This window comes from Panthera pardus, unplaced genomic scaffold, assembly GCF_024362965.1.
Source record: "Panthera pardus isolate Hobbes unplaced genomic scaffold, ASM2436296v1 HiC_scaffold_19, whole genome shotgun sequence".
NCBI classification, from domain to species: domain Eukaryota; kingdom Metazoa; phylum Chordata; class Mammalia; order Carnivora; family Felidae; genus Panthera; species Panthera pardus.
Window position 1 is genome coordinate 23,931,930 of NW_026526754.1, and position 563,388 is coordinate 24,495,317.

At 56.2% G+C, this 563,388-nt stretch overlaps 9 protein-coding genes, 2 long non-coding RNA genes and 1 other non-coding gene across 30 annotated transcripts in view; 6 read left to right on the forward strand and 6 right to left on the reverse strand.

The window, feature by feature from the left end:
• The window catches only part of CUNH16orf95 (chromosome unknown C16orf95 homolog), a 14,109-nt gene extending 8,687 nt beyond the window's left edge, over positions 1–5,422 (reverse strand). Inside the window, exons 1-3 of the mRNA XM_019412983.2 lie at positions 5,247–5,422; positions 3,869–3,920; positions 3,222–3,359 (exon numbers count right to left, since the gene is read on the reverse strand). Coding sequence (XP_019268528.2) covers positions 3,222–3,359 — 138 coding nt within the window. The 5' untranslated portion in view covers positions 3,869–3,920; positions 5,247–5,422. The remainder of the gene's footprint in view (positions 1–3,221; positions 3,360–3,868; positions 3,921–5,246) is intronic.
• A 9,845-nt stretch (positions 5,423–15,267) lies between these two features.
• On the reverse strand, positions 15,268–58,166 carry FBXO31 (F-box protein 31). Of its 3 annotated transcripts, XM_053906728.1 has the most exons (10): positions 57,779–58,166; positions 45,279–45,350; positions 42,106–42,192; positions 35,202–35,278; positions 30,116–30,283; positions 29,380–29,454; positions 22,776–22,885; positions 21,638–21,791; positions 19,949–20,349; positions 15,268–17,227 (listed from the first exon to the last, which is right to left on the reverse strand). In XM_053906728.1, the coding sequence occupies exons 1-10, from the start codon at positions 58,125–58,127 to the stop codon at positions 17,005–17,007; spliced, it is 1,716 nt and encodes a 571-aa protein (XP_053762703.1). In that variant the 5' UTR covers positions 58,128–58,166; the 3' UTR covers positions 15,268–17,004. The 3 variants fall into 3 exon arrangements, with proteins under 3 accessions (XP_053762703.1, XP_053762704.1, XP_053762705.1); XM_053906729.1 differs by lacking the exon at positions 42,106–42,192 and having other exon boundaries at positions 57,779–58,165; XM_053906730.1 differs by lacking the exons at positions 42,106–42,192; positions 45,279–45,350.
• A 5,860-nt stretch (positions 58,167–64,026) lies between these two features.
• MAP1LC3B (microtubule associated protein 1 light chain 3 beta) lies at positions 64,027–76,870 on the forward strand. Its single transcript, XM_019412979.2, has 4 exons — positions 64,027–64,217; positions 70,674–70,729; positions 74,333–74,439; positions 75,070–76,870. The coding sequence occupies exons 1-4, from the start codon at positions 64,178–64,180 to the stop codon at positions 75,242–75,244; spliced, it is 378 nt and encodes a 125-aa protein (XP_019268524.1). The 5' UTR covers positions 64,027–64,177; the 3' UTR covers positions 75,245–76,870.
• Positions 76,871–80,484: 3,614 nt separating this feature from the next.
• On the reverse strand, positions 80,485–135,868 carry ZCCHC14 (zinc finger CCHC-type containing 14). The gene is given in 14 exon segments (XM_019412975.2): positions 80,485–82,586; positions 83,201–84,688; positions 84,773–84,913; positions 85,746–85,873; positions 86,575–86,666; positions 88,349–88,525; positions 88,527–88,629; positions 89,638–89,692; positions 89,772–89,866; positions 90,489–90,598; positions 93,250–93,321; positions 101,647–101,720; positions 112,593–112,716; positions 135,248–135,868. Coding segments are annotated over 14 exon segments (3,285 nt in total). The 5' UTR covers positions 135,818–135,868; the 3' UTR covers positions 80,485–82,530.
• Positions 134,707–296,316, forward strand: JPH3 (junctophilin 3). Of its 11 annotated transcripts, none has more exons than XM_053906735.1 (8): positions 134,707–135,017; positions 140,013–140,122; positions 141,449–141,609; positions 147,454–147,516; positions 252,173–252,950; positions 290,798–290,922; positions 292,384–293,282; positions 294,840–296,316. In XM_053906735.1, exons 3-8 carry the CDS (start codon positions 141,456–141,458, stop codon positions 294,918–294,920), a joined length of 2,100 nt encoding a protein of 699 aa, XP_053762710.1. In that variant the 5' UTR covers positions 134,707–135,017; positions 140,013–140,122; positions 141,449–141,455; the 3' UTR covers positions 294,921–296,316. The 11 variants fall into 11 exon arrangements, with proteins under 11 accessions (XP_053762710.1, XP_053762713.1, XP_053762709.1 ...); XM_053906738.1 differs by lacking the exon at positions 134,707–135,017 and adding an exon at positions 136,747–136,860; XM_053906734.1 differs by lacking the exon at positions 134,707–135,017 and adding an exon at positions 136,947–137,057.
• Positions 199,184–199,268, forward strand: TRNAW-CCA (transfer RNA tryptophan (anticodon CCA)). Its single transcript has one exon. It is a non-coding gene; the product is annotated as a tRNA-Trp (tRNA).
• Positions 296,317–304,257: 7,941 nt separating the features above from the next.
• Positions 304,258–354,666, reverse strand: KLHDC4 (kelch domain containing 4). Its single transcript, XM_019412972.2, has 11 exons — positions 354,496–354,666; positions 350,643–350,734; positions 346,837–346,915; positions 346,001–346,099; positions 334,317–334,453; positions 315,442–315,534; positions 312,332–312,491; positions 309,194–309,269; positions 307,461–307,669; positions 306,551–306,953; positions 304,258–304,551 (listed from the first exon to the last, which is right to left on the reverse strand). Exons 1-11 carry the CDS (start codon positions 354,592–354,594, stop codon positions 304,358–304,360), a joined length of 1,641 nt encoding a protein of 546 aa, XP_019268517.2. The 5' UTR covers positions 354,595–354,666; the 3' UTR covers positions 304,258–304,357.
• Positions 354,667–374,905: 20,239 nt separating this feature from the next.
• LOC128778210 (uncharacterized) lies at positions 374,906–377,852 on the forward strand. The gene is made up of 2 exons (XR_008423627.1): positions 374,906–375,009; positions 376,813–377,852. It is a non-coding gene; the product is annotated as an uncharacterized LOC128778210 (long non-coding RNA).
• A 15,632-nt stretch (positions 377,853–393,484) lies between these two features.
• Positions 393,485–426,111, reverse strand: SLC7A5 (solute carrier family 7 member 5). The gene is made up of 10 exons (XM_019412971.2): positions 425,528–426,111; positions 412,519–412,644; positions 403,511–403,616; positions 402,528–402,572; positions 401,945–402,068; positions 400,944–401,047; positions 400,412–400,508; positions 398,948–399,097; positions 396,996–397,173; positions 393,485–395,918 (listed from the first exon to the last, which is right to left on the reverse strand). The coding sequence occupies exons 1-10, from the start codon at positions 426,069–426,071 to the stop codon at positions 395,863–395,865; spliced, it is 1,530 nt and encodes a 509-aa protein (XP_019268516.1). The 5' UTR covers positions 426,072–426,111; the 3' UTR covers positions 393,485–395,862.
• On the forward strand, positions 397,954–399,337 carry LOC109245560 (uncharacterized). Its single transcript, XR_002070950.2, has 2 exons — positions 397,954–398,229; positions 398,570–399,337. It is a non-coding gene; the product is annotated as an uncharacterized LOC109245560 (long non-coding RNA).
• A 10,564-nt stretch (positions 426,112–436,675) lies between the features above and the next one.
• On the reverse strand, positions 436,676–482,321 carry CA5A (carbonic anhydrase 5A). Of its 7 annotated transcripts, none has more exons than XM_053906745.1 (8): positions 482,223–482,321; positions 466,273–466,470; positions 452,489–452,607; positions 450,328–450,423; positions 450,120–450,182; positions 446,003–446,158; positions 437,369–437,524; positions 436,676–437,309 (listed from the first exon to the last, which is right to left on the reverse strand). In XM_053906745.1, the coding sequence occupies exons 2-8, from the start codon at positions 466,361–466,363 to the stop codon at positions 437,175–437,177; spliced, it is 816 nt and encodes a 271-aa protein (XP_053762720.1). In that variant the 5' UTR covers positions 466,364–466,470; positions 482,223–482,321; the 3' UTR covers positions 436,676–437,174. The 7 variants fall into 7 exon arrangements, with proteins under 7 accessions (XP_053762720.1, XP_053762719.1, XP_019268509.2 ...); XM_053906744.1 differs by lacking the exon at positions 482,223–482,321 and adding an exon at positions 481,204–481,303; XM_053906743.1 differs by lacking the exon at positions 482,223–482,321 and adding an exon at positions 469,754–470,512 and having other exon boundaries at positions 436,685–437,309.
• Positions 481,389–563,388, forward strand: part of BANP (BTG3 associated nuclear protein) — a 111,965-nt gene continuing 29,965 nt past the window's right edge. The window contains 11 exon segments of the mRNA XM_019412959.2: positions 481,389–481,507; positions 508,369–508,507; positions 513,121–513,212; positions 514,617–514,816; positions 533,142–533,258; positions 534,944–535,119; positions 548,111–548,325; positions 548,327–548,351; positions 557,118–557,285; positions 561,595–561,725; positions 563,312–563,383. Of these exon segments, the coding sequence (XP_019268504.1) occupies positions 508,438–508,507; positions 513,121–513,212; positions 514,617–514,816; positions 533,142–533,258; positions 534,944–535,119; positions 548,111–548,325; positions 548,327–548,351; positions 557,118–557,285; positions 561,595–561,725; positions 563,312–563,383 (1,266 nt within the window). The 5' untranslated portion in view covers positions 481,389–481,507; positions 508,369–508,437.

Genomic DNA, 563,388 nt, shown 5'->3' on the forward strand with positions numbered 1-563,388 from the left:
AGCTAGAACGGATGGAGGCAGGGAGACGAGCTGGAAGACAGGAGACAGGCTGGGCACCTTGGCCTCTGCACTCCTTCCACCCTGCCTAGGGCCACCTCCTCCCCGACGCCCAGCAGCATAACTCAGTGGAGAGAGTCATGGACCCTAATCCCTCATCGGCTGTGGACTGACCCTGTGACCTTAGAAAAGCCCCTGTCCCTCTCTGGACCTCAGTTTTCCCATCCTTTAAAGGAGTACAATCATACCTACCCTGCCCAACTTTCAAATGATACAATGGCCAACAGGAGGGACTGAGGCCATCATCACTGCCTAGAACAATGTGACTCAGTGACCTTGAGGCCACTGACCTGTTTAAGAATCTACTAAAAAACAAGAAATGAGAGATGGCCTCACTACAGATTCTACTGATATTACAAGGGTAATTAGAAAATATTATGAATAACATTATGCCAATAAATTTGACAAGGATATAATGGACAGAATCCTTGAGGCTCACTAAGCAAGAGACAGATAACATAAATAACTCTATATCCATGAAAGAAATTGTTTGCAGTTAAAAACCCTCCCACAAAGAAACTTCTAGCCCCATATGGCTTCACTGGTAAATCCCACCAAACCCTAAAGGAAGAAATAATACCAATTCCACACAGAGTCTTCCAGAAATTTGAAATGAGAGACTACGTCTCAACTTATTCTACATGGCCAGCATTACCCTAGTACAAAGGCAAACAAGGAAAAGGCAGATCAATATTCTAATCAAATTCTAACCAAATACATCAGGAGAACAATACATCATGATTACATGGGGTTTCTCCTAGGAAACAGCTTAACTTTTGAAACTCCATCAATGTAACAATATTAACAACCCCCCCCAAAAAATTATCATTTCGATAGACATAGATAATACCCAACATTCATTCTGGATACAAACTCTGAGCAAATTAGGAATAGACAGGAACTTCCTCAGCCTGACACAGGGCATCTAAACCAACAGCTAACATCACACTTAATGGTGAAAACCCGAATGCTGTTCCCCTAAGATGAGGAAGAAAACAAGGGTGTCTTGTGTCCCCACTGCGTTCATCGATGTACTAGAAGTTCTAGTCAGGGGATAAGGCAAGAAAAAGAAATAAAAGACATCCAAACTGGACAGGAAGGAAGGAAATCCTCTCTCTCTGCAGATGGCACGATCTTCTACATAGAAAATCTGAATCTACAAAAAAATCCACTAGAATAAAGGAGGTAATGCAATATTGTGGGATACAAGATCAAAACACAAAAGTCAGTAGTATCCTTGAAAAGTAGCAATGAGGCGGGGTGCCTGGGTGGCTCAGCCAGTTAAGCATCCAACTTCAGCTCAGGTCATGATCTCATGGTCTGTGAGTTCGAGCCCCACGTCGGGCTCTGTGCCGACGGCTTAGAGCCTGGAGCGTGCTTTGGACTCTGTGTATCCCTCTCTCTCTGCTCCTCCCCTGCTCATTCTCTCTCTTTCTTTCTCTCTCTCTCAAAAGTAAACATTTTTAAAAAGTTTTGTAACAAATAAGTAAAAAATGACCTTCAAGCCATAGGAAAAAAAAATCAACTTAAAATGGATCACAAACCTAAACACAAACTATAAACTATAAAACTTCTAGAAAAAAAAACACAGGAGAAACCTTTCCAATCTTGGCTTAGGCAAAGATTTCTTAGAAATGCTTAGAATGCATGTGCCACTGCTGTGCTGGCAGGGATGGAGGGGGAGAGGGCGCTGGGGTAGAGGGGGGAGGGGTAGAGGGGGGAGGGTGCACCTAAACAAGATCCAGAAAAGATCAAACTGAAAAACTGCACTTCGTCAAAATTTAAAATTTATGCTCTGTGAAAGATACTGAGAAGAGAATAAAAGGACAAGTCCAGAACACGGAGAAAATATTTGCAAATTAACTATTTCATAAAGAAAGTATATATCCAGAATACATAAAGAATTCTCACAACTCAATAGTAAAAAAAAAAAAGCAAACAACCCAATTTTTCTAAACGGGCGAAATATCTAGAGAGACATCTACATATCAAGTAAGATGCACAGATGCCAGGGCCGCCTGGGTGGCTCTATCAGTTAAGCGTCCGACTTCGGCTCAGGCCATGATCTCACAGGTCGTGGATTCGAGCCCCATGTCGGACTCTGTGCTGACAGCTCGGAGCTCAGAGCCTGGAGCCTGCTTTGGATTCTATGTCTCCCTCTCTCTCTGCCCCACCCCTGCTTATGCTCTGTCTCTCTCTGTCTCTCAAAAATGAATAAACATTAAAAAAAAAAAAAAAGTTTTTTTTTTTTTAAAGTAAGATGTGCAGATGATGAAAGCATACGGAGGAGACCCTTGGCATCACTAGTTACTATGGAATTAAGTAGTGGAATTTAGCCACCTATTAAGATGGCTAAAATTTAAAAGACTGACCAAACCACATGCCAGTGAAAACGCAGAGGGACTGGAACTTTATACAATGCTGGTGGGAATGTCAAATGACACAACCGTTTTCGGAAAACAGTTGCCAGTTTCTTAAAAAGTTACACATACCCCTACGGCATGATCCAACAACTCGCCCAAGAGAAATGAAGGCACGTGCACACAAAGACTTGTACACAAACGTTCACAGCAGCCTTACTGCTCACAGACAAAACTGCTGGAAATGATGCCAATGTCCTTCAGGGGGCGAGAGGCTACACTGTGGCTGATTCAGATGACAGAGCACTCTCCAGTACTCCTCGGCGACCACGTGGATGAAACTCAAAAATAATTACACTAAGGGAAGGAAGCCAGAGTACCCCCCACACGACGCCATTTATATAAAATCCAAGGAAACGCAGACTGGCCGCCAGCAACAGAAACAGACCAGCAGTTGCCAGGGATGGTGGGGCAGGGAAGGCTGGGTGCAGTTGCAAAGGGCACAAGGAAACCCTTCAGGGTTGTGTGTGTGTGTACATTAACTCAACGACGGGGGTGGTTCCACAGTGTGTATCTATGTAGAGATTTAGCAAACTGCCCACTTCACACATGTGTGGTTATCGTATGTCAGTCTTAACTCCATAAATCTGGTTTAAAATAAAAATCCCGATTTAAAGAAAAACACCAACTGTCTCCCAGAAATTGTAAAACATCACTCATGTAATATCTATGATGCTGAGATGTGACTGGTCCCCTTAAGTTCACCCTGGACTCAGGTGAAGAGACCTGGCTCAAGTCACCTACCTGCTTTCGGGGTCTCAGGGACAAAGGGACCCAGTAAGGCAGGGCAGCCTTGACCCTGGGCACGGGCAGGCAGCCCCCGAACCTGGCCTGGCACTCACAGCAGATGGGCTCTCGAGCAGCGCTGGGGACGGGACACATCTGAGCATGAGCCAGAAAAGACAGAATTAAACATGCCGTTACATTCAGCGATGTGAGCCGAGGAACTCTCTGGAATAGTCCATCAACGCTCAGAGAGAGCCAGGGTTGAGGCAGGGTGTCCAAGGGCAGGGAACAGGGGCCTCAGCTCCTTCCGCAGCTCAAAAAGAGGCAGGCTACCACGGCTCACCCTCCAGAGTCATCTAGACAGAGACCAGCGGAGCTTGCAGACCAGGTCGTGAGGATCCCCGGCCATTTACGGTCACGTTGCCGTGTGCGTGGCTGGGGAAGTACAATCAGCTACAATGGGGGCTGCTCTTTTTGTGGTTATGTCAGGGGTGGGGGAGGCAGTGGGTGACCCTACATAGAGATACTAGGGGCCGGGTGATGGGCCCCATGTCTGACACAGCCTCGTGAGGTGTGGCTTTTGGGTGCACCCACATTCTCCACTCTCCCCAACCCACGGGCATGTCGGAGTTGGGGCACAGACCCTGAGTGTTTGCTTTCCTTACCGAATAATCTATGAGGCACACTTCTTTCCCAAAGATTTGAAATGCGCTCTTCCTAGAAAACAAGAACAGGAAGGCTTAGAAAGTTCTGGGCTTTGGGTACATGGGGAGACAGGGCTGTTGGGCGACGGCCTGGGCCAGATTTCTTGACACTGACTCGTGTCACTAAACCCCAGGGAGGGAGGGGTCATCCTTCTGAGACTAAGAGGGTGTAGGGGCTGACAACAGAATCAGGTGTATGCACGCTCACATGCTGACATCTAGGGGGTCCCTGAACGCCGGGCTCGTGTAAAATCCCGTGTCCCCAAACCTAGTTGCTTCACGCACGCTCCAGCTAAACCTGTGCTAAGCCCTTCAGGAGAGAAAGAAAGCTCCAACCTGCTGAGAACTTCCCAAGCCCTGGAGCTGCCAACCACCACACCTAGGACATCCCCAAGCTTCTACTTGGGGAAAAGACAGTCAAACCTGTCCATTAAATGAAAGTCCTTCCAGCATAACCTGAATGCTCTGTCTCTGGGATGACAAAAGCATTTGGGGCTACACAGACCGTGTTACCCTTCCCCATTGTCCCCCCTACCCCTGCAACAAACTGCTAGAATGCCATATGGGGTCTCCAGTGGGCATGAATGGAACACACAGCAAAGCAACTTTTCCCTGACAGTGATGGGGCGGGGGGCGGTTCTGTAGCATGGAAACCGTAGGAGTGACACGGTGTTTTGGGGTTTCATTTTTACCGTGACCATCACCACTACTGCTATCTTATTACAGCAACAGCTTCGGGTCATTGAGCTCTCTCAGCACACCCGGCTGCCGCCAGAAAACACTGGATGCGGCCCCTGCGCGCATCCTCCCCCTGCTGGTAATGACTGCATCGCTAGTTCCTTAAGGGGCCACCCCTGTCTCCGCCCCCACCGCTCAGCCCCCCAGCCCAGAGGCTGAGGCCCAGCTCTCTGAGGACGTTGGCTCAGAAGGGGGGCATTACCCAAGTCAGCCCAGAGAAACTCATTTGGGGACTGGGGGCCAAAATTTAGGGGAAAAAGAATGTCCTTTTGTGTGGAGGTTGGAAGCCTCAGGTCTTGGCTCCAGGAGGGAAGCCGGCCCGCAAGCAAGCGCAGCTGACAGATGGACAAAGCAGTCCCCGACCACAGTCCCTGAGCATCTGGATACACCCGTGTCTGAAGAGCTGCCCTCCGTTCTCAGCCGGTGGAACAGTAACCCGCCCCCCGGAGCTCCCGTCAGCGCAGACGTGCCCTCTGCCCTGCCTACGGGACACAAGCTGCCGCTGGGCCGGGGTGACGTGGGGCCCGGGCGCCTGGCGGCGGGGCTGGGGCTGCCCCGGGTGCGGTGTCCGCGGCCCGGCGTGAGGGGCTCAGGCACGCACCTGCCTGCCGCGACGCGCTCCGGGGAGTGCGTGCTGACAGACCCAACGGACACCCGGGGCGCCCGGAAGTGCCCGCCGCGGCTGTGACAGGGTGACGGGGTGGGAGGGAGCGGTGACCATCGTGAGGCCGCTGACGACAGCACGGCCGGCTCCCACGCGTGCGGCTCCTCCCTGCAGCCAACGAGCACACGCACGCCGCGCACGGGCCCGCCCACCCCCCAGGTCCCGCCCCTTCCGCCCGCCGGCCTCTCCAGGTCCCGCTCTTCCGGCCCGACGGCGCCGCTGACTGGCCCGAGCTCAGCCAATCACACGCCGTCTTCTAGGTATGTGCCCCCATCTGACGGCTGATTGGTCCCTGTTGGCACGGGCTCGAGGATGTAGGGTCGGCAGGTCGGACCGAGGCGGAGCGTAGCTGGATTCCCGGGCTGGAGCGGGGTTCAGGATCTCTGCCCGGGTCTCCGGCGCTGGATGGTGAGAAGGCAGTGGCCGCCGGCCGGGCGTAACTCGTGGCGCCCTCAGGCCGCCGGTTGCCTCTCTCAAGTTCCGACGGAGCGGAGCGCACTGCATCTCACGTGGTGGCCGCCTAGCCGGCCCAGGCCTGGACGCTGCGGTCCCGACGGTGCCGGCCTGCCGTGGCCCCGAGTCCCCGCGCTATGCGCGGTCGCTGGACGCGAGACCGGCCGCGCGTCTTTACAGACCGGATGAAGTCTGCCTCTCCGTGTTGTTCTGCTTTATCCCAGACTCCAGTTTCCATCTCTTGCAAACGAGTTTACCCCCACCTTTTAGTATTTTCATGCCGACTGTAATATTCTCCGTTAATCCATTGTTTGCCCAAACCAACACGAGTAACTAGCCCTGATGGGCGGCACCCCGATGGGCTGCCTCCTAGCCGTGGAGCGAACAGGATGCGTCCGGGCACTGCTCAGGTTTCTTGGCTCCGCTGCTGAACTGTTAGGGTCAGAACCTATGAACAGGGCTGAACTTCCAGCCAGGGCTCACATGTATGCTGTTTGGCCGGCATCCAAGCTCACTGGGCAGTGCCCCTGCCATATTAGCTGCCACATAGTTCAAACATCACCCCTGCGTGTTGTGTAAGTAATGTCACTAGTCTCTTTGTTAATAGCTCATGACAAAATTGTCCAGGAATCTCACTACTAAACTAGCACTTTATTTACAGCTCTCTTGTCTCTGCCTGCCTGCCTTGGAGTCTCCATTCTCCTTCTGAGCCGACAGGAATATCACTGCAGCATAGAAGGCAGGCTCATGCCTTCTGGAAGCTCTGGTACACTGTCTTGCTGTTTCATGTCAAGAATAGCGCATCCCTGCCCCCATCACCTCCCCCTCCCCAGGAGTGGCTAGAAGGTCTAACAAATGCCAGCTTTATTGAGGATGTGGCAGGTGGAACCCTCATACATTGCTCACAAAATTGAAATAACTATTGGCAAACCGTTTGGCAATATTTTCAAAACCTAAACATCTGAATGAATAGCCTGTAACCAAACAGTTCCTTGCCCAGGTATACCCTCCAAAGAAATAAGAACTTAGTCCACCAGAAGGCACACACAGACCCAGCCAAAGCAACTTTTAACAGCTTCAAACCAGAAATGCCACAGATGTCCACTCGCAGGAGAAAAGATGAAAGAAACCAGAACACTACACAACGACGAAAACTACACAACCGCAAACCCACAACGGTGTGGAAGAAGCCAGACCCCACAGCATGCAGTGGGTGCACTGCATGTGTCACCGTAGTGACTGCACACGGACGACTGCAATCCGGGAAAGCAAATCCATCACCACACAGCGATCCAAAGCAGTCCTCGCCCACTCTGCCCTGAGTGCTCAGTCACAGGAGCTTGTTCGCAGCTCTGGCCCTGCCTGTGTGTTATCAGGCGGCTCGCCTCACTTCTCCAAGCCTGGGTGTCACCTGTAAAATAGTGAGAGCCATAGAACCAATCCACAGGACGTTGGAGAAGATGAGATTTAAGACCAGACACGGTGTGAGCCTCCCGGGCAGGTCAGCCTGTCGTTACAGAAGTGTGGCGGCTCCCTGTATTTTCCCTTTCCCTACCCACTTAAGGCAGAGCTTGGCTCATTGCCACTGCCTCAGAGGAGAGAAGTCAGACCAGAGAAGCCTGCGGCCACTAAACATTTCTCGGTTTGGCTTTTGTTTCCAAAACCCCCAGGTAGGAGGAGGAGGAGGAACAGAGAGAGACCTCTATGTCCCAGAATCATGGGGTAGTTGTGCAGTGCGGTCACCAACCGAGGATCCCTGGCTGAGAGCATGATGAGTGGGCCTGTGTTCCACCTGCACTGTCCCCTGGGCCCGTCCCCACTCCCGACCTTATATGACCTGCATAGGAGCACACCGAGCTAGCAGGAGCCACCAGACCAGAGGGAACAGTCTGGCCTGGCTTGAAGGGGATGGAGAAGTGCTGGGCCACTGAGGCAGCCATGGCCAGCATCTGTGAGTCTCTTCCTCCCCACCCCCATAGCACCCACATGTCCATGGCTGTCAGCTCCTGTAACTGCCCGGAAATGACACCCAGCCACCAGAGAGTCTCCAGACCCCTGTCTGGGGGCAGGCCAGGAGTGTCAGGATTAATGCCCCTGGGAGCAGCCCTCAGCAGTGACAGGGAACGTGGATAAGTATCTGAGCTTTCGTGCCCGCAGGTGGGACAGCTTGGGGCATGTTGCATACTGCCCCCCAGCTTCCCTGCGGGACCGAACCCCAGCTGCCCACATTGCTGCCCCCCTCCCTTGATGGCACCCTTTGCAATGCTCCTTGCTTCTCACCTCCCCATACCCTATCCCAGGTCATCTCCCCAATAATATACCTGCAGGTCCTAGCTCAGGACTGGCTTTTAGGGAAATCAGCCAGGACGGGCCCCTCCTGCCACCCCTGTGACCATCCCTTGCAGCCTGGAGGGGCTCTTTCAGATGGTCACGAAGCCTCGTGCCGCCTGCATCTGGCACAGAGCCTGGGTCCAGGGCCAGCTGTGCCCTCAGCTGGTGGCAGAGGGGACTCTCCCCAGCCACTCCTGCATGTGGGGAGGTGGGGGGGGGGGGGGGGGCAGGCTGCAACAGCACGGGGCTAAGTGAGCACCAACAAAGCTTTCCAAACCGACGAGCCCTGGGCAGGTGTAGAACAAGTGAAGGAGGGCGACCACAGCCTTGCCGGGGCTCAGGCAGGAGGAGTGACGCATCTCCAAACACCAGCAGGCACGGTCCACGTTCTTGCACGGTCCCTTGTTCCAAACTGGGTTCCCCAAAGATATGGACCTCCTCTAGTAGTCGGAGAAAAGGGCCTGTCCTCTACTCCACAGTTACAAGCAGGGGTGGGGCCAAGTGGGGATGCCCGTGTGACATGACCGAGCTGGCTGCCAAGACAGAGGGCCCAAAGGGGCAGGTCACACGCCCACCCCCGTGGGCAGACAGAACAAGGGAGAGGCCACCCAGCAGGAAGGACACTGTCCTCAGGACCACCAGAGCGCTGCCGCCAGGGCTGTGGCTGGGGTACTGCCACCTCCCACTCCTCTTGGCTTGTCCACATCCGTATCTTTGAGAACCTTGTGACTACAAAAGCCTGTATTGTTGCTAACCCAGAAGTTGTGATTTTGTTTTGAAGTTTGCTATCACAGGATAACCTTGCCTGACTGACCCATGACAGGCTCAGGAAAGGGGTTCTACAAAGCTAAGCCCGTGGGTTGGGTAAAAACAAGATTTAAAAATATTTTTTTCAAACTTTTTAAGTAGGCTTTGCGTCCAGCGCAGAACCCAACACAGGGCTTGCACTCAGGACCCTGAGATCAAGATTCGGACACTTAACCGACTGAGCTACCCAGCTACCCCTGAACTTTTTTTTTCTTTTTTAAGTAATCTCTACACCCAAAGTGGGGCTCAAACTCACAACTCCAAGATCAAGAGTCACATGCTCACGTCCCTCATTAGGAACACTTTGGGGTCTCTTGAAGTAACCCTTCTCAGCCTAGTCTGGGTCAAGGTCATGCCAGGTGCCACAGACTCTTGCAGTATGTGGTGTTAATGGCTCCCTGGAGGCAGAACTCACTTTTTCACTCAGATTGGGGCCCTGCATGTGACCGGCCCCACTGGTGGGCATCATTCTGTACAAGTCTGCTGCCCCACATCCTTACCCTTCCTTGTGGGGTCGCAGGCTCCATTGTCACCCCTTACTGTCCCTGCCTCTCCAACCACACCATTCTGGAGCTCTCTCTTCAGTGAGCTGTGTACCCTCAGCACCTTGGTCTTCCTTTCCTTCTCCCTCACCGTGTCCTGCACTCTGCTGAGATGCCACCACCACCACCATTACCATCATCAGAATGCCATTAAGAGGGACGCAGCCCAAGCCAGACAACCAGGCTCACAGAGAGTTTGTTCATTTCCAGATGCCTGTCACTGTCTCAGCCCAGCACCAAGGACCCATGTCCTAGTGCTTTCCATGAGATCAGAGCGTCCTCTGGGATGGGCTCCACACCAGTTCTCCCCACGCCCATGGCGCTCTGGAAGCCTGAGTCCCAACAGAACTATGGGATGTTGGCAGCAGGGCAGAGGAGCTCCATGGTGATAAGGGCCATCTACCTGGGCTCCGTAGCCTCTGTCCCCATCCCAGGTCTTGGAAGGAGCCTGAGGAGACAACAGGAATTGGGTCTAGGTACTCACTGGCCTCTGGTCCACAGGGGTGCCCAGCAGCAGCTCTCTGAATGACAATCTGCAGAGGGGCTGACCTGCCCATCCCCTGCAGGCTTAGGGCTCCCTGGCGGAGATGACAGCATCCCTGAGCCAGTGTCTGGGCACCTGCTGTCCACAGAGTGGTCACGGCGCTCTGCTGAGGTGGGCCCCAGGGCCGAGTCACTAACAGGTGGGACTCCCGAGACCGCATTCGGCCCAGCAGCATACCCAGACGACAAATCAGATCTACTTCCCAGGCCAGGCCTGTTCTAACCCAAATCCCCACGGCAGCCTCCTGCACAATGCCTCCCACCTCCACCAGCGGTCCCTTCTCAGCTTGGCAGCCAGGGCTCCTGGGGGCCCTGAGTGCAAGACCCAGGCCTCCCTCTGTCCCTGGGACACCACGTGACCTGTGCCTGTGTGAATGCAAGCACACGCACGTGCATAGAGACACAGACCCACACGTAATGCACACGGTGTTATCTATGGTATTCAAAGGTCACGGGGAGTATTAGAAAAGAGTCTAAGAAGTCTCCTTGAAGGGAGATGGTGAAAGAAGCCGGACTGGCACCTGCGTGCTGTGGCTCTATTCTGGAAACTTGACGTTCTGAGAAAAGGCAGAGCCACGGGATGCAGGCCAACCAGCGACCGCGGCTTGGAAAGGGGAGTAGGACTCTATCCCGATCGTGGTGCTTGTTCACAGCTGCGTGCACATGCTAAACATTCACATAAATCACAACGAACCTAACCAAGAAGAGGAAAAAGGACAGCTCAACCATCTGTCACCAAAGAGCGAGGGACAGCTATTTGTTAAAAACACGTTCTTCTGAGCCCTCTTCCCAAAAGATACTGGGAAAGGAGATAGTTGTTACGCAGCATGGAGGACAGCCACGGAAGAGGTGTGCTGCATGCAGCACCAGAACCCTTAGCGGGGTTGGGAAGCTATGGATGCTCAAACCCTCTCCCCAGAAGCCGCGGTTCAGCATCCCGGGGCTGGGCAGGCATCTCCCTCCCTAAACTCCTGGTGGTGCTGAGCTGCACACCCGGCCACCCCACGGGCCCAACGGCAGGCAGCACTACTGCCAACAATGGCCCTCGCCTTCTCCCGACCACCAGGGGCCAGGACAAGGGTGCCAGGGACGGTAGCACCGGTACCGGGAGAAACCAAAACTCCAGAGCACCAGAGACCCAGCTCCCGGGCCCCTGCCGAAGGTCCGGGAGTGACGTCCCTCCCGGGTCGAGGGAGACGGGTGAGGACACAGCACTTCACCCACAGACTAGGCCCTACAGGTACAGGGCCAGGCATCACCCAAGCCAGGCACCACAGTCCATATGCCTGCTTCCGTGTTGGCCTTGACACTCCACCGCACAGGGGATAGACCACACTCTGATAGGGTACCCCCCGAGTGTCCAAGGGAGGCCCCCAGGCCCGTTTGGGGGACCATCTTGTGCTGTGACCTGTGCAGGCCTGAGAGACCCTGCCGCTCGTTCACTGCTGTGTCTACAACGTTCAGCACCACGTGTGGAGCATGGAGGTGCAGGTACTGACCCCATGGTTTCCCACAAGGTGACGACCCACAGGAGACACCGGCCATGTCTGCAGGCATTTGGGGTTGTCATGATGGGGAGATCAGGGAGGATGTTCAATGCCCTACAGCATCGGATGGCCCCAGCACAGAACCCCATGCCCCCACACATGGGAGACTGAGCACCCAGCCAGCTCCAAACAAGCAGCTAGGGCTTGGGGACAGAGCAGCCCTAGGAGTCAGGAGGTGCTGAGCCAGCAGTGGGACTGGTCCCCATAAAGATCTTGGGTCTGTGGCTGGGTCACTGCAGGACAGCGAGACCATCTGGAGACCATCTGGAGACCATCTGGGAAGGGAAGGCTGGGTCTGCTTCTGAGACCTCCCTCTAGGGCCCCCCAACATATGAGGGCAGTCCACTACCTCCTTCCCTCTGGTTCTGCTGCCCAAGAAACACCTGTTCCTCCCAGAGCTGGACATCCACACAAGGGCCTATGGGTGGAGGAAGGGGCTGCAGGTGCTGCCCTCCACGTGTGCAGAGCATCTGGCCCCTGCAGCCCTGTTTCCAAAAACCAGGTGCTGGGAAGACAGCCTTCCAGCACTCATGGATTTTCAAGTCATGCTGGCTGGTGTCACACATGCATGCAGCCACCCTAAATCCCCCAGCAGAGGCCAGGCTACAGAGGGCCCCAGGAGGGAGCACAGGGAGATACATGACACACACACAGTGCTTGGCCAGGGCCCTGCCAGCCACAGCCTCCTGCGGGGGAAGGACCAGCCTGCCCTCCTCCAGGGGACCAGTGGGCCTAAGCCAGTGCCCAGATAGAGGAGGGGAGTGCTCCTGCCCGAGTGGGAACAGAAGGTTCTTGTACTTCCTGTATTAAATTCTTGCACTGTTCACAAGATAACTTTCACAAACAGAAAAAAACAAACCCGAAAATGAGATCCTCAGCTGTGTGCCCACCACAGAGCACGGCCCTAGCCCTCTTCTATTCAGCCAATCTTATCCTGTTCTCAGAAAAAGCAAACTCTTTTTGAATTTAGTCTAAGAAAATCCCACAGTGGCCCCCACTCCTTCTAGGCCACCGCTCGGGGATGGGGCCACATATCAAGCCAAGGTCAGGAGGGATCCAGAGACCTACCGTGGTCTGGGTTCCAAGGGATCACTTACCGCTTCATTCCACGACACAGAAACCAAAACTCAGTCAAGTCCTGATGTGAGAGGCTCCCAGAGGGCCCCCCAACCCCGCCAGGATCCAGCCCCCTCCTTTGGCTATCAGCCCCCCACCTCATATTGTTTATGGCTCTGGATCACATCCCAAAAGAAACAATTACAAAGCACACAACAAGGTTTCAAAAACTGGTTTATGGAGAAACAGCCCCACAAGGTCCCATCCGGTGACAACGCTGGGCACAGGCTCACGGCAGTGGCTCCTCGGGGCGTGGCCCTGCATGGCCCCTGCTCCAGCCCACCCTACACCAGAGCAGATGCCTGGGGGGGGGGGGGGGGGGCGGGGACAGCGACTCCCCACACCTCACCTGTGGCTGTCAGGGCGTGGGACTTCAAGACCAAGCAGCATAAATGTGCTTCTTCTCCAAGTAGGCTATGTGATCTCAAATAACAACCCAAAGTAAAATCAGACTAAAAAAGCACGGGTTCGGAGCCCTTCCTAGGTTTGGTTGGTCTCCCTGTGAGCACACAAAGGACCAAGCCTCGGTGCTGCCGCTGGTCGCCCACGCCACCGAGCACTTGGTACTTTGGCGCCGTCTCGTCCCTGTGCACAGCTTCGGGCAAACCAACAGCGTCACGGCTTTCTCTACTCACTCAACGCTTCTGAGAACGTGTAGCCAGGTGACATTCCGGATCTCCCAAACATAAAGACAGGGACGTCAGCGTATGTTAGCACTGGGATTGGCCACGGACTGGGGCACGCTAGCCTCAAGCCAGGGAGGGCTGCACGAGAACATTCCCATAAGCATTCCTAGCACTTGGAGCACGAAGGCAGAAGACGGGGTGAAAGGTTCTCACACTGCAGGACAGCCTCCTCAAAGCACTGAGTCTACACGGGGCGCTCGTCCTCAACACAGCAGACACCGTGGGCACGAGGGGCTCAGAAATCCCAGGAAGCCGGTGACTGAGTTGGCCAAGTAAAGGGACTGGACAGGTTCTTCTGCATCACCGCTCACGAGCACGACAAGGTGACCACACCTCAGCAGGGCGAGACACCCAGACAGCCCACAGATAGAAATCCAGCCCCGAACATGGCAGCCGTCGAGCACAGAGGATCAGCTGGCTGACGGAGGGGCCTCACCCGACTGGGCCCCAGCAGTAAACCACGCCGGGTTCTCAGGGAAGGAGGAAGTCTGCCATGGCGGCTCCGGCTCGAAGTCTGTTCCACATGAAGTGGGAACGCAGGCCCGGCCTGCTCCTAACCGTAGGCCACCGTGGCAGCCCTCCCGCCCTCCGCCTGGGCCAGAAGGAAGGCCAGGGGTACAGGCACCCACCCCAGCCGCCTGGATCAGGACAAGAGGGGAGGGAGGGAAGGAGGGGGCGGCGGGTGGCTGTGGCCCTGAGCAACAGCCACAGGGAGCCAGCTGCCCAGACAGAGGGACCGAGGGGTGAGGCCAGGAAGCGAGGCCCCGTCTGGACCGTGGGAGGGAGGGTTCTGGAACTCCCGCCACACAAGGCCTCCAAGCCTGCTCCCCAGCAGCAGACACTGCAGGTCTAAGCTGGGCGGGCCAGCGTAACCAGAGAGACCGCCAGGCCCGATTCGCACAGGCAAGAAATCAAGGCCATTTGCAGCAGCCTTATGCAGGGAGCCTTCAGCCCCAACACAGAGGAATCCAAGGACTCACATCTGAAACCTCCAATCACGGGCTTCCGGGTCAAGTCCAGAACAGCACATGCCCAGGTGTGCACAGACACACCTGAGGCTCCTGCCGCCATAAAGCACAACAGACGTCCCCGGTGTCACGGCAGCTCGGTGGCGAGTAAAGGTGACATCAACCGGGGGAAAACGTCCAAAGGCCAACCCGGATCCACCTGCCACCTTCCCCCAGTCAAGCTCCACAAGGGCGTAGACAGCCCCTGAATTGGGCCATTCGGGTTCCTTTTGGGGACCTGCTTTATCAAAACCCCAGCTGCCTTGAGGCTTCCAACCACAACTTCAGCCTTGTTGAATCCTCACCTGCAACAAATTAACGGGCTGCAAGCCGCCCTGACGAGTGGGGTGCGCACTCTGCCGGAAGGGGCGCCTGCTGGGACTGGTTTGCACGGACCCTGCACGTGCAACTCACCTACAAACTGGAAACCAGAACCGGCCACGGATACGCCAAGTGGGAAACAACACGTACTCTGGGCTCCCGGCTGCGCAGGTGACACACTCTCACCGTCCACCGCCACGGACCCCGCCTGGCATTACCCAGGCCGCTGCCCACCCTTTGGCCCCACAGGCCCCCGTCTGACACCAGAGACGGGACGATGCGAATGCAGCCAACAGCCACTGCCAGTGGAAACCACGTAAAAAGGCCCACGCTCCAGAGGCAGGTCCCACAGTCTGGGTTTGAGACTGGTTTTTCATCAGAAAGGTTCATCTTCGATCCAAATGGGTTTCAAGGATGAGGGGAGGCCCAGGTGGAAAAGCCTCAGAATGAGCCTCCCAGCGAGCCCCAGGCTCGGGCAAAGTGGGACACACAGCGGCCACACACCCAGCGGGCCCTGCCCCGTTCTGCCCGAGGCTTCGCGGACGTAGTTACTGCCATGCGGGAGCAGCCACAAGGGGCAGGGATGGGAACGCTTGGAGGCTTGCTTGGTCCTGCGGAAGACACGAACACAGACCACGCCTCAGCCTGACTCCAGGTCCTACCAGAAGCATGTGAGGGGCGAGCTCGGCATCTCCGACAGCCGGCCAGGAGGGACCCCCCCCCCCCCCCCCCCCCGCCTTCTCCACTTGCCTCCTTCCTGCGTCAGAGTCTGGACAGAACCTCCTAGAAAGTCTGCCTTTTAGGGGCCGTGCCCCAGAGCTTATCAATTCTATGATTCTGGGAAGCAAAGGAAGTTCAAAGTTGCCAAATGTACTGAAGCTACAGCAATAGGGATTTTTATTTAAAAAAAAAAAAAAAAAAAAAAAAAAAACAAGGCCAGTCAGGGAGAAATTCGTCAGGAAAACAGGACGTTTCATGGGACATCTCAGGTTGGTCTCTACATGAAGGCACCACAAAGCTGCCCCCTTCCCTGGGGTCCCTTGCCCCCAGCACAAGGGCTCAGCACAGTCCACCCAGCAGGGACGAGCCACAGACAGGGGGACGAAGTCTACCCCCCGCCCCGGTGGAGCGCCTGCCATGGAAGGGGAGCATGGTGACAGCTCTCTGCAGGCTGGAAGCGGAGCAGGAGCTAATTCTTGGGGGTCTACGTGCATTCAGGGCTCTGTTCTTCAGGAGACACTAAGATCAGCAGAGACCTTACAACAGTGGGTCCCCAAACGCAGGTGTCCATGGGACACGGGCACACCACCGGCAGAAGCGTCCGTGCTCAGGGTCTCCACACTGGAGGATCCCGAGATGCCCTGGTCTCCAAAGTGCATTCCACATGTATGGGTGACTTTTCTAGAAAGCTGCCCTGTTACCCACAAAGGGGCTCCAAAGTCATCTTGTGCAACCACTCTGCTGCTTTAACACTTCCGAGAACAGCACCTGTGTATACTAAGCAAATGGGAAAAGGCAGGGCTGGTTCAGATGTGGCCCTGCAGAATTCTGAAGAAGGTTCTGGGACAAGTGGCTCAGCTCAGGGTTCTGACACCAGAGCATGTGCAGGAGGTGGATGGGGGGGTGTGCAAACAAATGCCCTGCCTCGAATTGGCTGCAGCAAAGGTCTTGATTCTAAAGCTGGAGAGAGGCCAGGGCCTCCAAGCTGCCCAAAGGCCCACCATGACGTTTCCTACTGACCCGTATCACTAACCCCACTGCGCTGATCCACAAGCCAATCAGAGGTGAAATGCTTCTGTCCAAAATCCAAGCAGGTTAGTAAAGACACAGGAATTCAGTCCAGGGTCCTGGCCTGATACACCCGACCCCCTGGAGCTCCCTCACTGCACACAGTGCCCCACCCAGGCTGTAGAACGCTCACCTCACAGAGGCCCTCGCCCCAGACCCTTGCCAGACCGCAGCCACGGTCACTCGCCTCACGCATGATCCCGATCGTTAGCCCCCAGGGTCGCTCTGCCTGACCCAAAAAACGTTCAGCAGGCCAAGGACAAACCCAGTTTCTCCAGCTGAGTTGTTCACAAAACTGTGCAGCCAGCCCTCTCCATCAGTTCTGTCCTGGGCCATTCTTTCTGTGAGACAAGCTCAGTCAGCCTTCCCATGAGCTACTGACGAGGACACGGGCATACGTCGCACACTCTGTACAGAGTTTTGGGGTGGCTGGGCCGAGACTCCTACGAGGTGGGTGTTCTGGTCAGAAGGCCAAATCTCCAAAGTGCATGCTGCTTCCTGTCCCGGGCGGCAGGGTCCGGGGCCCCGGGAGCCGCCCCACAGGAAGTGGCCCGTCAGGAGGTCAGGGACTGGATGTTCTTCAGCATCTCCTCGAAAGCCTGTGGGGACGGCGCCTCTGCGTTCCGGAAGGTGGCCCGCACCCTGCTGTACAGGCTGAAGGATTTCAGCTCCAGCCAGATGAACCCGAAGCGGTCCTCGTCGAACAGGATAAAGACTCCAGGAGTGCGTTCAGGGCTGGTGAAGCCGTGGCCGGCGATGAGGCCCGTGCCGTAAAAACTGAACAAAGACAAGAGGAAAAGTGCATGGGGAGGGAATGAGAGGGACCCAGAAGGAGTGCACCGGGCCCCAGTCCTATCCTGTCCGCCTGGGCTGTTGCAATGCCCGCCCCCCGCGCCCCTGCCAGCCCCTCTTCCCGCCAGCAGGAAGCCGCAGGCCTCAAGGCCCACGAGAGCCCGTCTTGCCCAGACCACCTAGCAACCCTAACTGCCCAATGCACCAAACCACGGGCCGACGGTTGGGCTCACCCGGCTAAAGGAAGAGGGTCTCCAGCAGCACCAACCACGTACCGCTGTCCCAAAGGACACCTTCACAAAGCTGGCCCAGGTAACCAGCCTTAATTCCAGGGATGCTTATGTTAGCACATCAACGATTCAAATACAATAAAGACTTACTGTCACGAACCCAGCAGGCAGAACTTCCAGATTTCCATAAGGCCAAGTTTCAAGTTTCAAGACCAGGGTCAGACTAAGCTACGCTTATGTCTTTCTTGCCAAGAATTTGGGGCTCCTACAGATAGCTAATAGGGATGGGGGCTGGGCCCATTTCCTGGGACCCCCACCTCCACCCACCACACCAAGGCTCCCCTGGGCGGGAGAGGAGAGCAGGCCTGTGCCTGAGGGTGTGCACAGGAGGGTGTTTGTGGAAAACCTCCCATGGGAAAGCAGCACCAGAGGCCACAGGGAGGCCAGGTCCTGAATTGGTGCGGCGGCAAGGCCTCGCAGACACAAGAACCGAACAGGAGGGACCGCAGCACGCCCCTCCCAGGTCACAGAGCCCAATATTCAGCAGGTCCTGCGTGTCCACCACAGGGCTGGCCGGCCTCAGAGCGCCCTGGGGAGCCACGGCTGAGCCACAAAACACTACGAGTTTTCCATTTCCTAAGGACAGCAGAGCCCTATTTCACGACCTTTGATAAATTCATATCAGTCGAAATCCTACCGGAATGCGATTTGCATGTCTCCTCCAGGAAAACCCAAATTCAGCCCCTTTGGTGACAACTGAGCAGCATGAAGAAATGGAATTGATTTTCCCAGTGGGAGACAACAGAACACACGCTGACCTCTGCTCAGGTTCCTGGCGCCGGGCTCCTGAAACCCACGTAAATTCCGAGGGGACAAGGACACTAGGAGGTGACTCAGGTGGCTCCCGGATGGCAGGCAGGTGGATCAGAAGCCTGGAATCCTCGGCTGCTCCGCGATCCCCCAGAGAGGGGAGAGGGCTACAAACGGAGCTAATGACCGACCAGGCCTATGGGAGGAAACCTCCAGAACAACCCACAGTATGGGGTTCAGGGAGCTCCCAGGTGGGGGAACACGTCCACCCCAGTCCCAGGGCGGGTCAGGGTCCCACGCATCTCGTCATGTGGCTGTCCATCTATGTCCTTTGTCACCGCCTTCAGCAAGATGGTGAATGTAGTGTTTCCCTGACTTCCGTGAGCCGCCCCAGCACATTCATTGAACATGAGGAGGGGGTTGCGGAATCCCCGACCTACAGCTGGCTGGTCGGAAGCACGGAGACAAACTGGACTGGTAACAGGCGGCTGAGGGGGCGGGGCAGTCTCGCAGGGTCTGACATCATCCCGGGTGCACAGTGTCAGGACCCAGTCGAGTGGCAGACACCGGGCTGGCATCATGGAGAATTGCTTGCAGGTGTGGGGGCACTGGGCGCTCAGAGCCAATTTAGCCGCCCAGCCCATGCAGACACTTCAGTCCTCCTCGGGGAGCTCAGTGCCCTGCCCACACTCTAGTGGGCATGTGAAGTGCCAGTCACAGGGCCCAGGGGTCAAGGCAACAGACCTCTGCACATAACTGGACACATGTGGAAGCCAAGCGGCTATGATGCCACGGGACAGGTCATTCCCTCAACACGTCCCCTAGGGCGACGGTCCAGGAGAACTTCCTGCAATGATGGAACATTCTAGACCTGCAGAGCCCGACACACCCGTGGCTGCCGGCTGGGGATGCGGCCAGTGTGACTGAGGACCCGAGTCTGTCCTTTTAGGTCATCTCAGCTCCAGCAGCCCTGGAGGTTAGGGCTGGGGCGAGGGTCTCCTCATGTGTCCTCCAGGGCTGGGCCCGGGGCGGATGGAGGGAGAGGCCTGAGACAAAACCCTAAGAACATGAGTCAAGAAGCAGGAAGCCGGCCCTGCGTCAGGGACCTCCCAGCCTCTGTGGGGAGGACAGTGCACCACCAGCCCTTTACACATGCTTTCTGAGTTGGGAGGGAACCCACAGGAAGAAATGAAGGACTGACGCTGGAGTATGTTCACCAGGAGACGGAGGGAGACCCCCAACAAGCCTCACCGGCAAGGACACCAGGTGAACTCAAGCCGGCTTCTAGGGACACAGGTCGGGGAGGGCCCCCTCCTCACCGGCTACCTTCGCCACCGCCGGTAGACTCACCTGTCTACCCTTCCCCTGACTGACTGTGCAACGGCAGGCATCTGAGAGGAGGCCTCATGCCCGGCGGTTCTAATAAGCCCCCTCCCTTTGAGGCTCCCCAGGGGTGAGAGGTCAGAAGCCCCCGAAGTCTGAGATGTGGCCGTGCAGCCCAGGGAAGGACGCTGCCCACTCGGGCCCGAGCTGGAACCCAGAGAGAGTTGTCGGAGGTTCCCCGCCCGATGCAGCGAGCCCTGCGCTGGCCCCACAGCCCGCGTCCACGCTGGCTGGGCGGGGGGGCTCTCCGGAAGGCCTGTCGCGGCCGCCCTGGCATCCTTACCACATCCTGCAGGTGCGGGGGTAGTCCTCGTTCCGCGAGCTCACGCCCACAGGCAACACGAACGGCTGCCCCTGCCCGGACTGGGCCGGCTGCTCGGGTGCAGGCGCCGCCGCGGCCGCGGCCTCTCCGTCCGCAGGCCCCCCGCCCTTCTCGGCAGGCAGCTCCACGCTGGGCTGGGCGGGGCCCCGCTGGGGCTCGCGGGGGCTCTGCGGGGCGCGGCCCTCGCCATCCTCGGCCCCGTCCTCCCGCTGCTGCTGCTCCTGGCGCACCTGCTCCCGAACCTCCAGGACGATGCGGGACAGCTCGTTGAAGCTGCGGAGGCTCTCCACGTCGGGCAGCTGGATGCGGTGCATGAGGTCGATCTCCACCGTCTGCTGCCCAGCAGGGATGTTGGGGTCGCCCTGAGGAGCGAGCAGGCGGCCGTCAGCGGGGCTCAGAGACCGGCACAGACACGCTGCACGGTTTCCAGCTCAGAGCACAGCACGCCTCTGGCCAAAGGAGCTCACTCCAGCATTCCCACGGACTTAGCAGCAACTCCTTATGAAGTAAGAACGTCTCAGATGCCCGTAAAAACTAAGTGCCTACGGCAGGCAACCCATCTGTGAAGGGGTCTTTGAAAACACGGACCTGACAGCATCCGAGTGACCTTGTGAGGTGCACAGGCCCCTGGCACAGTGGCTCATGTGTGCTTGAGACCTCCAGGTGTAAAAACCTTCCCAGTCTGGAGGGGCTCAGACTGGGGCTCAGATGGGGCACCTGGGTGGCTCAGTTGGTTAAGCATCTCTTGATTTCCGCTCGAGTCACAATCTCACGGTCGTGAGATCAAGCCCCACATGGGGCACCGTGCTCAGAGTGGAGCCTGCTTAAGAGTCTCCTTTCTCTGCCTCTGACCATCTCCCTCTCTAAATAGAAGAAAATAAGATAAGATAAAAAAAACTGGGGCTTAGAGAAGTGCACAGACCCTCCTGGCCTGAGCACCAGCCCAGATCTGTCTGCCCGGGACGCAAACGCTCCTGAGCCTGAACCCAGGAGCTCCTCCGGGCCCTGCAGCTCCGCACGGGACCCCAGGGCTGCGCTCTGCTCACAAGGAGCCTTCCCAGAGCATGGGGGCCCTGGCCGACCAGGATTCAAGAAGAAGGCTTTGTGAGAACTAGGAAGAGGCATTCCTCCCCGGGACGCTTCGGTGCACCTGCCAGAAAGGCGCCCTGGCTATGCAAATGACAGGTGAGCACGGTGTGACCGGTGTCGATGAGGCAGGGACAGAGGGCTGATTTGTTTAAGACCCGCCCCCCGCCACCTTCAGCTCAACAATCCTCCGACTGTGTGCGCCAGCTGCTGAGGTCAGGACGGGCAGTGGGAGCCCGTGTAGTAACGCAGGGGGCTCCGATGTGGCAGCACCCTACCGTCACCTGGGGAACTCCCGGAGCCACGCACCCAGGTCGCCCTCCATGGATGAGAATCTCTAGGGCCCGACATCAGTGTTTTCTCAACATCTCCAGGGACTCTGGCGTGTGGCCAGGACCGGGTGCCATGGGGTAAGGCCGCCTGAGAAACACTCCCAATCCCCTAGAGGTCTTGTGAAATGCAAATCCTGCTTCAGTGGGTCTGGCTAGGCCTGACAATCTGCATCCCCAGCAAAGCCACGGCTCCAGGGCCCACTGTGAGCAGCCAGGGTGGCGCCAGACTCACCGTGATCTTCGTGCCCCTGGCCCGCTTCCCGTGGAAGCTGAGCATGACGATCTCTAGGCCGTGGCTGCCATAGGTGCCTTTGAAGAGGCCGGGTCTGATGAGGTCGTCCGGGTGGCTGGGCGGGAGGTAGATGCGGCGGTACGTCAGGCAGTTGCTGTGGGGGGAACAGGTGGCTTGAGAGCAGCTCGGGTGGGGGGACGGGGAGGCAGAGTACAGAGCTCACGCACCTCCCTGCCTGGTGACGGAGGGCCGGCAGGGCAGGGCGGCCCGGTACAGCCCGGTTAGGGTCCTCCCGGGCCAGTGGGGGGCAGGAGGCACGCCGCGTTACTGAGCCACAGTCGTCGCCCCCTCAAAACACAAGCAGGGCACACGTCACACCTCATCGGATTCTACCGGGGCTTACGCTCTACCGGGCACCGCAGGGCAGCTGTGGCGGGTAGAGCTCTCTGCAGAGGGGGAGGGGATGCCACTCCTGCTCTGTCATCCCAGCACAGGGACGCGAGACTGCGGAGGGGGCGTTCGCTGCACCAGGGGTTGTTTACGTGGGACCCGGGGACAGGGACCAGGGAGAGCAGCTAAGAGAGGCGGAGGCCTCCCCCAGCAGACGTGGGGAAACGCCCTGAGGCTTTGGCACACAGGCCAGGCTTGTCAGAGCACGCCGCTGCTGGATGCTGGCGACAAAGCAGACAGAAAACAGACACCAAGGTAAGGCACGGTGGGGAGGATAGAAACTGTACTCACAGTACTCCGGGAGAGACTATGCTCACAGTACCTACCAAGAGAGGGTCTGTATTCACACCACCCACAGAGGGAGCTGCGCTCAGTAACCATGAAGGGGGACTAGGCTCACAGTACCCACAAAGGGAGCTGCACTCAGTGTGCACAAGGACAGAGTGTGCTCAGTACCCACAGAGCAGGGGTGCACTCGGTACCCATGGAGAGGGACTGTGCTCAGTACCCAAAGAGGGGGACTGCATTCAGTACCCACAGAGGGACTGTGCTCAGTACCCACAGAGCAAGGCTGCGCTCACAGTGCCCACGGAGAGGGACCGCGCTCAGTACCCACAGAGAGGGACTGTACCCAGTACCCACACAGCAGGGCTGCGCTCACAATGCCCACGGAGGAGGATGCACTTACTCGTACTGACTAGTGTAGATAAACTTCATCAGGATGAGCTCCTGCATGTGCTCGTGGAAAATGTCCTCCAGTGTCCGCCCCCATTCTTCCCTCAGCCACGTGCGGAATTCCTTCCAAGAGAACACGGTCATGAACACCACCATGACTCACACGTAAGGCCATTCCCTGTGGCACTGAGCGGACACATGCAGCATCTTACAGCTTGGGCACGCCTGCACCACAGTCCCACTGGGGTGGACGGGATGGAGATTCGGCTGGCCAGAGACAGCGGCTGCCATACTGTGGTCTCCCGGGACCTGGCCTCCCTCCTGGGGGGTGAGTCACCAATGAAAAGTAAGGGGCTCTGGCCTCCACTTTCCCGAACTTCAGGAAACAAGAGGGACCGTGGGGTCCCTTCAGGCAAGGCTGGGGCCACAGCCCACGTCCGGAGCTCCCAGGCAGCAGCCCATAAGCCTCGCTTCCGTGGCCGCCATGGGATATGGTGTCTAATCCAAGCCTAGTCCTCAGGCTTCTGGGCTGCAGGACTCTTGTCGCTAAACCCCGTGCTGGTCACACTGGCTCGAGCTGCTTTCACCAGCTGCCGATGAAGAAGGAGACAGGTGTGGCCAGAGGAGAATGGAGGTGCCTTCATAGCTACCTTATACGTTCAAAAAGTTTATTTGCAAGAAGGGAGGTTCTATAAACATGTGTCCTCAAAAGTCAGTAATTCATTGTGGAATCAAACCATGTGAAGGATATTTAGTGCTTAATAACTTCATGGTGTGTATTTAACCTAATCCCCAGCTCTGAGTTCTGAACTCAATGTAGCATTTTTAATGACCGTCTAAAATTAGCTTTGCAAACAGAAGCAAGAGAGATTTAACAACAACAACAAAAAAATACAGAAGAGCTATAATCCGTCAGTTGCTTTAACACATCACTGCCTAACCTCGAGCCACAGTGACTGAAGCACACGGCTACTAAACCACAAGCTCAGTATGTACAAATCAACGGGAAGTATCTATATCAGGAGCACAAAACTGGAAAACGAACTTTTACATCCTATTTGCAGCAGCCTCAAACAACACAAGACCTGGGATCACATGTTAGGAAACACGTGTGTGGCCCCTGCTCCAACAACCAGAGCACTGAGAGGGTGCGAATGAGCCTCCGTGACGGGGGTGCCTACAGCCGGGAGGACTCAGACCAAGCCAGCAATTCTCTCCGAATCCATCTGTAGACTCAGCGCCATGACAGTCACCGTCCCACCAGGATTTCTGTAGAAAATGACAAGCCGATTCTGAAATTCATATGGAAATGAAAAGAACCTACAACATCCAAAGCCATCTTTCAAAACAACAAAGTTGGAGGACCTCCACCAGCTCACATTATGACTTAAAGAGAAAACCACAGTGATCAAGACGGTGGTAGTAGCATTGGGACTGACAAAAACATCGACGCAATGAAACGGAGAGCCCGGAAACAGACCCATTTAGCTGGTCAGCTGATTTTCGACAAATATGTCCAAGCCACACAATAGGAAAAAACAAGTCTCTTTCACAAATGATGCTCAAACAACTGGACAGCCATGTGGAGAAAAGGAACCACGATCCCGGCCTCACACCACACACACAAGAAATAATTCTGGATGATCCAGGCCACAGACCCAAACATAGCATGAAACTACCATGCTTCTGAAAAGAGCAAGAATCTTCGTAACTTAGGGATAGGCAATGTTTTTTTTTTTGTTTTTTTAAGTTTGTTTTTGAGTGAAAGAGAGCATGCGCACACGTGCACACAAGCGGGGGAGGGGCAGAGAGAGACAGAAGGAGATACAGAATCTGAAGCAGGCTCCAGACTCTGAGCCTTCAATGCAGAGTCCGAAGCAGGGCTTGAACACACGAACCTCAAGATCATGACCTGAGCTGAAGCTGGACACATAACCGGCTGAGCCACCCAGGTGCCCCTAACTTGTGAAGGTTTTTCTTTTACGGTTATTTTTCTGTATCTTAATAAACACTGCCTGTCCCAGGGCGCCTGGTTGGCTCAGTCACTTAAGAGTCCAACTCCGGCTCATGATCTCACAGTTTGTGAGTTCAAGCCCCACACCAGGATCACTGCTGTCAGTGCTGAGACTGCTTCGAACCCTCTGTCCCCCTCTTTCTGCCCCTCCCCCACTCATTTTCTCTTCTCTCAAAATAAATAAACATTAAAAAAAAAAGAAAACTGGGGCACCTGGTTGGCTCAGTTGGTTGGGCATCCAACTTTGGCTCAGGTCAAGATCTCACAGCTTGTGGGTTTGAGCCCCACGTCGGGCTCTGTGCTGACAGTTCAGAGTCTTGAGTCTGCTTAGGAGTCTGTGTCCCCCTCTTTCTGCCCCTCCCCCCACTCACACACTGTCTCGCTCTCTCTCTTACTCTCAAATATAAATAAATATGGGGGAAAAAAAAAACACTTGACAAATTATACTTTACCAAAGTCAAAAGCTTCCACTCAAATGGCTGAACTCATGGAGGAAAGGCCCTCAAAAACTCAAACCGATAAGCAACAGATAAAAATGGAATTGAAGTATAAATGAGCAAGGACTTTGATGTTACCATGGTGAATAATCAGACTTGAACTAAATACCACGGAAGATGGCTTGTGAGGAGTCGTAATCTTATTTACTTTGCATGAAAAGGTCAGAGTCATTAGAAATAGCAACCAGGCCCAATTACTCAGAACAAAGGCCTTTGAAATATGTTTATTATGCAATTATCTCATGAGAGGTGCATGTACAAGGAAAACATAGGAGCCCGGAACACAGAAGACAAGGACGATATTTCCCAGAGCTTGCTCACCACGTGCTGGCGCCATATAACCATCGTGTTGGTCTTCACAGCAGCCCAGGAGACAGGTGCTGGCATTTTCCCCATCCTACAGAGGTGTGGGCCTTCGGAAACCCTTCGTATGTCATCAGGAGTAGGTGGCAGAATCAGACCTCATCCAAAGTCCACGTGCTCCCTGGCCTTGCTTCCACCAGGGCCACCGTCAAGGCCAGGAGGAGCACAGGAAGCAGGGCGCTTACCCGCCCTGGTGGGTTGTGAACATGAACCAGCAAACTGACGACACATAACAAGAATCTGGAACATCTTCAGGGCCTTTTACCTGGCAATCCCACAACTGTACGGTCCAAAAACCAGGTAAGGTTTTTGCACAGAGTTCAGGCAGTTCAGTTCCAGGAAGAAGCCTGGCGTCTCTCCCAGGCGGCCGTGGCCAGGCCTGGTGCTAAGACTTTCACATGCTGTGCCCTACTCAGCCCTCCAACTCATGTGGGTTCTGCGGGTAACTGCATGGCCCCATTTCACAGGTAAGGACTGAGGCTCTCAGAGAGCAAGTCACTTGAGCACGTGGTCAGGAGGGCAGTGGGGAAACACAAACACCTGAGCACAGACCCCATGCCCGACTGCAAGAGAGAGGATCACTCTCATAGAGTCAATGACCTCAGGTGACAGATGGGATGCTGCGGTCAAACTGAAGTTTGTAAACAATTCTAATGAGACTGGGAAGTATTTGTGGAACAGCTAAACAGCTTTAAAAAAAAAAAAGACCCAAATTAGATAGAGTTAGATTGTAATTACATAAAAAACAATTTGGAGAACATGAAGGGATAACACAGGACAAGCACAGGGGCTGACCCTGCGTGGGGCTCCGATGAATTCGTGTTTGATGATCAGAAGGTGACATTTCAATGCTCAGGTGAAAAAGTACAAAAGACAAAAAAAAAAAAAAAAGCAAAACAAAAGCATCTTGCATCCCGTTCAGGAATGTAGCGCGAGAACCTCTCCACATGACAGAGCGCCAGGAGCGAGGCCTGGTCGGGAGGGATGATGGACACCCACAGCATCTCAGGGGTGGGGCCTGCCCATCCTGCCTCCCTCCTCTCTTCCCCATCTCTGCTCCTCCTCGCAGCCCCGATTTCCAGAAACCTCAGGCTGGGGGCTGGACAGGCAGAGGGTGGGCAGGGAAGACGGCAGCTGGGCCTGGCTGTCATCTAGTGACGGAGGCCGGAGGAGGCAAGTCTGCGTGGGCCCAGGAGCCTGCCCTGCTCACAGAACCCAGGAGAGGGGCTGCGGTTTGTGGAGCACGCACAGGTCCCCCGGGGCATGCCATGAGGAGCAGGCTGAGGGCATCGCGGCCTGACTCGCGTCTGAACTTGGCATTCAGAGGTGCACACGGCAGGCAGAAACCCCAGGCCTGGAGCTGGGTGGGAGAAGCGGAAGGGCTGGTGAGCAAGACTCGGTGTATGAGCCAGAGACCCACGGGGCACCTGCAGCGTATGAGCCAGAGACCCACGGGGCACCTGGGGTCAGCACTTCTCAGACAGCCGAGCCGCCCGGCATCCCTCACGGGCTCTTGTGGTGCCACAGAGAACGAAGGAGAGCAGGGTGCCAGGCCGGCCCCTGGGGGCGTGAGGACTCCCCCGTCCCCAGGGAAAACTGCACTTGCTGCCATGATCCCCTGCTAGCCCTCTTGGCTGCCAGGAACTCTCAATCCCCTGGGAAGTGCCCTCTGGGCCCGGAATTTTATTTTTCATATGTTTATTTAATATTTTTGAGAGAGAGAGAGAGAGAGAGAGAGAGAGGCAGCACAAGCAGGGGAGGGGCAGAGAGAGAGGAAGACACAGAATCCGAAGCAGGCTCCAGGCTTCGAGCTGTCAGCACAGAGCCCGATGCGGGGCTCGAACCCACGAACTGTGAGATCATAACCTGAGCCGAAGCCGACGCTCAACTGACAGAGCTACCCAAGCGCCCCAGGGCCCAGACTTTTAAACGACCGTCAGCCATTAGACCACAGGGCAGCCAGAGTCCGGGGCTCAGCCCTTCGCCTCAGTGCTCAGAGCTATCAGGACACATGGCGATGTCCCCGCCACGGCCTGTCCTCTCTCCCTGGAGCCTGGAGCCATCCTCTGGATCCAAAAGACTGAACGAGAAAGTGAAGACATCGCTGGCTGACAAAGAAATCCACAGGAGAAGCCCATCCCCACACAGCTGAGGGGAGACAGAGACAAGCAGCAGACAGCAGAGCACCCAAGACGGACAAAGTGACCACAGGGCCAGACGGCAGGCTCTCCCACCACAGCCACTCCAGGCTGGCTCACTGGGGACCTTGAGGTCCCGCCGCTCTGCCCGGGGACGGTCTGCCTGGGGACAGGGCGCGGCCCTCTGCTCTGCACGGGGGACGGTCTGCCCATCCTCTCGGATGGGCCGGGCGGGGGAAAGAGAGATGCCTCTGACTACATAAAAGTTAAAAACACGTAAACATTAAAAAAACTCCTGGAGAAAAACGCACTATAAATCAAACCAAAAGACAAAATAATGAATAAGACATGACTTGCAACTCGCACCCTGAAGGATTCATTTCCCAAGACGATAAGCTGCTACGAGTCAATTAGAAACATCAGGCAGAAAAAGGAGCAAGGATGTTTCCTGACGTTCAGAGAAGGGGCCGCGGGGAGCCCTGGCTCATGCCCCTCACCTCAGCCTCGGCTGAGGTCGCGGCAAGGGAAACGCAAAAGGACCCCAGAGCCAGGAGACCAGCAAGGCCGTGCTCCTGCCTCACACGCACTCGTTCCTAGTTCCTGTCCACAAAGGACTGGTGTCACTGCTTTTACAAGCGAAGTTATACCGTCCCACTTCCCAATCGGCGAGCCCACACACAGAAGGCGGCGGCCAAGAACTTTTCCCGACCCCAGCATATGTCCTTCCAGAAACACACCGCACGGTCCCTTTACGGTCTCGACAACTGAGGAGTGTCTACTCTCGGGAAACACGCGGACGTCTTCTGCGGAAACGTGAACTACAGCAACACGTGCGTGTTGTGCGCGCGACGTACGTGCAAGCGTCGGTGACACTGTTGTGAAAGAATAGAGCATTTCCATCACGTGCCACGTATTTGAGGAAACAGGGACCTCCTCCGCCTTCAAGGGATTCCAGTGAGCGTGTGCGTGCACTCTTTACACGAAGACGCGCGTACGTGTGCGCTTACGTTCGATCTCCCGGCACTTCTCTGGCTGACAGGGAAGCGACCGGACTCAGAACCCGACCGAGAAATGCAGGCCCAACCAATAACCATCAGTTCAGGGAGCATCCGACACTTTAAAAATTCAAGTTTTCCTTAGGATGTTTTGAAATGGCAGTGTGACTTAGGTCCTCAGAACAAAGAAACTCAAAGGCAATATGAAATTACTTGTGCAAATAAAAGGAAGTCCAAAGAAACTCACGAGCGAAGCTCGGAGACAGGCCTCCCCTCTGTGTGGCCACGACGTGGTAACGTCAGCCACGAGGCCCGTCTGCCGGGAGAACATAGAGGCTCCAGAAAAGCCGTCTGGTCTCCCCACGCACGCACACGCGAGAAGAATCTCCAACAGCACCTGGACTCTCTGGCCAAAGGGGCAAAGGGGAGCCGCTCAGAGAAAACTCCTTCTCTTCGCTCCGCCTGTTCTCAGGGGTGGCGGGTAACGAAAGCCCGTGGCCGTGCACCCGCACACCCGGTGCCCTTTCCGACGGATGGGGCAGGGGAGACGACCCTCTCACAGGGGGCACGCCGGCGACGTCAACCCGCGAACGGAGGGGTTCAGGCTCACCTCCTGCCTCCCGCCAGACATCCTGTGGTGGTCCGTCTGGTTGCACTTGGTGGAGAACTCGTCCTTCTTCACAATCTTGAGGGTTCACGACAAAGGAGAGGGGAACGGGTCAGTCACGGCACGCCGGGCAGGCAGCCGGGGCAGCGCGATCAGCCTCTCCGGCACGGACACCCCACGCACGCGGACGGAAGCCCAAGGGCCGCCGAATCGTGGCCGGTCCCAAGAAGGGAGCTCAGGGCTGCCTGGACGCGCACCTCCTCCCCAGAGGACAGTGCATCTGGGAGGCTTTTCCAAGGCGACACGTCACAGCACAGCTAAGGGGCTGCTGTTTCACACGGGCTCACTGGGGTGGCGGTTCGCCAAACCGTTATCAGACAGCGGAGTGTTTTATTCCAAGCGGATACTCTTTCAAAGAGGAAACCTGGGAGCGGTGAGGAATCATGGCAAAAAGGACGGTTCCGACCGAACACAGAATCCCCGGCAGGTCCCAGCGAGTGAGTCTCTGAGGGGCTACATCACAGCACCATCACGTCGGGAACGCACCCCAGGGGCGGGGCCGAGCCCCCCCTTCCTCCCCTGCCTGCTGCTCTGTGTGCACACGGGCCTGCAGCTGGGAACCCCACGGCCAGCTCAGCCAGCACCGCACCCCCGCTGCCACGGGGACCAGGGGCGACAGAGGAGCCCGGCCCCTCGCCTGCACTCGGCTACCGTATGTAAAGGAGCCCCGGGCGCTCACCTGGATGTGGCCATTGTGGGGCCCTCTGTGGCCATACATGCACTCCACCGTGGCAGACTTTCTCTCCATCAGGTGGACCCTGAACAAGGGCTTGAATCGCATGGGGTCGTCCACATGAGGGTCGTGGGGAGGCAGGTACATCCAGCCAATGATGAACAAGCCGTCCACCTGCGGCGAGGAGGAAGGGCACAAGTCCACGTGAGATTTAGGCTGAGGGGCTGAGGCAGAAGGTCTCCACCCCACACTGCCCTCGAGGACCACCCTCGCCCCCACACCGCAGCCCCGCCCAGAATCTTGGGGCCCGGGAACATACGGTCCAGCGCACCAGGATCCAGCGCATCAGGATAAGCATGGCCCACCTACCAAGTGCTTGTTGTTTAAAAAGTAGTTACTTTTCATAAACATGGTGACTGAAATCTAAACGAGTAGAACTTAAGTGTTCTCACTCAGAAAAGAACGGATAGAAATGGGAAGTGGAGGACGTACTCGTCACTAGATGGCAGGAATCCTTGCACAAAGAACACAAATATCACCAACATGTATTCCTCACGTAGCCCACAACTTTGTCAATTATACCTCAACGAGGCTGAAAATAAACACATACCTGCACCATTAGCTACAGTACCCAAGATATGGAAACAGCCTAACTGTCCGTCAACAGATGAATGGATAAAGACGTAGTGGGTTCACAGTGGAATACTACTCAGCCGTAAAAAAAGAATGAAATCTTGGGGCGCCCAGGTGGCTCAGTCGGTTAGGCGTCCGACTCTTGGTGTCGGCTCAGGTCACGATCTCACGGTTCATGGGTTCGAGCTCCCCATCAGGCTCTGCACTGACAGCACAGGACCTGCTTGGAATTCTCTCTCTCCCTCTCTCTGCCCCTCCCCCATTCACGCACACGCACTCTTTCTCAAAATAAACTTTAAAAAGCTAAAAATAAAAAAATAAAATGCCTGAAAATCAGAAACAAACTGAGAAGACAGATGCCGTGGACGTGCAACATGCATGATAACTGTGGGTGTGACGCTGCCGTGGCTCTTTGGTGCACGCAAAGTGGTGGCAGACAGACAGGGACTGGACTGGGGGCGGGGGAGGGGTGTCCCGGGCAAGGAGCTTGGGTGCGCTCCCATCGTTCCTGTGGCAAACCGGTCTGACAAGGGCAAGCCAACACTGTTTTGTCATGGCTCCATTCTCCCCCTAATTACCCCCTCCTTTCAGAAGCTGCAATTTCTTTTTTACTCTATTACTCACTGCCAGGAAGAAAAACAATTATCACCCTCCCCGCCTAAAGAAAGGAAAGCAGTCTGCCCACGCTGGGGAGCAGACTGGCTTGTCCTGGAAGGAACGTTCTAAATGCAAGGCTTTCCCCAGTGATGTTGAACATAAATATAAAGCAGGTTTCTTAATGGATGTTTCCACTGCATCGTAAAGAATATGAAGCAATATTTATCCCTGTCCAACCCCCACCTGGTGAGCAAACCACAGAGTGACAGAGCTCTTGGGGACCCCAGGTGACTCAGCTGAGCCAGGCTCTGAAGAGCCCACGCCGAGGCTACGCAGGGCCCCAATGTGCCGTCTGTTACTACCACGCGCTTGTGGCCGGGCCCGTGGACTCACCAAGAGCGTGTGCAAGCAGAGGGGCAAGCAAGATCAGAACACGGGCGCTCCCCAAAGGGCACCAGACTCCATTCACACTGGAGCACCAGCGGCAGTGACACGGGGGTCAGGCACCTGCACACCCCCAGCCCTGGGGCTTCTGCTAACAGCACATGGCGAGCCCGAGGAGGGAGGACAGCCACGCTGGAGACCCAGCAAAGCGCCGCATCCCACGATACAGATGCCTGTAAAGCACTAGAACTGAGCGGCTACTATTCAAGACAGGACAGGCAAGCGACGGAGCAGCACGTAAAAATGAAGCTACAAGACTTTCCTCCTGGGGAGCCTGGGTGGCTCAGTCGGCTGAGCGTCCGACTTCGGCTCAGGTCATGATCTCACGGTTTGTGAGTTCGAGCCCCGCGTCGGGCTCTGTGCTGACAGCTGGGAGCCTGGAGCCTGCTTCGGATTCTGTGTCTCCCTCTCTCTCTGCTCCTAACCCACTCGCATTCTGTCTGTCTGGCTCTCTCTCTCACAAATAAATAAACACTAAAAAAAATTTTTTTAATAAATAAGTAAATAAACATTTAAAAAAAAAAAATAAAAAGACTTTCCTCCTGCTTAGGACCAGGGTGCTTACAACAAACAGCCCCTCCTGCAGACACCAGCTGGGAAGTCTGCACACACAGCAGTTCGAATGCTGCCTGAAGACACCAGGGGCCCCAAGACAAGGACCAAGGGCCTGAAAAGAAGGGACAGGTGAGCCGAAGGGGGCAGGGCCTCCCACCCCTGGGTCCCAGGCCCCTGACTACTCCTGGCAGAGGGCGGTGGGGTGGTGGAGCCCCCAAGGCTGCCACGGAAGCCACGGCTCTAGGGCAGGATCCCAAAGTGTGCATAGCTCTGCCCTTGAGGCACCTTCCGGATCCTAACCCGTGAGGCCGGGAGATGGAGAAGTCAAGCAGAAGGTGGCTGCTGAGAGGCCAACCAGCCAGGAGAGGCTTCAGCGGTACCTGTGCCCTGCTGGGAATACAGGCCCTGGAGAGGAGGTGCCTAGGCTGTCTCAGGTGACAACCTGGTCAGAGCCAAGTGCCCTGCTGGCTATGAACCCAGGCCAGAGGCCAGGGACCCTCCTGGGGAGAGCAGCAGCCACGGCCACGGGTGCGGGCAACGCCAGGCCATGCCTGAAAATCCAGAGGAAAAAGTCTGTAAAGTGAACTGGAGGCCACAGACTTTAAAGTAACTTTGCCTCCTCGTGTATTCTACAAGACAAGGAAGAGGGAAAAACCTCACCAGAAGCACAAGAAACAAAGCCAGACTTGCATCCTGGCCACGGTGGAGCAACGGGGGCTGCTGTGAACACAAATGCGACCACGGCCAACACGCAGCGAGGGGCTGTAACCCCTGGCCACGCTCTGGATTCCTGCCAGAGGCACCTGCCAGACCCCAGAGCCGAGAGGGACCCAGGCAAACAGAGAAAACAGAGACCGGACTTCGAGGTGGCTGGCGTGCTGGAGCACGGGGGTCAGAGTCCCAGAAAGGAGGGAGCTGTGTGGAGAAAAGACCCCCGGGATCTGCCGAGGGGCCCGCGCTCCGGCTGAACACCGAGCCCGGAACAGGCTGGGCACACGCTGGACAACCCCCGGGTCGGACAGGTCTCGAGATGTCCCAGCTGCAAGCAGCAGAGATGGGGGCCTCCGGGAACCCCCGGGGCACGGACGGGGCTGCCCCAGCACCGGGACTTAGACACAGAGGTAAAGCACGCCTCTACGAGACCCCCCGACCGCCTGACCTGCCTGACCACGTGTGAGGGAAGAGAATCACCCAGCTCCTCAGTACTGAGCGACAGCGTCCACCTCCACAGGGAAAAGAACCGGCCTGCAGCAGACGGAAAAAGGGCGGGCAGACAGAATCAGGAAGTCCAGGCGGCTGAAACAAGAAACGCTATGGTCTGGCGGGGAGAAGCTCTCAGGAGACAGGATCAGGCTACTGGCACAACCAAGCACCTGCACGCACCCCCACTGGGCAAGCTGTCCCCTTTGGTCCTCTTCTGCCGGCCCTGGTCCCCTTTGTCCCCAGGAGCACAGGCCTCAGCTCATCATCCCTTCCTGCCTACGGTGAGCCGGGCACTCGGCAGGCAGAAGGCAGTTCTTCTGGGGCCTGGCCCCCAGGAGGGTCTGTGTGAAGGGGTGCCCATGATCACATTCAGGTTGTGTATTTTTGGCAAGGATCCACAGAAGGGAGGCTAAGTCCATCAAGTGAAACCAGGAGGGGCCTGAGGTCAGAGTCCCACTGCCAGTTAGCTGACGGGGATCACCGCGATGGGTGCTGTTGACCACATCTCCCCCCCGTAAAGGCCTCTTCCTCCTTGTAATCGTGACCGCTAAACAGTAGCCCCCAAAGAAGTCCCCGGAACCCATGAACGTCACCACCCTATACTGCAAGACGAGGATTTTACAAAGGTGAAGTTGAAGATCTTAAGAAGAGATGGCTGGGGCTCACCCGGGCCCTCAATGCAATCACTGCACTCCCGAGAGAGGGAGGCAGACTAGGTCTGAGACACACAGAGGGGAGAGGCCGTGTGGGGTCGGGGGCAGAGGCTGCAGGGGTGCAGCCACAGTCAAGGGACACCTGGGCCTCGCAGCTGGGAAGAGGCAGGGAGGACCCTCCCCCAGAGCCTTCAGAGGGAGAGCGGCGACCCCACGACACCCTGGTCTCAGCCTGGTTAATACTGAGGACGTCAGGCTTCCAGATGAGTGACAGAATCCACTGGTGGTAGTTTGGTAATCTGGCCCCCGGAAGCTAAGACAGTGAGTAATATAGGATTTGTGGGGAGAGGCTCGCAGATTGTGGAAATACAGTTTCCCCAAAAGTGCCCACCACTGCTTTTCCCATCCATCAAGGACCCTGGCCTGACCCCAGTGTGACTATGGTGGGTGAACCCCACTTTCCGACTCCACTGAGGCTTCTGGTCAGCACCAGGCCCGCCTGGTCCCAGGGCCACCGTGCCTCCCAGGTGACTCACCAGGACACTGCACCCCAGCCCGCCATCCTGGCCACTGAACTGCGTCTTATTCATGGGACAGGCACTCGCGAGCGTTAGTGGAACGATAAAAAGTCCGCAGGACGAGTCCCAGCTGGGGCACGCCTCGGGGCACAGAGACGGGGCCGCCGGGGTCAGAGGGTGACTGTTTACGGCTCCAAGGGGCCCCTGATTTAGGACAAGAAGTGAGTGCGCAACCCAAAACTAGCGTGTCCTGCTGGCGTGAACACAATGGCCGAGATGTCCGCAGGCGGGGACCAGGACGAGGGAGGGAGGACACCCTGTGGCTCCTCACCACGAAGTCCAAGGTCGCGTGAGAACCTTTGGTCATTTACAAAATCGCAAGTCACCTAAGGGGGCTCCCTGTGACCACCGGGCGGCGCCTCGGGGAGAAGACCACTAGGGCCTCAGTCCCCCCTGCACCAGGACCCAGCGTCGCGGGCTCGGACTCACCACCACGTTCAGCAGTCCTCCGTAGGGCCCGATGTCTGGCTGCCACAGCCCCAGGATGTGTCTGTAGCGGTGGAGCACTGCGGGAAGAGAGAGAGCGGTCACGCCAGAGCCGGCCAGGCTGAGCTTCCCAGTCACCCGGGAGGAAGCGGCTGACACTGATAACTAACAGAGCCTCGTGCGCAAATGTGGACCCAAGCAGATCTTCGCAAAGGTTTCTAGAGAAGTCTAAGAATGACATGTCTTTCGAACCCTTAACAAAACAGACAACCGGACCATTCCAAAACCTAGCCTCTAAGTGATCAGTGCCGGTGACTGCTGCCTTGAAAGACACAGAGGGAGCACCCCTGTAAGGTGGGGAGCCTCCCATCAGCGGGGGAGTCAAAGACTGGGACACCTCCCTCCTGGGGACACGGCAGAGGGGACACTGGCATCTGTACGCGAGACGTGTCCATAAAGCAGTTAGGCTAAAATTCCCACCAGAGTCAACTGCACGCTGTCTGGGCAACAGGTGCCCACGTGTGACCCACGACCACACATTTACAGCAGGTGCATCTGAGAGGGTGTTTCCAGACAAGGTTAGCATTTAAATCCGCACAGTGAGTAAAACCAACCACCCTCCCCAACTGGGTGGGCCTCATCCAATCAGTGGACAGCCTGGAAAGATAGGCTTTTCCACAAGGAGGGGACACCTGCCTGACCCCGTGACCTGGGACATCAGTCTTTGTAACTTGGGACCTGAAAGGAAACATGGGCTCCTCCAAGCTCTCGAGCCTGCCAGACTTCAGACTTCAACTGCACCCTCAGCTCCTCTGGGAGCTGGTCCCAGGGCCACCATGCCTCCCAGGTGACTCACTGGTGGCAGACCTTGGGACTTCTCAACCTACATTCACTGTGGGATCCAATTCCTTACAACAAATTTCTTCACATAAAGGAATGGCTCTGTTTGTCTGGAGAACCCAGGCTGATGCACAGTGGGAGGCAGGGATGGGCTGGACGGCACGATCACACCATTCTGCGGGAAGCAAGACCCAGCCAGCAGAGCCAGCGGGACCTGGAGACGGGCTGGCAGCTCTCAGGTCTCCACTGTGTCTGGAGTGCAGGGAGGAGGAAAGTGAGGCCAGAAGCAGCCCAGGCCTTTGAAGTATGCAGACAGCTGGCGGGCAGCTACCCGCTGTCACCCGAGGTTCCAGCCTGTGAACACAGGTTTCCAAATGAGCCTTTACTGTCTCCCAGACACCTGCCATTCATCCCGTGTGCAGTCTTCTGAGTCGGTTTACAAGACGCACAGTAAAGTCGGTCTGGCTAATTTATGGTCACAACCGGATAGGTTTTGTGTTTAACACACAAGCAATAATCAGCAGGACCAGGAACCATAAACAAATGAGCTGCAGACTGACGTATACACTCAAGGGTTCAGGGGTGAAATATGACAGCATCTGCCACTTACTCTGAAATGCATCAATCGAGCAGGATGATAGAGAGATGGGTGGATGGAAAGCTGTGAGATAATAAAGCATCACAGACGGTTGTAGAATCAGGTGATGGCAAGCGGGTGTTTGCTCTATGATCCTTTTTGTAGACTTTTTAATTTTCATGATAAAACACAGGAGAATAAAGTCAATGGGCCCATTCAGCGTGACCCTCTCCTCTCGTATCCCCCTCCCCTAGTCCCCAACTTGACTGCAAGCAACAGTCTGTTCTTTCCAAATCAGTCTATGACCACACAGCTCCTGGACCACTCAAAGACCACACAAGACTCTTAGCAACTTTGAAAGGAGACCTCCCTCTTTTCCTTTAAAAGCCGCAGCTCTGGGGGCACCTGGGGGGCTCAGTCGGTTGAGTGTCGGATTCTTGTTACGGCTCAGGTCATGATCAGGGTGGTGAGATCGAGCTGTACATCAGGCTCCATACTGAGCACGGGGCCTGTTTGAGGTTCTCTCTCTCCCTCCCTCTGCCCCTTCCACCCACCCACACACACCCACACACACACACACACACACACACACACTCTCTCTCTCTCTCTCTCTCTCTCTCTCTCTCAAAAAAATAAATAATAAAAAATGACAGCTACAGCTCTCTGAAATTAAAACGCTGCCTCCCAGCTGTCTGCCTGGAGTGGCAGAACCCTCGTATAAGCTCTGCACGTGTGAGAAAAATCATTGTTCTCCTTGTGGCTGCTGCTGACACAACACTGGCTCATGGGCCTGGGATGGCCCCCAAGATGGTCCAAGAGAGACAAGAGACCAACACCCTCAGCCCAACTGCGAGCACGCTAACTTCTAAGCAGGCAAGCCATTTCACAACGTAAAGGTAAAGTCTGTGTTTTATGTTATGCACTTAAAACAGTGGGGCCACCAGAACGGAGTCTAGCAGAGGTGACCTGAAAGCCTCAATGAGCCCAGGGTGCCCCCAGGAGGGGAGCCACGTTCGGAGTTAGCCTCTAACTAACTCCCAGGGCCGCCGTACAAGGAGCGGGCACTGGCTCGCCCACTTCCCCGCACGTTCCCACGCGGCCCTCACCCTGACCCTGTGTGGGCAGAAGGAGGGTCTGGGCCGAGACGTCCTGGCCCAGGGCACTGAGCAGACCTCGGGGCTTCTCACCCGGAAGACCCCCAGCTCACAGAGCCCTCCCCAGCGTTTCCAAACAGCCAGTGTGGGCAGAAGGAGGGTCTGGGCCGAGACGTCCTGGCCCAGGGCACTGAGCAGACCTCGGGGCTTCTCACCCAGAAGACCCCCAGCTCACAGAGCCCTCCCCAGCGTTTCCAAACAGCCAGTGTGGGCAGAAGGAGGGTCTGGGCCGAGACGTCCTGGCCCAGGGCACTGAGCAGACCTCGGGGCTTCTCACCCGGAAGACCCCCAGCTCACAGAGCCCTCCCCAGCGTTTCCAAACAGCCGGTGGCCACTGGTCAGGAGAGGTGGGCGGGATCAGGTTACAGAGACTGGCGTGGCCCCAGCAGCGGGCGTGAGACCCGAGAGTCCAGCGGACTGTTCTAGACGCTTCGGGTGCTTTACTGTCACGAGCACCAGGCCACGGCCTCAGTTCGAGGGTAGAGAGCCTCGACACGAGAGAACTACGCTATTCGGGATGACGGAGGAAACGCCGCTGCTCCGGCCCCACGAGGCAGGACTCAGGCCTGTCAGAACATTGGTATTCAGCCAAACGAGGCAGCTCAGAGGCTGTTCCAACCGCTGGTCCCCGAGGTCAGTGCGGCTGTGTTCAGAAAAACATTCCCGGCTCTGAGACACCCCACCCTCCGAAATGGAAATGAGTGAGATAATCCGAGGTGAAGGGACCTCTCGGCTAAGCACTAACGGGAAAATGCCCCGTACTAGTCCGTGCCCGCTAACTCTCATCCGCCAACAGAAAGGCCACTTAACAGGCCCAGCGGGAAACTCTTGGCACACGAGGCCCAAAAGATCCGGCTCTCCTCGGCACAGCGTGAGCTGGGAACTGGCTGTCCCGGGCGCAGCCGCGATGGCCCTCCACCAGCAAGGCCATAAAGCTGCTCTGGAACCATCACGTCTGCTGCTGCAGAACAGGGGTTTCAGGCAGTAGGTGGTCCTCAGACTCAGACTTGCCCAAAAGGTTAGCATAAATGCAACTGATGTAACCGCTGCCACTTGCTGGTAGGAGGGGACACGTCCAAACTCATTCCCCAAGGCCAGCATGACCCGGATACCACATCTAGACGAGGAGGCCACGAGAAAACTACAGGCCGACATCCCTGATGAACCAAGATGCAAAAACCCTCAACAAAATACTAGCAAATCACATTCAACACATTAAAAGGACCATTAACCACAATCAAGTGGGATTTATTTCAGGGATGCAGAGATGGTTCAACATCCACAAATCAATGTGGTAACAATCACATTAACTAAATGAAATCATATGTCATCTCAATAAATGCAGAAAGAGCATCTGTTAAAATTCAACATGTACCGATGATTAAAAAGAAAAAAAACCTCTCAACGAGATGGGTATAAAGTGAACACAGCTCGACATGATAAAGGCCACATACAAGAACCCCCCCAGCTAGCATCATCCTCAGTGGGGAAAAGCTGAGAGCTTTTCCTCTAAGATCAGGAACAAGGCAGGGACGCTCACTCTCGCCGCCCGTATTCGACACAGTCCTGGAAGTCCCGGCTGCAGCAGTCGGGCAAGAAGAAGAAAGAACAGGCGTCCAAATTGAAAAAGAAGAAGCAGAACTGTCACTGTCTGCAGATGACATGGCAGAGCATACAGAAATCCCCAAAGGCTGCGTCAAAAACGCGTCAGAATGAAGGAGCCGAGCGAAGCTGCAGGATACACACTCCGCATGCAGAACGAGACGAGGCTCTCAGGATCCGGCCGGGCGACGGGCAGGCCGCCTCCCTCCCTCAGACCCACTTCCCGCCGGGGCCTCCCTGCCCTTTCTAGGAGCGCCTTCCGCCTTTATACTGCCAGGGTCTCCCCCTCCCCGGGAACCCCACGTGTTCTTGGCTCCACCAGGCAGAGGGGACTCTGGAGGAACCTTCCCATCAGGTGCACCTGTGCGGCCAAACACCGTGTCGTCTACGTCGAGGGTTAAAAGCGACTCGTGCACCTCGTCCCGGAGGAGTGCGTGACACTCCGCCAGAGCCCCTGTACCTACCAGAGCCGTGGAGCATCGCTGGGACTCCAGACGGACGCCTCACAACCCTGAGTCCTCTGGTCACTGGTCACCATCAATTCACACACAGGGACATGCGTCAGCTACGTCGTTAACGATGCATCCCCCACGATGCCGCCAACGCCTCACGGACACAGACCACCAAGAGTCTCAGGCGATGACAATAACATGCGGCCTGACAGACAAACAAGCACAACCGACACAGCCCAAGCCGCTCGTGGGGGCCACAGAGGCTCTCGACACCCAGCACCATGAGGTGGGCTGACACGCGCCTCCCCAGGACAGCGTCTTACGTGGAGGCTGCTGACGGTTTCTGGCCCGGCAGAACCTGGCCCAGAGGACTTTAAGAGACCAGGGAACACCAGGTGCCAAGAGCTCCAGGAACAGGGCAAACTGGTGAGAGAGAAAGAAACAGTGCCGGGTCCCAAGGTCCTCACAAGCCAGTCGCCACGCAGACATTTCCAGAGGATCTGGCCGACGTCAAAAATGTTGCATCCTGAGTTGCCCTCTACAAGAACGCACCAGGAGCCCTGGAATACCGACGGCCTGGGCATACAGGCCTCAATTCGGGTTGAAACTGGTTTCCTTTCTTCACGCACGTGAACTTCCCTCCTGATGTTCTAACAGACCGTGGAGACAACAGAGTGCTCGCAGCGTAAGTATGTCCCCAGAAAAATGCAACCAATACTCACAAGTTGTTGTTGTCTTTGTAGTTTCTGGGTCGTCCAAGGTTTCTATAATGCCCACTGTATTTTTAAACAATACGCAAACCTTAGAGAGGACAGCAGTGGGTGGTGTCTGATTAGAACAGGCCTGTTACAAAGCTGTCAGCTACGAGCTTGGGGGGGGGGGGGGTGGGGGGGGAGGGGGAGGGGAGAGCACAGCTTGTGGGTGAAAAGCCTAGACAGACTGTGACACATCCCGACAGCCACAGAACACTCCTGCCCACCACGGGGGACAAAAGGACACACTCTAGGTACTGCCCACAGTGGGTCAGAATTCCATCCTACCCCTACGGTATAAGCCCCAGATGGACTGTGATTCCGGAAGGATCCGTGACAGACGTATGACGTGATGAAGCTCTATGGTCCTGCGCACAGGCGGTTCCCATCAGCACAGCTCAACGTTCTACCTTTGCTCACTGACCGCTAAGCGGGAGGGTGGGTCACTCCACAGCACACTGTTCTAGAGGAAACTTCCAAGAGGGCAAGAGGGTTCAGAGAACACAATTCACACCTTTGGACTTCAGACTTGACCCATTGGGCCCCCCAGGTGGCCCACCCGGCTCCTCGTGCCTGCTCACACGCACTCCTGACAAGCCCCCTTGTCACAGGAGCCGAGCACGAGCTCACACATACCCTGAGGCACACTAACTAGACCCAGGATGGTCCCTAAGCGCCACAGGACCAGCGGGCACGTGTCAGCTGCGCGTCCAGTCTGACGGGATGAGGAGCAGTCCCAGAAGCAACACTTCTCCCTCTGCTCCCATAGGGTCTGTTAGACACGAGACTCCAGAGGGGGCCTGATCCAGGCACGAGACACAGACACACGGAGGCTCAGAAGGGTGGGCGTAACAGGAGGGAGCGGTGCCCTGTGCTTCTAGGAACGTGAAAACACCTTTTAGCGCAAGCAGGTACGTTTAATGTCTCCTCGACAACAGACACTCACCCTGCATCTCAGCTCAACCTTACGAAGACCTGAGGTGGCATTAATCACCTGGAATAGGGCTTATGGAAATTTCCAGACTCGAGGGATGCCAATCAAGAGAGGAATCAGATTCTAATTAACCAACTGTTTCTACACACTTCTGTCCAGCATGGGTACATCGTAGGATTTTTTTTTAATTCACGCAAGCTATTACAACGTGACTAATGAAGTCTCAGAGCAAACCATTTACGTTTAATTTTGGAACAGAAGTGTTTCAAGGCTTCTACCCTGTCCTCTCTCTTCAGCCTCAATAAACAACAAATATGAAAACGTGCATCAACAGAGTGGTCTTGCTGCTACAACCCAAAAACCCCAAAGCTGCTGCAGAATCCCAGCCCGTGTGTGCAGCTGACACGGGCCACGGCTCAGGTGTGGCCTCGGCTGTGGTCAAGCCACGGAGAACAGCAAGAAAACAGCAAAAGCCAAGGAGGGCAGCTCGCTCTTAAGACCCAAGCAGTCCTCGTGCCCAGAGTTAGAGGTCCCTCTCCATGCAGCTTTTCGGCCGTGCTTGCCCGCAAAAGCCAGAGCCAGCAGGAGGTACGTACGGCAGGTGTAAACATCTCTGTACTCCATGTGCTCGTAATCGGGAAGAATTTTCATGAAACGTCCCGACTTGACGCGAGGGTTTATACCTGAACAGACACAGCAGGGAAAGGGTGAAGAGGGTTCTGCTCCCACGAGGGTATGAGCACTTTTCATGACGACACCCTCTCCCACACTGGCCATGGACATTTCCTGTTACACACTCGGCCCCCAGAACCTCAGGAGGCCAGCATCTGCCAGGGGTGACCTATCTTCCTTCAACCAAAGGAGTCACACCAGAAACTCCTGATGGTGGGCAAGCTCAGGACCCTCCTCTCTCGACCACCACAGATCAAGGGAGCACGGAGGTGAGAGAGCCAGGGCCGGGGCTGGGGGACCTTGGGGAGACCGTTTAGGGAACCCCCGTGCTCAAGTCAGATCTCTCCCTTGCCTGGTGCACACCTGGTGTTTCCCTTGACCTTTGCCGCGTCTGTTTTGTTTCTGATTAAGGGCAATGTCTGGCAGCCTCCTAACTCAGACCTCTTCACTTCTGAATCAAGGCTGCAGACTCTACCACCTACACCAGGAACCAGCATCGATTTTCTTCCAGCACCCATTCCAGAAGCTAAGTGATTCCCTCCTGTAAGGCTCTCAGAGCAAGTTCACAAAGACAGTTCCCGTGCCACGTATATGAAGACCGAAGCTGGCTTTGACGGGAGCAGATTCAACACTTCGGGACCCTGAATAAGGGACTATGAATCATTCCCCGGATTTTGCAACCATTTACGGGGTCAAGACTCAGCAGTGAAAAGAGATCTCCCGATGTCCACGTGTGCCTGTCCACACCCCCAGCACTCCAGACGTGCACAGGAACATGTTCACCTTACCCTGTCCCCTCTCAGTCGCCCACCCCTGGCTTACCCCAGCCGTACCACCCACTGCTCAGTCACTGCCCACCTGTGCTCCACAGGACAGCAGGGCTGAGTCGAGCTCTAAGGAGGCCTTAATTCCCACATCTGCAGCCACCCCCGGTGGGCAGAGGAACCTGCCTTCCTCCAGATGCTATTTTGAATGCCTACACTCCCGAGGCCAAGTTTGAGTGCTTACTTGCAGGAAACTTCTCCCTTCAAGCTGCTTTCAGATGACACTGTCTAACGACCTAACAAACTCAAGCGGTCAGATGATAAAAACTTGACGTAGTGGACACTCCTAGAAACCAGCTGATGGTCCAGAAAAGCCAGGACATCTCTGTCCTCTGTGCACGCACATGGAGACCGTCGTGGGGCATGTGCCTCTGCTTCAACAACAATCTGATATCCACGCTCTGGCTAGATTTAAGACACGAGCTCTGGGAAACCACGGAGGAACCAGAGTGAAGCCAGGGCCGTGTGCACACCCACAGAACGGAGCGGGGGCAGGGAGAGGGGCAGAACTGGCTTTCTGCCTCTGGAGTCTGGGCTTTGCAGGATGCAAGGCAGCATTGTTCCGGCTGCTGAGAGGAGAGGACAGGAAGGAATCCGGCATTCAGGACACTTGACCACTTGGGTCCCCCAGACCCACGTCCCCTGGAGAGATGGCGGAACGTGGGGCAGAGGCATGAGCAGAAAGCAGAGTCTGAGCGCACACGGGGAAGCCCAGGGAAGGGGGAGCTGGCAGGTCCCAAGCAGCCGGCCTCGCATGGGGTCCAGGGGCAAAGACGGGGAGCAGGGGGCAGCTGCCGACCTGGGTGCAGCAGCAGAGGGTGAAGGGGAAGCCCAAGGCCCTGAGGAAGGCGGTGGGGGGGGGGGGGGGGGGGGGGAAGCAGGGTGCTGGGCGCGGCAGGACAGAGGCCCCCAGAGGTGCGCGGCAGGTGGGAGGGCACCGCTGAGCCCCACAAGCTGCGTGTGTCGTGAGCACGCTGGCTCCTCAGAGGAAGGTCCGTGAAGAACCCCAGCCTCCGACGGGAGGGCTCCCCGGTGTGAGCAAGCATCAGAACACGCGCCACGTGTGGGGACAGAGCCTCTGATGGGCGGGGCACCAGCCGGACGACGAAATCAGCCTGCAGGGACAGAGCCCCACGAGGGTCTCCCTCAGAGCCCGTCCTACGTGGCGACCCCACACTCCCCGTGAGGAGGGGCATCCCAGAGAGAGACCCCTAGTGACAGACCTAACAGGAAGGACAGGGAAAGAGGCAGGAACCTGCGCGGCCCAGAGCCTGGAGGGGCTGCCAGGGCTTCGGCCGGCTCTCCGCGACCGGCCTCCTTCTCTGACCAGAGTCGAAGGTGTCCCCGCACAGATGCGGCCCCAGCTGGCAGGCAAGGCATTTAGGGAGGAGACCACCTGCCGTGCTTTCAATGGAGAACATTTCAAAAGAAGGAAAACCCAAATCTACCAAGATGGTTAGAGATGAAAACTTAAGGTCCTTTTCAGAGCAGTCAACAAGTCAACTTTAGGCCAAAGAGAACTGGGTCACCATCGTCCCTGCGCTCTCCGATCCCCAGCTCCAGGCGGCGGCCGGGCAGTGGACCTGCGGGCTGCCCTCTGCGAGTCGGTGCTGATCCGCGGCTCCCGGGCCGTGACGGTGTGAACACAGGCCTTCGCACACCAAGAGGCCCGAGGAAAGGTATTGGGGCTGGGGGGACTGTGAACACACAGATGGGGAGTGTCACTGATGACTCTGGAAAGCAAGGGAGCAGAGAACAAGAAATGGGGGGGTCCGGGGGGCTCATCATGGCGACAGGAGACTGCAAGGCAGAAGGAGCCCGAGAAGGGGGAGCCTGGGTGGGGCTGGAGGACGGTGCGCTCCAAGGCGGCCCAGGCCCACCGGCCGAGGGAGCCTGCGGGAGCGGCCACACCTCACCATGGAGCTGCTGTCCACCTGTCCCCTCAGGCTGCGGGCCCAGGATCCAGAGGAAGGGACACTTCTGGAAACACCCAGAGTTTCCAGGGCAGCCACGTTTCTCAGAGCCAACGGCCCTTGACACCTAATAAAAGACACCATTCTCCTTGACGGGCTGAAAAGTAAGGGTGAGACGCCCAGAAACAGAGAAAAGAGCCCCTTGGTTTTAGCACGACCACGCCAGCTACAACCCTGAGGAGGCGTCTGAGAAGGGCCCCATGGGCTGTGGGTCAAATTCTTCGTGTTCCTATCATGGGTGCTCACTCTGCGTCTGGCTCTGGAACAAAGGTGACAGTGGGTGGCAACAGGTTAACTTACGCTTGGCATAGACGTCTCTACAAGACACGCCCGTGATGTCCAGCTTCCGCAGGTTCTCGCAAACGCCATACTCTGCAAAAAGAAACATTTGCTGGAGATCATGGTCAAGAAATCATGAAACGACAGAAACAGATGGATGGAGGGCGGGGGACAGAGTATGGGGAGGTGCGCTGAAACCTTGGCCCCGTCTTCCAGGTGTGTGTCTGTCCCTTGCTGGGGAGGTTTTGTGGGACTTCGGCACACAGCACCCGCACTCACCAGTGAAGCCTTTATCCTGGGTTCGGACCACACCTGATGAAAGGACAATCTGCACTGTCCACTCCGATGAGCTCCAGAAGCCTCACGGCACAAACCCAAAATCGGACAACGCCCAGCTCGTGACGGGGTGCGGCACAAGCTCAGTGGTCGGGAAACAACACGTTCCCAGGAAATGAGATGGTCCTTGGTGTCAGGGTTCCACCAAGGCCCCCTGAACCCCTGCTGTGGCTCGCCACACTGCTGGTTCTATTAAACAAAGCCACAGGCCTGTGATCAGAGTCCCGGGCGAGATCCGGGAAGGAAGAGCTGCACACGCGTGTCCCTTTGGCACCAGGCCACCTAGACCCCAGCCAGTGACAGGGATCCTTGGAACCCTCCTGCTTCCTTCTCCCTTTCCCCGCCCCGCCCCACCACAGCCCCACTTTTCCAAGTCACGCCCCAGCACTTCCCAGCTGAAACCTCAGGTGACCGGGTCCCAGCAGGGCTTTGAAAGGAAAGCACGGACCTGAGCCAATCACCGCGGATCCAGACCCGCCCACTGGCCAAGCTAACAATAACCACACCTGCCCGGTACCAACCGTTGCTTGGGCCAGGCGTCAGTGTGGCCGACCCTGCCGGCAGGCCCGAGACTGCTGCTGCTACTACCCCGTCCACATCAGCGCGGAGGAAACACGCGCAGAGAGGCCTGAGGCTGGCACAGCGGAGCAGAGCTCGCACTGCGGGACCGGGAACTGCAGCCCGGACGGGGCGCCTCAGGGTGGCAAGTGCGGCCCCCCGCCCAGGCCCTCACGCATCAGCACAGGACTCTCCCCGTGCTCACACTCGGTGCAAGCGTCCGGCTGGGGCTTCACGGCACGGCCGCCTCTGGGACCGTGCCCCCGGCACAGGAAGGCGCATCAAGGCTGGGCAAGGCTGGCGTCTCAGCAGGCCGTCTGGAACGTGGATCCACACAGGGGGACCGGCAGTGGCAACGTGCTGCCCCCCACCCCCGGCCCCGATCCTCTAGAGGTCCGGTCTGGTCTTTTCAACAGAATGGATGATACTGGCCCAAATGCCTCTGTGAGCCGGTAGTGCTTCAACGGTACCCAAAGTAAAGCTCGAGATGCACGCAGCACGGAGAAGCTACCTGGGGGCTGGCGGCTCAGGCCTGTCCGGGACCCTGCTTCTCCCTACCTCCTCTGCTGACGAACAGACGCGACACTGAAGACTAAGACAAAAATCACAGTCTTGCTCGTTATCAAGCAAAAAAAGCACAAAGCATGCAGGGTATCCTGCTGGCTGGAGAGCGAGGACTGGAGGCTGAGGGCCTGGGAGCCCTCCGTGAGCCTGGGGCAGGGACTCAGCCACACCTGCATGGAACCTGAGACAGCACGGCTCGTCCACACCCGCACAGGCCACCCGGGCGGCAGAACAAACTGAAGCAGCCAGTCTACCCCACAGTCACTGAGAAGGGCTCTGCTCCACATACGCGGCCTTCACCACTTCCTGTCCGCTCTGTGATGCCCATCGCAGCCCAGCGGCTCCTCCCGAGAGCCACCGGTCAGCGGTCACTACTGTGTCTGGCTCTCCAGACACACTGGCTTTCTCTTGTGCAAACCATGCACTTCAAAGTTGCCACCGCACAAGATTGCTGCTTCGCTTTGTTTGCTGTGTGGTTTTGAAAGGACAGCTCCTTCCCGGTTTCAGCAGGCCACCAGTGCGTGCAGTGACGGACAATGAGGAGTCTCTTACCGCCTCCTTGGCCAAGTGGTGTGACTGCAGGGGGCGGGGGTGGCGGTGGTCCTCCGTGAACCGCACGCTTGTATAATATGCGCACTGGCACCCTCGGTGCCAAGAGTCAGATACAGGGCACAGATGTGAGAGCGGGAAGTCAACGGCCAGGCCTCCGTGAGGCACTGATGCTGCTCCCTGGGCCCAGGTCGCCGAAGGCTGGTGACTTGACATGGCTTTTGCGTCAGAGTCCAACCCACACTCCGTCGCGACAGGAGCCAACCTCCCGAATGGCTCCAAGGGCTGCAGCCACAACGGCCACATCACCAGCTTTCTGTGCGCTGCGTGAGGGCACAGCACTGCTGGCTGGCATCGCACGGGCTATGAAGCTGCACGAGCAGTAAGTGTCCACAAAAACCCCACCAGCAATCAGAAGAAAAGCAAAATTAGGGTGCCGTGCTAATAAATACAGCAATCCTTGGCGGGGTTTTCTTAATGTTCCCTAAAGGCCCTAACAAATCCACCAAGGCAGAATAATGCCATTCTGACCTAACCGTCCCTCGGAGAAATGTTTATTTTCCACCTGATGGAAAATCTTTCTCTTGAATAGGGAATAAGAACAACGCCACATCCTCTGATTGTTCCAGAAACCTTCCAAAAGTCATGAGGGGAAACTGCCTTTAAAATAGCTTTGGGGGGGGCGCCTGGGTGGCTCAGTCGGTTGGGCATCTGACTTTGGCTCAGGTCGTGATCTCACGGTTCGAGTGGGTTCAAGCCCCACGTCGGGCTCTGTGCTGACAGCTCAGAGCCTGGAGTCTGCGGCTGATTCTGTGTCTCTTTCTGTCTCTGCCCCTCCCCCACTTGTGCTCTGTCTCTCAAAAATAAATTTTAAAAAAATAAAATAAAATAAAATACCTTTAGGGCCTGCAGACTGGCCAGCACCATGTACCCTTGCTTCTAGAAAAACTACCACGTGTGACCTCTATCCTTTGGCACAGACCCTGTCCCAGATGACTGAAAGCTAGCACAGCAAACCAGGATGCCTCCGGCTGCTTCTCAAGTACTGGATTTGGGGTGGAAGGCGGGCGATTCAAGTCTCCTGGCTGGGGCATCCGGCTGGCTCAGTTGGTGAAGCATGCGACTCTTGATCTCGGGGTCTTGAGTTCAAGCCCCACGTTGGGTATAGAGATGACTTAAACAAAAAACTTTTTTACAAAAAAGGTTTCCCTGCTTATCTATTATATAAAATAGCTTAAGAGACTCTTTTTTGGAGAGTGCCTACTCCAATGATGGCCACAAAATAAAAAATAAAAATTAAATTTAAAAAAAAAGAGGTTGGGAGGGGGAGAAAAACGGGTGAGCTGGGCTTGAGGAAATTTATAAAATGTGGAAAAGTACGGGCACACAGAATTACCGTATGACCTGCTCTCATTCTCCATCTGGGATACATCCCCAAAAGAGCTGAAGGAGGGGCCCCTGCACCCACGCTCCCAGCAGCACTACTCACAATATCCAGAAGGCAGGTAAGTGGGCCATCCACACAACGGGATATTATTCAGCCTTAGAAAGGAAGTAAACTCTGCCACCTGCTATAACATGGATAAACCTTGGGGACCTTATGCTCAGTGAAACAAGCTGGTCCCCAGAAAACAAATACTGCAGGATTCCCTGGGGTAGTGAGATTCAGAGAGACAGACAGAAGAATGCTGGCTGCCGGGGCTGGGGGAGGAAATGGGGAGCTAGTGATGGGGACGGAGGCACAGCTGAGCAAGAAGGGAAAGTCCTGGAGACGGAAGGGGGCGATGGCTGCACAACGATGTGAAAGTGCTCAGTGCCACAGACCTGTGCATTTACAAACAGCCCAAGTGGAAGTTTTTGTTGCATGTGTACATTCACCACAGTAAAAAAAAGGAAACTGCCACTTCAAGTATTCCAACTGGAAAATTTCCACAGCGCCTGGGGGGGCTCCATCGGTTGAGCGTCCGACTTCGGCTCAGGACGTGATCTCACAGTTCGTGGGTTTGAGCCCCGCGTCAGACTCTGTGCTGACAGCTCGGAGCCTGGAGCCGGCTTCGGATTCTGTGTCTCCCCCTCTCTCTGCCCCTCCCACACTCTCTCTCTCTCTCAAAAATAAAATAAACATAAAAAAATTTTTTTTTTTACCAAAAAGCTATTTGAAAAATGTTTTGCCCGAGAGAAAAAACAGCCCAGTGATTTGGCCCAAGTCAAGCCAACACAAGCGGCAGCCTCTTGTGACCTAACTGCCAGGGGCTGCCAAGTGCTCACCACGCATTCCCTGTCCAACGAGCTCCGGGCCGTATGATGGGGTTTCCCAAAAACTCCCCATCCACACGGCACTCTGGTCAGTCTCTATGGGTGGGAGAGAGTGGGCTAGAAGCGTTCTCTCTCTCCCTCACCCCTGCAGAAACCAGCAGACACACTTCTGCTTCTTGAGAGGCCCATTCCCTGGAAGGGAAGGTGGAGATTAACAGACACAGTCCCTGTGCCAGCCATGACAGATAAGCACACACATCAGAGCAGAAGGGGACCAAGAACGGGAACGCCGGGGCGCCTGGGTGGCTTGGTCGGTTAAGCGTCCGACTTCGGCTCAGGTCATGATCTCACGGTCCGTGAGTTCGAGCCCCGTGTCAGGCTCTGTGCTGACAGCTCAGAGCCTGGAGCCTGTTTCAGATTCTGTGTCTCCCTCTCTCTCTGTCCCTCCCCTGTTCATGCTCTGTCTCTCTCTGTCTCAAAAATAAATAAACATTAAAAAAAAAAAATTAAAAAAAAAAAAAAAAAGGGAACGGGAACGCCATTCTTCCGTGTGCCACATCAGTGCCAGAGGCGGCCACGGAGGGACCCAGCCTCCTCCTCCCCGTTCACGCTGTGACAGCACCGCACTCAGACGCTACCGCAGCGAGCCGATGGGCACACAAGACAAATCTGGAAAGGGAAGTTGTCCCCCAGCCCTGGAGGGAGGTGGATGGCAGCAGTGATGGGAGGCCACAGGCAGCACCAAAAAAAAAAAAAAAAAAAAAGGCATGGAAGATTCTAGGTAGAAAAGCAGCAAGGACAGAGCCTCCACAGAGAACCATTAACCCGTGGGGGCGCCAGCAGAGATGTGCCTGGAAATGCAGGCGGGGGCTCCAGGGAGGCCGCTGCACCACCAGGTGAGGCAGAGGCAGGAGGAAAGGACCGTGTGACCAGACATGTCACTTCACGAGCAGGAAGAAGGGCCGGAAGGTGGACCAGAGGCTGCTCATGTCCTTCCTACCTGCTGCACGCTGCAGGGTTCTCTAAATAAAACTCTAAGATGGCTTGATTGGTAAGACTGATTTTTGTGTGCACTAAACTAGGAGCGAAATACCCTCCTTAATAAAGTATGGCTCCAAGTTTGACCTGAGGCTAAAAACGAAGTTGGGGGCTGGGGCTGGTGGGAGGGGGATCTCCACCAGGCAGGACAGGGGAGTTGGGCACCCAGTCCCCGGGTTTCCCGACACCGCTGCTCTGTGCCAGTATCCAGGACCACCTCTCCAACGACAGACCACTGACCTGAAACCCATGTGTTCTCCAGTGCCCCGCTTCGCTTAGCTATTACTGTAACTGCATGAAATGCCTTTCTCTCTCTCTCTCTCTCTCTCTCTGTCTTTTTAATAATGTAGCAGATCTGGAAAAACTCTGCAGCCAGCTCATCTTAGGATGGTAAGACTGTAAAACCCAAAACATGGACACAGCCCACAGGTGTCTCTTATTCAACACCTGGACTATTTGGGACACTTAAACAAACACCTCCCCAGGACGGCTGACACCGCCTATGACTCATGTGACTTGTTCTCAACCAGTTCAGTCCATGTAAAGGTAAGCGATCTCAGTGCCAACGGGCTAAGGACTCTGACCCCAGTCCGCCTCCCACGACAGGCACCCACCTGCTGGCCAAGTGACACCCGCTCCTGGGAATGCCCATCTGTCACCCTCAGACACCCACACTCCCTGCCCCGCCGCCCACAGATGAGACCAGGAGAGAAGCCCATGAGCCTGACGGGGCAGTCACTGCCACCCCTCCCCGGACCTTGTCTAGTGTTTCTGACACGTCCCTGCCCCTCCACTAATGCTCCACACACAGGCCTGGCCAGCTCAGGTTCTCGAGCCTCTCCATGGACACTGATGGTGTCGCTGGCAGAGGACGCTGACTCATGAGTTCCAAACCCCGCCAGCCTTGGGGAAAGGGCCTTCTTTGCAGAGGACGCTTGTTCCTCTGCAAAGTCCCAAAGACACCCTTGTGTTTGCAAGCCCTTTCCAGCCAGAAAGACAAAGTCAGAGCCTCACACGTGTTACACACTCATTTTATAAACGCAGGGCAACAGTAAAAATGGCAGTGCCTGGACTTCTAAGAACCAATCGATTCTTTTTGGCAAGGTAACAGTGTCCATCCAATTAAATACGGTCGGGGGACATCTTTATTCGATGCTTTCTGGGTACGAGGTTCACTTTCTAACTTACTTTTTAAATTTTTTTTTTAACATTTTTATTTATTTTTGAGACAGGGAGAGACAGGGCATGAACAGGGGAGGGTCAGAGAGAGGGAGACACAGAATCTGAAACAGGCTGCAGGTTCTGAGCTGTCAGCACAGAGCCCGACGTGGGGCTCGAACTCACGGACTGTGAGATCATGACCTGAGCCGAAGTCAGCCGCTTAACCGACTGAGCCACCCAGGCGCCCCTCTAGCTTACTTTTTTAAGGTCAAAAAGACGAAGTCTAAAAAAATGTTCCCCTATGATGCACCACTGTCCTATACCCTTTTCTGCTTTGCTAACTAGAAGGCAAAGGTTTCTCTGTAAAGCACCATATGAGATTCAACTTGCAAAAACACAGAGGACTATAGTCCTTTCAATTGGTAAAGCAGGAAGAAAAGATAAAGGTTTTCCCTCAAATTGTGAAATCCTGCTGCATGTACCGGAGGGGGGCTGACCTCCCGTGCGTTTCTATTACGGGAACAGTTCACTGACCTGCCCATCCCACCACCAAAACTAGTGGGCCAGGATCTGCTTTACAAGTAATCATAAAATATCCCTGAAGCCAGCCTTATAACGTACAGCTTGCACATTTCACCTCTTCCTAAGATGACCTTCCAATTTTAACCGTATTTAACAAAAGCCACGTTGCTCCTATTTTGCATCAGCATATCAGATAGGACAGAAATAGCATTTTCTTCTGATTGCAAAACCAGAATTAAATATTGGTTTTTAATTTCCCATTTCTGTCAAAAAGATCATACATTATTGGAAACGGATTATTTCTAATCATGACAGAATCTAAACCCACTTTAGACTTACCACAGATCAAAATATTACCCAAATATCATTCTGTGTGTCAAAAAAACTTACCATCAAGGGAAGAAATGGGCAAATTATACATATACATATAATATATATATCTTAAATTCAAAACCTGACACCAGCAGGTACTGAGCTGAATGAAATGAAATCCTTATGTCTGAATATTTACAGCTCAGTGTGGGAGGGGAAAAACACTCGCATTCTAAATTTGTCTTTTGTTATTTGATTATTCTGATTAAGAACTAGGGTGTGAATGTGGACCTCTAAATTCACCAACTAAATGGTGAAGTATTAACCAAGAAAAGCCTCGTCAGGGTCAAAGGCAAAATAACGCACTTGGCTTTGCCCTCAGAACTCCGAGAAGTGATGACTTATTTATAGCCCCACACGTAAGTTACTGCAGGAGGCCTGCAGCCTAAGGAGTGATGATGCATCAAAAAGTGTTTACCCTGGCCCTGGTCTGCACCCGCCCTGGAGGCCGGGCTTGGTTTGATCCCGTTCCTGTAAGCCAGCCAGTTGTTATGTGCGGACCCCAAAATTAGGAGCTCAGACTTGGCTTCTCCCACCAACCTTCTTTCACCTGCCCAGAGAAATACCACTAGAAAATATTTGATCCAACGGCTCCAATAAGCAGCAGACTAGAAAAGCCAAAGTTCTATACAAATAACTGATTTATTGCTAGGACACTGGAAATTGTGAACGTCTCACCAAACATTATAGAGAGCTACCTCGTTTTCAGTTCCCAGTGCTACCCCCCGACCCTCCCCCCTTGCAAAATCATCCTATCATTTTAAACATGCAGGCATTGTCTGCACCCTGAAAGTCACTCATGGCCCTAAATCCTGTAAAGCAAGAAAACACAGGTGTATGGTATCCTCTTTCCCACTCCCATTTTTGTGGGTTGTTTTCTGTTCTGGAAAATCCAATCAAAAGATAGAAAGCAAACATGTAAACATGCAAAGTCACTAATTAGCCTCACCCACCCAAGACACTAAAAAATGGAGGCACCATTATACTCCTGTCAGGGCTGGACCAGACCTGGAGGTTCCATTCACGAAACCTGAGGGGGCAAGGACAACCCACCTTCTCAGCCAGCCTGAGATCCAGCCTCCTGATCACCAAGGCTGGGAGTACTTTGGTTTTTACCTAAATAGACCTGGCACTTTGGCCTTATGAACACTCACCTTAACCAAATGTCTAGTTCAGGAAAGAAGAACTTTGGGAATTAAGAGAAGTGAAATCAGGCCTGTCTCATACATGACTATTCGTATACGTGTATATGTATTTCAAACACAATTAGACTAACGCTATGACACATCTAGATATACCATATAGGATTGCCAACAGTCCAATGTTTGACATAAATGAGCTTGCAATTCAAGCTACCAGAATGAACTACGGAAATCAAAGACCCAGCTGCCAACCATCTTCATAACCTTGAGATGAAAATCATTACTTAAACCCAAAATTCATGAATTTGATTAACATGTAACTTTCACAAAAGTCATTATAAATGAAGTTAAATTGCAAATGACTATAGACTACACGAAAATGTTTTACAATATAGTAAACAGAAATCGATCCAGGTGAAATAAATTAAACCCACAAAATAGTAAGAAAATAATAGGGGAGAAAATGGGCAAAAAGGATAGGCAAACAAGAGAAATCCAAACTGCCAATAATTATTTTTTTAAATGTGCATCCTTACTAGTTATCAGGCACATGCAAATTAAAATAAATAAAAATGCATTGTTCAGGGGTGCCTGGGTGGCTCAGTTAGTTACGCACCCAACTTCTGATCTTGGCTCAGGTCATGATCTTACAGTCGCGAGACTGAGCCCCACAGGGGCTCTGCACTGACCGTGCAGAGCCTGTTTGGGATTCTCTCCTCTCTCTCTCTCTCTCTCTCTCTCTCTGCCCCTCACCAGCTCACACGCTCTGTCTCAAAATAAATAAATAAACTTTTAAAACATGGATCTTTCAGATTAGAAAGAATTTGGCAGATACTGGATTAAATGGGATAACTTAAAATAGCTGGGCCAGAAATGACTGCAACTTTGTAATGATGCATAATGAACATTTGTATTTCATCTTTTGTGACTTAACGTGTTCATGCTCTAGTGACAGGTGTGAAAGCAGCTAAATCAAGCCCAGAAATAACTGGGCAGTACCTAGCAAAAGTGCAAATCGCACAGCCCACTGCCCCAGCAACACTACTTCTGCGTGTATGTTATCTGCATTCAAGGAAACGTATTGTTCACTGTATGCTATATGTAATAAAAGAAAGAAATAAAAATAAGAGAAGTGACAAAGTGTGGTCTCTCCAAATGATGAACCACCACACAGCATTTAAAAAGAGTGAACCAAAATTAAATGTATTCACATGGACAGAACTTAAAAACAGAAGTTCACAAGGGGAAAAAAAGCAGATGTACGATACTCACAGATGATATATTTCTAAAAACTAAACCACCACAAATGTTACATTTGGGGACAATGTCCTAGCATACGCTATATACAGATGTATATGTCCTATATACACTAGTAAATAAGCCTATGACAGTGGCTGCTTCTTGGAGTAGAAAGGGCAGTGCTGACCAGAAGGGACGACTTTGAGTATCAGCTGAGATGTTTTCTGTTAAAAAAGGTCAAGAGGTGCCTGGGTGGTTCAATCCCTTGGGTTGATTATCTGACTCGTGGTTTTGGCTCAGGTCATGATCTCACAGTTCCCGAGATCAAGCCCCGCGTCTGGCTCTGTGCTGATGGTACGGAGGCTGCTTGGGATTCTGTCTCCCTCTCTATCTGCCCCTCCTCTGCTCTCTCTCAAAATAACTAAATAAATAAACATTTAAACAATCAAAAAAAAAAATTACAAAGGTAGAGGAATCAAAAACAAATATAACAAAAGAATTAACACTTATTGGGGGTGACTAGGAATATACCTGTTTTTCCATTTTATTTATTTATTTATTTTTTGAGACAGAGAGAGACAGAGCGTGAGCAGGGGAAGGGGAGAGGGAGAGGGAGACACAGAATCCGAAGCAGGCTCCAGGCTCTGAGCTGTCAGCACAGAGCCTGATGCGGGGCTTGAACCCACAGACTGTGAGATCATGACCTGAGCCGAAGTCGGACGCTCAACCGACTGAGCCACCCGGGCACCCCCTGTTTTACCATTTTTATCTTTTTTTTTTTTTTTTAATTTCTCAAAATGAGAACTTTCCCAGTTAGCCTTCCTTCTACCACATGGTCTGCTGTCCCAGGAAAGCTGAACTGAGAAGCGCCCCAGCAGGGAGGGACTGCATAATCCTCTCCCTGTCCCAACTACCTTCTACAACCGCATCAGGACTTCCTATATTTCCATCAGCGACTCTACAATCCACCCTGAACTCTATCCCCAGTGAGTTTTACTCTGTGGCATACCTTTGAGTTTTTGATTACACAAAAGTCTTCGCTACTCTCTGTTTCTAGAGTTGAGCTAGCCACATTACAATTCCCCAGAGACAAACCCATCGGAAAGCACCACACTGGTTTGGCTGACGGATGGACAAACTTCTCAAAGCACAATGGAACACCTGTGACCAATCTGGGTCTTACAGGTGAACAAAAAGCAAAACAAATGAAAAGACAGAGTTCAGAGAGAAAGAGAAAGGGGAACTTCCTTTGCCTCCACTTTAAAATGAAATGCACTTGCCACATACAAGACAAAAGGTGAATACTGCTAATACTTGGAGAGTTCTTACAAATTTGTTCTTACAAAAATAGACTGTCTTAAGAGACAAAAACAAAAACACACAAATAAGGAATCACAAGACATGAAATACAATGGCCAAGAGGCCCCATAATAGAACATTACCATTTAGGGGGTGAGAGTTTCACAGGCATCATCTCATTTAACCCTCAACGTGACCCTAAGGGAGCAGCATTTCCCAAATACCTGGGAAGGCGAAGCTGCGTGTCCAAGATCTCACGGCATATAAATAGAGCCTGAACCGCTGAGTAAAAATCCAGAGCCCTGACCACTGAACATTACCGCAGAGATATGACTGACTGACCCCCTTGTTGGGGGGAGGGGTGGGGGTGGAATCCGGGGAAAGCGGTCTTCTCAGGCACCCTCTGGGGTGGGAGGGGGTGCAAATTCCAACGGCTGGGCAGTGGGTGTCTATGTGCCATCAGTGTGTGCACTCCACTACCCACAAACGTGCTGCGAGGATGTGCACCCTAACAAGACAATCGCAGACGTCCTAAAAGACACATGGACATATAAATTGCTACAGTATCTGCTTAAAAGCAGCCCTGACAAGCACTGTTTATGACCAGGAAAAACTGCAAACTCAGAAGTCGACCGGTAAGGGACTAACTAGTCTGTGGCATATGCACGCAGAGACATACCACGAAGCTTTTTCTATAGTAAACTGTCTCTAGAAGAATATACATGGTACGATCCCATCTAAGTAAAAATGTGTACAGGACTCTACATGTGCATACGGAGAGACGTTTTCCAAAACTGTAAGAATGGGTTATCTCTGATGGCAGGGATCTCTGATGATCTTTAATTTCTTCCTTCTGCCATTCTGCATGGTCTGGATTTTTTTCTCACCTATCTTTCTTACCAAAACATGACACCTCACTGAACACCTGGCATTTGTCAACGTTCAAACGTTGTCCAGAGACTCTGGAACTCTGGATTAAGTAAACCCTTCCTCCTGGGATTTGTTACAAAACTAACTATTCGCCACCGTCATTACTGCCACCAGCATCCAAGAGAGGGAACTCAACCCTCGCTCCACCTGCCCCTCCACAGACCCGCCCCTAAGGAGACCCTCCACACTCCCCGGCTCGGGCTGCTTCCCCAACCGTTCGCCTTCACCCCTTTCGCTCTGCTCAGCTCCGCCCCCCGAGGCCTGGGGACCGAGGCCGATGCCCACATGCGTCAGCTTACTCCCTGGCCTGAACCCAGCCCCAACCCCAGCACAGTCAACCGTCCTGTCCCTGAGGCCGGGGGACCCTCCACCCCCGCTCAGGGCCCCCAGGGCGGGTACAGCGCGGCTCCGCGGCCCTGCGGGGACTCCACCTCTCCCAGACTCCGCGCCCCGGCAGTGTGGGAGACAGCCCCGGAGTCACCGCCCCCCGCCCGGCCGGGAACCTCCCCCGGGGGGACCCCCGCCCGCCAGGACCCCCGCCCCCGGCGCGCTCACCCTCCCGGCAGCGCCTTCTCCAGATGGTGTCGGTGTGCAGGATGCGCCGGAACTTGGTGCAGACCTGGGCCAGGCTGGGCAGGTCGGTGCCGGGCAGCGAGGCGAAGATCTCCACCAGCAGCTCCGGCGGCAGCTCCAGCAGAGAGCAGCGCGGGGGCGGCGAGGGGCCCGCGCCCCGGCCGCCCCCCGCCCCGGCCAGCGCCGCCGCGCCCGCCTCGATGCGCTCCTCCTCGGGGTCCGTGTCCGGCTCGCTGTCGGCCGCCGCGGTCTCAGCCGGGCCCCGGCGCTGCTGGCGTCGCCGGCATCCCCGCGACGGGCCCACGCCGCAGAGGCGAGCGCACACCGCCATGCCGGCGCGAGGGACGGCCGCGGCGCCGCCGCCGCCCGTGCGCACGCGCTGCCGGTCGGCCGGGCCCCGCCCCCGGGAGCACGACGGGCCCCGCCCCCGCGCCGCCCGACCCCGCCCACCGAGCGGTGAGCGATTCAGGCCCCCGCGGCCCAGCCGGGACCTGACGCCACCGGGTCCCAGGTCCCGCGCCCGGACCGGGCACGGGAAAACAATGCCACTTAACATCGGGCGATGGTAGCCGCGTCCCGACTGAGGACGTGCTCGAGGACCCAACTCGCCACCTCCAGAGTATGGGCTCACGCCCTCCCCACTGCGCTAACAGGGGTGGCGGCGCCGTGGAATGCCGGCAGCTGCGAGGAAGGCCGGAGGACCCCCCCAAGATGTTCGAGGACTCCCCCGGAGGTCCCCATCCAGAACCCCCCAAGACAGCCTGAGGACCCCCCCCCGGAGGTTACCCTCAGAACCCAAGACGGCCCGAGGTCCCCGGGAGGTTCCCCAGACCCATGAGAACCCCCCCAAGACGGCCCTGAGGACCCCACCCCCACCGCCGTGGACGGCCCCAGGGACCCTCCAGAATCCCCACAACACACACCACCACGACTCCAAGAATTACCCCAGGACAGGGCCCAGGACGGCCTGAGGCCTGATTAGGTGGCCAGGGGGATCGGTGCAAACTTGTCTAGCGCCCCAAACCGCCCACGTAAACCAAATAGAACCCCGATTGTGCCAATCAGCCTCCTTTCTTTTATCTAAAAATTGACATTCACTCATTTCTTCCTTTATTGCAATGAAAGGGGAAATCGTGTTAGCTGCTGAATCAAACACCGACTCCTGCATTGTCCAAACCGGTCTTGTGGTTCGGCCCTTAGTTACCTTGTTTACTGTGCTCCAGGGCACGTGTGTTCTAGAAGGCGGGGCCCAACTGGAGAGAATAGGCAAAGCCTTCCCGTGACAGTGGCTTACCTTAAATAGCTCACAACAAGAAGAAACTGTAGTTATTAGTTGTTTCCAGAGTCAGGCCCCGGGGTGTGGGTGTGGTTACAGGAACCTCTCTACAACAAAGCTGCGAACCCTGCTGGGACTGCCCAGGGTCTTAAGGGACGCCAAGAATCCCCTGGCCACCCCACTGTTTCTGGGGGAGCTTGAGGTCTTGCTAGGCAGATAGAAAACTAATGACCCTGCCAGTTTCCACAATTCCTGACTGTTCACTATCACCTCTGTAGAGCAGTCTCAAGGCCAGAAACAGGGCTGCCTCCCCTCGTCCCTGGAATCTGATAATAGAGGAAGTGCATCTTCTAACAAAAATAACTAAACAGTAAGTCATGGTTCAAACCTTGGAACATGGTTCAAACCATGGTTCAAACCTGCAACTGAAAAGCAACACCTAACTGGCCTTTCCATCTAGACTGCTTTTCAGACCAGTCTCCACGCTGGCATCACAACTCTATTCCTTCAAATAGTAACACATGAGCCAAAGCAGACTCACTGTGGCACTCACCTATGTAAAGGTATTTAATGGCCCCAATGATTCCTTACCACACCATGCCTAAATCCCGGTCTGGCCTTGTGGCCTGTGCCCACACCCAGCTCTTAGGGGGAGCCCTCTGATAATTCAAAGCTCACCAGCCTAGTTAACATCTCTGACTTTGCTCAAGCTGTCTCCTCTGCCAGGAAGACCCATCTCTTCTGTCTGTGCCATTAAAGAGCCAACCCCCCCCCCCCAAACTTGTCTGCAAATGGCATCTCCTAGGAAGGAGCACCATCACATTGTTTTATCGTAAACACTTGCTTCCTTTTGTACCAATCTCCCTAGATGTATCCTTGTCATGTGATATATACACCAACACACATCATCACGCAATGAATGTTTACTAAATGTTTCTTGAATGAAAAAATAAAAAAACTGGCTACAAGACTAAAAAGAAACAGGAACCACACAGATTTAGAGAAACCTGGTGGGTCACCATTATGATCCAAGGTAGGAAGTATTTCACCAAGCAGAAATACGTGATAAACTTTTACAGAATGCCTGACTAGCCTACGTGCTATGTTTGGCATGGCTCCATAGCTTCTAAGGCATAATCTTTGCCACTGTTACATTTAGTGTTGTTGGTTTTTTTTTTCTAAATCTATCTACCCCTTCCCATAGGCAATTTTCTCCTAGAGGAGCTTAGAGTTGTACTAACGTACAAAATAATTTTGTTAAATTCCCATCTTTAGAAGAATGGTGAAACTATTCTGTTTAGAGTATGGATTCGGTAACTGGACAGTTAGGAAGGCCTAGCTATATCCGTGTATCCTTGAGGGCAGGACTAACAGAAGGTTGTATACGATAAGCCACCCAAACATGTGCAAGGACTGAATTAGTGCTAACCAGAATAGAAAGAAACATTTGGCTGTGGGAGCTTGGGTAACCCCTGTTGGCAGAAAGGAACCCAAGAGGAAAGGCTGTGGATAGCAGATAACTATTACACATTGAACAGGAAAAGTTTTGTATGTCGTGAACACTTTCATCATCCCTTATACAGAAATGTATCCCATACAAAGAACACTAAGGAGGACATGTTCGTATCAAAATGAGAAAAAAAAAACAGATAAAATAGATCATTTGTTTTAACACTGGAATGAGACTATAGTAATGAGTTCTTTGTTATAGAGAACTGATAACATCTAAGGAGATAAGTAGATTACAGAGCAGGATTATTGTTTTCATTGGTTGCCCCAGGGGGAGCCTGGGTGTCTCAGTCAGTTAAGCTTCGGACTTTGGCTCAGGTCATGGTATCACTGCTTATAAGTTCGAGCCCTGCATTTGGCTCTGTGCTGACTGCTCAGAGCCTGGGGCCTAATTTTGAATTCTGTGTCTCCCTCTCTTCTCTCTCTCCCCCCCTCCCCCGCTCACACTCTGTCTCTCTCTCTCTCTCTCTCTCTCTCTCTCAAAAATAAATAAACATTAAAAAAAATGGTTGGCCCAGAAGTCCTAGAAAGTAGTATTTCTTGGACCTAAATAAACTGTTAGCTTTACCCACGCTGGTTCTCACAATCCAGATTTGAAAATGGAATCTTACTCCCCTGCTCAGAAGAAACAAAGTGATAGAAAGGGGAAATATTCAAAGGCCAAACAAAAGGTTCAGTTTAAAATAAGAGGGCGCATAGACTCTCAACAGATGCCTCCCTTAAAAGTCCCATATATGGGCAAAAGCTGGAAAAACAGCAATCCTTCAGAATTTACGAATAATCAAACAAAAAACCCGTGGAGCGCCGAATCAGCTGTCCATGGCCCTTTCAGAAATAATGTTAGATCATGAGCGTGATTTATGATGGCTTTCCTGCATGCACTCGCTGGCTGATTTCTGAAGTTGTCTGTCACAGACAGCTTCCCGGGAAGAGGAAGCACGCTGCACGCGGTGCCTCTGGCGGCTGCTGACAGCAGCTCCCGGGAGCCAGCGAAGACACTCCTACACACTGCGATCCACTGAGGGTCAACTCCAAAATCCTCCCGACTAAATCCTTTCTGAGAATAGCTCCTGGGCTTCTCTTGAGCAATACTTGTTTGTTTACTTGTTCTAAAGAGCAAAGAGATGACCCGGGAGTGATAGGACAACTGGCCAATGAGTGCCCAGACATCCTCCAGGCCGGAGTATCTCTTCCAATCAGAAAGAGGAGAGGCGGGCCGGGCCGGGCAGGCCTGAGGTGCTGAACAACTTCTCGGTGTGACTCGTCCTCCATGTTGTGTGTGGCAAAAACAAGGTCTCCTACCCTGCGGTTAATGTTTCATGCCTCATGTAACAGATTCTTAGAAATAGCCGGACGGCATGACTTACAGCCACGTTACATCACTAATGCTGGGGGCATCGTGTTCAATTTTTTAGCGGTGACCTTACTTCCTCCACAATTATGGTCATTTCATGTTACAGAAAAAGGAATAGGGTCGGAGTTATTTAAAACTGACACCATCTGGCTTGCTAGAATAATTCTATAATTTAAAAGCACCATGAGATTCATGGAGAAAGCATTGAATAAATTTAAATGAAACGTGTTCTAGTTTTTCCATAATTTATTTGGATTATTTTAAGAAACGGTGATATTTATATTATTCTTTTAAAAAATAAATCATACTATGATTATATTACCTAGCATAATATAATCCATGAATATTAACTTACCACTCGGAAAATTGGTCACTACATCAAACTTTTAAACTGCAATCTGAGGGCACATGAAATTTTTCACATATACTCAAGCACACTTGTTTTCTAAAGTTACACTAGGTTACATTATCTGTATGTTAAAATAAATCAGTAAATTTTAGATATGATTTAATATTCATTATATGAATATGGTATTCTTACATGGAGACGATGCTTATGAGACACCTTTCCGTGCCCACTGCCGTGGATGATTTTCTGAGGCACACGTCGCGAGATGTGGTTTTAGCTGCAAGTAGGAATTCAAGGTTAGGGAGGACTTAGGCAGTCACTGTAAATGTGGACTTCAGGACTTGAAAATCACAGAGTGATCCTGAAGCATCAGTAGCTGGGCCCTTGAAGTCTATCCCTGTGGCTGCAAACTCAAGGCCTGGGGTAATTCGGTAAAGCTTTACGGATGCCTAAGGGACTAGGGAAATATGAAACTCTCCTTCCCTTCCCCCACCTCCATATGCCAGATATTGATTTTTTTTTTCCCTCTTGCATTTGGGAACAGTTGTCCAGCAAGAGAACAAAAAGTCCATTTCTTACAAAATAGCAATTAAGCCAAGAAAGCAACTCACCAGTCAATATTTTAAAAAAGAAAAAAGAAAAAAACATTCAAGAAAAGCAGCATACAGTCCACACACTCTTTTAAGACTTCAACCCCGATCACTACGCTTTTGGCAGTAGGTAGGTACATAACAAACGCTTACTGGATTTCTTTCTCCATTTTTCACAGAATAAATACAAAGCAGCCAAGATAGTACACTTGGAGCTTGAAGCCTTCCTTTGGAACTTTGGAAACCAGATAGAACGTTTAAGTGGTGTTTATTCAGAGGTTTTTCAAGGTAAAGGACTGTGACAAAGGAGAAAAAACCTGGGGCAGAAAGCGACGCATGCACAAATGCCCTGTTGTCTAGTAAACAGCAGCGGGAATGAAGAGCCACAACTAACATCGTTGTCCTGGGCTTGGGAAAGAACTATACAAGGATCTGCGCCATGTTTGGCTTTTCTGAAGGGAAACCAATCCCAGCTATATTAAGACCACATCGAGGAACAGATTTGAGTATGTTTTATGCGTTTGCACAGTAACGCGTGTAGCACAGTCCCACTCCACCAAACGCGCACTTGAGAACGGCTTCCCCAAACTCAAACAGGAGAGAAGCCCGGAGATGCGGGAAGCGTTCAAAGTACGCGATGCCCACTGCAGCGCTCTGCGCACCGGTGCACGTCCCGCAGGCGTGGGCACGCGCGGGCAACCCGCGCCCCGCAGGCCCTCACCCCGCGCCCGGCGCCCTCAGCGGCCACTGCGCGTTCACACAGGGCTCGCGGGGGGCGCGCGGCGGGCGCGGGGGGCCCTTCCTCCCCCGGGCCAGTTCCCTAAGCGCTCGACACCGACAGGTGCCTGATCTGGACCCCAGACCCGTGGCGCAGCGGCGAGTGCACGGAGCGACTGCATTTTCGGGTCAGAACTTCGTCAGAGACGCGGCACCAAGCGAGGCGGGCTCAGTCGGAGAAGCTGGGCCCCGCGGGACTTCGGCGCGGGAGACGCTCTGACGCGGGGGGCTACGGGGCCAAGACGCGCGCCCCCTCCCGCGAGCGCGCGCCCGGACCTCCACACCCCGCCCGGCACGCGCGCCTGCGCACGGAGGGCTTTCCGCTGCGCGCGCGGCCCCGCTTCCGCCACGCCCGCCATGGCGGCTACGGCGGGCCGGCCCTGGCCCCGCCCCCTGGGACGCCGCACCGGTCACCTGACGCGGCTGCGGCCTGAAGAGACACAAGGGAAGTCGCTGTCGCCACAGTCGGAGTCTCCGCCGCCGCCTTCTGGAACAGCCGGGGACCCTCCGCCTCGCCTCCCGCGCCATGCCGTCGGAGAAGACCTTCAAGCAGCGCCGCACCTTCGGTGGGTGCCGCGGCGGGGGGCCGGGCCCGCGGAGGGGCTGAGACGGGGAGCGTGGGGACCCAGGGCGACCAGAGTCGGCGGCGGGGGCTGACGGAGGGGTCGGCCGGGGGCTGAGGGGGGTCCGGGCCGGTGCCCGGGGGGCTGGACAGCGGGGCCGGGGCTCGGGGGCCGAGGGGGTCGGACCCAGGAGGGCCGACGGAGGGCCGGGGGCTGGTGCGGGTCTGAGGGAGGCCGAGGAGGGGCCGGGGCCTGAGAGGCGTCGGGACCTGGAGAGCTGAGGGGGGACGGGGCCTGGAGGGCCGACGGAGGGCCGGGGCCCGGGGGCTGACGTCGGGCCGAGGGGGCCCCGGGCCCGCCAGGGGGCTGAGGCGGGGACCCCGGGCGGCCAGAGTCGGCGGCGGCCGAGGCGGGAGCTGGCGGAGGGGCCGAGGGAAGGCCGAGGGGGGGCCGGGGGCCGGGGGGGCGTCGGGGCTGGCCGGGGGGCTGGGGGGGGGGACACCGGGCGGGACGCGCCGGCGCGGAGCTGCTGAATCACCTCTTGGCCTTTCGCGGCGGCGGCGGCCCGGCCGCGGGCACCGCTGTGCAGCAGCCCTCCGGTGCGGGGGGGGCGGGGGGGGGGGGGGGGGGGGGGGGAGGGGAGGGGTCGCCGCCCCGAGTGTCAAGTGTCGTGCCCGCGGGGGCAGCCGACCCGGAGGCCCGTCTGCGACAGGTCCTTTGAAGGGGTGGCGTTAGCGTGCGAGTGAATCTCGTCCAGGTGAGGCCGGATCCCACGTGGTCGCTTACAAACGTCGGGTCCCCCTCGACGGAGGGGCTGTGGGCCGCGGAGGGCCCCGGAGGCGGGCGGCGGAGACCGGGCGTGGCGGCGCGTCCTGACCCGGTTCGCGGCGGGGAGAGGGGGGCCGGCGGCTCGCGTCCCCGCGGCAACGGGGGACGCGGAACCGACGGGTGCTCCCCGAGGCCAGCACATCCCGCGCGGACGACGCGGCCCCCCCGGCCGTGTGTTCGTGGGGCTGTTGGCCGCGGCCGCGCGGGCGGAGGGGGCCGCCGCGGGGCTCGTGCGTGTGCCCCGCGAGCCCCCTGCGCGCGGGCCTCCTCCAACGCAGGGTCTGCCCTCCGTGGAGGGCCCGCAGCTCCCCGGGAGGCGAGCGGCGCGCCTGGGTCTGTGGCTGTCGTTACGGACAGTCGTGAGCTCCTGCCCCTGCGAAGCCGCGCTCCGCGCTCGGGGAAGCGCCCGCCGGGCCGTGGCTCCGTCTGCAGACGCGGCGTGTCCGTTAGTAGGACTTAGACGTGCCTTTCCCGGCGGGGATTTTCTCGCTCACGACCTTCGCGAGCTCTTCTGCAGCCCCGAGAGCAGCGTTGGAAGCAGGTTCCCTGTAGTATCGGGCTTCCGTCCACACCGACTCTTGCATTTATTTGGAAGCTAACGGGGGGGGGGGGGGGGGGGGCCTGGCCGGCGCAGTGGATAGCGCGGTGTGGGTCTCGATCTTGGGGTCGGAGGTTCAACCCCCCCCCCACGTTGGGCATAGAGCTGGCTTCAAAAAGAAAAAAAGTTAACTGGGGACATTGGTGTGGGAAAGATGCTTATTTTCCCATAGCTGAAACTATAGTTACTTTCCTTTTGCTTCGAGTATTTTTAGGTTACTCTAGAAAAATCTGAGCAAGAGTAGGTGGTAAGAGTAAGGAAAGTGAGATTAATGTGTTCTGATGAATTAGAGGGAATTCACCTGGAATCTGGCCCCTTTTTTAAAAGATCCCTTTAGTAGTCGTTTTCGCAGAAAAATATCGAGTGCTGTTTAGCGGCTTCTGCCTTTCCTGGCTCCGGGGCTGACAATTTTCACTTGATTTGTAGCCCAGTAAATGAGAGACGTTAATTCTTCGGTGAGAACCTCTTCACACACTCACACCAGCCCCAGCGAGCTCGAGCAGTTCTCTCGCTTTCCACGTGAGTGAGCTCAGGCTAATTCAGAGCTGAATAGAGCGCCGCTGATAACCTTCTCCCAGGATGCAGAGGGTTGAAGTGGACCCTGAGCTTCATCCAGAACAACCCCTTCCTTTTGTAGCTGAAGAAACTGGGTGGGGCCCACAGAGGTGACGATCGTGATCCACCTAGTGGCAGCCTCTGGACTTGCACTCTGTCGTCCGCCCTGTGTTTTCTGTCCTCCCGGAGGCCGCCGTCGTTTCCAGTACAGGAGATGGGCCAACACGGAGTCGAAAGGCATAGGGTGCCTTTGCACACAGGTGGAAGCGTGAGCTTCCAGAATTGTATTTGAGCGGAAAATTCTGGATTTGGTCTTCTCAGATGTAAAAGTTTTGCTTTAGCCCCTGGGGTTGCCCCAGTTTATTTAATGACACTGTTCTGCGATTCAGCGGTGAGCAGGCTTAAGCTTCTCCGTTAATAGCAGAAAAGTTTGCATGTCTCCGGGGACGTGTATGTGTTGGTCTAGAATAACTACTCTAAAAGGCAGACCTGTAGAGCAAGGTATATGGCAAAACGCAGGCAGCACTCCATGAACTGAAGCTGTACCAGTCGTTGAGGGATTGAATATCTATCACACTTACGATTTATAGACAGATTGGGGGCAATATTTATTATGCTTCCATTTCACTCAATGAAATAGTTTTATTTCAAATGCCTTCAGTCGTCCCAAAGCAACTTTGCAAATACGCTGGTCAACTAAGACACTTCGGACTCCTATTCTCCGTTTTTGTTTGTTTGCAAGGCTTACAAGGGTCTTAGAAGCAGGAGGAAAGGAATCTGGGGAAGTATACCTGCATATGCATTTGGAGGAGTATTTATTCCCATTTTACAACTTTAATTTGTTTATTATCATTTTCTGTGTACAAGCCTGAGCCCTGGGGGAATACAAAGATGACTAGAGGCAGGTCCCTGGCTGCCGGGGGCACTCTGTTGAAGACAAATGATAAACAGATGACTACAACATTAAAAAAATACTTGAGTAAAAGAATTGCTCATATGTGCCTTTATCTGTGGTGTTGGTAATGTTTTTGTTAAATCTACTGTTAGTCTCGGAAAATAGCTGTCCACTTAAAAGAGTGAGGCACAGGCATGTCCCATATTTGCTGTGTTACTCCAGCTCACCCCTGCGTTTTCACTGCAACTGCTCAAGACACTTAAGACATTTCTAGGAGACTTTAACACTATGTGTTTTCTTTTTCTTTTTTTAAGTTTATTTTTGAGAGAGAATCTCAAGCAGGCTTCACACTGTTAGCATGGAGCCCGGTGTGGGGCTCGAGCTCACAACCGTGAGATCGTGACCTGAGCCGACACCAAGAGTTGGGAGCTTAACCACCTGAGCCCCCCAGTTCCCCAGTACTAAGTGTTTTCACCTTAAGGAAGTCACTCACCTTCATACTTTGATTTTCCCACCTTTAGTAAAAAGAATCATTTTTGTCGTTTGGGCCATATTTTGGGGCTAAATCAAGATAAAGAAACTTCTGATACTACAGTATAAAAATTCTGATTTCTGACTTTAAAGTCTCATATTTAGAGCGTATTTTTATTGTATTTTTTTCCTTTTCCACTTGCCAAAACAAACCTGTTTCCTTGTATAAACCTGTTTCCTTGTATTAAAAAAAAAAATCTCCCCCTTCTGTCTGAATGTTTCCAATTAAACTTTTACATGTATTATGATAAGTCTTTAAATGTGAAACATATTCCGGGGTAAATTAAAGAATTCTCATTCATTTGCTAGAGTGAATTAATTGTGATTTCCTCTAACCTCTGGAAGAATCTTCTCTGACAGAATGGAGATTTTTGTCATGAAGAGGGTTGATGGCTAAGTCTATATGGTAGAGCACCTTTTCCTGGGGTAAGACAGACAGGGACAGGGCTCGAAGCTGAGAGAGGCATTGAAGGGGAATCAGAAATAGAGAAGGATTTAAAAGATGATTCCAGGGAGAAAATCCTCCTCCTGTGTCTCCTCTACTCTCACTATTCTAATCACTGCTTCACTTTGGACCGTGGAGGTGTGGCTTTTCCACACATCGAACTGAATTCAGCTGGCTGTCCTAAAATTAAAAAAAAAAAAAATTTGTTTTACAGTCATCTCTATACACAAAGTGGGTTTCTTTCTTTTTTTAAGTTTATTTATTTTGAGAGAGAGAGAGAACATGAGCAGGGGAGGAGGGGCAGGGAGAAGGGGGAGGGAGAGAATCCCAAGCAGGCTCCACGCCGTCAGCACGGGGCTCGATTTCACAAACCACGAGATCATGACCTGAGCAGAGATCAAGAATAGTGCTCAACCAACTGAGCCACTCAAGCAGCCCTATACCCAGTGTGGGGTTTGAACTCAAGATCAGGAGTCGGATGCTCAACTGATTGGTGGCTGTCCTACAGTTTAACTCAGTACTAACTCTTTACCTGGTGATAGCTTCAGATCCAACATGTTGATAAGAGTTAAGTCCCAAAATATTGCCCCTCCCCACCACGCCCAAACACTAATTCCAAGTGCAGCTTGTTAATCTGTGCTTCTGACCACTGGCTGGAAATCAGAGGTTCCCATAACCGCCCACCACCAACCGTGTTTAATTAAATTGCTGGAGTGGCTTGCAGGAAAGCTGTTTATTTACTAGATTACTGGATTATTACAAAGGATATTAAAGTACACAAAAGAACAGCCTCATGAAAAGTACTGGGGTGAGTTCTGGAAGAGTCCTGAGTGCAGGAGCTTTTGTCCCCGGGGAGTTTGGTATTCTCCCAGCACCTGGAAGTTCTGAGCCCCATCCTTTTGGGTATTTACGGAGATTTAATTACATGGGCCTGACTGGTTAAATCATTGGCCATTAATGATTAGTTCATCCTCCTAGCCCCTTTCCCCTCCCTGGTTGTTGGGGTAGGTCTGAAAGTTTCAAACCTAAAGTCACTGTTCTTTCCCCTGGCAGCCAGTCTCCCATCCTTAGGAGCTTTCCAAAAATCACCACATTAACACAAACCTCAGACATGGTTGTTTGGAGTTTGTTATGGAGAAACAAAAGATGCCCTTATCATTATCACTATTCTTGTTTAGAAAATTCCAAGGGTTTTGGACCAGATACATCAGTCAGAATATTATAGATGGGAACCACTAGGTTAAGCTTACTATTAACAGTACCTAAGAAACAAAACAGGTTAACATAGAGGAAGGGATGGATGAATAAGATAAACAGGCAAATCATAAGAGATTTTTTTTTTCAACGTTTTTTATTTATTTTTGGGACAGAGAGAGACAGAGCATGAACGGGGGAGGGTCAGAGAGAGAGGGAGACACAGAATCGGAAACAGGCTCCAGGCTCCGAGCCATCAGCCCAGAGCCTGACGCGGGGCTCGAACTCACGGACCGCGAGATCGTGACCTGGCTGAAGTCGGACGCTTAACCGACTATGCCACCCAGGCGCCCCAAGAGATTTAAATACAGAAAACAAAATGAGGGTTGCTAGAGGGGTGTCAGGTCGGGGTTGGGCTAAATGGGCGATGGGCATTAAGGAGGGTACTTGGGGTGAGCACTGGGTGTTATATGTAAGTGACAAATCACTAAATTTGCAGTCTTTATAGTAGACGTGTTTATATTTAGTGATTTCTTAGAAGCTGTTTTAGAAATTTTGGGTGGGAAAATAGAAATAGAACCTAAACGTTCATAATTTGAACATGGGAATTATTTCAGTCATTTTAGTAAATTTTTTTGAAATTCAAAAAAAGTTGGTAATAGTGGTATATACATTTATATAGGTCATAGCATCTTTTTTTCAAAGTCACCAGGATTTCTCAGGAAGCCCATGATATTGATCACTTACATAAGTGATTATATTAAGGGGGAGAATAGAGATTGTCAAAAAACTAGTATTCAACAGTAGACTTTGTGCTTTAAACTTTTAGGTAAAGGGAGGGGTGGGCACTGAGTGAAACTGTTTAAAAGTCAAATAGGAAATTCCTTTTACCCATATCTATTTTAGGCATTTTCTTTCCTTTTAAGGACTATATCATTGAAAAGCAGGAAGTGATAAGGGAACATTGTATTGGAGAGCCTCTGGTTGATCATGGATTTCTGTACCAACTTAAACTATGGAAAATGCACAAAAATTGACAGGTGGTGGGAGTCCTTGGAGGAAAGATTGGTAATACCGTGCAGTCAGTCTGCTGATTGTATTTGACTGAGCCTGGGGTCCCAAACCCTTGAAACTAGGAATTCTGTACTCTTGGTCTTAGGCTATTCCACCTGCTATAGCCATGTAGTTGCATGTTGGTTTACATGGAAGTTGCATTTGGCCTTACATGTCAGTTTACCAGATATGAAATGCCAGTGTTTGGTTCTTCTGAGTTCTAGGAAAGATACCCTTACTGCTCTACTCTGCCACAGCTAGGGATAGGTGAATTCACATATGGAAACCACCAGTGAAAATGCAGGAAAGAAGCTGCATTGTCACCGTTAATAATGCCTGTGTCTTTTCCTTTCATTGCAGAACAAAGAGTAGAAGATGTCCGACTTATCCGAGAGCAGCATCCTACGAAAATCCCAGTAGGTAGTCTCCAGCATCTGTGTTTCAGTCATTCATAATGTATGCAGACGGGAGCACTGCTTAAGTATTTTGGTACAACACTGCTGTGTGCAACCATGTGACGGGTTTCTACAAAAATCCTGACCAATAGCCCCCAGTGTCAGCTTCATGACCTAGAATTGAGATCACTTAATACACAGTTTTTTCATCTAACCCCATTGTTTCCTCCTGAGTCTGAGTTTGGTACCTTAATGTTACACACTTCACAAGTCAAATGTATTTATTTGGGGGAAATGAATAGAGGGGCTAGAACTGGTAGGAAGTATCCACTGTCTGCTAAAGTAAGCTGAGTACTGCGGTTGGAAACTCAGTAGTCCTCGGGATTTAAATGTGACTGCACATTCCAGGATGTCTTTTGACGCCCCAGAGAAGTCTCTTGTATTTGGCTTCTTCGCAGGAAATGGAGGAAAAACACTGCTCTTTCTTGTCACGTGTAGGTAGATGCCTCAGATGCTTTTTGGTGTGCCCAGGAACCCACATCCTCTGCCCCAGATCCTTTGCTGGCAGACCCTAGAAAAGGTTTCTGCCTGAGGCACAAGGTCTAGTGGGTAAGAGGAACTCCTGGTTTCAGACAGAGGCTGAGTTCAGGCCTTAGGTTCAAGGTTACTAAGTGATTTTGAGCTAGTTACTAAAATTCTGAAAGGTGCTGCTACATCTTTATCTGTAAAATGGGAAGAGAATCCCATCCCATGTAGTTGTTGGAAAGATTTGCGTAATTCTGTGTACGTGGTTGTCACCTCCTACAAATTCTATAGACCCCTGAGAAACTCCACTGTTAAAAGCTCTGTGGCAGCTTTCGTGTTCGGCTTTGTGACATGTGATCTCATGCCAAACTGAGGGGAGAGGAAAGAGCCAGGGAGTTGGGGCTGTAAGGTACCCAGAAAAGAGAAGACGGGTCTGCCCAGCAGTTTCCCAACTGTGGTGTCCTACAGTAAAAAACAGTCTGTTTTCCTTGGCCTGCTTAGAAATTTCAGTCTGTCCTGGTACTTGGTCAACATGTGGCCTGGGGGATTTCTTGAACTGTAAGGTTATCTTCACTTTGAATACCTGCTGTCTTATCTGCTAGCAGGTGCTAGCTGTTGGAAACAAACAGCCCAGTAGTCTGCCAGGGTTTGTGCCACAGCCTCCTTTTGAAACGCAGATATCTGCCTATGTTAGCAGTCCTTTCTGCCAGTTGTTTCCGGGTTTTGGCAGAAATCACGTGCTTATATTTCCCCGTTCGTGCTTGTGATCCCCTGAACAAGTCTGAGAACCACTGTCACAGGCACTGCTTGTTGAGAATCGGATGGAAGGACCGAAGGCAGAAGCAGCTCCGCCGGCAGTCTGGTCTCCACTCCTTGAGGGCGGCTGTGTCCTCCACGCTTCTGCCCACAGTGGCCGCCTAAGTGCAGCACTCAGGAGGGCACTCCTCAGATGCAGCCAGACGCCTTACCCCCTGACTCACACACCTTCTCTCCCAGATTAGAAGGGTACCGGAAAAAGGAAAAAGAAGGGACAAGGAAGCCAGTCATTTGTAGGTGATGGTTCTCGTGGGGGTGGCCAGTGCGGGCGAGTCAGGAGCAGCTCGAACAGCTCCTCTCCCCGCAGAGCAGCCTGAGCACCTGAGAGAGAGCAGGAGGTGCCCGAGGCCATCCTGTCCTGTGTCCCCAGGCTGCTGCTGTGTCCTCCTTTAAGGGAAAGGTTCTAAGGTCTTAAGTTTTTCCTCTGGTGCTTCTGCCTCTTCTTGGACCAGGAATTTAAGATTTCTGCCTTGCTTCTGATCTCTGCTACTAGTCAAACCCAGGCAAGTGTACTCTATCTACTGATTCTTTCCTGTGGATAATGTTGTGAACACACCCTGTGGATAAAAGTTCTAGATCTTACCAAGGAAGGTGATAACAGTTTGATTTGGCCTTACACAGAACCTCACGTGGGCTCCCTTACAGCGGAGCCATATACAGACAAGTCTCTTCCCCTTTTCTGAAGAAACATGTAAAGATTCCCATTCCTGACTCTCAGCTTCTCGTTGTGGCAGGGTATGGCTGTTTTGCTTTTGTAGTGGTGTAGAACTAGGGGAAAAACTGTCTTTCCTCTATGGAAAGGAAGTATGGCAAGGAGTTGATGGATTTATTTCAGTTCATGATGTAAAACTATTGACTTAAAAATTTTTTTTTTAACATTTTTAATTTATTTTTGAGACAGATGGAGCACTAGCCGGAGAGGGGCAGAGAGAGAGAGAGGGAGACAGAATCCAAAGGAGGCTCCAGACTCTGAGCTGTCGGCACAGAGCCTGATGCGGGGCTCAAACCCACAAAGATTCTTGACTTTTAAAACTCATTAAAGAGGGGCACCTGGGTGGCTCAGTCAGTTAAGTGTCCAACTTTGGCTCAGGTCATGACCTCAGTTTATGGGTTCAAACCCCGCGTCGGGCTCTGTGCTGACAGCTTGGAGCCTGTTTCAGAGTCTATGTCTCCCTCTCTCTTTGCCTCTCCCCTGCTCGCGCTCTTTCAAAAACAAACGTTAAAAAAAATTTTTTTAACTCTTTAAAGAAATATAGGGAATATTTTGTCAATATGAAAGAATCTTCAAGTCTTTCTGCACAAAATGTGTTTCCAGAACCAGTGAATCATTGTCTCTACTTGTCAGATATTTACTTAAGACTTTTTCCATGTCAAGTAGAGAAACAGGTCTAGTATGAAAAAAACATGAGTGTATTACCATAACAAAAAACTTCCACACTTCAGGGGCGCCTGGGTGGCTCAGTCGGTTAAGTGTCTGACTCCTATTTCAGCTTGTGTCATGATCTCATGGTTCCTGGGATTGAGCCCTGTGTTGTGTGTGTGGACCCCCAATGTGGGGCCTGCTTAGGATTCTCTCTCTCTGCCCCTCCCCTGCTCATGAGAGCTCTCTCAAAATAAACTTAAAAAGAAAAAAAGGTACGGGGCCTCTGAGTGGCTCAGTTGGTTAAATGTCCGACTTTGGTTAAGGTCATGATCTCACAGTTCATGAGTTTGTGCCCCGAGTCAGGCTCTGTGCAGATGGCTTGGAATCTGGAGCCTGCTTCAGATTCTGTTTCTCTCTCTGTCCCTCCCCTGCTTGTGTTCATTCTCTTTCTCTCTCTCTCTCTCTCTGTCTCTCTCTCTCAAAAATAAATAAAAACATTAAAAAAGTTGTTGTAGAAGTACATCTAATTAAAAAAGATCTTACGTATTTCAGAGGAAATGGTGGTGGTGTAATTGACAGACAGATTCAGAGCTTTACACTTTAAGCTGGCACCTGGCCTCTGTTCTTAGTATTTTTTTTTCTGGCTAGTTAGTATATTTTCATGGTTCCAAGTAAAAAGAATACATAGCTCACCTCCTGGAGGCATCCACTGTGTATTGTGTGTGCCATATTCTGTAAGGGACAGAGTGTAAGCTGATAAATGATCACTCTTCACAAGAGCACTATGAGGAAACTAACAACTGTGCCGTTTCTATTTCAGACCCCGTTTAGGTATGTGCCAGTTACAACATAGGAGGTATTTTGTCTGTTCTTCATAGTTAATGCTGATCTCACAATCTCTTTTCTGGCTATTTTTTTAGGTGATCATAGAACGATACAAGGGTGAGAAGCAACTTCCTGTACTGGACAAAACCAAGTTCCTTGTACCTGATCACGTCAACATGAGTGAGCTCATCAAGATCATAAGGTATATAATCACTTTTTTCTATTTCTTTGGGTAGCTTCTCATTCTTTATCAGACTTAGATAAATCTTTAGTGTTGTTGTGTTTTGTTTCAAATTTTTATCTTCAGTTTTGATTAAGATCTCCACAAGCTCAATAAAACCTAAAGACATTTCCTTTCTGAGTTCTTCTCTCTTCCCTGTTGGATCTGCTGTCCTTCTGATTCTTTCGTCATAACCATCTAGTATAGATGTTGTCTCTTGATCAGAAAAATTACAAGTTTTGTACAGCAAAATTAGTAAAAGAATGCAGACTTGGTACAATGGTAATATAAACTATATTTTGAAGTATTTCTCATACTAGACACTAATGGCTCTTCAGAGAGCATGCTAGTTTAAGACTGGCCTCAGGAATATAGTAAGAATAATCTATCAAGTATTACCACTAATATATCCTTTGTCAGTGTAATCCTAGGAAATGTCCTGTACTTTATGAGAAGCTTTGAGAGTAATCATCAGTAGGCATACATTTTATTTTGCCAGAAGCAGCATGTACAAAATCTTTGTACTTGTGTGTCAGTGGGGGGTGGGTGGGATTTTCACACATCCCGGGTATTGGTGTTCAGTATCTCTTCACATTATTTTTCTTTCAATAGGAGGCGCTTACAGCTCAACGCTAATCAGGCGTTCTTCCTGTTAGTCAATGGACACAGCATGGTGAGTGTGTCCACGCCGATTTCTGAAGTGTATGAACGTGAGAAGGACGAAGACGGGTTCCTGTATATGGTATATGCCTCTCAGGAGACATTTGGAATCAAAGTGTCTGTGTAAGACTAGAAAAATGCATCTGTTCTAGAATTTTTTTAAGCCCTTACCAAGGAAAAAAAAGGGATATTACCAACTGAGATTGATCCATTCATCCAATCACAGACCATCAAAAACAGTAGTGTTCCTGCCTAGGAGTTGTAGGAAGTTGTTTTGTGCTACAAGCAGAAAAATGGAGCTCCACATGAGCACATTCAGCTTTGGAAAAACCATTATTTAACCTAGGCTGTTTTGTTTTCAAATTTAGAGGTTTAAAAATAAAATACTTTGCATTCTAAGTTGCCGATAAAATAGACCTTCACATTATTCTAATGCTCTTTCCCTATGAGGAACTTGCAACATAAGCATTCAGCGAGAAATTCTTTTCTAGGTTCACAGAACCAGCCAACTTTTTGTAGAAGAGTTTCCACTCAACTAGAGAACTCTCTTTAAGAGGATCTTGGAAAGCATAAGTTGTCAAGCATAGCCCCCTTCCCGCCCGCCCACATTGGCCATAATAGTGGGCAAAAAGCAGGAAAAATCGAGGTGGATAAGAAAACTCTGAACTGCTGCTCAAGGTTCTCGACTCCTAGTGTAGTGTGCCCCAAGTCCATGCCTGTGCAGTGCCATTGGGGGGGGGGGGGGGGGTTCGTTTGCTTCTCTAGACAGTAAAGCACCACCGCTCAATAAGAACCTTGAATGATTTAAAATTTTGGTCTAGTTTCTCAAAGGGCCCAGGGAAGAAAAAAGTGACATTTCTTCTGGTTTGCGTGTTCTCTGAGAGGTCAAACTGCCATCTGCTTTGGTAGAGAAACAAGCTGTTCAAGCAGTTTTGTTCCTTAGGTCAGTGGTAGAAACTACAGAACACGGAAACTAAAGCATTAAGATTCAGATGCACTCCCTCTACCTTTCAGCCTAAAGCTGTAGATGGTCCATGTTTTATGTTGTGTGTGGCTGTTACGAAAAAGTTCCCACATTTTTAAGAGTATTTCAGTTGTCACTGTAGGTCAGAACCGTCCTGGTTCCTCTGCTCAAAGTGCATGTCAGTTGTGAAAAGAACAGGAACAAAGGAGACATACACTCTTCGTGGATATCGGTGTCAAAAATTAGACATTTTCCGAGTTCAACTAGAACCACCAATGCTTCCTACTACCTGCATGGGCTCACTATTTACTATTTTTGTGGGAGTGACGGAAAGATCACAGTCACCTTTAGACTGTACGTGTAACGAGCAGGTTACGTTTCACCTTTGTGTATTTAGACGTGTGTGGAATACCCGGACCTGTTAGTGGAAGTTACTTATTAATGGGGGGGGGGGGGGGGGAATATTGCTGCATATGGGCGCTTGACTCCCCAGCCTTCCGACCACTCCCACTGCATGCATCTGTCCACGTGGCTAACTTTTAATATGCGTATTTTTACATTATGTAAATTCTTAATCAGCCTGTCTTGTTTAGATTGTACACATCATTATACCTGACATTCTTGTAACTCCTGTGTGGTAAGATTCCTAGAAGAAATTCAGCTTTTTAAAAAATACCATGTGGGAAGGGCGCGACTTCTACCCCACATCAGTGGGTGGTCGCTATAGGATCTCTAAGCCAAGTACGTTTTTAATGAACTAAGGTGAATAAAGGCACAACGAAAACCCGTCGCCGAGTTCAGTGTAATGGATCGGTATCCGATACTCGCAGTGGTATAGCGTCCGCGCTATCCCGTGCCAGGCGGGGAATTTCCTTCCTAACGGCACCAAGGCTGGTTTCGCTGCAGGGGGGTGGGGGGCCGGGAGTGGGCAGAGGGGTGCCCACCTCTGAAGGGCTCTGCCTTGTCCGAGGCACCTTTCTCACCTCAGTCCAGGTTCTGCCAGCTCGTCTCGTCTTTACCAAACAGGAGTCTCCTGAGAACTAAAAGACCGGCCACAAAGTGTACGGATGGATGTGGGACCCGGGTGTTTTGTGGGAATAAACACTTGGAACCCTGCCACTCTAAATGAAAAAGTACCCCACAGAAGGTGTTGAGTATGCGCTGCCTGGTCGAGAAGACATTTCGTGGTTTACGGGCACCTCGTGCTTCATCAGGGAAAGGTGGTACAGACTGCAGCCAAGCAGTGGCCAGCACTACGCCCTGGAAAACCTCCACCCATTCCCAGTTGGAAGCAGGCACCTCAGAGGTTTGTGGAAGAACCCGGGGAGCGAGCTGAGGAAACGCTCTGCTTCCGCGATTGTGCTGCTCGGGTGCGCACATCCCCCTTCAGAGGCCCCTCTCTCTTCCGAACAGCGAGTCGGGGAGGCTGCCGCCAGCTACAAGGATGGGCCAGTGGTCTCTCCTGACGGGGGCCCTGATGCCCCGAGCCACGTGCGCACCTTTCTCTGGGCAGCCTCAGGCCCGACGAGACCAAGAGGCCCTGGGGACCTCTGCTGGGGAGTGTGGCACTGCTCGGGGCAGTGCAGTCCTGGGCCAGCTTGTGCTCACTAGACCGCCACTGTCCCAAATCCAGAGAGGACAGAGCTTTAAATGCCAGGACACGTTCGTGCCGTGTGTAAATCGCACGTTTAAAAAAGTCTCAAGTGTCCTCGACATCTATCTGTTCCTGCCAATCTTGATTTCTCATGGAACCTCTTTAAACCCCAAATCAAGAGTAACTTCTCTGTTCAAGGCAAGGATGTTTTTAAAAAGTGGGAAATGATAGACAATGGGCTTAAGGGGCACCTGGGTAGCTTAGTCAGTTGAGCGTCTGACTCTTGATTTTAGCTCGGGTCATGATCCCAGGGTCGGATTGAGCCCCATGATGGGGTCCACGCTGAGCATGGAACCTCCTTGGGATGCTTTTGCCCTTGACCCTCTCCCTGTTCACAAGTTCTCTCTCAAAAAGAAAACCAGTTTTTAGAAAATGGATTTGGGCAGCTGGGTGGCTCGGTTGGGCGTCTGACTCCGGCTCAGGTCATGATCTCACGGTTTGGGAGTTCGAGCCCCGCCTGGGAGCCTGGAGCCTGCTTCGGATTCTGTGTCTCCCTCTTTCTCTCTGCCCCTCGCCCGCTCACGGTCTGTCTCTGTCTCAGAAATGAATAAACGTTACAAAACTTATAGAAAAACTTTAAAAAATTTTTTAAAATGGATTTAAGACCACGTATCTCTTGTCAAATTGAGAAGGCAAGGTTTGACTCCCTAGTTTGGAGATCAAGAATTTCGATTTATTCAAAAAGATGTGTGCTCCATTTTCTATGAAACAAAGGCCTAATAAAATGAAACATTTTTTTTAATTTTTATTTTCAGTACATTAAATTTACTCATAAAAACATTCTAAAAATGTACAATTTTTCCTTTTTAACAAAGTATAATAAAACATAAAAACTTCAAAAACAGAATACTTAACATTTACAATTCAAAATCAAATTAGCAGAATATTAAATATTTACAAAACTATATCTTTTAAAAATATTTATAAAGTTACATGCAATTTGTAGAATTGACATAAAAGAATGGCTCAAAAATGGGAGAATTTTCCTTCATTCCTAAAAAGAAAATCTGTCCAATATAAGCTGTGAAGATTCTTGAGTACACGAAGTCTTCGGTTTCAGTACCAAAGGCTTCATCCTTGTGCATGTGAGAACTTAATGCATGTGAGGGGCTTGTTACGATACCCGGGACTGACTGAGGACACTGATGACGCACTGAGCTCCCCTCCACCTGGAACAGCGTAGCAAAGTCGACCTTGGGCCTCAACCAGCAAGTGTGTGGTTTCGAGAGTACTGATTAAAGACTTTTTCATTCAGAACCTCGGGACTTTGCAAACTGAGCCTCTTCAGAACCCATGGTTTTAAACGTCACCTGACTCATTCTTTGGGGAGTCGTCTGCACTGTGGAAAGGAGGTCCGCCCGCTCAGGTTCCACAGGCCCATCCTCTGGGAAAGACACGGCTTCCCTTACCATCCTTAAGACTCAATTCGTACGCCATCAGTGACCAGTATGTAAAACTAGCAAGGCATCAAATAACCCACCACAGAAGCAGGAAGAGTACAAAATGACAAGGAGTGAGGAGGGTGCAACCTGATTCCACTGGGCGAGCGCTCTCCAGGGACACTGGAGTGGGCCCAGAGCAAGCCTCTCGGTCAGATCCCGATTGATCAGATCTGCCGGTGCTCCCACCGGGCCGCGTGTGTGACGCTGGGCTGAGCTGCCGCCCCGCACCTCCGCACACAGCGTAGTGCAAACTAGCTACAGTGACTTCTAAATAGTGAATTAAAACACCGAACCTACTAGCTACCATATTCACAAGCTGACTCCTGTGATCTTCTGGAGATTATAGATGATGCTGGTTGGTTGTTTTTTTCAAAATACCCAATCACGTACCTGCTTTGAAGAAAATAATTTTGTCTTTATTGTAAGTGCTAGCTCCCATTTCCTCAGTGCTCTTTAGCAATTACGAGTTTTAACATTTAAACACTTTCCAATTTTCAGTACTTTTGAAATAAAAATTAGAAAAGAAGGTAGAAAATTGGATGTTTGGCTAAAAAAAAAAAAATTAAATAGTTGTTTTACCTCGACATTGTATTCTACTTCAATCTGTACATTCCACTTCCCCCATTCTTGAAGACAAAAAAATGGGGTGAGAAACTCTGATATACGATAGACCACACACAGCCAGGTGGCCATGCCACACCTACCTGGTTGCTACAGCATTTGGAAACTGAGCCCATGGTTTCACGAAAATGACTACGTAGTTGAAAGGGTCAGTCGGATCTGTGTTTCTAAGAAGATGAGGACATCTGAGGAAATGCAAAACGCTCTTTAGGCTTAACGACTTTGGTTGCTTTTGGAGAGAAATTCATCGGAGATAATACTGCCAGCAAACATTCCCAAGTCCAAGTAAGGAAATTCACTTGGGGAGAGATCGCACAGATCGGCAGCTGAATGCTTTATGTCCCGTGTATGTCACATTTACGTTTCACAATTCTCACCTTGGAATGGCCTCACTGGAGACATCACACCGCACATGCACTTCCAAAGACAACTGGGGATTTTTCTAAGACCTTTGATGACTGGAACACAGCCGCACAATGTCTGGACTCATTTACCTCAATTTGAATGTCATACTTCAAATCAAAGATCTTGTTTCAACTTCTTGTTATATGGAACGCTAACTTCTAATATTTATCAAAATAGTCCTAAGGGTAACAACAGACACTTTCATTCCCCAATACTGACCACTAAAACAAAAACCCTAAATATGATTTTTTTTCCTCTTGTTATGAGACAGTTTTCAACAATTTCACCGTGTTGAAATAGGATTTATTTAAAATATTTCTTTTTTTTTTTTTAAAAAACCAAAAAATTTAAAAGTTTGGCTTTCAGCACATGTCCAGGCCACCATAACGGCCTTCAGAAATATTAAAATCGTAAACATCAGTGGACACTCCCAAGTCTTCCTCTAACATCATATGACAAGTTCCAGGCTCGTACTCTTTAAGGCAAAGTTGTGTCAGTTCTCGTTATTTTGACATTTTGTAGTGTTTACAATTAAGAGATCAATGTCACATTCCCCCAAAAAAGTTGCCGTAAGCATCACCATTGCTTCAAAACCGTACGTAATACTGTGCACTGGGAAGACAGACGCGTACAGAGGTCTGTCCATTCTGCATTGCATAGAAATGAAACTCTACTAAAATAAAACGCTAAAAAACTACTAAAAGCCTTTCATTAAAAAATGTAACAACTCTGCTTTAGTTTCTCTGCAGCCAGGAAACGGATCATAAAATTTGAAGCCTCACATCACAGTGCCTCAAATTCTAGGGTATTCTTTTGATTTACACCAATTCGGCATGAGGCTGATTGTCCCATTTTAAGAACGGTCTGAGTATTATGATTTTTTTTTTTTTTTTTTAATACATACTCCACTGCAAAATCCCTGGGCAAGGCCTAACCAATCAGTATTTTAATATGGAAGGCTTTAGTGTTTAAAGTAATATTGTTATTTGAGCAGAAAACTCCCTTTAGCTTTGAAGATTTAAGTCCCTACATTTCAGACCAAGCAACTTTCATTGCAATGGGGTGACGCCGAGAGCTGTGTGGGGAGGATTTCTTTCCCACATTGGATAAAACCACACTCGTGCAGATCTTGTGGCTCTGTCCTGTTGGTGCGGCCTCTTTCAGAGTCTTACCACTTTCTCTTGTAGTTTTCCAGGTAACTTCTCACGGAACTAACCATTAATACACAGCCTAATACAAAAGAAGTTGACAGGAGAACGTTTCAAATCTTTTGCTCCTAAGTTACAGGACTGTATCATTGTTGAAATGTCTGTCTCCAGTGTGAATCCGTTAGCAGTCAGCCTTGGGGGCCTCGGGAGATCCGTGTGACATAAAAGAACTTGCCAACTTTGCTAAGGGTGTCGTAGCGTCCCTCGGAGCCAGCCCACGAAGGCCGGGCGGTTACCATGTCCCCGCGAGAGCTCCGTCGCGGTGGGAGACGACCAAGACTCCACGCTACTGACGGGCTGGGGAGGAAGGATTCTCAAAGCTCTGACAACTAGGGATTCTCTGGGACTTGGACCCTTAAGATATTAAGTTGTTGCGAGTAGCTATTTCTATTTAATGATGTAGTTTAAATGTATTCGCAGAAAAAAAACAAAAGGAAAAGAAAAACCTGAAACTGCTGCAAGTGTTTTAAGGAGGGAAGGAGACGCTGACATCTTTGTCGTGTACCAAGTCACGCGGCCTGCTGGTGCCAACTCCTTAAACGCAGATTCTCCGAGTGTCTTGCACTGACTGGTCTCAGGGAGTCTGTCTCCCAAAACCGCAGAGACTGGCATCAGTTTACATTCTTCTGTAGTGCAATCCTTAAAAAGCCCAGAGAGATTAGTGTCTAACCACTCAAGGAACAGAACAAAACAAAAACAGAACAAAACAGAGGCGACATTTTCCCTCACCCAGGGGTGACCAGAGTCCGACTGGTGGAACGCCACGCAGGGAACTCCGACCCTCAGTACTCGAGTCCGATCTTGCGTAGCTGCCCTGGAATTACATGTGAGCCTGGAAGGACCGAGGATGGCGATGCTCCTCGGGAGACGGAGGTCTCTGCATCGCGACCACGGCGGAGGCGCCGACCAGGCGAGTCCTGACGTCAAGCTCCAATCTAGGATTTTGGCAATAAAACTGAGTTTGATGCACTCCTACACTAGGTTTTCTATCCAGTCTAGTAAAGTAAAGCACCTTTGGATTAAAAATATTAAGCTCAACAGCAACTAGACTTCTCGGTCTTGTATTTAATTTCCTTATGTCTCCATGGCTTAATAGTGTTCTGTTGCCAGAGGAAAGTATCAGTCTGTGGAGTCCAGACTTTCTGCTGGAGGGGCATATTTCAACCTAAAAGTACCTAGAAGTGGGGGGGGAGGGAGGGGGAAAGAGATCAAATTTGAATCACTGCACAGTTAGCACAAACAACCAAGCCGTCCAGAGTTCTTTCTGGAGGTACTGCTCAAGATGCGGTGCCGGAGACCTGGACCACCTCTTCTCCCCACCCCCGAAACTAGACTCCACGAGTGCATCAGCGCAGACCAGGGGTCCCCTGGCTGGTCACCAGCCCAGTCCTCTGTGGACCGGGAGCCGGGACGGGGTAAGGGGTGGCCTGACCGGCACCACAGGCCTAGGACCTGCAGCATCTAGACTCACGCGCCACACCCTCGGTTATCAGCTCGACCCTGAATCCCCCCCTCCGTGCTCCCCTCCGCCGCATGGCAGGAGATCCCACCGGGCCAGACGACCCGTCCCCAGCCAGCTAGGCCCTTCTAGAAGAAGGAGCAGGCTGGAATCAACAGTCTCAAAGACAAAGTAACCCTTCCAGGGGCTTCACGGCCTATGGAGAATCCCATGCTTCTCCAAAGAGCACTTGAAACATTAGTGTTCGCTTCCAAAAACAAGCCTGCAAGATTCCCTAAGGAGTAAGCCCTCGGGGGCGGCTCAGTCCGCCCCGAGGCCGCCCGCCTTTACCTTGCCGATTGAAGTCCATGGACGGCTGCTTGCAGTCCTGAGCGCGGTGCCCCGTGGCCCCGCAGTTGTAACACGACAAGTTGCCGCTCTTCTTATGGCCCGGGCCGCCGCCGCCACCGCCGCCGCCGCCGCCGCCGCCGCCCACCAGCCCCGGCGCCTGGTACACGCCCGCCGCGCCCGCCATGAAGCTCTGCACGGGCGGCACGGCGAAGGCCGACTGGCCGCCCAGCACGGGCTCGGGGGGCACGCCGCCGCCATAGGGCGAGTGCACCACGGGGAAGGCGCCGCCGCCGTACTGCTGGGCGCCCACGTAGCCGCTGCCGCACACGGGGCTGAAGGGCAGGAAGGGGAAGGGGAAGACGGACGGCCCCGAGAACGGGTGCTGGAAGTAGTTGGCGTAGCTGACGGTCAGGCCGCTGGAGCCGCAGCTGCCGCTGCACCCGCACGACGTGCACACGACGCAGCCCGGGGGCGGCGCGGGCGCGGGCTGCTGGGGCGCCGACTGCTGCTGATGGTGGTGGTGGTGGTGGTGGTTCTGGGCGGAGGCGGGAATGTTCCCGGGGGAGCCGGAGCCGCCGCCGCCGCCGCTGTAGAAACTGCTCTCGGGGGCCGAGGAGAGTGCGGGGCTGGAGCTGGGGGCCGGGCAGCTGGGCACGGTGGCCATGCTGGCGAAGGACGTGGAGGGGTGGCTGCTGGAGGAGGCAGTGTTGCTGTTCGCACAGAAGCCGCCCTGCAGGGGCCCCACGGGCACACTGCTCATCGCAGAGAAGGCAGCTTTGGTGTTGGCGGTGTACAGGGCAGTCCGGGGGTTTATTATTGCAGGGGGCACGCTTATTTGCACGTTATTAGAACAGGGAGTTTGCCCGGAAATGGCAGAATCCGCGGGGACGGATGAAGACACCAGGAGTTTGATGGGGGGCCGGGCCACGTGGAAGACGGTGCTGGACGTGCCCGCAGCAGCGGTGCTGGTCTCCCCGCCCGGGGCGGGCTGCGGGGCCGGCTTCAGGACTCTGTCCAGCGCGGACGTGTGCACGACTTTGGCACGGGGACCAAAGGAGACGGTGGGTGACACGGCGCTGCTCTCGGCAAGCGCGGAGAGGACCTGCAGAGGCTGCTGGGGGCCAGGCGTGGGGGCCGCGTCGATCACGGCGTGGCCGAAGTTCTTGTCCACTTTGATGCCGCCTCTTGGTCCCGAGAGCTTACTCCGTTCTTCGAGAGACAGCAGCGAGTGCACAGAAGGCGGGAGGAGCTTCATGTCCGCGCCCCCCCTCTCCGACTTGTGCACAGAATTCAGCATCCGGATGGGCGCCAGGTGTGAGGCCGCAGCCATCATCTGGGGGGGCAGGGCGTGGTGACCCGATGGACTGGAGCCCGCCTCGTTCTGCACGGGGAGAACCTGGGCCGTGGGCCTGGCAGAGCTCGAAGCGAAGTGGTTCAGGAGCATGACGGGCTTCTCCTTGTCCGAGCCCTCCAAGTGAATCTCCACACCTAGAGACGGGGACAGAGCGGTCAGCGCGCCGCCCCGGGCCAGCGCAGGGCCAGCAGAGCGCTCGGCACGCCGGGCGTCCTTACGTCTGTCGTTCTCCTCGGCGCTGTCCGAGCTCTCTTCCCGGGCCTGCACCCCCATCGGGCTGGGCGAGGAGCTGGAGCACTCGGAGGAGCTGCCTTCCCGGGCCGTCTGGTGGGGGGGCTGCTCCACTTCCACCCGCAGCGCTGCGGAAAAGGGGGGCCCACACGGGTCGCGCCGGCCGGCGGCTATCACACCCTCCCCGCCCCCCTCCACGCACACCCGTCGCGCTGCCCCCCGTGAGGCGGGTGCCGTCACCCCCGCTTCAGACGGGACCCTGACGTTCGGAGAACACAGACCGCCGAGGGCCCACGGCGAGTTCCCCGCAGATGTGTGCGTGGGGCCGGGGGCCGCCGTGCCTCCCTACTCAAACGCCCGAGAAGGGAGAAGGGTCCCCCGGCCACCACGGTACTGCGTTAAGTGAGATCCACAACACCGAGGGACACCCGACACCCTGTTTTACAAGACCAAGGGACGTGACAACTTTGTAGTCAAATAACCACTTAAAAGCCACACAGGCATGTTTTTCTTCTTGGCTGCTACTGTCCATACGAGGGGCGGCCATCACAGGCGTCCTCCACCCCCGTCTGAAGAGGTCCCCCGAGAGGGAGGCTGCGGTCAGGCAGGCTGGGCAGTTCGGGCCAAGGACCTAAACATGACCTCTCTGCACCCGCCTGGGGAAGAAGAGTATCTTCATCTATTTTGGGGATTTCCTTCTCTTTCCCTCTTGCCAGGTAGCTTCTGGCTCCACTTCGTTTGCCCCAACACCTTCAGGCGAGCCTCCAGCTTCTAACCCAAATGTCCCTTCTATTTTCTAGCGGTGGAGACGGTAAAAGCCAAAATAATGAGAAGGAACTGTATAGACTAAAATTATGCAAATGGCAATAGGGTGGGGTCTGTGATCTCATGATTCTCAAAAGGAAGGGCCCGAGATCTTGCATCACGGCCACCCGCGCCCATCCGTCCGTCCACACCTACCTGCAGCGTGGGCGCCTCGCACGGTCTGCACGGGACCCACGTGGCTGGTCGGGGGGACGCGAGCCACTCCGCTGCCGGTGACCGGGGGTGGAGCTGCAGGGTTCAGGCACCGTTTCTCTGACTTCTCCCTGTGTGGCAAGAAAGGGTGCGAGCAAGTGAGCGCTCAGGTCCTCTGCGGAGGAACTGCTTTCGTGCAGATTCCTTACAGGGGTGACTGCCCCGCACATGTCCCCAGGTGTGGAAAACGAGGCACTGTGGCTGATCAGATTCACTGCCAAGGGCCTTGCCTGGCACACCAAAACCACATCTGTAGAATTTTAAAAGCATTAATGAAGCTTTGATAAGCAATCAAAATAATCCAATCAATGGCATTTAACTGGAAGTGCTGGTACCTGTTCAGCGTAGAGGCCGCTTTTAGGAAAATAGGCTTGGGCGATGTAATGTGGATCGAAGACAGCCAGGCCCGGACCCACCCCGAAATATCCACTGGCCCTAACTGACCAGCGTGCTCCTTACAACCAGGCACAGTTAGCAAAAATGGGAGAATTCCAGGCGTCGCCGTCCTTCCTCATCTTCCGCCTTTAGGAAGAGCCCCCTCCCCCACCGCCTCTTGGCAGACAGTCTCTCCTCTGCTGTCCTGCCCCTGCTCCCTGGTGCATTCAGTAGACTTCTATCTCCTTTGTTCTGCCTCAGGTGAATTCTTTCAACGCCTAGGTTTCCACCTGATCGTCATCCCACATTTGGGGGCCGCCATCTGATCAGGAGACACCCCCCCCCCCGTATGTTAGAAATGAAAATAAACACACACATTCTGCAGCTGCACACTTACTTCTCCAGCTCTAGCTGAGTCTTGAGTTTTTTCTTTGCTCCCATGGTGAGGGATTCAAATTTATTTAGATCTTCCTCAGTAAGGCTCAGAAACTTCCATAGAAGAAAGAAATTACAAAGTTATTGAGAATGAACTTTGAAAACAAAGAACCTGAGACATAACTTAATAAATGCATTCTACCAGTAGGATAGGTAAACGGATCAAACCTAACTGGACAATGAAAGCCTTGGGAACATGAGGTCACTTGCTAAATGATATGGTGTCCCTTGTTCAAAATACGAAACGGTCACTCTACACGTGAGGCTCACAGGCCGTGTCCCCCAGGCCCTCCACTCGCCGCCTGCAGAAGCCGGGGCACCTGGAAGGTCCACGACAGGCAAGTAAAGAAAATGCCCTCAGTTTCCACTTCTACAGAGACTGGACCGGTGGAAGTGTCCCCCTCCTGTCCTGGGATCTACCCCCTCAAATGCAAGCCATTTATTCTCCTGCGGACAGGGACTGTTCTTTTAACAGCACTTTTGTCTCAAACACCACCACTTTAGGGACAAAGCCACTTTGTCCTGAAGCAAGTGATCCAGAAGAGCAGAGCAGATGTCATCTGAATCGGATGGCTAGCTAACCGGAGGTCTGACACCAAGAAAACACAACACTCTGGTTCCGTAATGTCACTGGTGATGTTTATGGCCAAAATTCAACTCCTACATTGTAACATTTTAAATTGACCATGAGGCAAGGCTGGCAAAATGTGGTTTTCAAGAGTTATGAATCGTAAGCCAAGGGTATTACAAATACAGCAAAATCTTGGTTTGTGAGCATAATTCATTCCAGAAACATGCTTGTAATCAAAGTACTCATATCCAAGCGAATTTCAAGAACCACTGCCTCAGTTGTGATCATGTGACGTTCAGCATCATGTACGACTCATAATGCAAGACACTGCTCGTTTATCAAGTTAAAATTTATTAGAAATGTTTGCTCGTCTTGCAAAACACTTGCAGAACAGGAACAAGTTACTCGCAATCCCAGGTTTTACTGTATGCTTAAGAGCCGTCTTTTATTAGGTACTAAAAGCTTGATTTCTAGGTTCAATTGCAGATTTTGGACACATGAAATTTTTACATAGGTAAAAGCACCGAGTGACTGCACCCAGCAGGGGGAGTCAGTTCAAACACTGCTACAGGCCTCATTTAGTTTTATCGCCAAGACACCAAGACTTAAGAAACTTCAGAATCTTCTAGAACGAGAAAATGCTCACCAAAATTCTCTATTGTAAAAAATTATCCCTATGTAGAACTGCTTGAAAGACACAAAACTGATCTATTCCTTTTGGTTCTATGACCCTCAATCGAGCCAGATCATCAGTGGGTTGTTCCCTTGGGTCCAAACATTCGGGACCCCTGTAAAATGGGCCCTTCCTGCACCGGAAGGGAGCGTGCGCACGAGAAATTCCCCATTCCTGCCGATGGCAGGGATGCTGGGGGATACGATGTCCTTCAAATTGCACGGAGTATCTAACCTGCGGAGACCACAGTTGGCTTTAAAAAAACATGTTTACAACCAGTCCCGTTCCAGTTTGTGCTTTGGCTGCAGGGAGACTTCAAATCCAAACCCACCACCCCCCTCCAGTGAGCGTGCAGGACTTGGGGCACACACCCGTGGGTGTCAAATACCAGGCCGTGTGACTTCCACAGCATGGATGGCACAGACACCCAACTCGAGCCCGCTAGGCACGAGCTCAGAGGAAGACTACGTTGCCCGCGGGGCAGCCATGTACCTTCTCCATCGTGAGCTGTTTGAAGACGGGGTAATACTTGTGCAAGCGCAGTTTCCTCAGCCAGTCCAAGATCCCATTCTGTTCCTGGGTCTGAGGGGTCTGCAGACTGGAGGGCATCAGGATGGCGGGCGACGTGTCCATCTGGGCCCGGTAGGCCAGGGCTGAGCCGGCACCCCCCCGCGTGGGAGCAGTGGGGCAAGGCGGCCGCGCTGGCCGAGTGCTGCATGTGGTGCTGGGCGCCGCTCTGAGAGGAGGGGATGCCGGCCACGCCACACACGGGCCTGTGGGGACAGCAGACAGGTGGTTGCTGCCGCGGACGAGAGAGAGGGGCACGGGGGCCAGCTCCGACAGGCTGGACTGCGCGGGAGGCCCAGCCCCTGCCGACATCAGAGCCCTTTTTTGCCGCCGCCCCTCCCCGACACCACCACCCGGAAGGCGTCCGTAGCTGTGCACACGTACACATATGTGCACACGCTTCTGTACCTGTAGGGTGTGCGTGAGTACACGCATCTGTGCGTAGACAGGTGCATTCGTATGCTCTCGCGAGAGCATATGCACACGTATGCGTGTTCGTGTGTGTCACCGCCAGACTTTTGGTTTCACTGTCTCATTTGTTACTTCTGTCATACGTGACAGAACGGACTCCTACATCTTTAACCACCGAATGCGTGTTTTCTGACCGAGTCCCAGCAGCGGGCTGAGAGGAGCGCTCTGCATTCGGCTTTCTGCCCTGGCCCCATTCACACCAGACCGCAAATCCACACGTGTATCGCGTGCTCCCTCTGTGCCACGCGGAGGGGAAGAGGGCAGCACTTCCACGGGCCTCGTTACCTGACGGCATCGTCACACCATCTGTGCACCTGTGTGACTGTGACACGGGCCCATTTTAATGGCCTGTTTGTCCCCTGAGCACTGCGACAGTTGCTGTCGGGCCTCGTGCTGACAGAGGACCCCTGGAGCGCCGGCTGTGCCACCTCACGGCCACAATCGCTCCCTGGTTGCTTATAAAAAGGAAGATTCCCTGAAATTCTGGTTTCCTACAATGTGCGGGGCCCGGAGACTGGCATTTGCGATAAAGGGTCCTTGTGAATTCCGGCTCCGGTGGCTCAGAAAACCACTTGCTTCTCTACGTGGAGAATCATAAACCAGAGCATCTGTATCCAATCCTCTCACAGCATTATTCGAGACCAACTCCAAAAATGACTTCACTCTGGGAACAAGTCTTTACACATCATCAGCAGAAGCTCCACCCTGACCTGAAACGTGCTGGTTACCCAGGAACGTCTCACCTTCCAGACACGCCCATCACGGTGCCCACTTTGGAAAGGGAAGGGGTGCCAGGACCTGTAAGTGACAATAAATGTGAGAAAGTGTACGCACAATGAAACGATTTTGTGTATTTAATCACATTTCACAAACTCACTTGGACTTTGAAGCTGTTGGGTGGGAGATGAAGTGCTGAAAAATTTCTTAATGTGGTCGTTTTTCAATACATGAGAAGGTAATGAAGTCAAATACCTAAAAATTAAACAAAGTGGTTTTATCAGCATTAAGGTGGTATTCCCAAAAACTCACCGGGAGACAAATTTTAATTTCCAATGAAGAGAAACACACACTAGAGTGAGGTGAACAAAAGCACCACAACCCGGACTCTTTCTGCTTCAATTCAGCCGGACCCCTGTTACGACTCTTACCACCCCCCGGGGCCACCTCCGTCGCAGGGGCTGGGTCTCCCGGCCCGGACCCAGGCAACAGGCCAGGGCGCGCTCTGCGGCTGGGGGACGCTGGCCGGGGGACTTCATCGGGCCCTGTTTTGCCCCGCAACGGTCTCAACTTTCCACTATGGGACCTCATTTCATCAAACTGTCAAAATCACACTAAACGGTGACATATACTATGAAATTCCTTTACTCGTATCTTCAAAAGCATGCCTTTAAATCCTCCATAAGGGAGGAAAATCCATGGAGGCGAGACAGAGACCCAGACTGCTGAACACAACATGTCCCCTCAAGAGCTGCTGGGGTGACCACGAGGCTCAGGCGTGTACTTGCCCAGCCCTGGCCACGCCACAAGGCCCACGGGCAGGTACCACGGGGCAGCACCCCTGGCCCGCGGGGGCAGGGGCACAGTGGCGCATTACCTCAGGTCCGCTTCCAGATCCATGTGGCTTCGCTCTACGTAAAAGGAATCTGGGCCAGCCAAGCAAGGAATGAATTTCTCCAGATTTTCTTCGGGGTACAGCTGAGGTAACTGAAAGAGACAGAAAAGCATCGGAGGTCTGTCAAAATTCACTTGACACGGGAAGCCCTGCGGTTGAGAACCGGGTAGGTCCTGGGTGCTGACATCTGTGGGACGCTACAGCCCACCCTTGTCTCAGCTCTCTGGGATTTTACTTCCACTCGGGATGGGAAAGCCACAAGAGAACATCGCTCGCACCACAGCTTCAGGAAAAAGCTTGGTCATCTACACAATCTCCTTCCCGTGAGCCCATCGGAGAACTAAGTTGCAAGGTCACTATGTGAACTGAATTTCAAGAGGGACCTGCCCCTCCAAGGAGAGACAAAACACATGACCCATCTCTGTGGCAGAGCACAAGGAAGAGGGGGCCACCACGCCAGCAGGCAGAAGAGGTCAGAAGACAGGACACTTCCCGCGGGCTGAGTGTGGGCCAAACATCAGTCAGGCGAGAGCCCCAGACACCAGGGGAGTGTGCCCTCCTTCCCAAGCTTGCTTCCACAGGAGACTGGAGAGAGTCCCCAGGGTGGCAGAGGTGGGGGCTGGCTACCCCTGGGGGCCTGGCAGGAACCCCCAATGCCTCTCCCTGGAGCCTTCTCTAAATCCGAGACAAAAGCCCTTAAGCCTTACGGATGAGGCGGAAGCAATACCCTCCTGCCTCTACAGGAGGGGAGGGAGTCTGCTTGGCATGAGGCCACAGGCAGAGACGCCCTGCTTCTGGGGGGAAGGTAATATGCGCACGACCCTCTGGCCCTGACGAAAAAGCAAAAACCCTCTTGGGCAGAGGATGCTACGCCAGGACAAAGCCGGGATCAGCCACTGTTGGGGAAGAAAGGGGCAGGGATGCCGAGAAAGCCCCCCAGGGCCCCGTGCCTGGGACTGAGGCCGGACCAAGGGGATGGAGAACACCTCACCCCTACGTCTGTTACCAAGCAACAAGTGACCGCAGTCTCCCCTCCGGGCCATGGACACAGAGGACTACTGAGGGCTAAGAATGAAGTCGGACCACTGACAGGAACCTCTGACACTGCACGCCCCTCCCCCAGCTCCAGGTGCAGTGGGGGACCAGAAGCCCGCAGGGTACACAAGCCCGCAGCAGCAATAAAACCCAAACCCAGCTCAACTCCTGACTGGACCAATGTGAGGACCCCCCCAAGGGCCTGAGAGCAGCGGCAGGGCGCCCATTCCCAAGCAGATACATGGCTTCCCTCGGTTTCTACATTTTCTAAGCACGATATCTATCATTCAGTCAAAAATTGCAAGATAAGGGGGAAAAAGTAAGACGGGAAAAAAAACTATGGTCAAGCTAATCATCAGAGCCAGACTCAGAGATAACCCAGATGCTGGAACTATCAGACAGGATTACAAAATAACCATGATTAACATACTGAAGGATTTAGTGAGAACACAGACAACACACATGAACAAACGAGAAATCACAGCAGAGAGATGGAAACTTGAGTAGAAGACATGTCAACAGAAAAGCTAGAAGAAACAAAAAAACCCCAGGGAAACAGAAAACCACAGTCCCAGAGACGAAGAACTCGGCACGTTAACTAGCCTCAGGAGCAGCCTGGGCAGAGGTGAGGAGAAGCCCCAGGGAACTTAAAAACAGGGCAACAGAAACCGTCCAACCGAAACACACAGCGGAAAGAGCAAGAAAAACAAACAGAGCACCCGAGGGCTGTGGACAATGTCCAAGGTCCAGGTGCATGGAGCGGACATCCCAGGGCCAGAGAAAGGATGGGGCAGAAGAAACATGTGAAGAGATCATGGGTGAGAATCCTCCAGAATTAACAAAAGGCAATAAACCAGATCCCCAAGGAGGCCAGGGAGCCCCAAGTCCAGCAGACAAGCAGCACTGCGCCCACCCAGCGGGTCCAAGTTCCCGCCTGCATCACCACAGGCCAGAGCGATGGATTTCGTACCAATCGAGAGGCCAGGCACACAGGAGAGGAAATGTAGCGTTCTCAGTGTGACAGAGGAAAGAGCATCCAGGGGGAGGGGCAGTGATCCCAGAAAGCATGGCTCACAGGCCAGGAGGAAAGGCGCCAGCGAACAACTTCTGTCTGAGCTTTTAAAACAGGACCCATCACCTGGATTTTCTCCTACAGGATTACGTCCTTGACTTTATAGCGAAAAACGTAACACTCGCTTCGGAGACACCTTACATACGTCACTCCATGAAATAAGGGGACTCATTAAGATGCACCTGCTTTGGCTAAAGACAGAGGGTCACCACTCTGACCCGGGCCAGTGGACTCCGAAGACGTATTAGCCACAAAGGCACACACGTGCCTACGTATGTACACATGTCAAGTGGCATTTAGTTAGTACTGGAACCTTTTGTTCAGGTGACAGCTGTTGAAACAACTGGAAAATCCAGTATGTACGACAGACCCAGGTGGAACCAGGTGGAGTGTCTCTGAGCCTCCGCTGCAGAGTAACCACACCACACGCCCCTCAGCCGCCCGTGCAGGCCACAGCGTCCTGCGCCTTCGTGCCCTCCACAACTGCAGGGAGATCGGATCGCGGCACCGGGGACCAGGCTTTTATGGCCATGCACCAATTACTTGCTCTGCCAGCTGAAGGAAGCAATCCACTGAAATCACTCTGCAGTGTTATCAAGAGCCTTTTAATTTTTTAAGAGCCCTTAATCACCTTACCTTTGACATAAATTCAGTCACTTCAGAGGAAGATTTGGTTACTGATGTTACTGAAGAATCAGACCACAAGACCTTGAAAACAAACAAACAAACAAACCTTAAAAACAGACGCCACATGTGTGACTCACGACGCACCTGTCCGGGGAATCTTCGTGGGCACAGGTGCAGTGAGCGTGATGAGCCCTAAGTGTGGTGGACCTTGTGAAGGGGGTAGTTACACATCCCCTGACTCGTGAGAGGAAAGCTCACCTGGCTCAAGTCCCTAAGGCTTAACTTCCTGTTGTGTGCAATTATTCAAATATCACCAATTACTCACAAGCATGGAGTCTGAGGCTGGCTCCACAAACTCGTACGCAGTCGCTCACCCTTACGACCGGCCGTGTATGCCAGCGCCCACCATCCTCAAGTGCACCTCCTCTTAGGGCAGAAGGAGACAAGGCCCCTGCCCTCAGGGACCTGACAGAATGGGCCCGGGCCAGTCAGAACTAGCAGAGCGCTGGGGCCACGGGCTGGGTAGAAAGCACCAGAAAGGGCTTTCTGGAAGAAGCTCTACAGTGCCGCGTGTGCCCAAGACTGTCCACACTGCACTTACTCACCCGCACACGAGGGGTGGGAGGTTGTGTTTCATCCCGGGGTCAAAGCAGGCCTCCCGAGACGGACTGCATGCGCCCTGCAGGGAGGGCTGTGTCACCTCCCTCCCATTTTTCCAGTGTTTCCTGACCACCTGTGGGCACCACCAACAAGTGGGGGGGGGGGGATGAGAAGGGGCGGGGGTGAATGGAGGTGGGGGGAGGCGGGCGGGGGTGGGGAGCAGCACTCAGGTGCCTGAACTGGGAAGTAGCACGTCCACCACAGGAAGAGGCGCACGGGTGTGAGGGGTGAGGCGGGCAGGGCCACGACAAGAGGGGTTAGACCATGAAGCAAGGATTTTGCCCTCAGATCCAGAAGAAGCCACTGGAGGGTTTCAAGCCCAGAAGTAAAGTGACGAAAAAGAATGCATTATGTTTCCAGCGATGGAGTAGACAGAGCGTGGCGGTTTGGGTGGCCCCCCTCTGCTCCCCCCTCCTGCCCGCACCTTCTAAGAAACAGCCCACCGTGGTTGCTGACGGCCCCCCACGTCCCCTTTCCTCCGCCAAAATCCACACGAGTCCCTTCCGTCCCCACAGCTGCCGTGACAAGTATGAAGGTGGCCGTCTCACCAAGCTCCCACGAGACACAAGCCAACTGAGGAAAGGGGCTCCTCCCCTGACCTCGGAGCTCGGGCGCACAGCGGCCTCTCCGCGTCACACGCTGGCGCTCTCTGAACGAATGTGCCTCGCCGCCCAGATGGACCCCACAAGGTGCACTTAACTGGCCTGCTCCTGCGTGAGACAAACAACTCTCACGACACCGGCCACATGTTTGGAGCAAGCTGCTACCCATGAAATACCAGTACCATCCACGACCAGAGGCAGGAACGCTCTGGTCCTTAGACGCCGGGCCCAAAGCACTGCTGACGTCCCGCGTCTACCAAAGTGCAACACGGGGTGGAGGACCTCTCTTCTCCTCGTGCCTCTCCGACCAGGGAGGACGGAGTCCGGTCAGAGTCTGTCTCCTTCTGTGCACGTTCCCATCCGTGAATGCATCTTAGACCCCACGAAACACAAAATCCAACGCCCAAGCAACAAGCGCAGCATGGACAGATCACGTTATGTTGAAACAGACCATCCGCTGCCCCAAAAGTCATGTGCTTGAAACAGGCAAAATCGCACATTTCCATTTACCTCCCAACGGAGCTGATAATTCAGCCTAAGGCAGACAGAAAGCAAGGGCTCACTTCCAGGCTGGCCTCGGCACCACCGTGCTCTACAGCTGACACAGCTTCCTTCACGCTCACCCTCAGCCTTCCCCGCGGGCCCACACCCCTGCACGAGAGGAGGGGACAGGCCCCGGGAGGGGCATGGACACAGAACAGCCTCATGGCATGCCACGTGCTAGACACATGTCCCGTCAAATCCAAGGTGGCACCAATTGTAAGCTACCCCATTATCTTACGTACCACCAAGGAAGAAACTTGCCAGACAAATTATGGCACAAAATTTTCCCGTCGCCTGTACCTATTCAAAGAGCTACCAAGACAGACTGTAAAATACCCCAAGAATAAACAAAACGCAAAACGTGCACAAAACAGATAGACTACGTCACATTATGTCTCAGTCCCCTGACTGACTTCTCAGCTCCATCCCCGACGTCCCTGTGTCACCCACAGCACCTCGGCCAGAGGCCCTGCCACAGCCCGGACGTGAGCAGGCGGGCCCAGCACTAGAACATCTAGCACCGGGCCTTGGAGAGCCCAAGTAGGCCTGGTAGAAACAAAGGCCATGTGCGAAGAAGAAAACAGTTTTAAAAAACTAAAAACAATCATTACTATTCTCATTGAACTACCGAAGAAAGCATAGCCAAGAACAGGATGCTATGAAAAAAGAACTGTCAGAGAAAAAGCGTTCCTTGAAATGGAAACAGGACAGGAGTGAAAAATTCCATTGAAGAGAGGGGAGATGATGCAGTCTTCCCTAAAGTGGACCGAAATACCAAAGGGAAAGAAAACAGAGAAAAATATAAAAGAAAGAACCAGTCTTGAGATCCAAAATGCAGACAGCAGGAGTTCCAAAGCAAGAAAACAGAGAAAAGCAGAGCAGAGGAAATCAAAAGGGAGGATTCAGGACGAGGTACCCAAATGATGGATGTGAGTTTCCAGGTTAAAAGGGTCCATGCGGTCCCAGCACAATGATGAGAACAGACCCACAGCCAAGCATGGGTGAGGAGTGGGCAAACACCCAGGACTGAGGAAACCCTGAAAAGCACCAGTGAGACAGGAGTGCTCCCCATTTCCTAAGGAAGAGTGATGTCCAGCTGCCAACTGAGTGTTCTCGGTACCACGCCAGGAGCATACAGACCTCACACACTGTACCTCCGGAGCACCCTAAGAAGCCACCAAAGGATGACCTAAGACCCGAGAACAGGCGATGGTGCCTGCATGGAGGGAGGCAAGTGGTGGTGAGGGGAGAGCCGCGTGCCCACCAAGGACCACCGCTCCACACGGTAGCAGAGTCGCAGCTCAGAGATGGAAGCAACGGGGTACCGGGACTGAGTGCGATGAGGGGTTTCGGACGACTGGGGGACTCCTAGGGTGAAACCACTTCTAGGCACCGCTCCTTAAGCAGGAACCAAACCGGCACACAAACAGAGACAATTCCAGGGAAAGCCCTGAGCATGTACCACGTGGCTCCAGGATCAGCAACCCTCACACAGTCACGCTACTACCACGCAGCCACTGTGGTACACGTCAAGACGCACCGTTCCCTGCTCCTCCTGGCCGTGGACGCAGAATTACTGGACTCTCCGCTCTCTGCATACAGAGCTGATAGAAACAGAAACTTAATTCAAAAAATAGTGGTCAAGACTCATCTTTGTCAACGGTGAGATGATACTCAGAGAAGTCAAGATTATTTTGAAATGAAAAAATAAAACTTCCAAAGAAAAGATCTAGCACTAAAATAAATGTAATGCCTGGATTCCTGGGAAAGAATGGCACAAAAAGAATGTTTTTTTTATTAATATTGTTCCACGGTTCTTTTTAAGTCAATTAAAATCCTACAGTCCAGTAAGTATTTCAAGGGGTTGGGTCATCTTTTGGTCTTTTTTCCCCCTCTCTATCCTCACATCTAACAAGAAAATCTTTTCATTAAAAAAAGGTTCAGTTATTCCAGTGTCTTAATAGTGAGAGCGAGAGAGCTGGTAAATGCGGACATTTCCCACGTACGTGGTTACGTACTAACTTTGGATTTCCAGTCGCTTGCTTTCCGCCTCCTGATCTGCTCTCCTCAGTAACCAGTGGCTAGCAACGACAACTTCCGCAAAACACACAACCAACTCCATGGAAAAGAACAGGAAGCGCAGAGTGCAACCTGTAGTACAGTTTTTTACATACTGACGGCATCTCGATCCGGCTACACAGCCTTCCTATAAAAGACACCTCTTATCTGTCTCCTGGAAAACAGGGATACGTACAAATTAAAGCTGGAGATAAACAGGACCGCGAAGCCGGTGGGCAGGGGCCGCGGACCCCTCCCGGACCCGGGAAGGCTGGCAGGAGGAAGGCTTCCCCGCGTCCCCTCTGCTGCCAGCACACAGGCCCACCGCCACGCGCGGAGGACGCCCCTAGAAGTGTTCTCCCTGCTCTAGTCCCAGAACAGGAGCTGCTTATTTCCGTACAAGAGATGCCACACTTAACGGACAATTTAATTTTCATTAGTTAGGGTTCTGTGGGCAAAGGGAAAGGCTTAATCCTCAGGTAGCTTTTTAAAAAAAGTTTTACTGAGTTATAACAGACGATGAACTGCACCTATCTAAAGGGTGTAAAACTCGGTAATTTTGGGCACGCATTTATGCCCAGGAAACCATCACTCCTGTGGATACAACGAACACACCCGTCACCTCTAGAAGTTTCCTCCTCCTTTCCTGAGGAGGCTGCTCCTGCGTCACCGTAGTTAGTGTCCGCCTCCTACAACCTTGTGCAAGTGGGCTCGGACAGAATACGCTCTTTTCTGGCAAGGGCTCTGGCTTTTCTTACACAGTGTCATTATTTGCACATTCTCCACATTGCTGGTGTAGCAACAGCTCAGTCCTTTCCACTCCGGGTAGGCCCACACCCTCCTGTGGACGGATACTCGGACTGGTACACATAAAGCTGTCGTGAACATCCTTGTACAAACCTCTGTGGGAACAAATGCTTTCATTTCCTGCGGATCAACACCTTGGAGAAGAACTGAGGGGTCAGACTTCAGGGAAATATTTAACTTTGTAGAGAACTACCAGATACCTTGTAAAGACACTACAGCCCTGTGCACATGCCCCACCAGTGCGGGGACGGTCCCCAGCTGCGGCCACCACGTGGGCACGCAGAGCCTCACTAGGGGTCTACCTGACGTTCTCCTAATGACTAGTGAGACAGACGGAGTATGTGCTCACGTGGGACATTGGCCCTCCAAACACGTCCCCTGCTCACGTGTCCGTTCACATCTTTGGCTCATTTTTTATTGGGTTGTTTTCTTATCACTGAGTTTGGAGAGTTCTTTACAAACTCTAAATAAAAACTCTACCAAATATGTAACTTGCAACCACCTTCTCCTGGTGTGTGGTCTGTCTTTGCACCTCCTCAAGGCGCCTTTTTTTTTTTTAATTTTTAAATGTTTGTTTATTTTTGAGAGAGAGAGAGAGAGAGAGAGAGAGCGCGCGCGTGCACGCACAGGGGAGGGGCAGAGAGAGAGGGAGACACAGAATCTGAAGCAGGCTCCAGGACCCTGAGCTGTCAGCACAGAGCCTGATGTGGGGCTCGAGCTCATGGAACTGTGAGATCGTGACCTGAGCCGAAACGAAGAGTCAGATGCTTAACTGACTGAGCCACCCAGGCAGCCCTCAAGGTGCCTTCTGGGGACCAAGTTTGATATCCTGAGCAAGTCCAATGTATTTATTTTGTCTTTTATGGATCGTGTTCTTGGTGCTGTTGTGAAGAAATCCGCCTCGCCATACAGTCTTGTATGCTTTCTTCCACACTCATAATTTTAGGCTGTGCGTTTAGGACTATGACCAGTTCTGAAGTAATCTTGTATAAGGTGTGAGGTTTGGTCAAGGTTCCTATTTTTGCATATAGGTGCTTGCTCGGGAACTGTTTGTTGAAAAGACCATCCTTGGTGCACCTGGGTGGCTCAGTTGATTTAAGCATCCAACTTTGGCTTAGGTCATGATCTCATAGTTCATGGGTTCGAGCCCCATGGCGGGCTCTGTGCTGACAGCTTGGAGCCTGGAGCCGGCTTCAGATCCTGTGGCCTCCCTCTCTCTCTCTGCCCCTTCCCAGCTCACACTCACTTGCTCTCTCTCTCTCTCTCTCTCAAAAATAAACATTGAGAAGAGAAGAGAAAGAGAGAAAGAGAGAAAGAGAAGGAGGGAGGGAGGGAGGGAGGGAGAAAGAAAGAAAAGATCATCCTTTCTTCACTGAACTGCCTACCTGCCAATTGGCCGTTTACCTGTCAGTCTAACCATGGACTCTCTGCCCAGAGCTGAGGACTCCCCCCCACCTTGTGGTGACCCCCCAAACCGGCGCCCCTGGGGTCTAGCAGCAAGTCCTGAAGTCAGGAGTGTGCGGCTTCCAACCGTCTTCTTTTCAAAATTGCCTGGACTATGCTACTGTTCTTTCGATACACACTTGAGGGCTGGCTTGTTGATTTCTAAAACGGAAAAATCCACAGGGGCTTATATTGGGGGGGGGGGTCGTTCCAGATGATAGAAGGGTAAGCCAAGGCAGGTTCACTGCTGTCCCCAGGCCACCCACACGCTATTAGCAGAGTTCCCAGTTATATGCCCAACTGTACGCGGCCCCCAGGTGGCCTCACTTCCTTGCGAGACAGGAGTCCCCAAGCTGACGCATAAACGGCAGCCGTCAGCGGCACCCCTCTAAGCCCAGCACAGAACAAGCACACAGTTTAAGCTGTGCAAAGTAAAGTGTTTTGTAAACAATATTTTTTTCATGGTGACTATGTCCTTCCTTTGTGCCTTCAAAGACAGCGTGGACTGTGAAGTCCTTAAGGATATCAAGTCAGCACCCCAAAAGAAAAACCAGTTTGGACTTCCGGGTTACTGGAGGATTACCACTTTCCCGAACACAAGAATACTTTTACCAGTTCTCACATCAGGAGGAGGGAGCTCTTCAGAAACCGAAGCTTCTGCGTTAAGTGCTAAAACACTTCAGCTTACCCACTGGGATAGAAACGTCTTCAACTACACGCCTCACCCGTGTGACGGCATCCACACCGGGCGACGCTCCCAGGTCCGGTGCCGCCAGCTCGGAGCTGCCCGTGGCCACAAGGCCGGGGCTCCAGGCTCCTCTCGGAGTCGTGCAGCTCACCTGCAGGGGACTCAGGGCACTGCGTCCCCATTCTCGCCAGCCCGCTGCCTCCCTACCCCTGACCATCACTCCCTCCTCCAAGGGGACACAAGAGGCTAAGTGTGTATTTCACCAAAGCTCGTGTCTTCAGAGAGAAGGTGTGGGCATCGTGTCGGACACAGTCACCACACCTCCCACAAGCCCAGGTCGTGGGCCCAAGGACGGGGGCAGATCGAAGCCTAGCATGACTAGATGGGCTGAGTGGGGGCCCCCTAGCCCAGAACGGCTCCACCCCACGGAGGCGGGGGACCCCTAGGGGAGAGATGGCAGAGAGGCACAGAGCACGAGGGACAGGAAACGTGCTCAGGGTCCCAGGGACCTGCTAAGTCCCGCCCCTTTGAGGCCTTAAAGATTTCGGGATTCCAAGGTTCTCCCGTTGCTGAGACGTGGGTGCCAGTCCCAAGTTTTGACAACCTCCAAAACCTTAGGCAAGTCTTTCCCGTATATTCGAAGACACATGCATAGCAGAACAGGAACAACGGATCCCCATAATGCAGTGTATCTCCCAAACCAAACGTAGATTTTATTCTTTTAGTGGTAAAAGTATTTCAATGTAGCTGTGAAAACTTAGCGAACCACACACAGCATGCGTACTAGATACTAACCAGAAGCTTTGATTCCTGAGAACACTCCCCACAAGGATGCAGGAAGCAGGTTTCCTTGTCAATCAGTATTCAGGCACATGGTCAAAGGAGAAGCTCACACAACGTGGCGGGTAAGAAACAGAACCGTGGGGACACGGCCACCAGAATACATTTCCCAGCCTTTTCTGCAGCTAAGTGGGACCAAGAAACTCAGTCTGGGTCAACAAAACAGAAATAGAAGTACCTGTGGCTGCTTTAGGAATGTTCCTTAAAAGAAAGAGAAAAGTAAACTTTCCCTTCCTCTTCTTGCTACCTGGAATGAAAATGTGACGACTGGAGCCCTGGCTGCCAGGCTGGACCGTGAGGCTCGGGGCTGCACCCCAGGGGATCAAAGCAGTCGGCTGGGAGAGCCCAGGCCCCGAAGGACCTCCCCAGTTTGCCTCCTGGCACACTCTGAGGCCACCGAACCACCGTTACTGTGTGCCTCCAATCCTAATACACAGCGTGTCTCAATTTTCACACGGAGTCTCTGCTTCAGCCAACTCTGGTGAGCAGCCAGCAGCAGCTGAGCACAGCAGTCTAGACGACGCTTAGCACTCGGGCTGCCGAGGCCCGGTTGTGGGGGGAACAGCCGCACGGGCTGGAGACGGCCCGCCCGCGGCCCACGCCTGGCTTTCTGCCCCCCCCCCCCACGGCACTGGCACGGTGCTTGGCTATAAGGCCCGTCTTCCCTTTAGATAAATCAAAGTATCTGATCACAGCAAAGGTTTTCATCCTATCCCTCAGAGGAGAAAAGGGGAAAAAAAAACAAAACGAAACATGACATCTTACCTCAAAGGAACATTCAACATTTCTTTCATTTTTTGTGTGTGACAATCCCTTCAGGTCTATCTTTTCAACACTCACTGTAAAAGCAAAAAACAACAACAACAACAACAGACAAAATTATAAAAATGAAATAACACTTGAAGTACATATTAGTTAGCATTTGGTATTTCAGTAATTTTCAAAATGAGGCTCTTGAGGCCAGCGCAGTCCACTCTCCTCTGCGGCGTGCTCGCCTGGGAAGAGGAACTGAGGAGGGGGGCAGAGCAGTCACACGCAAGAATAGTGGTGAATTGAAAAGCAGAACAGAAAAAAACAGGCAAAACTTCAAATCCTAGAAAAGGAAGAGAACGGTACTTGCAGAGAGAACGTAAGTTGACTTGAATGCACAAGAGCACAGCCTCTAATTATGACTAAGGACCAGTTCTGATCTGTTCTGATTTCTGAAAAACGAATGCGCCTTGTTTTCGGCTGTGATTGTCTCAGACACCAGTGCCCAGACAGTCCCATCTGGGTCTCTTCATCAACAGATACGGATATCCTTCTGGGACAGGGCCAGGCCGGAGGGGTTCAAGGCAGCGGTTACGGAGGAAGTAACGAAGGTTCCTAGCCTCGGAAGACCAGAGAGGGCCTGTCAGAGGCCGCAGCCACACAGACGGACAGTGGCAGAGGAGAGACAGAAGCACCGTGAGAACTTCCTGCAGACATCAGTCCCTCCCCTCCCTGCCACTTACAGGGGTGCCTTCTCCTTCTCCTCAAAACTAAAATGGTACAGGGGCACCTGGGTGGCTCAGTCGGTTAAGCGTCTGACTTCGGCTCAGGTCATGATCTCGCCATTCCCGAGTTTAATCCCCGCATCGGGCTCCGTGCTGACAGCTCGGAGCCTGGAGCCTGCTTCGGATTCTGTGTGTCCCTCTCTGCCCCTCCCCTCCACTCACGCTCAATCTCTCTCCCTCTCTCAAAAATGAATAAACACTAAAAAAGAAAAACGTGAAAACATTTTAAGATGGTACAATCAGGTTCCCAGCACTTAAGCTTAAGTTTGAAGATGCAAATTAAGTTTGTAAAATGCAAATATCTGAGCACAAATACGTGTTGAAGACAAACTCCCAAACCACACGAAGGGCCGTAAGTCCTATTTCCGATTCAGATAGCAAAGTTCCTCAAGTGCCCCTGTAACTGCTGCCTCCAGTGTATGTCTCTTGCAGATGGGGACAGTCTAGTCATCCACCCCGCGGCTAGTCAGGCAAGACCGGGACGGATACAGAGCTTCAACACGTGCGGGTCGTACGCCCCTTCCCCCATTTCGCTGCTCACTATTCCTAGACGTGCCTTGGCAGTGCACTACGAGCTTCAAAGCCTCGCCGTGCGACATAAAACACTTGACGTCAACTTCTGAAATGATTACGCTCCACGTCCTGCGGACGCCCAATGTCCCGGACTGCCACACGGACAGTCTTCCAAGGCCTTCTCTAAGAACACCAGTGCCCGAAGGTGTTCACGGGCACGCCCAGAAAGCTTCACAGTCAAAGAGCCTGGAGGAAGGGGCGCCGTGGTGGCTCAGTTAAGGGTCCGACTCTTGCTTTCGGCTCAGGTCATGATCTCTGCGCAGAGTGCAGAGTCTACTTGGGATTCTCCCTCTCTCTCTCTCTCTCCCTCCCCCCCCCCCCCGCCATCCTCTTTCTCTCAAAATAAATAAATACACATTAAAAAAAAAAGCTTGGAGGAGAAAAACTCGAGAAACTGTCCGTGTACATAAGCACATCAAAGGCTCTGAGCAGTCCTGCGATGAATAAATCAGTTCCTATTAACAATTCCCCAGTTTTTTGGGCCACAGAACTCTTTCTTCCCTTACTGTGAACAGACCTCCCAGAGAACAACAAACTGCTCTGTGCAACTTGCTCTGGGGAGGGTTCTAACCCCTGCGGTGCCCGATGCTGTTGCCACTAACCACACGTGACCACTTAAATTTGTATTAATTACAACAGAATAAAATTAAAAATCCAATTCTTCGGTTGCACTAATCACCTTCTAAGTGCTCAACAGCCAGATGTGGCCAGTGGCTGCCATACCGTACGGCAGAGACACAGAACATTCGGTCACCGTTGAGGGTTCTAGTGGGCAACGCTGTTCTGAGCAGGGCTGGCGGACTAGAGGCTGCCCCCGGCCGGTCTATGTAAATGGCTTTGCCGGCACACAGCCATGCCATTTGTTTACATATCGTCGGTGGCTGCTTTCCACCCCACGACAGCAGAGCCCAGTAGTTGCGCCAGAAACCCTATGCTTCCTAAAGCCAAAAGTATTTACTATCTGGATCTGAGCAGAAAAAATGTGCGATCCTTGCTCTAAAACCAACAATTGTTCATTCACCAACGTGTCCCGTCAGGTTCCTGCTGGGCGCAAGGTCAAACTCCAGGGGCTGGGCACAGAGCAGAAAACACAAGAGGCGGGTCCCTGCACTCCAAGGTTATGGGCTGTTGCTGGAAAGACCTTTCACTTGCTGAAGTGTTCTCTCCTAGGCCTCCCTCACTTTGTAAAGTTGCATCAGGGTCGATACGCACCTTGGGAGATTCTAGAACCTATTCGGTTTGGAGTATTTTAAGCTTAAAATAGCACCTTACAGGAAGGAATTACTCTAAAAAAAAAAAAAAAACCAAAAAACAAAAAAGCGTTTATTTCCTTTCTGGCAAAACAAAGAAAACACATTTTGAGGTTGCACACCTCCTTATTTTCACTCAGTGAAATCGCATGCTGTTCCTGTCTGGCTTCCTCAGTCAGAATGTCAGCAAATAAACAGCTTTTCTGTTTCCCCGATCAGTATTTTTTACAACTTACCCACATGACATCACTCTTACCCAGAACTTCCCCCTTTTCAAACAAGAGAACATACGAAGTCAATGAACACAGAAAAATGCAGTCAGCATTCTCCCTGGCCACAGGACAGCAACGTGCACCTAAATGTTCCAGGATTTAATATTTGGATTTATGCAAAAAAGTAAAAAGAGAAAACCCCATCTGGCCTGAAAGCGGAAGTGACTCATATCTGGACAGGACAATGTGAAAAGCAGATGGACGTTATTCAGCTGTTCGCAAATAACAGAGGCTTCTGGAACTCCGGGGCTGCAGGCTGGGAGGCGGGAGCAAGCGCCCCGGGCCGGCGCCACCACCCCACCTGCGGGCAGCCGAGCTCTGCTCCCGGAATCCGCCTGCGGTGGGATTCTCCCTGAGAAGGCACCTGCGGCCACGCGGGGCCTTGCGGCAGGCGTGGGGGCGAAGGTGGCTGATGTGGGGCGGGGGTAGGGGACGTTTAATTAGGCTTCAAAGATGGCTAAACATGCTGTCAAGTTTGGAGCTCAGATTAAAGACCATGATCACGAAAATGAAAACACGAACAGACACTTGTCAAATTAACTAAGAGTTCACAAACTGCACGTGTAACGTGGCTTTAGCTGTTTAAAATGTAGAAGAAAGACTAAGTTACCGAAACGGACAGGGACTGTTGTGCTTGGTGGTGGAATGAGGAGTAGTTTTTCCTAAATCTCATGATTTTAGAGGGTACTCACTCCCACATACACACATCTAGTCATGATCCGCTGCTCGACTGGTAAAGTGACCCTGTCCCTCGCGCCTCCCCGATCAGTCCCGCAGACGGTCATCTGCCAGGCAGATGGGAAGCCTCACGACCTTCTGAAGAGTGCAAGCAAACGTGGCTAAATCTCAGGGGCTACAGGTCAACCCGCCACGAGGGGGTGGGATCTGCACTGCCCACAAAGACGCCGAGACTGCAAGGCCGAGGCCACAGGAGCACTTGAGAGGTGGACGGGGCTGCGGAGAAACGGGCTGGGGTCCGGACGGCACACAGGCGCGCCCGCAGAGGACCCGTGGGGCCAGGGCAAGGGCACCCGAGTCTAGACCAGCCTGCTCGCTCACATTGAGCTGACAAAGCACAGGCAGATGTGCGTGCTCCTAAAATTCTGTTTGTTCTAACTTTCCTTCTTTTCTCACTCAAGACGTACATGAGAAATCCTCTGTCAGTCCTGCAAGTCAGACCACAACGCGGCCTTCGATAAAACATCTACTTGCACTGAACTACCACTTTTGTAACTGGATCGATACCTAATTTCAAAAACCGATACACTGAAGTAACTGGAAAAGGAGGGAGGGAGCTCGTGTGGAAGAGAACAAGGGCACCGCCGGCCCCCCCAGGCACGGGCTCCAGCGTCCCGGGGCAGGACTGGGCATCTGGATGAGGGCGGGGCTGGCAAAAAGTCACAGACGGTCCAGGACCGAGCCAGACCCAAAGGCCTCGCAGCCGGCAGCCACAAAGCCAGGACCAGGAACACACTGTCTCGATGGCAGCCCTGGGGGCTCCTAGTTAAAGCTGCCACGCTCCAAGGGTCACCTTTGCCGCCAAGCATCTTCAGGTGATTTCGAGCATTGTCACATCATACTTATAAATCAGACAACTAGAGATAACGGCTTTAGTGTGTTCCAAGAATGAGTCGCTCTTTTGAAACTTTCCTGGAAAAAAGTGGGTAGAGTTGGAACTTTTCGGCCATAGATCTTTTACTTGATTTCAAGGTATCTTTGGTCAAACAGTTTAATTTCTTTCATTTTTTTTTTTTTAATGTTTACTTTCTAGAGAAAGAGAGCAAGTGGGGGAGGGGCAGAAGTGGGGAGGACAGAGGATCCAAAGCAGACTCTGCACTGAAAGCAGATAGTCCGATGCGGAGCTCGGGGCTCGAACTCGTGGACCGTGAGATCATGACCTGAGGCAAAGTCGGATGCTCCACTGACTGAGCTACCCCGGCCCCCCTAACAGTTTAATTTCTACATGTCCCACACGGGAAACCCCTTCACAACTTACCAAAACTATGCTACGAGCAACTACAGTCAGGAAAGCATCATTTATGACTGTGGGAAAAGATGAAAAATCACCCTCCCCCCCCCACCCCTCACAAACATCCCCTTTTGAGTCCCTATACAACGGACCCCACGGCTTCCCACTTAAAGAAAACAGAACCAGAATAACATTTAAGATGCATCCCACTGAAATTTTTATCACTGGAATTTAGTTTTTCACTTGAAAACTGACAAAGTGTATTCTTCAAAGCCTCAGCTGAATAACAATGTTCCTCAAATATCGACTTTCTCCCTTCCGTTTGGTTGTCTGTGTTAATGGGGATCATTTTTAGAAGCACTTCTCCGGCTGTTGTTAAAATCTTAGCATTCACTACTATGTTGATTAAACTGAGCCTCCTTTCTGACATCTTTTCTAGGACATATCATGTTATAGTTAAAAACTCCATAATTTGTTTTCCTTTTTTTTTATCATCTTAGCTACCCTGTATTAAATTTGTTAGGTCTCCAGAAACAGAAATAAAAACAAGAGTGATGCATGGCATGATCTAAAAAATGTAAAGCTGATAAAAGAGATTTCTCAAGTAGCAAAAATAGGAAATAAACATGCACATATTCCATTTCAATGGTTAGTGATATGGCACTTGATCTAAGGGCCCGAGGAATTTCACTTATTTGTATATTAAGGCAAACATTCTATTCAGCCTTAGTATGTACCAGGCACAGCACTAACCACGAGTGACATAAACATTACAAAGTTCAAAGCAGTAATGTCTGAGCTGGACTTCAAAGGGAGGAGCCCATCTGGGCAGAGGGACAGAATGACCAAGGTCCAGGAAGGACAGAGCATGGCGTCTGCACAAGTTTGCTCGTGGCTGGAGCCAGGAACTCGGAGGAGTGACGAGACCAGAGCAGGGACATGAGTAAACGTCACAGGGAGACACAGGCACAGACAAGGCAAGCCCACAAGCCCCAAGATAGGCCTCCCCCAGGCAGGTCAAGGTAAGCCCATGGGATCTGCTGCCACATGGGCTCAGTCTGAAACGTCTCTTTCCAGCTCAGAGACCTTGGGCAGATACTCAATCCCTGAACGAAAGGAACACCTAGTCCCACTTCACGGGACTGTGATATCAACTAGGTGCACACATTTTGAGGATGGCGCCTGGCGGTCAGTGCTGTGATAGATAGCAGCTGCCACCGTGCATGCCATGACATGCTTCCTAAATGGGAGGACTGTGGCCCAGCCACAGAGCAGGTCCCTGCTGGGGATGGACTAGGCGGGAGAACCCACAGGCGGCAGAGGGGATGGCGGCCACAGTGACAGGAAGAAGACTCCATGATGGTCCCCTGGGGCCACGCCAGGGCTGTGAGGCCGAGCCCCTCGTGCGGAACAGGGACGCCTGAAGGTCAGCACCAATCACGTCTGCGGGAAACTCATCGCAGGGGTGGCAACGGAAGTGACGGGTCCGTCTGGGCACATGGGTAGAGGCACCAGCAGGCCACCTTGGGGAAAATATTCACAGGGATCTGGGGTCCCGAGCAAGGGTCTCAGCTGAACTGTCAGATCTGAAAGTCATCAACAGATCAACAGAAGAGGCTCAGACAGAGCGGGAATGGGCGACAGAGGGGCCCGGGCTGCGCCGGCGTCTCAGGAGTGGACGAGGAGGAATTTGAAAGGAAACAAACACAGATAAGAGGAGGAGTGGGAAGCGTGTTACCGGGAGACCCGTGGAGCACGCACACCAACACTTTTGTGCGCACGATGGTCCACCACTTAAAAATGGAAAGAAACCAGGGGAGGACAGAGCTGGGGGGTCAGATACCAAGAGAATAGAAGAGCTGACCTGTCGTCACCTCTCGCGAGCGCAGCTTCAGAGAGGGGGTTGCTCAGAAGGTCGCAGAGAATCCCCTGCTCTTCCTGAAGCAGGGCTGGGGGCATGCGGTGGGCGTGCGTGCACGGGACACACACAGCCACAGCCCGCGGGACATGTCGGGGGGCTAAGTGGCGTCCTGGAAAATGTCTCACAGCTGGCTGGGGGACAGCCCCTCACTCGTAGCAAGTTCTGACGCCACCACGGCTGACTTCATGCCATCAACAGGACATCGAGAGACTAAACAACGCCCTACACTTTGAACAACTGATACAGGCCAGCACGAGTGGCTTCGGTACTGAGCACGCTGCAAACACCACTGAGCACACCGCAAGGTTCGCACGCCCCCCCCCCGGTGAAGTGGGTCAATGGTAACTCAAGGTAAGGGCTGAAAAGGTAAAGATGCCCACTGTCATCCCTGTGGCTTCTCTCCATGGGGACTCAGACAGCTGAGCCCTGTTGTCTTAAGGAAGCCACTTGGGATGGATCAGCTTGACTCCTATGTCTCCGAGTCAGACTTTCTTTAGGGGATGAGAAACAGCCACTCGGATAACTCTGTTCTGTGGTTCAAGTGAGAATCATGGGCTGAGGAATGTAAGCAACCAGTTTTCCAAAAATAATTAACAACGCGAGAAAAGCACAGCGAAAGAGTCAAAAGAACAGCTTACTTGGAAATGCACCAAACAATGCCATGTCTTAAAAAGAAATGCAATGTCCTCGTGGGTGGGGAGATGGGCAGGTAAGGGAAGCAGCAGGTAAAATGAAATCGTAGAATCTGGATGGTAAGTACTTGCTGTAAAATTCTCAACTTTACTGGATGTTTCAAAGTCTTAACAAAATGTTGAAAAGAGTCAACAGAGAAATTAAAGTGATCAAAACGCCTCAGCTCCAAAAGCACCTTTGAGTCCCCAGTGCAGCCCCAAAACAGTAACCTACTGCTGGGGTTTCAGAATTTGGGTTTTATTATCACGCTGCTTATTAGAATTCCTGCTCTAATTCTCTGCGGCGGGTTTTGTGTCGCCAAAAGGATGAGACTTTTGGAGTTCAAATTTTACGTCTGCTTCCGTCATAATGTTGCTACAGGACAGACACAAAATCCTCAGGGGCACCCAACACAAAGCATCTATTTAAGTAAAAAAAAATAACAATAATTAAAAAAATCCGTTTTAACTTATAATATGATAAATACCTATATGTATACACTACATAAACAAAAACTCTTTGGAATCCTTAAGTTTAAGAATGCAAAGGGGTCTTGAGACCAGGTTTTAGAACCTCTGGCAAATGGCCTACAGTGCAATTAAGTTTACTGTGATGTTCAGCTTCATACAAGGATAATTTTTTAAAATAATTATTCCAACAAGAGAACCAAGTTACAGGACTTCTTTCACCGAGAGTATCATTAAAAGTAATTCCAATCTCACCTTGTACTTTTAGAACTGTTTCCCTAAGTCTCGGTAACAAGGAACCACAACGTGTGGGTTTGGGGGAAACGCATGGCAGCCCCGAGCAATTCAAGGCCCCATCAGGAACACGTGGCCCACTACCCACTGCTGAAGCCACATATGCAAAGTGCTGTCCTGTGCTCCCTACCCCGGTACTTGAAGGTCTTCACGATACGGGGCACGGGGAAAAAGGGCACGATCACTCTCAACACCAACTTTGCAGACCACCACCCTGAACACAATCTGGGGACCGCAGTCAGTTTCCAGCTGCCTCTGAACTTTCATACAAAACAGACGTGAAAGTCTGACCTCTTTTATCGCTAGGGACTTCCAAGGAAGTAGAGAAAAGTCAAAACACAAGTAGAATGCAGAAAAGACAGCGAGAAAACCCTACAGTAATAACACACTGACTGCGGGTTTTGCCAGGAGCGTCACAAGAAGTGTGACTGTGAAAACCAACCTCACTGTCCCCCAATTTCTGGGCGGAAGAAACATATTACATAGGACCCCCGAATGGAGAATGCAGTGGACAGCCAAGGAGGCCTGGCTCACATGCTTCACTCCACCGATGCTAACACCGGCTCATCCGTGGGCTCTCGGTGCACCACAGCACGCGGACAAGGGAAGGCCAGGGAGGACAGATCTTCCAATTAGATTTAAAAAACAGGAAGGAGGGGTCTTGATAATTATGCCTCAAGGAAAAAGCACAATGGGAAAGAAGAAGCCATCCCTCCATATTGGGACGGTGCAGGGCATGGGTCCATGCTGGACAGCAGAGGGACAAAGGAAACACCACCTCACCGGAAGGCACTTCTCCCAGGACGACACGTACAAGGAAAAAGGATGAGAGCAGTTCTGGAGGGAAAAGTCCTTACAACTGAGTGACAACTGTCCACCCCGGAGGCAAGGCCCTGCTGCGTCTTCAGAACAACAGCCTCATCGAGGAGCGGACCGTGCTCCCAGCGCTGCCATGAGGACGTGCTGTTTTAACACCTGAACCTATCTACACACATAAATATGGTAGAGCAGTTAGGACGTGGCTATTTCTGGCACATATGACCCAAGTTAGGGACGGGTGGCTCTTGTGATTTTGTCAGAATGGGGCTTTATTTTTTTGTTAAAAAAATTTTTTTAATGTTTATTTATTTTGCGAGAGAGAATGGATGAGCAGGGTAGGGTCAGAGAGAGAGGGAGACAGAGAATCCTAAGCAGGCTCCGTGCTGTCAGCGCAAAGCCTGATGCGGGACTTGAACTCAAGAACCGTTAAATCGTAACCTGAGATAAAGTCGCAGCGTCAACCAACTGAGCCACCCAGGCGCCCTTGAGGGTTTTATTTTAAAAACAAAGTATTTATTGAGGTGCCTGGGTGGCCCAGTTGGTTGAATGTCCAACTCGTGATTTCGGCTCCAGTCACGATCTCCCAATTCGTGGGTTCAAGCCCCACATGGGGCTCTGTGCTGGTAGTGCAGAGCCTGCTTGGGATTCTCTGTCCCCCTCTCTCTGTCCCGCCCCCTTCTCAAAATAAATAAACATTAAAAAACAACAAAACAAAAAAACCCGATTTATTAAACATCCGTGAGGAACACTGTGCCTGAGATACAAACAAAAGGGGAAACAGGCGAGTGAGGGAAGCAGCGGGTGGCCTCAAGTGTCCTGGGCCTCTTCATCACAAGTCCCCGTCCTGCACATCACCTCACTCGCCTCCTGTAAGTCCCCACACCGCCACTCAGCCTGCCAAATGTACGGTAAGCGCAACTCTGGGACTGTCCAGCTGGTGCAGGAACCAAGGACACTCGGCTTCGTCTGAGACGTGCCCTCTGTCGTCTCCAGAATGGCGCTGTCCAGTATAGCGGCCGCTCTCCACACTGAGCCATCGCGGTTGCAATGGAAATGAAATAAAGATAAACTTTCGGGGGGCGCCTGGCTCAGTTGGTTAAGCATCTGACTTTGGCTCAGGTCACGATCTCACGGTTCGTGGTTCCGAGCCCTGCGTCGGGCTCTGTGCTGACGGCTCGGAGCCTGGAGCCTGCTTTGGATTCTGGGTCTCCCACTCTCTCTGACCCTCCCCCACTCACGCTGTGTCTGTCTCTCTCTCTCTAGTGCTCAAAAATGAGTAAACATCAAAAATAATAATAATAGGGGCGCCTGGATGGCTCAGCCGGTTGAACATCTGACTTCGGCTCAGGTCATGATTTCACAGTCTGTGAGTTCGAGCCCCGCGTCGGGCTCTGTGCTGACAGCTCAGAGCCTGGAGCCTGTTTCAGATTCTGTGTCTCCCTCTCTCTCTGAACCTCCCCCATTCATGCTCTCTCTGTCTCAAAAATCAATAAAGGTTAAAAATAAAAATAATAATAATAATAATAATAATAAATGAATGACTTTCAGGTCCTCGGTTGCACGAGGCACATTTCAAGTGCTCAAAAGGCACATGTGGCTGGTGGCCACTGAGTGAGTGCGGATGGACACTGGTACATGATCTCTGTGGAAAGTTCTATAGGGTGGTGCCGCTCTACGATTTAGGACTTGTTTTGGTGTGGGGGCAGGGAGGAGGGTGCAGCAACTTTCATTTTTCCCCTTAATAAACATCAAGATTTGAGATTTTTACAGCCAAGATATATATGTTCGTATGTTGCTTAGAGAATTTAGAAAAACAACGCACCTTAACTAAGATGTTTGCGAAAGAGGAGACAGTATTTAACCAGACACCATCACACAGATCTGTTTTGCACACTCCAGTGTGCCTTCTTCCTTGGGCCCCTCGCAGACACAGACTCACCTTTGGAGTGTTTCCCCACAGTCCTCTTGGGCAGCGACTCCTCCGTGGAATGTGCTGATGTGTGTAGTGCGTTCTCCAAACTATTACTCACGCTGCTGACGGGAGCCTCGGTTCTTGGAGTTACCTGGGAGGACAAAGAAGTCATATTTTCTCCCATTTGGTTCATGTGGAATGACTGTTCACTGTTACCTGAAAGTCATTTATGTTCACTGTAGTTTCAAAAGTGTATACAAAACATATATATAAAAGCACACATACGTACACCTTCTAGAGGAGACGGATATAAAGCTTCTTGAAAACACCACTCCTACAGTAGTGGACTAACAAGCACTTCCCGCGAAAGAAGACGCTGCCCGTGTCCCACGCACCGCTGCGATGCAGCGGCAGCCTGGGCACCTGCAAGTACACGTGGGAGCTTGGGCCTGTGCCAGCGGTTCAGTCGCCTGCCCGGGAACCACGTCAGCCACGCTTCATGAATTACACACCTCTACCTGAGTAGAACCTTGTATTTTATTTCTTCAAGTCATACAGCTCCCTGTAAAATTAATTACACAGCAGGACTCAACTCTGTCCCGTAAAATCTTGAGTAAATGATAAAGTACTCTGAACAGAACAGTAAAGAAGGGAATACGACTGGATCTCTGTGGGGCACATATTCTAGCATCACATTACGATCCTACTTCTAGGAATTACTTGCACAAAGCACCTACTCCTGAGAAAAGTACGGGGGGCTGGGGGCGGGGGGCGGCACTCACAGCCACGGCGCCTGTAGGAGTGAAAACAGAAAGCCTCTGAAGCAGCTGTGGATAGAGACCCGACCAGACGGCAGGCGCACAGGCGGCCGTGGCACCGTGGGCACCGTGGCGGCAGCTCCGCAGGGAACTGAGCTCGGGCTTCCCCTCCCCACCAGCCCCTGCCCACGGGGAGGGGGCTCTGTGCGAATGTGCCGGAGGCAGGAGGGGACCCTGGGCACCTGGTGGGGGGGGGGGGACAAGAACTTTCCCCCCGCCCCCACCCCGGAACGAGCGTCAGTACCTGAAAATTTACAGCCAAAACACACGGAGTACTTGCAGGGTTCGGAAGAGGAAGTGACTAGTACTTGACTTGTTCAGAGTCACAATTTAGGACGTGTCAAAATCTCAAAGGATAATAAAGTTGAGATTTTCAAGTTTATCGAGAGAGATGTGAGTTTTAAAGGGTGAGAAACACTACGCTCCACACACAGGGCAGGGGGAGGTTTAGGGGAGAAGAGGAGCAGGACCCCTGGTCCCCATCCTCCCCTGGAGTCGCCGGCCCCTCGTTTCATTAGTTGGCTTCACCAGCGGGAGGCCAGAGGGCGCCCACCGAAGGACACCGTGAGCCCACCGCAGGCAGAGAGCCACCAGGACAGCACGGAGATGCCACCACGCCCGCAGGACAGTGGACGCCACATGGCCGTGTGCCCGGCGGGCTGCCGAAGCCCCTGCAGGAGGCCTCCCCACGCACACGGGAGACGCCACGCAAGAAAAGCAACCCTGCACGGTCTAGTTCATTTGGAAGTTCACGGAACTCACGGAAATAAATCCTGACTACCCAGTACTCCTCCAAAGAGCCAAGCCTTTTGGTAACACTTACCAAGATGTTATCAAGACCGTTAAAATTTTAAATTGCTTTTATTTGTAATTTAACTAAATTGGATTATTTCCCTTAGATTTGGCAAAGTTTCATCCATTGGTCTGAATATTCTAGAAAGGAACTTCTTTCATACTGAATAAGATAACAGAACCAACAGTTACAAAAATTATTTGCGGAGCAAGATTTTTAGTTCCAAACAGCAAATATTACTTTGGGAAGCAACTCAGGAGGTTAACCTTTTAACTCTTACGATAAACCCAATGCACAACAGCTTGAGTGCGATCTGGCCTGATGCGAGTGCGCCTCCACGTCCCCTGGGCTACCCTGCTAAGTGAATCAAGTCCTCGTCCTGATGACAGGGAGGCTCAGCCGTCCGAACGACCAACCAGAGGCGCCAACCTTGCCGGCTGGTTGGTGACGAACCTCTCCCGCACAGGCGGACACACACACACCGAGACCCCGCACGCACACCACCACCCACCCTGAAGCATCCTCAACAGCCACAAAGAGAAAGGTGGCCTCCAGACTCAGCCTCCGTGGGGAAGGGGCAGGGACGGGACAACAGCACCACAGCCGGGACGCCTCTGCGAGCACAGCTTCGGGCACCTGGGCCCGGGGGTCTCAACCCCGGTGTGCGCTAACCTCTGGGCCTGGCAAGGACACGTGCGCCCACCCCCTGTCCCATCAGCATGTCCAGAGGGGGGCCGGGACCCTGGTCATGGCAGGCACCGCAGCCAGAGTCCGAAGCACGGTAGGCCGGTTGTCTGGTCAGCCCTTGCGAGGAGCAGGAGGAGGAGCAGAAGCAGGAGGAGGAAGAGGAGGAGGGGGAGGAGGAGCAGGAAGAAGCAGGAGGAGGACACCCAGGCAGAAGACAAAGCTCCTTCCGTGGGCGGGTGGCTGGGTGAGCTGATGGGGTGGGTCTGTGCACCACGGCCCCAGGGGGAGGGGGACGGGAGGGGGAGAGCCCAGGAGTTACCCCGGAACGCCAACCACCAACATAAGCAACCACGCCCGCCAACAATATAAACACAAGAAAGAAAACTGTAAAATCATAACCAGCGGAAAAGAAATCTTTGTTCGCCTCCCTGTGCTTTCAGAACGTTCTTCCTAGTTTTCCAAATGTTCACTTTTTCCAACCAGGCCTTTATCTTGAATTTGCTCTTTTGTTTACATTGAAAGCTCTCTTCGCCTGCATTTCCCAGAAATGCTGTGTTTGGGTTATTTTTGGTGAAGTTAATTTGCCCCATGTGACCTCCGCAGCTCAACTCAGATGCTCTCTGACTCACGCTCACAAGTGGAGCCCCAGTCATGAGCCTGATGGACACGAGAATAAAGACCTGATCGGTTCCAAATGTTGCCTCCTGCTGCGGCCACAGGAGCCACGAGAAGCACTCTCCAAGCACAAGCCTCAGCCCTTTCCACGAGGCCCCTCACTCGCTGAGCTCCTGGACGGGCTCCTCACGTCCCACCCAGACAGCCCCCCCCCCCCCCAACCTACAGGGGACCGTGGCATCACCTGCTCCTCCCCTCCGCTCAGCCCACTGTGGCTACCGGGGAGGGGCCTAGGGTGCCCCCACCCCCTCGCTGCTGTCACATCTACACCTCTCGGTGAGGACCTGTCACAGCTCAGCGAAGGAGGGACTTCCCGTGTGTCCCATTCACTGCCATGTCCTCTGCGTTTCACACAGCACCCGACGCAGCCCAGACACTTGACGAGGACCCCTGAAACAGGGCTGCCTCATCCAGTCTTAACAAAAGCAGGATGAACCGAGCCAAAAAAGCACCTCTAGTTCAAAGGGCAGGTCCGCATGCTAAGCTCTGTACCACACAGTCGCCCGGGTATTTTGCCAGGTCTAATCAAGGGCCGCCAGGGCTGTACGTGTGAATGAAACCGGACTCCGGGGCCTGTTAGCGGCCTGAGGCTAACGGTCCGCCCGGGGGCTCCTCCGGGCAAGATGTGGCCCCGGTAACGGGCCAAGGCCCCAGCTCTGGGTGCCAGCCTCCCACCGGCACCGCCGCCTAAACAGAGACGAGGCCCCTGTCCCCAAACTTCCACGTGCAAAATGCTTCTGGCGTCTGAAACTCAAGCTGTGACTCAGAAGGTCAGGTGGGGCCCGAGCCTCTGCCCTTCTCTCAGGCGATGCTGATGCCAGCAGAGTATTTCAGGATGGTCAGAACACCCAAAGGCCCGACAACCCCCCCAGGTGGGCTGTAAAGCGGAACCCCACCACCGCACAGACTACATCACGTGAACCCCGCGTCCCCTTCCGAGAGGGAGGGACGGAGATGCCAGAGGGCGCACAGGGGCTGGTGGCGCGGCTCCTGCCAGTGCACATGCTCCCTGCTCTCAAGGGTTTCCTCGGCGCCGGCCTCCGACGAGACCGACCCTGCAGAACACAGGTGGCCTGAAACGTGGTGTTGAAAACTCACTTTAATATTCATGGACCGGAACCACAACTTTCAGAAGAGAGTTTTAACTTTTAAAAAATCGATTTCATTAAAGATCGTTCAAAGTCATCGGACGAGACAAAGCCGGGCAGAGGGCGGGAGGGAGCTTCTCGGAAAAACCCGGTAAAGCGGTCGTTAATATGTGGAGAAACTGAAGGCTCGGGGTCCTCGTTGTGCCGTAATGTAAACGAATCTTCGGTCACCAGGGTAAGACACTGAAGGGGCTGCAGCAGGCGACAGAGAGCCTCCTTTCTCCAGAAGGCGGTGGTCTTCGACGGTGAGACCACCCGGAGACCCTCCTGGGGAACTCCTACAAAAGACGACGGCCTTCCCTCACCATGAAGCTGGGAGTTCCCAACTTGGCCCTCAGCTGCACGAAGGACACTCAAAACCGTTTCTCCGCAAGGTCCTCCACGGCAGTGACGCTCGCAGTAGCAACACACAGCGGTTCGGTGCTCGTACCGTGGGGCCGGAAAGTAGGTGACGATGACGCGTGTGTACAGAGCCATAAACGAGAGGCCGGTGAGCCAGGCTGTGCCGTGAAGGGGTGGTGAAGACGGGACTCCAGCTTAAAACGCAGGTGTGCGTGGAATGCCTGAGATGTGACACACGGCAAGAGGCCACGGAGAATGAAGGAACGGAAACGACTAGAATTATGAGCACCCCTTACACCGTTCTCACCCTGGGTGCAATCTGCTTGTACCCACCCCAATCTGCTCCACCCTTCTCTTGAACAGCACAAGCAACCGGTGCCCATCACGACTCTCCCCAAGGTCAGCGGACCAGTAGGGGGCGGTCCCAGTGCGGGTCACACCGGGGGGACAGCAGAGCCCGCTCGCGGAGGCCACGGCACTGGTTCCAGCAGCCCCTGCTGGCTGTGACGGCGGCCAAGATCCAACTCGCTCAGGTCCAGTCTCCCCAGGCGCCAAGTGGGGATTAACGGTGCCTACCTCACCGGGGTTTGGTGAGAATTTCAAGTAGCGGCTGGACAAACGGTCAATATGCAACACAATGTCCGCTGCTACCGTCACTGAGGCGGCCGGTCCGGTTGGGAAGCGGGAAGCGGGAAGCCAGCGGCACAAGCGCCCTGGCAGAGACCAGCTCTGTCTTCCAGAGACACCTGTCTAGAGACACCTCGGAGGTCCTGGCGGAAAGAAAACCTCTTCCGTGAGGCTGATTCTCCTCAAGGGCAAATCGACTCCACCGTCTGTGCCCGCGGCGCCCGGGGACGGGCTCCAGACGGCCACCAGTCCCTGTGCCCCTGCGTTGGAATCGGGGGGCTCCCTTCTGCAAACACGCGTGCCACTTTTCAAAACCGGACTTCTCCATGACAAGTGACCACTTGCTCTACAACTAGCACGTGACAGCTGACACGCTTATGTGTCGCCTGAACCACAGCTCCGTGACATGCTCTTCAGGGCCAATGCTCCCACTGTTACGATGGGAGCAAACTCAGCCCCCAGTAGCAGTGGATGTAGCCACCATGCATCACGCCGGGACAGGACCTCCAGATCTACCAATCCCTCTGGGAGTTCCCTCTCCTAAGAACACAGTCGGTGACACAGTCATAGGTCTGTGTGCGAGGAAGTCTGTCTTAGCTTTAGAAGAGCAGAAAAGGGGTGCCTTGCACAGCGGGTGGTGTGACTCTTGACCTCAGGATTTTGACTTCAAGCCACACACGGGGTGTAGAGATCACATAAAAATAAAATCTTTACTTTTTTTTTTTTTTGAGAGTGTGAGTGAGCAGGGAGGGGGGCACAGGGAGAGAGAATCTTAAGCAAGTTCCATGCTCAGCGAGAGGCCCAATGCGGGGGAGCTTGATCCCATGACCCTGGGATCGTGACCTCAGCAGAAACAGATGGATGCTCAACGGACGGAGCCACCCAGGCGTCCCATAAAAATAAAGCCTCTCTGGGGGGCTCAGCTGGTTGAGCGTCCGACTCCTGATTTCGGCCCAGGTCGTGATCTCGTAGTTCACTCGGTTCATGGGATGGAGCCCCGCGTCGGGCTCTGCACTGACGGCACAGAGCCTGCTTGGGCTCCTCTCTCTCACGCTCTCTCTACCCCTCTCACACTTGCATGTGCTCTCAAAATAAAGAAATAAACTTAAACAAATACACAAATAAAATCCTCAAAAATAAATAAATAAGGAGCAAAAAATACATATATAAACAACAAATACCCAGCAAGGTTAGTATCTACACGTGTAAATACAGATCTACATGGTTAAATATTATGCGGTCTTTAAAAAATAACTTCAGAAAACAAAAGGCACAGGAATTCATAACTTGTCAAGGGTGCACGCACACAGACAGGCATTAAAGAAAGAAGAAAAATGTACCATAATGCTATAGTGTTTATCATCTTTGGGCGATTTTTAAAAACATTTTTCTGTTTCCCAGTTTTTCTGCAAAGAACAGTTACTCTCAGAACTAGAAATGAGTTAGAAGCCACGAAGTCTCAGCGTAAGTTAACCTCCTACAGGACGGGGAACATGACAGGAAAACAGAAGCAGCTTCTGAAAACCAAACCCCGCAGCTCACCCCCGAAAGGCTGTCTCCTACTCTCAGAGGCGCTGAGGGGCCATGACAGGCGGGGCAGATGCTGCCAGGGGACGGGGCATGGGGGACAGACCAGGCAACACCTAAGCCAATTCCAAGGGAGGACGCGAACCCCGCGGCTGAGGCCGAACTGGAGAAGGAGCCACACCAAGCGGAGGAAGGGCCTTCCAGGCACAGGAACAGAAGTGTGGAGCCCCGAGGCAGAAAGGCCTTCGCGCCTGAAGCTTCGTAACGCCAAGGGGCAGCAGGGCCGGGCCCTCGGGGACAGGCGTGAGTTAGTTCCACAGGCTCTACACATCGAGTCACTGATTTCCAGTCTATCTTCCAAGCAACTCACCTCCACACCGGAAAGAATACCATCTGCTAAATACTCCTAACTCAATGGGAAAAAATACATAAAATCAAAAAGCAAAGCGATTTGTAAGCATTTTACTAAAATAGTAATTATGCGTCTCTCAAAACCAGAAAAAGAAAGTAGATAGTTTAATAGTGAAAGCTATTTGCTGACTTAGGCCAAGTGAAAGCCAATGCTAACCAGAAACTGTTTTCCACATAAAAACGTTCCTTTTTAAAATGTCTTACCCTGCAGCTGTACTCATTAAAAATGAGAGAGAGAAAAAAGATGACTGCTCAAAATCTCAGTGAAAGGTACCAAACCAAGCCCTCGGCTAGAGGGGTCCCAGCAAAGTGACCGTAAGGCCAAGTCCCGCCAGCAGCCTGCAGAGCAGGCCAGCCTCTAACAGCCCGCCCAGCCCTCGCCCTGCACACCCGAGCAGCTCTTACGAATTCGGATCCCAGGGCTCCCACCGCAGGCCAATGAACTAGAACCTGAGGGGGCGGGTCAGGTACGAACGGCTCCTGGCGTCCGGAAGCCCCGCCAGGGAGGCTCTGCAGTGCAGACTCAGCCTGGGTCCCAAGTCAAGAGCCCCAGCTGCTAAAGATGGGATCTCCAGCCACACGCACCTGCACAGCAGGTTAAAGTAGTGCCCGATCCGCACCCTCGGCGGCAGCTAGGACCCAGACAGTGGCTCCAATGGAGCCTGTCACACTGCAGGTGCTCAACAAACAGCACAACTTTGTGCAGGCGTGGCACCAGGGCTTCCGTCTGAACGGCCACACCCCCGGCCTCCTAGTCTGACTGCACCTGAAACGCAGTGCCAGCAGGCTTGGTGTCTTCTCCAGGGAACAGGCGGCAAACCCAAGGTGCGGGAGGGGAGGGAAAGAACTCAGCGGTCGCTGGAGAAAGGCGCGAAGCTAGCAGAAGGAGTAACAGGCGACCGACCTCAAGGGAGCACACAGACGCGCTTTTACAAGCGGGAGTTTAAAGGGCACGGCCGCACGGGAACACCCAATCTTCATAAACTCCAAGGCAACACCGCATGGGAATCTAAAGCAATGCGTTCGGGAAGACAGCACCCCCCCACTTCTGGAAAAACTTAAGTCGTGTGACCTGTGTGGGATCGAAAACGGGGAGCAGCGGTCGTCGTCCCCCCCCCCTTGTGTGCACTCGGCTGCCTCCGGAAGGGCGACAGGTGAGGCACCCACCGCAGGCTGTGCCTTCAGACTTCTGACATCAGGTGCATCCTACACACGCTACGGTTACTGTGCATGTATGTTTGGGCCAGAACGATGCTTAAATATTGGGGTTTTCTCTGAGAAACCGTCTCAGTGTCTGACAGTAACAAGTAAGCTGTGGTACAAGGACCATTTTGGTTCCCAATATAACATTCACCTGCTGAGATGAACCGTTCAGAGCGGTCAGCACGTTAAAACGGTTGCTTGATGACCCCCGGGAGATACCGGCCACGGCAGGAGTTAGGTTACAGAGCATGCAGGCGTCCAGGACGGGAAAGGACAAGCACTGAAACAAGCTGGAAATGAGAAGAAGCATCTGGATGAGAAGAAGAGTGTATCAAAGGTCCACAAGGTGTCGGTAAAACACGCCCTTGGGTTTTACTTCTATAGAAGCCACAAATCCCATTTAATGAGTCTTGACTGGATGCCTGTCAACAGCAAGACAGAGGTGCTCAGAGAGTCAGAGACCAGACCCCTATGGTTAGCCATGCAGGGAAAGGTCAGGCCAGAAGGGGCTCAACTGGATTGAACAGAAAAGACACAGAGGCCAAGAAATTCCAGACTGACCTCCTACAACAGATACAACAGATCCTCCATCAACAGGTAAATGGTATCTGTCCCTAGGAGCCGCTTGACGATGGTGGGGTGGGGGGGGGGGGGTGGGGGGGTGCAGAGCTCCAGATGCCCAGGGCGCCTGGCTCTGTTCCTCAGCACCCACTCGGGGCCAGGATGCCTCATGATCACCCCACTTAACGTTCTCAAACGACCCTCGTATCTCATCATATCATCGGTTTCTCCTCCGCACAGAACCTCATTCTTTGTAAGGACAAATGTCACCATTACTGTAAAACCCTCCTTCCCAGCCACACCTCCTTAGAGAGAATCAATCCTCCCTGCACTACGTGGCCCACATTTACCACAACATTTGGTTCTACGTTCAGTAATGATGGAGTATTTGGACCAACCTTCTTGCCGAGAACCGTAACTCCGAACAAAGTATAAAAACCAATAAACTGAACACGACCAAAAGAAACTAAAGAAAGGTCTACACTTAGAAAATGGGATTGGTACCAGGTGTGCTTCATGACCCCTGGGCTCAGTCCTCATCAGAAAAAGCAGCAGCCACAGCTCAGACAGCACTCCTCAGTCCTACCGACTTGACGAGCCTGAGATCTGGTAAAATATGACAGCGCTGAGTGAGGGAGAAGACTGTGACAGAAGAGTGTCCGAGAAGGGGACACGTCTAGTCCTGCATATAAATTCTGCCCACACCTCTGCATGAGCCCTGAATTAGGCACGCAGGCCCCAAGGAGCCAAGCTAAGACCAGACAACCAGAGGTTGGGGCTGCTGGCCAACAAAGGAAGAGAGTTCTGGGGTTTGGGTCCGGCCAAATGTAGTGCCTATTAAAACAAACACAACAACAACACGATACTCTGCAGGAGGACCAAGCAAAACCCAGAGCTGGTACAGGGTCTCACTTGCAAAACCCAAGGGGCAATCTGTAAGCACGAGACACGTAAAGAAACAAGAACAAGATCCAATACAAAGAGAAAAAGGAGGCCATGCCCAAGAGGAATCACACGCTGGAATCAGAGCCAAGAAGCATTAAGTGGCAGTTGTTACAAGGCTCAGAACATAAAAGAAAATGTATGTGGCATAAGAACCAAAGAATATCTCAGGAGAGAAATGGAAACTCTTAAAATATGAAAATTCAGGCAGCAACTAAGGTGTCCCACAGGAGGTGAATGCATCAACTGTGTGCACCACACGATGGAATATTACTCAGCAATAAAAAGAGCTGTCAAGTCATGAAAAGGCATGAAGGAAAATGAAATGTTATCTGAAAAGTCTACATACAGTGTGACTCCAGCCAGATGACATTCTGAAAAAGGCAAAGCTATGGACGCAGGGAAAGACGAGGGGCTGGAGGCAGGGAGGTGCGCAGGCAGAGCCCGGAGGGCTGTCAGGGACAGTGAGACCGCTCTGTGCGATGTCATGGTGGACACCCGTCCTTATGCGCTTGTCCAAGCCATAACCTGTACAACACCAAGAAGGAGCCTTGATGTAAACCGCTGACTTCGGGTGATTACAATATTCAAGTTTTCTGCGAACCTAAAACTGCTCTAAAAAAATTAAGACTTAAAATCATAAAAAAGAATCCAAGTAGAAATTCTAAAATAAAAAAAAATGCTATTTCTGAATTTAAAAATCCATTAGATGAGCTTGGGGCACTTTGTGGCTCTGACCCTTGATTTCAGCTCAGGTCACAATCTCACAGTTCGTGGGCTCAAGCCCCACATTGGGCTCTGTGTTGGCAGCATGGAGCCTGCTTGGGATTCTCCCTTTCCCTCTCTCTCTCAAATAAATAAACTTTAAAAAATCTATTGGATGAGCTTTACAGCAGTTTGGAATTAACAGAAGACTTGCAGAATTTCAAGACGGATCAACTGAAAGTGTCCAGCCCAAAACACAGAGAGAGAAAAAGACTGGAAAAGAAAAGAAAAGTTTCTAACACCTGTGGAATAGGAGACTTAACGTACCTACAGTTGGAGTCCCAAAAGGGATACTGAGATACCGAGACACAAAAAACTATGGAGAAATTATGACTGACGATTTCCCAAATTTAGTAAAAGGCATGAATTTACAGCTCCAAGAAGTTCAGAGAGCACCGAACAAGCTAAACTGAAGAGGGCAACGCTGGGCTGCCCCCCATACTGCACAGGCCTCCCCTTCCTTAAATGCTGGAGCGAGACGGTCAGCAGGGACTCCTACATCTGGTGACGGGTCCCTGCAGTAACACAGGCAGAAGCAAGACACTCTTGCAGGCACGAAAACTAAGGAAATTTCGAACGTGCAGACCCGGACTCCAGAAAATGCTGAAGGAATTTTCCAGACTGAAGGGACACGACAACAAGCAGGCTTTTTTTTTTTTTTTTAATGTTAATTTACTTTTGCGAGAGAGAGAGAGAGAGAGAGAGAGAGAGAGCGAGCAGGGGAGGGGCAGAGAGAGAGGGAGACAGAATCCGAAGCAGGCTCCAGACTCTAAGCTGTCAGCACAGAGTCCAACGCGGGGCTCAAAGTCGGGATGGTGAGATCATGACCTGAGCCGCAGTCGGACGCTTCACCGACAGACACGCAGGCGCCCCCAAGCCGGCTCTGTAGTGAGTAATGAAAAGCACTGGAAAGAGCAAATATGTGGGCAAACATAAAATGACATTTTCTTCTTAATTTTTAAAAACACATGGTATTAAAGCAAAAAGTGGTCTCACGTTGCGGGGTTTACAGCTAGTGCAGAGGTAACACACAGGACAACCACGGCACGAAGGGGGGAGAAGGTAACTGGCTGCCATACGAGAGCGCGACCCCGACATCTGGGCAAGCGGGCGGCACCCACTCCAGTGCAGCACCCTGCCCAGGGTGTTCCCTGGACCCACCACCGCAGGTAATGCCACAAGGCTCACCGGGGGCTCAAACGGAACTCTGACGAAGGTTTAGCACAGGCGACACCAACCAGGACCGGGGGAAACAGATTTAAAGGTGGGAGGCGGGGAGGAGGAGGGGGAGGCTGGGGGGTGCCGAAGGGGACAAGTGACCACAAGAGGCGGTGACGGGAACTCCTATACCTCGACAGGTATGCGCTACAGAGCTTCCCACGTTTACCGAAACGCTGACAGGGTGCCTTCCGCGCCTTTCTCCAGATGAAGTTCTCCCGTGAGCAGGTGGACGCAGGGCCCTGCGTGCACAGCGGTGAACTGGTGGCGCCACCAAGGCCGCGGAGAGCCGTGGCCGACACCCGCAGGGGCCGGGACAGTCCCCCCGTCCCCCCGCCAACACCACACAATCTTCCGCTTTTCCCCCTGACTTTTAATAATAAAGTAAGGCCGTTCTAAAATATAATTTTGGCTTCACGTGATAAAAATAGCCCCTTATGTCCTCTTTGGCAAATTACTTACACTTAACCTGTTTGCGTCTGTTTTGTCACCGCTGAAACGGGGACAGTGGCGGAGCAGTCACGAGGGCTAAGTGAACAGGTTCGGGGCACCTGGAGCAGTGCCTGCACACGGCAAGTGGCATTCCCTCCCACCACCTGCTCCGTCCGCCGTCTCCGTATTGAGAATTCAGCAAGAAGGTCATTTGACCGGTAAACCAGCCTCCTCGCCACCAACACGAACGCGTACCAGGTCACGGGCCTCACGCCTTCGTGAGCTCGAACAACCGCCCCCACGGGTGCCCTCCGGCGAGCAAAGGTGCCCTGCAGGGACGAGCCCGCCGGGGGCGGGGGGGGGGGGGAGGGGGTGGCTGCGGGGCCAAGAGACCCCAGACCACAGCCCGGACCTCACGCCGCACGGCAGGGCACGCGACTCCAGCCCGGTGCCTACGACGGGGCTCGTGACTCTGTTAGCGCGGCACAGCCGGGCTGTCAGCAGTGCCCCCAAGACTCCACATCCTGTTGAAATGCCCAAAAGACATGGGAGAAGGGATCCCCTTCCCCATCAATTAATTCTCCTCCTTTTACAAAGTTATTTTTTTCTCGTCTAGACTAAGTTTCCAGAAGTTCCTACATATACATGCTTTAATTAGATTCACTGTGAATCAGTATGAAACCTGAGGATACATTTCTTTCCAGTAATTCTACTGAAGCTTTTATATAAAAGTCCCAAATAATTAAGACAACGACTCTATAACGCTCCCTCCTAATGAATCTGATGTCAATGTTTAAAGTATAGAAAATGCAAACGAAACTCTGATTGGCAAGACGAACGGTTATTAGTTTATCGCCATTCTACACCAAACAAAAACAGCGGGGCTCTCCGCGATTTACACTTTTGTAAACAGCAGCCTTGCAAAGCTCCCACCACCACTCTGACACGAGACTCACAGGAGGCAGGTCTACACAGCACCAACAAGCGCTCAGCAGACTGATCCATACACCTGGCTCTGTCCTGGGGTAGTATCACCCAAACTACCATGTGCAGAGAGGTGCTCCCATTGGAGGCATTCGCGTGCCAGCTTTTGAAGAATAAAGTAGAACGCCGACGTTAAAATCCACTAGAAACCTACAGCTACGTGACGTATGAGAGAAACAACCAATGAACAAAAGCAACCAAGGAAGAGTATGATTTGGTAACAGGTGTCACTGACAGGACCACAGAAAAGCACTAAGGAAAAAACATTTTCACTAGGGTGGCTTTTTTTTTTTTTAATGTTTATTTTTGAGAGAGAGAAATCAAGAAGCACAAGTGGGAGAGGAGCAGAGGGGGGGAGAGAGGGCGGGGGAGGGGAATTCAAAGCAAGCTCCATCCAGGCTATGAGCTGTCAGCACAGAGCCTGAAGCGGGGCTCAAACCCAAGAACCACGAGATCATGACCTGAGCTGAAGTCAGACGCTTGACTGACTGCGCCAGGCACCCCATCTTTTTTTGTTTAATGTTTATTTTTGAAAGGGGAGAGCACAGAGAGAGGGAGACAGAGAATCCAAAGCAGGCTTTGCGCTGTCGGTGCAGAACCTGATGTGTGGTTCGAACCCACGAACCACAAGATCATGACCTGAGCTGAAGTCAGACGCTTAACCGACTGAGCCACCCAGCGGCCCCTAGGGTGAGCTTTCATCAACATCCAACACCTCCCTCCCACTCAGATTTCACAGATGCTCAGGACACAGCCCCTGTGGGGTGGCAGGGACCACAAGGTTCTGGACTGAAAGAGACGGTCTCTGCCCTCCAATAAGTCAAAGTCTGGTGATGGAAATTTAAAGAAACACACTTTAATATAGTAAAAGATATAGGACAGAAGGAAGCCATAGGCGGCTTGTAAGTGTAAGCCAAGAACGGGGGGCTGGGGAGTCCCAGGTGCCAGGTGTCCTGTCTGAGAGGTCAGTACCTACGAAGGTTCAGGGGAAAGAGGGACTGCAGTAAACATAAGGAACCTCGAGTGTAGACAGAGGTGAGTACAGACAGGCAGTAGGCAGATCACAAACGCTGACGCACGCCATGCTAAGACCTGCACGCCAGAGAATAACAATCCTTCCGGCATCTCACCATGGCGCCTGTTGTTAGAGGCTGAGAGTGGGGTCAGGGGGACAGGTTGTCACAGTAGACGAGACCCAGTCAGTGGGATGGGTTGTCACAGCAGAGGAGACCCAGGTCACGGAGATGGGTTGCCATGGATTAGACCCCGGCCAAGGTGAGAAGTTAGACATGTCACTGTGATTTCTAGGAAAAGTTACGGTACCAAAGTTTCAGGATAATTTAATTAAAAAACAAAATAAAACAGCTACGAGTTATTTCTTGCAGACTTTAAACAGTGACATCAGCTTAATTCTAAAGGGAGATCATCACTCACTTGCGTGCCAGCATGCCATCTTGACTCAGGGGAGGGAGAGGAGCTACACGAGGCTAGGGGTTGTGCTTGATCCCTGAAGACTATTTTAATCTATGCCCGGGCTCCCTGGCAAATGGCCCCAAATCTAAGTGCGCCTGCACAGAAGTGTGCCATAGATGGGACCATCGTGTCAAGTGCGGCGGGAAGAAAGAGAGGGAGAGGGACAGACAGGCAGGGCAAACACTGACTCGGACGGCAGTGTCAACAGAGCAGAAACCCACGAGGATGCTGAGGACTTGGTCACTGACTGGAGGGAGACCAGAGAAGGCCAACGACAGGAGAGGCATGGACTTCTGGCCGGGGGTATCAGGACCGGGGTGAGGCAGTCAAGGACAGTTAGAGGGAGCTTACCTTTGGGCATACGGAGCTACCTGGGACCTCCAGCTGGAGCTCAGATCTAGCTGGGCATGCAGATTTTGAATTCATCAGTGAGAATACCATCATCAAAAGGGCAGGAAAGCCGAGAGACTGAAAACACTGAGAGAAGCAGGAAGAAGGGAGTGCACTGCGAGAATGAATGGAGGCGGAGATTCTCAGCAGGATGCTCAGCCAGCCCAGGAGCCTTTAAGCCAGCATCCAAGGGAAGCACCTCCACAACCATATTTGCCTTAAAAAAAAAAAAAAAAAAAAAAAAAAAAGGAAGCACCCTCCCCTGGAAGATAAGAAAGATAAGGACTGAAAAGCAGGCAGCGAATCCTTCAAATAAGAGGCCGTCCAGATAAAGACATCAATGAAACTGAATACGCACAGTTTAGAAGTCACCCCACATATACATGGGGAGGGCAGCATGATGGCATCATTCAACAAATGGCACTGGGGCAACTGGGTTTTCATCTGGAAAGTATAAAACCAGCTCCGTACCTTACCCCAAATAAATTCCAGATGGCTCTGTTAAATGTAAGAGGAGAAACCGCGCGAGTTCTACCAGGAGGCACCAGAGGGAAGGCACACGGCATCACAGGCGCACGGCCGTAACCCATCGCGGGCGTGATGATGTGTACAATGCAGAAAGTATAAAGCATTTCTAATGATGACACAAAGCCCAGTCGCCACACAAGATTGATAACAAGAGCGCTAAAAAGAAACTGCATGGCAAAGTCAACAGGCAAGAAAAAAACCCCAGGAAAACAAATACTTGCCACTTCTACTAAAGACAAAAGGACAACTTCCTTGAAACTTAAAGAGCTCCTAACAATAAAGATCAACAACTCGGCAGAAAAGGGCAAAGGATATGGAAAGCTTGCCAAAAATAAAATGCTCGTTTTTTTAAAAGTTTATTTATTTTAAGAGAGACAAAGAGGGAGCGGAGGAGGAGTGGGGGCAGGGGTGGGGGAGAGACAGGCTCTGAGCTGTCCCTGCAGAGCCTGAAGCCTGCTTCACAGTCTGTCTCCCTCTCTCTCTGCCCCTCCCCTGCTCACGCTCTGCCCAGCTCTGTCTCTCTCAAAAATAAACATTAAAAAAAAGATGTTTTTTAATGTTCCACCTCACCCACGAGGGGGCTCACCCATGAGAACAAACCCACCCCACCCTCAGAGATGCTGCCCCCCAGCCACGACCCCCGCCCCCTCTGCCGCCGGGAGGTGTGCAAACAGACGCTCACACATGCCACCCCGGGTTCCAGAAGACGGACTGGGGCAGTTGCCTGCACTCACACAGAGGCACACACCCCGTGGCCTACCAGCAGTCCCGTTTCCAGGCTTCTAGCCCCCGGGTACACACGCATCCAAACATGAAAGGCCGCACACGTGTCATGTGTAGTATGTAAACGACTGGATTGTTTATAATAGTGACATGGGAACCAAATGCCCTCCCTGGGGACCCACGAAACCAGAACGAAGACGCTCCGTGGCCTGATGTGGACTGCATGTCCAGAACAGCTGCCAGGGGGAAGAAAGCAAGGCACAGACCTGTGTGCGGAGCAAGGCACCAGTTACCTACTTGTAAATACACGGCAAGTTCCTCTGGAAGTTTCTACAAGGAACGAAGAGAGAGACAGAATGGATACTAGGAAAAAGATAAGAAATCTCGTTTTTTTTACGTGCGAAATAACAAGTACCAATACGCAGGTAAAGGAGAGAAGGCGGCCCACACCTCGAAATGTCCTGTGTGTCCTTCTCCCATGTGTGGGGGAGGAGAGAGATGTTTCACTTTTGTCTTTTCAGTTTGCACCTCTGGTTTTGTGTTCTATTTAAATTTTTTTAACAGTTTATGGAGTTCCCTTTAATAAAAATAGATTTCGCCAAAAAGGATGGAGGCAAAAGCCAGGTTCCAGGAGGCCGAGGTGGCAGCGGAAGGTGAGCTGGCTCCAGTCTGTATCGTCTGGGGGGCCGGGCAAGGTGCAGCACCTGGGGGAAGATCCTGTCTGTAGATGTGCGCATAGGAGGTTTCAGAAAAACGTGCGTGTGTTTACAAGTGTGTTAAAACGTCAGAAGGATACACAGCAAGTCGTTAAAAACGGACACTCCCGGCAAGGAGGAACGAGGTTGGCTGCGGGAGGACTTGCTAACGAAGGGACAGACAGTGGACAACGTGGAAGGAAGGGGTTTTGCTGTTTCCAAGACAGGTAAGAGGCCCATGACAACACTGATGTGCCGAGTGGAGAAACAGAGGAGGTCAAAGACCGAGGCGGGGGACTTGGGGGGAAGTGGGAAGGGCAGAAAAGGACAAAGTTCAGACACCTGAGCTAACACCCTCCCGGACGAAACAGAAAGATGTGACCACAGCAGAGACTGAGGGACGAGCCCGTGAGAGGGCCTGTGACGGAGAGAGGCGCTCTGCCTCAGGACCCGAAGGAAAAGTAAGGAACGGTAAGGGCGCACACGAGACATTTTGGGGGCTCGTGATTTTTCTCTGCACCCGAGACACCCACCTGAAACCCCAAACACGCTTACAGGCAAGATGCTTAGTCCGAAGGGTCTCTGACACCCGAGTGCCCCCCCCCCCTCGTTTAGAGCCAGGGCCACAGGCCTGCGCTTCTCCTGGGGGCCGCACTGGCAGGCCGAGGCCCACCCCGTACGGCCTGATCACAGATCGGAGCGGCTGCCAGAGCATCAATCATACGAAAGACATTCGGTCTGCCTTTGTCTTCACTCTAGACCACCTCAGGCCTTGTAACTCAGAACAAAACAAACTGCTTGAGAATTAGCCTATTTTATACCATCCATTCAAGAGAGTGGCTGAATCAACTCCAGCCGTAATAAAAAAAAGAACTAACCTATTTTATGAAGCTCTTGATTACGCTTTTTCACTGTGACAGGAAGTAGCTCTGCGACACGACGGGTCTCTCCACGCACAAGACCTCGTGGGGACTGGGGGGGAGTCGCCCTTGCTGTCTGCAGCCTGCAGCAGGCTGGCGTCGGGAATCAGAAACCCTCGACGATCTGTAAACTCGTCAGGCGGCTCGTAAACTAATGAGAGAACTGGTGTCCTGAAAGGTGGTTTCTCAAAAAAAGAGAAACGTCCCAAGGATCTTTCTTCTGAAAGGTAATCCATCCAAGGCAGAAAAACAATACTCAAATAAACTATTCTCCCGAGACATCAGAGAAATTTTGAGTTACAGTCTCTGGGAGGTCGGCAGCCACCAATTTAACAAACAAACAAAAACGTACCTTCTACTAGCTTGCCTTTAAAAATGTAAGACTCCTACGACCTGCTTGGTAGGAAAAAAATAGATTAATCCAAAACGTCCTCAGTCCAAAAGGAGGGGGGATGAAATACGCAGGACTGAAGAGAAAATCAGAAATGGGTAAAATGAGGCCCAAGTAACCAGTGAACTTCCAAAACCGCAGAAATAAGGCAAATGCCGACGAGTGCCTGCAACCGTGCTGTAGCGCACGTAAGTACCTCCACATTACTCATTACAAACGCAAACCAAACTCCACACCAACTACAGCGGCAGCACTAAGGTTTGTGGAGCTGGACGCAGGGAGCATGAACTTGTGCACATGCCAGTTGACAGTCAACAGCCCCGACATGGGGCGGGGAGCGGTCGAAGGACAGTAACCAAAGGCCCCGCGGTTCGGGTCACCCTACCGCACAACGGCGGGACCACGGCAGCTCCGAGCAGATGTGGTCGGATGCGCGTTTTCAGTGAGTAACTACACCACCGCCACAAAGTAAAGCTGCCTCCCAGGATGTCTCGATGACCGTCGCGTGCGCCTCACTGGAAAAAGAAGGCAGTCCTCGGGCCTCTGAGAGCTGGCCAAACACGAAGCAACAGACGAAGCGGTGCAGGCGGCCAGACTGAGCTCAGATGCGGGGCTCAGGCCCCCATCAGCGCCCGGAGCCAAGTGCAGAACTGGAGCCACCGCTGTGCCTTCCGGTCACGGCTCCTCCTTAACATCGGGGATAAGAGCAGCTGCTCTGGACAGACTCACTCCCTTCCCGTGGAATGCCAGATCCTCTACAGCGGGCAGAGCGTCAGGTTAGAGGGACCGGAGGCGGCCACTCACACCTCACAAGGTAACCGGGGCACCAACTACCCATGCTCCAGCTCTGAACTACAACGATTTTCAGCAGCTTAGGGAAGCGATGCCAGCTGGTGCCTGCCTGAGGCGAGACGTTACGAGCAGTATTCGCGTGCAGCCGGTGTCCACCGGGCCTCCCCTAGCGCTCTTGGGTGCAAACCCCAGGACACACACCCGAAGGAAGACCACCACCGCACTCCCGCACCGAGCACGCCGACAAGGCTCGGCACCCGCTGGAAATCTCAACGTCACGCAAGTCGTCCGGCTGTGATCTTCGCCAGGAGGATTCCGAAACACCAGGGCGGGGAGGCAGCTTTCCCCCGCCCGGTCCGGCTAGAGGGGAGGCTTCCGCCGGCTCTGGACCACCACACTGGCCCGACAGCACCGGGCCCGGGGCTCGGGGCAGCGGGTTCTCAGCCACCTTCAGCAGCGGCTCCCAAGAGGGGCGCCACGCAAGGTGCCTAGCACCCACCGGGCGGGCTCGGATGGAGACAGCGAGGTCCCTCGGGACAGCCACACGTGGACAGTGCTTCAGAGACGACTCGTGAAGCGTCAGGTGTAAGGGATTAAAACAAGAGCCTATTAGCCCCGAGGAAACAAAATCTCAGAATGAGCACGTGCAACCATCCAAGTGCCCATCAACCGATGAGCAGATAAACAAAACGGGTCTACCCACAAACGGATAGTATTCAACCCTGAAAAAGCAGTGAGGCACGGACACATGCTTCAACAGGAATAAACTCTGAGAAGTGGTGCTAAGTGAAGGAGGCCCGCCACAGAAGGCCACACATTGGAGGACTGTGTTCGTACGACACGGCCGGGACAAGCACAGGCCGCCCAAGCAGAGGAGCAGGAGCAGGAGCAGGTGGGGTGGGGGGGGCAGGGACTGCCGACAAAGGTGCGGGGCTCCTTCGGGAGGTGATGAAACCGTTCCGGAAGCAGAGAGCGGCAATGGGTGCACGACTGCGTAAGTGTATTAAAAACTATTCTTAAGCGTACACTTCGAAGCAGTGATGTTGTATGATTTTTAAATTAAATCTCAAAAAGCTGTTACTTGAAAAAATAAGCATATACCATAACACATTATCATTTTATGTAAAGGAAAGACCGCGAAGGGTAAAATTAAACTTTTCCCACAACCATGGCTTCACGCTTAAACAGGAAGAGAGCGTGAGTCCCGCCGACCCCCAGCACCAGCTCAGGAGGAACCGCAGACCAGCACCCCCATGGCACCCGTCGGCCACTGGGCACGCAAAGCTACCGCAGTCTGCCGCCGGCTTTGCCCTTCCTTCCCGAATGTGAACATGTCGATTTTACCTCACTCACACTCTTAAGCGCCTTCTGCTTGTCCTCCGAGCAGTGAGGGCTGTTCAACAACACGGTGACTGTATCAGAAGACATACTTATAAGAACTGCTACTTTACAGAAGGTAAAGAAAAAACCAAACCCACGTCTTTCTTTCGAAAGAGTTCAGAGCAACATACAACCGCTGACAAAAGAAAGGCAGGTGGGGCCTTACCAGGGCTGCTTTCCCGGGACGACAGAAAATGTTAGATTCAGACACCCCAAGAAGGCAAAACGCTCAAATGTTCCATTTCACCACAGAGGCCGACTCCAAGCAGCAAGGGGTGCCTCGGGCCTTAACTTTAACAGAAAGTTAGATGAACGTGCTTGAAATTAGTTTAGCAGTGACACAGGGGAGGTGGGGAAAACGAGGCACCGTGGTTGTTCTGAAATGTGAAAGCCACAGCCCTAAGGTTACTCACCATAACCTCATTATTGATCAATTTCCCATGGATCAAAGCTCCAAGCAACTACTTAAAAATAATTTAGAAAACATGAACTCAAACTCAAACTTGGGGCGCCTGGGTGGCTCAGGGGGTTAAGGGTCTGACTCTTGACTTTGGCTCAGGCCACGATCTCATGGTTCATGAGTTCAAGCCGTGCACTGAGCCCTGCGCTGACAGTGCAGAGCCTGCCTGGATTCTCTCTCTCTCAAAATAAATAAACGTTAAAAACAAAACAAAACAAAACACAAGACAGAAGTATTTCACTCCATAACAGCGTGCCTGGCTTAAGTCTGCACTCCCTGCACATGCTGTGGGCACGTCAAGTGTGACCTCACGTAGCCCCCCCGACAAGCCCGGGAGGCAGGTAAGCTACCTCTACTCCAGCAGGGAAACACCAGGAGGAGGGAGGGTTCTGGCCAAGGTCACACAGCTGGCCAGCTGGCCGTGTGTGGGCAGGGGTGGGGGCGGACTAGCCCTTCATGTCATCAGAGGAGTTTCTCACCAGACAGAAAGGCTCTCTTCGAGAGCGTATTTTCATTCCAGGGCTAGCGCCTGCCCCACCAAAACCATCATCGCCATCTTCCGCTTCTGACAAGTGATGAGTCTGCACACACAAAAGAATCCCCTTCAAGAGCTGAATACGCCTGGACAAACAGCCCCAGACGCTGGCGCACCGCACCCAAAGAGAAGGCAACAGCATGTGGAACTGACCGCAAGGGACTGAAATCCCACAAACGGGTGACATGCCCCTGGCACCCCAAGAGCCTACCGAACCCCCTACGGACGACCACAGCGCTTTCCCTTTGTTGTAGCTGAAACACCGTTTTCCTGCCCAGTGCACATCATGCGATTCAGAGTCACCTGAACACACATTTAGGAAAAAAACCACAGCCTCAGATCAATGCCACCAAAAGCAGATAAGACTTAGATTAAAGCCAACGGAGGCACCACAACCACATCTTAGAGAAAAACACGGAAGAAAAATAAGCCACAATCCGGGGTTGGAGAGACAGCTGAACACCACCACCAGCAGAGCAGAGAGCACAGGAGTGTCAGGTGGAAACAGCTCAGACCCCGTGCAGAGGGCACCGGGCAGCACTCGAGCCGACAGCAACCTCTCCAGGGAGAGGCCCAGGGTGATAGCCACACACGCCACCCTGGGTCACAGAGAAACCCTTCCTCTCTCTGCACCGCTTTGGCACTGGGTCCCAGGGGGCTGGGAAAAAGGAGCTGGAGCCCCGAACGCTTGGTGTTTACATAGTTTTGAAACATGTAGAGGAAAGTTCACGTTTCTGAGGGAATGACCACGATGCCCTTCCTGCTTAGCTCGGAGACGGAGACGTTAACCTCACATTCCTTAGGAGACCAACACCCTGGGACTCGGGCAGATCTGCCCCGACAAAGGCAGGCGGACCTCCAGGAAACAGCCGGCTCGCAGGCGTCCGAGGCCCCGCGGGACAGCCCCCACCCCACCGGGGAAAGGACACCTAGGCCGCAGGGACTCCCCGCAGCGCGCCCATCTCCCCCTCGACCGCGGCTTCCTTTCCTGCTAATAAACACCAGATTTTGGAGAAACCAAGGCGACACAAGGTATAACTCCTGTCGCCCAAGGGAACGATGAAGGGGACAAAAGCGTTCTCGCGTGTCCAGCCGCAGACGCGAGAGAAAGGCACAAAGGGGCCGCGAACTCCGACGGCACACGCCGGCCCGCAACCCAGGGGGCTCCCCGGCGACCTCTGCGCGCCAGGCGGGTGCGACCGCCCACGAGGGGCCCTGGGGGAGGGGGGTACTGGGGGTGGGGAGAGGCTGAGGGCGCGCACCTTGTGGCAGGCCGGGCAGGTGGGCAGCGCGCTCTTGCCGCCGTGGCCCCCGCCGCCGCCGCCACCGCCGCCGCCGCTCAGGCTGCTCTGGATCTGCGTGAGCTCCTGGCGCAGCACCTGCTTCTGGTGGAAGCTGAAGGCCGGGTGGTTGGAGGCCATGGTGAAGAGCAGCAGGAACTCATCGCCCGTGCGGCCCTCGTTGAGCTGCAGCCCGTAGTTGTGGATGATGGAGTCGATGTGCGTGAGCGTGCGGTACAGCACGCCCGCCGCCTCGCGCTGCTCCGAGCCCAGCAGCGCCAGCGACACCAGGAGCTTGCTGCGCACCACCTCGTCCGTCAGGTTGGTGAGGCTGCCCAGGTCGGCCGGGTTGTTGGCCTTGATCTCCGAGTCGCGCAGCGAGTGGTAGTCCTTGCGGGCCAGGTCCTCGAGGCACGAGCCGAGGAAGCGCAGCTCGAGCGGGATGCACAGGTCCAGCAGGCCGCACAGGAACTCCACGCGCTGCGGCGACGGCAGCTCCGAGAACCAGCGGTACACGCCGTCCCTCTGCAGCGGGCAGCGCTTCTCCACCATGCTGCCGCCCGCGCCGCGCCGCGCCCCGGGGCCGGGGGCCGCCGGCCGGGGCCGGGGGCGCGGGCGGGCGCGGGCGGGGGGCGCGGGGGCCCGGGGCGCGCCGGGGCCGGGGGCGCGCGGACCGGGGCCGGGCGAGGGCGGGCGGGCGCCGCGGGCCGCGCCGGGGCCGGGGGCGCGCGGCGCGGGCGGGACCCCCGCCAGGGGCCGGCGGGAGGGCGCGCGCGAGGCGCCGGGGGGGCCCGGGGCGGCCGGGGCGGCCGGGGGCGGCGAGCGGCCGCGGGCCCCCCGCTCACGGGCGGGCTCCTGGCCCGCGCCCGTCCCCAGCGGCGGCCGGTGCGCGGCGGCGGCGGCGGCCGCTCCTCGTCGTCGTCGTCGTCGTCGTCGCCCGGGAGGCGGCCGCCCCCATCTCCCCCCGCGCCGCAGGGTCTGTCACTGCGGGCCGCCCCCCGCCGGAGCCGCCCGGGCCATGCCTCCTCCTTCTTCTCCTCCTCCGCCTCCTCCTTCTCCGCCGCCGCCGCCGCCGCCGCCGCCGCGCCTGGGCCGGCCGGCCGTTGCCGGGTCGGAGGCCGCGGGCGGCGGGCGGGAGGGCGGGCGCGTCGGGAGCGGCGGGCGGGCGCGGGGCGCGCAGGGACTCGCGGGCGCAGCGGCAGCGGCGGCGGAGGGATCTGCGCCGGCACTCGCTCGGCCTCGCGCTTCGGCCTCCCCGGTCCGCGGACGGATCCGGGCCGAGCGCGGCCGCGTTCGCTGCTGACGGGCGCCGGGACGAGGCGCAAGTGGGCGGGGTGGCCGCCTCTCGCGACAGCCGCGCCGGCCAGGCCCGCCCCTCGCGCTGATTGGCTCGGGCTGCCCCTTCTCGGCCCGTGATTGTTCCGGGTCCCCAATCCGATTAGCCCCCGCCCCGTCCACGCCTCCCCGGGGCTGTCGATCACGCTGGAGCCGCCCCGTCCCGCCCCGCGGCGACCGGAGGGGCGGCGCGGCGGAAAACCCGGGGCGGATTCCCGGTCGCTTTTGTTCCCGCAGATCAGCGCGCAGTATTGTTTGAGGTGAAAGCCGGGCGTCCGACCTTCCCGCTTGACTCCCGGGCGTCGCCGTAGGGACGAAGAGAGTATCTGCGAAAAGCTGCTGGAGCGGGGGCTCCGGAGACGCGAGCCGTGGCGCGGTTTTCCCTCAGCGAGGCTGTGTGACCTTGGCCGAGTCGCTTGGCCTCTCTGAGCCCTGGGCGCCTCCTTGGAAACCGAGGGTAACCCTCACCGCCCCGGGGAGCGGGAGGGGGCTCGCGAGAAGGTCGCGAGCTCGCAGACGGCCTGCGCCCGCCCGTGCGAGCCGGCCGGCCCGCCTTGGGGCGAGAAGGGAGCCGCTCTGTCCGCAGACCTCGCCAGATGCGGCCATTGTTAAGTCAGCCGGCTGTCAGCGCGCGAGGACCCCGGGGCACGAGCAACGCCCCCTCCCCGCCTGGCCTGTGCGCGGCCCCCACCGCAGGTGGAGGGGGGGCCGGGGCACCCGACCCCCGTGAGTCCTACAGCGGCAGGCCCGGCCCCGCAGCAGTGGTCCATTCTCCCTGCCCTTCCCCCTGGAAGTGGGGCCGTCTTTTTGACTTCTGGCGACCTACGACTCATCCGTGTGTGCCAGGCTCTGAGGCCCTGCCCTGCCCGCCCTGTGGAGCCTACACCCTGGTTCTGGGCAGCACACAAGAGCAAGGCACTGAATAAATGCACGCATTTCTGCAGGACGTGGTCCAAGGTGCTGGAAACTTCCTAGCAAGACATTCGCCAGCCTTGGGACCTCAAGGCTGAACAGACTTTGCAGAGCCACTCGAGGGAGAGAAGGAAAATGTGCTTCCCACTCCCTGACCCCTCTCCACGCCTGGGGCAAAATTTCCCAGAGCCACCACGGTGTTCTTGGTCAGTGAAGGGAGGAGCAGGCACCCAGGTGGCAGTCCCAGGCAGTTGAAAATCCACATAGGCAGGAGGGGTGAGGCTGGTCCCCGCTGGGTCTCCCTGCCTCACTTCCCCGGTACAGTCTACTGTCTACAAGTAACCACGTCAATCCTTGTTCACTCTGACCTCACCTTTTCAAGTCATTCCAGGGAAGTAGCCACATTCCAAAAGCTACGATAGGAGAAAGGAAAATAATATGGAAATCAGGGCAAGTCAACACGTTTGCCTCCTATTGGTTAATTAGGTTCCTTGGAGCAGAAAGATCTTGGGACCTTATGGCGCTGAGGTTCCTCCAGGGCAGCCCCACCAGGATGTGAAACCTCCAAGCTGTGGTGTCAAGCTGACCTTCGTTCCAGTCCCAGCTCTGGCCAGCTCTGTGACCTTGGCCCTTCACCCAACCATTCCAAGCCTCAGTTTCCTCATCTATAAAAGGAAACCAGGAATCCTGCTCCCGGCAGCTAGCAGAGATGCTAACCGGCCCTGGACAGCTGGGGAAATTGAACCACAAGTCACGATCGAGGTCCCCCAGCTCCTGACCGCCTTCTTGTCCCTTTTTTGCTCTGCCGTTTGCTGTTTAACTGGACAGCGTATGGATTAGGGTGTCCTTGTAATAGACAGAAAAGAACAAGCAGAGACTCCCGGTGGAGAAGGCCGTGTAAAGACAGAAGCAGAGATTTGGAGCCAGGGGTCGCCTGGAGTCACCAGGAGCTAGAAGAGGCAGGAAAGATCTTCGCCTGCAGTCTCTGGAGGGAGTGTAGCCGTGGGACACCTTGACTTTGGACCTCTGACTGCGGGAGAACACTTCCGTCGTGTTAAGCCCCAAGCTGTTTGCTGTGGCCACTCCAGGACAGTCTTACAAGTCTCATTTCCCCTCATCCGTACTCCAGCTCAGTTTAATCCAGCTCAGTGGATAATAAACCACTACCCTGCGGGAGCACACCCCGCAAAGGGTTTGGGGGCCTCCAAGAAGAATGACACCCAGCTCCTCGAATTTAAGGAACAGACGCCTGGACTCCTGTTCTGGAAGCCGATGGCCGCCCATCTGTGGGAGCTTTCTATCAGCACACAGTTCCCTTCCCCAGGAAACAGCCAGGAGCCTCCTGGAGACTAAAGTGGACGGTGACCTGCCAGTCCCTCTGAATGCTAGAAATGCTGTCTCTTGGGGCTGGCAGTGCGGCTGTGGTTTTCTCAGCCAGCTGCTGCCCAGGGCTCCTTCCCTAAAACAGCCTCCAGCCCCAAGCTGTTTGGAGCTGGTCCCTTTCCCGGACTTCAGGTGGGACTTGAACGTTTCTCCACCTTCTACAGAGTGGAGGGCCTGAGGATCTGTGGGAGGAGGCCGGGGAGGGGAGCTCAGTGTAAGTCCAGAGGGCAGGGCGTTCCTCCACGTGATCAAAGGGGCTGTAGGTAAAAGGGAAGCAGGCCGTGTGTTCGGATGAGAAGAGATTCCCGGTACAACGCTGTGTGGGACAGCGAAACTCACTCCCAGGAGTGAACATACCTGCCACGTGCCTGACTCGGGCCAGGGACCGACAGTACAGTGGGCCCTGCCCTCGGCAGCTTGCGGTCTAGGGCCAAACAATATGTCTGTCTATGTTTTCCAAAGGACTGGAGTGGAGTATAAATTAATACTATTGTTGAGAAAGAGAGAGAGAGACTTGGGATTCACCCCAAGTGCCCCAGAGAAGCGATTTTGCAATGAGGATGGGCTGTGCCTGGGATGACTTCCTGTGTCTGAAGGGATACGGAGTTGCCGCGGTCCTGGAATGCGGCTGAGGCGAGAGCTCGGCCACCTGGACTCCAAGTCCAGCGCCCGGCCCCCATGGCCCCGTTTCTCCGTTCTCTCGTAGAACCCAAGCCTAGGGGAGGAGCCTGGAGGCCATGTTGTGGTAGGAAAATGAAAACAGAGTGCAGGTCGCGAGTCCCATCAGCAGAAGTCCTTGAACAGTGGGGCAGAAGTACGCACCCAGGCTCCCTCCTGGATCCGCCGCTTTACCTTCCCTTCAGGGTCTGTCGAGGGGTGTGCCTGGTCTCCAGTTGGAGACACGTGCTGATGTGCGTTTTTCCTTTATCCAAGGCCCTGTGTTTCTGACACAGAAAACAAAGGGACCCCAAACCCCTTCCGTGCAGGCCTTACGAAGTAGGTCCCTGATCTCACTGATGGCATCGTTGCTCGGTGCCTCAGCCCCTGATGGCCTCTCGTGATGGCCACAGCTCTGTGAGCCTGCTTCTGAACTGCTGTCACTGTTCACGTTTTACAGATGGAAAGGTCATCGTGGGCCCAGGGCCATGCAAGTTTGTACGCGTTGGAACCAGATTCTGACCTGAGTCAGTTGCCCAGAATCTGCCCCTCCCGGAGGAAAGCGTAAAGGTAACTTGTTTATTCGTTATTTCTGCAAACCAGAGGCTCCAGCCATTATCTGTTATCTGCCGCATGCCAGTTTCCCTTAGCCGTGGCCTCCCACAAAGTCCACCTGGAGTCGTAAACGGGCAGTTGTCCCAAACAATGCCTGGCGCTGATTCTGCACAGACACACATTTTCCTCCAGGGCAGACTTGCTTTCTTAGGTGTCTGTGGCCTTGGGCTAGGTGCCGTTGCCACGGCGGGAATTACCTGGGCTCTTCTTTGAGATGGTGGTTCCTCAGCCTGACCCTGGGTACGGATCCAGACTCCCTGGGGGTGGGGTCTTGGACGCCACATTTCACCAGCTCCCGTGTGACCCTTGCGTGCACCTCGTGGAGACGTTTTGCTGTCAGGCTTCCCGTGTGCTGCTTTGGACCGAACAATAGCAACCACCAAAATAATCAGTTAAGTCCATATCACAGGCCTGCACCTTGACCGGGATCCTCCCTGTTACAGATGGGGAAGCTGAGGCACCATCCGGGGCTCGTGGGTTCTCGACAAGTCCTGAGCCTTATTTGTGTCGTATGTCTGTTCAGTTTTCACATTTGTTCGTTTCCCACACCACAATGAATTCACTGCTGCTTTTGGTTTTGTGCGTTTTCTCTTTCCACCATGGAAATTTCCAAGCATACCCAAGAGTCAGTCGACTAGTGTAGTGATTCCCTGCGTCCCTACTGCCCAGCTTCCTCAACGGTGACATTTTGCCATTCCTGGTTCATCTGTTTCCCCCACCCTGCTCTAGCATATGTACATAATTCTTCTGGACTATTTTAAAGCAAGTAAGTTATGGATTTTATATATATAAGTAATCAATAATATACATATATATTGTTTTGCCTGGTCATGAGGTAATGCATGCTCCTTGTACAGAGATTTTATCTCACTAGAAAATGATATAGAACTCACAAAGAATCTCACTTCTCAGTCATAACCAACGTCAACATTTGAAAGTACATCTTCCTAGACACTGTTGTATTCATATGTATTTATGCACACCTATTTTTACAGGAGCAGTCTACTCTCCACAAAAATAGGGCTGTTCTCCACATTTTGCGATCTCTTCTTTCCACTTAACAACATATCCCAGATGTCTTCGCCTGTCACGGACTCTCTTCCAAGTCCTGGTTTTCAAGGGCAGCCCAGAATCCCTTTGTTTGGGCGTACCGCAAAATTTTCTACTAATCCCCTATTGCCGGACATTCAGCTTATTTCTGTTCTGCTGGCTGAGTTTCAGAAGGCAGTTCTGCTTATCCTGGACCTTGCACCAGGCTGAAACCCGACCCGCCTCCTCCAGATCCCCCATGTGCTTCCGAGAAGTACGAGCAGGGCTAAAGCGGAGGAACTGGATTGCTTCCCAGTGCCATCCCGATCAAGGCTTCAGCGCCTGGCTTGAAGTCTCAAGATACAGAGCACACCCAGACTCAAGTCGGGGTGAAAAACACATTTCAAAGGCAGGTAACGTATTGTTTGGGTGACAAGGTGTAACTCTGAAATGTGGGAGGATTCTTTTTCAACAAACACGCCAGAGCTCACCCAGCCCAGTAAAGCTTCCTCCTTCAAGGTGCTCACCCCAGAAGGCCAGCTCCTGTTGCGATAAAACTATGACTGCTTGAAAATATACATGTGAACTCCTCTTTTAAAGCTGCCTCCACAGTCTGTGTAAATAGTTTTTGGAGACACTGTAGGCCAGGAAGTCTTTGTGCTTCAAGGTGGATTGACATCTGGAAACAGTCCGTACTGCAGACAGAAGAGTCTACTATGTCTGGTTTGAGCAGAAACAGATTTATTAAGTTACAGCAGGGGCCTCAGAGTGTCTGGCAGGATTGGAGAACAGATGTGGATACCATTTTTCTATCTTCCTCTTTTTTTTTTAATGAATTGCCTGTTCATGTTTTCTGCACATTTTTCTATCAGGTTTTGGGTCTTTGTTTCTGTCAATTCCTAAGAGTTCTTTATATATTAGAGCTATAAAAGCCCTTTATCTGTGATTTATGTTGAAAATATTCTGTCCCAGTTTGTCAGTTGCCTTTGACTTCATTTATTGTGTTTTTACCTTGAAAAAAAGTGTATTTTTGTGATCATTTTTTGCATCTGGATTTTAAGTGGTGGTTAAAAGACCCCTCCCTACACCCAGGTTATAAACAAATTAACCTGTATTCTCTTGTATTATGTATATGGTTTCATTTTTTTTTTCATGTTCAGGTCCCTGAGCCATTTGGAGTTTATTCTTATGCACAGTATGAGGTATTTGCTTTTGAAACCCAGTTTTATTAAATGTATCAATTACACCAGGGGTTGCAAATTAAAATGCTTTAAGGCCAGGCAGAAAGTAAATGATTGAAGGTAGGTGGTATAATAAAATAGGGTGAGGTTTGTAGGTGGTCAGGGATTAGATTTAAAGCGCACGTACACACACACACACACACACACACACACACACAGTGGGTGTGTTAGTTTCCTATTGCTGCCGTAGATAAATTATCACAAACTTCGTGGCTTATAACTACAGCATCTATCCTCTCATGGCCCCGGAGATTAGAAGTTTGGAATCCAGGGGGCAGGGGGGCAGGGGGGCAAGGTAGGCTCCTTCTTAAGGCTCTGGTTAAGAATATATCCCAGGCCTCTCTCCCAGCTTCTGGTCCCTGCTGGCAATCCTTGGTGCTCCTTGGCTGTAGCCACATCACTCCAGCCTCTGCCTCCATCTTCAGGTGGTTGCCTTCCTATCTCTGTGTCCAATTCTGTGTCCACCTCTTCTGACAAAGACCCCAGGCATTGGGTTCGAGGCCCACCCGAACCAGTGTGACCTCATTGGATTACATCTGCAAAGACCCTATTTCCAAATAACGTCACATTCATAGGTGCCAGGCAGACATGAATTTTGGGGAGACATCACTCAACCCAGAACAGTGAGTGAAAAGCAGAGCTGTCTGGAGCCCCCCGCAGCCTGCGTGCTCAGAGCTTGGGCCCCTTATGCTGCTGTTGGGGTCATCTACACCTGGCAATAAAGAGTCGCTCTATCGGGAAACTCATCACACTTCATTCTGAGAATCAGTCTTGAAAAGCATTGACAGATTGTCACTGGAAAATGCCCTGAAAAAAGGAAAAAGAAATCTGATGGCCAATTCTTCCAAATGTGAATAGATGGCCTGCCCCACAGCCAGTAGAAAACAAGTTTGTTCAGTATGAATATTAGGGCTTCCCCTTGGAGGCCAGGTCTCTGTTACGTTTTTTCCTTCAGAGTAAGAGGTGAATTTCTACAGATTCCTCTGTGCTGAAAGAGGGCCCATTTCATACCAGAGAAGGAGGAAGGTGGTGTCTCCCCTGCCTAGAGATGGGGGAGGGGGCTCTCTTGCAGCTAATGTCCCTGTCAGACCTCCCAGGGTAGGCAGAATTCCCAGTCTTTGCTTATCTAAACACTAATCTAAGTGAAGAGATTTTGCAGATGTAAAGTCCCAAGTCAGGTGACCTTGGCACGCAGAGATTATCTGGGTGGGCCTGGCATAATCAGGTGAGCCTTAGAAGTAGAGAGTTTCCTCTGGCTGCTGGCAGAGGGGGTGTCAGCAGCGTTAGAAGCGTCAGGAAGACATATGGTATCATTGCTGCTTATAAAACAGACAGGGCCGCATGGGAAGGAAGAAAAAGGTGGTCCTGACGTATAGCCAGTAGGACACAGAGACCTCAGACCTGTAGCCTCAAGGAGGTAGATTCTGCCACAGGCAACAACCCAGCCACCAAAACCTTGACTTCTGCCCATTAGACTCTGAGCAGAGATTCCAGATGGGTCTGTTCAGATTTCTGGCCCACAGAACTTCCAGATGCTACATGGGTATTGTTTTAAGCCTCTAAGTTTGTGGTGACTGGTTATACAGCAGTACAAATTAATGTACCTCTGCTTTTGTTGAAGGTCTGGGGGCAGGGACACTAAGAAGGGGGGGGGGAATGGAGACGTGGGATTGGATAATCCCATTCTCCCTCCTGCTGCACCCTCCCACCCACCCATGAGAATTTCAGGCCCTTGCGTGAGACATAGAGACACCACATGAATGGGGCTTGGGGTGTCCTTGGTGGCTTCAGAGGTTGATGGAAATCAGACATATGTCCCCTCTTCTTGTGCTTAAGCAGTTACTGAAGACGAGGGAGATCGGTGGGTCTAACCACATTTTATCCTGGTGTTTTATAGGTTCGTAGGACCAGGAGGAATCCTAGTACTTAACATAATTAGCATAATCGATTCCCCCTTTGGGGTAACATCCCGGAAAATTGCATCCTGCCTGCGCCCCCCCAAAAAAAAGCAAGCGGCAAAGTTTTTTCTCTAGGTGCACCTAGCTTTGGGCAAGTCACTTCCCCCTCCCAGGAGCTCCTACTCATAGACTTGGAGGCAGCGGGCCTGGAACACGTGGCTTGCAGCAGGTGCTCAATAAACGTTAGCAGTTGGGTTGTTATGACCGTCAAGTGTAACGCCTGTTGCACTTCACCCCACCCCCGTGTCGCTAAGCTGCATGACCCAGGGCAGCTCTTCCAAGTGCCCTTTCCTCATCCTGTCACAAAAGTGAGGACCAGAGAAGGAGCTCGCACAGCTCCGGCCACACAGGCACTTCACCCGGGCACAGGTGCCCGCTGCCAGAGCGGAGCCTTGCCTGGAAAGGTAACCCCAGGAGCCCTGAGCATTGAGAGGCCATGTGGATGGCAAGCGCTGGGTTTCACGTGGGGGTTAAGGTCCGTGCTGAGCAGGGCAGTTCAGGGACTTGCAGACCATTTTGTCTCTGGCAGGCCCTGGGACTCCTGTGTCCCAGAAAACCCTCCGGCGGGAGGAGGAGAGGTCAGTGCCTGCAGCAGAGGACTCTGGAGGGCCTCTGATGGAGAGGGGGTGTGAGGCAGGAGCAGGGGGGTCAGAAAGGCCCTACTCAGGCAAGGCTGGCCCAAGGCCGTGGGAGCAGAGGTGTGGGGGGAGGGTCTAATCTTGGAAGAAGGCATCTTGGTCCCTCTAAAGGGAACAGGTGTGGTCCTTTACCTTCCCTCGCAAAGAAGACAAAAGGCAGACATGGGTGTCTGTTAGTGGTTAAACTGTGTCCCCCTAAAACATGTCTTGGAGCCCTAACACCCAGTACCTGTGAATGTGACCTTATTTGGAAGTAGTGTCTTTGCAGATGTAATCAGGTTGAGTGAGGGCATTTGGGTGGGTCCTAACCCAAGGACTGGTGTCCTTCTAAGAAGAGGAGACACACGGGAGAGGCCATGTGAAGCTAGGGACAAAGACTGAAGGACGCCTGGAGCCCCCGGGAGCTGGGATAGGCAAGAAGGACCCTCCCGTAGAGCCTTCGGAGGGAGCAGGGCCCTGCAACACCTTGACTTTGAGCTTCTGGCCTCCAGAGCTGTGAGAGAACACATTTCTGCTGTTTGAAGCTCTACCCCCGTGTCCCGGCTCCCCGTCTGTGGTGCTCTGTTACGACAGCTACACAACGCGGACCTGGTCTCCAAGGCAGGGGTGGGGACAGCCTCTTGGTAGATGTGCAGCATGGCTGGTGAACTACCAGAAAGCCCTTCCCAGTTGTTCTCCCACTGGCTACGAAGGTTGGAAAACAACACTTTCCCATGCCTGGCTTCCCTTGTATCCAGGAATAACCTTGTGATCCAGTTCTGGCCAGTAAGACTCAAGTCAAAGCCTGACGAGGGGTTTCTGGAAAGTGACTTGCCTCGCAGAGGGGAAATGTGTCAGGCAATCCTCTTTGCCCTCCCCATCAGAGCATTCTGGAACACAGCACAGCCACAGTGGTGGAGGCCTTGTTCCCTTGTGATGACACACACGAGGGAGACTCACCCAGACCTTGTGCCTGGCACCACCCAGGCACAAGCTTCTTGTTTGAAAAATAAACCCACGTTTGTTCAAGTGAGTTGGGCCCTCTGCCACCTGCTGCTGAATGCCTTCTTAGCCGATACGGCGGTTTGCCCGCAGGGGCCTTCCCAGACCCATCTCCCCTCCGGTGGACCAGAGAGGTTGAGGGCAGACACTCCAGAAGTCAGAGTGAGCAGATTCCAATCCTGGCTCTCACCCCCAGCTTGCCCCGTGTCCCCCTTCCTCTGCAAGATGGAGGCAAAAGGTACCTACTTGAAGAGGCGGCTGGAGAATTAGACGAGAGCCTGCCTAGCAGGTGCTCAAGACGCGGTGGCTGCCAGCATCTGTAGGAGCATCTGCATCCTGTGGTCTGCTGAAGACAGGAGCCCCGCAACACATGCGTTGCTGTAAACATCGGAAACGGCCGGGGTGAGCGGTATCCACGTCACCTGGACTCTGAACAAGCTCTTGCTGCCGAATGAGTGCCCTTGAGCTGACTGTGTGTGTGTGTGTGTTTGCAGCACAGACAACCCCCAGGTTGGCCCAAGCCATTTCCACGACAGAGAACAAAAATGGCAGTATATCATCACAGCTGCGGTCAATCATCACAGCTGCGGTGGGCTCCGTGCGCAGGACACAGAGTGGCAAGTCACTTTTAAAGGACAGACAGCTAGCAAGTGACAGAGCTCGGCCTTGCGTTTGGGAGCTCACTGTGCCTCCTGCCAGCGCAGCCAAGCTAAAGGTTTTGGCACCAAAGGAGGGAAGGCCGAAGGAAATGCCCGGACAAAGCGCTTTCACGCCTCATTTAACCCTTGTGACATGCCTTTGAGATCAATAGATCCTTATCCTCACCTGGCAAAGGAGGCGACTGAGCCTTGAGGAAGGAGAGCTGAGTGGATGCGGGTGGAGCAGGGCTAGAACCAAGGTCTCCTGACCCCCAGTCCTGCCGCCCCATCCACCCGGAATGGCTGCAAATGGAGGCTGAGTAGAGATGACAACCCTGTGGGTGAGGAAGGTCATCATAGGGCATCTCTTCAACACGGCTCAGGTGACCTTGGAGTCACGGAGCTCACGCTCGTGGAGACCTGCCGGAGGCTGTGTGCTTTGCATTATTTCCTTCGATTCTCCTTTCGCAGATGAAGAGACTGTGGTTCAGAGAGGCCACCTGCCCTCTGCACACCACCTGCAAGGACAGATCCCACGTCCGGTCCACTGTGTGGCCCTAGTCGCATTGGATGTTTCCTGACCGAGTGGAGGCCTTGCCTTCACATGTTAACCACGGCAGCTCTGGTGCGCGGTTGTGTTTGCTCGTATGTGTAATGTGTATTTGACTTCAGCTTTAGATTCTGTCTGAAGAGTGGTTTCTGAAGCTGACCGTTTTTTGAAGCCACTGGTCCATAGGTCACACGTGTGATTCTTTTCATGCATTGGCTCCTTGGCACTGAGGCTTCCTCTTTCTTACGCAGGGACAGCTTTCCACGCGGACATCTGTACGGAACTCTCAGAACCATCCCTGGCTGTGAAATACGGTAAGGCCATGCCAGCGTGTCCCAAGGGAAGTTCAGTCCTGTTGGCACACGTCTGTTGGCACCTTATTTAAACCATAAGCTCCCTGAGAATAGGGACCGACCGGTCTGATACGTTTTTGTCATTTCGAGTTTCCAGCTCTAGATGGATGCCTTGTATACAGAAGGCACTCGCTAAGTGTTTGCTGATGGTCGTTGCGACTTCCCAAATAAGTTTTTGCAATGCTTCCTCTAGAGCTCTGCCTTTTCCTCTATAGAGATTGTGGTACCGTGCTAATTTCTCCAGTGAGTACAGAATCTTGTCTATCAGGGATGATTTATTATGTGTAATTATGTTTCTGACCTACTGCTTGCAGAGTGGAATTTTTTCCCAAAATATTGGTAATATTTCCTTATAACATAGCCTGAATCCCAGGACAGGAAAGACTTGACCTGAAGAGAATGTGGTGGTCATGTGAGGTTAACTTCTTCATCAGCAGATGAAAAAGGAGATAAAGGGACCATCAGGGGTCATCCAGCCAGTTCACTTATCAACCTGCCTTTGGAGGCTGATTCCTCACATAGAAAATAGTTGGTATGATTCACAACTTCTTCAGATGTTTTTAATGTTTTTTATTTTTGAGAGAAAGAGACAGAGGGTGAGCGGGGGAGAGGTAGAGAGAGAGGGAGACACAGAATCCGAAACAGGCTCCAGGCTCCAAGCTGACAGCACAGAGCCCGACGTGGGGTTCAAACCTACTGACCGTGAGATCGTGACCTGAGCTGAAGTCGGACGCTTAACCGACTGAACCACCTGGGTGCCCAACAACATCTTCAGATTTTTGGTCAACTGTGTTTGGCCAAGTTTTTCTGTATTAAATGTATGATAACATTTTACGATAACGTGTTCTGTTCACATCCACCCATGCTTCTGACATCACATGCGATATTACCCGTGTAACCTGCTAACTAGCAGGTCAGAAAGTCCTGAGACACGAAGGACCCAGAATTGGTTCATGCACTGTCTCATGGACACCACTGAGGACCCAGCCTCTTTCTGTCTATACATTGCGCCCTCCTCAGGGTGTTAGCCTTGACCTTAGGCTGGTTCTCCTCAGGCTCATAAGTGGCTGCAGCTGTTCCAGGCATCACATCCAGCTTCCAACAGAAGGAGAAAGATTATCTTTCTTTGCGTATCAAGTTTAAGGGGGAAAAACGTCTTTCACTGAAGCCCCTCTGCTCATTGGCTAGGTTGTGTCATATATCCACTGAAACTAACCACAGACAAGAGGGCTGGAGTCATCATAATGGCCCTTGATCAATCAAGATATGCCTTCTGGGACTGGAGCCTGCCTCTCCTGAAGCCCATGCATGTACAGAGTGTGTAGAAACTGGAACAAAATCAGGGGTCTCTTTGCAGATGAGGACAGTGAGGCTCAGGTCACCTGTGGTATACTCTGAGATCTGTCCGACCGCAATTATGTCTCCAACGGACCACGCTGCCACGTTACGTGAGGTGTGGGTGGGGTTGTTGTCACCCTTTATCATAAACGCACTGGGCATCACCTTCCACTAGAGCCAGCTTTTGATCAGGTACGTGCTCCGTAATCAGTCATTTCACGGCTGGGCAGATACAACCAGGCCAGGCTCCCGCCTTGTCCGGAGGCCAGGTCTGCCGGGTTAATCTCCTCGTCGCCGGGGAGGACTGTGCAGCCCCTGGGTGCACTTTCTCCCTTCCCGGCCACCCCGCGGCTAGTTCTCCGGGAGCGAGGGAGGGGACGTGTTGCTTCCCAGTCCCGTCAGCCTCTCTGGGAAGTTGGCTGAGAGGCGAGGTTGGAGGGGCCGTCTGTAGTGGGCGGGGGCACCCCTGGACTGATTCACCCATCGCTGGGCCGTTGCCACGGATAACTGAGGGGTCACACCTCCACGACAGCCTTCTCACCCTCTGGCTCACGTGCATGCACACAGCACGGTGCGTCACCAGCACGGACACGGGCCCGTGTGCTGCCCCGGTCCTGTGGCGACCGTGCCGGCACCCCCTTCGTCGTGTCTGGGCTCATTGACAGTCGGCTGTGTCGGAAATGAGAGCAAGCTGGAAGAGCCCAGAGACACGGGAGCCGTGGTTCTTGGCTGTGTGGCCCCAGGCGCACCACTCAGTCTCCCCGCACCTCACTTTCCCAATCTGCATGGTGGGCTGCCGTGTGGCTCGGGGACCGTGGGTACGGCGGTGTGCGTGTGGCCGGCACCCGTGAGCAGTGGCCGTTTCTCACAGCCGTCGGGGTGTAGCCATGGCAGGTTCGGATGGAGTGAATTAACCTCCTGGTGGCCACCCGACCTCTTGGCATTCTCTGAAAGGAGAGCCTACGTTTTCCTGTGGGGGTGGCCTTCCAAGTCTGTGGGCTTGCTCTTGCTTTGTGCGGGGCAACAGGGAAAGCAGCCTCAAATGTTTGCTTCTGGGCGGGTGCCTTAGCTTCCCGTGGCTGCCATAACAAATGCCCACAAACTCGGTGGCTTGAGACAACACACGTTTTTATCTCACTGTCCTGGAGGCCCAAAGTCGGACACGAGTCTTACAAGTTTAAAAATGGGGTGGGGCTGGAGCTCCCAATAGCCAGAACTGCTAGGGGGGGACAGGTCTGGCTCCCCCACCGTGCACAGAGTCCTGGTCCTGCGTGCACAGGGCCGCTACAGGGAAAACGCAGCCCCGGGTTCTTCTCCCCTTGGAGGCTGCGGTAGGAGGTGGAGACCAGCACCCTTCCCTCGCCTTCCCCGAAAGAGTGCACTGGCGCAGGGGTGCAGGGTGGAAGTGAATGTGTTTGGACAGTCGACAAAGACTCTTATCAAAGGCCTTCAAGGAGAGCTTGACCCCCCCTGAATGTATCCACCACATTTTGCGTGAAAGGCCGACGTGCACTTTTTAAGGCAGAGTTTCTGGCTTCCACAGCATTCCTGCGGGGGTCTGAGATCCGAGGGACGTTGAAGAGTTGGGAGAGCAGCGTTCGGAGCCCAGGCTGCGTTCTGGCTGTGAGGCTGTCCCTTCACGTGTCTGAGCCTCCGCTTTGCCAGCCTGGACAATGGGACAGCCCTGCTCACTGGCGTTGTCGCCGTGGAGACACAGCCTGGCGCCTCGAGGGGCTCCGCGGCTGGCGGCGAGGCCCAGTACCAGCGACACTGGGATTTTCTGTCTCCATCCTTCTCCCCAGGGCTGCACCGGCCACCCTGCGTTCCCGGCCATCAGCTTCCCCAGCAGCCTTTCTGTTTGTTTGGAACAGTTTCTCGGGGTCTCCTAGAGAGAAGATTCTCAGCTGAGTTCCGGCAAACGGACACGCTACCCCACCCCCTGCTTGGAGGGATCCCAGCAGCTCCCTTGGCTGCCCAGTGAAGAAGAAGAAATGATGTCAGGAGTGTTTCTCTCTTGAGGAAGCTGGAGACTCCTTGCAGCAGGACGAGAAGACACTACCAAAGGGGATGTAGGGGGGCTTGCCAAAGCATCCTTGCACGGTGCTGTGGAAACATCCGTTTCCTCTGTCTGCCTGGAGAGGGGCTGGGTCAGCTGGGCTGGTGGTCTCAGTCTTGGTTCTCTCAGCCTGATTGTGCTCATTTATGTCACAAAACACGCACGTGGCTCAGGACCAAGGGGGCTGGGAGCCCCAGCTCTAGACTTTGGGTAGACACGAGGGGCCCTTTCTGGGCTCCACATCAAGGCTTCCCCTCCTGGCGAGCACAGAGGTGGCGCTGTCCTTCGATGCCCTGTGGCACTGACAAGCAGGGCCCATGGTGAGCTTAGTGTCCACAGAAGATGCTGAAGGGCCTCCGCTCTGGAATCGTGTGACCGGAGCTTGAATCCGGGCTCCATCGCGTAAAGGCTGTGCGGCCTCAGGAAAACTGCCCAGTCGGAGTCTCGGTTTCCCAACCAGCAGAATGGTGGTGGCAAGGTTCCTGCCTCCACAGGTGGTCGTGAGAGCAGAAAGGGTCCCCGTTGGAGGGCGTTCCGCACAGGTCAGTCCGGACACACGGAGGGGAGATCGGAAGCAGGAGCCACCGCTATTTCAGTCACCTGACTATGAAATCGAAAGATCGGAAAGTACAGAAAACGTCAAGGGAGAAGAAACCCCAAGGTGTTCACAGCCCCAGTCCCCGGAGACACGCGCTGCTAGCTTTCGTTAGGTGTCCCTCCAGCCTGTTTCTACGTGTGCGTGTGTGTTTCGTGGGCTCAGATCACTGCTGAATGAGCACAGCCTGTGTCTGCATATGCGTGCTAGTTTTTCTTAAGACCCGGCATGGTGTTGCTTAACCCACTTCTTTTAAACTTAAAAATGTATCAAGACCATTTCCTGCAAATCATTACATTTTAGCATGTTGCATATTTTCCCACACTTTGATGTTTCTGAAATAGGGATGTGTTTTAGAATCGTTGTCAAAAGAAACATCCCAGCTACTTCTCTCTTTTTCTCCCCTGAAGGGGGTTATGAGATAGGCGATCCGTGTGACAAATGACAGCGTCTCAGACTCCAAAAAGCATGGCGTTCTGAAAGATGCCTTCTTACAGGCCACGTGGTTCTCTTTGGTGCCTTTGCCATAATTAACTTAATTGACCTCCAGTTTTGGACACTTTAGCTCCTTCTGGTTTCCTGCTATTATCAACAGTGCTGCAAAAGAGAACGTACGGCAGGAAATCCATTCAAGTGGGTCACTGACCCTACAGGGCAGAAGCTGGATGGAGAGGTCAAGGTCACAGCCAGCCTCCAGTGACCTTCTAGGGAGGAAGGTCGGAGACGAGTGGCTCCTTCGTGGCCGGGGTGCGGAGAGGCCCCGGGTCAGAGGGGTGATGCCCCGCGCAGCCGTCCCGTTGACTCGCCGCGCTGGCTTTGGGCTGGGGCTTTCCCTTCCCCACGCGGAACAGAAGGCTCAGAGAGAGGCCCCTTGTCAGCGCCAGGCACAGCTCGCTCACAGTCCACGTGCTCCGAGGCAAGAGAGGAGAGGCTTTCTCCTTTTCTGGAGTTCCGTCTCATGCCCACGTTTTGGGTAGGATGCTATTTTTAAGCGCCTGGCACAGTGGATTTGTACACCCCAGGGGAGGAGGGGGACTCGACGCGGGGCAGGGCTGGGCAGGCAGCAGGCATGGGCGCGGGCAGGGGGGCCGCATTTGCTCTGCTCTAACAATGAGCCGCGGCGGCTGTCACACCCACAGCCGGCATTAATCACTTCCTGCCTTGCCTTCCCCAGCGGCTCTGACACGGGAGGCCACGCCCCGCTTCTGGAAAGCGCCCCGCTCAGACTGTGAGGGTGCTTCCAGGCCACGCTTGCTTCCTTCGTCGGGTCCGTGCCCCACCCCCCCACGTGTCCCTTTTGCCCGGCTCTGGAGACCGCATGGGCTCCGGCCACCACCACAAGCGGGTAAAGCGTTTTGCAGGCTTTGAGGCGAGGCTGCACCCGCTCGGAACGTTGGCCGTTGTGTGGGGCAGGCCACGCGGGGCTGGGCGTGATGCCCAGCTGGGTCAGTCTGTCACCCAGGGTTTTGGGGTTGCGAGCAACAGAAATCGACTCTTGCTGGCCGGGGTTCAGGGGAGGGGGTTACTGGGTGGAGACGGGCTAGTTTACAGAACAGAAGGGGAAGGTGGATAACGGATTAAGGATCAGGCAGGAGCCGCACAGCGCCCAGGATCCAGGAGTGAGATCAATAACCGCCTGGGGGGAGAGGAGGTCAGGGTGCGGTGCGGGCCCGTTTGCTCCATTTTGCACATGAGCGACTGAGAGCTGGAAAGGAAGGGACTTGCACAGGGCCAGGTGGCTCGCTGGAGGCACAGCCAGTCCTGTGTAGCGGGACCAGGTCCATGAAGACGAGGGCCCCCGCCAGGGCCCACCCTGGAAAGCTCGCGGGTGTCACAGCAGGAGCTCCTATCCTGGGGCTCCTTCACCTCCCAGATCTTGACCCCTCAGGCCACACATTGCTTATTTTGGATTGGCAGGCAGCCCACGCCCGAGGCGGAAGGAGGGGGGTTGCTCAGGCAGGACCGGGGTGTGACTCACTTCTGTCTGCCCAGCCAAGTACCAAACAGAGAGGCTGGCAAACAGGAGCCAGTCCACAGCCACTAACCAGCAACTGAAACCCTGCTCAGAGTGGCCAGGCCTCGACTTACACAGAGGTCACCAAAGGATGGCCTTGGCAGGACGCCAGTCCTTGCCTCTCTGCTGACCACCCTCGAGCCCAGTCGACAGCATCTGCTGCCGTGATGGGCCCCTCCCCTCCTTGTTCTGGCCGCGGGACAGGCTCGCTGGCCTTCCCTCCCCACACAGAGTCAAGCATGCGGTCCACCTCGCCTAGAAGGCCCTGCCCCGGTTTCCTCCCAGCCCCACCAGCTTGGCATGAAAGAATTCGGGCTCTGCAGTCAGAAAACCACATGTCTGTCTTCACAGCTTCCTGGTGTGGATCTTGGGCAAGTTGTGTGGCTTCTCTCTGCCTCAGTTTCCTCCTTTGTAACACGAGCCCTCCCTTGCAGGATTCCTGTAAAGATTGGGAGTAAGGTGGGCGAACACCAGTGCTTGGCACAGGATAGACGCCGGCTACAGTGCTCACTCTCCGCCCGAGGCCTGGCATCTCCCTGCAGGACCGACCAGCCTGGAGGAATGTTCCAGGCCCCGGGGTTGCTCTCTCTTGTCCTGACAGTCACCTTGATCTGGGTCATTTGGATAGCACTTTCCAGATGCTAGCCTGCATTGCACTCGTGGCAAAAGGGAACATTTTGGCTGCTTAAACCCAAGCCAAACAAAAAAACTGACTGTCATCATTCTTGCCCTCTAAAGGGAGTGGCAAATTCGTACTGGGGATGCTGGCCTGGGGACTTTGGTTAGCCAAGAGCAGAGGAAAACATGTCATTTCAAAGCACCAGCTAGTCCTTCATGCTGCTGACGGCTGGAGTCCTGCCTTAGCCAAGCATTTTAGTGCTTCCTGTCTGTATGTTACTCGGTACTCTCTTGGCTGCAAGTGATGGAGATTCAGTGTGAATCTCTAAAGCAAAAATAATGTTCATTGGCTCACTGACTGGAAAAGACAATCTCCCCGTGAGTCAAGCTTCAGGTACGGCTGGATCCAGGGGCTCTCCTTCTCTCTGCTCTGCTTTGCTCTGTGTCGGCCTCGTTTTGTAGATACCCAGGCACACATCCCATCCCACATGCCCTCATAAAATGTGACATTAAGGGCCCCCAGGTGGCTCAGTGGGTTAAGCAGTTAAGCGTCCAACTTCAGCTCAGGTCATGATCTCACAGTTTGTGAGTACAAGCCTCTCGTCGGGCTCTCTGCTGTCAGCATGGAGCCTGCTTGGGATTCTCTGTCTCCCTCTCTCTGCCCCTCCCCCGCTCACTCTCTGTCTCATTCTCTCCCTCAAAAATAAATAAACATTTAAAAAATAAGTAAAATAAAATGTGACGTTAACACACTTCCAGCAGGAGGTAGGGTTTGTGGTCTCTCCTCTTGACCTTGAACTTCCCTTTGAACTTCCACAACCAGTAGAAAGTGGTGGAAGTTACATGTGATTCCAGAGACCAGGTCTTAAGAGGCATGCAGCTTCCAGCTGCCTTGCTCTCTTTGGGGACACTCGCCCTTGGCAAGCAGCAACCATGCTGTACGGAAGCCTGTACCAGGCTGGCTTTCGAGGGGAGACCACAGAAAGAGGCCCGTGTGGAAAAGGACCTGAGGGCCCCGCCGACAGGAGCTAGGCTGGGCCTGCAGTTAACTCCGGACTCCAGCTTTTGAGACTTGCAGTCGAGGCCCCGGACATTGTGGAGAAGCAAGGTCCACACCGTGTTTAGTCGTGACCCACCAAATCCATAAGTGTAGTAAACGGTTGACTTCTGTCAGTAGGTCTGGGGTATTTTGTTGCATCGCCGTAGCAGCTGCAGTAGATTTCATGATCCCTACAGCTCAAACTCTCAGCTGAGGAGTGCCAGATCTGCCCTCCGCCAACACCCAGCATCCGTTCGTAGTCAAGATGCAAATTAATTCCGCTCGGGCACGAGTCTTCTCTCTATGGGGTTGTTGTGGCCGGAGGGGTGAGGAGTCCTGGCTGCTTAGGCTCAGTCGCGAGCCACGCTCCGGCCTGGCGAAGGATGGGTACAAAGACGGCCTGGTCAGGACCACCGGGAGTGGGCCAGCGGTGGCTCAGGAAGGAAAATTGGGATGCGGCCATTGGATGAAACAGGGAACCGTTCTGGAATATACAGGCAGGTCCGCAGCTCCCTTTTGAATTGCTCTCCCTACCAAGAAAGCGATTTCTTTGTTAAGGTGTATGTGGTGGGTCGCTGGGGAGAGGAACCCAGAAAAAAGAGTTTTTCCTACCATACTTTGGTAGGATTTGGAGAAAGCAGAATGCCAAGATATGCGAACTGATACCTGAGGTACCTGTGTCTCACCTGCGTGAGGACCTGACTTTTTCCAGGGCCTGCTCTGTGCTTAGCATTGTGTTTGGTGTTTTGTCTACACACTTGCCTAGTGAGCACGAAACTCCTGGAGGGCCAGGACTGAGCCTCCAGGACAGCAGCTGGCATGTAATGGCCTGTAGTAATTAGGATTGCCTCTTGGCTGCTAGAATGGGGGCCAAAATAGCGGCGGATTAAACAAGGGAGAAGTTTTTTCCTTTCACAACTGCCCAAGACAAAACAATTCAGGCTAATATGACAACTCTAGGTGATGTTTTTATCTTGTTACTCTGTCGGGGCAACTGGCTGGCTCAGTCTGTAGAGCATGCAACGCTTGATCTCAGGGTTGTGACTTCGAGCCCCACGTTGGGTGTAGAGATCACTTAAAAATAAAATCTCAGGGGCATCCAGGTGGCTCAGTCGGAGAAGCATCCGACCTCAGCTCAGGTCATGATCTCGAGGTCAGTGAGTTCAGGCCCTGCGTCGGGCTCTGTGCTGATGGCTCAGAGCCTGGAGCTGCTTCAGATTCTGCATCTCCCTGTCTCTCTGCCCCTCACCCGCTCGCACTCTGTCTCTTTCTCTCTCTCTCTCTCAAAACTAAATGAACATTACACAAATTTTTTTTAAATAAAATCTTAAAAAATAAAAGTCATTATCTTATTTCTCTGCCAACCCCAATATGTAGTTTCTATGCTGAGATCTAAGACAGCTGCTCCAGCTCCTGCCAGTGCGCCTGCATTCCAGCCAGGGCAAAGAGGGAAGAAACGGGACATAAAGGGCACCCCCTCTTCCTTGCAAGGACAAGGTCCAGAAGGTTTACTCGTGTCTTCTGCTTATATCCCATTGGCCGGAACTTAGTCACATGGCCCCAGCTAGCTGCTAGGGAGGCTGGGAAATGTAGTTCTTAGCCAGTGACCATGTGCCCACTGAAACTCAAGGTTTGTAGTGCTAAAGAAGAGAGAGAATGGCTACTGAGTGATAGCCAGGAGACTCAGCCTAAGACACTCAGCTGTAGAGCTGGTAGTATTCCCTGTGGGAGATGCAGTGTGGCCGGAGAGCCAACCTTCCAACGGCTTTCATCTTGGCTCTGCTCTTTACTAGTGGTGTGACCTTAGTCGCGATTGTCTCAGCCATAAAGTAGGGGCGACAATAACACCACGTTTCATCGATTCGAGGATTCACGTATTAACGTCTCTAAAATGGGGATGTGTTTGCAACTGAGGATGTGTTGAACTGGGCGCGTCTTTCATCCGAAAGAGTATAGAACAGAACAGTGTGTCTTACAACTTACAGGTGTCTTGTTTTGAGGATAAAATATAGAATATACATATCTACTTATTAATAGAATTATCAATCAGATACAGATGTCAGTATTCATAGTTTTCACCGATCAGTGCCAGGATCATGGTAAGAATGCAGTAAATGCCAGCCTCTGTTGCTGTCAAGGATCCCCCGTGGGGAGACGGAAGGGCCTCACCCAGCTGGGGCTGACGTAACACCCAGGGCTCAGGGAATCAGCTTTAGCACCCGTCGTCCAGCAAGGCACGAGGCCGGGAGGTCCTTCCTCCACCCCACACGCCCCTCGTGTTCTCAAATTCAACTTTGCAGTCGATGGCTAGGTGGAGGGGACAGGGACCAGCTACTTATTATCTTAGTCTCTCGGGCTGCCACCATAAAATACCACGAACTGGGGCGGGGAGTGCTTATAAACACCACATGTGTTTCCCCTAGTTATGGAGGCAGAGTGCGGCATGGTGGGGCCCTGGTGACCTCAAGGGAGGGGGGGGGCAGAGCTGGGGCAGCGGGCCCCCTGCTGACTCCTTCCTGAAGGCCCCGCCTCCTCACACCGTCACATGGGGGGTGGGGTTTTGACATAAGAGTTGGGAGAGACACAGACATGCAGTCCGTGATACTTACCTTCCTGGTTTTCCAACCTGAGCCCTGGATGGGTTTCCTGTGGCTGCCACACAAATTGCCACCAGCTGGAGGGCTTCAGACACTAGAAATGTATTTTCCTGGTCCTAGAGGCTGGGGTCTGAAATCACGGTGTGGACAGGGCCGGGCTCCCACAGGAGGCATCAGGGGTGTGTCCTTCCTGCTTCTTCCAGCTCCTGGGGCTCCAGGCGTCCCTGGGCTGGTGGCCGCGTCTCTCCAATTTCTGCCTCTGTTGCCACCTGGCCTCCACTCTGTGTCTGTGTCCTGTCCTCTTTTTGCAAGACGAGGGCCCACTTTAGGGCACACCCCGATCCAGTGTGACCTCCTGCAAATACCCTGTTTCCAAAGAAGGCTACATTCTGAGGTCGCAGGGAGAGGCGGATGTTGGGGGGCGCTGTTCAACACAGGGTATCCCCTCACTGCAGTCTGTCCCCCGCCTGGCTTCGGTCGATTCCGCTCTTCGCCTCCTCATTTTTGCTTTTTTCCCCGCTCCCTGCCACATCTGCCGGTTCTGCGTGGCGTCCCTGACACCGGCCGTTGAGAACATTGTGTTCCACGCAGATGGGAAAGGCGGTACCCAAGCCGTTGTGCTAGCTGCCTTTAAAACATAAGAAGCTCGAGAAGAGATGAGGGGAGATAAGCCTGAGAGAAATAATTAATAGGAAGGAATGTCACATGGCATCAACTCACTCAAGCACAGCAAAATTTGTCACCAAAGATTTCCTTGGAGCTCTATTTATTATTTTATTTTGCTCTTTCGGTAAACATTCTGGTTAAGCACCGACTTGTCCAAGCACAAAGAAATGGCATAAGAAAGATTTTGAGTTTGGGGTATTGGCTTTTTTCTCTCTTGGGGCGAAAAGCAAATAGACGAGTCAAATGGGCGGTGAGCACAGGTTGCAGATGGGGTGGGTGGTTTTCAGCCAGGGGACGGAAGACAGCCAGCCTCTCAGAGTCCACGAGGGCAGTTAAATGAAGTCAGCTTCTGCGTGCACTTGGGCCACTGTGATGCGGTGATGTTTTTGGAAATGTTTGAAAAGCACCAGGCACTTGGTTTTATTAGAATTCTGGAAAAAGTGTTCTGAGGTCAGGTTTAATTATTTAAAAGCTGGAAGGGATCTGAAGAAATCAGACATAGCTCAGTGGCCCCCAGACCTATTTTTTTTTTCATGCTCCCTTTCTTATTTTGAAATGAAATTCATAGAAAACGTAATCTATCTACACACCAGTTGCAAAAAAAAAAAAAAAAATCAATATGAGGCCTTAACTGTAACATAAAGGAAAAGTCATCTAAAATAAAACAACATGGATCTCGAAGGTAAATGTTTGGGTCTGACCACACTAGACAACGTGATGGCCAGAGGCTTGCACCACAGAGAGAATGTCGGTGACACAGGTGTGTCCCACAGAGGCTCAAACACGACGAAGGCATTGCTGCTGGCAATGCGATTTTCCGAAACGGTGAGCAACTCTCGGCAAAGTCCAAATGGAGGTGACAGTTTCCCCTTGACCACGTGGTAGTCGCAGTCCCAGATGACCCAGCGTCTTGACAGCTCCGTGAAAGACAGACAGACAGAAAACGGAGGCAGGTTCTAGACCCACAAACTACAGGAGGATTGTTCATCCACGTGATGGTCTGGTGGGGCACTGGGAAGTGGAGGAGGTTCTTGGGGGACTGTCCCACTCATGGATCCCCTGCAAATTTCCAGAATGCTCCATAGGGGGCAGCAGTGCCCCTATTGAGGGCCACTGATGTTTGGGGTCCCTCATGTTTTAAGGTAAGCAAAATGAGGCTGAGAGATGGGATGAGGCTTACCGGGGTCACACGGCCACTGAACTGAGCGTCAGAGCAGATACCTGGTCACCTTAGCACAGGCTTTCTGGCAACAGAGGGCCCTTCCTTCCAACACTCGGTCCTTCCTGCTGAGAAGGCGAAGATGGGGTGGGGGGGCTGCTTCTAGGCTAAGCAGCCTCGTGAGCTGTGGAGTCACCGGAAGTAACATCCTGGAAGGAGGAAAGAAGGATCCCCCGGCAACCCTGACCTCACTTTAAGGCAGTGAAGTGTAGGGAACACAAACTTTGAAGCCAGAGAGACCCGGATCGGAGTCCTGGCTCTGCTGTCAACTGCCTGTGTGCTATCAAGCCAGTTGCTTAATTGCTCTCTGAGCCTCGGTTTTCCCACCTGTGAAATGGGGTTAAGAATGTCACCCACCTGTAAGGTGGTTGAGAGTACTTCGTGGGAAAGATGCATGTGAAGTGCTTCCTTAGCCCAGAACCCGGGTGACTAGGCAAGTCCGGCTTGGTGATCACGACAGCTTTCTAGCGGGCCTCAGCCTGGGAGGGGGGGTGGGGGTGGGAGAATTTCTTTTCAGTTAATCCTGCCCTTCGTTCGTTTACAATTCAGTGCTTTTTAGGATAGTCAGACAGTCGTGCAGCCATCGTCACTACCTATTTCCCGAACGTTTTCGTCACCCCCGAAAGAAGCCCCATTTCCGTCAGCAGTCACTCCCCACCCCCTGCCCTCAGCCCCTGGCAACAGCAGATCTACTTTCTCTCTCTGTAGATGCACCCCTTCTGGACGCTGCACGTAAGTGGAACCCTGGAACAGCCGGTCCTTTATGACTGGCCGCTTTCACTTGGCATCGTGTCTCAGGGGCTCGTCCCCACCGTAGCCTGTCAGGACCTCCTTCCTTGTTGTGGCTGGATGATACTCCACTGCTCTGGCAGACCACACTTGGTTTATCCATTTATCGCTTGATGGATCCCCCACATCCTGGGCTATTACAAACGGTGCTCCCCTGTAAGAGCACTACCCCCAGCACGTGGTAGGTACTGGATGAGAACTAGCTGGCTCTATTCCGAATCTGGCCTTTGTCTGGGGTGGAAGGACACGGATGGGACAAGCCCGGCTTCGGATCCAATTCCATGAGTCCCCATGTACCTTAACCTCTCTGCATCTGTGTCCTCATCGAGCAGATGGGCAGTTTCAAGGAATCAAGAGAGTGTTTTGTACGTGACTAGCCCATAGTAGGTATTCAACGTGTGGTCTCTCATTTGTCTGAGGGCAGCCCCTTCGATGCCTTAATCGTTCCTCTCTAGCCAGGGCAGAAGCCAGCTCAAAATCGTAGGATCCAGCTGGGTTTTGGGGAGGGGCGCTCTGGCACTGGCTTGTGCACATCTCTTCCCAGCTCTGCAGTCAGTGACACTGATTGGTAGCTTGAAATCAACCCAGTGGGAGTATTTACATCCTGGGAATCGGCAACCCTTCATAGGAGGGCTTCCCTCCACGCCGAGAGCCTGTTGTTAACCATTAACCAGCACACCACAGGTTCTAGTACTTTCTGGCAGACTGGCCTGGGTGGCGACAGGCCAGAGGGGTCAGGAGGGGTCAGGTGGGACAGTCCGTCTCAGAGATGCTGTGTCAGACACGGTTTTCTGCCCCGCAGCCCCTCCCGCTCTTAGCCTCAGGTCTGGGCACCCACGGTGGAGGCGGAAGGGAGGGGCCTGGCCGTGGCCCACAGGGCCTGGGGTGGGGGTGCTTTCCTCCCCTGTAAAAAGTCTCACCAAGCACGAGATGCCCTGATGCCTACAACTATATAGCACCTGTCATGTTGTGTGTGTAGACCAATGTGCCAGGCATGGGGTGCGGGGGCAGAAAGAAAGGGGCGGGCTCCTCAGTGGCAGTATTGTCCCCCGAAGTTGCCTGACTCTGGCCTAACTAGTAGGCCACTAAACAGTAAAGACACTCTGTTGTTCAAGCCATATTTAGTCAAATATTCTGCTACCTGCAGCCCGAATCCTCCCGATACAGATGCCAACATAGGCAGAGAGGAGACTGGGGTTCCGAAGAGGGTTGGGGGCAACTCAGAGACACCACCTTCAGATTCGGGAGGCAGAACTGTGCCCTAGAGCTGGCCAGTCAAGGAGTCTCCCCCCAATTCAGGCAGCGATCGGGAAATGGAAGAATTGTTGGAAAAACATATCAGCCAAAACCGACTCACGAAGAAGCAGAAAGTCTGAACAGTCCTATAGCCAATGATGGTATTGATCAGTCAACTCAAATCCTCCTGCAAAGAAAACAGCAGCTTTAGTGGTTCAGTTGGTGGAGCACATGACTCTTAATCTCAGGGTCATGAGTTCAAGCCCCACCTTGGGCATGGTGCCTACTTAAAAAAAAAAAAACAAAAAAAAATTTTCTTATGTGATAAAGCACACCTACCAAAATTCTATAGCAAATATAATTCTTCACGGTGCACATTCGAGGCATGTCTTTAAAAGCAGGGACAAGGCAAGGACAACTCTTGTTTCTGTTCGATGTTGTATGGTGGGAGTGACCAGCATAGGGGAGTGAGAAAAGTAGTAAAAACTATCAAGGTTGGAAAGCAAGAAACAAAGCCATCATTACTCTCAGACGACACGATTATTAAAACCTTGAATCTACAGAAAAGAAATAATCGGAAATGATAAAAGAGTTTAACAAGGCAATGCCCAGTAATTAAACCCAAATCTAGAGCCAAGGGAATGGAAAGTGAGCAGCATGACTTAGACAAGAGGCGGAAGAACAGAGCCCATCACAGAGCCACCTGTCCCCCTGGGTTCTGCCGAAGGCCAAAGCTGGAGCAAGAATGGGGGTGGGTCTGGTTCCACCTGGTTGGAGAGGAGGCACGACCGGGTGGGGAGCAAGCTTTTCCTGGTGCTGGCCTCACGGATCCCTTGCTTCACCCTCTACTGCTCCCAGAACTACCGTCTCTGGGTTTCTTCCAGTACAGCTAGCTTGCCACCAAATGGTCCGCTTAGATTCCTTCGTGTTTGCGAGGAACAGGCACACCCAGACCCGATGACCTTGCTCAGCTGCCAGCAAGCGTCTCTGTACCTTTCTGCTGCCGTTTCCGTCTACCTGTTGCCCTCTCGCCCTCACCTCCCCAGAAGGGAGGATCTGGTTGAACACGCACATCCTTCACGTCTTGTTCTGCTTATGCTGCCGCCTAACAAACTATCCCAAACCCGGTGACCAGAAGAAAGACAAAAGCATGCGTTATGGTGACAGATCTGTGACCCGAGCAGGACTTGGCAGGGACAGCACATCTGTGCTCCATGTGAATTCACGTGAGGCAGCTCAGCACCTGAGGGCGATTCAGCGACTGGGAGCCAGGATCGGCTGAAGGTTCTCTCATTCACAGGGCTGATGGGACCTCACTCAGGCACTTACATGTGACTTCTCCACGGTGGCTGGCTTCCAAGAGCAGGCATCCCAAGAGAACCAAGTGGAAGGTACATCACCTTTATGACCCTGCACCAAATATGGGATAGAGTTGCTCCCACCATTGTCACAAGTCCACTCCAACTCAAGGGAAAGAGATCTAGTCCACACTTCTTTTGGGAAAAATCCTACTATAAGAAGAGCATGTGGTTGGGAGATATTGTTGGGAAACACAACCTGTAACTCCCCTGCCCCGCTCCTGGCTTCCCCCCCTTGTCTGGAAAACCCATCCTCTGTCCGTAAAGGAAGCCCGTGCTCCACTTGTAATGCACTGTCTCTCCAGCCACGGGGATCAGGCCAGGAGTGGGCATGTGACCTCAACGAGCTTGGCAGAAGCCAAGCCCGTGGCTGTCAACCCCACGACGGGAATGGACAGCATAGCAGGAGGACACAGATGATGCCACGCTGTTGCTGTGTCGACCCAGGACTCTTGTCTTCAGGGTCTTCTGAGAAAAATTAGACCTTAGCTGGACAAGCCATGGGGGTAGGTTTTCTGTTACAGCTGAGCACAATCCTAGTTTATACTCGGAACAAACGGCCACTGTCACATTCACCCCACGGTCATCACTGAAGGGAACACAAGGCCCAGGATCACTATGGACGGCGGCTCTTTATTTGAATAGCTATTCACAGAGGGACCGCGTCTCTTTTGTTCATCTTTCCAAGCACTGGACATAGAAGACTCTCGATAAACTTGTCTTGGATGAACGAGTGAGTGGAACAACTAGGAAGAAGCCGCGGTGACAGTGGGTCCCGTGTTAGATAAATCTGGGTTCAAAGCCCGCTCCCTCCTCTCACTGGCTTTTGGATCTCGGGCAGGACCGTTAACCTCTCTCCGCCTCAATTTCTTGACTGTAAAATGGTGATACTGCGATTAACTACCTTCGACAGTTGTGGTCAAGTTGGACGGGTTGAAAGGGGGTTCACTCTGGCGTTGTTATTGAACCTAGTAGGAGCGAGGGAGGCTATGGGGGCGGAAGAGGCAGAGTGGGATCTGGTTCCACCATTTGCATGTTCCTTATCCTCAGGCAGGGCAGTTCGGGCTGGGCGCAGTGGGTAATTCTTCTGTGGGACGGTGTGGGACCCCTCACGTGGCTGTAGTGATCTGCGTGGTCAGAGACGGGTGCGGCCACGGTGGGTGATGTTGCTTGCGTGGCCTTGCTTCATCCTCCATAGGCAGGTTGGGTCTCCTCGCGGCCATCGGAGAGAGCGGGAACAGGGACCACGGGGGCCCTTGAGACTGAGGTCAAAGGTCGCACATCACGTCCGCCGCAATGTGCGAGCCAAAGTCCTTTGCAGATTTGCAGTCACGTTGCCAAAGAGCAGGTACGCAGGCCAGCATACTGAGAGGCCGCAGCTCCATGCTGAGAATCACCTTCTCCAACCGTGTGCTCCCCTTGATAACCTCCCCCCAAATCTGCAGACTTTACTCTAAAGAGTTTCCCACTGCCATCGTCACGAGTTACCACCCACCTAGTGCCTGGAAACTGCACAATTGTTGTAGAGTTCCAGAGGTCACGAGTCTAGAATGGTCTGCAGGCCCTTGGTTCTCCCAGAGGCTCTAGAGAAAAATTCCTTCTCTTGCTTTCCCCACTTTCTGGAGGTGCCACGCTCCCTGGCCTGTGCACTGCCCCCATCTTCCTGGCCAGCGGCCCCATCTCACCCCCCTGCCTGCCTCTCATATGGACAATCGGGGTTGCATTTAGGGCTTGCCTGAATCATCCAGAACAGTCTCCTCGCCTTGACATCCTTCGTCACATCAACAGGGTTTGTCTTGCCAAGTGAGGTAAATATTCACAGGTTCCGGAGCCTGGGATGTGGGCGTCACTGGGGGAGGGTATTCTGCGTAGTACAGATTCTCACATGCTTTCTTTCTAATCTGGTAGTTTCTAGACTTTTTCTAACATATTCCAATATGAGGTTAAAAAAAAAAAAGGAACGTCAACCTGGGTGGCTCAGTCTGTTAGGCGTCTGACTCTTCGTTTCGGCTCAGGTCGTGGTCTCCTGGTTCGTGGGTTCGAGCCCCACATCAGGCTCTGTGCTAACAGCGAGGAGCCTGCTTGGGATTCTCTCCCTCTCTCTCTCTCTCTCTCTCTCTCCCTCTCTCACTCTCTCTCTCTCCCCCCCACCCCTGCCTCTCTCTCTCTCTCAAAATAAGTAAATAAATATTAGAAAGGAGAGAGAGCATACTCTACTATATATAATTAAAAGCCTGGGCTCCTCACCCACATTCTCTGGATGCAAGTCCCAACCCCCCCCCCCCCACCCCCAGCCTGCTGTCCTGGCCACGCTCCTTGACCTCCTCATACCCCCGTTTTCCCACCTGCACAATGGGGGGTGCTCGCGTCCATGGCTGCCTTAACAAAGTACCACACCCTGGGTGATTTAAATAGCGGACTTTGTCTCACCGTTCTAGAGGCCAGAAGTCCAAGATCAAGGTTTCTGGGGAGGACTCTGGCTCACAGGCCTCCGCCCTCTCATCATGTCCCCACACGATGGAGGGAGCAAGCGTGCTCTGTGACGTCTCTTCTGACAAGGACACTGATCCTCTCGGGTCAGGGGTCCCCGTAGGACCTCATCTCATCTTTGTCATTACCTTGCTGCAAATTCAACCATTTTGGGGGTTAGGGCTTTGACATGTGGGTGGGGCCACGGTTCTGTCCACAGCAGGGGTAGTAACATCTCTCTGAGTTGTGTGGAGTAAGGGAGCGTGTGTCTGGGAGAGGCTTGGCGCAGGGCAGGCAGCGTAAGGGCAGCGTAAGGGCTGGCCGCTGTCGCTTCATCATTTAGAAGGCGAGGGTCTGTGTATGATGCTGGCGTATGCACGTCATCAAACACGAGTGAGAAGCCTCAAAGAGATGAGATGAATCAGAGTGGAAAGGATGATGGTTTCTTCGTGCGCTGCCAGCAGATTATCCTGCGAACGCCTTGGGGTGCATGAGCCCTGCTGTGCTAGCCTGGGGGTTCAGTCACTCGTGGCCCTTCAAACACAGCTTCCTGAGGCCCACCTGAGAATCTGCCTCTCGGATGGTGGGGCCCAATATTTGCATTTGTTTTTAAGTTTATTTTTGAGAGAGAGACACACACCGAGTGCGAGCAGGGGAGGGGCAGAGAGAGAGAGACCCAGAATCCGAAGCAGGCTCCAGGCTCCGAGCTGTCAGCACAGAGCCCGATGTGGGGCTCGAACCCACAGACCGCGAGATCATGACCTGAGCCGAAGTCGGACGCACGACCGACTGAGCCACCCAGGCGCCCCCAATATCTGCATTTTAAAAACATGTTCCTGATGTTTGGGAAACTGCTCTTGCCTCCTGGGAAATCACCTGAGACCCGGGGACATCCCTCGTAGCACGAGGACCCTGAGTCACGGTCATTCCCGCCTGTCCCAGCACCGCTGCGGCTGAGGAGCATGGAGATCTTATGTCCACGAGGTCCACGCCCCTGAGCCCACGTCCCAACCAACCCCACCCCTCTTCCCATCTTTTTTTCCTGGAGACGCAAAAGCATTTTGGAAGTCTGCACTTCCATGTAAAGAGGGTTCCTTCCCATGTTTTCCGTGTCCGGCGACTCTGGCCCTCGGGCCTTCACCGCTGACGTGAGTTCTCCCTCGCCGCGAGCCCAGTGGGTCAGACAGACACTAGTTCTTGAGGCCCGGCTACCTGGGACCTGCATTCACTTTAGAAGTGTGAAGGACACGCTTCCTCATTCCGTTCATTCATTCGCCGGCACTAGGTCAGTGTGCAGGCCCGTGGGCCGCGGCTGCGCTGGGGCAGGGGGGTGCCTGGTGCCGCCGTGTGGAGAGCGCTTGCCTCCCTTCACTCAGCTTCTCCAGAATCTGAAGCCCCAGCCCCCACTCCACTCAGTCAGGGGGGAAACCAATTCACAGTTTGCTCTTTGCCCTCCAGGAAGCTTTTGCTAACAGCCCAGGGGCTGACACAGGCCGAGAAAAACACTCTCAGACCTGATTTGCATTTTCATTGCCCGTCCTGGGTCCCAGACTGAAACCGTGCTGGGGCCCCTGTCCTCTGCCCTCCCAGCCACACACCCCTGGAAGCCAGAATGAAGATTCCTGCCTCCCCTACTACCCTCTTTCTTTTTCTTCCATTCATCTTTTTTTTTTTTTTTAAATTGGAAAGTTAATGTATGCAAATGACAAAACAAAACCCAAACACTGCAGAGAGGTATGCAAGGAAAAGACCTTCTTCTACCACAAACCTTCAGGGTACCAGACCCGCCTTTCCAGAGCTAAGCCAAGTCATGTTTCTTGTGTCTGTTTTCAGAAGTAGCCTCTATGCACACGTGCATGTGTGTACGTGCACAGGTAGGATGTGTGTCTGCACCTGTGTGTGCACACACACAGGTGTGTGTTGACAATATACTACGCATTTCTTCTTAGAGGAACAGAAGCATCCACGTGTCTTGTTCTTAATTTTTTTTTTTTACGTTTATTTATTTTTGAGAAACAGTGAGACAAAGTGTGAGCAAGGGAGGGGCAGAGAGAGAGGGAGACACGGAATCCTTAGCGGGCTCCAGGCTCCGAGCTGTCAGCACAGAGCCCGACTCCGGGCTCGAACTCACAAACTGCGAGATCATGACCTGAGCCAAAGTCCGAGGCCCCACCGACTGAGCCCCCCAGGTGCCCTCCATGTGTCTTGGACAGACAACCCCCCCGCCCGCCGCCTTCCTTTCCTCTAACCGTGTGCTGCTTGTTGGTATTTGGGCACCAAGCTGGATTTATCCGCTCCTAGCTCCAGAGAGACGTGAGGCCCTTCCCGGTCTTCACTGTAGTAAACAGAGCTGCGCGGAACGGCGCTCCCGCACGCCCATGGAACGTGCCTTGGCACACGCATGCCGGCGCCTCAGACAGCAGGGGCCTCAGACGCAGAACCGCCCCCGGGAGCACGCCGTCGTGCACCTGCCCAGGGTGTGTCAGGGCAGCGCCCTGCCGCTACACCACGCAGCAGGCCACGTGCCGGGGACCTTTAGGTGTCCCGCTGCGGAGCTCACTCTCATCACAGAGCAAAGGTCTCGAATCGGCTTGATTTTCAAACGACTTAGCCAAAACCCCACCTCCTCAGCCCCGGTTTGTGAATGTGAGTCCTTCCCTGGCAACACTGTTATAAAAAATAAATAAAAAAAAAAAAAAAAAAAAAAAGAGGGCTGGTGGGGAAGAGCATCCTCAAAACACGGACAGCGTTGCTTCCGGCACAGAGGGAGCCAGACAGACTAGAACCCACACCCGCAGACCCCAGTCCCCTTGTTCCGCCAGAGCTCCCCCGGCACAAGGCACAAAGACGTATCGTCCTTGCCAGCTCAGAGACACTGAGGTCCATGCGGGTGCTCCCCTGAGCCTTCCTCAGTCCCCGAATCGCCGGAACGGATTTTTAACACACACCCCGCCACCCTGCCGTGGTGCAGCCCGTTGGGGTCTGAACATCCCTGGGGTTCACGGAGGGGACGGAACAGCCCCAGGTCTGTTCTCGGAAGCAGAAAGCCTGCGGGATGGGGCGAGGCTGTCCTTGCCCAGCTGGAGAGAACAGGGCTTCAGACAGACTGGCAGGCTGCGACCTGGCTTCCCGAGCGTGGCCGTGTCCCGCAAATGACGACCCGGCTGCCACCACCACGAACCGCCCTGCCGAGCCCACCCCGTTCACGCCACGACGACTGATGTAGGAATTATTTATAGATCCGAACTCCGCAGAAACCATCGTGTCTGCTGTTGCCGCGGCAACAGGGATGCGGCGCAAGCCCTGGGCTTGAAGGGGCCACGGGGGCCAGCGAAGGCGGTCGATTTCCAGCCGGGAGCCCCCAGCTCACACGCGCCATCGGGGGGTCACCGGGAATGAAAGGAGGCTTTCAGTCGCGTTTCCAGCGCGGGCTGGCGTGTGTCCCGGAAAACAGCACCACCTGGGTGTTCAGCTGCTGGCTAGTGGTTGGGTTTTGTTCAGACCTCTTGATGAAATCATCCAGAACAGCATCCCCATGGCTGGCGGAGCACTGGCCAGCTGTGGAGCCTTTCAGGAGGCTGGCTCCTCACCCGGGCTCCTTGGTCAGTGGGGCCCAGGGATCTGTATGCTACCTTCTGGGCTGGTGGAAACGCATGTGACTCGGTGATCTAACCCTGTAGACAGTCGCACACGCACACTTGTGCCCCTCACCGACCTAGGCACTTTTCTTAGCATCTTAATTCCCGCTGGTTTTCTGGATGGAGATGCAAACACATACCATGGAAGTACTGCCTTCCCCTTTCAAGAAATAGGGATCCTGTATCTGCTCTAGGCGCCTTGCGTTTTTCACTCAACGATGTATTGTCAAGGTGTCCCCAAATCAGTAGCTGCTGCTGCTGCTGCTGGGGTTTTTTATAACTGCACAGAGCTGCCCCCTCTGTGTGGACATCCTGGACGCTTACCTGGTTCTTTTCTCTTGGTACAAGTTGCCCAGAAGCAGAACCTAACCTGAAGATCTGTTGGCAGGTGATTACTAGGAGTGCCCGTCCCCTGGAGAAACAGGCACGGGTGTGGGGGAGGCAGAACAGGAGGGAAGGAGGCCCCACAGGATGCCCACATCTTGGCGAAGGGCTACCTGGGGTGATATGAACTCCCAGGCTTTCCCGCTGCTGAGGGCAGCGTGGCTGCAGGAGCCAAAGGCATCCTCCGAACGATAGCCACAGCACTGACCTTTGGAGCTACGAACACGCCCAAGCTTCAGGTTCACAGAAATGGCAAGAACGGACGCCCAAGACCAGGGAGGAGCCCAAGACCGCTGTCCACGGAACCGGAGCCAGTTCTGGTCTGTTCGGTTCAGACAGGCAGCTTCTCAGAGGCGCCCCCTAGCTCAGGGACCATCCCCGTTCACGGAGTACCTCTGCGAAGACGGGAGTCCGAGGGGCCCGCCAGGTACAGAACAATGCTTCTTCCCTCCCGAGGCCTGGTGCCCAGCAAGCAGGTGGCGATCAGACACGCTGGCCCCGTTCACTTCGCCCTGTTGCAGGTGCTCAAGATCGGGCGCCCTCTGCACCTGCTGGCCGTGGTGCACGCTTAGCAGTGTTGCAGAAATCGCTCCAGCGTCGCCCCATTTTACGTATCTGTTTGTGTAACCAGTGTAAAATACATTTATTGGTGATAACTTGGTGCCTGATCCCTAACATCAAGGTCTTTCAGATGAGCAGGATCCTGAACACGCTGGCGTGCATCGCGTCGTCCAGGGCCTCTTAACGGCCGCCGGGTTCATCCGTGCCGAGACCCACTCAGACCCGCTGCGTGCTCTCTGTAAACCCCCTGCCGCTGCAGGCCCGCAGTGGTCCTGCGTGAACCGCCTGCTTCCCGGGCGAGATGCATTTCTGTAGGAAGTTCCACATAAGGACTTCCTACTCTCCTGGCCACCTGTTCGTGCGGTGACCAGCTTCACCTGCCTTCCCAACCCTGTGCTGATCGTGCCCTTGGCAGGCGGGGGCCCTCCTCGTCTTCTCCCTCGAGTGTTCAAGGCCATGCGGCGTGTGGGGCACGAGCCTCTCCGTGAGATGTCTTAGTGCACATGTGAGAAAAGCACGGCCCTCTGGGTGCAGGAGCCTTGAAGGTGCACGCGGTGACAGGGACTCAGTGCGCCGGCTGCCTGTGCGCGTGTGCGGCCTGGTGTATTAACACCAACAGAGAAAACCAGAACAGCAGACGTGAGGTTTCTTTCTGCCTCTGTCACGTGCGGTTCAGGTACCTCCTCACGATCACTCTCTGAGTCTCCCAGTGTTGTTCTTATTCCCCAGCAGGGGTCCCCAGGCACTGCCAGGCAGAGGGGACATCTGCGCCCTCATTCAGCCTCACTCACAGGTCTCAGCCGACCCTGCAGGGAGCTCGGAGGCTGTAACGGCCCTGTGGGGGTGTCTGGAGCAAGGGCGAGGGCCGGGCCTGGTCTCCACGCAGGGACCCCAGGGGCCGTGACTGTGGACAAGGACCCTGTCCTCAGCTGATGGTGTCTCCGGACAGGTGGGGAACAGAGGGCTGGTTCCCAGCCGTAGGCAGGATGAAGTGGGGCCTGGCCCTCACTAGGGCACAAAACCGAGCGGGCTGGCCTCTGGCTGCGCCCCAGTGTGAGGGAGGGCACTGCCCAGGCTTGAAGGGGCCACTCAGAGGCCGCACCATCACCTCTGCTCCAACTCCTGGCCAGAACTCAGTCACGTGGCTGCAAGGAGCCCCGAGGTGCAGTGTTTTATGGTGAGCACCGTGAGCCTGTTGCAAGCCAGGGGTCTCTAATGTGACAGCGGCTGGGAGGCCATGACACCTGCACTGACCCGGGCCAGCCCAGAGCCAAGGGCTCCGAACATAAATGATGGCAAAGGAGAGATTAAGGGCTCACTGCCTGCTGCAAGTAGGAAAGGTGAGATTTTTCTTTTTTAAGTTTATTGATTTATTTTGAAAGAGGAAAGGAGAGAACGAGTGGGGGGGGGGCAGAGAGTGGGGGAGAGAGAGAATCCCAAGCAGTCTCTATGCTGTCAGCAAGGAGCCCAATGTGGGGCTCAAACTCACGAACGATGAGACCATGACCGGAGCCAAGATCAAGAGCCGGACACGTAACTGACTGAGTCCCCCAGGCGCCCCGGGAAGGTGGGATGTTTAAGAGGACTCAGAAGGAAACGGGTCCGTTTTCTCTGCTGCATAATAAATTACCAGCAGTTGAGTGGTTTCAAACACCCAGCTATCGAGGGTCAGGAATCCAGGCTTGGCTGTGCTGGGTCTCCGCTCCAGACCTCCCAGGCTGCCGTCACCGCGTCGCTGGGCTGTGCTCTCATCTGGAGGGTCAGCCGGGAAGACCGATTCCAAGCTCCCTCACTTTGTTGGCGGTATTTTAATCCTTGTGGCTGAAGCCCCGAGGACCTCACTTCATCTCTGGATCTCACCTGGAGGCCACGCTCAGGTCCTGCCTCGCGGCCCTCCCCGTGGGCATTCCCTGGCATGGCTGTTTACTGCTGCAAGGTCCGCAGGAGAGTCTCTCCCTCCGTCTGCTGAGACAGAGCCTTATGTAACGAAACGAGATCCTGGGAGTGGCATCCCACAGTCTGTTGGTTAGAAGCGCGTCACAGATCTTGCCCACACTTGAGGGGAGGGGATCACGCAGGGTGTGGTTCATTGCCAGCCACCCGAGGATCCGTCTGCCACAGCCCAAGACTGAAAACAGTTCAGAAGGCCTGTGCTCCAGACCATTTCTGCTACTGCTGTGTGACCTCAGGCGAGCTACTCACCTTCTCTGGGCCTCGGTGTCCTCATCCATCAACCAAGTGGTAGAGGTCAATGGTCAGTAGTTTCAACATTGAAACGGATGCACGTTTTTCTTATGTTCAGAGAGCATCTTTAGCAATGCTGTCTTTTATGTTAATCAGGAGTGTTCCCAAACGCGGCTGGGGGGGGGGGGGGGTGCTAACAGTCACTAAGGACTTGCCATGGTTGAATGGCTCGCACACACATCTGTATGATTCTCCAAGGGCAGGATTGCTGCCCTTGCTTCCCGGGCCAGGAAACCTGGCTCAGAGAGGCCAAGGGACCTACCCAAACCACCCAACTAAAAAACAGCCGGGCTGGGCACTCGGCCGAGGCAGGCCCGACTTCAAAGCGTGTGCCCTTCCCGCTGTCCCCTCTATCTCTAATTGGCAGCTGTCACTGCTCTCTGATGGAGTTTAACTTTCCAGCGGGCAGGTTGGGGGAGCGGGCAGAGGCTGCCTCCTCTGACCTTGATAAAGTGCTGGAGAAAAGCCTGGGCCTGTGGCCACGCCCTCCCACTGACCCCTCCCCTTCCCCCACCTTGCTGCTTTCATCAGAGCTCAGGGCCCAGCCGCTGCAAGGAAGAGACAGTCTGACCTTCTGGTGGCAGGTTGCCCATCACCATACATCTTTATGACGTCCTGTCTCCACCGTCATCGACTGCGAAATTGTCCTTGGAACCTGCTGGTGCCTTTCTGACTTTCCCCGGGGTTTCTGAAGGAGGGAGGCGGCCTTCGCACACCCAGAGCAGGACAGCTCGAGGAGACGTTTACAGGGTGTGATTTACAGCGACGCGGGCTGAAGGGGGCCCACGAGGGTAACGTGGTTATTCTGCGTGGACAGGGGCACAGCTGCTTCCACACTGAGCACCTGGAGGTGGGTGGTGCTGGCCCTTGGGGGAGCGCGTGGAGCCACAGCCTTGAGGCGCGTGAGCTTCGGGTGCGGGACAGCCGGCCAGAGGCGACCCTGGGGGAAGGGATCTGGAAGGGGAAGCACTCAGACCTCCTTCTGCACCTTCAGGCTCCCGTCGCACCAGGGCACCCGGTGGGCAACCCGAAGCCAGACAGCAAGGATGGCTGTTTTTGCAGAAAGTACAGGTCAGCTCCTTGGGCGGAGAGCAGGGTGGACAAGGATGGAGTGTGGACAGGCAGGGCGGTTTGGCTTACACTGTGCGGTGGCGGCCATCCGAGCGGGTGTTTGTGCAGCGTCTGGATCACGTTTTGTGGCGCGTGTTTGTGGCACGCCGAGGACGCGGCCCAAATAGTACAGTGAGCAAGTACCCGAGCCGCTGTGCCGGTCCGTCTCTCCCAACAGCGGCCTGGGGAGAGCTGTTCTGCTCTGTAGATGGAGAATTGGGGGGGGGGGGGAGGGCAGGCTCGAGGGAGGACGTGAGGAGGGACGGGGCGGGGAGGGCAGAAGGGAGCCAGGGGGAGGCTGGGCTGGGAAGCAGGATAAAGAGCAGTCTGACTCCGATGGCAGCCTGCCTTGACGGTAGTGGCCTATGGCTGCCAAGCGCAAACTGTGCACGACTTCGGGGAGAAAGCCACATCCTCATGACTTTATGGTCGAGAAGGAATTTATTTTTTCATTTGAGAGAGAAAGAGAGAGAGAGGGAGCTGGGGAGGGGGGCAGAGGGAGAGAGAATCCCAAGCACGCTCCACACTCAGCACAGAGCCTGATGCAGGGCTCGATCCCTCGACCCCGGGATCACGACCTGAGCTGAAATCAAGAGTCAGGTGCTCAACAGACTGAGCCAGCCACCCAGGCACCCGAAGAGGAATTCTTTAACAAGATTCCCAAACCGTGGAAGAAAATATTGATGGCTTTGGCATTAAAAATGCAACATTTTCTGTTAGAAAGAAAGGCCGTAAAAAACAGTGAAAACACAAGTCGCAGATGAGAAGGTGCTTGCGGTATAAATAACCAGTGAAAGAGGAACATCCACATCTGAAGAGCTTCTGAAAATCTGTAAGGAGAGGACAAGGAACGCGATGGAAAGACGAGCAAAGGGCACAGGCCAGCAAGGCGAGTCGAAGAGAGACCGTGCGTGGTCCACGTGCGCGTGCACACCGCGGGGCTCGCCGGTCCACGGAAACGCGCAAGTCACGTCACAGCGTGATGCCTTTCCGTGCCCGGCAGCTTAGCAGGCGGAAAGCCCCCGACCGCACCGGGCGCGGTGAGGCCGGGGAAGTGGGCCTCTGACGCCCTGCTGCAGGGGGAGGCCCTGCGCGCAGCACCCGGCAGAGGGGAAGCCACGCCCCTGTGATGACGCAGCAGGCCTCTTTCGAGGCCAGGCCGCAGAAAAATGCTCCCAGACGCGCAAAGACACACCCACGAACGTTCACTTGTTTCTAACGGCCAGCGGCCTGGAAGGTCAGTCGGCGGGGGGACGAATCACGTACTAAGTTAGGGTAGATTTGTACAACGTGACACTGGAGCCGTTACCCTGAATGAGCGAAGCTGATAGGCCTCCCAACACAGTGAGTCAAAACGGCTGAATGGCAGACGTGGCGCCCCTGGCATGAAGCTTGAAAGGATGCCCAGAAAAGGGGGTCCAGGGTCTCCCGGGAGCTGTTTGCAGTGCGATTCCCCCCTCCCCCCCTCAGGGAGCGCCCTCTGCAGGGGCCAGGGCGGGAGCGTGGGGGACACGGAGGTGTGTGTGAGCAGAGGCGACGGGATGTACGTGTCAGTGCGAGTGAGCGTGCAGGGACAGAGGTGCACAGGTGACGGGAGGTACACGTGAGCGTGGGTGAGTGTTGGTGTGGAGCAGTGTGTGAGTGTACTCATGGCCACATATGTGGGTGAGAGTGAGTGGGTGTGTTTATGAGTACGTGGGTGTGTAGGAATGTATGTGTGTGACTGTGTGAGGTTGAGTGTGCATGTATGAGCGTGTGAATATATGTGAAAGGAAGTGTGAGTAGGAATATGCGTGCCTTGTGATGAGTGTGAGCAGTGTGTCACTGTGGGTGTATGAGTAGGTACTAAGGTGGGCTGAGTCTCGGGGTCTCAGGTGTGAAACCCTAAGTGGCCCCCCAATGCCGGTGAGTCCTGGGCCATCACCGAGGTCCCCATGACTGGGCACGGGCCACTGTGCCAGCTGGGGCCAGGAGGGGGCCACCCGCGGAACAGGGTCGCTGGCCTCTGTAGGAGTCGCCTTTGACAGAGGGACACAGTGACGGGACCCAGGCAGGAGGACCTTGCGTCCCCCAGGTTTATAGGAAGGTTCCTACCACGTGCGCTGCCTGGGCCGTCCAGCAGGTGGCGATGCCTAGGCAGGTTGCAGCAGGATGTCAGGGTCCCCGGCCAACCCCCTGCGTTCAAGCTGGGGAAACTGAGGCAGGAGGTCTCCTGCCCCTGAAGCTTTTCCTTCCACAGCAGGGAATTCATCCCTGTAGGTGCCACGTGTTCATGGGGACTTTCCTTGTGCTGGGGGCCGTGAACAGCCGTGAGCAGAGCAGGTCAGGGCTCCCTCTGGAGCTCGTGTCCCTGAGACAGGACAGGTGCATGCCCAGTGGGAAGCGCCTGACTCTGAATCAGTGCCCACATCCCACATCCCGCACGGTCTGCCTGTAAGCTGCCCCCCCCCAGGGTCGGCTGACCCTGAGCCCCCTCTGGGATTCACACTTTTTTTTTTTTTTTTAATTTTTTTTTTCAACGTTTTTTATTTACTTTTTGGGACAGAGAGAGACAGAGCATGAACGGGGGAGGGGCACAGAGAGAGGGAGACACAGAATCGGAAACAGGCTCCAGGCTCCGAGCCATCAGCCCAGAGCCTGATGCGGGGCTCGAACTCACGGACCGCGAGATCGTGACCTGGCTGAAGTCGGACGCTTAACCGACTGCGCCACCCAGGCGCCCCATGGGATTCACACTTATCACTCTGTACCTTCGTCCGTCATTAGCCCCTATTCTCTTCGTGCCTGTGTGTTTCAGGGACAGGCAGCTCATCCTAGCGCACAACAATGCACACCCTTTGCCCTGCAAAGGCACTGGGACCCCTCTGCTTTATTGGAAGGTGTGATGGGTTGAACTGTGTGCCCCCAAAGGAAGTCCTAACCGTTACCTGTGGATGTGGCCTTATTTGGAAATACGGTCTTTGGAGAGGTCATCAGGTTAAGCTGAGGTCATGTTGGACGGAGTAGCATGAGCTTTAAGTCCTCAGTGTCAGGTGTCCTCATGGGAAGGGACACAGAGACAGACACACACGCCAGAGAGGCCACGTGACAACAGAGGTACAGAATGGAGGGACGTCCTGGGCTGCTGGTGAGCAACGAGAAGAGACGGGAAGGATCCTCCTCCAGAGGGACCGTGGCTCTGCTCAGCCTTGGTCTCGGACTTGTGGCCTCGGGAATGGGAGAGAACAGACTTCTGTTGCTCTAAGGCCTGCGGCCTGCACTGCTTTGCCCTGGCGGCCCCAGGGCGCTGGTGCGGAGGGCATGCCCAGGACTGGGAAGGAGCCTCCTGGCTCACCGCAGCCCTGACACGCAGGCTGGCTCCCTGGCCCGGCGGCCGCCGATCGTGGGCCAGGGGGGCACCTCTGGGGCAGGGGGAGCAGGCGGTTCCCACCCAGACTCAGCCCGGGCCTCTGCTCAGAAGCTGCACGCAGATCCCTCAGCCAGCGCGTTCGTGCGCACGTGTCCCTGTGTGTCCCCCGTCCTTGGCCCACGCGTGCTCTGAGCACACACCTGAGTGCTGCTCCAGACCGAGCACGGTGGGGAGTCCTGGGTCTGCCACTGGCCGAGCAGGGACTTCAGCCCTGAGCCTCAGCTTTCTCATCTATAAAAGGGGCTAGTGACAGCAGGCTCACAGGGCCGTGCTGGGGACGAAACTGGACACCGGTGTCCCGCACACTGGGCAGGTGCTCGGTAAACGCTGAATCACTTCTGTGGGTACTGGGCACTGCTCCGAGCAGAGCAGGGGTGGGCACGGCAGCTCCTTGATCCCCCTCCCCCCCGGGAGGTGGCCCCCCTCAGCAGGGGCGCTGGCGGCTGGCGGGGCAGGCAGAGAGGGCAGACCTGGGGGAGCAAGCGCTCGGGCGGGGGAGGGCGTCACCAGAGGGCCGAGAGAAGAAAGTCCACCCGAGAATGGGATTCACACATAAAGCGCCCACGTGGTTTGTGGGTCAAAACCCGAGGATTTAAGAGAACACAGAGGTTCCAATAGAGGAGCTTTGGAAATGGACGAACAGATGCCGTGAGGTTCCCGAGTGGGACATGAGCACTCCGGAGGCACTGAATCCAACCAGAAGGCTCCGGAAGTTGGGGTAGAGCGAATGGCACATGGTGGGGGGGGGGTGGGGGGGTGGTGTCGTGTGATTTTCTGACAACACGTGTCAGAGATCCAGTTTCAGAGACCTTAAAATCCATTCATGCGAGGATGGGGACTCACCATGGCCCCTCGGGCAGCAGCAAGTGCGGGCAGGAGTGGACAGGGGGCTGGGAGTCCGGCCGGCGGGGCGGGGGGGGGGGGGACACCGACAGCGGCCCTGGGGGCCAGGTCTCGGGGCTGCACGGTCCAGCCCGCTGAACCACCCTTTGCGGCCAGAAGTGTTCGCTTCCACTCGTAGCAGGAATAGGAGCCCCGGGGGAGAGACGTTCAGGTTTGCCTTTTGTTGCCTTTTTTTTTAACGTTAGATATTTGTGTAAGGCCCCCTGCTGGGCGCCTGGTGGGGTGCCATACTGTCCATGTCGGGACACACAGACCACAAAATGACGCGGTTATTTGTATCAGATCTGTCACTCCAGTTTCAACTTTGGTGGGGGTGGCTGTTTGAAACCAGCGGTCAAACGCGGGCCTCAGGGTCCCTGGGCATCTTCTCTGTAGCCACCTGGGTAAAGCCAGGCCGGCCAGAGAGCAGTCCCAGACACAAAAGCCACTTCCCACGAGCGGATGTTCTTGTCAGCGTTCTTTACCCTGGAAAATATCGGAGGCAGTGGACACGTCCAACAACAGGGGACGGTAACGTGAACAGTGCTGCCTGCCCCAGACAGAACATCCGGGGACACACAGAGGCGGCTAGAGATGCTAGCACACGCCCTCCGAGACCCAGCGATTTGACCTCCCGGAATCCGTCTCAAAGACACCCCCAAGGGAGAGCACACGTGTTTCACGATCATTGTGAAAAGCGGGAATCCGCCTCCCTGTCACCCAGCAGAGACGTGCTTGAACGCAGTTGCACACTTGGAGAGCAAATGGAAACGGATGGGCACGTTCAGAGGACGTAGCGGACGGTCGGTTTGTGAAGGTGCGTGCGGGGCTTACGGTGGGTGACAAAGGCTGCCGAAGCCAGCGGCCCCAGCCTTCCGGGGAACGCAGCCCCAGCCCGCCTTGGGGGAGGAGGGAGGGAGGGCCCCCCCCCCCCCCCCCCCCCGTGGTGCAGGGCCAGCAGAGCAGCCGGTCCGGGTCCCCAGACATGCAGCTACAGCATTTAAAAATGTATATGAGGGGGGCACCTGGGTGGCTCAGTCGGTTGGGCGTCCGACTTGGGCTCGGGTCATGATTTCGCGGTTCTTGGGTTCGAGCCCTGTGCTGACAGCTCAGAGCCCGGAGCCTGCTTCGGATGCTGTGTCTCCCCCTCCCCTCTCTCTCTCAAAAATAAATAAACATTTAAAAAACGTATATGAGGGGCGCCTGGGAGGCTCAGTTGGTTGAGCATCAGACTCTTAATCTCGACTCAGGTCATGACCTCACAGTTTGTGGGTTTGGGCCCCATTTCGGGCTCTGCACTGACAGCATAGAGCCTGCTTGAGATTCCCTCTCTCTGCCCCTCCCCTGCTCTCTCTCTCTCTCTTTCTCTCTAAATAAGTAAATGAGCTTTAAAAAAAAGTGTATATGAGTATATCCAGAACTCCTAAATGTGATGTATTTTTGTGTCTTTGCTCTCCTCTCTCGGTGGGGGTGGGGGTGAGACTATACAAACGACGTTGTATGAATATAGGCATATATACATATGTACGTATATTTTATGTATTTGTACATACCTACGTATGTTTAAAGTGAAAAATATAACAGCAACACATATGTAGATATGATCTTAGGTTTGTAAATAAGCAAACAAATTTATACAGAGATGGTTTTTCAAATTCACAGTCTGGGGCGCCTGGGTGGCTCAGTCGGTTGAGCGTCCAACTTCGGCTCAGGTCATGGTCTCACAGCTTGTGAATTCAAGCCCTGCGTCGGGCTCTGTGCTGACAGCTCAGAGCCTGGAGCCTGCTTCGGATTCTGTATCTCCCTCTCTCTCTGCTCCTAACCCACTCGCATTCTGTCTCTGTCTCTCTCAAAAATAAATAGACATTAAAAATAAATAAATAAATAAAATAAAATTCACAGTCTGGCCTAGTGAGTAGCAAAAGGTTATCAGTGACAACCCCCAGATATTAGGGTTAAGGGTGATCTTTTCTTCGTCTCTCTCTTCATTACAGTTTTTCACTTCTGAATATTTTGCAATGGCTACGTACTGCTCTTACCACGAGAAAACTAGCTATTTGGCAATAAATACATAAATAAACGTTGCAAGGAAAAGCAGTGTTCACCAGGATTACGAAATAGTGTGGACAGACTCTTACCGACATTCGGTGGATGGGACTAGAAGGCAGGCTGCCTGCGTGTGCTCAGTGTGTGACAGACGCAGACTCAAGCCACCCTGCCTGGGAAAGGAGACGCAGGGTGGCCCTCTGCTGGGAAGGGGCCGCGTCCGCCCTCTGTCTGCACTCAGCTTTTCTTTAAGATTCCTGCACAAAAATGAAGCAAACAGGCTTTAAAAAGAGGGTGGGACGGCTCAGCAGCAAGGAAGGGAGCTGAACTCTGTTTCTGGATAAGAGGAAGGCGTCACGTCGGATCTAGACAGTCCTGTAAGGCAGAACAGAGTCCTCTGTCCCTGTTCCAGAAGGGTAGACCGAGGCCCAGGGGGGCTAACGCTCCTTCCTCGCTCACTGTGTTGCATTGTCTCCCCGCAAGAGCTCTTACGACAAGATGCTCTTATGATCCCCATAGCGTTGAAAAAGACAGAGCGGTTATGCAACTCGCCCAAGGCCGCACAGCCAGAGGCAGGCTTTGAATCCCAGAGCCAGACTCCACCAGCTCCGCGCTTGCCGCCTCCAGAAAGGGCTCGCCCCCCCGGGTCCACGGTTCAGACCTTACTGCTGACCGCCGCCGTCCTGCCTGCGCCCAGGCCGTTCCCCTTGCCTGAAATGCCCTCACGTTTCCACTCTGCCTGGGGGGTGGTGGCTGGGCTAAGTGGGCCATGTCCCTTCCCACACACGCTGACTTGCCAACCAGCTTTGGGCCATGCCCCTCACACCCAGCTTCCCAGGCCAGCGGCCGCTTACTCACAGCTGGGTACCGTCTCCGCCTCCCGGCCGGCCAGTATTTCCCCATCCTGCCTCCACTTCCTGGAAAATGAGTGTAATGGTTGGTGACTGGAGGGGCCTGGCCCGGAGTGGCCTTCCTGGCCGGCTGGGCCCCGGGAACATGGTGGGCACAGAGGTAGCCTAGCTCCTCCTCAGCTGCAGGCTCAGGGTCCAAGTGCCTGCCAGTCCTGTCCTCTGCTCTGGCCTGGTCCTGTTTCCCCTCCAGGCAGAACTGAAAGCACGGAGTCGGCCTGTGACCCCAAGGGTTTCCAGGCTGGGACTGGGGTGGGATGGGGTGCGGGGCAGAGGCCGTTGCTTCCAACAGCCTGGACATCCCCACCGCCACCTGGGCTCTCAGAGTTTCCTGATTCCCGCTGCTCGGGAGGGCCAAGAGTCCCCGGCAGCCCAGCAGTGAGGCCTGATTCCCACTGGAACAGGGATTCCTATGGGGTTCACAGAGAGACTCAGGGGTCTGTAAACTTAGATGGGAAGAAGACATTACACCTTTCTCCCACCAATCTTTAACTGATACGTGCAGCCCCCAGCCTCAGCAGGGTTAGCCGGGAGGCAACTTTGCTGTCCATGGAGATCTCAGAGGGAGTCATGTCAGCCAGAGTCAGGGCATCTCAGAGTAACGCTGTCCTCACCTCCAACCTTCCAGGCAGGTGCTGTGATCGTCCCCACTTTACAGATGAGAAAACCAAGGGTCGGCAGGGCGACATCACTACTCAAGCTTGTGAACTTGAACGCAGGTCCGTCTGACCACTCCTAGCCATGCATTCTCTTATTTTTTGACACATTCCAGAGTACGTCCATTTCTCCCTAAATACTTCAACATGCATATCACACAAGGCGTCAGTGTTTCAGACACTTAATTTTACTTCTGCAAATGCAGATGTCCTGCCTCCTTCTTGCCTATCCCCATTTCCACGCTCCAGCCACAGGTTGAGAGACCTGGGCCGGGAACCTGAAGGACCCTCTGAATTCCTCCTAGACCCCCGGTTGCTGGAGGACCCTCTTCCTTGGGGAATCTGAGGACAGAAGCAGGGGTCTTAGCTTGCTGGGGGCTCGTTCCTCTTGAAGCCTTCAGTGCGAGCCCAGGGCCGCCTTTCCGCCGTGGATAATGATGTGCAACTTGTTTCTTTGGATGTCCTGCCAGCTCTGGCGCTGATGTTGAGCCCCTCACCATGGACCGGGTGCTCCCATAGGTAGTGAGCCCTCCATCACTGGAAGCAGTTAAGCAAAGACTAAAACAAGCTCTGAACAGGGTGGGAAGATGTCACAGAGTAGATGGAAACCTGGGAACGGGGCTTCAAGTGCATCAGGGGTTCTTAGCCTCCGCACAGTTGAGGTTCTGGGCTGGATAACGCTGCTGCGGGGCTTCCCTGCACCCCGAAGGCTGTTTCTCGGTATCCCAGTCTCTGTCCACTAGGTGCCAGTAGCACCTCCCACCCAACCCAAGTGATGGCCCCGCATGCCTGCAGGGATTTCACACCCTGAGGAGGAGCCCTGGGGTACAGGGGATTGAAGGTCCCTTCTGTCCTGAAATCTCAGGATTTATTCTGTTCCTGGGACAACCCCCTCGGTCCTCTCTGTTCACAGTGCTGCAGCCTGTCCGTTGCTATGGAAACTGGGAATTTTCTAGCCTCTCTATCTCCTTGCCCACCTCATGTACACACTTTCAAAGCCTGTGTGCAGAGCCCAGGGGACAGCCCTCAGTCTCCTCTTCTGTCAGATGGGAGCAGCAGTCTTCTGACCTCCCGGGATGGAGTCAGGGAGGTTAAGGGAGTGGTGCCGGTAAAGTGTGCAGAGGGCAGTCGACTCCCAGAATCAGGACGAGAGTCTGCGCTGGTGGGAGGGGTGGCGGACCAGAGGAGGGGAGGGGTGCTGACATCCCACCGGAAGTGAGGGGAGGGGGTGAATGTGCAGAGGTGGCAGGCTTGACAGTGTGCTGTGGCTACAGAAAGACCTGCCCTCGGGTCGTCCTTGCCCCTGGGGGCAACAAGCCCCTAGGCGGCTTTAAGCAGGGGTGAGTGACATACTGGGAGGGAGAAGGGGGTGGGAGAGGGGCTAGGAGACAGGCTGGAGGCGGTTACAGCGGTCCTGGAATTAGACAATGAGGGCTGGGCCCAGTGTGATGACCAGAGGAGGGGCTGGGCAGGAGGAACGCTAACAGAGGGAGAAGCAGGTTCTAAAGGAGCATGAAGAGCCAGGGGTGGAGCCAGGCCTCCTCGGGGCGGGGCCAGGCCTCCTGGGGGTGGAGCCAGGCCTCCTGAGGGTGGAGCTAGACCTCCTGGGGGTGGGGCCAGGCCTCGTGAGGATGGGACTGGGCCTCCTGGGGGTGGAGCTAGGCCTCCTGGGGGTGGGGCCGGGCCTCCCGGGGTGGAGCCAAGCCTCCTGGGGGTGGGACTGGGCCTCCTGGGGGTGGAGCCAGGCCTCCTGGGGGTGGGGCCAGGTCTCCTGGAGGTGGAGCCAGGCCTCCTGGGGGTGGAGCTAGGCCTCCTGGGTAGGAGGCCAGGCCTCCTGGGGGGGGAGGGGCAGGTCTCCTGGGGGTGGGGCCAGGCCTCCTGGGGGTGGAGCCATATATCCTGGGAGCCAGGCCTTTGGCTGGAGGAGGGAAACAGAAAAGGTGCTTTCCTTGCCAGCCTTCTGGCTGCCTCCCAGCCTGTTTGTCACAGGCTACCTCTCTGTTTCCATCAGAGCTTTAGCCATCTGGCCGCATAGTACCTTTAGAAGTCATTGCCAAAGTGCGTGCCTGGAATGCTCGGAGACAGCCTGGTTGTCCGTGGGTGGGGGTTCTGGTTACATCACCTCAGATGATGTCACACATGAAGCACGCACATCTCCCGTAGCGTGGTCTGGGAGGGTCTGGGCGCCCCTGTAGAGTGCAGACCCGTGTGCCATGTGCCACCACTCGGGGGGAGAACAGCAACCTGTAAGGACACGGGCTTGTGTGTGCATCTAGATTTCTGGGATGACCCCGAGAGACTGGTCATACCGTTTGCCTCTGGGGAGGCTGGGTCCTGTGATGGGGCGGAGAAGACCCCCCCCCCCCCCCCCTGCTTATTGCTGAGCTGGTGGGAACCGCATGTGCGCACTGCAGGGAACAGAACCAGGCTCAGGCACAGTGGATAAGCATGTTCCAGCACAGGACCCGGAGCTGAGCAGATGTGGGTGGGCTGGCTGCAGCCGCAGCTCCACATTCAACGCGACCTCATCCAGCTCCTGCCTTCGTGGCTGCAACAGTGGCCACACCACCGGCTGCTGTGGCCTCCACACAGGAAGGAGGGTGGTGCAAAGTGCAGAAGCCACTGAGTGGGAAGGGCTGTTCCAGAAGCCTCTTCCTGACATGCATGTGCAGTCAGCAGTGCTGGGTCCCACAGCCCAACCCCGCTGCAGGGAGGGCTGGACATGGGGGTTTTCAGCAGGGACCTTGGTGCCCTGGATGGACCTGGGGCCCTGGTGGGAAAGACGAAGGAAGGAAGGCATGGAGACAGGATGGGCGCCCTGTGTGCCTCTTGAATTTTGTGCTAGGAAACTCTGTCGCCTGTGTAAAACAAACCCCAGCACTGTGTGAGGACGTGCCAGCTGCCCCCACGGCCCCCAGCTCACGTCTGTCCCGCAGCCTTGGCCTCAGCACAAAGCCCCCCATGGGAGCAGGATGCAGGCATGGTTTGGAGAGAGGAGGCTCGAGGCAGTATGGGCTCCCCCTTCCTGCAGCGGGAGGATGGGGCTATGCCAGGGACAGGTGAGATGGCAGATGGTGGCCGAGGGGGGTGGCAGTCTGCAAGGTAATGAGGTAGCTCATTATCAGGCAATTTTTCTTGGTGGCTGAGAGCCCAGCTCCAGGGTAACTCACTCAGCCCAGGGAGGTGAAGTCTGGACCTGGCCCTCCCTGTCTAGAGAAGGCAGAGCGCTGTCTGCCTGCACAGGGTCCTGCGATGCCCCTCTGTGATGGGCCAGGGCTCCCACATCTGCTACCTAGAGACAGGTGTGCTTCCAAGGCAGATCCTGGGCTCCTCCGCCCAGAGAGGAAGATCTGGTGAATCAGAGTGGCCCAGCCACCTGCCTTTTTAGACAAGCCCCCGGGTGATTCTGATGCAGTCCAGTCCCTGGCTCGACCTGAGAACCATATCCAGAGGTTTACTGAGCGCCCATGGGGGGCCGAACACAGCTCCCTTTATATGCATTAAGTTTTGTCCAGTCGTCGGGATCACCACCCAGGGGGTAACACTGTCATTAGTCCATTTCACAGACAAGGAACTAGAAACCGAGGACATGAAGTCCTCTGGTCAAGGTCCTGCAGCTGTCCAAGAGGAGCGTCTGTTCTGGTGGACCGGCTTGCTCTCAGGAGCAGGCAAAGCCTTGCAAGACCCCGCACCTGTGTTGCCTCGTGAAGTCCCAGCGTTCTGGAGGGCATGTCACGGCTGCTGCTCCGTAACAGAACGGCAGACCGAGGCCTTGGGCTGTGTCCCCGCTGGGAGCTCCAGACCTGCCACACAGTAGGCGCCTGTATTTGTCAGAGACACAGAATTAACATTACGTAACCAATGTAGGTTTATGCATATACACATTATACCCACGTGTACACATATATATACTTATAAATCTTTCCCATATATACTTATATTTTGTGTATTTATATATCTGTGTATAGGCACACACACATGCATGTATATTTAAAAAAAATTTTTTAACGTTAATTTGTTTTTGAGAGGAGAGAGCATGAGCAGGGGAGAGGCAGAGAGAGAGGGAGACACAGAATCCAAAACAGGCTCCAGGCTCCACACTGTCAGCGCAGAGCCTGATGCAGGGCTCCAACTCATGAACTGCGAGATCGTGACCTGAGCTGAAGTCGGATGCTCAACCCCCAGGTGCCCTCACACACGTATGTATATTTAAGAAGGACTTGGCTCTCACGATTATGGAGGCTGGCATTCCGGAATCTGCAGGGTGGCCTGGCCCAGGCTGGGGGCCCAGAGACAGCTGGTGCTGCAGTTCTGGTGTGTTGTGTGCTGGCACAACTCCGTCTAACTTGGAGGAGGTCAATCTTTTGTTCTAGCTATAGGCCTTCAACTGATCGGATGAGGCCCACCCTCATTATGGAGGGCAACCTTCTTTCCTCCATCCACCGGTTTAAATGCTAGTCTCCTCTAAAAAATATCCAGAATAAGGTTTGACTGAATAAATATCTGGGCGCCATGGCCCAGGCACCTTGACACGTAAAATCAAACATCACAGTGCCCAGTACATATTTGTCGAATGAATAAATGAAGCCCGTGAGGGCCAGGAAGGCCCAATTGTGTTAGGGCAGATTCCTCTTTAACAGGCATCAGCCTGGACATGGAGAAGCCTGCCGTGTCCGAGGCCAGCCCTTGCCCTGCTGGCCATCTCTTGCTGTGGCCTCAGTCCTGGGCTCCATTTTGCTCCCCTGCTGAGGGAGCCAAGTGTAGACTGGGGCCAGCTGGGCACCTGCTCTGCTCTGCGCCGGCAGCTGTGTCCAGCCCTGCAGGGCGGGGTGGTGGCCTCCCCGGGGCAGCCGCCAGCTTTGCCCGCGGTGGGAAGCGTCCACGCCTGGGCACTTACCACCCCTCTGGGAGACCGTGGGGCCTTGTGTTCCACGCATGGACCGTGAGCCTGCCAGCTCGACCTCTCTCTCCCGTTATACAACCTGCCACCCGGGAGAGGGTTCCCGGCCGACTCTGCCATCCCCAGGGGGCACATTCAGTGCCCAGGCTACCTGTGGGGAGGCAGTCTCGGGCAGGCGGCTCTGGAGCCTGGCTTCCTGGGTTCAAATCCACACTCTGACACCGGTCGCTGGTCGCTGTGTCCTCAGCTGTCAAGGGAGAGCGCACTGTGTGGCCGTGAGAACCCAGTGGGTAAAGCTGCGGGCCCTGGGAGGCTTGACATGTGGAAAGGCGCCCGGGAGCCAACACCGTCACCGTCATCGCTGCTGTGCCATCTTACAGGGGCCAGCCTTCCCTCGGTCCTCCCACGGGCATCGCTGAAGTGAGGCCGTCCCCTCCCACCGTGCTCTCCCCGACAAACACCTCACCTAAGGGCCACATCAGGCCAGCCGTGAGTACGAGTTCTGCCCACCTGCCTGCAGGTGTGGCCTCGGAGAGACTGCGCGAGCCCCATTCTGCTGCTCGCCCGGCTGGACGGGAAGCACGGCCTCTCGGGGAGACTGGTTCCTCATCTGTGACATGGGCGCGATGACAGTGGTTACTCCCTAGGATGGTTTTGAAAACGAAGTAGGACACGGGCTCGCCCTGGACCTTGCACGTCGCAAGGACGCGAAGCACACGCTCAGGGACCATCGACGGGGCGAGCTGACTGCAAGTCCCAGCTCCTACTTGATGGTCCCACTTACCTTCTTACACACCCGCTTAAAGTGTGCCTTCGGGGGTGCCTGGGTGGCTCAGTAGGTTGAGCGTCTGGCTCTTGGTTTCAGCTCAGGTCACGACTCAGCTCTTGGGTTCGAGCCCCACATCCGGCTCTGCCCTGACAGCCAGGAGCCTGCTTGGGAATGTCTCTCTCTCTCTTTCCCTCTTCCTCTGCTCCTCCCCTGCTCGTGTGCTCTCTCTCTTTGTCTCTCTGAAAATAAATAAGCATTAAAAATAAAGTGTGCATTCAGTGGCGTTTAGCACATTCTTGGGAGTTGTGACAACTGTCACCACGACGTACTTCAGAACTTTTCATCACCCCAGAAAGAAACCCCGTCCCCATCAGCAGGCACTCCCCATTCCCCTCCCCGGCCCCCGGCCACCACGACCCTGCTCTGTGTCTCTGGAGGTGCCCCACCCCCTGGCACAGCTCATGTGGATGGACTCATACAGGATGTGGCCAGCATATCCGCGTTAAGTTTTCCAGGCCCCTCCCTGTTGTGGCAGGAGGGTCAGCACTTTGTTCCTTTTTACTGACAAATAACATTCCGTCGTTCCCACACCTTGTCTATCCGTTCTTCAGTTGATGGACACTTGGCTTGTCTCCTTGCATTAACTCTGAAACATATTTTTATCAGCAGACCTTTTATTGAGATACGATGTACTGGCAAAAAGCATGCATACCCTCCATGTGATGTGTGTTGGCTTCTCAGAACAAACTCACTCATGGGACGGCACCCAGATCAAGAAACAGAACATCACCGGCCCCCTGAGCCCCCTTTCCTGTCCCCCTTGACACTGTCCCCCGACCCCCCACGCGTAAGCATCAGTGTGCCCTCCAGCACGGACGGCTGGTTTCTGAGGTTTGCACAAATGAAAGGAGACCGCACGCAGATGCTGTGATATGAGATGCAGCCCTGCCCTGTGCCGTTCTGGCTTGTTCCTGTTCACTGCTGCGTCGTATTCTGTCGTACGGCTAGACCGCATTTCCTAATCATCCTGCTGTCGATGCACAGCCAGTGGCTCCAGGTTAAGGCTGTCCCCGTCTGTGTTGCTGTGGATGTCCACCGTCGGGCGCACGTGTTCAGCTTCCACAGAGATGGCTGGTCCCGCAAAGCTGTGTAACGAAAGATTCCAGAAGTGTCTGACAGGTCCAGCAACCCCAGGTCCTTGCCCTCTGTTGACGTCTGCTGTGTTTACAGCTTTACTGAGATACGAGTCACGGACCGCGCAAGTCATCTGTGTCGAATGTGCAGTCTGGTGGCGGCAGTGTTCTCACAGGGCTGTGCGACCATCACCACGGTCAGTTTTAGGGCATTTTCACCACCCTGAAAAGAAACCCCGTGTGGCCTCAGTAACACCCACAAGCCCCCATTCCGCCTGGCCCAGGCAGCCCCTGATGGACCCTCTGTTCCTGCATAAATGCAATCACCCCCGATTGTGTTGTCTTCCCTGGACAGAATGTTTCCCCCACGCGTGGCCCGTGTCAGGACTTCATTCCTGTTTTTGGCCGATTGATATTCCAGTGTGTGGACTAAGGTGTGGCTCACGCTTGGCTCATCCACTCAGCAGTCAGTGGTCATTTGGGTTGGTTCCACCTCTTGGCCGCTGTGAGTAATGTTGCTGTGGACATTCTGGTACAAGTCTTTGCGTGGACGCAGGGTTTTCATTTCTAGCCAGGTGGACGCTGGTGGGGAGGGGTGCCGGCCGCAGGGGTGTGGACAGCCCGGGAAGACTGGCGTCTGGGGGGTCAGCAGTGTCTCGAGGCGGCATCTGGCCTAGAGTCAACGGTGGGATTTGTTGCCCGTGGCCACAGCTCTGCCCCCTGAGCTGTTCTGCTTCTCTGGTGTCAGGAGTCTCCCACAAAGGACTGTCGGTGCAAATTCCCCACGCAGGTCCAGAGGCGGGGGGCAGCCTTGGCTAAGTTTGTTGTTCCTAGGGAACTCCGCAGAGGCCTGGCCGGAATGTTGTCCAGCCCTGACTGGCAGTCCCATGTGCTCACGTCTCGCCAAAGCCCAGCTTTTGCTTGTCGGGGAAGGTGGGACTGAAACAGCTCCTTGGTATTCAGCCACTCGCAGAAAGTTCTAGAAGTTGCCTTTGCCGTGGAGAAATGCCTTGGAACAGAGGAAGGGGCTCTGGCTGCTGTGACTGCAAAGAACACCGAGGCTGCCGGCGGGCAGGTGCCACTTGGACAGGAGCATGGAGGGGTCCAAACGGGCTCTGGTCAGCGGGGGCCGCGGCTTCGGCATGAAGGCAGTGGGTGCCGGGCAGTGATCACCGCTGTGCCCGCAGAGGAGGCCCTCGTCCTCGCCTGAGCTCTGTGCCTCTTGTTCAAACAGGGCACAGAGTCTGGTGGAAACCAGGCTCTGCTCAGTGGCAGGGGCTTGGACTCTGCCCCCAATTCCCTAGTGGCCTTGGGCAGGTCACTGGCCGTCCTGGTCTCAGTTTACCCATCAGCAGGAGCACGGGGTCACCCCGGTGACGTTCTGGGCTCTCCCAGCTCTCGGGAAGCGGGCCCAGGTACACGGTGTCTTTGGACAGCAACCCTCCCGGTCGGCTCACGGGGCCTGTGGCCTTCCCGGAGGCCGCGTGGAATGTGTTTATACTCTGGGGCCGAGGAATGCCTGGTCCCTGGAAGCTGGCCGCCCTGGCCAGTGCACGTGTCCGCTGGGGACTTCCCGGCTTCCGTGGAGCCCTTGGGCCTCCCAGTGGCAGGAGGGAGAAGGGACAGCTCCCAGGAAGCCCCAGACATTTCCATCTCAACCGAGTCAGGAACTTGCCCAAAGCAGTGAGATTCTGTTTCCTCGGTTTCGTCTAAGTAGCTTTTTGTTCAACAACCTACACTCGGTGTGCGTTTGGTCAATTCACTCGCTCATTGACGCCGTGAAAATGTTGGAGTCTAAGCTCAGAAATTGTGGCTGCAGAGGCAGCGGGGACTAGTTTGTCACCTGCCCGCTGGGGTGGCCGAGTTGGGCCAGGCCTGCACCGCACCCTTGTGTGGCCTCCACGGAGTCCTCGAGAGGCCGGTATCCTTCTCTCCCCTACGAAGGAGGAAATGCCAGGGGCAGAGTGGCCAGGCTGTGGACCCAGGACTGACTGCCCCCCAGGACCTCTCTTTGCTCCACACTGCCCGTCCCCCAGACCCAACCAGGATGTGATCCTCACCTGCCTGTGCTCTGACCCCGGCCCAAGCCAGGGCGGTGTTATGGGGACCCCTGTGTGCTCTGGAAAAGCTGGGAGGGGTCCGTTCTGCCCAGAGGAGAGTGGGGAAGGCAGCACCGAGCAGGCCACCTTGTGGACCATCCTGCAGATGGCCAGATGTGGACTGGTGACTTGGAGAGGCCATCTGCACCGTGGCCGTGATGCTGGGCATTTAGCTCCATTTAAAGAGGTCACGTTGGGCCGCTAACTTTGTAGATGGGAGGGGGCCGGGGGACTCGGGTCTTGGGGCTGGTGATACTGAGATAGTTGAGCGGTGAGGACAACAGCACCACTCACCATCGGCGGGACCCGCATGTCCCGACGGCACCAGGGCTCTGACCCGAGTAGCTCCTGGGTAGGGACTTGAGGAGAACCCCAGCATTTGGAGCCCAAACCCACCAAAACCTCCGCTGCCTTGTGAGAGTGGCGGGTAGGTGGCTGTGTGGGCGTCCGTGGCTGCTGCGGTGTGCGCCCACGGACTTGGTGGCTCCGAACCACACAGCTCGTTCTCCGGCAGGCTGGAAGTCGGAAGTCAGGGGTGGCCTCGCTGGTCCAAGTGCCTGCAGGACTGGCTTCTCCTGGCGGCTCCAGGGGGACTGTTTCCTTGTATCTTCCAGCTGCCGAGGTGTCCGCACTGCTTGCCTCGTCGCCCCGGACCACATGGCCTCTGCTCTCCCTGCGTCCCCACCATGCTGCCGTCTGCCTCTCCTGCAGTCAGACCCCCTTTGGCCTCCCTTTTATAAGGCTCACCTCCCACATCCGGATCCTCAGTCCCTTGGGCACACGTCCTTTGCCCTGCGAGGTCACATAGCCACAGTGCAGGGATTGGGACATAGGCGTGGTGCCAGGCTATTATCCAGCCGACCACAGTGACATAATGAACCCCAGGAGGAAATGCGGCTCTCTACTGTTCCTTTCCACTGACAGAGACTGCAGGTGGCCAGAGAAGGATCTGGAAACACAAGAGTCATGGCCGGTTCTTCCTGTTGTGCAGGGTGAGCCCCAGAGCAGGCGCCCCTCTCTCAGGGCACCAGTGAGCCAGAAGTGACCCCAAGGTGAGGCCCCAGGGAGGCTGGGGATCCCAACGGCAGGAGCCCTTGCTCGCACCCAGTTTATAACCACCCCCTTCCTCGACCTCACTTGTCCCCGATGGGCCTCCTGGGCTGCCGGAGCCTTCGTCCCAGTCCCAGGGCTGGCTGCGGGCGAGTTCCTGACACTGAAAGGCATCTGCAAAATGGGTGCAGCTGTGCACTTCTTGGCAGGCGGGAGGGCGTGGGACACAAAGTCAGAGAGAGCCGGGCGTCCTCTGGAAGGACCCCACAGCCTCCGTGACCCCTGTTAGCCTCCCCTCCTTCACAAAGGCACCTTTCCTGGCAAGGGACAATAACGTGCTTCTTGCTCTCAGCCTGGACTTGCTCAGGGGACTTCACAGCCAAGGCCACCAAAGGAAAACCCCCTGCTGGTTCTCCTCGGACTCGAGTCCTCACGGCGGGCCACGGGGGGCAGCTCGTCCCTCTGGGAGAGGCCTTGGCACAGAAGCTGTCCAGTGACAGAGACAGACCCACTGGGGACACAGAGCCCCCGGGGTGGTGGCTGTGGCTTGCAGGCATCTGAACACTGTCCACGCTGCAGCCAGTGCGGCTGTGTCTCTCTGGGGCCGCGTCCCCAGCCGGGAAGGGATCTTTTCTTACCCGGCGGACGCGCTGCCTTGTGGGTGGGGCAGGCCCGCTCAGCTCCGGGGGCGGGATTACTGGCGACCAGAAGGACCGCGGTTCAGAGGAGGATGGGTGAAGTGGGGTCAGAGGATGGCACGGGAAGTTGGGTGCAGATCATTTCTTGGGGCGAGACCCACAGTGGGGACCGGGAGGGTCCCACTGGGCCCGGGACGCAAACTCAGGCCCCCTTGAGGCCACATTAATTGCCAAGTTCAAGGTTTCTATGATTTGCACTCTGAAATCTCTGTCTCCAGTATTTCCCTACCGACCCCTGAGCATCCTTGTCGTGGCCTCTAACCTCTGACCTCTTCGGCTTCCCATCAGTACTGGTAACAACCACCACACTGAGTGGTTGAGGGACTGCCTCGTCCCACGGCCATCTGCTGCCTCGTGCCGGAAGCAGGCCTTGGTGTGGCCCTGCCCCCCCTCCCCAGCCTGTGGCCTGCACCCCGGTTCCCGTCTGCCTCCTCTCCCGGGAAGAAGCCAGGTCCACCTGATTATCTACGGCTCTCGGGGGCACAGATGGCCCGGGAGATCCCAGTTTGGGTGACCACTGTGGTCTCTACCCACTCAGGCTTGGACGCTGGTGCCATCACGGGGGAGAGGCACTGAGTGGGCCATTTGGCTGACCTGCCCTAGCTAGCGCCCCTAAGGCCTGGTAGATTGCCCGATGCAGTGGGTGCTGCTTCCCCTGGGGGCCGAGTCGGAAGTCTCTGGAAGGAGCTGTTTGTCACAATGATCAGCCCACCTGCACTTGGGGGGCTATAGTTAAAGTCACCTCGTCCCTGCCAGTGTGGACAGCACATCGAGTGGAGAGATGTCCTCAGAAAGAAGAGCTGCTCACACAGAGAAGGACCAGCAGCCCTCCTTTCTTCCGTCCGCTTCCTCCTACCTGCTCTCAACTCAATTCCCTGCTGCCCCCAGCGGGCCTGACTTATTAATTACCTCTGCCTCCCTCCCGAGCCGCCGCCTCCAGTGCTCGGAAGCACTCCGCTACCTGCCATCATCCCCTGCTTTAATGCCAGTGGGCCCCGGGTATTCACACGTCAGCCACTGGGCTGTGCCCCCTGACCCCTGGTCAGGTTGGCACGCTGCAACTCTCCCCAGAGGCAGGGACGGTTCACCAACCAGGCTTGGAGGACTTAGTAACGGGCCCAGGCGCATGCCACTGTTTAAGCTCCGAGGCAGGATTCAAACCACAGCAGGGTCTAATGCTCACGCCCGTGGCTGTGGGGTCTTTTTTTCACTGATGGTTGGAGCAGCTGATGGAGGTGGACACTTCTGTTTCTCTAAGTTTACAGTTGTTGTTTTTTTTTAAACAGTGTATTTATTTTTGAGAGACAGAGCATGAGCAGGAGGAGGGCAGAGAGAGAGGGAGACCCAGAATCCGAAGCAGGCTCCGGGCTCCAAGCTGTCAGCACAGAGCCCGACGCGGGGGCTCGGACCCACGCACTGTGAGATCGTGACCTGAGCCGAGGTCGGAGACTTGACCGACTGAGCCACCCGGGTGCCCCTGTTTCTCTAAGTTTAGATGAGCTATATCGGGGTTGGCAAACTACGGCCCAGAGGTCAAATCGCGCTACTGCCAGGTTTGTGAATAAAGTTTTATTGGAACACAGCCACGCCTGTTCATTTACTTCCCGCTGCTTTGGTTCTGCGACCCTGGAGCCCAGCAGGTGCAGCAGAGACCGTGTGTCTGCAAAACTGAAAATATTTACTGCCTGGCCCTTCGTAGGAAAAGTTGGCTAAGCCCCGAGCTGCACATTTTGCAGGACAAAGAAAGAGGGAAAGGAGCTTTTCCCTCCTGAACCTGAGTTACTTAGTGGCTTCTTCTTGAACTGGCTCAGAGAAGGATTCCCTCTTTTTCTGGAAGGCAGACGGTATTTGATTGTCCCAAGCGTGGTGGGCACATGAGTGGCCACTGTGCACTTCACTCCACTTTTTATATGAAAATTTCCGAACTAAAAAAATAAATAATAATACATGTAAAACATATCAGGCTAAAAATAGTCACCTAACAATTATGTCATTGTAGGTCAGTCTTTCAATTATTTTACTTTGAACCAGCCAGCTCATTTGGAAAACGCACCTTCTTCTGAAACGACCTCCAATGAGGCTAGACACGGGCCCTCATGGGGGTAACAGGAGGGAAGCGATGAAAAAGGACACGAGCAATTGACAGGGATTTAGCAAATCTTCCTGTAGGGAGGACCTCCCAAGGGTAGGTGTCACAGTGAATAAGCCTTCCAGAGATCTTTCAAAAGGAATATGTAAGCGCTTAGGTTGTGAAGACCGAGCAGCGAAACCCACAAGTCAACTTGGGAGAGCCCCGCCCCGATACACTGTCGGGGGAGACGTGTGTCCTGGCAAAGCGATTATCAACAGCATCTGGGATGGATCCCAACCTCACACCTCGAGGTGAGAACGAGACAGCATCTTGGGAAACCGAGGATGACGGCTCAGGAAGCGGCTCTTGACGAAGACGCCGATGTCGACCACACGTGCAATGAATCTGAATAAAACTGACTCACAAACTGTGAGTGGACCAAGCGTTACCTCTAAGTTAACGTGTTGAGTCAAGGACCGCATGGAGCCCTTGAGACGTTCACGGGGTTCGTCCTTTTCTCAGATTAGTCGTAGTCGGGTGTTTGGTGGGTGGCCTTCAGAGGCCCAGGGCCCTTCATGCAGTGGGCCCACTGTCCCCTGGGGTGTCCAGACAGCAGATGGTCTACAGGCTAGGGAAAGCTGGACGTGGGAGGTTTCTGAGGCCAGGCCTGGAGCCACGCACGACCTGACTGCCCGATTTCCACCGGGCAAACTGTTGAGTGCCCGTGCTACCTGCCAGGGAGGCTGGGAAATGGGGTCAGCCTGTGTCCCCAGGAGTAAGAGGGAACCGTGCCCTGGACAATTCGCCAGCCTCCAACACGTGTTCTATGCGATCTCACTAAGGATTCTAAAACCGCCTTCCTGAGGGGCGCCTGCGTGGCTCGGTCGGTCGAGCATCCGACTTCGGCTCAGGTCATGATCTCTTGGTTGGTGAATCTCAGCCCCGCGTCAGGCTCTGAGCTGTCAGCTTGGAACCCGGAGCCTGATTCGGATCCTCTGTTCCCCCTTCTCTCAAATAGAAACATTAAAAAATGTTTTAAAATAAAAAAATAAAAATGCACTTCTAATTTAATTAAAATTTTATAAGCATTCCTGTCACTACTTCATGGACATCCAAAACATTTGTATATTCATGTTGGCCCAAAACCATTTTGGAGGGTCCCATACTAGGCATTTCCCCGGATTTGAGGCTCCCTTATATCCAGGCACAGGTGTGATTTCTTGATTGGGAAAGAGGTCTGCCCTAGGTGAGGTGGAAAGGGCAAGCCGACGAACGAGAGGTTCCTGTGGCTGCCCGCTGGCGCTTGCCCTCCCTCGACGTCCCAGGGGACCCGCTCAGGGGGCTCGTGGTGGGACTGCACCCGTGCGCACTCGCGGTCTGACCAGCGAAGACATGGGAGGCAGGCAGATGGCATGTTTCCACGAGACAAACACACGCCGATGTGCACGCGAGAAGGTCTGTAAGGAGACACCGCAGAGGGGAATAGTGGCGATCCCTGGGAACAGAAACGGTAAGTCTCTATTTGGTCAAGGTGTGATTGAGCGCACGCACGTGGAAAAGCACGCAAGTTGTAAGTCAGACAAGCACAGACGCGCAGCCTCCCTGCTGGGCCACCACCCAGCTTCTGGCGCCGCGGGGTAGTTTCACCTGTTTGAACTTGGGTGCGGATCATGGAGCCTTAGTGCGTCTGGCTTCCTGCTCGGGTCGGCCGCCGCTGTGTGCATGATCAGGGCGGCTCATCTCCTCCCTGGGCAGTGCAGTCGGGAGGTTTTACGTTCTTCATCATGCTTGTCTATATTTTCCCATTTTTCTACAATGCATATACATTACATAATGAAACACATTTTTAAAAATCAAAGCAGGGGGGAAAGGCAAATTGGTTTCAAGGAGAATTCAAACGACAACAAAAACGGCACTGTCCTGGGGCTTCTGGTTCGGGAACAGCTTCAAAACATATAATTTCTGGCCAAGGCCAGCCTGTCTGGCGGCCAAATGGGGGGAGCGCGGGCAGCTGTCACCACAGGCGACGTCCTCCTCCGGTCCCATGACCCGACCCTGGCAGGCAGAGGAGGCCTGAAGCCAGGAAGGAGGCTGCCTCGCTCCTCTGCCCGGCTAAATATACGCGCCAGAGGCCCCGCTCCCAGCCTTCAGGTCTCTCCTGGCCTTTTTCTTTCCCACCCAAGCATGCGGCGAGGAGAGAAGGGGACCCACCCTCCAGAAGAATGAGTGGCCAGGCGGGAGCCGCCACGGGGAGTGGGTACGGCTCCGTGTGCCGTGGGCAGAGGCTCACCTGAGAGTGACAGAGCTCATCCTGACGGCCGTCGTCAGAGAAAGGACGAAGCTCGTGCGGGCCAGAGGTGGTCCTGCAGTCTGGCGGACACGTGGGGTCCGCCTCTCCTCTGGGACCGCCGGGCTCCGGGAGGGTCTGGACCCATACCTGTCTCTTAGGGCTGTGTCAACTGTCTCCCTGGAGTCCTTCCTCTCGGTTGTCGAGTGAGCATACGCACCGGATACACCCCGGGATTTCTTACTCGTCTGGGCTGCAAAGGAGCCAGAAAAAAGGAAAGATCATCACTGACGTATAGCTCAGAAGGGAAAAATAGATTTATGTCTTCAAATACGTGCCCCAGGGGTTCAGAATGTGGGTTCCAGAGTCAGGCTGTCTGCTCTTGTGTCCTGGTCCCACATCTACCAGCTGTGTGGCTTGAGGAAAACCACTTTGCCTCTCCGAGCCTCAGTTTCCCCATCTGCAAAATGGGGAATAATGGTAAGACTTACCTTAAAGAGTTGTGCAGATTAAATGCGCTAATAAATGTAAGGCCCTGAGGATGATGTTGGGCCTGGGATAGATGCTCAATAGTATTGTGAGGTGTGCAAGCACATACACACATGCACAGTTCACTTATGCACACACATACACATACACACACAGTTCACTCATGCACATGCACACACACATGCACACTTCACTCATGCACACACACTTATACACACACTTCACTCATGCACACACACATACACACAGTTCACTCTTTTTGCACACACACATACACACACAGTTCACTCATGCACACACATGCACAGTTCACTCATGCACACACACATACACATACATTCACACTTCACTCATGCACATGCACACACACACACGCACAGTTCATTCATGCACACGCACACACCAACATAATATACTCACCTACACACCCATGTATACGCATGTATACACACATGCACACAACGCACACCAACACATATACTCACATACCCACGTATACACACACGTATGTACAGATGCATGTGCACGCACCCACACATACAAAAACATGCAAACACACAGTCTACAATACACGTACACGTGTCTGCACATACACGTACAAGCACACACATGTACATCCTGACACATGCGTGTGCACATGTGTACACAGGAGCGTTCTCTACAATCAGGACCAGGGCCACCAGGACGCGGGGTGATCCCCTCTAGGTGTAAGCTTGCACTGTGGGACCCTGAGTGCGGGCGCCTCTTGACCTGTGCCCCCTTGGTGCCTTGCTCGCCTCCCCTGGCCCCAGCCCGACCTGCGTCTTCCAGAGGTGATGCAGCAGCTTGCAGCCCCACAGAACCAGAACGTGGCTGTGCCTGGAGCAGCAGCCTTGGGAAGGCCTCTTGGTTCCGGTTAGTTAATCCTGGGTGAGTCCAGGTGATTAGCCATTCCTCATAATGGCGAGGCTAGTCCTCAGCTGGACCAGAGGGCACAGCTTCCCGTCTTAGACTGGGTTCCGGAAGCAGACCCCGAGTTCGTTCTAGCCACAGTGGTGGGAGGACGTGGTGGAGGCCCTCCACCCTGTCGCCCGCTCTCTGAGGGCCGCCCCTGTGCGGACACCCCAGCGTTTCAGCCTCCCCGGTGCCGCACCAAGCGTGCACCACACCTGCCGGGTGGCCCTGCTTCCTGATTCTCGGGCTTCCCGGCAGCAGCTTTGGTGGCCCGGCGGCTCACGCCCGCGCTCCATTCTCACATTTGCAGCTGCTCGCTGGGTGTCTTCGTGCACCAGGCCTGGGCGCGGGGTGAGCAAGCCCCTCCCTGCTCACCTGGGGCTCACAGACCCCTGTCCGGACCTTGCCCCAAAGTCACGTGGAAAGTGACCCCTGGACAACGTGCAGTCATGAAAGCACTGCGCTCTGAGGGCACAAGGGGGGCCGGTGGGCGGGGGCGGGTGTCCTCGAAAGCAAACAGACCCAGTGAGTCCACACCCAGGCGTCTCCCCGGGAGAACCGAAGCCACCGGTCCACACGGAAATCTGTGCGTCGTGGTCACAGCGGCGTTATTCCTAATAGTCGCAACGTGCAAACAACCAGATGTCCGTCCGCCGAGGAACGGGTAAACAAAGGTGGCCTACCCGAACAGCGCCATGTCCCTCTGACACAGGCCGCAACGCGGACGCACTGGGAAACGTCTTCCGGAGGGAAGAAGCCAGCCATAGAAGGTCACACAGAGCAGGATTCCTCTTAAACGAAACGTCCAAAGATGCAAATGTGTAGACAGAAAGTAGAGTCATGGTTGCCAGGGGCTAGAGACGGGGCGGGTTTCCTTTGGGTGATGGAATGTTCTGGAACTGCATTGTGGTGACAGTTACAATGGCTCTGTGCATGTGCTAAATGCCACTGGATTGTTCACTTTAAACAGTTAATTTGATGTTATGTGAATTTTATCTCGATAAAAAAGGAAAGAAAAAACAGCATTAGCAGCGGGTAGGAGGGAGCACGGTTCCATATGGAGCCCAGAGAAGGCCCAGGTGGGACATAGCAGGGACCGTCCCTGCTCCGGAGCACCCCCCTGCCCCACCCTACCACCTTCCACCCACGGCAGCCACAGGCCAGCCCTCCTCAGGGGCTGGCCCCAAGCGCCTCCTGTCATCTTATTAATACAGTGACGCTCTCTGCTAAGCGCTGGCCCTGCTCTTGGACCTCAATCCTCTCACCGTCCTGGAGACAGGATTGATTATTGAGCCCACTCTCCAGATGAGGGGAGTGAGCCCGGAGGCAGCGTGGGGGGAGGAGGTTGGAAACCCAGGTCTGGGGGCGCCTGGGTGGCTCAGTCGGTTGAGCATCTGACTCCAGCTCAGGTCAGGATCTCACGGTCCGTGGGTTCGAGCCCCGCGTCGGGCTCTGTGCTGACAGCTCAGGGCCTGAAGCCTGCTTTGGATTCTGTGTCTCCCTCTCTCTCTGCCCCTCCCCGACTTGCGCTCTGTCTCTCTCAGCCTCTCAAAAATAAAGAAAACTAATTAAAAAAAATTAAAACAAACAAAAAAGAAACCCAGGTCTGTCCGATTCCAAAATCTCTTGCCATGGGGAAAAATTCTAAAACGCTTTTTGTGGCAAGGATTGCTGGATTCTGTGATACTGGGAAGGAAGCTCAGCCAGGTGACTGAGCTGCAGGTCTGAGTTTATTCCGTGGCGATATAGTCCCTGGAGGGCAGACGGTGGGCTGGAGGGCAGTGGCTGAACAAACAGGACCGGGAGGGGGCGTTTGCCGTGGGTGCTCACACAGACGTGCTCCTGGGGTCGGTTGTCCCGGGTACGGCTCAGCATGCTGGGTCAGGGGGCCGCACTGGTGACTCCTGGGTCATCACACTCTGACACCAGGACAGTATGAGGAAGACATACCTGGAGACTGCTGGTGGTGGAGCCAGGTGGATGCCAGAATCGCCCGTGTCCTACACCCCGCCCCCGAGTGTGTGAGTCAGCCGTTGCCTCGTAACAAACACTCCCAAACTCAGGGACTTAAAACAACACACATGCATTAGCTCATGGTTTTGGTGGGTCAGGAATCCGGGAGCTGCCTGGTGTTTCTGGCTCCCGGCGTCTCCCTTGGCGGTGGTCAGGAGGTCACGTGGGGCTCTAACTCGGGCACAAGGGTCCACTTCCCAGCTAACCGTGGTTGTTGGCAGGCCTCAGGTCCTCGCTGGCTCTTCACTGAGGGCTTTACTCCTTGCTATGTGTCTCCACAGGGCAGTTCCCACCATGACAGCTGGCTTCCCAGAGTGAGTGATGGTGGGGGGGGGGGGAGAGGGAGGGAGAGGGAGGGAGAGGTAGGGAGGGAGCAAGAGAGGGAGGGAGAGAGAGGGAGAGAGGGAGCGGGGGAGATAGAGGAGGAGAGAGAGTGCTTCGACTCTAACTTCGAGCCCCTCAAAAAACACTCAAAGCACGTAAGAACAAAATTAGCATTTGTTCGATCTGGGTACACAGGCGTCCGGTACGTGCTGAGCTCTTCGTAATTTGGATCTGGGGTGCGTGTTGACAATGGAGCCGCTCTGGGGGTGCTCTGGAGAGGTGGGTTGAATTCACCCCCACAGTTGCTGATGCGCCGAGACTCCCAGGGGTCATCACGCTCCCCGTGCGTCATATGTGCACGTGGGTGTGCGTGTGACCGAGTGTCTCGCAACCGGAGGCAGGCGTGCCCACGTGCGCTGGCATCTGATTCCATCTTAGACTCTGCGCTGCTGGTGGCCGTCGAGTCCTATCCCCTCTCCCTGTGCCCCACGTCCCGCCCCGGCTGCTCCTCTCCTGGGGGAAGAGCCCCCACCCTCCAGCCGCAGTAAGGCCCCAGGCCCGTCTCCTTCCCTTGCTCTTTCCAGCCCTTTTGCAGCAATTAGGGGGCTGCCTGGCTCTCCCCAGAAAGCGCCATCACAGGAGTGACAACCTGTTCCCGCCCTCTGAGCATGTGTGTGCCTCATCACTCTTGACGTCCAAACCCAACTTTGGCGGGGGTTCCCCCTGTCCCTCCAGCGTGGCCACAGCACAGCGACCCCTGGGAAGTTCTCACCTCCAGATTCTGGAAGGCTGGGGCCAGGTGAGTCGGGAATCTGGCCACATGTTAGCATATTGGTGCTTTTGTCTCCTGGAGCAGGAGGGCTCCACCCCACCCTGAGTTAGCATTCTCAGGGGGCGAGGAGCCCTCCGTCTGGCCTCCCTCCCCACCCCACCTGCTGGTCTTTCCTGGGGCTGACCCTCAGCATCTCGGTGGGAGAGAAAAGTTGAAGAGGAGGGGCCCCCGCCGACACGGACAGACGCCAGCGCCCCCCACCCCGGGGCCTCTCCCCCATGTTAGCCCCTCACCGGCGTGTGGCTCTGAGAAGCATACCATGAGGCACAGCAGTGCTCTTATGCTGGAAAGAAGAAACAGGAGCCCTGGCTCCCTAAAGTCCCCAGAGCTTCGTCCAGAATTTCTCCGCTGTCAGAGGGACAGAGGGATGCAGAGCACCTGGCACCTGTTGGTAGCAATATGTGCGAAATATGTGATTGCATACAAATATACCAGCTTTGCGTGTTCCGAGGAAGGGGGTGGGGGGGGACTGTAAAAACAACCCTGAATTTGTTCTTGGGATTAACACCGAACTGCGTGAAACGGCCCTTCGGGAGTACAAAAATGGCCCAAATCGGCAATTTCGTGTGGCCAACACTCTTTTTGTGCCCTCCGCCCAACTTGTACCAGGATTCAAGTTATCTGCTTGTTTGTCCGTTTGCCTCTGGCCTCCCCCGGCCCCAGTGCGAGGAACGGGCGCTTGCAGCCTGGTGGGGTAGAAGGGAAACGGCATCTACTCCTGTGTCTCCTCTCGGGTTGGTTCCCCGTTGCCGGGGTTTGCGGCCGAGAGAGCCGGCTTCCGCGCTGCACGGCCGCTCCCGTCCAGACGGGGTCTCCCTCGGCCCGCCATCCTCTCCGGACCTGCTAGCTGCTGCCGGAAGCCTGTAGGCCCCGCCGCGTGCGGGGCTGGACGCCCGCCGCCTGGCCTTGGTGCAGAGAGCTGGTCTCTCCCATCCTCTCGGGGTGGATTAGATTCGCCGAAATTGGCTGCATAAACAGCCCGGCTGGACGGGCGGCTAATGGCAGAGGTTCAGGCTCCTTGAGGCTGGCGGGAGCTTGCCAAGAACCAGCCTTCTCTAGCCCCCCACGGCGACATTAACACCCTGCCTGGGGCTGTGGTCTGTGGGGCCCCAGGGGCACCAGGCTTCCTGCAGGAGGACGGTGGCAGAGAGCCCATGTGCGCCTGGGCGACCCCTACAGCTGAGAGGGTGCCCCTGGACCAGCGCATCAGAAATGCAGAGCGCCAGGCCCCGCCCAGTCCTGCTGAACCAGTGCCGCCGTTTAACAAGAGTAGGTGATTCTGGTGCTGTGGAGGGTTGAGCAGCGCCGTGACAAAGGGGACCGTCCGACGACAGCAGCAGGTTTGCAAAATGCCCTTGACCTGGCCCTTGTACGTTTCCGAATCTGTTCAACAAAAGCAAGCGGAGGGCACACGTGGACACGTTTGATCTGGTGGCACAGCTCTTACTGTGGGTGTCCCATTCACAGCAACCTGGGCAGTGGCTCTCCGGGGCCCACGAATGTTGAGGAGGCCGAAGTCGTCCACCTAGGACAGGGCAGGGTTAGCAATTCGGGTCAGACAGTCGGCAGACCATTCTCCACCCCCAAGCCCCCCAGCAGCCCCGCTGTGTGAGCCGTGTTATCTATGCCCGAGGGCAGGACGGTGCGTCTCCAGTGCTGGGGGCTGGCCGGGGGGATGCACTCTGTCTATAGAACTGGGGGTCCTACTGTCCAGTTTGGGGGACCCGCAAGGACACGCGAACACCCTTCCATACCGGCCTGCAGCCTATGCCTTCTTCCCTTCTTCCCTTACAAAGTCCCAGAACCTCAGGGGCTTATGTGGCTTCCCAGGGGAAGGAGGGCCTGTTCTGCCAGCCGAGGCCCTTGCTGTTGTGGCTGCCCCTGGAGTTGCTGGTTTCCACGACCAGCGAAGCCCCTGTCTGAGGCAACACAGGCCAGCATCACTATCGGCAGCCTAGGGCATTCTGGAACATGATGCTTGAGACCAGAGGGGTCGGGAATCATTACTGCAGCTAATGCTGCTGAAGCTAACAGCAGCTCCGTGGTAAAGGGGTTTCCAGCACTTCTCACAGGTGCCAGAGGGCGCATGTGGCCACACAGACAGGTGCAACCACCTTCCCCACCGTAGGCTCCCGGGAACCGTGGGCACAGACAGCCTAGCATCGGTGATACGCTGGGCGCGCAGTCAGCCGGCCCTCCTGCCCCCTGTCAGGATGCCTTCCAGAGCTCCAAAGAGGAGACAGCCCGCCCTGACTCCCCGGGACCATCCCTGCCCCGTTCGTGCCCATGATGAGGGAGCTTTAGAGGCAGTGTAGACTCTGGGACCAGACACCTGGGCTCAGATCCTGGCCCCCGCCGCTTAGTGCCTGTGTGATCCTGGGCAAATGGCTTTACCTCTCTGCGCCTCAACCTCCTCCTCTGTAAAATGGGTCCTAATAGGATCCTTAGCTCACGCAGGTGCCGTGTGGATTAAATGAGCTGGTATATGAAAAGCACTGAGAACATATGAGCACGAGGTAAGCCAAGGCCTCAAAAGCACAATATAAACAACACACACGTGTAAACGTTTGCTATTATTAACGGCCACAGATGGACACCAGCAGCTATTAAGCTGGGCTGTAGAAGACAATTTAATGAAACAGGGAAATGTCCGGGACTTACTGCTACCTGAAGAAAAAGCGAAGGTCAAAACAGCCTTTTCCACGTGACGCTGAGTTTGTAAAGTAGATGCGTGTTCACTGCGCACCGAAGGAAACGACTTGAAGGAAATAAATCGTTACCTGTGTGACTGCTGGGCCCTGGGGGAGTGGTTCTCGTTTCTTGGGTGTGGTTTTCCACACTCCCTAGAACGTGGGTAGTGAGTGTGACGGCTAACACAGGGACCAAGCACCTTGTTAACATCTGTTCTGCAGAAAAGATGCTATAGTTCAAGGGTCCCAGCCCTTTCCACAAGGGAGCCTTGTCTCGTGCCCCCAAAGCCGAGGCCCCGCTGCAGGGCGAAGTGAGGTTGGGACAGCCAGCTCAGCGAGCACGGAGGCTCTGCGCCTCCCACGCTGGGGTGTCTGCTTCCTTTTCTGGGGGCCCTCCCACGTGGGGTTGTGCACAGTTCCGGAGTAATGCCTCTCCATAGACGGAGGGATTGTCGCCACCTGCCGCCAGGTCAACGCCAAGGCTCCCTTACAGTTGTGTGCCCTTGACTCCTTGCTACCCAAGTCGGGGGCTCCTCGACGGACACGACTCCTTACTACCCCAGTCGGGGGGCTTCTTGATGGACACGACTCCTTACTACCCAGACCTAACTGCCATTTGTCGTCAGGGCGTGTGGAGCCTCGAGTGTGATCGCTTTCTGGCCACGTGGCCCCAGACCACGCCTGCTCTGCTCTCTGTATCCCTGACCCTAGCCTTCGGCTTCTCGAATGCATGTTGAGTGGTCGGGGTGACGGGTCTGTGTTCTGGAGGCAGGAAGGTGGGTGGGGAGGGAGCGGGGCACAGGAAGTATCCGATCTGCTCCACTCTTCAGGTGGCAGAGGGCAGACACTGGCTCCCGCTAGCGCTAGCTTGAGGCCGCGTGTTCTCTGGGGTGGATGGAGCTCACAGGAGCGGTAACGGGCCGGGAGAGCCCGTGAGTCAGCAAGCTCCAGGCCCGTCAGCCCCCAGAGGGGTAGAGTGTGACCGGCGCCCATGCTCTGTGGTTGTCCGGCTTCCTGCCGCTGCTCCCTTCCTGCCCTTCCTTCGGGAAGCCCTGGAATGTCCGTCAGCTGCAGCCACCGTGGGGGGTGTGGCTCAGAATCTGGTCATTCCGGGTGCCTGAGATGCTTCCTCTGAGAACACGCTGTTTGCGGGAGCAGGTGACCCCGATGTGGTGGGCTCAGAACCACCCCCTCCTCAGGTTGTCGCTGGGAGGCCAGGCTGCCTCGCTGAGAGGACAGAGGGCAGGGGTGAGCAGTCCTCTCACAGAAGGTGGGTGTGTTCAGACTCTTTAGCAACGACCGCAGCAGCACAAGTGACACCGGGCGTGACCAAAATCAAAGTCCCGGAAAGGAAGACATTTTTTGCAAATCATCCATCTGAGAAGGGGTTTGTATCCAGAATATACAAAGAGCTCCTACAACTCATAATAAAAGCACGAGCTGCAAAAAGGAAAGGGGTTTGAATGAATATCTCTTCGGGAGGCATGCAGATGTCCAACAAACACCTGCAAAGAGGCTCTGTGTCACTAAGCCTGGGTGGTGGGGCAGCTGGTCCGGAATGTGGTCTGGGGGCCCCTCAGAAGGTGATGCAGTCACCACATGACCCGGCAATTTCATTCCGAGGTTTGCACCCACGAGAAATGAGAACGCACATGAAGACTTGAACACACGCGTTCAAGGCAGCATTATCCACCGGAACCCAAGGTGGAAGCAACCCAAATGCCCAGCAGCTGAGGAACAGACGGACAAAATGTGCCCCATCTGCACAGTGGGGCATTACTCAGACGTGAAAAGACGGGGAGTTCTGACACCTGCCACAACATGGATGAACCTTGAGGACATTGTGCCGGGTGAGAGATGTCCGACATCCTCTCGGATGATTCTGTTTTGATGAAATGTCCAGAGCCAGCACATCCCTAGAGACTGAAAGCCAATCCGTGCTTTCCCAGGGCTGGGGGGTGGGCGCCGGGGAGTGACCGCCAGGAACTTGAGGTTTCTCTTTGGGGTGATGAGACGGTAACATCACCTTGTGGCGGTATTTCCCAACTTTATGATTATACTAAAAACACTGATTTGTACACTTTAAACGTGTGTATTACATGGCATGTGAATCACATCTCAATAAAACTATTTAAAAAAAAACACGCACCCCCTTTGCAAGGAAAGGAAACCCGGCTCCAAGTGATGTAACCAGAAAGGGGATTGTTAGCTTCTGTGCATCAGTAAGTGGCCAGGTTCAAACACAGGCTGGCTTCCGGTTCTGCGTGGTTCAGGGGGTAAAAGAGGTCATCAGCACCTGGGTGGAGACCTACTAAGAGTGGGGATGAGAACTGGGGGGAGGCGTGAACGCTTTCGCCGGAGTGGGGGTAACGGATACCGAGCAACCTTCTATCCGTTGAGGCTTTCTGTTCAGAAAGTAGCCACTCAAAGGGCGGAGAGGGAGGCCCTCCTGGCTCGCCTCTCAGGAAGGCAAAGTTGGGGGACAAGGCTGAAAGAGGGCAGAATCTGTCCTGGTTACCTCTGAGTCACTCTCTGATGCTCTGCAAATACTCGATCACCATATTCATTCAGTCACCCAGAACGTATTTACTGAGCACCTGTTATATACAGACAGAGCTGGGATAGGGTGTGAATGCCATGGCCACGGTGCCTCTTGTAAGTCATTCACAGAGAATGGTGCTAGGGAAACAAGCCTGGGCCGTACACTGTGCCCGGTGCTATGACTCAGAAGGTCTGGGAGCACCTGTCCTGGGCTTGGACAGGGCGGGAGTCAGGCAGGCTTCCTGGAAGAAGCAGTTACTAAGCTGTGGCACGCAGGGGAGCAGAAACAGAGGGCGGAGCCAGCCTAGGCAGGGTGAAGTAGAGGAGGGAGAGCGGGGAGGCAGAGGGGTTGGCAGGCGCCGGTCAGGGAGGCCTTGTAAACCGTGTGAAGGAGGCTGGACGTCATCTGCAGGCCAGCAGTCTGTCATTAACAGGACAGTCGTGAACGCCCCTGGCCAGGCCTGTGTGTGGAACGAAGCTGGTCTACACTGGCCGGGGCTCCAATCCACTACTGTGACTTCTGGGTGCATATCCCCAGCCTCTGAGCCTCTCCACGCTGCCTTGGACCCTCAGAGACACCCCTAACCCATGGGAGCTCAGCCCCCTGCCCACAGCCCTCGCTCAGACTCTACAACTTTCGTCTTCCTTTTCGGTGAAGACGCCTGCCACCACCCAGCTCACTCATTTTCTGGGGATGGGCGGGTCGGATACGCGGTGGGTAAGGAAGGGGCATGGGGAACCACTAGCCGCCTCATTCCGAGGAGGTCTAATCCCACTTATTAGCCCTGGGAAGCAGAGGAGGAGCAGAGGCGAGCACTCCCTCCGGGAAGCGCTTTTCTGGATGTCTTTATGTCCGACACATCATCTGCTGAGCGGGGAGAGAGTGAGGCTCTCTCCCCGCTCCTCCACTGTGGACTACGTCCCCAAGTGCCATGTTGGTGATATCAGCGGGTGTCCAACAAGGTCAAGATGCAGATCGGAAACAGCCACGGCCTTGCGTCTTAACAGCGCCTCCGGGCTCTACCATTCACTTCCGTGACCTGCTCCGATTCAACAAATGTTAGGGGAACGCTGACTGTTCATTCATTTATTGGTTTTTTCATTCACCATTTACTCGAAATTCTATGATCACATTCCTAGTGCCGGACGTTGTGCTGGGCGCTGGGTGGGGAGGAGAGGAGCCCAACAGGGTCCCACTGGGCCGCACGCCTCCCTGTCCCACGTGACTGGATGAGGCCTTGAATCAAGAGATAGCTACCTGGCAGAGTGACATATGCTGTAATGGGGGGAGCACAGGTCCTACTGCAGCTCAGAGAGGAGGCACCTGCTGGGCGGGGATCCCTGGAGAGGGGGGTCTATGGTGAGTCCCGAGAGCAGTGAGTGTTCCTGCGCACACATTTCAGAACACACGGACTATGGCCCCGAACTGGAAACAACCCAAGTGTCCAATAACAGTGGAATGGACATCCAGACCATGGAATATTGTACAGCCAAGGGGACAAAGGACCCCAGAGACACACAACCACGAGGATGAGCCTCGAGCATAATTTCGGGCAAAAAAGTATGAGTCGAGTCCAATTCCAGTCGCATAAAATTCAACAAGAGGCAAAATGAAACTACAGTGTTTCAGGATACAGAGTCACAGGTGGTAACAATAGAAGGGAAAAAAGGATGATCGTGTAAGTTCGGATGGATGGTTCCGTCCCACAGGAGAGGGTTATGACTGGGGAGGGGCACAAAATGGGTTTTGGGGTGGGAATAATGTTCAGTTCGTGGGCCTGGGTGGTTGATTGCTCATGGACATTTGCTGTCTAACCATTTATTAAATTATACAAATATGTGGCTCAACCACAGACAACAGGTCATCTTCCCCAGTGAGGGGACGTTGATGCACTTGAGACAGAGGAACATGGTTGTCACATGCCATACTCTGCTGGCAGCTGCTTGGGTTAGTTTCTACTTGGGCAAGTGACTTGACCTGTCTCAGCCTCAGGTTTCCCCATCTGTAAAATGGGGATAATAACAGTAGCAGCCTCATAAAGTTGTTTTAGGATGAAATGTGATAGTGAACGTAAAGTGCTCAATACAGAGCCAGGCACAAAAATGTGAAAATTAGTCATCATCGTCACCATCATCACTATCATCCTCCTCCTCATCACCGCTATTATGACCATCATCATCACCATCACCATCGTCATCATCACCATCACCATCATCACCATCATCACCACCATCATCACCATCACCACCATCATCACCATCACCACACCATCAACATCACCACCATCACCACCATCACCACCATCACCACCATCATCACCATCACCACCACCATCATCAACATCATCACCACCATCATCATCATCACCACCACCACCATCACCACCATCACCACCATCATCACCATCACCACCACCATCATCAACATCACCACCATCATCATCATCATTACTGTCAGCATCCTCCTCCTCATCACCACCTTCCTCATCACAGCCTCCCTTTTCTTCTTGCTAATCCATCCATATCACTTCTGTATTATCCTCATTTTCCTCTTCCTTCTTCCTCCTCCACCTCTCTCTTTTTCATTAGAAATTGAATGGCCAGGACAGTGCTCCCTGGCATCATAGACAGTTGTAGATCTTGGTAAATAAAGAAGTATAATTACGCCTACCATTTTTCAAAGCTCTTCCATTCTTAATTTCAAATCATCTGTCCCATCAATGGAACATCCCAATTTTTGCCTCAGAATGTGCTTCCTCCACTTGTGCTAGAAAGGCCAACCATGTCCTTTGCTTGCCATCGCAAGGCAAGCCCCCAGTCCCTGACCACGGCTTATGGTCAGAAACGGTGCCTGACTCAAGCTGACCCTAGCTGAGTCTCACCCAGGAATCTGGATCTATAGAGTCCAGTTTATTGACTGTCAGGGACTGAGAGCAAAGGAAAGAGCAGAGTGTGCAGACTGTGGAGAGCAGACACAGAGAGTAGTCAGGCGAGAGCAGAGACGGGGGCCCAGGATGAGGGAGACACTTGGGTTCTGACTTTTCAGCCCCTGGCTTCTGTCTAGAGCCTGCTTTCACCTCTACCCCCAATGCTGGAGAGGTCTCTACTCTACCCTCAAGTTGGAGAGGTCTCTCCTCTGCCCCCAAGGTTGGAGAGGTCTCTCCTCTGCCCCCAAGGCTGGAGAGGTCTCTACTCTACCCCCAAGGCTGGAGAGGTCTCTACTCTACCCCCAAGTTTGGAGAGGTCTCTACTCTACCTCCAATGGCAGAGAGGTCTCTACTCTACCCCCAAGGCTGGAGAGGTCTCTACTCTACCCCCAAGGTTGGGGAGGTCTCTACTCTACCCCCAGGGTTGGAGAGGTCTCTATGTCTTCAACAATTGCCATGTTCCCATCCGTGCTGGTCTATTCGTTGCATACTATTTCTCTTTAATTGGATCTCCCCTCACCTCCTTTCTTTTTTTAAAAACTTGGATGGATTTATCTTCAAAGAAAACTTCACATTAGTAATCTAAATAGAAAATCAGTGGCATATGATACTCTCAGAAGGAGACTGTAAAAATAAATAGAGCAAATAAGAAATAAGAAAAGATATGTTTATATCTATTAAGTTGAAATTAAGTAGTGAGCTATACATAAAAAAAACAAGCCTAATTAATTTACAAAGTGTTTCAGAAACTCAAATTAGAATCACAATGATATACCACTAAAGCACACTACATTGGCTAAACTTTTAAAGGCTGATATCACCAAGTGTTGGTGCGGACAGGAAGCAGCTGGAATCCTCACCCTCTGTTGGGGGTGGGGGAGGGGGCTGCAAACTGACCTGACCACTTTGGAGAACACAATTCTCAAAATGAAATATACGCCTAGGCTAGGTCCCGGGAAATTCACTCCTAGGCATATGCCCAGGGGAGATGGGTGTCTGCCAGAAGACACACATACAACAGTGCTCAGACCAGCTCCGCTCAAGACAACCCCCAGGCTGGAAGCTCGGATTCTATCCACAGGAGAAGAGAGAAAGGAATTGTAGTATATTCGTGCAATGGAATCCTATACAGCACTGCCAAGAACAAAGTGCTGTTACCCAGAGCCAATCAGATGAATCCGAGATATAATGTTGAATGAGAGAAGCAAGACACAAATGTATGAGTCCACGGATATGAGGTCCAAGGACAAGAACTAATCTATGGTGATATAAGTCAGCATAGCTGTTCCCTGGCGGGGGGGCGGGGGGCGGATACTGTAGGACGTACCTGAGGGAAACGCTCTGTATCTTGAAGTGGGCGGTGCTATTATCGCCCCTGTGCTTGTCACCTGCATGGGGGGGGGGGCAGGCAGAGAGAGCAGTGGCTGCAGTGACAGAGCACTACAGCTGCTGCTCCTGATGTCATCATTCCAGTGGCTGTGTCGGGGGAGGGGACGTCACAGGTCAGCAGGTGGCCACGTGTCTGCTGGGAACCCAGACGGCTGCTTGCTGCAGGTTCGCTCGTTGGCCCTAACCTCTGGCTCCTCACCTGTAAAGTGGCGCCCACCCTACAGCGGACGTGTCTTGGAGGTCGGGTTTTGGGGACACTGAGCCCAGCTGGGAGAACGGCCAGGGATCCGGGTTCCTGGCACTCCAGCTGGGAGGACCGTTGGTTTGGATGAGTCTGGAAACAGCTGGAATTGGAATGCCTAGCTTGGAGAACCGATTCCTGGAGAATTGACTTGCGGATCTTGGGCAAGGCATTTACCTGCCCTCTGCCTCAGTTTCTTCATCTGAAATGTGGGGGTAACAACATCGTCTTGGAGTTGTCATGAGGAACAGTTAGCCACTGTTACCACTGCATTGCTGGCGACTAAGATGCGGGGGGGGGGGGGGGGCAGCATAAGGAAAAAAAAAAAAAAAGACGCTCCCAGCAGGGGGTCTGAGACTACAATTGCAAAGCTCAGACTAGGTTTCTCAACTTTTCTCCTTAGCAGACTTTCGACTCTGGAGGTGGTCATCAACTAATCAAGAACAAAGGATTCTTCTGTATCATGTCCATGTGGACCCATCTCTGGGGATGGGATGCCTGCCCAGAGGGCCAGGTGCTGGCAGCGGGCAGCACCCCAGGAGGACATTCCCCTCAAAGTTCACCTGGCTCTTCTGGGGTCAAGCCCCGACGCTGGCACTTGCTAGCTATATGTCACCGGGGGCCACTCGCTTTACCTGCCTGACCCTCAGTTTCCCCATCTTTAAGAAGAAAGAGATGGTCAGAGTCTGGATCCCAAAGGACTGGATCCCATGCCAGGACTCAGATGAAATAAGGCTTTCAAGGTCCTCCTCCCACCCAGGGCTGGCATCGTTTTCTGCCTCTGGTCTGGGAGAATCGGGAGCCCCAGCACAATCTCATGGGTGCCTCCAAGTGACCGCCATCTTGTATGGTAGGGCACACTTGGCCATACAAGCATGGGCAGGTGAAGTCCTACAATCAGGTGGTTTGGGAGGAGGACAGGGGGCACAGCACCCTCGGGGTCATCTCCGTTCCTGAGAATGACCACCCCTGAGGGGGCAAGGAATAACAGCTGTGAGTTATCGGGGACCAGTGAGGCAGTAGGGACCCCAAACCACCTTACTCACGTGGGCTGAGCCGTGTCCTCTTTGCCCCAGCCCTCCCTGCACAGTAGGAACAGGCGTTGGTGCCATTTTACAGATGAGGAGGGAGGGGCACAGAGCCATGTGCCAGAAGCACAGAAGCACTGGTCTGGGTGCCACTGCTCCGTAACAAACCACCCCAAAACTTAGTGGCTTAAAACAGGGTGTTACGGACTGAATGCTCGTGCCTTCAATTCACGTATCGAAGCCCTAACCTCTAGCAAGGCTGTCTTTGGGGTACGGAAGTACCAGAGGTTCAATGAGGTCATAAGGGTGGGACCCTGATCCCATTGGATTAGTGTCTTTATAAGAAGAGTCACCAGAGAGTTTTCTCATTCTCTCCCTTCCCACCCCACTGCCATGTGAGGACACAGTGAGCGGGCAGCCAGTCACCTGCAAGCCAGGAGGAGGGCTCCTCCCCGAACCTGAGCTCGGTTTCCAGCCTCCAGAGCTTTGAGAAATACATTCCCGTTACTGAAGCCGCTCAGTCTGTGGCAGTCTGTTACGGCAGCCTGAGCAGACGAGGACACAGGGCTCTGTGCATTTCTCCTCTAAAGGAAAAGGTGGGGAGTATTTTAGGCTTTATGGGCCATGTGGTTTCAGTCGAAACTATTCAACTCTGCCGCTGTAGTGTGAAAGCAGCTGTCGCCGTGTGTTTGCGGATGGTCATGGCTGGGTTCCAATCACACTTGGTCTCTGAAGACCAGCCTTTGGCCCCTGAGCTGTAGTTTGCATGCCCTCTGCCTGGCTTAACATAATAACAATCATTTATTCTGTTCAGAAATTGAAATTATGATGGAGACGAGTGTCCACTGAGGGATGAGTGGCTAAAGAAAATGTGGTTCATGTCTATAATGGAATATTACTAAGCCATAAAGAGGACGTCTTGCCATTTGTGACAACATAGATGGACCTTGAGGGCATCTTGCTCCGTGAGATAAGCCAGACAGAGAAGGACAAGTACCATATGATCTCACCTCTATGTGGAATCCAAAAACAAAACAAAACAAAACAAACTCATCTCATAGATACAGAGAACCGATTGGTGGTTGCCTGAGGTGGGGGTGGGGGGTGGGCTGAATGGGTGAACGGACTCGAGAGGCACAGACTTCCAGCTCCAAAAGAAATAGGTCACAGAGATCTAATGAACAGCATCATGGCCGTAGTTAATAATACTGTCATATTTCAAAGTTGCCAAGAGAATAGATCTGAAAAGCTCTCATCCTAAGAAAGCGAAATTCCATTAACTATGTGTGGCAATGAGCGTTAACCAGACTTCCCGGCCGTCCTATGGGTACATATGTCAAATCGTTACGTCATACACCCGAGACTAGTACCGTGTTGCATGGCATTGTACCTCAAGTTTTAAACACTGCAGTTATGGGGCGCCCAGGTGGCTCCGTCGGTGGAGCATCTGACTCGATTTCAGCTCAGGTCATGATCTCATGGCTCGAGAGTGGGAGCCCTCAGGTTCTGTGCTTGGGATTCTCTCTCTCCCTCTCTCTCTCTCTGCCCCTCCCATGCTTGATCTCTCTCTTTCTCCAAATAAATAATCTTAAACAACAATTTTTAAAAATTGCAATTACAACCAGGCATGACGAGGAAAGCCCCATGGGTGAGGTCCCTGCTCGGCGTGGCCACAGCTGGGGTGACCGGCCTGGAGCTGGCAGATCTGGTATTCTGACACAGCCATCAGCGGGTGCCGGCTGTGGGCTGGGGCCCAGCTGCGGACATGGGCCGGAAGCCCCGTTTCTCTCCCTGGGTGCCCCTCCGTGGGCTGCACGGGCTTCCACGGTTTCAAGCACCAGCCCCTCAAGCACAGGGCAGAGGCCGTGTTGCCATGTACCTGACCTTCCAAGTGACGTTGTGTCACTTGGGCTGAACTCAGCAGCGGGAGGAGAGTCGAGGGCACACAGAACGGGGCATCCCAGGGTCCTGGCGAACATGGACACAGCCAAAAAGACAAACAAAGGTATGTCGCAGCTCAGTTCGTTGAGGGAACGATACAGGCTTCTGTGGACGGAAGGGGGGGGGCCTTTAAGATGGGGAGCCCAGGAGCCTTTCTGGATCTGAAATCGGAAAACTTGTGGCCGCGGGGAGAGGGAGCAGGCAGCGGAAAGTCAGGGCATGTGCCTGAAGGCCAGGAAGCTTCCAGGCTGGAAGACTAGTCAGCTTGGGTAGCAATCCTGCTCGGTTCGCTCTGTTCCCTTCAGCCAGGCAGTTCACAGAGGCAGTCCCCAAGTCGGTCTTTCTGAAAGGTGAGTACAGAAGCCCAGGTCACCTGAGGAGTGCCCGCGAGGTCACTAAGGCAAGGTCCTCATCCCAGAGCCTGGTGCACAGAGCTGTGAAATTCTGCATGGTGCTATGGCTTTTGTTTTTATTTCTGGATTTTGTTTTGAAATTGCTGGGTGGTACTGTGTTTATAGCCTTAGAGAGTTTCCTCCAAAATGAAATCAGTACCACCAGCCGTGCTTTATGGGGGAAGGATTTCCAAATGGCCCAAAAGGAATGCCTCTGTATCTGCATTTCAGAGAATATAAAGTCCGTCTCTGTCTCAAAAATAAATAAACGTTAAAAAAAAAAAAAAAAAAAGTCCGTCACTGCTGGAGCTAAACGTGACCACGCCTGGGAGAGGAGGGAGGGGTGGTTAGGGGAGGTCAGAAACAGGGTCTGTTGGAATTGCTGGGGGGAAGGGTATGCGTGAGCCAGAGGCATAAGATGCCGGCCAGTAATTGCTTGAAACCAGTCACCATTTTCCAGCAAGATCTCAGTTGCAATCCACTGCTTATGTGAGGAAGGGCTGCTGAATCAGCAAAAACCGGTTTGGAAATAAAATGGAAGAAAGCAAGTGCAGAGTGTACAAGGGGACAGCAATTTGATGTCAACGAGGTTTGGAGGGAGCGGGCACAAGGTTGGGCCCCCAGGTGGGAATCCACAACCTTCAAGGAGCGGCTGGACTCCTTAATAGCACCGCCGTTTCCTTCTTCACTGCTTACTACGTGCTGGGGGGTCAGGTCCTTGAATCCTCATGGCAACCGTATGGGAACTAGTATCTGCCCATTTTACAGGTGAGAAAACTGAGCTCAGCAGTATTAAGTGACTGCCCAAACCACACAGCTGGCCAGCCCTGGCGGCAGGATTTGAGCCTGAATCTTTTTTTTTTTTTCCTTAAGTTTATTTATTTATTTATTGAGAGAGAGACACAGAGAGACAGAGAGAGAGAGAGAGCACACGCCTGGGGCTTAATCTCATGAACTGTGAGATCATGACCTGAGCCAAAATCAAGAGTCAGATGCTTAACCAACTGAGCCACCCAGGCATCCTTTGAACCTGAACGTCTGCAGCCTGTTTGTCTACACGTTCACAATATGTAATTTTTCATTTACACCAAACAGCCCCGAGACACTGCCTCTTTCCATTTAGATTAACAAAAGAAAATAAATGGAAACATAGTAGGAAGTCTGGTAATAACCAACGGGTGGCCAGGGCTGGGAGAGCCAGAAGGGGAAGGCACAGCAGGGCGAGAAGGGACCAGCTCCAACCTCTTTAAGCCCAAGATGTGCTCTACCCAACAATTCCACCCCTAGGCATCTAGAGAAACCTTCCAGGTAGCAAGGGAGGCAGACAGCAACCAGAGGCGCATTGAATCATTGTAATTGCAAATCACAAAGCAAAACTGGAAACTCCCTAAATGCCCTTCTGCTTGTGGGGTGGATGAGGAGGTGACTGCTCTGAAGGCCAGGCCCTTAGAGCTTTAGGTGGGGTGTGGGGCTTTGGTGCCCAGGGCAAGACAGAAACTTGAGCTTGAACGCTGGGAGTCTTGGGAGGGGGGGGGGCGGCTAGTTTTCCAGCAGGAGCCTGTTTAGCCAAAGATGGGACCAATGCAGGCACGAGAAGGTGTGAGCTGGGCCCCTGGCTGATTGGAAGGCTTCAAATCACGCCTCTTCCGTGGGCTCCATCTCCGGCTCCACCGCCTGGCTGGCAGTTTCTGTCTCCCTGCCGGCGGAGTCTCGGGCGCACTGCAATTAGCCCAGACCCCGTGCAATCTCCCCCCTCCCCCCGCAGCACTCGGGCAGCGGCGCTGCCGTTTGCCGCACACGTTCCGGGGGAGCTGGGAACCCGGCTCCTGCCTGCAGATTTATGGTCCAGGAAATGCATTTTAAATTGGTCCCAGGATACTCGGATCCAGGAATCAGACACCATCGCTTGGGGGTGGAGGTGGGGGGAGTATCTGTGGAGAAAGTAACGCCCTAGTGACAATCCTACTTTGCTCCCCCAGAGCGCAACCGCTCCCGGAGTTGGGGGCTACCTGTTGGCCAGGGAGCTGGGAAGGGACGGCATTTGGGTGTCTTTACTCCCAGACATGCGTGTGGCTCGACTTTCTGTTAATTTATGGGGAGGGGACATTCATCAACTACATGTTTTCTGGGGCAGCTGGCTCCCTTCCTCCCACATGTGGCCCCCAAACTGTAAGGAAGAAGGATGGATTATTTGTCCTAGGGGAAACCAACCACCTGTGGTCTGCCAAGAGCCTCTCCAGTGAAGCCAGGGACAGGTGTCGCAGATAGGAGCCAGGCGCCAGGGGCGAGGTGCAGGGTGGGAGAGAGGAAACGCGAAGGGCACCCCAGAACGCCCCAGGCCTGCTCTGCCAGGCTTCACCTCCCGACTCCCGGGAGGGGGCAGAGAGCGCCCTGGGTGCTGGGCGCCTTCCCGTTACGCAGTTCCTGTCCCTTTAAATCTAAGTCCCGGGAAAGGGGGGGTGCTGGGGCGACCTGTCTGGACCCCAATTTCCAGGCCGGCCCGGCAAGGGGGAAGCGGGGCGGGCGGGAGCGCCGCGTAGGGGGTGCGGGAGGGCGGGCGCCGGGGGTCCCCGCCCGCGCCCTGCGCTCTCCGCCCCGGGGCCGCAGCGCCCCTCTCCAGATCGCCCGCGCGCCCGGGGCAGGGGGCCGGTTCGGGCGCGCGCGGGTCGGGGTTGGGTGGGGCGGGCGCGCCGGCGGGGAGCTGGTGCGGGGGCGCGCGGGTGGGAGACGCTCGGGCAAGCGGGCTGGGTCGGGGGCGGGTGGGGAGGTGCGCGGGCGGCGGGCCCGGTCGGGGGCGCGCAAGGGCGACTCGCGAGCCGGGGAGCCGGGGAGCCGGGACGGGGGCGCGCGGGCGCAGGAGGGGAGCGGATCGGGGGTGGGGGTGAGGGAGCGCCGGTGGGGTGCGGGGCGCGCGGGCAGGGTGTGGGCCGGGGGCGCGCGGGTCGGGGGCGCGGGTGTGGTGCGGGCGCGCGCGCCGCGCCGGCCCGAGCGCGCGAGCCGGGCCCGGAGCGCACGCCGCCGCCGCCGCCGCCCGCCCGCCCCGCCGCATTGCTGCTGCTGCCGCCGCCGCCGCCGCCGTCGCCGCCGCCGCCGCCGCCGCCGCCGCCGCCCGGCCCGGCCCGCGGCCCCCAATATGGTGCAGCCGCCCGCGCCGCCGCCCGTGCCGCCGCCGCCCGCGGGCCCCGCCGCCGCCCTCGGGCGCCCGCAGCGCGGCAGCCGCAGGTGGGGGGCTGCGCCCCGGGCCTGAGCCGCCCGCCGTCTCCGCCCCGGCCTGCGCGGCCAGCCCGGCGGGCTCGCCTCCGAGGGGCACTTGCCGCTGAGGTGGAGCCGTTTGCACCAGACGCTCCTGCTCCTGCCCCCTCCCTCCCCCTCCCCTCCCTTCCCCTCCCCCTCCCTCCTCCCCTCCGGTCCTGTCTCCAGCGGGAGCGCGAGACGCTGGTCAGGCTCCGCGGCGCAGCTCGAAAAGGAATAATCGCCCCCAATTGACTTAAATTCCGCCGAAGCCGGCGCCGCGGCCTCCCGCCGCCCGGGATCTGCTCGCTGTGTTTTTTCGCTTTCTCTATTCTTCCTTTAAAAAAAAAAAAAAAAAAAAAAAGCAAAACAAAACCAGCCAGCCAGCCAGCCAACCAAGAATCCGGTTTGTTGATCGCCTTGGTTTTTTTTTTTTTTTTCACCGTTTGCGGGATTTGCAAACCGAGTTACATGCATGTCCAGTGGGGGTAGGTTTAATTTTGACGATGGAGGGTCCTACTGTGGAGGCTGGGAGGACGGCAAGGCGCACGGCCATGGCGTCTGCACCGGCCCCAAGGGCCAAGGCGAATACACCGGCTCGTGGAGCCACGGCTTCGAGGTGCTGGGCGTCTACACCTGGCCCAGCGGCAACACGTACCAGGGCACTTGGGCGCAGGGCAAGCGCCACGGCATCGGCCTGGAGAGCAAGGGGAAGTGGGTGTACAAGGGCGAGTGGACGCACGGATTTAAGGGGCGCTACGGGGTGCGGGAGTGCACGGGCAACGGGGCCAAGTACGAAGGGACCTGGAGCAACGGCCTGCAGGACGGCTATGGCACGGAGACCTACTCAGATGGAGGTAGGTGCCGCCCGGTGGGGTGGGGGGGGGGGGCCGGGCCAGGGGCTGAAGGGAGGAGGAGGAGGGACCTTCTTCTCTTGCCTCTTCTGTTTACCTCTGGGGAAGTTGAGCTTCTCCCTCCAGCGGGGGGGCCGTGAGCACCCGGGGCATTTCCTGGGGCTTCCTGGAGGCCACAGTTGCCCTGGCTACAGGTTGCCCCATGGCCTGGTGGGGGGACAGCGCCCCTGTGCCAGGGGAAGGGTATTGGGGGCTTTCCAGGAGCAGAGCCAGGCCCGGAGCCGTGGAGCTGAGTAGAGGGTCAGTGCATCATCCAAGCGCAGGCCAGAGACCTGCTGGAAAGGCCAGACTCGCCCTGGGCCCCGGGCTCACGGCCTCCTCTGGGACCCGCCAAGGGCAGAGGGGAGCTGGGAGAGGGCCCCTCCCCCTTGTTGGCAGAGCTCCCTCAGTGCTGGCCTCCGGGAGTCAGGCCCCAGCTCTGCTGCTTGTTTTCCTGCGGTGCCGAGAGGCCTCCCTTAGTCCTCATGAACCCAAGCCAATGGAAAGGGAGCGATTGGGAGAGGAGCACAAACCCAAAGCAACACAACACGGCAATAAACTTCTAGGTGGTTGGACGCGGGCTAGCGCAGCCAGAGAGGCTGCTGGAGGGAGGGAGGAGGAGGCCCAGGAATCTCGCCTTCCAGTGGCTGAATCATTTTCGCCGTTAGTTTAGGGAATGCTCTGTGCCTTCATTCTAACATGCCACCACATTCAGGGCCGAGCCCGCCCGCCTGTCCTGGCCGTAAGATGGTTTCCGTGCAGGGAGCCTCGGCCAGGGCTCCTTTGCAGCTGTGCTCCTGTCCCGGACACTCCAGTGTCCACTCCTCCTTGCATCCGACGGGCACGGAGCATTTTCTGTTCCTGGAAGCCAGACCCCAAACAAGCCTGCTCTCCAGATGCCCCCTTCCCCCACCTGGGAGCTTATCCTCAGAAGTGGCTCTGTGCCTCCCTCTTGGCGGCTTGCTAATTTTTCAGGCATGGATGCCTGGGAAAGGCGTGGGGCGCAGCAGTGACTTGTGTGCTTCTGCTGGGCATGGAAATCATGAACGGACGTGTGGTCTTCTCCCTGCCTGCTTGCTGCCTCCACATCTTAGGAAGCAGGCACTAGACACCTGCTCCCTGGCCACATCCAGGAGTGATGGAGGGCTGGAGAGTAATTATTATTTTGGCTTATGCAACTGAGAGGCAGGGTTCATCATTACTCAAAGGGGAGGAGGCGTGGGGGGCAGTTAATTATATAATGCTCCTGCCTGTCAAAGCCGTGCCCAGCCCCGTCCCAGGCGGCCTCTTTGCTGTTGTTGTTTTCATGGAGCAGGTTGGAGAGCCTTCTGGACCCTGGAGTGCAGGGGCTGGACCGAGCAGACAGCCCTCTCTGGGTTCTAGGCCGTGTGTGTGCATGCGCGCGTGTGTGTGCGCGCTCACGCGTGCACACGGCGAGGCTTGGGCAGCAGATGTGGGTGGCTGAGGTGGGCGGCTCAGCAGCCTGGCGCTCCCAGCTGGGCTCTTTGGGAGCCCAAGGGTAGTTGTCACCCTGGGGGCTCTGCCCATGCTGCTCTGCGGATCAGTCCCTCCAGAGGTGTTTCCAGCTGTGCCTGAGCCAGGAAAGCGGTTTCTAGGCCTCACATAGGAGCCTGGGGAGGAGATGAGCCAAGCCCCTGTCTCTGTGGAACTCCCTGGAATATCTAAGAGTGAGGTCCAGCTCTCTAGGCTGCCCAGCTTCCCCAGACATCTTGGGTGGCCCACAGAAATCCGTTCTCCGTTCAACAGATATCTACTGAGCACTTGCTATGAGCGGGTGCTCTGGGCTCTGGGAAACCAGCCGCGAGTGAAGCAGACAAAAATTGTTGCCCTCAGAAAGCTTCCACTTTAGAGGGAAAGGTGATGATTCCATTGTGTTTACCGGGTGGGGGGGGGGGTGCGGGGAGGGGGAGAGGATGTGATGCTGTGGCTGGCCATGAGTTTAGGGTTCAATATGTTGATGTGAGAAATGCTTCCTTCCATTGGTCAGTGTTCTTGGATCTCTGTCCCCTATCCAGTCAGCGACACAGGATTCTGCTCCCTAAAGCACTTCCCTCCCTCCACATTGCCCCGCTGGAGTCTCCCACGGTGGAGGGGGGGGACCATGTCCATTTTACAGATGACACCAGAGAGACCCAGGGGCCCATGGGACAGGCCAGAGCCCCCTAGCCTGCGACAGCAGAGTCACGGTTGGAACCTTGATGTGTCCCCACATCACACCACCTGTAGGCCAACCGAGGCAGGCTTACAGGCACAGGACGCCAGGGCTGACTGCTCCCTTCTGGTTGGTGATATGGCATGATGGAAAATCGAATTGACCCTTTTGGCCTGGGATAATCAGGCCAGACATCTGGGGCCACCTTTCTGCAACACGGTCTGTGCTTCTCATCAGGAAGGAAGTGACTGTGGAGAATGTGTGCCCTCTAGCAGTCCGTCAGGCCAGCAGAACCAAAGTGGGGGTGTCGCAGCTCTGGGTCTGGATGCCGGTGGGCGTGGCGGCTCATGCTTCTAGGGAGGGCAGGCGGAGGCTTAATGAGTTCATGGTCCCGACTCCAGTCTGACGTTTCCTTTGCACAAGGGGTGGGAATACGGGGCAGGTATCAGCACAGCTCCTGAACCTCAGCACAGGTTCCAGTGCTGACTTGGGGAAACGGCGATTTTCATGAATGATACACTCATGGCAAACATATTCTACATTTGGCTGCAATTGGTATGGACTCCATTTCAACTGGGGCCGCTTCTGCCAACTCCTCCCCTTCCAGGTTTATCCTCCCCCAAGTGCAAGGCAGGCGTTTTCTGTGGACGTGGGCTGAGTGACTTCTGCGGTCTGTGGGGCGACCCTGTGGAGAGGGTGAGGCCCTGGGGGCACGGGGCGGCACGAGCACGTGCTGTATAGAGTTGCAGCCATTTGGGCTTTGTGAGCTCAGACAAGCTACTTGACTTCTCCGAGCCTCTGTTTCTTCATCTGTATGAAGGGCTGGTAATAATACCTGTGAAGTAGGTGGGGATTAATTGAGGTGGCGTGTGTGGCTGTGCCAGGGATGTAGTGAGCATTGACTTTTACTTATCACTATTCTTTTATCACAGCACACGTGCAATGAGCGTCGCTTACAGTGACCGTTACCAGGACCGATAGCCAGGTGTGATCATGGTAATAACGAAAATGATGATCAGTGGCGATGTTAAACTCTAACCGTGTGCCAGCCGGGTGGCCAGTGTTTGCAGGATGATAGCACTTCATTCCCGTACCTGGGTTGATGCAGGGTTGCTTTTCTTGTCCTTCCCATTTCCCACACTGGGAAGCAGAGGCGTGGAGAGAGGAGATGATTTGGCTGGTGGGTGCAGGGCGCCATCAGGATTCGCACTCAGGACAGCGATTCCAGAGCCTGTGGTTTTGTGTGGAACACGTTCTCTAAACTCCCTTGTGCAAAACTACCTCCTCGTTCCTTCCTCTTCCTCCGCACCCTGCTTCTCCTCTGGGCGCGGCAGCCAGGAGCTGTAGGCAAAGGCACAGGCGCCCACCCGGGTGTTCCCCCCGCTGCCCCGCCCGCGCCCACTGCCCCTTCTCCACTTCTCTACACCCCTGCTCTTGGCCACACAGGTAAACATTTCCTCCTGGTGCCATGTACACAGGACCCCTCGGACCAAAGTTACCCCCACAAATAAACCCTCCCACAGCCCGAAAGATGTGAGTCATCTCACGTACCAGGCCTCCCCCCTCAAATGCAGATTCCGTTCACTGGCCCAGATCCCTCGGCCCACACAAATCACACACGCCCACAGTCAAAATCCCAGGCCCTCTGCGCCTGTGCGCACACACACGCACAATACACCTGTCACCCGGAGATGTTTCCACCCCGTCCCCCAAAACACAGCCACGTGTACCCTCCAAACCCCTCCCGACTCCTGCTCCAGGAGCCCCTGTGCCTGTGTGGGGAGAGTGCCAGCCTTACACGACGAGGCTCAGGTTACAGATGGAGCGGGAGGCTTAGTTTCCACTTTAAACACATGTTTATGCAGTTCATGCCCCCTTTTAAGGGGGAAGAAGCCCATATCCAATCAAAATAAATGACCATTGGGCATATTTTTGATGCTAGGCCGTGAATATGTGAAGGCAAACTTTTTAAAAAAGAAAATCCCAGTGCCAGGTCCCAGGTTAGGGAGGAAGCAGGTCGGGGACACCAGACATAGGCCAATGGGAGTTCGTTTCAGAAACAAAAGAAGCACTCAGCTATTGGAGATAAAAGCATCTCCTCAGAGATTCTGGTTCAGCCACTTTGGCAAGGGAAAAGGCTCCAGGAGGTGAAAGCAGGAAGAAAAGGCAAATAACTCGTTCTTTGTTGCCAATAATAGCTGAGGAAGAAGTGTTACTGAGCACCCCTCACCCAACATAGCCCTGGAGCCAGAGTTGGGCGCTTTATATCAGGAGCTCTACCCAAGCTGGCAAGGAGGCCAGGGTCAGCACCCTCTGGAAATAGCTGCCCCACCAGGTAGTTAGTGAGCAGCCCTGGCTGATGGAAACAGTTAACACAGCTGTCGGGCAGGGCCAGGAGCCTCTGCTGCCTCTCTTCGGGGCTCTTTTCCCTCCCCAGTTTCCCCTCGGGCCTGCACAACCGTAAGGACAGCTGGCTATCGATTATGGGCTGATGGCTGTGGATGTAACACTCACAGTGTCCTTTGATGACCACATATCGCAGGATATGTGGATTCGTGGGATCCACAGGGGGCGATGTGTGTTTGGAATTTCCACAGTGGTCACCCTCTCTTAGACCAGCCACTTCGCCAATTTGTAGTCTCCTGGCTTGTGTGAGGCACGTGGTGGGTGAAGGCAAGGGCCGCCTGGGGTCCTGGCTGTGCTTCCAACAGGCTCTAGGCATCAGACCAGGGGTTTTTCTGGGTCCACCGAGTCTTTGCATAGGATAGGGGAGCGGCCGGTCTCTTCAGCACCTTGGAGAGCGCCACACACATGCCGCCATGGCTTTGCTCTCCTTCCTCCCCCACACCACCTCTAACAACCAGGGTGCCCAACTGAGCCTCCCGGCCAGTGACTGCCTGGCCCTGACCCGTCCAGCACATTTGGCCATGAGAAGTTTGCCCGTTCCCACCCTGTTGGTGTCTGGGGGCCACACTCCAAGGAATACCACCACCGGGGGCATCGGCTGTTTGCATCTCGATACTGTCCTGTTTTCCAAAAAAGTTGGGTGCCTCCAGGTGTCTGCTGGTGACCTGAGAGAGCATCTCCTGGCTAGCGGGGCGGGTCCAGGTGAGGTCTCTGGTAAGACTTGTACAAGGTGCTCTGAGTCTGAGGTTCATCTCTACCTCAGGTTGTGTGTGTCTCAGTTCTCACGGACTGTGCATGGTTATAGGTGCGCCAGAGGCAGGCAAAGGAATGGTATTGTCTGTATCAACCCGCAAAAGACTACTGGGCCACCTTCCTCCTTAAATCAGCACCACTGGAGTACTCATCTAGAACAACCCTGCCCAGCACAGTGGCTGCTGGCCACATATGGCTATTTCAATTAATTATGATGAAATGAAAGTTACATATTCAGTGCCTCAATCTCAGCAGCCACATTCCAAGCGTCTGATAGCAACACGGATCTGGCGGCTCTCATGGACCATGCGGAATGTGTCCACCGCCACAGAAGGTTCTGTTAGAGTGTGAGCTTCACGCAGGGAGGGGTGGGTCCATGCTGGTCACCACTGTGTGTCCAGTGACTACAATGGTGCCAGCATGCTGTTTGTGGAGTGAATGAAGTGTGCCAAGGCCGTATACGGGGTAATTTCACTCACCATCCTGCCACACGTCCATCTCATTACAAGAACTTACACCAGGGCATTGATAGTTAAAGGGAAAATGTTCCCTGAGACCCTCCTGCCTCACTGAAAGGTCAGCCTCACTGAAAATTCTCTGAAGGCATCACTGTTACAAGTCCCTGACGGGGTTTGTTTTGCTCTTGGTGCTGTCATTGCTGGTAAGAGGCCCTGCCAGTGTTTCCCATGAGTGAGGCGGATGGCATAGAATGAAGTGAATCCGTCCCAAGGGTGTTCTCGTGATGTGAGGCTGCGATGCAGCCATGGCTGGAGGACACGGCTGGAGCACTGTCTAGTGAGCAGCGTTCCAAAGTGCTGGAAAAGATGCAGAAAAACAAGCAGCCCTTTATCTACCCGTGTCGTAACTCTCTTTACTGCTACGGTTGCCTTGGCTCGATTTGTTGGGTTGTTGAGAAGCATTTACTGAGCCCCTACTACGTTTGAGGTGCAAAGACAGAACAGTTCAGGTCGACCTTCAGTGAATCAACCTGGAAATAGTTGCTGAGTCTGACTGTGTCTTTGTCTGTTCGAGCTGTTGCAAATTACCACAGGTCGGGGGTGGGGGGGGGTGGGCGGTGCTTCTAAATGACAGTGTGTGTTTCTCACAGCTCTGGAGGCTGGGAAGTTTGAGATCAAGACATTGGCCGATTGGGGGCTCCTTTATCAGGACACTGATCCCATTCATGAGGGCCCCACCCCCATAACCTCACCACCCCTGAAGGTCCCACCTTCTAACACCATCTCATTTATAACCTCTGAATTTAGGGGACACAGACATTCAGTCAGTAGCAGCCAGTGTGCCGAACATAGCTTGCAGTCAGGAATGTACAAGAAACAGTGGGATGTGACTTGTACCAAAAAGTCTGGATGTGAGACAAAAATGTGTACAATAATCAGGGGTTTCTCATTCCAGAGTTTGGGGACTGATGGAAACACTGCAGGTGAGGGTTCTGAGAAGGGAAGGGGGATGTCTGTGTCCTTGAGCAGCAGAGGCATCCCAGGGGAGGGGTCCGCTGAGCTCCGATGGTGGGAAGGGGATTTTTGCCCCGAGTCTGTTGACCCTGCAGGAGGCATGTTCTCTGTGATGGAATCATGACACTCCTTGTCAACATGTGCCGGCTCCCACCTTCCCGGGGGTGACCCAGGGGAGCTCCCTGGTGCTCCTGGAGGCCTCTGGAAACACCCAGGGTCATCTGCGCTGCTGGCTGGGCAGGCTGCTGGTCCCCCACTGTTGCTACTCGAGGCCAGTGCTTTGCAAACTTGACTCTGCGTCAGAATCACCCAGAAGGTGCAGAAAGCAGATTGTTGCCTCACCCCTGCATTTCTGGCCGGAGATGCTGTCTGATAATGTCCATTTCTAACAAGTTTCATTGGGTGCTGCTGCTGCTGGTCTGGGGACTGCACCTTTAGGAGCACGGCTGGAGGCTGGTGCTTCTTTATTTAATGTCCATTTATTTTTGAGAGAGAGAGTGTGAGTGGGGGAGGGACAGAGAGAAAGAGGGAGACACAGGATCCTAAGTGGGGGAGGGGCAGAGAGAAAGGTGAGACACAGAATCCAAAACAGGCTCCAGGCTCTGAGCTGTCAGCACAGAGCCCAAAGCGGGGCTCAAACTCATGAGCCGTGAGACCATGACCTGAGCTGAAGTTGGACGCTCAACCCACTGAGCCACCCAGGCGCCCCAGGGCTGGTGCTTCTTAACCCCAGGTGCACAGCAGAATCCCTGGGATGGTCCCCTTGAGATCATCCCCTTAGAAATGCAGAATCTTGGCCCCTCTCTCCCACCCCTGGAATCTTGGTCCCTCTTCCCCACCCCTGCACGGGGGTCTCCAGGGCCAGAAGCTGCATGTGCGCAAGATGCCCAGGTGGCTCGCATGCGGGAGCTCCTAATCTGGCTCCTAATCTCTGCTGCGCATGGAATCTGGCTGCTTGGGAAAATGCTGATGCCTGGGCCCCACCCAGAGAGGCCGACTGAGGTGGTCTGGGATTGAGATTCTTTTAAAACTGTCCCGGAGATCCTAATGTGTAGCTGAGGTGGGGGGGCCACTCATCCAGGGCATCACTGAGAGGGTGGCCGTGAAGAGCCTTGCTGGGGTTCTTCCTGGCACCACAGCAGCCTGGCTCTGGGAGGGTGGCCTCCTGGCCCAGGAACGTGACGGGAGCCGTCAGGGCCGAGAGCCGCTGCTCTGGACAGTTCTTCAAACTCCGGGTCAAGTGGCTCATGAAGTACATGTTGTGCTTCATTAAAAAAAAAAAAAAAATCAAATAGACGTGCAGATTTTTAAGCATTGTGCCCATGTTACAGCAAGGAGGAGAGCTGCCGCGTGCCGGCCTGTCACCATGTAGCCCCTCCTGTCTCTGCCCTCTCCTCCTCCTTCCTTACGGCCACACCAGTCCCTGGATTTAGGGTCCAGCCCAAATCCAGGACGGTCTCTCGAGATCCTTAACTTCATTGCACCTACAGGGACCCTTTACCCGTGTGAGCACACATTCACAGGCACTGAGGTTAGGGTGTGGACGTGTCTGTCTGGGGGACACTGGCCAACCCGCTACAGGGTCTCACGGACTTCAGTTTGAAAGTGTTCCGAAGCACAAACATGCTCACGTCGAACCCCAGAGCCGTGGAGATTCCTTTGCAAGAAAGACACTCTCAGTTTTTGAACGTCCGCTTTGTTCCGGGTACTGGCCTGTGTGCCTTCCCAGAGTCCTTGCTCCTTTTGTTTATTTTATTTTTTTAAGCTTATTTATTCTGAGAAAGAGAGCATGGGAGAGCATGGGGAGGCAGAGAGGGAGGGAGAGAGAGAATCCCAAGCAAGCTCCGCACTGTCCACGCAGAACCCAACGTGGGGCTTGATCCTGCGAACCTGAGCCGAAACCAAGAGTCGGATGCTTAGCCGACTGAGCCACCCAGGCGCCCCAGCGTTGCTCCTTCTAGTTTTTAAAGTAGCGCCGTGAAGCAGGGCGTGCACTCCCAGGTAAGACAGGAGAAGGGATGCTCATAGGATGGCCGGGCTTGGCGAGGTCACAGGGCCGGTGAGGGGAGGGGGCACACTAGAGCAGTCTGCAGCATCCGCTGGGGGCGCCTCCTGACGGGACGGTCATCTCGGCCACCCCCTGGCTCTCCAGTTGAGGACGCTGAGGCCCGGGGAGGCGTTCGCGGTCTCACAGTCATGCAGAGGTAGGGAAGGATGGCCCGGTCTCCTGAACCCCGGCCTTCGGTGACCTTTCGCTCAGCATTTCATAAACTTGTGGGTTCTCCCGGGTTCCTTCGAGAGCATGGAGAGGCTGAGGGTCCTCTCCCAGGACACACGCAGGGCCCTGCACACATGTGGCATTTTGTCGGTAGTTGTGGGGGTTCATGGACTCCCTGAGAGTTCTCTGTGGACCCCAGGATAGGAACCCTCCCGTTCTCCACAGGTGCCCAGACACACGGACGTGACCATCGCCGCACACGGCAGGTGGGACACGGGAGGAAGGCCGGAGCCAGCAGGCTCTGACCTGTGGGTACAGAGCAAAGGCTGGAGGGGGCAGAGCTGGCCTCCCCACCTCCCCTCCCCTGAACACACCCCTTCTCTCTCCAAGGCCTCAGAGTCCTGAGTTTGTCCTGCCGGGACTCGGCCGTCTGCCCCACCAGGCAGCATGTGATCCTTAGAACTTCATCCCACGCCCTCCCCACCAGGTCCACAGGCCTGGTGTCAGCAGTCTGGCCATGAGCTGGGAGCCACCTGTGCCTTCTTTCACTCGGTCCCTCTGGGAGGAAGGCATGACTCCTCCATTCTGCAGGGGAAACTGAGGCCCAGCGAGTCCTAGGAAGTTGGGGTGATGACACGGTCTCAACATCTTTGGTCCGCTTCAAACCTCCCACCCAGGGCCCCTGGATAGACTCCCCAGGAGGGAATCTAGCCCAGGGCACACATCTGGGGCCATCCAGGGCCGGGGTCCTGAGGACCAGACCTGAGAATCACCCACCGCTCCCCGTCCGCCTCTGTGGGTTGGGGACAAACAAGGGCAGGAAAGGAGCCTCTGAAGGTGGCTGAGGGGAGGTCTCACCACCCCGGGAGCGATTTTCAGTGGGATGTTCCCAGGAGCACCAGGTGGGGACCTCCCTGGGAGGCCTGTATGATAAGCCAGTGCAGGCTTTCTTGGTCCTCGAGGGGGCCGCGAGCTGGCGCCCCACTGTCCACATGGGGACCGTGCGTGACCTTTCTGGGGCCCCGCCCCGGCCAGCTGGTTGCTCGCTGGTGAGTTCAAAGGCCTGGCTCCCTGTGGGTGGATCTGGGGAGCTGTGGTTGAAACGCACTTTGGGGAGGATGGTGCGGGGCGCCCCTCCTCAGACCCCCAGAGTGCCTCTGGGCCTCTGTGCGTGCGTGCTCCCGGGCACTGTAATTACTGGCCTCTGTGGCTGTCCTGTCCCCGTCCCCATGCACTGGAGTCTCTGAGGGGGCAGAGACTGGCTCTTGCGGGTTCCTCCCTGTGGCCTTGTAGCAGGGAAAGCTGCAGAAATCCTGGTTGGCTGATGCATGGATGACAGTCCCTCCAAGAGCAGTGGGGGCGGGGGGGGGGGCGGTGTGTGAAGGGAGAACAGCAGGGCAAGGGCCCTGAGGCTGGAACAGGTGTGGTTCTGAACTGGAGGAAGAGGGTGAGAGGAGGGAGGGTGTGAGCACATATTCCAGGCCAAGGCAGGAGGGGCAGGAAGGGCGCTGAAGGGTTTAGGCGGTCAGCAGCACCCCGTGGTGTTCCTGCTTTTGAATAATTGAGTTTTAATTTCAAGATGCCCCTAGACTCCACGGTTGTGCCCTCCACCCTGTCTCCCCAAAGTAACACCTGACGGAAGGACCACGCAGCGTTGAGGCCGGGATATCAACATGAACACTGGGTTTCAGCAGCAGGGACCCCTCCGCCCCCCGGCCTGCCACCCTTTCAGAGCCGCACCCTCCCCCCTCTCATCCCTGGCACCCACTCCTCTGCTCCCCATCTTGTCATTTTCTCATTTCTGGAATGTTCTATACACGGAATCGTGGGGTATGCAACCTACGGGGACTGGCTTTTTTCACTCACTGCGGTTCTCGGGAGACCCATCCAGCTCGCTGTGTGCGCCCAGACTTCGTTCCTCTTCACTGCTGACCGGTGTCCGGGGTGTGCGTGTGCTTGGACCGTGGCTTTCGTACCCATCACGGTTCAGGGGCTTCCGGGGCGTTTCCCGTTCGGGGCTATGATGGACACAGCGCCTGCAGACTCTCACGGAGAGGTTCTTATGTGAACGTGAGCCTTGGTCTCTCTGCGATACAACTGCTGGGCCCTTGCTGTTTGTGACGGTGTCTTTGGGTAATGACGCTGGCTGCTGGGTGGGGAAGGAAATGGGGACCAGAGTGGAAGCTGGGGACCCCCAGAGGGTGCTTGTGTCCGGGGGAGGGGAGATGATGTCCAGGGTCTGGGTGGGGGCAGTGGCTGGGCAGTGCGCGGTGCCCGGGACGGCGTCTGGGGGCAGGAATTGGTGTGGAGGGTGTGTGGTGTGAGAGGCTGCGTGCTGGGTGAGGGTGGAGGGAGCAGGGGGTTGTGCGTCTGATCTGAATGGGGGCACCGTCCGCTGGGATGTGGCACAGAGTCAGGAGAGAGTGGCACCGGAGGCGAGAAGCGCCAGGATCAGAATCGGGCCTGAGAAGGAGGACGGTGTGGAGGATGTAGACGGGCCGAGAGGCAGGTGGCCCTGAGGGGTGGGGGTGCGGAGGACAGCAGGAACAGAGACAGGACGTGGACTGTTGTCCCAGCCCTGTGTTCACCCCTTGCAGCCAGTAGGTCTCCTTATGGCCCCACCACCCCACGGGGCCATTTCACAGACAAGGAAACCAAGGCTGGGGGATGGAGTGACTTTCCCGAGTCACTTGGAAGGTTTGGTTTCCAGAAGCAACGGACTCACACGAGGTGGGACCGAGCCCAGCCGTCAGGTCCGTGGTCACGAGCCCCCCCTTGGGGGCTCCCGGAGGCCGGATGGGAGACCCGGTGAAGGTTTGCGCGCCTGCCTGCTGCACGCAGATGCTCCGTGAGCGAGCTGCCGTCACGTCGTGTGGTTGTTTACATCTGTGGAAGTCCCCAGCGGTGGATCGTGGCCCCCGCTCTGCCGTCACCTTTTCCCGTTTGTCATTCTGCCCCCGAGGTTGTTCCGTATCAAGCCTGCACCCCGAGAGCGGATGAGTGATGTCGTCGTGACGTGGTTTTCTTAAAATTTACCTTTTGAAGCGTATAGTTCGGTGGGTCGTGGTGCGTTCACGGGGCTGCGCAGCTCCGCACCGCCTGTTTTAGAACGTTTTGTCACCCAAGAAAGAAACCCCTGGTGCGTTAAGCCGTCCCGCCCTCCACACCCGCCGGTCCGCTCTCTGTCCCTGGATTTGCTGGGTCTGGACCCTGGGGGTGGACGGCGTCACCGAGGGGCCCCTGTGGCTGGCCTGTCCCTCAGCACGGTGTTTCCGGGTGCGTCCAGGGGCCCACGCCAGAGCCCGCGCCAGGTTCCGTTCCTTTTCAAGACCCAGTGATGTTCCCTGGCGTGGCCACATTTGCTTGTCTGTTCATCGGTCGGTGGACATTTGGGCCGTTGTGAACGGTGCGGCCGCAGACACTCTCGTGCAAGCTTTCGTGTGGACACCGCTTTCTGTGCCCGGGGGTGGGGTTGCCGGGTCCTCTGGGTCCCACGGCGGCCCCGTGATGAACCTCACAAGCAGCTGCTGCCCCGTTCTGCGTTCCCGCCAGCCGTGTTGCGGGTTCCAGCCACGCCACATCTCTGTCGCACGTGTCACTGTCACCCCGTGATTGCAGCCTCCTAGCAGGTGTGAAGGGACGTCTCACTGCGGTCTGGATCTGCATTTCCTTAAGGATTAGGGACGTCGGACATCTTTTCACGTGCTCACTGGCCGCTGGGATGTCTTTGGAGACACGTCTGTTTGGGCCCTTGCTCGCTTTAAAATTGGGTCGTCTTTTTATTGTTGAGTTGTAAACGTTTTAACGTATTGTAGACACCACAGTGACGTAAGCCCCAGCGTCTACTCCTGACCCCCCGGGATTCCCCGCTTGCCGGCTGCCTCCCCCATTGGATGGTGGATTCCTTGAAATAAACTGCGGATGCCTTTCTCTTGCCTGTTGAGTACCTAGCACGGTGCCGGGCACACAGTAGGTGTTGAGTAAATGTTGACTCGGGCCACTGCCCACTGGCTAGGAGGTCAGGGGATCCTGTCCAGTTCCTGCAGCGCAGGCTTCGAGGGGCTGCAGTTAGGGTCTATTTACTGGCAGGGACAGAACAGCCGTGGTGTCTGCAGGGTAGCTGGGACCCACACAGGTATTTATTGAGCACTTACTGTGTGCCTGGCAATGAGCCGGCCCCGGGGATAGCAGCAAATAGCCCCAGGGCAGCGTGGGACCGTTGGACTGGCTGAGGGGGCCCTGTCCATGCACCTGTCACATAGGTCCCCCTTTACTGCTGACGGGATGGAGGGAGCTGAACCAGGGCTGACAGTGAGACCTGGTGGGTGTGGGAAAGCCTTTGGGGGAGGGACTTCCCCACACGCCCAGAGGATGGCAGGGCGAGGTCACAGAGGCTTCATCCGTTTTAAGTGCAGGGAGGGGGAGCAGGGCCGCCCTGGGAAGTGCGGGAGCCAGCATGGCTGTGGCTATGCCAGACTCGAGGGGCCGCGCCAGGCGGGTGGTCGGGCCTTCCCTGGCTGTGGAGGCCACAGCCTGACCCTTTGGGTCTGAACAGAACCAACCTGTTAGGACAAACAGGAGATAAACATTCTGGGGATGAAGGGCCCAGCCCGCAGCCTTGCCTGGAGGCTCCCTGGGGATCCCACATCACCCAGACAGCGTGGGGGCTGAGTGGCTGTGTCTGCGATGTGGGGCCCAATCTGGAGGAAATTAATTGTGGATCCCCAAGAGAATGCGGCAGAAATATAGCAGAGGTCAGGGTTTTCTCGGGGCTGGAGGCGGCCCTGGTGACAGTGGCCATGAAGTGTTCACAAGCACAGAGTGTCCTGTTAGCTGGAGGCCTGAGCAGGACCGGCGGGGGGTGGGGGGGTGTGCAGGAATGTGCCAGACAGTGGACAGACAGGGAGGGAAAGACAGAGACAGAGAGGGAGAGACGGAGACAGAGGAGAGGCAGAGATGGAGAGGGGGAGAGGGAGAGGGACAGAGGGAGAGACAGAGACAGAAGGAGGAAGACAGAGAGGGAGAGGGAGAGACAGACAGAGGGAGACAGGAGGGAGAGAGACAGAGAGGGAGAGACAGACAGGGAGGGAAAGACAGAGACAGAGAGGGAGAGACAGAGATAGAGGAGAGGCAGAGATGGAGAGGGGGAGAGGGAGAGGGACAGAGGGAGAGACGGAGACAGAGTAGAGGCAGAGATGGAGAGGGGGAGAGGGAGAGGGACAGAGGGAGAGACAGAGACAGAAGGAGGAAGACAGGGAGAGGGAGAGGGAGAGACAGACAGAGGGAGACAGGAGGGAGAGAGACAGAGAGGGAGAGACAGACAGGGAGGGAAAGACAGAGACAGAGAGGGAGAGACAGAGATAGAGGAGAGGCAGAGATGGAGAGGGGGAGAGGGAGAGGGACAGAGGGAGAGACAGAGACAGAAGGAGGAAGACAGAGAGGGAGAGAGAGAGGGAGAGGGAGAGGGAGAGACAGGGAGCGGAGAGGGAGAGACAGAGGGAGAGGGACGGAGAGGGAGAGACAGACAGGGAGGGACAGACAGACAGGGAGGGAGAGACAGGGAGAGGGAGGAGCAGGGAGGCCACAGGCAGGGCAGAGGGAGGAGGGACGCGTCCCTTCCTGCGGTCAGGTGCACCTGCTACTTCTCCCTGGCCCTTTGTTTTCAAGCAGCCGCCCCGCGCTCACTGGCGCCCAGCACCCTGCGCCCTGCGCCTTCCGCACCTTTCTGTTGAGTCTGAGCATCAACCCCCTGGAGCTTGCTGTCCTGCTGCTCAGAGGGAGGGGGCCACACGCAGCCCCCAGCGCCCCGGGCAGGTACCCTGCCTCGGTCTCCAGCCCTGCGCCTGCCTGTCAGGACTGTGGGGAGCCAGAGCCTTAAATGGGATCGAGCTCCCCGGACGTGGGGGGCTTGGAGGTGGCGCCCGTGAGCGCGGATCTCCGGCCCTGGCTGCCGGGGCTCAGCCCCCTCCAGCTAGTTCCCGTTTGGCCCTGAGTGGAGGGGTGACAATGCGGACCCTGCCTCCACCAGCCGATGGAACGGAGCCCCGGGCTGGGGACACCCCACACGTGTGGGGGTGCAGAACCCCAGGCTGGGGACCCCAGCCAGGCAAGCTGGAGCCAGGGTGTCTGAGCGTGAGAGGCCTCGGGGCTTGGCACTGGGGGCTTCTGAGTCCCCCTCAGGAAGGCCAGCAGACCCTTGCCTCCAGGCCTGCCCTTCCACTCACAGCAGCCAGAGGGGAGGGGTTCCTGCAGAAGCATTCGGAACTCCTTCGGGGTGTGGAGCCCTCCAGCCCTGAGGCGGTTCCAGTTTACTCCTCGTTGCAGGGAGGGCAGACCCTCCCGTGGGAACTGCGGTGTGAGCAGGTGTCAGAGCCTTGGGTGGGCAGTCTGGGGAGGGTCTCAGAGCGGCGTCCCCTCCGCTCTTCCTCTCCGAGCCTCAAGGACTCTGGCTGATGGCTGAGCCAAGTAGTTTCGGGAGAACCCCAGCTCAAGGGCCTGTCAGCCTGGGCTGTGACAGGCATCTGGGACTGGGGTGGGGTCTGGCCAGCTTTCCTGAGGAACTGGGCCCTGGGCCCTGACGGAAGAGCTGGGTGAGGGAGGGGACTCCCAGAGAGACTAAGCCTGTATCAGGCCGCAGACCAGTCCCTGCGGGGAGCCGGAGTCAGGTGGGGCTGGAAGAGGTTCAGCCTGTGACCCGTCCCCTCCCTAGACATGCCCTGTGGGCTGCCTCCCAGGGGTGTCAAGGCTTCTGGGGGCCCAGAGTCGTGTTGGGTGACTCACTGTTACCCCAGGTCCCCTAGGGCCTGAGGTCAGAGGAAGACCCTGGCAGGGGAGTGGCAGGGAGGGAGTGTGTGCCCCTCACAGGCCTAGCCCCGTGGACACTGAGTCATCAGGGAGGTGTAGGTGGAGGGTTCTGTGCCAGTCACCGCTCAGCCCCTCCTGCTTCCCCTCTGCCCTCCAGGTCTTTTCTCAGCGCCGCTCTGTCTGGAGACACCTGCACAGCCCCAGCGTCCCTCCCAGCATGAGCCCGGAGCTGGCATCCACGGGGTCAGTGGGGACTCGGGCCCCGTGTGTCCTTGGCACAGTGCTGGCACCAGCAGGGTGGGTGTGAGGGTCCTCCTGAGCACTCTGGCCCTGCTCCGGCGGGGGCAGGCCTGGGGTGTAACCATATCCCAGATGTTTGCAACCACTCTCCCGGGACGTGCCGTTTCTATTGGTGACAAGATCACGGGTTTGGCGACCGACTGCTGTGATTTGCTGCCTGTCTAAATCTCAAGTAGAGGCCAGTGAAAATAAGGATGTAATTTCTTTCCCCACGACTCTTGATTCTTTCTGTGGCCCCCCTGGGAGTCTGCACACCCCAAGTTGGGGGCCCCTGCTCCCACCCTGCTCCTTGGGAGCAGCTGTCACGTCTGAAATCGTACTGTCCCCCTCTGTCGCCTGGGGAGTCCTGACCGGAGCATTCTTCCCCCGCACGGTTCTGTGGAGGTTTGGACACCACTCGGAAACAGCCGTGGGACCCCCTGGTGTGTTCACAGGGCCGTGTGCCATCCCCCCAGAGGAACCTTGTACCCCACTGTCCTTTCCCTAGCCCCCCCCCCGCCCTGCCCCACACTGTCCCGTTGGTGGCCTCCGAAACTCCTCTGTCTCTGCATTTGCATCTTCTGGACATTTCACATACAGGCATCATACATGATACATGCCCTTCAGGCTCTGGGATGCTTTCTAGGTCCATCCGCTAACATGTGCCCGAGCTCTGCTCCTCCTTAAGACTCATGAGCTTTCCAGGGCGTGGACGGACCACATCCGGCTCAGCCAGCCCTCTGCTGATGGGTATCTTGTTTCCCTCCACCTTTGGCTGTTGGAACCTGCTGCTGCTGTGAACACTTGTGCGCAGGTGTGTGTGGGGCAGGTGTTTTCATTTCTCCTGGGTCCGTACCTAAGGGTGGAATTGCCAGGTCATATGGTCATTTGAGGAACTGCCAGACTGTTTTCCAAAGTGTCTGCACCAACGGACGTTCCCACTTATTTTTAAAAAGAATCTTCTGGAAGCTGAGAAGTCCTTACCAGCCTCCCCCCTGGGGGGTGGATCTATTCCTGGACTTGGCAAAGTTTGTGTTTGGAGAGAACCCTAACAGGGATGGAGATGGCCGTCATTCCAGGCACGGAAGCGCTCAGTGCCCACCCCCCACCGGAGGTGGTCCCCACCACGTTTCTGCCCCTCTGCCTCCATCCGAAGCCCTGCTCCAGTCCTCTGCGTACCGGTGGTGGCCGCCTAATGTCTCTCCCTCTGAGTCTCAGATCCACGGGGTTCTTTGTTTTTGGCATGGTTTCCATCTTGGCACGTGGTGGGTACTTAGCAGACTGGTTGGGTGAACGAGGGTAAGGGTCTTCTCTCCACGCTGCAGAACTGAGGCCTAGGGGTGTGGAGAGGGGCCTGAAGGAAGCTTCATAGCTAGCGGAGCGGTGCCCATGACGCTGTGATTTAGGGAAGGGTCGTGGAAAAGGAAATGATGTTGCTGTAGGAGGTAGCCCCAACCACTGATCAATCTCTTTGTCTCCGGGAGGGCCGACTCTGGGGGACCCCGGCGAAAAGATGGCAGGCACTTGCAGGGACCCCCAGGAGGAGATGGCAGGCACCTGGGGCCTCGGGGCCCTTCAGAGTAGGAAGGTAAGGGCCTCCATGTGGTTGTACCAGGCACGTGGGGCCTCCGTGGGGCTATAACAGGCAGTTGCGGGCCTGCGTGGGGCTGTAGCAGGCACGTGGGGTCTCCGTGGGGCTATAGCTGGCAGGTGGGGGCCTCTGTGGGGCTGTAGCAGGCACGTGGGGTCTCCGTGGGGGTGTAACAGGCACATAGGGCCTCTGTAGGACTGTAACAGGCAGGTGGGGGCCTCCATGGGGTCTCCATGGGGCTGTAACAGGCATGTAGGGCCTCCATGGGGCTATAGCCGGCAGGTGGGGGCTTCCGTGGGGTCTCCATGGGACTGTAACGGGCACGTGGGACCTCTGTGGGGCTATAGCAGGCAGGTGGGAGCCTCCATGGGGTTATAACAGGCACGTGGGGCCTCTGTGGGGCTGTAACAGGCACGTAAGGCCTCCATGAGGCTATAGCAGGCAGGTGGGACCTCTGTGGAGCTGTAACAGGCACGTGGGGCCTGTGGGGTTATAGCAGGCAGGTGGGGTCCTCCCTGGGGCTATAGCAGGCAGGTGAGGGGCCTCCGTGGGGCTGTAACAGGCACGTGGGACCTCCGTGGGGCTGTGACAGGCACGTAGGGCCTCCATGGGGTTATAGCAGACAGGTAGGGGCCTCCCTGGGGCTATGGCAGTCAGGTGGGGGCCTCCGTGGGGTTGTAACAGGCACGTGGGGCCTCTGTGGGGTTATAGCAGGCAGGTGGGGTCCTTCCTGGGGCTATAGCAGGCAGGTAGGGGCCTCCGTGGGGCTATAGCAGGCAGGTGGGGTCCCTCCTGGGGCTATAGCAGGCAGGTAGGGGCCACCGTGGGGCTATAGCAGGCAGGTGGGGGCCTCCCTGGGGCTATAGCAGGCAGGTGGGGGCCTCCATGGGGTTATAACAGGCACGTGGGGCCTCTGTGGGGCTGTAACAGGCACGTAAGGCCTCCGTGAGGCTATAGCAGGCAGGTGGGACCTCTGTGGAGCTGTAACAGGCACGTGGGGCCTGTGGGGTTATAGCAGGCAGGTGGGGTCCTTCCTGGGGCTATAGCAGGCAGGTGGGGGCCTCTGTTGGGCTATAGCAGGCAGGTGAGGGGCCTCTGTGGGGCTGTGACAGGCACGTGGGACCTCCGTGGAGTTATAGCAGGCAGGTAGGGGCCTCCCTGGGGCTATGGCAGTCAGGTGGGGGCCTCCGTGGGGTTGTAACAGGCACATGGGGCCTCTGTGGGGTTATAGCAGGCAGGTGGGGTCCTTCCTGGGGCTATAGCAGGCAGGTAGGGGCCTCCGTGGGGCTATAGCAGGCAGGTGGGGTCCCTCCTGGGGCTATAGCAGGCAGGTAGGGGCCACCGTGGGGCTATAGCAGGCAGGTGGGGGCCTCCCTGGGGCTATAGCAGGCAGGTGGGGGCCTCCGTGGAGCTGTAACAGCCACGTAAGGCCTCCTTAAGGCTATAGCAGGCAGGTGGGACCTCTCTGGGGCTGTAACAGGCACGTGGGGCCTCTGTGGGGCTGTAACAGGCACGTAAGGCCTCCGTGAGCCTATAGCAGGCAGGTGGGACCTCTGTGGAGCTGTAACAGGCACGTGAGGCCTGTGGGGTTATAGCAGGCAGGTGGGGTCCTTCCTGGGGCTATAGCAGGCAGGTGGGGGCCTCCATGGGGTTGTAACAGACACGTGGGGCCTCCGTGGGGTTGTAACAGGCACATGGGGCCTCTGTGGGGTTATAGCAGGCAGGTAGGGGCCTCCCTGGGGCTATGGCAGTCAGGTGGGGGCCTCCGTGGGGTTGTAACAGGCACGTGGGGCCTCTGTGGGGTTATAGCAGGCAGGTGGGGTCCTTCCTGGGGCTATAGCAGGCAGGTGGGGGCCTCCGTGGGGCTATAGCAGGCAGGTGGAGGCCTCCCTGGGGCTATAGCAGGCAGGTGGGGGCCTCCGTGGGGCTGTAACAGCCACGTAAGGCCTCCTTAAGGCTATAGCAGGCAGGTGGGACCTCTCTGGGGCTGTAACAGGCACGTGGGGCCTGTGGGGTTATAGCAGGCAGGTGGGGTCCTTCCTGGGGCTATAGCAGGCAGGTGGGGGCCTCTGTTGGGCTATAGCAGGCAGGTGACGGGCCTCTGTGGGGCTGTGACAGGCACGTGGGACCTCCGTGGAGTTAGAGCAGGCAGGTAGGGGCCTCCCTGGGGCTATGGCAGTCAGGTGGGGGCCTCCGTGGAGCTGTAACAGGCACGTGGGGTCCTCCCTGGGGCTGTAGCAGGCAGGTGGGGGGCTCTGTGGGGCTGTAACAGCCACGTAAGGCCTCTGTAAGGCTATAGCAGGCAGATGGGACTTCTGTGGGGCTATAGCAGACACGTGAGGCCTCCGTGGGGCTCTAGCAGGCAAGTGGGGCCTCCGTGGGTTTATAACAGGCAGGTGGGGGCCCTCCCTGGGGCTTTAGCAGGCAGGCGGGGGCTTCCACAGGATACAAGCACCCCGGGCTCCTTCTTCCCTCTTCTCTCGGATCGTCTTCGGTTTTCGTGTTCGGTCCCTGTTCTTGCTGAAGTCCCACTGGGTTAGGTACTACTGTCACCATCTTTCAGACGTGCAAACGGAAGGTAAGTAATTTCCCCAGCCTTATGGTTGGTAGTGGAGCTAGACTTGTCCCCAGGGGGTTCGGTGGGAGTCCTGCCCCCACTTCTCCCTCACCTCTGTTCGGCCCTTGGAACGGGTAGTCCCACACAGAGGCTTTGGTCCTCCCCCTGCTTCAGATTCTCTAGCCCAGAACTCTGGAAGCTAAGGCCTGTGGAAGTCTCCCTGGGGCTTAGAGGTGGTCTCTGGGGGTTATAGTTCTTGTTTCTGGCTGAGGATGCGTGTCTGCCTGGGGTGAGGGTTCAAGCCCTGTTACAAGCCTTGTCTTCACGTGGGCCCTTAGCAATGGCCCTGCTGTACTTCTGGGGTGTGTATGACGTCCTGATCCTGCAAAGTGATCCATGGGAGGGTGGAGATCTTCTGGGGAAATGTGCCGTGGAGGCTGCTGTCTGAAGTTCGATGGAAGCTTAACCAGTAAGTGACTTTTCAGCACCGAGATCGTTGGTTCTCCAACAACATAACGTGAAAAAGGAGACGTTGAGAGCCCTAAAATAGTCGTTCAAGAGGTTTTTAAAATGCTTTCCTGCCCAGGCCTCCCCCACACCCACCGAGTCTGTGCCTCTGGGTAGGCTGGGTGTCTGTGAGAACTCCTCAGAGTTCTCCAGATTCTAATAGAAAAACGTGGGTTCTCGATTTTTAGCGGCATCAGTCACCTGGGGGCTGTGGCACGTTCCAGGGTCTCTGCTTCAGGGGGTCTAGGGGCCTGGGAATCTGGATCTCCGTGACTTCCCAGGAGAACTATGGGTTGGTAAAACAGCAGCAACTATCGATGTAGAGCTCTCCAGCACTGCCTCTGTGCCTGGTCGCCTCTCAAACCACCAAGGCCTCCTGACGGATTTTACACGAACGGCGTGACTGCTCCGTGCCCTCCCCATCTTGAAGTACTAACCAGTATATTCCCCATGATGACCACGTAGGGTGCTGTTCTCGTCCCTGTTTCACAGATGCAGACCAGTGAGGCTCAGGGGCCGGAGATCTCCCTGGGCTCATGGGGCCTGGCTTCTGACCACTCTGGCGATGAACCCTTTCCTGAGAGGGGCTGATCCCTCCCTTTTTGCCCACGCCCGCTGGCTCCCACCCAAGCGTTTCCGTGAACTCCTGACCTCGGGCTAACCTCCTGGGCCTCTGGCAGCTGCCGCCTCTCTGGGTGAGCAGGGAGGGGAGTATGGGTCCAGGCAAGGTGCTCCCCAGATGGTGGGATTCAGAGTACTTCTTTCTTCCTGCTGCATCCGGTTCCGGCCAGACTCCCTTGTTTGTGCCCAGAGGAGAATGAGCGGGGCAGCCAGGGGTGGAGGAATCAGGGTTGGGGAGCAGGGGCGTTCCTGCTCGCTGAGGCCCTGCAGGGTGTGGGGCTGGAGGCTGGTGGGCGAGATGCCCAGGTTTGTCAGCCTGTGTGTCTGAACTGTTCCCCAGGGAGGGGCCGTGCTGGACATCAGGGCATCAGAGGAAACAGCCGGCCTCCTTTCGTGTGATGGGGGTACCGCTACCATGTTGGGGGGCTTCCCTCGGGGCGCATTCCCTTGCCACCTGCCTCTCCACCATCCTGTAGGAGCGGCTGTGCACACTGTGGGCTTGAGAAGCACCGGCCTTGGCGGGGAGCCGGTGGGTGGTTGGAGCCGGAGCCTGCATTCCTCGTTGCTGACCTTCCTTCCCCCTTCTCTCTCGGGGAGTAGGATAGACCGTTGCCCAGAACGTGGGCCCGGGTATTGGGCACACCTGGTCGGGGCCCTAGCTCAGCTCCTTAACATCAGGAGTCTGGGCAAGTGACTCTGGGCACCCGGTGGAAGAAGCCCTGGGCGTGGGGTGGACCTGAGGCACAGTGCACCTAAGGTGTCTCTGCCCTCTCCGCGAGGTCAGGATGGTGCGAGCGGAGTCGGTGTCCCCGGGGAGTGTGGCTCGGAAGGAACCACGTGGGGCCATCTGGCTGGGGTCTGCAAACTAGCTAATACTTAACGTTTGCCCTGCTGACCTCCGGGAGCGTGGACGTCCCCCGTGACGGGGACCACGGGGGGATGGAGGTTCCTTCCGGCTTTGAGGACAGCCGGGTAGGGAGACTCGGATCTCTCCCTTCTTTCTGCTGTGTGGCCTTGAAAAAGCGTCCGTCTCTCTCAACCCCCGTGGGCCCTTGTGAAGCCCAGAATCTATCGTGCGTGCTCCGCTGCCCTTCAGACGCCGTGGTCGAGGCTCTGGACTGCCAGGCTCCCCAGCAGGATTATCCAGGTGCCCCTGAACCGAGAAGGCAACGGATCCGGGGAAGTCTTCGTGAACGTGATAGATCCTGGACCTTAAAAGCATATCCCTTATTCGGAGATTAGGTTTGTTTCCTTCTGTGAGAAAGTGCTTTCCCGTTACTCGTAACTGCTGACACTCGGAAGCAACGACCCTGCCCTTCACCAGGCGGTGGGTGACGGCACCGCGGCCCGCGGCCACCGGACAGCCGGACGCCTCCCGGGCCGGGGGCTGGATGCAAGAGGCAGGCCCGGAAGGGCTTCATCGTGCACGACCCCAGCTGGCCCCCTGGAAGGGTGATGCTCTGGCGACGGGGAGAGGGTCCGTGCTGCCCAGCACTGGGGGGAGAGAGGACTAGGCGGAATGCAGGATTCCAGGGCCGTGTGACAACTCTGTAGGGTGTCGTGATGGTGGATACGCGTACATCTGGCCAGCAGCGAGAGGGACCCCCGCTGTGAGCTATGGATCCTACGTGCGTCAATGTGGGCCCAGTGATCGGAACAAATGCCTTGCGAGGTGACAAAATGGTGCGAAGGGCGCCGTGAGGGGGACGTACGGGAAATCTGTATACTTCCTGCTTTTCCTATAAGTGGTTCTACAAACAGTTAAGTTTACAAGCCCTTCCCAGGATGAATGGGTGTGGGGAGCAGAGGGGCACCCCCAGGGCCCGCGGAGGGGGGCACTCCTGGATGGCTCCTCCTGTTCCCCCCTCCCCCCAACACGAGGCCAGAAGCACCGCCTGCGCCCGGGTCGGTTTCTCTGGGGCGGGAACTGCCTGCCGCTCTCCTCTGGGCGCTTCCTGCCTGACGGGCTGCTGGGGCCTCCTGGCTCCTTTTCCGGCCTCCACTCTGCACGCTGTGTCTGACCCCTCAGGGAAGCGTCTCCCCTCCATCCCGAGGAGCCCACTGGCCTGGGGCTTTGTGGCCTCTTCCTGGCTTTCCTTACCAGCCTTCTAAGTGTGGTCCGGACGCTCTCCAGGCTGGCATCTTCCGTGGGGAGCGGGGCTTCGCGTCGGCACCTCCATGGGCCCTGAAGCCTCCCTGAGCCTAGGCAGCCCGAGCAGGGTGGGTACCTGGACTGCTGCAGAATCTTCTTACGGAAGTTCCTCCCCTGTCTTCCCCCTCCAAAATGTTTCACCATTAGGGCGCCTTGGTGTCTCCATTCATTAAGCGTCTCTTGATTTCGGCTCAGGTCACGATCTCCCAGTTCATGAGATCCAGCCCCATGCTGGGCTCTGTGCTGCCAGCGTGGAGCCTGCTTGGGATCCTCTCTCGCTCTCTCCCTCTCTGCCCCTCCCCTGCCCATGACCTTTATCAAGATCCTCTGTGCCCATAGTTGAAGGTATCCATTCGTGCCCAGAACAAAATCCTGCTTCGAGCAGGGGGGCCTGGGTGGCTCTGTCGGTTGAGTGTCTGACTTGGGCTCTTGTCACGATCTCACGGTTTGAGGGTTCCAACCCGGCGTCGGGCCCTGTGCTGACAGGTTGGAGCCTGGAGCCTGCTTCGGATTCTGTGCCCCTCTCTCTCTGCCCCTCCCCCCTCAAACAAATGAACATTTAAAAAACCTGCTTGGAACAAAAGTCCACAGAACCACCCCCCCTTTCCCACCTGCCCACAAATTTGAGCTAAGTGTGCTTCCTGTTTTCTTCACGCTCGCAGCTGTCCTGTGTGGACTTGTTGCTGTGGTTGATGAGGAATCTTTAGTCTTCGGGACCCCGTTCCCCTTCTTAAGCTTTCCGACGTCAGGTCCCATATTCGTTAACCCCATATTCTGGGTTCTTCCTGATTACAAGACTGACGCTTGTGGAGCTAGTCGGTGCGTTCGGAGTCCCTGCGCTCCTCCCGCATCTGTCTTCACAGGGCACCGGACCAATTGCTGCCTCTTTGCGGCCGCGTAGTTCTGAGATCACTCGTTCTTTCCCTGCCTTCCAAATGGTCCGGAGAATACCTCTCCGTGCAGCTGTTCACATGAACGAAGACTCCAGATTCCCTACTGGTCTACACCTATATGCAGCCACACGTTCTACGTGATCCACGTTTTATAGCTTTTCCTCTGGTTTTTACAAGTCCTGTAGATGTTCCCTACTTCCCTCTGCTTCCTGGAAGTCCCCTTTGCCCTTCTTGTTGGCCGGGTCTTGCTTTTTCCTGGTTTACTCCCTTGTTTTGGTGGCATACGTCCTGTAGTATCTTCCTAAGGAAGGCTGCCTGAAAGCTGGTTTTTGGGGCTATGCTGAGGAATTGGTCGTTTACAGGATTCTAGACTGAAGTCCAGGGTTTGGGGGGGGGGGGGGTGACTACCCCAGACTGCTGGCTTTCACTGTTGCTGTTGAGAAGGCTCTTCCCGTTCTGATTCTCAGCCCTTCATGTGGGGTCGTGCCCCCCTCAAAGTGTTTGGGGTCTTCACTCTAGGATGTGTGTGTGTGTTGGGGGGGTGGTCTGAAATTCCACAGTGCCAGGTCTTGGTAGGAGTGCTTTTCCTTCTTCGTGCTGGTGTCCTGAGCCCCTTCAGCCCGGACCCTTCAATCCCAGACGCCTTCCTATCCTGCATCTTTGGTAACTTTCCTCCGTTGCTTTTCCGGAACCCCTAACGTATAGACGCGGGGCCTCTGGCTTAGCCTACACAACTCTTATTTTCTTCTATTTCCCACTTCTTTGCCTGCCTCTTCTTTTCCAGTTTCTGATTTTCTTGACTTTGTCTTCCAACTCTCTTCCAAAATTCTTATTTTGGCCATCGCACTTTTAATTTCCTGGAGTTTGCTCGTTTAATCTGACTTTTCTGTGTGTGTGTGCTGTGTTTGCACTTTATGGATACAGTGTTTTGTCTTCATGGCTTTACTTTCTGGCCTCCCTGATGCCTGCTGTACCCTGCATTTTCCATGATTCTCTCCAGTTTCCCCCTTCCCTGTCACCTATTTGTATGTTTGGGTCCCTTTTCCTTCTGGCAGCTTCTTCCAAATGTCTGATGACCCTTGGCTGTTCGTTTATTAAAGGTCCCAAGAAGCAGACTGGCCAGACTCGACCTCTTCAGAGGACTTCTCCCCTCCTGCCTGCATGTGTCCGTGTACCTGCCCGTGCCTGGATCGGCCGGGAATGGGGGCAGGGTCTCTGCTCAGAACGTGGTCTTCCTCCTAGATGTCCTGTGTCTGGTCCCACACTTAGCCCCTGGCTTGTCTCTGCCCGGTGTCCCCCGGCTATGATTTTCTGGTTCTGTTTCTCCAGGAACTTTTGTGTCCTGCCCAACGAGCGTTTATATGTTCTAGGTAATCTGGTTTTTATCCTTTCTCTTGGTTTATCCTCCTAACTTCTACAGTTCTGTCACCTGGTTAGAGACTGAGAATGTTCTATTGGCTTGCAGGGCCACCATAACCAAATGTCACACACTGGGAGGCTTAACCACTAGACCTTTATTCTGTCCCAGTTCTGAGGCTGGAGGTGCAAGGTCAAGGTTCCAGGGCTGGGTTCTTCTGTGGCTGCTGTCCTGGGCTTGCAGGTGGCCCCCCTTCCTGCCTCTTCATCTGGGTGTTCTCCTCTGCACACGCCCCTGGTTTCACTTCCCTGTTTTTTTTTTTTTTGTTGTTATTTTTGAGAGCGAGGAAGAGAGACCGTGTGAGCAGGGGAGGGGCAGAGAGAGAGAGAGAGAGAGAGATACACAGAATCCCAAGCAGGCTCCAGGCTCCGAGCTGTCAGCACAGAGCCCGATGTGGGGCTCAAACTCACGAACTGGGAGATCGTGACCCTAGCTGAAGTCGGGTGCATAACGGACTGAGCCCTCCACGAGCCCCCCACTTCTCTTCTTATAGGAACATCGGTCCTATCGTATTAGGGCCCAGATGAACAGCTGCGTGTTTTTCATTGTGATAAAACCCCCAAAATTTACCATTTTGACCATTTTTAAGTGCACAGTTCACTCGTGTCAAACATCCTGAGTGCTGTGCACGGCTGTTCCCAGCGCCCCCCTCCAGAAACCGGGTCTTGTAAAAATGAGCCCCGTCACGCATTAACCGCTCCCCTCCAGGCCCTGGCACCTGCCGTCCTACTTTCGGTCTTGAATTTTAACTATCCGAAGTATCTCCCATAAGTGGAATCGTACGGTAATTATCTTTCTGTATCTGGCTATTAGCACAGTGTCCCGAGGGCTCATCTGTGCCCTGGCTGGTGTCGGGATTCCCTCCTCTTAGGGCTGAAAAATGTTGCATTGTGTGGACAGACCACCTTTCCTTGATCTGTCCGTGGACCCTCGGGTTGCCTCCACGTCTTGGCCGCTGTGAGTAGCGCTGCCGTGAGCACGCTGTGTGAAGGTCCTGGAGACCCTGCCGTCCCTTCCAATGGGTCTGGAGGCGGGGCTGTAGTGCTTTTGTCCACGGTGGCCGCTCCGTTTCACATTCCCACCGACGGTGTGCGGTCCCCACGCTGTTTCTTATGGTTTTTTTAAAATTTGTTTAACGTTTATTTATTTTTTTAAAATTTTTTTTAACATTTATTTATTTTTGAGACAGAGAGCATGAACAGGGGAGGGTCAGAGAAAGAGGGAGACGCAGGATCTGTGCTGAGCTGTCAGCACAGAGCCCGATGTGGGGCTCGAACCCACGGACCACGAGATCATGACCTGAGCCGATGTCGGACGCTTAACCGACTGAGCCACCCACGCACCCCTTAACGTTTATTTTTGAGACAGAGACAGAGCATGAACAGGGGAGGAGCAGAGAGAGAGGGAGACACAGAATCTGAAACAGGCTCCAGGATCTGAGCGGTCAGCACAGAGCCCGACGCGGGGCTCGAACTCACAGACCGTGAGATCATGACCTGAGCTGAAGTCGGACGCTTAACCGACCGAGCCATCCAGGCGCCCCTCTTATGGTTTTGATCGTGGCCGTCCTAGTGGCGTGAGGCGAGGTCTCGCTGTGGGTTTGAGCTGCGTTTCTCTGATGATCCGTGACGCTGAGGATCTTTTCGTGTGTCTGTCGCCTAACCCCGTTTTACCTTAATCCTCTCTGCGAACGCCAGGTCTCCCAATACGGTTACCTTCTAAGGTCCTGGGGAGGGTGGGAGAGGGGTGGGTAGGACCTCACCATGTGGGATGAGTTGTTTCCCCGGAATCCAGAACACGTGCTAGTCAGTAGCTGTAGCTCGTCAGAGCCCAGCTAAAACTGATTTTTTAAAATACATCCTGGGGCACCTAAGTGGCTCGGTCGGCTACGCATCCAACTTCAGCTCAGGTCATGATCTCACGTTCGTGAGTTCGAGCCCCACATTGTGTTCTACACTGATTATGTGGAGCCTGCTTGGGCTCGTGCACTCTCTCTCTCTCTCTCTCTCTCTCTCTCTCTCTCTCTCTCTCTCTCTCCCCCTCCCTGGCTTGCACACACACACTCTTTCTCTAATATTTTTAAAAACTCAGCAATAAAACAACTTATTAAAAAAATCCTTCCTGGTGTTGGTGATGATGGAGGGAGATGGTCACTCTTACATAGACTTCTCTCCATGGGCAATTTATCAAAAGCCCTAAGTAAAAAGAAACTTCCCTTTGAGCAAATGCATTCTAGGAATCTATCCTGAGGCTATAACTTGTGTACAAAGATGAGCTGTCAAAAATGAGGAATGACCTAAGTACCCACAGAAGCTTGGCTTGTAACTTCTAGGTTGTGGAATGTTCGGGTTTGGGGCTGGCTGTCCTCACTAATGTAGAAAAGGCGGGAAGAGGGGCACCTGGTGGCTCAGTCGGTTAAGCATCCGACTGTTGATTTCAGCTCGGGTCACGATCTCCCTGTTTGTAAGGTCAAGCCCTGTGCTGACAGCACGGAGCCTGCTTAGGTTTCTCTCCCCCCGTCTCTCTCTCTGCCCCCTCCCCACCCCTGGTCACATACACTCTGTCTCGAAATATTTTTAAAATGGAAGGAGGTCCAGGGTATGTTGTGAAAGAAGCTTCCAGAGCCTAGTACGCCTGCCTGTGCTGTGATGCTGCTGCCCTGACCCGGTTGCTTATGAGCTGGGTGTCCTTGGACGAGTTTCCTCACCCCTGGGTTCTCCTCTATCACAGGAGATGTCCCAACCACTGCACATCACGTGGTCTCCTTTGGCCAGCCTGATTCAGTAGGTCAGTTAGGGCCTGGGATTGTGGCTTTCTACACACACACACACACACACACACACACACACACACACACACAAAATACGAGCACAACAGGTGGCTTTCATCTAAAGCGACATGTGGGCGGCACTCATTTCCGAGTCCTGCCTGCCTTGGAGATTCTGGGTTGGGCCCAGACGTGGACGTGTGGAATTGCTGGGGTGGTGGTTTTCACTCAGGGTGCAGTGCATTCTGCTATTGTTTCCAGAAACTCTGGGAAACCCACTTTCTGGGTGAAGCAGGAAGCAAAAGTCCGGGGTACAACCTGACTTCCCAGTGTGTCCCCTGCTGGTGAGATGGGGTTTGGGGATGGAGGGGCCTCCACGCATTACCCCCCCCCCCCGCCCCCGGGCACGAATGTGGGGACACAGGGCATCCTGTGCACCTGAGAAAAGGGGGCCTGGAGCTCTGTGAATGCCGTCTGTTCCTCCCAGGGAGATGCCTGTTCAACACGGGGCTCTCATGCCAGGCCTGACACCCCAGGACTATTGGTGCAGGGGTCCGGGGGCACACGGACCCCAAGGAGAGGGGTTCTGGGTGTTTCAGGGACCCCTGGGCTCACTGGGAGGAACGAGGGGTGTTCTGGTGGAGCCAGCATTGGAGAATCAACTGTGTGCCCCTCTCTCTGAGGGAGGAGACTCTAGCTGCTTCTCTGGCCCCTCTTTCCTACTCTGGGCAGGAAGCGATCACTCGGGCTCCCTCCACTCCCAGCCCAGCGTCCCGGAGGGAGACGGCGGTTGGCCACATTCTGGGATCTAGTCACCTGCGATGGGGGAGGGGAAGGGCTGCACCCTGTGCGCACTGGGGGTAGTGGACCTCTGGGAGGAGGGCCAGTGCAGGTGGAGTAGGAGGCTTCTGGAGGGGAGAATAGGAGCTGGGCTGTGGCACTGGCCCCTGGGTAGGCAGGTGTGGTGTGGGGCTAAGGAGAGGGGGGTTCAGCCACCTGCAGGCCTGAGGCCCTCCAGGCAGGCAGGCAGGCTTTGAGATCAGCTCCAGCTGGGTTCAAATCCCCCTCTTGTCAGTAACATAGGATGGCTCTTTTGCTCCCAAGCCTCAGTCTTCTGTCAAATGGGCACAATGAGTCCTGACTTCACAGCAAATGTTGTTCCTTCCTCTCCTTCCTTTGACCCTGGGGCTCCCAGCTGGTCCCTTGGGTGTGCCCCCAGGAAGATCTGTCCCTGCCCAGGGCATGCTCTCAGGGTGCGCTCAGGAGGGCATCTCCGCTGATGTCCAGCCCTAGAGGCCGGCCTGTGGCTGAGACTGCATTTTCCACCAGGGCGGTCCTCTGGGTTGTGTGACAAGTGCTTTGGAAGAGTGTCAGCTCATGGGTAGGGGCTTCAGATGGGAAAATAAAAGCCTGTGAGAGACGTGTGGAGCTCTAGGGAGCCACATAGAACTCGGCAAGACCTGACTGTCCCCCCGGCCCAAGATGCCAGAAGCTGGGGGTTGGGGCTTGCCTGGGCTCTGGCTTTTGGAATTTGGATGGCGTGCCAAGCCAGGTATGGAGCCTCCATGGGGTTCCAGATGCAGTGGCAGGGTCACCTGGGAGCCTGTTAGGAATGCAGAAGCTCAGGCTGCACCACCTGACTCAAATTCAGGGGGTTTTATCCTGCTCCTTGGGGGATGCTAGTGCTGCTCAAGTGTAAGGCAGTCCCAGGTCCCACAGCCTTGTCCTGTTGGCTCTTTCCTGCGAGTCTTGCTAGCTCTAGATGGCATTTCCCAGGCAAGGATCGGGGAGGTTTCCTTCCTCACCTGCAGTCCCCTCAGATCTCCTGATTCCAAGTTCCGGGTGATGGGGATGGAGGGGCCAGCCCATTATCTTCATCAGGATAGGCAGGTGAGGTGGGTGAAGGCGGGGTCCACTCGAGGGTGCTCTGCCTTACTGAGCTTGCCTGGAGAGAAGTAGGCATGCCCCCAGCTGTCCATCTGCGCCTGAGTCTTTCTGTGACCGGTGGCCCAGGGTCAGGGTGGAGGTGCACACCAGAAGTTTCCCCTGCTCTGGGGCCCTCACAGCATCCTGCGGGGACAATACCTGTCAGGGTCACTTGGTCTTCCCGTTGTACTGGGCATGTTGGCTCCTGCCTTCTCACACGCAGGCTGCTTGGGGTATAAAACAAAACACTGGATTTAGGGTTTTGCAAATAACTGATTGGATTCAAATGTTGGGAGGGGCTTGAACCCTTTGTCTCCCCTGCCCCCACCCTGCCAGCCCCGGCAAGGAGGGAGAGGGCTGAGGACTCTGGGCAGAGAGGCTGGGGAGGGCAGGGGGTGGGGGATGGGAGCCTCCCCACGGCCTCTCTGGTCGCTGAGCTGGCCTGCGTCTGTTCTCTTGATTCTGTCAGTCCTTTGTGGGGAAGGGAGGAGGCTGTGCTCCCAGGCCGGTCCTAGCAGAGCTGGGCTGTGGTGTTTCCTTGATGTTGAAATCCAGTTTCTTACCAATGTCGACTGCAGCCTTGTAGAAGAGTTCCCACTGGGGGCAAACATGCAGATACAGGGGCACCTGGGTGGCTCAGTCGGCTGAGCGTCCAACTTCAGCTCAGGTTATGATCTTGTGGTTCATGGATTCGGGTCCTGTGTGGGGCTCTGTGCTGACCGTGCAGAGCCTGCTTGGAATTCTCTCCCCCCTCCCCCCTCCCCCCTCCCCCCTCCCTACTTGTGCTCTGTCTCTCTCAAAATAAATACTGTTAAACAACGCAGGTCCGACAAAACTGTACACTCTGGCCAAAGAACCTTCCTTGGATGTGGGTGTGGACACTCGCAGCTTGGACTGGGCGCAGGAGGCCTTCAAGGGCCTGCTTGCCCCACCCCCAGGGAAGGAGCCGCCGGGACCACTGAGCCTGCTCCCGGTGTCCTCCTCACGGCCTTGGGTTGGTGGAAGCCACGGGCTCTGTCCCAGCGTGGGCCCTGGCGTGCTGGGTGGCACAGAGTCAGCCACCGCCTTTGTCCGTCCTGCCCCCTGCTTACAGCCAGGTTGACTTGACTCTGGGAGGGGTGCGGCGGACGCCATGGGGCACGTGGATAAAACCCATATCCTACCCTCCGGAGGACAAGGTACGCACTGCCTGGCACAGGCAGCCAGCCGGAGGCAGGGAGAGCTCTTGGTTAGGGCAGGGGTGGGAGGAGGGGAGAGCCCTTGCTGCACTGTATTTCCCCGAGTTAAGGCCGTGGGCCCGGGGCCGCTTCCCCCAGCGGGGTGCACCCCCACCCGGCTTTGCGGTGACCAGATGACTGACCCGGGTGGGGGTACAGAAGCCCTCCCCGCCGGGTGGGAGGAGTTCCACGGGATCGGGCTGAAGTGCATGTGCAGCTGAGGCCGCCCTCCCTCGGCCCACCCCATAGGATAGGTTCCCAAGAACCGTGCCCTGCTTCTAGAAAGCACCTGTGTTGTGGGGCACTTTTTAAATGGACAGGCTGCCGTCTGCTGGAGCAAAAGGCTCCCTGGTCCTTTGTCCCGGCTACGTCTCTTCCCACCCCGGGCATGAGTCATGAGAATAACGGGTCTAGAATACAAGGCCCTTACCTTACTCTCTGGGGAGCTGGCAGCCTGGTTCCGCAGGCGGATGTGTCCTGCAAACGTGGAAGGACCCAGGCACTCTCCAGAGTCTGCCTGTGGAATGCCGGACGTCCTGTGCGGTCGGCTCCATGGGCTGGGGTAGCCTAGGTGTTGGGAGGGGACTCCAGCTGGGCTGGAGTGGGTGGGATCTGGACGGCGGGGTGGGGATTAAGTAAGGGCAGGCTGCGAGGTTAAGGTCTCAGACAAGCCCTTGGAGGGTGAGGACCTGTTCTGACTTGGGGGCTGTGGGTGACCGTGGTGGGTAGTGGCATATCGATGGCTGACGTCCTTTAGGGATGCCCTGTCTAGAGGACCAAGATCCAGGGTTGCCAGATCCTGTAATTTTTTTTTTAGGAGAAACCAGAACTGAGTTTCCACGTGGAAACCCCTTGAGTTTGAAATGTTGGCTCTTCCAGTTTTTTTATGAAAACACTACGGGGCAGATAAAACCTGTATGTTGCTTCTGTGACAGTGAGTTGGGAGAGGAAGGGGAACAGCCCCCCCCCCAATTTTCACTGAGAAGCCCTTCCGGGCTGGGGAGCCCCTCAGTGGTGCCTAGCTGAGGCCTGGCACTGACTCTAGGAACCCTAGGGTTTTCATCCCCCCCTCTATCGATGAGGAGACTGAGGGTCAGAGAGGTTCCCATCACACGACCAGTGAGTAGAGCAACACGAGCCTGGTTTTGCCGCTTTATTTTTCCTTTTTATCCTCTTCTGTTAGGATATTACATATATTATAAAATCTGCAATTTTGATCCCTCTTCAAGCGTGCAGGCCAGTCACATTACATTGACAATGTTGTGCCACCGTCACCTCTGTCTACTTTCAAAACTTCTCTGTCACCCCGAATAGAAACGGACCCCATTCAACAACTTCCTGTTCCTCCCTCCGCCCCCACCCCCACCCCTACCCCTGGCACCTGCCGTTCTTCTGTCTGTGAACTTGACTACTGGAAGGGCGCCATGTAAATGTGATTGCGGTATCTGTCCTTCTGTGACTGGCTCGTTTCACCGAGCGTAAAGTCGGCACGGTTCATCCCTGCCGTAGCGGGTGTCAGAGTTTAACGGCTGGATAATATTCCACTGTATGGATAGACCCTACGTTATCTGTCCATCCACGGATGGACCCTCAGGTTGTTCCCACCTGCTGGCCATCTCAGTTACACTGCTGTGAACGTGGGTGTGCAAATGCTTCTTCGGAGCTTCTGCTTTTGATTCTCTTGGGGACGTCTGGTCTGCGGATTGCAATACCTTAATTAAGTTCCCAATTGTCTTCCAAACCCTTCCTACCCCCCCCCCCACGCTTGTAGTGGGTTTGTGGCCTGGACCTGTGTCCCTGTAGCTGGACTCCCGGACCCCACGACTGTTGGGGTCACTCGCTAACGTGCTTCCCTCTCCTTGGCTACGTCCTCTCCCTGTCTTCTCAGGGCCGGGCCTTTGTCCCTGTGCAGGGAGAGCTCTGTAGTTCACAGCTGACTCTGTATGAGACTCGGCCACCCCCCTTCTCCCTCCCCAACTTGTAAGAGCTCGAGGTGCAGCTGTAGGAAGCAGGGCTCAAGGGTTCTCCGCCATCGGCGGTCCGTCTGCCTCAACGCGAACCGTGCCAAGATGTCTCCGGCAACCCACGGTGTCCCCCCCCCCCCCCCACCGACCCCCGTGGTCCTGCGGGGGGCTCACCCCTCTCTCCGCTGTCTCCGCAGGGACCTACCAGGGCCAGTGGGCCGGCGGCATGCGCCAGGGCTACGGTGTGCGGCAGAGCGTCCCCTACGGCATGGCGGCCGTCATCCGCTCGCCCCTGAGGACGTCCATCAACTCCCTGCGCAGCGAGCACACCAACGGCGCCGCGCTGCACCCCGACGCGTCCCCGGCGGCGGCCGGCAGCCCGGCCGTGTCCCGAGGGGGCTTCGTGCTCGTGGCGCACAGCGACTCCGACAGCCTCAAGAGCAAGAAGAAGGGGCTGTTCCGGCGCTCGCTGCTGAGCGGCCTGAAGCTGCGCAAGTCCGAGTCCAAGAGCAGCCTGGCCAGCCAGCGCAGCAAGCAGAGCTCGTTCCGCAGCGAGGCCGGCATGAGCACCGTCAGCTCCACCGCCAGCGACATCCACTCCACCATCAGCCTGGGCGAGGGCGAGGCCGAGCTGGCGGTCATCGAGGACGACATCGACGCCACCACCACCGAGACCTACGTGGGCGAGTGGAAGAGCGACAAGCGCTCGGGCTTCGGGGTGAGCCAGCGCTCGGACGGGCTCAAGTACGAGGGCGAGTGGGCCGGCAACCGGCGGCACGGCTACGGCTGCATGACGTTCCCCGACGGCACCAAGGAGGAGGGCAAGTACAAGCAGAACGTCCTCGTGAGCGGCAAGCGTAAGAACCTCATCCCGCTGCGCGCCAGCAAGATCCGCGAGAAGGTGGACCGGGCCGTGGAGGCCGCCGAGCGGGCCGCCACCATCGCCAAGCAGAAGGCGGAGATCGCGGCCTCCAGGTAGGAGGGGCGCGGGCGTGCAGGGCCGCGGGGCCTGGGCCGCTCGGGGCGCGGCGCTGCTGTTTCTGGACTGTGCCCGCTGGAACTCGGGGCTCCTCGGAGGTTCTCGGGGAGGCTGTGCGCGGGATCTCGGGGTTCCTCCGCGGGATCTCGGGGTTCCTCCGCGGTTCTCGGGTGGGGAGGCTGTGCGCAAGAACTCGGGGCTCCTTGGAGGTTCTCGGGCAGGGCACGAGAACTCGGGGTTCCTCAGAGGTTCTCTGCGCAGGAACTCGGGGCTCCTCGGAGGTTCTCGGGGAGGCTGTGCGCGGAAACCCGGGGTTCCTTGGCGGTTCTCAGGTGGGGAGGCTGTGCGCAAGAACTCGGGGCTCCTCGGAGATTCTCGGGGAGGCGGTGCGCGGGAACTCGGGGTTCCTCGGCGGTTCTCGGGGAGGGCACAAGAACTCGGGGCTCCTCGGAGGTTCTGGGTGCAGGAACTCGGGGCTCCTCGGAGGTTCTCGGGGAGGCGGTGCGCGGGAACTCGGGGTTCCCCGGCGGTTCTCGGGGAGGGCACAAGAACTCGGGACTCCTCGGAGGTTCTCGGCGCAGGAACTCGGGGCTCCTCGAAGGTTCTCGGGGGGTGGGGAGGCTGTGCGCAAGAACTCAGGGCTCCTCAGAGGTTCTCGGGTGGGGGATGTGGGGGGACACAGAACTTGGGGCTCCTCGGAGTTCTCAGGGAGGTGGGGGGCACAAGGACCGGGGGCTCCTCGTAGGTTCTCTGGAGGTGGGGAGGCATGCAAGAACTCGGGGCTCCTTGGAGGTTCTGGGCGGGGTGGGAGGGACACAAGAGTTCAGGGTTCCTCGGAGGTTCTCGGGGAGGCAGTGCGCAGGAACTCGGGGTTCCTCGGCGGTTCTCGGGTAGGTGGGGGGCCGCAAAGCAGTGGATGATCTGAGGAGGTTCTGGGCCCTGCGGCCTTCCATCCGACAGGACAGCGTCTCCTTTATCTGTTTTGAGTGCTGGTGTTCAAGGAGAGGTGTTGAGGGATAAAGGAGGTGGGCTGTTCTGGGGAGACAAAAGTGTGATGTCCCCAGGCTGCGGGTCTAGCCCTGCAAGGACACGGGGGAGGGAGGAAGCTGTCTTGGCTGTCCACGGGCCCCAGGACACAGTCCTAACTGCAGGGACTGGCTGGGGGCACCCGGAAAGGGGTCCGTGTAAGACTTGGTGCTGTGGGCAAAGGCTGTTGTGAGACGCGGCCCTTACTGAGTTCGGGGTTCCGCAGGGCTGGCGGGCACTTAACATCGGTTTCGAGTTGGCTGTTGGCAGGTGCCATGTGGGAATTCAAGGTGGCTTTGGTGTTGGTGCAGGGTGGGGGCTTCAGAGCTGGAGAAGGGGCTCAGGGCCTGGCTCCCTGGGAGCTACAGATGTAGGTGCCTGAGCGGCGAGGCCGTGGACGGCAGGGACCACTTGCAGCTGGGAGGAAGTGGCCCTGTTGAAAGCCAAGACCCCCCCACCCCCACCCCCCCCCCGGTGGCCACGTGCCTGGGTTCTAAAGAAACCATTCCTGATTTGAGTTACCTGAGAGCTTCCTGTCCTGCGTGTGCTTTCCTGGGTCAGGGTGGGACCTGGGGGTCTTACCCCGAGGCGCTCAGGGATGGAGCCCCCGGCTGCCTGGGCAGGAGGCTTCTGGGAGGACAGACCCCAGCGTCTTTCTGGATGATTCTGTGTTCCTGGCCGGGGGCAGGAAAACTTCCCAACTTTGCTAATTAAGGTTTTAGTGTGTGTGGTTCTAGTTTTCAATGAGCTTTGAACAGTGCGAACAAAACTGGTAGGTGCCGTTTATTGCCAGAATATGTACTGCTCCCAACATCCCAGGTTTTAGAGGGAAACAAAATCCTTTCTAAGAAGCCAAGAGAAAAGCGGAGTCCCTGCCCGAGCACCGAGGTCCAAGATGGCTGTTCGCCCCCTCTCACCCCCCCCCCCCCCCCCCCCGGGTACGTTCAGGCCTGGAAAGAAACAGAAGCAGCATTTATGGCCACTCCCCTGGGGGGTTAAGATGAAATTAGGTTTCATGTTATTTCTTCCAGTATAACTGTGACAGTCGCTCGTATAGAAAAATTGGAACACAGATCGTAAGAGGAAGCAGGCGTCACGAGCCCCGGTCTGCTGCGCCATCCAGACTCTGGCTGGCATCTGGCTGTATTTCCTGCCTTCCTGTCTGTCGTTCATTCCTTCACCTTTTGCATTTGGTTTATTTTGTTGACCTCCGCGCATGAGAGGTAGTTACAGGGCTGGGGGACAGTGTCGTCGAGGACCCAGGGTGTCCCCTCATGGCAGCTCGTCTCTGGCCTGTGGCTGAGTTCTCGGCCCAGGGTCCATGAGGACGCGGGAGAGTCTGCAGAAATGACTTTGAAGTCTAGCGACCAGGAGAACTTCCTCGGGACTGAGGACGTGGGACACGGGGTGGTTTTCTGACAGATCCCACAGAAATGGGGCTCTGGGTCCCATGAAGGAGTCGAGCCCGTGTTGTGGGCAGAGGTCAGAGTCCACACGCCTGAGGAGCTCCGCTTGGGGCTGGTTTCAACCTCTGAGCCTCGGTTTCCTCGTCTGTGAAGTGGGACTAAGGGCCCCTGCTTGCAGCGAAGGTCTGAGAACCCGGGTGCCAGCTCAGGGAGCGTGTCCTGGTCTGGCTCAGGCCCGTCACTGCTGAGCAGCCTGGGGAAGATGCTTCCCCTCTCTGGGCTGGGTTCCCCGTCGAGGGACGGGATGCAGTGACGCACGATGCCCTCAGCCTGCGTGGGGCTGGTGCACGGCACTGTCACCCTCCCCCGGACCATGCCACCCCCTCCCCTTCCCCTCTGACCCCAGGACCTCTCGGTGGGCGGGGGGGGGGGGGGGGGGGAGTGGGTGTGTCTGCACATTTGCGCCGTGACTGAGCTGTGTGGGCCTCTTGGTGTCCAGGGCCACCCACTGGAGGCAGGGGTGACCACGTCCTCTATCCCTGCAATAGGGTCCGGGATAAGAAGCCTCCCTTCGAGGCGCAGGATGAAGCCCTGCTTCCTGCATTGTCTCAGTGGGCTGACAGGCCAGTTCCCTCTTTTTTTCTAACTCTGCCTGGACAGCGCAGCCCACACGAAAGCTGGGTCAGCGTCCCAGAGGCCCCAAGGCCCGCCCTCCACTGGAGCGTGAAAGTGGCCTCGGCGGCTGCGGCGTGGCTAAACCCAGGAGGACCCTGGTCATTGTCACAGCCAAGAGACGGCCAGGCTGAGACAGCAGGAACAGAGAGGGGCCACCGCTCCCTCCTTGGGCCCTGGCCGGGTCCTCATCGGGGTGCCCAGGACCCTCCCCGGGGGGGTGCGGGGGTCAGCCCCGGGGGGGGGGGGCGGCAGCTGTGGAGGGAGGGGACAGGCACACAGGCTTTCCTGGGAAACGTGGTGGGGGTGGCATTCTGACCCGTGGTCCCGGTCTCTGGGTCATACAGCCAAGGGGGCTGTGGGGGTGGGGGCGTGTCTGCAGCCGGATCTCAGCCCCCACCTCTGTACAGGGGATTGCCTGTGACCCCCCAGTCACGCTGAGGCCAGCCACCCAGAGATGCCGGGACCTTGTCAGGTGCCGCCTTGGCTCCGCTCTTCAAAGCTTTCCAGGCCACGTCCGGTGTCGCCAGCACCTGGTGGTGTATAAAACTCGCACGGCCGGGCCCCACCCCAGAGCTGCTGATTCGGGGGTCCGGGTGGGGCCCGAGAACCTGCATTCATTCTTCATGAGCCCCCGGGGGATGCTGGGAGCCTCCAGCGCTTCTGACAGGAGGCCCGCAGGGCAGAGGCGTTGGAGGGTCCCAGGTGGGTCTGTCTGGGCCTCCGAGGTCTGAGCGGAAGGCGCTGCTGTCCTTCGCCTGGGACTTCCTGCCAAGTTATGTCTGCCCGGTTGTGCGTGCCGGTGACAGGGTCCATGATAGATGGATGCCACCCTGTCGCCAATGGGACACCCCTGAGCGCCCCCTGGGAACTGCTTCCAGCATGTGTGTTCTGACTGCCCACAGCATAGACGTCTCCCGTCCTCATACACTCGGGCGCTCCCCTGGAGCGTCCTGAACGGGATGGCAGGTCTGTCTCTTCTGTGCCTGCCTGCCTCCCTCCTTCCACCCTCCCGGTGCCCGCAGCAGGCATGACCAGTCCATCCCGGTGCTCCTGGCTGTGCCCTGGCCCGGGGCACGGGACCTGCCAGCTGTGATCTCACCAGAGGGGCTGGTCTTCCCAGGGACCAGCCTGTGGTGAAAACGCAAACCCATCCCCGCTAGTCAGGAAGACGGTGTGCAGGACGCCTGGCCCGAAGGCCGCCACACGTGAGTGTCCAGCAGCTGCCCTGTGTCGTGCAGCGATTCCGCCCCCCCCCCACCCCCCAGGAGGAAAGAGCTGGTAGAAACCGAGCTGGGGGTGGGCCGGTCGGCCTCCTGCCCTGTGGTGGCCCCGGGACACCTCCCAGCGGCCGGGGCTGGTGGATGGTGCTGGAGAAGGCGGCAGGGCGAGGGCTGTGAGCCCCCAGCTGTGACCACTAGGCGAGGGCGGGGAGGGGGCACCCCTCACCTGGGGAGGGAGAGCCCGCACCCGGGTGGTGGTCGTGAGCCGGTGTCCCTGGCCGCTGCCTCTGGCAGTGGAGGAGAGCTGTCATAGGGGGCACCAAGTCTTTGAAGTTTTATCTTGTTCTGTTGGAACATAACGTCGGGGCCAGGTGTGGTCTTGTCCCTGGATCCCTGGTGCCTGGAACCGTGTGTGTGGCTCGGTCACGTGGCATCTGTGTAACAGCCGTGCTTTGGATGAATGTGTGGCTGCTTGGGGCCCACCTGCTCTCATCGTCGGGGACAGCTTCCTCTGGCACTGGGAGGCGGCAGCTTCCCGGGGGGTGTGGGGCAGCTGTGCCGTTTGAGGGGGACTCTTGCTCCCACGGGAGCAGCCCCAGCTGGGCCTGGGCGTGTGGGCAGGACACGGGGCCGTGCTGGGACGCCCTGGGGGTGAGGTGGCCGGGTGGCTGAGGATGCCTGTTCCTGGGCACTGAGCTGGCTGGGTCATTGGGGCGGACCGGTGTGCGTGCTGGCCGTCAGCTGGGGTCCGAGTTGTGTGACGCTTGGCTGAGTGAGAATCGTGGGTGGGGGGAGATGGGAGGGACCCTGACCGGGCAATTAGGTGGCCGAGGCCATTCTTGACACGCAGACGGCTATCCCCCTCCCACACTCAGGTAGACGGGGCTCCTTGCTCACCACTGTCCAGATCCTTCCGTCGGGCAGACCGGCTGCTCTGGGCGGGAGCTGGGGAGGGGAGCCACGTGGACGGCATAGCCGAGAGCCGCCCCGATGCTGAGGGTGGGGTGCCCAGGTCTCCGAGCCGGGCAGCGGCACGGTCAGGACTAGACGCACCGCCAGGGTATTGCCCCTTCGGGCCTGGGCCGTGTTCTGGGACCCCCCCACTTGTGGATATGGGGGGGGGCTGGCTGGCTTCTGCAAAATGCTCTCTAAACAGACCGTGGTCCCTAGGACAGGGAGGACTTGCTGTACAAAACCTCAGGGAGGCCTGTTCTGGGAGGGGCTCCCAACTCCCCAGCCCCTGCTTGAGCGCCCGCTGTATGCCCAGCGAGCTGGTGTGTCTGCACCGGGGCCTCGGCGCCCTCCGCCGTGCGCCCTGGCTTCCCGGCCTCTGTGAGATCTGGACCTGCTCTAGGCCGTTCCTGAGGGGTCGGTACAGCCTGCGGGCAGGGAGGCGGAGTCCTCCGCCAGGAGGTTACCTGAGGCATGTTTCCTTCTTGAAGGAGACAAAACTTTCCAGGATCTGAAGTTGGGGGCCGGGAGGGGGGGGGGTTCTTTTTTTAACGTTATTTTTTATGAAGGTGATCCCTCCACAAAAAAAATATTAAAACCATAAAACGGATTGGTGTAACGTAACTGTCATGCCCAGACCGGTTCATCTCCTTAGAGGGAATTAGAGCGACCCCCCACCCCCAACCGACCAGCCACAGGGGGTCCGTTCCCAAGACCCGCAGTGGATGCCTGAGACCATGGATAGGAGCCGAGCCGACCCAACCCAACCCTGTCCACGCCGCGTGTCTTCCTGGACGTCACACCTACGAGGAAGTTTAATTTACGAGTCAGGCTACGGCAGAGACGAACGATAAAACAGAACATCTGCAGCAACACTGATAAAAGTTACGTGAACGTCGTCTCTCTCAGGACCTCTTGTCCCCTTCTCGTGACGCGGATGCTGAAATGCCCCCAGAGGAGGCCAAGTGCTCCGAATGACAGGGGTATGTGACAAACCTTAGGCCACCACGGACCCCTGACCACACGTCAGAAGGCGATCCTCTGCTTCCAGACCTCGGTCGACGGGCTCACTGAAACCGTGGACAAGGGGACCGTGCACATTTTTGTCAGGCTTCTCTCCGCCTGGATGCGGAGGCGGATATCACCCCCTCGTGGTTTCCCGTTACAGGCATGGGACTGCGCCGTCCGCGGCGTTCTCTGGTTTGTCTTTTCTACCCTTTCTGTCAAGGACGTCTTTCCGTTTCAGGGTGTCCAGACCTGTGTGTTTCCTAACGGCTACACGATATTGGGGAGCACGGATGCACCGTGCCGGTCCACCCCGGACTCTGTGAATGAGTGTTGGGGGTGCGTCTGATCGCTCAGTCTTGCAGACGCGGCTGCAGGAGCTGTGGTCGCCCGTCCGCTGGGCTGCCGGCTTGCACATTCCCGCAGTGTAGCCTCCCAGAGCAGCCGCTGCCGGCTGGGAGCCGCGTGCGTTTCAGGTTGCTGGTGGTGCTGCCAGGTGGCCTGGCGGGAAGGCTGCCCTGATTTACCCTGGGGGGGGGGGCCCCGCAGGGCAGTCCTGGCTGAGCGCCGTCATCCAGCGGTTTCCCTCTGCCGCAGGCTGACCGTCCCCCAGAGACCCTGTCCTCCCAGTCCCCTGGGCCCGGTGGGTGCGCGACCTTCCGTGGCAGGTGTGGTGAAGGATTTTGAGAGGAGGGGGTCATGCAAGATGAGGTCCCCACAGGAGGAGTGCACGGGGTCACAGAGCTACCCCCCCATGTCCCCCCAGCCTCTGGAAGGAATCAGCCCTGCCCATGCTGTGACTTAACACCCACTGAGACTCTGGTTTCTGCCCTCTAGAGTCAGACCGTGAGTGCGCGTTAAAGCCACCGTGTGTGTGGAGACCTCTGCCTGAGGGCGGGGTGCGTCACCTGCAGTCCCTCTCCAGAAGGGTCACGCCTGTCCCCTTCCCACCCCACCGGGCGGCCAGCTCTCCCGGTCCCTGCGGAGCTGGGCTCTCTCTGCAGGGTACACGAGCTTCCTGCTGCCGGGGGAGGGCCGGCCACCTGCTGGGAGAGGCCTTCGGGTGGGCGAGAGCCATCTGTTCCGGCTCTGGCCTCCCGACGTGGAAACCATGAGAGACTGGGGAGTGGGGTGCCGGATCCCGGGAAGGGGCCGGGTCGGGGCTGGCCGCGTGCACCTGCCAACCTTGGGTTCCATCCCAGAGGTGCGGGGGCTCGAGCTCGGGCCTGTGTCCAGTGCCTTCTGTCTGTGTGCCTGGCGGGTGCCGGGGACCTGGGGAGCCGGCCCCTGCCCGCACCTCCACCCTGCACCTCGCCCTGTGGTGCCCCACCCTCGCTCGTGGGGTCGGGACATGGGCTGTCGGACGTGATTGGGCTCGTTGCCCGCTTTGCTCCACTTGTGCCACTTGACGGAACGCACGGAGCCTGGGACTCGGCCACTGGCAGCTTGGGTGACGCGGGAGACAGGAAGCCAGCCCCATGCTGGCCGAGTCCAGGCGAGCCCGGGGCCGGGTGTCCTGGGGGCCGTTTAACCTGCCTTCCCCTGAGTTCACCTCCTCTCGAGAGAGCCCGGTGCCTTTTACGAGGCCCTGGGAAAGGGCCGTCAGGTCGGTCTTGGTGATCTGTCCCCAGACTTGGTGAGTCCGGGTGTTCCCCCTAAACTTGCCCCCCCGGCCGTCCTATTGCAGCGGGAGCCCGGTTCTTCGGGAGAAAGGGCGCGTGGCCCTGCTGTCTGCAGCCTCAGGCCAGGCTCCCGGGGCCTGTGTTTCAGCTCTGTAAAACGGGTTGTAACGAGCAGGTGCCTGCCGGGTCCCAAGGAAAAACCAGGGACGCCTGCTCTCCTTCCCCCGACATGCCGGAGCAGGCAGGGAGAGGGACAGAGAACTCCCCTGCCCTTGACCCTCGGCAGGCCCCGAGCCTCGGTTTCCCCACCTGAGTGGAGCACACACCCGGCGCTTGGACAACCATGTCTACACTAGTCAGACCTGGAGAGTTTTGTTTTATTGAAGCTTATTTCAGTCCAGCCTGGAACCCAGTAGGCACTTGGGGCAAACCGCACATTTGTTCCTGATTCCAAGCCCCGCCCCCCCTCCCTGCAACTGACCATGCCCTTTGCCGTGCGACTCTGGGGTCCCTCCTGTTGGAGGCTCTGCCACGTGCTTTGGTCAGCGGCATGGGGTGGGAGGGGTATCTAGTGCCCCCACCCCACCCCTCTTGTGCCCCTGCCAGCACATGACCGTGTGACCTGGGGATGAGCAATGCCAGGAAGACCCAGATGCACGGGTGAGAACGATCAGGTCCCCTCCTTTTGGGAAAGGATTGTTACGCAGCACTGTAGCTGACTGATACGGCATCTGTGAGTGGTTTTTTTTTTTTTTTTTTTTTTTTTAATCTTTTTGAGAGAGCATGAGCAGGGGAGGGACAGAGAGGGGGACACAGAATCTGAAGCAGGCTCCAGGCTCTGAGCACTCAGCGCAGAGCCCAACACAGGCCTTGACCTCATGAACTGCGAGATCATGACCAGAGCCAAAGTCGGATGCTTAACTGAGCCACCCAGATGCTCCGAGAGTGGTTCTTGAAGGAAGAAAGGAGTGTTTCTGCTGAGCTCCAGCCACGTTGGACTGTTGGTTCTTTTTCGGGAACATTCCCGACCCTTCCTTGTGTGAGTGCCCTGGAGCTACCATGACCACGTGCCCCTCACTGGGAGGCTTGAACCAACAGGAGTCTGTCTATCCTCTCCCAGCTCTGGGGGCAGAAGTCTGAAATCAAGGTGTGGGGTGGGGACATGCTCCCCTCCGGAGGCTCCAGGGAGGATCCTTCCTGCCTCTTCCAGCTGCTGGGGACTCCAGGTGTTTCTTGGCTGTGGCCGCATCCCTCCAACCTCTGCTCGTGTCCTCACTTGCCCTCTCCCTGTGTCAGTGGTCCCTCTGACAAGGACGGGTCATCAGGTTTAGGGGCACCCTAACTCAATCTGACCTCCCCCTAATCAGGTGTGCAAAGACCCTGTCCCGAGTGAGGTCATGCTGAAACTCTAGGGGGATGTGACTCTGGGGGTCCCCATCCAACCCACTGTACTGTGTGGCTACACCACAGCTAGGCTCTTCCCCGGCTCATGGACGCTGTTCCTTTTGCTCGGGGGCGTCGGTAACTCACAGCTGTTGTCCGTGGAATCCACCTGCCTCCAGAGAGCTGGGGTCAGAACTGCCCCCTTGCCCCCCTCAAAAACTTTCCTTTCTTCTCCGGGTCTGTGTTCTCGTGGGCCCTGCTTCAGCTTTCCTGGAGTTTTCCGTGAAAAACCACCTACCCGAGGCATGTGGTGTGATGGGAGTTCACCCAAAGGCTTGGCGAGACAGAAGGGGGTTGATCTCAGTTACAGACAGAACCTGCCGTGGCTCACAGATGCCGCTGTGCTCCAAACCCTTCCTGCCCCCCTCCCCCAGCCGCTCCTTCCACTTGAACTTCAGCCTTTGTGCTCAGCGCCCCCACTGCCAACTCCCCCCGGGCTGTGACCTGGGCCTCCCCTGCCCCTCCCAGGTCCCACCAATGGGCTCTGCCAGGCACTGGGGCACCCGGCACGGCTGGTATCCAGGGAGGGCCCACTACTTGAACGTGCAAGCCCCCACCAGCTCGGGGGGGGGGGCGGGGGCGGTGGTGGATAGAAGGCACAGGATGGGAAATGGGAACCCCTCGCTGCATGAGCACGTTGCTGACCTTAGCCTCTGCTGCGGAAGGGTCTGCGTGACCAGAGCTCCAAAACATTTGCTTTGGGAGACTTTGAAGAGTGATTCTGGCCACGGTGGTTCCTGCAGACGTATGTCTGTCAGGCGGGACTTGGTGTCGGAACCAGGACTCCACTGCAAACGACAGAATCCCAACTCAAACTGGTTCAAGAGAAAAGGGGCTGTGCGGCTCTTGTTCCATGGCTTGCTGTCAGGCACGGCTGGATCCAGGGGTTCAGATGTCGTCAGGGCTCTGTCCCTCTCTGTGTTCATCCCCTTGTCTACCAGGTCCCCTGCAGGAGGTGGGAAAGACGGGCAGGTCCCTGCTCCCCTAACCCTGCAGCTCTCAATCCAGAGGGAAGGAGCACCCATGTCAGAATGATCTGGAAAGGCTGTGAGTGACCACGCTGGGTCACAGGTGCACCTCCAGCGTGGGGGGGGTGGTGTGGTCGAGGATGGACACCCCACGGGACACGGAGCGGGGGAGAACTCGTCCCTGATGGGAGCGCTGTGCTAACTAGCCCAGCCCAGACTTCGGAAAGGAGCGGTGCCGGGATCCGTTTCCTTGTGTGTGTGATGAAAGTCGGGAGTGCCTCGGTCCACGTCTTCCTGTCGAGATGCACTGGCATCGCGTCCTCAAGGCTCGTTCACGTTGTGATGGGTGTCAGAGCTTTGTTACCTTCTGGGGCTGAGGGACATTCCGGTGTGTGGATCGCCACGTGTGCTTAGCCACTCGTCCACGGCTGGTTTCCACCTTTGTGATGGATCCTGCTGCTGTGAACGTTCACGGCCAGGTGTTTGTGGGGACGGGCGCACCTAGGAGCAGAATTGCTGGGCCACGTGGCGGTCCTCCGTTTAACTTTCTGGGCACTGGCCACACAGCCACGGCCCCGTTCCGCGTCCTGACCGGCAATGCAAGTGGGTTTCGGTTTCTTCCCGTCCCTGCCGGGAAGAGAGGGAGGAAGAGAGGATCCCGACCAGCTGAACCACCGAGGTACCCAAGCGTCGGACTCTTGATTTTGGCTCAGGTCATGACCCCAGGGTCGTGTGATCAGGCCCCAGGTTGGGCTCTGGGCTGAGCAGGGAGCCTGCTTGGGATCCTCTGAATCTGTCTCTGCCCACACTCTCCTGTTATTGTCTGTCTGAATGCCCCCCCCAGCCCGCCTCGTGGTCCATGGGATTTGGATTCATGTTTCCCCGATGGCAAGAGAACGATGTACTTGGCCATTTGTGCATCTTCCCTGGAGAACCGCCTGCGATCTGGGGCTTTAACGTTTGCTCACTCCTCCCCGTCAGCCACGTTTATTTGTTGGAGTCGTTCCCTCCCCCGCCTCCCCAGCTGAGCTGGAGGCCTGGCGAGTGCTGCCCGCGTTCCTTGTTGTCCAACCCCCCACGGTGTTCCTTGGGGAGCCTGGGGACAGTGTCTCTGCTGGTGTCACCTGGGGGACTCGGTCCCCCCCCCCCCCGCCCTGTTGAGCTCATCCACTAGTGGTGTTATCACTTGGCCTCCCCAGCGTGGGTCCCTCGGGGCAGGACACTGAAACTGCTCGGGACCCGGACCCCTTCCTGCACTCCGGTGCCACCCAAGCACCCCGGACGTCGTGAGCATGCCAGGGAGGCAAGAGGACCTCTGTTCTCATCTCCCCTTAGTGTCTCTGGCTCCCACACTCTCCTCCTTGGAGCCCCTAGCCCTGGGCCCCCAGTGGGTGTAGATGTTAGAGCCCCAGCTCTGCCCCCTTGTGGCCGGCGAGAGGCCGTGCCTACAGATAGGGCTCCCAGAGCCTCGGATGGGAGGTCCACATGCTGTGACCCCTTTACCCCATTGCTGGGGTGCTCGGCCCCTCATTTTCTCTGCTGTGGGGGAGGCATCACCCTCAGGTCCCAGGGCACATGGGACCTGCCCTTGGCTTGGGCAGAGTCCTCCCTTCCTCTCAGCTTTGAAAGCTGCCTTGAATAGGAATTTTCCTAGGGTGACAAGGAAAGTTAAAAGGAAGCCATTTCCCTCCCTGCCCTGTTGGCCCTGGGTCCAGCGTGGCCGTGCAGGGCTGGCTTGCGGCCCACGGACCCGACCCCTTCTTCCCAAGGGCGCGGCGGTCCCTGTGGCTGGGGTGGCACAAGCCACACGTTCCCGGAGCAGGAGCCAGAATGAAATGACCCACCCCCCACCCCCACCCCAGGCCCTTGGCTTCACCAGATGCCCATGGCAACCCGGAGAGCCAGTGTTGAGGATCAAAGGCCCTGAGGTCCTTGTCCCCACCTGGAAGGGAGCCACTGCCAATTAGGAACACTTCTTCATTTAAAAACTTCACGGTAAAACACACGTGACCTGCGCTTTTCCACCAGAACGACTTTCAGGTGGACGGTCAGGGGCTGTGAGTACGCTCGGAGCGTTGTGTAACCCGCACCACCGTCTCCGTCCCGGCTCCTCTGCCCGGACTGCAGCTCTGTGTCCGTGAAACCGTGGCCCCCGGCCCCCCGTCTGCTTTCTCCTCCAGGGGCCTCATATAAGTGGAGTCCTACGGGTGTATCCCGTCGTGACGGCTGGTTTCACCGGGCACGGTGTCCTACACGTCTGTCGGTGTTAGGGGGGCGGGGGCACTTCCCTTTCATGGCTGAGCGGCCCCCCGTTGTGCTCGTGGACCCCGTTTTGTCCACCTGCCAGCGGGCACGCCGCTTGCATCTACCTTCTGGCCGCTGTGGTGAACGTGGGCGTGTCTTTTATGCAGGCTTTGTATCGTGGAAGATCTCAATTAGGTGCAAAAGTGGAGGGAAGAGTCTGTGACACCGTGGACCGCTCACCTGGCTTGAGCCACTGGGAGCTCCTGACTCCTCTTGTCCGCTTGAACCCTGACCCACCCCCCCCTCCCCCAGGATTACTTTTGGAGCGAATTCCAGGCCTCCTAAAACCTTGTCTGTAAAGATAAAAGTAATCGGGCGTGCCTGGGTGGCTCAGTCGGTTAGGCATCCGACTCTCTTTTTGGTTACTTATTTTGAGAGAGAGAGTGCGAGCAGGGGAGGGGCAGAGAGAATCCCAACCAGTTGAACCACCCAGGCACCCAGGCGTCCAGCTCTTGACTTTGGCTCAGGTCATGATTCCCAGGGTCATGTGATCAAGCCCCAAGTTGGGCTCTGTGCTCACAGCGTGGAGGCTGCTTGGGATTCTCTCTCTGCCCCTCCCCTGCTCACACTCGCTCTCAATAAACATTTAAGAAGATAAAAATAATTAGAAATCTAAGCTTAATATCCTCCCATCTGAAAAAATAGCACCAATGTCTAATAGCCTTAAAAATCCAGCCAAGCCCTCATACTACCTCGCTTTTTCATTAGTTATTTGAATCCTGATTGAAGCTCATACACCGCTCCAGCTGTGGTCACCGGTTGATCTCCCTCCCGGGTCTCGTGTCCGCGACAGGCTCCCTCCTGGCAGCGTGTTTATTTGGGCAAACCAAGTTCTGGAGAATTTCCCAAAGTTGGGGTTTTGCTGAGCGCATCCAGGGTGGGCTTGACCTGTTCCTCTGTCCCGTGGATTTGCTGGAATGGGTAGACCAGGAGGCCTCACCGGATACCCATGCTGTTTGCTTCTTTCCGTGAGAACGCTCCCCAGGTGGACGTGCTCCGAGGACAGCGGGCACAGAAGGGCCGTCGTGTCTCGGTGAGGTCGGGGGTCGGTTGTGGCCGCCGTCTGCCCCGTTTCAGGGGCACCTGGTTAAGCTGAAGTCCATCCTGGTGCCGGCCCAGCCCTCGGGGAGGCTGCCGGGGGCTCTCGAGGCCGCTGGCCGGTCCCCCAGGGCACCGGAGGGAGGAGGCCCCTCCGTGCACCGGCTCATCTCCAGGCGGGCCGCGACCGCCGGTCCCTCTGGAGCCCTGCGTTGTTTGGATGGAGCCGGGCCCAGCCAGCCCCGCACGGCGGCAGAGTCCACATGCTGTGACCCGGGCAGGCAGAGGAGGGGGCCGTGCTGGTGGGTGGGACCCTGTGCCCGGGGCTCTGGAGCAAGTCCCCCGGCCAGCACTGCTTTTCTTCAGTCTATCTCAGACCAGTCCGTGGGCCTCCAGCCTGTTCTGATGCTACGGTTTCCTGGCTCCCAGGTTTGACACGGTGACCTACGGGGCCAGGCCCCACGGCAAGGTCTGTGGGGCCCGCTCCTCTCCAAGGGGCCGAGCGCCTGCTGCTGACACTCTGGGAAGAGGCGGGTTTCGGGGACCAGAGAGCTCAGGCAGTCGGGGTCCAGCCCCACCGGGCATTTTCAGGTTGTCAGCCTGGCCGCCAAATGCCCACGGAGGTCCAGAATGACCGGGAGATTAGCTGGAAACCACGGTGGCGGCCTGTCTCGGGGGTCTGGGACCTGAGTGGGGGATGGGCCCAGCTGCGTGGGAGGTCTGTGCTGGTGCGGAGGGGGGATGACCGCCACCTCTGCTGGGAGAGCTCACCTGCACGTCGTCACTGCCTCCCATCTGGTCGTCTCTGCAGTCTGCAGATGGGGCATCAGCTGTAAGAGGAGGAGTCTGCTCTCCGGGAAAAGGGCCAGGCTTTCCACCCAAACGCAGCCCCCCTTGAATTTTGGCCTCGGATCCTACCACCCCCTGGCGGACGTCCTGCACTGGTGCCCCACCACCCTCTGGGCAGCCTTTCCCTCCGCACATTCTGTTCCTTCCTGGAATGCCCTTCCTTCAGCCCAGTGAGCTCCTCTACAACCCTCGAGACACAGCTCAGATGCACCTCTCTGAATTCAACCCCGACCCTGAGGAGGGAGTCGGCCGCTCCCTTTCTGTGAGCCCTCTGTGTTGGCATGTGTCTTGAGGCGCGAGAGTTTTTAACCGGTTGGGACTGTGAGCCCCCTGAAGTCAGGACTTTGCTTCTCCATGCGGCAGGGACAGGAAGGAAGCAATTCTTATGCCGCTGACCGCATGTGAGGAGCAAGCATAGTGGGCCGCAGGGCCAGAGCCTCCGTTTCCTCCTCTGTATGTCAGGCACCACTCCTGGGGCAGCAGAACGGGACAGGAGGATGTTCGTGGAATGCTCAGCACGTCCCTGCCACCGGGAAGCCCTCGGGGATCGCACTAGTCAGCATCGCGGTTTTCACCGTGGGATCCTGTAGGCTGGTGTGAACCTGAATCAAACCCAACAGTTCTCCAGCCAGCCAGGCTCTGGGTCCCATCTCTGCACGCAGATGCTGTTCCCGTGGGTTCTGACCGCTGCTCCGCCCAGCCCCAGGGTGACCACGCATGATCGCTGCTCACCTGGCAAAGACTGGCGGTAGATTCCCGCCGAGTCCGGAAAGCCTCGTCCCCACAGACAAGTGGCTCTTTGTTGCAAGCACCTGGAGGGTGTGTCTGGTGGGTTGCTGGCGGTCACCTCGGCCGGGGCCGGTGTCAGCCGTGAGCCTCGGGGCTCCAAGGGGTGGTGCTCTGGGCTAGATGGGACTCGGTCACTTGTGGTGGCCCTGCTCTGCCTTCTCCTGGAAGATCTTGTGGGGGGGGGGGGAACCTCGGTTGGCAGCTGTCCTGTCACACAGAGGCCACCAGACTGGCTCCTGCTCGGGCCCTCGCAGAGGAACTTTGCCGCTGAGGCTCCGTCTCCCTGTGGGCTGGGCACCCTCCGCTTCTGTTTGATTTTTCATTTCCTCTTTTGCCTGCGTCAGAACCTTCTGGGTGCCGGGGAAAGTATTTAACGGCCTAGCACTGGCCAGGGTCCGGGGTCCACACTCCGCTGGGCTCGCCTCCTAGGAGGCGAGGTTAAGTGCAGGCACCGCCTTCCCTGAGCGCCTGGGGGCTGTGCTGGCCCCGTCCCCGCAAGGCAGTGTGGCCCGCTTGGTCTTGCCCACCTGCCCCACGTCGTTCCTCCCTCGGCCGCTGAGGCTGCCTGTGCGTGAGGCTGTGTCTCGGGGCCTGGCGCGACCCTGGCACTGGGCAGGTGCTCAGCTAATACTTAGCACATGATGAGCAAGGGCCGGACAGCGAGCGTGACTTCCCGAAGTCACAGACCCTCCTGATGGGCCGGGCTGGGATTTGAACCCCGCGCACAGAGCACCCGGGGGGAGAATTCTGTGTTCTCTGCCTTCGGGAAGAGCCCAAGGTGTTTGGACAGGGATCCTGTCTCTGTCTCCACCTGGGGAATTCTGACAGGGCCGAGGGGGCCGTTCTTCCCAAACCTCATCCTACCTCATGCTGCCTGTTTGGGGGTCTGGACCTGAACCCCAAACCGCCATCGGCAGGCGGGTCTGGAGCTTCGTGTCTGCTCCCTGCTGTGGCCCCGGGTTCCTGCCCTTCTGGCTGAGCACCTGTTACCTGGTCAGCCGGCGGCTTGGCCGGGAGACAACAGGATCTCTGTCACTGTGACCTGTGTCAACACGGCGGCGCCTACGGCCAAGGCCTGAGGCGGCCCGCCCTGCGTCTGGAGTGGCTTCTCGGGGGCTGCTGGCCGCCATCTACAACCGGTGTGGCTGCCCAGGGCCCTGGGTTGAGGAAATTTGGAGGCCAGGTCGGGGCTCGGTGGAGGGGCCCCGATTGACAGGAGTCAGTATGTGGGGGGTGTGGGGGGGGAGTGTATGTGTCTCCACTTGGCTGTCGGTGGGGGGGGGGTTCAGGGCAGATCTCTCTAGAGCGAGCTCCCCTCTCTGGCCCTCGGTGCCTGTGGCGGTGGTGTCCAAAGTCCAGTGTCGTAGCATATACGTGGTGTGAATTTTACCCCGTGCGGCTCTCCTCGAGGCCCCCCGATCCTGCGGGGATGCTCCCGAAGCAGGACGGCCGGGACCCGCCGTAGTTCTGGGCCCCCTTCCTTGAGGACACGGCAGCCACGCCACGTTCTGTTCCTGCCGAAAGGGAGCCGGGCTCCTCGTTCTCGCCAATGCTAGTTTTCCATCTCTGACGACGGCCGTCCTTCTGGGTGAGCACTGGTGGTTTGCGGCTCTCTGTTAAATCTCGGCTTCCGGTCTGGGTAGGAGCCCCACCGGGGGCCCGGCCTCCTCACCTGCCCAGGCCCTGCTGGGGCCCCCGTCCTGCCCCACGCGCTCCCCTCCGCCACGGCCACCGTCAGGTTCCCGAGAGGCGGACTCCGTGCTTCCCGCCCGCGAGAGGCCGGGCCCCACAGCTCTGGCAGTCCTCCCACCACCCTGCCCGCTGGGGCGCTCTGGCTGGGCGTCCCCCCTGGAGGCCCCGTTTTCCCTACCTTCCCTGAAGTCCCAGCACCGCTCCATCCGGACCCCTGGAGGTCTGTGGACACCCGTAAGGGTAGGTCAGGTCTCGGACAGTGCTGTGTTCCGGCCGTGGGGGTAGAGGGTAAGCGTCCCCCTTCTAGGCTGCCCTCTCTGCTTAGAGGGAGAAGGCTTCCGGGGCCTCCAGGAGATAGGAGGGAGCTCAGGCCCTGGGGCTCCACTCACCGCTCTGGGATAGTGCCATCGCCTATCTGAGCCTCAGTTTCCCAGTCTGTAGAGGAGCTCACGACGGACCCACCCCCAGGCTGTGGTAGAGGCCGGAGACGGTGGCTGTCTGGTTAGTGTCATATTCCCCCCCCCCCCCCCCCCAAGGCAGGGCTCCCGGAGCCTGTACAGGGCGGTGGGCCTTTCCCCGAGTACATGCTGCAGTGTCCCCGCAGGCGGGCGGCTGGGCGTCTGCGGGGAGGGTGGACCGCGCAGCCGGAGCAGAGGCAGAGCTAGGGGCGCCCGAGACTCCCTCCCAGACTCTGTGCCAGAGGTGGCCAGGCTGATCAGGCCTGCTCTCCCCTCGTGCCCAGGACCCCCGAGGGTCTGTGATGTCAGCTTGTCCTCGGGCAGAACCGGGCACTGTGGCCCCCACCGCTGTCCCATGGTGCCTGGTGGCCAGGCGGGTCGGGACCGGTCCACACTCTGGTCCTCACGACAGCCCTCCCCTCGGAGAGGAAGCCGCACCCTCCCGGCCGGTCTCCGGCCCGGGCACCTCTTCCCAGACACGAAGCGCTCACGCCTCCCGTCACCTCCCTGAACCACGCGGTCCTGGTCTTTTTTTTTTTAATGTTTATTTTGGACAGAACAAGCTGGGGGAGGGGCAGAGAGAGAGGGAGACACAGAACCCGAAGCGGGTTCCAGGCTCCGAGCCGTCGGCACAGACCCCGACGCGGGGCTCGAACTCACGGACCGTGAGATCATGACGTGAGCCGAAGTCGGACGCCCAACCGACGGAGCCGCCCAGGCCCCCCCTGTGAGCTCAGTGTCCTAAAAGCACACTCTTGCCGTTCTGGAGGTCTGAAGCCTGGCTCAGGTGTGAGCAGGACCGGTTCCTTCCGGAGGCTCCGGGGAGCAACCGCTCCTTGCCCTGGGCTCGTGGCCCCTCGGCCATCACCGCAGCACAGCTGGTCGCCAGCATGCCCACCAACCTCTGTCCCGACTCCTGCTCTGACCTCCTGCCTCCGATGAGAACCTTGTGGAGTCACGGGGTCCCCCTGGAGAGTCCAGAACGTTCTCCCCACCTCAAGATCCCAGACTAAATCCCCTCTGCGGAGATCCTTGGGCTGAGGGGATGTTCACGGCTTCCAGGGCTTAGGGCGTGGAAGTCTTGGGGCCATTACTCTGCTGTCCACACCGTTTTCTGGGCCTGCCGTCTGGACCCGTGGGGGACAGGATCCTCGCTGGAGGGAGTGAGGCCTTGGCCCCGAGTGTGGACTGGCTTTCTGGGAATCAGGCTGGGGGGTGCCCCTGTTTGGGGGCAGCTGTGGTGAGGGCTGGGTGTCTGGGGGCCTGAAGGCCGAGGAGAGAGTGCCCCTCGCCCCCCGAATGCCCAGCCCACCAGGGGTCACGACCAGCTCGGCTGGGAGGAGGTCACTGGCCTCAGTGAAATGTGTTTTCCCGACCGGGCGCTCTGGTCCCGCAGCTTCAGCAGCGGAAGCCTCCGCGTTCGTGCCGCCAGGGGAGTCAGGCCGCGGGAAGAGGCGTTTACCCGGCGCCACGGAGTCGCACCCCCAGTCAGGCTGTGACCGGGCTGGGGTCACGTGTGCGAGCACAGTGCGGGCCTGGCTCTCTGGTATGATTTGTAAGTCGCGTTTCCAGATAACCGGAGCTGACTTCATATATCGAGAACCATCCCTCGGGGGGCCCACGGGGCCCGTCTGCCACCCCCCACTAAGCTTCCCCGTGGCACTGGGACAGCACAGCCATCGAGGCAGGGGCGCCATGGGCAGCACCTGGCCCGGGAGGTGCCCCGTGGACCTTTGAGGACCCTGTGACCTGGCAGGCCCATCATTTCTGTCAGTGGCAGACTGGGTCCCCATGAAACAGAAAGGAGGATTTTATTCCCTGCCGCCTGATTTTACCAGGGTCGTGTCTGACTTCTTGGGACCATCAGTGAGCAGGCTTGGGTTATGGCTGTTTTTAGTGGAGTCAGACACCGGTCTCCTGTGTCTGACTCTTCTGTTTGGGGTGTTTTGGGTCAGGGTCCTGTGAGGTGCATGAATGGAGAGCAGTGGAAAGTGAGCCTCGACCCCTCCACGGCCAGCCCCGGGTCAGGGCTCCGAGTCCGCGGAGACTCGCTGAGGGTTTTGGGGTCAGGAGTGGCTGGATGGTCCTCCCCCACTTGTCCCTAAATAAAAAAGCTGCTCAGACCCTTATCATCTGCCACCCAAGGGACCCTCTAGAACCGCCCTCACGGCAGCCCCGGGACCCACAATGGCTCGGCTGCCGGCAGGGGTGAGGGCAGGCCTGTGCAGACTCTGGGCCCCACCTCAGGCACTGCCAGCCTCCCGGCCCAGCGCTCAGCAGCCTTGCTGTCACGCTGTGCTGCTGGGAACAAAGGGGACAATTAGGTGAGGTGTGATCCTGTCTGCGGACCAGGTGATGGGACAGTTTCAAGGTGGCTCTTGTGCCACAGCTTTGTTAGAGATTAGGGGGCAGTTTGCATGTCAATTGTGTGTTTTACACACGATTTCATCTGCCAGGAGCACGGGGTGAACGGACAGGGTGCACCCCGAGCTGGAGAGCCTCCCTCCCCCCAGCACCCGCCACGCCGCCCGCCCAGGGCCGCGTTCATCGTGATCCTTAGGCGTGTGACCGTGGAACGTACTAGAAACCGACTAGTCTTTTTTTTATTTTATTTATTTATTTTTTTTTTTTAATTTTTTTTTTCAACGTTTTTTATTTATTTTTGGGACAGAGAGAGACAGAGCATGAACGGGGGAGGGGCAGAGAGAGAGGGAGACACAGAATCTGAAACAGGCTCCAGGCTCCGAGCCATCAGCCCAGAGCCTGACGCGGGGCTCGAACTCACAGACCGCGAGATCGTGACCTGGCTGAAGTCGGACGCTTAACCGACTGCGCCACCCAGGCGCCCCAAAAACCGACTAGTCTTATCAGGCTCCTGTCTGTACGTGTCCCTCACGGTGTTGGAGTTTTGTGCCCCAACTCTGTTTCCCCCACAAGCCCCACGGGTTTTGCCGTGGGAGCTCGCACGGCACGGTGATCTTTAGGGACGCGTGTGCTGTGTCCTTGCACTGATTGTGCTGTGTTTACGCCAGGGGACCCCCTTGTTTTCAGGAAATGCTGAAGAATTTAAAGCCTGAAGGTAATCTCTCCCCGGCCCTGGACCCCACCTCTCTCCCCAGCCTGAAGGTGGCTGGGGCGCAGCAGGGAGTGGGGGCAGGTGAAGGCGCAGGGGCCCAGGTCACTGCCGGGGTCCCCGGTGCCTGGGGAGGAGAGTGCCCCGAACGGGCTTTGGGCAATCTGGGCAGAGACCCCACACCTCCTGGCATCTCCCGGGGTCCCGTCTCTCCTGACTTCTCTTCTCCAGATCTGCTCTCTCACTTAAAATGTGTAGCAATTAAACATCTTTACCGGTATTTAAACTTCCTGAAAACAAGTCCTTGTGCTCCCGGGCATGGTGGTGACGACAGGAGGGACGGCCCTGGCAGGTGTGTGCCGGCAGGCCCCGTGCCCGCCCCGCATAGGCCCGTGACCACCCTCAGCACCTGCTCGTGGGGCCTTGTGCCCCCCCACCACCCCGTCCTGGCCGTGAGGCACCTGACAGTCCGCTGATGGTCGTCCTGGCCACGTGTAATGCTTGTCCTGTCGCAGCTGCTCACGTGTATGACCCTCTCATCCCATCACTGACCTCCTCAGACCAGGAGATAGACACGTGGGTGCACAGCCAAGGCCAGGCTGGGTCCCCTCCCACTTCGGGGCCCAGGTGTCTGGCTTGGTGCCCCCCCCCACCCTCCCAAAGGCACAGTGAAGAGCAAACCAGCACATTCTTGTGAAGGGAGGGGCGGAGACTGGTCCCCGCAGCCGTGGTCAGAGACGCCCCGGCCCCCGCTGCTGGACGGTCCTATGTCCCAAGGGCCACCTAGTGGGTGGATGGCTGTCCCTGAGTGAGCAGGACAGAAGGGACTGCAGTCCTCAAGCCCAGGGCTGGCCACACGCCCTTACTCCTGTCAGGCCAGCGAGATGGGAGTTGTGGTCCGTTGCACATGGGGGGACACTGGTCCTTGTGACTCTGTCCTTCGCACTGAAGTCGGATCATGTTGTCGACTCCTGACCCCGGGCGGCCGCCTGCCATCCCGCGGTGTTGGTGCACAGCTGGCGAAGACAAACCAGGACGCCCAGGTGTGTGGGACTTGCACACAAACCATCATTTTTACGTATTTAAAAAAAAATTTTTTTTAACGTTTATTGTTTCTTGGAAGACAGAGTGCAAGCAGGGGAGGGAAAGAGAGAGAGAGAGAGGGAGTTACAGAATCTGAAGCAGGCTCCCGGCTCCGAGCTGTCAGCACAGAGCCCGACGCGGGGCTCGAACCCACGAAGTGCGAGATCATGACCTCAGCTGAAGTCGGGCGCCCAACCGACTGAGCCCCCCAGGTGCCCCATAAACAATCATTTTTAAAGTGAGCGTGCCCTGTGGTGATCCTCACCCGGCTGTCCCAGTGACCCTGGGAGGCAGGCGGCTCTGTGTTCCCATTCTACGGGTGGGGAAACTGAGGCGAGGAGGATCGTGGCCCTCAGAGGCTCGGCTGGGATTGGGCCCGGGTGGTCTGGCTGCAGCCCGCGTGTGCCCCCTGACGGGCTGTGTGTCCCTGTCACCTCTGTCACGTCCAGTGCCGCCAAGCACCGTGGGCTCACGCTGTCTCCGGCTGCCACACCCTCCTCTGTGCCTCCTTCCCCTTGGTCTCTCTTCTGGGGACACTCCTGATGGCACCTGGAGCCTGCCCCGTAGTCCAGGATGGTCTTCTACCCAGCACCCCTAATGTAATCATGTCTGCAACGACCCCCTTCCCAAATAGTCACGTTCCCAGGTTTTGGGCGCTGGGACAGGGACATAACCTTTTTGGAGTCGCCACTCATCCCACTGCGGGGCCCCAGGTCAGCCGCTGGGCAGTGGCAGGATGAGAAGGTCACATCTGATCTCAAATCCCTCCGTTTGCTGTCTGCCTGTCCCCCCAACCCCAGAAAGAAGGCAGAGTGGCCCCCCAGGCTGAAGTCGGGGGTGTGCGGGTCCCTCCTCCGATCTCTGGAGGCCTGGGGCAGATGGGGGGCACAGGACGGGCTCGCGGGCAGGGCCTGGCATCAGGAGACCTGGTTTTGGTTCTCGACGGTGACGGCTGAGGGGTCTCGGAGCCTCAAAGATGAAGAGGTTAGGCCCCGGTCCCCAGAGTCCCCTTGAGCAGGTGTGCACGCTTTCCGTCGAGAACGGGACGGCACGCCTCTCGGGCTTTGCTGGCTCTAGGGCCTCTGTCACACAGCCGCCTCTTTTCTGCAGCCCCTTAAAATACAGAGCCCAGACTGCTCCCTCCAGGCCTTGGGCTCCATTTGCCCCCTGGGCCGTAGCGGCCGGCTGGCCTGGTCCGTAAGTGTGGTTTCCAGGCTCCGTCCCTCTGGTCTCGGGGTTGTCCTGTCTTGGACTGTGCACCTGACACCAGAGCACCCTGGCCACCTCTGACCTTTGCTCCCTGCCCTCTTCTCCTGCTGCGCTTCCTCCGGGAAGTCCTCCCGGTGTCCCCACCCCCGACGTGCTGCTTCTGGCGCCTGAACGCTGCTCTCGGAAGCTGGGCCTTCCGCCCCTCGCTGCAGATCCTGCTGGAAGAGAGGGCTGGGGCCAGGGATTGCGGGGCACAGGGTGCCCCCAACGTGTGGCCCGACATCCCTCAGGGCAGACGGCTCCCTCCTCTGTAAAGCTGGGGGTGGGGGCACCGCCTGCCGTGTGTCTGGGGCACTGCTGTTGACTGGGGTCCGGGTGACGCTCACCTGTCAGGCCCCGTCTTCTCCCTCTGCCACGAAGCAAGGCCCCCGGCCGCTTGGCCGGATGGTCGGTCTCCGAGGGGTCCTTTCGTGGCCCGGCCGTCACGCGCTCACCGCTGCCGACCGCGGCTGGGCTCCAGAGGCCACCCCCCTCCCTCCTCCACCTTGAGGCTGGGACCCCAGCCACCGAGCCCGCGCTCCTCCCGCCGGCTGCCTGCACCTGCCTAGACCTGGTCTCTGGGGAGCTGCAGGCACTTGACAAACACGTCGTTAATCCCGTCCGGGTCCCGTGAGGTTACCTCCTGCCTTCGGAGGCCTGCACACCAGCGCTGAAACCTCTCCCAGCTTCCTGGGGGAGGACTTCAGGGAACCCGGGCCACTCCCGGCGTCTCGTGCCAGGTCGAGTGGGGCGGGTGGGCGGGTGACCCGTTTGGGACCCGGGATGCCCACCTGCCGGGAGGGGTGGACGGGTGAGGTCGATGTCCTCCTCGCCTGACTCGGGAGGGGCTGAACAAAGGGGGACTTGGGTCCCTTGGGGCTAACGCTGGTGCCCTGACACGTGCTCTATCATCGTGGGGAAGGGCGGCCCCCTGGCTCAGACCCGCACTGTCTCAGTCTCTCCCCTCGGGCGGGTCGTGGGACGTCCGGTGCCTCGGTGTCCTTTTCGGTAAAGCGGGGTGGTCCCGCTGCAGCCTGTGGCCCGGGGGCGAAGGCTCTGGGTGGGCTCGGAGAGGAGAGGAGGCCGGGCTGTAGCCAGAACAGCAGCGGCCCACACCGCCAGGGCCTGTCCGCAGGGCTGTGTGCACGCTCCCTGGATCCCCGCGGTTTCGGGGCTCTGGGCCCAGAGAGGCTGGAGTGTCCGGCTGCACGGGGAGCCCAGCCACCTGCCTGGGAGCTGCCGCGGGGCCAGCTCACGTGCCTGCCTCCAGAACACGTCTGCCCTTCCGGGGCTGCAGACGCGGCGGGTCGGTAGCGAGCCGGGCCCACCCCTGCAGCCCCTGGCTGCTGGAAGGCCCTGACGGAGACTGGCCTCCCTCCCTCCCTCCCGCAGAAAGGAGGGCAGGCCCTGAGGAGGGGTCTGGACGGGCACGGGTGGGCGGCTGTTGCGGGATAGCCGGCAGCAGGGGCGGTGGCCTGGGGGGAAAGTTCTGGAAAGATGGCACCTTTGCCTCTCTGTTCCGGAACTGAGATCCTGGGAGAAGCAGGCTAACGGGGAAGCTCTGGGGGGCAGAGGTGAGAGCACAGGGCACGGCCCCGACTGGCATCCCTGCTGCCAAGGGTCCCCTAGGGCCTGGCCTGACTTCATTTGTTCTGCAAACACACGCTCGTTGATTCTGCCTGTGAACACTGCTGTGCAGGCACCAGGACCCAAGTGGGGGGGGCACAGGCGAGCGTCTGCCCGCCCCCGCCAGGAGGCGCCTGGCCTTGGCTTATGCTGTCGTCTCCTCCTTTCCACGCACTGACCTTCCTTCCGGTGGCCCCGTGCACCTGCGCTGCCTGCCGCTGGTCGGGAACGCGGTTCCGACGGCCTGCGGGTAGGAGGCGTTTCTGGAAAACTGCAGAAGGGTTCTGATCTGTCAGTTCAACAAATGCCCGTGCCGCGGCCTGCCCCGTGCCAGCCACCGTTCTGGGTGCAGGGGACGACGGTCCACGGTCTCGTGGAGCTCACGCGCTGACCAGGAATACAAACTGAGCTCGAAGTCCCCGTGGCTCTGGGAGCTTCTCAGCAGGGTGGAGAGTGGGAGGGGACCAGGCCAGGAGGACCTTGCCAGGAGAGCCATTTGGTCAGAGATTGAGGGGCCGGTGGGATTTAATCGGGGCTCTCCCTGAGTCAGGCAGCATAACGGTCACCAGAGCGTCAAGGCGGTATCCGGGACAGGTTTTATGGGACGGCGGACGGCGCGGTCACCCTGCCCCACACCCAGGAGGGCCCCGCACTGGGGGATCCGGGGCTCAGCGTGGCCGTCTCGCAGTTCCCAACCCCAGCCGTCACGACACGTAAGTGTGGTCTCGACTCCCGTGGGACGGGCGCTCAGCTGCCAGCCCCTGGCCTCTCCGGCCCCTGGCATCCTCGTCCTCCACGACGGTGACCAGGTTGTACTGGTGAGGGAGCTCCCGTTCCATCATTACCTGCTGCCCCAGTGGGGGCCTGGGGGGCGCGGCTGCTCAGGGCCACCCTGAGCCGAGGGGCTTATAGCACATCTGGTGGGCCACGTGGCAGGAGCCCCTTGTTTGGCCCCATCGGACGGTGGCAGATCAGCACACGGAGAGTTGCCCGCCCGGTGGCCTGCCCGCTGGCGGGAGGGGCAGACTGACCGCCAGGCCCACCTCTCACCTGCGCTGGGTCTCCTGCTGGTGACGGCTGATGCGTCCTCTGCTTTGCTGCCCCGTTGACGTCATCCCGGGGGGAACCGTGCTGGGCCCCTGCCCGGTGCTGCCCTGCTGCGCTTTCTGGAGCGTGTGCCCGTCCTCTCCTCTCCGACCCGCCGAGGCCAGCGGTCCTAGGCCCGGTCCGGACGGGTTCCTTTCCTAACTGAACGCGGCGGGGTTCTTCCAAAGAGGAGGTTTCAGGCAGGACGTCGAGTCGGCAAACCACAGAGGACGTGGACGTGAGCTTCCCCAGCTGGCCTTTAGGTAAATGTGTGTGTCCCATGGTGGGGGGTCTCCCCAGCCCAGCCTTTTGTGCCCGAGGAAGATCACACCCACCACTTGGCTCTCCCCGGGGTCAGGATGTGCCGGGGCCTCTGCCTGGCTCCTTCCCCTCCCCCACATACCGCTGCCCCGTCCCCGGCCGGTGCGCCCGCCCGCGGGTGGAGGTGCGGCACCCAAATTAGCCCTCTTTCCACTTGCTCAATGGGTGTGTAGGCTACTCGCAGGGTGGCGGTTTGCCTGCTATTCCTGGCGCGTGGGGGCTTGGGTGTGGGGTGAGGGAGGAGAAGAGGGGGCGCTCCGTCTAAACATAGACCGCGGCAGGGAGGGGTGGCGGAGAGAAGGGCAAGATGATGTTGGAAAATCAGCTCCTTGAGAAAGCGGGTGCCTGAGGAGAGGAGCCTGCGGGTTGCCATGGCAACTGGGATGAGCCCCCTCCCCCCCCCCCAGCAAGAAGGCTGGGCCCGATGGGCCTGTTCTCTGGGCTTCCAGCCGCGGACGGTCAGTGCGCCCGCTGTGCCCCCAGGCCGGACTTGCCTGCGGGAGCCTCGGTTTTCTCACCTGTGAAATGGGGTCGGCGGTGGCAGCCTGCCAGTTTCTTTGTAAACTCCCACAAATTAACGAGGAAGCACCCCGCCTTGCTCCGAATAACCAGAACGCGAATTAAAACAATGCGGTGTTTCACCTGTCCGCTTGGGAAAGATTTCTTAAAAATCGACGATCTGCCTAAAATTAGCACAGATGTGTGGAAGCAGGCAGTCTGGAAGCGTGTCCTGGAAGGTGGATTTGCGTGTGAAATACCCAACCTGCAGAGATGCCATCAGACCGCGTCGATCGGCAGGGGCGGGCTCGATTTATTTCGGCACAAAACCCGCTAAAGAGAACAAGAGAGCTCTGTGTTTGCTGGTGTGGAACAGTCTCCAGGATACAGTGTTGGGTTAAAAAACAAAACAAAACAAAACAAAACAAAAAAACCAACAACGAAAAGGCAAGAGGCAGAACCGAGTGGTGTGCAAACGCGTGCGTTCGGAGTTTCTGACGCGTGTGACCGTGTGAAGGTTGCTGTTTGGCCATTTGGCACGCTGTTACGCAGGCACTAAAAGCCATGAGAAATACCTTCGTAAACTTGTAAGCAGGTGTCCGTGACATATTAGTGGCAAAAACAACTAACGGGAGAAAACAGAGTATGCCCTCGTTTATATTTCGAAAATAAGGCACGGGTGCTTTTAAGTACAAGGACAGTGAGCCGCCGAAGAACATACCGGAAGTCAGAGTGGCTACCTGTGGGACGTGAGTAGATGGGGACGCTTGAAACCTGCGATCCTCAGGCCTGCTTCCACACCGCCCGCTCCCTCCGGACTTCGCCTCCTTGTTTCTGACCTGCGAAGCCTCCCCTGCCCCTGGGCCTTTGCACCTGCTGTTCCTTCATCCTGGAACTCTTGCCCTGGCCGCCCCCCCCACCCCGTCACCTGCAGCTCGGAGATGCCCGTGTCCACCCCAGAATGCTGTTGCCGCCTGCCGCTCTGAGGTTCTGTCCAGGAGGCCAGTCGTCGCCATCAAAAGTGCTCCCTCCTCAGGGCAGGGCCCACCCGGTGCTTTGAGTCCCTGGTGCCAGCCTGTGGTCGTTGAGGTCACCAGACCTGCTCGCCCTGGTCAGGGGGGAGGCTGGTGGCCTGTGGGGGGCACTTGTGGCCTGGGGTGTGTCTGTATTCCTTCTGTCTTAGCCGTTCCGGGAGGGTGGCTTTCTAGAGTTCTGTTTTCATAGCAAAGAGTTTCTTTTACTCCAACGGGAGCTCCCTAATGCAAGTTGAGAGGCGGCCTGGGTGCTGTGGGGGAGCGGGGAGCGGGCGTCACCGGGTCCTGCCCTCCCGCGCACATCGTGTCCCCACCTGCCAGCTCAGCCCTCTTGTCCTCAGCTCCTGCCCAAGAGACGTACTTTCAACACCGCAATGAAAACAGCTTGGGGAGCCGGGGCGTGAGCTTGCTTCTAAGGGCAGAATCGTGAAACCAGCTAATGGGGCTGGTGGCATCGAAGACCGCTGGGCTGTCCCCTCCGGGCAGCGGAGCGTGGTGGTGTACAAGCTGTATCTTGTTAGTGCTACAAAACCCACAAAATGCCCGCTAACAAGAACCACCAGGCTATGCGCCGTTTTCCTGATCCTCTGGAGAGATCCTTCGAGGATGCTTATTCTGTCCCTTCTTACGGATGAGGGAAACTGAGGTCAAGAAGCCGGGGCACTGGGGGCGTACGGCGGGGTCAGGACCACTTCCTGGGGTGAACCTGGCCTGGGTTGGAAATTCACGAAGGGCAGAGCGCTCACGCCCTGTAGCAGGTGGGACGGCGGGCCTCAGACTGTATACACCCTTATTTGGAATAAAGGAACGTGACTGCGGCTGTATAAGGATCGCCAGATGAGGTCATCCTAGATGATGTGGGCCCTGAACGCAGTGACAGGTGTCCTTAGGGAGAGACGGGAAGGCCAGGGAGAATGGAAGCCAAGATGGGAGTGGCGTGTCTGTGTACAAGGACCCAGCAACACCGGAGCCCCCCAGCAGCCCTGCGGCACCGCGGTTCTGACTTCGGGCCCCCAGAGCTGGGAGAGAACACTGCTGTTCTCCCCAGGACATTGACACGGCCCCCAGCCCACCCATCCCCGCGCGGGGCAGGGTCTCAGTGTCAGGCAAAGGCCACTCCTGACCCCAGGTCTCCTCAGCCCCGTCCCCAGACCGCCGGCAGCCGGAGCGCTGGCGGCTGGACGTCCGTCTCCGACAACACTCCTTGACCCCCGTTGGTGTCTGTCTGGCTGCCTTTGTGAGTCAGCCTTGCTCGACCCGGCTGGTGCACCGGGCACCATTTCCTTCATTAGTTTGCATTTTTCTCTTCGAGGATCTTTTTAATAGGAAAAAAAAAAAAATGGGGGTAGGGAGAGATGTGGCAGAAGAGAAGCCCGCTGTTGTGGCTTGATCTAGAACGTTCTCTGGCTTTGCAGGCTGCTCCAGTATCTGACCAGGTGACATCTGCTTTGCAGAGACCCCGGCGGGGTTCAGGCTCCACAGAGACCTCCCCCTGCCCCAGATCCTGGCTCTGGCGGAAAACCCCCTTAAAATAACTGCAGCGAGGGGGGCTTTGCTTTCAGGTTATACCATCTGGCTCCGAGTTCGTGTTTGACTTGAGTAGCTCTTAAAAATCCCGCCGATCCCCCGCCCTGCTGGCACACCTGAGAACTCCCAGCCTGTCTGCTGGGCTTCAGGGCTGGTGGCCCACATGGTCCAGTGACACAGCACGTGTGACAAATGGTGGACCGCCAGTGCCCAGGGTGGCATGTTTCCTGTGGGGCGCAGGGCTGGGGGCCCTGGCTCAGGCTCCCAGCTCCCAGAAGAGCCCCAGGGCTGTGTTTGGCAGCCCCGGACAGAGCGCCTGCCCCTGCCCCCCGACAGGTGGCTCCTCCCCCAGGGAAGGAGGGACCTCTGTGTTGGACGAGGGGACTCAGGCTGCTATAAATCAAATTAGCCTGATGACTTCCCTCCACCCTGTGTGTTCCTGCAGGCGCGGCCCCCCCACACTGGGCACCTGCCTTCCATACACTGCCCTGCTGTGCCCGCTGCACCCCCTCACCCCCCGGCCCCAGAGGCAGGTCCCCGGACCTACCAGGGCTTATCGGCAGCACCTTGACAGTGTATTCTGTCTCAGGGAAGCTCCCCCGCCTTCTAGGTTTGAGGGAACACCGGCCCCTCATGTGCCCCCTGCTGGCAGCCTAATGGGGACTGAGGTAACAGCAGGGAGCGCTGGGTCAGCCTTGCTGACTCCGCGGGGCTGGGGGGGGGCCTAAGGGTTTGTCTCCAAGTGATGCCGATGCTCCAGGTCCCGGGACCCCGCTGCGGGCAGCACGGATGAGTGCTGGCCTCCGGCTGGTGTGTCCCATCCTGGCGGGGGCCGGGCACAGGCAGGGCGAGCGGTTCCTTTAGACGGGCGTCTACGGTGCGTTTGGGACTGCCAGACGTGCCAGGTTCCCCGCAAGCTTCTGCTGGGGAGGAAACACATACCCGCACACCCAGGGAAGGCACCTAGTTCTCAGCTTGTCCGAGGACTCTGATGGCTGGTCGGGGTGGCCGAACACAGGGTTCCCAGACTGTGGCCAGAAGCCCCTGGGCAGAGTGCAGTCCGGGGACTGCTGGGAGATGCCTGCCCTGGGTGGGGGGAGCAGCCCCGGCCTGAATACTAATTTGCTTTCGAGGTTGCCCATGTGGTTCCTATAATCAGCCTTGGGTTTACGCCAGGAAGGGACGTTCCACTGTAGATGGGAGGGACCCCACGCGAGGACCCAGGACCGCCACAACCCGGGGCCCCTCTGACCGAAGCAGCTTGCTCCTATGTCTTTCATGTTTATTTTGAGAGAGAGCACCAGCAGGGGAGGGGCAGAGAGCTCAGAGCAGGCTCCACAGTCACCCGGAGCGCGATTGGGGGGGGGGGGGGCTCGTTCCATCTCACGAACCTGAGATCGTGACCTGAGCCCAGGTCGAGAGGCAGACGCTCCAATGGATGAGCCACCCAGGCACCCCCTCCCTGCCAGCCCTTTGGGTGGGCCTGGCCCCTGGTAGCGGGGGTCAGCTCTGTGCCTAGAGGGTCCACGGGCCCCGGCACAATTCTGAGGGCAGCAGGGAAGGGGGCTGGGAGAGGGAGCAGGGCTGACTCGAAGCTATAGCCCCCTCCCTGCAGCTGGGTGGGGCTGCCGTCCAGGGCTCCCTGCTGCTTTACTGCTGGGGTCTCCGCGGTTCCCCGTGGGGAAGCTGGGGTCTGCCGGGGCTTGGGGACAGAGGCAGGGGGTCAGGCCCTGAGCCCAGGCCTGTAACCCACACCCAGGACTCCCGGTGCTGGTCTCTGGGGAGGCCCCATCTTCCCGGCACCCCTGACTGACCGTGGATGGAGTCCTGGTCTCCAGGGCAGCTTGGCCTTTCCCGAGCTGGGTTCCTGTGATTCTGCAGGTTGGTGGGGCCTGAGAACCCGCGTTTCTAACCAGCTCCCGGTGGTGCCGTGGCTGCTCTCACTTGAAAACGCTCAAGCCAGCCAAGCCCCCGGGCGGTGGTGGGGCACGGGCACACGCGGGGTGCCCTGAGCACCGGCTCCTGCCCCTCCCCGGATGGAACGTGGGGTGGGGGGAGCTGCGCGGAGCGGGGCCTTCTGGGAGGGAGGTGTATCCTCGGCCGTGGGAGGGGCCTCCTCACCGCTGGGTGGACGACCCAGTGGTCTGGGCCGGAAGGCAGCTCCCGGCAGGTTAGTGGCCGTAGACACAGGATAATGGCACCAGCGTGCCCCCCGGGAAGTAATGGTTCTGTAAGTGTCCACGCCTACACCTGGCTTTGACCTGCCAGCGCCCGCTCGCGGCTCTGCCAGGGCCCCACGCGGGGCGGGCTGCACACAGGTTCTGCTCCACGACCCGGGCAGAGCGAAGGCGTCTCCTGCCACCGGGCCACGGGCCGAACGGTGACCCGCACACACGTGAGCTGTGGAGCGTGCGTGGCCCGGACCCTGAACCTGAGCTGGGTGCCCGTGTGGCGCAGGACCCTGATCACGGGAGGGGGTGACTGCTGACGGGGGCGGGGGTTCTTGGGGGAGTGGAGATGTTCCAGAACCGGTGGTGGTGGCCACATAGCCCTCTGAATGCGCTACAGGCCCCAGGTCGTAAGAGGGTGAGCTGTGTGCTACAAGAAACCGGGGGCAGGTGACAGTTACGGCGTCCAGATGCCATCTCCACGTGAGCTGTCCGGGTCGCCTCTGGGGGGTCGGGGGTCCGCCTCGCAGATTGCTGGGAAGGAAGGCTGTGTAAGCTCGAGGGCAAGGCCAGTGTCCTCTCTGTCCACAGGCTGTGGGGGTATCACGCACGTGGACACCCCCAGTGGGAGGGGAAGGTGTGGCACGGGGCAGGTGCCCTAGTGTCGCAGAGGTGTCCTCTGCACTGAGGCCAGGCTCCCCACGATTGCCCTGAGGCTTTTTTTGGGGGGGGGGGGTCACTGGAGAGGAGGGACTGGGTAGCCCGGCAGCCTGCCTTCCTAAATGTGCCCAAAGCGTGTCTCCACTTGTGAAAGACGCTCCTTCACGTGGCCCAAGACCGCGTCTTGCACTTTGAGCTACAGCCCTAAGCGGCGCCCCTGGGCTGCGCCCCTGGCCCGAAGCAGTGTCCTGGGGCTGCCCTGACAAAGGATCATAAGCAGGAGCCTCTAAACGACAGGAATGTGCCCTCTGCCAGCTGGAGTCCAAATCCCGGTGCCACGGGGCCACGTTCCCTCGGAAGGCTCCAGGGGAGGGTCCTTCCCGCCTCTTCCAGCGTCTGGTGGCCCCACCCCTCCATCTCTGCCCCCCGTGGCTGCCTCCACTGTGTCTGTGTCCCCTCGACTTGTAAGGACACCAGTCATGGGATTTAGGCCCTCCCACAACTAAGTACTGAACTAAGTACATCTCAAAGACCCCACTCCCAGATAAAGTCAAGGTCCCAGGTCCCAGACGGATGTGAATTTGAGGGCGGGGGATGCTGTTCATCCCCTACAAAGCCCTTTCCAAAGCAGATGTCCCGGGAAGGTGGTGGCCTGAGTCACTTATCAGAGACTCCTGGCACCTTTCTGAGCTAGAAGAGAACTTGTATCATCAGGCCAGACCAGTGAAGCATGTGAAAGCCCAGACCTCTGTGCCTCAGTTTCCTCATCTGCCACAGATGTGAAAACAAGTCCTCTGTGGAAGATCCCTGACCCCAGGCCAGGGTGTCTGCCAGGTGGGAACAAACCAAGGGCTGGTGAAGGGGGAGTCCCTCCCGCACGGGGCCCCTCGGCCCACCTGTGCATGCTCAGCAAGGACCCTCCCTGGGTGCCCCTTGGTCCCAACAGAGACCCTCAGTTACCAGCACTGGTGACAGCTGGGTACCCAGCAGCTATGTCCCACGGGGACCTAAGCGCTGAGGCCTATGTTTCGAGTAGACCTGCCCTCGGGTATCCAGGAACGGGGTGCTGTGAAGATGGGCAAATTCTGATTTGGGTGGGAGGGTCTGGCGAGGCTGGAGACCTGAGGGCAGGGGAGCTGATCACAGGGTGACACAGGCCCACCTCTTCGGGTCTGGGGTGGCACTGGGGCGGGAGGCCCCCGTTCCAGGGTGTGGGAGGGGGCCACTGTCTGTGGGGTCTGGATCGGGTGCAAGGGCCCAGAAGATGGGGGGCCGTCCGGGAGGGCTGGATGTGGAAGGCAGACAGGGGTGCGGACTGTGGTCGGGGGGCAGCTGGAGGGCTCTAGCCTTAGGCGCGGTGGTCCTGAGCTGGGACCAGCAACGTCCCAGCTTACAAACCCTCCGAGGCCGACACTCTAGGGCAGTCAGGCTGTCTGGCTGTGTCACGCCTCACAAAGGACCAATGTCCCAATACGGTCACATTCGCAGGTTGTGGACGGACGGGGGTGGGGGCGGGAAGCCAGTCCAGTCCAGGCACTAGCGGTGGAACTGGTTGGGCGGTGGGGACGGGCACGGGCTGGTCCCCCTACGTCATGTCATCGTCCTCTGCCGCCTTGTCTTAAGCAGCCCCCGAGGCTGCCTACCCCGCGTCCCCCCTGCCCCCATGTCCCTCCTGCACTGCCTATCCCGTGTCCCGTCTGCGCGGTCTGCCCCACGCCCTTCCTGTGCGGTCAACGCGAGGTGGTGTCGCGCACTGGGAGGGGACCCCGCTTCCTTCCTGCCTGCTCTCCAGGTCCCTGCCCTGCTTGTGTGGGTGGGGGCCTGGGGCGTCACTCTCACTACTCCCCCTGAGACAGACTGGCCAGCCCAGCCCCGAGGGTCACAGGGAAGATCGAGCCTCATGATGCGCTGGGAGGTCTTCTCTATTAAATGCGCTCACTCTTCTCGATTCGATTTTATTTTAGGGCTGGCATGGCTGATTCTTTTTCTATATGTGTGAACGTATATATGTAAATACACGTACAGTGTTGGTGAGTTAACGTTTGTGGTATTTTTACTAAGCGGAGAGGTGGAAACCAAACAGTGGCCCCTCCAGGGCTGCCGTGTGCTGGGCCGGGGACGCAACGTGTCCTCCTCTCCGGGAGTGTGCCCACCACGGCAGGGTCAGAGGTGTTGGGGGCGAGGCCCTGTCCACAGGGTCACGGGGGCCGCACCCCACCATGCTGGCCTGGAGGTCGGGCGTCCACGGGGCAGTCTGAAAGCAGTGACAGGCTCTCACCGTCCACTGGGGCTCAGGCCACAGGAGTGAGGCGTGGACGCTGCCCCAGATGGTGTGTCCACCGGCCCTGCCTGGAGGCACACTGGTCTCACCGGGAGGTGGGGAGGGGGGTGACTTGACTTCCCAAGGTCTGGGACAGGAACGGAAGAGAGCAACAGTCTTGTTGGCTTTTCAGACAAGCCCCCTCCCCCCCCGGCCTGGGAGAGGCTGCCGTGGCCAGGCCGCATGTCCATTGGGGACACAGGACCCGAGGTGGTGGCACCCACGTTTACATGCGCGGCGCCGGGGCACGTGTGTGTAGAAACGCTTACAAACAATGCCCCGTTAGCCCGACTCTTGGGGGTATTTAAGTGGAGTCCTTCGAGCAGGATGCCTGTATGATCACACATGCACGCTGCTCCTCGGAATGAGGGGCCCCCAAACTCGCTGCTTTAAGCAACACAAAACCTCACTCTTGTTTTCCTGCGACCTCAGCGTGTGAGCCGCCTCGTCCAATCCATCAGGCTGTGCTTGGCTGTAGCTCCGAAGGCTCTAACCTCTCCTTCTCAACAACCATCTGTAGCTGCCCATTACCTCCTGTGGCCTTTCCTCTAGTGGCCACACTCGGTAACCCGTTTCTGTTGGGTGGCTGGTCCCATCTGTTGCTCCAGAGCTGTGTGGGCTCCACGACCACCCACATGTGTCTGGTCGGCAACAGTAACTGTTAGGAACGGAGAGTAGCAGGTCGGAGAAGACGTTCCCACGTTCTCGGGGAGGAGTCTGGGCAGGGGGTGTGTGCCTGCCCTAAGGTCCAAGTCCAACTTGGAGGAAGAGGAAGAGCTACTGTGGAACAGCACGGAGCACCGTTCCAGACTCTTGCTGCTGGTCTTTGGGTCCTTCCAGCCCCTTCTGGTTGTTTGGCCGAACTCTTTGTGGGGCCCCAGCGGCCTAAACCTGTGAGGCCGAGAAACTTCTTCCAGGTCCCAAGCCTGGCCCTTGCCGAGCCACGGGTTTTTGTGTGACGTGTGCCCCAGATGGCATCCTTGCGGTTCCCTGCTTGCCTTGGCCTCCAGGGAGCTCAAGCCCTCAGGTACATACTGTGTGCTACTCTCAGCTCAGCTGCTCTTTGTTCGGGCTCCTTGTGCCCAAACCTATCTGTCGGCCTTTTACTAGAAGCCACCAGGGGCCAGGCCCGGTGAGCAGTATCACGGTCCTTGGGACTGCAGCCATGAATAGGCCCGGCCACTGTCCTCAGTCTTTCCAAACTTCACTGTGCCTCCCGGTGGGCCTGGGAGCCCCTGTGCCCCCTCACATGACTGTCTCTGGGGATCGGTTTACAGGCCCTGTAACATACTCCCTTTTCAGCATTCTGTCACACGGGTGGCAGCCTGCTGTGCACCCGAGGGCCAGGCCTTCCCAGACTTGTTGCACGAGGGTGTCTGAGAGGCGAGGGTGGTCGTCGCCTGCTCGGGTCCCACGATTCACGCTCCTTTGCCGGACGATGACCCCAGGTCCCAGGATAAGGGCCACACCCAGTGTCGCATGCAGCAGCCACAAGCCGTCAGGCCCTGAGACCATGGCGGGTGCTTTGTCCACACCAGCAGGTGGCTCAGAACTGCCCACGCTGGGGCAAGGGGGGCGGGAGTGACAGAAGGGCCGTGCCTGTGCTCCATGTGACAGGCATGGACCCCTCTGTGACGGACGCGTCCTGGAGCCAGGCAGAAATGGATACACAGCTCGGTGAACACAGTGGCCCAGCTGTGCACTTGTGTTTCATCATGTGAACTTCAGTTAAAATACACAACAGTCAGCTGGGTGGGGAGCCCCCAGAGCAGGTCCACCCGGTGAGGGGGAAGTGGTGTGGTGGGTACCTCGGGCTGTGGGGAGGGGGTGACGGATGATGAAGGACATGGGGTCTCGGGGTGCTGAAGGTGTCCTAAAAATGACCGTAAAGACGCTGAAAACCACTGCATCGTCGGTCTTACACGGGTGAACGGTATGGTTGGAGTCACAGCTTAATGAAATGGTCATATCCCAGAGCAGCCCGTGGAACATTCTGTGGAAAAGCTGTATCCTTTCCCCAGAGCCAGGCTCAGGGGCTGCTCTGCTTCCGGGGCGGGGGGGCGTCGAGAACACTCCATCGGCAAGGGCACCTCTTTTTCCCGGGGCCGGGCCTCCTCTCTCCGTCTGTGTTGAGGCGCCTGTCCTCTGTTTCGGGGGACACGGGGGCCCATGTGAAGGCCCCATGTCAGGGTTGCTGGGCAGCGTGTGGCAGAAACGGCTTCTCTGGGGCTTCTGGAAGCCCCCGGCATGTGGGGCACACACAGGTCCCCAGGTAGCAGTGATCGTTTGTTAACTCATCTGTTACTGATAACAGGCTGCCTGTCCCGGGGACAGGCCACGGTGTGTTGGTTTCTCTGGGGTTGGGAAGCAGTGCCCCGGAGCCAGGACACGAGGCAGGTGAGACGCGTGGACCCCTGGTGTCATCCTGCCCTGTTTTACGAGGGAAGAGGGTCTCCTTTGGGATCGGCCGCCGAGACCCCGTGGAGGCCTGCGTCAGAGCCCCTGGGACGGCTGGGCGGGAAGGTGCTGCTCACAGCTACAAGGCGCTGTCCTCAAGCTCAGCTGCGGGCCCGTCACCGCACCTGCAACCACGCTGGGCTGTGGCGTCGTCCGGTGTGGGCTGGCAGCACGTGTGTGCGCGTGGGAGGTTCACGCACCTGGGTACGAACCCCCTTTGCTGGGGTCCCCGCGTCAGGCCTGTGCGTAGGGGCTGAAATCAGTGCTGCCTGAGTCCGTTTGACTCCCCGGGCAATACAGCTCCTCCACAGAAGGGCCGTGCCCGTGCTCCACGTGACGGTCACCCCCAAGTTTAGAGCTGATGGGAGCTGAGCCTCCCCTCTGGGCAGAGCCTGTGGGAAAGCAGCTCTCTCTCAGCAGCTGGAAACCATGATTCATACAGACGTAGAGAAGTTTCTCACACTCTCGGATCTGGTCTCTTCCACACACAGAGGGCTAGTGACTGCACTTCCAGAAGGTGCCAGAGGATGGCTGGGTCGATGGGCTGCGGCGACTGCCCAGGGTCAGGGTGGCCCCGGGGCCTGCCACGGTACACCCAGCCTCGGCTCCCCGGGGCTCCCCCCTCAGAGCCCAGAAGGTGCTGGTGATGGGAAGAGGGAGGCCAGGTGCACGCAGGGCCGGGCGGTGGGGCAGCTGCGTGTGGGGGCTTCTCCGGCGGCTGCCAGGTTGGTGCTGTCTTGGGAGGCAGGTCTGGCTCTGACGCGGTCTCTAGAACGGCCAGCCGGTGCCCTCCCTGGGCCTGGAGCCTTCCCCTGGGGAAGGGGAAGGTGTGCTTTGTTCTTTCTGCCCTCGGACCTGCTCCTGCCGGCCGCTTGGCCCTGCCCCCGAGCCCGGCCAGCCAGTCGCTCAGCCCACACGTGTGGCTGGGCACAACTCTCCCCCGATTCCTTCCCGGGCAGCCCAGCATTTGCCAAGCTGCTGCTACTCTCTGGAGGCCCAGAGCCGAGTCGGCTGTGCGCTCGGGCCCCTATCTAGGCTGTGGACACGACGCAGGGGAGGAGGGGAGCTTCCCGCAGCAGGTCCCGGGGCTTACACAGGCTGACCGCTGCTTCAGGCCAGGCCCTGCCCTCGCCGGGATGTGCTCTGTGCCCGAAGGCGCCGGCAGGCACTCAGGCCCGGCCACGCGGGGGGGGCAGTGTTTGCTGAGTGAACGAACGAATACATGAGATTGGAGGCCACGGCCCTCCCCGTCTTGCTTCTGGAGCCCTTACCGCCCTCCCTGCCTCTCCCTGCCAGGACGTCGCACTCCCGGGCCAAGGCTGAGGCCGCCCTCACCGCAGCGCAGAAGGCCCAGGAGGAGGCGCGCGTCGCCAGGATCACTGCCAAAGAGTTCTCCCCTTCCTTCCAGCACCGGGAAAACGGTGAGTGAGGGTCCCCCGAGGGACATAGGTGTGGGGCCGTGGCACACGCCTCAGACTTGCCGGTCAGGGTGTGAGGCTTCTGCACGTTCTGCCTCCACGTCTCAGTGCGCTACTGATGCCTTCCCCGGAGGTCACCGTCTGCCTGTTCTCCCTGCCCTTCCCACTCCTGTTGTTCTAGAACTTTCTTCTGGAACCTACTCGGTCCGACCAGGTGGCTGCTAGGAAGGTAGGAGCGTTGCTAGGGCAGTTGAGGAAGTAGGGCTTCAGTATTAACGAGCTGTGAACTGCCCCGTGTGACCAGTGGGGGCAGGTCGAGGTGGACGGAGGGGCTCTAGAACAGTGAGGGGAGCTCCTGCCCTGTCCTCCGGGAGAAGCTGGAAGTCACTGCGTGTCAGCCAGACGCGTGACTTTCTCCATCCCTCGGGAAGCCGGCAGCCTCCCTCTGCTGTGTGGAGTCCACAGGGCCTGGTGTCCGGGCTCGCCTGGCCCCTGGGCTTAGAGGTGCAGGACCTTTGCCCTGAGGACACCCTGAACGCAGGCAGGGCAGGTCAGGGTCTCGATCACTGCGTCCTGTCCTAGGGTGCTCTAGGGACCCCCATGCAGGCGTTAGCTCTCAGTGTGGTGCTTCAGAACCCTGCGCTTGGGCGGTGCCCTGTGGCCCCGGCCCCGTGTGCCCGGCCACAGAGGCATTTCCTGGCCACACTGTCACGTGATGGACAGGGTATGCACGGACTGGGGGGTGGGGGCTGACTCCATACCCCAGTGCTCACGGGTCTGAGGACCCCCGACCCTGCCTCCAGGACCACGTAGGGCCTCCCTTGGTCACCCTCTGTGGAAGAGACCCCCTTTCAGGTGGCTGCAGCTCTGCCTCGTTCTGCCCGCCGGCCCCACCTCAAAATCCCCAGAAAGGAGACTGGGGCCGCTGTGCCTGCGGCCAACAGCATGGGGACTGGGCCCAGCCCCACCAGACCGTGGGGGGCTGTGTGTCCCTCCTGCCCGGGCTCAGAGACTCTGGCACGGAGTTGGAGAGAAGACCACTCCTGTCACGCTGCACCCAGGGAGGCCGTGAGGCCCTGGGGAAGGTCACCTAGCGCGAGAGGCTTCCTTCCACCTTCGGGAGGGACCTGTCGGAGGCGCGGCCTAAGCCTGGAGCGGGCCGGCCTCGCCCTTGCCTGGCACCCTTGCCTGCTGAGCCTTGGGTCTCTCCTGTAGCCAGGGGGCAGGACCGGAACCTCTGCCTGCCACTGCCCCTCCAGACCTGGTCACCCTCCCGGTGGGTGTCGGGTCGGGGGCTCCCAGATCTGCGGCACCCACCCCCCCACTGGAGAGCGCCCCGTTGCCTGTCGCCCTGGACCCAGGCCCCGTCTTGCTCCCCCGCAGCCCTCTGGTGAGGTCAGGCCTCACGAGGCACAGAGGGTCCGAGTAACCCAACCTCTGTGTGCTTCCTGCCCCCACATAAAGGGCTCGAGTACCAGCGGCCGAAGCACCCGATTTCCAGCAGTGACATCGAGGTGGCCTCCACGGGGACGCCCCTGCAGCAGGAGAGCCCCGAGCTGTACCGCAAAGGCACCACCCCCTCGGACCTGACCCCCGACGACAGCCCCCTGCAGAGCTTCCCCGCCAGCCCCACGGCCACCCCGCCCCCGGCCCCTGCCTCACGGAACAAGGTTGCCCACTTCTCCCGGCAGGTCTCTGTGGACGAGGAGCGAGGCGGGGACATCCAGATGCTCCTGGAGGGCCGGGGAGGGGACTATGCCCGCAACAGCTGGGGCGAGGAGAAGGCCGGCGGCTCCAGGGGCGTCCGCGGCGGCGCCCTCCGCAGCGGTCAGCCCGCAGACGACTTCCGCTCCCGGAGCTCGGGCCACAGGCCGCCCGGCAACCCCAAGTCCCGGGAGCGGCGGACGGAGTCGCCCCCCACCTTCTCCTGGACTTGCCACCACCGGACCGGCAACCCCGGCTCGGCGGGCGCCAAGCTGCTGGAGCTGGAGGAGGAGAAGCTGAGCAGCTACGAGACGGAGATGAAACCGCTGCGGCGGATGGACTCGTGCGCGCAGGAGGCGCACCCCCAGAAGCGGCGCTCCAGCCGGGGGGGCGCCTGCCGGGGCCTGGGCGAGGACCACCGCCCCGAGGAGCGGGGCTTCGGGGCGCAGAGGCTGCGGTCCAAGCCCCAGAGCAAGGACGGCGCCAGGCCGGCCTCGTGCACGGAGCCCGCGGTGCAGAGGCTGGAGAGCCTGCGGCTGGGAGAGCGGGCTGAGCCGCGGCTGCTGCGCTGGGACCTGGCCTTCTCGCCGCCCCAGAAGTCCTCCCCGGTAGCGCTGGAGTCGGACGGAGAGGACGGGGACGAGCTCAAACCCAGCACGGTGAGTGGCGGCGCTGGCCCTGGGCCCGCGGTCAGCACGCGGCCGCCTCCAGCCGAGGGCTGGCTCCTTCCCTCCAGGAGGCCGGGGTGGGCGACGGGGTCCCCCTCCCTTTAGGTCTCAGGGAGGGCTGACCCCAGCCGCCAAGGTGCGTGGGCGGTTCTGGAGGCGCCCAAACAAACCGGGGCAGCCCGGGAGCCCCGTCTTCACCCAGACTCCCCCATGGTCCAGGAAGGTCGGCCCCTGCTCTGGTAAGGAGGCCGGGGCTCGCGCCTGCTTCCTCTCACGGCAGGCAGCGTGGAGGCACCTGGACTGCGTGGTGCCGGGGTGGGCCCACCCCCAGGAGGGACTTTCTGGGACCCTCTACCTGTGAGCAGACATGTTCTGCCCCTCCCCCGGCTTCTCAGACCCACCCTGGGACTGATGCCCCCGTGTGCTCTGTGCCAGGACCTATGGCCCCAGTCCCTCAGGGCCCGATCACCTGGCCGAGTGCCATGTACCTGCCCCACGGGGACACTTCTGGGACCCTGCTGCGAGGCAGGGTCCGTGTCCACCGCCGGCCCCTGGAGGAGCCACACCATTGGCGTGTCAGGGCCCCGTGCTCCTTGAGAGAGACGCTTTCTGCGGACAGGTGCCCCCGAGACCACCGTGAGCGTCTTGTCAGCAGGCTGGTTCCTTAGTGCTCCTGCCTTCCCGCACCCAGGTCCCCCCAGACAGCAGCCCTGTGGTCGGCACTGGGAGCACCCGTGGGCTCGCTGCTCTGTTCCCTGTCCCAGCAGCCAGGACCATCTGCACGCATCTGGATATGGAGCGTGTGCAGTGTGGTTACTTTTGGAAGCCAGACGACGGACGGGGAAGGGATGTGGGGGGAGGTTCCAGATTTGGCCCCTTTTACCACGTTGGTGCTTCCCAATGGAGCTCCCTTGGGGTGAGGTGCCAGCCAGCGGCTGGCCTCCGCCAGGCACCTGTATTTATTCCATTGGGACGGCCGGTGTCCTGTGTCCTCCGAGGTCCTCTCGGGGTCAGCGCGGTGCCCTGTCCGATACAGTGGTCTCTGCACCCATCGCCGCGGAGGCTCCAAGGAGAGCCGGGCCCGGGAAGGGGAGGCTGAGACCTGGATGCCCAGCTCACCCGAACCTCTGCTCCAGGGGCAGGAAAGGCCTGGAGGCGGCCGGTGGCCGGGCAGGGACAACACTTAGAGCTTGAGCGGCGACGGGGAAGGAGGCATTTGCTGAGGAGCGTGTGCTTAAAGGATCGCTCGAGGGCTCGGACGTTGCCGGGTGGTGTGGGGTCTCGGGCTGAGTGCTGGGGCCATCCTGGGTGGGCCGCATCTGAAATCCCGGCCGGTGTTCTCTCGTCCCAGTTGCGGGGCTGGGGACGCTGACTTAAAGCAACCTGGTGTGCTGGGAGGGAGGTCAGCACCGGGCATTCCGGGCCCAGTCGCTGCAGCCCGGGGAGCAGGAGGACCCTCTCCCGGACTTCGGTCGTCCTCTGGGAGCTCCTGGTTTGGGGGGGCAGGGGCAGGCTGGGCGCGGGCTCACCTCTGCTGTCCTGTTGCAGGGCTCGGCCCCCATCCTGGTGGCCATGGTGATCTTGCTCAACATCGGAGTCGCCATCTTGTTTATTAACTTTTTCATCTGAGGAGACGTCGCGTGAACAAAAACAGTGGTCGATGTACAAAAAGGGGACGTTAAAAAAAAAAGACGACAGAAAGGAAAGGATCGTAACTGAGACGGCCGGACAACCACTTCTGAGACTTTTCACAGAACAATGTGATTGGGTATTACTCACAGTTTGCCTTTTTTTCTGGGTAATGTTTTTTGGATTTTAGCCAAAATTCTTTGCTTGTATAACACGATGCTGTGTGGCATGGCAGAAGGAGGCCAGCACGCCGACCCTCCAGCTTGGTGTGGAAAGGAAAGGGACCCCGGCAAATCAATGGCCAAAAAACAAAACGGTCACCGTCCTCGCCGCCATCACACTCCATCTGGGACTGGAAAAGGAGGCGGCCGGAGGAAGACCCCAGCGCGTCCAGCTGTGCTGTGAGGCTGAATGCGGGAAGTCTGTTACCTGCGCCGCTCCCCTGGGTCCTGGAATAGCGGGTGACAAGTAGGGGTGTGCGGCGGGGAGGGCGGGGGGGGGGGGGGGGAGTGGGCGTGCCTTCCCAGCAGGCAGCAGCCGCTTCCTGTTTTGAGTCTGTGCCGTGTACCTGAGGAAGCAGGGATCTGCCGCCTCTCCCCATGGAGTCTGAAAGCAAGGTCCTCCTTCCCCACGGTCTGCCCCCTCCCCCACCACTCCCCCCTTCGTCCCACACCCCCAGCAGCAGTGGTGCGGACGGGACAGAGGGCAGGGAGTGCCGTGGGGCCACCTAGCTGCCACACCCGTCTCCGAGTGTGTGGCCTTTCTCCACTTGGCATGCAGGATGTGTATCCCGGCTCCCCTGTCCCTGTCAGACGTCCGTGGCAGTGACCTGGCCCGCGGCGACATCATTCCCTCTCGCGGTCACCGGGCACAGGGGTTTTCACGTCTTTGTCCTGTGCCGGCCTCCACTTCCCCCCCAGATATGCACACTCTTTCCAGATGCCTCGTTCATACTCCGGAGCTGGTCTGGGCCCGGGACAGGAATGTGGGTGAAACCCAGTGGCTTCAAAACACCTGAGCACCCGCTGCTGCCCCCTCTCCCCCAAAAGACACAACTCTGCCTTCTCGACCAATGTTGCACCATCATCCAAACGAGAGAACAAGGTTCCAGAATGTGCGGGCGCCCCGTGGTCCTAGCGCTGGAGCCAGCCCCGGCCAGGGCGTATGGACGTGTCTGTGGGGCACGGCCGCGTCCATACCCCGGCCCCTGCGCTCACGCCCGGGACGGCCCCGACCGTGAGCTTCCACAGCCGTCCTGGGCACAGCCCGGCTATGGACTCTGCCTTGCTTTGCTTATGTTTAGCTGTTTCTCTGCTACCTTTCAAGCAGATTTCTTTACTACACTGCACTGGATTGCTATATTTTTAACCAGAAATAAACTAAAGATTAGAGCATGTTCCAGTAAAATCCAGTTTTATTTTTTCCGTTCTACATTCTCTCTCCCCATTTCTTCTCACAGTTTGGCTTAGTTTGGGGTCTTTTTGGGGAGTGGGGCACAGGAGAGGGAGGGTCCGTAAGAAACGCGTTTCTGGTAACGTTACTTTCTAAAGGGATATTACATCTTTTGTACATCTTACTTTCCGTTCTTTTTTAATATCGAGTGGTTGCTGCAGACCTGAAGTGAACCAAATAAAGATTCCTGCTCCTTGCAGCTCAGAACCCTCCATGTGGGACATGTGTTTTCTAACTGTTTGCACCTCTTCGTAAAGACCACAGCCTTTTGTACGTTCTGGTAACTGCACGACACCAAACGGTACCTCGGACCGCAGGTTACACACGCACGTGCCGCCCCGGGAGGAGATTAGGGAAGGGTGTGTGGCCCAGTGAAAGCAACAGTGATTTCACGCCCGGGGCTCCCGCACAGGTGACTGGCTCGTGTCCCCTCACACGTCCGGCCCCTGCTCCCACAGGTGTGAAAACCAGACTGCACACCCGGGGTGTCCCGGCAGATCCCCCCGAGACCACCGCTCCGGGTCTGAGAGGGTCTAGAAGCCGATTAAGGAGCGGGCCGCCCAGCGGGACAGCCCAGCACGGGGGAGTGCTCCTGCTCACCTGGCGGGCTGGGCTCGTCCTACCGGCCCAGAGGCTCAGCTTTTCCCAGTGGCGGTGCCAGTCCCGGGCCGGGGCCAGAGCAGCTGACCTCCTCCCGTGCGCTCCCGGTGGACGTGCGCACACAGCAACACCCGGCCACGAGGGACGTGTGGGTCAGGGCCGGCCCCCAGGGGGGTACAAAGTGACAAGTTTTAATTAGTCCCAGAGCCACCTCGTGAGAGTCCTTTCCTCCCCTGGCAGCTGCTTCCACGCTCTGGACGTGAAAGCCAGAGGCAGAGAGATGGAGTTGCCAGGGATGCTGAGCCAGGGCCTGTGGGTAGGTGAGGCCGAGAGGCACGGCTCCACACCCCCCTCGCGCTGCCCTCCCGCGGCTGGGAAACCTGCACTCACACCCTCCACCCCACCCCCACCCCAGGGTCCTCAGGTGACTCGTCTGTGCCCACAGTCCGCCTGCTGCCTTCACCAACGTGAGGAAACTTGCACACTGGGTTACTTGTGCTTCTGGGCACGTGCTCGATGCCCCAAGTGCTCGGGTGACTTCGGGCACGTGAAGAACGATCCATTCTCCCAAGCTCCCTGATCAACAGCACCCAGGATTCCTAAAGACACAGAGCAGGGATGTGACACACGAGCCCGCGAACTTGCGAAGAGGATGTCGACGTGGAAAACCTGTGGGTAGCCACGGCAGTGCGATGCCTCCTGCCAAAACCACTCTCCCGAGAAGTCCACAACCACGTTTACCAGACCACGAACTCCCGTGTTGCAACTGCTACACAGGCGCTGAGCAAACACGTACACTGTAGGATGACGGGCTCCCCAGCGGGGCAGGAAGAGCACGGGCCGGGCTCCCCCGTCCCCGGACGCCCCTCGGTGCCAGGCTGGGGGCCCAGGGCACCCAACCCCTGACGTCCCAACCTGGCCCTAGAAATGCTCCCTCTTGTACCGTCCACAAGTCCCGGTCTGGACGGTAGATCCCACGGCCGCCCCACTTAAAGCCAGATGACATGACCGAGGGCCCCGAGCAGACGCATCACGGGCTTGACCTAGATGAACATCTGGGGGACTAACGGAAATAAAGTGGTGTTCGCATTTTTCAGTTTGGGATCTCGGCCACCTTGCTCTCATCTCCCCCCGACTCCGCACCGATGCTGCCGCTGCGGGCAGGGGTCCCCTCGAGGTGAATCTCACACCTGTAGGTGGACGACGGGTGCCCAAAGCGGCCTCGTCCGGGAGAGGTGCTCGCTTCGCCCCCACATGCACAGGACGACACCTCTCAAGACGGAGGGGAGGGGAGGGCCAGCCTCCACTCGGCATTAGTAATCCCGCTTTCTCCGGCTCAAAGAGGTCTCGTCTTCCGGGTTTTCTTGCCTTCGGTCTCAGAAACTTAAAGGTGCCTACTAGGTTTTAAGGCCTCTATGTCCGTAGCTGCACGCGCTGCCGACCCCACCATTAACGGACGGCACTGAGGACCGCCGACGATGTCTCGCGTTTCCACTGGGTCTTGCCTGGACAGGACCTGCTCGTGTCAGTAAAGCCTAAAAGTGATTCCAGACAAGAAACGGGAAGAAGGGTGAAGTGCTCTAGTCGGAAAACCAAGGTGTCTCTCAGTTTTGTTCCCTGCCCGGGGAACCGTGTGTCACGCGACACCGTCCGTAAGCAAAGACTAGAAAAATGACCCGTCCCCAAGTGTCCTCAAGATCTGTCCCTGAGAAGCGTCGCTAATTCAGCCTTAAAAGCAAGAGAAAGTGCAGTTGCCTTCGTTGAAAAACGAAACAGCGAAGCTGTATTTTTACCATGTTCCCATACGCCGGGACGGTCCGAAAGCCGTGGGAAGCACAGGCGGCCGTCACTGGAAGGCTGCGGAAGGGGGCGGGGGACGCGCGGGCACCTGGAGGCGCTGCAGGCGGGAGACGACGGCACCCGGGTGGCGCTCAGACCGTGAAAGCCCCCAAGGGCGCAGAAGCACCTCACTGCGGGACGGCCGCGTGCTCTCCTCCACCGGAGGCTGAGAGCCAGGAACCGAGGGCGCCTCTGCCCGAGAACCCACGTGGAGGGGGCCTGACGCACACGTGGGCAGACACGTTCCAGCCCGTTCCCCGGCCTCAGAGGGGCAGGCAGCCCTGCCAGGAGGGGCAGATCCACGAGTGGCCGCGAGCAGTCCAGGGCGCGTCTGGGTGCGGCGGCCCGCGCCTGGGGCTTCGGGGACGGCAGGGAGCGGCACACCTCACACCTACCTCATCTCCGTCTGCCCCCAACACTCCCCCCGCCGCCGTGTGCGCGCACGCCCTCCCCGCCGCCCCCACAGACGCGCGTGCGGGCCTCTGGCCGTGCGGCCTCCAGCTGGTGCCACGAGGACCGCGGCAGCCCCGACCCAGAGAGGCAGGAGGCCCCAGGGGATGGCGAGACGGGTCCCGGCCGGGCCCTCACTCCCCTCCACCTTGCCGGTAGCACCTGCCGCGGCGACCCCCCCCCCCCAACGCCTGCATCGAAGGTCGGACAGAGATGGGCACCCGAGCTGCTCGAGCACACGTGAGGACTGCTAGTCCCTTAAGATCGGAGTTCCCGTCTCCCACTGCTTCCCGCGTGAGGACACATGTCGCAGACGAAGGGCCTTCCACCAGACACTCCTCAACCGCGTCTCCCTCCCCAACCACGATCGGCTCCCCACGGGGCGCACCACGCAGCCGAGCGCGGCTCGGGGACAGGCACGCCCGCCAGCGGCCTGTGGAAGGGGGGAAAGGGCAGGAAGGGGGCTGCCCCGCGGGGGGCAGGTTCAGGGAGGAGACCGGTCTGTGGGCGCGCCCCACCACCCCCGAGCGGGCCCTGCGCTGGCCGGCACGGTCACTGCCACCACCAGGGCGGCGTGGCCTGCTCCTCCCGCCCCTGCGCCCGCTGCTGGTGGCCGGCCCTCGGCGCTCGCCCGTGAGCGCTGAGCCGCTGGTGCGTCCCGTGCACTCAGCTGAACCCCCGTCCTCTCCGGCCGACCCTGCCCGTGTGCCCCATTCGCCACGTCCAAAGAAAGCCCACCCGGTATAATGTAGCCTGACAGAAATACCGCCCTCACCGCCCGGGTGAGCAGCGTGTGAGACCCGGCCCTCACGCCAGACAGCAGGCCGCTGACCCTGACACAGATGCCTTTTCGCGAGTTCTAACCGAAACCGGTCTCGATCTGCATTTTCTTCTTTCCACCTTTTCCCCTGGTGCATGTAAACTGTTTGTTAACACAGTGCAATCATTTGTGCATTGACGAAAAGGGAATGTCGACTATGTTCTGATTCTTCTCACTGACGAAGCAGCTAAAAATGTTACCTCGCCATTTTATCTTTTAGCTGGAAAAAATAGCTTGGTTACTTACAAAATGAAAATTCAATACTTTTCTTTAATGAATGTAACAGTTTGAGTCCTACCACTATTCTGTATTTCGCTCTCTGAAAGCAAGGGCCGCTGTCCAGGTTTGAAAACATTTTGCTCCTTTTAGTAATAAACATCATCGTTTGACAACTGTGGGTTCTCTGCATCGTCTCCTCGCAAACCAGGGTCTTTACCACGGCGTCCTTCTCGTGCCCAAACTCTGGGATGGATAAACGCAAATCCCGCTCGGGGCGGAGCTCTGGCGGGAGAGCGCTGTGGGCAGGGGCGGAACGCAGCCCCACCTCCCCGAGCCCGCCCCGCCCCCCGCACCCCCCCCACCCCCCTCCCCGCCCCCCCAGCCGACCAGGGGCCTCACGGCATAGTTTTGTTCCACCTGTTTTGATTTTCTTAACCTTCAACATCCACGCTTCTTGTGGGGGGCTTCCCCGGCCTTTCTTTCCGACTGGAGTTTCCCCCACCCCCGATCCCCCAACACACACACCTGGGCCTTCCCAGGCCCGCCCCCGCACTCAGGCACAGGGCTCCTGAGCTCCACACCCCAGCTCAGGTCCGGTCCAGAGGACGAGGACAGGCCCCGGCCCCACACCCGCTCGACACCAGCAACCCAGGCCCAGCACCGGATGCGCCCGCGGCGCTCCCCACGCGCCGATGGCTTATATCCTTGGCCCCTGGCTGTGCTGGTTGGTGCCTCGGCTGCCCACGGGACACCGCGGTCACACCGCCGGTGGGTGACCAGACCCAGCTGGAACCCGGCACTGCTAAAGCTCTCTCCCAAGACAGCAACGAAGGTGCCTGTGGCCTATGACTCGGGAGCTCCCTGGGCCAAGTAAGACAACACTGGTCTCTGGTGACCAAAGGCCTGCACACAGCTTGCTTCCCGCTTTAAAACATCCAGGAAAAGAGCAGTTACTAGAAAGCCCCTTCGGTGCTCACGCAACTTAGCAGTGGACAGACGAATCTCACGCTCCCTCGAGCCGAAGCCAACCACCCCCTCCCCCGTGCTAGGGAGCGGCTGCCCCCTCTGCAGCCCCCACTCAACACCGTGTCACCACCTCCTCACCCCAGCACACTTGGGGGGGCTGGTTCCCAAGTGTGACCTCATTTGTGTAACACACAAATGCTGTGACACACCTGCTCTGAACCTGAGCTCGAGCCTCACCTCCCCCGGGGGGCTGCCCGAGGGTCCCTCTAGCCCCAAGGGACGGCCCTGCGGACATCATCTGTCACCGGCAGGGCCTGGCCAGCCTCTGGCCCTTCAATGAACCTGTCAGCCAGCCACTGACTCCTCGCCTGTACGACTTGGTTTACAAACAAACAAAAAGCAAAACAGAACAGAAAACCCACAAGATGTTAAACTACAATAAATACCACTACCGCGCCTTTTAGAAACAAACAGAAAGTGCTTTGAATGATGAGGATTTCCGGGCTTAATCGGTGCTTTCCTTGGTTTTTGTTCAATTCGACCTAAGGCCAGAAACCTCCCACCTCTGACCAACTACCCTCTGGCAGCAGGACCCAGAGCGCCGCCACCGCTCCTGGGACTTGGGGACAACTACTCACTCAAACCCCCACTGACCCCACTCACGCAGCTCTGCCAAGGGGTGGGGGGGGGGGGGGGGCGTGGCCAGCTGACGCAGCCTAAGAGAAGGGGGTGGGTGGTGTGGGGCTTACCAACAGCTCAGCCCACAGAGGAGCAGACGACACAGGTGTACGATCGCGGGGCCCTCGCTGACCCGGATGCAGCCGTTTCCAGCTGTTCCGGCTCCAGCACCACCGGCAATGGAGGCCCCGGGCTTCAGACTGGCCACTCGTGCCCGTGGTGGCCCTCAGGGGTCCAGAACATCCAGCTGGGCACACCAGTCACCAACAGAGAGCTGGGGTGTGCTGGTCCCGCTCCTGGGGGGCTCTCGCGGCCCTAGAACGCATTCTTTGCCTCTCCTGCTGCTCAACATCTAAGGAGGTGTGCCTTACCTGGTGTCTCCATCACAGCAAGGAGGCAGCAGAGGCGAGAGCAGCTGTTCACCCGTGTGAACTCGAACCGAGCTTCTAGCAACAAGCCTACGGACACGACAGTGAAACAGACCTGTCTGTACAAGGAGTTTCCTCTTCGGGGAAATCTGTTGGATTCAAAAACATCCTCTTCCCTCACACCTGCCGTGTCACCTCAACCAGGAGGATGAGACACCGGCCTCTGAAACAGAAACCTGAGGCAGAGCCGGCAAGCCCTTCCGACAACCTCCTCCTAACGCAGCCTCCGGGAGAGCAGCAGCTGCACGGTGGGGGCCGGAGGGCACGTCGCAGGAGCGGGCAGCGTGGGCCCCGGGGAGGACCGGGGAGGTCCGCGCACCAGCCGTGGTGTTCCGCCAGCCCTACCTGAGAATCTTCCGGCTAGATTCCACCCAGAGTGTCCAAGGAAGGCCCAGACTGCCCCGGCAGCCAAGAGGGGTGCCACCGATACGCCACCCGAGCCAGAGTGCCAGCTTTTCTAGCAAACCCAGCCCCCGTTGGCCAAGGGGTGCCGTGCTGCCCGACAGCCACATTGGCCTCTCTCCGACGGCCGGGGCTCCGGGGGGCACCCCCCAGAGGCAGGCTTCCCATTTCTGAGCTGCTGGTGAGAGCACACCCCTGCGGGTCCTGCTACAGAGCGGCGTGCAAGTCCGACGAGAGTGGTCGCACCGGGCACCGTGAGGAGGCGAGGTGGGGCGAGGGGCTGCTGCTGGGGCACGTCAGCCCTCCTCCTTCCGCGAAAGCCTTCCTAGGACGGGCCCTGCTCCGCCACCCGGGGCATTCCCACACTGGTCTGTGAGCGTCCCAGCAATGAACAGGAGGGCCTGGTCCAGGACACAAATTGGATGCTGATGCTGTTACTACACACTAAAATACTACCTTCTCATTGCTGCAAGTATTGAAGATAAAAAATGCACCAAGTGTGAATTCAAAGCCTAACATCTGACCCCAATTATACCAATGAAACCTGGTCTCTGGCCATCAACCCTGGAGCAGGCCCCAGACGGCGTGCGAGCAGTCCGCAGGCCTCCCCCGCGACGGACTCCGGCTCCAGAGGCGCTGGATGGTGACACCGCATCCAGACAGCGGGGTCCCTCCCTCTGGCTTCCCCTCCTCCGGTCACTTTGCCGAGGACAACCTGGGGGCTGACCGGGAAAGGAGCAGGGGTGGCCCCACCATCTCTCCCCAGGAAACGCTAACGGAGCGGCTCTGAGTCGGGTCCGTGGGCTCACAGACCCCCGAGGAAAGCCGGTGGCACGACAGCCACAGAGCCGACAGGAGCTTTACTTCAGAGTCGGGCAGAGACACGAAGCGTGGAAAGGTGGCCGGTGGGCTGCGACCGAGAACTCCCGGAAATCACAGCGGGGGCCTCCGGCCTGACGACGCACCGCTACGCGGGAAACCCCCGGCTCCTTGTCCGGCGGAAGGGAGATCGCCCACAAAGCATAAGGCGCCTTCTCTGCCTCGTATTCACAGCGCCACCGGCAGCGCGGGGACCTCGCCCTCCACGACACCGCCCCTGCCGCAGCTCTGCTCTATGTCGTCACGGCCCACGCCAACACCGCGGAAGGAGCCACACCACGCAGGTTGCCCTGCAGCGCGGGGGGCACTCCCCGTCTTCAGACGGCAATGGCCTGGGCGTGGGGCCCAGCGTCATCCAGGGCGAGCCGGGCAGGTGCCACCGAGGGTCGTGGGCTCTTCCGTGGGGAAGAGGGGGAGGCAGGCGGGGCGGGCAGGCAGCCGCAGAGGCCACAGCTCACTGGCTGACGGGGTGAGCAGCGGAGTTACAGAAACCGTGTCGCGAGTGCGCTCTTCACTCAATCAAAGAAAGCGACCCGGCACGGCCCAAACGTACTCGAAATACAAATGTTCTCGCAAAAACTTAGGCTCGCCTTGAGAGGACGTCTACGAAGTAAAGCCACGCTTTAATAGAACTTTACTGAAGCATGAAAGTCTCTCGTTACCAGCAAAAATCGGGGCTTTGGGAGCAAAGCGACCCCGGAGCTCTAGGTCCGGCAGGGGGTGCTTGGCTCCGGAGCTGCTCTGCCGTGGGTCTCCTGCCGCCCGGCGCCGGCATGCGCACCACACTCACCCCCAGCCTCCCCGCCGCCGTCGCCACTGTCCTCGTCGTCACTTCCGCCCTCGGCGTCCTCGTCGCTGTCTTCTTCTGACTCCGTGTCCTCCAGCCACTCCTGAGCTCCTTTAAATCAAAAGCAAACGTTCAAAACGTCAGTGCAGGGAGTTTCCAGCCTCTCATCAAGAAGCGCACCCTGGGGCGCCTGGGGGGCTCAGTCGGCCGAGCATCCGACTTTGGCTCAGGTCATGATCTCACGCTCGTGAGTTTAAGCCCCGCATCAGGCTCTGTGCTGACAGCTAGTAGCCTGGAGCCTGCTTCGGATTCTGTGTCTCTTTGCCCCTCCCCTGCTCACGCTATTTCTGTCTCAAAAACAAAATAAACATTAAAAAAAAAATTTTTTTTTTTTTTTTTTGAATAATCATGCTGTCAAAGTCAGCCTATGCCCCAGTACCTCTGGACACCAGAAGGAAACGCGTTGTTTTCTCCAGTTCTGAGCAGAGGCGAGGGGAGACGACGGAGAGCAGAGGCGAGGGGAGGCTGACTGAGAGCAGAGGCGAGGGGAGACTGACGGAGAGCAGAGGCGAGGGGAGACCGACGGAGAGCAGAGGCGAGGGGAGACTGACGGAGAGCAGAGGCAAGGGGAGAGGATGGAGAGCAGAGGCGAGGGGAGACGATGGAGAGCAGAGGCGAGGGGAGAGGATGGAGAGCAGAGGCAAGGGGAGGCTGACAGAGCAGAGGCAAGGGGAGAGGACGCAGAGGGGAGGAGAGAGGATGGGGAGCAGAGGCGAGGGGGGGGACGAAGGAGAGCAGAGTCGAGGGGAGAGAACTGAGAGCAGAGGTGAGGGGAGAGGACGGAAAGCAGAGGCGAGGAGAGAGGACGGAAAGCAGAGGCGAGGGGAGACTGACCGAGAGCAGAGGCGAGGGGAGACGACGGAGAGCAGAGGCAAGGGGAGGCTGAGAGCAGAGGCGAGAGGGGGACGAAGGAGAGCAGAGGCGAGAGGGGGACGAAGGAGAGCAGAGGCGAGAGGGGGACGAAGGAGAGCAGAGGCGAGGGGAGACGACGGAGAGCAGAGGCGAGGGGAGGCTGACGGAGAGCAGAGGCGAGGGGAGACGACGGAGAGCAGAGGCGAGGGGAGGCTGACGGAGAGCAGAGGCGAGGGGAGGCTGACGGAGAGCAGAGGCGAGGGGAGACGACGGAGAGCAGAGGCAAGGGGAGGCTGAGAGCAGAGGCAAGGGGAGGCTGAGAGCAGAGGCGAGAGGGGGACGAAGGAGAGCAGAGGCGAGGGGAGACGACGGAGAGCAGAGGCGAGGGGAGACGACGGAGAGCAGAGGCGAGGGGAGGCTGACGGAGAGCAGAGGCGAGGGGAGAGGATGGAGAGCAGAGGCGAGGGGAGAGGACGGAGAGCAGAGGCGAGGGGAGACTGACTGAGAGCAGAGGTGAGGGAGGACGACGGAGAGGGGAGAGGAGGGGACGGAGAGCAGAGGCAAAGGTACGAGACCCACCCCCCGGTCTCACCCTGCAGCCCCTGCTCTAACCTAGCCTCTCTGGAAAACTAAGGAACCTCGCAGGGCCACGCAGCGCCTCTCTCTAAAAGCGTGGACTCAAGTTCTGTTCAATGTCCAGTGGCCAAGAAAGGAGTGGTGGCTGGCATCCAGCAGCCACCTGTGTACAACGTGGACGCGAGGGACTGAGAAGTGCGGGTCAGAGCAGAGGCGGCCTGGAGGTTCCCCCGGAAGGTGTCCCCCAGACGCCTGGTCTGCCCTCACGTGTTCACAGAGGCTGCGGGCATTGGACGAGGAGGCTCTGTGAGATCGGTTTTGCTACGATGCACCCCCGAGAAGCACCGGGACGGGCCTGAGCCCCCCCTGCCCCCGCGCAAAGCAAGCAGCCACCCCCTCAGCTCCCAGAGCAGGGGCGGACGTACGCAGGAGGGGGCGCCTCGCCATGACCAGGGCCCACCCTCCGGGAGTGGCCACGGGTGAGGGCACGTGGGTCTTGCTCACTGCAGGCTCCGTGGCACAGGGCAGATCTGGGTGGGCCCTCGTGGACAGATGGCACAGAGCCGCTTTCATGGGGCTCCCGCCCCAACCTGCAGAGCATCTTCTCTCCACCCCAGCTCACCTGGGTCCACCTCCACCAAGGCCGTCCACTCCTGCATCTTGTGGAGATCCAGGCAGTACAGGTCACTGAGGGTGACCTGGCGGTCACCTGCCTCAAACATGCCCCCGTACAGGTAGAGCCGCCCGTGCTTCACGGCCAGCATGGCGTTGGAGCGGGGACTGGGCTCCACCACGGGGCCACCGGCTTCGTCAGGGCTGTCCTCCTCCTCGGACTGTGGCTGTCCCGCCGGGACCGGGGCGGCAAGAACCTGTTTAATGGTGACCACGGTCCCGTCCTCTGCGACCACCTCTCTGACCACCTCCAGGGGCTCCTGGGCACCGGCCCCCCCGCGCTCCTGCTTGTCGGCACCTTCGGGCTCTGCTTTCCTGCCCCTCCTCCGTTTCTTCTTCTCTGACTTAGGTCCCTGTCGGAAAAAGCAAGGCCGTGCACTTCAGGGGCGGCCGGTGGTGAGCGGGCAGCGTCCTCGAGCGACGTGGGGTGCGAGGGCGACTGGGCCACGGGGCGGAAGTCCCCTGCCCTAATCTGCCCGTTCAGGCTGCGGGCACAGAGTCTCTACCTGGTGGGACCCCTCAGGGCAAAGGGCGGGGGGGCCACGAGTCCAGACCCCAGCCGCACGTCTGCCTGATCCCCAGCAGAGGCGCCAAAGCTCTCCAACCAGGGAAGGGTCTCTGGCCAGGTGGGCCACCTCCTGAGGCCTCAAGGCCCCCGGCGCCAACAACTCCTCTAGACCTGAAGTCCCAGGGGGACCCCAGTGCCGGACGGCCTGCCCCTGCCCACAATGACGGCAAAGACACTGAGAGCTCCCGGGGAGCCCCACAGAGGGACGGGGAGGTGGGGCGGTGGGGAGCACAACAGGGCTGCGTGTCTGACGTACGACCACCCTGGCACGTGCTCGGGAGCACGGCTCTACCTTCAGCTGCCCCGCAAACCAGCGGTTCCTGGTGGCGTCATAGAAGTGCAGGTCATTGAGGAAGTCCCCCTCCAGGCTCTCCTCCTCTTCCTGGTCACACACGCCCCCAAACAGCAGCGTCTGATGATTCGGGGTCACAGCCACCGAAAAGCCAGACCTCGGGGTGGGCTTGGCTCCCGCAGGGTTAATACGCGTCCATCCCCACTTGCCTGTCGGAGAGGGGACATGGGGTAAGCGAGCTCTGGCCACGGGCACCCCCAGTGTCCCCCGGCCTCCGGTGACCGGCACACGAGTGGAAACACAGGACTGCAGGCAAGAGCTCACCGAGTTTACGGATTTTGATCCCTCTGCAGAAACCCGACACAGTTCAACGCGCCCCAGAGGTTGACCCTTCCCCTGAAGGTCCCACGCGGTGTCCCCAGGGCCCCGCTGACGCCACCTCCGCCGAGCGCTTCCCAGCTGTGGCGCACGGGGCGCGTGCCAGGAGACCCTCACGCCGTGCCCTCCCCGCAGTGAGGACCGCTGTCCCAGGGCCGCTGCTCAGAGCCGCAGATGCCCCAGCTCTCCCCAGGAGACCTCCACACCGCGCTCCTCTCTCAGGACCTGCCAGATTCACATGGTAAAACCCTCAGAATGTGACCTAGTGTGAAGCGTGGGGGAACGTCCTCCCGCCGCGTCTAGAGAAAGGAACGGCGATTTTTCCTACGGTGAACGTTTAAGAAAAGCTTAACAGAAGCGACAAATGGCCATGGTGTGCCAACGGTTGTTCCTCGGCACACAGCCCGGGGGTCGGGGGGCACCCACTGCTGGGCCACAAGATCAACCCGTTACGGCCAGCATTTTACTGCTTGAAGGAAAGAGAGGAGGAAAACCTCCCGAGGGCCCTGCACGCAGTCAGGGAAGATACTTTCCTGGGTTGCAGGACACAGGCCCAAGCGTGTGTCAGCCCACCAGGCCCATCCGGGCCCAACGCCGGATGCAGGGGCTGAGCAGCGGGGTCCCGCCGCCGGGAACACAGTAGGTTCCGGCTCCAGTTCACTCAGGTAAACCGGGCAAGTTACTTCTCAGCACCAGACCTCGGTTCCCGCTGGGGAAAAGGCAGGCACCCTCCTCGGTCACCGCAGGGTGGTGTGGCTGGCCTCCTGAGAAGTGCCCGGCTTAGCGGAGGCTCGGGTCACGCGGAGCGGTCCCATCCTTCCACAGTGGACGGTGGCCTCATGGGAGGGGAGGCCCTGCTGCAGGGCCCAGAGCAGCCCGGGCACCAGACCCGATCTTCTGGGTCGAGCCCAGCCCGCTCGTCCCAAGACTCACAAACAGGCCGCTGCCTCAGTTTCTCACTCTCCCGGACCCGTGAAACCCTTCCCAAAGCCCACACCCTAGCAGCCGCGTGCTCTCGGGCGAGCACAAGACAACGACTGGCTCCCGCCCTCCCAAGCAGGGGGCCTCCTGGCTCGACACCAGCTCCTGGCTTGTGCTTTTAGGCCAGGGCGTCCCAACCACCCCAGAGGGTGAATATTCCGGCTGTCCCTGCTGTACAGACGGTCACCGAGGGTTACTCACAGAACGCCTGGTCTGCCCGCTCAGGCGAGGACACACCCACACCCCAGCCCAGTGTGCAGGGGCCTGTCGCCACCCTCTCTTCCCCATCCCCCAGCCACAGGGCAGGCAAGGCTTTCGGGCAGGACCCGCAGACCACTGGCCGCCGGGACCCACCCCCCACCCAGCGTACGCACCTTCCCTTCCATCCACAGGCTGCAGCAGGAACATGTCGGAATGCTGCGTGCCTCTGTCCACGTCCTTCTTGACTCTCTGCAGAAGGAAGCGGGAGTCTTGTAAGAACTGGCCAGGCGCCACCCACAATGCCCCACACGGTCCCCTCCGGCTTGTGGTCTCGCTCCTCGCTGGGAGGCCGGGTGGGGCAGGGGAGGGCTCAGGAGGCTTCCTTTGGAGCAGCTTCAAAGAAAGTATGAACCACGACCAGGTCAATTCTGACCTCACCGAGCAGACAGAATAAAAAATGTTGGTGTCAGTTATCAACTGTTCAGAATAGATTTTAAATTAAAAAACCCACCGTCCTAAAGACTGCCATCATGCCAGGAACATTCCAGCACTCTGTTGCCGGCGAGTCCACGGCCTGTGCAGCGAGCCTGGTCTAGGTGGGGGGGTTGTGCCGGAGCCCATGGGGACTGCTCCCGAGGCCGTAACAAAGCCATCTTCCATCGGCAACCCCCACATCCCCGACCCCCTCATCTTCCAATTTGTGTGCTCAGGCTTCACTGCAAGAACCGAATTAACGCTCTAAGCAGAAGCCAGCCGGCCCCGGACTCTCTGCGGCGGTGCCCTGCGGGGCTCACGCGGCACCTGCACCCACCTACAGGCTACAGTGTCTGGAAAACTGGGCAGCAAAATGGCTTTCCTGGGGGGAGGGCTTGGTAATGTTAATTTCATCTTCGTATCTACCCTTTAACTCCCTATTTCTAACAAATTTGAATTTCAGGTGAGTTTTACATTTACAGACAAATTGAGTGCCCAGTTTCCCTATTAATAACGCCCTCCGTGTGTTACATCTGCCGCTAATTAAGGATGAAAGGCTGATTAAGCCCTATTAATGGAAGTCCACAGTGTATTAAGATCTCCTCAGTTTCCGCCAGGGTCCCTTCTCTGTTCCAAGGCCCCGTGTCAATGTGGTCGTCACGAGCCCATAGGCCCCGCCCTCTGATGACCTTCAGCGGCTGTGAGGTGCAGGTCAGCTGTCCCTCTACGGACACTCGTCTGACCTTCTCTCACGACTGGACATGGGCTTCCGGGTTGTGGCCCCTCCTCACCCATCACACCGGGGGTGCATGCTGTCACTGTGACTTTATCACTGCTGCTGGCCTTGGCCACAGGGCTGTCAGGTCACCGCCCCCCCACCCCCGCCCAGCTCTCCACAGTCCTCCCTGGAAGGACATCACTCTGCACAGTCCCACGTACGGTGGGGAGTCATACTCCAGACCTCAAGGGCAGAGTGGCTACGCAATTTATGTGGAACTCTGCACAGGGACTTGTCCCTTTTCCCCGATCTATTTATGCTTTCGATCATTTGCATCTAAACGTACAGACTCACGGACTCTGACGTTATACTGTGAGCTATAATCCAACCCGCTTTACTCGGTTGCTGGAACCTGGTTCCAGCCTTGGCCATCGGAAACCCTTCCAGCGGCTCCTGTGTCCCTCTGACGCACCCCATCGGTGAGGGTCTCCCATAAGCGCCTCCTCCGGTTGGACAAAATGCTCCGGCCTTGCCCTGTACACCCCCAGCCCCAGACTCAGCCACTTCCCCAAGGAGCCCCGGGTCCCGTCCCCAGAGGTGGGGTCAGAAGCCAAGATCTGGGCACCGGCAGTGCTCGCGGCCGCCGGGCGCCTTTACCTCCGGGCCCTCCCGGCAGACAGAACCTGGAGACACACACACACGCTTCTTTTCCTCTCAGCCACGGGCATGTGTTCACTGGAGACAGAGAGCTAGTTTCCTTCTGGAAAACAAAGCCCACGATCCCGCTGTCCCGGGACTGGACATGTGCCCTGGATATCCTAAGGCCAGGGAGGCTCCGTATGGGCCACATTGTGGGGAGCAGCCTGAATCTCGGGAAATGAAAACTAGGGGATAGCTCAGGTCATGATCTCACAGTTTGCGGGATCGAGCCCCGTGTCAGGTTCTATGCTGACAGCACGGAGCCTGCCTGGGATGCTCTCTCTCCCCCTCCCCCACTCGTGCTCAGTCTCAAAAACAAATAAAGATGATTATTTTTTTAAATCACAATGAGACCCCACACATCCACCAGCAGGGCCAAGAACAAAAAACTCTGGTGGGATCAGGTGCTGGCAAGGGTGTGGGGCAACCACTGCGGGAAGGGGTGTGACACTGCACCCTGGGACCCAAGCAGAACCACTCCTGGGTCCCTGCCTGAGAAATGAGAACGTAGAGCCACACGGTGACCTGCACGAGAATGCGCATCGCAGCCTGGTTCATAACGGTCAGAAACTAAAAACAGCCCTGGGTCTGCAAACAGAAGTTAGAGAAACCACCCGGGGTGTCCTAGTGGAAAACTGCTGGGCGCGAAAAAGCGAAAGCAGCTAAAACATGCAACGGGGACGGATCTCGAAAGCAGGCTGAAGCGATGCCTGTGCTTTTCTCTAAAACACGCCCAGAAATATGGGTGCAGAGCAGCACAGATGTGAACGACCACAGAAGCAGGGACAGCAGAGCAAGGACTCCAGAAGAATCCAGGTGGGGGTACAGTAAGTGCTCGCTGACTCTTAAGTCACATCGCAGAAAATTTCAAAATACGAAGGCTAAGAAAGAGCCTGCAGTGAGACACGACCTTATCCCTCTCGGGCTCGCTGACGCGTACAGGCTGGAGCGGTGCCCGCCTGGAGGCTGCAGCCGCTGCGAGTGGCCCCTGCGTGGACGACACACCCCAGAGCCAGCAGGAGCCACCCTGCTGTAGGGCACCCAGACAGGTGTGCAAGAACATTTACTTCCGCGTGTCTGCACGGCTGGAAGAAGTGGCCTGTTCTACACATGAGCCCCCCATAGCACTTGGGGTCTGTGGTTAGGAATCAAGACCCTCCCGCCCCCCCCCCCCCCCGCCCCATCCCAATACGGAATTATTCACACTCCCGCGTTTTCAGGGCATATGGGTTAGAACATAATATGGCTGCAAAAATCTTGATACGTTCACGGGGGAGATTGATACACACCCATTTCTACTCTAATAAAAAGTGTTTCTATTGAGCCAACATGCAAGCCTGTTTGGAAGTTTTCATTCTTGGTGACAGTGAAAAGGGCAATACAACAGAGTATGTCTATTTCCATCCACACCGCATCTTACCTGCTTCGAGTAGCCCCCGTAGATGACAATGCTGCCCTGGGGAGTGACAGACATCTGGCAGCCCGATCTGGGTGTGGGCCCAGTCCCCGAAGGGCACAGTCTACTCCACGTGAACGTGTCCAGGTCAAAGGCGTACACGTCATTGTAGTAGATGTAATCTCTGGTTATAACACGGTGACACAAAAAGGCAGTAACATTAAAATATGACCTGATCAACTTTGAGGTAAACTTTGTACCATCTGAAACAAGTTCCCAGTGGAAAGTTGAAATCCACATGAAAGGGCTGGAGGCAGATGTGAGTTTGTATCTGGAAACTACAGATAACGCTAGCTTACAGAAATTCATTAATTTGCCTGGATCTGAAAGCTTTCTAATCTGGAAGTGATACTCCCTTACACAGTTTACAAAACCACAGTCTCACAAATAATTGCATCAGGTTACCATGCGTATAAGCTTAAGCTCATGAATTAGAGATTCAAGTGAATCCTCAGAACGGAGATTCCTGCAGCTGGGTCAGGGCCGTGAAGAGACCCCGAGCCGGGCAGGGAGCCGAGCCGGGCCGAGCTGAGCGTTGCGGAGACTGACAAGCCAGAGGCATGGCCCTGGCGCTCCACAGCGGGACAGCGGCAAGGGGGCACGCGGCCCTGGGACTTAAGGACTCAAATGCAGAGGGCCTCGAGAAGGGGCCCCGTGCGTGGGGCGGCAGCAGCCCGGCCCGAGGCGAGGGGGGAATGCCGCCTCCTGGTACCTTTTCACGGACAGCCGGGGCAAAGCCAAGGGGCCTCGGGTCAGAATCACACGGGAAGAGGAAGAGGTGCTCCCCAGGTACTCAAAACAGACAGCCAGGCTTCAGGTGGGAAATTCTACCACAGTCTGAGCAGTTTTGTCTCTCCTACTAGAGCTAACCCAAGTCCGGCCCCCTGCAGCCAGCACACGGAAGGGCCAGCACAAGGCCGGTTTGCTGCGCCGCTCACTCGAACGCTGCGCACAGCGTGGGACACGGGACCAGTCACCTGCAGGGTGGCCTTCCCGACTGGCACCCAGAGATGCACCTTCTGTAGGATGGCTTTTCGTACATGAACTGAGGAACAAAGAGTTGTAAGAAGACTTCGTTATATTCTCCTGTCTCCTCGGATTTCACACTGCAGGTGTGCAGTAAAAAAATTCTATCCCGCACATAAATATCAACCGTTATTTGGTTTTAAAAAGCCCCACTAGGGGCGCCTGGGTGGCGCAGTCGGTTAAGCGTCCGACTTCAGCCAGGTCACGATCTCGCGGTCTGTGAGTTCGAGCCCCGCGTCAGGCTCTGGGCTGATGGCTCGGAGCCTGGAGCCTGTTTCCGATTCTGCGTCTCCCTCTCTCTCTGCCCCTCCCCCGTTCATGCTCTGTCTCTCTCTGTCCCAAAAATAAAATAAAAAACGTTGAAAAAAAAAATTTAAAAAAAAAAAAAAAAGCCCCACTAACTTGTTTAATATGGAAGGTTTCTTTACTTGTATCTCCTGCTGTCCTGTGTGTTTGAAGACTTCATAATTTTAAGCAAGATTAACAGGTAATACTTGGAGAACAGTTCTGATTTTGGAAAAGCTGCAAATCACAACCATCGTACAACTTGATCCACTTTATAACCCGTGCCTGCTTCAGCGGCACATACACCGTCACCTATGAGTTCCACGGAGCAAGGCCTGTGTTGGTCTCCCCAACCGTTTTGGGGCTGTTTAAAGAAGAAAAGTGTGAAGTCTAAACAACAGGTAACAATCTCTTAGGAATAAACTTTTAAAAACAGCCGGGGCTTCCTCATCCAAAATGGCTATAATCAACCGAACACCTGCAGGGCGGGAAGCGGCCCCCTGGAAATGAGTGATCTTTCGTGGAGGCCACAACCCACTGGGCATTCGTTCACCTGGTTTCCTCATCCGGGACGTGGGACCACGACCTGCCTGCCAACAGTATGGTCTTTGAGACACACTATTAAAGGGCGATTACACCCGAGTTTCACCTTTAACAACACAGAATCATCCCTGTTTAACTTCAACTGTGCTTTCAAAATCCTCTCCTAAAGCATGTAGGAACTGATGTCCCCTTGTCAACTAATAAAATACCTTTCTTCACAAAGAAAACCTGCAACTTTAATTGAGCCAAATCTACACCACAACGCCTCAACTAAGACCAGGGTGAGAGGGGTATGAAAAACAACAAGACTCGGCCTAACTCACCTCCCCCTTTGTATCCATGTACAACAACTTCTTTAGGAGCCAGGAATTATCAGAAAAAAACTGTGCAAATGGACCCACAATGTGACGAAACTGTTAGCGGTGCCGTGACAACTAACAAACTGATGATTTCTTGAAGGATTAGGAGAGGGAAGCGGAAAACACGGCCAGAGAGACACCCCTATCCACCCTCCTCCACGTGGGGTCCACTCAGAGGAGTGGCCTTCACCAGGCATGACAACAGCCCAGACGTCGACACAACACGGTACCGTGTTAGGGTGGTGACAGGCACACTAGCCTGTCACCACGCGTCTTGTTTCTCGGGACCGAACTAAGGACGCTCCAGAGGCTACCATGTGGACGACAGGCTCTCCACCATCGGGGAACCCGCTGGCCCGACCTGGAGGGCATACACGTGGGATACAGGAACGTGGCAGCTCGTAGCGATGCAGCCACGACACAGGGGCGCGCGGCAGGCCCCTCTTGAGACACCACTGCGGAACGCAGGCTCTCGCTGTGGGCTCCCCCGGCCAGCCCCGTCACCATCACCTGTGAATTTGCACACCCTGTCCCAGGCCTACTGAGTCAGCCACCAGAGGGGGGGGCTCGGAAATCAGAGTTTTAACAAGCCCCCCCGGGCATTCTGTACCAGGCTGAGAGTCCTGTGGCAGATAGGTCTGGCCGTATCATTTGCAGGGCACGGCGTAAAATAAAAACACAGAGCCCCTGGTTCAGTAACTACTGAGAATTTCAAGGCTGCCTCGGCTGCATATCCACGAAGCTGACTGTGGTTTTGGGGGACGGGCAACATTTTCCAGGAGTATTCAGAATGGTTCTTCCCACAAAAAACCCAGTCCTTTCTGCTTCAGGAAACAGAGAGGTCCTCCTATCGGTACCAACCTTGTACTCTCATGGAAGCCACCGAAAAGTATTAACTGTCTCTTGCAGGCTACCATCCGATGTCCACTCCGACCTGAAGGGCCTCCTGTTGCCCTAAAATGGGGAAAAAAAAAAAAAAAAAAAGAGAGAGCACTTTTTACACCAACTTGTGTTTCACAAGCACTTACTGAGTACACTTTAATTGGACCACAGGCTACCAAGGCCATCCCGAGTCCAGCTAGCTGCTGTAAATGCGGACAGCCAGGCCCCACGACCTTGGAGTAAGGATTTCTCAGAGACAGCAGGGACTTGGACACAGAAACCGGACTCCGTTAAGACAGCAAACCTCAGCTCTTCAAAATAAAGCATTGTACAATCAAACAGCAAGTGACAAAGGGGAGGCAGATTTCTGCAAACACGCACCTGACCAATGACTTGCGTCCAGAAAACAAAGAATTCTTACTATCTCAAGAGTAAAATAAACCCAGTAAAATTACAGGCAAAAGACTGGGACAGAATCGCGAAATAAAAACAGGAAAGAAAAGACACACGGATGGCCAATAAAAACAGAAAGAGACGGTGAGTACATCGCTCATCGGTCTTCGGTCAACAAGCCCAAAGCTCAGCGCGTCCCGTGCCGAACACCGCCAGCGGCCCTAAGCAAACGGCGGGACCGAAGCCGAGCAGGTGTAAGACAGCATGACCACGGGACTGTTCCTCACACCGTGAGACGCTCCTGGCACACAGCCCAGCAACGGAACACCAGATACTGACTCAGATGTGACAACACAAGGGCACAGAAAGGCGCGCACGCACACACACACACACACACACACACACACACACACACACACACACGTTTAGAGAAGTCTTATTCATCACTGTCAAAAAACCGGAAGCAGCGAAGAGATGCTTCAACGGGGGAAAAGAGTAAAAGTGCGGTACATTCTCATGATGAAGGACTGTCGGCGACAAGCAGGATACACACGGTACGCACAGGTCTCGTAAACGTCACGCTCGACAGAAGCGGCATCAGAAGGGCACATACTGTATGATTCTGCTTCTACGTAGGAGATTCTTAAACAGGCAAAATCAATCTACGGTGATGACAGTAGCTGCCTGGGGCCAAACATTACAAGGGGAATGACGGCAAGCCGGCAGGAGAGAACTTTCTGGAGTGAGGATCACCTTGTCTGTCCCGGGTGTGGTAGTGGTTACACGGGTGTGTGTATTAGCTGAAACTCCTCTAGCCGTCCACCTAAAAGGCAGGCATTTTATTGAACATGATTCTATCTCATTAAAACTGATATAAAAAAATACGTATCAATAAATAACCAATAGAAGGGACTTCTGAGTTCTGGCTTGGCATGCAAGGGACTTGGAAGTCACCAGTGTGTCCCAACAAGTAACCGGGAAAGTCAACAACTCTTCTTAGACCCCCAAAGGGAGGGACGCAGGTCAAACTGGTGGCCCCCAAATTAGGGACAGACAGGTGCATACAGGAAGTCACACTTCCAGAAGCAGAGGCTCATGAACAGAAACTGCAGGAACCAGAGCTTGACAGGAAAGCCTGGACAAACTGCCAGAGGCTCAGGGCAGCAGCTCAGAGAGTGAACACCTCCAGCGCGACCCAGTGACAGGGCCCCCACGGTACTGTGAGATGTACTCCTAGGAGTTCGAGCGGGTTCCCACGGGAAACATCCCAGACACATCCCCTCGTGCTCCCGGCAAGGAAGGGGAGAAGGGTCCACTGTGAAGTGTGCCTGAACGAGGCCTGCCTTCAGGGAAACCCAGCTAAGGGGAGCCCACCCTGTACCCTGCAGGAGTACAATCAGAGCCAAGTCGACCTGGAGGAAATCCAACTGGGCGTTTGCCCAAATCCAACTCCCTCTGGGCATGCCGGCCCGCCCAAGAAGCGGCGGGCCTGTGCAATGAACAGCAGCCCGGGCTCCACAAAGGACACAGACCTCATCACAGGGCTGGAGAGGGCCCCTTCCAGCGCCTCACTGCCACAGGCCTGACCTATGGACAGCAGTTTCTTCCAACTGGCCCATCATGTCCTGCTAGTGAGAAACACAAAGCACCCCAAAAGGCAAAAAGCACAGTCTGAAGGTTCCCAGGAAGCACCAGAAGCAGACAGGGGTGCCAGAATTACGAGACCAGGAATTTTCCAACTGTGATTAATGCGCTAAGGGCTGCAACGGCTGAAGTAGACAGCAAGCAGGATAGGCGGGCAAGGTCAGGAGCGAGACGGAAATCCTGAGAAAGAACCACAAAGAGAGATCAAACCAGCAACAGAAACAAAGGCCACCTAGCATGCCTCCAAGGGGCTCGCGAGCAGGCTGGACATGTTTAAGAGCCTGGAGCCACAGGACACGGCAACACAGAGCTCAAAAACCAAAGACCAAGGAGAAGTAAGCCTGGGGGAAAAAAAAACAACAAAAAACAGAACAGGATATCCGAGGACCGTGGGCCACTTATGCTACAAGGTGTAACAGAAGCACAGCGGCACTGCCAGAAAGAGAAGACAGAGGAATGGAAGAAAAACAGGAAACAATGAGAATTTCCCCAAACTGAACTCTGACATCAAACTACAGATGCAGGAAGGTCAGAGAACACTGAGCAGCACAGGTGCCAGGAAACGATACCTAGACACGTCGTTTTCAAGTTACAGAAAACCAAAGACAAAGGAAAAATCCTGGAAGAAGCCGCAGGACAGTACGCCTGACCTACCGAGAAACAAAGATAAGAATTACATCCAACTCCTGCTCAGAAACCGAGCCAGCAAGAAGAGTGGAGAGAAATATTCAAAGCAGGGAGAGAACTCTGTGCTCCGCAAAATCAGCCTTCAAAAGTAAAGGAGAAAGAAAATTTTCTCCAACGAACCAAACTTAAGGGACCTGGCCCAGCAGACCTGCCTCGAAAGATGTGTTAAAGTCTTTTAGAGGAAAAAAAAAAAAAAAAAAAAAAAAAAAAAAATATATATATATATATATATATATATGTCAAAAACTCGAATCTACACGAAGGAAGGAAGACAAATGAAGAAATTAGTGAAGTCAAAATAAAAACATTTCATTTTTCTTATTCTTCACTGATCTAACGAGTAACAATTTGTTCACAATAGGCGCACTAATGTATTTGACTGTGTGTCCCTCACTACACACACACACACACACACACACGCACACACACGCACATTCTCACGCATGAGTAGGTGTCAGTGAAATGAAAGACAGCAGTCATACAGGGAGGGGCCGACAGAAGGAATTAGGACTATTTTGCTATTTCAAGGTATCCACACTACTCATGAAGTGGTACAATGTTATCTGAAATTGGACTCAGATTAGCTGTCAATGCAAGCCACTACAAGTAGCAAAAAAAAACAACTGATGCCACGAAAGGAGAAAAACTGGGATCTTATAACATGCTCCATTAAAACTACAAAAAAATAACAAAAAAAGTCAAAGACAAACAGAAGAACAAGGAATAAGGGCAACAAATAGAAAATATTAACAAATACAGTAGATATTAATCCAATATATCAATAATCATTTTCAACATTAATGTTCTAAATACACCAATTAAATGACAGAGGTTGTCAGAGTAGATCAAAACACAAGACCCAGCTATGTGCTGTCCACAAGTAACCCACTTTAAACATAAAGACACCTGCAGATGAAAAGTAAACACAAGGAGAACTAATTAGCTTCGATTAGCTGACAACTAATCTAAGAAAAGTAGGAGTAACTACATTTCAGACAGAGCAGACTTCAAAACAAGGAAAGTCACCCGGGACTTAAATTGCCATTACATAAGCATAAAGGGGTCAGTTCTCTAACGAGGCATAACAGTTCTTAACATGTACACACCCGACAACAGAACATCAAACTACGTGAGGCAAAAATTAACAGAATTGCAAGGAGAAAAGAGACATCTGCTACCACAGTTAGAAAATTGAACGCCCCTGTCTCAAAACTGGACACAGCAGCAAAAACCCACAAGGACAGAGCTGAACTCAACAACACCATCAATCAACTGGATATAACGGCCATCTACAGACTACTTCATCCAACAAGGGGCAGAATACACATTCTTCTCAAGCTCACACAGAACACTCACCATGACAGACCATATTCTGGGCCAGAAAACACACCATTAACAAATTGAAAAGAACAGAAATCATACAATTTCTGCTTTTAGAGCACAGTGAGAATAAACTAGAAACCAGTAACAGAAAGAGAGCCAGGAGGGGCGCCCAGGTGGCTTAGTAGGTTAAGCGTCTGACTCTTGATTTCGCCTCAGGTCATGGTCTCACAGTCTCGTGAGTTCGAGCCCCACATCAGGCTCCACGCTGACAGTGCAAAGCCTGCTTAAGATTCTCCCTCTCTCTCTGCCTCTGCACCTCCCTGCCTCATACTCTCGCTCAAAGTAAATAAACTTAAAAAAAAAAAAAGATAGATGGGAAATACAAAATACACAGATTAAACAACATATTTATAAATAACATGTGGGTCAAAGAAGAAATAAGGAGAAAATTTTAAATATTTTGAACCAAATGAAAATAAATATACAATTTATCAAAATTTGTGGGATACAGTGAAATGTATAGGATTGAATGCACATATTAGAAAAGAAGAAGGATTTAAAGCCAATAATCTAATTTTCCACCATAGGAAACTGGAAAAAAGAAGAGGAAACTAAACCCAAAACAGAAAAGAAGACATAATAAGAGAGCACAGCGGTACCTGGGTGGCTCAAACGTCCAACTTTTTTTTTTTTTTTACCCTTAAAAAAAAAATGTTTATTTTTGAGAGAGCACAAGCGAGCATGCAGGAGTGAGGGAGGGACAGAGAGAGAGAGAGGGAGACAGAGGATCCAAAGCAGGCTCCACGCTGATAGCAGCGAGCCCAATGTGGGGCTCAAACTCACAAACAGCGAGGCTATGACCTGAACCAAAGTCAGACGGACACTCAACCAACTGAACACCCTGGTACCCCAAACATCCAACTCTTGATTTCAGCTCAGGTCATGATCTCACGATTCGTGGGAATGAGCTCCATCCACATCCCAGGGTCCATGCTGACAGCAAGAAGCCTGCTTCAGACTCTCTCCCTCTCCCTGCTCGCTTGCTTTCTCTCTCTCTCTCAAAATAAATACATACTTAAAAAAGGGAATTAGAGCAGAAATTAATATTTTTGAAAATAGAGAAAAATCAACAAAACCAAAAGCTAGGTCTTTGAAAAGACTGATAAAACTGATACGCCTCTAGCCAAGCTAAGAAAAGAGGGAGAGAACACAAATTACTAATATCAGAAATGAAAGAGGGGACATCACTACAGATGCCACAGAAATTAAAAACATTAATAACAACAAAAAAAGCAATGCCACGAACAACTCCGTGCCCACAGATTTGATAACCTGAAAAAGGTGGACTAATTCCTTAAAAGACAGAATTTAGCAAACTCCACATTAGAAAGTGGACAATCTGAACAGGCCTGCATCTATTAAAGATATTAACAATCTTCCAAAACCGAAAGCACCAGGCCCAGAGGCATTCATTGGCGAATTCTACCAAATATTTAAGGAAAAAAATTGTACCAATCCTCTACAATCTCTTTCAAAACATAGCTTCTGTCCTCTATCCAGCACTACCCTACACCCAAACCAAAGACATCACGAAAAAAAGTCTACAGACCAGTATCTTTCAGGAACAGAGATGTAAAAACCCTCAATATTAACAAATCGAGTCAAAAAAAAGTATGAAAGGAATTATATACCATGACCAAGTGGGATTTATCCCGGGTTTACAACAAGGCAAGTTCCACATTCTAAAATCAGTTAACATAAGCCATCATATCAAGAGACTAAGAAAGAAAAATCACAGGATCATACTGACAGAAGCAGAAAAGCTATTTGTCAAAATCTAACAACCATTCATGATAAACTCTCTCAGTAAACTAGGAACAGAGTGGAACTTTCTGAACTTGATAAAGGTCTACAAAAAACCTACGGCTAATATCCTACACAATGAGAAACTGAAAGCTTTTCTGCTAAGATCAGGTATAGAGCAAGATGTCCCCTCTCACCATTCCTTTCAACATTGCCGTAGAAGTCCTTGGTAATGCAACAAGGCAAGAAAAGGCAATAAAAGGTATAAACATTGGGAAGGAAGACAGAAAACTGTCTTTGTTTGCAATTGACATGATCTATGTAGAAAATCTGAAAGAACTGACAAGAAACTTCCTGGAACTAATAAGTGATTATAGCAAGGCCGTAGGCAGCAAGGTTAATACATAAAAGTCAACTGCTCTCCTAGATACCAGCAATGAACAAATGAAATTTGCAATTAGAAACAATACTACTTATATTAACATCCCAGAAATGAAATACTTAGCGTAAATATAACAATATATACAAGATCTATTTGGGGAAAACCACAGAACTATGATGGACAAAAATCAAACAACTAAATAAACAGAGGAACGTTCTGTGTTCATGGATAGAAAGACTCAGTATTTCAAGACGTCAGTTCTTGCCAACTTGATCAATGGTTTCAATGCAATCACAATCACAATGCCAGCAGCAAGGACAAACTAATTGCAAAGTTTATATGGAGAGAGATAAAAAGATGCAGACCAACCAACACGATATTTAAGAACAAAGTGGGAAGACAGACCTATCTGACCTCAAGACTTACTGCAAAGCCATAGCAGTCAAGACAGTATGATGTTGGAAAAAGATTAAACACAGAGATCGATGGGACAAGACAGAAAGCCCAGGATTAGATCCCCATGAATACGGTCAACTCATCTCTGGCAAAAGAGCAAAGGCAATACAGTGGCGCAAAGACGGCCCCTCCAACACATGGTGCTAGTTACTCGACACCCACGTGCCAAAAAATTAATCTAGACACAGACCTTACATCCTTCACAAAAACGGATCACAGACCTAACTGTAAAGCAACAGATTTGCTGGACTTTACTGAAATTTAAACCTTCCGCTCTGCAAAAGACAGTATCAAGAGAATCAGAAGCCACAGCCTGGGAAAAAGTATTTTCAGAAGATACATCCAAAAAAGGACCAAAATCGACAAGCAAGTCTTAAAACTCAACAGCAAGCAAACAAGCAACCTGCTCTCAAAGGAGCTGACGCATCTGGGCACGCCTCCCGGATTCTATGGATTACAAGCCTTGACTCCTACATGGGAGCCGAGTACTCCAGGTGCCTCTGCTCCCCGCATGTTGCCTCGGCAGCTCTCAGGGCCCGGCTCTCCGTCAAGTCCACCTTCCACAAAGACCCCAACACGTCCCGGCGGCAGGGGAGGGCCACAACCCGAACCACGCAGCCACGCGGCACAGCACTCTTTCTATAACGCGTTAGTTTCATTGCCTCTTGCGCACTCTACAGAGCCACCCCCAAAACCAGGTGCCCTAAAAAAATACATCAACGCACAGAATCTCACAAGAAAATGGAGCTCGAACTACCCAACCAAATGCCTCCTCTTGGCAAATTCCTGGCGAACAGCTCGTCACACATGGCTGTGAGGACCCCCAGGGTCTTCCCTCTTCCAACCCAGATCCAATTCCATTCTCCTCACCTTTCCTCAAATGCCTCATCACCTGGTTCCTCTCCCCTAAGGCCCTCAGTTTCTGAACGTCCACTCAAAACGTGTCACTCAAAAGGACCACCTCCTCAGTGGCAGCCAGTCAACCGAAGGTACGCGATACCCGTTCTCGGACGCCACGTCCTGTCACCCAACCTTTAAGCACTGCCCTCTGGGCAGCCTGGCACATGCTGATGCCACCCAGGATTACAAGTTACTAAATCCCTCCTCTTCCACTAGCAAGGACAGCTGTTTTCAGTCAGCTCTCTTAATCCTGTATTTGCATGCAACCTACGAGGGACGCTTCTCCCACTTCAATTGCATCTTGCTGGACTTGGTCCACGAAGGTAATTTTGGATGCTGGATTCGTCAACCAATTTATTTGCTCTCCCTCCCGGCTTTGTATCACCCACAAATTTAGTAAGCGCATTTTCTTATCCAAATTCATGATAAAAGTACCAAACGAGCAAGGCTCAGAAGGAGCGTCTGGGCCCGCCACAGGTTCACGCAGTTGCTGGGCGCTGGGCGCTGACCTCAACTGGCACTCTGCTCTGCACGGCGGCAGCGGTGCCCTGGGGGCTGGCCACACTCCACCCTCCGTCCCTCCGTGCCAGCTGCCGGGGAGACCACGCCGCAAAACTGCGCATTAGAGAGGCCGAGTAAGAAGAAAAACACCATGCCTGCTGGCAACAAGCCAATTTCCTTTTGAGGAATCTTCCGATATAATTCTTTCAAAGTACAATCTGGGGAACAGGTTCAACAACTAAACCAGCATGGTCGCTTCTGATCCCACTCCAAGAAAAGTTACGCAGGAGAGCCCGAATGCTCCGGGAGCCTAAAGGCCGTCGTTACACGCCTCCCCGCGGCCAAGATGCTCCAGGTTAAGGGCCTCCTGTGCTTCCTGTCCACGAATCTGAAGGGTGTTCTGTCCTCTGGTGAGCCAGGCACGAAAGACTCAATTCCCCTTTTCTGGCAGCAGCCAAGTATCACTGTTTGCTAACCAAAACGGGAAAAATTTTCTATAAAAAGACTCCATATACCCCTTTAGAAAAATAAAGCCAACCAAAAAAGCCTGTTTATATCTGAATCCCCAACAGGCTCTTTTCAATTGCCGTCACTCCTAAATACGGAGTCTTAGAAAATTAACAAGTCCTACTCAGCCAGATCTATATGTGGCACAAAAATACATGTGTAATGTTGTGGGAGTGAGTGCCTTTAAGAGCACTGGAGCTACGTGCAGAATGGCATTCCAACAGGGCAAGGTGCCACTCGGCATCACCCGGGCCCCTCTGTGGGGACATTTACTGAAGATGTGAAAGCGTCGGCTAGCTCCACGGCTCAGCGCGCGGTGTTGAGCACCTGGTACGCAAATGCTTCCGTGAGCTCTCTGAAAGCTGACACCTGACGGAACCGTACACTACGGCCCCGTGCCAGCCGGCCCGGAGACATTTAGTGAGCAAAGGAACCACTTCTCTCTTCACCCCTGGGGGTCACACAGGAGGACCCAACAGGGAACTCAGTCCAGTGGTTCATCCTCAGAACAGAAAAGGTCCCCTCTCCAAGAATGGTTGCAACGCGGCCCGGGCAGGAAACAGGTACGAGAGCATTTCCCTTTTCATTTCAAACAACGTAGCTTTGGAATTCGGCCCCACTCTTCCAAGGATCAACTCGACCGATCAACAAATTTTGGGCTTAGTAGTAAGTCTAACGGTCTTGAATCGCACTGCATGGAAAAATGAGTGGCAGTCTCCAGAACCCAGGCAGCCTATCAGGCTGCACCCTTGTCCTACTTCACTACAGCTGAGAACAAAACTACTATCTGTGGGGCGTCTATCCTCCACTAGGCGCGCTCCTCTTACAGGTTTTCATTCCTCACATTGACCAGATGAGCAGATGCTACCTTTTCTTAACTTTTTAAATGTCTGTTTATATTTGAGAGAGAGAGCGCGCGTGCATGCGCACGAGCACGCCCAGGGGAGGGGAAGAGAGGAAGGGAGACACACAACCCGAAGCGGGCTCCAGGCTCCGCGCTGTGAGCACAGAGCCCGACACGGGGCGCGAACCCACAAACCGTGAGATCGTGACCTGAGCCGAAGTCAGACACTTAACCGACCGAGCCACCCGGGAGACCCTGGCAGAGACTATCTTTAATCCCATTTTACAGATGAGAACATCGAGACCTGGAAGTCAGGAAACACACTAGGCTCGTGAGTGGCAGAGCCAGAACGAAAATGAGACAGTCGGGCCCCAGAACTCACGCCTGCAACCACGGATTCAGACGCTCAACTATCCTGAATGAAGCTGGAAGTCTGAGCACTACAGGAATCTTTGCACCAAAACCCGGCCACTTACCCTAATGACAGTTTTAAAGTCCCCCACCCTCTGCGTGTGTGTGTCACACTCCCTTCCTCCCCAAGCACGGTGAGAGTAGAGTGACGGTGAGTCAGCAGGAGAGGAGCAGGGGTCGACCCACACTCTTGCTCCCGCTTCTCCAGGTACTGGCTCCATTCGCAGCTGTGGGGGAGGCCAGGGAGCCCCCAGACCACGAGCCCCACGGCTCAACACAGAAGCTGGAGGGCAGGACGCGCGTGTCCACCTTCACCTGCGTTTCACGTCCCCGAATTCACACTTTGAAGTTATGAGGCGTGGTCTGATTTCAGCTAACTCGTCACTGTCCTTCCAACAGGATCAGACAAGTAATTCTGACCCCTCTGCTAAAGATCCTTCTTCCCCGGGATGCTTGTTCTTCTTAGACACCGCGTGAACACACACACACTGAGTGTGTGGGCTTCACTGAGGGCCAAATGCCGGCTCCTTTCTCAAATCAAGAGAAAACGGTGCACGTACATGTGCACATACACGTTCTCTTACACGCTTCTGTGTATTTTTTCATTCAACCAGTTTTTATTGCCTCTCCTAACCGCTCTGACGCCTATAAAAATATATTAGTTGTACACGAACGTTCCTGGCAGCATTGCTGAGATGGAAAAGTGGAAACAACCCAAATATCCATCAGCGAATGGATGGATGAACCAAATATGATCCATCCGCAGTACGAGTATCTACTGATACAGAATGACCTTAAAGACTGTGTGAAGAGTCGGTGACAAGGGCGCAAAGGGCGCGGGCCTGTGGCTCTGACAGAGGCAGACTGGAGGCGGCCGGGGTGGAGGAACGAAGCATCTTCTGGGGGGAGGTGGCAAGGCTCTAAATCGAGACAGCAGTGATGGCCGCACCGGTCTGTGAACACGCGGAAGGCCGGGGAACTTCACGCTGTGAGAGGGTGACTTCACGGTACTCGGGCGGCACCCGGAAAGGCAGAGTCTGTGAGCAGCCTGGCCTCCCTGTGCGTGGTCTTCGAGTCACAGGTAACTGGCTATGGCGGCACCAGATCCAGAAACAGACGGAGAAGGCGCCAAAATCTTTGTCCCCGTGCCCAACCGCGCCTCCCGGTGGTACGGAGGAAGGCAGCGGTGGCCTCTAGAAATGCTGCCTCTTGAGTGTGGCAGGCGGACCCGACCCGGTGTGGCAGGGGAAGGGACGAGAGCGCCCGAGGGCTCTGTGCAGTGGCCCCGGCCGTTCCTCTTCCCCCGGCCCCTGCTCTGCTCGCTCCCGCGGAGAAGCCCCTCAGCGCAGGGAGTGCCCACGGGAAACGGGGCGCCGGGACGAGGGGCAGGCTCAGGGCGCACCCCTCCCCCACGGCAGCCCCCGAGCCCCAGAACCTCCCCCGTCTCTCGGCCTGGCCGTGTGAGGTGTCCTCTGGCCGTCCCCGAATGCCCTGCCTGCTGACCCCCGCCGGTCTGGCGTCTCCACCACAGGGGTGGCCAATTTCCATCATGCTGACCCGAGGAGACCCTCACACGCACTGATCTCGGCAAACACCACGCACCAGCCGTGATGGGCTGTCTGCGCCCCTGCCCCCCATTCCTGTGTTGAACCCTGACCCCTGATGCGACAGATGGGAGCAGAGGCCTCTGGGAGGTGATGAGGGTTCGAGGAGGTCATGAGCGTGGGGCCCCACGATGGGAACCTCGTCCTTTGGAGAGGAGGAAGAGAACTCTCTCCACGAGCAAAGGCCACAGGAAGACACCACACGCAGGTGGCTGTCTGCGACCCAGGAAGCAGGCCGTCACCCGTCAGCGAACCTGCGGACTTCCAGCCTCCGGGTGGTGAGGTCGGCCTCTGCAGGGAAAAACCCCGGTCCGTCGCCACTCGTGCCCGCCGCCTGAGCGGACCAGGGCGCTAACCGTCCGGTGGGTCGCGGTCTCTGGAGAACCTGCTCCGGCCAGTAACCCGACAGGCCTTCCACGATCCGGGGGGAGGAGGCGACGGCCCGATCGCGGCCCCTCCGCCTCTCCTCTGCCGTTAAACGCGACGCGGGCCCTGCGCCACGAGTGACCTGCCCTCAATTTCACACAGGTGCACCCGCATGCGAACACACGCCAGCCCCTGTCCCTGCCCCTGGAGGAGATGCGGCTGGGGAAGGGGGAAAGACTGCGTTTTCTGGAAAAAACAAACCCAACGCTGTCAGAATCTATCGAACGAACCAGCAGCCCCCATCAAGGGAGAAAAACCCAGGGCAGCTGTGCTGGGGCCTCCCGGCGAAGACAGAGACCGAAGGAAATCTCAACAGGCGCGTGCAGGCTGGTCATCCGCGTGCACACGCAGTGTCACTGAGGCAGCCGGCCAGTGCCGGCTCTGCACTTCACCCTTCCTGACGCAGCAACCCCGCGACCTCTCCTCTCGCTCTCAAACCGCTGTGATGTCAAGCCAGCATCGGTCGCCGCAACCCAGAACGTAAGTGGAGACGACAGAAGGCCGCTGAGGGTCCGTCTGGCGTCACACGGGCCCCAGAGGCCCCAGCGGAGACGGAGAACGCCCGGCCCCGGCGCGACAGCTGGAGCTCACCTGGGGGGCCACGGGCTGGGCCAGTCGGTACCAGCAGCACGCAGGACGGCTTGCCAGGGCGTGCCAGGGCTGAACGCACACACGCCTCACGGCCCCGTGGCCTCACTCCGCTTGGACGCACACTCGACAGGAGTGCGCACGCTCACCGGGAATGCTGACGGCGGCACCCCTGCCCTTGCAATAACCGTGGAACCGGTGACTCTGCGATGCCCGCCGCCGACCGGACGTGGGGTCCCATTTCCAGAACAGAGCACACAGCCCCAAGACAAATACACCATGGCCACAGGCAACACAGACGAATCTCACAAAAACAGTGCTCAGTGCGAACGCTGAGGCAAGAGTCCGTTTACGGGACGTTCAAAACAAACCTCATCTGCGCTCAGGGCGGGCACAGGGGAGTGACCGCAAGGGTACACGGGGGCTGGAGGGACAGGGGGCACTCTCTTCTGCATCTGAGCGCACAGGTGCGTTTGCCTTTGTAAAATTCACTGAGCTGCACAGGACCACGTACATCCATCAGAGTTTACTTCTTAATAAAGCGCTTTCACAGAAACCAAACTGGCATCTGGTCCCTTTTCGGCCATCAGCACCACGTGGAGAGGCCACCGTGCAGTAACTCTGGTGGCTGCAGAGGTGCTCCCCACCAGGCACGGCACCGGACAGGGCGCAGGCGCTGGGGACTGCATTTGGTACCTGTCACACCCACCCGGGCACTGCGACACTACTCGGGGCAGTGGCTGGACCCGCTCAGGTCACACAGCTCCGGGTGGCAGAACAAGGCATGCGGTGTGATGCGACTCAGGGCCCGTGCTCTTCTCTCCACGCTACGCATCCAGGGCTGTGAAACAGGGACACACGCAGGCACAGGTGGATCAAGGCCCCCCTTCCGGTGACCTGACTTCAGATCTCAGAAGAGAGGCTCTTCCCTGGCTCCCCTCCGCAGGCCCTGACCTTTCCCGCTGGCGAGCTGAAGTCGTTTTCCCCTGACGGGCCCATGCATGCCAGGGTGGGTGGGACACACGTGCTGTGTTAGGAAATGAGAAGCGACCAGGCAGCGAGAGGGAATCCGTCCCGCCCTTCCACCAGAGAAATCGGTTTGGCAGCCAAGAGAGGGACTAAATCTACGTGCCGATTTAGTACAGCTGATGCTGGCCTTTACCAACGCGCAACCCTTCTCTCGAGGCCTCCCCCACTGTAAAACTACCCGCACGGCAGTGGGAAACGTTTACTGAAACATGAATGCACGGTGCCGGGCCAGTCCTGGAAGACTCAAGCTCACGGCGGACTCTGCCTGTTCCTCCTGAGCGATACGAACCCACAGTCCCGTGGGTTCTCCTGAGCTCGGAGACCTTCCCCAGAAACAGTACACTCAGTCTGCGTTTTGAATGCCTCTCCCTGCTTTTCTTATAGATCAGCAAGACAAGACCACGGAGGACAGGGGCCCTCTTCCAACGGCAGCCACTGCGCCAGGGCGTGGACCACACCCCTTCACAAGGAGCAGCAAGGAGCAGCGGCCGCAGCCTGAGCCCACGGATGGCAGGCTTGAGCCAGCGGTGCATGTGCCCTCTGGCACAGTCCTACTGGGCCCAGCCCCTCGGGCCAGCACAGCCCCACCAGGAAACAGGGTGGTGCTTTCGTTTTGCCACAATCAGGGAAATTACAAAAGCACAATCTACACGACCTTGCTTATTAAGGGTCTAAGGAATCTAAAGGAGCTCTCTTGCTTACGAAAGGGCAGCAGGCGTTCTCACATCAGTGAACAACGCTCAAGACTGGCACGAGACCGAGACCAGGGGACCAGTAAGTGGGGCTCCTGCTGCTGTCAGGGTCACTGAGTGGGGTGGGTAGAGGTTAAATACAATGCAGATTCCTGAGCCCCGTTTTAAACCTGCTCTGAACCAGACTCGATGTCTGGGGTGAGGGCAGGGAGGCGTGTTTGTGAAGCTCCCGGGGTGCTCGCTGGTGCAGGAAAGCCCGAGAATCAAGAACAGAGGCGTTAGCTCTGGGCCGCGTCCCCAGGCTGCCAGGGCTCCCAGCCATGACGCCACCGACTCTTGCTGGGACCGCCTCAACCGTTCTCCGGGGAACCTCCCCAAGTGCCAGTAAGGACAGGAAACCGCCCCGCGGCAGCGGGAACTGCCGCCCCCGAGGGGGAGGACCGCCAGCAAATGGCCGGGGACGGGGACGGGGACGGAGGGCCGGGTGGAGTCTCTGTGGGGCGACAGACGCCAGGTAAGGGGCGCAGAGACACCCGTGCCCTCTGACTCCGCAACCCTCCTTCCAGGCACCTCAACGTTACCGAAGGGTGAGAATTAAGCCTACCTGGAGAGAAGGACGACCTTCTGATCAGAAAGACAGGACCAGAGAGATGGCGAGCCTCCCGGAGTGCAGTCTACAAACGCAAGCAGTCCAACCAAAGTCCCACTGGGATGTTTAAAAACACAACCTGCAAATCGGATTCTGGAACTCACGTGAGGAAAACGCGCAAGAAATGCGTGAGGGGAGAAGACCCAGGCCGCGGGAGCGCAACGGAGGGGTGCTGAACAGGTGCGAGGGGCGGCGAGCCAGCACAGCACCCGGACCCACCGGACCTCCGGCCGCGCTCACACAGGTTCTCCGGCGCCCTTGGCGGGCACGGGCGCGCGCACACACCCCGGGCTTTCCTCTCAGGCACATGCTGTTCCGCTTCGTGGGCTTTTCATGGATGTTTCCGTGTAAAACGAGAGGGAGCGTTTCTCCGGGCACGCTCCCATCAGTGCACTCGGGGCCGAAGCGTGCGCACGTGTCCCGTGACAGCGGAGTGACGGTGCAGGCGACACCAGCTGCGGCTCGCCTTCTCCGGTCCTGGGCACGGTTTCCCGTCATGCCGCTCGCCACTTTACAGGAAGCGCGGGCTGCCCTCGGGGCACCGCCTCCCACACAAAGAACTTCACGGGGTCACACGCGTCATGTCTCCCGGTGCAGTGGGACACCCGTCTGCAGCGCACCGGGCCGTGGAAAGCTGTGCCGGCGCGAGAAGGGGCCGCGCCTGCTCACTTTCCTCACTGGTCTCGGGACAACCCCGGGGGCAGGCGGGGTGGGTGGCGGGGCTGCACCCCGAGGGTCGAGGCACCAAGAGTTTCGGGAAGGCTGGGGCTCAGCGCCCGAGATGATTAAGGGTGGGAGACGACACGCCAGAGGCAGGGCAAACACGAGCAAAAACGTACTGGGACCTCATCAAGATAAAGAGCTCCTGCACGGTGAAGGAAACAACCAGCAAAACTAAAGGGCGACCGTCGGAATGGGAGAGGATGTTTGATACCTGATAAAGAGTTAGTGTCCAAAATCGATAAAGAACTTACTAAAGTCAACACCCCAAGAACAAATAATCCACGAGGAAATGGGCAGAAGACCTGAACAGACACTTCTCCAAAGAAGACATCCAGGTGGCTCACAGACACATGAGAAGATGCTCAGCATCACTCATCATGAGGGAAATGCAAATCAAAACCACACTGAGATACCACCTCACACCTGTCAGAATCGTGAAAACCAACCACTCAGGAAACGACAGATGTTGGTGCAGATGTGGAGAAAGGGGAACCCTCTTGCGTCGCTGGTGGGAATGCAAACTGGTGCAGCCGCTCTGGGCAACGGTATGGAAATTTCTCAAAAATTTAAAACTAGAACTACCCTACAACCCAGCAACTGCCCTACTAGGTATTTACCCAAAGGATACAAAAATGCAAATTCGAGGGGGCACATGCACCCTGATGTTTATAGCAGCATTGTCTACAATAGCCAAGATAGGAAAGAGCCCAATGCCCACTGACTGACAAACGGATAAAGAAGATGTGGTATATAGACAACGGAACATTATTCACAGACCAAAAAGAAGGAAATCTCGCCCTTTGCAACAACATGGATGGAGCCGGAGGATGTTATGCTAAGCGAAATTATGTCAGCGAGAGAAAGATACCATACGTAGTTCACTCCTATGTGGAATTTAACAAAACACATGAACATACGGGACAGCGAGTATCAAGGCAAGCGAACCACAAGAGACTCTGAACGATAAAGAACAAGCTGAGGGCTGATGGAGGGGGTGGGTGGGGGTGGGTGGGGGTGGAGGGCACGTGTCGCAATGAGCACTGGGTGGTGTATGTAAGTGATGAATTCTACTCCTGGAACCAATACTACACCATGTGTTAACTAAAATTTAAATAAAAATCTGAAAAAGAAACAACTGAAATGAGTACATGTCTCCGGAGCTCTGCCATCTAATCAAAAAAAGAGCAGGAGACAACAAAGGTGAGGAAATGGACACCTGTCACCAGGTACTGTCTTGTGACACCACTTGGGACTTCCTGCTCCACCAGCAGGCTTAAGACAGAAGACACCTCCTAACGATAAACGCGCGAAGCACCAGAGCCCAGAAGCCCACCGGTCATTGAAGTCTCCTCGCAAACGGAATCAGAGGCAGAGCTGGCGACAACCCTCCGCCTCGTGACTCCCAGGTCTGTGCCCACGGGCTGCACCTTCCAGTCAGAGGATGCTGGCACGTGGCCCAAGGACCGCTCACAGCGGCGCTCTGTCCCTCACCCACCGGAGCCGAGGTCCTCACCCAGAAGGAAGGCCGGAAAAGGGACAACTTAGACGCAAAGGAAAGTAAAGCCCACACTCTTTTCCCGCCCCATCACTCCATCCAGACTAAAGCCCGGAAGCCTCGCCTCCGCGGTTTCCCGCTAGTTCCGAACAGGCTCTACGACACACCGCGTACTTCGGCAAGCGTTCAAGCACCGAGGGACCGCTTTCTCAGGGACCACTTCCAACACGGGACAGAGGCCGTGAATGCCGTGCACGCGTGCTGGGGTGACAGCGGGCCCCGGGTCGCATCAAGGCAACGGCGGCCACGGCAAGCCCCTCTGAGGGCACATCCCCTAGCGGCCCTACGTCCACAGTGCCCCCCTGCTTCCGTGTGACAGACACCCGCGGCACGTGCCACACAACCGGGAGAGTCTGAGGGCCACGGGGAGGTGTGCGCACCACCGAGCGGCTCGGGGCGGCACCGCCGGCAGCACGGGCCCCGCTGAGCCGCGGCCAGAGAGCCGTGGGTGCTCGCGGAGCCCGTCGCTGTCCCTCAGCCGGCCGTTACTATGGACAAAAAGCTACTCAGACAGACAAAAATGCTAAGGAGATGTCTTGAATCAATTCGCCAGACACGGACAGGCAACAAATAACGAGTGGGTTTTTAAAAGTACACAAGGAAAGCGAGAGAGGCGACAAAGAGCGCGTGCTCTGGGCCTAAATACTTTGAAATGGAGGCTAAAAGACGAAGTTTCAACAAATACGTAACAAAATCCATTTTTCATACGAAAATGAACTTGGTGGGACTGCTGTGCCCACCAAGACCAGGATCCTTTCCCAAAGCCAGTAAGAGAAAGGGAAACGAAGTTGGTGGCGGGCCGCGTGTGCAGAGGCGCTCTAGTGATCACGTCTCCTGCAGCAGGGTCAGCGGGACTTGCGGTCTACGCTTGAACCGGCACGGCGGCCTCCGCGGGGTCACCGCCCAGGCCCCACGCTGGTCGCAGCTGGCGGGAGCCGGCCCCGACAGCCCGGCACCGGCAGTCTCCTAGGAGGCTCATCATCACATGAGTGAGCACAGCCTCCAGAGTGACAGACCCTCCCCTGGGCCTAGGACCCGAGAAGGGTGCGGCCCCACGCCCGAACCCTGCAATCCGGCGCCTGCCCCGGCCGCTGAGGAAGCTCCGGTCTGCTGCTCTGACAGTGGAGACGGAACCCCACACCTGGGTTGTGCGCGGCCCCGGCAACTGGGCACGTGCACCCCCGAAGGATAAAGCCAACTAACACTACTTTCCACGCTGTTCCGCTCTCATTCTTGCGACGTGCAGCTCCAGCTCTGACCGGCGGAGAACGTGCACTACGGCGTGACACTCGCGTCGTCATCGTCACCGACGAGGGCAGAGCCTGGTTTATTGAGAACATCAGGAAGGCTCTGCCCGCCTTCCTCTCCTCTTTCCAGCTCTGCTATGTCAACTTGACCCAGACAGAGCACGCCCTTGGGGGAAACAGCAGCAAGCCGAAACCCAGAGCTGCCTCCGACGGCCCAGGACGAGAGCTGCGCCCCAAATGACACAGGCAGGCGCCGCCGAGGCGGACGGGACGGCAAGCAGGGACGCGGCGCTGGCCCCCACAACACCCTCAACAGAGTCCGGCGCCGGGCAGCTGCTGAGAAGGAGCGAGAGGAAAGACAAGCTCTGCCTTCACTTCGGTGACCGCGAGGCTGGTCTCCCAGGGCTCTGACCGCGTCACTGCGCACGCGGAACGCCGGCACAGGACAGCGGCCGAGGCCAGAGGTCGGGCCCATCACCCGGCACCTTACCTTACTTGCTCCCAAGTCTTGGTGGCCAAATGCAGGACCCAGAGATCCTTGTAGTGGTAGAACTGCTCTCCGTCGGGAGAGGCAAACTCCCCTCCGAAGATCCACAGCTGTCCCCCACCTTGGGGCACCAACACAGCCTGCGGGAAGAAGGCAGAGGTCAGGGCCGGCTCCGCGTCCGCGAGGTCCACCAGAGCAGTGCACCCGGCAGCCGCGGCCGGCGCCCGCACTCGGCCATCACCTTCCCCTGCGTCTGAGGGGGAAATTCCTCAAACCTCCTGCATCCGGCAAATAAGCTTCCACGGACTCCTGGGTTGCAAAATATATCTAGATGACCTCGCGTCTCGTTAAAATGGACAAAATTATGTCAGAAGCTTACGTCAGGTCTAACACAAACTGACAGAGGGCTTCCTTTTTATTAAATATTAACATATTTGTATGTATAAACGCCTGTCCTCGTTAATCCCTTCCCTGGCTATCTGGCACGCACGCCTGAAACTGCACTAACACACATGCGTATGTAACGTTTACACGCTCATCTTTAAAAGACGTAAGCACAGGGGCGCCTGGGTGGCTCAGTCGGTTAAGTGTCCGACTTCGGCTCAGGTCACGATCTTGTGGTTCACGAGTTCGAGCCCTGCGTCGGGGTCTATGCTGACAGCTTGGAGCCTGGAGCCTGCTTCCGATTCTGTGTCTCCCTCTCTCTCTGACCCTCCCCCATTCATGCTCTGTCTCTCTCGGTCTCAAAAATAAATAAACGTTAAAAAAAAAAAAATTTTTTTTTAAATGTTAAAAATAAAAGACGTAAGCACGATAGTAACGGCAAGCAAAAGCAGGGAAGTGCCCTTGGGCCGCACGCCCAGGAGCCCTGGCAAGCTCACGCCAGTGGGCGCAGAAGAGGAGGGAGCTGTGCCGACCAGGCACCTCGCAACGCGAAGCTTCTCAGGCCGACGTGAGCACACTTTGGAGTATTGCGGGGCCTAGCAGGGTAACCGAGCTCTCAGAACAACGGTCCACGGGGACATCTCGTGAACCAACGTGCCCACGTGAGGCGGAGGCGAGTGAGGACGGGAGCTCCGGGGCTCACATCACTACCCGAGGTTACTCACTAACTGAATGAAAATGAAGCAAGAGGGGCGCCTGGGGGGCTCGGTCGGTTAAGTGTCCGACTCTTGGTTTCGGATCAGGTCACGATCTCAACGGTCCACGGGTTCGAGCCCCACGTCGTGAGATCTGCCAGCGCAGAGCCCACGTGGGAATCTTTGTCTCTCCCTCTCTCTGTCCCTTCCCCATTCGTGCCGTCTCTCTTTCAAGATAAGTAAATAAACTTAAAAAAAAGAAAAAAGAAAAAGAAAATGAAGCAACAATAGCCAGCACCCCAGAAACACAAGCACGGAAACACACGACTTTTCCAAGCCGTCCTGGGGCTCCTAAAGCGAGCACGCGGTAGAATTCCCCGTCACCACTGAGACCGATCTCCAGGGGGTGAGGACAATGCTCTGGACGCTAGACCGGGGATCGCCGTGCTAGACCCCCCACCAGAGGGGAAAAAGCAAGTCAGAGCACGTGATTAAAAAGGCCTTTCCCGAAAAGGCAAAGTACCGTGTGAGGAAACGGATTTCAGAAAGCCGAAACAGGAGAGAACGCTACTCCACATAAAAAGACCTTTACGGATGCAAACACAGGAGACGTGGGTTTGGAGGATTCTACAGGCAATTTCCAGACTATCTAGTCCAGGGCTCTGGAGCTTCGGGCTGGGTATTTTGGGGAAGCAGGAGAACTCTTCTCCAAACAGGACTGAAGGGCGACACACATCGAAGTGGAACCGCCGCCCAGAACTCCAGAGCCCGCCCACCTCGTCACCCTGAGGACACGCAGGCTCTGCGCCTGGACCCCACTGCAGAATGCCTGGCCCGGGATCTGGCTGAAGACCCGGGGCTCAGAGGACACACGGGAACCACGTGTGTGGTTCACGATCGCCTGAACCCACCCCCACCACAGCCACACACCTCACAGGCCGCCCGGCGGCTGCAAGTCCGCCTCCCGTGACATCCCGCTCCTTGACACGCACCCCCCGGCCGACGGCACCGTTTCGCGGACGGTCGCCATCTGGCCGGTGCTACGGCGACCCGTCAACCGCGTGTCTGAGGGGACAGACCCCACAGCCAAAACCTCCGCAAGCATCCCGCAAACCCGGGCTGCGGTGCTCGCTCGGGCAACAGCCGGCACAGACCAGATGCCGCGCTGGCCCACCCAGGGATCACCAGCCACGGGTGCCAGGCAACGAAGCAGACAACACAGGCGTGCCCTTCACACCAGGGGGCGGGAGACGGGAACACGACAGGGGTCTTCTGGCCAGAGAGCTCAGAAGCGGTCACCACAGCGGCAGGTAGGTGGGTGGGGTGGGGGCACCCGGGCAGGCGCTTCCGGCCCTCACAAACCTCCATGAAAGAGTGCACGCTGGGTGGGTCGCACAGTTCTCAGGAAGCACTGTCCTCTGAGCGCCCCAGGGCTTCCGCTGCAGCGCGGGCTCTCGGCCCCGCCCGGCACTTAGGACACGGCAGGACGCGGCTCCGTCACCGATGCCACTCCTGCCTGGACCAGCTGGAGGGTCCCGGTGGCATATTAGGGCGGCACGGCCCTCTCCACCTCCCATTAGTAACCAGTTTTGAAGGCACCGTCTCCGCACAGATCCTCCCCTCTCGGGACAGGTCAGTTTCCCGTCACTCTAAAACACCAGTCCGTCTACGGGAAACAAACTGATCATTTCACGGCATGGAAGCAGATGTGATGATTTTTGGAGTTTAGTGAGGTCAGGTGGTACAGTCAAGCTACGCAGTACAATGGGGTCCTGAGATATCACGTTACAGAAGGCCATCGTACACACACACGCGCACGCGTGCGCCCACGTGCACTCGCACGGATTTGTGTATATTCCAGCTAATAAGAAATACCAACGTACAAGAAGAAGAACGACGTGTTTAGAGACGCAAATATATGAAATAGTTCTGGAAGAATGGACAATGGACTTACTTCCTCTTTTAATTCTTGTCTTTTTTTGACAATGAATACTATTTACATAATCAGTTTTGGGAAGCTTTCTCTAAAAACGAAGTCATGAGGCGCCTGGGTGGCTCAGTCCATTGAGCGTCCGACTTCAGCTCAGGTCATGATCTCACAGTCTGTGAGTTCGAGCCCCGTGTCGGGCTCTGTGCTGACAGCTCAGAGCCTGGAGCCCACTCCAGATTCTGTGTCTCTCCCTCTCAATGCCCCTCCCCTGCTCATGCTCTGTCTCTCTCTGTCTCAAAAATAAAATAAAATAAAAAACATTAAAAGAATTTTAAAAAAATTAAAAAATACAAATAAAAAAATAAAAACGAAGTCACTCGGGAGCCTGGGTGGCTCCGACGTCGGAGTGTCCGACTTCGGCTCAGGTCATGATCTCGCGGTTTGTGAATTTGAGCCCCACGTCGGGCTCTGTGCCGACAGCTCTGAGCCTGGAGCTGCTTCGGACTCTGTGTCTCCCCCTCTCTCTGTCCCTCCCCCGCGCATGCATACAAAAATTTTTTAAAAAGTCACTCCCCAGGAAGGAGACAACGACTGAGGAGGAGCTCACCATCCACACCCCACCCCCCACTCCACTGCAGCAGCAGGCCTGGCCCAGGGAGAACCCCTGCGACGGTAGGAAGGTGGGTCCACGGTCAGTGACCTTGAGCTTCATCTGACCTACTCCCCAGTGACTGTGAAGGCCTGGAGAAAAGTTAACATACTAGTCAAGAGAAGGCTAACCCTAAGGAGACAGGCATAAAACCCGCACTTGTGAGCAGGAGGGAACCCCTGCCGCACTCTAGTCCTCCCTCTGCCAACACGGACAAAACCGGACAGGATCCGTGAAGCAACTACCATCGGACAACAGGAGGAGCACGGGTGGGGTGGGCCCTTCAATGCTGGAGGCGGTTCCTGCACCTGATGCAGAGAAAGGAGCCCAACGGAGCAGGTGGCCTTACCGAGCTGAGGAGACAGAGGTCAGAGTTCAGGGACGCTGGCTGAGGACTGCTAGAATTTGCCAGGGCAGGATATGGAGAGCGCGCACCCTGGACGTCCATCCACGCAGGAGTCAGGAGTCCCGCCGGAGCCTTTCAGCACTCTGCTGCACAGGGGGCGGGGCCAGACCACGGGGGCGGGGTCAGCACCCACCAGGGCTAGGTTGCGCTGGTGCGGAGACCAGCAAGTTCCAACTGGACCGAGTGGAAGGTGTCACTGAACACCCAGGGCATTCAGTGGAGACCCCAGAAAGACCACACCCTAGAGCTAAGCCATCCCAAGGGAAAGCCTCAAAAGGATCCCAATGATCTGCAAGTGACTGAACCACCTGCAAGGACAAAACTCATCATTCACTGACAGAAGAGAACAAAATCCAACAACAGGCAGCATTCACAAATCTAGCCAGGTGCTGCTGACGGCCAGGAGCACCACCCGACCGGCACCTAACCGTACGTTGCTAGGGGGAAGATGTGCCCCATCAGAAGAAAGGTCGGCAGAAAGAGACCCAGAACTGAGATGAGAGAGCTAGCACATGAGGACTGGAGAAGAGTTATAAATACGCCCGAAGATTTAAAGGAAAATATGAATGTGATAACTAGACGGGAGAACAGCAATCAGACCTGAACAACTCAGTGTGTCAGAAACAGCACTGGTAAAACAAGAAGTAAACAGGTACACGGCACATCTACCCTAACGGGCAACAGAAAGTTCCGAAATGAAGCCAAACACAAAGAAGACTGGAAGGAGGAGGAGGAGGAGGAGGAGAAAGAAGTAAAGACTCCTTGCCTGCTGGACGATATGAAACAGTCTAACATACATGTAACTGGATTCCCGAAAAATGAGCAGATGCCTCAAAATCAAACTGCTAAAACGCCAAAGGTAAACAGAAAATCATTTAAGCATCCTTACAGGGGAAAACAGACCCGTCACATATAGCAGAACAAAGATGAAAACGACCACTAACCTCTCGTTAGAGCAACGTAAGCCAGAAAACGGAACAGCTTTGAAGCGCTGTCAGTCTAGAACTGTGTATCTAGCAAAAATATCCTGTAAAATGAATGTAAAATGAAGACATTTTCACTTAGAAAAAAAGATGGAAAAAAGCTGATGCCACCCGACCTGCACTTCAAAAAACAGTAAACCAAGTTTTAGGCTGAAGGAGAACATTAGCAAGTGAAAACACAGAGGAACGAAGTGCCCCAGAAACAGTCAATTCGTACATCAACAGATCTTTTTCTCTCTCCTTTTAAGACTTCTTTACGTAATAGCTGCTTAAAGCAAAACCAATCACGTTGTATCGTGGGGACAACAGCACAAAGGACAGAAGGAGAAAATGTGGATGTTCTCCTGTATGGTTCTGACAGTTTATGAGCAGGGGCACAAGGTCGCTGGAAGGGAGACGATGTAAGTGCAACCCTAGAGCAACCATGGAAACAAGGCAGAAAGAAAGAGCAACAAATAAGCCAACAGAGAAGATAAAAAAGGCATCTTAAAATACAATCAACCCAAGAGCAGCAGGAAAGAGAGAAAAAGGAATACAGAACAGATGGGACAAGTAGAAAACAGCAGCATCAAAGCCATCATTGACTGCCACATCGATAACCACATGAGATGTAACAGACAAATACACCAATTAGAAAGTAACAACCGCCTGGGCGCCTAACTCAGTCGGTTGAGCATCAGACTCCTGACCTCGACTCAGGTCACGATCTTACAGTTCACGGGAAGGAGCCCTGCATAGGGCTCTGTGCTGACAGCACAGAACCTGCTTGGGATGCTCTTTCTCCCTCTCTGCCCTTTCCCCAGCTCATGCTCTCTCTCTCTCTCTCACGAAATAAACATTTTAAAAAAGGAAAAAAATGTACGTTTAGACAATGTATAAATTGAGAAAAAAAGAAAATCAATGAACCCAACGTCAAGAAAACAGGAAAGACGATACAGATCTACTTGAACTAAACACAACTCCTGTATGGGATCTCGTGTTGAGATTTCTGAGTCACCAAGAACTTTTTCTACCTTCTTTTAAGAATGACTTCAAAGGGCGCCTGGGTGGCTCAGTCAGTTGAGCATCTGACTTTGGCTCAGGTCACGATCTCAAAGTTCATGGAATCGTGCCCCGTGTCGGGCTCTCTGCTGTCAGAGCAGAGCCTGCTTCGGATCCTGTGCGCCCCTCCTCCACTTGTGCACATGAGCTCCTTCTTTTCTCTCTCTCTCAAAAAAAATAAACAAATACAAGAATGATTTCAAAACTGCTAAATGAGAAGCACTAGGCAAATTACTTTCCTACCAACTTCAAACCAGGGCCATCTTTTAAAGATCGGAAGGCACTTTAACCACCAAACACAAGCCCAGTCATTCAATAAAATTAGGAAATTCAAGTCAAAGAAATCAAGCAAAGGGCAAGTCACAAGTGCACTGCTCACGGCAATGTCAGATACCACCCGGGGCTCTGTACCCAGGGCTCAGCACCTCGGATCCACGGCAACACAAACCAGTATCCCGGAGAGAAGCCTTTAAAATCTATCAGTTAAAGATAAATTATGATAAATCACATCTGCACTTCCTACTAAACTCCTTTTTTTAGGTTCTTAAGGAAATACAGAATTAAAAAAATCTCCCTTTACTTGCCACCCCTGAAGATGAAGAAAATGGAATTTAGGGTAAAATAAATTCATCTTTTCCCCTTCTGCAAAAGCAGCACATGGACTGCACATCCGGAGGCGCTGTTGTGCAGCGTTACTGATGGTGCGTAAAGGACAGCATCTTACCAGTCGTGTCTGTGGAAGCTAGTTTGCAGACGTGTGTCAAAACGCACAGCAAGGAAGTCACACGGCACTAGAAAAACACAGCTTCGATAAGGTAGGTTTTAGAAGTCTAGTTGCAAAAAAAAAAAACCAAAAAACAAAAAACGTCTAGTTGCTTCGGGTCCCCTGGATGGCTTAGTCGGTTAGGCAACCGACTTTGGCTTGGGTCGTGATCTCGCGGTTGGTGGGTTCGAGCCCCGCGTCGGGCTCTGTGCTGACAGCTCGGGGCCTGGAGTCTGTTTCGGATTCTATTTTGTAGCTGTTAAGTGAATGGAAGGGAACGCAGTAAGGAAGGGATCTAGGCCAGGTTACTGACCCATACTAAATTTCCTCCAAAAATGTATTTCTATCAAGGTCACTGATCTCAGAATAAACACACAGTAGCTCTAAGATGTCCTGCAGCGTAAGGAAAAAGAAAAGTATTTTCTACAAGATACCTGCAAAATGCACACTCCCCTGAAAACATTACATAAAAATAATAGGTTCAGGCCCAATAAAGAGGTCTCAGAGAGTTTACCTTTCTCTTTTTTCTTTTTTTTAATTCAAATGTTTATTTTTGAGAGAGTGAGCACGCATAAGCAGGGGAGAGGCAGAGAGAGGGGGACAGAGGATCCAAAGTAGGCTGTGCTTTGACAGCAGTGAACCCGATGTAGGGCTGGGACGCACGAACCATTGAGATCATGACCTGAGCCGAAGTCGGACGCTCAACCGACTGAACCCTCCAGGTGCCCCCAAAATTTACTTTTTTAAAAGTCTAAGCACGAACGAAATTACTTCCTATGATAGGTATCTTAAGGTAAGGACTCTTCCTGGAGAAGATATCAAGGCAGGAGCTCGACTACCTGACAGCTCACAGGAGAGGCCTGGCTGGACGGGACAGGGGAGCGAGGTCACCGGCGTGGAGGCCGGAAGCAGGCTCTAGGCTCCGAGCTGTCAGCACAGAGCCCGACGCAGGGCTCGAACCCACGAACTGTGAGATCACAACCTGAGCCGAAGTCAGATACTTAACCGACTGAGCCACCCAGGCGCCCCCCCCCAAAATTTTTTGTTTTTTAATGTTTACTTATTTTTGAGAAAGAGACAGCATGAGTGGGGGGGAGGGCAGAGAGAGAGGGAGACACAGATTCCGAAGCAGGCTCTAGGCTCTGAGCTGTCAGCACAGAGCCCGACACGGGGCTCGAACTCATGAACCGTGAGATCAGGACCCGGGCCTACGTCGGCCACTTAACCAGCAGAGCCACACAGGCGCCCCCCTGAGTGATTATTTTTGTATCTGGGATATAGGGCAATAAAGTTCAAACTGTTAGGGAAAAATCTGTTATCTGATGGCCAGCAGGACTGATAAGGGAATTTCAGTCCCTGCCTGAAGACTGCCCTCCCAGATTCTTGTTCCCACCCTGCTTGCCTCAGGCGCCAAAATACTACTGCTGGGAAAATAAGTAAAGTTCTGCAGCCTAAGATGGCCGATGGGACTAAAGCTCTAATTCCCAGCTTAGAGAGACTCCTCTTCTGGGTTCTTCCTGCCCCGTTTGCCGCACGCGTGCAAAAGCCGTCACGAATGCGGAAGAGGATGCTATAATTTACCCTTCCCGCCTGCATTCAGTGCTCAGATCTCTGGACAATGATCTCTTCTCTGAGCCCACCAGTGTAAAATAAACCTCCGTCCTTCCAAGATCCCCGAGTGCCACTTGGTTCTTCTGCCGGGTGATCCAGACCAGTTTCCATAATAAAACAACTTTAAGCGTATATATATTCACACACACGTACACACAGTGGCTTTGAATAACCGTTGAAACGGACAACCGCACCTCACGAAGACAAAGCCCCGCCCGGTGACCGCGTGGACGAGGCACGACAGCACCACTTTCTGACCTGTCCCACAAGGCCGTGTGCCTCCCAGGCACTTGGGTCTATTTGTTGTTGCGTTAACTGGAAGAAAGTCATGTTTCCCCAGTCTCCCTCTAAATGACAAAAAAAAAAAAAAAAAGCCCATCGGAATCCAAACTAACAGACTCGAAATGGACCGGACACCAGCGTCATGCTTCAGCTTCGTGAAAGCCAAGTCCTAAAAGCGCACGATGCCATCAGGACCAGAGAAGACACAAACCACGGGACGTCTTCGGGAGAAGCAAATTTGTCTCTTTGGTCACCATATCCGAGCCCCAGAGGGTGCCTGGAGGGTAAAAGACCCCTCGTATTTCCTGGGGGAGCAGTCCAGGACCCCTGCACGCCTGCTCAGACGGGCCGAAGTGCAGCCATTATTTAGATGGAGGCTAACGCTTTCTGCAGCTCACATGGACCATCGCGGATATTGCGGGGGCATTTTCTATAGACCAACCCTTCTCCGTAGCCCACTCCTGCTCGTTAACGCACCAGGCCAGTGAGAACACGGGTGACGTGTATCCAACCACAAGCCGTTCTCTGTTTTAGGAGAGAATGCCTTTGGTCTCACTTGCATTTGACTTAGTTACTACTTCGGGAGAAACCATCAAGGAGACATGATGTCACGACTGCCGCGTCCTCGTCACCCTCCCCCACTTCTCCACGGCGCACTCCCACGGGTGGCGGCATCCTCAAGGGTCCAGGCGGAGGGGTGTGGACGCTCCCTTCTCTCTCCGGGGAAACGGAGCAGCTGAAGCCCGCACACATCCGGCCACACGTTCAGCAGGCGCCACAGCCCTTCCCTCTCCCTCACTGGGCTGCATTCTCTTAGAAAAGCCATTTAAACTCTCTAATTACACACTAAAATAAACCTCACCCCCCAAAACTCCAGAATCTAGGAGAAAAGAAAGGTGTACGTATAAGCTTCCGTTTCTACTCTCTTAGTCCCAGTTAAAGAGAAGATGAAAAAATGTGACTTCTAACATGTTAAATTAGTCTGTAAAAAGTTTTGGTTGTTGTTTTTTTAATTTGAAAAAGAGGGCATGAGCAGGGGAAAGAGGGAGGGAGAGAGAGGGTGGGAGAAGGGGAGAGGGGAGGCAAGGGTGGGAAAGAGGGGGAGAGGGGGCAGAGAGGGGGAGAGGGAGGGAGAAAGGGTGAGAGAGAAGGGGAGAGGGGGAGACGAGGGTGGGAAAGAGGGGGAGAGGGAGAGGGTGGCAGACAGGGAGGGTAGGAGAGAGAGGAGAGGGGAGGGTGTCAGAGAGGGGGAGAGGGGAAGAGGAGGAGACAGGGAGGGAGAATCTCAAGCAGGCTCCACACCCGCACGGAGCCCCACACAGGGCTTGATCCCACGACCCTGGGAGCATGACCTGAGCCAAAATCAAGAGTCAGATGCTCAACCAACTAAGCCACCCAGGTGCTCCAGAAGGAAAGTTCTAGGTCTCAGAATTTAATGTAGTAGAATTTAGACTATAAGGAACTTTAGGCAAAAGACCTTACAACCAATTTTCTGTTTCCCGTTGCTGATTCATTGTGAAATTCAGAGAAAACAGCAAACTAACCTTAACTACAAGGATATTATTAATCCCTCCTAAGGAAGGCATACGAATCAGAACCTGCTGAGCACCCTGGCAAAATAACTGAATTTAAACGTCTCAAAGACTTTCGCGACCCTAATTCTTCAAGGACATAGTTAGTAACTGTGATTAAAATGGATAAGAAAATAAACTCCCTAGGGGCACCTGGGTAGCTCGTTCAGAGCCTGGAGCCTGTTTCAGATTCTGTGTCTCCCTCTCTCTCTGCCCCTCCCCTGCTCATGCTCTCTCTGTCTCAAAAATAAACGTTAAAAAAATATAAACAAAAATTAAAAAATAAAAATAAAATAAATTAAAAAAAAAAAAAAAAAAGACACTCCAAAGAAGCCCGAGCCCACATCACGTGACATGGCACGCGTGGGACCGCTCCATCAGAACGTGAGCGCTCTTGGGGTGCAGGAATCCGATGAGCCATCTGGGAGGGCTTGGGGAGACCACGGCCGGGACAGGACAGGCCTCCTCCGCGGCCTGGAGGCCTGGCGCATTCTCAGGAACTGGGGCGGCTCCAGCGAACGCATCAAACTCCTCAAGCTCCGTTACGTACTAAAACCCAAGCTTACTGAGATCCGACCGTTAACCCTCCAAGTACATTTTTCTTTCCACAAGACACACCAGTCCAAACGCCCTCAAGTCTCTACGTGCACGAGACGATCATGCAGTCCCAGCAGGCAGGCCCTCCTCCCGACTCAATCCCAGGTCAGCAGGCTCCCTGTGAGCCAAGAACCAGAGAAGGGACCCCCACGTCCCGTGCACGGGGTTTACTCTCACCACGGCAGACACACACAAGCATCCCTGTCCACGCCGGAAAGGCGTCGCCAACTTATTTTTTGTGCCCTGACGCTGCTCAGAGCACGGGGCTATGATAACGAGCAAGACCGAGAGTCTGTCCCCGTGGAGTCACAGCACCTGGAGGCCCCCTAGGGTGAGCAGAAACTAGCCGACAGCACGCTGACTTCATCAGCCTTAGCTGCCTCTGGCTACGACCCATCCGGTCCCCCAACAACCACCTGAACATTCCGCTTCTCCCGAGGAATCCCTCTCTCTCACCACCAGGACCTGGGCCCACGGGAGCCTCTCGCTCGAACGGAGGAGCGTTTCGCCAAGTGGCCGCTACACGCCAAGCACGGCACTAGGCACCTTTGCCTGGATTTCTTCACACGACCTTCAGGCCGCCTGCAGAAGGCGTCCAGCCCCGTATCGTGAGGGAAGCAGCTCAGGCACGAGTCCAAATTAGGAACGGCCAGCGAGGACCCTGTGCAGGTCCCGGCCTCTCCGTGCCGGGCGGCCTGTCACTTACAAACTCTCCAAGCACGTAACAGGGCCCTCCCAGGGAAGGAGGGAGGGCTGACGGTCGATGCCGACATACCTGGTGAGCACAGCGCCTCGGGGGCGGATTGGGGATCTCCACTTTGGTCCAGGCGTCCTTCCTGATACTGTAGGTGTAGAGTTCATTATACACAGATGTCTGCGAAAAAGAAGAGGGATTTAGTATCACGAAGGATGCCTCGACACAAGCGACGGTAGGTGGAACATGAGATCTCGATCACTAGCTGTCCCCGGGAAACGGGTTTCATAAAGCCATGCAAATCACCCCGATGCAGGAGGCCTGGGGCTGGTCCCCTGGGAGCCTTTGGGATAATGACAAAGAAAAAGACTTCCCACCATGCCTACTAGGGCCTAAGATACCAAGATCCCTTGCTGCTCCCAAGTTGTCTCTCTCTTCAAGTCAAGCCTGGTTTTTAAAATGCATGAAAATTCAGAGTGGAAGATGAACAGGTTAAGCCAGACTCACAGGGGTCCTCAGCACGGAGGGAAGGGGAATTCCTGCTTTTCTAACTGTTTATACTCAACTCTGAAATACAGGTCTTTTTGGCCCGCTCAGAAATGAAAATTAGCTCTACAATTTACGAGCACTTTCCTACCCCACTGGTAGGGGTAGGAAACAACCCTGGAAACGCCTCACGGGCACGAACGTCAGCCCAAGTGAGCAGGGTGCCTGTCTAGCTCAAGCAGGCAATACAAGGAGTGACCCTAGAGGTCACTAGAGGGTCCTGGTGGCTGGTCCAGGACAAGGTCACGTGCCAGCCCTGTAAGCTCACGAGGCGGGACCGGTGCGTGTTTGATATCGCTGCTTTAAATTAATTTTGCTCAAAATGAGACCCGTGGAAATTTGAGGGGAAAAGAAAAAAATATATACTTTACTTTTTGGCCATTGAAATATTCACCTCCGAAAAGGATTAATTCATCTTTGTCAGGATGCGCAGACAAGGAGGCGTGCAACCTACACGAGACAGAAGCAGGGGCCGGTCAGCGCGCAATCCGGCCACGCGGAGCCCCGCTGAGAGCCCGCCTCCCTTCCCATCAGAGGCCTTTATCGCCTCCCCGAACTCCCGTAGAAGCCCGGCACTCTGAATGGAAGCTAAGGCCCCAACCCTTAAATGCCACCTCACGGCCACCACACCAGTCTCCCAGGACAGCCCTGGACCTGCGTGACTCACATAGCACCTGGCTAAAGACCATCAGGCAGTGAGAAGTCTAGGAGCTCCCGCCTCAGTGCCCAAATTTCCAGAGCAGACCTACACTTTAAGGGTCTATGCCCTTGAATCACAATCAAAGCCGTTCTAAAAAGTCCAGTGTTTGAGCATTTCAATACAGTATCTCCTTCCACCTAAAAAAATACAAATGAGGGGCGCCCGGATGGCTCAGTCCATTAGACGTCCAACTCTTGATTTCGGCTCAGCTCATGACCTCACAGCTTTTGAGTTTGAGACTCACAACGGGCTCTGTGCTGACAGTGTGGAGCCTGCTTGGGATTCTCTCTCACCCTCTCTCTCTGCCCCTGCCCTGTTAGCTCTGTCTCTGTCTCTGTCTCAAAAACAAATTAAAACATTAAAAAAATTTAAAATGTCAGTAGCTTTGTGCTTATATTACACCTGAAGACAAAGGAGCAGCGGAAAGGAATCTGTAAACACCCCAGACCATCTCAGTAGGAAGTACTGAAGGACAGCGATGGGGGTGAGAGGACAGGACGAACCATCAGCGGAAAATACTTCTCTCAAAATCCCCACGAGCGGGGTCCCCAGGGCGCGTACTGCAACCTAATTCTGAAGGAGTTCATCAAGGAAAACAAAGGTTTCGAGGTCAACGAAGTTGGAGAAATGAGGCAACTCTATCTTCCCTCGGGGATTTACTGTCCACAACACATTTCAGACGCTGAGAAAGTTTGCAGGAAAGAAGCCAGTGTTAAGATAGTGCTACCGCTGTGGCAAACGGCCTCACGATTAAACACGAAATCACCACAGGACCCAGCAGCTCCGCCCCCTGGTATGTGCCCAGGAAGACCGAGAACAGGCTCACCCAGACCCCTGTATGGCGACGTCCATACAGGATCACTCACGACAGCCAAGAGGCGTGAACAATGGCAGAGTGTGTCACGAGCTGACCGGACACACACAATGCCGTGCCTCCACGTAATCGAACGCTACTGCTCTCCGAAAGGAAAGCAGCTCAGATTCCCGCTACAGCGTGGGTGGGCCTCGAGGACGTTGTGCTAAGTGAGCGAGAGAAGCCAGACACACAGGGACAGACTGATTGCACTCGTATGAAACATCCAGAACAGGCAAACCAAAAAACCAGAAAGTGGAGGCCACCATGGGCAGAGAGGAGGGGGACGGGAGTGACTGCTAATAGGTCCAGTGCTCCCATGGCGGGTGATGGAAATTTCCGGAAATGGATTATTGCACAGCACCGTGAACGGAAGTCACCCCAGTGAGCTGTAGAGCTAAAAATGGTGGAAATGGAAACTTTCACATTAGATATCTTTCACTACGATTTTTTTTAGTCTCAAAAGGAAACCAGTTGTTCCCGAAGCTCTTTAACGCAGAATCTTTTCTTCACTTAACCTACTACGCTTTTCTGTGGTGGGGGCGCCCGGGGGGCTCAGTGGCTGAGCGTCCGATTCTCCAGCTTGGCTCAGGTCGTGATCTCACGCTTTGTGCGACCGAGGCCCAAGGCAGGCTCTGCGCCGACAGCACGGAGCCAGCTTGAGGTTCTCGCTCTCACACTCTCTCTCTCTCAAACTTAAAAAAAAAAAAAAAATTTTTTTTTCCCTGTGGAAAAGTAACAAGCACCCCCAGGAAAGAGCACCCAGGGCAGGCCCGGAGGGTCACAGGGTCGCTGGCGCACGCCCCGGGCCGCGTCCGCCTCCCGGGGCCTGCGTCCGGAGCCCTGCGGCCCTGAGGGAAAGGAGTGTATGGCCCTTCCTTCCCCCTTAAACTACAGCACAGCCAACACCTGCGGGCACACGCGCTCACGAAACTCCGTAGTTTGCACGGTGTTTCCCAGAACACGATGGAGGAGGAGGAGGTGACAAGCCGCCGGGTGGCCGACCGGAAGACGGCCGATCTCAGCTCAGAGCACCACTCCCTTCTGCCAGAAAGTGTTCCCAGCGGACCAGGGAAGCACTAACCTTCCAAATTATATCCTAACATTAAGCCTGGCTCTTGGGACGACATCACTTGAGGAAAGGTTTGAAAATGTCAGCAAAAGGGGGACGAAAAATCCATCCACGTTCAAAGTGGCTTCCCCCTGGGTGCTGTGCACACAAAGCCTTGGACTCCCAGGACTCCTCTGCTTTAACGATTCAAAGGAAAATGCACGTCTACCACACGTGGAACGTGCTGGCCTCAATGGGAACGTGCCGATACACGGGAAAGCAAGCCGGACCCCTAACGTCGTTTCTCACGCGAAGACAGGAACAACCCGCAACCCTGGGGGCCGCTGGGTAGCCGTCCGCGTCATGCCGTTCTGCTCGGGGCCAGGCGCGCCGTCCCCCCACCTCGGAGGAGCCGAGGACTAAACCCCGTGTCCCAGGCAGGTGGGATGTGAGCGTCAGAGCCGTCACCTGCGCCTCCCTTCCGGAAGAGCTGGCCCCCAGGCCTCCACTCTCAGGCCGACGACAGCCCTGGTAAAACTCAGTTCAGCTGCAACCACGGCGCGAGGAAGGGTAGTTTTGATCCTGACGGAAAGCGAGCAAATCATTTCTCAACCAGTCTCGGGTGCTTGTGAAGTTAACGCATCTCTCCCCTTCTCTGAAGAAGGCGGGACCTTTTCTAGGGTCACCTGGCCTTTCCTGGTTCCCAGCTCAACGCAGGCAATGTCTTCCCCCTACTCTGTCGGCAGCGAGCGGAACCCTAAATCGAATCATAACACAACCCGAATTCGGACGCCGAGGGGACAGGGATTGGCACAGAAGAGGAAGAAGTCAGAGGAAAACCAAAGCCTGCTCATCCCGGCTCATCCGAGAGATACCTGAAACCCTACGAGACCGGAGTCCCTCACGTAATTCACAAGTTCTTTCAAAATGGCGTACACACATTGACGTCCGAAAGTCCCACTTGCCGTCAGGAACAAACAGCGACAGAAGACGGATTTGGAGGTCTGTGCCTGAGACACACAGCTTTGAAAGGTTTTAAGAACCGGAGAGCTCACTGGGGTGACACTCTAGTCCATGAGCCGCGACCAGCTGGACAGCTCTCAAACGGCACGGTCCCACCGAGCAGCTGAGCTGGGGGACCCCGCTTCCATGTTGCTTGTGACAACCGGGCAGAAGAGCCTCAGTCCCGTTCTTCAGAAGAAAAGTCAAAAACCGTTGTGTGGGAGCTTATCTGGAACGGGAGTGGGTTTTCATGATGAAGACGTCCCACGTGCCTGGTTATTCACGACAACACGGAGCCACTTTGCTTATTTTCTTAAATGTTTATTTTTGAGAGGGCGCAAGCGGGGAAGGGGCAGAGAGGGAGACAGAGGATCCTAGGTGGACTCCACGGGGACAGCACAGAGCCCGACGCGGGGCTCGAACTCACAAACCGTGAGATCACCACCCGAGCCGAAGTCGGACGCTTAGCAGACTGAGCCACCCTGGCACCCCAACATGGCGCCAACTTAAAGTGCTTGTCCGACGTACGCAAACCGTCAGAAGCCAGAGCGAAGAGCCCTGGCTCACTTACCTCGGAGAAGGCGGGGGGCACGGTGTCTCCACGACCTGAGTCTTTGTGGCGTCCAGTGCCTGGAAGTGCGCGAGGAGAGCTTCCAGATCTTCCTAAAGGCAGAGAAGCAGTCACACCTGAGACATGCTCTTAAACTCTTTTTAATGCTTATTTATTTTGAGAGAGAGAGAGAGACAGGGAGAGAGAGGCGGGGGAGGGAGAGAGAGGCGGGGGAGGGAGGGAGAGAGAGAGGGGGAGGGAGAGAGAGGGGGAGGGAGAGAGAGGGGGAGGGAGGGAGAGGGGGAGGGAGGGAGGGAGAGAGAGAGACGAGGGAGGGAGGGAGAGAGGCGGGGGAGGGAGGGAGAGGGGGAGGGAGGGAGAGAGAGGGGGAGGGAGGGAGGGAGGGAGAGAGAGGGAGAGGGAGGGAGGGAGGGAGGGAGGGGGGGGTGAGAGGGAGGGAGGGAGGGGGGGAGAGAGGGAGGGAGGGAGGGAGGGAGGGGGGGGAGAGAGGAAGAGAGAGAGAGAGAGAGAGAGAGAGAGAGAGAGGGGCAGAGAGGGAGACACACGGGGCTCGATCTCACAACTGTGAGATCGTGACCTGAGCCTAAATCAAGAGTCGGATGCTCAACCGACTGAGCCCCCCAGGCGGCCGTCAGGCCTGGGTCACCTTTCCCACTGTCTGACCTGACCAGGGGCCAGTCACATCTGAGAATATGAATGTGTTCCTCCCATTTTAAAGACAGAGAATCTGACATTTGCAAAAGTACTCAGAGCTCGACCTTAGAGGCAGTTTTCTCGCAAGTATACTTAGATGCACGCACGCTGCACGCAGCACCCCACCTCACACCCTCACACCCCGCACAGAGGGCCCTCCCCTCCATTCAGACAAGCCGGCCCTGACTTCCTGCCAGCACTTTCCACCGCTTCTCAGAAAGCCAGGCCGGGGCCGCCCGCCAGCACGCTCCGCTGTCTGCACAGCAGGCTCTGAGACTTCCCTCGCTCAGTTATTTGTTTCCTCCTCCTTCCCACCAAAATAATAAAAGATAAGCTCCAAGTAAGACCAGTCAGTCTGTGCAGAACGGCGCCTGCACGCAGGGGTTCTGCAACTATCACCTGCAGCCAATCTGGGTTTATTTTCACAAGTGCAGAAACAGACTTAGAAGTCAAGGTGCCAACTGACCTGCACAGCTGGGCGGCCCTGGAACCTGGTCTCCCTCCTCCCAGGCCAGAGTCTGCATCCCTGCATTCACTAGTGATCGCACACCCCCAGTGTGTCCTTCTGTCCTCGTCTCTTCTTGAAAGCTCACTGTCCTCACCTTGCTTGTGCTGGGATCTGAGATGTGTCCCCGCATCCTTCCCTGCTTCTCTCCCTCCCCATCCCACAGCCCTCATCCCGCAACGTAGGCAGATGTCCTTCCTGCACTTAAACACACTTCCAGGGGCGTGTGGGTGACTCAGTCGGTTAAGCGTCCGACTTCAGCTCAAGTCATGATCTCACGGTTCGTGGGTTCGAATCCCACGTCAGGCTCTGTGCTCACAGCTCAGAGCCCGGAGTCTGCTTCCGATTCTGTGTCTCCCTCTCTCTCTGCCCCCTGCCCTGCTCACACTCTGTCTCTCTCTCTCAAAAAGTGAATAAGCGTTAACGAAAAAGAAAAATTAAAAAAAAAAAACCCACACTTCCAGACCATTCTGCCCATTTCATTTCCCACCCCACCTCCTCACTCTAAGCTCCAAGGGCTTTCTCTCAGCTCCTTTCGTCAGAACGCCACAGTCCTTGGCCTGAACAGCCACCCGCAGCCCTCCGCCTCCCCACCGTGCACCCCCGGGCCCCCAGGAAGCGGCCACTACCTGGAACAGAGGGCGCCTTACTATCGAGCCCTTCTTTATTCTTTCACCACACAAACATCTCCCTAAGTGACCCACGTTATTCCTCCACGCCACTGACGTCGTACTGCGTATTCTCTTGCAAACTGCCATTCTGCCCAACACTGCCACAGCCTGATATGCCGAATCCCTTCACTTCCGCCGTGGCAGAGCTCCGACTCCGTCCGGCTTCTCTACCCTCCGTGCTGCTCAACGCCTGGGCCAATCCCAACGTTCTGTCTTCACAAACAATACTCCTAGCTCCACGTTTGTACCCGTCTTCGTGCAGCTGGGGAGTTTTTCCAAGGCAAGCCTGCCGGTGTGTAACTGCACGTGGCACCTTCCAATTTTCTCCACGAGGACAAATTAGGATTCAGAGGGGTTCTACCAATTCTCACCCTCACGCAGCCCACGAAAACACCCATTATCCTGCCACTTTAGGTGAGCAGTGGCCTAAAGGCTACAACCCTAATGCAAAACCGCTGTGTTAGCTACGCAAGACAACTGACCTCCCGGAACTTTACAGAGACCTGGGTGGAGAAGGGAGTGTTGGGAGTCCAATCACTTCAGGGCTCCTGGTCCAATGTCATTCACCTGAGAAATTATCTTCCATGGAGGCAGAAGGGCTTCAATACCGACAGCGTGGAAGGGGGAGGAATCTGCGTGACACCCAAGTGGAGTTGTCCACCGGGTATGTGAGACACGAGTTCTGTGGCAGGCAGAATTCCAAGCTGTCCCCAAGATCCCCCCTCAGTCCCCCGCCACGAAAGGACGGGACGCACTCTCATGAGGTTACGTTATATGACACAGCTGGCTTTAAGAAAGGGAGGTTATCCTCTGTGGGCCTGACCTAATCAGATGACCAGTGACCCTGAAGGTCTGTTGTGAGGATGAGTGGAGGCAACATGCAGAGTCCCAGGCCCCAGACCCAACAGGTTCTCTGCATGGGGGAGCCGCTGCTACCGCCATCTAAGTACTGGGCACTGCAGAGAGGTGTGACGATGAGTAAACACCTGTTAACAGTTACCGAGTGCCCACTATGTGCCAAGCACCGGTCTAAAGATTCCCCCAAAACTAACGGTCTTTCTGTGCACAACCCTACCCAGGCACACGCGGCCACTAGCCCTACTTCACGCGCGAGAAACTGAGGCACAGACGCTGCACAGGCAGGCCATGCTCCTCTGAGGTCTTTCGGCTCGTTGTGGCAGAGATGAGATTCAGACCCAGACCTGTGGATGCAGGGCCCTAGGACTTAACCGGTGAAGAGCCTGAGAGCATCAAAGCCCAATCCCACTGTCTGACAGAGGAGAGAGCAGAGACGTGAATGGCTCGGGAAGAAAAAGGGCAACGTGGTTAAGAGCCCGGGAATGGGAACATCTGGTCGGATTACAGCCCCGCGCCGCTTCCCAGCTCTGTAACTTGTTAGCTGCTGATTTCCTAACTGTCAGGTGGGCATGCCAAAGCTGCCTGCCTCACTCGGTCGGGAGGACCGGAGCCCAGGCAGCAGAGCACCTGGCACACGGCAAACTGTCACTAACCACCGTAGATCACCCAGGTCGGGAAGTCCATGTGCAACCGCCGACGGAAAGCAGAACACTCAAAATACTCAACGCTAAGTTCAGTACTGATCCATTCGCAGACCCGGCGGCGCGGAGACAGAGGGAGATACAGCGAGAGGCCAGAGGGAGAGAGAAAGAAAGGAGAGAGCTAGAGAGAGAGAGAGAGAAGTAGAGAGCGGGAGAGAAAAGGCAGCACTGTTGCCAACAACCGTTCTGGAATCCCCACAGTTGCACTTGCTCCCGCTGACGCTCACGGCTCCGGGCGGCCGTGAGGGGCATGCACCCTACTTTTAAGGAAGAAGGGCAAGGCTCAGAAGCGGAGGCCCTCGCCCGGTCCCCTCGCCTCCCGGCCGAGGGAAGCCCGACGGGACCCGGGACCCCAGCAGCGCGCACGGAGGGGGCGGGTGGCTCGCGTGGAGAAGGCGCCGGGCCTGGCCGCCGGCCCCGCTCACCTCTTCCTTCCGCGAGCGCTTGGACACCTTCTTCTCCATCTTGGCGGCCGTCTTCTCCGCCCCGCGGCCCTTCTTCTCCTTCTTGCCCTTCTTGCCCATCGCGGCGGCCCGAGGTGGAACCAGGACTCCCAGAGGGGCGGGCAGCGAAGCAGACCGCCGCGCGGCGCGGCGCACCGGAAATACGCGCTCGCGGGGGCGGGCGCGGGGAAGCGTCACTTCCGGCGCGCTACGCGCCTGCTTCCGGCCGGCGGCCGAAACTCCCGGAGCCCCGGCGCTGGGGCTCTGGGGACAGGCTGGGCGCCCTCGGGCTGGGGGGCGCGTGGGTGGGAAGCTGCCGGCCCGGCCGTGGGAGGCCCCGCCTGCCCTCCCCCTGGGGCCCCGCCGAGCCAGCTGGCCTGGGCTGCGAGTGTTTACTGGATGCGGCCAAATTACTTAGCCTCGCAGAGTGACCCGGTTGGGTGACTCGGGACGGGAGCCACATTTTGCTCCTAACCTCGGACCCTTTTGCGGGTTTAATTATTGCTTCGACTTCCCTCCCCAGGCAAATGTTCATACATCTGCAAGGATTTCCAGGGAAGACAGTCCCTCCTCCCGCACGGGGTGAGGTGCTCAGGATCTCGTGCTAAACGAGGAAACATGTCCTGCCATCCGCTGTCCACCGAGTTTCCTCAGATGTCCCGCGATAGAGGACTTGCTGCTTCAGCCGTAGGGGAGGGCTGATGATCCCCCTCCAAGAGCAGTCAGCTCAGCAAGAAACTGAGAAACTGAAACTGCCTGCTAGGAAATTGTGCTCTAGGATTGGACTGAAATACCCGTATAAATGGGAAATTTATTTGTAGGGCATGGAATACTATGGCTTGGACAGGGTTCAATGAAAATTCTTAACATTACTTAGAAAATGCCATCTTTGGGGCTCCTACGTGGCTCAGTCCATTAAGCATCTGACTCGATTTCTGCTCAGGTCATGCTCTCAGGGTTCATGAGTTCCAGCCCCATGTCTGGCTCTGTGCTGACAGCTCAGAGCCTGCATGGGATTCTCTCTCTCTCTCTCTCTCTCTCTCTCTCTCTCTCTCTTTCTCTCTCTCTTCCCCTCCCCACCTCAAAATAAATAAATTTAGAGAAAAGGAAATGTCATCTTTTGGGCTCGTGATCAAGGAAATAGAGCAAATTAATGACAAAAGCAAGCATTTGGCAAAATACCATGTGTCCCGGCACATGGACATGTGAGACCATGTGTGATAAAAGGGGGAAAAAGGGGCGCCTGGGTGGCGCAGTCGGTTAAGCGTCCGACTTCAGCCAGGTCACGATCTCGCGGTCCGTGAGTTCGAGCCCCGCGTCAGGCTCTGGGCTGATGGCTCGGAGCCTGGAGCCTGTTTCCGATTCTGTGTCTCCCTCTCTCTCTGCCCCTCCCCCGTTCATGCTCTGTCTCTCTCTGTCCCAAAAATAAATAAAAAATGTTAAAAAAAAAAAAAAAAAGGGGGAAAAAACAGAAGTATATCCGAAAAAGGGCTACAGCATCTCACAGTGAGCTGGCTCCTGAGCTTCCAGACATAATCACCGCCAACAATGAGCTACAAAGGGCCAAGTCCTTACTATTGCCCCCACTTTCCTTCTAGTGCAATATGACTTTAAGAACATACCTAATCCTTTTGTACTTTTCTAAGAATATCGGGTGACCTCGAGGCAATGCACTTGAAGCCAAATGACCCTTGAGTCCCAGCGCATCTGTAGGAAATTCATTACAGTGTTCCCCTCTTGAAGGCTGAGAAAGGGAGAGCATATTCCTTTTTAAGATTTAGAAGGGTCTGGTCGATGTGGGGCTTAATGCTTTTATTATCCGAAAGAATCTTGAAGCCAAGTTGGAAGGTGCTTGGACGATATTTGTCATGGTGATTTACGTGAGGTTGAAATTCTCATTACCCAGACACAGAGAGGCTAGAACATTTAAAATGAGATCAGAATCCTAAAATGGTGACAAGATTAACTACATAGTCCTATTTTAGTGAAATCATACTTTTGAAACTTTAATGGGTTATCTTACATCTAATATAACGTTTATGGCTAGAGTGTATCTTTTGTGTGGACAGGCGCCCTCTGCTGTCTTCAAGTTGAAACACAGAAGAGAAAACTGATTAACAATGGCTCGACCTCATTACCCTCGTTCCAAATAATCAGTGTAGTTGGAAAGCTCTCCCAAGTGTGGTATGGATGTTGTGGTTCTTTGCACGTTTCCCATCTGGAAAAAATGAGAATATTAAAATAGCCCACTTACTACACAAAATTCTTGGGAGAATCAAGTGAAATAACAAAAAAACTTAGAAAAATTTCGCAAAATGCCAACTTAAGAGATTCTGTGTGCTGTGAAATGACGGCATGAAATAGAGCTGGCTGACAATCATTTCATGTAACAACATTAACTGGACTGCAGCGGTGAACATTGTACCAGAATAGGAGACACAAAACAGAAGTCACGCCCACCAGCTTCCAGGAAGTTTGGTTCTAACAAGACAGAGAAACATAGATGTTCCTCAAATGCTTTGCGAAGTGAAGCAAGGAATAAGGAGGGATGGATGAAGGGAGGAAGGGGTTAGGAGAGAAAGGGGAGAGAGTGAAATCAACCCGTTGCTTTGTGCATTTGTCCGGTTTTCTAGAAGCCTGAAGGGAAGGGGTAGACCCAGTCTCCTTGCTCCATCGAGGCTGAAAGCAAAATTCTCTCCTCTCTGGGGTTAAAATGTGCTGCTTAATTTCCAAGTATTTGGGGACCTTTTCTCCTTTTTTTCTAATTTAATCCATTTATTTGAAATCTTTAAGAGTTCTCGGTCTCCTTTTGATGACGGTTCAGGTGCATCTTACAAATTGTAATGCGTTATGGTTTGACTTCCATTCAGTTCAAGATACTGCCTAATTTCTCTTTTGAGCTCTTCTTAGACCCCTGGGTTACTTAGAAGTGTGCTATTTAGTTTCTAAAGACTTAGAGATTTTCCAAAGATCTTTCTGGAAAGTTTCTTCCCCCCTACCTGCTTTTATGATCTTATCTTCATCCTTATTATCCTGCAGTTTCGCTAAGATATATTTAGATATTAATTCTTTATTTCTCTTGCCTGGGGTTCGGTAGTCTTCCTGAAGCTGGGGACGGAGGCTTTATTGTGTCCAGGAATTTCTCTCTCATTTTCTCTTCAGAGGATGCTGTCTGTTCTCGCTCCTCTTGTCCTGGACCTCCAGTTAAACACATGCCACCCCTTTCCCGGTCCTTGTTTCACGTCTCTTAACTACTGTCCACATTTTCCATTTCTTTGTCTCTTTGTACCACATTCTGGATCATTCTTTCTGGTTTATCTACTAGTTCATGGGTTCTTTGCTCGGCTCCATCAAATCCGTCTGACCTGTCCGTATAATTTTTAATTATGATTAGTGTATTCTCAAAAGTTCTATTTCTTTTCTCAGAGCTGCTAGGTCACGTGTATAGCTTTCTGTTCTCTGCAGATATTTTAAAGCTTGTCTTCTATTTCCTTAAAGTACGTATATTAATCAGTTTATGCTGCAGTAATGCTGCTCATTTTCTTCAGAGCACAGCTTGTGTGTATCCTTTGAAAGATTTCAGCGAAAGCATCTTTCTCCAGAGGGGAATTGCCTTAGCTTCTGCCAGAGGACCATGGCGCTGCTGGTTCACGACATCCCGAGCCCAGATTCGTAGCCTAAGTTCTTTCTGACAACCCAGGCCATGCAAAGGTAGGCTGAAAAATCCAAGGATGGGCAGGGATATGGTTATAACACCTCAGGATCTTTGCCTCCCCACCTGCTCAGCACTGAGGTGACGTCCTTGTGGTCCCCAAAGTATTGGGGGGCAGGGTTGCTCACTCTGAGGAAACTCAGCTTAATCTGAGATCCTCTAACTTCTTTGAGATGCCACCTGGGTCAGCCTTGGGCTTGACAAATTTTTTCCCCTGCCCTTTGGCTTCAAAACCAAAGTCGAACATGGCAACGCTTGCTCATGCCTGGAATCAAAAGCCATTTGCATCCCTCTCTCTCTGCCCCTCCCCCATTCATGCTCGGTCTCTCTCTGTCCCAAAAATAAATAAAAAAACGTTGAAAAAAAAAAAAAACAAACAAACAAAAAAACAAAAGCCATTTGCAGAATCTAGTTTCTACCCAATGTTTTTGCGTCCAGTTTTTGTTAGATGCTGATTTGGTAACACTTGGCTCCTTGTTCATTTTGCAATGTCTTTAAGAAGACCCGTTTCAACGTTTGCCCAGCATTCTCAGTTGCTTGGAATGGACGACTGGTCCATTAACACAATCGACCATGCTGCAGCCTAGCTTCCTGTTTTAAATCGTAGTTTTCAGGATGTAATCTGGAAAATACAGACAAGGCTAAGAAGGAAACTTCAAGGCCGCCCACAGGCTTCCCTCCCACGTGCAGCCACTCTCAGCATTTGTGGGACTTTCCTGCCGACTGATGATGAACAAAAACGTGTTGCCATTTCCCTCATCTGCTTGGCTCCTTGTACAGGACCCCCCTCGCTCTTGTTCTTGCCCTGTCCCTCTTTATCACTGGATCTCAGAGGCATCACATGAAGATCGAGGACACTTCGTAGGTTGTCAGATACAAAAACTGGGGAGAAGGCAACACCAAAACCCGGAAAATAATGCCGAAAATGGAACAGAAGGTGGGAGCCATGCTGGATACGGTCGCTGCAAGTGCGGAAGCAACCTTGAACGTCGCACGGATGGCAATGAGTCCGCCGTGGCAATGAGCCACGGGCCGTGCGTGCTCTTACACTGAAGGTTACTAGTGGCAGCCCCTTAAGTCCCAGATGCCCGGCCATGAAGTTAGATCACGCTGCTAAAAATGCCTGCTTCTCAAGAAGGGCTTTCCCGTCACTGTGCAACCACGTGGCTCTTACCTTCTGAAGGTGCTGACCCTTTGCAGAAGCAGTAGTGAAACCGCATTCTGGGTACAGAACTCACTCATATTCTCCTCTTGAACATGCTTGTGAATGATGCAATTTATAGAAAGTGTGTGCGAGAAAGACTACCACATCAGACTCTGAGGGCTGGATCGTTTTCAGACAATCCGAGACCGGTGAGTTGGTTAAGTGTTGCCCAGGTTTTCAGTGACACGCCAGGAATAACGTTCATAGTATCTGATTTCCAGGTAAATCAAGATTTTCCCGCTAATGAACTTCCTCTAATGGTCCTGAGAATACACTGGAAACGCATTGTGTTGGAATTACCTGTGTGCCGTTGCTCTCTTCCCCTAGATTTTAATCTCCCTTCCACCATGTCTGGTTCACTTTTGGACCCCCAGAGAGGTCACACTATTCATTACATGCTAACAAATAATGCGTAAACAATGAATGAATGAAGTCCCCGAGGGGCTGACAAGGGACGCGGAGAGCACTGTCCAGCACAGACAGGGGAGTGTCTCCGTGCGCAAGCGTTTTAGGACAGCACGCGACGCTACACACGGATCATCCGTTTCCAAAGAGTAAGAACCACACACATTTGAAAACCCCGCCGAGATGAGAGTGAAGATTTAGAAAGGTCCGGCAGAGGAACATAGGACCGATGGATAAATGTACAGTTTCTGGGATGACAGACAAGCCATTCTGGTGAATTTTGAGAAAGATGCAAATCCTGTCTTCCTTATGGATGGACTCTGACCGCATGAGGCTTGATGGTCTCATTGCAAACCTTTAATTCTGATCCTCTACGGCCCCTTACCCCCCTTACCGGATCTGCGGTCAGCTCCCCGGGGAGGAAGCCCTCTCTTGGGCAGAGGGGGGCAGGAACAGGAGTCAGTTAACACTGAAGACAAAAACACAAAGTAGGTTCTTCCGGGAAATGAGTGAAGCTGCTCCAGGGCAAAACCCCAACGCCAGTGACGCTGCCGTGAAGTTGCGTGAGATCATGACCTGAGCCAAAATCAAGAGTCAGACGCTTAACCGACTGAGCCACCCAGGTGCCCCAGTCCCGCTTGCCTCCACTCCCCCCCCGGGCCCCTCACTTGCCCTCAAAATGTGCCTGATGTCCTAGTCTCTCAAATATCCCCTCTCTACGAAGAGGCAGTTAGCTAATGGGTTTATAATTAAGGTAGATTGCTCCCGGCCAGATGTCACCCTGGAAATGCAAAGTAAAACAAACAGACACCATCTCACCCCTATTACAACGGCCAAAATCCAGAACACCGACAATCACCAAATACTGGCGGGGTGTATTTATTTAATACCTTCCCAAAAAAAAAAAAAAAAAAAAAAAGTAGCAAAAGCCTGTAAGACCAGTGCTGGGAGTCAGATTGCAGCGGGTGGGGTCTCGGCAGCCAGTGCCCACCTCCCGGAAAGCAGGGTGAGGGGACACACACCACAGGCTCTCACAGGAGCAGGCAAGGTGCCCTTACAACCTGCTCACCGGCCCATTGTCGTCCTCGAGTCTTAAAGGTCGCTTCCTGGCTGTCAAGGCCAGTCTCCAGGATGCCCCTGAGTCCCGGCCGGATGAGGAAATTCCCGCTGCCGGCCTTCGGGGCCAGCAGGGGGCGCTGATGACCCTTCTCAGGGAAAAGCGGCTCTGCCCACGGGCACACATGCAGTGTTCACATTGATTTATATTAATAAGCATAATAACAAAAAATAAAGAAACAAACAAAAAAGAGAAAAGTGTTACCACACTTTAAAAAGCCAGGGACTGGGGCATCTGGGAGCCTCAGTCAGCTAAGCGTCTGACTCTTGATTTTGGCTCAGGTCACGATCTCCTGGTTTGTACGTCTGAGTCCCACGTCAGGCTCTGGACCGACAGCGTAGAGCCTACTTGGGATCCTGTCTCTCTCTCCCTCTTTCTCTGTCCCTCTCCTGCTCACATGCCCCCCCCTTCTCAAAATAAATAAATAATCTTTAAAAATAAAATAAAATAAAATAAAATTACCAGGGACCCTGAACTGGGCATCCCTCCCCAGTTCTGACCCTTGACCCCACCTGGCCCCTCCCATCCCCACGGGGAAATCACAGGGGTCCGAATTTCTTGCGCCAGCGTTCTTGAAAGTAGAAGGCGGTGTCTCATTTTCTCTCCGGCATCAGATCACTCTGGTCTACGGCCCCGGGTGCCACAGCACAGACACAACCTGACTCTGTTCCGGGCCAAGGACGTGGGCAAAAAGGGCCGAATGACGGAAGGTCAGCTTACTTACAGCAGCCACGGCAGATAGAGCTTCCCTGGAGGTGACGAGCAGGCCGTGGTCCTAGTGGGCCACCGGCTCCCATGGTCCTCGGCCAGGCCCAGGGCCATGGGACTGTGGACACAGTGCCCACAACAATGACAAAGGAGCCTGGGAGGGGAGCGTCACCCCATCACCCACACCTCACAACCCAGCAGCCTTTAAAGGCACTTGCGGGGTGGCGGGGGCCTGGGTCGCACGCGACTGGAGCCGGCCTGGCCTCAGTTTCCCCGGGCTCCCGGGGGCTGATAGGACAGGGGTTCAAAGTTGGTCACGAGTCCCGAGCTGGCAAAGTCACAGCCACTAGAGGGCAGTGCTGCTACGTGGACGGCCACGTGCGGGGAAAATTGCATCATCCCCTCGTGCGTTCCGGCATTGCACGCAAAGTCAGGTGTCCTGCAGCCTTCCTGGGCACAGACGCGGCCTTCCCTGCCGTGGCGCTCATGCCAGAGGGCCTTGGTGTGGACGGGGACCGCACCTGCAGGCTGGCGGTGAGGGGACGGGGGTTGGGGGGGGCGGGGGAGGGAGCCGGCGGGGCAGAGTGGCTTTTCTGAATTCACTCTGTCCTCCCAGATGAATAATGTGTTAGACGCTGCATTTTTGTTTTCCTTTGTGTTTTAAAAGGGGCTTCGGTGCAGGCTTAGCAATAGTTTCACGGGATTAACTGAGGGAGGCAATAGAGCCTCAGGCACGCACGTTAGTTAGCCGGGCTGGGGCCGCAGGCCTGGGGGACCCAGGTGGAGTCTGGGGGAAAGGACTCCAACCAGGTCCCAGGATGTTTGCACTCTCTGGTGTCACCATGGCCCGGTGTCTATGGAAACCCATAAACTACTGTTTGCTCAACTGTCCTGAAAACAAACCGTGTGCAGAAAGCATCCTGACAGCTGAGGAGAGTGATGGCCAAGGGCTCAGGGCAAAGGCCGTTGGTCCCATGGTCCTGACCTCCAACATCTCCGCCATCAAAGCGCCGCGGTGTGCTGGAGCGCCGCCCTGACGGCCAAGATTCCTGCAGAGAGCCTCCAGCGGCCTTGTGGTGGGCTTTCCGGCAGCTTCCGCCCTCTGCCCACCTGCCTGCCACTCCACCGGCCCCAGGCCCCTAGCACTTTCACCTGTGGTCACTTGACTTTTTTTTTTTTTTTTTTTTTTGCTTTGTGTTTTTAATCAGACATATTCGCTTTCCTTTTGGAATAATTTTAGATTTGCAGAAAAGTTGCAAAGACAGTTCCGAGAGCTCTGGTGTGTTCATCTTCCATGCTGATGACGAGTTGGTCAAGACAGAGAAACCCACAGTGGGGCGTGACTATTAGCTAAACTCCAGGCTTCATGTGGATTTTGCTGGCTTTTCCACAAATGTGCTTTGTCTGGTCTCATTCAGGAGCCCATGCGGGATACGACTCTGCATTTTGATACAGCTCACTTCTCAGAGTCCAGACCCTGAGCCGTCCCACCCAGCATAGGGCATCTGCTCTGGGGAGAAAACACCCACGAGTGGTAATCCCCAGACTCTCCTAGGTGCCTTTGGGCTACAGGTGAAGATGTCTGGGGGCATCCATTTGACATTCTCCCTCCCCTCTCCCCACATAACCTTTGTGCATCCTTTTAGGGAACCACCTACCTCCTCAGCAGTCCAGTTGCCTTGCTCTGGAGATTCTAAGTATCAGTCATTCACCACTTAGTAAAAACCAGACCGCAGTGCTGCACATTGCTGAGAAATAGAGACGCAGAGTCCTCTAGGATGAGAATCGTCTAGAATCTGGGGTGGAAGTAGGGATTAAAGCCTCTTTGGGAGTTTCTTTATTTAGACAGAGCCCCCTCACCCCCGTGACTGTGGCCTTTTCGGACCCCCAGGATGCCCGGAATAGCGTTTCAAAGCATCTACCTACAGAGCCCCTGTGCTCTGCTCCCCGCCTCCCAGATTCTTCCCCAAATCCCACAAAGTGCTGACACAGGACATTTGAGACTCACTTGCAGGCAGAGGCTGGCAGCATGGGCTCTTTCTGAGGCCAGACCCTCTTTAGGGTCTCCCCGTCACCCCGATGCCTTTGTCCAACTGCCCCCAAATCATCGGGTTCAGCTCAAAAAGCTCAAAACAAACCCCGGGTAAGGTGCAGAAATCAAAATGTCTCCCAGAAGTGCACCAAGGGGGACAGTGAGTGTTTGTTTCTCCTGCTCAGGGGCCCCTGGGCACACAGGAGCCAGAAGGGCTGGCTCATCATGTTTTGTCATGATGGTGACACGGGGCCAGAGCGTTGTGGGCTCTGAGGTATGCTGGGACTTGAGGGGCACCACTGCTCTGAACCAGTGTCCACAGGAAAAGCGGATGCCCGGCGGGGCCATGCGTGGACATGCCGCTGTGGGGGCAGCTCTGAGTCCCCTCACCCAGCGTCACCCAGCCCTGCGGCCAGAACTGGAGAAACGACACCCTCCTGACCCCAGTCCCCTCCTTTCTGCTGAGCAACACTAGCTCAGAGAAGCACGGGAATCCCTGCAGGGTCCCGGGGTCACCGACCGGACCGCAGAGCCCGCGGATTTGAGAGCAGAGCTTGGGGAGGGTGACCAGGGTGAGGTCCTGGAGGAGCCCCCGGTGCAGGGTACTCGCTGCCGGTGTGAGCTCTCGTAGCCCTGCCGGGCGCTGGGGTGAAGGGAGCTGGCCTCTGGTCCCTGTCCCGGGCCAGGCTAGGCCGGCTCCCAGCTCTCCCTGGTCCTGCGGAGACACAGTTCATTCTAGACCGAGCGCCATTGGTTCCCCTCCCCCCCCCCACCTCGCACGCTGGGCTTGCAGAATACCCCCGCTTTATTTTGCAAATCAGGGAACTCAGCACAAAGAAACTGAGCTCTGGCTGGGGGATGTAGCCGGCAGCCAGAACCCGGGTCTGCAGGGAGGCTGACCAGACTGACCAGACTTGCTTAGGCCGCTGGGTCCCATCAGCCCAGGGAGATTCTGTACCTGGACCCTGCGCCCGCCGTCCCCTCCGGCTCTCCCTGTGGCCACCTCCACGTCCATCACACCTCCATCTACGCTGGACAGTGAGGCCAGAACAAACACCTTCCTAGCAGGCAGCACTCAGCCCGGAGAGAGAATAAACTTGGTAGCACATGGGGTGCCCCGGGCACCGGTGACGTGTCCGTGCAGGCTCCTGACAGCAGCAGGGGCACCGCGGTGGTGCAGGACTGCGTGTGGGGAGGCCGCGGGTGTGAGGGGGCACGGCCGCGTGGGGATTCTCTGCACCTGCCGCTCCATTCTGCTGTGAACCTAAAACTGCTCCCCCAAATGAAGTTACTTTAAAACAAAAAAAAGAAAAGCAAGCCTCCGTAGCTTGGCGGATACTCTTCCCACTGTGGGCTCTGGTTCCTGTCCCCTTGGGCCAAATGTCCCTGCCCCTGCTCCTCTGAAGCAGGCTCCGGACTCTGAGCTGTCAGCACAGAGCCCGACGCGGGGCTCAATTCCACAAACTGTGAGCTCATGACCTGAGCCGAAGTCAGACACTTATCCAACTGAGCCACCCAGGCACCCCATTATTAATTCATTTTAAATAGCAAGAATAATGTTATTACCTGTTACCATAAACCACCTATTTTTAATGAAAAGCAACTATATTTCTTTTTAATAAAAAGTAACCACATGTAGTGAGAAGCCGAGCTCTGTTCTATGTTTTTGCAAATGTCTTACCGTCTGGCTTCATAGACAACTGATGGCATTCTTAGATGTGCTTGTGCATTTAATCTGTTGGGCTGAGCATGTCCTGTGGCCTCTGGAAAACTCCACTGTACATTCACGAGAGTCCCTGAAAGTTTTGTTTTTGTTTTTAGTTGTACTATCTGCTTTTACGTGGAGCCTTTGTAATATCCAAAAACTATTCTGCCACGGCCATCTCTCCAAAATCCTTCATAGACTTTGTGATGAGGGAAGGAGGTAAGAAGAAAGAAAGAAAGAAAGAAAGAAAGAAAGAAAGAAAGAAAGAAAGAAAGAAAGAAGAAAGAAAGAAAAGACATAAGGTTTGAGAAAAAGATAAACTGTCATTACTCACACACAACATAGTGTAAAAAATCCAAAGGCATTTACCAATAACCTATTCAAAGCAAGAGGTAAAATTAGCTAGGTTGCTGGATACAAGATCAATATACAAAACTGGTTGTTGTTTTATATGTATATACTAGCAACAAATAAATACAAATTTAAAAAATCTTTAAAGTTACCATTTATAAGAGCATCAAAAAACACCAAATGCCTAGGAAAAGACTGAGCCAGAGATGTGCAAGGCCTCTGCACTAGAGACTATGAAGCACCACTGAGGAGAAAACTACGTAGTTCTGCATATGGAGGGATCGGTCTGAGTAACGAGGAAAGACTCAATGCGAGAAAGGTTTCCATCTTCCCACAAACAACCTAAAGATTCAACAGCACCCCAACAAAATCGCAGAGGGCTTTCTGTGTGTGCGCACTCACAGACTGACCAGCTGATTCTAAAATGTAAATGGGGGACTAGCTATTGTGTATCATTTTCATTTGAAAACAAAACAAAAGACTAATGACTCTTTGGGGCACAGAGCAACTCAGAGCTGCTGGTGTTCTTTGCTGAGGGGAGGTGTTGTCGGAATGGCCCGCGAGTCTGCACTTGGCAGTTTCCCTGACTTCCGAACCAAGACTCTCACACGCTGCCTGAAATCTTTGGCAAACTCTTGAAAAATGACAGCATGAACCAAAGACCAGAAGGGAAGTCAGGTTGGTGGAAAGCAGCTCTCCAGACTTGTTTAATCGTGTTGGGGAAGCCATTAATCCGTTGGAGTAAGAGCCCGGCAATTCTTGGGTCCCTCTAAGTGCTTCATTCCTTGGGAATTAACACACAGGATCCTGCAGGTTTCAACAAACCAACCCAGAAGAGGGGGACGGGATACGCCCCGGACATCCAGGGCCAAAGGCCCGGGTATGGAGCAAAGGGGGTGCTGCCCCGTGGACACGAGGCTCAAGCGGCCGCGCGAGGTCCCTCCACCCCCGAGACAGTCAGCGGTTGCTATGACTCCACGTTGCCCGATACAAACACGCGCTTAACAAGGATGCAGAAATTCACTGGACAAAGTGTGACCCGACACGGCTTGTGCGAATGGTGCTGTGGGCGGGGAGGCTTCTGACGGTGAGCTCCCTACAGCAGCCGCCAGCCCACGGCCCCAGCCGCAGAGGCTCCATGCGACCCCGTGGCCTCCTCACACCCTCCATTACCCCCTCCCCGGGTGTTTGCTTCAGACCTCTTCGCTCTGTTCTCTGGGGTCTCCGGGGTCTCCAGAGGGCTCCTCCCTCTGGCACTAACAGGGGTTAGCTCACATTAGGTGTGCCATTCTTAGGAGCCCAGAGAAGACTCTTGCTTCACCGGCCTTCTGTCTGCTTGGCTAGCGGACACATCTTTCCAGCCCTGGGCAAAATCGGGCAACGCTCTAAGTCTCCCGAGATAACTGCAGATCCTGTAATTAACAAGCACACCACCGGAACCGAGCGGAGGTCGACCCTGCCGTGCGGGGCCGGGAGGGCGGACGTGCTGAGGCCCGGCTGTGCTTCTTGCCTCCTGGGCTTGGCTGCTGTTTGTCTCTGAACATCACCACCTTCCTGGCTCCCCGAGGCTCTCCCGCCCAGAAGGGACGGACCATCCCTTGCTGCCAAGAAACAGGCTATCATTTATCTCACGCTTGCAAAGCTCAGCCAAGCGGAGGCACCCTGCCCACGAATGGTATCCCGTGCAGCCCACGGCCAAGGCCAAACTCGGATTTGGAAGTCGCGGGTCAAATAAGCCAGATTTCCAGATCGGGAGCGGAGGAGGCCCAGCGGACGAGCACAGCTCCTTGATTCACTGTCATTTTGTTACAGTTGGAGGGAAGTTCATCTGTTCAAGGAGCGCCATGAGCACCCCAGAGCCCGGAGCCCCGGGCGTCCCCACAGCACACTGTGCCCTCTGTTTCCTCCAGCCGCGGCCAAGAGCGCTTTGTGTGTCTGAATAACTGGCCGGGAACTGGACAGCAATCCGTGCCAAGACACAGACGACAGGGCTGGCTTTAACTCCTTAGCGGCTGCCGGAATGCCTCGTTCGTTTTACAAGTATTTGTCGAGTGCCTGCCATGTGCTGGGCCTTGTCTAGGCTCACGGGACCCTTGGCCGGGGAACCCGGTTTCTGAAGGAGGCAGACAGGAATCTCAGATGGTTTGGAATAAGACAGGCGTGTGAATGAATGAAACAGGGAGGACGGGGGTTCGTTCGGGAGAGGGCCTGATGACAGAGATCTGGGTGTTAGGGGCTGCTCTGGTGTAGACGAGGGTGGGTGAAGAGGCAGGGCCCCCTCCTCTGGGGCTGCCAGCACGGGGAGGGGTTTGGATTTTGTCCTAAGCACCATGGGAGCTGCTGGCAGGTGGTGAGCAGGGTGGTAACATGAAGGGGGGAAGCTACCTTCTAGAGAGAGAGCACTGTGGCCCCCCATGGGCTGAGGGAAGGATGGTGACGGGGTCAACAGGGTAACCGTGTCCCGGTTCCCAGAAGGAATCTGTGGCTATGTGACCTTGTCTGGGGGCAAAGCGGACTTCGCAGATGGGGCTAAGTGGGAGTCTTGAAGTGAGAGACCATCCTGGGCTATCACGCTGGGCTGTGTCGTCACGGGATCCTTACGACAGGGGGCGGGAGTCAGAGTCAGAGGGAGCTGGGAAGGCCCCCTGCTGCTGGCTCTGGACATGGAGGGAGGGCCACAGCCAAGGATGCGGGTGGAGATGGCAGAAACAAATGGTAAGGTGGGTGCACGGTTGCAATGTATTAGAAATATATTAGAAATAAGAACCGACAGGGTGTGCGAGGGTCCTGGGGCCACCATTACAAATGGCCACCAAGTGGGGGTTTGAAACACAGAACTGTCTCACAGTTCTGGAAGCCAAAAGTCCAAAATCCAGGGGTTTCTGGGGCTGGGCTCCTTCTGAAGGCTCTAGGGAGGACCCTTTCTCAAGCTTGTGGCGGCCAGTGATCCCTGCTGTTCCTTGGCCTGTGGCGGCTTCCTGCCAGCCTCCACTGGTCTTCAGAGGGGCCTCCCTGCATCTTCAAAGGCACCAGTGGTTGGGGGTAGGGCCACCTTTATCCAGTGTGAAGCAGTGAGTTGAAAAGCATCCCCTAAAAAGAGTCCTCACCCCTGCGCCCTGTGAACGCGACCTTATTTGGAAATAGGTCTTTGCAGATGTGATTAGATTACAGAATCCAAGGCCGAGCCTCCTTGAAAGAGATAGGAGAGTGAGATTTGGGGCATGGGGACACAGGTCATGTGAGAATAGAGGCAGAGACTGGAGGGCTGTGACCACGAGCCCAGGGATTCCTGGAGCCGCCAGGACCTGGAAGAAGCAAGACGTGGGTGAGGAAGTTCCTGTGCCAACTGGTGTTTGGTCAAACATTATTCTGAGTGTTTCTGGGAAGACAGTTTTGGATGAGATTAACGTTTAAATCGATAGAGCAAAGCACTCGGTTTTCAGGGCGCCTGGGTGGCTCAGTCGGTTGAGCGTCCAACTTCGGCTCAGGTCATGATCTCACGGTCTGTGGTTTCAAGCCCTGCGTCAGGCTCTGTGCCGACAGCTCGGAGCCTGGAGCCTGCCTCGGATTCTGGGTCTCCCTCTCTCTCTGCCCCTCCCCTGCTCATGCTCTGTCTCTCTCTCTCTCTGTCCAAAATAAATAAATATTAAAAGAAAAAATTTTTTAAAAAAGCACTTGCTTTTCTGTAAGGAGAGCGGGCCTCATCCAATCAGTTGAAGGCCTGAAGGGAACAGAAGGTTGGCCCTCCCCAGAGTAAGAGAGGTTTCTTCCTGCTTGATGGCCTTTGAACTGAAACTGACACATGGGTTGTTCCCGGGTCCCCAGCTGTCAGCCCCCCTGCGGCTCTTGGCACCTGCCGGCCTCCTCAACAACATGAGCTCATTCTCTAAGACCGATCTCTTCCCGCATCCGCACACATCCTCTGGCTGCCATGTCTCCAGAGGAGCCTGAAGGATCAGGCTCAGGGTCAGAAGGATCCTGCCCACACCCTGCCCAGCCTCTGGTGCCTCATTTCTGTTGCTTTATTTTATTTAAAAAAATTTTTTTTCAACATTTATTCATTTTTGAGAGATAGAGGGAGACAGAGCACAAGCGAGGGAGGGGCAGAGAGGGAGGGAGACCCAGAATCCGAAGCAGGCTCCAGGCTCCGAGCTGTCAGCACAGAGCCCAATGCCGGGCTCGAACCCACAAACTTGAGAGATCATGACCTGAGCCGAAGTCGGACGCTCGACCGACTGAGCCACGCAGGTGCCCCATCATTCCTGTTGCTTTAAACCCAGGTTGGTGGGAACATGTAACAACCCCAGGGTGCTCCCAAAACACGGAACCAAGCTTGAAAGGGAGGCCACACCCAGCTCCCTAGTGACGTCTTATCTAGAACCTCGCTCTTCCTTCGAAACGCAGCCTTGCGGATGTGCACCGGTGACCCTCAGAGGGAGGAGGCTCACCCCGTAGCCCGTGTCCTGCAGAAGGCCGGCTGCTTGGGCTTCACCCCTCCCCGGCTGCAGGGGAGAGGCCGGACGGCAGTACCTCACTGTCAGCTTCAGGTTTCTCTACTGTTTGCCAGACTAATCGCCTCAAGTTGCTTCCGGCCCAACAGGAGGGAAGACTCATGGGACTCTTTGCCTTTCAAATGAGAGCTTTGAGAAAGGACCTGTCACAGGCCCGCTCCCCGCCTGGGCAGACCCCGAGGCCAGGGCCTTGCGACAGGAAAACAGGGCAGCATGCCCTGGCTGCCTGCCCCGGGTCGGGTCGGCCTGGCCTAGAAATGAGCAGGAAGCAGGGAGACGTCCGGAGGTTTCCCCAGGTGTGACCCGGGAGGTCAAGCTTAGCGACTGTCAGGGTGTGTGTGTATCTTCCGCTCCCGGGTCTGCGTGGCCCCCTGGGAAAGTCCCCAGTTGCGTCGGTGGATGAGGAGGCGGGGCCCCCCCACCCCGACACCCCCGGTGGCCTGGGGTCCCCTCCACGGCACCCAAACGTCTAAGAGGACGGAAGTCTACATTCTCGTGGCTGTCTCCTCTCAGTCTGAGAACATTCCAGCAAACAGCACAGCCGCCTGTTTGGGGTCGTGGGCAGCAGCACGTCGACAGGAGGGGGACCTTCCCGGTGATGGAGGTCCACCCCCCGGACCTGGGGGCCCCGCGTCCCTACCGCGGGCAGTGTTGATCCTCCGCTCTGCTCGGCACCGGCCGCTGTCACACGCTGACCTCCGCGGCGCCCCGAGGCTCCAGCCTCCTCTGCCGCAGAACCTCGTCTCTGCCTCGCACACGGGAGGCAGCTCGCGGCCGTGCCCTTGACACATGGGAAGGCGGGAGGTTCAGTCCACCCCGGCCGACCACACAGGCGCGGGGAGCCCAGCTTCCCCAGAGGGAGGACAGACGCTTCATTCTCCACGGGGTTCCCACCACAGACCGCCAGGCCCCACACAGGGTGACGCACTCCGGGTGTGATCCTCTGGTCGGCCCCCACACACTCTTCTGCCCGACAAGGCCGGGGGCTCTCGGAAAGCAGGGCTGGGGTTTTATCCATCGCGGGGTCCCTCCAGCTCCGAGCGCTGGGTCCCACCACCTGGTCATGTGGTGCGGTGCGGGGTCCGCGAGGGACCCACAAAGCCTTCCTCGGTCCTCGCAGCAGGGGGTCGGGTCTGCGACCCCAACACGGTGCCGGCTCTGGCCGGCGGCTTCCACTTCCCGTCTCTCGGAAGGGTTGTCCTTGGAGCCCAGAATCCCCACGTAACCGGTCCCGCCACGGCGAGACCGGCGGGCTGTGGGGTTCCTCGCGCCGGTCCCGTGGGCAAGCTGCGTGGAGAGAGACGCCTGAGCAGCCCTCGCGGTTCCAGCATCCTGCGCAGGGGGCAGACGTGTGGACCAAGAGGCAGTGCGAGGACTCTAGACCCAGCCGTCCTGTGATCGCAGCTGTGTGTGAGACCCCAAGCAAGGACCATCCGGTCGAGCCCGAGTGCCCAGAGCCGGGAGCCGTCATGACGAATTGTCTTAAGCCATGAACTTTGGGGCTGATTTGTTACATGGCGGTTGCTAGAGCAGGTGGCTTGGTGGGAACGAAAAACTCTTCCCCTTTCGGGGGATACACTGTTCAGCAGCACTTCCTCTGGGTGGGCACAGTGGATGGCTTTCTGTGCAAAGAAGCAGATGCCCCGTCTCCCAGCTGGAGGACGCCCGGATGAGGGTACACAGGATGCACACAGAGCATGGGCCAGCGCCGTGTGCCTTTGTGCAGTGTACAGACCGTGCGAGTGTACACGACAGCCCCGCATGGAGGCCTTACTACCAACAGAAGGAGGTCGAAAGCGTCCATTTCGGATGGGTGCTCCATCGCTGTTCCTCACCACGTCTATATATGGCTGTCCATCGCTCAGTCAGTCACACTGGGGCCCCTTCCTTGTGCCAGCCTACTTGGGGGCTGGGGAGCTCAGCCAAGTAGGGATTTGGACAGAAGCAGCTCCAGGTGCCGGGAGAGCACAGAGCAGGGTGCCCGCGGAGGTGCCAGCACGGCTCTGCAGCCCTCTGATCGGGACTTGACCCCACCTCCTGGGCTTGTCCAGCCCTGTGCGGCCCGACAAGAGCTCTTTTGAAGTCTGCTGCTGGGGATGATCACAGGGGCCCCGATCCGGAACCAAGCGCCCACACCCGCCCCTCTAATCCTTGGCCGCCTCTGCTCCAGGCGGATGTGCGTCTCCCGCCTCTTCCCCGGTGACCCCAGCCCGCCTGGAGCCACCTGACACTGGAATCCAGCCTGCTCTGCCCAGGCCTGAGAGGATCTGTGCGGCCGCCGCCCGCGGCCCCTCCAGGATCCCCTCCGCAGCTGCCCGCCCTGTCGCCCCCTGGCCGCTGCTCGGATTTGGTCAATGGGAGGACTACTGTGGGAGTCTGGAGGCCTGTGCTGGAAGGACAGTGAGGCCAGGGAGGGACGTGCCCCTGCCCCCTTCCCGCGGGCCGAGGGGCACTCGGCAGGCGGCCCCGCCCACGGCCGCGGGGATCTCCGGGGCCCCTGACCTGGGCGTCCCCTCTCCTACTCCTGCGGCCCCAGGGCCCCCCGTCTGGGTGCCCAGTTCCTCGGCACCGCTCCACGGGGGCCGCCTGTCCCACTGGGACCCCACTGGTGTGGAATTAGAGGGGAAGCAAACTGGCTTCCACAACCGGTGAGGGCTCGGTCCTCCCTCCGCCTCAGAAAAACCCCGACAGAAGGAACCTCAGGAACCCCCCCCCAAAGACAGTTGTCCACTGTATCCCATGCTTTGGGGTCCGACGGGGGCAGGGGCCATCTGTGCAGCAGGAAGGAGAAGCTCGCCCCTTCGCCCCCCTCACCAGACTCCAGCCCGGGGTAACCCGGGGGGCCCGGCGTGGCTGTGCTGGCCTCCAGTGCCCGCCGGGCCACGCGCGGGGGGCCCTGGGCCAGCGACGGGGCTTTCTGCGTCCCGGCTTCCTCCTGTGTAACAAGGGCAAGAGACGACCACGTGGTGCCCGCGTGCTGTGACAAAGATTCCTTGACCACGGCCCAGCGGGGCTCCTCTGAGCGCCTTTTCGAGGAGGCCTCAGCCTGGGGCACGTCCCCAAGAGCCAGTTTCAGCAGGAACCCGGCTGAGTCAGGCCAGAAGCCCCACTATCCGGTCACCTCACCTCGGTGCCAATCGGGTTCCCCCACCCCCAGTCCCCCAGGGCACGAGGCCGCCTTCAGCAAGAGTCTGGTCGGGCCTGTTTAGCGGGAACCTCTCTCACCCCAAGTTCCTCTTGGAGATTTGCATCTACTGACCCAGAAGAGCCCTGGGCTCTACAACCCCACACCGTCCTCAGGGCAGGCCAAGTCTCCCCGCTGCCGCAGAACCCCTGCTCCGGTCCGCCGCAGAACCCCTGCTCCGGTCCCTAGGCACCCCCACCAACATGTCTGCCTCTCCACTTTTGTCCCCACCGACTGTGGCTCCCTCGGCACAAACAACGGAGCCACTCGTGGAGCCCCGCACGGTGGATGAACGAGTCTCTTGAGTTTCGGGAGGGAGACCCTGTTCTGGATGCCTGAGCAGGGGCCTCTCTCCCACCCTGGGGGTCTCCCAGCAGCCCTCTGAGGGGACCCAGATGAACCTCTGGTTTTGAGATTCTGTGTTCACACTGGACAGTGGGCGGGGGGTGGGGGGGTTCCCGGTTCCATTGGACCTTGAGGTGAGAGGCCTTCCCTGGAGCCCAGCCCGGCAGAGGTGGGACAGAAGTGGAGGCAGGGAGGCCTGCAAGGAGGCCGAGGGACAGGGAGGCGTGGGCGTGGTGGGCCTAAGGCAGAGCTGGGGGCTGGAGGGACAGGAGGAGGGGAGGACAATTTCTGGAGATTCGCTCAGCATGGGGGCCCTGGGGCTGGCACTCAACTGGGGTCAACTGTGCCTCCCAGGGGACACTTGGTGACATTCGATGACATTTTTGGTTGTCAGTATGGGGAGGGGGTACCAGGGCACCTGGCAGGCGGATCTGCTCAACATCGTGCATCAGTGATGCAAAGGCCCTGCGCCCCACCCCCGAGAATTACCAGCCCTGAATGTCGTCCGTGTGGTGACGTGAAACCCTGCGAGAAAGGGCACAGCTTCCTGACCGCTGTCACCGTCTCCTCCTCCTGGGGGTGGCGAGCCCCTACGCAACGTGAAGCTGAGCACGGAGAGGAGGGTGCTGGGCAAACACAGTGTCAAGGCCGCCGGGCCCCCCTGGTCGGCGGCCACCATGCGCCCACACCTCCCCCAACTGCGTTCCAGGCCTCAGAGCCTCCCCGCAGCCCTGGCCAGAAAACTCCCATTGCTCAGGCCTGTGAAGACTGGGGATGCGTTCCTGTCCCTCTAGGGGCCATTGTCCCTCCTCGCAGGCCCCACCCCCACCCCCCACATGGCTCTCGCAGTGGGTGTGGGGAGACACGGGCACTCACTTTCCTTTCTGCCTTCTGTGCCCGCAGCGTTTGTCCCGTTTTTGTGGGTCCCTCTCGAGCCCCACTAGGTCCCTTCTGCCACAAGCTGGCGGTGGTTTTTTTTTTTTAACAAGTCACCTGCGGTTTGCAGGCCTGCTTCCCCCTCAAGCGGCGTTTCCCAGTTGCGGGGAGCAGAGCAATCCTGGAACCTCTTGCATCAGCCGGCGTTTTGCATGAGGGGTGGAGTGAAGACTGTCGGTGCATCCACCTGGCTCCCGGGTTCACTGAGGCGAGGAAACGAACGTGCCCCGGGGGTTTCTTTCCCAACAGAAGGCGCTCAGCCTCCTCCGCGCAGGCTGGCACTTGCGTAAGTGGAGGTGGCAGTTGGGTCGCGGTTGGCCAGATGCTCCCAGCAGTTGCTCTGACGCTGCCCCGCCCTCACCTGGGGCTGTGAGTCACCGATGGGGGGCCGGGAGGGCAGGGGATCTGGGAGTGAGATGCCGCCACCTGCCTGTTGATAGGACGCAGCCTTGGGGTCACTGTGTCAGAGCGGGAACGTGCAAACGGGGACACTCTGCCCCCCGGCCGGGACGGCAAAGAGCCCACCCCGCCCCCCGGGCCAGCTCTGGTCAACGGCCGGGCCCCCGAGTGGCCTCTGGGGTTGGTTCTCAAGCTGGGGGACGTTTGGCCGTGTCTGGAGACATTCTGTTCATCACAGTTTGCGGGGTGGGGGGGAGGGGGCGGTGGCTACTGGCTTCTAGAGGGTCCAGGTCAGCGGTGCTGTCCAACATCCTTCAAAGCACAGGTCGGGCCCCCAACACAGACATCCACGAAGCATGACCTGGCCCCAGATGTCCACAGCCCCCCGTGAGAAACCGGCTTGGAGGCAAAAGGAGCTGTCGTCCGTTCCTCCCGCTTCTCACGTCTGCCCTTGGCACCTGGGCTGTTCACTTGTGATCCCAGACCCACCGGGCAAACCGTCCGAAAGCAGCCGGTGCATCCCCCTGCCCCTGCCCTTTCTCTCCGGACCTTTTACTCCCACAGTCTCTGTGCTGCTGGCTCCAGGAGGGCCCGGGGCCGCGGGGGATGCTTGGACCCGGGCCGCGTGTTACACAACCCAGGGTTTCATCAACCCGGTGGCCTTGTACGGATTGCTGTCTTCTTGGGGATGGTTTTTATATGGGCAGGAGTTGAAATCGCACATGCCTCCAGGGGCCAGACCAGAAGAGAAGGGACTTGAACGGGCAGGTGGAGGCAGTGGTTCGGCGCCTGGGCGGCTTAGAGAGACGGGGCAGCTGCCGGGAGGCTCCAGCCTCTTCAGGCGCCTGCAGACTATAGCCTCAAACTGCTACATTTTTGAATTTTTTTTTTTTAAAGAGAAGTCAGAAATTTTGTTTTTGTTTTTGTTTTTTTTTTAAATCTGCTATTTCCTCATTTAAAAAAAATTTTTTTTCAACGTTTTTTAAATTTATTTTTGGGACAGAGAGAGAGCATGAACGGGGGAGGGGCAGAGAGAGAGGGAGACACAGAATCGGAAACAGGCTCCAGGCTCCGAGCCATCAGCCCAGAGCCTGACGCGGGGCTCGAACTCACGGACCGCGAGATCGTCACCTGGCTGAAGTCGGACGCTTAACCGACTGCGCCACCCAGGCGCCCCTATTTCCTCATTTTTAAATGTGGATGCAAATTGTTTGAAAATAAAGCGTCAGTGGGTCCAGCCAGCCCCCAGCTGTCCCTTGTGCACCCTCTGTGGCGCCTCAGGCAGGGCCCAGCTCCCTAAGTCACGATGTGCACCTGCTCAAGTGACATCACACTGCCCACCTGGCCAAGGATGCACACTCGAGGGGCCTGGGGCAGAAGACAGCATGGCGGGCGAGGAGGGAGGGACGGGACCCGGGAACGAGTTCCAGGTTGGGCTTTCAGACCCTGACCCCAACCCGGCACCTCCCAGCTGGCTCCCCCATGGCTCCTTCCAGGAGCCCCTTAAACTCCGGACCCCAGGATTCTGCCCAAGCCTTGGCAAACCGGAATCCCGCAGGTCTGACCAGGAATCTGTGCTCCAGAACACTTTCTAGTAACGTTTTCTATCTTCATGGGGTGTTGGTTTACCAAGTGTATGTGTTTGTCTGAACTCACCAAGTGCCTTGCTTCATTGTGTTTAATTTTATAGAAAGAAGGAAAGGAAGGAAGACAGGGAAAGGAAGAGGGAGGCTGAGGCAACACCCACATCTCCACCTCCTGGTCCCGTATGACTGACGCCCGGGTGTCTCAAACCTTTCATCTCATGGTCTCCCCATCACTGTTCTCGTACTCACTATTTCTCTTTAAATAGACTCACCTAATGGGAAAACCAGCCACAAATCCAAGGTAAGCGTAAAAACAAATTCAATGTAACGAAATACCACATCAGGGGTCCAGCAGGTTCTCTGACTGTCAAAGGATGGGAACCAGGTCTATGGACACAGAGAAGGAAAATCACGGGGTCCACACCTGATGGGGGCGGAAGCTTCTCGCTACACAATTCAGCGTCATTTCACACAGGGTCTGTGATCCCGAGTCGCCTCTGGGGATCGCCTCTGAGGCACCGGTCTGTGCTTCAGCAAGGACGCCCTGCACCCCACTGACCGCGGGCCGCTAGCCTGGGAATGAGGCCCTCCCCAGCAAGTCAGGGGCTGGGGGAGCCTTGAGGAAACAGCTCAGGTGAGCCGGGCCTGAGAGGGGGTTGAAACCTTCCATCGGGTCAAAGGAAAGTCGGGTGACCCAGCGATTCCACTCCCCGGTGTGTACCCCAAAGCGGTGAAAGTTCGTGTTCAAACCAGCACTGTTCACAACGGCGAAGAGTGGAAACGACAATGTCCGTCCATGGACAAATGGACCAAAAGACAGCAGACCCGCACCGTGGAACACTATGCAGCCACGAAGAGGAGCAAAGTGCTGGCATTCGCAGGGATCCACCTCGAAAACATGGTCAGTGACACAAGCCAGTCACCGGAGGCCACATACTATCGGATTCTATGAAGTGTCGAGGACAGGCGGGTCCACGGAGACAGGAACTAGACGGTGTTGCCCAGGCTGGGGTAGGGCACGGGCATGACTGCTGATGGCTACGGGGCATGTTTCTCGGGGAGGAGAATGTTCTGGAACCAGACAGAGGTGGTGGTTGTACACGACTGCGAATTTACTAAATGCCACCGAATCGTACACTTTAAAGCGGTCGGACTTAGCTTGTGCGAATTTTACCGCAACTAAAAAAAATAATCCTTTAGGGGTGTCTGGGTGGCTCAGTCAGTTGAGCATCTGACTTCGGCTCGGGTCATGATCTCGCGGTCTGTGGGTTCGAGCCCCGCGTCGGGCTCTGTGCTGATGGCTCAGAGCCTGGAGCCTGCTTTGGATTGTGTCTCCCTCTCTCTCTGCCCCTCCCCCAGTTGTGCTCTGTCTCTCTCTCTCTCTCTCAAAAATAAATAAACATTAATAATAATAATAATAATCCTTTAAAAAGAGACACCGGGGAAGAAGGGGCTGGGATGGCTTCGTGCTTGAGGCTGAGCCCAGACCCTGGAACATCAGGTGCCCCGATCCCCTCCCAGACAGGAGCAGTCTACGCGAGATGACAGGCGCCGGCTTCAGGGGGCACGGGCAGTGCGCACACGCAGGACAGGGAGTCCCTGAGGCCCCGGCACCGAATTCCCCGAGGAAACCCTCCTGCCTCACCCTTGCGAAGCACCGGGGACTTGGGGGCGAGCCCTGGGGCCAGGCGGTCTTTGCCACTTCCCACCCCCTATCCTCTGAGCAGCGGCTCGTGCTGAAGACGCCGCGGGCAGGAGTCAGCACATCTCCAGCCGAGACAGACTCACGGACGCCTACAAAAACCACTGTATCAACGAGTTGACCAGCCATCTGCTGTCTCCTGTGAATACAGGCACTCACTTAATCCTCCTGCCGGACAGATTATTATCCCCATTGGAAAAAGGCACCCACATGGAAATGAGGAGAGGGCCAGGCCCCACAAGGTCAGGGGGCTGGTCCACACCCACGATGGGCTCCCGCAGGGTTGTGCAGGGCTCAAGAGGGACTTGGTGACCCCAGCGAACAGATACGCCAGGAGGAGCTGGTTACGAATGTCACCTGTAGCCCCCCGTTGTGGGTGACACAGTGACTCCCTTCCCAAAACGTACCCTCCACCAGAAACTCAGGTGCCACCTTATTTGGAAAGAGGGTCTTTGCAGGTGCGATTAGTTAAGCTTAGATGAGGTTATTCTGGATCAGAGCAGCCCCAAATCCAGTGACTGGAGTTCATTATATTAGAGACAAAGACAGAGACTGGAGGCACTCGGTCATAGCCAAGGGCCTGGGGCCACCAAGAGCTGGGAGAGGCAGGAAGGACCTACCCCCCGGAGCCTTTGGAGGGAGTGCGGCCCTGAGACGCCTCCATTGTGGACTCTGGCCTCCAGAGCTGGCAGAGGACAGATTTCTGTTAAGACCCCAGGCTGTGGTCACTTTTGCCGTGGCCCCGGGACACAGATGCCCCGCACCCTCCAGCCTCATGAGATGGTGGACTCAGCGTGGCGTCCTTCCTAGACCCGTTTGCTGAGGAGAGGCTGGCTCGGGGGGTGGGAACCCGCAGCTTCCTCCAGCCCACGCAGCAACAGGTGCGGCCCCCTCCCGGCAGCCGCCGCAGCCCCACATCCCACGGCGGCACCAAGCAGGGACTCGCGGAGCCCATGGACCACGAGAAGCGTGGTCCTCATCCCTCATCATGGAAGCAGCTGGAGCTTGTCTGGCCCCAGGGCTGTGACGGGGACGCCGAGGGCAGGCTCGCTCCGAGCACAGCACCTCACAGGGGCTGAGGGAGCCCCAGAACGCGGGGAGGCCCCCTCCGATCTGCAGGGCTGCCGAAGCAAGGGGCAGCCAGCTTTCCAGAACCTAGTGAGCAGCGTTCCAGGAGTGGCCTGGGGCCACTGTGGCAAAGGGCCACAGGTAGGGCAGCTCAGAACAACAGAGATTACTTTCTCCCAGTCTGGAGGCCGGAGTCTGAGTGCAAGGTGTGGCAGGGCCACACTGCCTCCAAAGGCGCCGGGGGAGGGTCCTTCCTGCCTCTTCCAGCCCCTGGGGACCCCAGGTGACCCTCTTCTGTGGCCACGTCCTCCACCTCTGCCCCTGACCTCGCACGGCCCTCGGGGTCTGTGTCTCAGAGCCCCGACCCTACTCCAGCATGAGTTCATCGGAACTCGATGACACCTGCGAGGACCCTATTTCCGAATAAGGCCCCATACACGGGTATCGGGGATCAGGACGTGGCCGCCTTTCAGGGGGACACGGGTCAGCCCACAGCCACTGTAGAGGAGCCGAGCCACTCCAAGCCACGGACAGGGCAGTGGCATGGGAACCGCACCCCTGACTCTTCTGGGGTGACAGGCGCCTGGGCCGGGACAAAGCAGGACAGAGCGCTGGGCGTGGCTGGATGGGCATCCCTTGGCCGAGGGCCCCACGGCGTGGCTTGGAATCACGGCGGAACGGTCGCTCGCTCGCACATCTGGGAGAGTTAGGTCCACCCGCACCCCTCGAGCCGGCTCCGCGCTGGGCTCCCCCCTCCGACCCCTGCTCCCAGCGGTTTATTCTACAGATGGAACAGGGAAAATACCTGGGCGAGATCATTGCGCTCTGATAACGGCGGTGAGGGTGACTCTGCGGGGTCAGAAGTCCCTTTAGGAAGAGGTCTCGCTGAGCATGTGTGGCCCACGCGGCGTGAAGAGGTGCGACAGGTGAGGGGAGGGGTGGGGCAGAGCCGGCTCAGCTGGGGCTGCTCTGCCCCACCTGCCGGAGCTCTCTCCTCCTGCCGGCGGCAGCCCCCCTCCCCCCCCCCCCCCCGCCCCCGGGGCCTTGCTTACCTGGGGGCTTATTTTAAGTGTGACATTGGGGCGGGGTGTGGGACCCGGCACCCTGTGACGGCGTGAGGTGGTCCAGCACACGAGCCCCCGTCAGAGGCAGCCTGGCCCACCGTTTCTGTGTGGGCCTGTGGCTCTGTAACCAAATCACCTGATCGATGTTGATCCAGAAATGGAAGCTGTTAGAATGTCACTTGGGGAGCAAGGTCAGCCCTGCAGGGAGCCTAGAGCTCCCACACTTGTCAGCCCACAGGAGGCCACCCTCATGTCTGGGGCACAGGAGGCTCCCGCAGGGCCCCTCCTCAGCCTCCTCCTCCTCCTCGCTGGCTGGGACTGTGTGCTTTATCCACCACCCGTTGGCGGTTGTTTGCAGGGAGGGTCACCTGGCCCCAACGTTTAAAGATTCTGGTCTAGATGGGGTTTGCGGTCACGTTTCCTGACGTCCCAGCTTCACCCCCCGCCCCCCCCACACGCACGCCACATCGGGTTCCGGTTTCTGGGTGGGCCACGTCTCCCATCGGCGGACATTTCACCAAATGCCACGGAATGTTCGTGGACAAGTTTGGAAGTGTTCACTCTGGGGGAGAGGCCAGGGTCGGTGTCGGCAAAGGGTCCCCTGGAGTCTGGGGGGGGGGGGCGGTTTGACCGGTGCCCTCCCGAGAAGAAGTTCACATCCACTCAGGACGTCAGAATGCGACCCTTATCTGAAAATGGGGACATTGCCCGTGTAATCGGGTAAGAATCTCAAGATGAGATCATCCTGGATTCAGATGGGCCCTAAATCCAAGGAGACGTCCTGATCAGAGAGACAGGAAACACACACAGAGACACAGAAACACGGGAGGAGCCACGGGAGGACCGCGGCCACAGGTGGAGGGACGTGGCCGGGAGCCAAGGGTCGTGGAGCCACCACAGCCGACGGTGGCTGGAAGGCTCGCCCCGGAGCCTCCCGAGGGAGCGCGGTAGTGGCCCTGTGGACGCCTTCATCTCACACTTCTGCCTCCAGAGCAGGAGCCAACACGCTCTGTCTGGGGTTACGCCTTCTGTTTGCGGTCCTTTGTTACCGCGGCCCCAGGGCGCGAATACAGAGACCTTTGGGCCATACCCTTTCTCCACCGAGGGCACAGAAGCACCTTGCTCGGTCTCACTGATGCACCTGACCACACGTGCGGAATGCAGCTCCTGACGGGGACAGTCTCTGTGGTGGGCGGGGGTTGGCCTGCCCGGAGCCCCTTCCCAGAGGGTCCCTTGCACACGAGGAAAAACGCCACCCCTCCTCAGGCTCCCTTTTCAAGCAAAGGTCTGTTTATAGCGGATTCATTTCCTGGCATTTTCCACCAGGCCGACTTCACCCATAGCCGTGCCGAGGGGGAGGGAGGACATCCTGGGTCAAGACGAGTCCGAGGCCCGGTTCCAATAGAGAGAGTTATTTATAAGCAGGAGACCCTGGATGTTCTCGCCGTCACAACATCACATATCTTCACGTCTTCTCGTAGGGACCATTTAAACGCTTTGTAATGGCTTCACCCCGATCCTTCACGGCCGCGTCCAGCATCTGAATCTGTTCTGGAACAGTCCCACCAAGCACCATGCTGCATCCTGGCTTTTATTTTTTATTTTTAAAAATTGTTTAACGTTCATTTATCTTTGAGAGACAGAGAGAGACACAGTGTGAGCAGGGAAAAGGGGCAGAGAGAGAGGGAGACACAGAATGTGAAGCAGGCTCCAGGCTCCGAGCCGTCAGCACAGAGCCCGAGGCGAGCCTTGAACCCACAATCTGTTAGATCATGACCTGAGCTTAGGTCAGACGCTTAACTGACTGAGCCATCCAGGCACCCATCTTTTTTTTTTTTTAATTTTTTTAATGTTTATTTATTTTTGACATAGAGACAGAGGGTGAGTGGGGAGGGGCAGAGAGAAAGAGGGAGACCCAGAATCTGAAGCAGGCTCCAGGCTCTGAGCTGTCAGCACAGAGCCTGCCGCGGAGCTCGAACCCACAAACCACAAGACCAAGATCTGAGCTGAAGTCAGCCTCTTAAGCGACGGAGCCACCCAGGTGTCCCAAATCCTGGCTTTTAAAGCCCCTGGTGGCTCCACGATTTGTGGAGTGACATATCCTCACCACCAAGACCCACCTTGGGCTCGGGGGTCAGGTTGGGGTGCTGGTTCGGCCTGGGTGTGGCTCACCCATCCAGACTCCCCTTCTCTGTCTGAGGCCACATGGTACGTAAGAGGCCGGCAGACTGACAGCCCCCGGGACGTCCACGTCCTAATCCCTGGAAGTTGTGAGTGCGTTACAGAGCACAAGGGACTTTGCAGATGTGATTCAGTTCAGGACCTTGAGGGGGGGGAGATGGTCCTGGGGCATCCACACTGGCACAGTGTCCTCACAAGAGAGGGGCGGTCGGTCACAGAGGAGCAAGATGCCATGCCGATGGCTTTGCACACGGAGGAGGGGCCACAAGCCAAGGAACGCAGGGGCCTTCCAGAAGCTGGGGAAGGCCAAGAAACGGATCCTACCCAGGGCTTCCAGAAGGAACCAGCTTTACGGATACCTGGACGTTAGTCCCAGCAGCCCTGTGTCAGACTTCTGGTCTCCGGGACTGCCAGACGATAAAGTTCTGTCTAAGCCACCGGTTTTGGGGCCATTTGTTAGAGCAGCCCCAGAAAGGCGACGAGACGCGCTCGTGTCCGTGGAATGAACAGATCTGTATTGTCCTTGTTTGCTTCCTCACCACCCTCTTCTTTAATGTAAACGGGTTACGAAAGGGTCACGCGCACTCCATACGCTGCTCAGATCCTCGGCGTGCGCGGCTCGATGGTGGTCACGAGGTCACTGCCGTGGAACCGGAACCAGAACGCCACCTGCACACGAAGCTGCTTCCGGAACTCACCTGTCTCAGCCCTGCTTCGAGCGTCTGCAGAGGTGAATGACATCCCCTGCCCAGTTCACGTCTACTGGAACCACGGAACGTGGCCTCATTTGGAAACAGGGGCTTTGCAGATGAAACTGCCATCCAGTGAGGCCATGCTGGCGAAGGGTGGGCCATAAACCCAGTGGCTGCCGTCCTCGTGAGGACAGGGAGATCTGGACACAGACACGCACAGGAGAGACCTCGTGAAGGCAGAGGCGGGGACTTGAGGGGCGTGGCCACCAGCCAGGGGACACCTGGAGCCGCCAGGAGGTGGAAGAGGCAGGAAGGACCCCGCCCTGGAGCTTCGGGGGGCACTCGGCCCTGCAGACGCCTCGCCCTCCAGAACAGCGAGGGGATAAATGTCTGCTGTTCAAGAGCATGTCTGCTGTCTGTGTGCACGTGTTCCTGCGGCCCCAGGACACTGACACGAAGCATCACTACCACCTGCCGTGCACACTCACTGATCATGCCCCGAGTTTCAGACGTCCCGAGAACAGGAGCAGGCGGCAGGAGGGTCTGGGTGCAGCCTTCTCTCGCCCGGACGTGGGTCCGTGGAACCTCCCCACGTGGCCATGCTTGGCCACGGCCCATCCCCCTCACCAGTGTCTGTTATCCCAGCGTGTGGCCACCTTTCTCCTTTCTGGGATTCACGGACTTGTGGGCGGTTCCCAGTGTGGGTCGCTGGGACCAGCACGGCTGCCAACATCCTCGCACACGCCCCGGGGTGCGTGTGCACACGCCTCTCAGGTGGACACACACCCGCGAGGGGGGCCGCTGAGTCACAGGCCCTGGGAAACACTGCCTGAACGTTTCCAGAGGGGCTGAACTCGTTTACGCCCCTTCGCAGAGCAAAGCGTGAAAATGAGGAACGCCGTTGATGGTGGGCGCCTCGCGTCCTCTTAGCCAAGAGCGATGAGGACCACGGAGAGAAAGTAGGGCGCGGGGAGGGGTCAGGAGGCACGGTGACCCAGGGGAGACGTCTCTGCACGGCATTTTCGCCGCCCACGGAGCCGTGAGAAGCACACGCAGAGCTGGACTGAAACAGTCCCGATTGCTGGGACGGCAGAGGGTGGTTCCTCTCACGAGAGTCGCTGAGGTCCCCCGGATCCCCGGCCCGCAGGCCTCGCGGAACGCGTGTGTCGGGACGCCCGCGGAAGCGGGTTCTGTCGTCTGGGAGGTTCCCAGCGGTGGTCCTGAGTTCCCCGCGTTTGGTGAGAGACAGTTTCCTCTGGGGCCAAAGGAAGGCAGCAGGAGTCAGCTAGTGGCCAGCTCCAGTGTCCAGAGAGGCCAGGGGTTCTCGGCCCTCCTGCTTTGCCCTGGGGGTGGTATTGAGAACGCCTTTTTATCAGCCCCCAGACTCCCTGGGCTTCTTCGGACTCCTCACGGGCACGACGGAACCAGAGTTCTAGTGAAGACAGAGAGGAGAGAGGGAGCAAGGGGACAGACCACCTCCCCTTTGTCCCGCGGCCTGGCGTGGGCTCCCCGAAGGCAGGCTCCGAGCCAGAGGTGTGAGGTGGGGGCTGACTGGGGTGGCCCCACTGGGCAGAGGGGACACCCACCTGCGTGCGGTCATGACAGAGGCCTCGGCCGACCCCACGGGAGCCTGGGGCTGGGACGGCTGCAGGAATTGTCCCAAGGCGGGGCGGATTGGCCTCGGAACACGTCCAGCCAGCAGAGGACGCCGGTCACCTGCAGATAGGCAAGTGGACCCTCCTGCCAAGGGCAAGTCTGGGGGAGCCCTGCGGGGAGCGGCCAGCAGCCACCCTGGGAAGGCGAGACCCAGGCCTGACGGGGCCCCTGGGCCGTGCCAGACGGCGCCCACTCCCACGGCCGGGACTAAGCCAGGTGCCAGCACTGTCATCCCGGGAGGCTCCTGGAGGCGGCGGGAGCTTTCACACAGGACGGTGCACCTGCCTCGTGCCCTCAGCATGGCCGGCGTGCTGCAGGCCACCCCCGGGGGTCTTGGGTTGGGGACCCTGCCGCGTCCAGCAGGGAAGCCGCAGGAGGAGCTCAGTTGGTCGCTACCGCAACTGGAGCCCAGAGGGAGGGCTCCCCCCACCCTCCACTCCTCTGGGCTCCCCCCCTGCGTGTGGGCTGGCCTCCCTGCCCTGCTGTGCTCAGCCGCGTCCGGGGGGAAGGGAACCACCTCTGCCAGGAGCCTTCCCCGGGGCCGCCGCGCTTCTCCCGCAGGGCTCATCGAGCCGCACGCGCGCGCGCGCTGCGCGCACACTGCTCCTGAAGCAGGTGCTGGGAAGGGGTGTGCGTGTGCCCCTGGGCCACTGTGTCCCCTGCAGCTGGCAGTGGCCTCAGGCTCCTGGAAGGGAAGGGGTTCCTGGAGTGGACAGGGGGAGGAAGGATGCAGCATGGGCCACTTCCCTTAACCCTTACCACCTAGGAGACGGGTGGATACACCTGGCACACCCACATCACAGGTGGGTAAACTGAGGCTCTGAGAGGGGAGCAATGAGTTGCATAGCTGGAGAGGGGTGGCCCCAGACCCTCTCAGACCCCGGAAAGGCCGACAGGACAGCTCGTCCCCCTCTCCCGCTTCCAGCTAAGCGTCTCCAGGAATCTCCAGAAAATGTTCTTACAGGTGAGCGAGGAAAAGAAGCCAAAGGCCATTCACAAGATCCCGTAAACCTCGAGGGGTGGAGAGAGGGCTCTGTGTACAGGGAGCAGCCACAATACGCCCCGCAGGTGGGAGGGGAGTGGCAGTGAGTAGGCGAGGAGGCAGGGAAGAGTGGCTCAGTGAGGACACAGCATGTGCAAAAACCCTGAGGTGTGTCCCAGGCACAGAATGTTCTAGAAATAAAAGAAGGCCATCGGCGGGGGAGCATCTGGGTGCCGCAATCTGCTGAACTTCTCACTCTTGATCCCGGCTCAGGTCACGATCTCACAGTTCATGAGTTTGAGCCCCGATCCTCTCTCTCTCTCCCTCTCTCGGCCCCTCCCCCCACTTGTTTTCTTTCCCTCTCCCTCTCTCTCTCTCAAAAGAAATAAAATAAACTTAAAAGATTAAAAAAAGAGGAAGAAGGCCACCAAGGACGGGACGCAAGGGGGAGGCGGTTCAACAAAGTTTGGAAAAGGAGGCGGGTGGCAGATGTGTCCTGGGAGCCCTGAAGGAGTGGGAGCAGCAGGCATCGTGTCCTTTACGAGTTTGCTCCTGGAACCTGGCACATGTTTACTTGCGTGGAGAGTAGAGGCGGTGAGCAAACAGGGCTCAGGGCAGAAGCCTGTGGCCGAGCCCCAGGTGCCGGCGCCCCGAAGACGGACGGGGATGCGCTCGGTGCCTCTGGCTCACACGGCGGCACGAACCCGCAGCCGGTCTTTCTGTCTTTGGGGCACGAGGATCCAGGAAGCCTTACCAGACGCCTGCACTGCTCTGCCAGCCCAGCCGATCCCAGGCCCCCAGGCCCCCCAAAAAACCCAGGCCAGCCCGATGGGTATTTCCAGAGAGCCTCCGGCCCCAGTGGTCACCTCCCTTTGTGACAGCTCACACATTATCCTTCCAGAATGGGCTCTGGAGGTTTCCCAGGCCCGGACGACTTTCCTGCGGGGGTTTGTGAGGCCTCCCCTTTCCCAGAGAGCAACTCGGGTGGTCCCCACCCTTCTCCTTCCAGCCTTCCATAGGTGAGAGCACTTTCCAGTTCTTTCTGCGTGTACCCTCGAATGCACCCATCTAAGCCCGCTGCTTAAGCCCATTACTGATGAAGTTTAGGGGTGATGGGGGTGTGGACCAGAGCTGACGGCCAAGAAAGAATCCTTGGTGCAAAAAGGCGATTTTATTAAAGCGATTTTATTAAAGCACGGGGGACAGGACCCGTGGGCAGGAAGAGCTGCCCTGGGGTCGTGACGGGTGACTCATTACATCCCCTCAGGTTGGGAGCGGGGCAGAGATAGAGTAAGTCTCTAAGGAATTTTGGAAGCAAGGTTTCCAGGACCTTGAGGGGCTCGCTGTTGCTAGGGAAACGCCATTTATTACCATTTAATAAAACCTCAGTCACGAGACCTTCCGATGTATATCAGGGGCCATAAGCTTGGAGTAGGACCGCCAGCATGTATCTTGGGTCAGTTGAGATAAAGGAGTTGACTTACAGGATCCTCAGGTTGGGAGGTTGGATGATGTTAAGCTAAGATGCCCTTCTGCCCCCAGCAAAGTGTCATCACGGAGGCAGCTGAGCTCCCAGAGGGAGGTCATTGCCGGCTTCAAGGACTCGTCAGTGGGCTGTAGGCAGCAAGGGAATTTAATTTTTCATTTGCCTTAGTCTCCCCCATCACCATGGCAAGCCCTGAAACCCCTTTCCTGTGTTCTGGGGGTAGCTGGGAGAGTCCAAGGACCATCTCACATACTCCCCTGGGCGGGGGGAGGGCGTGTGCTGTGTTCCCTTATCAATTACTACCAGTTCATTATCACCCCTCCCCGCCCTCCCCCCAGAAGCCCGGGAAGAGAACCGGGGAGGGGGCAGGACACGCGCTTTTGTACAGACCTGGGACCCTTTGCGCCGTGGACATTTGCATATATCACCTAGTGAATAACATGTAATTAGCGAAAACAATCAGATCGTTTGTGTTTGGTAGAGAGGACAAAATCCTGACGGGGTTCATGCTCTCAGCAGACTGAGGGGCTCCCACTCCGGTGCTCACGCTCTCTGCCTCTGTTTCTCCATCTGTAAAATGGCCCTGGTGCAGCCCTTTGTGATCCTAACTCACAGTAGCCTGGGGACACAGCTGGTTCCTTGGGCTGTCTTTGTCATGTTGCTAAGCCCATCAAACCAAATCACATCAAATCAAATCGCTGTGACCCAGCCCTGCAGGAGCAAACCCGGTCATCCCCTCAGGGAAAGGGTGGAGGATGCCAGGGACAGGAGGTGTGGCCTCTGGGTGTGGAGCCCCAAAGGCAATCCCAGCGGGAGTTTCAGAACCCTCTCCTGGGGGCGGTAGTAAGGTCACGAGAGGTCCCCTGACCCTCCTCCCGAGGAGGCCTTGTCCAGACGGAGGCCGAGGTGCACCATCGACCAACTGATGTCTCAGACGCACCTGGCCCCTTAATGGGCTCTCAGAGCCTCTGCTGAGGCACCAGGTCCCAGAAGGCAGGAGGATGGCTCCAGGCGGCCGGTGACTTCTGGGACCCTGCAAATGTGTAACTGCTGACATGTTTCTCACGAGCCTGAGGTCTCTGACAAGACACGAGAGTCCTTTGCCCCTCACCCGGCATTACACTGGGGCCCCGTGAGCATCACGTCCAGCCGTCGACGGGCGAGGAGCCCACGGCGGGAGCTGGCGAGGAAGGGTGCCAATGCCCCGTCCTCACGTGGGGGGTGGGACCTGCGGTCGGCGGGCCACGCGGAAAACCCACAGCAAGATCGAGGCGGATGCCAGGCAGCATAGCACCCAGCGTGCACTGCAAAACCATGTCGAAAAGGGCACAAACCCTGGGGGCACGGCGCGTCCCAGACGGCCTGGCGATTTGTAAAAGCTAATTTAAAAAGTACTGTTTCTGTGGGGCGCCTGGGTGGCTCAGTCGGTTGAGCGTCCGACTTCGGCTCAGGTCATGATTTCACAGTCTGTGGGTTCAAGCCCCACGTCAGGCTCTGTGCTGACAGCTCGGAGCCTGGAGCCTGCTTCGGATTCTGTGTCTCCCCCTCTCTGCCCCTACCCTGCTCGCTCAATCTGTCTCTCTCTCTCCCTAAGATAAACATTTAAAAAGAAAAAAGGTACGAATTTCCAGTTCTAAAATAAGTCAATCTTGGCGATGCATATCGTACAGCAGGGTGACTACAGTTAATAATACTGTGCTGTTGGGAGCGCTGTTGGGGGCGCTCAGGTCATGATCTCGCAGTCCGTGGGTTCGAGCCCCGCGTCGGGCTCTGTGCTGACAGCTCGGAGCCTGGATCCTGCTTCGGATTCTGTGTCTCCCTCTCTCTCTGCCCCTCCCCACTCGCTGTCTCTCTCTCTCTCTCTCTCTCTCTCAAAAATAAACATTAAAAAAATTTTAAAGTACCGTTTTTGTGAGGGAGTGAGTCGTCCTTGCGATTCAAGACACAAAAGGAAAAAAGGGCACACGGCAAAAATCCCTTTTGCTGCCACATCCCCAGGTACCGGGGTTCCCGATCTAGGGGATCCCAAGGTGACTGACCTCCACAAGACTCGCCCAGAGATGCTCTGTCGTCAGGGAAATACGTTTGTACGCTCTCCCCCCCCTTCAGTGAAACAGTGGCACGTCCTGTCCAAGGTTTGCACCTCGCTGGCTCGGCGAAGTGGTTCGCACTGTTCGCAGGCCGCACGATGTACCACGTACGGGGGACAACCTGGTGGTTTCGGGCACACTCGCCTGGCTGTGCCGTCACCGCCACCGCGGGGGTCAGGACAGGCTCCCCCCGGGGGTCCGTCGTCCCCGCCGCATCCTGCTCCCCTTCCCACAACCAGCTGCCTGCGGGCACTGAAGACACAGGGGACAGACCAGGCGGCCTCCGCGCCCGTTTCCTGCTTCCCTGCGGGGCACCCGCGTCTCCACACTCGTCACACCGGGAACTCCGCACACGCGTGGGTTCACTGGACGGATGCGTCCCCCCGCGCGGACAGGAACTTCACTGAGACCGCGTGCCCCGTGGCCAGCAGGAGCCCCCACAAAGGGAGGAAAGTGAGGCCAGGGTCTCCACGCGTGGGGCCCCGTGAGGGGGGGCTGGCAGGGGACACCGTGGGAGGGTACAGAACACACGCCCCGTCCTCATCCGGACGCCGCTGGGGCTCCGCGAGCCCCGCCACCCTGGAGAAGAGCCAAGGCTGACAAGCCCTCCCCCACCGTGTTCCGGAAGCCCCCGCCCCTGGGACTGGAGACCCTCACCCGTGACAGGCCCGACGTGGGCCCTCAAACTGCCTCTGCGCCCCGGCAGCGACGAGCGCAGCCGCCCTACCCCACGGATCCGCCCGAACAAAATGCCCACTAACCAAGCCGTGGTCCGGCCTCCCGGCCTCCCAAGACCCCCGACCCTGGTGCCGCTCAGGGCGAGCCAGCAGCCGGGCCTCTGGGTGGGGGGGGACACTCCTCTAGCAGCGCCCCACCCGGCCGCCCTCCCCCCACGCCCACCCCGGACCCTTCCCTTAGCTCCGGGGGGGGGGATGTCTAAGATGATTGTAGGAAGACCCCCCCCCCAACCACACACACACACACACACACCGCGCCCAGCCCGGTGCCTACAGGTTCACAGTCGGAACAGCGTTGTCTCCCAACAGTGACAGCCTACCCCTTCCAAATAAAGTCTCCTTACTCAGTCCAGACTTGGGTTTTATTTGACAAACTCCCCCCTGTGGGATCCACACCGTCCTCAAGGGACCGAGCGGAGCCCAGAATCAAACAGGAACAGCTCAAGTGGAAGAAGGCCGGACTCGGCCCCCAGCCCACGATGTGGCTCTTTGAGGGCGAGGCGGAGCGTCCACGCGGCCATCAAGGCCCGGAGAAGTGCCAGTGAGAGAACAGGGAGGGGTGGCAGTCTCGTCCAGGGACACCCTCCCGCTCCCCCGGCTGTCCAGGAGGGCAAACCGTGGCCCTTCGGAAACGCTGGGGACGCATTCACTGACGAGAGAAGTCAGCTTCGTGCTTGTCCACCGAAGTGCGGGTGGTTCATCAAGACGGGAGAGCGGCCCGGCCAGCCTGGGGGTTCGAGCCCCGCATCATGGGCCTGACCGCCTCCTTGCCCAGGAGCCCCCCACGCGGCTTTCGCATGCGGCCTCCCCCCGGAGGGGGGGGGGTGGGCGGGACTGGCTGGGGCTCTGGCGCACAGGGGCGGCTTGCAGGGACCACCAGGAGGGCAGGGACAGAGCCACGCCTTGCCTTGGGGCCCCAGGGGGGACGGGCCTTCCCCGGGGCCACGTGCCGCTCTGCAGCCAGCCTGCACAGAGGCCGCGGAGGGAGAGAGAGCTTCTGGAGCCTTCCGTGCCCTCTTTGATCCGGACAGGATTCGTTCTCCAGCGGAACTGGTGGAGACATGCTTTGTCAGCTGTCCACTCGCCCCCAGGGCTGTGTGTGTTCTTGCATTTTTTTTTTTACTTTAATTACATCGTCGAGCTCCTACTTGCAGGATTAAATCACTCTTTGGATAAAAGAGTAAGATCCGGGTCTTGCCTGAACTGGACCCCGAGAAGTCCAGAGGGCCGCCCTTGGCCTGCTTGGCGTGCGGGCACACAGGACTTCCGGGGCGCAGACCCGTCTAGTGTGCGCAGCCCGCGTGCATGCAGGGGAGAGGGCCTGCCTGCTTTCACTGGGGAGAGCGCCCAAGGACTTGGGCTCCAGGCCCGGGGCCCCTCCCTCCTTCCCCATGTGCAGGGGCTGGTCCGGAGGGGGCCGAGGATTTGGACTCTGGAGGCCACACAAGTTCCTGTATTCAGGGGGCTCAGAAAGGGCCTCAGCTGGGGGCAGGTGCACGCGCAGGGGGAGCTCCGGGCGGTCGTACCGCCCCCTCCCCGGGGTCCTTGTGACACCCTGGGGCTCCTGAGCTCTGTCACCTGGCCCAGATGTCCCATCCCCTCCAGCTGTGCTCGGAATCCCCAATCCACTTGCCTGACCCCTCTTCCTGCGGCCACCGAAACCCTGTACTCCCGGTGCATCCGGCTAATCGCATGGGCAATGGTGCGGGTTTCGCTGTCGCTGGCCTGACCCAGCCCACCCCCTCACGGGCTCTCCAGACGAGCACCTGGTGAATTCGGTGAGCCTGGCAGGATTTTCTAGAAACTGGGGGGCCACGAGGGGTCTCCTGTGGCAGCCGGCACCCCACAACCTCCCCGCCGCTCCTGCAAACACGTTCCTCTCCTGGCACGGTGGCTGAGTAGGTGCCCTGCCTCGTGGACATCTCTCTCCCTGCTCCACCCCTCCCTCTCCCCCGTCTCCCTCTCTCCCACCTTCTCTCTCTGCCCACCCCTCACAGGGAGAGCCGGACTGCTGGTGTGTGGCTGTTCCCCATGGGAGGTTTGAGAACTGTCCTTTACAGCGTCAGGACCCTATTTCATCAACAACAGAGAAAGGGCAGCTGCCCCTGGGCTGGGGCCACGGAACAGTCACAACGAGGTTTCCCACGTGCCTCCCTGGGACAGAAGCAGGACTCCTGTGCGAGTGCAGCTGGGCTCCCGGGAGCAGACAGCGGGGTGGCCCGGTACTTGGGCAGGAGTGAGAACCGTCGTGGGCACCAGGCCCCCAGGGGCAGCGGGGGAGGGTGTCCAGCAGGGGTGTAGCGGGGTCCCCTAGGCCGCTCGGCTCTGGGGTTCGGTGCGTAGGGAGCCCGCGTGTGGTTGGGCCGTGGTGGTCCCGGTGTTCTCGGTGGCAGCACCGGGGACCCGCGCCCGGCGGCTTTCGGGGCCACAGGCAGCACCCCCTCCCTCTGGTGGGCCCCCTGTCCGCGGGACGGAGCAGGTGCTCCCTTCACGGAGCACCCGAACCCGCAGTCCCATTCTTTCGTGCCCTCGTGCCCCTGACCTGGGCTCACAAGGCAGCTGATGCGGACAGTCCTGCCTCATCCACCGAGGCACAGGCTGCGGCTGCCCCAAAACACCCTTTCCGGCCCGGCAGACCCCCGTCCCGCCGGTCCTCAAGGCCCCGTTCGAACGCTGACGCTCCGAACGGAGTTTGCCGGAACTGAGTGAGTGCCGTCCGTGGGCCTGTGTCACCGTGGCTCTCAGCCCCGCTCCACCGGGGGCCGCCCTCCCTCCCTACCCCCAGCTACACGTGCCTCCCCGTGGTGCTCTCCCCGCCTCGGGGTCTCCTCCATCCGGACTCCAGCAGCCCCTCCAAGAGGCCGACCTCGACTCTCGCCCAGCCTGTCTCCTGCCCGGCCTTCACCACACATCCCGAGGCAGGGCCCACGGCCCCCACGTCCGGCCTCCTGCTCTGCCGGCCCCAAGGAGGCCCTGTCGGTGAATGAATGAATGAGCGAACGAATGAGGTGGGCCAAGGGGTGTGTGGTCACCTCCATCTGTGGGGAGAATGCCCAGGCCCCTCCCTACACCCAGAATGTGGCGCTGGGAACAGGACACAGAAAACCACCCGCAGCACTTAAGATTCTGATCGGTTTTCTTTAAAAAACAAACGAAAAGCCCCCAACTCCCCACCCTGAACCAGCCCAGCACAACAGGTTAGCCATTAACGGGAAAAGAGAAAGAGACGTGAAGCGACACCGTTACGGGCAGGTGTCCCGGCCGGGCTGACGTGGCCGCGACGCCAACAGGGACACGAGACAGCGGGAACACTGTGAAGCAGCAAGGCCATCGACCCCGCAAATAAATAGACATACTGCCAACAGCACCCTGCAAATTAGCGACACGTCGGACAGGATCAAACAGCAGAACCGCTAACAAACGCTCATGGTTATGACAGGGTTTGGTTTAAAACAAACGAAGCCTGACAAATGGGGAGCGCTCGGGGGCACCTGTCAGTAGGGTGGTCGGACAGAGTCCCTGTCCCACCTGGAAGGTCACCACAGAGGCGCCGTGTAGTGTCTGCGGGCTTGCATGGCGCCTGGGTGGTCCCCGCCTTCTGAGGGGGTCCCTGGGCCGGGTGGCGGGGGGGGGGGGCACAGCTCCAGGAACTGCAGCCTGGGCTCCGACCCCCCTTCACGGCAGATGTGCCAGACCGATGCGGGGACAGTCGCATGTCAGAACTACCTGTGACCTCCCGGGGCCCCCTCCAGCACCCCCCCTCCAGTGCCGCCTGTGTGAGACAGGGTCCCCGGGCCCCCAGTCCACCCCCGCAAGGCAACACTGCCCCAGTTCCCCACACCCGCCCCCCAGCCCCCTGCGTCCCCCCAGAGCCAGCACTGTGCTCAGCCCCCAAGCAGGAGGAATGGCCGCCCGGCCCACTTCTCAGCCTCCGGGCGCCTGAGGGCTCAGCTCAGCGCGCCCCTGGGGAGGTGGTCAGCAGTCAGGGACCAAGCAGAGCCACCCGGGGCCTAAGATGGGGGTCTGGCGGGAGATGCATGACCCTGGAGGGCAGTGCTCCCTGCCCTCACACAGCGGTAACCCGGGGCCGCCAGCCAGAGTAGGACACACTGGCCGGGCCCCAGCTGCTGCCCCTGGGGAAGGCGCCTTGGGAACCACAAAGACAGAAGTCTCCGGAGCAGCAGTCAGAGCGGTGAAGAGGGCCCGGCCGTGCAGGAGGGGGCCGGGGCCGGGGCCAGGCAGTTGGCTGGGGTGCCGCCCAGCCCGTGAGGTCGGTTCTTCAGGCCCCGGCTGGGAGGCGGCTGCCTTGAGGGACTCCCCGGCTGGGAAGCCCACGAGGGGTCACAGTGTCTGCCTTTCTCGTCTGGTCGGTTCTAGAAGATTCCGAGTCTGGGGCCTTGCCTGAAAAAGCTACAGCCCGGTTCTAATGCTGGATGCGGAGCGGGCTGGAGGCGGTGCCACCCACGGCCCATGTCCAGCGGGCACAGAAGACGCCTGAGTCCTGCCATGGTGCTGCCGTTGCTGAGGCTGGCGTCCAGGGCGGGACGTACGAGGTCGGAAGCCCAGTGCATCCCGGGTGTTGGGGTCTGGCCCGGAGCTGGCTCTGAGCCACATCCCGGGTAGTACACACCGGTGGCGGCTCAGCTCAGGGACCGTCCAGCTGCTCGTGACCTCTGTCGGAGGCCCCCACCTACAGCAGACACCGGGCTCGGGACCAGCCTTGTGTGGAGCTGGGGCCAGTGTCACTCTCTGAAGGCCGCTGTTCTAGTGACTTTCTCTTCTCTCTTCTGGGGACGGGAGAGGAAATCTACCCTTGGGTCTTTAAGGCAAAGAGACCTAAGTCCCGAGATTCGTTTTCGCTAAGTCACTACATCTACGACAACAAGCGACGACAAAAAAAGCTAAGCGTGTGGTCTGGGCCGCTGTCTGTCAGTGCAGCTCTGAGGTCCACGCGGCGAGGCCGGAGTGTTGGGCGCTCTGTTCGTGGGACTGGAGTGTCCGGTGCTCAGAATCCCTCCCTTCCCGGGAGCCTGCACCGAGACCGGGCCAAGGGTCGCGCTCCGCAAACGACCTGGTCCCTCTGAGGCAATCGTGCTGTGGGGGGCGTGAGGGGAAACTCTCCCCGCTCCCCCTCAGTTCTTTAGAAACTAAGCATCGTGGTGTTGTCAACTTGACCTAAAACTTAAGTTAAAAAAATAATACAAATAAACCAAGGTGGGAAGGAGAAGGGCCCAACGTGGCCAACGGTCCGCGGGGCGCCAGGGGCCCGGCCTCTCCTCGGTCCACCGCTCACGGAGGTAAGGGTGGAAGTTCACTTTCTGGGACTAGATTCGTACCAGTTTTTACTGTGGCCCCGGCCCCCTGACCCGGCGGAGGGACGGTGTGGGGCGCTCAGCTGAGCTGCCTGGATGACAGGACTAGAGTCGCTTTTCGAGGTGAGTTGTTTTGTCACGATCTTTGTGCGTTTCTTTCCGGCAGCTTCTCGGCCCTTCTCGCCTACGTCTCCTGGGGCACCACTTGCATGAGCTTCTGGCAAAGGACCGTCGTGGAAACTGGTGGGGGGAGGGGATAGCGGAGTTAGGCTGGGGGGGCACCCGCGTGATGTGGGCCGCGGCTCCCCCTGCCCCTCCGTGGCCACGCCGTCCAAAGCCGCAAGAGTGGCCACCTTCCTACGTGAACCTTCCCGCTGTGCGGCCTCCCTGCCGCTGGGTGCCAGCCTGCACACCCGGCTGGGGTGGCCAAGGAACCTGGCAACAGGCAGGGGCCGGCCCCACCCCTCACCTCGCTTTCAGAGCCCAGGGTTATGAGGAACCACAATGGGGCGCAGGGCCCGCTGCTGGAGGGCTGGGGCATGCCCTCCTCCTCCGAGGCTAGCCTGTGGTCCCGCAGAGGGGCTGGAGCCCGATGGACACCTGCCACCACAGACTCCGGGAGCACTGATCCTGGGTGGGTGTTGACATCAGGACGGAGGGGTTCCTGCCCTGGGCGCGTGGGGCGGTGAAAGATGACCGACCGGGAGCCGGTGGTCTAGACTGGAAGCAAAGCTTCACCAACGCGACGGCGGGCGGGCGCCGATGAGAGCGCGCAAGGGCCCACGGGCACGTGGTGATGGTGGCACAGGCCTGCAGACCGCCTGACTCCTCCAGGGACCCGCCACGGTACAGGCTGTTTCAGTACAGGGTCCTGAAGCTGGCCTGTCAATCGCACCCAGGACGGCGGTGCAGGGACCCTGCGTTCTCCTCCCCTGCCTTTCTGGGTCAGCCAGCTGCGTTCAAGCCGGAGACAGACGGAGGGATTTCATCGCTCGTCAAAGGCAGCCTGGTTTTCTGGAATCCCTTGTTCTGAGATTAGCTGCTGCCGAGCTGAGCGTCTTAGCCCCGGACCACGTGCGCTAAACGTCACTGCCACCCACGTCCCAGGGCCCGAACCCTGCTGTTTCCATGGGCCCCCCGCCAGGGATGCATCTCTCCTACGCTGGCCGACCCCGGGACCTGGGGACATCACGCGCTCCACTGCTCCTGGACAGTGGGGTTAGGTCAGAGCGCCAAATGGCCCTACTCTGGGGCGGGGGGCGGCGGGCCCCCGGGTGGGGACGAGGGGCGCCCTGGCTGCGGCCCAACGATACTCACAGATGCCACGGAGAAGCCACTTGGGCTTGTTTTTCCACCAGACCCCGAAGTAGTAGACGGGCAGGCCACTGAGGATGATGGTGAAGCCGATGCCACACTCCACGGGGGTCTTCCAGAAGGACACGGCGATCAGGAACAGGCAGGCCAGGATGAAGAACACTGGGAGGGCCAGGTTCACCTGGGGACGGGGACGGGGAGGGAGCTGACGCCAGGCACTCCCTTCCCACACCTCCCACTGCCCGCTGCGTCACACGAGTCCCGTCCACCCCGGGGGAAAGCACCGTGTCCCCCGAGCCCCTGCTGGAGGCACCCCCCCCCCACTTGGGACCCCCAGGGCACACACCGCACCCCAGCCCCCGCCCCAGCTGAGAAGGGCTCCGACCTCTGGGGCCGCTCCAGCTTCTGCCCGGCCGCGGCCTGCACTGGTTTTCGGAGCCGGCCTCGCGCGAGGTGGGGGCTCCTGACCGTGGGGACCTCGCCTCGGTCCCCCTCCCCGACCCTGACCCTCCGCACGCGGCGCCTGGCGAGGACTGCTCTAAGCACAGGGGGCCCTGACAGGCGACAACCAGCTTGGTCCCTGGAGGCTTCCCGAGGTCAGGGAAGGTCGGCCTCACCGGTTCCCACGTCGCAGGGTGGAGACCCTGGCCCGGCACCCCTCCCGCCGTCACCCAGAGCGGGGACCCGGCGCTTCTGGGAAGACCGCGGCTACCCGCTAATAACACGGCAGCACCTGCCTTCTCAGAGGGCCCTTTGTGGACAGGCTGAGCCGCGGTTTGCACAGCAGGGGGCAGACAGCCCACCCGCAGAGCTCAAGGCAAAGGAGCCACAGACCCGTCCACAGCCCGGAGGGGGTGGGGGTGGGGCGCCTGTCCCGATTCTGCCTCCTTCTGCCTCCGATTCTGCCTCCCCGTGCCCTCTGTTGGGCAAGCTCATCCTCACGCCGCAGGAGACCCCCACCATGGGCCCTGCCTAACTCGAGGACAGCGGCCACCCCTTGTCCCGGCTGACAAAGAATCAGAGCCCACCACACGCAAGGGCCAAGATGGCCCAGGGCACTGAGGTTCCCGGGTCCCCCTCTCCCCGGAAGAACCCTTCCTGGACCCCGCTGGCCTCTGCAGGACCGCTGGGCGGGGAGCCAGGGAGGAGGCTCACGGACAGGTGCCGACTGCCAGGCAGGCCCACACGCCACCACAAAGAGGACGAGGGACGGGAGCTGCCACCAGCTGGCCACGATGTGAGTGTCGGGGCTCAGCAGGGGCCCAGCCTTCTGGTCCCCCTTTTAGGAGAAACCAGGTCACCCCTGGGAAGGTGACAAGGTGGCAGAGCGCCCGCCTCAGGCCGGGCCGGCACCCGGCTTTCTCCCGGGCAGGGCGAGGCCGGGGCAGGCGCCATGGACAGGCGGACCTCGGGGGGGGCCCCAGTTCCGCCTCCACCCTGCTTGGCCTCCCCCTCCCCTTCCCGCCCTGGTGCCTGCTCCTCCCCAGACATGCTGTTCCACACGGCCCCAGGCCAGTCAGGGCCATCCGCCCCCCTGGCACTCAGGTTCTCGTGTGCTGCTTCTCCCATGTTAACAGAAGCTCTAGGGGGCCAGAGACTCAGGGGGTCAGTTTTATCCTTTGATGAACCCCCAGCACCTGCATTCACGTGTCAGCACTTAAGAGATTCCCAAGGAACAGTCACTCTCGGTCTAGCGGACAAGCACGTCCACGTTTATCTGGCTCAATCCTTACCAGAACGCTCCGGACAAGGGGCCCCGACCCCTGGCTTGCCGAGGGAAGACAGAGACTCAGCGAGGGACAGCGGCCGGCCCGGCCACAAGCCACAGGCACAGAACCACCTGGTTCCCAGCCCAGGGCTCTGACGGACACTCAGACCTTGTTTCTCAGGCGCGTGACTGCCAACCCCCCGACCGGCCCCGGGCCGTGCCGACCCCCCAGTGGCCAGGCCCTCACCTTGATGGGCCGCTCCAGCTCGGGCTTCTTGTAGCGAAGCCACAGCATGCCGATGATGGCCAGGGCCACGCAGAGCCAGTTGAAGAAGCTGAAGAAGTTGATGACGGAGAAAATGTCTCTAGAGAAGGCGTACAGGAGGGTCATGATGCACTGCAAGCAGAGAAACGGGGACGCGGTGAGCAGGACAGCCGGAACGACGCGGGGAAACCACACCTGCTCGCTCTGGCTCCGAAGGGAAGGCCCGGTCTGGACAACACGTGAGTTCTCCAAGGGCAGAGGCAGGAGCAAATGGGAAAACAGTGACGGCGCCTGGATCTTGCGGAAGAGACAGACGCGCCACGGGGAGCAGAAGGGGACGCCCAACCCCGCCCTCGCCGCGGCGTCACTGGCTCACTATGGGGTCGTTTAAACAAATGTGGCGCACCCCGGCCGTGACCACCACGTGGCGGTTTCGATACTGAGACTAAACCCTGCAGTGTTTTAAAACACGTCCGGGGGCGCCGGGGTGGCTCGGTCGGTGAAGCGTCCGACTTCAGCTCAGGTCACGATCTCGCGGTTCGTGGGTTCCAGACCCGCGTCGGGCTCTGTGCTGACAGCTTGGAGCCTGGAGCCTGCTTCCCATTCTGTGTCTCCCTCTCTCTCTGCCCCTCCCCTGCTCACGCTCTGTCTCTCCCTCTCAAAAATGAATGTTAAAAAAAATGACAAGATACAATAAATAAAAAACCAAAACACATCCAACAATCACTTGATCCTTCTCTCTCCGAGAGGTGGACCTAAACCCTCCGTCCGCTGGGCCTACGGGCTTGCACTCCTAACACAGAAAAGCACAGCAATGACGGGGGTGACTTCTGAGCCCAGGTCACAGAACACGTGGCACGTGCTTCTGCCTGTGGCTGTGTGGCGAGCCACCTGGGAAGAGGCACCTCCAGCCGCACGAGAGCGGTTCCCCTATGGCCTGGGGGGCGGGGGGTCAGTCCCGTAGCGGCCGAGAACTAACTGCCCGGCGCGCACCCACACAGGCAGACGTCGGACGAGCTGAAGAAAAACGCACAACGTGATCTCGTCGAGCAAGCAAACGCTGTGAGTGCACGGCACCCACACAGCTCAGGGAGCTGCCTGTCAACAGCGGTCTCCTGGGAGAGTCTTCTCCTCACCCGCTTCCAGGCTGTTCCGAGGTTTTCTGTTTTACAGCCACTACGCGTAGCATTGGGAATGAAAGAATCCGGTGCCCTTTGGCATTCGGTGAAAGCACGTGAGGAAACACTGGCGTCGGGGGGCTCTGTCTCAGCGTCCACCTCCCGTCTGCAGCCAGCGGACGCCGGGCGAAGCCGCGACAGGCTTCACGTAGAGGGAACGCGCGGCCTCCCGCCAGGGAGCCCCCCAAGGCGGGCCCCGAGGGACGCGCCAGTCTCCCATTTCGACTGGGGCTGGAGGACGGGACTCTGGACGGCACAGCCTGCCTACCGTAAACACGAGGGAGGGCATGGGCGTCAGGAGCCGTGGGTGGATCATGGAGAGGACGGAAGGCAGATGGCCCTCCCTGGACCCCACGAAGAACAGCCTGCGGACAGAGGAGCGAGCGTTCAGCCTCCGCCCCGTGGGCCCCCAGGCGGGGCGGGGAGCCGAGAGGGCCGGGCCCACGGGCTGGGCTCCCCACCTGCGCTTCTCAGGGGCCCTGATGGGCTCAGCGGGCAAAGGGGCGAATTCAGCCTTCCTCGCCTCCGTCCCCCCCTCCGGGCCGTGTTTGACGCGAACCCGTGAGAGATTCCAGAAGGACACAGTCGAGTCGCCTGCGGGCAGGGGACCGGGGGGCAGGGTAGAGGCCACGGGTCCCGTAGCTCTGCATTACTGGGACGTTTTGACGGCTACGTGTTCCTCAGTGAGGAAGCAGACTTTCGGACACACGCTGGACAGCGCTGTGCAGGGACGGCCCCCCACTCCGCCCCGGCCCCCACAGAGCCCAGGTGACAGGAGGCTGGTCCTGGTGCGGGCTCACCTGGAGGACGTGAAGAGGGACCCGTTGACAGAGCCGAAGCAGGACAGGCCCACGAAGACGGGGATGATCCAGGACATGACGCCCAGGTGATAGGTCCCGAAGTCCTAGGCAAACACGGAGCGTGAGCCCCCAGGCCCCGCGGCGCCTCCCAGCCCGGCCCCCTCCTGGGGACGGCTTCCTACGTGCTCGTCGGGAGGCTTCTGCACACGGAGCGAGCCCCTGGGGACTGGACTGCGGGGGGCGGTCCCAGGGACAGGGCCTCACTCCCCGTCCACACCTGCGGGCACTTCCCTCGGGCACCTCTCACGGGCACCCACGTTCCCCCGTCAGCACAAGTGCTACCTCTGGCCGGCCCCGCACACCGGGCCCAGAGCGGAGCTTGGGGTTCGTTCAGAAGGTGCAAGGGGTGGGCGCTGCAGGTGGGGAGACCAACGGCTCTGGGGACCCCCCGCGTGGTCTGGGGGTTGGCAAGGCGCTCAGTCGGCCGCCCCTGTGGGACCCGGAGATGCCGTGCCCCTCCTCTGAACCCAGCATCCACGATGCCCAGCAGGGGAGGCTCAGGACGCGACTTCGGCTCAGGTCATGATCTCACGGTTTGTGAGCTTAAGCCCTGAGTCAGGCTCTGTGCGGACAGCGCGGAAACTGCTTGGGATTCTCGCTCCGTCCTCTCTCCGCCCCTCCCCTGCTCGTGTGTTTTCTCTCAAAACTAAAGAAAGCTAAAACAACCCAATCACTCTGGCTGGGACCACCACAGACGTGCTGACCGAGCGCTGGCCTGGGGGAGGCTGGGCACCAGCATTTTCGAACACCCCGAGCGTGTCACATGAGCCAGGGTTAAGAGCCGGCACCTTACTCTTTCCCGGGACTAGGCAAGGCACAGCTTGAGCCTCTGGGCAGCGTGTGGTTCGAGGACGAGGGGCCCGGTCTGCTCAGCATCGGGCCTCAGAGATGGCAGAGCGGGCCTCTCGGTGACCCGGCCAGGCCGCAGGGTGGCGTCTTACCACGGCCACAGCCTCCGACGTCAGCATCTGCTCCGTGGACAACGTGGTGAAGTAGGCCAGGTTCGTCAGCACATACACCAGGGTGACGATGGGGAGGGAGATGATGATAGCCAGGGGCAGGTTTCTGGAAAGAAGGGCAGGGGCACGTCAGCTAAGCGCAGCCCAGCGTGGAGCCAGACCGGATGGCGAGGAGCCGGGTCCTGAGCCTCGCGGCGTGGGGAAGGGCCCGGCGGGACGCGTTGCCAGCACGGGTAAGCGGCTGGAAGCTGGCCCCTGCGGACGGGCAGCTGTGTGAGCCGGGGCTGGAGACTCAACCCTCCATCCCTGAGCCCAGGTCCGTGAAGCAGGAATTCCTGCCCGTCCTGAGGGGGGGACCTCGTCTGAGGTCACCTGGCCACCACGTGGCCGGTGTGAGGCTGGAAACCAGCACCCACCTCCCTAGCACGAGTCCTAACCCCAAAGTCCCCCACCCCCACCCCCTGCAAGGCCCCGCACTGCTCCCGGCCGCGGGTGGGCCCGTGGGTGGCTGGGAGGCAGAACCTTCTCTCGTGAAGATGACAGAAGTCCCTGTTCACACTCGTACCTGTAGGGATTGATCATCTCCTCCGTGACGAAATTCAAGTAATTCCTAGAATCGAGAGAGCAGAATTTAATTACGCTTCCCTCCCACAATCATTAGGGGAATACAGATCCCACGGGACCCCCCCCCCCCCCGGCTGCTCTGGGCCCCTGGGGACGAGATCCCCGCACCCACCACCACTTGGTGAGCAGCTGGGGACACAGGGTGAGCTGGCACGGCGACACCCTGTCCTGAGGGAAATCAGCCGCCGCCCCCACAGCCTGTCCTTGACCCGCTGCGTCCCCCACCCCAGGCGCCAGCACTGTGTCTGAGGCGGGCTCACGGTCCAGCCTGAACGGCGGCGTCCTGGGCACCTCCACCCGCACAGGCCCGCTTCGTGTGCGGATATTAACGTCCACGCTGAGCACTCAAGGTCAGGCTCAGAGGCCACGTGGAAAGAGACTCAAAGGCGGCCCGCACGGGTTCAGTGCCCGTGCTAAATGGCACCACTCCACTAAGGGTGCCCCGAGGCACCCGTCCGCTGCCTGACCCTCTCCAGCGCCTTCCTCACCTGCCTGCCCGCCAGCCTGCCGCACAGCAGCCACTCTCACGGCTCAGTACAGCCTGGCCCAGGGGCAGGGGCCACAGCAGAGGATCCAGAGGGACGGAAGGCGCCGGCAAGGGCCACAGACAGGGTCCTCGCTCCTGGTGGGGAGAGGCCGAGAACCACCCGGCTCAGGGCCTTCAGCCTAAATGCTTTATGCCCGTCAGCAGAGATCTGTCTCCAGGAGCATCTTCTCAGGGGCCGAGGCGTGCTGCGGACAGCGCCCGGGGCTGCTCTGGAACCCTCTCTGTGCTCTTCTGGGATGCAAGGGGCTAGCGGCGGCCCCGAGAGGCTTTCCTGCCACTCTCCAGAACCACCGTGGAGGGCCAGACTTCTGGATGCTTCGGGGCCCACCCAGCCTGCGTGTCCCAAGGCCCAGAGACCCCGACATTCCGGAACCTACCATCCCCCGTAGGCAAAGAGGCCACTGTACAACGCCAGCACAATGTTTCCCACGTCCAGTTTGGTGCCCTCAAATGAGGACTTGGGATCCAGATTGGACACACCACCTGGAAAAGGCCAAACAGAAAGGAATGCTGGTCAGAGAGCACTGCAGAGACCATACCGCAAGTTCTGGAATGTTCCTGGAGCAAAATACGTGCTGAGCCACCTGACCCACGCAAAATTCCCGACTCTGCCCGGGACCAGGAGCGAGCAGGTGGAGGACAGCGTGGTCGTACCGTGGGCCGTGGGCCTGGCCGCCAGCCCACCCGGGAGGGGTCGGCAGCTCTGTGGACCCTTGGTCATGCGTGGTCCATGCGCCCAGAAGGGCAGGTGCGGAGGGGGCGGGCAGCCCCAGTCACCCCAGAGAACACTCCCTGCAGAGCCCGTGACACGAGCCCCGGGCCAGCGGCGCCTGGGCCTGACTCTGTGCTCTCCTACCTGCAGTGCTGGGAACGTGACCCGTCAGCAAGCATCAGCATGGAACTTCCTGAAAATGACTCCGAGGTGTCCCTGGACGTGACCCCGGGGCTGCCCAAGGGTCAGTGTCGCCCACAGCCAGTGGGCCTGCGGGCCCCCCGGGGATGGGAGGGTGGACGATGCCAGGGGAGCCCAAGTTCTCAAGGGACCCCACACCACCCACAAGTGACCGCCTCAGTCACCCCAGGAACAGGACGCGACGGAACGTGAGGATGTTTGCAGAGGGGACGATGGAAGGGAGGTTCCCATAAAGCCTGTCACCCCCTTCCCTGGGAGGCCTCAAAAAGAGCACAGAGTTTCCTACAGCAAACACCGCAGTGGGGGGGGGGGTGGGGGTGGAGAGAAGGGACCCCAATCTCTGTTTCTGGGTCCATTTTCCTACGCTGATCTGGACTCTGCCCTCAGGCCTGTGTGTCCTGACCCCACAGGTGTGCTTGGGCCTTTGGTCCCCAGCCTGAGCTGAGAGGTGGATGTGGGATCCTTGAGGTGCCCAGCCCCCGCCCCCTGATGAGGCCACGGTCTCGTGAGGAGCTGAACAGACCCCGGGGCGGCTGGCCTCTCACCCAGCCCGCTGCCCGCATGTGACCTGTGTTGGAGACCCAGGTCGTGGGACTGCCTGGTCACAGGGTGGTCACCAGGCTGGGTAGGCGGAGACAGTGCCGAGTGCTGGCTCGGGACAGCACACCCTTCAACAACACCCCACAAGAGCGCCCGGAGCCCCTCTGGGCTCCGTCCTGGGGGCTCCCCTATGGAAATGGTCCAGAGTGTGTCCTCCTTTACGTCTGCAGAGCTCCACCGCATCCCGCAGCCCTGTCCGTGTACTTTTGCTGTGCAACAGCTGGGGAAACTGAGGCCGGGGCCACCTGCCCTGGGGGTGGGGAACTGCCAGCACACAGTGGGATCTAGGTTCGTGAGGGCTAACGGGTCTGACCTCAGGCACTGCGTGCGTGTCCACACCACCCTACACCTCCCAGAATGCCGCGCTGCTCCAAAGGGTCTAGGGGAGCCCGATGAGACGGCTCACAGGTCCTGCAGAGACTTCCAGAGCATTGGTGGTCTTTCACAATAAAGGCTCCTCACGAGTAACGCGGGCTTGTCTCAAACCTGTAATTCTCCCGTCAATCTGCCCAGTTTTCCTACTAGGATACGCCTCTATGCACCCTGGTTACTATTGAAGTTAAGTTTCTTTTTTCACGTGCTGGGATACGGGTTTGGGAGCAGTTGTTAGAAGTGGCCCCCACCCGAATTAGAGACACTGTGTGCGTGCGTGTGCGCATGTATTCACGTGTGTGTGATCCGTGCACAGTGTGTGTGCACTTGTGGGCTGGAGACGCCCCAGGCAGGCGGATGGCTCTTGCTTTTGGTGACCACCACCCACGGGAAAGGCCGGTGGCTCAGAAGGACCCCTGTGCCCTACGGATCGAGTGCTGGCACAGGGATAAAATTCAAGGCTTGATATACAGCCCTGGGGTTTTCAGGTAAGAGCCATAAGTTTTCAGCCCCAGGCCCCGTAGCCTCAGGGTTCTCACCAAGGGGTCACTCGTGCTGCGGTCACCAGCTCAGCGTTCTGACACAGACACACGGTCCTCCGCCTGAGATGAACGTGCCGGGCACGGAACTCCTGATGTAGAACAGTATTTTCTGGGATTTACAAGCTTGCTTTTGCAGTGTCTAAAATGCCAGGAAAATACTAGCTGCTCGGACCAAACACAGATTAAAGAATCTCACTGGGGGCCTCAGCCAGGTCTCTCCCAAATAGCCCATGAGATTTCTTTCCTAGGACCAGCGTGGCTGGGTCATCTGCCGGGACCTCCCTCAGTTGTCTGGGGCCTCACTCTGTCTGCAAAGTGCCCGAGGTGCCTTGGAGGAAGGCGGACATCCCAGCACCGCCAGACCCCGCAGCGTGGAGCGTGGCTGGCGGGCCTCCTGCTCCTGTCCCAGCATGGGCTGGGGCAGGCACCGGTCAAACCTCAGCTAGTTCCTCCAGGCCGTCACCTCCCACAGGCACGGTGGGCCCGGCGGCGGCACACCAGGGACACAGGGAGGGACAGGAGCCTGAACTGCCTCGAGAGTGGCTGGCTCGCATGCGTCCCCGGAGGGCTCCTGGCCGTGCTCAGCCTCGGCCTGTGCTGGATGCCGGCCCAGAAGGGAGACCCGTAGCTCCTCCGGGCTCCCGACCAAATGCTGGCCAAGCATGCGGCCCCTCCTTCTTGACGGGCATCAGAGAGTGGGCGCTGGGTCTGCCGGCTCCGTGTGGCACTTGGCCTGGGCGGCCACTCAGGGACACTGGCTGTGCCTGCCCTCACTGTCCTGGTGTCCTGCTGGGGCTGGAGCCCTAACAGCAGGCATTCTGGAAGGAGGTCTGGAGAGCTGGCGGGAGGCCCCGGCTGCCCGTCTCCAGGCCAGCGAGAAGCGGGCGAGACAGCCACACCTCCGCTGAATGATGTGTGTCGGCAGCTGCACCGAGCCTGGCGGCGACGGAGGCGGTGAGCAGGGGGTGGGGCGCAGCAAAGAGACACAGACTGTCCTGGTGAGGAGGGCAGACTCTAGACCCCACGCGTGGTCTCCAACACTGGCCTGCCCTCGGCAACCAGGGGATGTACGGCCATGTCTGGAGACACTGGGGGCTATCGTGGCTGGGGACATTTAGGGGGCAGAGGCCACGGGCGCTGTTGGACACCCTGGAAGGCAGAGGGCAGCCCCCAGATGGCAACAATTCAGGAACGGAAGCCCGGTCCACACACCGCTGCTCCCGTGGCTGGGACAGACGCGTGAGCTGTGCCGGCCGTTCACTCCCCCAGACCCCAAACTGGGCTGCACTGGACAGAGGTGAATGACAACAGTCCCCCGATGGCCACTATGCTCCAAGCTGACCAGGCGGTCTCTGTCCCCACCGGGCCCCAGCCCACTCTGTGAGTAGGCAAGACTGATGGCCATGGACAGACAGACGGCACGTCCTGCTGTAGGCTCCAAGTGGGGGGCAGAAACCCTGGGACCCACAACTTACCGGGTCCCCTGTGCCAGCGCCCCTTCTCTGCAATTTTTCTGCAGACCTCAAAGCGGCCTCGAACTGCTGCCTCAAGAGAAGGCAGCTTGCCACCTCGGTGGGCCCGGCCCTCTGCTCTTCCGTGCCGCGGGCTAGCCCGAAGCCCCTCTGCTCAAGTCTGCCCGTCCCAGCCCTAAATCCCCTAAGTCGCGGCCACTGCCAGCGCCCTCCCGGACGGGCCGCGAGGAATGTGCACGCCAACGCACGGCCAGACGTGCCCGTCGGCAAGCTGTGATGTCCCGGCAGAGCCTGCCTCCCACCCACTGGGACCCCCTGAGAAGCGGGGTAATTGGCGGGGGGATGCTCAGAGGCCCCAGGGAGCTGCTCTCAGAGAAAGCCAGCCCAGATCTCTGAGTCACACGGACGCAGCGATGGGAGTCATGGATGACGGGTGGGGAAGGGCACCCAGTGGCCCTTTTTCCCACCAGGGAAGTGTGCTAGACCCGTGGCTCCTGAATGAGGACAAGGGCTCCCTACAGGGTCTGCGGCTCCTGAGACCCAGCCCGACCTCTGTGTGGGAGGAAGGCCTGGTCAGGCGTTCCCAGGCCTTCTCTGGGGCCCTGGGAGCCTGTCAACGCCCCAATCTGGAAATGGGCAGTGGGAGGCAGCTGCAGAAAATGCCAGAACTCTAGGTCTGGCCAGGCCCCATCCCCACCCAGTGCTTTCCCACAGCCAGACCAGCCCAGGGGCACCCCTCCTGGGACGGGGACACCACGGGAAAGTCATCCCAAACTGGGGAGCATCCACCGTGCTGGAACCTTCCGCCTCTGCTCCCACTTTATCCCTCTGGGGCCCCAGGGGATGGCTGTTTATGTCAAGAGATGTGCTGAACAGGGTCCCCCCAATTCATGTCAGCCCAGAACCTCTGAATGTGACCTGATTTGGAAAAGGTCTTTGAAGATGGAATTAAGGTAAGGGTCTTGAAATGAGATCGTAGATGAGGGTAGGCCCTGAAGCCCACAAGTGTCCTTACAGGACACAGAGGCCACTGGGAGAGGCCCGGGGGACGAGGCAGAGAGGGCACAGTGCTGCAGCCACAAGCCCAGGGACGCCAGCAGCCTGAACAGACAAGCAGGAATCCCCCTGAGTTTCAGAGGGAACGCAGCCCTGATTCTGGACTTTTGTCCCCCAGAATTGTGAGGAGGACAACAGGACACTGTCTGCAGACAGACCGGCGGGCCTCACTCTGTCTGGGTCAGACTCACTGGTCTCCACTCTGTGCCTCACGGACGTGCCTGGGATAAGCTGTGGCCTCGGGCTCCTGTTCTGTAAAATGGGCTGTCACCCGTGGGGCCACCAGACCTCCCGGGCAAGTCAACTCTGCACGATCAGAGCCCTCAGTGGGCCTGGGGACAAAGCACAGCGATGGGTCTCCAGCTCCGTCCAGACACCAGCATCCTCGGAGAGGGTGCATCCTGCCGGCCAGTTCACCAGGTTCTTCTCTCCCACTGTCCCACCCCGGGGCGAGTCCCAGACGCCTGGTGTCTGTGCTCCAGCTCTGCCTGAGGTCTACGAACCGGGCAGGAATCTGGGTCTGGGGAGGCTGAGAGGTCAGTGCTTGCTCACCTGGCCAGCGTCTGTCGCAGACGCCCCCGTCTTTTAACCCCTTGGAGGAGCTGACCCCTTGGAGGAGCTGGCCCCTCGGCCTCGAGATCTGCTGCAAACCTCAAATCCCAGTTGGAAGGGGCCCGCTCCCTACTGAACAGGCCGCCAGAGACCCCTGGGAACGAACCGTGCCCAGCGCGGGGCTCTGTGGCTGCTCTGCCCCCACCTCCCGTTCCTGGCCGCCCCAGGGCACAGGCGAGCCAGCAGGAGCTTTGATCTCCTGCCACAGGGTGGCCCAAGCAGACCATGTGATTTCGAATCTGCTACAACTCTGGATGCTGAGTTAGTGCAGAGGCGTGCAGACCCAAAGAAAAGGCCTCAACTAAAAATTATCAAAGAACATCCACAGGAAAACACCACCAAGCCTGCCTCGATGGTAGCTTTGCCACGCCTTCCCAAGTAGCCCCGTGACCTGTGGCTCTCAACGTTCAGCGAGGAGATGGGTCACGGGCACCGGCCACCAGGTGATGGCCCTGCCCCATCCCACAGTCCCATCCCTGTTCCTGGGCCACAGGTGACCGGTGCAGGGTAGAGAACCGAACCCTAGCCCTACATGGCCTGTTATAGGGTCCTGCGATCCCGGCCCGACCCTGAGCCCCGCTGAAACGAGCCCCGAAGTCCTCTGCGAGGGGAGGCTAGGCCTGGGAACACTGAGGGTGTCTGGCCCCCCACTTTGAGGGGCGACAGCCCACTTCCTCGCTGCCAGGCTTGCCCATCCTGCCGGGACCGTCTCCCCCCATCCCGAGACCCCCTGTCTCTTTGGGACAGTGCCCAGACACAGGAGATAATCAACACGGAAGCCAGGAGCCTCCACTTGTGTTACAAACCACGGCCAGGTGTCCTGGCAACTGGGACGAACGTCCCAGAAGCGGGGTGAACTTCTGTGAGCTGCTGGGGGCTTGGGAGGGCAGAGGGCTGGGGGGCAGGACTGCCTGGCGCATGGAGACTACGCCTCCCACGACCTCCCTCAGCAGAGGGCATCGTGCAGGGGGACGCGGCGAGGGAGGAAGCACTTGTATCTGTACAACTGGGCCGTCCACACCGGCCGCTCTCCCCCCTCCCGAAGCTGCAGCCCACGCAAAACCACAAGGGTCCCATTGTGTGCCCCCCCGGGAGGGGCTTGGGCACAGGGACGCGCCTGTCGCAACCCGCTCCCACCTTCTGGGCTGGGAAACGCCTACTTGGCTTCGGGAACAGCCTGACCTCGGGGCCACGGCTCCTGCAGGGTGTCCAGTAAGGAGCCAACAGAACAAAAGACACAGCAGGTGGAGGCGGCCGGCAGGTCTGGGCCTCAAAGGGCCTCTGTGGCCTCCCCGGCCAAGCGGCCCACGCTTTGTGCGGCAGCCACTGGGTCTGAAATGCTGACCTGAGTTCTGTCTCCCCTTCGGAGGACGCTGGGAGCAAATGCAGACAACTCGCGTGACGCCGGGCCCGCAGGCCCGACCCCGCGGGGCCCCCCAGCCCCAGCCGCAGGGTAGCTGAGCGGCTCCCACGCGGGACGGCTTGGCCCGGGACCCTGCAGAGCAGTCTCTCTGTTCGACTCTGCGCCTGCGTCCAGCCGCCCCCTCCCGCCCTCCTGCAATTCTCCTGTTCACGTGCTGTCTGGGGTCCCCAGCCCACGGCCGAGCTCTGGCCAGCAGGGGCCACCGGGGCCAACGGACTTGTACTCGGGGCCCGGGAAGTTCTGGCGAAGGACGGTGTGATGGACAACTGCTCGCAGGTCTCGAGATAACGAGCCCAGCGGGGCCCACGGCCGACCCATGGCCGGCTGGCCTCAAGTCCCTTCTGCGGCCCTTGGGCCCACCGGGGTGCTGGGGGTGGGGGTGGGGGTGGGGAGGACACCTGCGCGACCCCTGGGGGTGTGCGCGATGCTTGGGCACAACCAAGCCACCAGCACGGGGACCCAGGGCCTCTGGCAGGCGGACCTACGGACTCCACCGTAGGAGAAGGGGGTCGACGTCTGCAACGTGTCCCCCGGAAGGGAAGGCATTCGTCTGGGAACGACATCAATCTCTTGAGGAAAACCAGGAGACAGATTCTACAGGTGCTGCACTGTATCCCAAGTTGAGGAAGGAATTGCTCTGGGGAGGAGGAGGCTTTCGACAGCAACACGATTATAAACGTATTAGGTATTCTAGCTGAACAAAAGCCCTTTGCTATCCCTACTGAAATCTGTTTTTACGAAAGTCAGGTCGCCCCCTCCACATTCCTCATCATACCAGCCAAGCAAATACCTTCACGGGCAAGTCTTTCGAAGGCCGAGCGTCCTGGCTACACAAAGCCTGGTCGGCTGGGTCCCACCCACCAGGCCAAGCTCCTCACGAGGCTTCAGAGTTATTCAGCCCCGACCAGGGTCCTCGAGACCCGAGGAATAAGGAGAAAGATAAGGTCTTGTCTTAAAGAAGAGGCCAGAAGCCGAGCCCCAGGAGGGGCACGCACTGGGGCACGTCCCGCCCCCGCCCCCAGCCCTGCCCGGGGGGCTCACCCGAGCGTGGGTGGGTGATCTGACACCACTGAGGCCGAGGCACCGGTCGGACACACTCTCAGCATGACGTCCAGCTCCTGAAGCAGTGACCTACCTTCCACAGAAAGTGATCTGGAAATCAGCTGCAATTTCCCCTTCGATGCCGACAGAACCAGAGCCCGTGGGTGCTGGGTGGTCAGAGCTTCCTACACGTTAACGTGCTCGATGACGACAATCTGCCCAAACTCTCTGGATTCTTGCTGCCACTTTACTAGGTCAGTGTGGACCAGCACGTGGGCCTCTCTTTACCCCCAGAAGAGGGCCCGTGAGGGCAGGCACTGTGGCGGCCACCGCAGCCCCGCGTGCACCCAATTCTGCAGAGTCACGCGCGCCCCCCTGCACAGGCCCGTGGTCTGTGGACGCTGGGTCCCCATAAATCACAGTGCCCCGCGTGGCCATTACAGGGAAGGAAACAGGAGAGTCCGGAACCACAAGATGAATTTCTGGGTGTCACAGCAGACGCTCAGAGGACACGGCAGGTGTGGGGCCACGAGGGGTTTTCTACCCACTCCACGCCCAGCTAGCCAGCAGCTGGGTGAAGAGGGTGGACGGGAACAAAGACGCCTGCAGCTGCCCACGTGGGGTGTCACAGTGGGGAAGACTGGCACCAGACCCGCAGCTTGGTGCCAGCACGGACCTTGGACAACGTAAACCCGGTCTGAATCTCGGCTCGCCCCCACGACCAGGGGAGTCAGGCTGGGGGGGGGCACCGGGTACTGCCTTCCCGCACCCCAGTGCCCTGAGGGCACGCAGAACGGGGCCAATGCAGGGGCCGGGGACACGAGCTCCGCCTGTGTGCCCCTCGGCGACCTTCTCTGAAGGGGCCCTCAGGAGCTGCCCTGCACCAGCCGCTGCGGGATCTCTGATGCCCTCCCCCGTCTGCAGGAGAAACTTTACTTCTGTTCCCGGCGCTGCGGGCCACACCACCACCAAAAGCCGCCAGACATCATGGCCGGGGGGGGGGGGGGTGTTCCCACATCCTCCCCATCAGAGAGGCCCTTAAGATTTGTGCTCCTGGATGCGAGATCCGCCTCAGCAACAGGCAAACCAGCAAGAGCTCCACCCCGTTGCGCCCTCCACGCGCTGGCACAGCGCTAAGGTCACTCTGCGAACCCCCACGTCGCCATCCGACCCCTGCCCTCAAGTGTGGGTAGGAGAGTGAGGTTCGGAGGGGACGGGGCGGGTCTGTTTCTCCCCATCGCTCGCGGTGGGTTTAACTTGTGGGGGGGTGATGCTCAGTCTCTCTACCGACGGCTCAAATGAAACCATGCGCACGCGGGGCATTCGGGGACGGGGGCCCAGAGGTTACACTCACCCTTCCCGATCTGGATGAAGCCCAGGAGAACGATGAGGGCCAGCGCCAGGAGCTTGGCGGCAGCGAAGGCGTCCTGGACTCGGGTGGCAGCCTTCACGCTGTAACAGTTCACGGCCGTGAGCAGCACTGTAGAGAGAGGGCAGCAGTGAGAAGGCAGCCGGCGGGTTCCGCTATGCTTGACCTTCTCCAGGCCCAAGGTCAAAGGCGGAGGACTGCACCACTTGACTCTCGACGAAGCTACGGTCCCACAAGCCCCCGGGACCGTCATCAAGGAGTTTCAACGGATGAATTTCCACCTCCTACGGGGGGGGAGGTCACCACGGCTGGTCCGGCCCCTCCCCCACCCCACCTGCTGCGCACCTGGGCGGCCCCGCCTTCGGAGCGTAGGTTGCAAACGCACATTTGCACATTTGCACATTTGCACGCGGAGGAGGCTGCACTCGCTGTGCACGCCTCTCACGGTTTCAGCACGATTTAGGTGCCCGCACAGCCCACCTCACTTCCTGAAGGCAAGGAACCCTTTCTGCAGAGAGAACCTGCTGGAATCCCACCGAGGAAACGGGTGACATACTAGTAGCACAAAACGATTTCACAAGCCAAGTGCTGGCACCACGGGGCGATTCTGACACGCGAAGTGGGGACTTAAGGTGAGGCCACAGCCCGGGGCGCGGGGGGCCGACACCACTCAGGCGGGTCCAGCTGGTAAAGAACACAATAGGCACTCACCCCTGCCCCGTCCTACTGCTATTTTCACAGCAAACACTGAAGACAAAATCACACCTATCACAGACGGCCCCCCCCCCCCCAGCCCCCCAACGTGGAAGGGAGGGGAGATGGGACTGGGCAGGGGGCGCTGCCCAGGCAGGCTGCCAAACCAGGCTCCATAAGCTCGCCTGGACACGCACACCCAAGCCCCGCCGGGGCTCCCTGTGGGACCCCGGACCTGAGCCAAAGTTGGGATATTCGGGTGTGCAGGAGACACGGGCAAGTAAGTGCTCAGGGACCTCATGGCCACTCCATAAACTCACAGCAAAACAAAATTATTCTAGAACAAAGGAAAGAAACAAATGCTCAACACCGAGAACTTCCGATTCACTGTTTCTAACTCTCATATGCTCAGGTGGTCTACAATGCAGACAGACGCTCTAAGGGTGAGCTGGTCACGCTCTGGTCCTGACTCTGGGCACAGCACCTTCACGAAGGTGCTAGAAATCGGCTGTGCAGGGACTACTCACACCAGGAAATCCTCGAGAGCACATGGCTGGAGCTGGGAGGGGCCTCTCCATGAGTCCCCCCAGGCCCCCTGCCCTCCCTAATCCTCGGGAGAGAGCTCGGGGCTGGTCCTTCCACACTGACCAGCAGGGCTGGAGCTCGGAGGGGTCTCTCCATGACCCCCCCCCCCCAGGGCCCCTGCCCTCCCCCCTTCTCTGAGGACCGCAGAAAGGTAAGAAACACTGGCAGGATCTGCTCACGTTTCCTCTCTGCCGGTCACAGCCAACCCAGGGCCGGCAGACCCCAGGTGGCTCCTTTCCCCAGCCAGAGTAATTACATGTAATTTTACAGTTCGGGGAGTAGGACCCAAAGAAATAAATCCACACTAATGAAGTGGATGAGGCAGTTCAGGTAGAAGAAAAACAGGAACTCTGCCCGGCGTGCTCTGGAGAAGATTAAGGCTTCACCGGCCACCTGCTTATCGCTCCAGGAAATTAACTGACACCTTAATAGCACCCTCCCCCACTCCCATTTTCCTCCGCTGCCCTGAGCTCTGGCTGATGCAACGGCCTACCAAGATGGTGCCCGGCAGGAAGGGTTCAGGTGGAAACTGTCCTGAGAGCAGTTAGCTGCCCTTCCTAAGCTGAAACAGTCAGAACGTCCCGGCACTGGGTGACAGCACAGAGCTGCGACGTTTGGGCCTGGCCCGGACCCCGGCCCAGCCCCCTGGGCTCCTCGGCGGTGGTTCTGCACCTGCAACCTGCAACCTGCAACGGCCAGGTCCGCAGTAAAATGAGCTGCCTCAGGGCGGTGGGGCTCAAGACACAATGTCCACATCACCGTCCTGAAGTAGGAGCCGCGCCCGGCCAAGATGAGGGACCGAGGTGTGCCCGGGGCAACCAGCACTGGTGACCTTCACTGTGTGGCCCCGGGGAGCGGGCACAGGCTCCGTCCAGGCCCTCAGAGCCAACAGGGAGATGGCTGTGGTGTATTAACCACGTCAGCACTGCCATTCTCAGCACAGAAGACGAAACAGAGGCTCACAGCGGCCCCCTGTGCCGAGGTGTTAGGGGGCAGACCCTCTGGGGCCCTTCTGACACCCCCCAGGAATCGCAGTGAAGGCCAGGGACAGGATGAATTCCCTCTCCCTGCACTGGTACTGATCCAACCTGCCGCGGGGCTGGGATCCAGGATGGAAGGGCCCTGAAGGTGAGGCCGGGCTCGGGCTGTTCCTTCCTGCCACCCGGTCCCAGGGAGCCTCTGCACACTGAGAGGGTGGGGCCGCCGGGGGCTTTTCCGGGACGGCCTCACATTTCCTTATGTGGGAGTGTGACCACCTTATAGGGGAAGTGGGGAAGGACTCTGGCGCCTCGGCAGCTAGCATTCCGCCGCTCCACCCCCCCCCCCCCCACCAGCCCCAGAGCGCATTCGGCAAGAGGCCGGCCCATTGCATCATTCCTCCATTCATGCCCCGGGAGGGGGAGGGGGAGGGGAGGTGTGGCGTAGCCGAGGCGGGAGCCCGCTTCTTCCGCCAGCCCTGCCCCCCTGAGCCGCGCCAGGCTCTAGAAACCCGGAAAGGCACTGCCGGCAGAGCGCCACCGGCTCTGGTGGCACGACTTGCTCCCTGGGGTGTCTCCACACCTCTCCCCGTTTCTCAGGCTCCAGGACGGGGAGCTGGCTTGCCCAGAGACCCCAGCTCACGGGGGCAGGACAGAGGCCGGGGCCCCTCGGTCCCGCTGCTCCAGCTAGAACACCCTGAGCCCCAGGCAAGGAGGGCCGGCGGGCTGCAGGCTGGAGGGGAAGGGAACTGATCACAGAACAAACAGGACCTTGTAACACTTACTTCTTTTAGAAAAGGGATTGAAACATCTGATGAAATTCTAATGTTCACTTACTTTTGGCCAACGAGTAAATAAATGCTTGAACATCCTCCTTAGTGTTCCTTTTTAAAACAGTTTCAAAATGAAATGTAATCTTAAGTAAATACACGAATTCATCAGGGACCCACTGTCCTGTGGCCTTGACAGAAGCAGCCCCGGGGTGGCGTCCAGAGCAGTGTCCGTGCATTTCGGCCACCCTGCCTTTAAGCTCCTACACCTTGACAAGATGCCTTCAGAAGGGGGGGGGGATGCTGGGACTCTGGGTGGGAGCCCTGCAGGCTAGCTGTGTTGTCCCCGTCCCCCGTGGACTCGCAGCCCTCCGCGGCCGGGAGAGGACAGGTAACCGCGGGGCACTGCCCAGCGGGCCGGCTGACAGGCGGATGCGCTGTCGGGGAGCTCCCCACGCTGGCACCCCCAGATAAGCACGACGGAGTTGGCACGCGGAGGCAGCTGGGGCCAGGGAGATAAGCCGGCTTTGGGCTGCCTGAGGACAGCCAGGAGCGGGCTGGGGCATCCACACCGGGAGCTTATCCTTCAGGGGTGTGTCTGTCCCATCCTTGTCCTGCCGTGACCTCGACCACCTCACGGGCCAGCAGGGGCCCCACTTGCGACCCCACCTCCTGTCCAAATACACCTCGATGGTGGGCAGTGCAGCCCAGTGAAGGGGGACAGCCCCACGGCCTCACAGGACACCTGATCACAGTCAGAGCCTGCCCCCGGCTCCAAGCCTGACTAGGGGGCTTCCGTTCCCGTCTGCAGACTCCCCCTCCTCGACCCTGAGCACAGGGTGTCCTGGGGGTGCGGCCACCGGTGGTTGTCAGATGTGACTCAGGACACGCTCCCCGCTCTGCTTCCCCAGACCTAGTGGGGCCACCTTCACAACAGCACAGGTGGCTGTGAGTGGGGGAGGGGGGAGCATACTCACCACCACCACTCAGGCCACCAGCCTCCTCCTGGCCCTGGCCTCTGCCCCTGGGAGGGGGTTATGTGAGCAGGACCCAGCCTGGCCCCACCTGACTTCTAGAAAACGGCCTGTTAGGTGTTCCGTTGGCTCATTCAGCTGTTCCCCTCGCGCAGAGGGGAGGCTCAAAATGCAAGGGGAGCCTGTTTTCATTTAAAAACAGCAAAAGAAAACACAAAAAAAGCACACCAACTGAAGGTACCATGCTGATGAATTTATCAGGCCCAGTGATCAGGCCTGTACTTCCTCAGGTAACAAAACCAGCAAGGATCTTAATAACAAGAACAGTGTATGAGCACCTGCTCTATACGCAGACTCACTCTATCATTCAGTGCCCTCCACGCACAGAAGCTGGCTCATTCCCTCTGCTGACCTGAAGTCAAACACACCAGGGGAAGGTCATAAGCAAGCCCAACAGAACCATCCAGAAAGCACAGCATCTGGCTACTGGCCAGTACCTGCTGATCAGGAAATCAAGTCCAATGTCCCCCCAGGCGGCCGCAGTGATGGACCCACCTCGTTCCTGGACCAAGGATCTGCAGGGACTGTCCACCCCCCCAGGATGGAAGGACCCAAGGTCAGAGCCCCCAAGCCTAGAACCTCACTGCCTGAGTCCTGCTGAAGAGCCACTAGTGAGCAAGGCTACCTCACACAGATGGGGGACTCACTGGCAGGAAATGGCCAGATGGCACGGAGACGCAGGCAAATGAGCACTGTTTGACCAGAGCTTTGCTGGCAGGCGGGAGGCAGGAGAGGAAGTGGCCGTCAGGCTGTGTCAGTTCCAGGAAGCTCGGCCAGCCTGGTCCCCCGGGTGTGCCTGGGGCAGCCCCGGGCCAAGGAGCAGAGCCGGCCTAAGACCTGGGCCCCAGAAAGCGGCCAGGCTGTCCCCTGGAGCCTACCCCCCCGCCCCAGTCAACATCACGGTGTTCGAACCCCAAGCCTCGGCTGCAGGTGTCAGCTCCCGGGGCAGCAGCCGGTGACCGCACACTCGCTTAGGCTCTGCGAGCTCAGGCTGGCATGGCCAGGCAGCGGGCGGAGTAGTCATCCAGGGGCCTGACTTCCGAAGGGGCGCCCAGCCGCTCGGCGGGTCTCGTTCTGCCTCTGCCGTATCTATGCGAACCCACCCAGCACGCTCAGGGGCCCAGAGCTCAGCAGGTGCTCAGGAGCGTGGGGCTCGCTCAGGTCCAGATGTCCTCGGGCTCACTGCGAGCCCCCCTTCCAACAGGGCCTGGCAGCCGTGATCACCTGCCCCCCCCTTCCTCCTTTCCTGCCTTAACTTTCTCATCCCTGCCAACGCAGATAGGGTCTCAGGCTCCAGGGAGCCCAGAGGCCCCTGAGGGCCTTGTAAGAGAGCCAGTCGGGGCCCTACTCCAGAGCGCGAGATTCCAGCCAAGAATCTGCATTCCTAACTGTCCTGGTCCAGAGATCCCACTCGGAGAACCCGAGGGCGGCTTCACCTTCTTTGGGCTCCAAGAAAATGAGTACGTGGGACCCAACAACACCCCGGAACCGTCTGAGAGGGCCGACCTCACTCTGGAATGTGCTAGAACACTGAACCAGTTCAGGTGACAGCCTGGCTCCAAGGAGTTGTTGAGATGGGACCCAGGGCTCCCTCGGCTCCCTTGGCAAAGAGGCCACTGCCTGCGGGAGAGGCCAGCGGGGACACCGGCTCTCAAGCACCCCCCCCCCCCCCCCGCCCCCAGGTCTTGCTGATTCACTGCTTTTCTGTGAAAAGAAATAACTGATAGGCTAATATCACATTTTCAAATTCCCCAGAACACTTGGCTTTTCAAGTTCAAACGACCAGCCCTGGAATACATGTTTCCGTATTTTTTTTTTTCCATTTTTAACCAGGGCTGGGTGACAGCTGACCCCACGGCCCGGCAGGCCGGGGGTGGGCGTGGGGTGGGGTGGGGGTGTCGGCCAGCCTCAGGAACGGGGCTGACGCATTCGTTTCCAAACACGCCAGCAAGAGGCAAATTCGGTCTGCTCCGAAATCTGCCAGCGCCCCTGGCAGACAGCGACTTCTCACTTTGGCGGGCTTCTCTGAAGCACGAGTCCTGGAGAATGGGGGAGCTCTGCCTCAGCTCTGAGCGCATCCCCGCCTTCTGACCTGCTGTGTGATCTGGGGCAGGCTACTTGGCGCGTCTGGGCCGCCTTCCTCACGGCAGCCGGGGGGCGAATTCACACGCGGGCTCAGCGGTACTCCACCTAGGTCACCACAGGGTGTGCAGGTCTGTGCGGGACAGACCAGGCCGTTGCTCCCAAGACCCAGTGCCTGGCGATCTCCGCGGTGGCCCAGAACCACTGCCCCCCGCTCCTTCAGCACTTTTACTAAAGAAGGAAAAGGAGAGAAAAACCTGCCGGAGGTGTGGCCCCCGAGGGTGAGAGCACGGCCGAGCATCCAACCCGATGCCCTCCCCTGAGAGTTGGGTAAATGGAGCTCAGAGAGGTTGTCTGACTTGCCAAAAGTCACACAGCCGTCACCAAGGGAGTGGGGAGAGACGCTCAGCTCTCCCGAGTCCAACTCCCGAGCTCTGGCCCCTGGAGCGGGGGCTTCGATCCCAGCTCCTCGTGAGAAGCACCACCCACCCCCCCAACCTGCTGACTCGGACGTACAGTCAGGCTGACACCCACCGATGGGGGCAAATCCCACAGAGACCCACCCACCACGCGCACACCCGTGATTCAAGTGTCCTGGGCACCATCTAAAGGGAGGGGCCGGGTGGGTGCAGGACAGTGTCCTGTGCTGGTTTAGACCAGAGTCTGAAGCAGGCCGTCCCCTCAGCGTGGGGCCTTGGACAGGCGTCTGCCGCTCTCTGGACGGTGGGTTTCTCGCGCGGGCCCGGAGGGACTGTGCCCAGAAGAGTGCCAGCCAAGAGCATCCCGGGTGGGCATCCCCCCTGCGGGCCCCCCATTAGGCGACAGGGCCTTCCTGGAGCTATAGGGTCTCCCTCCCACCGGGTAAGGTGGCCCCAGGACAGGGCCCAACCCCGACTCTGCTCCCTGGCCTCCAGCCCTGACACCGCGAACTGCGGTCTTCACGTAGACCGGACGCCGCTGAGGCTCCGCGAGCCCCGCCACCCTGGAGAAGAGCCAAGGTTGACAAGCCCTCCCCCTCCGTGTTCCGGAAGCGGCTCACTGCCAAGAAGCCCCCGCCCCTGGAGACCCTCACCCGTGACAAGCCCGGCGCGGGCCCTCAAACTGCCTCTGCGCCCCGGCAGCGACGAGCGCAGCCGCCCTACCCCACGGATCCGCCCGAACAAAATGCCCACTAACCAAGCCGTGGTCCGGCCTCCCGGCCTCCCAAGACCCCCGACCCTGGTGCCGCTCAGGGCGAGCCAGCAGCCGGGCCTCTGGGTGGGGGGGGACACTCCTCTAGCAGCGCCCCACTCGGCCGCCCTCCCCCCACGCCCACCCCGGACCCTTCCCTTAGCTCCGGGGGGGGGGATGTCTAAGATGATTGTAGGAAGACCCCCCCCCCCCCCAACCACACACACACACACCGCGCCCAGGGCCTGCTAACGCGTGAGTGCTGCTGCACGGGTGCCCAGATTACAGGTGGCTCCAGCCACCCCCACCCCACTCCAACTACAGGACCCACACCTCACAGGGCAGGGCCATAGCTCCTGGTCCCTCCCCCAGCCCGTCCACTGCTGCCCTCCCCAGGCACATCTGCCCTGCCGTCTTTCATTTCTGGACAGTCCCTGTCACCTGCCCCCGCTGTGATGAGATTGTTGACTCACACCCTCCGCAGGATCGGCCTGTGCGCCCCCGCTCTGAGCTCTGAAACAGCGGCCCGGAGAGGCTAAGCGCCCAGCCCCGGGTCACACGGTCCCAGGGACTCACAGAACTTGCCTCTGCAGCAGCCCTGGGCCTTCCAGATAACTCAGGCCGGACGTGAATGTGTCTGTGCCGGGTTCGGGCAGCTCACGCAGACCTGGACAAACGCGAGGCCGGCCAGAAGGTCGCAGGGGGCTTCAGGCTCATGTTTCTGGGCAGTGGCCTCGGTTCTATACTGGCTACGTTTTGAGGGACTCACGGACAATCACGGACAATCACAGACAATCGGCTGGGTCCCAGCAGCGCCAGATGTCTGCCAGCAAGCAAGGTCAGGCTGACTCGGGAGCACAGATCAGGTTGCAAACACGCGCCAGGAGCAGGAACGGGAAGTTGGTGCCCATTCCTCACCTAGCGGGAGGGGTGGGTGTGACCCAGGTCCACAGGGACAGGTGTGTGTGACGCGGGTGCTGGAGAGCCACCCGGGACAGCCAGCCTCCAAGCAAGAGTCCGGGATTCTGCCGGGAGCCAAGAAGCTGCTGGACTGGGCAGTGGTCTGGGGCGGGGCAGGGCTAGTCCCGTCGGCGGGATGAAGCCTGGGGGTGGGGACAAGCGCGCTCTGGGTGGCACCCTGGGCCAGCAATCCAGATGAGGGCGCGAAGGTCATGCCCCCTGAGGGCGGAGAATCAGGTATACCCCTGGTTCCCAGCACCTGCTATGGGTCACAGAAGGGGCATGGGGACTGGAGGTCAGCGTGGGCACGGGAAGGGGCGCACGCTGGGGGGCAGCGGTCCACCCACCCTGCTCCAGAAGCTACTTTGCGAGGTGAAGACCTGGAGAGAAGAGGACAGGCTCCCTAGGCGGCTCTGCATCCAGGCTCTGGGGCTCGGTCAGGGGGAAAAGCACTTCCCAGCGAGTCGGGGCCCACGTCTCCTCACCCCGGCTGGCCGGGCGCCCACAGGTGGCGATCCTGGCATCTGCCGCTCTCGCCAAAGATGTGGCCCGGTGTCCCCACACACGTGATGAGAAAAGGCAGTTCAGCACGGACAGTGCCACAGCCCCGGGCTCTCGGCCCACCGCTGCCTCAGTTTCCCTGGCTGCAGAGAGGGGAGGAGAACACTGGTTTCAAAGGCTGGGGCAGGAGCCTGTGAGGAGAGGTGTGAGTTCAAGCACCGCCGGCTTGGAGACGTCAGATCCACCCCCGCCACCGTCTGCGGGCAGGGGCGTGAGAGCCCCGTGACTGGGCGCGCTTCGGAGTTAATACGCCCGCCACGCATTTCTGCCCAGAGTCTGCACATTCCACTGGATTATCAAAGGGGGTCCGTGACCCGGGGAAAACAGGGTCAGAAATGCCCACCCAGCGCCTCCCACTTCTCTTGAGGTCACGCGCTTTTGTGAAGTACCCCACAGGCCTCAGCTCCAGTCCCGTGATTCGGCGTGACTGGCTCCGCGGCCGGAGCACGTTCGTGTCTGGCTGGGAAAGGCAGATTTCAGGGCTCATGACTGGGCTGTCATCTGCACTTAGTTCACAGCTTGCGACTCTGGGGACACCAGCTCCTTGGAAACACCCAGAAGCCTTTGCCTCGTGCAGAGAGGGATTTGGCCCTGGGGCGGCCAGCAGGCGTTCAGACGCCCTGAGGCAGGCGATACAGTGGTCTACACATTGTGCAGTAGGGGTCTCACGCCTCCAGGAGCAGGTCACTGCCCGGAGCTGATGCAGAAGACTGGGGGGGGGGGGGGGTGCTACGGCCATGGCCTCCCCTCCCCCACTGGCCATCATCCCAATGGACTCACCCTCAAGTCAGCAGGCCAAACCCACAGCCAGCCAAACCCACCCCTTATCTGTGCCCTTCACCTACAGGACAGCCGGTCTCCTGCCCCTGAGGCAGGGAGGGACGATTTGTGTGACAGGCATTTCGCCACTCAGACCCCAGCCCCAGAGGGGACGCTGGTGTTCACCTCTGGCTTTTTCCTGCCTCGTCTCCGTTCTCCCTCCCTCCTTCTTTCTGCCGAACTGGAACAGACCAAGTCCTAAGGTAGCTCGAGAGGTGAAAGGTGAACACCAGACAGAGAGCAGCGTTGAGGATAAGTTGCAGCCACCCTGTGAACTGGGGACTCTGCGTGCCGAGCTCATTAAATACCAGGCAGGGCCGTGACCCATTCCCATTTCACAGATGCGGAGTCAGACCGGGACGTCCGAGTGGATCTCTTGAGACGGAACCCAGCTCTGCTCACGTGCAGGGCACAGCCACCCCACGTGTCTCGCACGAGAAGGCAGACCAGAGCGCTTTCCAGACCCCACAAAGGCCACCACCCTGAAGGGGACCACTCCGAGTTCTACAAGTGAGTCTGAGCTGTGGCTCTCCCAGTGGGCCCCCAGCAGCCTGCAGCCACTTGCCTGACACCTTTGTGTGCAGGGTAGGGGTGACTACGAGAGGGGTGCCTCTCCCTTGACATAAAGGACCCAAGCAGGCGTCTGGACCTTGGGCCAGCTCTCGCTGCGGCCTCAGTTTAAAAACAATTTTTTTGGTTATTTATTTATTTTGAGAGAGAGAGAGAGCAGAGAAGGGGCAGAGAGAGAGAATCCTAAGCAGGCTCCGCACCATCAGCACGGAGCCCGATGCGGGGCTCAAACCCACAAACGGTGAGATCATGACCTGAGCCTTGACCGACTGAGCCACCCAGGTGCCCTCAACACTGGACCCATTTTGCAGAGAAAGCCCACACAGGGAGGTCAGAAAAACTGCCAACAGCCAAGTGAGGCTGGCGAGAATCTCAGCTCCGGTCTGAGTGACTTCCGCCCAGAAGGCGAACCCAGCAGTATCGAGGTTTCAAGCAGACCTCACCAACTGTCTGTGGAGCGAGAATGTAAACCGAGACTCAGGCCAGATGAAAGGTGAACGCAGCAAGTTTCTCTCACCTTTACCGCCAGAAACCCCAGAGCCACACTATCGAGGGGCCCCATTATCGGTCATCTCGGACAGACTTACAAGAAAAGGGCTTTTATTCCCACGGATATCTAGAGACAGCAGGACCAGTCTACGCACCAAAGCCAACCTGTTTCAGAACACCACTGTTTAAGCAGCAGAAAGCAACTTACGGTAGGATATGCCCAGGGCACCAAAAGACCGGCCAGCAAAACGGAGAACTTTGTTCTGGCACCCAGGACACGCTGTTAGCAGGAACGGGCCACCAGGCCCTTCCACGGGGTCCCACAGGGATGCGCGAGGGGCGGAAAGCAGTGCGGAGCGCCCTTCTTCTTGAGTAGAAATTCTAGAACCCGGGCCTTTGTGGGATACTTGAAGAACACTCAGACACTTTCCGCGTGCCCCTATAAGGACAGGCCTGCCCCGCTGGACACCCATAACCTTTCTCCCTGCTCAGTTCAGGGCGGCCTGTGCCAGCGAGCTCTGAGTTCTGTGAGCCTTGGACGAGCCCTTGGCCCTTTCCAGACGGAGTAAGGCTCTAGACTAGTGCTCTGCCTGCGGCGCGTCCCATTCTGTAATGGAAAATCCTCTCTCCGTGGGAGAAAGCCACCCACATCCACCCACAAGGTGCTTCAGAGATAAAGAGCCACAAGGGCTGATCGCCACGTGGAAACTGTAGCCCCCGCTCACAACTCACACTGTCATTGCCACAGCGCCACGGGGTGGGGGGGGGGGGGTGGGGGGCGCCGGGCGGCTGGCAAGGCTGTACCCACCACAGTCCCCCTGCAATCCGTCTACTCAAACCCAAGAGCTTAAAAAAGTAAGGGATTTATTTTTAAAGACTAGAGAACAGGCACTTTAAAGATACTATTTACTTCACTACGTTCTAGGCCCAGACGTTAAATCGCCTTGTAATAATATTGCATCATAAAGTCATCCTGCCTTTAGACGGGCTTTTCCCTACACGGCCCAATGTGTCATCCCATAAAAAGCCTCATCTCAAACCTACCAGAAGCCACGGGTTTTCCTGTGTTCAAGCAGATCGACTATTGCTGTAACTCTCCCTAGATTTAGACCAACGTTTTTCTTAAGCTGAGATTCACATCACTGAGCGAGACCGCCCCAAAAAAGGCAAATAACGCTCCTTCAGCCGGCGTGGCTGCTCTGTTCAGGGTCTCGGCAAAGCGTGTGATGTCAGGCAGCCGAGCAGAGCTGCACGTGGGGCTCTGCTTCCTGGACTCCCCACTGTAGGAAACGTGCCTCCCCCTACACTCCAGCGTGGCTCCCGTGGGAAACCCGGTCCACACACGCCAGAATCCCCGTGGCACCAGGAGGCACTGCCGATCAGAAGCCACTCCCAGTAACGGCCCGGTCCCTGAGTCTCCTGGCTGGGACCCCGGCCCTGAACGCCCAGAGCCCTGCTCACCCTGGACCTGTACCCACTATCAACGTTCGGGCAGATCCTCAAATCAGGCGGCAGGCAGTTCTGGAAGGCTGGCTGCTTCCCCCTTGCAGGGCCCCTAAGAGGGGGGCCAAGGGGCGGGTGTAAAAAGCACCCCCAGCCGAAAAGGACAGGAAAGTCACATGGCATTTGGTACAAATGATTTCTTTTGAAATCCCACGAGAAGACTTTTGGAAAGCACTCATGGGTGAAGAACGAACCAGGACTGTGCCCACCAACATACCAAGACCATGCCCAACATTAGGAATATGACCAGGGGCTGTTTCTCTGCACAGCTTGGGACCCCCGAAACCCACCCTCCACCCCCAACACACACAAATCTAATTTGCTGCCAACTCCCCCACATTTACTACTTACTTTGACACTGCTGCCCAAACCAGCAACTCAGAATTCTGTCCCCACCGGTTTTGTATGAGCCAGCCTCTGCTGACTCCTGATAAGCCGCTTTGGAGAGCAGAAATGAATGAATTTTTTTTTTTTTTCTTGAACTACAATTTTTGTGATAAGCGGTCAGCACTGAGAACCTCAAACGGTAAATACGTTTTCAGACACTACCCGGAGCGGACGCTATCCAGAGGCAGGGACGTGTGCTCCAGCCTCTGAATGAAGCGGCTGAGGAAGGGGAACGTCCCGGGGACCCTGAGGGCGGGGACCCTGCTGACTCACCGTTGATTTCCCAAGGCACACGAATGAATGAGACCCACGTGGGCTCTGGGAGCGGCGGCCTCGGCCGCGCGGCGCGGGGCACCCCCGCCCCCGCCGCCGCCACCCCGAGGTCGGTACTTACGCACGCAGAGGCAGGCCACGAGCTTGGCGGCGTCCTCGGGCACCGGGCAGGTGGGGAAGAGCGGCTTGAGCAGGTAGGTGGCGAAGACGAGGGCCACGATGTACTGCGAGGAGGGCCGGATGATGAGCAGCTCGATCCAGAGCTTCAGGAAGGCGGGCAGCGAGCCATAGACCTCCAGCATGTACGCGTAGTCGCCCCCCGACTTGGTGATGGTGGTCCCCAGCTCCGCATAGCAGAGCGCCCCCACGATGGAGAAGACCCCGCACACGGCCCACACCACCAGCGCCAGCCCGGGCGAGCCCGCCTCCTTGAGCACGCCGGTGGGCGTCACGAAGATGCCCGAGCCGATGATCGTGCCCACGATGATGGCCACGCCGTTGAACAGCGTGATGCTGCGCTGCAGGGTCACGCCCTCGGCGCCCTCGGCGCCCTCCGCGCCGTCCCCGCGCCGCGCCGCCAGCATCCGCTCCCGCGCCTGCCGCTCCTCCTCCTCGGCCGCCGCGGGGGCCGCGGACGCGCGCCGCTTCGGGCCGGTGCCTGCCATGCCGCCGGCCGGACCACGAGGCGCGCGCGCCGCCGCCGCCGCCGCCGCCGCCGCCGCCGCCGCCGCCCAGCGAGGACCCTCTCCCGGCGCTGCGTCAGGCCCGGCGCTCCGCCCCCTTTATACGCGGCCGCCGCCCCGCCCCCAGGCCCCGCCCCCGCCGCGCGGCCTATCCGCCTCGCCCGCCGGCGTCAAGCGGCCCCGCCCACGCGGCGCCGAGAGCCGGCTGCACCTGCGAGGACCGTGAGCCGGACGGACGGAGGGCCCGGCGCCCCCGACCCGGGCTCGGGGCTGCGTGACGGCGGCTCAGACGAGGCCCGCCCGCCTGCCCCGCCGGAGGGCGCTCCGGCCTGGTGGGGCGCGGTGGGCCGAGGTGATGGCCCCCCCCCCCCCCCCCCCGCGCCCACCGCCGCAGCCTGCTCCTCCCGCGGGCCTGCGGGGTTTGAGGGTGTCCGGAACCTGCCCTCCTGCGGGAAGCCGACTGGTGGTCCAGTTGGGGACCTGGGAGTGGGGGGGCTGCTGAGTCACGGGGCGAGTGAGCGGAGCTCGGAGAGGAGGGAGCCGCCGGGGCACCGGAGAGGCCCACTCGGTTAAGGGTGGACTCGTAAGATCTCCGCTCAGGTCGTGATCTCACAGTTCGTGGGTTCAAGGTCTGCGGCGGGCTCTGCGCTGGCAGCACGGAACCTGCTTGGGATTCCGTCTCTTCCTCTTTCTCTGCCCCTCCCTCCCTCTCTCTCAAAATAAGTAAATAAACATTAAAAAAATAAAAAGGAGGGGACCAAGGCCACATTCTGGATCCCTTCCTGGGCTAACAATTAACCATCTTAAGGGGGATCTCCCTGACAAAGAACAGAGTCCAGGGCCGCGCAGCTCTGAGAAGCCGTGACTCGGGCTTTGGGAAACCACGAGTCTGCACAGGCCCACTTACATTGACCTGATGGGGCATCTCTGGAAGGAGCAAAATCCCGAATCCCAAATCCCGCGGGAATTCGAGGCAGGCGCGCGTGAAGAGCCTGTAGTCCGTAGGTCCCGAAGAACCCAAGAATGGCTGCAAGGTAGCTAGTGGTCAGGAGCGGGGAGGATGACAAGTCACACCAGGCCTGGAAGCAGGAAAGGATCGAAAACGCACGCTGATTCAACTGACATGCGCGCCTGCCAGCATCCCATCTTGGGGGAGTTTAGCCAAGGGGCGTGGCTCTGGACCACCCTCACCCAGACCCCCTCCGCCCCCCCACGGCAGCTGTACACGTGCAGTGCCAGAACCGAATGAAATCCTGGCCACCTAAAGATCACACAGCACAAATATTAACTGGCAAGACGTTGTCCAAACTGGTGGCTTAGGGGAAAAACAGTCTCTCCGCTCTTGCTCTTCCCGCTGTCCTTCCTGAGCAGGAGACCCGACTACCGATGGCTGAGCAAACTTACTGAGCCCATGTGAGGCGCCAGGCGCTGAGCTGAGGCTTCCGTGGACACATTCTGATTGAGAGCCATTTTGTAGCTGACAGACAGGCTGGACCGGGTTATGTAACTTATCTGACCAGTAAGTGGGCCGGGACCTACCCTTCTGACCACCCCTGAACGTCCGTGGACTTCTAGTCCTTCCTCCACCCTTCTTCCTGTGGTTTATTCACCCCTAGACTGATGTTAAATGTCTGTTTCTGTCACTCATAGCTGCTAAAACTCGGCCACCTCGAGATGCATTTCGGTTTCTCAAGGAAGGCGATCATTTAGCAAAGATCTAAGGCAAGGTCCCAGGCACCTCGTGTGCATTCACACAGCAGACACCTGCAGGGCATGCGCCCTGTACTGGGTGCTGCCCTGGGCTCCAGGCACATGACCGGGAGGACCTCCCTCCTCCAACAAGACAGAGGCGATCGATAATCACACACAGAACTGTAAAGCTGCAGCCCTGATAAGCCGACGGCACTACTAGGACCTGGAGAGCTGGTCAGGAGGAACCAGACCGGTCCGATTCAGCTTTCCCGGGAAAAGAATTAACGAGAGAGGCAGAGGGACCCACGTGTGCCCAGGGGTGTGCACACGCGCTTGGGTGCGGGCCTCCTGAGAGGATGTGGGAGACCTTCATAACCTGGAAGGGTTACAACGCCCCCAGGAGCGCGTTCAAGCTCCCCCAGGATCCCAAGGTCCCGCTGTTATGCGACACTGTCTGTTGGTTTTCATGTAACGTCCTAGACTCCCTCCTGCAATCATGCTTTGGGATATACATATCTCAGAGTTCTCTGATACAAGTTGAATGAAATCTTAAAACACCTTACTTGAAACCTGACTCTAAAATCTTAGCAAAGGGTGCCATCTGCTGGTGGCGTCATTAAGGTGCTGTTTGCCCCTACAGATTCAAAGGAACTGCTGCCCCAACAAAGGTCTTTTCAGTGGCAGCCAGCGCTAGCTTCTAATTTGTTAAAAGCCGTGTCGTTTATCCTCGTGAGGGCTGGTGGGGAGAATATCTTGAACATTCTACGGAGGAAAGTTCGGGAGTTTCTGTCAAAAGCCTTAAAGCCGTGCGCCCTCTACTCAGTAATCCCCTTCTGGGAATTTCTCTAAGGAAATAAGGAATGTGCTGTATTTCTGGCTACACGGTTGTTTATTATAGCTTTATTTTTTTTTTAATTTTTTTTTCAACGTTTTTTATTTATTTTTGGGACAGAGAGAGACAGAGCATGAACAGGAGAGGGGCAGAGAGAGAGGGAGACACAGAATCGGAAACAGGCTCCAGGCTCCGAGCCATCAGCCCAGAGCCTGACGCGGGGCTCGAACTCACGGACCGCGAGATCGTGACCTGGCTGAAGTCGGACGCTTAACCGACTGCGCCACCCAGGCGCCCCAGTTATAGCTTTAAAACATAATGGCAAATATCGGAACTAAACCAAACACCCAACAGACTTGCTTTGGTAGATGCTGCTGTACCCACATGTGGATACAGTGTAACTATTAAACATCAGGATGTGAAAGAATCTTTTCCTGGAACAATGTGTTCCTGACTTATTGAAGAGGACGTTGCGATACAACATCCCAAAGCCCCATCTGACGGGTGCTCTGGTTAAACTGGGGCCCCGCTTCCATATTTTTGAGAACTGGGAGACCTGCCATCTTGGAGGCACATCGGTTCGTGTTTCTCAGGTGTGGGGTGTAACTGGGCGTCTAGGCCACTGCCTCGTGTGGGAAGGAACGTTTCCCAGGGCCTCTTGGAACAGGGAGGATCGTCCTTGGAGAAGCGGAACCACCTTGGAGGAAAACGTCCTTGGTGCTTCATCAGGGCGGAGCTGTGTCTCCTGTGGGGCTTGTAAAGGATGACCCCTTTTAGGTGGCTCCTCTCCCCTGTTCCGAGCCTCCTGGGAGGAGAGATCCTGTCCCAGGCCCCCGGCTGCGGGAAGATAGGCCGGGCGCTGGGCCAAGGGAGCAGTCGCTCTGCACTCTGCGAACTCTTCCTGCTTGCTTTCCGAACTCTCTCCTGTTCCCTGCAAAGCTGCCCTGGAGTTCGGGTTCCTGGTTGCAAAATGTGGGCTTTGGGGGCGGGGGAAAGGGCGAAGGGAGTCAGAAGGCACAAACTCTGTCGTAAGTGCTGGCAATGACGTGGACAGCAAGGGGCTGGAGTTAGTCAGTGTGGTGTATTTGAAAGTCGCTAAGAACGCAGATTTTTTTTTTTTATTAAAAATTTTTTTTTAATGTTTATTTATTTTTGAGAGAGAGAGAGACAGAGTGTGAGCTGGGGAGGGGCAGAGAGACAGGGGGACACAGAATCTGAAGCAGGCTCCATCCAGGCTCTGAGCCGTCAGCACAGAGCCCGACGTGGGGCTCGAGCTCACAAACCGTGAGATCGTGACTTGAGCTGAAGTCGGATGCTCAACTGACTGAGCCATCCAGGCGCCCCATAGGAAAGAAAGCAGATCTTAAAAGTTCTCATCAGAAGAAAAAGATAAAAATCTTTCATGTCAGGCGCGCATGTCAGAAATGTAATAAATATTATGTATATATACATATACGTATAATACGTACATATATACATATACAATATACACATACATATACAATATGTACAATATAATATGTAATAAGTATTAAAACTAACTAATAAAAGTAACCAATATGGAAATGTTGGGGTTTGGAGCTGACGGCCAAGAAAGAATTCTTGAGATGTCTTTGGTGCAAAAGGCGGTTTTATTAAAGCACGGGGACAGGACCCGTGGGCAGAGAGAGCTGCAATGGGGTCGTGACAGGTGACTGATCGTACGCTTTCAAGTTGGGAGGGGGTCAAGGACAGCACAAGCCTCCAAGGTATTTTGGAAGCAAGGTTTCCGGGACCTTGAGGGGGGGTAGCTTTTGCTAGGAAAAGGTCATTTATTACCGTTTAGTCAAAACTTAGTCATGAGATCCTTCTGATGTGTATTAGGGGGCCATACGCTTGCAGGATGATCGCCAGCATATATCTTGGGGGCAGAGATACAGGAAGTTTCCAAAGGACTTTGTATTTGTTGAAGGAGACTAATGGGATCCTGGGAGGTGGGGGGCGGGTGAAGATCGCCTTTGCCCTTAACCAAGTGTCGTCATCGAGGCAGCTGGGCTCCTGGAGGAATGTTGCCCTGCCCCGTCCCAGGGACTTGTCAACCGGCTGTGGGCAGTAAGGGAATGTAATTTTTTCTTTTGCTTTGTTTCCCACACCAGTAACTCTGTGAGGTGATGGGTGCTAGGTAGACGTACCGTGGCGTCGTTCGGCAGGACATGCAAACGGACCATGACACCGAGCCCCCGAAACTAGTCACTGTGCAAGCGCATCATAGCTCAGTACAGCTGGGGGTGGGGGGTGGGGAGGTCCACGGCAGCAGCGGAAACCTCACTTCAGACTCAGGCTTCCTGAGCCCACCCCCAGGCCCCACGTCCACTGGGCCACCAGCTCCAGGAACTGGGCAAATCTGGCCCCCTCTCTGGGCCTCAGTTTCCTGTGCTCTCGGTGCAGATCGTAGCTCCTACTACAGATGAACTAACGTGCGCAGGGCACCGAGAGCAGTGTCGTCACAGAACAAGTCTCAAGCAGCAGCCGCCAGGCGTTAATAGTGGCTGGAAAACAGCAGCTTTGCTGAATTATACACCGAAATGGTGACGGCAGCCACCTGCATGCGTCCGCACACGGGGGGGGGGGTGGTTGTGTTACATGCAACTTCTTATATTTCCCTGTTGTTCCCGAACTTTCTTCCCGAAGGCCCCACGTGGCAGATCCCCAAAGCCGAAAGGCAGTTTCCCACGACACACGCCAGCCACCCGAGTTCTGCTTCCCTTTCCAAGCCGAGTCGCACGTCACTTTGCCAAGCCTGGCCCGCGACTCCTCCCCGGGGGGAAGCAAGTAGGAGTCTATGTAAAAGTCTCGCCCCTGCTCACCTGGCTTCGTCTCTGACTGCCCTTTTCTGATACCAGGGTTTGGCCTCGGAAGAGAGTTCGGCCCCCTCGCCCAGAGGGCGTCGAGGGCCTTACCAACCTTGCATCCACGGAAGCGGGTTCTGTGTGTTTCACAAATATTCCAAGCACGAGTCGTCGCCAAGCGTGCAGTTCACTTAAAGCAAGCCCACCGTCCCCGAAGGTGAATAAAACTCAAAATGGCAAAACGGACCGGGAGGCTGCGTTTCCGCCTCGCACACAGGCCCTCTGCCCCGGCAGGCGAGGGGCTCGCTTTGTGTCACGGGGTGTGAGGTGCTTGGACCTGGGCGGTCCTCCCCGGTGTCCTTGCTCTCACCCAGACTGCCCTTGCTTAAATGCAGGCCGACGGGCTAGTGGCCTGGCCTTAAGAGGAAGCTCCAGCAGTGTGACCGGGAGCCCCCCTGGGCCTTGGCTTCCACGTGTGTCCAAAGGGGGAAACAGTAGCGATCATTCGAGGCGCACATGAGCTAAGTAGGCACGACAGGTCGCAGAGCGCCAGAAAGCAGAGTGGCAGCCGACCCTCCCCCACAGGTCCACCTGTACTGTCGTCCTGACGACCTTTCCGGGGAAGCTGGCTCAAGTTGGCCCCGGAGGGAATCGGGTGACCCTTTGTTGGTTAGTGCAGTGTGAGTCTGCTCGCTTCTCAAGGGCTGTGCTAACTTTTTCTTTTTTTTTTTTAATGTTTTATTATTTATTTTTGAGAGAGAGAGAGAGAGAGCGAGTGAGCGTGCATGCATAAGCAGGGGCAGGGCAGAGAGAGAGAGGAGACACAGAATCCGAAGCAGGCTCCAGGCTCCAAGCTGTCAGCACAGAGCCTGACATGGGGCTCGAACTCACGAACCGAGAGATCGTGACCTGAGCTGGAGTCAGACGCTTAACTGACTGAGTCACTCAGATGCTGCCCCCTCCAGATTTTTTAATGTTATTTATTTTTGAGAGAGAGAGAGTGCGAGTGGGGGAGGTACAGAGAGAGAAAGAGAGAGAGAGAGAGAGAGAGAGAGGAGGGAATCCCAAGCAGGCTGTGGGGCTTGGTCCCACAAAGAACCATGAGATCGCGACCTGAGCCGAAATCAAGAGTCGGCTGCTCAACCCACTGAGTATTCATAATTCTAGCGGATCTTTCCTCCTTTTGAACTCACTCTTTTTCCCAGGAAAGAGCAGAAAATCCTTCCCTGATGTGGAAGCTTGCCTCCCACCACCCCCCCATCTGTCTATTCTCAGTTGCGTGAGAAATATCTGTGTTCTTTTCACAAAGTAAGTGTCCTTGCTTCTTCTGGAAATTTGTTTTTAAAAGCCAGGCTTTTGTTGCGCTCGGCTGTGAGCTTTTCCCGTCTGCGTGCTTGACGAGGTGGGACGCCGCCCCCCGCCCCCCCCCCCCCCCCACCATCCAGGGTAATATCTGAAATGAAGTTCTGTTTCTGAGCCCACGTGTGTGTGCGTGGCACACGCATACCGAGTGTTCAGCCGGGGCCAGGACGTGTAGACGCTGCGTGCTGTTTGAGTCCTGCAACAACATCATTAGGCCCTGTGGGTGGTCCCCGTCTGAGCCTGGCGAATCAAGGTGCAGCGAGGTCAGCAGGTGGCCCGGCCCAGCTTCAGACGCAGGCTGGGCCTCAGATCATAGCTGTGACGCGGTGGGCACACAGAGCGCGTCTCACACGGGCAGCCATGCCGTCCGCCCTCGGGCCGCGCTGACAAGCACGGGATTCTTCTGGTTTGGGGGAGCTTTATTCCGCTGCTGCCGGAGGCTCCCGGCAGCCTCGCTGCGCTTGGGTGGGAACGCGCCCACCCCGGCAAAGATCGAAGAGCGGATCGCCTGACTCCTTCGCAGAGTGTTTTTGGCTCCATTCAAATGCTCAGCAAGGCCACCCGACCGTCTCAAGTTCACAGGGGTGGGGATGTCAAGTCTCTGTAGCTCCAGGGGGGATCCAAAGCCCTGGGAGCTTCCGGGTAATAGAAGCAAAGTTAGAGATCGCAGGGCTGGGTTTTCCTGAAGGGTTCCAACCAGGTGACAGCACAGGTTTGCCTGTGTTTCAGGCACTGGGCTTGGGCCTCACTTCTCAGCCTTGGCCCCAAGCGTGGCCTGGTCGATGTGCTCAGAAGAGCGCCTGATCCTTGAGGATTATGGGCCCCGCATCCCAGCTGAGCCGCAGCTGGGACTAGCGCCTGACCAGAAGGGCGTTCTTCCGGGGACTTGCGGCCGACGGCTGGTGAGGTGCCAGGCTCCGAGATCGGACGTTCCTTCCAGCACCGGCTGAGCTGGGATGTGTCAGAGGAACCGTGAAAGACGTGATTCTAGCACTACACCCATCACATCCTCTGATGTGGACACTTGTCCAGGCGGGTCACTTCTCCGGGTGTGGTCGCTTGTCCGGGCGGGGTCACTCGCTTGACCATGGGCGCTTGTCCGGGCGGGGTCACTCGCTTGACCATGGGCGCTTGTTCTCCGGGTGTGGTCACTTGTCCAGGCATGGTCACTCGCTCAGCCATGGTCACTTGCTCGGGGGGTGGCCTTGTCCCGTCCAAGCGTGGTCACAACCCACTGAGCGTCCCAGGTGCCCCAGAAGCTTTAAACTCCCAGCGACCTGATAGCCCCATAGCCAGTTGGTGTTAACGCCCCCCACCCCCGGCCTCTGGCACAGTTAATCACTCAACCCAATCAGGCCTTCCCCCCAAACAAGAGGTTTGGGTTTGGGACTCGGGGCTTCTCCCGGGGTTTATGCCAAAGGCCCGGACTGACAAGTCACAGCGCTGGCTGGACATTTTGGTCCTAGTCTGATTTCTTCCCATGGATAATATGCAACCGATGCTCGGCTTCTATCCTGCACCTCCTCGCACAGGCTCGTCTGGGAGGTGGCCCCCACCCCATTTCACTGATATGGGCTGAATTGTGTCTCCCCCTAAAACGATGGATAGAAGTCCTACCCTCCCCCGCTCCCCGGACCTCAGAGCGGGACCTTATTTGGAAATTGGTCGTTGCAGAGGTAACTAGGGAAGATGGGGCCATTCTGGAGCAGGGTGTCCCCGACCCAGAGTGACTGGCGTCTCTACAAGATCAGACACAGTGAAAATGGAGGCAGAGGATGGAGTGAAGCTCCAGGATGGCCAGGGAGCGCTGGGGCCGCCAGAGGCGGGACGAGGCCTGATGGTTCCTCCCCTGTTGGCTTCAGGGGGCGTGCAGCCCTGATTTTGGACTCTGGGCGCCAGAACCCTGAGAGAAGAAACTTCTGTCGCGGAAAGCCCCGAGCGTGCTGCCTTGTTGTGGCCCTAAACCCGTCCCTGAGATACCGTAGAGAGAGAGTAATCTCTGCCTGGGCCCCTTCTCGGCTCTGGCCCTTCATGCTGGGCTGTCAAGGGCGCAGGGAGAGCCAGCCTGACCTGTCCACACCACATCCACGTCACCTCACCGAGCACCTGTGGGTCCGTGTGCCCCCAGCTCCGTGGAACGCTGCCCTTCCCTGCCGCACCTCTGAACCAAGTGGGCCAAAGGCGCCGGCAGCTGGGAGAGCACGTCCGTGCAGAATCAGCTTCTGGCTGGAAGGAGGGACGGACAGACGGAGGCGGGCACGGAGGCCCCGCCCGGCAGCCTCCACGACGGGGACCTGTAGACGCAGATGCGAGCTTGCAGGTCGTGGGGACACAGAGTCTCTCTCCTCAGACAGGCCACCTCCGGGCCATCTCGCACCTTGAATTTTCCTCGATCCCGGAGTGCGGGGGTGGGGAAGGAGGTCGCTCCCAGAGGTCAGCGTGGCTCTGGGGGCCAGCTCGGGCCCGCAGGAAGGAAGCGGCAAGGAGATCTGTCCCGTTCCCGTCACCAATCCCATCCCGAGTGAACACGGACGGCGGTAGGAAGGTCTGGGCTGCCTCTGCTCCCCACGCACGGGCAGGCAGCAGGACGGGCCTCGGGACGAGGTCCTGCCCACCACGTCTGAGAGGCGACACCATCGCCCCAGAGCCACTCCGCTCCCCGAGGCCCACGGGGCTGCGCCTGCCTGCTGAGGGTCTGACCCCGGTCATTTCCACCTTCCCCACTCAGCGGTGCAGGGCACACAGCCATCTGGTTTACTTCACTTGGCCCTCCTGAGGTTCTAGAAGTGAGTGAGGAATGGAGACACGGAAAGCGTAGCTGCCACCACCGGAGGCCACTGAAAACACGCAGCCAGAGCTGGGGGGGAGGGGGTCCCTCCCCCTCTCCCCTCCGCCTCCGCCCCAGCCTTCCAGGCCGAGCGGCACACCAATGCCCTGACCTCACCCTTGACACCCCCCTTTCTCCGGATCTCACAGCTGGGGGGCTGAGACCACGGTGCAAGTGTCTCCAGCATCCAGTGCCTCCCGTCCCCACCGCCAGCGTGGTTCACCAGTGAGCCGCGTCTGGAACGTGGGCAACGCGCGCCCGGTCTGACGCTCTCCCTTCTCCCCGCAGAGCAAAGTCCCACCTTCACGTGGCCCCGAGGCCCGCCTGGACCGGGCCCCTCTGAGCAGATCTCTGCCCTTCCCTCCTGCCGCTTTGCCCTTGTTTGCTTCATCTGGCCATGCTGGTCTCGCCGATGCTCTGGAACGTTCCAGAACCGTCTCCCAGTATCTGCAAGGCTCACCTCCTCACCTCTTGCAAATCTTTGCTCGGATGCCAGCTTCTCAGGGAGGCCCACCCTGACCCCAGCGCCTGGCTCCCTGCCTCCACTTTGCATTTTCTGGAGCCCTGGTCACCTCTAGCGTATCATATCCCACATTTATTCCACCCCGCCTCCGTGCCGTCTTCCCCGCTGATGCGGGCTCCACCGGGGCTGGGCCTGGTTTGCCTTGTTGTTGGATTCACTGGTGTATCCCAGCTGCCTTGCACACTAACTGGAACATACTGACGGGAGGTGTTCGGTAAGTGGTTGCTGGACGTCGATCGGAGAGAAGCTGTGTGCCTCGTTAGGCGATCGCGGGTATACGCGGAAAGCCTGAATGGCGTGCCTGCTGTTTGATGTTCGTGCCTTTGATTTGTGTTTGTGTGTTCAGGGACCTAGAACACCTGTAGGGTGGCCTTTCTGGATTTCCAGGATTCAGTAAAAAGGATCGGAAGATTTTGCTTTATTTAAAAATAGTTTCTCTGTTTCAGGGCTGCTAAAAAAAAAAAAAAAAAAAAATCCCAAAGCGACACAGGAAATTCGGACAGAATAATTGAAACAGTACACAGCTTTAATCTTCAATGCAGTAGTCTGTGAACATAATCTGAAGTATGGCGGAAACAGAAGAGCTTTTTTCCTGTTGACAGGCGTGCTGACATTTCCACGGGCTCGGGGCCGGGCATTTCTACGGCTTAGCCTCAGACGGGCACGCCGAACGCATGGGTAGTCGACGTGTGGACAAGCTGAGTCTCACATTGAACTTGCTCCCGCCCTGTCCTCATCCCGCACCCCACGACCCGGCACGAAGCAGGGCTAGGGCTGATGTGTGTGCCCGGGGCGTCGCTCTTATGATTCTGCAGAGTCCGGAGAGACCCACGCTCTGGGAAGCCACGGTTGTCAGAGCTCCTCGCTCGGGCCACTTGGCTCTTCCTCTCCCTTTTGGGCACAGCGGTCGCTGGGCAGATGACACACAAACCAGGTCAGGGAGAGGACTCAGGGCCGAAAGGCAGATGTGGGGAGGCGAGAATGTAATTCTGTACCTCAGAAATCTCCAGGAGGAGATCATTCACCACCCTGCACGGTGCTTTCTATGCTGAGCGCCGAGGACCTGGCTGCTCCAAGCTGTCCATGCTGTTCCAAGTCGGCTCGTGCTGTTCCCTTCTACTCCATACTGCTCCATGCTCTTCCATGCTTTAACATGCTGTTCCATACTGCTCCATGCTGTTCCATGCTGCTCCCAGCTGCTCTGTGGCGTTCCACGATGCTCCATGCTTTTCCATGTCTGTTCCATGCTGCTCCGTGCTGTTCCATGCCGCTTCCCACTACTTCCCACTGCTTCATGCTCTCCCTCGCTCGCCTTCCCACACATCCATAGGACACGTGGTAGCAGGAGAGGGGTAGCTCTCTGGGGAGGTGCTGAGGAAACAATCACAGCAGAGCAGGCACTTGGGCTGAGGCCGGCGATCGAAGTTTTTGAGCGGAAGCAGAAGGGAAGGGCATTCCCGAGAGAGGGAACAGCATGCCCGAAGGCGCCGAAGCAAGAGCACGCACGGCTGACGGGGAGATGGCGCCCGAGCTTCGTGGGTTGGGGCGCCTCGCTCGGTCTCCGCAGAACGAGCGTTTATTCTGTGCTGCGAGTCAGCGGGTACCTGGGCGCACCACCCTCGCGGGGGACACGCGGGGGACCAGCGGACCGGCGCGAGCCCCGCGGATGGGAGGAGCGCCCCGTCCGGGCTGCAGGGAGGCCCGTGGTCAGGGCAGAGGTGAAGAAGGGGAGGACGATGAGCGACTCACACAAATGGCCCGGGGACGGCGGTGCGAGCCGAGAGAACCCCCGCACACAGGGGGCAACGCGGGAGGGACCTGGGGTGCGGGTCTCACAGGGAGAAGCTTGTGCTCAGTTCTGAGTGTCAAGGAGGCCCCGGTGTGGAGGGGGAAGCACAGTCAGTGGTCCGCTGACGACCTGCGCCGCGGAGAGAAGAGCGGACCGGCTGTGAGCGGGGGCGTCTGGGCAGAAGGGGCGACGGGGAGAGGCTGGCGGCACAGCCGGAGGCGAGGCAGCCCGGGCAGCGGCACGGAACGCGGAGGACACGGAGCGGATCTGGAGCACGTGACGAGCTAGGGCTGCCGCCTGCGGGGCCCGTGGCGCCTTGGGTGCAGGGGGGAGTGGGGGGGGCAGGAGATGCGAGGGGCTCCCCGAGGCTGGCCTTAGTTTCGGGGGCGGGGGGCGGGTGGAGGCGCCCTTGACCGAGATGCAGACGGCGGGCGTCCACAGAACTGGGAACCCCAGGTGCGGTCGGGGCCTCCGGGGGCCTCCGCGGCCCAGGTGTTTCTGGGCAGGAGAGCGGGGCGTCCAGGCCCCCGGAAAGGGGAGACGCGGGGGGGGGGGGGTGGGCAGGGCCGCCTGCCGAAGAATTTGCAGTGGGTCCGTCCCAGGGGGGCAGCGTGGAGGGGACTGAGGCCTGCGACCCGTGGGGTGGGTGGGGGGGAGCGCCTCTGGTTCTGGGTCAGGAAGGGGAAGGGGAGGGAGGGCGGGACCGCCGTGTGCCGGGAACTGGCGCTTCTTGCACGTTTGTATTGCAGAAAATGATAAAATAACATGAAAGCACAGGGAGGAGTCTTTGGGCTTTCAAGTCGGGGCCAGAGTTTGTACAATACAGACCTCGGGCACAATCGCGCCACCCTGAGAGCCCGGCCCGCGAGCCCGCGGACCTTGACCCCCGCGTCTGGCAGCCACTCGGGACAGGGAGTGGGGGCGTCTGTGTTTGTTTTTTGTACCATTGCTTTGAGGGCTGGGATCAATGTCTTTCCTGTCGGGGTGTTTGTGGTTTGAGTGCAACGTGTCCCCGCTCGCTCAGTGTGGCTCCTGGGAGAGTCTCTGTGTCTCGGGGCGAACGCCGGCTTTTAAAAATAACCGACAAAAGAGAACACCTACCAGGAGACAAAGGCGCTTCTGCACTGAGAGGAAGGACTCACATCCGCATGAACGATGAGGATGGAAACACTCCCACCTGTTCTTGGAATTCTGGCCGGGCCACGACGTCACCGCGTGGCGGGCAGGACCGAGCCCGGGCGCGGTGGCCCTTTCTCCCTCTTGCGAGGTCCCTCTGGACACCTGGGCCTTCCTCTGCCCCGACGGCCCTGTGGAAAGGGACGGCCCCCACCCCACTCTGACTCAGAGACCCCCACCTCCAACCACGACTCTCCCGTGGTGCCCTCGTTACCCGCCAACGCCACGTTCAGAAACCGCGGGAGGTCTCAGCAGGTGCCTCTCTGGAGGGAAGCGTCCATCAGAATGCGACTGCGGGCTATTGTAGAAAGAGATTTGTCGCGCAAGGGTCACGTCGGGGCTTTATCTTTTTGACGTGAGGCTGCGCTTTTTCTCGTACTGGGCCGCGCACACATCAGAGGGGGCCGAGTGAACCCCCGCAGGGCGCTGGAGGGCCACCTCCCGAGAGCGGCTCTTTCTCCCGCTTCTGCCTCTTCCTGGCCAAGAGTCTCCACCTCTCGAGCGAGCCTCGGTGTCCCCATTCAGACCTGGAGGTGATGTCCCAGAATTCCACAGAACTCGTTACAACCGCGACACGGGATTGCCGGCCACGCAAAGCACTCATTGGGCCCCTTCCCGAAACCACCGTTCCCCGGCCCGGGGGGCGCCGCACGCTTTCGGGGTGAGGGCCGGGCGTCGTGCGGTTCTGACACGCGGTGGGATTGAGGACTGCGGAGTGTGCCTGCGAACAGCCCGGGCCTGGGCGGGGACAGCCCCAAGCGGTGACCTGTTGTTCAGTAAACTCCTCTTGACCATGAATTTTGTGACCGGGGACAGCAGCTCGGAAATGGAACAGAACGTGTCCGTTTTGGTGAGTTCCTCGTTCAGTATCTATTTTGATGGCTTCAAGCCAATCCTCTCTCACCTAGCATCACCATTAAATTTGACCCTTTAGAGGGTCAAAACATGTCTATTTTAAGTCATTTTTGTTGAAAATGAACGAGCTGTGTCCGATCAGGACACAGAGCCACCTTCCCTTGGTGGCTGGTCACCTGGTGGCAGTGAGTTTTGTGAGGCCCTCGGCAGCTAAGGAAGGATACAAGGAGAGGACCGTTTGTACGGGGGGTGGGGGTGGGGTAGGGGGGGTGGCGGGTTCCAATCTCCCACCTTGCTCCGCCGATTCCCGCAAGTGCTGGAGGTGACACCCCAGGTGGCCTCATGTCCTGTCTGCAGGGCCTCAGAAACCCCAGCCCTCAAGTGGCCAGCCGAGTAATATATGCGTCCAGATCAAGGGAGAGAGCCGCGCTGTCCAACGCGGTGGCCACTGGCCGGTCGCGTGTGGCATTTGAAATTGAGTAATTAAAATTATGTGCAATTAAAATTCAATGCCTCAATTGCCCTGACCACATTTCAAGTGTGCAATGGCCGTGCGTACCCAAGAGCTGCCACATAGGACCATGCAATTCTGGAACATTCCGCCATCACAGAAAGTGCTATGGGACAGCACAGTTCTAGAACATTTCACCATCACAGAATGTGCTATAGGACCAATGAAGCTCTGGAACATTCCATCATCCCAGAAAGTGCTATGGGACAGCACAGTTCTAGAACATTCCATCATCACAGAAAGTGCCATGGGATAGCCTAGTTCTAGAACATCTCATCACCGCAGTGTGTGCTATAGGACCAGTGCAGCTCTGGAACATTCCATCATCCCAGAAAGTACTGTAAGGCAGTATATTTCTAGAACATTCCAACATCACAGACCATGCAATTGGACAGGGCTGCTCTGGAGCATTTTCAATATCCCTTTCCTCCGACCCCTGTGGTGTCCCCCATACCTTTCCCAATCCGTCCCCTCCCCTCCCCTCCAGAAGGGACCAGTGTGGTTTTGCATATACACCGTGGACGGCTGAATAATGTCCTCATGCTAACCCCCGGGACCTGTGGTTACGTGACTTCACGTGGCAAAGGGACTTGGAGACGAGAGGGTAAGAGTCTGCATGATCCTGGTGGGCCCCGGGGACTCGCAAGGCCCTCGTAAGGGGGAGGGCCAAAGTCAGAGGGACGGCGTGGTGAAGGCTGGTGGCAGCGTCCAGCTTGGAAGGTGGAGGAGGGGCCACGAGCCAGGGGCCACGGGCACCTCCAGCGGTTGGGAAAGCCCGGAATCAGCTCCGTCCCGGAGCCTCCCGCAGGAACCTGCCCACACCCTGACTGTAGCTCCGTGTGGCCGCGACCGACCTCTGCCCTCCAGACCGTGAGGCGACAAATGCACGTTGTCAGAGGCCACCGAGCCTGTGGTTTTGTGGCACCTCGTGCGGCAGCCACGGGACGCTCCGCCCGCAGGTGAAAGTCCACCTCACTGAAGACTCAGGGGTGGTGACATCTCCCCGGGAGACAAGAAGTGTGTTGGGTCCAAACCAAACTTCAAACTGTCCTCTTCCCTGGAGCCGCCCCCCCATCCAGCTCTGTGCCCAGGCTGACGGCCCCACCTCGTGCCGTCGCCTCTGCCTGGCACCTCCCGGGCGTCACGAGGGAAGGGCGTGTGGCAGGGAGTGTAGGACTGGTCTCTCTGGAGCGGGTGCCAGAACCTGGTGGAGCCCGAACCAGGCCGTAAACCGTGGCCCCGCGGCACGGAACTTCACGGGAAGTTCTGAGGTTGGGGGAAATGTCCATCTTTGCCAAAACAAACCGCATCCGTGTCATAGCTTCCCTGTGATTTCAGATGCTATTTGTGGACCATAATCAGTCTATTTATTCTTTATCTCCCCAAAATGAATCGCAGTTTACTGCCGCACCCCAGCAGACGGCCCAGCACGTGTCCGTCCGTCTGTGCGTCACCGCAGCTGCCAGCAAGGGCATGTCGGAGGGTGCCGAGACTGGGCCGTCCGCACAGGTGCGTCCCCACCGGAGGGACATATCTGTGATGCTCCGGAAACACAAGTACCACTATCGATCAGGAGGCTGCCAAAGGAACAGTCGATACGTGCTTTGAGACGAGTGGACGTCGTGGGCATCACGCTCCGTGAAGGAAGCCGGTCACAGAAGGACAGACACTGTGGGGTTCCATTTATACTTTATTCCTGCAGCCGTCAAAATCCCAGGGACGGACGGATGGACGGACACCGGACCGGTGGCTGCCAGGGGCTGGGGGAGGGGGGAGAGGGTCCCAGGGGCAGAGCTCCAGTCTTGTAAGATGTACAGATGGGGACGGGTGGAGGGGACGGCTGTACGACCTCGCGAAGGCACCGCACAGCACAGAACTGTTCGCTTAAATGTGGGTAAGACGGTCACTTACGTAATTGTGTTTCAGCACAATTAAAACCCAAAACCCCACAGGGAGAAACCGTTACATGCCTTCCAGAACGGCCGTGAGGTGGCAGCGGGCGCTGAACAGCCACCTTGGACAGCCCTTGCTCTGAAGGTGGAGGCGGGGCTGCGGGCCGAGGAAGACGGGCAGCTTCTGGGAGGCGGGTCAGGCCTGCCCGCGCCTGGAATGTGGGCTTCTCGCCTCCAGAACTGAGGGGCTACACATGTCTGTTGTTCTAGCCCCTCTGGTTTGTGGTCATTTGCCGCAGCAGCCCCAGGACACTGACACAACCCAGGAATCTGGAGGTGGGAAAGACGCACGTGGGGCCCAGTCTCTGCGTCGCCCGGGAAGCACGGGGTGGCCATGAGTGAGGAGAAGCAGAGAGAAGAAAGCACAGATTGCCAGGGGCTGGGTGGGTGACCTCAGTCAGCGGGTGCTTGCTAGGGCACTGCCGCGGGGCCCCAAGATACCCCGCGTCCCAGATTTCTATTCCTCACCATGCTTAAGTTTCTTTGAAGTGATTTCTTTTCCTTGCAACTGAAAAGTCCATTGACTGAGACAACGATCTCTTTCTCTCTTTTTAACGTCAGAGGTTAGGTCTGATCAGACTGTGAAGCTTGGGACACAGAACTTCCTCTTTGAAAAGTCAGTTCTACCCGCTGACTCGGATATAATGCATTTAGAATCTCGTGCCCTCTTCCACAGGCCGGAAGGATGAACGGACCTTCCGGTTCATCAGGGCTTGGAGTGGACGGTAGTTGTTCACCATGGCCTCCTCTTCCTCACCAGGCGCAGAAAACAGGAGCGTGCGAAAGGCGGCCAGCTGGAACGGACGGCAAGCAGAGTGAGCCGGGTGCAGGTACGGCGGGAACCAGCTCCCGAGCGTCCCTCCTGCCTTGCACAGCCGCCCCCCACACACCGAATCCGGGTGGCCCCGCGTGACCAACACGAGGCGGCAGAGGTGACTCCCAAGCTGGCTCAGAAGACGCACTGCAGCTATCTTGCTCTCTCGCGTCCCTTGCTCTGGAGAAGCCGGCCGCCATGTTGTGAGGACACCCAACCAGCCCCCCGGGAGGGGAGCCGAGGCCCTCCCCCCCCACCCCACCAGCCAACAGACAGCACCACCTTGCCAGCCACGTGAGGGAGCTGCTTTCCAGTCCCACTGAAGCTTTCAGACAACGGCAGCCCCCCACGGCATCTGACGACAACGCCACGGGCGAGCCCAAGCCGGAAGCCCGCACGTCCCGACCCACGGCAACTCGGAGAGGTAATCGTGGTTATAGCTTCCTCGAGTCGCCACCTTTTGGGGCTGTCACACAGCAACAGATACGCAGGTGCACATAGGCGAATAGGTCCACATGCCCACAGACATACTAGATATACTAATCCATATGACATAACTGCCAACGTAACGTTGGAGTCATTTCTCTCTTAAGGAGCTAAACGTCCATTTCTTTATCATCTCGTTTGTTCTGAGTATACTCAGGGGCTCGGTGACAATCACTCGCGTGTCCAGTTACAAGCGGGGCTGGGACGGCGTATTGAGCAGGCTCGATCTGGACGGCCGGCTGGTGACCTCCCCCCGCAACCCCCCCGCCCTGGTGCGAGGGGCGCGGAGCCCACGGGCTCAGGCGCTCAGGCACAGTGCGCCCACCCGGGCACGCCCGCTGGCTCTCCCGGACACACTGTGTTCCTCCTCCCCTCCAGCTGGCGACCTCCTGCCACCGTCCAGGGGGTGCACGCTCCTCCCCGCCAGGTCCCCTGGTCAGGGTGAGGGCCTTCTCATCCCGCGTCGGTGTGTGACATTCCCCACCCGGTCTTACAACACGATCGTGTTTCTACTCCCCCCAGACAGCAGTGTGCAGGCACTGTCCTCTTTGTCACCACCCACCTCCCACCCTCTCCGGCTACAGTCCCTGAGTGACGCGGGGCCATCTTGTGACCAGGGTCCTCCTTGTGTCTCTGCTTCCCACAGCAAACGGCGTCCTTCCGGGACTTTCGTGTGAGACGACAGTCACAGAATCGCAAGGCCGGAGACTCAGAAAGACTGCGTGTGACTGGCGAGGCGGGGCGGGGGCCGGGGCAGCGAGCTCGCTGCGGGTCTGTCGTCCCCAGACTCCGGGTGGCCCGACACAGACAGCCTGTCTCCACAGTCGTGAGATTTCCAGAGGAAAAAACACTCTGATTTTTAAAATGGAAACAGGTAATATCTATCTACTTACTTTAGGGGGGGAAAGAACGCTGAGAAAGGAAGAGGAAGAAAGTGAACGCGCTGCAGAAATGCTGGGGCGGCCAGTAGTAACTGTGTGGGCGGATCTGTGGGAGACCGGACACTGCTCTGGGCCCTCACTCACCTCCTCCCTGCCCCGCCCGCTTCAGCCTTGCCCGCTGGGACCCGCTGTGGCCGACGGGACACGAGCAGACGCCATGCCCGCAGGCGCCTCAGTTGGCCCCGGTCGTGTGCTTGTCTTCTGAGTGTCTGTCCGGACCATGGAGACCGGCTCTGGGGAGCCACTGGCCCAGGGAGCATGAGACACACTGGGCCCGACCCAGACCCCAACCACCCTGCCATCCACAGCCTAAGACAGAGTCTCCCCGGCCAACCCACCACCTGCACGCAGGAAAAGTAAATGCTTGTTTTGAGCCATTGAGTTTTGGGGCGCTTTGTTATGCAGCATTGTTGTAGCAATAGCTGACTGATGTAGTCCTTCCGGAATTTTCTCCCAGCGTATATAACGTCTTTAGGTGAGAGAAAGTTCTGCAGTCTCCACTGTTTACTGTTCTGACATCCAAGGGAGCAGGATGAACCCTAAAATCTTCTCTTCTCCTTCAAGGATCCCTCTTCTTGAACGGCTTTGCAAAATTCATCGATGACATTCCTTTCTTGGTTAATGTGTTCACCCGAAAATACCTACTGAGGTCCCATTAGGGGCGAGGACCCAGGTCCCGATTACAATGTCACTTTCGTTCCTGTAAAGTGACTTCAGCCCGAGAGACTGAAGAGCAAGCCTTGAGCCCACTCAACCGTTCGTCATCAGGGATATTCTCCACGTCCGAATTCGAGACCGCTAGAGATCAGGTAGAGCCAAAAAGCGTTTCCTTATGTGTAGTCCCTGCCTCTCTCTCCCTGCCTCTCGATCTCCACCCCGTCTCTCTCCCACACTATTATCTCGGGCTCAGAAGAACGGAACCCCTGTTCAATCTAACCTGGCTTCTGTTTCAGTCAGAAAATTCTTCTTGTGGGAGAATATCCAAAACACACCGGAGAGGGACGCCTGGGGGGCTCAGTCAGCTCAGGTCATGATCTCGCGGTTCATGGGCTCGATCCCCGCGTCGGGCTCTGTGCTGACGGCTTGGAGCCTGGAGCTGCTTTGGATTCTGTGTCTCCCTCTCTCCCTGCCCCTCCCCTGCTCACGCTCTGTCTCTGTCTCTCTCTCAAAAATAAACATTAACACACACACACACACACACACACACACACACACATACCAGAGAATAAAACCCACGACACTCACTCACAGCATCTTGGGGACACAGAGCGAGAGGGGTGGGTTCGTTCAGTGCCTCCTGCTATGCTGGGTCAGGCACAACTCACCTGGTTCCGAGCCACTTGGACGGGCTCCTTCAAGATGATCCAGGTGACCGACTCGGTTAGCGGAGGGGTGGTGAGGGACCCCGGGTAGGTCCAGTAATCCCGGCAGGCGGGCAGCAGACAGGACGGCTGGAAGGGGCCCATGGCCACCTGCGCCCCCTGGGGGACCAAGACCACGGGCGGCGTCAGGTCTCAGACTGAGACGGGGGGCGTGCAGGAAGGAAGGGGATGGCACCCCATCTTCACCCAAGTTTGTTCCCGGGATAAAGACGGGGGTTGGGGTGTGGTGGTCACGTTTGGGAGCAGTAACAAGAAAACGTGACCGTCCTGTGCAGAGCAGGGACCCCCGCCCGATGCTTACACTTTGCCTTTAAAGTTACTCAGTTTTGTACACCTTGGCTGTGAAGAAAACATTACATTTTTAAAAACTGTGGCAAAGCCACGTACATAACCTGAAACTCGCCACCCTCACCACTTCTGAGCGTGCCTTTCCGTGGCGCTAACTACAGTCACATGGCACCCTCCCACCCCCCCCCCCCCCAATCCGTCTCCGGGACCTCTCCGTCTTCCCAAACAAACTGCGGCCCGTCACACGCCAGCTCGCCCCCCTCCCCCTGCCCCTGCCCCCCCCACCTCTTTCTGTCTCGGGGAACTGACGCCTCGTGTCAGGAGGACCCCACCGCGACTGCCCCGCGTGACGGCCGGTTTCACGGAGCACGGTGTCCTCCGGGTTCGGCCACGTAGTAGCAGGTGTGAGGAGCCCCTCCCTTTCCAGGCGGAGGAACATTCCACCGTGTGCACGGCCCACGCTCTGCTTACCCGTTCGCCCCCCTAAATGGACACCCGAGTTGCTTCCGCCCCTCGGCTCCCGTGAGAAGTGCTGCTGAGGACACGGGTGTGCCGACGCCTCTCCCAGACCTTGCTCTGCGCTTATTTGGGGGTAAGTAGCCAGAAACGGAGACGCTGGATCCCACGCCAATTCCGCGTTTAACTGCTTGAGGAACCGCCAGGCTGTTTCCCGTAGTGGCTGCACCAGAAAATACTACCCTTCTGGGACACCAGGTCTTCCCCTTGAGGCAGCGTCCCCTGACCCTCACGCCAGGACCCTCCTTCTCCGGACAGCTGGCCTCGACCACCGTGCGCCGAGCTCCCTGTGCGGCAGCCCGAGGGGATGCTGTCAGCACGTCCCCGGCTCGGGAGTCTCTGTTCAGAACTCACGCCCCCCCCCCCCCACCTCCCAGCTGGAACGAGCAAGCAAGAAACAAAATCGGGAACGAGGTGGGGGGCAGGGAGCCCGCAGACAGGGACCCCCCCCCCCCCGCTTCCGCCCAGGGCTGGGCCCCCTGAAGAAATCCACCAGCAGGGGTGGGAGCACCGAGGCTGTGGTCCGGATGCCGCTGGGCACGGCGTCTGGAGCAGGTGCGAAGGAGAACCTCTCGGTTCCCCAGCCAGAGGCCCTCGAGCAGGCTGTCGCTCGGTGAAGATAGGATGTCTCGGGGTCCCTGGGCTTGGCAGGCCGAGTGCAGCGCCCCCACCCTGCTCTGCAGAGGCGGGGCAGGCCCGGGGGCAGCGCAGCACTGACCGGCACCCAGTGTGCCCAGCTCTGCTGCGGTCCCCACTCCGGGCCGGCTCTGCGGGAGGGTCTCCCGGCACGGGGAGGACACACGCTCGGCCTCGGGGGAAGGAGACCTCCCTGCTCGTCCAGACCCCACCACCCAGCTGTCAGACACAGGCGCTTGGGACCCAGGCGGCCCGGCTGTACCCTAACTGCAGTCGCCCCAGTCAGACACGGAGCCCTTAGGCAAGATGTCGGAGGTGAGGACAGGTGCTGCTTCACCCCTGCCGTCGGCTAGCACTGCCCGGCTGTGCTGGCTGTGCACTGTGCGAGCAGCAGTCTAGTTAACGCGTAAGGAACAGCAGCAGCGGGGCACCTGGGGGGCTCCGTGGGGTCAGCGTCAGACTCTCGATTTCGGTTCACGTCACGGTCTCACGGTTCGTGAGTTCGAGCCCTCTGTCGGGCTCTGCGCTGACGGGGTGGAGCCTGCTTGGGATTCTCTCTCCCCGCCTCTCTCAAAATAAATAGATAAAACTTAAAAAAAGAAAGTGGACTTGAAATACAGTTCACAGAGCCCGGAACCCACACGTTTACAGCTCCCAGGGCTCTGGCGTTCCGTATACTCACGATCGTGACGTGCGGCCATTACTGGTCAGCTTTAGAACATTCTCCGCACCTCAGAAAGGACCCCAGGAAACAAAGAACCCCAGTAGATGCTCTTTAGCGATCACGCACCCTAAACTCCCCTCACCCCCCGCCACGAATCTGCCGTCTGTCTCCACGGATTTGCCTGTTCTGGACGTTTCCTACAAAGAATCCTATTCTGTGTCGCCTTTGTGAGCAGGTTCCCGCTCAGCGTTGCGTCCTCAAGACCTGAGGCGCCCAAGGGTGCTGACGGGCCGGACACCTCCCGAGGCTGTTACCGCCAAGCTTCAGAACCACCTGTGAGAGCTCCTGCTCCCTCAGCGAAGGAGAAAGTGAGACAGTGGGAAGGGACTTTCCCAAAGCCACGTAAAGAGTGGCAGAACCCAGACGCTGTGGCAAGTCTGTCCCACCCCGGGAGTGGGGGGCGGGGGCCGCGGCTCGTGCACCCACCGCTGTTCCTTGCCAATTGAAACTTCGGGAGGACCCATGACCGTGCATGTGTCAAAGCCCAAAGGATGCACGCCACAGACGTGGCGTCCGAGGCTGCAGATGTAAAGAGTGGCCACGTTGGTGGCCCCCAGCGTGGGCTGCAGGCGGGGCCACGGAGTCTGGCGGGGTTACCCTCACTGCTCCACGAGACACACACTCCCGCTCTACGGGCTTTTTGTCCCCTAGACCCTCACTCTTATTTCCCAGGGGAGGAGCCAAAGCCCAGGGGGAGCGTCAGGCCCACGGATGAGGCCCCTGCTGACACCACGTCTCCCGTGAGACTTGCCCACCAGGCGCTAGGTCGGCCCGTGGGGAGACGCGCTCCAGGGCTTCCGTGGAAGGGAACAGACCCCGGCGTAAACAGCACCTCCCAGCCAGGTCCTCTCTTTCCCACCAAGAGGTGGAGGCTACGCCGTGCGGGGGGGGGGGGGGGGGGGCATGCACGCGGAAGACCTCCTGGGCTTACTCTGGCTGCAGACCAGCGGGAAAGACGAGGCTCCCAGCACCTTGACCTTGCGGAGTTCCTGAGCTGCAGGACGGGGCAGCGGGGGGTGATCTGGTCTTGGCCCCAGGAGGCCGGCCCAGAGGTCAACATCAAGGGGGAGCACACAGACCCCGTGAACCCGGCGAGGAAGGGCTGGCCCCCAGCTTTCATCTGGAGCCACTCTTGTCATTGTTACCACGGGTCGGGGCCCATCCGTCCAGGGACCACCGTGACTCCTCGAGTCCCGGAATTCTTTTGTTTGGTACCTGAACAAATAAACTACATTTCTTTGGAATTTCCACCCCTCCATCAAAGTCCTTTCACAGCTGTTGTTGGAGAAAAGCTGCAATGTTGTCATTGTCTTTTGAGCTTTAGTGCAGGAAGGTGCACGCGGGGAGCTGGGGGGGGGGGGGGCCGAGCGGGCGAGCTGGCGAGACTCCCCCCGGTCCCCCGGCGTCCCTGTTCTGCTGGGATGGGGTGGTGCTAAGTTTCCCCCCAGGAGTGTGCCGGGTGGCCCGCGAATGGACGCTCTTAAATGTTAACGGTTAGGCATTTATTTCAGTCGGTTTAAAACAAATGTTATCCCTGGTAGATGCCATTGCCTGGGACAAGGCTAACGATTTTTAAAAAACGACAGCGTAAGGAAAAATACTAAGTAACAAATAGTGCCCGTGGCAGGTGAACATGGCAAAACCCTGAATTCTGGGAAGCTCACATGGGAGCCCGGCACCCCCGTGGTACGGAGGAGGGAGGGGCCCACGGGGAGCAGGGCCCCGTGGACGTCCCCGTGGACGCGGGCATCCGCCCCAGTGAGCCCCATTCCCAGGAGTGGACTCAGACCTCCCGCAGCCCCGCCACCCCCTTCTGCCAAAGTGGCCTTTAATTCCTGCACACGATCGTTAATTAAGCCAATTCTGGAGCTGCTGGTTTCAGGCTGCGTGGCCTACCTTATGCTTGACTTCTGGCAAGACTTCCACCAACTTCTGCAGTGGCTCACGGTGGGCCCCCAGCTGCAGGGCGCGGACGAGAAAGGCTCCTTTGAAGAGGCAGCCGGCGGGAGGGGGGCCACACCGCACTCTCCACGGACGGGGTTTCAAAGGCAGCTCCTGGCCACCGCGCACCCGCCCCGCCAGGGGAGCCGCGCCCCAGCATTACCTGTAGGAACACGCCTATCACGGCCAGGCCGCTCTCCCCCAGGACAGCGTCTTTGTAACTTCGGTATTTCGCAGCATTCCAGTGAACCAGGTGCAGCTGAAACCCAGGAGAAAGGACGCGCGTTCACACGAGGCGGCCGTGGCCTCCCCGGGGCAGCCCGCGCGTCCGTTCCGCAGAGTCGGGCCCGCCGCCCGCAGCTCCCGAACTCGGGGCAGACCACCCGGCGAGGCCGATGTGAACGGTGTAACGTAGGAATCGGTGCCGGGACGGCTGCCTGTTGCCGGGACGCTCGGTGAAATCTGGATTTCAGATGAACGGCGAAGAATTTTTAATGTCAGCATGTGGTCCCAATCGCATTTTCTTCCTTCGTCTGTCACCTCCCTTGAACTTCGTCTATGCCCTTACTTCACATCCCTCCCTGGGTTTTCCCAAGTCCAATTTCGCCATCAAGATTGGCCAACTGACAAGGCTTTCAATGAGGGGCAGAGGACGAGTCCGGGACAGACGCTTTCCTGGGTCGCTGGCCAGCGGGAGGCAGGGTGCCGGGGCCTGGCCAGGCTTCCGTGTGATGAGAGCTTGTGGCCCTGCCGATGCTGAGCTTGGCCCAGACCCAAGAGGGGGCTTGGGCGTGGGCACATATTTCCTGGTGTGCTGGGGGCCTTTCTGAACGGTGACCCTACCACCAAGCCCACACCGACAGACTCCAGAAAGCCCTCCAGCCTCCCGTGGTCAACTAGCCCCTCCCCACGCAGCCGCTGGAGTCCAGGACTGGGGGCACCTGGTGGAGGGTGTGGGGTCCACATATGCTCCAGGCGGCCCCTCACTCCCAACCTAACCCCAGTGCTCCCAGCCACAGGCACCGGGGCCACCGAGGGCGGTGTGAGCTCTCCCCGCCCGTCCATGGCTCACCCGGAACCCCCCTACCTGTTGTCCCAGTTCAGTCTCCCAGAAACAAAGACAACTGGGCCCAAGGCCCCAACTGTAACTGCTTCCTTCACGGACCCACCAGTGACTGGATTTGCCTTCCAAACCTCCACGGGAGACGGGCGCTCCCACGTGGGCCAGAGGCCTGGCCGGGACGGGCCCCGCAGCCCCTGCTCGGCCGGTTCAGGGAAAGCCCCCGGCGGGCCCAGGCTCTGCTCTTGCTTCTGTGCAACAGCCTCTTCCGTTAAGTCAGCTGATCATTAAAAACCACGTGCAGACACGCAGTTCCCGAGATAGAAGGCTTGCTGCGTAAAAAGCACGGACCGGCCCCGCTCCTTCGTGTCCGTGTTATTTGTCAAGTTGTGTCTACTTACAACCAGAGATGTAACTTCCTGTTCATAAACCATCCCCGGAGGTCACCTCTGGGGCTGGGATCACAGGTGGGTTTCATGTTTTACTTTGACTGGGTCCCAGGCCTGTTCGAGCGACAGCATCACCTCCACCGTGATGGCAGCGAAAAGTTAACACAAAAACAGCCCCTGACCTGAGATGCATCAGGAAGTCAGGTGGTTTGTGGGCGGACAGACACGTGATGAAGCGAATGTGGGCAAAACGCTCGTGGTAGGATCTGGGCGGCAACCTCGCGGGCTCTCCCTGTGCCGACCTGCCAGTCACCGTTGGAAAAATTTCGTGACGAAATATTGGGGAGAGTCAAAAAGGCACCGCTCGCCGTCCCACCGTACCCGCGAAAACCAATTCCTAACATTTATCCTTACACGTTTTCTTTACGGATTCCCATCTGGGGATGTTGCAAATGTCTCGTCGTTTCAAGAAGGTGATTTCTGTCGTGAAGATTTTCAGGTCTCAGGAGAGGCCCCGAATGCCTTGAGAGACAGGAAGCTTCTAGTCCACGATCGACCAGCAGCGCGGACGTGGCTGCGTGCCGGGCTAAGGGCACAGACTCTGTTGTTGAATCCCAGCTGGCTGATTTGGCAAGTCACGTGGCCACTCAGCACCTCCGTCTCTCCTTCTGTCAGAGGACAGTATGAATAGTACCCTCGCCCCAGGATAGCCGTGTGGGTGGGACGGGCAGGATGGCCTGGTCCAGCGTGAGCGCAGGGAGTCCCGTGCCCCGGGAATCCTTTCTCTGGGCAGCCAGGCTGCTCTGCCGCCCTACGAGCGAGCCTGGCACGTGGAAAGCACCCACGTCTTTGGTGCTAGGATAGCGTCTACGAACCTCTGCTGGGTACGCGCGGTCATCCACCGTGTGCTCCGAGCCCCACGCGTCCACCGCTCCCCAATGGAAGTGGAACTGCTTTAGCCTGTAGTGGTTTTCCAAGGGGCCGCCGCTGATTCCTGGAAAGTGAAACCAGCAGACCGGTGTGTTAGTTTGTCCGTTGTCGTCGGACCGGGGTTTGTCTCAGTGTCTACACTGAGGTCACACAATTTCGCTCCGGAGAGATTGACGTCCTGCTGAAATGACAAACTGGAAGGCGGGCCCCGTGCGAGGCGGCACCTTGTCTGTTCACCCCTGTCCCTGTCGCCGAGCCCCAGCTGGCCCACAACAGGCTCAACGTAAATGCCAGAGTGGATGCAGAGGCCAGTTCTGCCACCAGGTGGCGGCAGGGGGCTCAAGCCCGTTTGGTGCAGCCGTGAAGGTGAAGAAAACCATTTCTGAGATGCACACCAGTCCTCAAAGATTTCCAGACTTTTCTTTAATAATAATAAAAAAAAATGATGTCTTTTGAATGAAAAAGTGGCAGCTTAAATTCCATCACCAAAATGAATACGTAACGAGCGGGATGCTCACCTAAGCAAATCCTGAGATATAACAGGCTACCTTCTCCGTCAGGCTGAACTGAACGCAGCCCATGGTCAGTCTAGTCCCACCGTATGACCAGACTTTATGGGGACACCGTTTTCTAAGTCACCCTGAGTCCCCGGCGTGGCATCTCCAACAGCTGTTAGCATGAGGCTCAGGGACACAGACGGGAGTGTCCCTCAGGGGGGAGGCTGGCTCTAAACTGAGGAATTGTGGGCGCCACCCCGAGTCCAGGGAGAGGGCTGGGAATCCAATGCCCCCGGGCTAGCGGGCCTCTGGCTGCACTTTTCTAGCAGATTTCCACCAACAGTTGCTGCAGATATGATGGTAATGGCTGTACATCTTGCTTTTAACTGAAGGGAGCACGTGGTACTGGGCTGGAGACCCCAGCAGATCCCCGGGGTGGCCTTACCCACATCAACGCCTCTGCGTGGCGAAAGCAGGGAAACATTTAGTGGTGTGGCGGATGCTATGACGGTGTCAGAGGCTACTGGCGAGGGGTGCTTTCTATCCTGTTTTTGCCGTAAAAAGTGTAAGAAGCAGAAAGCACTGAGCAGATTCAGTTCACGATTCTGCCCTCGACCAGATCGTAGAGCTTCTCGCCGTGTTTCCTCACTTGGAAATGAGCGTTGTTGGTCTCGAACAGCATTAGGGTCTCACCTAGTTGAGAGGCTGTATGGTTTTACGAGGTGATCTACTCTCCCGAGCACACATACATGAACGATATCTCAATTTTTAAAAGTACACAGAAAGAAGCGTATACAACACTGTAAGTCACGAGGTCTGAATGTACAGGTGCCCACGGCACACACAGCGTGAGGAGCCTCTCCGCAGGCGGGAAGGCAGGACGGATGGGAGAACCTCCCAGTGGGTTCGAATTGCAGGGCTTTAATGGAGATTTTCTGCGGCTGAAAGTACACAGGGGGATGATTTTTTCCCCGGAGGGGACATGATGCTCGGGCCCACTGGCCTTGTAGCTTTGGGTCGCATCGTCATTTACTAGGGGAGGTGAGGCAGGTTGCCGGTAATCCCAGCAGTGGGAGCTAGGATTTGAGCCCAGATCTCACACCAAATCTCACGCCTTTTCCACTTGATCCTTCGAAGCAGGAAACACGATCTGAGGAAATTACAGGACCACGAACTCGGGCAGCGGAAACCTTTGTGCTCGTTCCCGCCTGGTGTCCGTGGCCCGAGGGGCGTTTGCGGCACTGGCCAGCCAGAGACCTCGTGCCACCAAAGCACACCCATCAGTGACCAGGTGGCAAGCCTGAGGGGTGAGGGTGCATCCCACCAAAAACACCCGTGTAGAAAAATCTCCCGGGTTGTGAACCACAGAGAGCCAGGGGTGGGAAGCTGCTGCGGTGGGAGGGGCCTGTGGGAACGCCCACTACTCCTTTCTCAGCCCGTGAAGAGCTGTAGACTCAGACTTTCTCACCCTCCGCCCGTGGACGTGGCCTCACGCTCTCCCCTGAATTCTTCACCGAAGCAGCCTCCCGCCAGCGGCCTCCTGCCTATCTGCTTCCACAAGGGAATGAAAATGGAAACCCACCCTTCGGAATCCTGGGGCTCAGGCCCCCCTCAGAAAAGAAGGGTCCTCTTCAGCGGGGCCTCCGGGACAGGTAACTCCTTCATGCTGACATCTGACCCTCCGTAGGTGAACATCACTATCCTGGGCGGGCTGGGGACCAGGCGGGCTCATAACGCAAAGCCCAGAAGGCTGTGGCGCCTCCTAGCCTTGTCATATGCAAACACAGACAAGGAGATCAGCAAATGGTGAGCTGGTCTGAGAAGATAAGTGAGGGGAAGGAGGTGTGGGCACACAGAGGAGAGTATACTTTATAGCCTGGGCTGGGCTGGGGGGGCGGGGCCTGGGCTGGAGGGGCGGGGCATGCTGAGGCAGGCTGGCGGACACGCGTGGAATCTGCGTGGAATCTGGCCGTTTGGCCAACGCAGGGCTTGGTCTCCCTTTCGGCCTTTATGTGCACCTCAGGAAGAGTGAAACAGCAGGCCAGAAAGCACAATTTCTATTTTCAAGAACGCCCTAGGTCACCCGGCGACCCCAGCCCAGGCCTGCCTGAAGGTCCAGCCCCTTGGCTTGTGTAGCCAAACTCCACCCCCTTCCCTACCAGGAAAGTTAGGAACTCAACTTACGGCTGCAGCTCTGGATAAAATAACCTCAAAATGACTTTTCATAAAGACAGTGTACTGTCAGGGTAATTACCTTTAATTAGACAACGTTAAAGAGCAAGCCTAATTCGTGAGCTGGGGGCCTTTCGCTTGCCAGGCCCCACGCCCCAGACTTGGGCATCAGTGGGCTGTTTTGCACCCAGCTGTCTCCCTGGGCAGGGGCATCGAGACGTGATCGGGGAATTACACCAGCAGCAGCCAGACCCTCCAAACACCCCGAGGAAGCTGGCCCCATGCTGAAATCTGCTGTCCCCAGATGCTATGGTCTCGGTGCTTACAGCCGTCGCCCTTAATAGCCATCTATTTGTAGTTCGGTGCTTTTACCAAGATAAGCAGGCTTTTGGCAGGCACGGCTGTTTTAAGGCTTAAAATAAGTACAAGAGAAGTTTAAGATGCTCTAATTAGTTAACACTGAAAATAACACAACATCGCCAAGTATCAGCCTGTTCTTGGTGCCACCCTGGGATCTAACGAACATTCCGAAGCTGTGACACACGAGAGCTAAGAGTTTGCATGTGTTCCCTGGACCAGGAAGACCTCTGTCATTCTCTCAGCAAGTGGGAACCTCAGCTGGCGGCCAGCACACCATCCGTGCTCCAGCAGCACAACCCCACCCCCTAGGATCCTGCATAAAGGGAATCCAGATTGCTCTCTGGTAGTTACGCTCTAAGGTCATCACATATTGGCTCCAGTTTTAGGGTTTTTTAAAAATTGTTTTCAAGGTTTATTCATTTTTCAGAGGCAGAGAAAGATAGAGCATGGCAGGGGGGCGGCTAGGGGCAGAGAGAGAGAGAGAAGGAGACACAGAATCCGAAGCAGGCTCCAGGCCCCGAGCTGTCAGCACAGAGACCGACGCGGGGCTCGAACTCACAAAACACGAGATCATGACCCGAGCCCAAGTCAGACGTTTAACCGACTGAGCCGCCCAGGCGCCCCCCTTTGCATAGGCTCTTTTGTTTCTCTGAATCTCAAGACAATGACACCTACTTCGTGGGCACACGGTGAGCATCAAATACAGGAATGCTTACAAAACGCCCCCGGACACGGCCCCTGGAGCCCAGAAGGGGCTCTACAGGTGGTTGCACTTTCCGTTATAATTACTGGTATTGCTGTCATTACTAAAAATATCATCACCATCATCATCACCATCAAAGCAGAGATACGCAGAGACATGAAGCCGCCACTGTCACTCCCCAGAGAGGACCCCCAGACCTCGACGGGCAAACACACTTAAAGTGTCCGTTAGAAGGGGCTGGGCCAGCCCCCGAAGCACAGAAGAAGTCGACGTGCCTACGATGCACCGCACCCTCTACGAAGCACTGGGGACCGAGAGGGAACGAGACAGATGGGGCCCTGTCCTCTCGGAGCTCGGAATCCGCAGGGACAGGCAGTCAGAAAATGCGTAGTGAGCGCGAGCAGTTAGGGGCGTCGTGGCGGGCACGAGGGGTGCTCTGGGGCCCTACTCCGAGCACCACAGCGGGCCTCCCTGAGGAAGTGGGGCTTCCGCTGAGCCCCAAAGATGGAGACAAAGAACAATTCTAGGCAGAAAGCAACAAGAGGCAGGGTGGACGGGAGGGAGAGAGAGCGGGCCACCGAGGCAGCACAGACGGAGAGTCCGAGGGGCTGCGGCGTGGGGTCTGCACGGGGCGCGAAGGGGCAGGTGCGGCAGAGGCCAAGCCGGGCACTGTTGTCAACAGACCGAGTGTTCCTGTCTTTAAAAGCAGACGCGTCACTCAGGGTTTGCCCAATGCCATCAAGTGTTTGATTCCTCAACTGCCCTGGCCTGACTCCAAACTGTCCTCCCGGGAAGGTGTGCAAGGGGGACACGTGCCTGGGTGTGGGCTCGAGCCCCTTCCCAGACAGTGTCCCCTCTCCCGGACGTGTCCCAGGGGTCCACTGGCTCAGAAGGCCCTAAAATCATCCTCCCGAGGCCTCCCCGTGGCTCCTCGCAAGTCCCTCCTCTTCCTCCCCGCCCCCCAGGGGTCTCCCCCCTCCCCAGCCCCTCCCAGATGGTCTCCCCTCCTCCTCCTCCCCCTACGCCCCTCCAGGCCGCACGTTCTGTATATTCTCTACAACTGGCCCTCTTCCTCTTGGAGATCTCCTTCTGTCCCACACACCCCTCCTTCCGCCGCCCTGAGGGCCACACAGGGTTCCCGGGAGGGCGCCAGCCGGAGGAGGGCGCGTGGGGAGGGGTGCGGGATGGGCGGGGGCTTGCACTCAGCACCCTTGACGTGGGTCACCTTTCCAATTTACCTTTCCGTGTACGTCCCAACTCGAGATGTCCTTGCGAGGGCGGACGGCGCCTTGGGCCCTCAGGGCTGCACCGGCTCGTGGAGTCCTTACCGGAACTTTGCCGAGAGATCACGGCAGGACCTCTCTGCCGCGGACGTCCAACCGGAGCTTCTTGGGCACAGCAAGAACGATTAATTCCTGGGTGCCCCTCAGAAGCAGCGGTCAGTGGCGTTCCAGCGACGGAGAGCAGCTACCACACTGGGCATTACGATGTGACAGGTGGTCCGGTGAGGATCCCCCTCCCATTTCCAGGTTGATTCCCGTTAAGTGGAGCGTTTTGTCAGACAACTGCCCTCGACACCAAGGGCAAGGCCATGACGGACCCACGGGAGTGGTCGGGGAGGGTTGGACCAGACGGGGGCTCAGACTTGCCACGTTGGCTGGGAGCTCCCCTCGGCCCCTGGGCACATAATCTGTTCCCAAGCCTGAGGAGCTGGTGGTCTGGACAGATGCAGGGAGGAGGAGGAGGAGGAGGAGGAGGAGGAGGAGGAGGAGGAGGGCGTGTGGGAGGGCTGCCCCAGCCCTGTGCAAATGAGTCTCAGTCTCAGGGGAGGGAGGGTGTGTGTGGAGAAGAAAGAAAGAAGGATGAATGCAGGGAGGAGAGAGGGCAGGCTGGAGCGGGGCAAGGAGGTGGCGGGGAGGAGGAGAGGGCAGAAGGATGGCTCTGGGTTCTCGGGCCTTCCCAGGCAGGGCTCTCATTCCCGCTGAGAACCACAGAATGCAAGCCCGGAGAACCACACTCCACCTGACCCGCAAACAAACGACTGCCTCTGCCCTCCCAAAACCCGTGCCCAGGGACCAAGGGAGGAGACAGCAGATAGATGAGGAACGAAGGTGGAAAGAACTCGAACTGGATAGACCGCCTACAAATTTGCGGGACAAGATAACTGCTCTGGGACATTTCAGCTCCATCAAGGCGGGACTGTGGTCAGTGCAGCCACACGCCTCTCCGTGAGGCCCAGGACCCCCTCCCGGAGTCCCCTCCTCCCCCAGGGCAGAAGCTTGGAACTACCTCCCCCCTCCCTGCAGGCGCCTCGCCTCCCGCAGCAGGTGGAAAGGTCTCCGGGACTCGGGTCCTGAGTGGGACGATGCCGGGGACAGAGAGATAGCAGAGTGGTTCCTGCTGCCGTGTTCCTGACCCGACTCCGGGCCCCATCTCCCGCCTGCCTTCCCGGGAGGGAGCCCCGGATTCTCCCAGGCAGCTCCGTTTTGGCTTGTGTGACTCGAGTCAGCTTCTCTGGCTCGCACCTGACGGTCCCCACGGGTGGAAGTGAAGTCTGCAGACCTCACCGCTCGGCGGGCCTGCCTCCACTCCAGGAGCCAATGTCCACTGAGCGCCTGCTGTGTGCACTGGGTGCTGATCTCAGTGGTGAGTGGCCTCGCGCTCAAGGACCTGGGCCCAGCTGGGATCTCTTGGCACTGGCCGTGGTTACCCACTGTGCTTTGGGGGATAAAAGGCTGTCGTTGGCCCCACTTTACAAGTGACTTAAAATTCACTTTGACGTTGGAAGGAGCGTTAATGTACCTGCGGCTCTGGCGCCCGACGCCTCAAACTGCCCATCACTGTCCTTGCAAGTGAGGGACCCCCCACACGGGCAGCTGACACGTCAGGATGCCGCCGACCCGCCAGCAGTTCCAGATTTTCTCCTTCCGCCAGCTGAGTGGGTCACACGGAGTCCCCCGTGGTCAGAAAAGGCCAGACCCCGCCTGGCCGACGGCGGCTTCTCCGCCGTCTCCGTGCTCCCCCTAGTGGAAGACGTTAGACGCGCACATGGCCCGAGCCCCGCTTGGGTCATTTCATTCTGAACAAAGGCAACAACTATCATCGAATTGTTAATTCAGCTCCCAGAGCGCCAAGTGCTTCCCGGAGCCCTCCTTAATTCCTCCGGAGCCAGGCGGACCTTCCCTTTACAGGGAAGACTTCCCTTTACAGAAGGAGACTGAGGGTCAGAGAGGACCAAGGATCAGAGAGTTTAGGCGGCTTGGTAGAGCTGACGGCCTGCTCCCTCCGCACGCTTCTCTCTCTCTCTCTTTCTGCCCCACAGCAGGACCCTCACCCCCATGCTGTACTCCCCCTGCACCTTCAGGAATACTTGTGTGGCCTCTGGGTGCAGAGACGCAGCACAGGGGCCTGGCCCCCACAGGACACGGGTCTAGCGTGTGGGACAGAGGTGATTTCCCCTCTGTGGCCTATCTCCCCCCCCCCCCCCACTCCACCTAGACAGGTGCACGGGGTGGGAACAGGGATAGGGCAGCAGGGCACCTGGCCTCCCTGGCGTCAGGCTCTACCCTGCAAGGCTGCAGAGCCCTGGCTCCTTTTCTGTGGACGGCGAGCACGGCGTGGGGTTTGGAAACAGCCCTCGGCTGAATGTTGGATAAGGGCGTCCCCTCTCCACATGTGGGAACATTTTCTATTTTTGGGGGGTAATTGCCAGGATCAAAGGGGATAAAAGCTGTACCCCGCTCAGCACATGGCTTTGCCACACGAGGAGCACCCGGCCACGTCCAGCAGCAGCATCGACTATGGGTCACTGAACACGCGTCTCTTTCGCGGCCTCTGAGCGCCCATCTGGCAGACTGGGCGGGTGCTGTCACCCCTTCCAGAAGGATCGTCCCTCGGGACTGGGGCAAGAGGGCTTCCCGGGAGAGGAGGTGTGTGTGGGGGGAGAGGAGGCCGACGACGGGCCCTGCCTTTGCCGACTTTCCTCCCTCGCTCCCTCTGCTGCCAGGAAGCTCTCTCCCTCCAGCGCCCCTGCACCAGCCCCCACGGCCCCGGGCCCGGGCCGTCAGCTGCTTCTCCAATCCCTTGGAATGCCCCGCTGTCTCCACCTGTCATACATCATCCCTGGCTGGCGCTAATCTCGAAGCGTGAGTATTCCTCGCCCTCTGGAAAAAACTGCTGGACCCTTCTACGCTGACGGAGAATGTTCTCGGCCTCCCGGTTATGTTTCTGTCTGAGTTTCTGGCGGTCACCTGTTTGCATAACCGGACCTGGGTGATCACAGATCCCGCAAAATTACTTCTACGGCGAGTGCCTTCCCCGCTCACTTCCTTTCCTGCTCGTGGGGCACTTCCTTGCCGTCGATCCAGTGTTTTTTTGAGTTGTGGGACTGTCTCCTTTTTCTCATTTTCTTGCCGCAAACGGGTTTTAACGGGCTCCAGTCTTCAGCTGCGTTTTTCATTTCCTTTGCTCCTGGCAGTTCCCAATTTCCAGTGGCGGTGAGCAAAGAGGATGGGAGAATGTGGAAACAGGGAGAGAGCCTGGGAATCGAGCTGGGGGTGGGGGGGGTGTGGGGCATGTGAAATTGAGGAGGAGAGAGAGAAAGGAAACTGGGTTTTTGGGAAAATGACAAGTAAAGTAAAACCAGATTGGCCTGGGTGGACACGAGCCACGGGGGGAATTATCTAGTAATTTATATGGCCAGAGAGAGACACCCAGATAATTCTTTCGGTCTGTGGTGGTGGGGGGGGGGGGAGGGGGGTGGCGAGTCCCTTTGGATCAGATTGAGAAGGTGGTGCCGAAGCCAGAAAGTGAGGGTCAGGCCCAGGTCAACGCACAGGCCTGGCTGCATCAGGGCGCAATGGTCTTGAACGCTGACGGCCGCCTGACTCGGGTGGGCCGGGGTCAGTGCAGGGTCAACAGCAAGCATGCCAGGCCCGGTGGAGAGAGCTCGGGGTGCACCTCCCAGCCCCGGCCACCCTCTCTTCTGGGCACAGCACCTCGCTGCAGGGCGGGCTCGTCCTCCGTCACCGCGGTGCGCTCCAGCCGCCACGCGGGGCTTTGAGGATCAGCCCCGGGCCCGAGCTGTGATCGCCGGGGCAGGGGCGCTGTCTCTCCAAACCGCTCAATCCGGAGGGTGAACCAGAACGGCAGGTGCGTCTCTGGCCCGGGATGACCCCACCAGAGCGGAGCAGGGGCCCCAGGGAGGATTCAGCTTCCTCCCACCTTCCGTTCCATTCCTTCCATTCCTTCTGTGGGCCGTCCACCACCTGACTCAGCCACAACCCGGACTTTTCAGGATCTGAGCCGATACGTTTCCCCTTGTTCGCTTCGGCCAGTCTGAGTCGAGTCTCTGCCACGTGCAACGGTCTTAGCCAGTACAGACGAGGCCTCGCTTGGAGAGCCCACGAGAGCTCAGAGGCAGCAGGGACTGTGGGGGGGGGGCCTGGGACAGTGACGCGTGGGACCGACTGGAACTGGGCCCTGGGAGATGGCCGAGTTCTCCTCCCCGCCTGGGATCAGTGACTGTTGGAGACTGAGGCCGGCCGTGCGGGAGTATTTACACCAGGGCAAGCGGGCAAAGCTGCCAATGGCTTCCGGTCCCTCCCCCGAGCCCTAGAGGGCCAGGTGCCAAACCCTTGCCAGCACGCCGCTGGCCAGGCTCACCTGGGCTCGGCTTCCCCGAGGACCCACCTGGGGTCTCCAGGCCCCGTGCTCTGACCGCCCACCTCTGTGGGTCAAGTGCAGCGTCCCCCCGGCCCTGGGCCTCGGGGACCCAGGCTGCCCCCGCATCGCATTTGAGCAGAAGGCGAAAGGAGGGAGGCGGCCGGTTCCCAGGTGACTCCCTTCCGTTTCTGCTCTCTCAACTCGGTCACTTTTTTTGGTCTTCTGTATTAGGGCTCTGGGAAACAAGGGGCGGAATTATCATTACTCAAACTGACTTAAGCAAAAAGAGAGATTTATTGGTCCGGGGGCTGCTTTGGCCTCAGGCACAGCTGCATTTAGAGGCTCCGACAAGGGCCTCAGGCCTCAAGTTTCCTCGCCCCTCTTGGCTTTGCTCTCCCCTGAAGACCGGCGGGCCCGGCTCCCGGCTGCCCCCGCACAACACAGGCGGGAAGGGATTCTCTTCCAACGCCTCCCAGGGGAGCTCTGGCGCTCAGCGGTCTGACCGGGGTCGCACGCCCGCCCCGGGACAGATCCCGGAAGCAGAGAGAGGCTGCCGGGGCTGGCCGTGCCCAATTCTGAGTTACTCTTGGGGTAAAAATTCCAGAGATTGAAATTCTTGACCAAGAGGAGGCCGTGCGCGGTGACTCGGGGGATAATTACGACCTGTGATAGCCTCGTTCTCCAGCCTCGAACCTGAGCCTGAGCTGCCGTGGGGTTCAGAAACATCTAGAGCCCAAGTCACAGGTGCTGTTAAGACGCCCATACAGAAATAACAGCAACAACCTCACCCTGGAAGCATCACAGAGACGTCGCCGCTCTGCCTGTCAGGGCAGTCGGGCGTGGGCTTGGCCGGCACCCTGAGCAGCTGCTGGCTCTCTGGGGACCTGACCACGAGCCCAGGACCTTCTCCCCATGTGCCACGTGGGGCCAGCGCCTTGGCTTCACGCCCGACCTCTGTGGATGTTGGGTGCAGATTTTTCCCAGAGAGAGGTCACGCTTGTGAAGTTCCCTGCTCTGGAGAGCACAGAATCCCGTCGTGCGGGCTCTGTGACTTCTGGCCACGGACGTCTCTGCACCTCATTTTTCTTATCTGTCAAATGGGAGCCAACACCCATCTCAGCAATCCTCAGGAGTACTCAAGTTTCTGCAAGCAAAGCGTTGCCAAGGAGAAGGGTCCAGCAAACAGCGGATGCGGTGACTCCGGTGGGCTTTCCAAGCAGCAGGAACTGGGTTTGAACATGACCCTCCACTCGCTGTGCTCGACCTTGAATGAGCCACGTCTCTGGGCCTCGGTCCTTGAGGAGAATGAGGAGACAGACGCTGTCCGCTGTGGTGTCTGCTTAGGGCCATGCTGTTATCCATTGGATGGAGGTACTTTTTTTTTTTAACGTTTATTTATTTTTGAGACAGAGAGAGACAGAGCATGAACGGGGGAGGGGCAGAGAGAGAGGGAGACACAGAATCGGAAACAGGCTCCAGGCTCTGAGCCGTCAGCCCGGAGCCCGACGCGGGGCTCGAACTCACGGACCGCGAGATCGTGACCTGAGCCGAAGTCGGACGCTTAACCGACTGAGCCACCCAGGCGCCCCTGGAGGTACTTTTGAAAGAGGATGTTCACTCGTCTGTGCGGCAAAGCTTCCACCTTCTAGAAACAGCATCGCAATTTACCCTGGGACCACCGCTTCCCGGAGCATGTGGTCTCGGTGAGGCTATCACTCGGCGTTACAGGTGCTCCACTGACCAGCCACTGACGAGGTGCCACGTTCAGCCACCACACCCTTTCCCCTGGGAATCTGAACAATTTTTGTCAAATGTATCCTAACGATACACAGGCAGAATTCCTAAGTGACCTTCGACGCTTTTTGTGTTTTATGACTGAAAGGAAAATAAACCTATGTAGATATCAGTAAGACCCATAACTGCACATAATAATTATATGGGAGGAGTATGAATTCTAGAGGAACTCATCCACAACCATATCTGTTTTTCCCAAAATGATTACTACATTCACATAACTAATAACCAAGCAACGGAAAGTTCAGGAACTATTATTCTTTGCTCAGTCTTTTCAACTTGCTGCATAAGGGGCATCTGGCTGCCTCGGTCAGTAGAGCATGAGGCTCTTGATCTTGGAGTCGTGAGTTCAAGTTCCACATTGTGGGTAGAGTTTACTTCAAAATAAACCGGGGCACCTGGGTGGCTCAGTCGGTTTCGCGTCCGACTTCAGCTCAGGTCATGATCTCACAGTTGACGGGTTTGAGCCCCGCGCCGGGCTCTGTGCTGACGGCTCGGAGCCTGGAGCCTGCTTCGGATCCTGTGTCTTCTTCTCTCTCTGCCCCTCCCCCGCTCACGCTCTGTCTCTGTCTCTCAAAGATAAACATAAAAAAAATGTGTTTTAAAAAAACAAAAGCGATGAAGTTGCTGCACAAAAATTTTTAAAAATGGTACAAACCACACTGAACCTGGAAATTCAATTTTGGTTGCTCCTTGGGAATCCGGACTTGGAAGAGACCAGCGAGGGCACAGAAGGCGGCCCACCGAGTAGGTGAGCACACACATCGCTATGCCGGGCAGCTCCTGTGCTTTCTAGGGTCTCAGAACACAGCTTCCCCTTCTCTCCTTTGAGCCCATCTCATCCTTCCCAGAAGTTCCTCTGTGCGTGCCTTGGCCAGAGTTGGCGTTTTGCCACCCCCCACCCCCTTGCCGGCCTGAGCGAACGCCATGTGAGAGGCGTGCCCGAGGGTCACGGTGAAGACCAACCTGGGGAAGCCCCCACCCCGCAGCCGCTCCGTCCATCGGAGGCAGGCCGGTTGAGGCTGGGCCTCCGCTCACCATCCAGCCCCTCTCCCGGGGCCCCCGGAAGGCCGGCACATGGGCTGCACGTGGCTCAGGGTGCCCGGAGTGGGGGCTGCGGCCGCTCGCACACTTCCAGGCCGGGTGACACGGAATCAGCGTCAGGACAGAGCCAGGACGCAGGGCTGACACCTCCCGGTGACGGCGGGAGCAGACTGACAGTCTAGGGCCGACGCTCGGCTCTAACGAAGGCTCCGCACGCCCTGCGCGAGGGCAAGGCCGCGAGCAAGCTCCCGCTCCGGCGTCCTGCTGCCGGTGACCCAGGAAGGCGGACTCAGGTCAGCAGCCAGGGCAGGTGGCAGCAGCCTGCTTCGGGAGCTGGTCCGTGCGACGCCGGGAGCGAGGCCTCGTTTCTTCCTCCAACAGCCTTTGAGGCGGGCGCCCTGCTCCCCACTCCCGAGGGGAGAATTGAGGCTCCTTTGCTCCCTTAACTCCTCATTCGAGGTTCATCCACCAGTTTACTGAGCACCTGTGACGCTCAGCATAAACTAGAGGTCTTGCCCTCCTGGGCCTGGCGTCCTCGCAGGGCGATGATGGGGAAGTAAGATGACTGGGTGCGTGGAAGGGGATGGGCTGAGGGCTGGCCCACGAGGCACCTGGGACTGGGGGCTGGGCCGGGGGTCCCCAGATTCGAGCGCTCCCAAGACTCAGCGTAGAGCCGTACGCGTGGCTAAGATTTATTACAGCGAAACGACGCAAGCACATTCTGTAGACGGCGCTGCCTGGAGGAAACCAGGCGCCGGCCTCCAGAGCCCTCTCTCGTGGAGTCACACGGGACACACCGGGTCCCCCCAGCATTGAGCCGTGACAACACGTGTGAAGTCACGTCCACCAGGGAAGCCGGTGAGAGGCCTGCTGCCTAAGGTTTCCACTGGGGGCTGGCCGCGTAGCACCCTCTGCCCGTCCGCGCGACAACCCCGGCTCCCAGAAGGAAGACGGGCGTGCGGCATACACAGGGTTTACGACGATACCGGCAGGTGCTGAAGGAAGGCCAGACGGAATCCGGCAGCAGTCCCGACGGAAAGCAGGGGTGGAAGGCAGCTTCCCAGACCTCACGGAGTCCCTGCTCCGTCCCCTGTGCCTCACAGCCGCTGGGCGTCCTCTGGGCAGGGACCAGCGAGGGGCCCGGCTCTGGACGGCCTGCCTCGGCCTTGGTACAATTTCATTCTGCCTCCCCTTGCGGGCCCCGCCCCCACCGCGCCTCTCTCCCCGACCTGCTCCGCTCTCCTCTGTGACCTGCCGTACATGTGCGTTTCTCTTGGCACATCGTTTCTTCCCGACCGGCCCCCAGGATGTGCAGCAAAGCCGTGCAAGTGTCGGGCGTGGGCGTCATAATCCTTCAAGTGAGCGTCACCTCCCTGCCCTGCGACGCTGAGATGCCTCTGTTCTTTGCCCCCATACACCACGTGTCAGCAAAGCCCCGGTCCCCTTCTCTGCCCAGCCCGTAGCCTGGCTGTGACAGGCCCCGGCCCCGGCTCACCTGACCCCTCAGTGGAGTCGTCGAACTCCACCTGGAAGAAGTAGCCGGTGTTCCAGACGTAGAGGCAGCTCTCCGCGGCGTAGGAGACCATGAGAGGCTTCAGTCGCGGGTCGTAGACGCTGTCCCTGCAGCGGATGTTGATGGGGGACTGCCGGGTGCCCCCTGGCACAGAGACGGGGCCCTTCCAGAGGGCGTGCCCTGGGGTAGAGAGAAGGAAGAGAAGGCCTCCACTGATGCACTGGAGTGATTGGTGCCTCAGGGCAGATGGCCTCGTCACAAACGGGGCCCCAGAGGAGCCAGGTCTCTGGAAACCGGCCCAACGCGGAGCCTGGGGGCCGCCAGATGCCCAGCAGCCCAACCCCGGCCCTGCACGCGGGGCCTTCGCTTCATCTCCTCGCTGAACCCTCCCCCCAAAACCGGCTTTCCCGCGCGGCATTGATCTGCTTTGGATCCGCGGTCATCGTCACGGTGTGGTCACAGGAAGTCCGTGCCCCCCCACCCCCACCCTGGGACTCCAGCCCACAGGGGTCACAGGAAGTCCGTGCCCCCCCCCCCCCAACGTGTTACATTTGCACACGGGGCTGCCAACCACGTGCACACAGTCTCTGTCCCCAGTGAAAGGGCGTTGCTCATGACCGTGCACCATGAGGTGAGGCTGCTTGGATCCTGAACGGGCTCCCAGGGCCTGTTCCTGGCGGCCATGTGCCTCCAAGGCGAGGGCCACGCAGCAAAGTAACTCTGGTCTTTGCCGACGCAGGTGTCTGACGGGAAGTGATCAAAGTAATACGGTATCTCCTTCTCGCTGACTCAACACCTCCCGCCGTGGGCCAAGCACCAGCCTCAGTGCCAGGAAGGACGCACTGAACAGATGTGGACCCGCCCCGCCGCCCGGCTGAGCCAAATCCGGGAAGCCTCGCGGATGCATCAGCCACAGGTGCCAGCTCACGTGTCCGAGAACTTGCCCCGAAGGGCCCGCGTGGGCCCTGTCTGCCACGGCCAGGGTGCGATGCCCCCGCCAGCACGGATGTCACCAATCCGGCCCGGGGAAGGGATGCGCTCCCTCGGCAAAAGGTAGCGCCCGTGGGTCCCGGGGCGTGGCCAGGGAATGTGGGATTGAGATGACTCTGGAACATTTTATAACGCTGTCAGTGTTCTCTCCAGGCCGAGCCACCGGTGACTTTCGGTCACACAGAGGTCCCCGCGGTTTCTCTGCCTGCGGTTCAGCAGCTGGCGGTCAACCGCAGTCGGGCAGCGGACGATCCCGCTTCTCACGTGCTATCGGGTCGCTGATGGCCTAAGGCTCGGTCACTCATCCCGCTTCACCTCATCGCCTGGGCGTTTCATCACCTCACGTCATCGCCAAAGTGAGGATAGTGCGGTAAGGCCGCGGTGACGTTACCTTGACTACGACGTTCCGGTTTTCTGTTTTATTATCGGTCCCGTTGTTCACCTCTGTGCCAAATTTACAGATTAAACTTACTGTAGCTATGCGCGTTTAGGAGAAAACAGTCTACATAAAGTTCCATCCCTTCTTTCCAGAATCCCAGGGGCTCTTGGAACGGCCCCTGGCCCCCGATAATACACTGGGGGGAGGGGGGGGGCGGGCGGTGTATTTAGTAACAAACTCTCTTTATCCCCCAAGGGAAATGTCCTGCCAAGTACCGACACACAAGACGCTAACATGAGGCACACACCTCTCAGGAAGCTCCAGTCTTCCTTGGGCGGAAGAGACCGTCCGACGTGGCGTTCTGAAATCGCCGTGGAGCCCTGGGGTTCCCCTGAAGGTAGTCTGAAGACCAGTTGACACAGAACGTTACTCTGTCCTGCACACGGGTGTGGGGATGTGCGAGGATGTGGTTGGTCATAGTTAGAGATTGGAGCCCACCTCACATTCCCCAAAAAGGAAGTGGTTCAATACGGAGGTATCGACGCTACGGCTCAAGGTGATAGTGACAACAGTCAGTGCCTGGGACGCGGTTCCCCGTTCTAGGCCGGTCCATCCCCGGCCTCCTCTCTGCCTCCCACGGCGCCGTGTGATAAGTACCGTGACTTCCCGGGGGTCAAGGGGGGAAGGCACCTGCCGAGGGGTCCGGAAGTGGCGGGGCCAGGGTTCCGGTCGAGGGGGCTTGATGTCCGTCCCGGTCACACCAAGCGTAAAAGAAGGGACGGTTGTGAGGATGTCTCCAGTCGAGTCGAGAACACCCAGGTGCAGATCGACGTGTCCAGTGGGGTCCGTGTTTGCTTCGGTGAGAAGCCTTGTGAATGCGTGGACCCGTTTCCCGTGCGTGGAGGAAAGCGTCAGAGGTCAGCCCTGAAGCACACCTAGCGGCGGCCTCTGGGAGCTGGGCTCGGAGGCCGGTCAGGTGTGAGCGCCTTTCCGTGTGGTCTGAAGTCTACAGGTAGGTCCAGGGCAGGGCCCAGCGTTTTACTTCCGGCTCCCGGTGCCGACCTTGCTGCCATCCCGGGCACCCACTCCGAGCCCGAGTCCGGAACGTTCACTGGGAGCCCACTGTGCACCGGGCTTTCTGCATGTGGTTCCGTGTCTACATGACCCAATGAGACAAGCGCTTCTCCCATTTTACAGGCAAGGAGACTGGGGCTCAGGGGGCATGAAAGCAGCCGGCCCCGCTCTCACCTCTGACAAGAGTCACTTGTCCCGAGTGACCACACTCAGGAGCCACTGAGAAGAAGCCCAAGCTCTTCCCACTGGCCAACCTGGACGGTGTGGATATTTTAGGAATGAAAATCAGGAGTGATCTCATCAGCCAGCCTTTTTTTTTTTTTTTTTTTTTTTGGACAGAGGAGAAATCTGAGACCCACAATGAGGGAGGTCGCAGAATGTTAAGGACACTGCCGTCAGGGTGCGGCTGACCCAGGGCAGTCTTTGGTTGGATGATGTGTTTGTTTTTTTAATTTTTTTTTTAACATTTATTTATTATTGAGAGACAGAGAGAGACAGAGCATGAGCAGGGGAGGGGCCGAGAGACAGAGAGACACAGAATCGGAAGCAGGCACCAGGCTCTGAACTGTCAGCACAGAGCCCGACGCGGGCCTCGAACTCACAAACCGTGAGATCATGAGCTGAGCCAAAGTCGGACGCTTAACCGAGGGAGCCACCCAGGTGCCCCTGGATAATGTGTTTACTGCACGTTTGCTGAGAATGGTCTCGGCCTGAGGGGTTCTGGAGCTCAAACGACTGGCTGGGACTGGTTGGCGGGGCTAATTTCTAGGAGGCTGGATGGTCCTAGTAACAACCCATCCCAGGGGGCACTTGCTAACTGTCTTCTTCTGAGGGTCTCACCCTCCTGATGGCCCCACGGAATGGAGCTGAAAGGAATTGTCCAAGTTCACCCACAGGAAAAGGAGACAGACCGGGAACCTGAACACCAGCAGGCCGGTTCTAACGCCTCTCATTTTGGAAGACGCTACAGAATTAGCCAAACATCAAAGTGCATCTGGGGAAATCTGAGGGCCCACTTACCAGTATCAGTCTGACTTCTCTGCACACAAGGACCCTGTGAGCACCTTCGCTCCGGCCTCAGCGGATGACGGCGGGGGGTCCCCCACATCCGCTTGACGGAGACGGAGAAATCGGATGACTTCCAAAGGCTCCTGCCCAACACCGGGGTCCTCAACATCTTCAAACTGCTCCCCTCAGAGCCCCGTAAACCCAGGGTGATCTTCCTACTCTCTGCTCTCACTTTGGTCTGGACGATCGTGGAACGGGGTCAGCCTACCTCTTTTTGTAGAACCTCACCCAACCCCCTGATCCCGAAGGTTAAATTTCAACCCGCGCCTGCCCCAGCTTCTGGACGATGCTCAGTTTGGCATAGGGGTGGGTGCCCCTCGACAGACCTGTGGCCTTCACCGTGGCCGGCCCCTCGGTTCGCTTCGATCTGGTAAACAGCAGAGTGTGCCGGGGAGTCAGGAGCACACAGTGGAGAGCCCAGTGCTCGTCCTGGCGAAGAGGGCAGGAGGCAAATAGGAGAGAGCAAAGGCCTTGTTCCTGGATGTTGACCCCTAGTTTGGAGCCGTGTCATATGCATGTAGGGCCAGGCACGAAGCCGTGCCGTGTGTGTGCGGAGGGAGTGGCAGGTTCCGGAGTGCAGGGACAGGAATTAGGCAAAGCACTGCCGAGGTGGAGGGGCAGGAGGGCAGATGACCCCTCTCTGCCAGGAACAAAGAGACATGACCTGATACAAATTTGTTCTGCCTAAAGTAACACGTCCTGGCTGGCCCAGGGCGCTCCCAGGTCACCGTGTCAGCATGGATCCTAATGCCCCCCTTTTCATGCACAAAGTATCGACACTGTGACGGCGAATCAGGCAGTCGCCCTGACTATACAACTGGCAATGTTCTCATGTGCCAGATAATAAAAAACCCCTACTTTGGACTAAACAGTAGTTTATTCCTCCTGACGCTTTTTACCTGTGAAACGGAGACTTCAGGGTGAATTGGGAATAATTGTAATTGGGGGGGGGTTAAGTGTGCAAACTTCAAAGGGTCAGGGATGTCATAACTTCTCATAGAATCCTGGACTCTTAGATCTGGAAAACCCCACAGAACAGGGGTTTGGAACCTTGGGTCCACGTGTGGGTTCCCAAGAACCCTGTTGGTCACGTGCACAGAATTTCGACCTGGTCTCTGGTGGCCCCTACGTCTGCCTGCCTTCCTTGCAACTCTGAAATACACGTGGTTTTCTTCCACAGAGGCATTCTGCAAGGGTACCTACCCTTGGGTAGCTTCATTCATTCATTCATTCATTCATTCATTCATTCGTGGACTTCTGCCCCAGTTCCCTCCTCTGTAAGGTAGGGAAATAATAGCACCAACTCCGCTATGTTGCCCTCAGGGTTTAACGAATCCATGACTAACGCACTTAGGAGAGAGGTATTTCTGTTACCGATGCCCAGGTCAGCCTTCCAGGCGTTCTAGGAGCTGGCTGAGCCCTGAAGGAAGGCGGGTTTCCCGGGCATCGGGGACCCTGTCAGCCAGCACTCCGTAGCCCCCTTTGCTCTGAAGGGCACGCCCTTGGCCGTGCTCAGCTACTCGGCCGTCCTCAGCCAGCCTATTTGAGGTAGAACGCCACACTGGCTGTCCCCGTGGTCCTGGGGTCTTCCCGTCCTTCCTGTAGCCACACGACAGAGCTCTGCTTTATCTAGAAAATACTGCCAACTGAGCCTGCCCCACGCAACCCTCCCAGCCGACTCAAACATCAGTTCAGCCACTATCACAGTAGAAACTGAAATGTCTGCCATCAAAAGAGATAGAGAAGCCGTTTACATGCATGTTATGAAAAATACTTCAAGTAGGTCAAAGGTGAAAAATGAATGCCTCTATCTTTTTGTGAACTGCACTCTGATAGCAGTTTCTTGTGGCTTTGTGGAAATCTCCACGACATAAAATCTTCTCTATTTTTTTTTTTTAATTTTTTTTTAACGTTTATTTATTTTTGAGACAGAGAGAGACAGAGCATGAATGGGGGAGGGGCAGAGAGAGAGGGAGACACAGAATCTGAAGCCGGCTGCAGGCTCCAGGCTCTGAGCCGTCAGCACAGAGCCTGACACGGGGCTTGAACCCATGAACCGCGAGATCATGACCCAAGCCAAGGTTGGACACTTAACCGACTGAGCCACCCAGGCGCCCCTATTTTTTTTTTTTTTTTTGTCTTATAAATGACACTGCGTGAACATCTTTGGAACTCCCACTTTTGACAACCGTGGGTCCGAGGACAAATGTATTAAAATAGTTGATACAAATGCCAACTTACTCTCTTCAGGGAGCGCACCATGTCCAATTGTCACCCACTTTCCTCGTATTTTGAGCCAAAGAACCTCATGTTTATCGAAACCAACGCCTTCTAATTCCTTAGTATCTCCTTTGCACGTAAAACACCAATCAGTGGCCTTCATATGATGTGTTGAAATTATCTGCCGGAACTGAACGTTTCTCATGGGGAGTCGTGATGGTTATTTTTCTGTCAATTTGGCTGAGCCACAGTGCCAAGATATTTGGTTGAACATTATCCTGAATGTTTCAGTGTAGATGTGTTTTTTCTTTTTAATGTTTATTTTTGAGAGACAGAGACAGAGCACGAATGGGGGAAGGGCAGAGAGAGAGGAAGACACAGAATCTGAAGCAGTTTCCGGGCTCTGAGCTCTCAGCACAGAGCCTGAAGTGGGGCTCGAACGGATGGACCGCGAGATCATGACCTGAGCCAAAGCTGGACGCTCAACTGACTGAGCCATCCAGGCGCCCTTCAGTGTAGACATTTTTTGGATGTGATTAACATTTAAGTCAGTGGACATGCTCCACTGTGGGCGGGCCTCATCCAATCAGTTGAAGGCCTGAACAGAACAAAGACTGACCTCCCCTGAGCAAGAGGGAATTCTGCCAGAGCCTCCCTTTGGGCTCTGCAGGTCTCCCCCAGGTCTCTGGCCTGCTGCTCCTCCCCCCCATCAGATTTTGGACTTGGCTAAGCCTCTCAGTCACGTGAGCCAACTCCAGACTGTCCTTCAAAGTGCAGGAAGAAAAGATAGGAATTTCTATCGTTATTTCCTCTCTCACTGGTCATAACTTCTATTTTACATGTTTAATAGAGCACACAGTAATCGTACCTAACACACAGGAATGATTTATTCGTAAATACATATGTGTTGGAGGACCATGCCAAAAGCTTTTTATAGAGCAGTGTGTGATCAAAGTGCGGAGCTCGCTCTTGTGTGAGACGCCTCGAATTTCTTGGCATCACTCTCTCCAGAGAGGGCTTTATTCTTACGTGATAGAAATTCACATTCATTCCTAAATGGAACTGAATGCTCTCCAAAGTACTTTAAGATCTCCAAATGATACATACACTGTCCGTAAAGAAATTCTGTTCTAGTTGGGGGAAAAAAAAAAAAGAAGAAGGAAATAGGAAAAAATGCTGATTGGACAAAAATCTTGCAAATACATGCGAGTTTCCACGTGCATTTTGTCCACAGTAATCTCTTTTGTTCTCCAGGGATTTTTTTTTATGGTACAATTTTGGGCACACGCTTTTATTGATTTTATGGATTTGTAAACCTGTTTCCGTGATCTGAGCAGCCAAGGGGATGCTTTGTAGTGGAAATCTCTTGTTCACAAGGATGTTGAAACTCAGCAGTGCTATTGAGATATTCACCACCTGCCTGGCTTAGTTACACCATCTCCTGAGTCAAATGAAAATCAATGGATCAAAGGTGCCTGGGAGCCCAAGAGAAACACTTTCTCCTCTTTGTTGAAACATACTCAACCTTTCCTTCTGGAAAGTACAAATCAACAGCTCCCGGGAGAAAAGAAACAACCATTGGACAGACATCAATGTTGACACCACTGCTCACATGGGCTTGGGTGCCGCTTTTGGGTCTCGTGAGAGCCCTGGGACACTCGTGCTAGGGGCAGATGCTGTGTACGCCTGCCTGACACCTGGTCCCTTTCCTCTGATAACGTCACCCGAGTCTTCCCGGGGACACTAGCCCTCCCCCACTGGCCATCCGTGGGACTCAGGTCAAGCTGACCCCATCCCTGATGTATCTCGGGTTTGGCCAACCAGAGGGAAGGTCATTTACAGGTAACCTGAACTGACCAATCAGTGTTAACTCCGGAAGTTTCGCTGCAATTATGGGGAAAGAGACTTAGACTGGTAAGGTGTGCGCCGTGTGCAGTTGCTGGGAACTCTTCTTGAGACCTTGCTCAAGAATGGAGACAAAGTGAGCCCCGGGGCCGGAAGGCCGGAAAAGGAGAGAGGGACGGAGACCGTGACAGGGTACCTGACATTGCCTCAGCCAAGCAATTTCCATTCCCGTATCCTGAAGTGCACTTCCAAACTTGTCATTTATGGAAATCAAGGAGTTCCTCTGATTGTATTCAGCTAGTTTACATTCCCCCGTAGCCCAAAGGGCGCTCACTTGTAGGCACTTAGGTCTCCATCCTACAGATAAGGAACCGAAGCTCAGAGCAGTGACGTGCGCATTGTCTAAGTTCTCCCTCGCTGGAAATTGGCAGAGTCAGGGCTCACGTACGGGGTCTTGAGCTCACTGTCTCATTGAGCCTTGCCTCGTGGCTGTTTGCTTCCATAGGCCCAACGTAAAGTGTATAATCCGTGCTTGCTGCATTGCAGGGAATGGCCAGTCATCTCTTCCAAATACTTACCTGGTGCAAGGAGAGTTTGGGCTGGAATAAAAAGGGTACACACAAGTCTGTGCCCCAATTATCTTCTGCTGCCTGACAAATGACTCCAAAACGTGGGGGCTGAAGACAACGTGCTTGGGCTCACACAACTGCCATCTGGGCAGGGCTCGGTAGAAAGAGCCTGTCTCTGCCCCAGGAGGCCACAGTTGAGACGGCCCATCTGGGACTGGAGGACCCGCTTCCAAGGCGGTGCGCCCACAAGGCTGGCGAGGTGCAGCTGGCTGTCGGTTCCTCTCGACGTGGGCCTCTCTGAATCGGGAAAGCAGCATTTGCTCACCGAGAACAATGAGGAGTGTCATTTAGGAGGGCATGCGGGCTCTTCAATAAGTCAAATGCAGAGTTATCATGAGTCCCGGCAATTTGGTTCCAAGGTACACACCCAGGAGGAATGAAAACATACGTGCACGTAAATGCTTGTACACAAATGTGCACAGCAGCATTATTCAAACCAAAACATAGAAATTATCCAAATGTTCAGCAAAGGATGAGTGGATTAAGAAAAAAAACAAAACAGTATCACAAAATGCAATTAATCAGTCATAAAAAACGAAGTTACAGTAATCAAGGCAGTTTGGTGTTGGCTGAAGAATATACAAATCAGTCAGTGGGATGGAAGGGAGCCCAGAAATCGACCTCGGGGGACTGGGCGGTGACAAAAGAGCGAAGGCGTCTTCTGAACCGATGGCACTGGGACAACTGTACATCCACATGCAAAAAAATCAGTCGAGACACAGACCTTATGCCCTTCGTAAAAATGATCTCAAAATGGATCGCAGATCGAAATGTAAAATGCAAAACTAAAAAGTCCTCAAAGATGACACAGGAGAAAATCTAGGTGACCCTGGGTGTGGTGATGCCTTTTCAGATACGGCACTGAAGGCGCGGTCCGGGAGAGAGATCACTAACACGTGAGCCTCCGTTGACACGAGGAACTTGTGCCGTGTGAGAGACAGTGTCAGAGGACGAGAAGACAAGCCACAGACCGGGAGAAAATATTTGCCAGAGATACAAAGACGGAACACCAAGAGTGACCTCTGGGTGACCACGATGTGTCACCGGAGGCCTCGCGAACTGTCACAAATATCCCACTCTGATGGGGGATGCTGGTGACGGGGGGAGGCCGTGAGCGTGGACGCTCGAGGGCTGCACATGCTGTCTCTGTACTTTTCTGTTCCGCTTTGCTGTGAACCGAAAACTGCTCTAAAAAATAAGATTAAGTAACAACAACAACAAAAAGACGTGCAGGCCTAACACACGTTACAACGGGGATGGACGGCCCTTGAAAATGTCATATGAGTGAAAGAAGCCAGTCACAAAAGGCCACAAGTTGTAGGATGCCACTTATATGAAATAGCCAGAACAGGCAAATGTATAGAGACGGAAAGCAGGTGAGGGGTTGCCAGGGCTGGGGGGTGCGGGAGTGATGGCTAATGGGGAAGCCGTTTTGGGGAAGACAGAAAGGTTCTGGAACAAGTTAGTGGTGACGGTTGCACAACTTTGTGAAGGTACTTAATAGCACTGAAGTGTGTTATTTAGAATGGTTAAAATGGTAAATTTTATGTGATGTGTATTTAACTATAATAAAAAAAAAAGAGAGAGAGACGGAGGAAAAAAAGCAGTCAAGCAGGCCTGGCAAAGTGTAGATAGAGGAGCGGGTTATTACGTGATCCAGTAAAGGCACAGCACTCGGCCCCCATGAGCAGTCGACAGTGGCAGCTATGGATGTCTCATTAGCAGCGGTAGCCTCCAAGTCATTTGCATGGATGTAAAGTTTGACAATAACATCAGGGGAAGCGTCCCCTTTGTGCCAGATGCTGTGGTGAGCACGTCCCATGGTCAATTTCAAAATTTAGAAACAACTCTGCCAAGTAGATTTTATTGTCCCATTTTACAGATGAGGATACCGAGGCCAGGGATGTCATGTGACTGGTCCAGAGCCACACAGAGGTAATATGAGCCAGGAGCGGAGTCCATGCCACAATCTGTACGCAAAGGCACCTATGTCACAGGTGACTCTTATGAGGTCTCAACACCACACTATCCAGGGGTGGAAAAGAAGGCACAGGACGTTTCGGTACCTTTCCCAGATTCACAGGACATCCTATCCATGCAGCAGTGACTGAATAGAGTTCTCCCTGAAGACTTTAAAAAAATAATTTATTTTCCAGCCTTATTGAAGTAAAATGGACAAAGAAGATGACAATTTCGCGTGCGTATACACTATGAAAGTCCTACCACAAGCAGGTTAATGAACAACTCCACCACCTGACACGGTTAGCATTGCTCTTGTTGTGGTGAGAGTGCTTGAGGTCTTCGTCGCTTCCAAGTACACGGTGTAGTCCCCATACTGTACGTTAGATCCCCAAGTGCATTCATCTTAAAACTGGAAGGAAGTCCGGGGGCACCTGGGTGGCTCAGTCGGTTATGCGTCCAACTTGAGCTCAGGTCTGACCTCGCTGTTTGTCAGTTTGAGACCCGCATCGGGCTCTGTGCTGATGGCTCATAGCCTGGAGCCTGCTTGGGATTCTGTGTCTCCCTTTCTCTCTGCCTCTCCCACACTCGTACTCTGTGTCTCTCTTTCTCAAAAACAAATAAACATTAAAAAAATTTTTTTTAACTGGAAGTCTGTACACTTTGACCAGCGTTCCCATCTCCCTCACCCTGACCCTGATAACCACTCTTCTACTGTCTGCTCCTGGAAGTTCGACTTGTTTTTTACTTTATTTTACTTAAAAAATGTTTATTTATCTATTTTTGAGAGAGAAAGAGTGAGAGAGAGCTGGTGCAGAGTGGGAGAGAATCCCAAGCAGGCTCCTTGCTGTCAGCACAGAGCCCGATGTGAGGCTCAAACTCATGAACCACGAGATCATGACCTGAGCGGAAGTGGGATGCTTCACCGACCGAGACACCCTGGTGCCCTGTGAGTGTGACTTTTTTAGATTCCACACGAAAGTGAGACCTGCAGTGCCTGTCTGTGTCTGGCTTACGTCACTTAGCACGATGCCCTCCAGGTTCATCCACGTTGTCACAAATGGCAGGATGTCCCTCTTTCTTGCAGCTGTAGTACTCCATTTTTTACCTATGCCACAACTTTTTCATCCACTGATGGCCACTTAGCTTGTTTCCATGTCTTCCTATCGAGAAGGAAGTTGTGGTGAACACGGGAGTGTGGACGTCTCTTCTGTTTGCGTTTCGTTTGGATGTTTACCCAGAAGTGGTTGCTGGATCACGTGGTAGTTCTGTGTTCAATTTTTTGAGGACCTTCCATACTGTTTTCGACAGCGGCTACACCAGTTTGCATACATGGGTTTTATTATGCTGAGGCCTATTACCGCATTTATTGCTATTTTGAAAGCTTTTATCACGAAGGGTGCTGAATTTTGTCAAATGCTTTTTCTGCATCTAATGAGATGATTGTGTGGTTTTCATTGTATTGATGTGGTGGGTGGGTTTCCCTCCGTGTCTCTTGGTGGGTGGGACTGTTCCTGGACCACGGCTGCCGAGTGGTTAGAGCTGGGTCCCAGGGTTCCAGGAAGGCTTCAGCCATGGCTGGCTGTTGAATTATCGTTGCTGAGGGGGGTGTGCGATGGGGGACCTCCTATTCTACCATGTTGCTGACGTACTTCTTGGCCCGTAATTCTCTTGACGGACCAGAATGTGTGGCTGTGGCCTGTCTCGTGTCTGGCTAGAATCCACATAAGTGGGGGACGGGGCTCCAGTGCCTGCTGAGCGTTGCTTCTTCCCATTTTCCCTGAACCACCCACGGACTCCTCTATCGTCATTCGTCCCCAAACCTCATCTCTTCCCAGCAGGTGCTTTTGTGTGAGGCGGAAAAAGGTGTCCCGGGGTAGGAGCGGAATGACAGATCATCCCCTGTAGGTGGACAAATTATAAAGAGGCACTGTTCGGGGTAGTCTCCAGAGCTGTGGCTGGTGGTCAGTGGCTGGTGGTGCCCAGAGGTCATCTCAGGGAATGGTGCTTCTATCCATCTGTTTTCCCGTAATTGCAGGCTCAGGTGACATCCCAGATGCCACCCCCAAGCCCTGCGCCTTGCCTCCGTCCCCAGCATCAGGTTGGGGGTCGAGTCCTTTTGATCTCATCCCATGACATCTCTTCTCCACTGTGACCACCCTAGTTCAGGCTTCCGTCCCCTCTTGCCAGGACCCCTGCCACAGCCTCCTCAAGTACTCCCCTAAATTCACTTAGGAACCCTCCTCCCCATACCCAATTCATTTTTCATCGTTCCAGCTAAAGCAACTTTTGAAGATGCAAATCTGATCATATCTACCCTTGTCCCAAACCTTGAAAAGGCTTTGGTTATTTTAGGATCAAGACAAAACGCATCCTTTGGCCAACAGGGACCTGCACAGCCCATATCCTAACCACCTTTCCTGCCAGATTTCACAACCTTCCACCTCACAGCTCTAGCACTGCCTTGGCCGTGTGACCCTGGGCGTTAAGCTCTCTGAACTTCACGTTCTTCACAAAGAATACGGACTATAATATACGCCTGACTCAAGGCATGGCAACTTAACACATGATCATGCGATCGTTTCTTGAGTCGGGCCTTCTGCGAAACCCTTTACGAGCCCTACTTCCTTGAATCCTCCCAATATTCCCATGAGCTGTGAGTCTGAGACGCCAGTTTCCGGAGGCGGCGGCCAAGGCTCACGAGGCCTCGGCAGTGCAACATATGCCACAGGAGAGCTTGGATTCCAAGCCCAGGTCAGGCCAACTCCATGTCCCTGCTCTTACAGACAACTGTGCTGTTTTCTAGGCTTTTTCCTGGGCAACCGAGAGTTTCGCGCATAATGGACTTGGCTTCATCCTAATGACATCTTCGGGAACAGGACGCTTCTGCAGGATCCCAGGGTCTGCTGGAAATGGCATCGCACAATTTTGATGGGGCCTTTGAGATCTCTGTGAATGCCCAGTGCGCACACGTGGAAGGGGGTTCCCTGTTTCTGGTACCATCCGGGCCAGAGTGCCCTCCCTCTCTGGCCATAGAGCCCCCACCAACAGGACACTAGCCTCATTACCTCCAGAACCTGGACGGGAATCGTGTACGGATTGACTGGCGTGGAGCAGGGCCCTCTGCAATAGGGAAGCAGCCCTTCTTTGGTGGACAGCTGGCTTTGCCAACTGCCAGCTATTTAATTATTTTTAAAACCGTGGCTAATCAGCTAGATGTCAATATTAACACTCTCCTTTATTGGAGCTTCCTGGGTGGCTAAGTGTAAAACGCAGGAATCTGAGTCATCACCAACGAGAAAGAGAAGTCCGCGACTCTGGCATAAGCGCAAAGACAGTTTTGATGGGCTTACTGTCTGATGATGACTTAGCAGTGGCTTGGGGCCCCGCAGCGTGCAAGGCCCGGCCAGGAAGGAGCCGGCCACCCACACCCGCACTGGAGCTACAGACAAGGAACTTTGTGATGTTTTGAAATGACATGAAAATTGCCAGTCTACAGTTACCTGCGTTCTAGTCAGATACGCACGTATCTAAGAAATCTCGGTTAAGTTTCAGACTTGGCTATGACTGAGGCAGGGGTGGGACAGAAGGCGCGGCCGTCTGAAACCATTTTGCAGCCACTCATCTCTCAGGATCTGTGTGCTCAGCTTCCGCAACCCTTTTCCCCCACTATGAAAAGACTCTAGACCACGGTGTTTTGGATTCCAAACTCTGCTTTTGTCTTTTTCCAGCAGCGTGACCTTGCTGAGCAATTTTCCCTCATCTGTAGACAGGAAAATTCTCATTTCAATGTGAATAAACATCTCTTCCAGCACTGAGCTTCTGTGACTCTTCTCTGGAATTTCTTTAAGGCGCTTTTCCTGCAAAGAAACCCAATGACCAGCCTCAGGAGAGCTCCCAGGTGTTAATTCTGGAAGAGATTCTAACTAACGAGGTTGCCCAAGGTCACACGGCGCGTTACTGCCCTGAATTGGGCTTTTTGTTCCTGGCAAAAAGGGAAGTGGGCAGGAAACTTGCAGGGAAGCGTTTTCTTTCCCAAATGAAAATAGCTCCACAGCCTTGTTCTTGCTCGTCGTAAACAACTCGGAAAACAGAGGCGAGTAGAGAGAAGAAGGAAAAGCAATGGGAACCCCAGCCCACGTGAGGCGCAATGCTGATGGCAGTCAGCAGGAATCGTTTCTGGGGATTGTCTACAGTTCAGTGGTTTCTTCCCACGAGTGCCAACAAGCGTGCATTTATGCTACATACGTGGAACACGTCCACACACCGAATTCGTGCTCGTCCATAAGATAGCCTACACATTACGGACGCACGTCTCGTACGGTAACACATTAGTTACATACGGTACATGTGCCACATAACCACACACACGTTTTTCCACTCGTGAGCGCCGGGAGGTGTGGACGGACGCCGGGGAGCCCGGGGCACCTCCTATTACCTGGGGCGCGCCTCCCCAGCGGCAGCGGCCGCGACCCCCGCGTCTCAACTACAAGTCCCAGCAGCCGCGGGCGCGGCCCCTGACGGGAGACCCGAGTACGGAGAGACTACAAGTACCGGCAGGCTCAGCGCACGCGAAGGGACTACGATTCCCAGAAAGCACCGCTAGCGGGTCGCGCACGGCCCTCTGGGATATGTAGTCGTCGAGGGGAGAACTGATTCCTATTCATTCGGCCTCAGAGAAAAATGTAAATTCCTCTCACGGTCCACCGACGCAGCTTCCCACTGCGCTAACGCGGAGACGGAGCTTACGCTGAGGAGGTAAGGACCCTCAGAGGCCCAAACTAGGGCGCGGCAGGAGGACGCGTGCGCATGCTCGGCGGTCGTCGGCGCGGGCGAAAGCGCGCGCGGGAGGCTCCGAGCGGCAGGCCCCACCCCCTCGCCCCGTCCCTGCGCCCGGCGCGCCCCGCTTAGGGAGCGTGCGCAGACGGTGCAGGGCGGAGGGCCGCGGGGAGGGACTCGCGGCGCCTGCGCAGAGCGGCTGCTTCTCTCGCGAGGACGGACGCCATTATCGCATCTCCCCGACAAACACCACGAGAATTCCGCAGCCCACACGGTAATTGCAGCTCCCGCAGCCGGTCGCGTCTCCACCTCCCCCTTCCCGCGGGGCGAGAGCGAGAGCGAGAGCGAGATCTCCCCTCCTCCCTCCTCCCTGCGCCCTCCTCCGGCCGCCGCGCCCGCCGCCCCCGCCCGGGACGCCCTGCGCGGCCGGCCAACGGCCCGCCGCCCTCGGCCCTGTGGGCGCCCTCCGCTCCCCCGGTCCCCCTTCCCGGTTCCTGCTGCTTCCCCGCCGCGGGCCCTCCGCCCCCGTCAGCCTCTCCTCGCCGCCCGCCGCGAGCCCGCCCCTCCCCCCGCCCCCTGGCCCCGGCGGCGCTCCCGGCGGCGGGCCGGGCGTGGGGCCGCGCGCGAGCCTCGCTCCCCCCGGGGTGCCGCGCGCCGCGCCGGTGGGACGGGCGGGGGACCGGGCGCCCGCGGCCGCGCGCGGTGGCGGGGCCGCCCCTGCCACTTGGCGGGAACGAGGGGAGACGGCGCCGCGAGCGAGCCCCGCGCCGGTGGCCGCTGTCAGGCCGGTCTCCGGGCCGGCGTGTGCCCTGGGGCACCGGCGGGCGAGAGCGCACGCCCCCGCTCGGCCGAGGGCTCCCGGAGCAGGGGGGTGGTCGTCCGCGGGGGAAGATTTAGGGGTTCGGGCCCCCCTCCCCCCCCCGCCTGTTTGGTGTGGCCCTTCGGAAGTGCGGCCTCGGATGCCGGTCCCACCTGCACCGTGTGAGCACCTTGGAGACGCCGCCTTCACGCGGGGCTGGGTTTTCACTGAAGACCTGAGTGCTCCCGGAAGAGCTGCCCACACCTGTGGGCGTCTGCGGACCGAGACTCTGCCCGGCTTTGGGTCTGTTCGCCCGGAGTGGCTCCTGGCGGCCCGTTCGGAATTACCTGTCCCGCCCCGGAAGGCGCTCCCGGGCCCGGCGGCGTTGGTGCGGCGGCGCCCGGGGAGGGTGGCCGGTGGGAGGGGCCGGCCGCTTGTCGGGCACACTTGCGACTGGCGGTTCACGGGAGACGGGAGCGAACCTGGGGGTGGTCAGGTGGTCCTCCGGAAGCGGGGGAGCAGGCGGTCAGAAAGTAGGTCACCCGGCCCCTCGAGATTCAGCCCTTGGGACCGCCCCGGGGTCCAGACGCCCGGTGGCAGCAGAAACCCGCAAACCGCCCGCGAGACTAGTTCTTTCTGTAGGTTTGGCTCCCATTTTCTCCTCGTCTCGCGGTGAAGATAAGAGTTACGTTCTTGTGATGTTGGCTTTAAGTTTTTAGAAATGGCTGCCGTTTGTGGGTTACGTGCTGTGGCTGGGACTGCCCATCCTTTCCAGTGTCTCTTGTCCCAGCGATCCGGGGAGGTGACGGAGGCCCACAGAGGTTAAGAGACTCGTCCGGGACACACAGAGCCAAGGCTTTGAACTCAGTCTGTCTGAGGTTCGAGCTTTAATACATACATATCTATCTATCTCCCCGTATATCTGATATTTTAACCAAAGTCCTATACACAGCACAATGTCGGTGAAAAACTTGAACATTGAGAAGCAGCAGTCCCCTGTCCAGCCTTTCAGTTTCTCTTCTCAAAGAAATCTTTTTAATGTTCCTTCTGGAAGGTTTCCATAGCTCTGAAGCGAAAGTTGGTAGTTTATTAGTTTTACACATTGTCGACTTTCTGTTATGATAGATGATTTCGCTTTTCGGGTCAGATGCCATTTTTTCTACCCCCTGAATTAACTGTGTTAAATTGTTTATGACTGTACAGATACTGTTTGCTTCAAGGCTGAGTGGTGCATTTTCTCTCTCCTACAGTCTTTTGTTTTTTCTGTTGTTGGTAATGGCTTTTTTTTTTTTTTTTTTTTTTGGTATTTTTGCATTTGCTGTTCCCATGATTCTTTGTCTTAAATTTTCAAGCATGCCAGATCTCTCCAGTGTCCCGTCTTCTCCCCAGGTCTCTGTCCTCTTTTTCTGATCTGGATTGATTACCCTGTAGGCCAGTTACAAGTGTACTGCCGATATTTTCCTGTATTATACATCTGAGTTTGTTCAAGGTTCCATGTGTAATCATGGCTTTCTTCATCATTTCAATGAGAACCTTCTGCCAAGTAGCCTTATTCCTTTTGGGTAACTCTTTAGGATCCTTTTTGGTGTTACGGGCATTTTCAAAGTGCCCCAGGATGCGGAGTCCCACCTTGAGTGCTCTGTGCCTCTGGGGGCTTGCCTTCCAGCTCTGGGAGATTCTCTTTGTATTTATTTGAGAATTGTTTCTGCTTTTACTCTTTCGGGAGTTCTTATTAGTTTGATGGTGGACATCTTGGATTGATCCCTTGAATCTCTTTCTCCTCTTCCTTTGTCATTTTATTCTCATTTCTGGGAGGGGGCTTCGATATATTGCCCAATCTTTTAAATTTTTTATTAACACAACTGAAAATTTCGAAGAGCTTATTCTGTTTTTTTCCCCCCACAGTTTATTGTTTTGTGAATGCATTATCTTCTCGACTTTGAGGAGACCAGTAAGGATTTTTTTTCATTTCTTTTATTCTCTGATTTCTTATTCTAGTGTCACTGTCGCCATCATCTTTTTAAAAATACTGGTTTCATACTTCATATGGCAAATACTCCTTAAATATTGGTAATTATTGTTGTCTAAGGCCAGAGAAAGTAGGCAGAGAGCTGAGTCTGTGGGGCTGGTTTTGAAAATGTGCGGGTCTCCCCTCAGGTGATTGGGAACTTGTTACTGTGTGGGACTTTGAGTGCCGGAACCCAGAGACTTTTCCTCTGCGTCTTACGGCTTAAGAAAGACCCCTTTGATTTGGGGCTGCCCCCCCTGGTCTAGGGAGGACTCTTGTATAGCTTTTCCGTGCAGGGATCCAACTTCTGTGAGCAGGCTCAGCCCTTGCTTCGCTGAGTGTCCTGGCCCACCACAGGCTTAGAGCCCTCCTCTGGCCGTACCCGTTCCTATGTGCTCCAGGTTGTGGTTTCCTTTGTCCTCCTAGATCCTTTCAGTCTCCCAGAAATTGGCAAAATACCTGGCCCGTGTCGTCTTTCTTGTGGGTTTATTACATGCGACTAAAAGTCATTTTAATGGGACGAGCAGAGATCACCTTTGTGGCTAGTTCTCACTGTGAGCAGGAATTCCAGAGCCCATTCTTGTCACTCTGCTCTCCTGCGTCCCTGTGGCCTTGGTAATGGGTGCCTTCTGTCAGTGGAATGGGTGGCCTACTCATTGTCCCCATGGCCATCTCCGCACTGCAGCGTGGGCGGACGTGGTGCGTTCCTGCTGGAGGTTCTGGCTCCGCAGCCTTGGAGGAGTGCCAAGCTCAGCTGGGGAAGGCCAACCGTAGACAAAAGGTTGTGATTTCACACTCTTCTTTCGGTCTTGGCACGTCGCACCGGCTTCTCGCACCATGTCCTCGTACAAAGATAGCACTTAAGCATGCCCGAGTTTAAGGATTTGCCTCCAGTTAAACAGTGATTACTGTACTCGAAGTGTAATCTTTTAACAGTATTTTTTCAAAATATTTTTATTCCCTGCCCCCCCCCCGCCCCCCCACCCCGTGTTTTATTTATTTATACTGAGACAGGGAGAGAGAACGAGCAAGGAAGGAGCAGAAAGGAGAGAGAGAATCCCAAGGGCTCGATCCCACTAACTGATCATGACCAGAACCAAAATCAGAGTTTGGCGCTCAACTGACTGAGTCACCCAGGCGCCCCTAAAGCGTAATCTCCACGCATTTTAGTCGATTGTCCTTTGAAAGTTGTGCACGGTGACATACATCAGCTGCATTTGTCAGGGCCCAGCGAGGCCCACGTGAAGTGGTCCGTGGATCAGTGACCTTGCCATCTCTAGGTGTTTGGGAGAAATGCACACTCTCAGGCCCCCAGCAGACATGGAATCAGAATCTGCAACTTTGGAAACTTTTAACTTTGAAGTAAATTTACAGTTAAAGAAAAGTTGGGGGAATAGTTCAGAGCGCTTCCCTCTTCTGTCACCCACTTGCCATAACGCTGACTTCTTACATAATCAAGTGTCCTTAAAAATCAGAACCTTAGCATTAGCACAACACTATTGACTAAATTACAGACCTGACTGAATTTCATCAGTTTTCCATTAATGTCGTTTTTCTGTTTCAGGATCTAATCCAGGATCCCACTCTGCATTTAGTTGTCATGTCTCCTGAAGTGTCCTCCCATCTGTGATACTTACATAGCCCCAAGTATCTCTCCCAAGAGATTTATATATTACAAAGGGAAAATGGTGACTTCACGGTGGAAAAACCTGACAGATACCACCTTAACCAGTAATGAGACATACCGTGTCCTGCACTGAGAAACGCGTGCCCGTAGTGCGGTCATGTGAACCCAGATTGAGAGACAGTCACCAGAATCTTAACTGTTGCTCCTCAGAAGCGTCCAGGTCTCGAAAACCAGGGAAAGACTTAGAATTTGCATTTGCAGAGATGGCAGGCGTGGTATATGCACTTTGCCGCTGCGGAAATACTTCCTGTGCTAGAATAAGAGGTCACCACAGTCCCGATTTGTCCATTGGTAGATGGATGCTTCAGGCACAGGTCCTAGGTGAGTTTATGTTCATGGTTTATTGATAAAACACCCAGCATAGAGTGTTCGCCTTCGTTTTTCCTGTGATCTTCACCTACACTGTATAAATTCTGAAAACATCAGCGGTACCATTAAATACACAACCCACGAGACTGTAAAATGTGCGCGTAACTTTACCAGTTTAGCTATTTATAATCTGGAAAACAAACATTTTTCTCATTTTGAAGAAGCTCCTGGGGGAAAATACACATTGAGGTTTTTGGTGACACTGTCTCAGATAAAAAGCTTTAAAAAGTCCTCCCTATAACAGGTAAATAAAGATCATTGTTATGTTCTCTGACTTCACGTATATGATGGTCGTAAAAACAAGATCACGTAATGGATTGTTCATTGGAAGTACTTTGAAGCATTCTGAGATGTTCACTTTTGGGGCTGTGAGGGGGAGTTTTAGGGAATTTGAGAGCAAATATTGAGTGGGATCTCATTGTTGCAATTTGCTCTCTCTCTCTGTTTTTTTTTTTTTTTTTTTGGTGAAGTTTATTTTGAGAGAGTGCACATGCGCACGTGAGTGGGGAGGGCCAGAGAGGCAGAAGGGGAGAGAACCTCAAGCAGGTTCCTCCCTGCCAGCACAGAGCCCACCGCAGGGCTCAGTCGCGACCTGGGGGACCGGGCCCCAGCGCCCTGCAGTTTGCTCCTAAAAAGCTACCCTTGTTTTCTTGCTGGGGCCAGTGCCTGGAGCTCATTTCGCGCGTCCGCAAGAATTGGAAACAGCAGTCCCGTCCTGCCTGCTTTTCAGGGTAGCGATCAAATAACGTTTAGGTTTCCCATTTTCATCTTGTGCATGTTGTGAAACCAGTTACACGTTAGAGCTTCAGCTGATAATTCAACTTTATGCTATCCGCCTCACCTTTTTGGCTCTGTGCGTTGTCCAGGGCTGTGGCTGGACTGCCCCCCCCGGAGGAAGTTCTGGACTCCTCACCCCCCAGTGCAGTGGTGAGGTGTGGCATCCTCATCATAGAGCATCGGTGTGTGCCTCTTTAAGAGGAAGCAGAGCCTGGGGGCGGCACCTGGAGCCTCCCATCCCTTGAAACCTGTGATTGGTCTTGAATTAAATTGTGATGGGAGCATGAACTTCTCAAGCCACACGCGGACGGTACGTCCAAAATAGAGTGACATCACGTGAAATCGATTCCGATATTGAATTAACTTTTCTGTACCTTTCACTTCTACCCACGGTCAAGAAGTGTCCGATATAACTGAATGTTTTGGGCCATCTACCTCCATGGTGACCCAGAATACCTCAGGAGGTCAGGTCGCTTATAGTGCAGAAGCGTGGAAGACGGATATCCAACAGGAAGGGCCAGAGAAGGCAGAGATGAGAACATGTTTTACTTGAGTCACTGAAAAAGTAGATAGGTGGCGTGAATGTATATGTGGAAATTGACTACCATTTCCTCGTCCTAAATTATCTCGTATTAGCAGATAAAATAGTCGAGCGTCCGTAGGGCGCTGAAAGCGCAGGCGGGTGGGACGGGGCCCAGGTAGGGACGGAGGCCTGCCCTCACGGGTGGGGATGCCGTCAGGAAACCCGGGATGCGTTGAGCCAATCAAGCAACTGTGGCAGAAGCCTGTACTGACAAACTGTTGAGTAATAAAGATTTGTATCCCGAGCTTCAAAAACTGCTGCTTGTGGTCTGTAGTGATTTTTTTTCCTTTTGTTCACAAGGTAGAAAATCACCAAATAACTTGAAGCCTGGCTTAACCTTTCTGAACTTTCTAGAAAGGGGTTTGGATGACACTGGCAGTGAAAACTCGATGTGTGTGTACTGCTGGACTCCCTGGGTGGCAGTTGGGTCCGGTGGGTGTGGCCAGGGCCTCGGGCATCTTCACGTCAAAGACCGATCAGGAACCGTGGACCCAGGCTTTGGTTCCTGCTGTCACCACGGTTCAGCCCTGTGATCCATCGGCAGGTAGATGGCTGGGGTGCGCCTGTCTGCTGCCACACCATCCGGGGGACTCGTCGGCAGGAGCCCGGGACGGTCCTCGGGAGCAAGGTGCTGCATTAGGCTGCCTTTTACGCCAGAATGCTTCCCTGAAGATGCTGAAGCCGTGTTAATTCACACCCCATGTGTTTTTAAACGGAATTGGACAGAGAAAGCTGAGCGTCCTGTGTACCTGCTAAAAGTGGCTGCAAAAAATGTTCATGTTTGTTGCAAAGTGAGGGTTTCATAGGTTATTTTAGATTTGTGTAGTTTAAATTTATGTAAAATTGCAATCATGCTCTGCTAGGAGAAAAGCTGACGGGGTGACATGATGAAAGCAGGTGCATACTGCTTGGGGTTCCCTTCAAGCATAGCTGCTAATAAAAAGTGCGGTTAGATTTGCGTCTTGAGTTCTGGGGACCATTCAAGGACTCGGCCTGCTGTACCTCGTTGGGATTTCTCTGGATCCACCATAATATGAATCAGAAGTCACTCCTTACAGCTAACAGGAGTTGGAGCAGCAAGATCACCGAGACCTGAAGGCAACCGAACCGTCCTGTGGTCGCGCAGAGCCCCTCTTCCAGAAGGTCAAGATTACTCTTCTGCAGGAATAGTTCCTGATTTCCTTACCCCTCAGTCTCAAGGCAGTTTCGAGATTCTAAAGATTCCACAGATGTCACTAAACACTTGGGAGCTCTAGGGCAGAAGTCAGGAAACTTTTTCTGTAAAGGCCCAGATTAAATAAACTTTTTTTGGCTTTGGGGTCTCTTGTCACAACTGCTCAGCTTTTCCCTTGGAGGGTGGAGGCCAGAATGGGTGTCGCTGTTTTCCAGTAAAATTTATCTACAAAAACGCAGGATTTGGCCCGTGGGCTACAGTTTGTGAATCTCCAAGCTCTAGACTTAAAAGTGCTAATGCAAGTTGGAGAAATAAGTCAAAGCTGGGGGTTCAGTAACATGATAGGAATACTTCAGCCGGCGCCAGGTGCAGGACGAGCGCTGTCCTCGTCTTCCAGATTGCCGTGCTGTTCCCTGGGAGCGCCTTGCTCTCGAGTGCAGACCTCGAGACTTTGGGGTGATCTGGAAGAAGTCCTCCAAGCCGTCTCATTCATCTGCTGAAGGCACTGAGAGCGTAGGTCAGACACTTCTAGTTCATTTTAGAAAAGTCTACTTGGGAAGGAAGGATCGGGTGGCAGCCTTTTGGAAATACAGTGATGACAAAGTCCCCTTCAGATGAGAATCTTCTGTCCTCACTGCCTTTCTTTGGAGAGCAAAAGCCTCGGCACCTCTTAGGGATTGGGTGTTTTCAGGCTTAGACGTTGCAGGAATAGTACAAAGAATTATAACGGTCTTCTCGGATGTTACTGTTTTGTATTTGCTTTATCACCTCTCCTCACTACAGCTGTATATGTATTTTTTTCTGTACAGAGTAAGGTAATGATGTCCTCTTACTCAACCACTTATGTGGCTGTTTCCTAAAAACCAGGGATATTCTTTCATACAACCACAACATAATTATTAAAATTTGGAATTTAACGTTGATACATCTCTATTATCTGAGCAACGGATCTAATTCAGGTTTTACTAGTCATCCCAATAATGTCCTTGATAGCAAAAGAAAAAGGGATTCTTGTATGCACTTTGATGAATCTTTTTCCCCAAGAATATTTGCCCTGGCCCATATAATTATAAATTAGGCCCACACTCCTCACAAACTGCAAGTTTAATAAAATCAGAAGTGCAAATTTATTGCTGACAAAAGTCACTTTGAATAATCCTTTCCTTCTGCCCTTCTATCGAGAGAGGAGTGGGAGACTCAGCCAAGAGGCCGAATGTGTTGCTCTTTCAAAAGTCCACTCAGGTCATTAGTTCCAAGTGTAAATGAGCTGTGATTAGAACGTGCTAGAATTGTGAGTCCGAAATGAACCTGACCTTACATGGTATCATTTGCTAGAGTTATTTTTAAAAAGGTTAAATTACCTAAGGTTGCCCTCAAGTATATATAACCCTATTGGGCGAGTTAAGGGTTAATTTACAGGGGTACCTACTCAGGGCTGGATCTGTGTGTGTGTGTGTGTGTGTGTGTGTGTGTGTGTGTGTGTTTAACCAGAGCATAAATATTTTGGGTTTCTGAATTGAAATTCGTCCCGCCCCCCTCATCCTCCCCTCCTGAAAGTCAGGTTAATGGGCCAGGGTGAAAACGTTTCTGAAAGGCAGCTAAATTATGTCAGTTTCTTTTATCAAAGTAAAATTTTTTTAGTGTAGCAAATAGATTTTCTTAACATTTAAAAATAAGTTTCATTTGGAATTGTCTTAGCATGTAGCAAGCAGTTCCTGGCTCCTATGTTGCTGTCCCTGTCCGCATTTGTGACTGGAGTCCCAGTTTACTGGGTTCCCCCGTGCCTGTCTGGATTGGAGTTTTGGGTTCCATGTGGCACTTCTTCTGACATAGGTGGGACAGTCCTCTCCAAAGATGTATTCGGCTCTGTTGCTAATAGGATTGCCTTATGTTGTGTGGGCCGGTTTCGAGGAAGGGGAGTGTTGGGGTCTGAGACCCAGATCACCTTGTCCTGGTTGTTTGGCTCAGGGCAGACTCTTGAATGTCTCCTGCAGAGGAGGAGGAGGCTGGTGTGGAGGGCAGGTCTGAGCACTTGTGAAGCCGTTAGCCCAGCATTCACCAAGTTTCAGGGCTTAGTGCTGTTTGTGGCCTAAAATCCAAACTCCTCGCGTCTCACACAGGCTTCCTGGTGTTCTTGAGCAGTAGTGGGAAGGCATCCTAGTTTGATTCAGACATGTGACTACAAATGTGACTTTCAAAAATTAGGATACATGCTTTACATGGACGTTTTGATCGCATGGACTTTTGTTTCTGTCTTAGACCCGATCCAGTTGATTTTGGGGTTCTAAGTACAGTTCCTTCTTTGTTTTGCTCTCAGTTACACATCGAGAACTCCGATCTTAAGGAAAACAGTGCCAGGATGCTGTATCTAGTACCAAGAATGTAAACAGATTCTTGGCCCCCACGGTGATGGTGGCGTGGGATGCGTCCGCCTCCGCCGAGCCCTCGTGAGGGCTGTGCTTGGGTCAGCCGGTGTCTAGGACACAACCTGGCCAGTCTCCTCAGGCTTTGCTCTGTTTTCCGTTCTGGATCCTGTGAGTAGTTCTCCTTGGTTATCGGCCCTGCCTCTGAGGGGTCGCACTTGCTTGACAGGTTGTGTGGATCAGAAACCTCCGGGAATGTCCCTGCCTCTGCCATCTGTCATTGTTGCTTATTTTAACGACTGCCCAAGTTGGGAGTTGATCTTCTTTTGTTTTTATGTTGCCTGGCTAGGGTTCCAGGTTCCCTTAACATTTAGGCACATGCTAGTGGCTTTGTTCGGTTTCTGTGAAATTGCGAGGTAGGGAAAGGAGAGGAGGACACTGTAGTGTCCTTCCCCTCGGACTGCTGTCCACCTTCCTCCCCAGGCTTCGCAGCACGCCCCTGACGTAGGAGAGGCGGGTGGGCGATACAAGGATGGCTTTGGGAGGGACCGGGGGCACGCTCGGCTTGCCGGATCGACGGACTCAACGGCAGAGCGCGTCACAAGGAGAGGAGCTGCGCTGTCCAAGTGGCGGATCCTTCTTTTTGACTTGATTTTCCCCACAAGGTGATTAAAGCCAAGATTTGTACCGTCCCGTGGCCGAAAGACTGACCGGACAGGAAGCGCAAACGTGAGCGATGGATGACGGGCGGGCTCGGTTAGCAGGACACGGGCGAGTCTCTGTGGAAAGTACTCTGCTTCCTGCCCCTCCTCCAGCCCCCCTTCTTCAGGGCCCTGGGGTCTCATTTCCGCTAATAACTGTTCATGATGCCTGTCACACAAGGGAAGCGTCTGGGGCTGGGCCTACCTGTAATATGGGGGCACGGGGACCTGCACCAACAGGTGTGAAGACAGAATGCCTTACTGCTGGGGCGCCTGGGGGGCTCAGCCGGTTCAGCGTCCCACTTCGGCTCAGGTCATGATCTCGAGGTTCGTGAGTTCGAGCCGCACGTCGGGCTCTCTGCTGTCAGCGTGGGAGCCCGTCTAGGATCCCCCGTCCCCCTCTCTCTCTGCCTCTCCCCAGCTCGTGTGTGTGCACGCACGCTCTCTCTCAAAAAATAAACTTGGAAAAAAAAATGCTCTAGTGCTCATAATGGTGCTTAGAACTCAATACGCGGAATTGTTGTCACATTACCTTCCGGGCCCCACGTCTTCTTACGCTTGTCAAGCTCATATGGTGCTGATTTCACTGACAGAAATGTGCATAAAGTCACAATTTTGTTTGTGGTAAACTTACATCACAGAATCTTGGAATTTTAGAACCAGGCCAGGAACTCAGAGGTATTCGAAATTAGTAAACTTGCTAAGAAAAAGCCTGGCCGTGCTTGTAAAGTACACATGTCTTGTAAATGCGAGAAGCCACGGTGGCCTTTGTGTTTCTGCGTGAGGAACTGGCCGGTCTGGACTCCACAGACCGCCGTCCGTGTAGGCTTTTAGGGTTAAGACACCCTCTTGTTCTCTCCCGGGAAGTGACTTCTCCCGCACTGCTTGCTGTAAACGGCGATAGATTCTGTTATCACACGGTGTTGTAATGTGTGCGTACTGTTTGTTACTTAATGATAATTGAGAATTTTAAATTCTCTTAGATGATTTTAAACAATTTGCAGCGAGTATGGATTCTTACAATCTTAGGGCCAATAGTTCTTGTATGAACGAACATACGTCAACGGGAAAAGGACTCTAAGTGTTTAATTTTACCTTTAATTCAGTCTCATAGAATGTGCCGTAGCTGGATTTAGGTATATGATCACCCAGTAGATGATCAAACCAGTAGAATATCTCTTTGAAACATGGCTTTCTTCTCCGGAGGGACAAAAATCGGCCGTGCCGTCTGCCCCATCTCCACACCTCTGAGTGTTGTCTGTCTTGACCGAAACGACAGAGGTTCAAGTCGGTCAACTTTTAGGAGAGAGTCTGCCTTAGAGCTGTGTTCTCCAAGTGGTGAATGCTTCCTTTTGACTTTTCTTCCCCCGTGAGATGATTCAAGCCAAGATTCGTACCGTCCTGTAGCTGAAGGACTGACATAGCTGTCCGGCCAAGGACTGGAGGCGCGAGGTTCGGGATCTCGTGTTCACAGGGTCGCCGGGAGCCCTTGCGGTCCCGCCCGGTGCGCGCTGCAGTGGTTTGATATTAAAGTGAGAGGTTGAGCGCCGGATGGACGAGCCCTCCCAGCCCCAAAGCGGCTGTAGACAACGTGCAAACAGCTGGGTGTGGCCAGGTTCCGATAAGGCTTTCTTTGTGGACGCTGAAGTTGAGTTTCATAGGATTTCGTGTCACAAAATACTGTTCTTTTGACTTGGCTGGAGGGCTGTCCGGCAACGGTGTGTGGGGGGGGGGGCGGGCGGATTTGACCTCGCCTGCGTTTGTGGGGCAGATGAATTAGAGGAGGTCGTGTATGGGCAGGCAGGCTGGAGCCAGACTGGGGAAGGTTTGAAGCCTGGGTGAAGGGAAGCCGAGGAGGGCCGTGCGAGGCGCTCGAGCCGGGCTCTGAGGGGACGAACCTTCTTTGCAAGACTGTCATACAGGGCGGATGAGGGAGGACCGGCTTCCTGCCCCAGCCGCGTGTGGCTTCGGGAGGGACCAAGGGGACGCTCGGCCTGCCGGATCCGTGGGCTCAACCGCAGTGTCACAGGGAGACGATGCTGCACGTCAGAGGGGCAAGAGGCAGGGACCGGGGGGAGGCCAGCTGAGCCGCCCCCGGCGGACCAGGTGCAGCGGGAGAGAGGAGGAGGAAGAGGGAGGAAGTCGGGTCAGAATCAGCAAGCGGGAAGAAGCCCTAGGGTCTGGCGAGGGTCGGGAGTGAGGGTAACGGCGGCGAGAGCTCCCAACTGTCTGCGGGGTCTTTTGTGGGAGGCGCCGGGAGGCGGTACCTCCTGGAGCAGCCTGCTTGGGGGTGGGGGGCCGGCTCGGGCAGAGGTCAGCGGCGGGAGCGTCGGGTGGATTTTGTTGTCCCCGGGCCGGGCCGTGGCGTGTTTGAAATGCGAGGCGTGAGGGCGAGGTGGGGGACGGATTCGGGAGGGATGGGGTCGCCCCCCGTCATTGAAGTGTGAGCCTGCGGGCAGCCCTGGGAGATGATGCCTTCCGTCGGTCGGGCGTCCCAGGTGCGGCTTCCTGGGAGGCGGGAGGGGCCTCGGTGGCGCCCCAGGGGGGTGGGTGTGCTCCGCGGGGAAAGGTGGGGAGCTTTCGCGGGAGGGCAGAGGTGCCCCGGGAGGGAGGGAGACGAGACCTGGGAGGGGTGGTGCGGAAGGGCGGTCAGGAACGGATACCGGGCGCCCGTCTGGGCCCTGGGAGAAGAGCTGACGGTGAGGTTGGAAAGCATGCTGTTTGTTTGGGCTTCAGAGGGAGAGGGAAGAGACCTCGTCTGTGGGTGCGCTCGGGGGGCTTCCGGAGTGTGCTTCGGGAGTTTGGCACGGGAGGGATGTGGTGGGAGGTGGTGGCAGCGGAGTGGATGGCAGGGCCTTGCTTTTGTCTTTTCTAACGTTTACTCGTTTGAAGACCTTTTATCAGCTCCCTGCGCCGATAGCACGGGTCGTTCTAGCTCCCTGCACCGGTTGCTCCCGCTGCCAGCGCCGCGACGTGGGGCTGTGTCCGGCGACGGGGGGGGGGGGGGGGCTCCAGGCACGGCGTGGCCCGTCAGCCTGAGCATGTTCCGATCGGCCGTTCCGTGCCGCGTCCCCTCACTGGAACCTAGGGCGCAGGTGCCGGAAGAGTGCCGTGAGTACACAGGCGTGTGTCCTTCGTCTGGGTTCACAGAGGGGTAGCGTTTGGGCCGTGCCGCATCCGCGTGGGCAGGCACACCTCGGTCGCGCGGTGGGCTGGCGTCCAGGCCACCGCAGTCGAGCGGGTGCCGCGGTGATGCCGGCCGGTCACGTCGGGATCTGGGTTTGCCGGCCCGAATACTTGTTTACTCCGTACTGTAGTTGGCTTGTGTGCACTGGCAGTATGTCTAAGAAACAATGTCCGTACCTTAATGAAAACATACTTTATTGTGGGGGCGCCTGCGTGGCTCAGCGGGGTAAGCGTCTTGACTCTTGATGTTGGCTCAGGTCATGATCTCACGGTCCTGAGATCGAGCCCCACATCGGGCTCTGCGCTGAGTGTGGAGCCTGCTGAGGATTCTCTCTCTCTGCCTCTGCCCCTCCCCAACTTGTGTGTGCGCGCTCTCTCTCAAAAAAAAAATAAATAAATGCTTATGGTTAAAAAATGCCACCCATCGTCAGTGCTTTCAGTGAGTCGTAATCATTGATCACAGATCACCGCAACAAATAATAACGAAAAAGTTTGAAATATTGTGAGAATGACACATTTTGGTAATTTTGGTAGCCCTCTATTTTTTTTTTTTTTCTTTTTCCTGCTTTTGAAAGTAAGCTGCATAGGGGCGCCTGGGTGGCTCAGTTAGTTAAGTGTCCGACTTCGGCTCAGGTCATGATCTCATAGTTTGTGAGTTTGAGCCCTGCATCGGGCTCTCTGCTGACAGCTCAGAGCCTGGAGCCCGCTTTGGATTTTGTGTCTCGCTCTTTTTCTGCCTCTTCCATGCTCATGCTCTCTCTCTCTCTCTCTCAAACATAAACATTAAAAATTTTTTTTAATTAAAAAAAAAGTTGCAGAGAGACCACTATATTTCACCCCTAAATGCTTGAGCGCTCATGTCCTGAGAGCAAGGGCATTCCTTTATATAGTCATACCTAAACAATGAACAGTATTCAGTGTCACTGAAGATACTGCCCATATATATTAAAAAAAAAGTTTTTTTTGAATGTTTATTTGTTTTTCAGAGAGAGAGAGAGAGAGAGGGAGAGGGAGAGACAGAGCATGAGCAGGGGAGGGGCAGAGAGAGAGGGAGCCACTGAATCCAAAGCAGGAGCCAGGCTCTGAGCCGTCAGCACAGAACCCGACGTGGGGCTCGAACTCACAAACCGTGAGATCGTGACCTGAGCCCAAGTCGGACACTCAACCGACTGAGCCACCCAGGTACCCCGATACTGCCCATATTTAAATGTCCCCTGAAATTTGTTTATGGCTAATGACCCCCTGCCTCCCCCAAGACCTCACTGCATCTGGCAGGTCTCTTTGTCTTGGTTAATCGAGAGCAGGCCTCTCCTAGTTTTATGCTGTGGACTTTTCAGGGGTTCCGGCCAGTAGACCTGTCCCTGTATCCCTTTCGTTCCTGCCTCTGCCGACTCCCTCAGGTCTCCACTGGGGCTGGGGGAGCTGCCTCATCGGTGCACCCCTGCCTGGGCCTGTTCTTAGCGCTAGCTAAGCGGGAGATCCAGGGGGAGCCCCTTTGTCACGTGTAGTTACTGCTCTCTTCTCTTGGAGTGGCTGTTTAGCACAGTGCCTAGTGATTATTTTTTGAAGGATCAGAGAATGAGTGCGAGATCACTTGCTGCCACGTACAAGAGTTCGCAGACACTCGCTAAAGTTCGTCCCAGGACTAAGAAACGAGGCGACGGCTCTCAGGCCTGCAATCTGTCGTACGTTCTCACACCCCCGCATCTTGGGCACAGGTAGAATTGTGTGTTGTCGGGGTAAATCCTTGACAGTGTGAACAATTTATAGCTACCAAGGAAGAAGTAAAATATGGATGCAGTAATGTAAGCACCAAAATTTTTATGGCAAGACACATACAGGCTTCTGCAGTGTTTTCCCGTTTATCGTTGGCAGTTGGTAAATCAGGTGAAAGTTGCTTGTAATTGCACTCGTGGTTTATATTTTATAGCAGACATCTGAAGTTCACTTTAGGTCATACATGGTTCTTCTGCTTTCTTTCTGGAGCTATGATATCTGAAAGCACTGTTTGTCAAAGTGTGGTCCAAGGAGCCACATGGGTGACTTGAGACCTTGCCAGGGGCTCTGTGAGGCCAAAATGGTTTTCATAATGATCCTAAGAGGTCATTTGTCTTTTTTGTGGGTTGACACTTGCACCGATGGTGCAGGGTTGATGTGGCAAAGCGGCCGCTGCCTGGGCCCGACACAGGCCAAGCCCCCGGCCGCAGTTGGGTCCTTGTTTTCTTCACTGCCATGCAATTAAAAACAGCCATTTTCACCTAAGAATGTCCCTGAGGAAGCAGTCAAATTCATTTTATTAAGTCTCAGCCCTCGAGTACCCCTCTGTTTCATTCTCAGTATGACAACACAGGAAGGTTATGGAAAGTTCTTCTGCGGTGTTTCGGATTCGGAGCCCTGCCTTGGACACACCCCTTCTGCACTTGTGTTACTAGCTCAACTAGCTGTGTTTTCTCATGGACCACGTAAAAGAACAGCTGACAAACTGGGCATTTTTTTTTCAATGTGAGAGAGAGAGAGGGTGGGGAGGGCGGGGGGACAGAGGATCCCAACGCGGGGCTCAAACTCATGAACCACAAGATCATGACCTGAGCTGAAGTCAGATGCTCATGACTAAGCCGCCCAGGTGCCCCGAGGGTATTTCTTAATGAATTTTTAAAAAAATTTTTTTTTAACGTTTGTTTATTTTTTGAGAGAGAGAGAGACAGAGCGTGAGCAGGGGAGGGGCAGAGAGAGAGGGAGACACAGAATCCGACGCAGACTTCAGGCTCTGAGCTGTCAGCACAGAGCCTAATCTGGGGCTCGAACCCACAAGCTTCGAGATCATGACCTGAGCCGAAGTTGGACGCTTAACCCACTGAGCCACCCCGGCGCCCCTTTACTGAATGAATTAAGTTAGCCTGTTGCTTCAAGGAAAGCCACTGTGGCACCATTACTGGTGAGAAAATTTGCGTTTTCAAGTGGAATTGGAATTTTGGGAAGTGTGTATCTGTCATCGAGATCCTGATAGCTTCTCAGTACTTAAAGGTATTTCTGATATCAGTGTTAGTGAATGTGATGCTTTTGGTAATACATGATGAACTACACCTGGAATGTTCCGTGTGTGATGTTACAAAGTTGCACTTGGGTAAAAGTAATCCATTGAAAGTGCAAGACAGGGGCGCCTGGGTGGTGCAGTCGGTTAAGCGTCTGACTTCAGCTCAGGTCACGATCTCGCGGTCCGTGAGTTCGAGCCCCGTGTCGGGCTCTGTGCTGACAGCTCGGAGCCTGGAGCCTGCTTCGGATTCTGTGTCTCCCTCTCTCTCTGCCCCTCCCCCGTTCATGCTCTATCTCTCTCTGTCTCAAAAATAAATAAATGTTAAAAAAAAAAAAAAATTTAAAAAAGAAAGTGCAAGACAGACCAATGGATTTTATTTTTATTTTATTTTATTTTATTTTAAATGAAACTTTATTTTTTGTTTTAAAAAATTTTTAATGCTTAATTTTTGAGAGAGAGACAGAGTGTGAGCAGGGGAGGGGCAGAGAGTGAGGGAGACCCCGAATCCGAAGCAGGTTCCAGGCTCCAAGCTGTCAGCACAGAGCCCGATGCGGGGCTCGAACCCACAGACTGTGAGGTCATGCCCTGAGCCAAAGTCGAACACTTAACCGACTGAGCCCCCCAGGCGCCCCCAGACCAATGAATTTTGAAACACTAAAGTAAAATGTTCGCTCATAGGGTTTCAATGCAACATGACTTTAGAAAAATAAAACACCACTTGAGTTTTGCCGTTGGATTAAGAAAGACTATCCACAGGTGCCGGAAAAGGCTGGTACAATACTGCCCCCGCAGCACTCTGCGTGAGGGTGAATTTTCTTCACGTATGTCAACCAGGATGGTTCGTTCTGGTGCAGCAGATTGGGAGCTGATGTGCGTGGGGGGATCCAGCTGCTTCCCAGTAAGTCTGCATTAGACAGATTTGTGAATATGCCACACTGTGGCCCTCTTCTTGCTAAGATTTTGCTGCTGCTGCTGTTTTGGAAACTATCTTGTATGTTAACATGGAATGTGTTGGTTTTTACAATTTCCAAACGAATAAAGAAATATTCAAAGATTTTCTGTTCTAATTTCAAATATGGTAACTACTGATAGATACACCCATACAAGCATTAACTGTTTGGGGGCCTCACTAACTCTAAGGCGGTAAAGGGGGTCCTGGGTGCCGTGCGTGTGTGAACTAGGGCCGTGGGGGCCGTGGGGGCGGCTGGAATCCAGCCACGTCTCCTTCGTGTGTCGTGGTGGACGTTTGAGGTCTGTGGTTTTCGGAAAGGAAGAGTGAAAGTGGCACATTTAGCCGAACCTATCAACCTTAAGGGGAAGGATCTGCTACCTGAGGCTTAATTGGCCTTCTTTGTCTAATTTTAAATGTAAACACATTTCGGGGGCTGTCTGACACGAGGGGCAGTGGGCTGGCTCTTCCCAAGAAGTGAAAACCTTGGGAAGAAGGATTTCCTGCTTCCCAGTGTCCTTGTTTATCTGGCCCCTGACCTTTTATGGAACTATGTCCCTTTCCTCCCCAGTTCGTCCTTTGCCTACACGGATTTCGGAGGAAAAAAGGAAGCGAGCAGAGTTTTTTCCACATATCTCAGCTTAATAAATACGGATTTTTTTTTTGCTTGCCGCAGACCAGCTTTTAATTATTTTATTACCGTACTACTTCCATCCAAAAGGATTTGACTAAATGGAATGATTTCAGTTTCCCGGAGGTTTCCCTGTTTCTGGAGATTTCGCCTCGAGTGCTGCTTAGCCACGTCCTTACGTGGGGATGGAAATCCCTGTTGTGGTTTTTATGGCGCGGTGGGCTTGACATTCCTGCTCGCGTGCGTTCGAAGCCTCCACCAGGAGCCATGCGGGGTGACAGGTGGCGGCTCGGCGGGCCGCGGGCTGGGGCGGCAGCGGTCCTCCCCGGCACTGCTGTCTGGTCCCAAGCGTCTGTGTCGTGTCATGGCGTCCTGAGACTGTCACGTATTTGTCCCGGGACGCTCCCCACCCTCAGTTCGTGTCCTCGTCCCTAGACCTCAAGGGCCTGCAAGGTAGGGGCCTCCGCCGACTGTGTCTCTTCAGCCTGGCCCCTCTGCGTGCTTCTGATGGCTGGTAAGTAATTGCAGTAGCCGGAGTCAGGTCGCTGCCCGGGGAGGCTGTGCGGAAACAACTTCGTCCAAATCACACTCGGCATCAAGGCTTCGCTCGAGGGTTAATGTCGGAAACGGCCCTGTGAACAATTTCTGCCCTAAAACAATTGATGAGAAAATAAATCCCGTACGTGTGACATCCCTAGTGAGACAACTCACGTGTTGTTCCCGCAGTGACTGGGAAGGTCCTTGTGTCAACACAGGGAGGCTTTATTTGGTGGTTTTTTTCTTGCTGTGTTTTTTCACGTAACGAGAGCCGATCGCCTGTAGCATTTTATTTTTTAGCTGTTACTGCTAAAGCAAAGTTGTGTGTGCGCTCAAATACAGTAGTTTGTCTCTTACGCCTGTTTTAATGGCCTTGTGGTTTTATTTTATGGGGATCCGAAATATTTAAAAGTTAGCAAAATTAAAAATAAATGTGCAGTTCTGTATTTCAGCTGATGGGACGGCTGCTCGTGTCTGCCGTTGACAAGTGACGAGCGGCTCGTCATACTTTCATTGTTAACGACTGAGCGCGCCATTCGTATGAAGTTGGCCGTCGTAAACTAAACAGACTCGTGACTCCATTGTGGTCTAGTCCTTTTTGATTTTCTTTTCTTTTTTGAAGTTTATTTCTTGTTTTAGCAATCTGTACACGCACCGTGGGGCTTGAACTCATGACCACAAGATCGATAATTGCAGGCTCTTCCTACTGAGTCCTTAGCGAAATCAAGACACAAAGGCAGTACTTTGAAGAGCTTACTCCGTGGTTTTTTAGTGGAAATGCTGACCTTCCCAGCTGTGCGTTGGCACGTAACCCCACAGTGGGCTCGTAGCGTTCCAGTGTGCAGCCTCTGCTAGGCAGGGGGCAGAGTGATGGAACTTCCTGCCCCAGTGGGGCTCATCTTCCAGTAGGGGAGACAGGTGTTAGACGAAGTAAGTATTTAGCACACGTAGTGAGGTGGACCATCAGTGCTTTGCACGGAAGCAGGAGAGGGGAGCAGGGAGGCGGGTGCTGGGGGTGGGTCTTGAGTGGGTGTAATTCAGTGTCTCTGGGAAGATGGCGTTGGGTAGGGGCGGGCAGGTGTTGGAGTGCCGGGGCCCTGAGCTGAACGGGCGCCTGCTGAGTGGGGAGGCCACCTTGGACAGGGACCCGTAAGCAGCAGTGGGGAGAGCCTGACGGGCCCCGGAGGGTGCTGGCTGGCACTCCAGCAAGCACTTGAGTTGGCAGGAAGGCTTTGGTGGGCTTTGAACAGGTAAGGGGCGTAGTTTGACATGTGTTCTCACGCGGTCCAAGTAGCTTTTTCACTAGGTATTGGGAACAGTTACGGGGCAAAGACGGAGCGGTGAGACCCACGCAGAGGCCAGCACACAAATCCAGATGTGAGGTGACGAGGCCAGCGCGCAGGAAGCCAGACACTTGCCCACAGAGTGGCTCTAAGAGGGACAAGAACCGAGGACTGGAGGTTTTGACAGGGAAGGTCTGGGAGGAGCAGGGCGGTTGTGGGGTTGGGGGTCTAGTGCGGTTTGGGCACGTCGAAATCGAGACTGGACTCCCAGGGATGGTGTCGGGAGGCTGTTTGCTTCGTGGGTCTGGAGTTCACCTGAGAGGTCTGAGCTGAAGGGTGAGCCTGCGCCATCAGCACGCAGATGGTGTTCCAGAAGGACTGAGAAAGGCCTTGCCCCCAGCCGGGCATTCCCTCTGACGCCGACCTCCACAGAGGGAAGGGAAGGCCAGGAGGCGCGTGGAGGAGGCGGGACAGAGCCCGTGCAGGTGCTGCGGGCGAGGAGCACGGGACCCAACTGGGCGGTTGGCTGGGGGGGGGGGGGGGGGGGGGAGAGGGGACCGCTGGTCTGGGTTCTAGAGGGGATGAAGACAGCAAGTCTGGCAGCAACTTGGGGGGCTGTGCTCTGGAGGGGAGCAGAGCACCGGAGATGGGGGGGTGGGGGAGTAGCTCTGGGAGTGAGCCCAGAGCTGTCGTTGAGGGGCTGTGAGGAGGGCACGGCGTGTGTGGGGGCAGGAGTGGGGGGGGGTGCCCACGGAGCCACAGGGAAGCCCTGGGGGAAGTGGCGAGGTGGCCCGCCGAGCCCAGGCGAGGAGGGGCCGGGACTTGGAAGGGAGAGGAGAAAGGATGGCGAGGACCGTCCCCGATGCCGCTTCCCTGCAGGCTGAGGCGGCTCCCTCGTGTTTGTCGGCATTTGATGCCGTGGGCCTTGGCCACGTACTGCTCTGTTGTAGAGAAAGCATTTCACGGTGATCGTCATAATGTGCCTACAGAAGGCTCCGCCCTCGGGAAGGACAGAGGATGAAGGGATCCCGTGTCATCTACACCTTCCCTCCCTCACGGGTACCAGCAGGTCCACCGTGATCACTCCAGGCCTCTCGTGTGCATTACACACAAAGACATGTGACCACACACGCGCGCACACACACACACGTGCGCGCGCGCACTTGTTGGAAAGCCGAACTGGGATCGTATACATGCTGTCGGGCGATTTTCCTCTTACGTTCCTTTCCGTTGGTGTTGTGTTCTGGGGATCTTTCCATTTTGGTCCGTGCGATTGAAGCAGCGTCATTCCCGTTAACAAGTGCAGCGGTTGACGGGACGGACGGCCTGCCGTCACTTCTTTTCTCGTTCCCGAAGTTCAGGCGCTTAGGTCGCTGATCGTGGTCGGCGGGTTCTCCTTCCTGTGCCCCAGGGAAGACGCCGTCTTCACGGGCTTGCTAAGGTTCTGACTAGTCGTTGCCATCAGAGACGTTGTTGTACATTCATCTCAGTCCAGCTGCTCTATTATGTGAAGACTGGACTGTCTCCAGGACTTCTGAGAAATGGTAAATTTAATTTGCCAAAATGGCAACCGCATGTATCGCTCTGTTCCAGTTTTCTTGGGCTTCTTGCCCTAGTGTTTTCTGTTCAAACCTTCCCTGTTAGCAGAATTTTAAGTGACTCTGTCCTGGCAACAGAACCATTTTGAGTAAACAACTTGGATAACGTGTGGTGTCCTCATTTGGAAGACGTTGGGATGCGGGATTTTATGGAGAGTTTGGAGTATTTTCCTCAGCTGCTCGCGGAACTGTTAGAGGCCAGGAAAAAGCTTGAACTGGGCGTTTGAAAACTTTCCGTTAGCCCTCTATGAGACAGCTAGTTTAACCTGGAGCCTCTGAGCCCAGGGCCGTCGCGAACGGCTTCGGTGCGCAACACTTAGGTCAAGCCTGGCTGCGCATTACAGATCCCAGAATACGCTGTTTCAGAGCAGGTGGTTGGTTATTTTCCTTTCTGATAAGGAAGTCTGAGGCCGGCAGTCCAGGGACATGTGGCAGCGTCCGTCTTGTCCTTTGCTCCGCCGTTCTGGTTCCTTCTGTCCCGTCCTCATCCCTGTGGTCCAGCAGCAGGAAAACAGGATGGCTGTGGCCACACGCCAGGTGTCCTCAACGAGGTGTCGTGGCAGCTGCCCCCGCGTCTGCACGTACACCCCCTCGGCCAGGCCTGGTCACTAGGCTGCAGGAGCGGCTGGAGCGGGGGGGAGCGGTCTGGCGGCCGCGTGGCCCAGTAAATTCGGGTTCCTCCACTGAGCAGGGGAGAAGGGCGGCTGAGATAGGCAGCCCTTCCTGGTGTTTGTGAAGCTCTGAAACTTGGCAGAATTTTGTCTGTCGTGCTTTTTTCCTGGAAAACGGTCTACAGTTTTTTGTTTTGTTTTGTTTTGTTTTGTTTTACATTTTGAAAGCAATCTGTGACCCCAAAACATTTTAAATCCACCAGGTCAAAGGTTGATTGGGTGGTATTTTGTCCCCGAGGACCACTGCCTTCAGGAAACAGCTCACTGTACCCTTTAATAATCTTTGCTTGGGCTCTTAATTTGGACAGAAGACGACCAAGTTTATGGCCCGAGTAGCCCTGATCTTCAGACTGGCTGCCAGTGAGTCTGTACTTAGGGGTCATCTTTGGAGGACACGGAGTCAGCAGACATCTGTTCTCTACCCTGCGTCAGGCCTGACGGGCCCTCCTGGGTCCACCGGGTTCGCCGTGGCGCCTCCTCGGAGCGGTTGCCGTGCGTGCGACCCCCGCTCCCAGGGAGGGACACGCGCTCCGGTGCCCAGGCAGCGCGCTCTGGGGTGGACGCTGGAATTGAGGATTTCCCCAGCAGTTTACGCCCATGTGTTTAGCTGACCAGTTTTATTTCTGAGAAGGTGACACATGCGCAGGATAAAAATGCAAACATTATAAGAGAGTGAAAAGGGAAAAATAGTTTTCTCTCCCTCTTATGTCCCAGGAATCGTCTGTGCAAATAGTCTGTGCGTATTCAGCATATTTCTTTTTTAAAAAAAGCATGCTATACACCTTCTGCCCCGCTTATATTCATATAACTCTGTATCTTGGGCGTGGATTCTGGGAGACACCTGCCTGGCTCCTTCACACAGCCACTTGGCGTCCCGTCGTGTGGCCTCGTGGGCCCTGTTTTAACTCCCTGTTGGTGTACGTGTAGGCCGCGTCCACCCTTTTGCCTCTAGAACCACGCCTTGGTTGTGCTGTTTTGTTTTGGGTTTTTGGGTACGTAGATCTTGGCACAGGTCTGCTTGTGCTGATTCTCAAGGACGTGAAGAATGATCGACCTGGACTGTCCCAGAAGTACTCACCCGCACACGAACGTTCTCAGAAGGGAACGCCAGTGCTCCCACTCAACGTGGTCCTGGGAGATCGTCGGCCTTTTTCTGTGTATGTTCTCCCCATGTTTTTCCCCATTGTGAACAGTTGTATGTGTGTCACAGAGCGTGTAGCCATTGTGGACGGTACTCTCTCCTTTATTCTTCACTTAGTCTTAGTTCTGCTTGTAAATGCACAGTGCTCACCCCCAACCAGTGTGCGTGTTGTCTCCTCAAGTGACTTGAGTTTTCTGAGCTTTGTTTTCTAGCGGCTTTTTCAGGAAGGGTTGATGGGAACGCCCTTCTCTGAGAGCTAGAGGGTGATAAATGTTTGCTGCCTTCACACTTGAAAGTCATTCTGTCTGGATATAAAATTCTTGGCTCACATTTCTTTCTTCGAGTATCTTAGACATGTTAATCTACTTCTTTCTGTTGTATTTAATCATCCGTTTTTGCCCATTTTAAGTCACCTGTTCTTTTTGCCTGGATGTGTAAAGGAATTTTTTTTTTTAATTTTTATTAGCATGTGTCTTGGGATTGATTTGTCCCCCCGCTCCTGCACCGAGGTTTGTGGTGTGTCTTTTTCATAAGTAGTTTTAAACTTTCCCCCTTCTGAAGAGTTTTCTTGATTTACACTTTTGAGTGCTCTGTTTCCTTGGACTTTGCTTTGGTTTTCGTCATTAGAGCCTTGCTCTCCACGTCCACGGGGCCTTCTCTGCCCGTCATCTGTGCTCCTCATTCTTGAACTCTTCCTTCATTTCGTTCTCATTCTTCCAATTTGCCCCCTTTTTCTCATTTCATTTTTCTTAAGGCACAGTTTACCGTGTTTATGTGCTCCTGGGCGCCTTCTCACTTCCCTCCTGCGTCCTGTCCCCTCACTTCTGCACATCTGTAATGCTGGCTTAAGGGCTAACGATAACCCGCTCCCTCTGTGTAGTTCAGCTTGTTTTGGGATACTAGGGTTGGGTTTCATCTCTTTCAAGGACATGGCTTTACGCACGCTTTCATGGTCTGTAGTGCTATTATTTTCCTCCTTAGTCTCTTTTTCTATTTTTTTATTAAAAAAATTTTTTTAATGTTTATTTTTGAGAGAGACACACAGAGTGTGAGTGGGAGAGGGGCAGAGAGAGAGGGAGACACAGAATCCGAAGCAGGTTCCAGGCTCCGAGCTGTCAGCACGGAGCCTGTCGCGGGGCCTGAACCCACGAACCGTGAGATCATGACCTGAGCTGAAGTTGGACGCTTAACTGACCGAGCCACCAAAGTGCTCCTTTAGTCTCCTTTAAAACCTATAATCTTTGCATGAGATTGGACTTCAGTATTTTCTGTTGTTCATTTTCATGTGGAATTAATTTGCCTGGATATTTAGAAGGGAGGCAGGATTTAGAATAGTTATCTCTAATTTCCGTGTTCTAGGCTCTACATTCTATTGATGTTAGAAAGTTTTAAAAGACGCAGTAACTCATTTTCTGAGCTCTCCTGGCTCTGTTTTTTTTCTCCCACTTTCTTTTTTTTTTAAGTTAGCTCTGTACCCAACATGGGGCTCGAACTCACTACTCAGAGCACATACCACTGATTTAGCCAGCCGGGTACACCTTTCTCATCTTCAACCAGACTTCCATTTCTCTCAGTCTCTATTTTCTCTGTCCTGTACATTTGGTATTCTATTTCCAGTTGTTTCTCTCTAGGGTATTTAGCCTAGAAGGGAGCTTTGGGTAATTAGCCTTGAGAGTTCATGGGGCCCAGACTGTCTAGGCCTTCTAGATGCTCCCGCAAAGCCCTTTGTGGCTTCCGCCATTGGACTGTGCTCACCGCCTGGTTTCAGCTGCTGTTGTCACCCTGTCCCATTGCTTCTCTCTGCTTCCTGCTTTGTACCTGCTCCCACCATGGCGATCCTGTAGCTGTCAGTGATTTGTCCCCACTTGCTGGTATTTTGGGGTTCATTAGGCATACCTCATCACTGAATCTTGTTATAGACATGGGCCTGGATTTTGGTTTTGCTATCCTACTTGCTCATGTGTTTTTATGGCGGGGCAGGGAAAGATGAAAAATCTTCGTCACTGCTGTCTTTTCATAGTTGGACTCTTAAAGGGTTCTGTCACAGTACCTTGAGGCCTCTTTTTCCCTCCCTGGCGCTTGTCATCAGTTTCTCCTTTGGTGCATAGACACCTTGTTCACTGTTGAGTCAGGTGTATCAGCTGGGAATAGAAGCACCTTTGCAATTTTACCGGTTATACATTTGATCATGCATTTACATAGGAATGTTGCACATACTCCACAAAGGAAGATTTAAGGGGCGCCTGGGCGGCTCAATTGGTGAAGCATCTGACTCTTGACTTCTGCTCAGGTCATGATCTCGTGGCTCGTGAGATCAAGTCCCGAATCAGGCTCTGCACTCAGCTTGGAGCCTGCTTGGGATTCTCTCTCTCCCTTTCTCTCTCTCTCTCTGCTCTGCCCGTCCCCACCCCCATACTGTCCCTACCCCCTGCACTCACCAAAAGAAAAAAGAAAAGGGAGATTTAAGGCAGGAGATTGGTTTCTCCTTTTTATAATTGTTTCCTCTAAGAAATTATGTAGAATTTAAATCTGGAAGAAGGGGAAGAGGAGCCACTCCATTCACAGGATGTGAGAATTTAGAACTTTATGCCTCTTGGAACTTATTCGTTAACAGGAGTTGTCGCTAGACCCGTAGCTGAAAGCGGGTGATCTGAAAACTTTAATTTGACTCCTCCTGCCCCACAGGAGTGTTGACTGGGGGCTGGGAGCACTCAGTGCCAAAAGGAACACAGCTGTAGAGTTGAGGGCATAGTCTAGGTGGGGAAAGATCAATACATGATTTATTTTATAAACATTTACCACAAATAATTAAAACAAAACATGTAAGATAAACTGTCACGGTGACGTTGATTCCTGAGTTCTCCAGGATGTCCCATTTTTACGTAGTATGTTTAGATCCGTGTGTTGATGGACCATATGTGACACGACATGGCCTCATTTTTGTTTTGGAAGATAAGGTCTCTCTTGGCCTAATCAGAGTGTTTCAGGAGCAAGAAGAAAGTAACTGACTGTTCCAGACATGGTTTTTGGCTCAGGGATGACCGTTCAAACCCCTGCCCGTGAGGGCGCTTGGGGGAACGGACGATGGTGCTCCCAGGCCATGGTAGCAGGGCGGTGCTGTGGTTTGGGTCTGCTCTGGAAGCCAAAGGAAAGCAAAGCAGAGGCGCTTAGCGGAATGGTGCCTCGAGCCGCAGAAACGGAGTATGGGAGCGACAGCCCTGGGTAGAAGGGCCCGTTCAGGTAAAAGCGGGAGGCAGGGCAGCGTGGTACCGGGCGGTGCGGTGTGTGTGGCAGGATGGGCCGGCCGGGCGGGGGCCGCTGAGACTCCTGGCTGGCGGACGGCACGGTCAGTGCTCAGGCCGTCACGGGAGGCCGAGCAGGGGAGGCTGGGGCGCGGAGTGGACCGAGGAAGCGGGAAGCGGGAGGCTGTGGGGCAGGGCCGGTCTGGCGGTGAGGATGAGCAGGGTTTCTGAACTGCCGCTCGCTTCTCCGAGAGCACTACCTTTTGGTGGTTTGAAGCGAGGAGTGGCCTGTATCCAACAGCACGGCACCGGATGTGATCTGGGAGCCCCGAGGCTGGCGGTCAGCCTCACGTCACGGGTCACCGTGTGATCTCCCTGTCCCTGTCTGTCTCGCTTGTGTAGGTGGCAGAGACGCAGTCCTGCGCGAGTCTGACTCCTGCCCACTCGCCGGCCACCCTCCTCTCGCTCTGGATGATGTCAGAACAGGATCTGGCGGATGTGGTGCAGATTGCCGTGGAAGACCTGAGTCCTGGTCACCCAGGTAGGGAGCTGTGGGGCAGCTCACATTCTTATTCTCTCTGTCCTTCAGAAGTCCAGAAGCACTTCCAGAAGTTTTCTTTCCTTTGAAAAGTAAAGCAGGAGCAAAGGCGATGCACGCGCTAACCGTGGGGAGCCGGAACGTCGGCCCCGTGGCCGTCCATCCCAGGGGGGAGCCACCTTCCTCCCCTGCCCACGGCGGTCCTGTGACCCTTGGGGTTCCACGGCTTCCCCCCGGACCGTAGTGCGCCTTGGAAACCATGCTTTGCGGGAGCGCACAGGTCTGCTTCGCGTGTGCCCCGACCGATGGGCCTCTTCCCTGTAGACGCCACCGACCTTGTCTGCACCACACCCTGGTAGTCAGGACCCTTGCCTGTGTATCTTCGCAGATATGTTTGTAGGGTTCGTTCCCAGAAGTAGAACTGCTGTGTATGTTCAAACCTTTGATACGACACTAACAGATTTCCCGGAAAAGTTTTCACTTTTTTTTTTTAATAATTTTTTTTAAACACTCAACTGGATTATTTGCACGATTAATAATCACATTTCCAATAGTGGGTTTTTTCTCTTTAACGTTTATTTTTGAGAGAGTTGGGGGTGGTCAGAGCGAGAGGGAGACAGGATCCCGAGCAGGCTCCAGGATCTGAGCTGTCAGCACAGAGCCCGCCACGGGCTTGACCTCATAAGCAAACCAGGAGATCGTGGCCTCAGCCAGTCAGACGCTTCACGACTGAGCCACCCAGGCGCCCCTCGCAGTAATGTTTTATTCAGTTATTCTGTCATTGACTGTGTGTGAGAATGACTTTTTTTCTGTATTTTTGTTTAAGGCTGGCAATTTTTCTTCACGATGTTAAAAGCACACATCTACTTTGAAACTTTAAATATTTGTCTTGAGAGACTGTGTATAAAAGAAACCCTACATTTTAGGAATTTCATTTATGAAAAGCTTTGTGTACACATTTGTTTTAGAAGATTTCTTAGTAAATTCCTCCCCCCCCCTTTTTTTTTTTAAAGTTTGAAATGAGAAGTGCATACGATACAATCACTGAGTGTTTTAGTTGCCTGGTTATTCTTTTTGGAATAATAGAATTGAAAGGCTGACTTTTTTTTTCCCCCGCAGAAAAGAGAATTTTCAGAAATCTCATAAGAAGTAGGAAGACGTCTATCTTTTGTGATCTGTTCGATATGTTAATTGAAAAAACTTCATTTGGAACTTGGCTCTGCTCTGGAAGGGAGAGAGTAGTATAAATGATTTCAGAATCACGTGAGCAGTCACAAAGAAACCGAGGTCCTCTTTTGAGGGATGCTGTGCTTTTCCTCTTATTTTGCTTCTGATTTGTTTGTAAGAACCACTGTCACCTGTCGGCTGGCGAGATCAAGAGCCTGGCAGGTCACTGAACAAAGTTACGGTCTGTGAGTGCGGCCGTGTGACCACAGTTTTGTCTGTGAGAGTCTGTTTGTTTAGAGCTAGAACTTGGAACCTTGGCCTCATTAGCACCACACCTTAGATGCCACTGAGCTAAGAAAAACAGAAGCACTATCACTGTAGAACACTTTTAAAAATGTCTTCATATTTTGGTAGGTGAATGACAGTTTCTTTAGAAAACACACATTGCAATGTTACCAAAGAAAAATGTTCCTATTACATAACTTTTAAACCTTTTTAGAACTGTTAAAGTTCCAGAGAGTTTCCTTCCTAAATAAATTGTTTCTCTGTAGATTATAGTTCAGAGAAGGCTCAGAGAAACCATGTCTAAGCTTGGTTTTATCCCGTCTCTGTTCCTTAAATAACTGGCAACTGTAGTTTACTGTTTCTTGAGACCATTGTGTACGGGGCTCTCTGAGGCCTTAGTAGACAGAAAGCTTCCAATCTCTGGTCCAAAAGGACTTGCACACACCCAGCAAATACCATGCTGCATATACGTGTTTGCCTCTAGAGTGGGCTTAAGACTGAGATGATTTTTTTCCCTCATCCATAAAATACGAACTTTGTGAAATTTACAAGTAGTTAGGCGAGTAGACGTAAATCCTAGCAGAAGAACTGCTCATTGGCATGTATGAAAACAAAGACGTTTAGGTTCCTCTACTTTTCATGTCCCCTCGCTGCCGCCTCCCTCCCGCCCCCGGCCATGGCTGCGCTCACTATGCCCGTCTGGCATGGACCGAGATCGCAGCCTTCTTTAGGCCTGCCCTTCCAGTTGTTAGTCACGGCTGTAATGAACACGGAGTTCTTCTACCCAAAAGTACTGCGAGCAGAATTCTAAAAGGCAGCGCAAGCAAGGTGTGCAAATGTAGCAAAGGACGAAGGAAAGTAAACTTGCAGCCCCACGTCCATAGAAGGTCACCGCTAGGATCCTGGCACGCTCGCCTCTGTCATCTGCCGCGGGTGCACTGCCTTTTACGCGTCTGCCCCTTTGCTTAAAGCCTTGAGGTACTTGACGCTGCTGTGGGGCGCGGACTCTTCTGTAGTTACAGGAACTAGCCGTGTGGCCCTGGACAAGTCACTTAACCTCACTGGACTTGCTTTCTGTTCAGCAAATTAAAAGGATTAGGATAACGGTTGCCAGGATCTGTCTTCCAGTCCTGATACGATTCACCTACCAGTTTTCACCCACCAGTGGGAGTAAATAGACTCGGGTTTTGAGAACCCGTGTTTTGCTAACCACAAACACTCGTAGGCATGGATTTTTCCTATTTTTACTTAATTGAATGAGAATCCATTCTCACCCATTTCTGTGGAGGTGGCTGAGGCATTCCCTCCGCAGGATCCACGGTGCATGATGCAAAGCCCTTTGGTAAGCAAGATGCTCTCTGTTATTGTTGACCTTGGCTATAAGGGTCTGCAAGGTACAGCTCTGGATAATTTACCTCTAGGAAATCAGTTTACAGCTCTTGCCTTGACCCATGAAAGGTTCACGTTTGAGCCATAGGACCATTCAGCGTCTCCAAGTGTTGGAGTTTGGAGATGAGTCATCTAGTAGGTATGGGCTTAAAGGCATTGACACTTGAAAAAAAATCGAGATCTTATTTGGAACCTTAGTCTGTACAAGCTGTCAAAGTGTCAATGCTTTGAGGTGGGGGCAGGGCACCTGGCTTTCCCCGTGCTTGCCCCAGCTGTCCCTTAGCAGGTGAGGAATCACATGCCAGCAGGATGCGCTTTGCCCGCATCTGTGCATAGCTCTGTGGGTAAAGGGCGGGGAGGCGCCTGCCCGGGGGGTAGACGCCGTGCCATGCTGGTATCACAGCATGAGCTGGTGTGAGTTCCGGCATCTGCACGGGGCTGCAGGGAAGGTGGATGGATTTCCCTGAGTAGAGATGGCTGGGTGGTGGGTGGTTCTGGGATGCTTGGGGGAGGAGCAGGGATGTGGTCAGACAGCACCGTCTGAGCAAGGCAGACGATGATGCCTGTCGCGGCGAGTCCATCTAGAACGTGGGGTGCATTTGAAAGGCGGACAGATGATACCCCGAAGTGTTTGCGTGCTGTGGTTTATTCCCACAAGTGCCGTGGTAACTTGTCTTGGTGTGTGCATGTATACGTACAGCGTTCTACACACGCACCTGTGTATCGTCACACACTGGTAATATTTCTGATATTGCCCTTAAAAAGTAATTGAAGCCACTAACCAGGAGGGTTGTCCACGTTCCGTTGCTAAGTGGAGAGGAAAAATGCAGACGGATCTGTTGGTAAGCCCGTGGCACCCCCACTCTGTGCACCATGTTTGTGTCCACGTGTGACCACGCAGGACGGGGGGAGGGGAAATATACTAGGCAGTGAAGGTTGGTGACTTTGGCAAGACGAGGAGGAGGAAATACTGGGGCAAAATGGAAAAGCCCTCACCGTATCATGTGGAAAACAAACGTCGAATCTAAAATTCTGTCTACGTTTGTGGGTGTGTCCCGCTTACAGATTGACTAGGTCTGGGGCCGAGGAGCAGGGGTAGAGAGAAGCGCGTTTGCAGGGACGATGTGATTGTGGCAGTTTTGGTGTGGGATTTTGTGTCACCTTTACTGTTGTTTTTGCGGTGGATGCTGGACGATCGGAAGGCGGTGGGGAGCACCCCCCGGGCCGGCCCAGAGTGCGGAGGAGCTGGGAGGGGGAGTTGGGAGGTGCGGACAGGGCGGGTGGCTAGTGCAGGGAGAGCTGAGGCGGTCTCCCCGCGCGCCGGGGCTGAGACGGTTTTGAGGAGTAAACACCTACGGAAGGGGAGTATGAGAGCGGTTTTGGTTTTCCAGTGCGGTGGCCAACAGACAGGACTTGGACGCTGGAGAGAAATGTGTGCTACTTGGGTTTTCTCCTGCTGACGTTCCAACAGGGCAGCTCAACGGAGCAAGCGCTAAGTGGGAAGTCTGTCGTTTTGGTGTTAGGTCAAGTTGGTGGCCTATCAGGCAACTCCTTTGTCTGGTGTTGCACTTTTTTTTTTTTTTGAGATTAAGGGGAGCTCCTGTTTTCTGTTTGAGAGTTTTAAGTTTACACGAAACAAGTACAATGAGAAAGGGGTCGCGTTATTTCTCCATTACTGGAAAGGCGGCCCGACTGCTTACTAGCTTAGTATCGACGCGGCCCCGTCCGGCCGTTCACGTTCAAGTGTGTGTTCTGTCCCCGCCGTTGGTTTTCAGTGGTCCTGGAGAACCATGTGGTGACCGACGACGACGAGCCGGCCCTGAAGCGCCAGCGCCTGGAGATCAACTGCCAGGACCCCTCCATCAAGGTGAGAGTGCGGCGCCTCCCCGGTCCCTCCTCCACCTGCCCCGCCTGCTGGGGGCGCTCCTGCCGCGTGGAGTGCGTGCCCCCTCGCCGCTCCGTGTCCGCTCCGCGCCCTCCGACAGCACGCGCCCCGCGCCCCGCCGCGCCCCGCCCTGCCGTCCCCACCCCACGCCGGGCCCCACCTGTGCCGCTGTGGCACCGTGGGCCCCGCAGGGCCGCGGCTGCGTGCGGCGGCGCAGCGCGAGTGAGACGCGCCGCCCGCTCCCTGTGATCACGTGCTGCCGTCACGCGCTGCCCCGCCCTCTTGTCACGTGCTGCCGTCACGCGCCGTTCTCACGCTGCCCTCGCGCGCTGCCCCCTTCCAGCCGTCCCGTGCTGTTCGCTCACGGTCCTTTCGCTGCCCTCACGTGCTGTCCTGACACCCGGTCCCCGCGGGAGTGTCCTCGGAGGGGGTGCAGGTGGGCCTTCCCTGCCAGTGGCCGCTCTGGTGAGGAGGTGTGTCGGCACAGTGACCGCTCCACGAAGCGGGTTGCGTGGACGCGTGTGGACTGTGTTCATCACGTGGCTCTCCTCCCCCCCCCCCCCCCCCCCCCCCCCCCCGCGCAGGCGGTTTCAGAAGCGCCTAGGTCCTTGAGAAGACGAGCTCGGCTGCGCACGGACTGAGGATGTCTGCCCCTCCCCATTGGAGCCCGCCTCGCCCCCGTTCTTGGTCCCCCCGGTCCCCTCAGCCCCGTGCCCGCCCGGGTCTCTTGTTCCCACAGCCCTGTGCCCCCCCTGGTCTGTCCCCGTAGCCTGGTCCCGGGTCCCCGTCTCCTGGTTCCGCGCCCGTCTTTCGCAGGTGTCTGTTAGTCTCCCAAGTCAAAGTCAGGAACGGAGGGAGAAGAGATGGACACCGCTTCCTGTTCTGTCCGGCGGTGGTTTCCCGAGCCCCCCCCTCCCCCCCCCACCTGCAGCAGGCAGTGCACTGGTTGCGGGCGAGCTCCCCCCCCAGGAGCGCCACTGGCGGGAAGCGAATTGGAGGGAAGCTCCATGGCCCAGGGAGGCGGGTGGGACTTGAGCCCGCAGCCCTGCACGCGCAGGCCGCGTGCCGGCCACTGGGTGGCGGGCTTGCCGTTCGGAAGCGCCCGGCCGGCCCCGGCAGGCCGTCCGCTTGCTGTGTGCCGCTTGCCCGGTGGGCGACTCGGGCCAGCAGGGCAGCGTCCCGAAGACCGCGTGCGCGCTGTCGCAGAGCTGGGACCCTGGGCGCACGGGGACGGCCCCGGAAAGCACGCCCTGGGGAAGGGGGCCCCCACGGAGGCGCTGCGGGGTGGTTCTCCCCGAACAGATGCGACCGCAGTCGGCATCCGGGGACGTGGCTGCTTACGGTTCTCGGCGTCCCTTCTGAGGGTCTTCTCTTTTCCGCTTGCAGTCATTCCTGTACTCCATTAACCAGACAATCTGCTTACGGTTGGATAGCATCGAGGCCAAGCTGCAAGCCCTGGAGGCCACTTGTAAGTCGTTAGAGGAGAAGCTGGACCTGGTCACGAACAAGCAGCACAGCCCCATCCAAGTCCCCATGGTGGCCGGCTCCCCCCTCGGCGCGACCCAGACGTGCAACAAAGTGCGATGGTAAGAGCAGAGCGCGGGGCCCCCTCGCCGGCCCGCCGGCCCGCCTGGCCCGGTGGCGGGAGTTGTGCCCACGCCGGCGTCCCCTCCTCGGTTCCCTGGCCCCGGGTGTAGCGAGAGGAAAGCACACGCGTGACGTGCAGCCTGAGTGCCTCTGAGTCGGCTCCCGGGCACGAACCCGCCTGTGGCGTGTCCTCTGCAGCCAGCCCACCAGATCTTGGAAGGTGCACCTTTCTTCCCTTACTGTGTCCCGTGTGGCTGGTTCTCAGATGCTAGTGCTTGTAAGTGTTCCTGGAGCATCCTGCACTTTCCTTCCTATCGGTAGTCACTGTGTCTTCTAAAAACACTCACGGTCTAACCTAGTGGTGCCTGTGGTAGTTTTCTACCATGTGAGTTGAAACTTCATAAAGAATTCACCTAGACTGGAAGGATGTCTCCCCGTCTGTGGCCTGTTTGTGTCTCTGTCCAGGGTGCCCAGTTAGATGCTGATGTTCCTGGCGTGACCTAAAAAGCTCAGGCTCTGGGCATCAGTTTCCATCAGCCTTGGCGTCTCATCTCTTCCCACGGGGGCTCCAAAGAAAGTCACACTTGTGGTGGCGGCAGAATTTGTCCTTGTAGGTGATGAGAACTTGAAGCGTTTTTGCTAGGGGCTCTCTTGTTGTCGCCTTGCTGCCAGTGTCTGCTGGGTTCTGCCCTGCCCACGTGCCCTGGGGATGGGAGCAGCGATAAGGGGCAGGTGGGGTTGACCGGGGGTTCCTGGTTTGGTTTGGGAGTGCGCACGAACACGCTTCACTTTCAAGATGGCCACTTGTCCCAGTTTGTCTGGGACGGCTGCTGTGTGGGTGTGATTGCTAGTGCCTCGTGTGTCTGGGATGCCGCGTGGCCCACGCCTGATCTCTCTCCCTAGGGAAGGTGGGCTCATCCGTGGTGTTGCTCGGAGACAGGCTTTCGCCCTGTGTTTGCAGGTGTCCTCCCAGATCCCGCGTGGGTTTCCTCCAGCAGACCCTCGTGGACCCTCTTCTCTGTAGGCCGTGGGGCTCCACCCTGGCAGAACCAGTGCCTGTTTTCAGAGCAGTTTTTTTGTGATACCCTCTTATCCCAAAATGTGACGTGAAGAAAACATTTATATTGGAAAAACCAGTAAAATGTCTTAATGGTAGCATAAGGAGAAATTAAAGGCCGGCGGGGTATAATACGATAACACGTATTTCCGTGAGTGAACGGTTAGGTGAGATGCACGAGGGGGCAGTGAGCAGGCCAGATGCCCAGACGTCGTACGCGGAGTCCTGGTGGTGGGGAGGGCTGTGGCGTGAGTCCACACACACTGGGAACTCAAATAGTAGTTGGTGATGGAATCCTACAAGATGACGAGCCGTTCCTGATGAACTTTCAAATAAAGCAAAATGGAATTTTTTCTAGACTCGAACGATAGTTGAATTCCTGGAAAGTTTGTTACGTTAAAATTACCCGAGAACATTTTGTGTTGGAGCGTAGAATAGAGTCAGATGCTAGGCTCAGAGAGCCATTAGAATCCTGATTTTCCTTGAGCGTCGGGGACATTGGAAGTTTGTGCAGGAAGATGTTTTGTTAGATGAGCGCGTCTCATGCGCCAAAGGACGTCTTAACCTCCTTGGCCGTACCCGCGAAGTGCCAGCGGTGTCTCGAGAGTGTGATGACCCAGTAGGCCCCACTGGATTTCAGACCCTGCCCCCAGCAGTTCCCGTGGGAACTGCTGCTCCCGGGCACGAGAAGAGAATGACTCGTGAGCAAGCAGCCGGCCCGTGCCGAGGGTGGTCCTCCTTCGTGTGTGACTTCCTTACCTGTGTTTGGAAGAGGTAATCTTGACGAGTCGGGGAAAGTGTCGACGAAGTCTGCCCGTTCAGATTCCACAGCTGATGCCTTGTGACGGTTCCGTCAGGGGCAGGCGGGTGAGTTCCGGGTCTGAAGGGCGCTGTCGCGGCTGCGGTTTGGACCTGCGAGCCGCTTGTTTTGGGATTTGTTTTGTGTCCGGAGCAGGGTGTGTTACTGGGAGAACAGGCCTCTGCGTGCCACGGGCTGCCCTGGTCTGAAGCCGCGCGGTGACCTGGGTCAAGTCGCGTGCTGGTATTAATTGTCCGTTTCCAGTTTCCTCGTCTTCAAAAACAAGACGAGACGGAGGTGACCTGGGCCTGCCTTTACGGGCTCCGTTTCCGTCTCCTGCGGTCCTAACCATGAAGCTGGGGGGTGGGGGCTGGGAGACAGGGTGGCACCGCTTCCTTTGGATCTGGGCCTCCAGGCCGGTGTGCCGTGTCCTGTTGGGCTTTGGGTTGTCCGAAGGCGGAGGGGCTCACTTGGATGAAGGCATTTCTGGGTGGCAGGGAGCCACCAGCCTCTCCAGCTTTCTTCAGCGTTTTCTCCATCGCGGGGCTGGCGGGGAGACACCATGGGCAGCCTCCCTGGGTGGAGATCCCACCGTGCTTCCCTCTGCCCCAAGACAGGAGGTAAAGCTGCTGTGGTTTTCTGTGTGTGTATTGACAAGCGGTAAATTAAAAGGAAAGCTTTCTGATACCGAGTCAGATATATGATTTGGCTAAACCAAATCAGGTAGGTTTTCTGGCTTTGAGTAATTGTACCGGTAACATAAAATCAACTCGCCAGAGAGCGCACTTACTGTGTCTTGACACAGGGTTTGTGAATGTTTTTCGTACAACAGTTACGTGTAGAAACTGGTGTAAGAGTAAGAAAGGAACAGTCCTTTTTCTGTTTTCTCCTAAGCGTGGCCTTAAGTCATACGTATATGAATGATTTTTAAAGAATTAAGACAACAGTTGAAAGCTGCTGACAGGAAATTTTGGGGAGAAGTAAGGGAGAAGAATTTAATTACAGTAAATCAGAGGAAAAAGTGTATATTTTAGTTAGAAGGTTACAAATTTGTAAACCGTAAGTAAATGAGAATTGTGCGTATGAAATGCGAGTATTGAGTGGGACGTAGAAAAGGGAAAGTCTCCAAAATAAATTAAAAATTGATTAACATTCTGAGTAACAGAGTACTTTTACCAATTATTTATTTTGGGCCTCAGATATTTAAAATATAAGTTAGAAGCATTTAAGTTCTGGATTACTTTAGATGTAAATCATATGCTTTTAATTTAAGGTTTTTTAGGCCCATATTGTGGATGATTCGTGGGGAAGTCTGAGTGTAATTGAACCCGACAGATGGGGGCCCCTTAAAAGGTCTTTTCAGTTAACGAGGAATCGGGTGGTGGGTGAGAAGCCGTCGTCTGAAACCCCGCTCGCCCTTCCATTTGGAGAGGCTGCCTGAGGCTCAGAGCCAGCCCGAGGCCGCGGTGCACAGCTAAGTCGGTGTCTGCATTCTGAGATGCGCCCGCTCATCTGCTGGTTCTTTCTCGAGACCGTGCTCTTAGCTCTGAGAGTTACTTGTTCTCTTTACTCCTTGGGGGGCAGAAGGCGGCAGAGCGCTGCCAGCTCCAGGTGGCGACTTAGGATCCAGATTTGCAGATTGTACGCTTGAATGAGATTCTTTAAATGAGTCCAAGAAAAAGAAATGAAAGAAAACCTTTTTCTTTGATGCTAAAGCTTAACCGTTGTAATAAACCTGTTGGTGAGGGTATTTGGATAGGTTTCATCCAGTGACGGTGTTCTTCTCGGGGAAAAGAACACTCGGGTTGCTGCAGGTAGGTGCTTTTCTTTCTTGGGAGTGCACCGTAAATTTGGATTTTGCTTAATTGTGGTTCTAGGTGTAGCGACTTGAGGCTTTACCTCTAAAGCTCCTCTCACGTTGGTGTCGACGTTGGAAGTGGCCGACTGCTGACGTGCTCCTTGAGGAGCTGCGGCGGGCCCTCTGCGCATTTCAGAAGGGCCTCCATTTTAGAATGTGGGCTGCAGGGGCACCTGGGTGGCTTAGTTAAGCGGTTAAGCGTCTGACTTCAGCTCAGGTCATGATCTCACAGTTCGTGAGTTTGAGCCCCTCGTCGGGCTTTGTGCTGACAGCTCAGGGCCCGGAGCCTGCTTCCGATTCTGTGTCTCCCTCTCTCCCTGCCCCCTGCCCTGTTCACACTCTGTCTCTGTCTCTCAAAAAGCAAATAAGCGTTTAAAAAAAAATTTTGGAATGTGGGCTGCAGGGGTCAGGTGTATGGATAAGGACGTTCATACAGATCAGCGTAGAAATTCCTCTTTTGCACTTCATTGAAGCTACACACCGTGCCATCTGGAAAAAGCACAGTGAGTAGGACATTGCTGAGCTGCGGCTGCTGCCCTAGCTGATGACCGCCAGAAAGCTGGCAGGACGGTGCCCGCACGGTGCCTACCTGGAGTGGGAGAATTCCCGCTTGTCCCCGGTGCCCTACGGGGCCAGCCTGTGTGATGAGTCAGACAGCAGCTCAAACCCTCGTGCTCCGGGTTGGTTTTCGTTAACAGGACGCGTTACTACACATGTTGACTAATTAAAAAAAATGCTTGTCTCTTATTTTTAAAAGCAAGATGTTTTTATTTTTTATGCACAGATGGTTTTTTATTGAGATGTAATTGCCGTACAACAGATTTTCTTTCTTTTTTTTTTTTTATAATTTTTTTTTTTAACATTTATTTATTTTTGAGACAGAGGGAGACAGAGCATGAACGGGGGAGGGTCAGAGAGAGGGAGACACAGAATCGGAAGCAGGCTCCAGGCTCTGAGCTGTCAGCCCAGAGCCCGATGTGGGGCTCGAACTCATGGACCGCGAGATTGTGACCTGAGCCGAAGTCGGCTGCTTAACCGACTGAGCCACCCAGGCGCCCCCAGATTTTCATTTTTAAAGCTTGAAAAGTTTTTTTGTGTGCTTTTAAAACTTTAGCGTACTTCTACATCTACAATTTTAAAACAATCGGAGTAAATCAGGGGCCTCTTTGTAATACTCAGACATACAAGTGATTTCTTTTCGAGATAATCTTTTCCTTCAGAGAGATCTGTCCTCTGGGACACCTGAGGGAAGAAAATGATTTTCTTTCCTTTCCTCTAAGCTGATTATTGATCAAGAAATTATTTAAATTCCCTCTACCATGCTGGCTGCTGAGTCTGTTTTGTTTCCCAGAGGGCCTTTTGTGTTAAGTGTTGGTGGATGTTTGTGGAAAGGCTATTTTTTGAGGCTTCGTGGCTTCTGGGTAGAGAGAGGTCCCCTCCTGGGGGCTCTCGGGACACTTGCAGTCCTGGTGAGGGGTCATCCGTGTTCAGAGCATTTCCGCTCTGGGTCATCGAGCTCTTCAGTCAGGACCGTAGCATTTCGTGGGCTTTGGGACGTGAGAGACTCCAGATAGGGCTGTTTGAATTATGAGGAAAGGTTTGGTTTTAGCCGTGATGGACCTGGTTTTCGTTCTTTCCTTACCAAGTTTCCAGTTTTTCGATGTTTCCACTTAACTTCGTAGACGTACGATCTCTCTTGCCGACTGGTCTACGCTCCTTTGTACAGCCGCGCACGTTTAGTGACCTAACGAGGGTACCCTGTGCGTGTCAGGGCCGAGTACCAGCCAAGGAAAACTCACGGTTTACACACATACAACCGGCGGAATGATTAACCTCACGTGGTGACTCGGATACCGTCTGATAAGCAGCGCCGAGCATTTTAACAGATCGCGCACGTCTGCTAATCTGGACTGCTTCTCTGGCGGTGGAATAGCGCGAAGCTCAGCGTCTGGGATCTGGAGGTCAGTTTGGAGAGAACTGCCCTCTCAACGCCATGGAGTCTTTGGACCACGAACACGGTGCACGTCTCCCCTTACGCTGGTCTTTAATTTCTCAGCAGCCTCCTAGTTTTCAGTGCGTAGCTCTTGCTCGCGTCTTGTTAAAGTTTTCTCCAAGGACGCCATACTCTCAGATGCCGTCGTGAAGGGTACCGTGTTTTCTATACTCACCTTGATCCTGCATCGTTTCTAAATTCACTTTGTTTTGGTAGCTTTGCTGTAGGACTTAAGGTAAAAGGAAGTATTTGTGGTCATAGATGTTTTTTTATATATATAAAGAGAGTTTTACTTGTCATCAAATTTCTCTAGCATTTCTTTTTTTTGAGAGAGAGTGTGGGGGGAGAGGGCCGGAGAGAGGGAGACAGAGAATCCCAAGTGGGCTCCACACTCAGCGCAGAGGCCAAAGCGGGCTCGAACTCAAGAACCCTGAGATGATGACCTGAGCCAAAATCAAGAGCGGGGTGCTTACCCGACTGAGCCACCCAGGCACCCTGTCTGCTCCATGGATAGGATCTCTCATTTCAGCGTGTAATTTTTTTTTTCTTTTTGTACTTCATTTCTGATCTCTGAGTGAAAGCATCCAGTCTTCCACCATTAAGTGTGGTGTTGGCTGTAAGTCTTTTGCAGATGCTCTTTATCAGGTTGATGAAGTTCTATTCCTGATTTCATGAGAGTTTTTACTGTGAGCAGGCAGTGAATCGAATGTTCACGTGCTCTTTCTGTATCTTCTTGAGATGATTATGTGGTTTCTCTTTTTGATTCTGTTGTTGCAGTGAGTTATACTGATTGATTTCAAATGCTAAACCGGCCTTGCATTTCTGTCATAATAAACCTGATGGTCACGGCATGTTACCCTTTTTATGTATTTTTGGACCGACTTGCTAACGTGTAGTTAAAGGTTTTTGCATCTGTTTTCATGGGGTATGCTAGTCTATAGTTTTCTCTCTTGACCTGTCTTTGTTACTAGGATGATGCTAGTCTCAAAAATTTGTCTGGGAGGGCTGCCTGGGTGCTCAGTAGGTTAAGTGTCTGACTTGGCTCGGGTCATGATCTCACGGTTCATGAGTTCGAACCCCGCATTGAGCTCTGTGCTGCCGGCTCGGAGCCTGGAGCCTGCTTCGGATTCTGGGTCTCCCTCTCCCTCTCCCTCTCCGCCCCTCCCCCGCTCATCCTCTGGCTCTTTGAAAAATAAACAAACATAAAAAAACTTAAAAAAATGGTTGGGGAAGCCTTCTCTTGTCTGTTTTCTGATAATGTTTCTGTATGGTTTTATTTCTTCCTTAAATACTTGATCCAGTTTGGCAGTGAATTATGAATTCAGTTTCTTTAATAAATACAGAACTTTGATAAACATGGAACTTTTTGAGTCACTGTTATTTAATTTGTATTCCCCAGGGATTTTGTTTTTGTCTAAATCCTGGAATTTGTTAACATGACACTTTTTCATAGTATTGGCGTATTTTTTATTTTTTTATGTAAACAATTTTCTTAACGTTTTTGTTCATTTTTGAGAGACAGTGCTCGTAGGGGAGGGCAGAGAGAGAGGGAGACAGAATCGGAAGCAGGCTCCAAGCTCTGAGCTGTCAGCACAGAGCACGACGCGGGGCTCGAACCCACGAACCGTGAGATCGTGACCTGAGCCGACAGAAGCCGAGGTTGGATGCTTAACTGAGTGAGCCACCCGGGCGTCCCTCACGTATTACCTTTCAAATGTCTGTAGGTCCACATCGCATTTAGTTGCTGTGTCTTCTTGGGCTCCTTTGGTGTGTGATAATCTCACAGACCTGGTTTTCACAATTTTTTGAGGAGTATCGGTCAGGTGTTTTGTAGATTGTCCTTCACTTGGGATTTGTCTGTTGCTTTTCTCCTGATGAGCCTGGGGCTGCCGAAGTCTGAGAGGCAGACCCCAGAGGCGAAGTGCCATTCTCATCACCCCTTCTCCAGGGTGCGTGCTAGCTCCGTGACTTCTGTCTGCCGGTGTGGTCGTGGATCACTGGGCTGAGGTTGCGTTGGTCAGATTCCTCCCCTGTCAAGTTCCAACTGCCCCCCTTCTCTGCCCCCTGTGCTCTTGGGAAGGACATCACTGGACATCACTGAGCTCAGCTCCACATAGTGTGGAGTTTTGTTTTTTTTTTTTAATTTTTAGTTTTTTGGTGTTTTTTTTTAACATTTATTCATTTTTGAGCGACAGCGCCCGAGCGGGGGAGGGGCAGAGAGAGAGGGAGACGCAGGATCGGAAGCAGGCTCCGGGCTCGGAGCCGTCCGCACAGAGCCCGACGCGGGGCTCGAACCCGTGAACCGCGAGCTCATGACCTGAGCCGAAGTCGGATGCTCCCCAGGCGCCCCGAATGAAAGAGTGGGAAGTTCTGCCGCACCTCTTGGGGATGTGGTTACTGTACTTACTGCACAGGAGGTTTATCTCTTCCTCCCCGTTTGATTGTCACTCATTTATATCAGTGTGGACTCACGGGTATTTATTTTACGCTCTGGGTTGGAATCCAGTACTCCTTTGTTTTGCTGCTCACATGTTCCCGCTTCTGGGTGAGACTGCTCTGCGGTGGCTTCTGTGTCCTTGGACACTCCCTCCCCGCTAGTCGTTTTGGTTCGTTTTGAGCACTTCCTTCCTCTCCGGCACCACAAGGCGCTCCGGGCTCGTCTTGCGTGCTCCCCACACCAGTCAGCCGTCTCCTGTACTGGCAAGTGGCGGCAGAGACAGGATCCGAGCGTCCGGCATCTCACCGCTGTGGTGTCACCCGCGGCTCTGTGTCCCCCTGCTCCCCCTGGGGGTCCCTCCTGTTGTCCGGCTTTTCCTCCTAGCGGTTCTTGTCTGGTAGCCATTTTCCTGTAGCTCCTTGGGAAGAAGAAAGGGTCTGCGTTCCCAGCCACCGTGCCCTTCTGGTTTGGGACTGACGGCTTGCAGTCAGAGGGCTCCGTTACGGTGCAAGTGTGGCTTCTGGAGGCGGGCTTAGAACCAGCCCTCCTCTGAAGCAGCTCGTGGTCGACGTTTGCTGCATTAGGTTATCCCTGTTTCTCTGTGGCAGCTGCTTATTTGGGGGTGTGGTGTTCACGCTGGAACTTGGTGTTTTTGTTTTTTTTAATGTTTTTATTTATTTTTGAGACAGAGACAGAGCATGAGCAGGGGAGGAGCAGAGAAAGAGGGAGACACAGAATCCGTAGCAGGCTCCAGGCTCCGAGGCTGTCGGCACAGAGCCCGACGCGGGGCTCGAACTCACGGACCGTGAGATCGTGACCCGAGCCGGAGTCGGACGCCCAACCGACTGAGCCGCCCAGGCGCCCCAGGAACTTGTTCATTTCGTTAGATATTGGGAAGCAATTTTTAATGCTCGTTTGTTCTTATCCCTAAGGATACTTTTTTGGATCCTGGTTTTTATGACTTTTTAATCTTGAGCCTGTAAAGAACAGAACTAACCCCACGAAACAAATTTCAGTGAGGGTCGAACGCTTGGTACGTCGGTTGGGCGACTTGAACTGCGGTAAAGAATCCTCCGGATTCGTGGGCTGACTGTTGCAGGTTGGCACGTTCTGTTCCTAAAAATGCTGGCCCCTCTCCTGTTTACATCTCATCCGTGAGCACTGGTCCCAGGGCCGTGCTTGCTCCGAAGGGAATGTGGCTTGGCTGCCTGGTGGCTCCCCGAGATAGGACCACCCCGTGCACCGGGGGCGGGGGCCCGTGGTGGCCACGAGCCCCCCTGCTGCTCTGGGACGTGAGGACCTCGGGGTGTCCGGTTTTACCGTTTTAACTAAGGGCTGTGCCCCTGCTTCTGCTCCCACCGGGTTTGCTGTCACTGAAGTCGGAGGCTGGCCGCTGGACGGTTTAGACAGCTGGGTGTGTGTAAGTACACTTCACACACCGTTCACTTTATTACGACCCCGGTTCCCGTGTGCCGTGCAGGAGCACGCCTCTGAGCGCCCGTGGGAGAGTGCGTGCTGAGGCAGCACGTGTCTGTGGAGTTGGAGAATCTACCTGTTTTCTTACGAGTGGAACGTGGAATCACTCGAGATGTTTGCTAGCTTGCTTTGTTGGGAGTCTGAGATAATTCTCAAAAATGAGACGATGAGTATCTCCGATTTCCCCAGCTGAACTGTATGAGTAGTTACTTTGAACGGCAGAAGGACCGGCCGGCAGAGGAATGTGGCCCGGCGAGACTCCTCTGTGGGTGCGAGGGAGGCGGGGACGTGGCCAGCATTTTTTGATGTTCTGGCAGGTCCCTCCTCCCTCGGCCACAGAGCACAAAGCTGAACGTTACCGTGTAAAGAGAAGCCACACCTGAGCCGCCCGCCTTGCACGGGGAGGGGCGGCGTCGCGTGAAGGGGCGGTCTTGCCTCACCCTCGAAGGTTAGCACGGGACACAGAACGGGACACCCTGAGGTCGGGGCGTCTCTCCCGTGCCCGGAGCCTGGCTGTCACTCGCTGAGCGTCAGGACTTCCTAGGGGAAGGAGTATTCAGAGGATTTCCTTTGGGCGTATAAGTCAGTTTCTTCTAGGATGGTCGTGCTCTCAGCACCTGCCTGCGTGAAGCACGATGTAGGCAGAGAACCTCGTCGTGGACGTTCTCTGTCCTGCAGTCGTTTGGTGATGGGTGTCTGCGCCCCCCCAGCAGTGAATGTCCGTGGGTGTGTCGCCATCGATTGATCAGACTTGTTCGCCGTTGGTTTCTTATTTCCTGGAGCGAGTGCAGTCAGTGCTTGTGAACGTTTTCCTTGGTGATTAGGAGCTGGAAACGGGTTCATACAAACCTGACTTCCCCAGGGCACCCCATTCTGCAAGGAAGCAAACGTAGAGGCATTCTCTTGGGTTAAGCCCAGTGCACTAAAATTCTCGGGTAGGGAGGGAGGCTACCCCCCTGCCCCACCATTTCCACAGCAGACTGGCTAGTTGATGGCGGCCCATCCCCTCTGAGCTGGCAACAGGTTCCGACCCGAATCAGCGTGCTGTTTCCTTTGGCTTCAGCCGGCTCCAAACATTAATCGCTTTTGCCATCTCTTTGTGAGGACACAACATAAGTTTTGTGTGCAAGTGCACGTGTGTGTCTGTGTGTACATTCAGAATATGATTATAAGCCACTGAAATCTGTATGAGGTTTTAGCTAGTTTAGAGTTAGAGTTTCTTTCTTTCTTTCTTTCTTTCTCTTTCTTTCTTTCTTTCTTTAAATTTTTTAATCTAGAGAGAGTGCGCATGCAAATGAGGGAAGAGGGGCAGAGGGAGGGAGAGAATCTCCGCTTAGCGTGGAGCCTGATGGGGGACTCGATCCCAGGACCCTGGGATCCTGACCTGAGCCAAAATCCAGAGTCAGACCCTCAACCAACTGAGCCACCCAGGCACCCCAGAGTTAGAGTTTCTGTAAAGTTCTCTGAGTTTATGTAGCTCTGACATCGGGCTCTTCCAAATAATATTTGCAAACTCCGGGTCCACGTGACTTGACGTCATTTTGTCCTCTTTGCCCGAGGTCTGTGTGTGTTTCTCTTTGCATACTACATGCTGAGCTCCTCTCCGGTGTTGGCTGGTCTTTGTCCTGCGTACCCCTGCCCCTCCTCCTCTCCGCGTGCCCACCTGCACCGGCCACTCTGTGGTCCTCAAACTCTCTGGTCAAACCAGCTTGTTTTCTGTTTTCCTTTGTAATAAAAAGTGGCAAACACCACTTTTAAAATGATGTTTTAAAACTCTTTACCTACAGTTTTCAAGATTTTTTTTCAGGTCTTTTATTTTGGTGGTTAGGTTTTTTGCATAGACTTCAATAGAGCCCCTTGGCGTATATTCAAATCATGGTCCATTTTGTGTGAACGATGAGCTAAGGGGACAGAGATGTTGATGTTTTAAAATAGGAGTACAGAGACTTTTAACACGGTCACAAAGCGATTTCCTGAAACAGAAGAGAAGTTGAAGGTCACTTTGTAAGCATAGCTTGGAAAATGTTTGCCATGACATCTCTGAAAGCTGAAGATACTTTGTTGTAAAGCCATCGGAATAAAACAGTGAAAATATGCAACCCTGAAAGGCTAACAGAAATAAAGGAGTATTTCTGGTCTTGACTAACAAGTGGCTAAGAGCTTGAGAGGTGCTTGGTGACAGGCTCTGTCACCTCTAAGGGGTGAGACCTTGGGCAGATACTTACCCTTTCCCAGCTTCCTCATCAGTACAGTGGGAATAAGACAGCATGTGAAGATTGCCGTGAGAGAGGTCGTGCATATGAGCGCTTGGGTTCTTTGACCCTCAGCAACCCCGCGAGGGGTTTTGTTTTGGTTTTGGTTTATTAGAAAGAGAGCAAGAGCGAGAACAAGAGAGAGAGAGAGAGAGAGAGCACGCATGTGCATGCGCAGGGGAGGGGCGGAGAGAGGGGAGACAGAGAGTCCCAGGCAGGTTCTGGGCTGGCAGTGCGGAGCCCCGCGCGGGCTCCATCTGAGGAACCGTGAGATCATGACCTGAGCCGAGGTCTGACGCTGAACCGACTGAGCCGCCCGGACGCCCCACCGACCCTGTGAGGTTTAAAAACCCGATCCTATTAAGGCTTCTTGTTCACCAGGGGGTACCGTCAGCCGGGCCTCCCGGTGCGTGCGGGGCTCACGCTGGTGAGCGCACAGAACTCTCGGTCGCCCCACCCTCCGTGGGTGACAGTGCGCTAGGCCGTCCCGTGGGCATCGTCTTCCTAAGTTTCTCTTCTGGCTCACGAGTCTTGGTCTCTTTTCTTTCCGCGGCACGAGACCATGGAGTCTAGAGGCAGGAGCCAGAGGACTGAACTAACTCAGAATCGTTCTCGAATTCATTCACATCTTATACACACGGGCTTGACTGTATACTGAGCACTCACCGAGGCATTTGGGGTCTGTCCTTCAGAAAATGGACAGAAAGGCCCCTGTGCAGGGGCTGCCTCGTACCAAGCTAATCTGTAGTGAGCGAGCCATGTAGTGGGTGAGTGCCGTGTGGGGTCCGTGGACACAGCAGGTCTGTGCCTCTTCTGTGGGGTTGTGTGTGTGTGCAGTTTTGTTGTTTTATTTAATGTTTATTTTTGAGAGAGAGAGACGGCGTGAGCAGAGGAGGGAAGAGAGAGAGGGAGACACAGAATCCGAAGCAGGCTCCGGGCTCTGAGCCGTCAGCACAGAGCCCGACAGGGGGCTCGGAACCACAAACTGTGAGATCGTGACTTGAGCCAAAGTCAGATGCTTAACTGACGGAGCCACTCAGATGCCCCTGTTGTTTTAAATCATCAGCACCCATCAGAGTCACTTGGGAAAATGGTTAAAAAACACAAAAATAACTTTGGGCTCTCTGGGGGCAGCCCCTAGTTTCCCCAAGAAATTACGGTGTTCAAAGAGTAGTGGGTTATGGACCATTCCTGTATTGGTTTTGGTTGGAATGTCCCCTTTGCTGCTTGAGAATTTGGGCTCAAATCTAGCTTGGCTTCGTGGGCCTGGGCACGTTACTAGCTGGTCCACACGGTGGTCTGCTGATCCGTGCAGGGAAGGCGCTGTGGTGCCCTCTCCCGCTTTGAGGATTGGGTGTCTCCTTCCACGCGGAGCCCTGGGGGCAGTCCTGCCTGCCATGACTCTCCTGGGGGGAGTGCCTGAGGGCCCTTTGCTCAGTCACTGCACACGGCCGAGTGATTCTTGTGTCCCCCCCGGTCACAGGTCACTGGGCCACGTCACAGAGCATTTTTTGCTTCCGGATGATCCTATTTTACCCAAGAGTATACAACTTGGGCGATTTGCATAATCTTAGAATTAAAACAGGACAGTCTATGAGTCTACCCTTTTCCCTTTTACTTAATTTTGGTGTTCATTTAATAAGAACTTAAAAAACAAACCAACATATGGTTATAGGTAAGGGTATAGAAAATGATTTAAGATTGCCAAAGAATGAGTTGAGCATGTAGTTTTTAGAAAACAAAACGATTGGGGCGCCTGGATGGTTCCGTCAATTTGGGCGTCAAACTCTTGATTTTGGCTCAGGTCGTGATCTCACAGGTTCATGGGTTTGAGCCCCATGTCAGGCTCTACGCTGACATTGCGGAGCCTGCTTGGGATTCTCTGTCTCTGTCTCTCACCCCTCCCCCACTTGCTCTTTATCTTTCTTTCAAAATACATAAAAATACACTTAAAACAAAACAAAATGAGGGAGAGAGAAATTGATCATTGGAACATAGAGCCTAGAAATAGCCCCGCTGAGCTTTGACAGAGGGTCGAAGACCAGTGGGGAAGGGCAGCCTTTCGACACACGAGCCAGGGCGCTTGGACATCCCCGGGCAGAACGAGCGAGATGAACCTCGGTGTCCCGTCATACCTGGAACAAAAACTAATTGTAACCGGAGCACACGTTTAAATACAAAACTGTAACACCTGTAGATGAAGACGTAGGGGAAAGTGTTTGGGGCCCGAGGCCCGGCTCAGACCCCCAGACTTGACAGCGAAAGCACCACCCGTGGAAAAGGAGCTATCAGACATGATGGAAATCACCGAGTTCTGCTCCACGAAGACCGGTGAGGAGGACGGAGAGTCAGGCTGCAGATGGGAAGGCCACGCTGGTTCGCCACGCACCTGGCAGGGACCGACGGCACGCTCACCTGTAGGAAAAAGACTCGAACAGATACGTTGCCAAAGAGGAGATCTGGGTGGTGAATGGGCACGTGACTATTAGTCGTCGGGGAGACGCGAGTCCAAACCACACCGAGTGTCGCTCCACGTCCGTCAGAATGGCGAAAAGCACCGCATGCTGGCGAGGATGCGGAGAAACTGGATTTCTCATCCCTTGTTGGTGGGAATGTGAAAGGTACAGCCATTCTGGAAAAGTCTGGCGGTGTTTTTTGTAAAGCTAAACGTGTACTTACCACAGGGCCCAGCAGTCACATTCTTGGGCATTTCTCCCAGAGAGATGAAAACTTAGGTTCACGACTTCTACGGGGATGTCCGTGGCAGCGTATTTGTAGGAGCCCAAACCTGCCAGTACCCCAGATGCCCTTCTGGAGTTAAAGGTTCACAGACCCCTGTGCCGCGGGAAACTGCGCAGCAGTGACGCCGGTTGAACCGGTGGTGGCTCTGCCCCTTGGATGATCTGGGGCTTCCGCTGAGTACAGAAAGCCAGTTTCCAAGGTCACGAGCTGTTTGATTCCACGTCTGTAATATTCTCGAAATGTGAGGACCGTAGATGGAGAGCAGGTTAGCACTTGCCGGGGGACAGGGGTGGGGCTGGGAGGCCGGATGTGTCTAAAGGGGCAGCATGAGGCCGCTGCTCGTTAGCGGTGGCACGGTGACGGCACAGTGACGTGGGTTTACACATGGGGTCGATCCGTGCACAACCGCACACGCGCGCACAGAAACTGGCGGCGGAGTCCGAGTGAGGACTGCCGTCGCATTGACGGAAGCGTCCCGGTGTTGACTTCCTGCTTCTGATGCTGTACTGCAGGCTTTATGGGACGTCGCCACCGCGGACCTAGGACTTGATGTGGTACTTCTGTTCCTTCTATGGTTACTTCACAGCAGAACCTGTAGGGGATACGTTCGCACCCGTGTGTGTGTGTGTGTGTGTGTGTGTGTGTGTGAGAGAGAGAGAGAGAGAGAGAGAGAGAGAGAGAGAGAGAGATCTCTCACACACACACACACACACACAGTGCACCAGCACACCCTGTAAAGGATTTGTTATATGGAGTTGGCTTACGGTTGTGGGGGTAGCCAAGCACGCTTGGAGTCCAGGGCAGGTAGGCAGGAAGGGGAGATCGGGATCAGCTGGCAAGAGCTGTCCGGCGTCTCCAGTCCCAGGGACAGAATGCCTAAACCTCCTTCGGAGGGGCTCTCCTGATCAGGCCAGGTCCGTTCAGGGTAGTCTCCCGTCCGGTTAATTTAACGTCAGCCACTTGGGACTTTTAATTCATCTGCAGAATTGCTTCGCAGCAGATGCACATCAGTATCTGATTGAATAATTGGGGACTGTAACTCAGCCCAGGCAAGACACTTCCATTCTTGTGGCAGTTTTCCTATAATCAGCCCTCTGATGACTACTGCATTCTTACTCGTGTGATACGGATGTTCCTTAATTTTTGAAAAATGAAATACTCTTTTTATACAATTTGAGGTCGATACAAGTACGTTGCATTAGTTGAAAGGGTATAATTTCTGGCATATTGTGACCTGGATATTTAAAAACAGAGTGCACTCATTGTTTTCTTAAACGTTTCCATTATGGTATGAATACTATTACCCGTTTAAAAGCATCCCATGAATAAGCTTTCCACAGTTGAATTTCACCCTATTCCTTTTGGTTTTTGGAAGTTGGTTCCCGTCTTGCGCGCCCCGCCCTGCAGTTTACCTCATCCACCAGGCTGACACAGTCCTCCTTTGCAGCGGACACGTGGATAGAAATTGCAGCTGGGACCTGTGTTTCCCGTAGCCACAGGGCTCAGCTCTTTTGGCTGAGTTCTCATTACGGTCACTAGTGCGTAGCTGAACAGAACAGCTTACGTGTGTTACTTGTGTGACTGATTTTTAATAATTCGGTGTCAGGAGTGTGATTTTGAGATGGATGGGGCTTTAGATTTAGTTAATCCTTGAATCCATGGATGATAATGACTTATCACTCAAGGTGAGACCGGGTTCGGCCTTGGTCCTGCTTCCCTTGGTAGTTTTTAAAGTTTTGAGTGCTGAGAAACTTGGTTCCCGTGAGGGCAGAGGCACCTCTCAGCTCCTCAGGTCGTTAAGGTCTTTGTACACTGTCGTCAAGAACTACTTCTGATCATCTACGAGCTGAAAAGTTCCCTTGGTCCTCCGTCAGTTTCGTTGAGAACAAGGAATGGTAACCCGGTAACTCGCCCAGCGGTGCTTGGTCGGTCAGCGGAGGCGTAGACTCTTCACGCCCCGCCTGGTGTCTCAGAGTGGCCTCGTGTTCCCTTCTGGGGTCCCCACGTCCCACGTTCACGTCCTTTTGTTTCAGGGTGGGGAAGGGGCTTTGTGAAAGGGAACAGACACGTTGACGAGGGTGCTCTCTCAAGGGAAACATTTTTGGAAACTAGTACGTTGTGCAAGGTGAGGACTGGGACGTTGCATCGTGAGAGCTGCCCACACCCGGGAACTCCCCGAAAGTCTTGGGGTACATCCAGGGTGCCTCTTCACATTGAAGCTGGTTGCTTCAGAACATCGTTTCCTTGATCTTAACAAGAATCGTTAAGGAGAAAAGGTACATTTACTCAAACAATTTGCCAGATGGTGCCATGAATACATTTTAATCTTTTTTCTCCAGGACTTCTGAGACCTCTACTGTGCTCCTGTCCATTGTGAATTCTCATTAGGGAACTGTTGTCACCCCGCAGGGTCATCCCGGTTAGTTGCTCAGGGAGGAGTGGAGAAGAGACAGGTGCATGCATGTGGGATCCTGGGGTGGCGGGAGCAGGGAGCAGTGCCCCACGGGACATACTTCAGGAGAACGCCCAGTGCATCCAAACCATTCATCTCCTGTTTTGAAAGAGGGAAGCTGAAATCGTCAAAGCCTGTGGGTGGCCACAGTACCAAGTCGAAGGTCACCTGTGTCACTTGTGAGGCCTGCCTGTGGACAGGTTGTAAGGATTTGGTGGGTTACTTTAGGTGTCACCAGAGAACAAACGGAATTGCTGCAAATACAAAGTTTTGAATGAAATGCAATTGATTATGCTTTTATTTTAGAAAACACCTCACGGTCCTGCGATTTACTCGGACGTGAGATGGTGCCATTTGTGACCCTGATTTTGGGAGGGGGCGTTTAACAGCCGTGTCGCTCTGACACGGGGCTACGTTTTCTTACGTGCTTTTGGTTACGTGAGGATTTCTCACGTGAGAGCAGTGGTTCTCCCAGAGTCGTGAAATTTAAGCACGACCCGTGCTCAGGTGGCCTTGCCGTGCATTTCCGGTGCTCTCTGGCCCTGTAGCCTCCTGAGAGCGTGCCCGCACTTCCTGTGGCCAGAAGATGAATGACCGAGCAGTCTCCTGGAGAACCTTGGTGCCATAAGCTCCTGGCTGCTGCTTAAACTCACAGCGCCACCTCGAGGAAGGTCCCCGGATAGGGGCTCCGTTCTTTCGTGGACTCGCTTTCCTTCAAAGCAAAGACCTGTGTGTGGTCCACACACTCCCCTAGTAGAAGCCGGAGGTGATAAATGTCAGGTGTTTTTGCCCACAGTCCTTCTGTCGTGTTTGCCCCTGTCCTTCCGGAGCTCACGTTTCGGAATGGTGTCGATACGTGTGGTTCTGAAAGCCTAGGCCGCCGTGCAGGCATTCCTTGGGATGGGACGAGTGAAAATACCAGCTGAGTTTCACGCAGACATGCTACTTCAGGAGCCTCACTGTCACCCGTGGCCTTTGGCTCCCTTCTGTGTAAAGGTGTAAATACTCCGATCTCAACTCAACTAAGCATACTAGCAGCGAGGGGTGGTAAGCTCTCGACAAAACGGTTCACCTCTGGTCTATCCTATGCCCGGTGTAGACCGTAAATCACTTTAAACGTGACTTCTGTGTGGGGCCCCCTCCCTCCCGTAGCGCAGGTCATTGGATGCTGAGTGTATTGAATGACTCTTGTGTATTCTGACAATGAATGTTGTTGTTTTAAGGTCTTCTTTTTCTTTGTGATTCTTTTGTTCCCTAGCGCCGTCCCCCAGACTACAGTAATACTCAACAGTGATCGGCAGAGCGCCATTGTAGCCAAGATGGAAGAACCCTTGGGCAGCAGGGCACCGGACCCCCTGGAAAGTACCGTTAGCAAGTCAGTAGCCACCACACCAACCCCACCTTTCACTGCCACTGCCACCGCGATGAGTCCCCTCGGGAGCCGCTCCACGTCCTGAGCCGGGCACAGCTGGTCGGTCGAGCCCAGCGGGCGCGGCCCACAGTTGTTTGTGGTGGGCAGGGGCCGTGCTGCGTGCAGGCCCAGGTCCCGGTGTGCCAGCTGGAGAAGGGGACGTGTTAAGGGGGGACGCACCGGGAACTTCTGTGTCCGGTGCTCACGTGCCCAGCGGGGAGACGGCTCTGTGTTTCCACAGCAGCCGGTGGGGCTCGTGCCCTCCTCCCTCGATCACCGCCTCCTCACGTGTGTCTGTCTGTCTGTCTGTCTGTACAGCAGCGTGTCAGGTCCACAGACACCTTCTATTGAGTTTGCTAAGCGATGAAGGCATTTCGAGGTGATGATTTTCTTCTCCCACCTTTTTCTCTTGAGACACTGGAAATGTAACCTCGGTCAGAAATAAGGGTGCGTAAGAGGCATCGTGTGACGGGGAGGCGTGCTGTGGACGGCCCTGCCCGGCAGTCTGGGCTCCGCTTTTCCTGGCGACCTGCCCCGAGATGGTGGTTTTGCTTGTTGTTTCCATCAGCGTGTTCACAGCGTTCTGTTTGCCTTTTTCTCTCAGTGCCCTCCGCAGATTGTTCCTGCCCCAGCTCTGTCCCGTTGTCTTTATTGTCCGAGCCCAGGCTCCCAGGGCCTAGCTGTGCCGCGGGCCTGCCGTGGCGGGTGGCGGGAGAAGAGTTGTTGACGCTCAGGCTGAGGAGATCTGGGGATCTGGGAGGCGGGGTCAGGTGTGCCTCCCGCAGGGGCTCGGCCGGAGGTCAGCTTGGGCAGGCTGCTGCGGGATCGAGTTCAGAAGCTGGAGTCCCAGCCTGCGGCACGACCACGGTCGGAAGCATGTTTTTGTCTTTGTGAACGGGGACCTTGGGCTTCGTCCCCCTTCTCGGTGCTTAGCAGTCCCCACGAAGGGATGTGGAGAGGGTCGCGGTAGAGGCAAGTAGCTTGTCTCCAGGTAATAAATACGTATGTTTTGAGCCTTTTTTGGAGCTGGCGGCTTGTGCCCTGTTTTTCTGGCAGTTTCTTACTGCTCCACAGCAGGACCCCTTTAGTGGTGAGAACATCCTCTGGGAGAGTCTCGACTGGCTTTTCAGACCCACTTCAGTGGTTTTTGTTGGTGAGAATAGTTAGGAGTGTTGACTTTGTTAACAGAGGCTGAGTCCCTTCTAGAAGGCCTACCAGTGTGGAGTGGATTGGGTCAATGGAAGTCTCCAGGCACGCTTGCTCTCCGATGAGTCTTTCCCATGACACAGCCCTAACAGTCGCTCTCACTCAAGTGCCGGCATTTTGTGGGAGCACCTCCACGATCAGAGAGCCGCCTTCTAGGCCTTGAGTCACCGTGGGTGGTGGTTTTACTTCTTCTGCGACACGAACACGTTTGTCGACTTTTACGTTTCACACGGTTTCTTCCAACCCCAGACCATTTCGTGCGATTCGGTCGCTGTTCCCCCGAGTAGAGAGCGCGGTGTGGGAAGACTCGCGAGCTGCCGCCTCGTGCAGTTAGGTTCTCTGATGAGTGGAGGGAAGAGGCACGCGGCGGCTTCAGCGCTAGTCTCTGCTCGTTGCTTGTGCTGCTCTCACAACATCGGCTGGTGTTTTTGTTTCCCGCTCAGCGCGGTGCCCGGGAGACGGCAGAACACCATTGTGGTGAAGGTGCCGGGTCAGGACGACAGCCACAACGAGGACGGGGAGAGCGGGTCCGAGGCCAGCGACTCCGTCTCCAACTGTGGACAGTCGGGAAGTCAGAACATTGGGAACAACGTCACCCTCATCACCCTGAACTCGGAAGGTGCGCCTGCAAAGCTTCTTTCCTTTGCCTGAATGGCAGTAGGTACAGCGTTCTGTTCTGTTCTGTTCTGTGTGTTTTTTGCTTTTCAGCAAAGTCGCGCGGTCCCTACCTTAACACGATAGTCCAGCTTGATGGTTTTCCGACTTTACGGCGGTGCACACGCGGTCTGTGTGCAGTAGCCATTGCGCTCTGGGTTTTGAGTTTGGATCTTTTCCCAGGCCACCGACGTGCGGTCCGATCCTCCCTCCTGGCGCGGGGCACCGCGATCGTGAGGTCGATGGCCGGAGCCCCGACAGACGCCCTGCACCCACACTGCCATTCCGTCAACTTCAGCGGTGTTGGTGCGGTGGGTGCGTGCGTTCCGTGAGCGGTTTCACGCGTCGCGATCTGTGCGAGATGTCTCCGCCCAGCGACAGGCTACCGTGAGCACAGTGAGGCTGGGCCGGGCTGGGGCACGATGTTTGGTAGGTTAGGGGCGTTAAGTACATTTTTGACTTCGAATGTTTCCAAACCTGCGATAGGTATTTTGGGACATGACCCCATCCTAAGTTGAGGGACGTCTGTATGTGTTTGCTATTTGTAAAACGTGGTAGGAGACAGTGGAAATTCTGCGCACGTTCAGGCGGTTTCTGAAGGCTTTCTAGTGACAGACACACCGCTGTGCTTCTAGAACCAGGAGCTGGTCATTGCCTTTGAACAGAGGTCTCTCCACGTCTCTGCTGGGGGCCAGACGTAGGTGCCCGGAGGGGACTGTGCCACCTCCCGCGAGAGGCAGAGGGAGCTGCTTGGCGGGCGCCCGGACCGGAGCCCGTTTCGCCCACACCGCGTCCTGTCCACCTGCTTCTCCTGCCACAGTCTCCGTAGCCACCTGGTGCCTCTGTCCTGCCTCTGCAGGCTAACGTGGGCCAACGTGGGCTGCCCACATGGCCTCCCACAGCACGGGGAGGAGGGGGAGTGCAGGCGTGTTAGTGCAGCGTTCCCGACCTGTAAAGCCTGTGCTTTATTCACTGGTAAACTTGTGCGGTTTTTTGGTTTACGTCTGAGTTGTTGATTTTGACTAAAAATGCAACGTAGCTTTCCTAAAACGATGATGTAGATTTACTGAGCCACGATTTTTCTGTGAGACCAGTTACCGTATCTGAAACATTGAAAACAGTGTTTTTCTCAAAGTCTTGCTCGCTTCTGACATAAATAGCAAGGATCAGGACAGCAGAGCAGGAGCAGGGAGAGAAACAGAGTTTAGTGACCGCCTTTTAAAACGAGATCAGGGGCGCCTGGGGGGCTCAGTCTGTTAAGCGTCTGACTTCGGCTCAGGTCGTGATCTCAGGGTTTGTGGGTTCAAGCCCTGCATCGAGCTCTGTGCTGACAGCTTGGAGCCTGGAGTCTGCTTCGGATTCTGTGTCTCCCTTTCTCTCTGCTCCTCCCCTGCTCACACTCTCTTTCTCTTTCTAAAATAAACATTAAAAAAAAGTTTTTTTTTTTTTAACTAAAAAACATCTCATTTGGGGCGCCTGAGTGGCTCAGTCGGTGAAGCGTCCGACTTCAGCTCAGGTCATGATCTCGTGGTCCGTGAGTTCAAGTCCCGCGTCGGGCTCTGTGCTGACCGCTCAGAGCCTGGAGCCTGTTTCAGATTCTGTGTCTCCCTCTCTCTCTCTGACCCTCCCCCATTCATGCTCTCTCTCTGTCTCAAAAATAAATAAACGTTAAAAAAAAATTAAAAAAAAATCTAATTTAATTACTGTAGATTTGACCTATTTATTTATTACATTTACTTATTTATTTTGAGAGAGAGAGAGAGAGAGAGAGAGAGACGGAGCATGGGCAGGGGAGAGTAGAGAGAGAGGGAGAGAGAGAATCCCAAGCAGGCTCTGAGCTGTCAGCCCAGAGCCTGACATGGGGCTTGAACTCACAAACTGTGAGATCGTGACTTGAGCTGAGATCAAGAGTTGGATGCTAAGCTGTCTGAGCCTCGCAGGTGCCCTCAAGTTTACCATCATAAAGCGTACAGTTCAGTGGGTTTTTAAAGTACATTCACATAGTTGTACACCCAGCCCCCTGTCTAATGCCGGGACATCTCTGTCACCCTGGAAAGCAGCCCTGGCAGCCACCGTCCACTTCCTGTCTTTGGAATTACGTGCTGCAGGCACTTGGCACACGTGGGCCGCGCAGTGCCGTCCACGGTGTGGCGAGTATCGCCGCTCCGATCCTTCTGTGGCTGGGTCCTTCTCCGTCGTGTGAATGGACCACATTTTGTTCATCTGCTCATCTGTCGACGGACACTTGGGGTGCTTCCGCTTTTTAACTGTTCGGAACGTTCGTGAACAGGTGTTTGGGAGAACGTGTGGTTTTGTTTCTCCTGGGTAGCACCTGGCAGTGGAATCACTGGGTCAATTTTTTACACATTAAATTTGAGAAAGAGAGGGGTGTCGCCAGTGTCGGCGAACGGGCATTAAACATCCGTGGAGGAGATGGTGTTCGCAGCAGTCGCAGAGAAGCCTGATCGTTCTCTCTGTCCGGGTGGGTCCTGGGTGAGCACGCACACAGGTCTGACCAGCCGGCCACTTAAGGCCCGGTGTTTGTTCGGTCTAAAGTGCGTCACCTAAGGCGCGTAACACTCGATAACGCCACGAGTTTCTGAGGTTGTCGTAGATACAACATATTTCATCTTTTTATGTGTGTTACTGTGATGTGATTAACGTGAGATATCTTTCACTTGGAGAAACTACAGAGTGACACGAATGAACATAGAAAAAGGGGTCAAATTTCCAGCGTCAACATGTCTGCGGGGGGAAAAAATACAGATTTTCTTTTGATCTGAGTCTGAGTTCTTTATGAGCTGATGCATTTGTCGAAAGCGTTACTCTCTAGCAGATTGTTTCCATCGGATACGACTCTTGGACGGTACCTGTTGTTAGGATTGGGCAGACGAGACAGAGTTGACCGATTCTGAATTTCACCTTATATCAAAGAAGAGGTCACGATGCAGGATCATTCTGCCTGACCGTTGCACTAGGAGAAAACGTGCGGTGACACGTTTGTTGTGCTGACACTCCTTGGGAGGGTCCCAGCCGGCACTTTGCCTGCTGTGTGGAGCCCGGGCCGCGCCGCCCTCGTGGCACCGTGGTCTGTGTGGGAGGACACGGAGGCGGACGGAGTCCTCTTTAAGTGGGTGCCTCGGACGTAACTGTTGAGGAAGAAGCTACTCCGCTGGCATCTCGTATCAGAGTTACCGTCGACCGACGGTGGCATGTTCCGTGAAACACGTCTGTGAGGCGGATGGGTGCGCGGAGAGGTGGGTGAGCGCTTTGCCTGCCACGCGCTCCCCACGACTAGAACCCCTCGCTGAGCTGGAGAGAGCGTCAGGCAGCTAGTTGTGTTAGAGAAGCACCATTCGCACGCAGAGCTCCGAAGGGCCGTGAGCTCGGCTTTCGTGGGGTCATTTAATTCCCGCTGACGGCCCAGAGCTGCAAGTACGCAGACCGTTCTTACCTTCGTAGAAAAGTATTTCAGTGCTTGCGGTTTTAGAAACCACAGGTTTCAAAATGGTTTATTTCTTAAGAATTCCAAACGGTTTGCCCGAGTTGACGTGTTCTTTTATATCACATCTGGAGTCCGATCATTTACCGCAAGGTATCGTAGCATTTTGTCCCCGTGTTTTTGTGTAGGCTATTTTGTCTGTCATGGCACAGATTTCCTCAGAATCAGAGAGGAGTGCTAACTGTTGAGGGCAGTGGGCAGTAAACTTACTCTGGTTCCAGTTCCTCTCTTCTCTTGGCATTGCGGTCATAGTTCAGCATCGGGGTGTCATCGTTCAGAGGTTAAGCTGGCCGAGTCAGAAACAGAGCAGCTAAAATAGGACCAAAAATGCAATGTGTTAAAATCAACGAAGAGACTTAGTGATTTTTTTTTTTAATTTTTAATGGTTATTTATTTTTTGAGAGAGAGAGAAAGAGAGATGCAGCGTGAGTGGGGGAGGGGCAGAGAGAGAGGGAGACACAGAATCCGAAGCCGGCTCCAGGCTCCGAGCTGTCGGCACAGAGCCCGTCGCGGGTCTCGAACTCACAAGCCGTGAGATCGTGACCCGAGCCGAAGTGGAATGTCGAACTGACTGAGCCACCCAGGCGCCCCAGATTTAGTGATTTCTTAATAGTTTAAATTCCTGCTGTCTTTGCACTTGAGAATTCTTAAAAAACTTGAGTAATCCTTCTCATAAGATATTGGGTACTCAGCTTTAATGGGGAGGGATGGTACTTGAGTTATAATTGGATTATTGTTGGAAATTGGCCTCATGAATGTTCCAAAGCCCAGTCAGTAACGTGACTTATGCGGTAAATCTCTGGGATGTACTCGGTGGGGGCAGCAGGGTAACATCTGGCGGGAGCGGTTCATTTGGGAAAGGTCGTCAGTCACGGCGCCAGGAAGGGGACGGCTCCAGGGGCCGTGAAATACGACGGGTGCAGATTGCCGTGTTCACAGAACATCAGCCTGCGTGTGTGAAGAAGGAAGTGTAGCCGGGAACGTTTCTCGAGGATCTGTTTACATAATTCATTTTACAGAAACTTTTTTGAAACAAATTCTTCATGAGGTCATGACATTGAAAGCCAGCCTATCGTACCGGCCGTCGTAAGTGGGCTCCTGCAAGAGCGGGATCACAGACGGGTCGGCGACCGATCCCGGCGAGGTTGACGAGGACCGACCGGCGTTAAGGGTGCCGGTGCGTCCTCGGGCGCGGCAGACCGTGGCGGACGGGCCGCGCGGGGAGGCCGTTGCGGCACCTCGCCCCGCGTTCCGGAACGGGCAGCGCGTGACGCCTCCCGGAGACACCGTGTCTGTGCCCGGAGGTTCCCGCTCTTCGGTGGCAAAGGACCGAGGCGTCCTTGGTCTCCGCTGTGGTGGTCGCGGGCGAGCTCGTGACGACTCGTGCTGAGCGGGGCAATCTGGCCCGAGCCGGCAGCCTTGCCGTCCGGTCGGCGGGGTGCTTGTGTGGTTTCTGTGCGACGCGCTCACAGGGGCTCCGGTGCCAGAGACCGTTGGTTTTGTCCCTTTTCCGTAGTATCCTGTGTGTACCTCAGTCCTCTTGAGTTGCCTCTCTGAAAACCCCCAATTATCAATCTGTTTATAGCTCACAGACGTCACACCGCTCCCAAATGAGCATGTTGTTCGGGCAACGGGTGCAAAGTCAGCTGTGTCTAATGCCAGAATGGCCGGCGGGTCGTCCGTTCTCGTGGGTCGGTCGGAGGTCGGAGTGTCCCCAGCGCTCTTTGAGGGTGACGCATGTGAATAAGAGGCACAGTCGGAGTGTGAGCCCCTGAATTTCAAGGATTTAGAAGTCGGTGCCAAGTTGTACCGTGAGTGACTCAGTGCTGGGAGGCCGGCCCGGCCGGGCACATCTTGGAAAGCCTTGGTCGGCTCATGCCCGGGGCTGCCCTCGATGAGCACGGCCAGAGCCTGCGGGCCGGGCCGCCCTGTCCTCGCTGCCCCTGCTCCACGCGGCAGCGTGGAGAAAGCCGCACGCCATCGGTCGGTTTTAAAGGCAGCAGACCTTACTGGGCTTGTCCTCGCTCGAGAGGCTGATGATGTTTGCTCCAGGAAGGGGCGCGGCGAGTCGGGTGTGCTGGGCAGTGAGGGCCACGGGAGACTTGGGAGCGCCGGGCTCCGGGAGCCTCTGAGGGATTCACCCTGTGGTGCCATTCCTGTTCGCGGCCGTGTCTTCGTTGTACGCAGTCCGTTGCTTTTGAAATTCATTAAATTTGCAGGCCTTAACAGAAGCCACATGAAAGTTACTTTTTGGTCGAGATGGAAAATGCAGCCTGACACCAGTCACGACTAGCAGTCTGTTCCCTGAAGTCTTGCCCGGAGACGGTGGAGGCTGACTTTGAACGAAGTTGATGTGAGGTTTGCTGTGACCGTGTCCCGTGTCTCTGAGAAACCCTGGGGCCCCTACTGAGTCACGGAGCGTTGCCGCCTTTTGTTTGTTCACTGTCCTCGGGGTAGCGTCACTTCTCACGATGACAGAGAAGCGATTACGTGGCGTCTCGGTCACAGCCAACAGATGCCCGCGGCTATGGGCAGCCCTCCCCGAGGGTGTTGGGCCTCTGGGAGCATCACCGGGACCCACGAGCGTGCCCCAGCAGCACGTTCACAGGAGGTGGGCACCCGCTCCCTTGCCCTTCTCTCCGTGGTGCTGCAGACACACGGGACTCCATGACCGAGACGTTTTTCGGGGCTGGCAGGCAGGACGGGCAGAACCACGTTGTCTTTGGAAACAGGTGAGGTGGCGAGTTAGGGTTGGTTGGAGTGAGACGGCGTTTGGAGTGGCTGGTAACCACTTTCCCCGCCCCTGCCACTTTGCGGTCACGCACGGATGTTGGCGGCGACGCCCTGAGCAGAGAGCGCCCGAGCTGCAGTTGGCCGCGTGAAGTCCCGGCTCGCGTGAGTGCTGGGTCGGTGCCGTCCGGGGAGAGAGCGTGTTCAGGCCTGGGCCCTGGGCACGCAGTGAGTTTGGCAAGGCTCACTGCCGTCACTGGAGGGGAGTGCGCGTCGTGGTCGGGCGCGTCTGTGCACACGTGTGCCAGCAAGTATTGAGAGGGAGCATGACGCCAGGTGGCCCTTTTCTCCCCGTTGAACCTGTACTATCGTGAGAATGTGGCAGCCGCTCGCGGCTTGGTGCTTTCTTCTGTTCGCCTTCCTGGGGCTCAAGTAGACCTCGGAACAAATATTTGTACTCAAGTGTTTTAATGGCAAGAAAATTCAAGTTACCGCTCTGTTTTTCATTACGTTAGACTTTGCAGAAGCGCCAGCTAATTGCATTGAGAATTTAAATGATTGGGATAGAAGGCAAGTTTCTTTTTCTCATAATCTGCTGGTTTTTAAATAAAGCCAGCAGAACCTTTCTATTGTTTCCGATGCCCAAACTGACCAAGCTGTTTTGGTAAACTAAGTCCTCTATGGATCGTTAAAAGGTGAATTTCTCAGATATTTATGTGAAAGGACGTTTCATCTCGTTTTCCATTTGAAGGACCTGATTCATTGTCCTGGCGACAAGCTGGAGTCCAGACCGGGTTCTCGCTCCCGCATTGGAAGTGGGTTAGGGCTGAGTGTTTCCAAGAGGGGGCGAAACTAAACCAGCTGGTCGGCCGGTATGACCCCGTGGAGGCGGGGGGCCAGAGCGTCTCCGGTGTCCTCTCTTCTTGCCGGGGGTCCTGGAGGTGCCGCCCAACGCCCCGACGACCACAGATGGTGACGGTGGAGCCCAGGGGTCCTTTCTCCCACTGGGGTGGGTCCCCTGCTTCCGTGGCAGTGGTTTGTCATTTCTGTGTTGGGCAGCGTGACTTGGGCTGTAGTTCTTGTCCACTGGGCTTGACTTCTTGCTCTAGAGACCACGTGCCCGGGACTCACAGAGTGCCTGGTGAAGTTAGGGGTGAATAGTTTGTAAATAGGTCATAAAATGCCTTCTAAGAATTTTTGAGACGTTTGATTGGAATAAAGTTTCTGGATAATTTCCTGTGTTATGCAAGAAATTTAAACTGTTATTTTCAGGAGTGATAGGAGGGTGGGGAGTAAGGGAAACTCATTTTTTAGAGTAATTTACTTTTGGGGGGGGAAGCATCATTTCTTGAAATAATACTATAGGATTTTTTTTGAGCGCTAAACCTTAATAATATTCTTGGTACGTACCTTTAATTTTTTTATGGTTTTTTTATTTTTTTAATTACTTTTAAAATTTACGTCCAGGTCGGTTAGCATGTGGTGCGACAGTGATTTCGGCAGCAGATTCCAGTGATTCATCCCCTGTGTGTAACACCCAGTGCTTCTCCCAAGTCCTTAATGCCCCTCACCCGTTTAGCCCATCCCTCCTCCCACAGCCCCTCCAGCAACCTTCTGTTTCTTCTCTGTATTTACGTATCTTATGGTTTGCCCCCCTCCCTGTTTTTGTATTGTTTTTGCTTGCCTTCCCTTATGTTCATCTGTTTTGTGTCTTAAAGTCCTCATATGAATGAAGTCCTGTGATATTTGTCTTTGACTAATTTCACTTAGCATGATACCCTCCAGTTCCATCCACATAGTTGCAAATGGCAAGATTTCCTTCTTTTCGATTGCCAGGTAATACTCCGTCGTATATGTAAACCGCATCTTCTTGACCCATTCATCTGCCGATGGACATTTGGGCTCTTTCCATACTTTGGCTGTTGTCGATAGTGCTGCTGTAAACGTTGGGGTGCACGTGCCCCTTCGAATCAGCACACCTGTATCCCTTGAATAAATGCCTAGTCGTGCGGTTGCTGGGTCGGAGGGCAGTTCTCTTTTTGATTTTTTGAGGACCCTCAAAACTGTTTTCTAGAGGCATTTAAACTGACATCTTTCATCCTCCAGAGCATTCTGGTAGCATTTCCAGAAGCCCATGCGCTTGGCACGGAGGACAGGTGTTTTTGCTGATAGGTGTCAGCAGGGAGTGGGGAGCCCTTGCTAGAACGGAAGCCAACTTCCTGTGAGGCTGGTGAGGAGACCGCCCGCCCCCCGCGTCCACCGTGGCCGTTGTCCCAGCATCGCGATTCTCCTGGTGGCGTTGGCGTCCTCGGCTGAGGGCGTGCCCTTCAGTGTTCTCTTCTGTGGCGCTCTGAGCAGAGGCCAGTTGCTGAGGACAGACTCATTGCTGATGAATCAGTCTTACTGACGATTAATCGTGTCTGACGTGAAAAAAATGAGGCTTCACTTTGATGTGTAACTTTGTTCGCTCATTTAGCATCACGTCTTGCCTTCGGAGAGTTGGAATCTTTTTGAAAATGCTTGCATTTACACGTTTGTCACAGTTTCGGTTTGTTGGTGTTTTTCTTTGTTGTTCTGGAACCACGAGGCTGTCCAGTTGGGTGCCGTTTGGAAGAATGGTCTTTTGCATGACACTGTTTCAGCGCCAGGGCCAGAGTACAGGGTTTGGACGAGGTGAGGTGCTCTTGGCACAGGCGGGCAGGTGTCGACGGCCCCGTGCTAAGGGGCTTCTGATTCGTGGGGCCGTGGCGCCGGTGGGAGGCCTCACGGCGTAGATGGCACGGCTCTGGTGGAGGAAGACACTTCCCTGAGGTGGGCACCGAGGGGCGGGCTGGGTGTGCAGGGCAGCCTGGAAGGAAGCTGGCTCTCAGGGCTGGAGTGAGTGCTGCGGTTCAGGGGGTATTTGCAGAGACCTGAGCTGCTCGTCCTTGACTGAGTCGTGTCCCGCGCGTCCCGGGCACGCGGTCTTGGTATCAGCCCGACAAGATGTGGGTGACTGTTGGGAAGACAGCCCTGAGCCCTTGTCCAGCGTTTACGTTGCTCTGACGACATTACGTAAACGTGGGGTGCTTGCTCAGCATAGTCACGTTACCCGTTGCCGAGAAAGGCTGCAGCAATCTTGGGCAGCGCTGCTTGTGCCAGCCCACGGGGGGTGTCTGTGGTGGTCGGGAGGCAGGTGCGGCGTGGCTCTGTGCCCCTCGTGGCTCAGGATGCTGCCACCCTTCCCTGTGGGCTCACAGGGGTCCTCCTGTTCAAACACTCAGGTCCAACAAAGATGTCATTAGACGTCGGTCACCTTGGGTTTGACGGTATTCACAGTTAAGTCAGCAGCAAGGGCTTGCAGCGCGGAAAGTTTCTTTGTTTTAAGCTTATTTTGAGAGAGAGAGAGAGCAGCGTGCAAGCCCGTAGGAGCCAGGAAGGAACAGAGAGAGGGGGAGAGAGGATCCCAAGCAGGCTCTGCACTGTCAGCGCATGGCTCGATATCAGGCTTGAACTCACAAACCGTGAGGTGTGACCTGAGCCGGAAGCAAGTTCGACGCTAAACTGAGCCACCCGGGTGCCCCGAAAGGTTTCGACACGGTAGTTCCTGTACCGAGACGTGTTCTTGAGCTGGCGAGTAACCTCATCAGTGGCCAAAGGCGTCCTTCCGTCATCCTGTCCACTCCCAGTGTCCCCTGTCGGTTCTCAGCAACATCGGGTCACTCCCCCATCTCTGTTCTCCCTCCCTCCTTCCCCTACTTGCTTTGTGTCTTGACCTGACTGCTGCAGGTGGAGGGAAGTCCTTCCACTCTGTGGTGTAATCGCAACCGGGTTCACTGGGGGTTTCGGTACTGACCATTACACCCCGTGCCAGGCATGGAGTTGCCCGGCAAGGATTTTTAGATGTAAATACCCTAGACGTTCGAGCCTCCGTGGCATCTCCGATACGACCTCGAGACCGCCCCGCGAGTCCCGTCCATCCGCGTGTAGATCACGTGCCAGCCTGTCTTTCTGTACGCGGGCCGAGTGTGGTAGTAGCTGAGTGATGCTCACAAACGTGCATCTACTGAGCATGTGCCCACGGCTCTGCTCCCTCGTAAACCACTGGTGTCTCTGAGAGATGACGTTGGCCACTCATCGCTTATTCTCAGTTCCAGCGGCCTAGATCGGTGATTTGTTTTCTGCCCTTCGCTAAAGCCAGGAGCCTCGCCTCAGCCGCCCCAAGTGGTACTCCGGCCGCCGCTCGGCCCCCGGTGGTGACGTGGGCATCTCGACAGGGTTGCTGAGCCTCGCCCGGTGCTGGTGCACACCTCCGGGTTCAGGAGCTCAGCTGGGAGAGGCTCCTGCAAAGGGGCAGGGTGGAGGCATGGGTCACAGACGGGCTCTCTACCTGCTCCGCTCCAGGCTTTTGGCAAAGCAGGGCCGGGCTGGTTGCCCTTCATGGGGACATTTTCTGTTTCGGGGAGGTCGGAATGTAAACATTGGGACATTTCAAAATAAAGCTCGTGAGAAATATTGAAGCAGCGATAACCGTGGCTGCGACGTGACTAACGGCCCCGCTTGTCAGAAAGCTGGTGTCCCTCTTCTGTCCCAGGCTCCCAGAGGGAGGTTGCGGCTCTCCCTGTAAACTCCCCTGCCGTCCCACGGTGGCCTGTTTATGCAGGGGCTCTCTCCCACACCTCAGCTAGCTTCCGTGTCAGCATCAGAAGAGCTGGTCTGGAAAGCCGTCAGGTTTCCCGGCAGTTCTGATCATAAGCGGAGCTTCCTTCTGCCAAAGGTTGAGGCTCCTTTGAGTTGAAGTTTGACAGTCAGGGCGCCCTTTCACACGCAGTCTAGGTCACTCCCGCAACGACTGGAAGGAATCTGTGCCTGAGCAAAGCCAACACCCCTTGCTAAGGGTCTGGCTCGGAAGCCAGCCTGGCCGAGAGCCTGGTCTCTGCCCCACCGTGTCCTCCCCGGGTCCCGGGGGGAGCTGGATCTGATCTGCATCTGGCACACCGCCGGGGGCGAGGTTTCCCCTTCCGGACGGGCAGGGCGCTAGCCACCCCACTGCCCGCCCCCTTCCCTCTCCCCGAGCCGTGGGCCTGTCTCCCCGTCATCGCGGTGGCCGGCCTTCCCCCGCGTGAACGCTGAGCTCTGGGCGTTTGTATGTCACATCACCCTTGAGAAAGCCCAAATCTGGGGCTTGTAACGATTTTCAGTTTGCAGAGGCACAGACGAGTTGCTTGCACGAGAGGCCGGGAGCTCCGTCGTCTGCTGGTGCTGGAGCCCTTCCTCGCGGAGCTCTCTCGCGGGCGAGGTGGCCAGAGAGAAGACTGGGCGGCTCGCCGGGGTGGCCAGCCTGGGTGTGGGGAGACCCGAAAGAACTAACGAACCCAGAGCGTCTGACACCATGTGGAGCGGTGCCTCTCTCCAGACCTGGTCAAGGGCGTCGGGTCTGCTGGAGTCAGAGGTCAGGTGTCAGCGGCGCACGCGGCCCCTTGGCTACCCGGGTCCCAGAGACCTGCAGCTCCCCAGGCACCAGACCCCGTCCCTCCTGTGTGCCCTGCTCCTGCAGTCAAGCGAGACTCGGGGCTTTTCGTTACGTAAAACGGTACTTTCGAGATTTTAAGATCACGAATGGCGCGGTTTTCGGGGTTAAGGAAAGCACGTGTGGCAGAGAACGAAGTTTCCACAAGGAGAGGAAAAAGGTCACGGTGCTCTGGATAGGAGGTCAGGGGAAGGTGCTCTCCGGTGATAGACTTCCAGCTTCACTGCTGGGAGGTCAAAGGTGGGAAGGGAGAGGGGTGGGGGTGGGGGAGGTCCACAGAACAGGACAGGGGAGCCCCGAGCCCTCACGGAAGGGCTCCGCAGTGAGGAGAGTATGGGCCGGTCTGCGCAGCCCTGGAGCCCCTTGTCCCCCCTGAGCTGGCCGGCTGCCTCCCCCGCGGTGCAGGGCAGCAGGTCCGTTTTCTCACGTGGGACGTGCCTGGCTTCCACGCGGCTTCTCCTCAGAGCACTTCCAGGGCTGTGCGTGGGTTCTTGTCGCCCCAGAGGCCGGTGGGCTCCAGGTGGCTGTCCTGCTGCTGGAACCCGAGGGAGCCCCCCTCCCGACCCCTGACGCTAACACTCTCGGGACCACTCTTGCTTGCTGTCCTTCCGGGCGCCAGCAGGCCGAAAACAAGCACGGTGGTTAGAAGTCGCTGGTGAAGCTCCCCTGCGGCGGTTGTGGAGGGAATCGGTTGGAGGCTAGAGCTCGTTTGGTGTCCCCGCTTCCGGACACTGAGACCCAGGTGTCGGGTCTGGGCGGCACCTCGGCCGGCGCTGCGGGGCCTTCTGCCACCAGACTCGCGAGGGCTGTGGGCAGCCCCGTCTCCCCGGCTGCAGACCGGCTGACGGTGCACGGCGCCTGCGTTCTGCGTGCTTTTCACTGAGGTCGTGGGGCCGGCCTGGCCCCAGGGAAGCCCGACTGGAAGGCAGTGGGGTGTTTACGGGTCGCAGTGTTACATCTTGTCTCTGAGATGGATCGCTGGAGACCGCGGCGGCTCTTTGGGAAACGACGCACTGGTTTCTGGTCAGCTGTAGGTGTCCACACCTCTCCTTTGTGACCTTGGGGGTCGCCCCGGGGCTCTTGGCCGTGCTCTGGAAGTTGGGAGAGCAGTTCGCCAACAGCCCCCAGGGAGGATCCTCCCCGAGCGCGTTTGAGTTGAGCACGGGGTGCTTTGGACTCGTGAGCTTACGTGAGACCGTGTCCTGTCTCTCCCAGAGGACTACCCCAACGGCACCTGGCTGGGCGACGAGAACAACCCGGAGATGCGGGTGCGCTGTGCCATCATCCCGTCCGACATGCTCCACATCAGCACCAACTGCCGCACCGCCGAGAAGATGGCGCTGACGCTGCTGGACTACCTCTTCCACCGGGAGGTGCAGGCCGTGTCCAACCTCTCGGGCCAGGGCAAGCACGGCAAGAAGCAGCTCGACCCCCCTCACCATCTACGGGATCCGGTGTAAGTGTGGCCTTTCTCTCCGCTCACCTCCGCCGATGCCCGGTCGCGGGAAGGGTCTGGCTGAGGGCGGGTCGTGTAAGGTAGCATCTCGGGGCCGAGTCTGGACCCACGCTGTTGGCTCGAGAGGATGCTGGCCTCGGCACTAGTCTTAGAGCCGGGAGAGGAACTTCCGGGTGGAGTGTGTCCTTTAGTGAACATCGCCGGTGCCTGCCCGTGGGAAGACCCTGGCCTCGCTGGTCCTCAGGCCGTTCCGAGGCCTGGAGAGGAGCAGAGCCAGAGCCTTCCCCCTCCTCTGCTGACCGCGGCCTTTCCCTGGCTTCCCCCTGGCGTGAGCAGGGTGCCGTCTCCCTCCTTCCTTTCCAAGAGGGCTGTTGATGGGCTCACCTCCCGACCGTAGCCGGCGGAGCTCATGGTGCTGGTCCTGATATCCTCACGGCCTGTGTGGTGCGCCTCCTCTTTGAAGAGGGCCCCGTGCTCAAGTCAGTGATCCCTGTGTACCATTGGTGACATTTAAGGGGTGCAAGTGACCCCGCGGGTGGCCCATATCCTTATCGGCAGCACCCGCTTGCCTCTCACCCCTGGGCTCGTCCGATCCACAGGGCCCGCCCGACTCCGGGACGCGTCGACGTGGCTTATGATACAGACACAAAATGAAGCAGAAAGACACGAGACGCGAGACTTCTCACAGAAAGGCTGGGTAGCCGCGTGGGAGACCCAGGTTCTGGAGGGCCACTGTGCTTGAATGTGAGGTTTAACTCTCATCTAGCAAAGGGCGGGGAAGTGAGTGAGTTATACCTGGAACTCACTATCTCAGACCAGGGAAGGGTGCTGTCCCACCAGGAAGGAGTCGTTTTTGTCACAGGAAACTCTCTGATGTCGATCCATGAACCTTCTGTTGAGGACAGAGAGAAACGGAAAGACTTTTTCCGTAGTTCTAAAAATAGCAGGTATGTTTTTACCTGTTCTCTTGTACTTTAGATTAAAACTGAGCATTTTCTCCTGACTGTAGATCTTCCTGGCAGTCGCTAAGAGACAGAACCCAGGTCCCTCTTACGCTACAGCGGCTCGTCGCCATGGTGTCCCCATTTGTTGGCCCTCCACTTTCTGCCTCTCCTGTCTGACCCGCTAGGGGTGTCTGTCACGGATCCTGAGAACCCTCCCTGGTACTCTTCTGAGAGGCCGTTCACGTAACCAGCCGACGTCAGCCCCCGAGGTGGGGCAAGAGCGGTTCACGGTCGGCGGCGGAATCTTCCTGAGGGCCGGGCTCTGTGGGCCGCGGGGTGTCTTGGAACCGCTCCGCCCTGGAAGTGGCCACTGACAAACAAGTAGGCCCGGCTGTGTTCCAACAAAACGTTATTTTTCAACAGCAGGCGGCGGGCTGCCGCCGTCCGCCAGCCCCCGATCTGGAGCGTGATGCCAGCTGGGACCCTCCGGTGTGCCTGCGCCACTCTGGTCTCTGGGCACGTGGTGTGTGTGCAGCCCGAGGACTCGTGCTGGCGTGTCGACAGGCCGCCGTGGGGTGGTGTGTGACCCATAGTGCCCTGTGTGGCGGGTTTGTGAGGGTGAGGGAGCCGTGGTCCCCGATTCCCGATGGCTCTGCGGGCCGTCAGGTGTTTGTAAATAGCCACGGCCCTGACAGTGTGTCAGGGGCTTGGAAGGGGAGCCCTGATGGAGAGGCTCCGTCTGTGGCCTGGACCGGGCCCGGGGCTGCGTGGGCACAGTGGTCTCCGAGTGGGAGGCTGCTCTTCCCATGGGGAGTCGACAGGCCTCCTAGGACCGGAGGCTGGAGGGTGGTTGCCTCTCATTTGGAGACGCGCCTTGGAGCATCAGTCCAAGGAGTACTGGCGGCCTGTGTGCGGGCCGTGACGTGCAGGTTATTAGGCAGAGGTTTGGAGAAGGTTCCCTGGAGGTGGTGGGGAAACTGGGGGGGTGGTGGGGAAAACGGGGGGGGGGGGGGGCCAGAGCAGAAGCACGTGGCGGTGGGGCCAGTGTGCTGGTGCCCAGGGAGACTGGGGGGGGGGGGGGTTGCGTGCTGCATCAACCAGACAGGCTGGTTCTGTTCCTGTGTGTGGGAGCTGGGCTCTCCCATGAGCCCTCCGCCATCCGGGAAACCGAGCTGTCTTCCTGGGGCATCAGGAGGCGTGAGATGCTGGCATGTGCCGCGCAGTAGGGGCTCAGCGCGGGAGCTGTCTGTTTCCCCCGGCCTCGCAGGTTCAGGGCACGTCCCCTGGGAGGTTGGGGCGTCCCCTGCGCTCACCAGCTGTGGTACTGCATGCGCCCATGCCAGCCGGGCGAGCCGAGCCCCCCCGGAAGGTAGCGCAGCCCCAGACGGCCTCTCCTTGTGAGCTCCTGGGGGATGGAAATGTGCCCGCATCCGCGCCTGGCATCCGCGCCTGTGGTGCCCGGTACCGCGGAGACACGCGGTAGTGCGGGTTGTGAAACTGCTCTGGGGAGGGGGGGGGGGGCGCCTAGCAGGGTGACCTTCAGGGAGACTGAAGAAGGACGGTGTCGTAGCGGGGCTGTGTTGAGAGACTAACACGGGGGTACGGCCCAGGTTGCAGCAGTGGAAGCAGAGGGGGGCAGACAGACTCCGGGAATTCTGGAGACACGAGCAAGGCTTGGCTGAACCGAGACCCAGGAGGTCAGATCGCCCGATTTCTCTGCAGCAGAGGACCGACTGACCGTCAGAAACTTCTGAGTTGCCAGCACAGTGGTTGTATTTGCTTCGAAGCCAGGTGGTGGGGGCCTGTGAGTGTTTCGGCGGGAGACCGGCCCGCCCGCGTGTTCCCGTGGGGGCCCGAGGAAGAGTTCTGGGGTGCCGGGCTGTCCGGGGGCCGGCGGAGCGCCACCACAGACAGCTGCTTTGTGCGAGCAGCCACACTTGGCCTGTTTCTTTCCCAGGCTGGGGCGGCCTGCGGGTGTCGGTGAAGTGGGAGGGGTCCCTGACCCCGACTACGTGTGTTCGCTGTTTTTTCACGTGTGATTTGCAGAGAATGAAGGAGTGGCTTTTCAAAAGGAAAACAGTCCCCTGCGCTCAGTTGTGAGAGACCGTCCCCAGGGAGCCTTCCTGGAGCCGCGGGGCCTGCCCTCACCGACTCCCTCCCTCTGACGAGGCCTGTTGAGAGAGCAGGCGAGGAGTCGCCTGGAACTAGGCTGGAACTGGCCATCTAACCGTCGCTCTGAGCTTGTGGCCCCCATCCACCACGTGCAGCCTGCGTTCTCAGCTTCCCAGCCAGAGGAGCAAGCGGGGCGCGGGCTCGGGGCCCGGAGCCCTGCAGACCCTGGGGCCGGCTGCACCTTTGCTGTGGGCGGGCAGGCGGGATGTGGCCCTTGTGAGAGCCCGGCTCCGTCACGCGTGCCCGGAGCAGGTGACGGTGGACGTCCTCCTTTGGAAGAGGGGTGTCGGGGGCCTGGGCGGAGCTCGAGGAGTGGCTGGGTGGGAGGGTGGGTGCCTAGTCCCATCGCACACCCACCTGCCTGCCGGCTCCTCCCATCGCGAAGCCTGGGCTTTCCCCTCGGCCCCTAGTGGCCGGGGCACAGTCCTGGGCTGAAGGGGCACAGGCGGGTTGGGTTTGAGTCAGGACTCCGGAGGGTTGACCGCATGGCTTTGGGCCAGTCCCACGTGCCCCGTCACGTGTACTCGGACAGCAGCCCGCAAGGGGGCGGGGGCACCATCTACACACACTAGGCCCCTGTTGTCGTCGTCTCCCCGCAGCCCGTCCTGGACTTCCCGTGAGAAGCTGTTCACCGGGCGAGGGGCCCTCTCAGTGGGAACCTTTAGATGGGATTTTGAGGTGTTAAAAGTAGTTGTTGATTTTTTCTGACTTTGGGCCGGTTCAGATTGTCGCACAAGAACCAGAACACAACAGGTGAAGCAGTGGATCGGACTGCTGAGGGCCGAGTGGCGAGAGTGGCGAGAGTGGCTTTGTCGCGCCCGCCTCTGTTTTCAGCTTCCTGCGGACCCGGGAGCCTCGCTCACAGCTTCCAGAACGCGACAGCTGCCGCCGCCAAGTGCAGTCATCACGGGGAGGATTCTCATCTAAATTTCCCCTTCTTGTTTGTCAACAGAAGTAGTTTTCTCCCTTTCCTTTCTCTGGGGAAAAGGAATTCTGAAACATCCGTGGGCCGTGTGTCTGAGAACTGCCTTTCTAACGAGGGAACGTGCGTTTTCGGGAGGGAAGCGGTGCCTAAAATACTCCCTGAGAAATACACGCTTTGCAGGGTGCAGCTTGAGGGCTCCCACGGATGGGAGGGCTTCCTCAGACTCGGGTAAGCTAGCCGTATAGGTCGCGTGCCGGGTGTACAAGCAGCGCGTTACCACAGACCCTGGTAACGTCTGGAACGTTTTCGGGCGGGGCTCTCAGCTGAGAACGCCAGCCGTTGCCTTCTCCCCCTCCATTTGCAAATACGGCTTTCGTTCTTACGGTTCATCCCGGCGAACCGGCGAGCCTCTCCTGGACTGTAACGTGGAGCAAGTCGCGCGCCCGCGTGAGCTGCTGGAAACGCGACGAAAGCACCCGTCGGGTGGACAGTCGCAGACCTCTGGAGGTATCGCGAAGCCTGCCGGTGTGGAGGTGAGGTCCCGTGGGGCCCCCGAGCCCTCGGGAGGGGGTCTCAGCTCCACTTGGCGCATGCCAGAGCCCTGTGTTCACAGAGGATGGCGGCCCCCCGGTCCGTCCCAGCAGCTGCGCCCGTAGAGGGCGGTGTTTCGTGACCGCGCGCGCCGTGACGCAGAAGCTGGTTGGCGCCCACCTGCGCGAGCTGAGGTCCCCTGGTGCGCTCGGGGTGTCCCGGGGCGGCGTCACAGAGTCACAGGGCACCGCGCGCTGGGGGCTCAGAGCAGCAGGGAGTCGCCCTTCTCTCCGCCCCGGAGGCCGTAAGCCTGCGATTCTGGAGCCGGCTGGCAGCGTGTGACAGCACGGCTCCTGTCACTGCTCGTGTCCTCCCTGCGGACGTGCTCCTCTCCTCTCCTTGTCCGGACACCAGTCCCGTGGGATCCCAGCACACCTGCGCCGGCCTTCTTTCCAAGGGAGGTCACGTTCTGAGGTTCTGGGAAGGACGTGGATTTCGGAGGACGCTTCACGGGGCACAGGGCTCGGGTTCTCCGGAGCTTGATACTCGAACGCGGTGCCTTACGCGGCTTCTGTGGGGGTGCCCAGCACTTGTGTTTGGTAGCGCCGAGGCGCCAGAGGGAGTGCGGAGGGGGGCAGGTTTGGTGAGCACAGGTGAGAAGGTGAACAGTCGGGGCCCTGGCTCACAGGTCGCCCGGACACAGGGCCTTGGGGAGGGCCTCAGCCTCCCTTTCCTGCTTCTCCTCAGTCGGGGCCATCACTGCCTGGGGAGCGGGGCTCACCCGGCTCTGCGGCCTGGACACTGGACAACACACGGTCTGTGGGGAGGCGCGGTGACCGGTCCTCCTCACTCGGGGGCTAAAGATTTCTGTTGTTTTTCTAGGTCAGTCGCTGTCAAGTCAAGACCAATTCTAAGAAATAAACTTCTGGCACGCAGTCTTCTGTTCTTTCCCCTTGAACTTGAGGTTATGTGAGCAGTGATAGTGGTTTTCATTCCTCTGTGGCTGATGAGCCCCATGCCACCCACCGAGGACGTGAGATCGCCAGCTCTGTTTCTTTTTCCCACAGTGCGTCTCAGCTCTATGTGGGGCTCGTTGTTGGAGAGCTGGAGTGTGGTTTCATGATTTGAACCACCAGTGTCGGGATGGGCGTTCCGGGATGTGGGAAGGCGCTTAATGGTGACGGAGCTTCAGCTCTTTGGGAGGGAGGGGGTGAGCAGACAGCTTGCCGGGGAAGCAGCAGAAGCAGGCTCAGAGGGACCGTATTTTGGGGGGCGGCTGAGAGGGTTTGCCTGCTGAGCACTCTCCCCCAAGACAGTGAGGGGACAAGTGGCTTGTCTTCCGGAGGAGATGAAGCCCCACAGCTGCCTGGGGACCCCATGTGCTGGGGAAGGCACCGGAAGCTGCCTGGAGGTGGCCACGTCTCCTGCACAGGGTCGCTGCTCACTTTTGTCCGAGGTCTCCTGTGTGTCCGTGGGTGGGGCCTCGGGTGCTGTGTAAGGCAGGGAGGTGCTCCTGGGGGTTATGTGGCCATTTCTCCTCCACCCGGCTGGGTGCCGGGAGGCCTGGATGTTAGCCTCTCACTCCCGACAGTTCTACAGGCTCCGAAGCTAGCTTGTTGACTGTCTAATTTTGTGCGTTTTTCTTGTGACCATCACACGGGAAAGGTGTTTATTTGTGGGGGTGTGGGGAGAGAGAGAGAGAGAGAAAGCCCCCACTAGGGAGGGTCAGAGAGAGGGTGAGAGAGAATCCCAAGCAGGTTCCAAACTGTCAGCACAGAGCCCAGCGTGGGGCTCGGTGTCACAAACTGTGAGATCGTGACCTGAGCCGAAACCAGGAGTTGACGCTTAACCACCTGACGCACCCAGGCGCCTCTCAGAGTAACCTCTTTGTCACTCATCATGAGACGTCTCTTCCGCCGTGCGTTCGTTAAGCTGCGGTGCTCCGTGCTGTCCGAAAAGACAGGTGCGCTTTCGGGAAAGTCGGAGAAAGCCGCATTTCCAGGCAGCACAGAGCGGTCTGAGGCTGCACCCCGACACCTCCGCAGGCCCCCTCGGGGCAGAGCCGAAGCCTGCGTGTGGGCACCTTGGGGCGCACCTTCCCCCTGCGCCCGGTGCTCTCCGCGGGGGGGCCGGCTGCGCTGCTGACCCGACGGCGTTGCTGGCGGCCGCGGGCTGGGTGCTGCCGGACGTGCTGTTGGCAGGAATACGCAGCGAGGTCTCCGGACAATTTAAAAACGGCTGCTGTGTAACTGTACAGACGTATGCTTTTTCTTCAAAGGGTGTAAGCCAGGCTTTGAACTGGTAAATTGGTTTTTACAAAGTGGAACCTAAATGTTAATGTCACACATTCGTGTGTGTCGTGTACGTTCGTGTCTGTTACCAAGTATTTAAAATTTCAGGCGACGTCATTAGTTCCTAGCAGCATTCGGGAGGCTTCTCCCTGCCTGTGCCGGTGTGGGGACAGGAGGGTGGGGTTTATTTAGGTCCTCTTACCGAAGGGCGTCCCGGGAAGGGCGTTCTGACGGCGCTGGGTTGCCGTTTCCCCTCTCTCGGCACCGCTGTCCTCGGCTCTGCCGTGACATCAAAGTTGGTAACCAGCCCAGAACGTTCCGAGTCGATCCCTTGGACTTAAAGCCATCGTGGGGCACGTGGCAACCACTCAGTAAATATTGATCGATGATTTGTGGCTATTTTAGAGGGGACCTGGAAATCAGCAAGCAAGGAGTTGGGCCTCATTTGTGTATTTCCTTCTGTGCACGAGGCTTGCAAAATGCAGCTGGAAGTTCCTTGCATTATTTTCCTTTTGGATCCTGTAAATCCTGTGTCTCCTCAATCCAAGGCCTTTTCATCTAGATGACGGAAATTTTGGTTGTCGCATTTAGAGTCGGAGGTCGTAAGCACATGCTCGTGAAATCAAGACGCATCTTTCCGAGAGAAAAGAAACTTGATACTTCTGTGAATTTAGGAAAACGAGCACTCCCTTTGTTGCGATTGTCTCGGCAGGAGGAGGTCTTAGGGATCAGGCGGCCGTCACGCTCTCCGCGGACAGTGTAAACGCGGCCTTCCTAGCAGTCAAAACAGGAAGTTTTTCAGCTCCGTCTTTTTATTATGAAAGTTTTGAATTTCATCCGCGTGTTTTCCTGTGAGTCGGCGAAGTTCCGCGAGCCGCTCGAGTAGAGGTCATCCAGTCGAAGAGCGTTTCTTGTGGTTCCCATGGTGGTGACTGACTTCCTGTTGTCTCGGCAGAGAAGAGGCCAAGTGTCCAGTGAAGGTCTCTGTTGGCCCCCTGCGCCTCAGTGGCCTGCCTGATCCCCCGTTGCCTCGTGGGGGAGGGAGGACTCCGGTGCCGTTCAGTCACGTTCTGAGAGCGCTCTGTGGTGTAAGTGGTTGACGAGTGTGGGCGTCAGTAAGATGCGCCGCCGGGCCCAGAGGGACCAGGGCAAGGCCGCAGGTGCCTCGGGGAGCGGGGGAGGGCATGCCATTCCGCGGGGCTGCGGGCTCTCGGGAATGAAGAATGATGTGCCCGCGGGGCGTTTTCATCCTGACCCGGCGCAGAGGGAGGGCACAGCGAGTCACAGAAGCCGGCCTCGGCCTCGGGCAGCGACGGAAGAGTGTCTTCGGGTGGATCGTGACCGCATTTAGCCCACCAGGGCCGGGGCATCTGCCGTGAGCCCGGGCGGTCTGGGCTCTCGGCACAGCACACACCGTAAATGTGTCCGTCCTCTAGGTGTCAGCCGGACAGGGTGCGGGTGGGAGGGACTCCGGGTCCAACCGGCTGGTTCCGGGCAGGGCTGCTGAGGTCGAGTCTGAGCCGAGATCGGGGGGGGGGGGGGAGGGGGACGGCCGCAGGCCCGGAGGCACGGGCGGAGGGGAGCTGGTGCTTGCGGACGCAGCTCCAGTGGCGTCGTGGGCTTCGGTTTTAACCTCGACCTTCAGGCCCCTGAGTGCCGTGTGTGGAGTGTGAGTGGACGTGGTTGAGCGCGGGCGTGCTGGAGGCCCGTGGGGCCCGGCACCCAGCCGGCCGCCTCGTGGACCGGTCAGCGCGTGAATGTGTGACGTCACGGGTCCCTGCTGGTGAGGCTCTCGGCCCCCGGCCACGTGTCGCCGTCCCGTGTCCGTGTGGCTCGCACACGGCCGGGACGTGAGGAGTGGCCTTCGTCTCGCCGTCCTTTAACACGGGGTGTGTGCTTTCAGGTCACCTTTTCTATAAATTTGGGATCACGGAGTCTGACTGGTATCGAATCAAACAGAGCATCGACTCCAAATGTCGGACAGCCTGGCGGCGAAAACAGCGAGGCCAGAGCCTGGCCGTCAAGAGCTTCTCGAGGAGAACGCCGTCCTCGTCTTCGTACGGCGCTTCAGGTACGCTCCGTTCGGAGTCCCGAGTGCCGCGCCCTGGGGGGCTCGGGGGGGAGCGGGCCAGCGCCACCCACGGCACCCCTCAGCGCGGCGACGGGGAGCCCGGCTCCGTGCGCGCCCTGCAGGTGAGTTATCTCGGGACCGCCGTGGGTGCTGCGTGGGGTTCCCTGAGCGGCAGGACGGGGCCGGGTCTGGCGGCGAGCGCCGTGTCCTGTCCTCCCTCCGCCAGATTACTGAGCGCGCCGCTGGCTTCTTGTCCTTGCTGGTGTCTGCGTGGGGGGCGCGGACGAGGCGGGGGTCAGCCCGGGTCGTCGTGCTCATCGCTGCCGCTCTGAGTTAGACTTCCCCAAAAGAGCAAGGGGACATTCCAGATTTTCCCTTCGGGCATCGTTGGAGGACTGGCTTTTCCGAAGCAGAAGGTTCACCAGGAACGCCACTGTGACTTCGGTGTTGCTTTTTTTAAAGCTTTTTAAAAAAATCTCCACAACGTCTCGCTTGGCCTCGGCTCGTAGAACCGGAGCCCCGATCGGGGCCGGGGTCAGGACCCCAGGGCAGCGTGGGCAGGGTCAGCCGGATTCTCGTTCCGCGGCACTGTGGCGACAGACCCGGTGGCCCGGCATCCTTGCGGGGTCTTGCCTTTCTGAAGCAGACCTCGGGATGTGGCTTCCCTCTCGTCTCGGTAGCGACTTGCGCGCAATCCCTGACGACGAGGGGCGGCCACACACGTCGTGCCCCCAAGCCGTGGTTCTCTGAGCGGCAGTATCGAGGGACCTTCCAGCCAGGGATCTAGGCCCTTCTCTCACAACGAGGAATCCTGCTTGGGGAACTGAGGGAGGTAGCGACCGTACGATGTGCTGAAGCGGTGGCCCCCTGAAGAGGTCGCCCGCCTTCGTGGGTCTCCGGCAGGCGGGCGTGGACACCATACACTCAGGGAGGTAGGTTTCAGGCGGGCCCGGGATCGGCCGCCCTCTCCCTGGGGTCCGAGGGGCTAGCACGGAGCTGGCCCGTGGCTAGCGCTCAGTGTCTGTCCCGAAGGAGCGAGGAGGAAGGGCAAGATGAGGCTTTCTGTGTGGAGACGGCGCGGCCCCGTTTCAGGACCCCCGGGCAGCGGCCCGGAGCCGCGAGTTTCTGACAGGCAGCGGGGGTGCCCTCGGGCCGGCCGGCACCATGTTTGAGGGTGGAAGGTGTCGAGTCCGGTGAGTGGCCGGGCGGGTGTGCTGGGGGACCCCGACTCTGCTTCCGACCCCCCGATCGGAGACTCGGGGGTCTTAGCCTCCTGCTCAGGTGTGATTCCTGCTGTGTGGTGGTGGCGTTCCGGCTTGTTTCATGCTTACTTAGGATTTTTCATCTCCCTTCCAGTCAGTAGTGTTCCTTTCAACTAAATGATAGTGGTTCTGTTTACCGGGACAGGAGTTTCTTCGATTGTTTCTTTGTTTACTAAGCCTGTCAGCATTTCTTCTAAGATGCTTTGGGTTTGAGTAACTCTCGGGCGTTGGCGGCTTCTCGTGGGCGGTGAGTGGCCGCCGTGCGAGCTTGTCTTTACTTCCCGAGTGCCCTGGGCGGGCTTGGCACGCGGGGCGTGAGCCCAGCGTCTCAGGACGCCCTGTCTGGAATAGACGGTGTCTGGGAAACCCCGGCCGCCCGCCGACACCGGTGGCTTTGGAAGAACAACAGTAGCCCCTCGCGTGGCCTGGGCGGCGGCTCCTCTCTCGGGAGCGCAGCACACTGGCACGGGGAGGGGGCAGGGCTGCCCTCGTCTTGCCCTTCCCGGAAGCGGGTGTCGTTCCCGTTCCCGCGTGAGAAGGCTGCTGCCAGCCCCCGGTGGTGCGCAGGGAGGAGGAGGAGGAGGAGGAGGAGGAGGAGGAGGAGGAGGAGGTGGAGGTGGTGGAGGTGGTGCTCTTAACAAGTCTCGGGAGGGAGACGAGCACGCACGGTTCCTTTCCCGAGGCCCGCGCGCCTGGGGTGGGTCGAGGAGGCGCCCTGAGCCGCTGTAGCCCGTCCCCGGCTCCTGCTCGCGCCCCGCGGCCGGCCCTTCCCGTGCGGCCCGCCGGCGGCCAGAGCTGCCTGCCGCGCGCCTGGAATCGAATTCTCGAGAGAGACCCAGAGCGTGTTTTTCTCTTAACGCGCTTTTAAAAACGTCCGTTGCTTTGGAAGTTCCTGTTGATGTAATTGTTTGCCATTTTATTGTACTGCATGCTCGACTAAAATTAGAGAAAACCAAGTCGGTGATTAGCTAACGGGACTCTGGCAGGTTCTCCTTGCTCTGTTTGTACGCTCTCAGCTTCACAAAGCAGATCTGAGACTGAAGGCTATTCTGGTGACAGAAATCATCCGGGAAAATGCAGTTAAGCCAGGATTCCTGACTTAATTCGGAATTGGTAGTCATTCCAGCAGGGTTTGTCTTACTTATTTTGGAATTACCAGATAAAAAAGGAATTTCCAAATAAATACTATTAAAGGAAATTCTGAGCCGAGGCTAGTTTATTTAAAGGTGAATCAGTACTGCCCATTTGAACACAAACCATACGCTCCCTAGTGTCAGTGAATTCATAAAACACCAATTTATTAAAACATTTGTCTTGTACCGTCCCACCTGGCAACACCGTGGAAATTTTTGTAAGTGCTTAAGTTAAAGGTGGCTGCATTTCACGGTTTAACCTGCAGCCCGGCGCGCTCCCTGCGGGCCTCATCAGTGAGTTGAAGGCCTCAGGAGGGTGTCTGCGCAGCGCCCAATATTTTAGAGCTGCACAGAACCAGCTCGTAACAGTCCACTGCCTGCCCATCTGTGGGTGCAGCGGTCTCTCCTCTGGACAAAGAGGGGAGCGGGGGTGTGGGGGCTCTTGGAGCGGCCTGCCTTTCTGTTGCACACTCTTTCCTTTGTATAATTATAGGGAGCTGTTGATTAATTGGCAGATTCAAGAATTTGAGTCTTAGGTTTGAAAAGCATTTACTTGCTACCCATATGTCCTGTTTTCTGCAGTTACTTTAGAACCTTGGGGTTCTAATTCTTCTTGGATCTCTGAACCCGTTGAGAACTGGCACGATCAGCTGATGTTTATTGACACTAGAGCAGGAATTATTTGAGCATCTATTTAGTTAAGTAGTTACGACTAACCTGCAGAGTGGACTCTAAGTGTTTTGGTCACGTACCCTCTTTAAGAGGTTGGAAAGTGTATATTCCTCCCTACGTATTTTTAAGTCGACATTTTAAAACGTTGACACCTGAAGCTTTTCATTATACTTTGAAATCATTGAGAAGGATGTAATTTCTGACATAACGCAAGTATTAACATTTTAACACCGTTATGTTAGTTTTTAAAATGTATGCAGCGAGGGGCGCCTGGGTGGGTCAGTCGGTTGAGTGTCTGACTTCGTGTCAGGTCATGATCTCATGGTTCAGTTCATGGGGTTGAGGCCTGCATGGGGCTCTGTGCTGACAGCTCAGAGCCTGGAGCCTGCTTGGGGTTCTGTGTCTCCCTCTCTCTCTGCCCCTCCCCCACTCATGCTCTCGTTCTCTCTCTCTCAAAAATAAACATTAAAAAAATATTAAAATGTTATGAAGTGGAATGTATATACTGTGTCAATTTAATGCCCATGGAATAGAAGAAAAATATACTCATCTTTCATCTTTCTTTTTTCTCCTTTGTGTTAACAGTCCACATCTCGCTGAGTCTCATCCTGTTGTGTTTACGTTTTCTTACTGTCCGTCCACCATAATTCTCTGCGGAAAAATTGTATGCACAAAATCAAAACGTTTTTTCTGAGCCTTTAATTTTTTGAGCGTTTGAGAATCTTCTATTGAGGTATCATTACAACTAAAATTAATACACAACATGTCAACACAAAGGTCTCGTTTGGGATTAAACAAAGGAAGTGAAGGTTTATTGGAAATGCATCTTTAAACAAGAGCATGGAGAGTTTTTTCCATAGTGGGCTTAATTGTCCGTGAACAAATACCGATCACGTACTGGTGAGAAGCAGGGTGTAACCCCAGCTTTGTGCTTCTGTTTCACTTCTGCTGACGAATCCTGAGCAACTCGTTTAAACAAGCAGATGAGACTCCTCTGTCAGAATAGTCCTTCCCCGGACTCCTGTCCCCCGGTCAGAAACCCCGGTCCCCAGCACTGACAACTCATGACTCTACAGGATGCCGTGGCCCCTTCACTGGGACCTGCCCACTGCTGTCCGGGAAGGAGGGGTTTCCTTTCCTCTTTGGGGGAAGGTGGTGCTGGGGGGGGAGGGAAGCCCAGAGGCGTGCCCACGGCTGGCCTGTCCCCCGCTGGTTGCTGAGGCCCCCTGTGCTTCCCTGCAGAGACCGTGATGAGCACGCCGCCCCCCGCCAGCGAGATGCCGCAGCCTCCGCCACAGGCCCTGCACTACGCCCTGGCCAACGCCCAGCAGGTCCAGATCCACCAGATCGGAGAGGACGGACAGGTCCAAGTAGTATGTGCCCTTCTCGCTGGTCTGCCTCCACCGGGGCCAGGGCAGGCAGGGTGGGGGCGTGGCCGGTGGGGAGGGCGGGCCCCGGCTTCCCCTGCGTTTCCTGCCGTGGTAGCTTGGGGTGAGGTCAGAGCGCCAGTCTAAAGAAGTGGTTCGGGGTGTCGGCTCTGCATCTCATAAATGAGGGCGGTTCCCGAGGGGGTGTGTCCTTGTCGGTGTCCCCTCGTGGCTCCCCTGCGCGTGCTGCCCCCGTGGCCGCCGTCGGCTCTGGGGGTCAGGCCATTGGACCATCCCTGCCCTTACCTGTCATCCTGGGAGGCGCTGCCGATGCATCATAGATAGTCTTCTCAGTTCGGAAACAGGGGCACCCTTTTCCTGAGGGAGGAAAATTTCCTCCTGGGGTCAGTGGAAAGAGCTAGTGAGTGGCCTCAGGATCGCATAGCACTTCCTTTGGATGCCTGGCTGTATCTTAGACTCGTGTGGGCAGTTGGCTTAGCAGTGAGCCACACCCCTGCCTCAGCCCTCCTTGTGCGGTCTGGCCCAGGTAGAAGTTCCTCCAGACTCATGCTGGCCCCTACGGCCGGGGAGAGCAGGAGGGCGGGAGCGTCACCAGGGAGCGGGACGTTTTCATGTCCCCGGGGTCCTGTTGGCCGTCCAGTCACATCCAGCTGCGTGACCAGGCTTTCTCCTGGAAAGCTCAGGGTGGCCTCAGTGTGACGTTGCACTCAGCATGCTGCCTGGAAAAGGGCCGGCTTCCGGAAAGTGTTAATGAGCGTTTTTGTGTGTGTTGGGGGGGGGGGGGGGTTCTTCATCTTGCAGATGAGATAGATAGCAGTTATAGATGGTGAATAGAAATAGTGAATTCTTTGTTTAGGTGACAATCACAAAGGCGGTTAATTCTTATCTTTGTAGTAAGAAGGTTCTTGAAAGAACTCCAGAATAACTTCAAAACAGTTTACACACAGTAAAATGAAAGCAAGAGAAAATCCTGCAGTGGTGTTGAGCCATGTTGGCATTTATGGGAATCGTTTATCTGCCTGTGTCTACAAACCTAAGTGGCTCAGTCAGTTAAGCGTCTGACTTTGGCTCTGATCCTGCGGTTTGTGGGTTTGAGGCCCACATCAGTCTCTACGCTGACAGCTCAGAGCCCCGAGCTGCTTTGGATTCTGTGTCTCCCCCTGTCTGTGCCCCTCCCCTGCTCATGCTCTGTCTGTCTCAAAAATAAACAAACATTAAAAAAAAAAAAAAAAAAAGTTAGTCTAATTTTGTGGGAAACTTCTGTTTCCCTTCTTTTCCAAATGACCCTCACATTCTTAACTTTGCCTGTTGGGTAGCAGTTAAAGACTTGACAGATTTCTCCAGGCCCCATTAAGAGTTAGCCATAAAACGTTCTGTACGTGTCACATTCTGACAGTTTAAATTCAGGAGGCTATTTGATAAGCTTATACTCTGCGTATATCGTACTATTCAGGATTTAGTTGTCCTGGGTTGCCCGCAGGGAACCGAAAACAAAAGTTCCAGAAAGCGCGTCTTGCTTGCTGTGGCTTTGATTTCCTTCTGATGCTCCTTGGTGTGTTCTCTTGTTGTGGATCCCACAGGGCCACCTCCACATCGCACAGGTGCCACAGGGCGAGCAGGTGCAGATCACGCAAGACAGCGAGGTGAG

Bases quoted from the DNA above. Each gene is read 5' to 3' on its own strand.
- FBXO31 (XM_053906728.1), bottom strand. From the start codon at position 58,127: ATGGCGGTGTGCGCTCGCCTCTGCGGCGTGGGCCCGTCGCGGGGATGC. The intron at 30,284-35,201 runs GTGAGTCCGAGC...TCCTCGCCGCAG, and splicing joins GAGGACTGCTGAACGTGGTG to GTGGACGGCTTGTTCATCAT. The intron at 21,792-22,775 runs GTAAGTGCATCC...TTCCCCCCACAG, and splicing joins ATCTACACTAGTCAGTACGA to CAACTGCCTGACGTACCGCC.
- MAP1LC3B (XM_019412979.2), top strand. From the start codon at position 64,178: ATGCCGTCGGAGAAGACCTTCAAGCAGCGCCGCACCTTCG. The intron at 64,218-70,673 runs GTGGGTGCCGCG...CTTTCATTGCAG, and splicing joins CAAGCAGCGCCGCACCTTCG to AACAAAGAGTAGAAGATGTC. The intron at 74,440-75,069 runs GTATATAATCAC...TTCTTTCAATAG, and splicing joins GAGCTCATCAAGATCATAAG to GAGGCGCTTACAGCTCAACG.
- JPH3 (XM_053906731.1), top strand. From the start codon at position 217,841: ATGTCCAGTGGGGGTAGGTTTAATTTTGACGATGGAGGGTCCTACTGT. The intron at 218,223-252,172 runs GTAGGTGCCGCC...CTGTCTCCGCAG, and splicing joins GGAGACCTACTCAGATGGAG to GGACCTACCAGGGCCAGTGG. The intron at 290,923-292,383 runs GTGAGTGAGGGT...CCCCACATAAAG, and splicing joins CTTCCAGCACCGGGAAAACG to GGCTCGAGTACCAGCGGCCG.
- KLHDC4 (XM_019412972.2), bottom strand. From the start codon at position 354,594: ATGGGCAAGAAGGGCAAGAAGGAGAAGAAGGGCCGCGGGGCGGAGAAG. The intron at 334,454-346,000 runs GTATGTCGGCAT...TTCTTCCCGCAG, and splicing joins CGAGGCGCTGTGCTCACCAG to GCTGTGTTGGTGCCCCAAGG. The intron at 309,270-312,331 runs GTAAGATGCGGT...TTCCTTCTGCAG, and splicing joins ACGGGGGCTACTCGAAGCAG to AGAGTCAAGAAGGACGTGGA.
- SLC7A5 (XM_019412971.2), bottom strand. From the start codon at position 426,071: ATGGCAGGCACCGGCCCGAAGCGGCGCGCGTCCGCGGCCCCCGCGGCG. The intron at 402,069-402,527 runs GTACGAGTGTGA...CCTTCTTTCCAG, and splicing joins GAGATGATCAATCCCTACAG to AAACCTGCCCCTGGCTATCA. The intron at 395,919-396,995 runs GTGAGTATCGTT...TCCCCCCACCAG, and splicing joins GTGGCTTCTCCGTGGCATCT to TTTCCACGACGGTCCTTTGC.
- CA5A (XM_053906743.1), bottom strand. From the start codon at position 469,910: ATGTTGAGGACCCCGGTGTTGGGCAGGAGCCTTTGGAAGTCATCCGAT. The intron at 450,424-452,488 runs GTTCGTAGACGC...CCTGGGTTTCAG, and splicing joins ACCGCGCGTACCCAGCAGAG to CTGCACCTGGTTCACTGGAA. The intron at 446,159-450,119 runs GTAGGCCACGCA...TTGGTCCCCCAG, and splicing joins TGCCAGAAGTCAAGCATAAG to GGGGCGCAGGTGGCCATGGG.